The 576716-nt window shown below is 42.9% G+C and overlaps 1 protein-coding gene and 2 long non-coding RNA genes across 13 annotated transcripts; 1 reads left to right on the top strand and 2 right to left on the bottom strand.

Moving 5' to 3' along the window:
* Positions 1-13607: 13607 nt before the first annotated feature.
* Positions 13608-17469, bottom strand: LOC140487709 (uncharacterized). The gene is made up of 3 exons (XR_011962878.1): positions 17395-17469; positions 14531-14809; positions 13608-13707 (listed from the first exon to the last, which is right to left on the bottom strand). It is a non-coding gene; the product is annotated as an uncharacterized lncRNA (long non-coding RNA).
* A 279940-nt stretch (positions 17470-297409) lies between these two features.
* LOC140488076 (uncharacterized) lies at positions 297410-534519 on the bottom strand. The gene is made up of 4 exons (XR_011962994.1): positions 534305-534519; positions 411486-411595; positions 397061-397217; positions 297410-297528 (listed from the first exon to the last, which is right to left on the bottom strand). It is a non-coding gene; the product is annotated as an uncharacterized lncRNA (long non-coding RNA).
* tbx1 (T-box transcription factor 1) lies at positions 522222-558594 on the top strand. 11 transcript variants are annotated; one of them, XM_072587784.1, is made up of 10 exons: positions 528491-528650; positions 529088-529162; positions 541817-541933; positions 542983-543331; positions 547894-547995; positions 550551-550722; positions 550826-550981; positions 553024-553091; positions 553278-553393; positions 556518-558592. In XM_072587784.1, exons 3-10 carry the CDS (start codon positions 541900-541902, stop codon positions 556880-556882), a joined length of 1362 nt encoding a protein of 453 aa, XP_072443885.1. In that variant the 5' UTR covers positions 528491-528650; positions 529088-529162; positions 541817-541899; the 3' UTR covers positions 556883-558592. The 11 variants fall into 11 exon arrangements, with proteins under 11 accessions (XP_072443888.1, XP_072443885.1, XP_072443889.1 ...); XM_072587778.1 differs by lacking the exons at positions 528491-528650; positions 529088-529162 and adding exons at positions 535994-536274; positions 538692-539332 and having other exon boundaries at positions 541700-541933; positions 553296-553393; positions 556518-558593; XM_072587780.1 differs by lacking the exons at positions 528491-528650; positions 529088-529162 and adding exons at positions 535995-536274; positions 538692-539332 and having other exon boundaries at positions 556518-558594.
* The last annotated feature ends 18122 nt before the right edge of the window (positions 558595-576716 follow it).

Here is a 576716-nt window from a genome sequence, read left to right as displayed (position 1 = left end):
TTCTGTTCATTTACCCATCCAAATATCTTTTAAATGATGTTATTTTACCAGCCTCTACCACTTCCACTGGCAGTTCATTCCATACACGCACCACCTACTGAGTGAAAATGTTGCCCCTTCGGTCCCTATTAAATGTTTCCCCTCTCACCCTAAACCTATGCCCTCTAGTTCTGGACTCCACAACCCCAGGGAAGAGACCTTGTCTATTTACCCTACCCATGATCCCTCATGATTTTATAAACCTCTGTAAGGTCAGCCTTCGACACCCCAGGGAAAACAGCCCCACCCTATATAGCCTCTCCTTGTACCTCAAACCCTCCAAATGTGGCAACATCCTCGTAAATCTTTTCTGAACCCTTTCAGGTTTCACAACATCCTTCGGAAAGGCGGGAGGCCAGAATTGAACGTAGTATTCCACAAGTGGCCTAACCAGAGTACTGTAACAGGACCTCTCAACTCCTGCCCTCAATGTTCTTGATCAGGCATGAAATCAAGGGTGACAATGAAAAGGTGGGTAAGTGGATGTGAGGAATGTCAGACCAGCCATGATCCTATTGAATGGTGGAGCAGGCCCAAGGGGCTGAATGGCCTCCTCCTGTACCAATGTTCCTATATCCTTTTTTCAAACACAATTTCAAAGGCACTAAAAATGGCAGCCATACCTTCAATTACCTGGGCCCTAAACTCTGGAATTCCCTCCTTAATCCTGCCCACCTTTCTACCTCTGTCCCCTTCAAGCTCCTCTTCCAATCCTACCTCTTTAACCATGCTGTGGGGGCTATGTCTTAAAATTTCTTCAAAGCTCTGTCTGACAGTGTTCCTGTGAAGGATGTTGGAGTGCCTTTCTGTGTTAAAGGTGCTATACGAATGTCATGCGAAATGTGGCAGCGAACTTCCAATCTCAAAAAAACATTTTTTTCAAGCAGTCAGCTCAGGACGCTGCTGCATTCCAATTTCAAGACCATCCTGAGCCACGACAGGGTAATGCATAATCTGCTGAGGTCTGAACAGAGACTGATTGTGTGGGATCTTTACTCCTGGCTGGGGTAAGGGGAGGAGCTGCACTAAATTGGGACATCACTTAGCCGATGAGGAAGAGATTCCTCTTATCTGCTTCCTGGCAGGAACCTCTGGTTAATGGTGAAGAATGATAGACTTTGAAAGTAAGCAGAGTGTGTGTGTGGGAAGCTTTAGTGTGAGGGAGCAGGCCATGCTACGTTTGCATTTTAAGTGCAAAGGTGGAAAAAATACATTGTGACGATTGAGCGTTGAGTCATTGATGAGCCCACGTGTGTTAATAGCTCCTCTAACTGCAGAGACTCACTACGAAACTGAGGGGGCTGTGACTCAAAACATGCAATTTATTCCCCAATTAAACAATTTCAAAATGCTTTTTTCCTACTTTTTTTCCTGCAAACTTCTGATTATTTGGATGGCTATTTTTCCAACACGGAGGAGTTTTGATCCAAAGTGAGCAAGGCGTCTGAACAGCTCGGGATGGGGATGTTTCACAAATACATCAGTGATGATCATGGGCAGGCAGCTCTGACACTAAAGACCCTTTACATCCAATTGAGTAGAGGACCTCGATGGTCACCTGATCTCTCCTTCACTGTGAATTTGGCCAGTTAATACTGACTGTCACTTCAATTATATTCACGCAAGTACAATGCGATAACACCGTAAAAAATAGGAAATATTTTATAGGAAACAAAAATTTGGGCGGAACGGTGGCTCAGTGGTTAGCACTGCTGCCTCACAGCACCAGGGACCCGGGTTCGATTCCCGCCTCGGGTGGCTGTCTGTGTGGAGTTTGCACATTCTCCCCGTATCTGTGTGGGTTTTCTCTGGGTGCTCCAGTTTCCTCCCACACTCCAAAGATGAGTGGGTTAGGTGAATTGGCCATGTTAAATTGCCCGTAGTGTTCAGGGATGTGTAGGCTAGGTGCATTAGTCAAGGGGAAAGCTAGGGTAGGTTCTGGGTGGGTTACTCTTCAGAAAGTTGGCATAGACTTGTTGGGCTGAAGGGCCTGTTTCCCCACTGTAGGGATTCTATGAACAGGAGTAGACCATCCAGCCCCTTGTGCCTGTTCTGCTTTTCAATGAGATCATGGCTGATCCATGGGCTATTACCTGCCTTTGGCTCATATCCCTTCACACCTTTGTGTAACATCTCAGATTTAAAATGAACGACTGACCCTGCATCCATTGCTGTTTGTGGAAGAGAGTTCCAAACCTCTCCCACCCTTTGTGCGTGGAAGTGCTTCCTAACATCTCTCCTGAACGGTCTGGCCCTAATTCTCAAACTATGCCCTAGTTCTAGAATCACCTACCAGTGAAAACAGTTTGTTTTTACCTACCCTGTCTCTTCCTGTTCATCTCTTGAAGACTTAAATAGGATTACCTCTTAATTTCCTAAATTCTAAAAAGCGGGGGCCTGACTTGTATAATCTCTGAAGTCCAGAGTGTTCAAGAGACCACAGCAAAGAAATCCAGGAGGGTCATGGGTCTGGTGGGATTACAGAGGTAAGGAGAGTCATAGAGTCATAGAGTTATAGAGCTGTATAGCACAGAAACAGATCCTTTCGGTCCAACCCATCCATGCCGACCAGATATCCCAAATCAATCCAGTCCCACCTGCCAGCACCGAGCCCATATCCCTCCAAACCCTTCCTATTCATATTCCCATCCATATGCCTTTTAAATGTTGCAATTGTACCAGCCTCCACCACATTCTCTGGCAGCTCATTCCATACACACACCACCCTCTGTGTGAAAACGTTGCCTCTAAGGTCTCTTTTACTTCGATCCCCTCTCACCCTAAACCTACGCCCTCTCGTTCTGGACTCCCCCACGCCAGGGTAAAGACCTTGTCTATTTACCCTATCCATGCCCCTCATAATTTTGTAAACCTCTATAAGGTCACCCCTCAGCCTCCGACGCTCCAGGGAAAACAGCCCCAGCCTGTTCAGCCTCTCCCTATAGCTCAATCCTCCAACCCTGGCAACATCCTTGTCAGTCTTTTCTGAACCCTTTCAAGTTTCACACCATTCTTCCAATAGGATGGAGACCAGAATTACAAGCAATATTCCAACAGTGGCCTAACCAATGTCCTGCACAGCCGCAGCATGACCTCCCAACTCCTGTACTCAATACTCTGATCAATAAAGGAAAGCATACCAAATACTGTCTTCACTATCCTATCTACCTGCAATTCCACTTTCAAGGAGCTATGAACCTGCACTCCAAGGTCTCTTTATTCAGCAACACTCCCCAGGATCTTACCATTGAGTGTATATGTCCTGCGAAGATTTGCTTTCCCAAAATATAGTACCTCATATTTATCTAAATTAAACTCCATCTGCCACTTCTCAGTCCATTGGCCCATCTGATCAAGATCCCATTGTAATCTGAGGTAACCTTCTTCGCTGTCCACTATATCTCCAATTTTGGTGTCATCTGCAAACTTACTAACTATACCTCCAAATCATTTATATAAATGACGAAAAGTAGTGGACCCATCACCGACCCTTATGGCGCTCCACTGGTCACAGGCCTCCAGTCTGAAAATCAACCCTCCACCAACACCATCTGTCTTCTACCTTTGAGCCAGTTCTGTATCCAAATGATGAGTTCTCCCTGTATTCCATGAGATCTAACTTTGCTAACCAGTCTCCCATGGGGAACCTTGTCGAACACCTTACTGAAGTCCATATAGATCACATCTACCGCTCTGACCTCATTTATCCTCTTTGTTACTTCTTCAAAAAACTCAATCAAGTTTGTGAGACATGATTTCCCATGCACAAAGCCATGTTCCTAATCAGTCCTTGCCTTCCAAGTACGTGTAAATCCTGTCCCTCAGGATTCCCTCTCACAACTTGCCCACCACTGACGTCAGACTCATTGCTCTATAGTTCCCTGGCTTGTCCTTACCACCCTTCTTAAACAGTGGCACCACATTAGCCAACCTCCAGTCTTGTGGCACCTCACCTGTGACTATCGATGATACAAATATCTCAGCCACGGGCCCAGCAACCTTCCCACAGCTCTCGGGTACACCTGATCAGGTCCTGGGGATTTATCCACTTTTATGCACTTCAAGACATCCAACACTTCCTCCTCTGTAATTTGGACATTTTTCAAGATGTCACCATCTATTTCCCGACAGTCTATATCTTCCATGTCCTTTCGAGGACATGATTGGACTTTAAAGTAAGACATCACTGAACCGATAGGAGGTGCAGGTCAGTGAGCACAGGGGTGATACATTAAATGGACTAGCTATGAGTTCGGACGTGGGCAGCAGTGTGTGTGTGTGTGCGTGTGTGTGTTGGCAGGGGGGGAGCTGTGGGACAGGGTGTGGGGACTGCATCAATAATCCAAAGAAGGTGAACTCAGATCCCCTTCTGAAGGTAAATCCAAGACTGCAAAATCTTACACAAAGTTGACACCTGTAAAAGTGGGTGCCAACCTGTCGAATTGTATGAAAATGCAACTGGCCCACTCACAGCGAAGACAGTCTGGTGTCTTTAACAACACAAACGACAACAGAAATTACAGGAAAAGCTCTGCAGGTCTGGCAACATCCGTGAAAAGAAAGCAGAGTTAACCTCTCAGGCCCAGTGACCCTTCCTCAGAACCAGTGTCTTTAGCTGGTCTGGGCCGACATATAACTCCAGAAATGTGGTTGTCGTTTGAACTGCCTCACTGGTTGTTTTTCCACCTCCTCGAGGAAACTGAGGGGTGGGTAAGAAATGTTGATTTTGCCTCTGATACCCACCTTTCAAGCATGAACAGGTTTCACTGCAGAGGAACTGAGGACTGCAGATGTTGGAGATCAGAGTCGAGAGTGTGTTGCTGGAAAAGCACAGCAGGTCAGGCAGCATCCGAGGAGCAGGAAAATCAATAGGTTTAGTGTCAAGGTTCCTTAAATCTGCCTCTGTGTTTTTTAAAAATGTTTTTTGATTAATTAATTTTGTGGGCTGTGGGTGTTGCTGGCTGGGCCCAGCATTTACTGCTTGTCCCTAATTGCCCCTTGAGAGGGTGGGAGGTGAGCTGCCTTCTTGAACCGTGGCGATCCGTCTACTGTGGGTTGACCCACAATGTCATTAGGGAGGGAATTCCAGGAATTTGACCCAGTGACAGTTCAAAGTCAGGATGGTGCGAGACTTGGAGGGGAACTTGTTCTGTGCATCTGCTGCCCTTCTCCTTCTAGATGGAAGTGATCATGGAAAGTGCTGTCTGAGGATCTTTTGTGAACTTCTGCAGTATTGATTTTATTGATTCATTGGATTTGGATGTCATTGGCTGGATCAGCATTTATTGGTTGTTCCTAACTGCCTTGAAGAAGATGGTGGTGAACTGCCTTCTTGGACCACTGCAGTCCTTGGGTATCAGGGCACCCACAATGCTGTCAGGAAGGGAGTTCCAGGGTTTTAACCCAGTGACAGGGAAAAGACAGCAATATAGCAAGATTAACATGGCTATTGGCTCTGGATGTAGGTTTGCTCGCTGAGCTGGAAGGGTTGTTTTCAGACGTTTCATCTCCATACTAGGCAACATCTTTAGTAAGCCTCCGAATGAAGCACTGGTGGTGTAGCCCGCTTTCTATTTATATGTTTGAGTTTCCTTGGATTGGTGATGTCATTTCCTGTGGCGACACCATTTCCTATGGCGATGTCATTTCCTGTTATTTTTCTCGGGGGTGGTAAATGGGATCCACGTCACTATGTTTGTTGATAGAGTTCCGGTTGGAATGCCACACTTGGCTTTTACCTCCACCCTGTCTTTTAAATTTGTTCACAGGATGAGGATGCCAGAGGCTGGGCCAGCATTTTATTGCCCATCCCTAACTGACCAAAGGGTGTCAGATACATTGCTGTGGTCCACCTGCTGCAGAGGGGGGAGGGTATGTCAGAGGATCTCCTGGTGGGTCTGCTTCTGGGTCTAGCCAGGTTAGCCATAAACAGGGCTGGGCAGCGGGCCACAGAGGGGGTCATTAGGGCCTTCCCCTTTTCCGCAGTTACATTTGGGCCCGGGTGTCCCTGGAGAAGGAGCACGTGGTGTTTACCAACACCCTTGAGGTTTTCAGGGAGAGATGGGCACCGGGAGGTATGATTTTGATTTAATTCCTGCTCTCCCCTTCACATTGGCATTGCCATTGGGAGGGCACTGCCTCCTACTGGCCGCTTGGGTGATTTTTTTTCCTGGTGGCGGAACACGAATAAAGTTTGCTGCACTTGCTGTTTCTTCACTGTGTGCTACACCCGCATACATGTTCCTGGTGAAGGGTTTATGCCTGAAACATCAATTTTCCTGCTCCTCGGATGCTGCCTGACCCACGGTTACCATTAGACTAGCTTTTAATTCTAGATACTCATTGAATTTAAACATCCCCATCTGTCCTGGTACGATTCAAACTGATGCCCCTAGAACATTAGGCTGGGTTTCTGGACTGATACTCAGACACTGATCACCACCTCCCCAAAGTTGCCCTCAGGATTACTAGCTCAATAACATTCCCATTTCCCCCTCTATCCCACCTTCCCCTTTAGTATTTTTCTTTCATCGGCCTGTTATGATACGGGTGGGTTTGGAAGCCAGACCTTCTCGCCCAGAAGTAGCGACCCAATCACGGAGCTCCAGTCCCCTGAATACTCCTAGGAGGCAGGATGATGTGAGCATGCCCTCCCCCCACCCCCCCCCCCCCCCGACACCCCTCCCTAACCCTTTGCTAATTAGGAGATGAAAATGTTTGCTGAAACATTGAGGAGTCAGTTTCCCAGTGCGAGATAAAACCAGGAAGAAAACCTCATCCATTTCAATGACGTGTGCAGAGGAAGTGATCTTTCATTGTTTAATACATAAAGATCTGAAAGCATCGATATAAACAGTGCAACAGCTGTCTGAGAGGTAACTCACAAAGGGTTTGGTTCACCCCTATTGTTGGAGGAAACTACATCTCCTATTATTACTCATGTTCCTACAAAAGCCCATAACAAGATCTGTCATCGTATAATATACAAGGCCACACTAGCATCTTTAGTTTAATTACTTTGCATCAGAAACTATTTGTACTGCACTGAAAGCTTGATACAATTAACCTTCCAGACAAACAGCCTGGGCTCCAGATCGTGTTTCCTGTCTATTTGCCTTGGACGATCTTAAGGGAGTGCTGGTGGTTCATTCTGTGCTCTTTCCAATGGGTTAGTAAGCAGCCCATTGTCAGCCTGACACTGAATTCTGATCAACAACAGCCCGCGTTGAGACACCACTGAATCGCGTTACTGAGTGACAATTGCAGGTGTAATCACAGACGGAAACTCAACTTCCTTAAACACAGGATGGCAAATATTAAAAGAAAAACCCAACCAGCAGGCTAATCCAATTAGGAGCATTCTTCTTGGTCTCGCCTATTGTCCTGGCACATTTACAAGCGATTAACACACGTGAACATGTTGATGAGGGCTGTTCCTCTCCACGCCCCGTCAGACAAGGGGCCAACGCTTAAGTTTTACTGTTTGTCAAACCTGCTCCAGGGGCAGCTGGTTGCACCAGTGCCAGAGTAGCACCGGGCAAGTCAGGGGAGAGTCAATAAAGTGATATAAATGATGACAGTTTCCATATGGCTGGATAGATGCCCCTTCACGCTCTCAGTTTCAAAGCAAATAGTCACCAACATCTGTGTTGGACATCCACTCTCTGCTTCCCTGTGGGGTATATTCGGAAAAAGCAGCAGGAATATGTCATTTGGCCCCTCCATCTTGGCCCACCATCCAAGAATCTGCCCCAAGTCCCAACTCCTCTTGCCTGCTGGCTCCTTACAGTCCTCAACTCCTCGATATTTTAAATATCTCTCTCTCTCTCTCCCCCTCTTCTTTAAATACTTTCAGTGCTCTAGCCTCCACAACTCTCTGGGGCAGAGAATTCCAGACATTCGCTGTCCTCTGGAAAAAGAAATTCCTTTGCAGCTCAGTGAACGAATGAGTGAATTAAATGAATGTCCCATCAATCTGTAACTAGCTCAGGATTCTTTCACATCTTCTCAACAGGCCCATGCATATTTCGATAAGATCCCCCTATTCTTCTAAACTCAAATGAATAAAAACCTAGCCTGTTTAGCCACTCTTGATAATTAACTCCTTCATCCCAGGAATTGGTGCACTGAATCTCTTTTGAATTGTATCCAATGCTTCTTTGGGTGGCTCAGTGGTTAGCACTGTTGCCTCACAGTACCAGGGACCCGGGTTTGATCCCAACCTCAGGTGAAAGTGTGGAGTTTGAACATCCTCCTTGTGTCTGTGCGGGTTTCCTCTCACAGTCCAAAGATGTACGGGTTAGGTGAATTGGCTGTGCTAAATTGCCCATAGCGTCCAGAGATATGCAGGAAGGTGGGATAGCCATGCAGTGTCCCAAGAATGGGGTGAGCCTGGGTGGCTTGCTCTTCAGAAGGTCAGTGCGGACTCGATGGGCTGAGTGGTCTGCTTCCACACTTGAGGGATTCTATGGTACAAGTACATACTTTCTTAAATACAGGGACCAAAACTACACAAAATACTCCAGTTCAGCCTCACCATCATTCTGTACAGTTATAACAAAACTTCCCTATTTTTCAACTCCAACACCCAAGAAATAAAAGCCAAAATTGTATTTGCCTTCTTAATTACTTGTACCCACATGACAACATTTAGTGTTTCGATCACAAGAACATCTAGATCCTTCTGTGCTGCACTCATTTGGAGTCTCTCTCTGTTTAAATAATAATTTGCCTTTTGACTCTTTCTCCCAAAGTGCATGACCTCACACTTTCCGACATTTAACTCCATCTGCTGCTTTTGCCCTCTTGCTCCACCTACCCATAATCCCTTGCAGGTGCCTTTGGTCCTCATCATGACATTTTTTCCCAACTATTTCGTATCATCAGTAAATTTGGGCACATTACTCTGCAACCAAATCATTAATATTGATAGTGAATAATTCAGGCAATGGGACTGATCCTCATGGAACTGCAGTAGTTATGTCTTTCCAACCTGCAAAAGCCCCATTAATCCCAGCTCTCAGACTTCTGTGTGTTAATCAACCCTCAATCCAGGCTAGTACATTACCGTCAATAACCCATCAAATATTGTTTATGCAGTAGCCCTTTAAGTGACACCCAACTGAATGCCTTGGAGTCATAGAGCTGTACAACATAGAAACAGGTCCTTCAGTCCAATTCGTCCGTGCCGACCAGATATCCTAAATTAATCCAGTCCCATTTGCCACATTTGGCCCATGTCCCTCCAAACTCTTCCTATTCATATATCCATCCAGATGCCTTTTAAATGTTGTAATTGTACCAGCCGCCACCATTTCCTCTGGCAGCTCATTCCATACACACATCACCCCCTGTGTGAAAAAGTTGCCCCTTAGGTCCCTTTTAAATCTTTACCTTCTCTATTTAAATCTGTGAGGAAAAGACCCTGACTATTCACCCCATCTATGTCCCTCATGATGTTATAAACCTCTATAAGGTTAGCCCTCAGCCTCTGATGCTCCAGGGAAAACAGCCCCAGCCTATTCAGCCTCTCCCTATAGCTCAAACCCTCCAACCCTGGCAACATCCCTCACCTTTTCCTCCGCTACATCGATGATGACTGTATTGGCGCTACCTCGTGCTCCCACGAGGAGGTTGAACAGTTCATCCACTTTACTAACACCTTTCACCCTGACCTCAAATTTACCTGGACCGTCTCAGACTCCTCCCTCCCCTTCCTGGACCTCTCCATTTCTATCTCGGGGGACCAAATCAACACGGACATTTATTATAAACGACAGACTCCCACAGCTACCTAGATTACACCTCCTCCCACCCTGCTCCCTGTAAAAACGCTATCCCATATTCCCAATTCCTTCGCCTCCGCCACCTCTGCTCCCAGGAGGACCAATTCCAATACCGAACAACCCAGATGGCCTCCTTCTTCAAAGACCGCAATTTCCCCTCAGACGTGGTTGACGATGGTCTTCACTGCATCTCCTCCACTTCCCGCTCCTCTGCCCTTGAACCCCGCCCCTCCAATCACCACCAGGACAGAACCCCACTGGTCCTCACCTACCACCCCACCAATCCATCGTCATTTCTGCCACCTCCAAACAGACCCCACCACCAGGGATATATTTCCCTCCCCACCCCTATCAGCGTTCCGGAAAGACCACTCCCTCTGCAACTCCCTCGTCAGGGCCACACCCCCCACAACCCAACTTACACCCCCGGTACCTTCCCCTGCAATCGCAAGAAATGCAAAACTTGCGCCCTTACCTCCCCCCCTCACTTCCCTCCAAGGCCCCAAGGGATCCTTCAATATCCATCACAAATTCACCTGCACCTCCACACACATCATTTACTGCATCCGCTGCACCCAATGTGGCCTCCTCTATATTGGGGAGACAGGCCGTCTACTTGCGGAACATTTCAGAGAACACCTCTGGGACACCCGGACCAAGCAACCCAACCACCCCGTGGCTGAACACTTTAACTCCCCCTCCCACTCCGCCAAGGACATGCAGGTCCTTGGACTCCTCCATCGCCAGACCATAGCAACACGACGCCTGGAGGAAGAGCGCCTCATCTTCCGCCTAGGAACCCTCCAACCACAAGGGATGAATGCGGATTTCTCCAGCTTCCTCATTTCCCCTCCCCCCACCTTATCTCAGTCCCAACCCTCGGACTTAGCGCCGCCTTCTTGACCTGCAATCTTCTTCCCGACCTCTCTGCGCCCACCCCCTCTCCGGCCTATCACCCTCACCTCAACCTCCTTCCACCTATCGCATTTCCAACGCGCCTCCCCCAAGTCCCTCCTCCCTACCTTTTATCTTAGCCTGCTTGGCACACCCTCCTCATTCCTGAAGAAGGGCTTATGCCCGAAACGTCGATTCTCCTACTCCTTGGATGCTGCCTGACCTGCTGCGCTTTTCCAGCAACACATTTTTCAGTCTGGTCTCCAGCATCTGCAGTCCTCACTTTCTCCTAACATCCTTGTAAATCCTTTCTGAACCTTTTCAAGTTTCACAACATCCTTCGTATAGCAAGGAGACCAGAACTGAATACAGGATTACAAAAGTGGCCTAACCAATGTCCTGTACAGCCGCAACATGACCTCCCAACTCCTGTACTCAATGCACTGACCAAGAAAAGCAAGCATACCAAACGCCATGTTCACTATCCTGTCTACCTGCGACTCCACTTTCAAGGCGCTATCAGCCTGCACTCCACGGACTCTTTAGGTGACTCTTTGAGAGATACCAGCTGAAGGAAAAGCATCTCAGAAATGCACAGAAATTTGACAAAAGGAACCGAGTTACAGCTGTGTCAGCCTGAAGGAAAGCCTTTATGTGGAGGTTGTGGTGCCTCCTCAATGAAGGATGGGTATTTGTCAGGGTATATCTGAGATAAAAGAAGTAGCATGGTATTCATAATGAAATCTTTCCAACTATTGTGTCGAGTGTAATACAATTTTTTTCTTGTTTGATGAGTATTTTACTTTTTGTGCTTAATGTACACTGGCAGCCTCTTGTAGTGTGTTCAGTAACTGACCTTTATGGTAAAAGAAACAAACTTAGTCCCTAGAAGCCAGGTTTCACTCTGGGATCTGGGTTATCAGATAAAAAGAACAGCACTATAGCAATTCTAACATCTCAGGATGTCTCAAAAGGACAATGAAAGACTTTGAAAGTCTTGTGATGGCTGTAATGTAGGAAATAAAAGCAGAAAACTGCTGGAAACACTCAGTAGGTGGGGGTGGTACATTGATAGAGGGAAACTGTTCCATCAGGAGGGTGATAAGCCATAATAAAGTGGTACAGTGCTGTACATTATTGTGTTAGCTAGGTGCTAACTGGATGTGTAAATGTGCTAGGGGCCCTCACACATGGACACACTGAAAGCTATGTCATATATAGGTATATCTGGAACAACCTGAGCTCCATTTCACAGATGTCTGTGCCCCTCAATATCCGGGCTAGAGAACGACTCCTATTGTAATATGTGCAGGACACTGGCAAATTAGCTTATGATACCCATCCCAAAGAGCCCCAGGGCAATTTTGGGGCGATAACGGCCTCATGGTATTATCGTTGGACTGATGATCCAGAAACCCAGGTAAGGTTCTGGGGCCATGGGCTCAAATCCAACCATGACTGATGGTGGAATATGAATTCGGTAAAACAAGTTGAGAGTCTAGTGATGACCACAAATCCATTTATGATTGTCAGAAAAATCCATCTGGTTGGTTAATATCCTTCAGGGAAGGAAGCTGCCATCCTTACCTGGTCTGGCCTAGACATGACTCCAGACCCACCGCAATGTGGTTGACTCTTAACTTCCCTCTGGGTAATTAAAGATGGGCACTAAATGCTGGCCTACTCAGTGACGCTCACATCCCATGGACGCTTTAAAAAAATGAACATATGAAGTGGGACCAGGACTAAACATAAGCTAGACTGTGTGGGGGTAACAGGTTTACCCTTCCTGATGGTCCCCAAAAGTCCAGTTGAGTTTCAGAGACAAGACTGCAATTTTGATAGGAAAATCTCTGATGGGGTAATGTTGGCAAAGTGAAAATGTAACTTGACTCATAATCCTAAAGCCCAGGCCTAACGCTCTGGGGTCATCGGTCCAAATCCCACCACAGTATGTGGTGGCATTTCAATTAAAGGTAGTCTCATTAATGGTGTGAAAACTCCTGGTTCATTAAAGTCCTTCAGGAAATAAATCCTCCGCCCTTACCTGGTCTGGCCTACCAGTGACTCCAGACCCACAACAATGGGATTGACTCCTAACTGCCCTTTGAAATGATTTTACAAGCCATTCAGGTCAAGATGAATCAGGGAATGAGCTGGTCGTGCCTGTGAAATAATAAAGGAACCAATGATAGCAGAAATAAGGTAGTATTCAATTCATCGATTTATTTCATGAGCTTCTAAACCTACAAGCTCAGGATTGTCAGTCCACTATCATCAAAACGACCCTTTTGTTCATCAAAGCCAACAATCAGATGGTTCATGAATTGCAAATTATTCGTTTAGTTAAACATATATTTTTGTATATTTATCCACTGAGTAAGTGAAAAGCCTCTGTGCAGTGACCTTTAAACACTTGGCAAAGGTCAGAGTGGCAAGGATCAGATTTACATTGACTGTCACTCACCTTGTGATGGACAAGTGTTGGATATGGGCAGATGAGTTGTCATTGTATCCTGTTCAAGGCCCAGTCATTGCTTCTGTCAAAGCAGCGAAGAAAAAACTCGGAAAGTCTTAGGACAAGAAAGAAATGGAAACATTTCCGAGCGAGATGCTGAGTGAGTGGGTATTAGGTTCAAACACTCGCAACTGTAGTTAGAAAGCTTGTCATTGATACAACGGTCTCTTTCCACTCTCCTTGATGAAGTGCCAAGTATCAAGTGGTAGGACATGACCCAAGGTTGCAAACAGAACGACAGAAGATGCATTGAATGGAGGAGCAAATGATGACACCGCCGGGACAGGCTGAATGGTTCAAAGTTTAGGATTTTGGGATTTTTTTTTAGGATATCAAAGATGCCACAGAAAGCATTTGTTCGTTTCTTCATGCGCTGTGACACTTGGCAGGAGCTGGAGATGGAGTTTGAAGTGCTGTTTTGAGTCTTCATGTTCACTGCCCTTGAAGAAGAATTCCGTCTTTATAAAGGATCTAATGTGAGCATAAAGGTGCTATATGAATACAAGATTTTTCTTTCAAGCATCTCTACACAGTGTTATGATAGATTAGGATTGTTGGAGTCATTTTGCAGGCCTTCAATTCTGAGTTTTGTCGGATGAGAGTTTTGGTTGGAGTTAGGAGTATAACATCCTGAACAGCTTATGTTACTTGGTGACCCATGCACCCACTCCCCAACATGTCCCCCCCCCCACCCCCGCCAGCCAGTCTTTTGTTTTCAAAGCAAAAGCAAAAAGGTAGAACCTCTTATATCGATATGGCGTATCACTGAAACATCTCATGGACCTGTGCATCGTGAATGACTTTCAAAAGCTGGTTCCAGTCTTAATTGCGGGCAGCAGAGGTGCTGATAGAGTTACACAGGGAGAACGTGGGGAGGAAAAGACATTAACATGAGACACTCAGCAAAAAGTCCAATTGGGAATGCAGGAGAAGCTCATCCCTATAGACAGCGATGAGATTGTGGAACCACTTACCCTAAGGATTGGTTAAGACAAATAGTATCGGGAACTGGATAGGCACGTGGGGAAGGATGGTCATGCTGATCGGTTTTGATCAGGAAGGATGGGAAGAGGCATGGAGTAGTATAAACAGATGGATTGGTGGGCTGAATGGTCTGGTTCTGTGTTAAATATTCGATATAAATCAATGTAAGTCCTGGGAATCAATACCCTTTCTACACTAGCCTTCTCACTCCCAGAGTATCCTTGGGATATGTCCTTGGCCTCCCCTCTTCCCCATGGATGGAAGCCTTTTGGAGACATTTTGCACTTAGATAATGCCCAGCTCTACTTACTCTACCACCTCTTCCAATCCTTCGGCTCCCCTGCAAGATGAAACTCAGATCCAATCTTGGTAGAAATGCAAGTTCCTCCTGTTAAATGTTGGGAAGAGTGAAGATATCATCGCCTGAATGTGTCATGAGCTTCAAACTGTGAAGTTGATTTGACACCATGTCTCATGATCGTGTGTCAATCTTCCAGCCTCTGTCTCATGCGTCACAAACACTGGTTTTCTGCATCTCTATGAAGACTGGCTTTGGAGACAGACTGGAGGAGGTTCACCCAGCTGATTCCTGGAATAAAGGGATTGTCTTATGAGAAAAGGTTAATGTCAGAGGTCAAACAACACCAGGTTATATCCTACAGGTTTATCGGAAATCACAAGCTTTCAAAGTGCTGCTCCTTCGCCAAGTGATCTTTCGGGGTACTGTATTGGCATGAAGGGAGGATTGATTAACTAACAGAAGAGAAAGAGTTGGGATAAGGGGGGCATTTTCAGGATGGCAACCTGTAACTAGTGAAGTGTCACTGAGATCTGAGATGAGGAGGAATTTCTTCAGCCAGAAGGTAATAAATCTGTGGAATTCATTGTTGCAGAAGGCTGTGGAGGCCACGTCATTAAGTGTCTTTAAGATCGATATAGATAGGTTCTTGTTAGTAAGGGGGTAAAAGGTTACAGGGAGAAGGCAAGAGAATGGGGTTGAGAAACAAAGTGGCTATGATTGAATGGCAGTGCTGTCTCAATGGGCTGAATGGCCTAATTTTCCTCCCTTATCTTATGGTCTTATGGATCAATGTTGGGGCCACAATTATTTATAATATACATTAATGACTTGACTTTGCACTATTGGCAAATTTGTGGATGACATAGAAATAGATGGGAAGGCAAGTGATGAGGATGACTCAAAGAGTCTCCAGGAGGAGATGGGTAGGATAAAGGAGTAGGCAAAAACCTAGCAGATGGAATATAATTGAGTTGATGCAGTTTGGCAGGAAGAATAGAAAGAAGAGCTGAATAAAAGGGGGTAGACTACAAGAAGCTGCACCACAGAGGGAGAAGGCACAAAAGAATGTAAAATACTGTGGCTGCTGGACATCTGAAGAGAAACTCAGCAGGTCTGGCAGCATCTGTGAAGACACAAATAGAGTTAACAATCTGAGTCCCGTGACTCTTCTTCAGAACTGAAAGGTGTTGCTAAATAGGTTTTTTAAACACCATTGGCAAGGCCAGAGGAGGAGCAAGAGGGCAGATACTGGAGAGTCGAGAGTGTGGTGCTGGAAAAGCACAACAGGTCAGGCAAGATCCAAGGAGCAGGAGAGTCAATGTTTTGGGCATAAGCCCTTCATCAGGAATGAAGCTTGTGAGCTTTGGGGGTGATGAGATAATTGGGCGAGAGGATGGGGCTAGGGGGAAGATAGCTGAGAATGGTGAATGGAGGTGGGGTAATGGTGATACGTCAGAGGAGAGGGTGGAGCGGATAGATGGGAAGGAAGATGGACAGATGGGACAGATGATGCTGAGCTGGAAGTTTGGAGCTGGGGTAAGGTGGGGGGAGGGCAAATGAGGAAACTGGTGAAATCCACATTGATGCCCTGGGGTTGGAGGGTCCTGAGGTGGAAGATGAGGCATTCTTCCTCCAGGCGTTGGTTGGTAAGGGAGTGGCGATGGAGGAGGCCCAGGACCCGCATGTCCTCAGCAGAGTGGGAGGGGAGTTGAAGTATTCTGTCATGGGGCGGTGGGGTTGATTGGTGTGGGTATCTCAGAAATGTTCTCTGAAGTGCTCTGCGAGAAGGCACCCGGTCTCCCTAATGCAGAGGAGACTGCATCGGGAGCAACAGATGCAATAAATGACATGTGTGGAAGTGCAGGTGAAACTCTGCCGGATGTGGAAGGCTCCTTTAGGGCCTTGGACAGAGGTGAGGGGGGTGGTGTGGGTACAGGTTTTGCAATTCCTGCGGTGGTAGAGGAAGGTGCAAGGAGGGGAGGGTGGGCTTGTGTGGGGTGGGGGTGTATGGACCTGATGAGGGAGTTGTGGCGGGAATGGTCTCACGGAAAATCGATAGGAGTGGGGAGGCAAATATATCCCTGGCGGTGGGATCCGTTTGCAGGTGGCGGAAATGGTAGGGGATGTATACGGAGGTTAGTGGAGTGGATCGTGAGAATCGGGGAAAGGGCTCCTGTCCTTGTTGTCGTTGGAGGGGTGGAGGGGTGGGAAGTGGATGAGATGCGCTAGAGGGCATCATCGACCATGTGGGAGGGGAAATTGCGGTCTTTAAAGAAGGAGGCCATCTTGTGTTGTCTGTGGAAATGCAAAAGACACTTAATGGTGGAAATAAAAAGATGAAATATAGGCGTAAATGAAGGCATGAAGGGGAGAAAACTGATTCTCTTTACCAAGTGCAAAGTAAAGAAGACACCAATCCTTGTCTCAGTGTGAGTATTGAAGGTGAAACAATGCCTCTTTGTCATTGATACATTCTTGTGGCATAGATGGGGGTGATTCAGTATAATGCTAGCTCAAGTTGAATAAATAAAATTAATTTAATTACTCATTCACCTTGCACTTTCTCCTTGTTTGGCCAAAGATCTCAATGATTATGTTAATAGAATCATAGAGTTAAAGAACATATAATTAAGCCCTTCTGCCCACCACGCCTATGTTGACCGATAAGTATAAAACTACATCATTCCCATTTTCCTGCACTTGGTCTGTGGTCTGGTAAACCCTGGCACTCAAAGTGCTCATCCAGATTCTTCTTAAATATTGCGAGAGTCCCTGCCTCCACCACCCTCCCAGGCAGCACAGTTCCATATTTCTACCACCGTCTGGGTGAAAAAGCTTTTCCTCAGATCCCCTCTAAACCATTTATTCCTCACCTTGAACTTCGTTCGGGAAGGTTCTTCAAATGCTACTCGTTTTCTGAGGTCGCAGCCCATTTGAACACATTTCTGATGTGAAAGAAAGTGAAATTTACCGTGAAACTGACCTGTGAAACTGTGAGATGGTTCAGCATAGTTTATTTTTAAAGACTTTGCCAGTGATTGACGTCTAGGTCAGTCAGAGATGGAGGGCCTTATGAGAAACGTCTGCTTTTGCTGATGAACCCGTGTTCAACGGTATTAGCAAAACAGAAATGTGGCTGCAAATTCCCACTCTGAAATAAAGAGCCAATGTTTTTTTTTCATTTGAAGTCAGGCTGAAACAATTTTTTTTACACCCCTCAGTTATTCTGGTTTATTGAAGACTTTTCATCTATGTGTTTGACGGTAACTCATAGCCTGATGTAACTACTTGTGACCTCAGAAATATTTGCATGTAATTACACGATAGGGCCTGAATTGTAAAATTCATGATCACAACTTCGTGTTACCTCCAGCAGCTGACGCAGCTCTGCAGTTCATCAATAGATGGCAGCACGGATATTCTCTGAGAGGACAGTCTCCAGTTTCCATAGTAATCTCCAGCTCCCAATGTAGTCTCCAACTCCTACACTGTAGCTTCCAGCTCCCACTATAATATCCAAACCCCACACTATATTCCCCAACTCCCACACTGTAACCCCTAATTCCTACTTTAATATCCAGCTCTCTTTGTAATCCCCATTTCCCACTGTAATCTCCAGACCCATGTAACCTGTAGCTCCCACTGTAATTATTCTTAGATTAGTTACAGTGTGGAAACAGGCCCTTTGGGCCAACAAGTCCACACTGACCCACCAAAGCGCAACCCACCTAGACACATTCCCCTACATTTACCCCTTCATCTAACACTATGGGCAATTTAGCATGGCCAATTCACCTAACCTGCACATTTTTGGACTGTGGGAGGAAACCGGAGCACCCGGAGGAAAACCATGCAGACACAGGGAGAATATGCAAACTCCACACAGCCTGAGGTGGGAATTGAACCCGGGTCTCTGGTGCTGTGAGGCAGCAGTGCTAACCACTGTGCCACCATGCCACCCACAATTCCCGGATCCCAGACAGCAATCCCAGCTCCTACACTGTAATTCCCAGTTCTATCTCTGTAAACTCCAGCTCCTACACTGTAATCCCAGCTCCTACACTGTAATCCCAGTTTCTATACTGTAATCCCCAGCTCTTACACTGTAATTCCCAGTTCATACACTGTAATCCCTAGTTCCTACACTGTAATCCCAGTTTCTACACTGTAATCCCAGCTCCTATTCTGTAATCCCCAGATCCTACACTGTAATCCCAGTGTCTACACTGTAATCCCCATCTCCTACATGGTAATCCCCAGCTCCTACACTGTATTCCCCAGATCCTACACTGTAATCCCAGTTTCTCCTATAATGTAATCCCCAGCTCCTACACTGTAATCCCAGCTCCTACTCTGTAATCCCCAGGTCCTACACTGTAATCCCAGTTACTGGATTAGTGGTGTGGAAGAGCACAGCAGTTCAGGCAGCATCCAACGAGCAGCGAAATCGACGTTTCGGGCAAAAGCCCTTCATCAGGAATAAAAGTTGATTTTAACCCTACTGTAATCCCAGTGTCTACACTGTAATGCCCATCTCATACATGGTAATCCCCAGCTCCTACACTGTAATCCCAGATCCTACACTATAATCCCCAGCTCCAACATTGTATTCCCCAGCTCCTACACTGTAATCCCAGATCCTACACTATAATCCCCAGTTCCAACACTGTATTCCCCAGCTCCTACACTGTAATCCCAGCTCCTACACTGTAATCCCAGCTCCTACACTGTAATCCCAGCCCCTACACTATAATCCCAGCTCCTACACTGTATTCCCCAGCTCCTACCACTGTAATCCCAGCCCCTACACTGTATTCCCCAGCCCCTACACTGTATTCCCCAGCTCCTACACTGTATTCCCCAGCTCCTACACTGTATTCCCCAGCTCCTACACTGTATTCCCCAGCTCCTACACTATAATCCCAGTTCCAACACTGTATTCTCCAGCTCCTACACTGTAATCCCAGCCCCTACACTATAATCCCAGCTCCTACACTGTATTCCCCAGCTCCTACCACTGTAATCCCAGCTCCTACACTGTATTCCCCAGCTCCTACCACTGTAATCCCAGCCCCTACACTGTATTCCCCAGCCCCTACACTGTATTCCCCAGCTCCTACACTGTATTCCCCAGCTCCTACACTGTATTCCCCAGCTCCTACACTGTATTCCCCAGCTCCTACACTGTATTCCCCAGCTCCTACACTGTATTCCCCAGCCCCTACACTGTATTCCCCAGCTCCTACACTGTATTCCCCAGCTCCTACACTGTATTCCCCAGCTCCTACACTGTATTCCCCAGCTCCTACCACTGTAATCCCAGCTCCTACACTGTATTCCCCAGCTCCTACCACTGTAATCCCAGCCCCTACACTGTATTCCCCAGCTCCTACACTGTATTCCCCAGCTCCTACACTGTATTCCCCAGCTCCTACCCTGTATTCCCCAGCTCCTACCACTGTAATCCCAGCCCCTACACTGTATTCCCCAGCTCCTACACTGTATTCCCCAGCTCCTACACTGTATTCCCCAGCTCCTACACAGTAATCCCAGCTCCTGCACTTTATTTCCCAGTTCCTACACTGTAATCCCAGTTCCTCTACTGTAATCCCCAGATCCTACACTGTAATCCCAGATTTTACACTGTAATCCCAGATTTTACACTGTAATCCCAGCTCCTACACTGTAGTTCCAGATCCTACACTGCAGTCCCAGCTCCAACACTGTAATCCTTGTTCCTACACTGTATTCCCCAGCTCCTACACTGTAACCCCAGCTCCTACACTGTAACCCCAGCTCCTACACTATACTCCCCAGCTCCTACAGTGTAATCCCAGCTCCTACACTGTAATCCCCAGCCCATACACTGTATTCCCCAGCTCCTACACTGTACTCCCCAGCTCCTACACTGTACTCCCCAGCTCCTACACTGTACTCCCCAGCTCCTACACAATAATCCCAGCTCCTGCACTGTATTCCCCAGTTCCTACACTGTAATCCCAGTTTCTCTACTGTAATCCCCCCAGCTCCTATAGTGTAATACCAGCTCCTACACTGTAATCCCCAGCTCCTACATTGTATTCCCCAGCTCCAACACTTTAATCCCAGCTCCTACACTGTATTCCCCAGCTCCTACCATTGTAATCCCAGCTCCTACACTGTAATCCCAGTTTCTACCACTGTAATCTCCAGTTCCTACACTGTAATCCCAGCTCCTACACTGTAATCTCCAGCTCCTGCACTGTAATCTCAGCTCCCACACTGTACACCTGTACATCTTCCTAAACTCTGGGAATGAGGTAGTTTGGGGGTCACTTCACTCCATTAAAGATGTGATGGCTATTGTTGCAGATTTGTGAGTTGGAAGATCAGCCATGATTGTGATGAATGGCAGAACAGACTCAAAGGGCCAAATGGCCTCCTCCTACTTCTCTCTTCTATGTTTCTATTTTCCTCTTAAATTCATCAGGACAAGTACCAAGCTGAAAGTTCTGTAATTCATTTGGTTTCAATATGATGTTTACAGTTTGGGTTTTAAAATAGTGGCATATGCTGTTGGTTACTCTCTCCCTCACAAACACATACAAACACACACACTCACTCACTCTCTCTCCCTCACTCACACACACACTCTGTTACTCGCTCTCCCTCACACACACACACACTCTCTCTCCCTCACACACACACACATTCTCTCTCCCACACACACACACACACATATATGCATACACACTCTCTCTCCCTCACACACACATACACACACACACTCACTCCCTCACACACGCACCGACACACACACTCACTTTCTCTCCCTCACTCACACACACTCTGTTACTCGCTCTCCCTCACACACACACTCACTCCCTCCCTCTCTCCCCCTCACACACACACACACTCTCTCTCTCCCCCTCACACGCATACACACACTCTCTCTCCCTCTCACATGCACACACACACTCTCTCTCCCTCCCTCACATGTGCACACATTCTCTCTCTCTCCTTCACACGCACGCACATTCACTCTCCCTCTCCCTCACATGCACACCCACACTCTCTCCCTCACATGCACACCCACACACACTCTCTCTCTCTCCTTCACATGCACACACATACACTCTCTCTCTCTCCCTCACATGCACACACACACCCTCTCTCACTCACATGCACGCACACACACATATAAGTCTATGGGAATAATTTACATTTGCAAAATTTGCACTTGCAGCTGCATTCTCTTTTTTCAAAAAGTGCACAATCTGCAAACAGTCAATCCATATGATATTTTATAACTTCCTACTTTGGAAATAGAACCAGTCTGACTCAAGACTGGGATACAGACAGACTCTAACCTCACACCTTTAATGCACTGTCTGAGCTGAGATGTCACTTTTTTTTTTATAAAACCTTAAATTATTTCAGGAATGCTTTTTGTTACTCATCCACAAGATGAGGGTGTCACTGGATAACCAGCATTTATTACCCATCTCGAATTGCCCAGAGGGCAGTTAAGAGTTAACCACATTGCTCTGTTATATGTAGGCCTTTCTGGGTAAGGATGGCAGTTTCATTCTCTAAAGGACTTTAGTGAACCAGATGGGTTTTTTTCTGGACTCTTAATTCCAGATATTTATTGAATTCAAATTCTACCATCTGCCATGACGGGATTCATGGGCGGCACAGTGGCACAGTGGTTAGGACTGCTGCCTCACAGCGCCAGAGACCCGGGTCGGGCAACTGTCCTGTGTGGAGCTTGCACATTCTCCCCGTGTCTGTGTGGGTTTCCTCCGGGTGCTCCGGTTTCCTCCCACAGTCCAAAAATGTGCAGGTCAGGTGAATTGGCTATGCTAAATTGCCCGTAGTGTTAGGTGAAGGGGTAAATGTAGGGGAATGAGTCTGGGTGTGTTGCTCTTCGGAGGGTTGGTGTGGACTTGTTAGGCCGAAAGGCCTGTTTCCACACTGTAATCTAATCTAATCTAATCAAACACAGGTCCCCAGAACATTACCTGGGTCTCTAGATTAAGAGTTGAGCGGTAACATCACTAAGCTATTGCCACACTGACAGCCTGATGGGCTTTACTTTACTGACTTCTCGGAGCAGCAGCGTACCTTAAGTACTGCACTGTGTCCGTCCAGAATATCAACGGAAGTCTCACAATCCAGAAGCTTCTGACTGGGAGGCATCAGGGAGTCAAGGTTGACTTGTGCAGTGTATATTGAGGGAAATGAAAGAAGTTCTGGGATTTACATATTAGTGAACCAAAACCTACAACCCATTCTAAAAGATGAATGACTTAACAGCAAACTAGGTTTGTTCAATATCGTCAGTTGTATGACACTATGATCTTTTGCTATAAATTCTGTATCTTATGATTCTGCTCCACAACCACGTGATGAAGGAGCAGTGCTTCGAAAGCTGGTGCTTCCAAATAATCCTGTTAGACTAACCTGGTGTTGGGTGGTTTTTAACTGAGGTAGAGGAGCGAATGCTGTAGACAGCGATAAAAGATGTGCATATAAATTCCTGTTTGGCTGGAATGTGAGGATCAACATAGTCACGTCGCCACTGTCAATCACATAATGATTCCCAACAGCTGGGTCAACTCTGTTAATAGTCTCCTTGGTATCTGTGGTTGTGAACCAGGTGTGGGCATTAACCCACATGGTGAGATGGAGCCTGGCACCATCAACACCACAAGCTATGACATTGTGCTTTCTATAAGGAGTCCCTTATGCAATCAGATGGACTGTTTGTGGATGGATTGCCATTGAAATGATACACAGCTCCCCATAAAACACACATCATAAAATACCGCTGCCAAGTGTGCTGGATAACTTATATATAGTAATGGATGAGAACAGCTCAACACAGGCAGGTCTGAGATGTATTTCCCTCAATATACACTGCTTAAGTTAACCTTGACTCCCTGCTGCCTCTAAGTCAGAAGTTTCCGGATTGTGAGACTTCAGTTGACATTCTGGACGGACACAGTGCAGTGTTTAAGGTATGCTGCTGATCAGAGGAGATATTAAAGTGAAGCTCATCAGGCTCTCTCAGTGTGGTAGGAACGATCCCACTGCACAACTTTGAAGAACAGCAGTTGACTTGTTTTGGCAAACATTCTCAAGGCAAACCCCTCCCCCCCATCTCCAGAGTATTTATCTTACTGCACTGGATGAGACTTGCTGATGTGCGGAAATCATTTGCCGTGTTTTATAGAATCAGGGAATGATTATAGTACAGAAGGAGGGCATCCAGCCCACTGTGAGAAGGACTGCTGGAGAATCAGAGTCAAAAAGGGTGGTGCTGGAAAAGCACAGCCGGTCAGGCAGCATCCGAGGAGCAGGAGAGTCGGCATTTTGAGCATAATCTCTTCGTCAGGAATGGCTTATGCCATCAACGTCTACGCTCCTGCTCCTCAGATGCTGCCTGACCTGCTGTGCTTTTCCAGCACTACCCTTTTTGTTTCAGCATACTCTGTCCATGCTAACTCTCCCCAAGAGCAACTAACTTAGTCCCAGCTGTCCTCACTTTCCTGCAGCCGTTCAATTTTGTTTTGTGTTTGTTTATTTTGAAATCCCCATTTGTAACCATCTCCACCACAGTCTCATCACGTCACCATCTTTATCAGGGTTCAAAGGTACTTCTTTTACAAGGCAGTGCTGTCTGGTGTCATGAAGGGTGCTACAGAAATGCACTTGTTGTGTCACGAGGTTTCGTTATGACTCCAGAGTGAAAGATTATTGTCTTTGACCATTGGGCCCAAAGACCAGAGGTCATAAATTCAAAATCACTGGCAAAAGGGGCGGTGAGAAAGGCCATTGTGAAGAATTGTTGGGATCTGGAAAGTTCTACCAGAAAAGTAATTTTAGAAGGAGGTGGGCGAGTGTTTACAGTGAGCGGCCTCCAGGTTTTTGGACAAAAGGCTGGGGCTGTGAGTTGCAAAGTGGCATTTCTGTTATTTGAAGAACTAGCACAGATGTGACAGCAAGAATGGCCTCATACCAGAGTAGGTTTGTGTTGTCCCTGTGATTGACACAGCTCTGTATCTACAGTAAGTTCAGGCCAGTTGGGGATGGCCTAGTGGTATTATTGACAGATTGTTAATCCAGTAACCAAGGTAATGTTTTGGGGATCCAAGTTCCAATCCCACCAGGGCAGGTGGTGGAATTAAAAGTTTAATGATGCTGATTGTTTGTTTAGAATCCCTACAGTGTGGAAGCAGGGCCTTTGGCCCAAATCCCCATCGACCCTCCAAAGATTAACCCACCCTGACCCATTCCCCTACCCTATTATTCCTACATTTCTCCCTGACTAATGCACCTAACCTGCACATCCCTGGATACTATGGGCAATTTAGCGAGACCAATTCACCCTAACCTGTACATCTTCGGATTGTGGGAGGAAACCGGAGCACCCGTAGGAAACCCACACAAACACGGGGAGAATGTGTAAACTCCACATAGACAGTCGCCTGAGGCTGGAATCGAACACAGGTCCCTGGTGCTGTGAGGCAGCAGTGCTAACCACTGAGCCACCACGTCACCCCGATTGCTTGGGGAAAGATCAATCTAGTTCACTCATGTCCTTCAGGGAAGGAAATCTGTTGTCTCTATGTGGTCTGGCTTACACGTGACTCCAGACCCCCACAGTCACGTGATTGACTCAACTGACCTCCAGGCAGTATCAAAGAAGCCGTACAGTGTGAAAGTATGCCATTCAGCCCTTTGAGTCCACACTGACCCTCTGAAGAGCATCCCTCCCAAACCCATCCCTCTACTCCATATTTCCCATGGCCAATCCAACTGGCCATGCCATAGATGGGCACCATGGCCAACCCACTTGACCTGCACATCCTGGGACTGTGAGAGGAGGGTGGAGCACCTGGATGAAACCCACACAGATATGGAGAGAATTTACAAACTCCACACAGATAGTCACCCAAGACTGGTATCAAACCCGGTTCCATGGTGCTGGGAGGCAGCAGTGCTAACCACCGTGCCACTTTGCTACCCTAGTCAGCTAGACACATGTCCTGTGAATGAGAATCTTTTAAAAAATGGGGAGCTGAGGCTATGATTCAGGTTTTGTGCACAAAGTCTCATCCATTGATGCTCTGTGTGTCAAAAATCCAGAGGCATTGTCAGTGGGATTTCCCCCTTTCAGAATCACAGACCAATGGGCTACCTTGGTCCCATTTCCCTACATTCACCTCCCTGACAGGGAAGCATTTTTTTCTGGGAGTTGGAGCCATAAACATGGGAGTAATAGTGCACCTTCTGATTCCCACTTTCTCCCCAGCCTGACATCCGACTCCCAACCAGGCCATTTCAGTCCCTCTTCTCCTCCCTTCACATCCCCACCCTCTAACCCGACATCTGATTCTCACCTCCTCCATCCAATCCCTCTCCAGCCCAACAATGTGTCTGCGTAGATGTCCCAGCCTGAGACCAGTCAGTAAGCCTGAAAATAATGAAGGAGATTGTGTGACTGAAGGTTGGGTTTATGTCTGTACGTTGCGCCATACTCACCATCACCTCCCTGTTACATACCCTCCCAAGCCGCACATATACTGACCACCCCTTCATTGTCATGGAATTCCCAACAGCAACATCGTAGGAACATCTTCCCTGCAGCTCAAGAGCAATTAGGGACGGGCTACAATTCCTGGACCTTCCTAAAGCTCTGTGCAGCCAATGGAGTTCGTTTGGAGTGCAGTCACTATTCTAACATAGGCAACAGGGAAGCCAAGAGCATCTGATAACAGGGAGTCAGCTAGCTCAGTGGGCTGGATGGCTGGTTTGTAACGCAGAGTGACTCTGAACAGCAGCAGCTCAATTCCAGCACCAGTTGAAGTTATCACTAAGGTCCCACTTTCTCAACCTCACCTTGATATATGGCCACCTCCACCCAGGTTTAAAGACTGATCATCTCTCTCTCTCTCTCTCTCTAATGTGAGAGTGGGACTAGCCAGTTGAACAGCCATGAGCTGGTACACAGATGATGAACCAAGCAGCCTCCTTCTGTGCTTATCACCATTCTACTTCAAACCACAATGCAATTGTAAGCAGCTGGACTGCTTCTTTGCTCCGATGATGTTGGTTGTGGGATGCATTCAGTGGGAACCTGGCTTTGGGTTGATACCTAGTCTGAAAGCTTACTCCTTTGACAGTGCAGCACTCTCACTGTTCTGGCATTGCTTTGTTGACCTGGATTTTTGTGCCCCAGTATCTAGGTGGGACTCGAACCCATGACCGAGGCTCAGAGGTGAGAGAGCTACCCACTGGGACATAGTTGGAATGGTCAGGTAGGTAGAGTATCAAGTCAGGGTATAAAAGAGCTGGAGAAACAAGCTTCGACAATGAGATCTCTAAGATGTGACTGAGACCTCTACAGCTCCACCTTCCAGCATAACTGTTAAAGCTAATTCATTCATTTATAGAATCGCTACAGTGTGGGAAACAGGCCATTTGGCCCAACAAGTCCATACCGACCTTTTGAAGAATAACCCACTCAGACACACTCCCCTATTACTCTACATTTACCCCTGACTAATGCAGAGGTGGGTACTGCAGATGCTGGAGGTTAGTGTCAAAATTAGAGTGGTGCTGGAAAAGCACAGCATGTCAGGCAGCATCCGAGGAGCAGGAAAATTGATGTCATTCCTGATGAAGGGCTTCTGCCCGAAACGTCGATTTGCCTGCTCCTCGGATGCTGCCTGACCTGCTGAGTTTTCCAGCATCACTTTAATCTTGACTGTGACTATTGCAGCTAAGCTTACACATTCCTGAACACCAAAGGCAATTTCGCATGGCTAATTCACCCTAACCTGCACATCTTTGGACTGTGGAAGGAAACGGAGTACCCAGAGGAAACCCACGCAGACACGGGGCGAAACTGCAAACTCCACATGTCAGTTAAAGCTTTACACAGGGTCATTGAAACATTGGCAGAGTTTGGTAAAGGAGGACATTGGACCCATCCTTTTTGTACAAGTTCTTTCAAAGACTAACAACAGCTAGTTCCACTCCATTTCTCTGCCTTAGGCCAGCAATAGGTTTCTCTTTCCAAGTATTTACCCAGATCTCCCTTGAAGGTTACCGCTAAGTCCATGCCCATTATCCACCGTGCATTCCAACACCAATGATCATTTATTTGGAAATGCCTTTGCTCATGCCACCTCTGGGCCTTTTGCCAAGCACCTTAAATCCCAAGCCTCTGGTTGATATTTTTCTTTTTACACAACTTCCTTCCTACTGCCAAATCATTCATTTTCATCACTTACCCACCACCAGGTAGTCAGCCATGTTTTCCAATGGATTAATTCAGTACAAAGCTCATTAAGGGGCCTCCTCCACTGCCAAATCCTGGCCACCCGACGCCTGGTTAAAGAACTCCTCATCTTCCGCCTTGGGATTCTCCAACCACACGGCATCAATGTCAACTTCACTAGTTTCCTCAGTTTTACTCACCCCCATCTCATCCCAGATCCAACCCTCCAACTCGTCACAGTCTTCTTGAACTTTTCATCTTCCTTCCCACCTATCTGCTCCACCCTCCCCTCTGACCTATCACCATCACCCCCCCCCCCCCCACCTGCATCTTCCCAGTCACCTTACTCCCTGACCCACCTCACCCCCCCACTCTCATACACCCAAAACGTCCGTCTCTACCTCTTGAAGCTGCCTGGCTTGCTGTGTTCTTCCAGCCTCCTGCTTGTCTACTTTGGATATAGACTTGATTATTTTCTACACCTGTTTGCGACATTTTGAAGATCTGTGCTGCTGATCGCCCAAGTCTCTTTGGACGTCCGCTGCACTTAACTTCATACCACCTAGAAGGTACCCTGATCTACCCTTTTCAGACCAAAATAGCTAACCTCACACTTGCTTACACTGAACTCCACTTGCCACAGTTTTGCCCATTCACTTTGTCTATCAATATCCCTTTGTAATTCAATGCTATTATCTATAATGACACTGGACTCAGGGTGTCATCAAATGTGGACTTTGTATGCCATTATTCAAGCTGGTTAATAAATATTGTGAATAATTGCAGCCTTAGTACAGATCCTTGTGGGACTGGTCGCCTGTTGCCAATTTCATTATCTATCCATTAGCCCAACCATCTGTCACCTGACTCTCATCTAATAAAATAGGGCACATCATCCCCTCCAGTACCCACCTTATTCCAAAAGGTTGATACTGCATGCTTCCTTTTCAAGGGCACCCGGGCACCTATGCAATAGTGGAAGAGGGGCAGGCAGTTGGCAGATATGTCTCCTCTGTGACCCACTGCCCGGACCTCTTTCTAGCCGTCCTGGCTAGGGGCAGGGGCAGACCCACCAAAATCTGCCAACACCCTGCCCCCACCCCCCACCTCCACACAAGGTTCCCAACGAACAGGAACGTGGGGCTGAAGTGCACCCAAAAGCTCAACAAATAACTAAAAAAGGAGGGGGGGGGGGGGGGGGGAGGAGCAGTCTCCCACAACCAAGACTTACAGGGCCCACACACTGCACAGAATAACCGACAGGATGACTCCATGGACCACCGCAGTCTGCTTTCACTGTGAGACCTCTGCATGCAATCCCCTCCAAAGTCCCTGGTTACAATATTTTCCAATTGACCTGTTCAGAGATTTTGTTACATAGCTCTGTGGCAGGTGGGGCTTGAACCTGAGCGTCCTGGTCCAGGGGTATGACACTACCATCACAACGCAAGAGCCCACATGGCCCTGGTTATTGATACCTCAGCCACTGGAAACAGCTTCCTTTGACTTCCCATCTGAACCAACTTGATGGAAACAACTTTATCACATCTCCCACTTGCCTGAAGCCACCATATTGTGAAATTCATTGGGAATATGTGGCTCCAGTAAATTGGGATTGGCTTTCTAACAGTCAGTTACACAATCACACCCACTCACATGTCTCTCCATGGGTGTTGTGTAACCTTTTCATCAGTTATATTGAACACTTGTATTTAAATGTTACAATTATCTCAACTTTCAGTGTATTTCGTAAGTACACAAAGCCTTTAAATGGGACAAATTTGCATAATTACGCTTGTCAAAGACGTTGGTCTAATCTGGCGAGACGTTCAGTGATCAACACTGTGTGGGCTGGAAGTGCTGAGCACCAGGAATTGTTTGTTTTGTTTTTCAAGAACAAGCCCATAACATTTGACCTGCATTTATACAGCACCCTTTTACAGTCGCAGGATTTCCCTGACTCCCTTAAAACCTATGATCAGTGCAAAGTAAGATCCCACTGTCCGCAACACAATCGTTTTTTTTAACTCGTTCATGGGATGTGGGCAACCTTTAGTGAGGTCACTATTTATTGCCCAGAGGGTAGTTTGAGAGCCTTAGAGATTTACAGCATAGAAACTTGCCCAGTCTGTCCTGTTTTCACAACTAGATTAGTCCCATTTACCTGCGTTTGATCCATATCACCCCATGCCTATCCCACCCACGTACCTGCCTAAATGTTTCTTAAATGACAAAATGGTTCTCCCATCCACCACTCCCTCTGGTAGCCTGTTCAAGCCACTCACCACCCTCTGTATGAAACAAATTGCCCCTCTGGACCTTTTTGTATCTCTCCCCTATCATGGTAAACCAATGCCCTCTTGTCTTAGATTCCCCTACCATGGGGAACAGCTGTTGGCTATCTACCTTATCTATGCCTCTGATGATTTCATACGCTTCTTGTAAAAGGGTGCTGTATGAATGCAGATTGAATGTTATGGGCTCTATAAGGTCACCCCTCAATCACCTACCTTCCAGGGAAAAACATCCCAGCCTATCCAAACGCTCCTTATGACTCTCCTTATACCTTCTAGTCCAGGGAGAATCCCAGTAAATCTTTTCTGCACTCTTTCTAGTTCAATAATCTTGTTAAGATTCAACAACATTGCAGAGGGTCAGGGGTCACATGTAGGTCAGACCAGGTAAAGATGGCGGTTTCCTTCCCTGTAGGACATTGGTGAATCCAGATGGTTTTCACAACAATGGTTGCCTGGTCACAGTTAGACTAAATATTCCTTCCAAACTTGGCTGAATTCAAATTCCACCGTCTGCCAGGGTGGGAATTCAAACCCATGACCTTAAAACATTAGCCTGGGGTTCTGGATTGCCAGGCCACTGACATGACCACTATGACCACCTCCTCACAAACAGCCTGTGTGTGTGATGTTGGTTGAGGGATAATATTGAATGAGGCACTGGGGAGAATGTTCCTGCCCTCCTTCAATAGCGTGTGCATCACAGCTGAAGGTGGGCTGAGATACGAAAGCAAGGCCCATCTGTCCTCTGGCTGATGTAAACAATCGTTCAGCTGTATATTGAAGCAGCAGGGCAGAGTTACTCTCATTGCCCCAGCCAATGTTGACTTCTTAGATGATGCAAAGTCGCCATTGTGCAAGTCTCTCGTGAAGCAGAAGGTTGGTGGTGGTTTAACCTGAGAGTCACCATGTCTGGGGCGAGGGGATACCCTGGGAAGAAGAGACCTTCATGGGTAACCTCAGTGGGTGTGGGGATTGTACCCATGCTGTTACCATCTGGCCAACTGAGCTAACCTGAAAAATCGCTGTGTACACACCCTGCAGCAGCTCACATCTCACCCTGACAAGATAAGATTTTAAATCAAAGCTGAATAACCCGCTATCCTATTGTGTCAACATAGATATTAATGCCAAGAAAAATGCTTTAATGTATTACTGCATTCAGACCACACAATGTGGGATTTTAAATTTATAGACTATGCTAAATCATAGTTTACACTTGCAGCTTATAATGTACATAGGCTGTAATATTACAGCTTCCACCTGCTGCATTCCTCCTAGTACATCTCTATTTCAAACCCTTTGTGCTAGTTCTGCATCACTGTTAAGTAAGCCTTGCTCTAAACCCTATCAAGCTGACATCTGCATCCAATACTGTAACAGTGATATAATGATATCTTTGTACCCACTCTGGTAGAAAGATTCTCGAAAACCTGATACCCCGAGTGTTTTCTTTTGACTGTAGTCGCTTGGAAACCAAATGATTTCTTAACTCCTGCAAATGAATTTTCAAGGCGCCTTTTCTGCATTTTTGACAATTGAAAATGGTTTAAAGTTCCTTTCTGCTGCATTTCTTTCAGGAATAAAGGAGAATTGATCTGAGAGACGGATCAAGTGAAACTTTTAACGCATCAAGGCAGCACACAAACCCAACGCGAATCTCTAATATAACCCAAGAGCTCACACTGGGGCTTAAAGCTGCTCTAAATTACATTTGGCGTCTGCGGGGGTGGGGGTGATGGGGGATGGGGGGGATGGGGGTGATGGGGGTGGGGATGTGGGGGGGGGCGGGGGGAGGGGAGGTGGAATCCATGTTGCATCGAGGGAAGTAGGCCAATGGCTGAGAAAAAGCTCGCACTTCTATAGTACCCATCGCGGTCTCCACGGTGCTGTCACTGATGTAATGGGTACAAGTGTAGCAGTGAAACAATGCATGGGAGCACATATACATACCAGAAATACATGAGCACACATTTAGAGTCCAGAAATATGAAGGTGCACACATAGATACCAGGAATACAAGTGTGCACATATAAATACACATGTACACATATAGAGTCCAGAAATATGAGGGTGCACATCTAGATGTCATAAACACAAGCATGTGCATATAGATGCCAGAAATACATGTGTATACATATAGATTCCCAAAATACATGGGTAAAAAATAGATTCCAGAAATGTGAAGATTGAAAATGAAACAAGAAGAGATCAAATCTGTTGCTGTGACTAACCTGAATGAGGAAGTATCTCCCTGGGTATTTTTCCAGCATATGAATTTCAGATCATGCACCCACTGCTGACAGAGGATTCTTGTCCTCCATAGATCTGTAGCAGCTGACACAGAACACAACACCAAAATCCCGGCCTCCACTAGTTTAATTTCAACACCTTGGGCACACACATGTCTCACATATCACACACATCTCTCATACTCCACACACATGTCTCATACACAACACACACTGTCTTACACACAACACATACATGTCAGACACATACATCTTAAACCTCTCATGTACTCCAACAGCAAGCTAAATACATCCACAAAGAGCTTTTCGTCATGCAGCACTGTCCATCTAAAGAAAGAAAGAATTGGCGTTTATATAGCGTCCTTCATACACCAGGAAGAGGCCATTCAGGCCCTCGAGGCATGATTTACCAATCAATCTGACCATGGCTAACCTGTTTCATGACACAGGATTGCATGAAGTGCATTACAGCCAATGAAATACTTCATAGAGTGTCAGTACTGGTGTAATGTAGTAAAGATGGCAGCCAATTGACACAAGGTCAGCTCCAACCAACGGTAGTGTCATCAATGATGGGTGATCTGCCCTCGCCCTTCCTGCTGGTTGTGGTATATTTATGAAGGAGGAGACTGGCTGAGCTCTCCTGTGCCTGTTCACTCAATGCTCTCCTGAAAGGGTGAAGTGGCCTTGAGTTACCTCCTCATTTCCAAGGCAGTCATATCTGGCTGAAATGTACCAACAAAGTGAACATTAGTCTTGCTACGGATCCATAGATTTCTCCCAAATACAACATTTGGAATTGTCGATTTGACTCACTATTTACCATTGTAGCCAGGTGATTCAAGTTTAATCTGTCGCAAATATTTACACTTGAGCCAGTGTGACAAATCGCAGCCAGACCACACTATTTAAAGCTTCTTCAGACTTTGATTTATTCATGTCCAACACATTGGATGGAAAGGTTTTTCTCTATTAAAACTGCATTCCATTTCTATTATTTCATGATTACAATAATATCGCTTGAAATGTGTCCTGATCTTTCTGGTGTATACAATACGGTAAAGACGGTGTGACCAAAGGAAATAGGAACAGGGAGTAGGCCATTCCACCCCTCAAGACTGCTCCACCATTCAACAGGATCCTGGATAATCTGACATTCCTCACGTCTGTTTTCCTGCCCTTTTCCTGTAACCCTTGATTCCCGACTGACCACAAACCTATCTCAGCCTTAAATGTGTGCAAGGACTCTGCCCCCTCAGCTTCTGTGGCAGAGTTCCAAAGACTCTCAACCCTCTGAGAAAAGACATTCCTCCTCATCTCGATCCTAAATTCGCACCACTCTTCTTCCTCCGCTGGCTCAGGAAGGTTGGTATGTCCATAGGACTCTCATCAACTTCTACACACGCATCATTGGGAGCATACTGTCTGGATGTGCAACGACCTGGTACAGCAACTGCTCTGCCCAGGACCAGAAGAAACTACAGAAGGTGGTGTGCACAGCCCAGACCATCATGGAAGCCAACCTCCCATCCATGGGCTCCAATTACACAGCTCACTGCTGCAGAAAGGCTGCCAACATCATCATGACCCATCACACCCTGGTAATGAGGTCCCACAACCTCTTCCATCAGGCAGAGGACACAGGAGCCTGAACACGCATGCCCTGTGCAATATAACCTGTATGCCTCTATCAAAGTCCTTTTGAGCTATACATCCTTGCTTACTATGATCTGCCAATACTGCTCATAAACAAAGCCTTTCACTGTACTTCGGTACATATGACAATAAATCAATCAAACATCAATTAATTCTGAGACTACGCTGTCTAGTCTTAGACTCTCCCATGAGAGGAAACATTCTCTCAGTATTTATCCTGTCAAGCCCCTTAAGAATCTGATATGTTTCAATGTGATCACCTCTTCAGTGAACAGAGTCCCCTCCGTTGCTCATAAGACAATCCCTCCATACTGGGGCTCATCCTAGTGAACCTTTCCTGAGAAAATATTGTCATAAAGCAATATGTACTCCATATCCTGGGTGCTATAGATTCAGAGTACCTGTTACACTCCAGTGCTGCTTAAGGACTAGTTACTACCTCAAATGATGCCCTTCTCAAGGGCAACTGGGGACAGGCAATAAATTCTGGGCCAATCAGCAACACCTACATCCCATGAATGAATAAATGTAAGTAGAGTGAGTTAGCGTGATGGGATACAAATACAGTGTTCCACTTGTCACCAATTCTTTTGAGAGCTGGGGGTGAAACAGGTCATTAAAAAAGCTCCACAGATACATTGGAGTGTGTGTTCTCACCAGAGGAGAGAGGACTGCCCATCAACAATGGCCTTTGTGATTCATCTGCTCCTGGATGATCTGAAACAGAACAGAAAGATATGATGCGATAGGGGTATTTGGATTGGCAGGTTTTAGGGTTTTTCAGTGAGCTGGCTGTTCAGGAAGGACTGGCAATCCAAAGCACTCGGCTCCTTTATCTCTCAGCCAAGGTGATACTGAACTACCTGAGCACCTTTTCTCTATGTTCATTGCTGACAGGATCCATATAAGCGGGCTGGGCTCCCTTTCATAGAATCATAGTATCCCTATAGTGTGGAAGCTGGCCATTCAGCCCACACTGGAGTCCACACTGACCCCTCTGAAGAACCACCTGCCCCATACCCTATTTCTGTAACCCTGCGTTCCACCATGGCCAATCCACTAGACTGTATATCCCTGGACATTATGGGCAATTTAGCATGGCCAATTTACCCTAACATGCACGCATTTGGGATTTGACGTCATGTTGTATGTAGCTTGATACTGATACCATCTCCACCTGTTGACCGATCCCAAAAGATGGAAAACAAGAACAAAATGAGAAAAGAAAATGAAACACACCTGTTCAAATAAAACTCCACAAAGCCATGACTAAGAATTCAGACTGTAACTGGATATTTCCACAGGGACTGGGACCCCAATATGGAGTCAGTCTGGAGCCCAGACTTGGTCAATACTGAAATGGGCAGTTACTGTAATGTTCAGGGAGTTGGAGACCATGGGGAACTGCCAGGAAAGTGTGGTCCTGTCACAGAATCCCTACGGTATGGAAGCAGGCCATTCAACCCATCAAGTCCAAAGTGCATCCCACCCAGACCCACCTCATTCCTGTAACCTTGCATTTCCCATGGCTAACCCACCTAGCCTGCATACCCCTGGGCACTATGGGCAAGTTGGCACAGCCAGTCCACCGTAACCTGCACATCCTTGGACTTGGAGGAACCCCACACTGACACGGGGAGAATGTGCAAATTCCACACTGACACGGGGAGAATGTGCAAACCCACACTGACACAGGGAGAATGTACAAACTCCATACAGTTACCCTGACTGGAATCGAACCTGGATCTCTGGCGCTGTGAAGCAACAATGCTAACCACTGAGCTGCCCCAACTCAAAGGTGTTGTATTCCTTTGTACAATGAGGTGATTTGCTGAGTAATGGGTGTGTCTTTAAATGTGATTTCTCAAATGCACGTGATACTGTGGCTAACTGCTCACAAACACGGCCAAAATAAAAAGCGACTAATTTAAAATTTACTCTGGATTAATTTCCCTTACGTTCCGGCACTGTAGGGGTCTCTGCTTGGCATGGTGTTAAATGAAGTGTGAGTACTACATGTTTTGTATCTGTGCTTTCCAATACCACAGGATGTCAGGCTTAGCTCAAAGGTAGAGCTGCTAGCTAGCTAGACAAGAGTTCAGGTCTCACCCTAGAAACTTGAATGTTGAATTCAGCTCTCTGGTGAGGAATGCTGCAGTGTTAGTATTGATGGCTTTTTGAGGCATGTTCCTGTCTGCCCTCTCGAGTAATGAGCAATCTGGTGTCACAATATCGGTGAACAATAGTGCAATAATTCCTGGTGTTCTGACCAGTACTTATTCTGCAACCCAGCAGAATCAAAAATGGACTAATCTTGTATTACTGTTTGTGGGAACAGCAACGTGTGTAAATTTACACGTTTGATTCCCACTTTACTGCAGTGACTACACCTCAAAGTTTTAAAAAAACTGGGTGCGTATTCTGAAGCAGGACAGAATGCGGATGAGAAATTTCTTCTTGACTAGTGAACATAATTTCCTCAAGTTTTCAATTGCTTCCCTCTAGAATTAAAAGGCAAGATTTGTTTTGATAGCCTCACAAGCTGTGCTATAAATAGATAAAGAACACATTGATATTTTACCCCTGGTAGATGAATCAGGAACTGTGGTGTCCAATAGGTGCACTGTGACAGAACCGAACTGAATCTGCTCCTCCCTCACTCTTTAATTGCAAAGTGCAGTTTCTACAATGAGTCGCAATTGTTTTCATAGCAATCTGGTGTGGTCATTTCAAACTGGCTGGACCAGCATTCAGTATAAAGAAGGCAGGTTCCTGCTGTGAATCTTGCAAGCTTTAGCTGCGCCAATGTTCCCGGATGTGTTGCAGACAGGCGAGTCTCAGTCTTCGCGTGTTTGGACAAGTCCCTTCAATAACCACTCAGGACTCTTTTCACAATTCTACAGATCTACTCAGCACACACAGGGACACACGCATACCACATCAAAATGTCCAGTGGGGAAGCCCAGCTTCTCAGGATATTTCTTAGTACAAAAGGACAAAGGAATAAGGAAAAGGCCATTCAGCCTTTCAAGCCTTTTCTGTCATTCAATAAGACCATGAGTGATCTCCTACCTTGAGGTGGCTCAGTGGTTAGCACTGCTGCCTCACAGCGCCAAAGACCCATGTTCTATTCTACCCTTGGATGACTGTCCAAGTGGAGTTTGCACGTTCACCATGTCTGCATGGGTTTCCTCTGGTGCTCTGGTTTTCTCCCCCCAGTCCAAGGAAGTGCAGGTTAGAATGGACTGGCCATGCTAAATTGCCCATAATGTCCGGGGATGTGCAGGCTAGGTGGGTTAGCCATGGGAATTGGAGGGGTCGGATGCTCTTTGGATGGTCAGTGTGTACTCAATGGGCTGAATGGCCTGCCTCCACACTGTAGGGATTCTATGATTCTGGTTACTCCCACATTATTGTTGTATTCTATGGTTCTCTGAGTTGTCACCCATTCTAAGGAAACATATTCTTCTTTAGCTAATACAGACACCAAAACGGTACATGGTATTCCAGGTGTGAGCTCAGCGAAACTTTCTACAATTACAGTGAAATGTTCTTGATCATTATCACAAGTCCAATGTAATAAAGATCAACATACCATTCCTCTTCCTATTTATTTGTTGTAACTGCGTGTTAGTTTCCTGCAAATTGTGAACAAGGTCCTCCAAATGCATGTGTCATTCTGTCGTCTCTTTGCATAATCATGTAACTGGTCCACATCCTTTTGTGACAATCCCATGGCTCTCTTGCCAATCCAGGTTTGGAGCGAACTCAGATACATTACATCTGCTCTCCACTTCTAAGTCATTCACACAGGTTTTAACCAGATGTGGCCCATTGCACAGACCCTAGTGGCAGTATATTAGTTCGTCATGCTGAGATAGATTTTTCAACAGTTGGGGAATCAAGGATCATGGGGAAAAGTGGGAAAGTGGACATGAGGACTTTTGGATCAGCCATGATCCCATTGAATGGTGGAGCAGGCTGGAGGGATGAATGGCCTACTCCTGTTCCTCTCTGTGACTCTATGACTCTCAACAGGAACAGCATTGGAACAGACCCTTTGGTCCAACTCATCCATGCTGACCAGATATCCTAAACTATTCTAGTCCCAGCACGTTTTGAGAAGATTTGTAGCTCAGGTTGAGGTTCTGGATGTAGGTTTGCTCACTGAACTGGAAGGTTCATTTTCAGAACCCTTGGTATTACAGTAGCCCACAAACCCACCAACACACTAAAACAGCAGCTAATGAATTTGAAAGACCCTATACAGACAATGAGCAAAACTAATGTCATTTACAAAATACCATACAAGAACGTTTACAAACGCGACATTGGACAAACAGGCAGAAAACCAGCCACCAGGATACATGAACTCCAACCAGCCACAAAACGACACGACACGACCCTCTCTCACTAGTATCCTTACATACGGATGAGGAAGGACACCACTTCGACTGGAACAACACATCCATCCTAGGACAAGCCGAACAGAGACATGCACAAGAATTCCTAGAAGCATGGTATTCCAACCGGAACTCTATCACAAACACATTGACTTGGACCCCATTTACCACTACCTGAGAAAAAGAACAGGAAATGACGTCACCACAGGAAATGACATCACCAACCCAAGGAACCCCAAACATATAAATAGAAAGCAGGAAACACCAGCAGTGCTTTGTCCAGAGGTTCACTGAAGATGTTACCTAATATGGTGATGAAACATCTGAAAATGAACCTTCCAACTCAGCGAGCAAACTTACATCCATAATCTAGCCCCATTTTCTAGCACTTGGCCCATATCCCTCCAAATCCTTCCTATTCAAATACCCATCCGGATGTCTTTTAAATGTTGTAATTGTACCAGCCTCCACCACTTCCTCTGGTAGCTAATTCCATACATGTACCAACCTCTGAGTGAAAAAGTTGCCCCATAGGTCTCTTTTATATCTTTTCCCTCTCACCCTAAACTTATGCCCTCTAATTCTGGACTCCCCCACCCCAGGGAAAAGACTTTGTCTATTTATCCTATCCATGCCCCTCATGATTTTATAAACCTCTAAGGCCCCCCTCAGCCTCCGATGCTCCAGGGAAAACAGCCCCAGCCTATCCAGCCTCTTCCTGTAGCTCAGATCCTCCAACCCTGGCAACATCCTTGTAAATCTTTGCTGAACCCTTTCAAATTTCACAACATCCTTTAGATAGGAGGTAGAGCAGAATTCCAACAGTGGCCAAACCAATGTCCTGTACAGCCGCAACATGACCTCCCAACTCCTGAACTCAATACTCTGACCAGTAAAGGAAAGCATACAAAATGTTTTCTTCACTATCCTATCCACCTGTGACTCCACTTTCAGGGAGCTATGAACCTGAACTCCAAGGTCTCTTTGTTCAGCAACACTCCCTAGGACCTTACCATTAAGTGTATTAATCCTGCTAAGATTTGCTTTCCCAAAATGCAGCACCTCACATTTATTTAAATTAAACTCCATCAGCCATTCTCAGCCTATTGGCCCATCTGGTCAAGAGGCTGTTGTAATCTGAGGTAACCCTCTTCGCTGTCCACTACATCTCCAATTTTGGTGTAATCTGCAAACTTACTAACTGTACCTCTTATTCTCACATCCAAATCATTTATGTAAATGACAAAAAGTAGAGGGCCCAGCACTGATCCTTGTGGCACTTCATTGGTCTCAGGCCTCCAGTCTGAAAAACAACCCTCCACCACCACCCTCTGTCTTCTACCTTTTGCCAGTTCTGTATCCAAATGGCTAGTTCTCCCTGTATTCAGTGAGATCGAACCTTGCTAACCAGTCTCCCATGGGGAACCTTGTCGAATGCCTTACTGAAGTCCATATTGATCACATCTACCACTCTGCCCTCATCAATCCTCTTTGTTACTTCTTCAAAAAACTCTATCAAGTTTGTGAGACATGATTTCACAAACACAAAGCCATGTTGACTATCCCTGATCAGTCCTTGCCTTTCCAAACACATGTACATCCTGTCCCTCAGGATTCCCTCCAACAACTTGCCCACCACCAACGTCAGGCTCACTGGTCTATAGTTCCCTGGCTTGTCCTTACACCTTTCTTAAATAATGGTACCACATTAGCCAACCTCTAGTCTTGCGGCACATCACGTGTGACTATCGATGATACAAGTATCTCAGCAAAAGGCCCAGCAATCACTTCTCTAGCTTCCCACAGAGTTCTAGGTTATACTGATCGGGTCCTGGGGATTTATCCACCTTTATGCATTTTAAGACATCCAGCACTTCCTCTTCTGTAATATGGACATTTTTCAAGATGTCACTATCTATTTCCCTACATTCTATATCTTCCATCTTCTTCTCTACAGTAAACACTGATGCAAAATACTCATTTAGGATCTCCCCCATCTCCTGCAGCTCTACACAAAGGATCTCTTCCTGATCTTTGAGGGGCCCCATTCTCTCCCTAGTTACCTTTTTGTCCTTCATGTATCTGTAAATTCCCTTTGGATTCTCCTTAACTCTATTTGCCAAAGCTATCTCATGTCCCCCTTTAGCCCTCCTGATTTCCCTCTTAAGTATACTCCTACTGCCTTTATACTCTAAGGATTCACTCGATCTCTCCCATCTATACCCGAAATATGCTTCCTTCTTTTTCTTAACCAAACCCTCAATTTCTTTAGTCATCCAGCATTCCCTAAACCTACCAGCCTTTCCTTTCACCCTGACAGGAATATACTATCTCTGGACTCTCGTTATCTCATTTCTGAAGGCTTCCCATTTTCCAGCCGTCCTTTTACCTGCGAACATCTGCCTCCAATCAGCTTTTGAAAGTCCTTGCCTAATACTGTCAAAGTTAGCCTTCCTCAAATTTAGAACTTCAACTGTTAGATCTGGTCGATCCTTTTCCATCACTATTTTAAATCTAACAGAATTATGGTCGCTGGCCCCAAAGTGCTCCCCCACTGACATCTCAGTCACCTGCCCTGCCTTATTTCTCAAGAGTAGGTCAAGTTTTGCACCTTCTCTAGTAGGTACATCCACATACTGAATCAGAAAATTGTCTTGTATACTCTTAACAAATTCCTCTCCATCTAAACCTTTAACACTATGGCAGTCCCAGTTTATGTTTGGAAAGTTAAAATCCCTCATGTCATTTCAGGAAGAAAACCTGCCAACCATACCTGACCTAGCTTAAATATCTGTCGCAACATCAATTTGTAAAATGGGATGCTGATATGCTCTCGCCCCTTTTACAGACAGACTTTAATGACAGTAATTCTTGGTTAAATGACGGAAAAGGGTTTTCCTGCAGCAACATTAAATACATTGTTATGACCAGGTCAGAAAGGATCACTTAGTTGAAAACAAAAAATGCTGGAGCTCACAGTGGGTCAGGCAGCATTCATGGAGAGAAAGCAAGACAATGTTTCAAATCTGGTTTCAAAATGTTAGCTTGCTCTCTCTCCACGGATGCTGCTTGGCCCGCTGTGATCTCCAGCATTTTTTGTTTTCGGTACTGATTCCAGCATCTGCACTCGTTCGCTCCTACAGCATCATTTAGTTCCCTTTTTTTCTCACCTTCTCTTAATCTACAGCAACAAATATTGCTATTCCTTTTCAGCATGTAGCTAAATCATAAGTTAATTCAAAATATAACAAAATCAGAAGGAAGGAGGCAGTTACAATGTTTTCTTCAGTGAAAGAATGAGGAATTTTATCATCTCCTAAACCCAAGGAAAACAAATCAAAACCAACACTTAACACGTGCAGAAACACGTGTTAAGGGAGAGTGTCCCTCCTAACGTCAGAAGTAAGACTATTACACCCTGAACCTCAGGCAACACCTTCAAATATTTAATACAAACAAAATACTGCAGATGTTAGAAATCTGAATCAAGCATGGAAATTGTTGGAGAAACTCAGCAGATCTGGCTGCATCTGTGGAGAGAGGGAGAGAGAGAGGGAGCAAGTGTCAATGTTTTATGTTCAGTCTTCAGACTAGGCTGTGGAGTTCAGAAGCTACAAATATTCATTTGAACTGATGCAGGGAAACAGTCAGGTATTCCAGATAAGATGGTGTGACAAGGATGGGCCATCATAGATGTGTCAGGCTGAATGGCCTCCGCCAGTGCTGAAAGTTTCACGATTGAATTATCAAGCTTCAGAAAATTGCCTTCATTAAGACTGGAGGAAAACAATGAGCTCTGTTTAACTCAGTTCCAGACCTTTGTAAACCTCTCATTGGGAATATCACTGTATTAGCAATTAGATTATTCAAACTGAATGCATTTTTGTCATTCAAACTGTTTTCTGTTATTGATAAAAACCGATGCGGGTAAAACTGCTGAGGGATGTACCTCTTTTCCATGTGCAGTAGGGACCGGTGGATTCTGAGGTAATTGTAGGGATTTAAGTTTGATATCAAGTGTGTGGTTTTGAGTTACTGAAATGTCAACTTCATTCTTTCTCAAACCATTAGAGAGATTTATGATAACGCAATTAGTACCTGCTGAAATATTTTGATGACACATCGATGGACGCATTGTAATCCCTGCTGCTTTGTGGACCAAGACAGTGAATGAGGAACAAATTATAGGCATATCTGCAAGTCGTCATTGTAAACACTTTTTAAACTGCACGCACCAAGCTGCAATTAGCACTAAGTCATCAGAAAGTTCACATGAATTTCAAAAATGGCAAGTCTAAGATCAAACAAGGCAATCGTCATCTTTAAAATTCCATTCAGGAGAGCTCACTCTCTGCAAAAATAGCTGCCATTTTTATAAAATTATTGAAAAGGAGGTCAACTGTACCAGGTCTTTGAAATAATTAAGGAATTAAGTAAAGTAGAAGTAGAGGAGCTGTATATACTTGTGGGACAGACCAAGACAATTGATCATCAACATAAGATAAACACCAATAAATTCCAATTCAGGATAAACATCTTCACCCAGACAATGCTCTTCTTAAAATTCATACAACCCCTGCAAAGGGAAAGCAGACCATTCAGCCCATCGAGTCCAAACAGACCCACTGAAGAGCATCCAACCCCTCCACCTGATCCCTGCATTTCCTGTGGCCAATTCACCCTAACCTGCACATCTTTGGATCATGGGAGGAACACCCACGCAGACATGGGGAGAATGTGCAAACTCCACACAGTCAGTCACCCAAGGCTGGAATCGAATCCGAGTCCCTGGCACCGTCTGGCAGAGTGCTAACCATTGTGCCACCCCATGAAATCCTTTTACAGAATGTTGGTGTTGGTGGAAATGCGAGCAATTGTTGCCCACCCCTAATTGCCCTTGATCTGAGGGACGTGCTCAGCATTTCACAGCAGAGTTAAGCGTCAGCTTGCTGTGGGTCTGGAGTCACATGCAGGCCAGACTGGGTAAAAATGGCACATCCCTTCACGGACATTAGTGAACCAAATTTTGGGAGGATTGTGACAATTGATGGCAATTTCATGGTCAATATTAAAAAAGATGAGCTTTCTAATTCCAGATTCATTAACTGATTAAAATTTCACCAGGACCTGTTGTGGGATTTGAACCCACATCATCAGACCATGGGCCTCTGAATCTTTAGCTCGATGCCACCATCTGGCCTAACTTTAAGGTTTGAACAGGTAGGAGTGAAGACAAGGGTGCGTTTAAGAGGCAGTTGGATAAACACATTAAGGAGAAAGGAATCCACGATATGTTTGTGTGGTTCGATGAAGGAAGACAGCAAACAGCTGGCGTGCAATGCAAGTTGCATTAACTAGTTGGGCTGAATGGCCTTTTTATTCTACATAATGCAGAGTGAGACCAGACCAGCTGGAACGTTTCTTCAAGCTGGGACCATTGGGACTGTATTTTCCAATTCTCTGCTGAAAGAGTCAGCGATGACATGCCTGAGACAAGCCTGCCCGGGGATACTGAGAAAGCTTGTGTTAATTTTATTGACTTAATGTTACTACATCAATCCTGCCTCTGCCTGGAGGATAACTCTGCGTCACACATTTGAGGTTGAAGATTAACAGGAATGAGGATATATTCCCTTTACATGCACGCCCCTCTATCAGTAAGTCATTATCTTTAAACATAGAGTTATTACATCACACCAGGAGTCGATTTGACCCAACATGTCTTTGCTTGATCTCCAAAGGGGAATTACTGCTGGAAAGTTTACTGTTTGCCTCCTTTTCTTGGCTGGTGGTTGCAGATATCTACTGAGGAACCAGGATTTAGCTGATCCGTTGTAGGAGAGAGTTAGCCATCCACGGTTAGAAAAAATGCTAACAGTGAAAGGAGTGCTCTTTCATCAGAGAGAGGGAGAGGTGGTAGTTTAACCTGAGAGTCACCATAACTCAGGTGAGGTTGAGGAGGAGACTGACCTCAGTCAGTCTGGCAACTAAACCCAACCGCTGACATCACTCTACATTACAAACCAGCCATCCAGCCAACTGAGCTGGGGAAGGTCACCCACAGAGCAGCCGTTACAGCTAAACGCAATCCCAAAACCGCGACACATCAAGTAAATAGGAGCAGGAGTAGACCATTCAGCCCCTCCAGCTTGCTCCATCATTCAGTATGATCATGGTTGAGCGTCCAGGTCAGTCTCCTGTTCCTACTTTCTCCCCCATACCCCTGGATCCCTTTCGCCCTAAGAACAATACCTAACATTTTCTGCAGTGATCACCAGAAGGAAAAGGATCCCTGGTTATTTGACCTCTCAGCCTCCTGCCCTCCCAACTGCACTCCCTCATCACTCGCCGAGAACTGTCTCAGGCATTAGCCGTCCCAGATGACATTGGTTAAAGCGCTATGGGTCAGGGGTCAAAGTTGGAATGCTCCAGTCTGATTACAGCACTGGCCAATTTCTCTATCTCCTAAATCACTGGCAGAAATGTCAACCTTGTTTTTTTCTAATCTGTCAGAATGAAAAATTGTTCATTCCTCCTCACACACGATAGCAAAACAGGACCAGATTCCACTGAACTGTCGATTGAAAATCGACAGCGCAAAATACATACACAATGATAAATATGAAGCCATTCAATGCAAATAAATTCAGGAGAGGTTTCTGCTAGTGGGGGGATGGGGGAATGTAAGAACGAGGGGCATGGTGATAGAATAGTCACACTAATCAATCCAATCAGGCGAAATGCCCAGAGAGTGCAGAGAATGTTAAATTGTAACCACGAACTCAAGGGAATAGTACAGAAGCAGATCAGGAGAAGCTTGGTTACTACATGAGGGAGAAATGACAATGTGTTGATGGGGTTGAAGGATGTACAATGAATGGCCACATGGAGAAGTTGAGGCGGAACGGGTGTACGTTCTGAACACAGAGGCAGGAAGAGACTGACACCAGGAGATAAATGAAAAGTTGCATCTTAGGTTCACAGGGAAAGTCGCTCTCAGCAATGGTCTGTCAATCCAATGCGATCCACAAACCCTTCACACTATATCCCACAAACCACCCTGACCCCAGTTCCTTTTACGTTTGCCTCGGTGACTCGCTGCTTCAGGTTTGTTGGAAGCTGCTGCCATGCCAATGCCCAAAGCACTGTCATTATCTTCCTGGTCACATGACACCATGTTATAGTCTAACAGGTTTATTTGAAATCCCTCCACTTTATCTGATGAAGGGGCAGCGCTCTGAAAGCTTGTGATTTCAAATAAACCTGTTGGACTATGACCTGGTGTCATGGACTTCTGACTTTGGTCCACCCCAGTCCAACACCGGCACACACTCTTAGACATGCACTCTCTCACCTTCTCTATCTCACCCACCCTTCACAATTCTCCTTCAAGCTACCTCTCTGACCAAAACTTTTGCCATGTATTGCACTATATCTTCTTAGATACTTTACTCTGTCAAAGTCGCTGCATAAATGTAAGTTGTTGTTGCTGGTCAATGCATCCAATATTTGACAGATTTGTATTGTTATGTTAGAGTTGCTCAGACAGTATCCTGCTCCTCCAGCAGAGCTCACAGATTAATGGCAATCTGGATTGAAACATTGCTGGGGAAAAGCAGCAGCACAGACTGGCTGTCCTCAGAAAGCTTTATTGAAAGAAGGTTGCCATTTGACAGAGAACTATGGGTCCTGGGACTTCACTTCCCACTCGCTGCTGATGAGACTCCGCACTGAGGGTGTGACACTGGGCCAGGAAAGACAAGAAGGTTTGGGCCCTCCTGATTACTGTGTATCAATCAGCTGCCCCATTCCAACATTACAGCTGTAACTACAATTCAAAAAGTCCACTCTGGGCTTTAAAACACTTCGGGATATTCTGAGTTTGTGCAAAACACGGTATAATTGTACGTTTGCTCTTTCTCTTTTAATTAAATGTATTGGAGGTTTGTGAGCACGTGCATCAGTGAGAGTGTATGTGAGTAAGTGTTTGTGTGTGTGTCAGTATGTGCATGTGATAGTATCTCTGAGTGCATGTATGAGTGTATATGTGCCAGTATGAGTTTGTGAATATATGTGTCATTGTGAATGTGTACTAGTATGTGTATCTGTGTGTCAGTGTATGTGTATGTCATTGCATCTGTGTGTCAATGTGAGTGCATGTCTAAGAGTGTGTGTGTGTGTGTATGTGTAGAACAAGAGTGTGTGTCTGTGTCAGTGCAGATGTGTCAGTATGAATGTCTGTCAGTACGTGTGTCTGTGTGCCAATGTGAGTGTGTGTATCTAAGTGTCAATTTAAGTGTGTATTAGTGTGTGTATGAGTATGTGTCTGTGTCAGTGCATGTGTGTGTGAGAATATATATGTCAGCATGATTGTGTTTCAGTGTGTGTGTGTCTGTGTGTCAGTTTGAGTATGTGTGTCAATGGGTGTGCGTCTTTGAGTATATTGTCCTCAGTTTATTTTGTTCCTGGAGTCTGTGTATGCCCCACAGTATAGATCAGAGTGATGCTGCAGCAACACTACCTCCCATGTAGATCAAAGGTTAGCCTGCCTCAAGTTAAAGTGAAGTATGATCATTTGATAATATGATCATTTGCATCTTTTGCACATTTCAGCTCAGTATTTTTGCCATTGCATTAATCAGCCCTCTATCTGCAGCCTCCACAGCTCCCCACACAGCTCATTACTTTGGGGTGTATTTCCTTACTTGTGATCTGTTCCCAATTCCACATGATACACAGAGACTCCAGCACAGAAAGGAGCCATCAGCTTAACAGGTCCATTCTGCTGTTTGTTCTCCTCAACATTCCTCCTCTCTGCCTGCATGTCTTTCTCCCTCATGTGTTTGACTAACCTCCCCTAAAAAGCCTTGTTACTATTTTAGATTACTTACCGTGTGGAAACAGGCCCTTCGGCCCAACAAATCCACACTGACCCGCCGAAGTGCAACCCACCCAGACCCATTCCCCTACACTTACCCCTTCACCTAACACTATGGGCAATTTTAGCATGACCAATTCACCTGACCTGCACATCTTTGGACTGTGGGAGGAAACCGGAGCACCCGGAGGAAACCCACGCAGAGACGGGGAGAATGTGCAAACTCCACACAGTCAGTCGCCTGAGACGGGAATTGAACCGGGTCTCTAGCGCTGTGAGGCAGCAGTGCTAACCACTGTGCCACCGTGCTGCTGTTTGTCTCGGGTACACCTTGTACACATTCCCCATTGTGACCACTCTCTGGGATTTCTGATCGGGCTTTGTTTGTGACTCCCCAGTTATGGCTCATGTTCTGAACTTGGCCCCAAATGAAACGTCTTCTCTGGGTGCACCGTGTCAAACCCCTTTCATATTCTAATAGAGCTCGACCAGCTCGCTCCTCCGAAGTGAAGTGAATCTGCTCAACATTCACTGATACTTACAACCTGATTTCTCCTAAAAACTGGGGGAGTTGGTTAGCTCAGTTGGCTGGACTTTTAGTGTGTATTTCAAGTTACACGGGCTTCGATTCCTATTTCAGCTGAGGTCAACTTGGGAGCCATCTTTTCATATCAGCCTGAGAACAGAAGAAATTGTGCGGCATCCCTGGTCAGAAATTGCCAATGGAAACAGCTCAGGACTGAAGCATCTGTAGACAATAAGTGGAGCCAGACGAGCAAAACATATTCCCAGGAAATTAAAGGACTGGTGATGCTGCAGTGTCATTTTGAGGTAAACAAGACAGGCCAGAATGCATCACTCATCTGGTTTACTGGGTATGACCTGCCTTCAGCCAATGAGTACACAAACGAGTGAGTACTTGAAAACCCAAGGTACCCGTTCAAAGTAGCTACGCAGGACGGAGAATGCTGTCCAGTCTTTGTTTGGAAGAATTCCATTCTTGGACATGTGGTGTGGCCTTGCTGTGTTTGATGTACCTGTGTAGGTGGAGCTCCCTGTCACCTGAATCAGCAGGAAGTCCTGCCTCTCTCCAGGGTCCTGACCTTCATCCTTGCAAAATGACTGGTTCATTGTGAGAGGTTATGGCCTGTCAATCATCACTGACACAGGATCTGACCTCGCATGACCTGCCAGTACAGAGGATTTTGGAAGATGATTGATTATGTTGGGATGTACTACCTCGAAAGCTCAAACACTTTAAAAATAAATAAACTTTGGAAGCGGAGGAAAATGGACTTTTATATTGCTCTCTCTGTCGATCTCTATTTTTCTTAAAAGCTGTTTGATTTTTGTAAAGCTCCTACTGGCCTCTGACATTTTAACGTCAGCTCAGGGCCAATTGTGCAAGTGTTCAGTCAGGACAGCTCGCTCTCGTTGTTCACACCCCCCTCCCCGCCCCTTCCAATTTCTCTTCTTTAAATATTGCCAATATTGATTTAATCTTAACCAACGTTTCTTTCGAAAACCTCAGATGGATTCTGGCTTCCACCATTTTGTGATCCTTTGCGTCTCTGAATCTCCAAGGGTCAGATTTAATTAAGGCAGCAGGTACACAATTTGTCCACCTCCCTATCCCACCCCAACCTACACACCCTCACCCCACCCACACTCCCTCTCTACCCACACACCCCCTCTCTACATACATACCCTGTCCCCAACCACACCCCTATGCCCATTCCCTAGCCCCACTCCTAGACCCCCTCCCCGCCCACACACCCCCTCTCTACCCACATACCCCCATCCCACCCACATATCCCCTTCCCTCCCACCCCCCCACATACCCCCTTCCCACCCACACACCATCTCCCTGCCCACATATTCCCTCCCCTCCCACACACCCCCTCTACCCACATACCCCTCCCCACCCACATACCTGCTCCCCTCCCACCCCCCACCCACATATCCCCTTCCCTCCCACACACCCCATCTCTACCCACATATCCTGTCTCCAATCACATCCATACGCCCCTTCTCTAGCTCCACCCTAGACCCCCTCCCTCACCCCACATGCCCTGCCTCCCCACTCTGTCCCCACCCCCACCTCTAGACCCCCTCCCCCTCCCTACCCACACACCTTGCCCCCACCACTCTGTCCCCACCCCAATCCCTAGACAGCCCTCCCCCTCCCCACTCACACACTCTGTCCCACCTCCCACTCTGAGCCCACTCTCCACACATCCCCTCCCAACCATACACCCCTCTCTAAACATACACCCCATTGCACCTTCCACTCTGTACCCACTTCCAGCACACCCCCTCCCACCCACACTCCCCTTCCCACACACCCACACCTCTCTCTACCCACACACCTCCTCCCCACATGCACTCCCCTCCCCACCCACACTCCCCTTCCCACACACACACCTCCTCCCCACACACACACCTCTCTCTACCCACACATCCTCTCCGCACACACACTCCCCTCCCCACCCACACTCCCTTCCCCACCCACACACCTTCTCCCCACCCACACACCTTCTCCCCACCCACACTCCCCTCCCCACACACACCCCTCTCTACCCACACACCCTCTCCCCACCCACACACCCTCTCACCACCCACAATCCCCTCCCCACACGCACTCCCCTCCCCACTCACACTCCCCTCCCCACACACACCCTTCTCTACCCACACACCCTCTCCCCACCCACACTCCCCTCCCCACGCGCACACCCCTCCCCACCCACACACCCCTCTCTACCCACACAATCTGTTCCCCCTCCCACTCTGTCCTCACCCCATCCCCTCTCCAACCACCATCCTCTCCCTACCCCCAACCCCATAGCCCCTCTCCACCCAGTCTCCACTCCCACTCTAACTCTGTCCCCACCACCCCTCCAGACACTCCCCTCACTCCCACACACCCTGTCTGCACCCCCATAGCTCCTCCTCACCCTGTTGCCTCCCCCAACTCCCCACACTCTCTCCCCACCCTGCCTCCACCTCTGTCCCCACCCCACCACACTCTCTCCCCACCCTGCCTCCGCTCCCACCTCTTCTCCACTGCCTTTACCACTCCCACACGCCTTCTCCCTATCCCCACACCCACCCTTCCCACTCTCTGGCACTGCATTCCAGACCTTGAGCACTCACTGAGGGAAAGGAAAGGAGTTTGTCCTCAAGTTGCCTTAGATTCTTTTTATGCATCCCATTAAGTCAGTGTCCACGGTGCTCACCCCCTTCCACTCCCAGGAACCCCTGACCTTGCGTTGACCTCCCATCCCCAGGTGATCCCACTATAAGAACAGAGTCAATGGGAGACAGAACAATGAATGGCATTTTCATTCTGATCGTACATTTTATGGAAGATCTGACGGGAAAAGACTGAATCTTCCAAATTCCTCTTGTAGCTAAAAAGCCCCAGGTTCAACTCCTAGATTAATCTACCTTTTCACACAAATGTGGCAATTTGGTGACTCAATCCCCACTGTTGAGTATGCCATTGCTGCAATAAAGGAGATTGGTCATTTGTGACAATAGCTTCTCAGGTTTGGAGATGCCGGTTTTGGAATGGAGTGTACAAAGTTAAAAATCACACAACACCAGGTTATACCTGAGGACACCAGATTCTCAGGTGATCGCTATGAGTAAGTGAGAGAGACTCAAAGATTGCCAGTTATATTTCTTGAAGATTTTCTGTGGACATGATTGTGCTGGTCTGAGGGGAAAGAATCATGAAAATACCCCCACAATTAGTTTCACTCAGTTTCACAGGATAATAAAATCTGGGAATATTTCAGAATGTGAAGTGTTCTCTTTAAGAACCATCACATGATATGTGCTTTCCGGGATGAGAAACGTCTGTTTTTGAGGATTGATTGAAGAGGTTGGGACTATGCTCCCTGGAGAGCAGACGGCTCAGAGGGCATCTGATAGAGGTTTTCAGAGTCAGTAGGCAGAACTTTTCCCAGTCGGAACACAGTAAAAGGACAAGAGGACATAGATTGAAAGTGATGTGCAAGCGAATCAAGGATGATGTGAGGAAGAAATGTTTCTCACACAGCGAGTAGTTAAGGATGCAGGAGTCCTGATGAAGGGCTTTTGCCCGAAGCGTCGATTTTCCTGCTCCTTGGATACTGCCTGACCTGCTGTGCTTTTCCAGCACCACTCTAATCGAGACTTGAGTAGTTAAGGATGCTCTGCCTGGAAATCTGGTGGTCGTAGGTTCAATTGAAGCATTCAAGACTGCATTGGATGACTATTTGGATAGAAATAGAGCACAGGGAGATGGGGAAAGGCAGGAGATTGGCTCTAGGGGATAGAACTGTTGAAAGCATGATGGGCTGGATGGTCTCCTTCCACACCATAGCAATTCTGTATAAAACCTGCCTATTAAAATTATGCTTTCCTATTGCCTGTACAATAAGAAAACACGCCTGTACATTTTCCCTTAACACCAGTGGCTACTCATTAAAGACAAGGGGTTGATTTGGAAGAAGGGTGTGGTTATTGCAGCGTGAGGCTATGTGGAGGGGGAATTCTAATCTCCCAAAAAGTTCTCCCGTGAGGTTTGAAGTCGTGTACTGTCCGAATCAGCAAAAGGTTTCCTAACCCACGGTTAACCTGAAGCCACGAGACTTCATGAGGTTTGGAGTCAATGTTGAGGACTTCCAGGGCAACTCCTGCCTGACTGTGTCCCACTGTGTCACCGCATCTGCCGAATCTGGATACAGATTCCAATCTGGAGTCCAGTCCAATTTGTACTCAAGTGCAAACACAATACAGGACAATAGTCAGTAGCTGCTCATAAGTCCAGGAATCGTTTGTATATCAGATCTTTAACATCACAGGCCCCTTATGGGATCACGTTCCTAAATCCGAAAATTTGTAAGTCAGATATTCCTAAACTGGGGACCCTATGTAATGGGATTTGAATCAGCTGGTGGGGGAAGCTACTAGTACTACGACAGGAAGGGGGGTGGGGGTGGAGTTGAAATGCAGGAAGAGGTGATGTAAGTAAAGGCAGAAATCCTGGAGAAACTTCGCAGGTCTGGCAGCACCTGTTGGAGAGAAAAACAGAGGTAACATTTCACTGTAGGGGAGATGGTGGCCTAGTGGCGTTAATGCTGAGTAATTAATCCAGCCACTCAAGTAATGCTGAAACCAAAAGAGAAAATGCTGGAAAATCTCAGCAGGTCCGGCAGCATCTGTAAGGAGAGAAAAGAGCTGACATTTCGAGTCTAATTGACTCTTTGGCCTCTCTGTCCAAAGTCCCAGGCACCTGTCTGAACCATCTCCCTGATGTCACATTTTGTTTGAAAATGCTCTTATCGTGTCATGGAGTCCTACTGCACAGAAACAGACCTTTCGGTCCATTCAGTCCATGCTGACCATAATCCCAAACTACACTAGTCCCACCTGCCTGCTCCTGGCCCATATCCCTCCAAATGTTTCTTATTCATGTCAAAAATGAATCAAAATAAAAATCGTATACTATTGAAATGTAATAGCTGCAAGAAATCTAGATGTAAATCTGCAATCTTAGGAGAAGTGGCAATATGCATACTGGTCCCAGTCCTTATCTTGCATCTTGGGAAAGTTTTAATGACATTAAAGACACTACATCAATGCAGGATGGTGGACCTACCCCACTGCCCTGTGGCTAAACGCTTCAACTCCCCCTCCCACTACACCAAGTACATGCAGGTCCTGGGCCTCCTCCACCATCAAACTTTAACCACCCAAAACCTGGAGGAGGAATGCCTCAGGACCCTGCAAGCACACTGGATCAATGTGGATTTCACCAGTTTCCTCATTTTCCCCTCCTCCCACCTTATCCCAGTCCCAAGCCTCCAACACGGCATTACCCTCCTGACCTGTCCATCACCTTTCCCATCTATCCCCTCCACCCTCCGCTCTGACCTATCACCTTCTCCCTCACCTTCATCTACCTATTGCAGTCCCAGCCACCTTCCCCCCAGCCCCATCCCTCTCCCATTAATCTCTCAGCGCCCCAGACCCACAAGCCTCATTCTTATGCCGGACACATCGATTCTCCTGCCCTTGGATGCTGCCTGACCTGCTGTGTTTCTCCAGCAACACACTCTCAACTCTGATCTCCAGCATTTGCAGTGCTCACTTCCTCTTGAGTGGTGGACCTGACTGCCTTTACCAAGCGCCTCAGATCTTCAGCATCTTTCCTCATGAGTGCACCATCATGGAGATGGCATGGTGGCTCAATGGTTAGCACTGCTGCCTCACAACACCAGGGACCCAGGATCGATTCCAGCCTTGGGCAACTGTCTGTGTGGAGTTTGTACGTTCTTGGGCATCTGCATGGGTTCCCTCCCACAGTCCAAAGATTGGTGGATTAGCTATGGTTAAAGATACCCTCCAACGCATCTCGTCCACATCCCACCCCTCCACCCTCAGACCCCATCCCTCCAACCATAACAAGGACAGAATGCCCCTGCTGCTCACCTTCCACCCTACCAACTTTCGCATAAACCAAGTCATCCGCCGACATTTCCGCCACCTCCAAACAGACCCCACCACCAGAGATATATTTCCCTCCCCACCCCTTTCCATCTTCCGCAAAAACCGTTCCCTCTGTGACTACCTGGTCAGGTCCACACTCCCCAACAACCCACCCTCCCTGCCTGGCACCTTCCCTGCCACCACAAGAATTGCAAAACCTGTGCCAATACCTCCTCCCTCACCTCCATCCAAGGCCCCAAAGGAGCCTTCCACATCCATCAAAGTTTTACCTGCACATCCACCAATATCGTTTATTGTATCTGTTGCCCCCGACATTGGGGAGAATGGACACCTCCTAGCAGAGCCCTTTAGGGAACATCTCTGTGCCACCCGCACCAATCAAGCCCACCACCCTGTCGCCCAACATTTCAACTCCTCCTCCCACTCTGCCGAGGACGTGGAGGTCCTGGGCCTCCTTCACCACCGCTCCCTCACCACCCGACACCTGGAAGAAGAACGCCTCATCTTCCGCCTCGGAACACTTCAACCCCAGGGCATCAATGTGGACTTCACCAGTTCCCTCATTTCCCCTCCCCCACCTCACCCTAGTTCCAAGCTTCCAGCTCAGCACTGTCCTCATGACCTGTCCTACCTGCCAATCTCCCTTCCCACCTATCCACTCCACTCTCCTCTCTGACCTATCACCTCCATCCCCACACTCACCTATTGTACTCTATGCTACTTTCTCCCCACCCCCACCCTCCTCCCATTTATCTCTCCACTCTGCAGGCTCTCTGCCTCTATTCCTGATGAAGGGCTTTTGCCCGAAACGTCGATTTTCCTGCTCCTCGGATGCTGCCTGAACTGCTGTGCTATTCCAGCACCACTCTGATCTAGAATCTGGATTAGCTCTGGGGAAAGTGTCCAGGGATGTGCAGGCTAGGTGGGCCAGTCATGGGAAACATGCGGTGGATCTGGGTGGGATGCCCTTCGGAGGGTAGCTGTGGACTTGATGGGCCAAATGGCCTGGCTCCGCACTGTAGAGATTCTATGATCTTTTATTGTTCCATGTAAATTTGAGCAGACAGCAACAAAGCTTTCAGTTTTTAAGAACCAATATCATTGCCTGATCCTCATCTTTCAGTTGGATTGACAGGTACATTAGGTTGTTTTCAAGCCTTCTAATTACCTCAGAGTAAGGTTCTACACAGATTGCTGCCAGTTTGCCACGGGCATCTTCCAGTTCAAAGAGAATTTCTTTGAATTAAAGAAAAAGCACTGTCCTTGTTTGTTGAAAATGTTCCGGCTTGTTCTGGGTTTCTCAAAATGAGACGATCAGAGAAAGGTAAATCCCAGCCTTTATGTCAGGGCATCTGATCACCTTATGCCTCTAGATAAACAATCTTTGTTCAGTTTAGTTCAGGCTTTAGCTGTGATTCATCAACTAAAAACTCTCCGTCTCCCCTAGACAGGAAGAAGCTGCCAATCCAAGGTAGCATCTGCCCTTAGAGGCGAACGTCCTCTGCAGGTTGAACTGGTAAAGGTGTTGCGCACAACAACAACTCCATCATCAGTTGGAATTATGCAAAGTCAGCAGTTCGGGGAATCAGGTCAGTCAGGATAGGGGCTGCTTGTTAATGTCGGTCAGAGGTATCGGGCAAATATGCTCCTCTCTGTATTGCTCAATGAAGACGGTTCAAAGGGGGTTTGTGAAGTTCAGGGAAGGGTTTCTGCATAGTCCAGTGGAGGGGGGGAACGGGAGTGTGGCTCACATGTGGAAACGGCCTGTCGAGGTATTGCAAGGTGAAACAAGACATGGAAGCTGTGTGTGTTGTCAGTGTGTGTGTCAATATGTGTGTGTGTGTCAGTGTGACTGTGTGTGTGTGCACACACGCATGTCAGTGTGTGAGTGTGACTCTGTGTGTCACTGTGACTGTGTGTTCATGCTTTTGTGTCAGTGTGTGTGTGTCTGTGTGACTGTGTGCGTGTGTGTGTGTGTGTCAGTGTGACTGTGTGTGCCTCAGTGTGACTGGATGTGTGTGTGTGCACGCGTGCGTGTGTCAGTGTGTGTATGAGTGTGTGCGCCGTGCACGTGCATGTGTGTGTCAGTGTGTGCGTGTGAGTATCAGTGTGACTGTGTGCATGCATGTGTGTGTGTGTCCGCGTGTGCATGTGTCAGTGTGTGTGTGAGTGTTTGTGTGTGTCAGTGTGTGTGTGGCCGTGTGTGTCACTGTGACTGTGTGTGTGCGTGTGTACATCTGTGTGTGTGTCAATGTATCTGTGCGTGTTAGTGTGTGTGGGTGTGTGGGCATGTTTGTGTATGTCTGTGTGCGTCTGTGCGTGTGTCAATGTATGTGTCTGTGTGTATGTATGTGTCAGTCTATATGTGTGTGTGTCTGTGTGTGTATGCATGCATGTGTGACAGTGTGTGTGCCAGTATGTGTATGTCAGTGTTTGTGTGTGTGCATGTCTGTGTGTGTGTCAGTGTGTGTGTATGTCAGTGTGTATATGTCAGTGTTTGTGCGTGTGTGTCAGTGTGTGTATATGACAGTGTTTGTGTGTGTCAGTGTGTGTGTGTCAGTGTGTGTGTATGTCAGTGTGTATATGTCAGTGTTTGTGCGTGTGTGTCAGTGTGTGTATATGACAGTGTTTGTGTGTGTCAGTGTGTGTGTGTCAGTGTGTGTGTATGTCAGTGTGTATATGTCAGTGTTTGTGCGTGTGTGTCAGTGTGTGTATATGACAGTGTTTGTGTGTGTCAGTATGTGTATATGTCTGTGTGTGTGTCAGTATGTGTATATGTCAGTGTTTGTGTCTGTCAGTGTGTGTGTCTCTGTCAGTGTGTGTGTCTCTGTCAGTGTGCGTATATGTCAGTGTTTGTGTGTGTGTGTCAGTGTGTGTGTGTGTATGTGTCAGTGTTTGTGTGTGTGTGTCAGTGTGTGTATGTGTCAGTGTTTGTGTGTGTGTGTCAATGTGTGTATATGTCAGTGTTTGTGTGTGTCAGTATGTGTCTCTGTCAGTGTGTGTGTCTCTGTCAGTGTGTGTGTCTCTGTCAATGTGTGTATATGTCAGTGTTTGTGTGTGTGTGTCAGTGTGTATGTGTCAGTGTTTGTGTGTGTGTGTCAATGTGTGTGTATATGTCAGTGTTTGTGTGTGTCAGTATGTGACTCTGTCAGTGTGTGTGTCTCTGTCAGTGTGTGTATATGTCAGTGTTTGTGTGTGTGTGTCAGTGTTTGTGTGTGTGTGTCAATGTGTGTATATGTCAGTGTTTGTGTGTGTCAGTATGTGTATATGTCTGTGTGTGTGTCAGTATGTGTATATGTCAGTGTTTGTGTCTGTGTCAGTGTGTGTGTCTCTGTCAGTGTGTGTATATGTCAGTGTTTGTGTGTGTGTGTCAGTGTGTGTATATGTCAGTGTTTGTGTGTGTCAGTGTTTGTGTGTGTGTGTCAGTGTTTGTTTGTGTGTGTGTCAGTGTGTGTATATGTCAGTGTTTGTGTGTATGTGTCAGTGTTTGTGTGTGTGTCAGTATGTGTATATGTCAGAGTTTGTGTGTGTATCAATGTGTGTATATGTCGTGTCTCTGTCAGTGTATGTGTCAGTGTTTGTGTGTGTGTGTGTATATGTCAGTGAATGTGTGTGTGTCAGTGTGTCTATATGTCAGTGTGTGTGTGTGTGTCAGTGCGTGTATATGTCAGTGTTTGTGTGTGTGTGTGTCAGTGTTTGTATGTGTATATGTCTGTGTGTGTGTGTGTCAGTATCTGTATATGTCAGTGTTTGTGTGTGTCAGTGTGTGTATATGTTGTGTATGTGTGTCAGTGTATGTATATGTCAGTGTGTGTGTCTGTGTGTATATGTCAGTGTGTGTGTGTGTGTCAGTGTGTGTATATGTCAATGTTTGTGTGTGTCAGTGTGCGTATATGTCAGTGTTTGTGTGTGTGTGTCAGTGTGTGTATGTGTCAGTGTTTGTGTGTGTGTGTCAGTGCGTGTATATGTCAGTGTTTGTGTGTGTGTGTGTGTCAGTGTTTGTATGTGTATATGTCTGTGTGTGTGTGTCAGTATCTGTATATGTCAGTGTTTGTGTGTGTCAGTGTGTGTATATGTTGTGTATGTGTGTCAGTGTATGTATATGTCAGTGTGTGTGTCTGTGTGTATATGTCAGTGTGTGTGTGTGTGTCAGTGTGTGTATATGTCAATGTTTGTGTGTGTCAGTGTGCGTATATGTCAGTGTTTGTGTGTGTGTGTCAGTGTGTGTATGTGTCAGTGTTTGTGTGTGTGTGTCAGTGCGTGTATATGTCAGTGTTTGTGTGTGTGTGTGTGTCAGTGTTTGTATGTGTATATGTCTGTGTGTGTGTGTCAGTATCTGTATATGTCAGTGTTTGTGTGTGTCAGTGTGTGTATATGTTGTGTATGTGTGTCAGTGTATGTATATGTCAGTGTGTGTGTCTGTGTGTATATGTCAGTGTGTGTGTGTGTGTCAGTGTGTGTATATGTCAATGTTTGTGTGTGTCAGTGTGCGTATATGTCAGTGTTTGTGTGTGTGTGTCAGTGTGTGTATGTGTCAGTGTTTGTGTGTGTGTGTCAGTGCGTGTATATGTCAGTGTTTGTGTGTGTGTGTGTGTCAGTGTTTGTATGTGTATATGTCTGTGTGTGTGTGTCAGTATCTGTATATGTCAGTGTTTGTGTGTGTCAGTGTGTGTATATGTTGTGTATGTGTATCAGTGTATGTATATGTCAGTATGTGTATATGTCAGTGTTTGTGTGTGTGTGTGTGTCAGTGTGTGTATATGTCAATGTTTGTGTGTGTCAGTATGTATATGTCAGTGTTTGTGTGTGTGTGTCAGTGTGTGTGTATCAGTGTGCGTATATGTCAGTGTTTGTGTGTGTGTGTCAGTGTGTGTGTGTCAGTGTGCGTATATGTCAGTGTTTGTGTGTGTGTGTCAGTGTGTGTGTGTGTCAGTGTGTGTATGTGTCAGTGTTTGTGTGTGTGTGTCAGTGTGTGTATGTGTCTGTGTGTGTGTGTGTCAGTGTGCGTATATGTCAGTGTTTGTGTGTGTGTGTCAGTGTGTGTGTGTCAGTGTGCGTATATGTCAGTGTTTGTGTGTGTGTGTCAGTGTGTGTGTGTGTCAGTGTGTGTATGTGTCAGTGTTTGTGTGTGTGTGTCAGTATGTGTATATGTCAGTGTGTGTGTCTCTGTCAGTGTGTGTATATGTCAGTGTTTGTGTGTGTGTCAGTATGTGATGTGTCAGTGTTTGTGTGTGTATTAGTGTGTGTATATGTCAGTGTGTGTGTGTCAGTATGTGTATATGTCAGTATTTGTGTGTGTGTCAGTGTGTGTATGTGTCAGTGTTTGTGAGTATGTGTGTCGGTGTGTGTATATGTCAGTGTTTGTGTGTGTGTCAGTGTGTGTATATGTCGTGTGTGTATGTCAGTGTATGTATATGTCAGTGTTTGTGTGTGTATATGTCAGTGTGTGTGTGTGTGTATCAGTGTGACTATATGTCAGTGTTTGTGTGTGTGTGTGTGTGTGTGTATGTATATGTCAGTGTTTGTGTGTGTGTGTCAGTGTGTGTATATGTCAGTGTGTGTGTCAGTTTGTATATATGTCAGTATTTGTGTGTTTGTGTGTGTGTCAGGATGGGAACCTGGTGTACTGAGCTGTGAGCTGTGTTCACTGCTATCTCTGGCATTTATTGGACAGCAGTACAACTGTACAACAGCAGAGTGAACCCCCAGGATGGACGGGGTGGGGGTGGGGGGTGGGGGGTGGGGGGGGCAGTGTTGGTTTGATTGTGAAAACGGAAGATCCGCATCTCCTGGATACTCTGACATTGAAGGGTCAAATACATGAAGCACATGCTGACAAACTGCAGCTCCATTTAAACTGCAATCATTCCATCATCACACACACAGCCAATGTGCTTGAAAAGCTGATCAAAAGGTGATTTATTCCGTGCTATTGGAAATCGAACATTGGCGACTCCCTGTGGCTATGAGGATGATGTATAACATCACACAGCACCAGGTTATAGTCCAACAGGTTTATTTGGATGCATTAGCTTTTGGAACGCCGCTCCTCCGTCAGGTAGCTGTGGAACAGGATCATCTGTGTCTTATGATTCTGCTCCACAATCACCTGATGAAGGAGCAGTGCTCCCAAAGCTGGTGCTTCCAAATAAACCTGTTGGACTATAACCTGGTGCTGTGTGATTTTTAACTTTGTCCACCCCAGTCCAACACCAACACCGCCACATGATGGGGATGGCAGCAGCTGTGAAGCTCTGAGTGAGAGGTTTCTTCCAGGATGTGAAGGGTGACCCGTGTGGGATCTCTCAGTCGCCTACTCACACATACACCAGGCCAGAGACCAATGCCAAGTGTTCAAGGTCACACCGTATTTCCTCATGGTGAGATGGGTGCTGCAGGCCGGGCAGCAGAATTCAGGGACATAGTTGGCATCGCCTAGGTACAGGGAGTCAGATGGGGCACAGAGAGGGCTTGGTCACAACACTGTGGGTGAAACCCATCAACAGGAAGGGGTTCCCTCCCGGTAATGTGCAGGCAATCTGGGATCACCGTTACCATCTTCCCAATGGGTGTGCCCACTACCCTGGCAGTTGCCAGGTCTCCCACATCCTGGGGTGCTCTCAGGTACCTGGTGTGTGTGAGGGTCCAACGTTGTTTGCTGGTTCCTGACACCATTGTACAAGCCCCTGACCCATGTGGAGCTGATTCACTCAGGGCCAGGTAGGGCAGACGATGGAGCTGCTGAAGGCGTGGTTCCGCTGCTCAGACCGGTCTGTGGGCCGGAGGCAGGGGTGGGTGAGGTGTCCTCCAGTTTAACCATGTTGGAGTGCGCCTCATCATCCTGGTGTGCTGAGATTTAAACAAGTGACTGACCTGGATGCTGAGGCACCGGGGAATAGGAGCAGGCTCCTGAGGAGGGGGGCACTGAGGAGGGGGACACTGAGGAGGGGGGCACTGAGGAGGGAGGCACTGAGGAAGGGGCAGTGAGGAGGGGTGTACTGAGGAGGGGGACACTGAGGAGGGGAGTACTGAGGAGGGGGGAATTCAGGAGGGGGGCACTGAGGAGGGAGGCACTGAGGAGGGGGGAATTCAGGAGGGAGGCACTGAGGAGGGGGGAACTGAGGAGGGGAGTACTAAGGAGGGGGGCACTGAGAAGGGGGGAGCTGAGGAGGGGGCTGCTGAGGAGGGGGCAATGAGGGGGGTCACTAAGGAGTGGGGCGCTTAGGAAGGGGGCACTGAGAAGGGGGTGCTGAGGAGTGGGGCGCTGAGGAGGGGGCTCTCGGGAGGAGCTGTTGAGGAGGGAGGCACTGAGGAGTGGGGCGCTGAGGAGGGGTCACTGATGAGGGTGCTCTGGGGAGGGGCTGCTGAGGAGGGGGTCACTGAGGAGTGGGACGCTGAGTAGGGGGTGCTGAGGAGGGGGCGCTGAGGAGTGTGGTGCTGAGGAGGTGGGCATTGAGAAGGGGTCCCTGAGGAGGGGGTCCCTGAGGAGGGGGGCACTGAGGAGGGGGTCCCTGAGGAGGAGGGCACTGAGGAGGGGGGCAATGAGGAGGAGGGCACTGAGGAGGGGGCACTGAGAAGGGGGTCACTGAGGGGGCAATGAGGCGGGGGGCACTGAGGAAAGGGGCCCTGAGTAGTTGGGTACTGAGGAGGGGATTTCTGAGAAAGGGGGCCCTGAGGAGGGGGTCTCTGAGGAGTAGGACACTGAGGGGGGGGCACTGAGGAGGAGGGCAATGAGGAGGGGGGGCACTGAGGAGGGGGACAATGAGGCGGGGAACTCTGAGAAAGAGGGCACTGAGGAGGAGGGCAATGAGGAGGGGGGCACTGAGGAGGAGGGCAATGAGGAGGGGGGCTTTCCTTATGGATGACAGAGCTCAGCTGGGCCCAGTGCAACAAGCCAATCAGGAGCTGACTGAGCCCCGGTATCAGGTTATGTCACCTGATGCTACAATAATGGTTTCCAATAACATTTGATCTTTTTTTGATTTGATTTATTTACTGAGAAATTACAGGGGTATGCAGTGGCAATGAAGAATCCAACAGACATTCCTTTTTACAACTAACTATTATGTTCAAATATTATACTCCTTGGGCCACTATTGAGTTACAACAGCAGGGGTGTTTCTCGGAGAGTGTCATGCTTCAAGCAATCTGGGGTAAGATGGAATATGAGTTCTTTACAAGTTCATGCCAAATCCTGTGGATGTTGAAATGTACCCTTAGGTTACATGCAGTGCCGCTATCATGAACATGTCGCATACTGACCGTGAGACATCACAAACTATGATTAAGAACTCTGCATTGAACAGGCCCAATGTCACTTGGTGCTGTGGGATCAATACCAACCCATTAACTCTAATACTATAGCCATTTATCTAAAGGTGGAAGAACCCTGAAGATGGAAGGATGGATGGAAAACTTGAAGGACAAAGGAGATATATTTTTCCAATTGGGATGTGGTCCTGGTGGGATGAATCCGAATTCTAGAAGCTGCTCCATTTTTTGGCTTAAGCAGTGAGAAAGAAGTCAGTCTCCCTTCCAGGGTGGAAGTGTTTTAGCTGAATCCTTTGCAAAGTGGCAGCATATTTGATCATGTTTCAAATTCAGTTTGCCTGAAAAAAAAGACTTCAAGTCGCAGAACATAGAAACAGGAGGAGGCCATTCGGCCGCTTGTGCTTGCTCTACTATCCAATTTGATCTTCACCTCAGATCAGGCACCTGTTGCACATTGCCCATTAACCAGATGCCCTTTCTTCATTAAGATCTATTAATTTCAGTTTTGGTATTTTTAATTGACCCTGAGCCTTAACAGCTTATCGAGGGGAGAGTTCTGGTTTTTCACCTCTCTTGGTGTAAAGGAATACTTCCTGACGTCACCCCTAAACCATCAAGAACGTAAGAGCTAAGACCAGGAGACCATTCAAGTCCCTTGAGCCTGTTCCACTATTTAGTATGATCATGGCTAATCTCATCTCAGCCTCAATTTCCCTTTCTTGTCCACACCCTTTATCCTTTAACCCATTACTAATTAAAAATGTGTATATCTCCTCCTTAAATATACACAATGTCCCGGAATCCACCGCGTTCTGGGTGTTCCACAGATTCATGATTCTTTGAGAGAAGTCCTTTCCCCTCACCTCTGTTTTCGGTTCTCAAACCTGTTCGCAAACCTACTGCCAGAGGAAATAAGATTCTCTCTATCGAGCCTAATAATTCCTTCACTTTGCCAAAGTTCCTGCTTTTAATTTCTCACTTGGCTATTGTTTCGGATGATTTATAATGATTTTACTTTACAACATGTTGGCATGGTTTGCAATTATCGACTTTGATGTGGTAAGTCTGATAGCATAATTGTCACTGTGTAGCACTAATTTAGTTTAATGTATTACAGCAGTTAATAACTCTCAGACAAGAGAATGGCATTGTTTGATATATTTTAACAATGTGTTTTCAGTTAGTTAAAGCAGTAAAGCAGAATGAATACATGACTTGCATATAAAATTATGCTTCCTCTCTGCCTAATATCACTCAGTTGTAACTCAGTGGTTGGGGTGGTGGGTGGTGGTGGAGGGACATAGTTTGGCATAGATAGTGGAGGGATCAAGGGTGTCATAATGATGATATAATATTAACCACTGCCAACATGTGGCTGGGTAGATAATTGCCACTCTCCCCCTTTCTGACGGGGTCTACAAAGTGTACTCTGTGTAAAGTTATAGAGGAAGGTTACTGGGTAGTCCAGTAAGAAGCTTGTCGTGATTATAATGGGGTCAACCAGGGTGAATCTCATGAGTTCTCTGATTGGGGCTGTTACCCTGGTCCAGTAAGGGAGCCCTGGCTGACAGATACAGACAGGAGTGTCAGAGGTTCTGTTCACTCTGAGAGCTGAGTCTGAGGGAGCTGAGAGTCTGAGGACTCTCCATGTGTAACTAAAGGGGGACCTGGAGACAGGATACCAGCCTCTGTGGAGTTATTTCAAGGCTCCTGACTTAAACAAGACGTAGTAACAACCAAATGTCTGAAAGTGCTAGCTTCCAGTAAATTCACTGGGATCTGTTCACTTTGCTCTGAATCCACACTTAGCTTAACAAATCAAACACAACAAGCATAGATCACATACTAGAACTACATAATCAAATGCAGAACAACTGGTCACTGCTCTCTTTCAGATCCTAGCCTGCTGAGCTCAGCTTAGCATTTTCTTTGTTTTATTTTGAACTTGCTGTGAAATGGCAGAGGTGAGTACCAGCTACAATATACACTGTGCCAAATTTTGGAGTTTACATCCAAACTGCAACTTCTACCACATTGAAGGATAAGCGCAATAGGGGCATGTCACCTAAATGTTAAATAAAAAACCAAAAGAACTGCAGATGCTGCAAATCAGAAACAAGTACAGAAATTGCCAGTAAACCTCAGCAGATCTGATAGCATCTGTGGAGAGAAATCAGACTTAATGACCCAGAGGAAGGATCACTGAACCCAAAGTATTATCTCTGATTTCTCTCCACAGATGCTGCCACACTGCTGAGTTTTCCAGCATTTTTTTTTTGTTATCACTTAAATGTTCACTTCTAAATCACACACCATCTCGACTTGGGACCATATCACCATTCCTTGACTGTCACCAGATCTAAATCCTGGAACTCCCTCCAAACAGAGTTAAAAATCACACAACACCAGGTTATAGACCAGCAGGTTTATTTGGAAGCACCAGCTTTTGGTAACTTCTGGGGTAGGAACATCTTATAATTCTGCTCCACAACCACCTGACGAAGGAGCAGCACTCTGAAAGCTAGTGCTTCCAAATAAACCTGTTAGACTATAATCTGATACTGTGTGATGTTTAACTTAGTCCACCCCAGTCCCACACCAGCACCTCCACATGGTGGGCATGGCAGCAGCTTTGAAGCTCTGAGTGAGAGGTTTCTTACAGGATGTGAAGGGTGACCCCTGTGGGATCTCTCAGCCACCTACCCACACATACACCTGGCCAGCGACTGATACCAAGTGTTCAAGGTCACACCATGAACAATTCAGGAACATAGCTGGCGTTGCCCAGGTACAGGGAGTCAGATGGGGCACAGAGAGGGCTGGGTAACAACACTGTGGGTGAAACCCATCAACAGGAAGGGGTTCCTTCCATAGCTACCTGATGCAGGAGCAGCGCTCTGAAAGCTTGTACTTCGAAATAAATCTGTTGGACTATAACCTGGTGTGTGACTTTTAACTTTGTACACCCCAGTCCAACACCGGCATCTCCAAATTATTACACAATGGAGCTGTGCTTTTCTTATTCATTCATTGGATTACTGGCTGACCCAATATCTATTGCCTGTCCCTATTTGCCCTTGAGCAGCTTCAGTGCTTGGATGTATGTCCACCCACAGAGCTGTTGGTGACAGTGAAGGAACAGTGATGTATTTGCAAGTCAAGATGGTGAGTGGCTCGGGAGGGAACTTGCACGGTAATTGCTGCCCTCGTCCTTCGAGATGGTAGAGGTCATGGGTTTGGAAGGTGCTGCTGACAGAGACTCGGTGAATTTCCGCAGTACATCCTGAAGAACCTACACACTGCAGCAACTGAGTGGCCATGGCGGAAGGAGTGAACGGTGAAGGTGTCAATCAAAGAGGTTGCTTTGTGTCGATCTTCTTGAGGGTTGTTGGAGCTGTACCCATCCAGGCAAGTGGGGAGTACTCCATCACACCCCTGCCTTGTGCCTTGTGGATGGTGGACAGACCTTGGTAGGGGGAGTCAGGAGGTGAGTTACTCATCACATGTTTGGTTGCCTCTCTACCTACACGCGATGGACTGCAGCGGTTCAAGAAGGTAGCTCACCGAAACCTTTTCAGAAGTAATTAGAGACAGCCAAGAAAAGCTGGCCTTGCTACTGACACCCACATCCAATTACAGTTAGATCTGAACCGTACAAACCCTGTCAAGTCATTCTTTCAGGTGCCATATAGTAAGGGTGTCCCTTTTCAGGATGGAATGGCTTCAGCTGCCAGGCATAGCATAATGTTTCCGATCTGAGTGAAACAGTACGCCCACACAAGATGACTTTAGAGACAAAATGACCTGCCTCTTGTCTATTAGAAATGATACATCTCTATTTTGGTACATTTGTTAAGACAGAGCAGTAATCTAATCTTAGAACTTTGCTCTTTTAGGTTATGATGGTACCTTGATTGACTATTGCTTTGTAAATCTTGTGGATGTATTCATTGTCCTGTACACTCTGTAACCATGAATGTGGGTTTAAAGGTGCAACATCCCTGATCTTGTTGTTTCCCTCCAGTTGGGGTGGAGTTGGACTGCTTCCAGTTTAACCACTTACCCAACCCGGTCCCATGAAATACAAAGTGGGATTGAGTTGTCTTGATTGACAGAATATTTGTGATGACCTCTCCAAGGCCCATGGGAAATCATTAATTAATCTCCTTGTGAAGCTCATTGCGTACCAGTTCCCTTGGCAACGGGCAATGGCTTACCCTGCTGGAACTCATCAGAGGAGCCCTTTATAAAGCAGATCCAGATTATGTTCACAGTTTATCATTCAAACTTGTCCATTTCTCTTTGGGAGCTTCTGTGGTACAGTGATAGTCTCCCTACTTCTGAACTACAATACCTGTTTCAGAGGTAAGTAATAGCATCCCTGACCAGATCAGTGAGAGAAAATATCCTGTAAAGCTGATCCTGGGTTCATTTGTGGTGCACTGGTAATGTCGGGATTTGGTGATGGGAGAAAAAAAGTTCAGTTGTGTTTAAGAGGACTTCCGGATATTTAAAAAAAAAGTGCCCTTAAAATGTTTTGTGGATGAATTATTCAATTGGAAACATGGGTGTTATACCGGTGATAATTGGCAGAAGAGATACAAAATCCATGGGTGTTTTGATAATGGAAAAGAAACGTTCATTTGTGTGAAAGATGGCTTCTGGATGTAGGAGAAAATGATATAAGTTATAAAGCAGGCCTTAGGATGGATCTACAGAACTGTCTGTCTCAGCCTGAGACCAGCCAAAGCAAGCCACCATCGAGTAGTAGCTCTCTATGACATTCAACAAGAAGTGGTGTTCCTTTCCCATCAGGCTTCCGAAGTTATCATGCTATTTGTAGATATACAGCAATCACACAGTAAATTGTGCTGGTCTTGTGGCCCAGTGGTAATGTCCTTGCCTCTATACCAGAAGGTCCACTCTGTCCTTGAGATGTTTTGTAACTGCTCTGATCAGATCAATTGAAACAGCTGAGGTGAAAATTCAATTTGATGCAGGAATAGTTATGTCCTTTTTCATTGCCAACTGTGTGAGCTATATTCTGAATACTGAACCCAAAACATTTTTCTCCACACATGCTGCCAGACCTACTGAGCTTCTCCAGAAATTTCTATTTTGTTGCTTTATTCCAGCATCCGCAGTTCTTTTGGTTTTTCATTTAGCAATAGTTATGTTGACTTCCAAATTCAATCCAGTAGTTAATTGGCTGGGCAGCACTTCAGAATGTATTGAAGGTTATTCTAGACAAGTCAACATTTCTCTGTAGAGACAATGGCTACGTAACTTTCTTGCCAGGCGATTAATCCACAGATCCCAATAATATCCTGGGGACCTGGGTTTGAAACCCACATCAGGTAGTGGAATTTGAAATCAATAAAAATCTGGAATTCAGGGTCTAATTAAGGTGATGGATCAATTTTTGGGAATAACCATCTGGTTCACTAATGTCGTTCAGGGATGGAAACCGCCGTCCTTACTTGGTCTGGTCTACATGTGACTCCAGACCCCCAACAATGTGGTTGACTCTTAATTACCCTCCAGGATGGGCAATAATAAGCCAGTGATGTCCTCATTCTAAGAATTGCATACAATATTCCAAAAGTGGCCTAACCAATGTTCTGTACACCTGCTCCCAACTCCTGTACTATACGCTCTGATCAATTAAGGAAAACATACCAAACACCACCCTCACTATCCTATCTACCTGCTACACCACTTTCAAGGAACTATGAACTTGCGCTCCAAGGTCTCTGTTCAGCAACACTCCCAGGACCTTACCATTAAGCATATAAGTCCTGCCCTGATTTGCCTTTCCAAAATGCAGCACCTCACATTTATCTAATTTAAACTATATTTGCCACTCCTCAGCCCAATGGCCTATCTGATTAAGATCCCGTTGTAATCTGAGGTAACCTTCTTTGCTGTCCACTACACCTCCAATTTTGGTGTCATCTACAAACTTGCTAACTGTACATCTTATGCTCACATCCAGATCATTTATATAAATGATGAAAAGCAGTGGACCTAGCACTGATCCATTGGTCATAAGCCTCCAATCTGAAAGGCAACCCTCCACTAGTTCGCTCTCTTTCGAAAAAATGAAAAAAAAATTGATTATTGAGAATTTAAAGATAATTGAAAATGATCTGTGATTCATTTGAACATACCCCGCCCCCCCCCCACCCCTCCCCCTCCCCACCCCCACATCTGCAAAGCCCCTCCATGCCATTCATCATCCTGACTTGGAAATTTATCACTGTTCCTTCACCGTCACTGAATAAAAATCCTGGAATTCCCTCCTAAGGTCAACCGACAGCAGCGGTTCAAGGAGGCACCTCGCCACCACCTTCTCAAAGGGGCAACTGATGACGGGCAATAAATACTGGGCCCAGACAGCAATGCCAACACTTCCTTGAGTTAATAAAGTTCTCATCATTACTAGGCTTTGAAGAGTCAAAGGTTAAAGAGCATGGGTTGTACTGCAGTAGCTGAGGTGAACCATGGCGATGCCCGTGTGAGTGAAAGGGAATCTCACTCGGAATTGGAGAGAATAGGAAGATACGGGTAACTTAATAAGTCATGATAGGAATAAGCTAGTGAGGATCCTGGATCAATTCCAAATGGTCTACCTGAGTGCTGAAAAATCGCTGTTTATTTCAATGCAAGTTTTGCTACTTGCCTTCATTTAAAAACAACAAGGAAGATTGAAAAGTAAGAACTGAATGTGCTAGTGGAATAACTCAAGAATTTTGGAAGGTACTAAAGTCCACTAAGACACCTCCGTAATGGGATGTCAGGAATGCCTGCAGTCTGTGCTGATAAGGAACCAGCATCCCGACCGGAACCATCAAAATGATAGAGCAAGGAAAAATAAAGATGAAAAATGGAAGGGGAAGTGGCTTGAAGTTCATTCCTGGCTTTTCCTGAAGTTCAGTACTGCTGCCAAAGGCCTGTTTTCAATTAAACCTCTGCCCTTGCAGAGATTGTGATAGCTCCATTGACAAATTGGCCAGTGGGAGACAGCTGGCCAGTCCGACTGACCCCCGTCCCTCCCTCTGCCAAACCTTGCTCACTTCAACCCGACAACAGCAGCCTCAGTAACTCTAACCCCACGTTACATCCTCGATGACAAATCGATCCTGCAGCCACATGAATCTTCGTCATGCACACGCGTGCCTGTGTGTGTTGTATGTATGTGCACATGTTTGTGTGCTTGCAAACACATGTGTTTGTGTGTGCCTGTGTGTTTGTGCACATGTGTGTATATCTGAGTGTGTGCATGTGTGGCATGCACACGTTTGTGTTTGTGTGTGCGAATGCCATGTGTGTGTACACATGCCATGTGTGTGCATATGTATGTGTGTGTGTGTACATGCATCTGTGTGTATATGTGTGTGCACGGGAGTGTGTGTGTGTCTGTGTGTACGTGTGCACAAATGTGCTGTACACCATTAGTATGAGAGTTGGGAAGGGGGATTTAAAGTTTTTGAAAATAGAGAGGTACCAAGGCTGGTAACTTCTCCACACTCTCTCTGGTCCTTTAACTCCCCCTGAGAGGCTCACTGAACCTTCTTTTAACATCTCATCTGAAAGGCAGCACCCCTGGCAGAAGAATCACAAATAGTTGATTTGCAGGTGCAGTGGGTAATTCGGAAGGCAAATAGAATATTGTCCTTCGTTGCTAGAGGGATGGAGTTTAAAAGCAGGGAGGTTATATTGCAGCTGTATATGATGCTGGTGAGACCACACCTGGAGTACTGCGTGCAGTTTTGGTCTCCTTTCTTGAGAAAGGATGTATTGGCACTGGAAGGAGTGCAGAGGTGGTTCACTCGGTTGATTCTGGAGTTGAGGGGGTTGGCTTATGAGGAGAGATTAATTAGACTCGAGACTATAGTCATTGGAATTTAGAAGAATGAGAGGGGGGGATCTTATAGAAATATCTAAAATGATGAAAGGAATCAATAAGACAGAAGCAGGGAGGTAGTTTCCACGGGCGAGTGAAACTAAAACTAGGGGGCATCGTCTCAAAATGAGGCAGAGCAGATTTCGGACTGAGTTGAGGAGGAACTTCTTCACCCTAAGGGCTGTGAACCTGTGGAATTCACTAGGAGAAAGTGAGGACTCCAGATGCTGGGGATCAGAGCTTAAAAATGTGTTGCTGGAAAAGCGCGGCAGGTCAGGCAGCATCCAAGGAGCAGGAGAATCGACGTTTCGGGCATAAGGCCTTCTTCAGGAATGAGGAGGGTGTGCCAAGCAGGCTAAGATAAAAGGTAGGGAGGAGGGACTTGGGGGAGGGGCGTTGGGAATGCGATAGGTGGAAGGAGGTTAAGGAATTCACTGCCCAGTGAAGCGGTTGGGGCTACCACGTCGAATGTTTTAAGGTAAAGATAGACAGAGTTTTGGACAGTAAAGGAATTAAGGGCCATGGTGGAGCTGAGGCCATGTAAAGATCAGCCGTGATCTTATTGAATGGTGGAGCAGTCTCGAAGGCCAGATGGCCTACTCCTGCTCCTGGTTCTGAAGTTTTTATAATAGAGCTGCACTCCCTTAGTACTGGACTGCAACCTAGATTGTGTGCTGGCATTTCTGAAGTAGGAGTCAAACGCCCAACCTCCTGAGTCGAGGGTGGTCTCAAATCTTTGTAGGAGACGTCGTCGTTCATGAATAAACTGATAAAGGTCAAGTCAAGGGAGTTCCTGACACATGAACATCCAACTTACAAATGCGATCCCATACAGCAGTACATTAATACTCGTTTTAAAAGTTCGACATATAAATATTTCCTTGTACTGACAAATGGCTATTTCATATTGTCCTGTATTATGTTCTGAATTGTGCACACATCGACTTCTGAACAGACTCAAAAGCCGAACCCATGGACAGCCTGTGGGTATAAACACGTACTCAAAATGTTTGAATGACATCTGCGCCATTCGTTCATTCACTCCCCTTTGGTGTCTCTGTATAAAGGAGAAGAAATGTGCGGGTTAATAACTCAGCAAGTGAATGGATACTTGAATAAAGGAAGCCAGTTGCTGCTGACAAAGTAGCGACATTTCCGTGACCTTTGACTGGTGCTGCCCATAATTCCATGACCGTTAACCTGTCACAAATGGAAGAGGTAAGGCAATGAGTTTTGGAACGGAGAGAGTTGCAGTACACCCTGCTTGAGTGAGTGTGTGATGAGTGATTGTGCTCCTGAAAATGAGCAAAGTCGGAGGCAGGTTTTGTTGCTGGCAGTTTTATTAATGGCAGCCGGCCCTAATGCGCTTTCTGCACTTGGAAGTGAAGTAACCAGAGATATAAAAAGTTAAAGCACCACAAATGACTTACACTTTAAAAACTAAACAAACCACAGTTAGTCGCATTTTTTTAAAGGAAAGGTTAAAGAGGCTGTGCAATAAATTGAACGGCGGTTGCACAGTTAGTTTAAGTTGTTGACTGTAGCCGGATCAGAGATAGACACAGGCTGAGTAGTCAATCTATTCTCTTTCTGCAACAATCGCTTGCATTTATAGAGCAGCCGCAATACAGCAGAACATCCAGGGCATATTTTTAGAAAAATCAGTAACGCTTATGTCGTTGGCTGGCTTTGTTTTGGTCCAGATTTTTATTAAATTCAAGTTTCGCCATCAGTCCTGATGAGATTGTACCCCAACATTAAACTGGAGTTCTTGTCCAGTGTCATAAACATGATGTAACACTTCCTTCATGATAACACTTTGTGATGATGCTGTTCCTTTAACAAGGTTATGTTGTCCTTAGTCTTTTTGAAAAGGAGTTATAAACGGCAGAGGTGCGGACATGACCACTAGAGACTGCCTGAGTCAACAATCAGAGGAGGCCTTTAGGATTTTTTTCAAAACAGTTGTCCGATGAAAGGGGAGTTTCTCCCAGTTCAGGGATCTTGCTAATTTGGTTTAGTTTTACCTGTCAGAAGTTTATAGGACAGAGAAACAGCTACAGTGAAAAAGGTTCCACGTTTCAGCAAATGAACATTGATTAATCCTCTCTCTCTCTCTCTCTACTGGTGGCACAGTGATTAGCACTGCTGCCTCACAGCGTCAGAGACCCGGGTTCAATTCCCACCTCAGACAACTGTCTGTGTGGAGTTTGCACATTCTCCCCGTGTCTGCGTGGGTTTCCTCCCATAGTCCAAAAACGTGCAGGTTAGGTGAATTGGTCATGCTAAATTGCCCGTGGTGTTAGGTGTAGGGGAATGGGTCTGGGTGGGCTGTTCTTCAGAGGGTCGGTGTGGACTTGTTGGGCCGAAGGGCCTGTTTCCACACTGTAAGTAATCTAATCTAAACATCTCTCCTCTAAGAACCTGAGTTTGAATTTACCTTTATTGTCAACGGGTGTGTTTATGGGGATATTGCAAGAAATTGGAACAGCATCATTAAATTGCGATAGAGTCAGTTGGGTTTTCAGATATGTTAAGTTATTCTATTTTCTGTTCTCTTTTGTTCATATTTCATTCGGTAGTCTGTAAATAAGTTCTGTTTTGTTTCAAACTGAGTGGTTTGACCAGCTGCATCCCTCCTGAATATCTACTCTACACCTGCCTGAAACAACTGAAAAAAGTGAAGGTCTGGGCTATCTTCTTGAAATGTTTTGAGGGGGTCTGGCCTGGTCCATAACAACTTCTCCTCGAGAGAGTAAAGTAACTCTCGCGTTAGAAAGAGAGATAAGACTGGTGTTGATCTTAACCTGAGGGTCAATGCCAACATTCCCTGTAAACTATGTGGCTGTGCAGGAGCCGAGCTCTCCATGATTCTGTGCAGAGTAATTACCATCGGCACACCAATCATGGTCTTATCACTGCTGCCACCCTGGGTCAGAAAGTTACATAGAATGTTGGTACCCACACCTCAAGCAAAGGGGGGACATTGAGCATCTCGGACCCCCATCTTAGCCGGTGCAGTCATTGAAGTCATGCTGTTAGCATCCAGTGTGCATTACAAGCCTGGAACCTGAGCTCCCTGTCCCCTTCCTCACCCTGAGGTAAAGCCAAGGGCTACAGTTTAACTCGCTGTAGAGGTGCGAAAAGGTTTATAGTGCGTCAGGCTGTGTTCAGAGGTGATTTTCAATCCATTACTTAAAACCGCCATGGATTTTTCCTCTCAGGCCTTTCTATAAGCCTTCAATGCTGAAAGTATTTGTTTGTTGTCTGAGAGGTTTAACCTTCGAGCATAGAAGAGCTGAAGAGACATTTCCCTATGTTCCTCATCCAACTGGACAGTAAGTAGGCCAGGGTGGTGAAGGAGGCCTTCATTGGTCAGTTCATTGAGTATAGGAATTGAGAGGTCATGTTGCGGTCATGGACAAGACATTGGTGAGGCCATTTTTGGAAGACTGCATGCAATTCTGGTCTCTGTCCTACAGCAAGGATGTTGTGAAACCTGAACGGGTTCAGAAACGATTTACAAGGATGTTGCCAGGTTTGGAAGATTTGAGCTATAGGGAGAGGCTGAATAGGCTGGGGCTGTTTTCCCTGGAGCGCCGGAGGCTGAGGGGTGACCTTACAGAGGTTTATAAAATCATGAGGGGCATAGATTATTTACAGCGTGGAAACAGGCCCTTCGGCCCAACGAGTCCACACCGACCCGCAACCCACCTTTACCTAACACTACGGGCAATTTAGCATGGCCAATTCACCTAACCTGCACATCTTTGGACTGTGGGAGGAAACCGGAGCAAACCCACACAGACACGGGGAGAATGTGCAAACTCCACACAGTCAGTTGCCTGAGTCGGGAATTGAACCCAGGTCTCTAGCGCTGTGAAGCGGCAGTGCTAACCACTGTGCCACCGTGCCACCCATAGATAGGGTACATAGACAAGGACTTTTCCCTGGAGTTGGGGAGTCCAGAACTAGAGCTTTAAGGTGAGAGGGGAAAGATTTAAAAGGGAGCTAAGGGTAACTTTTTCACGCAGAGGGTGGTACGGTGTGGAATGAGCTGCCAGAAGAAGTGGTGAACGCTGGTACAATTACACCATTTAAAAGTCTACTGGATGGGTATACGAATAGGAAGGGTTTGGAGGGATATGGGCTAAATGCTGGCAAATGGGACGAGATTAATTTAGGATATCTGGTCAGCAAGGATCAGTTGGACCGAAGGGTCGGTTTCTGTGCTGTATGACTCTATGACTTTAAAAGAAGCCAACTCACAACCAGCTCCTCCAGGGCCATTAAGGATGTTCCAGTCAGACAAGGTCACATTCTCTCTATAAGTAAAACAAATTCAAACAAGTGAGCCTGTGACTCATAGGAGTGCATGCAAATTTTCATCTCAAAGTTATAAATGGATGCAGTCTTCGGGATATATACTGAATTTAAGAAAGGCCTTAAAGATGGATTGGAGTGTGCTGTATGACGGATGTACTGGGGAGAGAAGCTATCAGTGAGGCTTAAAGCCTTGTTGAACTCCCACAAATCCATCATTGCTAGCATTAGGACATTTTCTCAAATTTCATCATTGGCAAACTGCAGGATGGTAATCCCCCTGTCCGAGAAGAAGAGACAGGAATTTAAAAAGATCCCGTGCAGTAAACTATGTGTGTGATATCTCAGGCATTGTGTCTTGTGATATAACAAGTGGTATCTATCTGTCGTTCTCGATTACCATGCATTAGATTTAGATTTAGGTTTTTGTTTGGTTGTCACACGTACTCAAGTACGGGGTACAGGACTGCAGTGCAAGGTGTACAAAGTTGCCATCTTGGGTATAAAGTACTTCGGTACGAAATCTTCGTTACAGAAGTCGAAAAATAAAGAAATAAGTTAAAATGTCAAGCAGTACAGTCCTTTCTTAAGCCAGGGGCCTGCAGACGCTCAAAGTTCCCCCCCCCCCGCACCCCCCCCGCCACTGCCTCCATGACTGAGCTCCCTCCAGAAGGTTAGTGGAGAAAAAAGAAACCAAAAGAACCAAAAGAGAGAGAAAAACTCTCATCATAGATCTCATCACTGTTCCTGACAGGTTCTCAAAGGCAGTATTATAAAAGGAGCAGCCTCTTACCTATCCTGAGATAGTAGCTAACAGGAACAAGATAAAACCAGCTTCCTCCAGCAAATACCATCCTGCTGAAGGTCAGGGCCCAGAGATAGTCCACTCTTGGCTGATTTCACAACCCGACTCAGTCAAAGGAAGTCTGTCAACATTGGTCATACTTCAAGAATAAATTCGTCACATCTGCTCAGCAGTACACAGGGATAAGCAGTCACTGGGCCGTGTGGAATATTCTGCATCGAGTTAACACCACGGAGAGTGGAAACAGTAGAGCAGAGAAATTTTACACGGTAGATTATGAGGACTGGTGCAGCGTCTCGGAGTTGGCTGGTGGTAGATCTTCAGCCATTGGGAGATGACATGCTGGAACCATTTGATGCCCCCACTAATGAGGCAGCCTTCATTCTGACTGGTATGTTTGACAGGAACACTCAATACTTAAGCACAAACCAGAGGGCTCTCTCCTCACTGTTACATCTCAACGTTTTGCAGCTGTTGACTTGTCTATTCAACATCGTTCCTGTTTTTTTCTACACATTCCCCTTGCATTCTGTCTCCTGTTCCCTCCTTCCCTTCACTCGGGAGCCACACTCCCTTTGCTTTATTCTTTCGATGGGACGTAAGTATTGTTGGCTGGACCAGCATTTATTATCCTTCCCTAAATGCCCTTTCATTTCAGAGGAGTGTTATAGACCACACCAAGTCCCCTCAAAATATATCAGAAAGATAACCTATGCCCCAACCTTTCTTATTTTAAAGACAAGTGCAGTCCAGAAGCAATTTTATTGGTCAAACTACCACGCTTGAAGTAAAATTCACTTAATTCCAACACCACAGTTAAAATACAGCAAAAGAAAGAAGAAGTTGCAGTAATTTAATTCTACTGGAAAACTTAACAGATTATTTATTCAACACCCCTTAAACACAGTCTTGGTAAAGACAAATTCAGTAAAAATATTGTCTCACATGTAATTCCAGCAGTAGGAAAAGAATCCCGACTTTTAGCTTTAATAGATAGAGGACAAACAACATCCATATGCAGCTTCAAGACCCCAGCCACTGCCACTGAGAAACTAAAACTAAAATTCCTGGCTCTGTGGGAGATTGACCCCACCCATTCAGGCTGCTTCAGTTCTTCCAACAAAAAAGAACCCAAGACCTCTCAAGCTGCTCATGTTATTTGATCCAAATAGACAGCTCAGCACTTCTGCATTAAAACCTCCCTACAAACAAAAAAAGGAACAAAATACATCTCTTAAAGCCATAACATCATCAGAAGAGTCACCCACATTGCTATGGGTCTGGAGTCACATGTGGGCCAGACCAGTAAGGACAGCAGATTTCCAATGATGATGGACGTTGACGAGCCAGATGGGTTTAGATGATAATTAGTGATAGTTTCATGGTTGAGACGAGCTATCAATTCCAGATATGTTCAACTGAGTCTAAATCCCACCAGCCGCTGTGCCCCTAGAGCACGATTGGATTCAATGATATTGCCACAATTTCACCACCTCACCCCGAATTTTCACCCATTCTCTGCCCTCCCCTTGTGTGTGCCCCTTCCCTTCCATTGCCCATCTCCAATCCTCTCCACATTCTTGCAAGATGCTGACCATGCTTTTGATTTCTCTCTCGACCCCTCTGATTGTTTCCCCCACCTCCGTGCATATACCTCCTGTCAAGGTCTCACTTCAGGGATTCAGGCTGTTCCCCCGGGACCCCACCTCAAGCCGTCACCACTCGCAAGTGAGTCTGGACGGTGAGTGTGAGAAAGCTGTTGGGGTGTAGAGAGCGTTCTTGGGGTCGCGGGCAGGTCACTGCTTTCCCCTCATGGTTAAGCAGGCAACAGGATCGCAAGCAGAGGCAGAAGCTCTGGCTGCTTCATCCTTTGAATAAAAATCAAATCCAAACCTTCTTTCCCATTGCCACCCAGGCTAGGATATTGAACCCTGGACAGCACAGGAGGAAGTGAGGACTGCAGATGCTGGAGATCAGAGTCGAGAGTGTGGTGCTGGAAAAACACAGCAGGTCAGGCAGCTTCCAAGGAGCAGGAGAATTGATGCTTCAGGCATAATTCCTTTATCAGGAAAACGTAGGCTTGAACCTCAGCTTTCTAGAGAGGTCGGTGTCACACTAACAGATATCACTGCTAACTGAGCCAGTGTGAAAGAACAATTAGCCCAATTAACTCACTCCAAAACACTAGTTGCCCTTGAGAAAATGATGATCAGCTCTTATCTGAACTGTTCCAACCCACGGGGTGAAATAGATTCCAGAAAAAAGGACTGCATTTGTAAAGAATGCAAGTTTCTACTGGAATTACAGAGTTTGCAAAGCTTTCCTGAGAGGGGTCACATAGTCCTGTTTGGGAGTGTATAAAATAGATTGGTTTTCAACATGAACAGTCAGGGTCCAAACATGCCACAGAGCAACAGCTCTTTCCCTCACTCTGAAGTCCCTTTGATCAAAACTTGTGGGTTGAACATCTATTGGAAGACCTCATCACTGTAAGTGGAGGGCTTTTAAAGGCAAAGTCTGAGTCTGCAGCATTGTCCCCAGAAAAAAAGGTCAACCAGTCATAACTGATCCAGATAGCAAGCCCCCAGTACCAATACTCTGTCTGGAAAATAACATTGGCTGCTAAACAGCATTTTGTGAACAGCTCTCTATTATGACTTTAACTATTAGTTAGTCTAAGCTAAGTGGATAATGCCCTGCAGAGGGTATCAAACCTTTTTGGGGAGGGGTATTGTTGTGTGCTTGTATTTGACTGCTTGTCATAAGCATGTTTAGGCATATGTGTGCCCTCATGGCTTATTGTGATTGTTGCTATCTGTCAAAACTTGGCTGTTGGCCAAAAGCAAATGAGATGAAGACACTCCCTTCAACAACAGTATATAATTTATGGCTGTTTGAATTTTTCAGTCAACACTTCTGAATTGTTAAGCACATTATATTAATTCATTGCCCCATAAATACTCAGTCATTCTCTTTGGCAATGTAAAGAGTCACCATTCAGTCCATTTCCCTCAACAGAGCATTCTACTATGGACGAGACCAAGCACCCTTAAACTATTCAGAAGATTGGCTGGACCCTAACGTTCTTATTTCAGAAGTTAATGTAAGGTGCTGTGTTCCAGATGCAATTCAATTGGTCAAAGTACCGGACTTAAGACAGAGCCCACTTTATTTATCTACGGTAGCTAAAATACAACAAAAGAAAGAAGGGATTGGATTAACTGAGCTCTATTGGAAAGCTTTACAGAATAATAGATATAGTAAATATTACCAGTTAACTGTTCCAATACAGAGGAACCTCGATTATCCAAATATCAATTATCTGAATTTTGGAATATCCGAACAAGATCTCAAGATCCCATAAAAACATTACATCAAAGAGGTAAATGTATCCGGATTACCTGTACTGAAGAACATGTGAAACTGCTGGCAAAAACAAAGAAACACAAGCAGCTCAAGCATCGGCGACTGGATATTTTTTAGGTAAGGGTTAGCTGCACAGCCCTTTGCAAAAGTAAGTGCTTTATTCCCAACACTTGACTGGGCCATTCATGAAAAAAAGTGGCAGAGGAAATAAACACATATGTGAGCTGGTGCTCTTACCTTCTATTTTGACGCTGAGTTCAGCGGAAAATGACAAATGCTCTTGTGATTGTAGAAGCTGTTCAGGACCTTGGTTAATGCTGGAATTTCATATACTTATATGATGGTAAGGGTTTAGTCCTTCTCAGTTTAACCTGCAATTTGCAGAATGCAAAGATTAGTTTGTTTAAATAGCAGACTGATCAAAATTATGGATTTAAACAAACATTCTATTAGAGCAGTATGGCTTCCCTTGTTTAAGGTCAAATTAATTATCTGAATAATAATTATCCAAATGAAATACTGCCTGCCCATCTTGTTCAGACAATCAAGGTTCATCTGTATAGCAACATCCCATAAACATGCTCTTGGCAAAAGCAAACTTAGAACAGGTTGTCTCACATGCAGTTCTCCAATCAAAGAGGAAAGAACAGCAAAAGACAATCCTGAAAAAGAAAGAGAACTCCAACTTGCAACTGTAGCAAAGAAATATGTGGCAGCCTCTGCTAAAGATCCTGTTTCTATGGGGGTTTGACCACACCCAGTCAGGCTGCTTCTATTGTTCCAACTTTTAAAAAAAACAAGGCCACACAAGCAGTTTTGGTGGACCGCTTGTCACCTCTGCCTTAAAACCTCTCTTCAAAATAAAAACCAGGACAAAATAACTTCTTAAAGTCGCAGCATGGTCATAATATACAGAGGCGTCTTTGTGTATATGAGCGTAAATCCTGGAATGTGGCAGGACAAGTGGAGAGAACAATTAATAAAGCAGACAGTGTCCCCTGCATTATTCATAGGAGAATGGTGTACAAGGAGGTGGTGTTGAACGTGTACAAGACACTTGTTAGACCTCAATTGGAGTATTGCATACAGTTCTGGGCATTACATTTGGGAAGGAATTTAAACACATTGGAGAGATTGCAGGAGCAATTTACAAGAATGATTCCAGGGACGAGGAACTTCTGTGATGAGGATAGAGTGAAGAAGTTGGGACTGTCCTCCTTAGACAGAAGGAGGCTAAGAGGAGATTTGATTATGTGCGGGCTGGAAAAAACAGATCAGGAGAGACTGTTCATGCTCACAAAAGGAATGAGAACAAGAGGGTGTAGATGTAAAGTAATGGGCAGAAGAAGCAAGGGCAATATGAGAAAAAAGCTTTTTCATGCAGCGAGTAGTTAGGGTCCGGAATGCACTGTCTGGAAATCCCGTGCACAATAAAGCTGATTCTATCCCTTCTCACAGATGCTTACCTGGCCCGTTGAGTAATTCTTATAATTTTTGTTATTTTACTTGGCATTCACTGCATTCGTTGCTGCTCATTCTAGCTGTGCACAGTAAACAATGTCCCCAAACAAGACTCTCTCCAAAAGAGAGGGTACAGGATGCTTATAAGTTGTGAGACACCCTGTCATCCACCATAGCCCCACACTGTCAGCCCAGAATGAACTGTTCCCAGTACCTTGCTCAGGCTATCAGAGTGCAGTTTTAACTGGAAGCCTGTTTTAGCATCAGCCTCTGATCGTATCAGCCATTGATGACACATTCCTGCAAATGATTTTCAACCAAAACTCCTCAAGGGTAGAACCAAACAACTGATGATGTGAAGGTGTTGGCATTGGATTGGCGTGGACAAAGTCTGAAGTCACATGACACCAGGTTATAGTCCATTCGGAATCACAAGCTTTCGGAGCAACCTGACAAGGGGTCAGTGGTTCGAAAGCTTGTGATTTCAAATAAATTAACTAGACTATAACCTGGTGTTGTGTGACTTCAGACTCCATACAACTGGTGTACAGTGCGAAAAAGTCCATCAAAGTGTCTCTACCCTGTCCGTCTTCTTTCCTATCTATCTGCTCTATCCTCCACACCAACCTATCGTCATCAACCACCACCCCCCCCAACTGCATCCACCTATTACCTTCCCAGCTACCTTCCTCCCACTCCCACCCCCACCCTCCTATTTAACTGTCATCCCCTCCTTCCCTCCACCACATTCCTGGTGAAGGGCTTAGGCCCGAAACACCAACTCTCCTGCTCCTTGGATGTTGCCTGACCAGCTGTGCTTTTCTAGTGCCACACTTTATTGACTGTGCACACAGCCCCTCGGGAGAAGTGTTCTCAGAACCAAAGGGAGCCAGGTTACAATGACCAGCATGAAAAAACAACTTGTTTTGACACAGCGAATGTTTAGTGTCTGGAATGTGCTGCCTGATGGTGTGGTAGACCCAATGGTGACCAGGTGTCTGAGGAGAGAAAAATATAACTGTGGGGCTACGGAGAGAAGGTGGAGGGGCATGGGACGAGCTGACTTTCCCCTTACAGCCAACTAGCGCCAACACAATGGGCTGAATGGCCTCCTGCTGTATGAATGTTACATGATTTTCATGGTGTTGCAGCCCGAGGTGCTGCTCTGGACTCTGGCAAAAGGCTACAGACCTCTACAGGCCCAGCCTAACAGTGAAGCCACTGCAGAGATAGTGGTGTGGGAGATATTATATCTGCCATGCAGCTCCCAAGAAGCATCTATTAATGACTTTCCTGAAGGTAAATCCCACTGTCCCACATGAGAAGGAACAGGTCCAGCGATAAAAGGAGCCACTTCTTGGCCCGGTCCTCAAATCCCACTGGCATCAGCTTTTTAATGACTTCCACAGTTTGGCGCGAGGGAATGAGGGGGAAGTTAGCGCTGGGGAACATGACTCTGAGGAATAATGGCACGTGGAATTCATAATAAAATGGAGAAATGCTCAAAATGCTGAAATATTCTGCTCCATCTATAATTAGTAACACGTCACACATGTTACAACAGTTGATTCAGATATAAAAGGAGGGAAAGGTTATATATATTTATGCTGTAGCTGGTTTGTTATTACTCCATTCTGATTGATTCCAGATCGAGACACACATAACTTCAACTTCAAAACTGAAACTGACTCAAAGGCAATGTTCAGGGTGTTTCCTTTCCATTCCAATTGTATAAAATTCCTGAGCCAAGTATAACATTGAGGACCTAAATCCCCATCCAAGTCACTAATGTTCCCTGATTACTCATTGTTTTGTTGTGTTTCTCATCAAAGGGCCACTGGCAAATCTCAGTCCAGATGTAGCAACACATTTAATGCATCGAATCACATTTGGTGTAAAGTATGTTTCGTATTAAGTGGCTTCGCTTTGTTTAGAGACCATGGGCCCAGAATTAATAGTGCGGGTTACCAGCTGTAGCGATGTTTATTCATTCCTAATGAAGTCTCTCAGGGCTGTTGTGCCCAGGGGCCTCTGCCTGCCTTGGGATAGAACCACACACTCCCATCGGAAGCTACTGCAGGTTGGAGGTTATCAATCTAGCTCATGGTATTTCACACTTGCATGTGGGAGTGAGAGAGAGCAACCAAGGTTTCCCAGAGGGTTTCCTGGGATGGCAGGACTGACACATGGAGCAAGACTAGATCAATTAGAACTATAACTGATCCAACTGCAACTGACTACAGTTTGGCAGTACAGTGGCTCAGTGGTTAGTGCTGCTGCCTCACAGTGTTAGCGAACTGGGGGTTCGATTCCTGCCATGGGTGGCTGTTTGTGTGGAGTTTGTACGTTCTCCCCTTGTTTGTGTGGGTTGCCTCTGGGTTCTCCAGTTTCCTCCTATGGTCCAAAGGTGTGCAGGTTAGGGTGGATTGGCAGTGCTAAACTACCCCATAGTGTGCAGGTTGTATGGATTAACCTTGGGAAATGCAATAATAGCAGGTTATAGTCCAACAGGTTTATTGAAATTGCAAGCTTTTGGAGCTCTGCGCCTTCCTCACGGGTGCTGGAGAGGAATAAGGCACAGTACTCATAAGCAAAATGTTAACAACTTTAAAACCAGCTGCCCTTGTTGAATCCTTTAATCTGTTAGGAGGTAGACTGCTAATTAAAATGCAAAATCCAGGGATAGGGTAGAAGAGTGGGTCTGGGTGGGATGCTGTTTGAAAGGTTTGCATGGATTCAATGGGCAGAATGGCCTGCCTCCAACACTGTAGAGATTCTATGATTATTCACTGGAACAATGAAGGGAGATATCATGTAACTCTACAAAATTCTAACAGAAGCAGACAGGATAAATGCAGAGAGGGTGTTCTTATGGACCAGGGCTCACATTTTCGGGATACAGAGGATTGATTATGAGGAGAAATGTCCTCAACCAAGGCAAGGGAGACCCTGTGGAATACTCTACCACAGAAAGCAGTTGAGGCAAAAACATTGAATGTCTTGTCGAAGGAGTTAGAGATAGTTCTTTGGGCTAAAGGGATCAAAAGGGTGTGGGGAGAAAATGGGAACAGGGCAAAGGATGATCAGCCATGATCGTATTGAATCATGCTCCTGGTTTCTCTGTTTATATACTCTGTGAGTAAAGGATTCATGGAGTCATCTTCCACTCCCTCCCCTGCATAATTTAAATTTGACCCACTTCCTATTAAAAGCATCATGACCCACTTAACCCAGGTCTTTCTCAATAGGGATGTTAATGTCCTTCATATTACACTGTGCATCACTGGAGTCTTAACAGGCTGATCAAAACACCATGGGCAGCCTATTTTAGTGGATTGCCAGCTTGGCTCACATCGTGTCACAGACTCATGGTATTTGAAACAGTTTCCAGGAACAATATGTTATGAATCTGACCGGGGATCAGGTTATTTCCCATTTGGAAATGTACAATGAGGCAAGTTTAATAAATAATCTCAGGGCTAGAGATCCCTGAGAACACAATCAACAAAACAAGGAAGATTGAGGTTTGAGAAGATTTGTAGCTCAGGTTGAGATTCTGGATGTAAGTTTGCTTGCTTGTTTGCTTACATCCAAAACAAGGTAGAATTTAGCATTGAGTTTGGGAGCGAGAAACTGGGATCAGGAATAACTGTGTTAAACGTTATTTTCCTAATTAAGTATATCTGCAATGTAATGCAACTTTTTGTTTATTTTCTCTCTACCTAAGATTTGTACCTAGGTATTTTGTACCTAAGATGATGCTATGTGTTGGTGACATTGTATACTTTTCAAAGTACTCCTGTCCTTCGTAACTTGAGCACACATGACAATAAACCTAATTCTAAATTCTGAACTTTACTAAGGGTAAATACAAAGGAAGGAGGGCAGAGTTAGCGGGTTGTGGACTGGGATTGGAGTTTAAAAGAAATGACAATTGAGGAGCAATGGCAGTGTTGATGAAAATTGTTCATGCTTTGCAACAAGTTATAACCCATTGAGAAAGAAGCAATAAACCAATTATAGTTAACGAAGGAAATTAAGTATGGCATCAACTGAAGGAGAAAAAGCATTAAATGTTTTAGTGATTGGCCATAGAAAGTCAGAGAATTGGGAAAGTTTACAAAAACAATAAAAAGATAGCCAAAAAAAATCAAAGAGGAAGAAGATGAATTTTGAGCATTTGGTAGAAGAATCCTTTACTGAATGAGGAAACAAACAGAGAAACCAGGAACAGAAGTAGACCATTCAGCCATTCAGCCATTCGAGCATACTCTACCATTCAATACTATCATGGCTGCTCATCCTTCTCAGTTATATTAAGCTGGACAGAAATATATACACTATAAAAGGAAATGCGAGGTCAAAAGCGAGATAGGACATTTAGAGAATGAGACTGGGGGAATAATGGGAAACCATTATTATTGGAAATGGCAGAGGAGTTGAATAAATACTTGCCTGACTCTTCACAGGCAAAGCCACTTATAGCATTAAAAAATACTGAATAATAAAAGGGGAAAGGAAATAAATATGAAACTATAACTAAAGAAAAAGTGTTAGGGAAATTAATGAGGCTAAAGGCAGTTAAGTCCCCTAGCCCCCGACAGGATGCATGCTGGGCTATTAAAGAAATCAACTGCAGACATAGTCAATGCAGTGATAATAACCTGAGCATTCTGGAAAATTCTGAGAGTTGGAAAACTGCCAATGTAGCACCTTTGTCCTATTAAAGGGAAGGAGATAAAAATAAAAGCAGGAAGGTTAGGCCAGTTAACTTAACACCTGTTATTGAGAAAATGTTAGAGTCTGGTATAAAGGATGTGAGAACATCATGTTTACAAACACATCATGTGATCATGTCGAGACAACATGACTACAAGAAGGTGGAATCACGGCTGACAAATTTATCAAAATTCTTTGAGGAGGTAACAAGCAAGGGGGGAGCCAGTATACCTAACATGTTTGGATTTTCAGAAGGTGTTTGATAAGGTACTGCACATTCCGCAACTTATTATGAAAATACGCCATGGTGTTGGAGGTTGTATATTAGCATGGATAGAAGATTGGATAACTGAGTTGGGATAAGGGAGGCATTTTCAGGATGGCAGCATGTAACTTATGTGTGCCACAGGGTTTAGTGGTGGGGCTACAATTATTTATAATATATACTAATGACTTGGATCAGCGAAGTGAATGTACTGGAGCCCTATGTTTGTGGATGTCACAAAGGTGGGTGGCAAGGCAAGTGGTGAGGATGACACAAAGAGTCATTAGAGGGTTAGAGACAGGATAGTGAGTGGGCGAAAATTTAGCAGATGGAGCATAATGTGGAAAAATAGGAGGTTATGCACTTTGGCAGAAAAATAGAAGAGTTGAATATTATTTCAATTGAGAAAGACTGCAGAAAGCTGAAGGAAATGTGAGTCCTTGTGCATAAATCACAAAAAAGCCAGCATTCAGCTTTACTGGGTTATAGGGAAGGCACATGGAATGCTGCCCTTTATTTCAAAGCAAATGAAGTATAAAAACAGTGAGATCTTATTAAAACTATACAAGACAGTGGTTAGACTGGAATACTGTGAACAGTTCTGGTTCCCTTCTTTCAGGACAGGTGGACTGGCACTGGAGGCAGTTCAGAGAAGGTTCACCACGCTCAATCTAGAGGGTTCTTCTTATGAATTCAGAAGAATGAGACGTGACTTTATTGAAACACTCAAGGTTCTGAGGGAACTTGAAAGGGTTGATGTCTAAAGGTTATTTTCCCTTGTGTGAGGATCTAGCACCAGAGGACATTATCTCAGAATAAGGGCTCATGGTTTAAGGTCCAGATGAGGAGAAATATCTTCTCTGAGGCGAGTGAATCTATGGAATTCTTTACCGCAGAAGGCTGTTAAAGCTGGGTCAGTAAGTATATTCAAGGCTGAGATAGGAAGATTTTTAATCAGGAAGGGAATCAGGGGTAAATACAGAAAAGCGGAGTTGAGGATTTGAAGATCATTGAAAGGCAGAATAGTTTCAATGGGCAGAATTAATGACTTCTGCTCTGACATTGTATGGTCTTAGCACCATCTCCAAAGCCTTGTAGTCCTTCCTGAAGTATTGGTGTCCAGAACTGATCCACAGTAGAACAGCAGAGACTCATTCTATGTGTTATAAAGGTTTGGCATAACTTCATGCTACGTGAAGAATAACACGATGAATAAAAGTTGTCGACATCAAATGTTGTGAGGGGTACTTGACAGGCTGAATGGATGGATCCCTCAAATGGGGGATCTACCACGAGGCATTGCAATGTAAAGCTGAGGTCTCCCAATCAAGACTGAGGTGAGAAGGAATTTCTTCCCTCAGGGCGTCATTATCGTTGGAGAACAGAAGAAGCTGACAAGATAAATGGGCATTGTGATAATGTGCTGAAAATGTGTTGCTGGAAAAGCGCAGCAGGTCAGGCAGCATCCAAGGAGCAGGAGAATCGACGTTTCGGGCATGAGCCACAAACCTGACTGCCCCGGCCGACCCATTGTCTCAGCCTGCTCGTGCCCCACCGAACTTATCTCTGCATACCTTGACATGGTCCTGATCCCCTTAGTCCAAGAACTCCCCACCTAAATTCGGGACACCACCCACGCCCTCCACCTCCTCCTTGATTTTCACTTCCCCGGTCCCCAACACCTTATCTTCTCCATGGACATCCAGTCCCTGTACATCTCCATCCCCCATCACGAAGGACTCAAAGCCCTCCGCCTCTTTCTTTCCCGCCGTACCAACCAGTACCCTTCCACTGACACCCTCCTTCGACTGACTGAACTGGTCCTCACCCTGAACAACTTCTCTTTCCAATCCTCCTACTTCCTCCAAACCAAAGGAGTAGCCATGGGCACCTGCATGGGCCCCAGCTATGCCTGCCTCTTCGTAGGATATGTGGAACAGTCCATCTTCCGCAGCTACACTGGCACCACCCCCCACCTTTTCCTCCGCTACATCGATGACTGTATCGGCGCTGCCTCGTGCTTCCACGAGGAGGTTGAACAGTTCATCCACTTTACTAACAACTTCCACCCCAACCACAAATTTACCTGGACCGTCTCAGACTCCTCCCTCCCCTTCCTAGGCCTCTCCATTTCTATCTCGGGTGACTGAATCAACACGGACATTTACTATAAACCAACCAACTCCCACAGGTATCTAGACTGCACCTCCTCCCACCCTGCTCCCTGTAAAAACGCCATCCCATATTCCCAATTCCTTCGTCTCCGCCGCATCTGCTCCCAGGAGGACCAGTTCCAAAACCGTACAATCCAGATGGCTTCCTTCTTCAAAGACCGCAATCTCCCCCCAGATGTGATCGACGATGCTCTCCACCACATCTCCTCCACTTCCCGCTCCTCCGCCCTTGAGCCCCGCCCCTCCAATCGCCACCAGGACAGAACTCCACAGGTCCTCACCTACCACCCCACCAACCTCCATATACATTGTATCGTCCGTCGTCATTTTCGCCACCTCCAAACGGACCCCACCACCAGGAATATATTTCCCTCCCCTCCCCTACCAGCGTTCCAAAAAGACCACTCCCTCTGTGACTCCCTCGTCAGGTCCACACCCCCCACCAACCCAACCTCCACTCCCGGCACCTTCCCCTGCAACTGCAAGAAATGCAGACCTTGCGCCCAGACCTCCCCCCTTACTTCCCTCCAAGGCCCCAAGGGATTCTTCCATATCTGTCAAAAATTCACCTGCACCTCTACACACATCATTTACTGCATCTGCTGCACCCGATGTGGCCTCCTCTATATTGGGGAGACAGGCCGCCTACTTGCGGAACGTTTCAGAGAACACCTCTGGGACACCCGGACCAACCAACCCAACCACCCCGTGGCTCAACACTTCAACTCCCCCTCCCACTCCACCAAGGACATGCAGGTCCTTGGGCTCCTCCATCGCCAGACCATAGCAACACGGTGGCTGGAGGAAGAGCACCTCATCTTCCGTCTAGGAACCCTCCAACCACAAGGGATGAACTCAGATTTCTCCAGTTTCCTCATTTCCCCTCCCCCCCACCTTGTCTCTCAAATCCCTCAAACTCAGCACCGCCTTCCTAACCTGCAATCTTCTTCCTAACCTCTCCGCCCCCACCCCCATCACCCTCACCCTCACCCTTACCTTAACCTCCTTCCACCTATCGCATTTCTAACACCCCTCCCCCAAGTCCCTCCTCCCTACCTTTTATCTTAGCCGGCTTGGCACACCCTCCTCATTCCTGAAGAAGGGCTCATGCCCGAAACGTCGATTCTCCTGCTCCTTGGATGCTGCCTGACTTGCTGCGCTTTTCCAGCAACACTTTTTCAGCTCTGATCTCCAGCATCTGCTTTCTCCATTGTGATGATGTCACTGGTCTAGTGATCTACAAACCCCAGCTCATGTTCTGAGGACATGGTGGCTCAGTGCATAACACTGCTGCCTTTATAGTGCCAGGGACCCTGGTTCGATTCCAGCCTCAGGTGACTGTCTGTATGGAGTTTGTGCTTTCCTTCCACAATCTGAAGATGTGCAGGTTTGGTGGGTTGGCAGGTCAGGCAGCATCCAAGGAGCAGGAGAATTGATGGTTTGAGCCTAAGCTTGTCATCAGGAATGTATCCAATTTAATCTGGAATGAAAAGCTATCCTGATGGTGACTGTGTAAATGGAAATTGTTGTAAAACCCATACAGGTCACTAATGTCCTTTAGGGAGGGAAGTCTGGCCCACATGTGTTTCCGTACCCACAGCAATGACCTCTGGGGCAATGAGCTAGCCAGTAACACCCACATCCCATGAACAAATTAGAAAACTACATATTCAAGACGGAGTTAGACAGACTTTTGTTTGACAAACAGTAGAGTAGAGTAGCTTTTTATTTGTAATTTCTACTACATATAACAGATAAGGTAAAAACGAGACAGTGTTCCTCCAGCACCAAGGGTGCTACATGGACAGCACAGTACACGGCATAAAGTGCATAAAAAGTGCAAATCATGCAAGTTACATTGTATTAGAAGAATGATAAATAATAGACATTTTTCTAGCAACAATACGAATGAATTTCAGGTGAAAGAGTCTGATTATACTGCATTAAGGAGTCAGATGGCTTGGGGGGGAAGAAACGGTTGCAGTCTGGCCGTGAGACACCGAATGGCTCCAGATGGCAGGAAGGAGAAGCATTTGAGTGAGGGCTGTGTGGGGGTCCTCCGCAATGCTGTTAGCCTTGCAGATGCAGTGTGTGGCGTACATGTCTGTAATGGAGGGAAGAGAGACCCCGATGATCCTCTGAGCTGTCCTCACTACCTGTTGTAGGGTCTTAGTGCAATTCAGAGACATTGCAATTCCCAAACCAGGCAGTGATGCAGCAGCTCAGGGTACTCTCAATGAACCCTTTGTAGAATGTGGTGAGGATGGGGGGAGGGTGGGAGGTGGGCTTTCCTCAGTCTGCACAGAAAGTAAAGATGCTGCTGGGCTTTCTTGGCTGTGGAACTGGTGTTGAGGGACAAGGTGAGTGAATAAAAAAGGCTAAGTGGCAAAGTGGATTTAAGGCCACTGTCAGATCAGCCTATGATAGTACTAAATGGGAGAGCACGCTCAGGGGGCCAAAGGGAAATTATAATCTGGAAGCAGTCTGTAAATGATGGGTGGGAGAAGGTCTACAATGGATCACAGAAGAAGTGAAAGACTGCGGATGAGGAGAGAACCCAGTGCTCAAAAGCATTGTCTATAATTAGATATCACGAGAGTGGAAACTAAGGAGGTGAGTCCCAGTGAGAAGTCTGAGGGAGCTGAACGGTTCGAGTGAAGACTGATGTCGATCAAGGCAGAGGAAGGGGAATGCACCAAGTCAGTAAGATGGACTTTGATTATTCTTCAAACTGAGCTGTGAAATTCCTAATTCATACTTCCTCCAGAGAATGAATTCATGGAATTCGAATGAATAACTGAGGCCATTAAGCAGTTATTGGTCAAATCTGTGAACTAACTGGATTACTTATCGAGATTAGTGATGATTGGAGTTACTGCTCAATCGCTGGCATTGTGAAACGATATGAAATGCAAAATGCAGCACTCACCCGAACAGTGGAGATCTTTCACAGATTGTAACTGACTTCTCAGAGATATATTAGTGCAGCGGAGCCACTGATCTCAGTCAACCTGTTACTGAAATCAAAACAAAAATTCAAGTGTTGACAACTGACGCATCAATAGTCCTAAACCAAGATAATTCAGGACAAAGCAGTGCCATTGATTAGCTTCCTCTTCACCACCTTCAACATCTACTCTCCAACACCACCCCCCCCCACCCCACCCCCAGCGGTGCTCAGGGGCAGCAGTGTGTGCCATTTACAAGATTACCTACAGCAACTCACCCAGGCTCCTTTGACAGCACCTCCCATGACCTTGAGCACCGAGATGGACGAGACAACTTGCTAGTCCCTCTCTGACTCTGAAACGTATTGCCATTCTGTAATCATCACAAGTTCAAATTCCTGAAACTGATCCCCTCTGATAGCACTGTGGCAGTACCTGACCCACACCGAATGTAGCAGCCCACTGCCTTCTCAAGGGCAATGGGGCGGGAGGGGCGGGGGATGGCTATAAAAAACACTCTCATCACACGAGTCCATTTTAAAGAAATTGTTCTATTTGTGGGGAAAGAAGAATGACATTTCGTTTGAATATGCTTTTTACAGATTGGCTTTGGAGCCTGTTATTTATTAAGCTAAATTGCTAAAGGTAGGGCTAGCTCCATCACCTATGCCTGGTTTCCTTGCGGCCATGCAAGAAATCATGCTTGGTTTCACATCGGTTGGTGCCTGGTATTACTCCTGCATTGTTTGGGCTTGTCCATCTAATAAAGGAACCGTTTTTTAGGTGCCAGTCAAGTAAGTCTGCCCTGACACCCTGTCCAGAAGAAAATATTCCTGTTGGCTTTGGGAACGGCTATGTTGATAGGGGCTACACCCCAGGATGAAGTAATTACAAGTGTTCTCGGACTGGAAAGGGAAACAATAGCCCTTTCTGTCTGAACTGATGAGACAGGTGAGTGAACGTCAATGACTTTCACTCACGGTGGAAAGTTCTTTATTCATCGTCACTGTGAGGAAAACACAAGGCTTCAGTTCATAGCAGCCTGTTACACACAGGGCTTTGTACAGGGATCAAGAGGGAAGTCTAACAGTAAAACACAGACTGATTAGATCACTGAAAGCCAGAGACCTGAGAGTGCGGTGTAAGATCTTAACAGAAGCAAAAGACTTGGGTCGTCAACATTCGAAACATCAGCAGAGGATAAGACTTCACTCCTGCCCAGTTTAAAATGAGACACCGTTAACGAGAAAACTACATCCTCAATGAGAACTCTCTACCCAATTGTTTTTGGACAGCCTGCACATACACTGTAATGCTTTTGGGAGACTTGCGTTTAAATGTTACTTGTCACAGCCTGAAGCATCATCAAGCCATTAAGTGACTCATGAGATTAACTCTTGTTGAAATGTAAGGAATGCAGCAGCTCGTTTTAATGCAGTAAGCTCCCAAAGCCACAGGGGGAGACATTTCTGATGTTCACCCAAGGGATGAATAATCGCCATTTCTCTGGTGGCAGTGGAGGGTGGTGAATCACCATAAATTTCCTTAAAATCGTAGTGGTTAGCACTGCTGCCTCACAGCACCGGGGGCCCGGGTTCAATTCCCGCCTCGGGTGACTGTCTGTGTGGAGTTTGGTAAAAACAATGACTGCAGATGCTGGAAACCAGATTCTGGATTAGTGGTGCTGGAAGAGCACAGCAGTTCAGGCAGCATCCAACGAGCAGCGAAATCGACGTTTCAGGCAAAAGCTCTTCATCAGGAATAAAGTCAGTGAGCCTGAAGCGTGGAGAGATAAACGAGAGGAGGGTGGGGGTGGGGAGAAAGTAGCATCGAGTACAATGGGTGAGTGGGGGAGGGGATGAAGGTGATAGGTCAGGGAGGAGAGGGTGGAGTGATAGGTGGAAAAGGAGATAGGCAGGTCGGACAAGTCCGGACAAGTCATGGGGACAGTTACTGAGCTGGAAGTTTAGAACTAGAGTGAGGTGGGGGAAGGGGAAATGAGGAAACTGTTGAAGTCCACATTGATGCCTTGGGGTTGAAGTGTTCTGAGGCAGAAGATGAGGCGTTTTTCCTCCAGGTGTCTGGTGGTGAGGGAGCAGCGGTGAAGGAGGCCCAGGACCTCCATGTCCTTGGCAGAGTGGGAGGGGGAGTTAAAATGTTGGGCCACGGGGCGGTGTGGTTGATTGGTGCGGGTGTCCCGGAGATGTTCCCTAAAGCGCTCTGCTAGGAGGCGCCCAGTCTCCCCAATGTAGAGGAGACTGCATCAGGAGCAACAGATACAATAAATGATATTAGTGGATGGAGTTTGCACAATCTCCCCGTGTCTGTGTGAGTTTCCTCTGGGTGCTCTGGTTTCCTCCTACAACCCAAAGATGTGCAGGTTAAGGTGGATGAACTATGGCAAATGCAGGGTTACATGGATAGGGTCTTGGTCTGGGTGGGACACTCTTTAGAGGGTCGGTGATGGCCTCAATGGGTCAAATGGCCTGTTTCCACACTATAATGATTCATGAATCTATGCACTGGTTTGACTCAGCCATTCAGTGGAACATGGACTCAGAAGGAGTCCCTCGCAACTACAGTGGAATCATGACATCCTGATGTTTGTGGTCAGGTCCGAGAGTGGAACTTTACACAGAACCTTCTGACTCAGAAGCAAGCACGTTAGTGATCGTGGATAACCAGTCGATGGTGCATTGGCAATGTCACTGGGCGGGAACCTGCAGTCTCAGGCTAATGTTTGTGGGACATCTATTCAAACCCCACCACTGGCATTTACATTTTTAAACATTTGGAATTGAAAGGTAGTCTCGGTAGTGGTGACCATCTTAAGTTGTGGTCAAATCCTGTTTGGCTCATTAATATCCCTTCAGGGAAGGAAATATGCCATCCTTACCTGGTCTAGCCCACATGTGACTCCAAATTTCCACCAGTGTGGGTTGACTGTGAGATGGCTCAGCAAGTAATTCAGTGCAAGGGCAATGAGGAATAGGCGACAAATATTAGCACCCATCCTGCAACTCACCCACTAACCCATCCTGCAACTCACCCATCCACTCACACTGCAACTCACCAAACTACCCACCCTGCAACACACACACACACACCTAAACCCATCCACCCACCCTGCAACACACGCACCCACTCACCCAATCCACCCATCCATCCATCTGCAACCCACGCAACCACCCACCCTGCAACTCATCCACCCACTCAACCTGCAGCCCACCCACTCACCAAACACACCCACCCTGCAACCCATGCACCCACCCACCCTGCAACACACCCATGGACTCACCCAACCCATCACACACCCTGCAACCCACCCACCCACTCACCCAACCCATCACCCACCCTAGAACCCACCCATCCACTCACCCAACCCACCCACCCACCCTACAACCCACCCACCCCACAACCCATCCTTCAACCCATGAAGGAATAGACAGCATTGCTGCCACGAGATTACTAGCCTCCAGTATGCTGTCCACATGTGCAGTAATTCGACCGTTTTCATGCTGGCATCATTCTCGTATGTCTGTGCTCCACTCCTTCCTGAGTACTGCCTAGATCTACAGGCTGTGGTATATGTGCCATCTAACCAGAGCTTTATAGCGGCATCACGTTCATCCCTTTATATCCCAGCTCACTGTGATAAAGATCAAAATAGCTCCCTAAACTGCTGCAGGGTTTAAGTTGAATGCTGTTGTTCAGTCATAGAGTCATAGAGATGTACAGCATGGAAACAGACCCTTCGGTCCAACCTGTCCATGCCGACCAGATATCCCAACCCAATCTAGTCCCACCTGCCAGTACCCGGCCCATATCCCTCCAAACCCTTCCTATTCATATACCCATCCAAATGCCTCTTAAATGTTGCAATTGTACCAGCCTCCACCACATCCTCTGGCAACTCATTCCATACCTGTAACAGCCTCTGTGTGAAAAAGTTGCCCCTTAGGTCTCCTTTATATCTTTCCCCTCTCACCCTAAACCTATGCCCTCTAGTTCTGGATCCCCGCTCCTAGGGAAAAGACTTTGCCTATTTACCTTATCCATGCCCCTCATAATTTTGTGAACCTCAATAAGGTAACCCCTCAGTCTCCGACGCTCCAGGGAAAACAGCCCCAGACTGCTCAGCCTCTCCCTAAAGCTCAAATCCTCCAAAGTCGTTCAATGAATTGAGGCCACACCAAAATGAACAACTGATACAGTGCCAAGGCCAGTGAGCATGAGTGGGGCAGCATTATGCTCAATAGCTGACACTATAGATCATCGGCAGCAGTTTAACACTTCAATAAAACATGTTTCACTATTCAGTCATTGATCATTTGCGCAAACAAACCCTACTATTTCCTTTTTAAATGTGAAGCTTTGTCAGGCCAAAAGAACCAATAGGAAATGGGGACATGAGTAGGCCATTCAGCCCCTCCAGCCTGCTCTATCTTTCCATAGGATCATATTCCTCACGTTCACTTTCCTGCCCTTGCCCTGAATTTCGCGATTGATCAAGAATCTCTCTGTCTCAGCCTTAAGTATACACTAGGACTCTGCCCCCTCAGACGTCTCTGTGGCAAAGCGATCCAAAGACTCACAACCCTCTGAGAGACGAAATTCCTCCCCATCTCAGCGTCACATTGGCATCCCATTATTCACCTGCACCTGGACCCTCCCACATGGGGAAAGGACCTCTCAGCATTTACCCTGACAAGTCCTGTAGCTTTCAATGAGATCACCCAACATCTTTCTAAGTTCCAGTAAGTAGAATCACAACCTGTTGCTCCCAAGAGGTGTGTATGTCAGTGGAAGACCCTGCGCCATTTAAGCCCTGAAACAACTAGAGACTGTCTCCCAATGGAAACGTCAACAACAACGATGTGCATTTACGTAGCACCTTTTCACAGAACAAACCACGGCAAGGTACTTCACCAGAGCGTTGTTAAACGCTGAGCCCGATCAGGAGGTATTATGCAGGTGAGCCAAAGCTCTGTAACATCACATAATTGAGAAAGTTTCTAAGTCAGTGAAACTTCCCAAGAGGCTGAACAGAATTGCAGAGGAGCTCCCCACATCTGTAAGCTGGACTTTAAGGTGACAGGAGGAAAACCGATTGGTCATAGCACTGCCTGAACACTGTCTCAAAGCACAGTTCCTTGTCAGATGCTGTCAATTGATGAATTTCAGAACACGTGGCGAACGATCTGTCAGGGTTCAGAGACCATGGCTGAACATTCAGCAATTTTCCATCAACTCTTTTACAACTTTTAAAAATAGTTTTAGACATATTACTGCTCAGTATAATGAAAGTGGATGTCCTGCATGTTTTGGACACAGTGAAATTTTAAATACACTTAAAAAGAGCTCAGGCAGAGATTTAGTTCAAGTTGATGCAGATTAGGAAGTGCTATTGAGGGTGAGAGATTTAAAGGGAACATTACGTGTGGGTTATTGGAATACAAAATGGGAAAATCCCAAATGGCCCATTGAATATTGGACTGCTGAATGGACTTCTCTAATTTCAAGCTAATGTTGATCTTGCTTACATGCGGCTCCTGTGCAGCTATAACCTTCTAAACCTCACTATGTCTAAACATCCTATGTCCTTACATGTTATGATCTGCCTGTACTTCCTAATGAAGGGCTTATGCCCGAAACATCGATTCTCCTGCTCCTCGGATGCTGCCTGACTGTTAGTGCTTTTCTAGCATCACACTCTCAACTGCCTGTACTTCTCGCAAGACAAAACTTTTCACTGTACTTGGTACATGTGACAACAATCAATCAAATCAAAAAAATACACTCTCACTCCGCGCTGCACACAGTCAATGGTATGGATTCATTGACTCACTGTCACATCTGTGAGTGGTTAAACTCGATGTATGATCTAACCCTTTAATCCTTGCTCTAAAATAACAGAGAAGCAATCAATAAGGGATGCCCTCCTTGTTTCATTACTTTTCCTTTCTTCCAAGTCCAGCACAGGAACAATTTTTTACAAAAGTTGATAGTGGTCGCCACTCAAGAGTATTTTTTATAAAAGTTCTTTATAACTAAATTTGTGTCTCAACATCTGTCCCTATAATATTAGCATGCATTACTAAAACAGTGCTGGAAAATGGGATTAGATTTGGTTAAGTGCTTGTTTTTGACCAACACAGATTCATAGAGTCACACAGCACGGAAACAGATCCTTCGGTCCAACCAGTCCATGCCGAACATAATCCCAAACTAAACTAGACCCAGCTGCCTGCACTTGGCCCATATCCCTCCAAACCTTTCTTCTTCAGGAACTTATCTAAATGTCTTTTAAACGTTTAACTATACCCGCATCCACCATTTCCTCTGGAAGTTCATGCACGAGCCACCTCCTGTGTAAAAAGATTGCCCCCATGTCCTTTTTAAATCTTTCTCCTCTCATCTTAAAATATGCCCCCAGTCTTGAAATCCCCTACCCTAGAGAAAAGACAGCTGCCATTCACCTTATCTATACCCCTCATGATTTATAAATCTCTATAAGGTCACCCCTCAACCTCCTACTCTCCAGAGAAAACAGCCCCAGCCTATCCTGCCTCTCCTTATAACTCAAACCCTCCAGTCCTGGCAACATCCTGGTAGATCTCTTTTGAACCCTCTCCAGCTTAATAATATCCTTCGCATAACAGGGTGACCAGAAATTCAAACAGTACTCCAGAAGAGGCCTCACCAACATCCTGTACAACCTCAACATAACATCCCGACTCCTAGACTCAAAGGTTTGAGCAATGATGGACCAAAGGGTCTTTTTCTGTGCTGTAGACCTTTATCACTCTACGACCACTATATCACCACCTCTCCCTGTACAGGGTCTAACTAATGGGCTGAATAGCCTATTTTTCTCTGGAGAATTCCTACATTGTATCCAACGAGATTCCAAATGATATTTCTAAGGTCTGAATTAAAGTGGGAGATGCACAAGATTGTAATAGTGAAGTGAATCTTACAAATGATTTTTGTAACTCCTGGAGGGAGTGAACAGGTTATTGTTACAGTGTCTATTATCAAGTTTACCAAGTGAGTAATGGACAGTGCTGTGCATCTGTCCGCAAAATGTTGAGCAAGAGTTATTTGCATCATCTGGAAAATTAAACTGTGGAAAATTAACAGATTCAGACTAAAGAAAACATGTTGCCAAGTCATGCTAAACAGCCGAGTGAATTTGACCAGATGCTTATATTTTTAGTTCTTATTTTTTACACAAAGTAGCTGGAAGTAAGTCAGTCTCTTTTTATCAAACAAAGTTACTGTCCAGCAAATGGAAAGGTTAACCCATAGTCACGTGCAATTTAATCCGGAACGAGATGGGGAGTTTGTTTAGCAGCAAATTGGACATTGGGTTTGAAGTGTTGAGTGTGAAAGCACATGGGGAAGGATGTGCCAGAACATTCCTCTGTCAAAATAAATATAAACCAGTTGACATGCTGAAAAAGATGTACAAATGCCTCTGTTTCCATATTCAAACTCTGACTCTCTCGCAATTCCAACTGTGCGGTTATGTGTAATTCAGACTTAGATCTGCAGTCACCAAGTTTTCAATATTTATCATATTGTAATTCTCATCACACCCAGCTAATTCTCAAGGTCTTTCTCTCCACACCAATCAGCCCTGGATTTATTCTTTAAATCAGGGTACCTCCCACCCCACTTTCCCTTGGATGGAAAGGGAGATTGAGATTTCTAATAGCTGGAGTTTCCCTTTACTCAATTGAGGACTTTTCTCTCTCTCCAAGCAACGCAGCCCAATGCGTGTGTGTTCCATTGTTTGTGCAGAGAGTTTCACAGCTAATGTTCACAGGATGTGCTCAGAAATCCCATCAGCTGACGGTCCATGTTGAGGGCAGCCAGCTCTCTGATTTATGTCAAGCTCATATTTCCTTATTGTTTAAGTCGTGTACTTTAGCTCCATTAGGGGAGTTCCTCTGAAACCAGCCTTTTCATTATGAGTTGCTCCAGGGTTGGTGTGCTGAGGAATGCATGTGTTAATGGCTTTCCCTGACAAATTAGACCGTTTGAGAGCATGTACCCGGGGCTGCTTGCTTCGCCAGATGCTACCCTGGTCTGCTGGCATTCGGCAAGGTCGCCAATTTGTGATATTTTCTCCTTCGATTGCTGAGTTGACAGATGATCAGATAAATCAAGGAAGGTGATACCAGAAAGATGCAGAATTTTGGTGTCTCCCCGTCAGCCCCAGGATAACGTGATCTATTGCCAACACCAACCCCAAGGCCATGTGAGTGATCTCAAAGAGCAAAGGGCCATGTTGGTCAAAATGCTCGCTCTTAATTTGTGTACCAATCTTCCCCACCCCCCACCCCATGAGGTCGATTCCAGAGTTCCAGCAACATCCGTCAATGCCTGAAGGGGCCGACAACAACACCTAACATTCTTGCCTCAGAGAGTGAATCACAGAATCCCTATAGTGTGGAAACAGGCCATTCGGCCCAACAAGTTCACACCCACCCTCCGAAGTGTAACCCACCCAGACCCATTTCCCTCCCCTATTACTCGACATTTGCCCTGACCAATGCACCTAACCTACATATCCATTAACACTATGAGCAGTTCACCCTAACCTGCACATCTTTGGAATGTGGGAGGAAACCAAAGTGCACGGAGGAAACCCATGCAGACAAACCCCACCTCTCAGTTGCTCGAGGCTTGAATCGAACCCGGGTCCCTAACACTGAGAAGCAGCAGTGCTGACCACTGAGCCACGGTGCTACCCAGGGTGCTGCCAAGTACCTGAAACACTTGGCCAGGAACACGCATGCAGCCACAGAGAAAGGCACAGTGCGAGACTTACTGTTGTCTGTGGGAACTGGCTATGATGGGATTGGCCACCACGTTTACATATCAAACAAGAAAGTAACTAATTGCATGTACAATGGTTTGTAACCTGACTGAGAGCTCCTGAAATGATGCTGCTTTCAATACATTGTTTTGTTTATTTATTTTTGTCATATAGGGCAATATTGGCAGTTATTGACCACCCCCTGAGAAGCTGGCAGTGGGCCTTTTTGATGAATGTGCGCTCATAGAGTCACAGAGATGTACAGCATGGTTCAACTCATCCATGCCGACCAGATATCCCAACTTCCTTTGTGCTTCCAAAGGATTTCTCCAATGGGTATAAACTGCACTCATCTAAGAGTAAAGGGCAATGATGGATTAAGAAACAAACAAGGTGAAATTGGAAGATTTTCCCACAAGCCTATCTCTCGGCACATGAGCAGATGCTGAGCATGAGCTGTGACTCAGTGAGTAACGAGTGCCACCTGTCCCAGAAGGTTGCCAGTTTAAGTCCCATCTTCAGAGTTCGGCCAACACTACAGAGGGAGTAAAATCAAATTATAGAATAGCAGCCCAGATGGTTTCCAATCAGCCCATCATGTCCATGCTGACCCTCTCTGCCATAGAGATCTAGTTTATCCCACTCTCTCCAGCCACCTCAGTCAGCTCTTCTTCCAAGTCTCCCTCTCAGGAACATTGCTCCAGTTTTACCATCTTGTCTAGATCATGGACACCCCTCATCCCTGGAGTTTTGCACTGTTTGGATAAGACACGAAGACACTAAAGCAACAATCCCACCCCCTCCTCCCCCCCACCACTCCCGCCGATGTAAAAGACACTCTGTTTCCCACTTGTGTAGCATTACTCTCCCTAACCATCTACATACTACAGTGCCTCAGCCAAAACAGATCTCCCAACAGATGTTCTGGTCATGATTGCTTTGCTGTTTGTCGGACATCACTGTAACAGTATTGGCTGACATTGTTCCCATATTACTGCAGAGACCATCATTTGTCTGGAATGTCCTGAGATTGTGAAAAAAAGATGCTACACAAATGTCAACGTTGTCCTTCTTTCTTTACCATTCACTCGAATTAAACAGCCATAGAGTCAGAGAGTTATAGGGTCATAGGGTCAGAGAGTTACAGAGTCATAGAGTCGGAGAGTTCCAGAGTCATAGGGTCAGAGAGTTACAGTCACAGAGTCAGAGAGTTACAGAGTCATAGAGTCATAGAGTTACAGAGTCATAGGGTCAGTGAATTACAGAGTCATATAGTCAAAGAGTCATAGAGTCAGAGAATTATAGAGTCACAGGGTCAGAGAGTTTTACAGTCATGAGGCATAGAGTCACAGAATCATATAGTCAAAAAGTCATAAAGTCAGTGAGTTATAGGGTCATAGACTCAGAGAATTATAGAGTCACAGAGTCAGTGAGTTACAGAGTCATAGGGTCAGAGAGTTATAGGGTCATAGGGTCAGAGAATTATAGAGTCACAGTGTCAGAGAGTTACAGAGTCATAGAGTCATAGAGTTACAGAGTCATAGAGTCAGAGTTACAGAGTCATGGGGTCAGAGAGTCACAGAGTCAGAGAGTTATACAGTCAGAGAATTATTGTCACAGAGTCAGTAAGTTATAGAGTCATATGGTCAGAGAGTTATAGAATCACAGAGTCACAGAGTCATATAGTCAAAGAGTCATAGAGTCAGAGAATTATAGAGTCACAGAATCAGAGAGTTTTACAGACATAGCGTCATAGAGTCACAGAGTCATAGAATCAGAGAGTTATAGAGTCATAGGGTTATAGACTCATAGAGGCAGAGAGTCAGAAAGTTATAGAGTCATAGGGTCATAGTGTCACACAGTCACTGAGCCACTGAGTCATAGAGACACCAAGTCATAGAGTCACAGAGTCACAGAGACACAGAGTCTTAGTGTCATAGAGTCACAGGGTCACAGGGTCATAGAGTCACAGGGTCATAGAGTCACAAAGTCATAGGGTCACAGAGTCATAGAGTCACAACAGAAATAGCTGGAAAAGCTCAGCAGGTCTGGCAATATCTGTAGAGAGAAATTAGAGTTAATGTTTTGGATTAAGTGATCCTTCCTCAGTTCTGCTGAGCTTTTCCAGCTATTTCTGTTTTAATTCCAATCTGTTTAGCTTTTGCTCATAAGACAATGTCTTCATGCTGGGCAGCATCTGCGTGGGCCTTCTCTGAATTGCCTCCCATGAAAAAATATGGCCAAGCAAGCCTCTCACTTCAAGGCCGGGGCATCAAATACTGGCCTTACTGATGATGCCCAGCTCAGCTCTAATGAAAAAATAAAACAGCAGGCAATGACAGCAAGCTAATATTGTGCTTCCCCATAGTAAATTAGCTCAAAACCTATTGTTTCATCAGATCATTCATAACAATGGCTATCCCATACAGACCCAGAGAACTGGGAGAGAGCCGAGATTCGAACAGCGTTTTGCACCCATGAAACATAATGAAGTGACAGCAACACAGCAATAAAAGCCATTGAAGGATAAACCTGGCATAGCTCCTTAATTTAACTACTGAGCTTGTTTGTTCAGCTTGATTTCTGGCAAATAATTCAATATTACGAGGACTCCACCATATCAGATAAACCCTTGGCCAAATTACAATATAAATTTGAGAAGGAAATGGATTTTGACTTCCTGTGACTGAGATGCAGGTGCACCACCAATAGCAGAGACGGTCTCAAAAGGTCTTACAGCCTTCTCAGATTGTTGCTGTTCCTCAGCAGTGGACACAGAGTTAGTTGTAAAAAAGTGTGATCTATGGTTTGGATGCCTCAAATACCAGATTCATTACAGTTCCTGAGAGCACATAGAGTGTTAATATTTGTTATGGACTGCTTCCAGAATAATCAAAACTCTAACAAACATTACTGTCAGAGTACTATATATCAATGTTCATCAACATGGGATATGTTTACTCAAGCCAAGATTAAAAAGACAATGCTAATCTTTAAGGGAATTTATTTTTTTAAACAGCTTAATTGTCCCTCCACTTAGTGATAGGTTATGTTAGATATGCACTTCAAAGATTTGGGCCTAATTCAGGCGAAATGAGCCATTTATTTTGTTTGCTCTACGGACATGAGCAATGTACAAGTATTCACTGACATCAGGAGGGCAAAAAGGGGATATGAGATAGCTTTGGCAAATAGAATTAAGGAGAACCAAAAGGGTTTTTACAAATTCATTAAGGACAAAAGGGTAACTAGGGAGAGTATAGGGCTCCTCAAAGATCAGCAAAGCGGCCTTTGTGTGGAGTCACAGAAAATGGGGGAGATACTAAACAAGTATTTTGCATCAGTATTTACTGTGGAAAAGGATATGGAAGATATAGACTGTAGGGAAATAGATGGTGACACCTTGCAAAATGTCCAGATTACAGAGGAGGAAGTGCTGGATGTCTTGAAACGTTTAAAGGTGGATAAATCCCCAGGACCTGATCAGGTGTACCCGAGAACTCTGTGGGAAGTTAAAGAAATGATTGCTGGGCCGCTTGCTGAGATATCTGTATCATCGATAGTCACAGGTGAGGTGCCGGAAGACTGGAGGTTGGCTAATGTGGTGCCACTGTTTAAGAAGGGCGGTAAAGACAAGCCAGGGAACTATAGACCAGTGAGCCTGACCTTGGTGGTTGGCAAGTTGTTGGAGGGAATCCTGAGGGACAGGATGTACATGTATTTCGAAAGGCAAGGACTGATTAGGGATAGTCAACATGGCTTTGTACATGGGAAATCATGACTCACAAACTTGATTGAGTTTTTTGAAGAAGTAACAAAGAGGATGAATGAGGGCAGAGCGGTAGATGTGATCAATATGGACTTCAGTAAGGCGTTCAACAAGGTTCCCCATGGGAGACTGATTAGCAAGGTTAGATCTCACTGAATACAGGGAGAACTAGCCATTTGGATACAGAACTGGCTCAAAGGTAAAAGACAGAGGGTGGTGGTGGAGGGTTGTTTTTCAGACTGGAGACCTGTGACCAGTGGAATGCCACAAGGATCGATGCTGAGTTCTCTACTTTTTGTCATTTATATAAATGATTTGGATGTGAGCATAAGGGGTACAGTTAGTAAGTTTGCAGATGACACCAAAATTGGGGGTGTAGTGGACAACGAAGAGGGTTACCTCAGATTACAGCAGGATCTGGACCAGATGGGCCAATGGGCTGAGAAGTGGCAGATAGAGTTCAATTCAGATAAATGCAAAGTGCTGCATTTTGGGAAAGCAAATCTTAGCAGGACTTATACACTTAATGGTAAGGTCCGAGGGAGTATGGCTGAACAAAGAGACCTTGGAGTTCAGGTTCATAGCTCCTTGAAAGTGCAGTCACAGGTAGATAGGATAGTGAATAAGGCGTTTTGTTTGTTGGTCAAAGTATTGAGTACAGGAGTTGGGAGGTCATGTTGTGGCTGTACAGGACATTAGTTAGGCCACTGTTGGAATATTTCATGCAATTCTGGTCTCCTTCCTATCAGAAAGATGTTGCAAAACTTGAAAGGGTTCAGCAAAGATTTACAAAGATGTTGCCAGGGTTGGAGGATTTGAGCTCTAGGGAGTGGCTGAACAGGCTGGGGCTGCTTTCCCTAGAGCATCAGAGGCTGAGGGGTGACCTTGTAGAGGTTTACAAAATCATGAGGGGCATGGATAGGATAACTAGACAAAGTATTGTTCTTTGGGTGGGGGAGTCCAGAACTAGAGGGCATAGGTTTAGAGTGAGAGGGGAAGAGACCTAAGGGGCAACCTTTTCACACAGAGGGTGGTACATGTATGGAATGAGCTGCCAGAGGAAATGGTGGAGGCTGGTACAATTGCAACATTTAAAAGGTATTTGGATGGATATATGAATAGGAAGGGTTTGGAGGGATATGGGCCGGGTGCTGGCAGATGGGACTAGATTGGGTTGGGATATCTGGTCGGCGTGGACGGGTTGGACTGAAGGGTCTGTTTCCATGCTGTACATCTGTATGACTCTGTGACAATTAGTGACTGTAGCAGGTCATGAATGGCCAGGCGCACAGTGCTGGGCTGAAGTCACATCTAGGGAGCTGGTATAAGGCCTTTCCTGAAGGACTCTCACCATCCATTTGGGGATTTTTAATGCCAAAGCCAACAGCTGGCCTCGAATTCTTTACAAAAACAGACTTAGCGCCTGACTGGAATCAGGAGTTTCAGGGTTCAATCCCACCATGGCCTTGTGATGAGGGTAAATATTCCCAAGAGGAGAGACATGTTATTACAGATCTTCATCCTGCCTGCATCAGGACTTATTTCAAAATGATTGTAACAATTTGTACTGGGGGAGAAAAGCGTTTTGTTCATTTTGTTCATTCAAGGGATGTGAGCGTCACTGACTGGGCCAGCATTTGTGGCCCATCACAAATTACCCTGGAGATGCTTTTGGTGAGCTGGCTCTCTGAACCACTGCAGCCTTTGGAGGGTATGGACAATACTGTGAGGGAGGGAGCTCCAAAGGTTTGACCCAGTGACAGTGAGGAAAAGGCAAATCTGCATAAAGAATATCAAAGAGAGAGACTTACAGGTGATGGTGTTACAATGTATCTGCATTGAATGGGAGTCATCACTGATTTGGAAGGTGTTATCAGAGGGGCTTTGGTGAACTTCTGCAGTGTATTTTGTCGATAGTGCACACTGCTGCGACTGAGTGTCTATGGTGGAGGGACTGTATGCTTCACAGAATCCCTAGAGTGTGGATCTAGCCCCTTTAGTCCAACAAGTCCACACCAACCCTCCAAAGAGTAACCCACCCAGACCCATTCCCCTACCCTATTTCTTGGCACTTTACCTGACTAATGTTCCTAACCTACACATCCCTGAACACTATAGACGATTTAACATGACCAAACCATCCTAGCCTGCACATCATTGGACTGTGGGAGGAAATCCTCACAGACATGGGGAGAATGTGCACACAGACAGTCACCCAAGGCTGGAATCGAACCTGAGTCCCTGGCACTGTGAGGCAGCAGTGCTAATCACTGAGCCACCGTGCCACCCCATGTGGATGTGGTACCAAACAAGGAATATCCAGACAAGTGGGGAGTATTCCATCACATTCCTGACTTGTGCCTTATCATAGGTGATGGGCTTTGGGGAGTCGGGAGGTGAGTTATTCGCTGCAGTGTTCCTAACCTCTGACTTGATTTTGTAGCCACCATATTTGTGCAGTGAATCCAGTTCAGTTTGTGGTCAATGCTAACCCCCACAATGTTGATTTGTGACAAGCCGACTCTGATTGGCTGAAGTTTGGCAATGAACAACGCAAAGCAAAACCACAGATGTAATTCAAGAAAAGTCAAGGACTGAACTTATTCCTTTTGTTTACAGAGAACAGATTCTTGGGTAATAATGTATATCACTTCCAGAAAACATTAAGTGAGCTACATTACAAGCCCAATTAATTTAATTTGGTCTTAGTGCAATCTGGACCGTTTGGCAAGTGTTGTACAAATCATATCTAACAGCCAACATATTAGATTAGATTCCCTACAATGTGGAAACAGGCCCTTCAGTGCAGCAAGTCTACACCGACCCTCCAAAGAGTGACCCACCCAGACCCGTTCCCCTACCTTATATTTACCCCAACTAATACGGTGGGCAGCACGGTGGCACAGTGGTTAGCATTGCTGTCTCACAGCGCCAGAGACCTGGGTTCAATTCCAACCTCAGGTGACTATCTGTGTGGAGTTTGCACGTTCTCCCCGTGTCTGCGTGGGTTTCCACCGGGTGCTCCGGTTTCCTCCCACAGTCCAAAGATGTGCAGGTTAGATGAATTGGCCATGCTAAATTGCCCGTAGGTAAGGGGTAGACGTAGGGGTCTGGGTGGGTTGCGCTTCGGTGGGGCGGTGTGGACTTGTTGGGCCGAAGGGCCTGTTTCCACACTGTAAGTAATCTAATCTAATCTAATCTAATACACGTAGACGGGCAATTTAGCATGGCCAATTCACCTCACCTGCACATCTTTGGAGTGTGGGAGGAAACCAGAGCACCCGGAGGAAACCCATGCAGACACGGGGAGAATGTACAAACTCCACACAGACAGTCACCCAAAGCTGGAATCAAACCCAGGTCCCTGGTGCAGTGAGGCAGCAGTGCTAACCACTGAGCCACTGTGCTCACCAAGAGTTTTTGAGTGTGGTTTAGTTGGCACATAGTCTATTACAAACAACCAAATCAACATGCTCTTTGAATTGATCAGCCACTTATTGCAACATACAATCGGTGTACCTGGCATTACACTGGCTCAGATAGTTTCACTCAATGTTACTCAATGAGGATGAATTTGTGAATGAACATCTGAACCCTAACTGGGTCTCTAGTATTCTCCCGGAATGGGGGCTAGTGACTCTCCAGTTCTATACAGGCCTCTCATTCCATTACAGGATCCCAATAACAGACATCATTCAGTTTGTGGGTTTGTCATTAGAACAGAGTTTCTTTCAATCAGTGGGAGTACTGGCGTGCTTCATAAAAAGGAGAAAATATAAAATGTATAAATAAAGTCATCATGGTCTTAACAGATCATAGGGCTGTATTCATAGATTGCTTACAGTGTGGAAACAGGCCATTTGGCCCAGTAAGTCCACACTGACTCTCCAAATAGTAACCCACCCAGATCCATTCTCCTAGCTAATACACCTAACCTACACATTCCTGAACTCTGTGGGCAATTTAGCAAGGCCAATTCACCTAACCTGCACATCTTTGGGCTGTAGGAGGAAACCCACACAGGCACAGAGAGAATGTGCAAACTGCACACAGACAATTGCCCAAGGCTGGAATTGAACCCAGGTCCCTAGCACTGTGAGGTAGCAGTGTTAACCATTGAGTCACTTCAGCACCATATCAGTGAAGGGAGACCTCTTCATGGTAACCTCAGCTGGTGTGGGGATTGACCCCATGCTGCTGGCTTCACTCTGAGTTACAAACTAACCTTCTGACCCAACTGAGCTAACCAATAAAGCACTCTCTCAGTTTTTGTGCTGAAGCCCTGGAGTGGGACCCCAATCCAATAAAACTTAGTTGTTTTTACTCTCTATCCAGAAATGTTATCATATACAACCGAGCGACCTTCCCAATCACCGGGACTTTCTGTTTTGCTGCTTTTTTAACTGCTATACCCCAGCAGTAAAAAACACCCATCCTCCCTATATTCAATTCAATATTTACAAGCAAAGCCCATTTATTGGAGGAAGTTGGAGGTTAGGGAGAGAGGGAAGGGGCTAAATAAAAATGGAGTTGGAGGGGGAATAAAGCACTGTTTACCCCCATGGTACCCACCTGTCTCTAAAGACATCAAGAACATTGATGGACACCGTGCTCACTCTCCAAAGACACCCTGGGCACGGATGTCACCACAGGAGAAAGTAGGCAGAGATGACCCCCTCCACTGCCCGCTGTCTGGATCTGGCCAGGCCCAGGAGCAGACCCATCAGAGGTGCCTCCAATCCACCCACACCCCTTCACACCATGGGCCCAAAGATCAGAAGTGTGGGGCTGAAGTGCAACCAAACCCACAACAAAAGATTTCTCAAGCAACTAAAAAGGGGTAGCAGTCGCCCACAACCAATGGTCCAGGGACTGCACAGCACCACAAGGTAAACAGTTGGGCTGGGAGTCCCCTCAGTTGCTTCTTGCTACAATTGAGTCAAATGGATTCAGAGGAGTTGGTCATCCAGACTAATACTTCAGTCATTGCTAATTTACAGCTCGCATTGTCATCTGAAGCTCGTCTCGTGCAGCAATAAATTGTCATCCTAAAAAGCTGCCGAGTGGCCGTTATATTTATGCAACAGATGATTCCTTTTTTTTCTGCTGTTTGTCAAGTTTCTCTCCTCCAGGAGAGGAAATGGGGCAGACTTTCCCATTCCTGAGTAAGTGAGTCTGGGAATACCGGCTGGGAGAAACGACAGAAACTAATTGTACGATTTTCCAACATGGCTCGAATTCTCACTCCTTGCTGCTGCCTTCAGCTCAATCCTACATAACACTGACTGAGCCTTCAGTACTGATGGTGACAGACTCTCTGTATATGCAGCTCTTGAGTGACCAGAGAACAACCTCAAACAAATACCAAAGGCTTAGCGTGCTTCCATGATATGAATTCGCACTTTTGGCAATTAATTAATTCCAGGCACGAATGAAATATCCTTTGCAGCTGTAAAAATACACAAATAGATAGAGAAAGACAGAGAGGTGAAAAAAACTGCTTCCTCTGGTGGGACAGTGCAGAACAAAGGGGGCTTAACCTTGACATTGGAACGATACTGTTCAGGAAGCACTCCCATATACAAAATGTAGTGGAAGACTGCAATTCTCTTCATAAAGTTGTTGAGGTTAGAGGTCAGTTGAAAATAGTAAAACTGTGACTGACAGGCTTTTGCTCAGCCAGGACATTGAGTAATATGGAACCAAGGTGGCTAAATGGATCTGAGGTAGGTCATTATATCTAATTGAGTGGTGGAATAGTCTCCAGGGACTGAGTGACCTATTCCTGTTGCTCTGCTCTTATAACAGCTGAACAAATTATTTAAGTCAGCCTGTTCACTAGAAAATGTTGATTTATCCAAATGTTCACTCCTCCCAAAATTGGCACCAATTGCATGGTGCCAGGAAATGGAAACCATTTTCTACCTTTTCCATTCTAAGCATCCAGCAATGTTGGGTCAGCTCTCGTACTGCTCTCATGTGTCAGTTGTGGACTATATCTCTCGACACTTCACCTCAACAATGACCTGAGTCCAGTGTCATAGAATTAACTCTCATCATGTCAGCCTGAGTCATTGGGTTTCCAGCAGTAACCTTCCGATTGTGGTCTTGCTGAGTGTGGCGATCAGTCGGTCAGTGTTTGATCGCATGAGTCAGCAAGCTGTTGATGCTCACTGTGCTTGTTTGGTTAAGGCAGCTGTGACCCCATGAAGAAATAGGCAGACTAAAGAGCTGCGGCATGGAGCAGACATTCTGAAGGAAATTCCTAAGTGGTACACACTTAGAAATTAGTGCCCTCCTTGTGTAGGTCCAAGATATAAAGTGTACAAAGAATTATTCAGTCATGGGGCAAGGGCATCACTGGCTATGTTTATTGCCCATGCCTTATTGCCCACTTTACTGTTTCTTTCCCAAAAGGACATTAGTGAACCAGATGTTTTTTTTCCCCCGATAATCATTTCAAGGTCACCATTAGACTCCTAATTCCAGATTGCTATCAAATTCAAATTCAGCTGGATTTGAACCCAGATCGCCAGAACATCCAGATTAATAGTCTAGACATAACACCATGAGGTAATCACCTCCCCAGTGCTAAACACAGTTTCCAATTGTTACAACTTCTGCTCTTTTTAGTCCTTTGCCCATAGTGGGTAGAGTCTGCATAAACCTCTTCCATTTGGAAGTGTTTCAAGAGAAAGGGAGACTGGGATTTTAAGCTTCATTAGCATCTATTGGCTATCCTTATTTGATTTGATTTGATTTGATTTGATTTATTGTAGTCATGTGTACCTAAGTGCAGTGAAATGTTTTGTTTTGTGAGCAGTACAGGTAGATCATAGCAAACAAGGACATACAGATCATAGAGTGCTCAGACAGAGTGAGGTATACAGGGTTATATTGCACAGGAGGTACACAGAGCAAGACCAACATTAGATTTGAAGTTAGAGAATCCATTCAGCAATCTAATAATGGCAGGGAAGAAGCTGTTCTTCAACCTGTTGGTGCATGTGTTCAGGTTTCTGTATCTTCTGCATGATTAAGAGGCTGTAGGAGATCCTTATGGGGGTGAGAAGGGTCTTTATTGATGTTAGCAGCCTTTCCACAGCAACAAGAGGTGTAAATAGAGTCCACAGATGGGAGGTTGACTTCCGTGATGGTCTAGACTGTGCATACCACCTCCTGTAGTTTCTTATGATCCCAGGCAGAGCAGTTGCTGTACCAGGCTGTTATGCACCCGGTCAATACGCTCTCAATCTGCATCTGTGAAAGTCGGTGAGGGATCTTATGGCCATGCCAAATTTCCTGAGCTACCTGTGGAAGAAGAGGCGTTGTTGTGCCTTTCTGACCGTGGGAAGTCCAGAAGCGATTGTTGATAATCATCAATCTGAGGAACCTAACGCCCTCCATCCTCTCCACCTCTGCTCCACTGATGTAGATAGAGGCATGTTCTCCTTTCTTTCTGAAGTCAATGATCAGTTGTTTTGTTTTGCCGACATTGACAGAAAGATTGTTCTCATTGCACCATCTCACCAAGCCCTCTATCTCCTTCCTGTATTCTGACTCAATGTTGTTTGATATGTACCCTTCATTGACAAACTTGCAGATGGCGTTCATTTGGAATTTGGCTACACAGACATGAATGTACAGGGAGTACAGTAGGGGGCATCCTTGGGGGGGGGAGCTCTCTATTGTTGAGGGCTATTGTGGCGGAGGTGCAGTTGTCTATCTTCACGGATTGCGATCTGTGGGTCACAAAACTGAGGATCCAGTTGTAGAAGGCGGAGCTGAGACCAAGGTCACGGAGTTTTGAGATCAGTCTGGAGGGGATAATGGTGTTGAAGGTGTAATCAATGAGTAGGAATCTGAGGTAGGTGTCCTTGTTGTCTAGATGTTCCAAGGATGAGTGCAGGGCTAGGGAAATGGTGTCTGCTGTTACATCGGTCAGCGAATTGCAGGGGATCAAGGTAGGCTGCTTAAAAATGTGTTGCTGGAAAAGCACAGCAGGTAAGGCAGCATCAAAGGAGAAGGAGAATCGACGTTTCAGGCATAAGCCTTTCTTCAGGAATGAAGGTAGGCTGGCAGGCTAGAGTTGACTGGGGCCATGACCAGTCCCTTGAAGCACTTCATGATAATGGAGGTCAGAGCCACAGGGCGGTAGTCATTGAGGTACACTGCATGTGTTTTCTTTGGTACTGGAATGATGGTGGTCTTCTTGAAGCAGGCGGGGACTTCAGTCTGTAGCAAGGAGAAGTTAAAGATGTCAGCCACTACTCCCACCAGCTGGTCCCCACAGGATCGGAGTGTATGGCCAGGGACTTCATCTAGGTCAGTCACTTCCCACAGGCCTGGCCAGCCCTAATTACCCAGCCAGCTGTTAAAAGGCAACCACATTACTGCGAAACTGGAGTCACATGTAGGCCAGACCAGGTAAGGACAACAGCTTCCATCCTTGAAGGCTATTTATAAACAGATGAGTTTTTACACCAATTGACAGTGGTTATACAGTCACTATCAGACAAGCTTTTAAATTCAGTTCAAGTTCCCACACCAGCCATGTGGGATTTGAACCTACCCTCTTAGAACGCTAGCCAGGGTGTTCAGATTGCGAGGCTCGTGGCATTGCCACCGCATCACCACTAATGCACTGGGAGTGATACCAACTAATAATGAGGCACTAACATGTGCAAATGGGTGTAAATAGGTCTCTCACCACTCACTGGCAAGAACCTCGTCTCATTCTACACTTGTTTGGAAAATGAGACCTTTTGCTCTTGACATTCAGAAGGCCCTTGCTGGCGAGCTCATGCACTTTCTCATCATGGTCCAGCTCATTCAGAGGCTGTGAAAATTCAACCCGTATGTTATAAGTATGATGTTTGAATTTTGCAATGATCACCCCTGTGCTTATTTGCCTCCAATGGCTCCCGGGCCAACATTGCCTCAATTTTAAAATTGCCACCTTCATTTTCAAATCCTTCCAAGTCTTCATCCTCTCCCTATCTCTATAACCTCTTCCAGCCATGCAAGCCTTCGAGATGTCTATGGCCCTGCAATCCTGGCCTCCTGTACATGTCCTTCTGCTGTCTGGCCTCTAGGCACTGGAATTCCCTGCCTAATCATCTCCACCTCGTTACATCTCCCTCTCTGGCTTTTTCCCTTTTCAAACATACTCCTTTAAACCTAAACTTTTGACCAAATCTTTGACCGTTTAATACCTGCTCAATTGGTCCAGTGTCAAATTTTGTTCGATGAGATTATTGCAAGGCACGTTGGAATGTTTTGTAAGTTTGGGACTGTACCAAGATGCCAGCAGTTACTATTCATCATCAAAACCCAATTAATTAGTGCTGTCTGATTGTTAATTACAGCAAATAGCTCCCTCGACAAATTCAAGATGTCTTTTGTAGATGTTGTCCATTGTGTTTTAAAATTCTGTTTCGAACATTAAAACTATGGAACATAATTAGAATCATAGAATCCCTATAGTGTGGAAAAGGGCCACTCATCCCATCAAGTCTGCACTGACCCTCCAAACAGCATCCCACCCAGACACAACTGTCCACCCTATCCCTATATTTTCGATGGCTAGCCCACCCAGATTGCATATCCCTATGGGCAATTTAGCATGGCCAATCCACCCTAACCTGCACATCTTTGGACTGTGGGTAGAAACCAGAGTAACCAGAGGAAACCCACACAGCCACGGGGAGAATGTACAAATTCCACACAGAGAGTAACACAACTGTGGGATCAAACCCAAGTCCCTTGTGCTGTGAGGTCGTAGTGCTAACCACTGAGCCACCTTGCCTCTATTCAACTACCTCACTTCTATTAGACATGGTTAATTTCTTAATGTAAATTTTACCATAACCTTTCCGTAATCCACAAGAGTCCAACATTTAATTCAGCACATCCCTGCCTCAGTGAGCGATAGCCAACTCTGGCTGCAGCACCATGGAAAAGCTTCCCCACTTACAAATCAATTTGCTCACAGCAAGCGCCCACAGGCAGCAGTGGCTTCAGGACTGGCTATTCTGTTTCAATGACAAATATGTTGGCTAGGACACCCAGGAAGATTCCACCAGTTATCTTCAAAATAAGCCCATAGTAATTTTAGCATCCACTTGAAGAGATAGACACACAATTGTGTGTTTGCGTCATTTGCTTTTGCCTCATCCCTGTCTTAAATGGGTGATCCCTTATTTGGAAATGGTGACCCCCTGGTTCTAAAGTCCACCATAAGGGGGACATCCTTTCCACACTGGTGCTGTCAAGATGCATCAATGTTTCAATCATGTTGCCTGGTAATCTTCAAAACACCACAAGCCCAACCTTGCCTCATAAAAGAACTCACCTATTCCAGATATTGGTGTAGTAAATATTCTCTGAACTGCCTCCAATGTATTTACATTCCAAAGTCCTTCCACAAACAGCAATGTGTAATGACCGAACAGGATGTTTTAGTAAGAACAGGACAGGGCACCCTAGATAATCCCTCTTCAAAACAGTCTACTTTAGCATCCAACAGGACAAACAGGCATGTGGCTGTGTTATTGTTTTCTGGTTGTTCAGAGACACAGTACAAACAACAGACAGGACCTGTGGTAGAAGCCTGGCCTCAATGATGAAACCACACCCACTCCTGGGAATATTTCCTTCATCATTTTTCTTTATGCATCATTAACCACTTTACAAAATCATAACAGGAAGCTGCAACGGTTGTTGCTAAGAGGAATGTTGAGAGTGTAAAGCTCCCATTAAACGGGACGGACAGCACAGAGAAAGGCCATTCAGCCCAACTGTTGATACCTCACATGAGGAAATTCCCATCTGTCCACATCCTCTTCTCCCTCATTTATACACCCCATTTGTGAGCATAAAGGTTTTTTCCACAGGGGCGCAGAAGTTCAAAGCTAGAATACATAGGTTTAGGGTGAGAGGGGAAAGAGTTAAAAGGGACCTAAGGGGCAAATTCTTCCTGCAAGGGTGGTGCATGTATGGAATGGGTTGCCAGAGGAAGTAGTGGAGGTTGGTACAGTTACAATACAAGAGGGATACAGATAGGAAAGATTTAGTGGGTTATAGGCCAAACAGGACTAGTTTAGGTTGAGAAACCTGACCAGCATGGACAAGTTGGGCAAATACTACATGATTCTACAACTCTCTGTTGCCCAGAGTCAACCACATTGCTTTGGCGCTGGCTTCACTGCTGGAGTTCAGATTTCCTATCCTCATGAACAAGGTAGACTTTTATAACAGTCAACATTGGTCAGCCTTAGAACTCCAGACTTTTGTGGAACCCTGATTTCACCATCTATCAAGATGAGACTCAAACCCGCGTTCGCAGAGGAGTGGCCTCAGTCTCGGAGGTTTCAGTGATGTTACCATGACACCCCCAGCTCCATCAGATCCACTGACATTTTTCCCCTCAGTTATTCACTCTGGCAATGAGCTCCACTGTCTCACTATCTGTATTTAATAATTACTTCATTTATTTTGGGCAAATTTAGATTGAATTTTTATTTCAGTTCTCATTTCTTCACTTTGTCTGCTGTGGAGTATGTACCATATGCTCAATGGCAAAAGAAAAGTTTCACATTTCATAACCTGTGTTTACAAGCCAGTAGTTTAATTTAAGAATTTTTTATTTTGGTTGTACTGTTTACCTTCACTGTTCCACTACATTTTGACAAGTTAGAAAATGCATTCAGTTTCTAATGTTAGATGTCCCCACATTCCATATTTGGATTCTGATCTGGAGATCTTTCTGGATAAATCAGATGAATGCAGCTAAATCAAAGACCTTTAAAAACTCAATTTGCTCACATCTCTGACCTCTGGCTCAGTTGGTGGTCCTTGCTTCTCTGTCATGAAGTATTTTGGTGAAAGCTCACTTTAGGAGTTAAGGAAATAAGCTAAGCTAAGCTCTAGTGCAGCACTGAGGGAGTGCTGCTCCCTCAGTGTCTCCCCCTGTCCACATGCACTTCTGATGTAGGACTTATGCCTGAAATGTCGATTCTCCTGCTCCTCCGATGCTGCTTGACCTGCTGTGCTTTTCCAGGACCACACTCTCGACTCTGATCTCCAGCATCTGCAGTCTTCACTTTCTTCCACCATACACAAGTCAGGAGTTGTGATGGAATGCTCCCCACTTGCCTGGATGGGTGCAGCTCCAACAACACTCAAGAGGCTTGACACCATCCAGGACAAAGCAGCCCACCTGATTGGCATCACATCCACAAAACAACCATTACCTCCACCACCAACACTCAATAGCAACAGTGTGTAATATCTCCAAGGCATATTGCAGAAATTCACCGAAGGCCCTCAGGCAGCATCTTCAAAACTCGTGATCACCTCCATCTTGAAGGACAAGGGCACCCCACTGTCTCGAAGGACAACACCACCCCACTGCAAGTTCTCCTCCAAACGACTCACCATCCTGACATGGAATTATATCGCCGTTCCTTCACTGTCGCTGGGTCAAAATCCTGTAATTCCCCCTGCAAGGACGTTGTGGGTCTACCTACAGGACATGGGCTCCAGCGGTTCAAGAAGGCAGCTCACCCCTACCTTCTCAAGGACAACTCGGGACGGGTAATAAATGCTGACCCAGCCAGTGACTGCTATGTCCCATAAGTGAATGGGAAAAAAAAATTTTGAGAAAAAGCATTGGAGTTCTCCCTGATGTCTTGGTTGATATTTACCCCTCAACCAAGATCACAAAGAGCACGGGAGGAGTTAAAACTAGCCCTTCCACTTAAATATCCAAACAAATGTCTTCAAAATAATGTCATTCATGGCTTCTTTAACAACCATCTGACAGGCCTCACTTGAAGTAGATGACCAGATTTTCAAAAGGGAAAACAGCCTCCTTGAGCTACACTCCCTGAGCTACACTCCCTGACAATACCCCTCACAGTTCCTTAGGTGCAGCCTCTTCCCTGTTGTTTGCATTGAATTGGAAACCTTGAATTGGTACCTTCTTTCCAAATACAATTTCTCAGCATGTCCTGAGGGAGTTACGCTCCTCAGATGTAAACAACACATCTCCCACTTTCCCTCTGTCCTTTACAACTATCACAGCATTCATCATCTAGAAATTAACTTTTGCCCACAGCATAGAGTGGCACTAAACTCCTTCAACTGTGGGGCAAAGGGACACATACCGAGCTCGTTCAGGGTAAAGGGACAACTCTCAAGAATTGCAAAGTGCAAAGCCATGGCAATATCTCCATTTTCGTTTATATTTCAAAAATATATTTTATTCATCAAAATATCTTTATACATTTGAATAGTCACAAAACACAGTTCAGTTCTGTACAGTATCATATCAAGGAAATGAACAAACATTGGCATTTGACTCTATCCAAACAAAGCAAAGGCATCTCTTGCATATACAATACTATATTTCTACTTCCAAATAAACCTGTTGGACTATAAGCTGGTGTTGTGTGATTTTTAACAATATTTACATACATTTGAGGCACAAGGAGGGTCCGATGACTGTACGAATCCCCGATTAACTTTAGCAGGTAGACCTCAGATGGTGGTCTTTCCCCACTGGCCCTTGGCGGGAGCTGCCCCAACCTTTAGTGCATCCCTCAGCACGTCATCCTGGACCTTGGAATGTGCCAGACTGCCACACTTGCTCAGGGTCAACTCCTTGGTCTGGAAGGCCAAACAGTTCCAGGCAGACCAACCTCCCCAGCAGTCAGCCACTCTTCTCCTGCTGGGTACGTGTCTTTTCCTCTTGTGGTGGTGTCCGTGCACATTATGCTGACTAGTAACAGACAAGAAGTTTCTTTTATCAGTCATAATGAATTTGTTGTGACATGCCGAGTCGGTTTCTGTCCATTGTATCAGTTTTCTGTACCAACAGCTCTGTGAGGACCCACCCACTCCAACCTCGGGTCCACTTGCAACAAAAATTGTGAGAAACAGCCAGGAAATATATAAAACCCTGAAGACACCAGATTTGTGAGTTTGTCTTTTATCCTGAAGTGAACACATCTCTGTAGGATTTCAGTGTGTCCAGGCTTAAAGTTCACTATTCAATTTTACCAAACCCCCTACTGAAAACCTGGGCCTGAGATATTCTGACAGCTAAAAGCTCAAACCACACACCCCCCCCACCCCCCCCCGGTCTTTTGGATGGGTGGTTGTCCATTTCTGTAGCTTCTGACAACACGTGGAAGAGAAATTGCTTAACTTCGGGAATCTTCTGCAAGATATTTTCCCCCGCATTTTATCTCTCTCTCTCTCTCAAGTCTCTTTGATTAACAAGATGTTTTGACAGTGAGGTGGTGAACAGGAAGCATGGAGTGGGTGGGGGAGGACTGAGCATGATAAGATAACCTGAAGTCTGGGGACATTATCGCTTGATGTATTCTGCTGACAGAAACTGATGGAAGCCAAACAGAGCCATAGACAGAAATGGAGAAAATTGATCACCTCATCAGCGATAACTCCCCCCTCCACTGCCCCCACTTCCTAGTCGAGTTCCATCTGGTCTTTTGTGACGATGCATCGTCAGTGACAGTTGTCAAACTATTTTTTCGACATTCTCTCTTATTCAGTTGCACTTGGAGAGACATTTCCAAATATCGATTGGGATATGGGACATCTGCCGGGGTGTCAGTGCAAATAATACAATACAGACAAAGATTCCCTTCCATAGAAAGGAGAAATGAAGCAAGCAGCGATCATTCAAACTGTGGGCTGAAAACACTGCCCTTTGGAGACTTGCCATGAAATTTCCTTTAAAATGTGTTGCCCTAATGCTTCTAGACAGACAACAACTTGCGCTGATATAGCACCTTCTCTGGAAGTGAAGGCACTCTGAGGTGCCCAGCAGGAATACAGCCACATGGCAAATCTGGCACAGAGGAGCCATTCAGCCAAGGAATGGATGGTCAAAATGTTTGGCTTTAAGGAGATCTTTTAAGGGGGAGAAGGGTGGGGGGACACTTCCACACTCACGGCCCAAGTAGGTACAGGCATGGGACATAGTCAGGGTCAGGGGTTAATCATTTTGGAATGGGGTGAGGAGAAACTTCCTCACTCAGGGGTTTGGGAATCTCTGGAATATTCTCCTCCTGATGTCCTGACTTTGTGCACACTGAAAACAAAAAAGAGATTTTTGATCCCTCAGGGAGCGAGGGAGAAAGGGTAAAAAAGTGAACTTGAGGCAGAAGGTCAGCCATGAATGTAAATGTCGGGGGTGGGGGTTGGGGGGGAAGTGGTGTGAATGGGGCGGGTTGGGGAGCAATGGTGGCACAGTGGTAACATCACTGGCCTCTAACCCAGAGACTCAGGATAATGCCCTGGGGGCATGGGATCAAATCCATCACTACAACCTGCCCACTCCTGATAGTTCTTCTCTAACACGATGGTTGTGTTCTTGTGCAACCCTGCATTATAGAAAATTAATGCTTTAGAAACAGCACTTAAAGAGTTGGCAATGTAATCGCGTTACAGCCACCACACGTTTTAAAAGTTTGATCTTTAGAAACAGTGTCCCCAATTTGTCAATTGCATTACAGTGAATTTATGTTAATGAAATGTGCGTTCTAGCAGAACGATCAGTATGACTAAAAATAAAACCACCATAAAAATATTGTTGATTGAAGTCCCATCAGGATCACAAATAAGAAGGAGACCAATCATCTTTAGCTCACCTGACCCAGCCGACATCCCTCTGAAATGACCGAGTACTTGGTCAAGGGCAATTGCGGACAGGCAATAAACACTGGACTTCCCAATAAACATGACACCCCATCAAAGTGGAAGGCAACAAAAGTGAGCTTAATGAATTTGAGGATGTGAAATTCTCTTACATTTAATATTGAGACAAAGGAAACCTGCATTGGGCCAGAGAAAAGGAGTGCAGTGATAAGGGAGGATAGGAATGAAGCGAGTGCAGTGACAATGAAAGAAATAGAGTGAGGGAGGTGTAGTATTATTGAAGGATGAGAGTGAGGGGATTGCAGTGATATTGAAGGATGAGACTGGGGGAGTGTAGTGGTATTGAAGATGAGAGTGACGGGTGTGCAGAGATATTGAGGGATTAGAATGAGGGGAGTACAGTGATAATGGAGGATGAGAGTGAGGGGAATGCAATAACAATAGAGAACGAGAGTGAGGGCAGTGCGGTGATAATGAAATTGAGAGTGAGGGGAGTGGAGTAATCATAGAGAATGAGAGTGAGGGGAATACATAGATAATGGGAGATTGGAGGATTGGAAAGAAAAGAGCTTTTTGGGAATACACGTGTCAAGATCTCATCATAAACCAGTAACATTTTGGTTTGATCTAAAGAATCTGAAGACCCAGGTATTTACTAAGATAATGAGATCTCAAGCATCACAGTTGAATCAAAAAAACATTTGCAACAGATAAATCAGTGAATATAGATCATCGTCACTCCACACAATCATAAATAGTTATTTACATTAAATACGATAAAAATGCAGTAAATACAGTACTTACACTCCAAATCAAATGTCATAATTTTATTTCTGCCCCCTCCTTTGGACTTAAGCCCAAAAATGTTCAAGTCAGATGATTATCATGTCTCGGAAGATGAACCACTTGGACTGGAGATTTCTTGGGCCTTCTCTCTACTTCCAGCAAGGTTGTCCGTTAACATTTTCCCCAAATTTCCTCAGGTTACAAACTCTACCGTACAACAAAGCTGCCCTTGAGTCTGAAACAATTGACACCCTGGGCCAGAATTCTCCTGTTTTGAATATTCTTTAACTGACGGGGTATTGCATCTGAAATCTTCTCTCGCAATCTTGCTCCTCAGTCTTGCCATTCTAGAAATTCAACTCACTATTAATAAAGTCTTTCAATTAAACACGATCTTTTATTCTTTTAGCCTCCGCCCAGAATTTCAATCAAATTTTGCTGAAATATTTCCTTCATTTCATCCTGTTCTGGATTCTAAACTAAAAGCTACCTGAACAAGGAACCACCCAAGGGTCCTATTCACCTCTGTAATTAATTTATCGTCTTTTTGTTTTAGAGTCATAGAGTCATAGAGATGTACAGCAAGGAAACAGACCCTTTGGTCCAACTCGCCCATGCTGGCCAGATATCTTAATTTAATCTCATTCCATTTGCCAGAATTTGGTCATGTCCCTCCAAACCCTTCCTATTCATATACCCATCCAGATGCCTTTTAAATGCTGTAACTGTAGCAGCCTCCCCCACTTCTTCTGGCAGCTCATTCCATACACGTACCACCCTCTGCATGAAAAAGTGGCCTCTAAGGTCACTTTTAAATTTTTCCCCTCTCACCCTAACCTGTGCCCTCTAGTTTCAGACTCCCCTAGAATAGGGAAAAGTCCTTGTCTATTTATCCTATCCATGCCCCTCATGATTTTATAAACCTCTATATGGTCACCCCTCAGCCTCCGACGCTCCAGGGAAAATAGCCCCAACCTGTTCAGCCTCTCCCTATAGCTCAAATCTTCCAACCCTGGCAACATCTTTGTAAATCTTTTCTGAACCCTTTCAAGTTTCACAACATACTTCCTAAAGCAGGGAGAATAGAATTGTATACAATATTCCAAAAGTAGCCTAACCAATGTCCTGTACAGCTGCAGCATGATCTCCCAACATCTGTATTCAATAAAGGCAAGTGCATCAAACATCTTCTTCATTGTCTACCTGAGACTCCACTTTCAAGGAGTTATGAACCTGCACTCCAAGGTCTCTTTGATCAGCAACATTCCCAGGACCTTACCATTCAGTGTATAAGCCCTGCCCTGATTTGCCTTTCCAAAATGCAGCACTTCGCATTTATCAAAATTAAACTCCATCTGCCACTCCTCAGCCCGTTGGCCCATCCGATAATTGCTTGATCCCAGGTAATCTGGTCACAATTTTTTTTAGAACCTAGCAATCCTTTTTTGGCCAAAACTCAGACCCTGGATCTTGACAAGACTGAAGACGTGACTAATTATAAGGATTCAGAGTGATCTTGACACAGGGGAAAAGCATTTGGTCTATTAAGTGTTGACCTGTCTCCTTACAAATGTAAAGCGCCATTCATGACCTTAGGAAATAAGTGCAGCCACTGTTATGCAGATAAAGCCAGGAGGCTATTTGTTCATAGCAAGATCTCACAAGTACAAAAACCTACTGAACAACATTTAAAAGGCATCTGGATGGGTATACAAATAGGAAGGGTTTACAGGGATACGGGCCAAATGCTGGCAAATGGGGCTAGATTCTTTTGGGATATCTGGTCAGCATGGACGAGATGGACCGAAGGGTCTGTTTCCACGCTACATCTCTGTGACTCTATGACTGTATGTCAAACCTACCAGAAATACCAACAATCAGCAAAGCTTCTGTTATCATTGCAACATCCCTAGTGTTCTGTGAATAGGAGAAATTCCTCCCCAGCCAGCTTAAGGGCTCATTTCAGAGGACCACATCTACTTTTCTTTAAATTAGATTCCACTTTAAAGAGGCCTTTTCCACAGGAGCAGGCTCAGAGATCCATGTGATTGAGTACGTCATATTTATGATGTTGTGAGTAATACAGTGTGTCAAGTTGCCTGGGTATCTCTTGTTCACACAATCTTCCCAGCAGCAAACTATTGAAGTGTGGGGTTTCTTCCCAGCAGCAAACTATTGAAGTGTGGGGTTATTCATTTATGTTGGAGAGACTGGAATTGGGCTGCTCACCAAGAGACGGGACTGAGTGTTAGCCTGCTCATTGGGAAATGAAATAAATCTCTCGGTTAGCTTCCATTATAGCAATAATTATGAAGTATTGTTTAAGAGAAAGGTGGTAGAGAGAACATTCCTCTGTGTGTAGTGGTCACCTGGATTGTCTAGCTTGTATTACTGGATCTTCATGTTCCCTGAGCCAGACTCTATCCCATTAGATTTTCCAGGGCCATTAAAAGTCTGCTGATTCATCCACATTGGAAAATCGAGACGCTTTAGTTATTATTTGAAGCTGACATTCACATAGTGCCTTTCACAGCCTCAGGACATCCCAAGGCGCTTTGCAGCCAAAGGAATCCTGTTTCAGAGGGTGATCCCTGTTGTAATGTAGCAAACATAGCGATTGTTACAGCAAAGACTCCCCCAGGCAGCCATGTGTTACTGACCGTGATGGATCAACATCTGCAACACGGTATCAGAATGTGAGACACGACTCTCCTGCCTTTAGCAACATCACTGAACGCCGCTGCCCTTTACTGATACAAACACCTCCATGAAACAGCACAGCAGGATGACATAAAGGAGTGCCCCCCCCTTGCCAACAAAGAGCAGGTACACTGGACCAGGCTCCATCTCCATCCCTGTGGTGGTCTGATTCAAGATGAAAACTGCAGCCTTGAATGCCAGCTGCTCAATACATTTGTTGCTCCACATGGCCACGTTGCTTTTCTTCAATCTGGCTAATTCTTGAGACATGGGCGTCAAGGTTAGCTCTATGGTTCCATTTCTTGGCGTCTGTAGAAGGTGATGGTAATGGTCAGCTGACTGCCTGAAGTGCTATTGGTTTGACTCAACAGTGTACATCAATTGACTGCCTCAGAGAGACAATTATCATCCATCAGCATTGAGGTTATACACAGAGGCAGACAGTGTAGAAATGGATATTCCTTACCAGAGGATAATGGTGGCCCGAGGGTTACTCTATCTCTCTCAGTAACTCCTTGAAACAGGACACTTCCCATGGAATATCTCCAATGTTCAGTTTGCACAAGTTGTCCTCTAACGGTGTTACACCACAGCTACCACATGTTTCGGCTGACCAGGAGATCTCACACTAGTTGAATGGATTTGATAACTGAGCTGTTTAGCTATTTACAATTATGAGTTATAACAGGTTGATAATTAAGCTGTATAGCCGCACTGTGGATGCACTTCCCATAGCCAACAACCATGGGATGGAACTCTTTCAATATCCTCTCATGGACGTAGAGTGCCACTCATAACTTCAGGACATGTGACCCACCCTTAATTGCCCTTGAACTAAGTGCCTTGCTAGGGGCTATTTAAGAGTCAACCACATTGATGTGGGCCTGGAGTCATGTGTAGGCCAGGCCAAGTAAGGACGGCAGATTTCCTTCCCTGAAGGACATTAGTGTTTCTACGATCATCAGGTCACCATTACTTAGAGTAAATGTCCATTTCAGAATTGATTAAGTGATTTCAATATCCACCATTTGCCGTGGTGGGATTTGAACCCATAGCATTAGCCTGGGCTCCTGGTTTACTAATGTCACTATTCTCCTCCATTGCCCCAAACTGGTTCAGAGGTTGGGGTGCTACACATCCACTGCAGGACCTTCCTAAAGGGCATTAACAGGTTTTTCAGCCAGGGGTCAGTGTGGTAGCTCACTTGTCTCTCAGTCAGAGGTCATGGGTTCAAGTCCCACTTCAGAGGTTTGAACCCAAACTCCAGATCGACACTCGCAGTGCAGCGCTAGACTGTTGGGTGTGCTGTCTTTTGGTTGAGATCCTAAACTAAGGCCCTGTTTGGTGAATTCTAAAAGATCCTGTGATACATTGTGAAGGAAATCAAGAGCAGAAACCCTGCTTATGTTTATCCCTCAACCAACATCACAAAATAAGGAAGATATTCCATCAAATATCTCAGTACTGCTTATGGAAACTTGCTGTGCACAGGTTGCTTGCTATGCTTCCTACATTACAACAATGACTACCCTTCAAAAGTGTATTTGGCCGTAGAGTTCCTCAGAATGTCCTGCAGTTGTGGCGAGGCACTATATAAATGAAAGTATTCCTCAACCGATGTGTATTCGGGTAGAATAGAAAGTAAAGGCCTTTGGGTTGAAGTGTTGGGTCTGGTGCCATTTAAGGTCCTTGGACATCATGACTAGCAAAATGCCTATGTTAAAGAGCCGGGGAAGGAGTCACGTGGAGCAGTATGCGATCTCGCTATTGAGTATTGAGCTTTACAGTGGGAATCTTGCACTGACACCAGTTATGCGAGATAGAATCAAAGTGCGGGTAGTGTTTAGAAAACGATTAGAGAAGCTTATAGGGGCACTGTGGAGATAGGGGTCAATTTTCCTGTCTTCACAGCTTTGAAACCAAACAGTTTGCTGTCACTTGTTTTACATTCCCTTGTATAGAGCTGGAGCGTTTACCCGTAAGTGCCCCGTACTTCATCTATTGTTCAAAATGATGGAAGTGGGCATTTTGTCTGAAAACAAACAAGGGTCAAAAGTGCCTAACAAAAAAGTTTTGGACACTTGCATCTAACTGCCGCTCTCCAAAGGTAACTGAATGGGGAGGAATTATCAAAAGACATGTTGTTATGTGAGGCAGCAAACAGGACAGTAGTGAGGCATTTTGAAATGATCAAAAAAAAAACAACACAGTCCGTTCTGAAATACCCAGGCCTTCGACATTGTCAGTTAAAGAAATCTCCCCAGAGAAACAATATCTTATTTTTGTCCAAGGCCACATAAGAAATCAATTTGCTTGGAAAGAAATTTTGGGTTCAACAAAGAACAAAGCCTGACAGGACAGTGGGTAATGTGGAAGCTGAATTCCTGTTAGCCTTTTGTGATCAGAACTGTGTTTTTATCGCTTCTGGCTGTCTGACAAAGATGGTTCCAACTGAGCTACTGTATTGAAGAGACTGTAGGTAGCGCCCAGTTGAATGAGAATGAATTCCAGGTGAGGTGACATGCAGGTGTGTTATTTTGACACTCTGTCCATGCAGGTAGTCGGTCAGATACAAGCCCCTGACGCTTCTATTTGCAGGGGTTTGGGGGTGGGGGAGGGGGACGGTGCGATGGTGATTTGAGGAGTGGCGACTGAGAATTGATTGAGAGAGTAGAGATGAGGTGGATTAAATAACCCCATGACAGACTGTCACATTACTTAGCAGCATTTGACTAGAACCTAAACAACTTATTTTTATTACTCATTCACAGGATGAGGGCGTCACTGGCCAGGCAGCATTTATTGTCCATCCCTAATTGCCCCAGAGGGCAGTTAAGAGTCAACCACAATGCTGTGGGTCTGGAGTCATGTATAGGCCAGAGCAGGTAAGGATGGCAGATTCTTTCCCAAAATGGCATTAGTGAACCAGGTGGAGTTTTTCCAACAATTGACAAAGATTTCATGGTCATCAGTAGACTCTTAGTTCCAGATTTGCTTCTTATTGAATTCCAATACCGCCATCTGCCTTGGCAGGATTTGAACCCGGGCCCCCAGAACTGGGTCTCTGGGCTAACAGACCAGCAATAATGACACTAGTGTTGTCACCTCCCCGAATCCTGATTCAGCCAAATCAGGGGAGGTGGGTGTCGTAGCAGGATTTGCTGACCTCCCTGTGTTCCGGTGTTGCCATGGCGTGGCTTGTTTCAGTTCTAGTCATCTGATCTTCTTGTCTCAGAATACTGTCTGCACACTTGTGGGCAGAGCGCCTCCTTATGGGCAACACATCATGGGGAAAGGCTGCAATTTAGGAACAGCAGGTCACTGTTTCACAGAAAAAGCTCACCCAATTTAAGGTAGAGATGAGTCCATAAGAAATAGGAACAGGAGGAGACCATTCAGAGACTGCTCCACATTCAAGATGTTCCACATTTCTCATAGTCAAAGAGGGTGGTGCTGGAAAAGCACAGCCGGTCAGGCAGCGTCCGAGGAGCAGGAGAACCGATGTTTCGAGCATAAGTTCTTCATCAGGAATTCAATGTCCCATCTTCCACAGTCAGTTGGTTGTAATAGACACTTTGATGCATCTTTAACAAGGAATAGGAATACTTTAACAAGCTCTCCCTGTCATCCTTCCCAATCCTTTATTCATCACGAACATTGTCAATTGCATTCACTCAGGTTGGTACAATATTGAGGTTTGTTTATGCACTGACATTACCACAGCATTTGCTGATTATTTTAACAAGTGCAGCTAAAACCTCGCATTCTTATCAAAGCAGCTCACTTTCACTGCATTTACAACAGACTTGGCACCAAGGTCTTTTGGCAATTCATCGCTTTTAATTTAGGGAAGAGCTGTCAGCCATCCATCACTGCAATTGTGTTGTTGTGGTGTGCAAATGACATTTTGCCATTTAATAATTGTAACATTGAGAGAGATTTTAAAAAGACACAAGGAGACACAAGGAAAAAGACACAAGGACACAAGGCAAATCTTTTACACAAGGAGTGGTTCACCTGTGGAATGAACTTCTTGAGGAAGTGGTGGATGTGGGCACGGTTACAATGTCTAAAAGACACTTACATAAGTACATGAACTGGAATGGTTTGGAGGGATATGGGCCAGGAGCAGGCAGGTGGGATTAGTCTAATTTGGGATATGGCCGGCATGGACTGGGTGGACCGAAGGGTCTGTTTCCGTGCTGTCTGACTCTGTGATCTGTAACCCCACCATGTTCTGGCAAATAGTATCTAACCAGGGATTGGTAAATATTCCTTTAAAAGGTCACTGAACCTGGGTGTTTAAAGGTCATCCATCCCTAACCATTAGGATCTGATTCCATTTTGGTCCCAGCTCCAATTGGTGTGAGGCGAGGACGGTTGTCAGAATTAAAACTACAGCCAGGAAGTTCTTGCTGTAAGCACTTCCTGTGTTGGCGATTACTGACTGCCCTAATGGGTCCCTTCAATCTTTGATTTTCTTTTCGCTGTTGTTGAATAAATAATGTTGTTTTTTTCCATTAAACAATAAATGGATGGTTTGAGACCTCGGCTTCCTGTCTGTGATACCGGAACTTTCTGTCAGCACCCACATTATAACTTCTGAAGGAACGGGAAAGTGCAATGAGTCTGACCTAGGCTTTAAGAGCACAGAGGGCTGTGTGCAGGCACAACTTGTTAAACATAATCGAGATTGCGCCTACTAATGGGAAATGACCAACCCACTTCTGACACAAGTAGAATTGTAAAGTGGTGGCAATTTAAAAAATCAGCAGGCTAATTACTTTGTTTCCTCTGTTTGCCTATTGTCTTACAGACACAGAGCTTTAAATAACAAGTGTTCATCAATTCCTGCGTGCTCACTGGGGACTGGCTTTCATTCAGCAGTGTTTCTGAAACGTTTCTTGGCCGTTTGATCAAGTTTGAGAACAGTCACGGTTCAACTAACACAAGAAATATAAGCAGAAGTAGACCATTTGGCCCATTGATCCTGGTCTGACATTGAACTATGGTATATGTAAAGTTGTTATAGTACTAGCAGATTAGAGAGCTGCTCTCTCATTGCAGAGTGTTGTCGGGTGACCGATGGCCTCAGATTGTTACATAACCTGTCAAGTTTCTTCACGAACATAAAAGCTCAAAATATAGAGTCAAATTTAAACTGAGCTGGGCCCTGCTTTGTAAACACTGCGACCGATCTGGCACAGACAGGATTCATGTCTTTTCAGATATTAGACAATCAATGTCCTGTTACAACCAGTCAGCCCTAGAACTGACTGGCCCTGGCTAGTGGCCACACTGCCCCAGAAGGGGAGGTGGTGGTCTAATGGTATTAGTGCTGGACTGTTAATCCAGAGACTGAGACCCTGGTAACATTCTAAGGACCTGGGTTCAAATCCCATCATGGCAGATGGTGGAATTTGAATTCGATGACAAAAAAATTGGAATTAAGAATCTAATGATGCTCTTGAATCGGTTTTCAGGAAAAACCCAAGGAAATCTGCCATCCTTTCCTGGTCTTGTATGTGTGTGACTCCAGACCCACAGCAATGTGGTAACTCTTAACCCCCCGGGACAATGACGGATGGACAATAAATGCTGGCCCAGCAAGTGATGTTTATATTCCATGAATGAATTACAGGCATACGCATGGAAGCAGACATTTTGGTCCAACCTGTCCATGCCGACCAGATATCCCAACCCAATCTAGTCTCACCTGCTAGCACCCGGCCCATATCCCTCCAAACCCTTCCTATACATATACCCATCCCAATGCCTTTTAAATGTTGCAATTGTACCAGCCTCTACCACTTCCTCTGGCAGCTCATTCCATATACGTACCAGGACCTGATCAGGTGTATCCTAGAACTCTGTGGAAAGTTAGGGAAGTGATTGCTGGGTCCCTTGATGAGATATTTAAAAGTAAAGAATGAACTGTGGCTATTCCTCCAGTGAAGCTGCTTTGTTAGGAGTCACACAGACCTGGTAGCACTCAGCTCAGTAGGAGGCCAGAGGCACAGCATGACGAGGATAGGACTTTACGGTCAAAGGTTCACAATCATTTTCCACCACCACTACATATGGGAAGTAGCTCACCTCATCGGGTCTTCCTGCACTTGCCCAATGCTAGTATTGGACACAGGGCACAGAATCTTCCAGAAGGGTACAAAGTGGGCAATAAAAGGGGTAACCTGGCATCCCAACTTGCCCTCCTTTTACACTATCTTTAGTGGTGTTTCCAGATGACCCCCCTCAGTCAGACAAACTGAACACCAGAACCAAGCCTAGATGTGAGGGGTTAAAAATGTGTTGCTGGAAAAGTGCAGCAGGTCAGGCAGCATCAAAGGAGCAGGAGAGTCGACGTTTTGGGCATAAGCCCTTCTTCAGGAATGAGGAGGGTGTGCCAAGCAGGCTAAGATAAAAGGTAGGGAGGAGGGACTTGGGGGAGGGGCGTTGGGAATACGATAGGTGGAAGGAGGTTAAGGTGAGGGTGATAGGCCGGAGAGGGGGTGGGGGCGGAGAGGTCGGGAAGAAGATTGCAAGTCAAGAAGGCGGTGCCGGGAGTGGAGGTTGGGTTGGTGGGGGGTGTGGATCTGACGAAGGAATCGCGGAGGGAGTCGTCTTTCCAGAACGCTGATAGGGGTGGGGAGGGAAATATATCCCTGGTGGTGGGGTCTGTTTGGAGGTGGCGGAAATGACGAAGGATGATACGATGCATCTGGAGGTTGGTGGGGTGGTAGGTGAGGACCAGTGGGGTTCTGTCCTGGTGATGATTTTGCTCCCATTCCTTCACCTTCGCTGCATCTGCTCCCAGGAGGACCAATTCCAATACCGAACAACCCAGATGGCCTCCTTCTTCAAAGACAGCAATTTCCCCCCAGACGTGGTTGACAATGCTCTCCACCGCATCTCCTCCACTTCCTGCTCCTCCGCCCTTGAACTCCGCCCCTCCAATCGCCACCAGGACAGAACCCCACTGGTCCTCACCTACCACCCCACCAACCTCCAGATACATCGGATCATCCTTCGTCATTTCCGCCACCTCCAAACAGACCCCACCACCAAGTATTTATTTCCCTCCCCACCCCTATCAGCATTCCGAAAAGACCACTCCCTCCGCGACTCCCTCGTCAGATCCACACCCAGCACCAACCCAACCTCCACTCCCGGCACCTTCCCCTGCAACCACAAGAAATGCAAAACTTGCGCCCACACCTCCCCCCTCACTTCCCTCCAAGGCTCCAAGGGATCCTTCCATATCCATCAGAAATTCACCTGCACCTCCACACACATCATTTACTGTATCAGCTGCACCCGATGTGGCCTCCTATACATTGGGGAGACAGGCCGCCTACTTGCGGAACGTTTCAGAGAACACCTCTGGGACACCCGCACCAACCAACCCAACCACCCCGTGGCTCAACACTTTAACTCCCCCTCCCACTCCGCCAAGGACATATAGGTCCTTGGCCTCCTCCATCGCCAGACCATGGCAACACGACGCCTGGAGGAAGAGCGCCTCATCTTCCGCCTAGGAACCCTCCAACCACAAGGGATGAGCTCAGATTTCTCCAGCTTCCTCATTTCCCCTCCCCCCACCTTTTCTCAGTCCCAACCCTCGGACTCAGCACCACCTTCTTGACCTGCAATCTTCTTCTCGACCTCTCTGCCCCCACCCCCTCTCCGGCCTATCACCCTCACCTTAACCTCCTTCCACCTATCGTATTCCCAACGCCCCTCCCCCAAGTCACTCCTCCCTACCTTTTATCTTAGCCTGCTTGGCACCCTCCTCATTCCTGAAGAAGGGCTTATGCCTGAAACGTCAATTCTTCTGTTCCTTTGATGCTACCTGACCTGCTGCACTTTTCCAGCAACACATTTTTAAGCTCTGATCTCCAGCAACTGCAGTCCTCACTTTCTCCGAGATGTGAGAGGGGAGGCCTAAATCGATGAACCCAGATCCTAAAACACCAGCCAATCCTCAAAGGCCCATGGACAGCCAGCCCCAGTCTTACTGAATGAGCCTTTTCAAACAAACCATTCAAATAGGGTGTAGTGAATCCTCGGAAACGCAAGTGTCAGAAATAGATAGCTTGTGTATGTTTAAAACTGTTTACTTAGAGATTTAAAACTGTTTACTGAAGAATCCTGTGAAGAGATTGTTGAAATTTCATAAGAATTTAATTAAAGTACAATATTAGGATCTGGTACAGACTGTTTTTCCTTGATAATGGGTTCACTAAAGATGTATGGGACCTTCCCCTGACTCTTGACTCATGCGGTCATTTAATCTCCACGGAGATTATTAAAAATTTGAATTCTCAGTGGTCAATCTAAAGTTGTGCCTTCCCTCATCACCAAAGTCTTGACATCAAGTTACCATCAAATGGCCTATCCCTTCATCTTCCAAGAATTCCTGAATACTATCCAGCAGGCACAGTGGCTCAGTGGTTAGCACTAGTACCTCACAGCGCCAGGGACCCAGGTTTAATTCTGGCTTTGGGTCACCGTCTGTGTGGACTTTGCACATTTTAGGTGGAATGACCATGCTAAATTGTCCATAGTGTCTAGGGATGTGCAGGCTGGATAGGTTTGCCAGGGGATATGAAGATTACGGGGATTGGGTAGGATTTTCTTTGGAGGATTGGTGTGGAGTGATGGGCCGAATGACCTGTTTCTAAACTGTACGGATTCTACGACTTTTGTCTATCTCACCATGAAACATGCCTGAGCTGAAAAGATTCATGATGTGGACATGCCCGTGTTGGACTGTTGTGGAGAAGGTCAGAAGTCACGCGACGCCAGGTTGAAGTCCAACAGGTTTATTTGAAATTTCAGAGAGCTGCCTCTTCGTCAGGTGAAGTGACCTGGATGTTCTGACTTTGAGTTAATAAGTGTAGACTGGTCAAGGTTAGTCAGATAGTGGGTAGATTTACCTTCCTTTCATTCTACAGAGACAGCTGATGATGCATTAACCTCAGGTGAGGGGAGAGGTTGAGAAGGAAAGTCCTTCATGATAACTTCAGCTGGGAATCGAACCCATGCTGTTGGTATCACTGAGTAGCTAATTAACCTTCTGACCACAACTGATTATGAACTGCCTCTCTTGCTCCTCATATACCTGGATTTCCTAGAACATAATAAAACCCCTTGATCCTGGCCTTAAACATATTCAACTATGAAGCATCCACAACTCTCTGAGGTAGAGAGTTCTAAAGATTGACATCGCTTTGAGTGAAGTGAGGTCCCCTCATCTCAGTCATAAATGATTGGGCCTTTAAACTAAACATATGGCCCTGCATTTTAGATTTCCCGACTAGGCCAAGCCATCTCTCAGCATCTATCCTGTCAAGTTCCTTCAGACTCCTGAATGTTTCAGTAAGATCACATCTTATTCTTTCTAACTGTTAAAATACAAGCCCAATTTGCTCAGTCTCTGATCCCACAATAGCCCTCTCATCCAGCTTTAACAAAGGGTCAGTTAGACTCAAAACGTCAGCTCTTTTCTCTCCTTACAGATGCTGTCGGACCTGCTGGGATTTTCCAGCATTTTCTCTTTTGGTTTCAGATTCCAGCATCCACAGTAATTTACTTTTATCCTCTCATCCTAGGCTCCAACTGGCCTGATGTCATTTGAAAGAAAAGATCTATTGAAGTGTCAGAGCCCATTAAGGTTGAAGGAAAGGTGGGGTTTGTTTTTTTTATAAGATTGCAGAATGGGTAAGATTGGGTTGGCAGCACTGCTAAAGTTCACACACCTCTCCCCAGATTAGTATGAGGTTAATTTCTTAACTTAGTCATTCGAGGCATTTCGACCAATGCTGCTTAGCATTTATTTCCCCAGTATTATTGTGCATTGAGAAGATGGTGATCATAGAATCCCCACATCGCAGAAATAGGCCATTCAACCCATCAAGTCTGCACCAACCCTCCAAAGAGCATCTCACACAAAACACAGCCTATCCCCAGAACCCGATGAAGGGCCTCTGCCCGAAACGTCAATTCTCCTGCTCCTTGGATGTTGCCTGACCTGCTGTGTTTTTACAGTGTCACACTTTTCAACTCTGATCTCCAGTCCTCACTTGCTCCTATCCCCGTAACCCCACGTTTACTACATCTAAGCGAGCCTGCACAATTTGTCATGACCAATCCACTAATCCACACATTGTTGGACTGTGGGAAGAAACCAGAGTACTTGGAGGGAACCCGGGCAGACATGGGGAGAACGTGCAAACTCCACATGGTCACCCAAGGATGGGATCAAACCTGGGTCCCTGGCACTGTGAGATAGCAGTGCTAACCACTGAGCCACCGTGCCACACCTATTTTCCTCCAATCACCTGCGGTTAAATTTTTTTTAACATAGTGAGACATTAAAAAGAAGACACTGTTGTGAGTAGACTTTATTTTATATATATATGTATGTTTTTCTACACCGATAGGAAAACACCCATGTGGCCAATTGTATAATTTATGCGCAAAGCCTGTCGAGGACAAAGTTCGCATCAAAGTGAGAAGGTTGTGGTTAAGGAGAGCGGGAAGGGGCTCAATCAAAATGGAGTTGGAGAGGGAAATAAAGCACTGTATCCTCCATGGTGCTCGTCTCTTTCTCATGGCTTTATGAGCATTGATGGACAACACGTGCACCTTCTCCAGGGATAGCGGTGTGAGAACATAACAGCGGAAGAGGGGCAGGAGTTTGGCAGAGAAGACCCCCTCCACAGCCCACTGCCCAGACCAGTTTGTAGCCAGCCTGGCCAGGCCCAGAAGCAGACCCATCTGGATGTCCCTCTGATATGCCCACACCCTCTGCACTGGGAGCCCAAAGATCAGGAATCTCACCTTGTTGGCAGGACCTCCCAGCAGGTGGACTGCAGAGGTTCAAGATGGTGGCTCATTACCACCTTCTCAAGGGCAAGTAGGGACAGGCAATAAATGCTAGCCCAGCTAGTGACATCCACACTCCACAATGAATAAATGTAACATTCTTATAGGGAGGTGGTAGCATTGTGGTAATGTTACAGGACCAGGAAAATGTCCTCTGGATAGGGGTTTGAATCCCACTAGGGTAGGTGGTGAAATTTGAATTCAATACAATTTGGAATTAAAAGCTAGCCTAATGGTAACCACTGTCAATTGTCATTAAAAAAAACCCATCCGGTTCACCAAATAGCATGGGGAAAGAAGTTGAATGCCCCTACCAGGTCTAGCCCACATGTGACTCCAGACCTATGGGGATATGGTCACTTTGTAACTGCCCTCTGAAATGACAAGCCAGTCAATGGACAATAAATACTAGTGACACATATATCCTGTGAAACTTTTTAAAAAAACATATCATTCCCATTGTACTACAGTGAGTGGACCAAGGAGATATCTCATTGACAGGGGTTGGGGTTAGATGACCATATTGAATGGTGGAACAAGCTCGAGGGGCTGAATGGCCTACTCCCTCTCCTATTTTCTATGTCTCTATCCTGATTTACATTAATGTGTGAATTATAAATCACCCTCCTGCACTTCTTATTGTCAATGCTTTGACACAGGAAGTGCTCCTCTCAATAGGACCAGGAAAATGTCCTCTGGATAGCGGTTCGAACCCCACTAACGGTAGGTGGTGAAATTTGAATTCAATACAATTTGGAATTAAAAGCTAGCCTAATGGTGACCTAATGGTAGTCACTGCCAATTGTCATTAAAAAAACAATCTAGCGTCCTCAATCCACTCACTTGTTTTAATAGATCTTGTTTTAGATCTCATTGTCTTGTTTACAACAAACTGGCAATTCACCAATGACTGTGAGCAATCTCATTTTTCTTCATAAAATCATTTGCTTCCTGGAAAAATAAAATTGGTCCTCACATAAATCAAGTCAGTGAGGCCAATAGTTTAAGTGGGAGGTCAAAGGTTGGAACGATTGGTATTTGTCACTCTGATAGCACTGTGCAGTTTGCTTATCGCTTTGAGCTAATGCAGCTCTGACCAGGATCATGAGTCTCATTGAGTGATTTACCACAAGAACTCCTCTCAGGCCATGAGTTACTCCAAGGGTGGTAATGCACAGGATGAGGTAAATCAGTCCATCGTGTCTGTGATAACTCTCCAAAAAGGAATGTGTAAGTGACATAACTGAACCACTTAATGAAATGTCAACATGGTTATAATAGGCAGAGAGGAGGCAGTAAGGTAGTCCACCTAAGAAATAGTAAGACAAGCAGATCACACTCATATCCGATACATTTTCAACCGAGTCAAAAAATGGTGAACAATCATATGAACAAGATGTAACAAAACTTGATTTAGTATGTCATTTTAAACAAAAAATCACATTCGTTGTATATTTCATTTTACAGAAACATCCACACACCTTCTCTCCAAGTTCCTCAGCATCATTGCCATCCGTGAAAACCATTCAATGCTCAGACATATTCTGATGGAAGGTCACTGGACTCAAAGTGTTAACTCTGTTTCTCTCTCCACAGGACCTGCTGAGTTTCTCCAGCAACTTCTGTTTGTGTCTCAGATCTTCAGCTCTTGGTTTTGTATTAATGGCATGTTCCACTATTAAGTTTGGGCATTGAATGGCCCAGTCTTCAGTATCATTGCCCGAGCAAGATGTAGGATAAACAGCATAGACACAGGCCATTCAGCCCAACCAGTCCTTGCCAGCATGTAGCTTCACTCATCCTTCTTCATTTAACCCTCCTCAGTGAGGCAAAGAACCACGTGCTCTTCTGAGAAACAAGCATTTTCATCAGGATACCTTGGGCACTGCTAATTCTTTTTGCAAACAATGTGCTGGAGATGAAAGCAAGTGAGTGGCTTCAAAAGTTAGAAGCAGAAATACCTCAAGGATTGTCCAAGGAAAGTGTTGAGGGTGTTTTGTTGAGTAATTCCCATGAATGAAGGTTGGTGCTGGATCCACTGTCCAGTACTTCCTGTCTTTTTAAAAACACAGAGAATTTTTATCAGTTACCAATCATGAACTGGCACTGACGGTCCCAAAATGAGGAAGCCTGACAGCTGTGCTGTTCCTCCTCCTCTCAGAGCTTTTATTATGCCCTTCTCCTTCACTCAGCTTCTCCTTAATCGTTCCATCATTTCAACTACACATTGTGGTAACTAGCTCCTCGTTTAGAGAGAAGGTCCCCCACTTACCAACGCCCAATTTACAAACACTTGTACTTACAGACAAGATCCCATTGTTACTATTCACTTTGAGGATCCAATATTCAGATGTGTGCTCGCACTTGTGAGTGGGTATTTTGCATTGTGTTTCTGACTTGCGTACAAACTGACTGATGAACATAGTCAGGGAGAGAACCCATCACTACCCTGTGCCAATTGCTGGGGAAGAAAGTTTGGACCAGATTCCCTCTTGGATTGTATGGTGACCATTTTGCACTGGCAGCCTCTCCTTTTGTCCCTCCTGTCGAGTCAATGGAATTATGCCCTCATTCTGTGTGCAGCCACTGAGCACGTGCAAAGGAGACTACATCATAGCAATGACATGGCGTGGATCTGGAGACTGGTTCTGACAGGCTCCAAGTAAGATGTCCTCCCTTACCATCCCCTGCAATCAGTTCTCTTCAATAAATCCTGTCGCTGTCCATTGAATCATACAGCAGGAGGAGGCTCTTCAGCCCAACAAGTCTGTGCCACCCAAAAAAACCACCAAACCTACATTAGTCCCACTTTCCTGTGCTAGGCCCATGATGTTGAATGTTCTGGCACTTCAATGCTCATCCTGGCATTTTTTCAAGGTTGTGAGGTTGCGAAGGTTGACTACCCTTGATTCTCATGCTTGACTAGAACGTACATCTCATCTCACTTCATTTCCCACTTCACCCTCCAAGCCCCTCACTATCATGACTCAGAAATATATCACCTTTTCTTCACTGTTTCTGGATCAAAATCCCGGAATTCCCTGCCTAATAGCATTGTGGGTCAACCCACAGCAAATGGACTGTAGTGGTTCAAGATGGCAGCTCACCACCCACCTTCTCAAAGGGCAACTAGGGATGAGCAATAAACGCTGGGCCAACCAGTGACAGCCATGATAGAATTAAAAAGATTCTCTATTTAGTTATATTTATTTCTCTATCCCTTTTTCTATTTGACAAATTTCTCACAGCTATTGCTGTCTATAATGTGGCTTGTCTAAACCATCTGAGATTTCTTGGGTAGATTCATTGTCACTAATCTTTCTTATAGTTATTAATCTAAGCCACTGTTACCAAGAGAGTAAGGATACCCACATGGGGTGGTCCAGAAAGGAGGTTCAATCTCGATTAAAGAGTGACAGTTTATTACATGATACTCATTAGCTAGTTACAGTACATCAAAGAAACATGATGGTCATTTGTAGGATCAATATAAGGGTACGTTCATGTTTATGCAACTCAGACAATCTGACATACATGACAAGGCAGGTCAGCACTCCAGTGAACTGCTCCCAGGGGCTGTCCTTTGTATCCTAATGAGCAGAACTCTTCCTGTAATATCAGTTAATCCTTTCAGTGAGTAACCCCTATGCAATCAGCCTGTCTACTTTATCAAACCATTCCATATCTTAAATACCCCAATTGAGCCACTGCTCAGTTGTTTTGTTTTACAGTATTTCTGCTCTACAGAAACCTATAGGCTAAGGAGTATATATATTATGTGTGCATATATGTTGCTGGGAAAAAAGATATGCCGCCCTGCTGACCCACAGCATGGCCACGTAAAAAAACACAGAAGCTGGCCTGTAAAATGCAGAAATCAAGCCTGCCAACACATACAGAGACTACCCAGAGTGCCCCAGCCTTGGCCAAACAGGCTAACATAAAAACCAGACATGGCCAAGCCACTCCCCAACGAGAGAATATACTTTCTAAAACAGCTTTCACAATCAGCTCCCAGCCCAGATTAGCCCTGCAGTCCCAACACCCTAAGGGCAGGCTCATTTCCCATTGAAACCGATACCGCATAAACAAGGAGGCAGACTGAGGAACCCTGGAAGACTTCGCTCACAGGAGGAACAACATGGACAGACTTGGATGCCAGGAGAAGGGAACATTTACACATATTCACGTGGATGGGAAATACAATGAAGAATTCTCTAGAAGACGTTCTCACCCACTCACAGAGATGGCTGGAATCTCCTGTGTCAATTACAAATGAATTGCTGCTGCCATAATCTTGATTAATTTCCATTCAGTTTATTGTTGTTTTAGTCACTTTACAATTTTCCCCATTGTACTGTAACTGCTTCATAATGACCACCTTTGTGTTTTACCCCTATAAAGCCTGCCTGCATCTTCCACCCGGGGAAGAGCATTCTGGCCGTCTGTGCAGAGAATCAGTTCTGTGTCAGCCTGGTCAATTTCTCTTCCACAATATCACTTTGTTTAATAAAATGTCAATTTCATAGCGATCCTCCTTTGTGGTCTCTGAACCATTGGGCTCAATTCTCCGACACTGGGTATGAAAGGTTTGAGTTATAAAGAAAGGCTGGATAGGCTGGGACTTTTTTTCAGTGGAGCACAGGAGGTTGAGAGGTGATCTCATGCAGGTTTACAAAATAATGAGAGGTATAGATAGAGCTAACGTTAGTTGTCTTTTCCCTAAGATTTCAAGACTAGGGGCTATATTTTTAAAGTGAGGGGAGAGAGATTTAAAAAGGACATGAAGGGCAAACTATTTACACAGAGGGTGGTTCGCTTGTGGAATGAACTTCCTGAGAATGTGAGTACAATTACAAACCTAGATAAGTTCATGAATAGGAAAGGTTTGGAGGGATATGGGCCAGGAGCAGGCAGGTAGTTTAGACTAGTTTATATTGAGATTATGGTTGGCATGGATTAGTTGGACCAAAGAGTCTGTTTCCGTGCTGTGTGACTCTATGACTCTATATCTCAGGCCCATTCTTCACACTGTAGTAGTTATGCAGTCGGATTAATCTGGACTTGCTGGGCACAGGTTTGTGGCTAATGAAACTGATCAATGGGTGAGGTCAACGGGCCAGAGATACACGTAAGGAGTTCCGGAGCTGGTAAAATTTCAGGTGGGAGCAGGCCACTGTTTGGTGACTGAGAGGCAGCAAATGGCAAGGGGGGAGAGAGAGATAGAGAGAGACAGAGATAGAGATGAGAGTGGAATGGGGGACTTTTTGAAACCTACAGATCACATGAAACAGGAGAAATGGGATGTGAAACATTGGGCTGCCTCGTGTCACTGAACCTGTCGCCAGCTGCGGATGAATTCCAAATCGGTTTTGTTATGGTCAAGTCTGGTAAGGACTGTCCTGGTTGCTACAACAAGAATGCTCTTAACCTTCAGTCTTACAACCAGACAGGAAGCTCTTAATGATAGTGCGCTGAGCATTTGCCAGAGTCTTAGGCGATTTTTATTGTGCACTTCATACAATGTGTGGAAGTCTCAGTTCATGTCACGGTGCTGATTCCAGAGCAGAGGAAGGGAAAGACAGCCAGTCCTGTGTACCCTGTGTACCTGCATCCTGACAGGCAGCAGGAGCAGCTCTTACTGAGGAGGTCGGGGGGAGCTGCCTTCTCACTGCTGCATTCACTAAGGAAGGCCAAAGGCTGAAGCATATGAAGACTTTGTGGAGTTCCTTAGGGCATTTGTGTGAAACATGAAATGACAAATCGTGCTTTGACCAAAATATACACCAGACCCAATTAAAGCAAATCATGTGGACAATTGGAAATCACATGGGGAGGCAATAGGAAAATTGTCAGGAAGGTGATGGGAAAATCATCAGGGAGATGCTGGGAAAATCTTCAGGGAGATGATGGGAAAATTGTCAGGGAGGTGATGGCCCAGTGGTATTATCACTGGCCTTTCAATCCAGAGACCCAGATAATGCCCTGGGGACCCAGGTTCGGATCCCATTACAACAGATGGTGGAATCGGAGTTCAATAAGGAAACAAATTTGTAATTAGGACTCTAATGATGATTGTGAATTCATTGTCAGAAAAGCCCAGCTGGTTCACTAATGCCTTTTATGGAAGAAACTGCTAGCCTACATGTGACTCCAGACCCACAGTAATATGGTTGACACTTAACCACCCCCGGACAATTATGGATGACAATGATGCTGCCTACACAATGATGCTCACATCCAGTGAACAAATAAAGAGAAAAATGTATAAAGATGAAAGTCTGAAATCTGAATACAGGTTGAGCTAGGACTTGTCTTTGTATTAAGCCGTGTGTGCAACTCCTGCGAAGAATACGGAAGTGCTCAACTTCTGTGTTCACAGATGCTCTTCAGCCGGCCATATGAAGAAATAAAGAGCGGAGTCTTAAACAGCCAGGCCGATTGTGAGTGCTCTTTGACCGACCGTGGAACTGTGAGCCCCCGCGGGGATCAACATCCTCAAAGACACCTCCTGTTGTGTTACCATTGCCCAAAAGGTATCTCAGCCTTTAATTTCCTATACAATCATCACAAACATATTAAACTGCTGATTAGGTGGATCCCTCTTTAAAAATAACTTATATTTCTTTACCTCCTTTCATGATCTCTAGATGTCTCAAAGCATTTTTCAGTCAATTAAGTACTTTAGAAGTGTAGCCACTTTTATAATGTCAGGGCTGATAGGGGTTGAGGGCTCCTCTCAGGTTGAACGAGGGTGGGGGGGGGAGCTGATGGGGGTGTTGGTGCTAGCCAAAGGATGGAACCATACTGGGTTCAGAGAGCCTGCTCAAGGGGCTGTGGTTGGCAGTGGCCCAAGGAAGGGGCTGGGGAAGTTGTAGACAAGGGAAGGATAGGGAGTATTCATTTCTGTGTCAGCTTAGTCATTAATCAGGTGTTGGATGAGGTTAATGGAATGTTTTCTTGGTAACAAAAACGAATCTCTCCAAATTCTCAGCCACGGAGTGATTTCTTTGGACCAATCCTGGGCAGTGAATGCAATTTCCCAGGCAATTCCCGCAGAATCTGCTGTGTCTGGGATTCCACAGGATCCTGTTGCTCAACTCCAGGCCATTCCGAACAATCGTCTGTCCCTTGGAATATTGGGCCTCTCTCTCACTCTATTGGATTCCCCAACTCTCCTGCAACTTTTTAAACAAAGTGACTTCATCGTCCCGCTCTGAAAAGTAGTGTTTATGTTTCTCTGTTTCATTGAGAAAAACAAGGCATCACACAATACTGGGTCTGGAATGGGATCTTTGCAGCATCTAAAATGATTTGTGAAGGGATGACTAGTGTATGATCTGTGTGAGATAATGTTGAGTGATGCCGAGTGAGACAGGCTTGTGAATAAACCAACTTCACAATGTTTTTTATTCTTTCATTCACGGGATGAGGATGTCGCTGGCTAGGCAGCATTTATTGTCCATCCCTAATTGCCCAGAGGGCAGTTAAGAGTCAACAGCATAGCTGTGGGTCTGGAGTGACATTAGGCCAGACCAGGTAGGGATGGCAGATTTCCTTCCCTAAAGGGTGTCAGTGAACCAGATGGGGTTTTCCAACAAGCGACAATGGATTCATGGTCATCATTAGATTCTTAAACCAGAATTTTTCTTAAATTCAAATTCCACCATCTGCCATGGCAGGATTTGTACCCCGGGTCCCCAGAGCATTATCTATGTCTCTGTATTAATATCGCGAGGCCATCACCTCCCCATTCCCCCCACAATCAACAAACTCTGGAAAATAAAAGAATTTAAACATTGCTTTGGAAACACTTGTTGGACTTTAAATAATCAATTGACTTCTGTAGCTATCAGAGCGTAAGCTAGAGGGGCCGATGTAGACCATTCAGCCCCTTGAGGCTGCTCCACCATTCAGTGAGATCAAGGCTAATCCAATAATCCTGAGCTCTACGTTCCTGACATTTCCCCACATCTTGTGAATCCCTTGCTGATTAAAAATCCATCCATCTCAGCCTTGAACATACCTAATAACCCAGCTTCAACAGCCCTCTGTGGTGACTATCAACTCCCCTCAATGTGTGGGAGTCCCTCAATTCATTCAGGATTAGAGTGGTACTGGAAATGCACTGCAGGTCAGGCAGCATCCAAGGAGCTGGAAATTCGAGGCTTCTATTCCTGATGAAGGGCTTTTGCCCGAAATGTCGATTTTCCTGCTCCTTGGATGCTGCCTGACCTGCTGTGCTTTTCCAGTACCACCCTAATCCAGCATCTGCAGTCCTCATTTTTACCTCAATTCATTCACTCAGCCTCAGGTCCCCGGGATCTCTGAAGTGTACAAATGGCAAGCTGTCCCCAGTTGTTATCTGTAGGAGCTCTGGCACATTACACTGGTTACCTGACCGGAGAAGCTACAGAAGACTGAATAGTTCCTTTGTGTGTGAAAGTGAAGGGTTAGGAAGTGGCCGTATTCTGGGATCTGATGATGATGGAAATGCTGATGCTCTTCCAATATTAGAAAAGGGTGAGACAGCAGATTACAGAGAAAGATGGAATCAAAAGAGAAGCAATTGTGCTCGGGAACAACATTCAGTCACATCACAAAATCACTACGGTACAGAAGGAGGCCATTTAGCCCATCATGCCCACCCCCATTTGTGCATCTAAATATAAATAAAGAGTGTTACACTACTGAAAAGTGGAATAAAGCCTTATTCCAGGAGAAGAGTGTACTAGAGATGCTGAACAGTCTGAACTCGAGCAGCCTCGTGCTGTATTAGGTAATGGTCTGGATATTCTAGGGAGTGACAATCACAGTCAGCCTGCCACTTTGCTCATAGTTATTTCTGTCAACAATAAGCTCTGCCTTTCTAACGGAGAATTCTGATTCTGAGTCCTTCCGGAATGCAGAGCATGAGCAAAATCAACACAGATGCCCCAGTAATGCGGGGTAGTCAGGGTATGTCAAACCCTGATCCACAGGGACCAGTAGTGAGTGTCATCCTGTGTTTTACATATCAGCAGTGTGGCCAGTCACTTTAACAGCTACTATGAAAGGGTAAGGCAGAGTAGGGTTAGGGGTATCTGTTGGTTAAAGGGCTAGGGAGCCAGGGTGCCACATAATATGAGTGCCAAGTAGGTAGGGACCCTAATCTAACCCTAACCCTAACCCTAATCCTTACACTAACCATAATCCTAACTCTAACCTAACCATTACCTTACCACTAAGCATTACGTTAACACTAACCATTGCCCTAACACTAACACTAACCTAATGTTAAAACTCCCCTTAATCTTCACATCAACACAAACCCTACCTATAGTGCTTGTCCTACCATCTGCATGAGTTTATGTGAAGTTGGGAGGCTTCAGTAACCAAACAATCTGGAAACTGAAATAAACCATCACTCAGGAATGTAATACAAAACTCAAGGAAGGCAGTGGTTGGGTGCTAAGAATCACTGGACTCAAAACATTAACTCTCTTTCTCTCTCCACAGATGCTGCCAGACCAGCTGAGTTTTTCCAGCAATTTTTGCTTTCATAAAAATGTTCTGGAGACTCAGGTGATATCCACATTCAAAGCTCCCAAGACAGATGATAGGCCCAGATAGAAGGTGTTGCAGTGCAAATGTGGTTTTGCAAAAGGGAAATCATGTCAGATAAAAATTTATTGCAGTTCTTTGAAAGATAATTATATTCTGTTGGTAAATAGAAATCAGTGGGTGCTGTGTGTGTGGATCTCCAGAAGGTATTTGATAAGATTCTACATCATTAGGTTATTATTGAAACTAAATAGCGTGTGTGTGTGTTTGTGTGAATGTGTGTAGATATGTCTGTGTGTGAGAGTGAGTGTGTATGTGTATGTGTGTTTGTGTGTGAGTGAGAGTGTATGTGAACAAGAGAGAGAGAGTGTGTGAGAGAGAGCGTGTGTGTGCATGTGTGCATGTGCGTGTGTGAGAAATAGAGAGAGTGTGCATGTGTTTGTGTGTGTGAGTGTGTATGTGTGAGCAAGTGTGTGTCTGTGAGAGAGAGAGCGTGTGTGTGTTTGTGTGTGTGCGAGCGTGTTGATGTGTCAGTCAGTGAGTGTGGGTGAGTGAGTCTGTGTGTGTGAAAGAGAGAGCAAATATCTGCGTGAAAGGGAGAGTGTGCGTGGGTGTGTGTGCTGTGTGAGGAAGAGAGAGAGTATGCGTGAGTGTGAGTGTGCATGTGTGTATATGAGAGAGAGAGAGAAAGCGTGTGTGTGTGTGTGTGATTCTAATGTATTGGCACGGTTAGAAGATTGGCTAATTTACAGGATGCAGTATAGGCATTAATAAGTTATTTTCTGTTTGGCAACACGTAATGAGTGGTGCCACAATCATGGTTCCTCAGATTAGAAATGAGAAGTGAGTCTAAAAAGGAAACGTTAAAATGGAATGGGATTGCTTTCTCTGGGCCATTTCAAAAAAGTAGGGAAATCGACTTTACAGGCTGGAGCCCTTCATCAGGAATGAGTGAGGAGAGTATTTGGGGATTACACTGAGAGAGGGACTCACTGAGATCTTTGCAGAGAAAGGAGGAGAACTTCTTCAAGGTAGGCCTCCTTGGAAGAGGCTTCGCGGTAAGGCTAAAACCAACGAGGTGACACTGAGGTCTGCAGATGCTCAAGATCAGAGTTGAGAGTGTGTTGCTGGAAAAGCACAGCAGGTTAAGCAGCATCCGAGGAGCAGGAAAATCGCTGTGTCAGGCCGGAGCCCTTCATCAGGAATGAGAGTCTTTTCCCTGGGGTGGGGGAGCCCAGCACTACAGGGCATAGGTTTAGGGTGAGAGGGGAAAGATGTAAAAGGGACCTCAGGGACAATCTTTTTATGCGGAAGGTGTATGGAATGAGCTGCCAGTGGAGGTTGGTACAATCATAATATTTAATTAGCATCTGGATGGGTACATGAATAGGAAGGGTTTAGAGAGATATGGGCTAAGTGCTGGCAAGTAGGACTAGATTAATTTAGGATATCTGGTCGGCATGGAAGAGTTGGACCGAAGGGTTTGTTTCAGTGCTGGACAGCTCTATGACTCTTTGAGAGGATGATGAGGATGGTGGTTGTGATGAAGAATTACAGTTCTATGGATTGAATGGAGAAACTGGGCCTGAACCTCCTTAGAGACAAGTAGGGAGAGAGGAGATCTCATGCAGTTTTCGATACCATTCTGGTCAGTCTGCATTTGTGTCACATTGTCTGCAGTCCCTCTGGGAGCACAGCCGTTTGTACCTGAAGCATTTTAGGCAGCAGGAAGGTTTCTGAGTTTCAACTCCCACATGAGTCAAAGGTCACTCATGATTGGAATCTTCTGGGAGACAACCAATGAACAGGGTGTCTCCACATTCACCGTCCAAGGGAGAATAGTGGATGATATCCTTTGGCCAGAACACTGAGCAGGGTGCAGCCCTCACTGCTGAGGGTGGTAGGAGAGCAGGAGGGTGACTCAGGATGGAGCTGCCAATGCAAGGCTGACTAATGTCAGAACTGATGGTTTCTGGGGTAACCAGGGCGGAGAGCAAACCTGACCAGTGGAAGAGTTATGGCTGGAACGTTCCTCAGGCCTATGCCCAGGAGAACCAATCTTTGATGTCCAGTGCATCCACACATTGTACTGCTCTCCAACAGATATTACCCCACCATCCAGACAGCAGCATGCAACAGCAATGTTACTGCCACCCCCTCCACCCACACAATCAGAAGACATATGAAAGGAGGCCATTCAGCCCAGCTCTCTAAGCATTTCAACTTCATGCCAATCTCCTGCCCAATTCCCTCTTAACCTACTCCTGCCATGCCAAAGAGACCCATCCTGCTTTTAACAGAGTTGGTCACCATACTCCTGCCAGAAAGATACCTCCAATGCTGGCACCAGCCTCTAGAGTCTGTGGACACCAGTCCCACCACTGAGGGAGATCTTCATGCCTGTGGTAACTTGTCCCCAGTTACTTGTCCCTTCTATCAACAAACACATTGAGTTAGACTCCATCTACCACCATATGAGAAAAATAACAGGAAATGATATCACCACAGGAAATGACATCACCAACCCAAAGAAACCCAAATATATAAATTGAAAGCAGGAATCATGTACACTGCTTTGCCTGAGGCCCACTGAATATGTTACCTAGTAGGGTGATGAAAAGTCTGGAACTGAACCTCCCAGGTCAGTGAGCAAACCTGCATCCAGAACCTCAACCTGAGCTACAAATCTTCTCAAAACTCGCTAATTGATCGAAGTGGCTACATGCTGCTGTGAGTGGAGTAAATCCCCCCTTGCATCTTCCTGCAGGCAGAAATAATCAGGAGAGCTAACCTGGTGTCTGAATGTGTGTGCTTGTCTGTGCATCTCTGTATGTGTCTGTCTGTGTTTTTGTGTGTGTGTGTGTTGTCTGTCTGTATGAGAGTGTATATGTCTGTGTGTGTGTCTCTGTTTGTCTGTATGTGCGTGTGTGTGTGTGAAGTCAGGAAAATACAAAGTTCTGAATTGTTCAGGGATTAGGCACTGATTCACGGGGAGTGCCAGCACACCCCCTTATTGCCAATTACATCAGGTTTCTGACTCCAAGTCCATAAGGGAGACAGAAAAGCAGATGTCATAAACCTGTGTGTTTCTTTCCTATCAATCATATCGATGAGGAAGCTGTGATAGTGACAGGAGATAGTGAAGCCCAGGGTAATACAATACAGGTGTCCTGTCAACCAGCAGTTTGAATATCAAGAGCTTGTGTCATTCACTTGTTCGGTCTTGTATTATATTATGCACTAGTAATTAAACTCTCTCATTGAATGTTAATGTGTTTTTTCTGTGAATAGGCTGTGATTCTCATTATGACATCTCCAGTGCCATCTTAAACAAGCCAAAACTTTAACCACCTAGGCTGGCCTGAAAGTGGGTGCTCCATTGACATTTCCAACCAATCTTCTTGAGCGGAAATTGGCAACTGTCAATTCCAAAAAGGGACTGTGGCCATCTATAATGTATAGAATGTGAATAATGGTAATTGAATAAATTGCCAGAAAGTGCCTGTCATTTCTTAAACCAGATTTTGGCAGCAAATCAATGGCTGCAGGGGATGGGGACAGGAAATTGGTAAGAGGCATGCACAAAACTGATTGGGTTAAAATCGGAATGATTCAATACCAGTTACAAGTACAGACAGCTCACCAGTTAAGAACAGTAGTCAGTTTCCAGACCTGACTGTTTATATCCTCCCTAAGTGTGAACGATAGAAGCCAAGTTGGAAAAAGTCTCATTAATTTTCTGGAATCATTCCTTGAAGTTGCAGACAACTTTATCTCTTGATGGCGTGTCTCCATGGCAACCCTGCTTGGCCATTGATATTATTTGCCTACACATCTTCATTGTTTACCTTTCAAAGTTCGGATGTAAAAGTGCTGGCCTTGTGAGGCCTTTATATCACAGACCTGAGATTCCCAATGCAGAAGAGCAGACGTTCAAACCACCAGCTGGGTTAACAATCGTCATTTTATTTTGCGAATATTTATACAAACATCCAGAATTCACCTGGAGTGGGGCAAATCATGATGAGCCCTGTTGGTTAACTGCTTTCCTTCCACACTGTAGCTCAAAATGGTTTGATGCAGTAACTGAGCCAGTAACAAAGCAGCAAAGACCACAGGGTTCCACATCGGGCACTTTAACGAATGGTGGGACTAGCAGGGCTATGCTGGGGGAGAGCTGACGTTCAATCCTCTTCATTAAAGACATTTCAAGACTGAGAGAGTAACTCAGCACATAGAGAAGGGATGAGGTGAATTCGAATCAAAGTAGGCACAGAAAGAGAAATGAAGAGAGGGCAAGCAAAATTGGACAAAGTGAATGGAAAAATAAGAAAGGAAAGTGAGATCAAAACAAGCTTTCCGAGCATGGTTTACTGCCCGGGAAGATTTGTTCCATTTCCATTGGAAGTTCATATGTCTCATCATTCAGAGGGTTATAGATAATAGGCAATACATGCAGGAGTAGGCCGTTCGGTCCTTTGAGCCTGCATCACCATTCATTATGGTCATGGCTGATCATTCACAATCAGTATCCTGTTCCTGCCTTATTCCCCAAAACCCTTGATTCCATTATCTTTAAGAGCTCTATCCATCTCTTGCTTGAAAGTATCCAGAGACTTGGCCTCCACTGCCTTCTGGGGCAGAGCATTCCATATATCCACCACTCTCCGGGTGAAGACATTTCTCCTTAAGTCTGTTCTAAATGGCCTACCCCTTATTTTTAAACTGTGTCCTCTGGTTCTGGACTCACCCATCAGCGGAAACATGTTTCCTGCCTCCAGAGTGTCCAATGCTTTAATAATCTTATGCATCTTAATCAGATCCCCTCTCATCAACTTCTAACCTCAAGTGTATACAAGCCCAGTCGCTCCAATCTTTCAATGTATGATAGTCCTACCATTCTGGGAATTGATCTCGTGAACCTACGCTGCACTCCCTCAATAGCCAGAATGTCCTTCCTCAAATTTGGAGACCAAAACTGCACACATTGTTACATTAAGTGCTAGCCTTAAATTCAGGATCATCAATGCACCAATTGGTTGTAGCAATCGATCAAAACCCACATGGAAGTTAAGGGTGAGATCCTATTTGACACAGAGTTTATGACAGACTGGCATAAATTACCCAGCAGCTTTGGCAATTTTCAACTCACAATATATCTCTTCCTCACTCCAGGTTGCTGAACAACAGTAAGGGAGGATTTTAGGGATCAACTGTGATCATAAAGAATGCTGGAACAGGCTTGAGGGGCTGAATGGCCTACTGCTGCTGCTAGGTTGTATGCTTCAATAATAAGTTAGCATTCAAGTCACTACTACATTGCCAGCAATCCGCCCGACAGATTGTAGATATTAAATCCATTATCCAGTCTTTATTTGTAGATATTTTCAATGATGGCCCTCTGGAGCAGATGGGTGACTTGAACCTGGGTCTCCTGGCCCTGAGATAGGGAAACTGCCACATAGCTCTTTCCTGTGCATTTGTATGTTTGTCTAAGCCACAGGAATATCAGGACTGACATTACTCTTGGTCCTAAGATGGCCAATACTGGATATGTGTCATGGCTAATGTAATGTTTTCTGTTTTGGAAGGTTACATAGGCTTTACAAAGGAGACCGCACTGACTTATTAGAATGTGAGAGGGACTTATTGGCATGTGAGTTAACTCCTATTGTGTCCACTGCGACCACAGATGTGAATGGTGGCTTACGGTGCAGGTAGCAGTTACCTCTGTGACTGTGTGGTGTTGTTATTTTAGAAGTTGTTTTCTGGATTGTCAAGTTTTTTAATAATAATCAAACAGCACCTTAAAAGCAGCAGATCAGGCCTTGCATAAAGTGTAGGAGTGTCATCGTGATGCTGTTACCTCTATATCACATCCCATCTTCACTTAACTTTTATCACATTTTCTTTATTGACATTGGGTCAAGATATTCCCACCCTTACAACCTAATGCCACTGTGGGAGCACTGTCACTGCAATGATGACAGTAATTCAAGGAGAAAGGCAAGAATAATCACATACCCTCTCAGCACTATCCTCACTTTAAACTGGAGAAATTTCTCTTGCGTCACCAAATCTAGGGAGTGGACTGGAAATTAAGTCACATTATTCCTGGAATAGTCACAATTGTGAAAATTTGTTTAAACCGCTAAATTGCATCAGTTCTACTGAACTGTCCAATACAGATTAAAATAATATGCAAATTTGGTGTTTCCCATCAAAAGAACAACCCTTGACTGGAATTGAAGAAATTTCAATCAACAGCAAAATGTAAATATTAATTGCTAACAGAACACTATAACTTAAACTCTAATCCTGACCTGTAAAATTCCCATATACATATAGACAGACAAGAAGACAGGACATAAACATTGTGGCTGGGGAAGGAGCAGAAAATGTCAGGGCAGCACAGTTCTGGCATCGGTCTGGATCACAAACATCAATCAATTGTTTTCTTCTGGGTCCTTTCGAATTCTTCCTGTGCGTACACTGATTGACAATCTTTCTTTCACTGGTTGAAGATTCACCCTTTCATTTCCTCTGAAGGTGGTTTATCCCTTTCTCCTTTCAACAGGGGTTTGCAGAGAGAGCAGTTCACCGAGAAAGAGGAGTGAGTGTAGCAACTAAGGAAGTTTTTTTTCACTTTTTGGTGCAGAAGAGAGAGAGCATTATATGCTTTTTCTGCACAGGCTGCATTTTCAAAAAGTCATTTGTGGAGTGTTGGTGCCACAGGCTGAGCCCAATATTTATTACTGTCCCTAGTTTCCCCTTGAGAAGGTAGTGCTTTCTTGAACTGCTGCAGGCCATGTGGAACCACAAAGTTCTTAGAGAAGAAATTCCAAGATTTTAACGCAGGAATACTGAAGGAATGGAAATATATTTCCAAGTCAGAATGACGAGAGTGGCTTGGAGGGGAACTTGTGGGTGCTAGTATTCTCATGTACCTGCTGCTCTTGTCCTTCGAGGTGGCAGTAGTCATTTCTATGGCATTGTCCACACACAAGGCTTAACCCTCTATTCAGGAACCAATCAAGTGAGTGTTACTATGTTCATCACCTCCTCCTCAATCCCCTGAGCCAATTGGTGCCAATGGAAGAACCAATCAAAAGACTGTCTCTGGGTAAAATTGACCTGAACTTGCACATGTGGTGCCATTTTGTACAGAATTCTCTCTCTCACTGCTCCAATAATTGTATATATAATTCACAATGTGCACCAACAACTAGGTTTTACAACTGCAAACATCTTTTTACACAGCTTCCTTAGTTTAAAACAGTAGCTTCTGTCACTAAAACAAAGACATTATTAAATTGGAGAGGGTTCAGAAAAGATTTACCAGGATGTTTCTAGGAATGGAGGGTTTGAGTTATAAAGAAACGCTGGAGAAGAGGAGATTAATGTGGTGACCATTCAAAGTATGGAAATCATGAGGGGTATAGATAAGTGAATAGCAAAAGTCTTTTCCCTAGGGTGGAGAGTTCAAAATGAAGAGGCATATTTTTAAGGTGAGATGAGAAAGTTTTATAAAGGACATGAGCTGCAATATATTTAAACAGAGGATGGTTTCTGTGTGGAATGAACTGCCAGAGGAAATGGTGATGCAGGTACAGGTACAACATTTAAAAGGCATCTGGATAAGTACATGAATAGGAAAGGTTCAGAGGGATATGGGTCAAACACAAGCCAGTGAGACTAGTTTAGTTTGGAACATGGTTGGTGTGGACTGGTTAGACTGAAGGATCAGTTTCTGTGCTGTAGGACTCTATGATTCTCTATGACTCCATAACATATTAGTCCATGGTCCAAAAATAAAAAGAAAGTACTCTTTACACGTGACCAGCTGGTAAATAGGACGACAGTCTCTTTTTGCAATTATACAATGCAGCATTTATCCAAACTGCCTGTTGTTGTTTCTTTTATCAACACTGAAAGAGTTAATATTCTCAGGAAAGTTAGTGTGTGTGTGTGTATGCGTGTCTGTGACTGTGCGTGTGTCTGCACGTGCATATGTGTATGTGAGTGTATCGGTGTGTATATGCATGTGCTTGTGTATCTGTGTATACATGTGTGTATGTCTGTGTGTGTGTATCTGTGTCTGTGTGTGCATGTGTGTGTACGTATTGGTGTGTGTGTATCTGTATGTATATCAATATGCGTATGAATGTGTGTGTGTATCTGTATGTGTATCTGTTTGCATATGTGTTAGAATGCATGTACATGTGTGTATCAGTGTGCATGTGTGTGTATCAGTGTGCATGTGTGTGTATCAGTGTGCATGTGTATGTGTGTCAGTGTGCATGTGCATGTGTGTGTATATATCTGTGTCTGTGTATCAGTGTGTGTGTGCATCAGTGTCTGTGTGTCAGTGCGCATGTGCATGTGTGTGTGTATGTGTATCTCTGTGTGAGTGTGTACTTTTGTGTGTGTGTGTGTGTGTGTTGTATATCTTTGTGTGTGAGTTGTATCTCTTCGTATGAGTGTATGTGACCCACTGTCCCCATGACTTGTCCGACCTGCCTATCTTCTTTTCCACCTATCCACTCAACCCTCCTCCCTGACCTATCACCTTCATCCCCTCCCCCACTCACATATTGTACTCTATGCTACTTTCTCCCCACCCCCACCCTCCTCTAGCTTATCTCTCCACCCTTCAGGCTCTCTGCCTGTATTCCTGATGAAGGGCTTTTGCTCGAAACGTGGATTTTACTGCTCCTCGGATGCTGCCTGAACTGCTGTGGTCTTCCAGCACCACTAATCCAGTATGTGACTGTGGGTCTATCTGTGAGTGTGTGTGTTGGTATTGTGTCTTAGTGTTTCTGTGTGTATCAGTGTGTGTCTGTGTATGTATCAGTATGAGTGTGTATCAATGTGTGTATGTATCAGTGAGCATCAGTGTGCATGTGTGTCAGTGTGTATGTGTATCTGTATGTATATCTGAGTGTGTGTATCAGTGTGTGTCTGCGTGTATCAGTGTGTATGTGTATCAATGTGTGTGTGTATCTGTGTGTGTGTATCAGTGTGCATGTGTGACAGTGTGTGTATGTACCAGTGTGCATCAGTGCGTGTGCGTCAGTGTGTGTGTATCTGAACGTATGTGTAACTGTATGTATATCTGAGTGCGTATATCAGTGTGTACATATATCAGTGTGTGTGCATGTATCAGTGTGTGTGTGTTGGATGGGAGTAGGGGGTTAGGAAAGAGGAGTTGGGGCTGATATTAATCTTTGATAAAGACTGATGCACTATCACCCATTTTATGGACCCTCCCCCACCCGTCGGCTTTAAGACAAAAATGCAACAAACATTAACTGGATACCAATTGTCCAACAATAATCAAAACCTCTCAGTTCCTCGGAAGGTTCTGTAGTTCTTTGGCCCCAGCTGCCAATTTAAGGGAAACAAATGGGCTGTCACGTGACATTATTTATGCAGTGAAACCCCAGAGCGATGTGGCTAGTGGGTATGAAACGTGATCCAGCCTGGAAAGTGATGATTTTTCACAGCTAGTCGTCATAACTAATTGATGAGAATTTGTTTTCTTTGTACACTTCGTTAAGGCTGAATACATTATGGTGAATATTTGAACCAGTGTAAACAGATTTGTAACCCTTTGGCAATGTCATCTCAAACTTATGTTACACGCTGATGAATAAGCCTCGGTGAAAGACATTGGCTAAAGGCCGAGCACAGACACGTGTGAATAAGCCCTAGGGCTGCCTTTAACACAGAAAATCAGATCAATTTGGGTACATTTTGATCACACACAACTCTTCACATATGCTCTCACTTTAGATAGCAGGCAGCCAACAATTGCAGAGAAGGGACAGTGCTTCAATGTGGAAAGCTTATGAAGCCAAAATAAGGCATCCCACAAGATTCTAGTGAAAGGAGGTCTTGCCTGATCACCATCTGTTTAGGCACAGCCACCAGATTTCCCTTGAAGTGTAGTTAATGTGCATTGAATATTCATGATATGTTAGTATTATTGGGAAACTCATGTTCTAATGTGGAGGGAAAATTAATTTTAGTTTTAATTTAGTTTTCCGTTCTGGCTTTGCTTTTGGCTAAAGGTGATCGAGTAGTTTTGAACAGCAAGTTAAAACCAGCATTTCCAAGAAATCATGTGACTTTAGCCAAATGATGAGTAAACTGCCTCGGGACATAATTGCTGATGATCGTGCTGCCTTGTGCTTTGCAATCCAGGAAGAGGAGAAAATGACAGGTTCATGCAGAGGAGCCGTCTCCTCTGGAGAGGTTCTGAGTTGATTAGCAAAACACTTCAGGAGAAGAAGGCTGTGGAGATTGTTGAAGTTATGAGTTTTAGGCACCCATGTTAAGCAGTAATAGTGAGCTGAGTTAGCAATTTGTTTAAAGGTCTCAGCAAGAGGTGTTCATTGAAGAAGATAGCATCGGGTAAATACACAGAAATTTTACTCAAAATGAAAGTGATTATAGCCACACCAGCCAAACAACAAGTTTTATTAGAAAGATAGGGTGATTCTTTCCTGAGATTTGAGTGTCTGTAAAGTTATCAGTGCTTGATAAAAGGGATGAATCTTTCTGATAATCATAATGAGTTGTTCTGATAATCCCTGTCTAATATAATGTAGTTTGTGTCTTTTTTTTTTGTGTAACAAATCTTTATGCCCTTTTCTTAAAAGTACATTGGCAGCCTCTTGTGAACATCTCCAGTGAATGACTTCCATTGTAAACAGTAAGAAAAATAAAGCTTATGGTCTGTCAAGCCACTCTGGGATATAATCAGTCCAGTATTACCTTCAGCCAGGACCATAACTGAAGGGGAACATCATCCTTTGCACACTAAAGAATAATCAATGTATGATTCACATTCTGAGAAGGATTACCAGAGGTGAAAATTTTTGAAATTAGGAAAGGATGAGTCAGATTCTGAATGAGGGTGAGGAGTCACTGCAGGACTTTTGAGCATGGATGGGTTAACAAGTGTTGAAAAGATTTTATCATCCATGATTAATTATTGATTATATTCCTGGTGCTACAACCTACAGTGAAGAGTGGGATATGGACAGTGTGTTGTTATGGACCAGACCAGACTTGCCTCAAAATATTTTAAGAAGGTAGCCTAGACCCTATTTTTTTTCTTTATTTTAAGGGCAAATGTAATGTGCTGTGTTCCAGATGCAATTCAATTGGTCAAACGTCCTGATGGTAAGCAAAACACAATGTATTTAAACACTGTAGTTAAAATAAAGCAAAAGAAAGAGGAATTTAGAATAACTTAACTCTATTGGAAACCTAACAGAATAAAAAATACAGCAACCATTGCTAATTAACTCTTCCAATATAGTAACATCCTATAAACCTATCCCTTGGCAAAAAGGCAAAATAGATGTGTCTGACAGGTAACCCAGCAGCAGAGAACAACTCTTGCTTCTAGTTGTAACCAGAAGAGGGAAAAAGACAGCTTCTACTTCTTCAAAACTCCAGTGGCTTCTGCTCAACCTAAAAGCCAAAAATCACTAGAAATCCTGAAACATGAGAGCTGGCCACACCCACCCAGGCTGCTTCTGTTTTTCCAACTTTAAAAAAATCCAAGGCCTCACAAGGAGGGGTTGATTACTAGGGGACACAAGTTCAAGGTGTGAGGGAGGATGTTTAAAATAGGTGTGCGAGGGAAGTTTTTCACACAAAGGGTGGAACGCACTGCCAGAGGAGATGTGGATGCAGAGACCATAGCAGTGTTCAAGAAACACCTGGAGAAATAAATGAATAGGAAGGGAATCGAGGAACATGGATCCTGTAGGTGAAGACAGTTTTAGTATGGAAGGATAATATGTGTTGACACGGACTTGGAGGGCCGAAGGCCCTGTTCCTGTGCTGCACTGTTCTTTCTTCTTTCAGAGATAAGATGCCAGAAGACTGGCGGTTGCCTAACATGGTACCACTATTTAAGAAAGGTGGTAAGGACAAACCAGGGAATTATAGAGCAGTGAGTCTGAGTCAGCAGTGGGCAAGTTGTTGGAGGGAATCCTGAGGGAAAGGATGTACATGTATTTGGAAGGGCAAGGACTGATTAGGGATAGTCAACATGGCTTTGTGCATGGGAAATCATGTCTCACAAACTTGATTGATTTTTTGATGATGTAAAAAAGAGGATTGATGAGGGCAGACTGGTGGATGTGATCTATATGGACTTTAGTAATGCATTCAACAAGGTTCCCCATGGGAGACTGATTAGCAAGGTTAGATCTCACTGAATACAGGGAGAGCTAGCTATTTGGACACAGAACTGGCTCAAAGGTAGAAGACAGAGGGTGGTGGTGGAGGGTTGTTTTTCAGACTGGAGGTCTGTGACCAGTGGAGTGCCACAAGGATTGGTGCCGGGTCCACTACTTTTCATCATTTATATAAATGATTTGGATGTGAGCATAAGAGGTGTGGTTAGTAAGTTTGCAGATGACACCAAAATTGGAAATGTAATGAAGAGCGAAGAAGGTTACCTCAGATTACAACAGGATCTTGATCAGATGGGCCAATGGGCTGAGAAGTGGCAGATGGAATTTAATTTAGATAAATGCGAGGTGCTGCATTTTGGGAAAGCAAATCTTAGCAGGACTTATACACTTAATGGTAAGGTCCTAAGGAGTCTTGCTGAACAAAGAGACCTTGGAGTGCAGGTTCATAGCTCCTTGGAAGTAGAGTCGCAGGTAGATAGAATAGTGAAGGCGACATTGGTATGCTTTCCTTTATTGGTCAGAGTATTGAGTACAGGAGTTGGGAGGTCATGTTGCGGCTGTACGGGGCATTGGTTAGGCCACTTTTGGAATAAGGCATACAATTCTCGTCTCCTTCCTATCGGAAGGATGTTGTGAAACTTGAAAGAGTTCTGAAAAGATTTATAAGGAGGTTGCCTGGGTTGGAGGATTTGAGATATAGGGAAAGGTTGAATAAGCTGGGGCTGTTTGCCCTGGAGCGTCAGTGGCTGAGGGGTGACCTTATAGAGGTTCATAAAATCAAGAGGCGCATGGATGGGATAAATTGACCTGGGATGGGAGAGTCCAGAACTAAAGGGCATAGGTTTAGGGTGAGAGGGAAAAGATAAAGAAAAGACCTAAGGGGCATCTTTTTCACTCAGAGGGTGGTACATGTTTGAAATGAGCTGCCAGAGGAAATGGTGGAAGCTGGTACAATTGCAACATTTAAGAGGCATTTAGATGGGTATGTGAATAGGAAGGGTTTGGAGGGATATAGGCTGGGTGCTGGCAGGTGGGACTAGATTGGGTTGGGATATCTGGTCGGCATGGATGAGTTGGATAGAAGGGTCTGTTTCCATGATGTACATCTCTATGACTCTATGACTCTTACTGGCTTGCCAACCAGTCAATTCAGCATCTCTGTCTTAAAACTTCACTTTAAAAATCATCCAAGACAAAATACACATCTTCAAGCCACAGCACCATCACAGTATGGAGGTCGGTTTGTTGACATGACCGTGGCCCAAATCATAGAATTCTTCCTGCTGCTTGACAAACCAACCTGGAATACCAGCTTGGTGTAGTGAGATCCCCCGAACACTTAAGTTGTTAAAGCAGCATGTTAGCAGATAAACCTGGTTGATATTCCAGCGCTGCTTTATTAGAGACAGAGTCAAGGAGTCATAGAGATGTACAGCACGGAAACAGACCCTTTAATCCAACTCATCCATGGTGACCTGATGTCCTAAATTAATCTAGTCCCATTTGCCAGCATTTGGCCCATATCCCTCTAAACTTTTCTTATTTGTGTACCCATCCAGATGCCTTTTAAATGTTGTAATTGTACTAGCCTCATCACTTCCTCTGACAGCTCATTCCATACACGCACCACCTTCTGTGTGAAAAAGCTGCCCCTTAGGTCCCTTTTAAAATTCTCCCCTCTCCCCCTAAACCTATGCCCTCTAGTTTTCCCACTGTAGGAATTCTATGAAAATCCAATGAGGTGTGCAATGACAGCTGAGTCAATATTGTCCTCTTTCCACTAACGCTCCAAGCCGAAGACTATTCACAAAAATCCCATAATCTGATTGAAGGAGGAAGACTAATCATCACTAACATTCCTCTCCCAAATGCTGTTCAATTGCTGAAAGAAACATTTGTTCCCATTTGTTCCAAAATTCTCATTTCAAAGATGCAATTTCACCTGCTGAGTATTTCCAGAATTTTCTCTTTTTATTTGCTGTACTTTGTTTTTCTGTTTGTGGAATCTGACTGACTGTATCTTAACTGTCTTTTTAAAAAAAATCACTTATGTGGGCTCCACACTTTATTGCCCTTGAGAATTAGAATCAGAATTAGAATTAGAATTAGAATCCCTACAGTGTGGAAACAGGCCCTTTGGCCCAGCAAGTCCACACCAACCCTCTGAAGAGTAACCCACCTAGACCCATTCCCGTACCCTATATTTACCCCTGACTAATGCACCTAACCTACAGATCCCTGAACACTATGGGCAATTTAGCATGGCCAATTCACCTAACCTGCACATCTTTGGATTGTGGGAGGAAACCGGAGCACCCAGAGGAGAAGACGGAGGTGAGCTGCCTTCTTGAATCGCTGCAGTCCACCTGCTGTGGGTTGACCCACAATGCCCTTACGGAGGGAATTCCAGGATTCTGATCCAGCAACACTGATGGGATGGTGATCTATTTCCAAGCCAGGAGGGGAACTTGCAGGTGGTGGTGTTCACAGAAATATGCTGCCTTTGTCCTTCTAGATAGAAGTGCTTGCATTTTTGGAAGGTGCTGTCTGAGGATCTTTAGTGAATTTCTGCAGTACATCTTGTTGATAATGCACACTGCTGCTACTGAGCGTAGGTGGTGAAGGGAGTGGAGTTATCAACCTAAGGGCTGTGGATTCACTTCAAAAGCCTCCAAACTGTCTCTAAACTCCTTTGAAATGTCTCGCGAATTGAAATGTAAATAACACCACTTTCTGGCTGGATAAAGTAGGAGAGAATAAGCTGCAGACTGAAATGAGAGTTATAAATAAGAAAGCTGCCATTTCTCCTGTTCAAGATTGAGCTAAGTTTGGCTTTTACATTCTTAGGTAAAAACAATGACTGCAGATGCTGAAAATCAAATACTGGATTAGTGGTGCTGGAAGAGCACAGCAGTTCAGGCAGCATCCAACGAGCAGCGAAATCAACGTTTCGGGCAAAAGCCCTTCATCAACTTTTGCCTGAAACGTTGATTTCGCTGCTCGTTGGATGCTGCCTGAACTGCTGTGCTCTTCCAGCACCACTAATCCAGTATTTTACATACTTAGCCTCACTTAGTGAGTGTGACTCAGTCTTTTCTGCCGTGGTGTGTGCCCAATGCAAAGTGTAACTGAAGGCTCATGAATCTCATGGCATTTGTGAACAAAGTGGATTGCAGCATTAATCATATTCAATTATAACCATAGCAAATTGCTCAGGTGAGCTCATGGCAAGCTAATGCTGGCAACCTTCCAGGATTGGCCTTGTGTCTCAGAAATTACAGATTAATCTTCAGTAGACACTTCAGTACATAACTGGGTTAATAATCATAAGGACATTCAAAGGTTATATGCTTTGTTCATTTCTTTTAATTTTTAAAAAATGTTTTAAGTATATTGACGATGAGGGATAATGTAATATTCCTTGAAGAGCAGTGTTGCTTAAAGAACTGAATAGGCTAATGAGCAATGCGCAGTCCAGCAAGAAGAATCCTAGCAGGAGGTTGCTTCCATCGTTATCTGTAACAGCAAGTTGTAATCTGACCAGATAATAAACCCGTCTTCCCTTTTCAGAAAAACTCAATCCACGCAGACACTCTGTGCCACTGATGCATAACTACCTCGGGCTGTTGAGGCAGGTGATGGTTGGAGCACATGAAACCTCCTGAGTGATATCCAGGCAGAGTTAATCAAGTCCTGAACAGTGCTGAGTGTGCTATGAGCTACACAATGCAGGATTATCAGTCAGGCTCACACTGTGGCTCACTTCTGCTTGCTAGAAGCTGTATAAATTCACACACAGAGAGCTGCCCTCTACAAGAAGGAGGACCATGTCCAAATCTTGCACTGCCTTTCAATCAATCAAAAGCGAGGAAACAGTAGGACTCTGTCACCTTCTTCATAGGATCATAAAGCTGGTCCCTTTTCTCTAAAAGCTGTTCCTTTTCTCAAGGATTCTGCATCCTTGTTTTCTTTCAGAAGGGTCGTAAACCGCTCCCAGTGCCAATTAGACTGTTTTAGCACAGAGATTAAAGAGTATCGAGAAACCTTTTTGTTTATATATAAACAGATGAGACTTTAGGTCAAAGTGGTCATGTTTTAGAAGTGACCTGAATAATGAAAGGAGGGTGATCAGATCTTGAACTGAGCAGTTCAGTCCAGAACTAGTTAGGAGTTCAGCTGTGTGGAAACAGGCTCTTTCTCTCTCTCTGCCCTTCTAACTTCAACCTGTAAGCATCTGTTCCATCTTGTAAACTTTTTTAAAGGGTTTTTGCTTATTGGGACTGTTATGTATATTCAGAATGGCATAATTAAGTCTAGTTTGGATAGACTGAGTTCTGTAGGGGTTCGTTATTGTGTTCTTTGTGTTTCATTGTGTAATTTGTGAATACATATTTTGTTTGCTTTAAAACCTGGCAGTCAACCTATCTAACTTACTCCAGGTAATTTTCACTGTACACTCACCGTAACAATTTGCAAGGTAATGTCTGGGTTGCCTGCTCAAGAACGTTTTGAGTGACCTGGTCCATGACAATAGCAACACCCTGACCAATCAGAATCAATTTACCAACCAATCTGCACTCCTCATTCATGCAGTGCAAATTGTTGCACTCCTGAAGATGTGATATTCCCGAGTGTGTCCTGATGAGTACAAACTAAAACTTATTGACAACGTATCTCTTTTCAGTAACTCTCAAATCCTTTGTCTATCTGCTGCCTGAGAGGAGTGGCCTATTGTATGTGCCTTCTGTGATACCCCAAATACTGAAACATTGACTTTCCAAAGCTGCTTCCCACAGAACTCCATCTGTCTCTCACCTCAGCCTGTGTAATAGAATTCCTTGCAGCAAGAATGTTGCTGTCCATCTTCAGCTGATATCACTCGGAAACATCTATTGAATATTTCCCATACATATTCTTAAATCATTAGGTTTGCAACCTTCAAAGTGACTCAGACATAGAACATCACAGCGCAGTACAGGCCCTTCGGCCCTTGATGTTGTGCTGAGCTGTGAAACCAATCTGAAGCCCACCGAACCTACACTACTCCATCCTCATCCATATGCCTATCCAATGACCATGCCCTTACAGTTGCACAGAGGCCATTCCACTCCCCTACTACTCTCTGAGTAAAGAAACCACCTCTGACAGTGCCCTATTTGGGATGGCATGGTGGCTCAGTGGTTAGACTGCTGCCTCACAGCAGGGACCCAGGTTCGATTCCAGCCTCGGGCGACTGTCTGTGTGGAGTTTGCACATTTTCCTGGTGTCTGTGTGGGTTTCCTCTCACAATCCAGAGATGTGCCAGTCAGGTGAATTGACCATGCTAAAATGCCCATAGTTTTAGGTGCATTAGTAGGGGTAAATTTAGGGTACAGGAATGGGTCAGGGTGGGTTACTCTTCAGAAGGTTGGTGTGGACTTGCTGGGCTGAAGGGCCTGTTTCCACACTGTAGGGAATCTAATCTATATCTATCACTCCCCAGTTTAAAGCTATGCCCCCTTGTGCTAGCCATTGCTATCTGAGGTAAAAGACTCTCCCTGTCCACCTTATCTAACCCTCTGATTATCTTATATGTCTCAAGTAAGTCACCCCTCAACCTTCTTCTCTCCAACAAAAACAGCCTCAAGTCCCTCACCGGTTCCTCATAAGATCTTCCCTCCATACCAGGCAATGTCCTAGTAAATCTCTTCTGCACCCTTTCCAAAGCTTCCACATCTTTCCTATAATGCAGTGACCAGAACAGTACGCAATACTCCAAATGTGGCTGTACCAGAGTTTGGTACAGCTGCAAGAACGACCTCATGGTTCCAAAACTCCATCCCTCTACCCAATAAGAGCTAACCTACCGTATGCCCTCTTAACAACCCTAGCAACCTGGGTGGCAACTTTCAGGGATCTATGCACATGGACACCAGGATCTCTCTGTTTATCTACACTACCAAGAACCTTACTATTAGCCCAGTACTCTTTATTCCTGTTGCTCCTTCCAAAGTGAATCACCTCACACTTTTCTGCATTAAACTCCATTTGTAACCTCTCAGACCAGCTCTGCAGCTTATCTATGTCCCGCTGTAACCTGCAGCATTCTTCTGTGCTGTCCACAATTCCAGCGACCTCAGTGTCATCTGCAAATTTACTAACACATCCTTCTACGCCTTCATCTAGGTCATTTTTATAAATGACAAACAGCAGTGGACCCAAAACAGATCCTTGCAGTACACCACTAGCAATTGAACTCCATGATGAACATTTCCCATCAACCACCATCCTCTGTCTTCTTTCAGCTAGCTAATTTTTGACCAAACTGCTAAATCAACCTCAATCCCATGCCTCAGTATTTTGTGCAATAGCCTACCGTGGGGAACCTTATCAAACACCTTACTGAAATCTAAACACACCACATCAAATGCTTTACCCTCATCCACCTGTTTGGTCGCCTTCTCAAAGAACTCAATAAGTTTTGTGAGGCACAACCTACCCTTCACAAAACTGTGTTGCCGGTCCCTAATCAACCTATTCCTTTCTAGATGGCTATAAATCCTATCTCTTATAACCTTTTCCAACACTTTACCCACAACTGAAGTAAGGCTCAATGGTCTATAATTACCAATATTGTTCCTACTCCCCTTCTTAAACAAGAGAAGGACATTTGCTATCCTCCAATTTTCTGGCACTATTCCTGTAGACAATGGCGACATAAAGATCAAAGCCAAAGACTCGGCAATCTCCTCCCTGGTTTCCCAGAGAATCCTCAGATAAATCCCATCCTGCCTAGGGGACTTAGCTATTTCCCAGAATTGCTAACACCTCCTCCTTTGAACCTCAACCCCATCCAGTGTAGTAGCCTGTCTCTCAGGATTCTCCTCAACAACATTGTCTTTTTCCAGTATGAATACTGATGAACAATATTCATTTAGCCCTTCCCCTCTCTCCTCTGATTCCATGTACAACTTCCCACTATTATCCTGGATTGGCCCTAATCATACTCTAGTCATTCTTTTATTCCTGACATACCTATAGAAAGCCTTGTGGTTTTCCTTGATCCTATCCGCCAATGACTTCTCATGCCTCCTCCTGGCTCTTCTTAGCTCTTTCTTTAGGTCTTTCCTGACTAACTTGTAACTCTCAAGTGCCCTAACTGAGCCTTCATGTCTCATCCTAACAGAAGCCTTCTTCTTCCTCTTGACAAGAGCTTCAACTTCTTTAGTAAACCACGGCTCCCTCGCTCAACAACTTTCTCCCTGCCTGACAGGTTCAAACCTATCAAGGACCCGCAGTAGCTGGTCCTGAATAAGCTCCACATTTCAATTGTGCCCATCCCCCGCAGTTTCCTTCCCCCATCCTATGCATCCTAAACCTTGCCTAATTGCATCATAATTGCCTTTCCCCCAGCTATAACTCTTACCCTGTGGCACATAGCTATCCTATTCCATTGCTAAAGTAAGCATAACTAAATTGTGGTCACTATCGCTAAAGTGCTAACTCCAAGTCTAACACCTGGCCGGGTTCATTACCCAGTACCAAATCTAATGTGGCCTCGCCCCTTGTTGGCCTGTCTACATACTGTGTCAGAAAACCTTCTGCACACATTGGATAAGAACTGACCCACGTAAAGTACTTGAACTATAGTATTCCCAGTCAATATTTGGAAAGTTAACAACCCCATAACAACTACCCTGTCACTCTCACTCCTATCGAGGATCTACTTTGCTATCCCTTCCTCTATATCTCTGCAACTATTTGGAGGCCTACAGGAAACTCCCAACAGGGTGACCTCTCCTTTCTTGTTTCTAATCTCAGCCCATACTCCCTCAGTAGATGAGTCCTCAAACGTCCTTTCTGCCACCGTAATACTATCCTTGGCTAACAATGCCACACCACCCCCTCTTTTACTATCTTCTCTGTTCTTACTGAAACATCTAAATCCTACAATAACCATTCCTGTCCCTGCTTTACCCATGTCTCTGAAATGGCCATAACATCGAAATCCCAGGTACCAACCCATGCTGCAAGTTCACCCACCTTATTCCAGATGCTCCTGGCATTGAAGTAGAGACACTTCAAACCAACTTCTTGCTTGCCAATACCTTCTTGTGCCCTTGAGACCTTAGTTCTGACCTTATTACTCTCAACCTCCTGTATACTGGAACTACAATTTTGGGTCCCATCCCCCTGCTGAATTAGTTTAAACCCACCCGAAGAGCATTAGAAAATGTCCCCCCCAGGATATTGGAATCTCTCTGGTTCAGGTGAAGACCATCCTGTTTGTACTCTCTTTTTCAGTCTCTTTTACATCTCAAATGTTGCATGTTGTACGGCTGTTGAAGATTCCCATTGAATCCTGCCATCCATTTGAAGGGGAACAGGGACATATTTCAGTCACCTGGTCAACATTCATTGCCTCACAAACAGCTCCAAAATGCAAGAACTTGTCAATCAACTCATTGCTGTCTGTGGGATCTTACTGAGTACAAAGTGCTTACATTTTAGTAAGTAATCTGTGCTGTACTGCAATCAAGGTGGTAAATGTTTACTGTAACTGGAACATCTCTGAATTAATTTTGTATTAAATTGAATATGGTAAGCTCGCAAGTCAAGACTTCATTTTACATTACTATGATGCCAATTTGAAGTCATTTTGTATCCTTGGTTTTATAAATACTCATGCGTATAATTAAGGGTTAATAAGTAATTAAAAGCCAGTCAAATAATGCACCTCAATAAATTAACAGTTAAAGAAATATCAAAAGTGATCAGGTAGCTAGTTTAAGGTTAGGTTATGTTTAAAAGGTTTGTGGTTTAATAGTATTCATTTGTCAGTGTAAGGTTTTGCTTTTTTGGAAGCGTTTCAAGTCAGATAAACCTATACAGCTCAGTTTTACTCTAGGCTTTGCCATCTCAATGTTGAAAGCAAACAATAGGTAATTATCGGAAGTCAGATAGCAGGGCCACAATGACAATATACACAGACAGTCAAATTCCAATTGAACCAAAGCAGTAATTGAAGTGTCAATTATAAAGTTACACAAGCATGATCAGAGATGAGGTATACATAATTTAAGAGACAAAAGTAAAGGCTTTAGGTAACATCTTTGGTAGTTCATTACGTACAGAATCTTCTAAATGCTTCTCTAGGCAGAACTGATGCCAATCCTGAAGCAGTTTGGAGGAACCGCAGCTTTGTATCATGTTGATCACCTGCTTGTGGATTCACATGTATGAATTTATAAATCTACCCTTTCCATTTCAAATAAACCTTCTCTTTTAGTTTAATTATTGAGGCTTTAGCTTTGGCTAATGCTTATAGCTTGTATAAACCAAACATTGATTTTATTGAGTTAATTTGAGTTATTTATTTGCATAATCAAGAATTCAATTAACTTAACATTATTAATGTATAAAAAAACCCAAGAACACTCAGCCGTTGAACAAATACTAGTTGTTAAATCATCAAATTCATTCGAAATAGAGCCCAAATAGAGCTCTGTATAGTCAGACCATGACTTTTAGGGGCTGACCTTCCATACAAAACACATTCCAAAATAACAATTTACCCTCAAACTTTCAGAATATCAAACTATCCCACACGTGACTTCACCTGACAAAAGGGCAATGCTCCGAAAGCTTTCGATTTCAAATAAACCTGTTGGACAATAACTTGGTGATGTATAATTTCAGTTACATCACACTGTAAATTTTTGCTATAAATTCTGTGTCTTACAATTGTGTACTCCACAGCCACCTGCTGAAGGAGCAGCACTCCGAAAGCTTGTACGCTTCCAATTTAATTCAGATAAATGCGAGGTGCTGCATTTTGGGAAAGCAAATCTTAGTAGGACTTATACACTTAATGGTAAGGTCCTAGGGAGTGTTGCTGAACAAAGAGACCTTGGAGTTCAGATTCATAGCTCCTTGAAAGTGGAGCCGCAGGTAGATAGGATAGTGAAGAAGGCGTTTGGTATGCTTTCCTTTTTTGGTCAGAGTATTGAGTACAGGAGTAGGGAGGTCATGTTGAGGCTGTACAGGACATTGGTTAGGCCACTGTTGGAATATTGCATGCAATTCTGGTCTCCTTCCTATCGGAAAGATGTTGTGAAACTTGAAAGGGTTCAGAAAAGATTTACAAGGATGTTGCAAGGGTTGGAGGATTTGAGCTACAGGGAGAGGCTGAACAGGCTGGGGCTGTTTTCCCTGGAGCATCAGAGGCTGAGGGGTGACCTTATAGAGGTTTACAAAATCATGAGGGGCATGGATAGGGTAAATTGACAAGGTCTTTTCCCTGGGGTCGGGGAGTCCAGAACGAGAGGGCATAGGTTTAGGGTGAGAGGGGAAAGATATAAAAGAGACCTAAGGGGCAACTTTTTCACGCAGAGGGTGGTACGTGTATGGAATGAGCTGCTGGAGGATGTGGTGGAGGCTGGTACAATTGTAACATTTAAGAGGCATTTGGATGGGTATATGATTAGGAAGGGTTTGGAGGGATATGGGATGGGTGCTGGCAGGTGGGACTAGATCGGGTTGGGATATCTGGTCGGCACGGACAGGTTGGACTGAAGGGTCTGTTTCCATGCTGTACATCTCTATGACTCTATGACTTATAACTTGGTGTTGTGTGATTTTTAACTTTGTACACCCCAGTCCAACACCGGCATCTCCAAATCTTGGTGACTCCTGACCTTATCTACCCCGGGCCAAATTTTCAACTCCTCTCAATGTAGGATGCGCAGCAGCTAATTGGTTTACACCAAGCTCTCTCTCATACAAATATTGAAAGGTTAGGTTATCTGTTTGAAGTGATGCTGATTAATGGATACATAAATATTGATTGGACTATTGGGAGCAATGCACTCTTCCGCAGAATACAGATGGGAGATACTTTACATCCACTTGAGGTGACCGATCGGGTACAGTGTTTAAGTGATGCCTGAAGGACAGCACTGCATTCCCTCAGTGCTGCACAGGACTGTCAATCTGTGACCAGGTTCTGGAGAAGGACTTGGATTCATAAGCTTGTGACTGAGGAAGCAGCCCAGCCATTAACAGTGTGACAGCTGACACTTCATCCTGAGGGCAGCAGTTCAAGGAGGGAGCTGACAACTACATTTTCAAGGTAAGGAGGGAATGGCAATACATATCAGCTTTACAATCTGAATCAACAATCACACAGGGAACGGCCACATTAATAACATGATAGAAAAGGGCTTTGTGGCTCCACTGATTTGTGCTAAGTCTTCCATATTTTGTGGGAAATCCAACCCCTATTTACACATTGGCTGTGGTGCATTGTTACTTCATGTCGAGACAAATGCACATTCTTCAGAAGTCTGGCGTGCTGAATCATTCAGTTCAGCTGAATGGAGATAGAGGTCCGGAATGATGAGCAGGACTCACTCTCTGCAAGAACAAAGCTCAGCATTTTCAAACCTGGAGCAATCCCCACACAGGCCTCCAATAACTAATCCTTGAGACACAGTGAAAAATGTTGCATTTTTATACCCATTTTAAGCCATTGGACATGACAACATGCTTTACAATCACGGAACACTACAGCAATGCAAGAACAAACACTGAGGGCTGCAGTAATGCAGGAATGAACACAAAAGACTGCAATAATTCAGGGATAAACACTGAAGACTGTGATAATACAGGAACAAACATTGAAGACAGCAGCAATGCTGGAACAAACACTGAAGACTGCGATAATGCAGGAACAAATACAGAAGATTGCAATTATGCAGGAACAAACACTGAAGATTGCGATAATGGAGCAGTAAACACTGAAGTCTGTGATAATGAAGGAACAAATACAGAAGATTGCAGTAATGCAGGAACAAACACGGAAAACTGGTAATACAAGAACATAAACTGATAACTGCGGTAATGCCGGAACAAACACTGAAGACTGCGACAATGCAGAAACAAACACAGATGACTGCAGTAATGCAAGAACAAACACTGAAGACTGCATTAATGGAGGAACAAACACTGAAGACTGCAATAATGCAGGAACAGACACTGGAGACTGCGATAAAGCAGGAACAAACACTGAAGACTGCAGTAATGCAGGAAGAATCACTGAAGATTGTGGTAATGCACGAGCAAACACTGATGATTGTGATAATGCAGGAACAGACACTGACGACTACAATAATGAAGGAACAAACACTGAAGACTGAGATAATGCACAAACAAACGCTGAAGACTGCGATAGTACAGGAACAAACACTGAAGATTGTGGTAATGCAGGAACAAACACTGAAAACTAGTGTAATGCTGGAACAAACACTGAAACCTGCGGTAATACAGGAACAAACACAGAAGACTGCGATAATGTAGGAACAAACACTTAAAAATGGTGTAATGCAAAAACAAACACTGAAGACTGCAGTAATGCTGGAACAAACACTGAAGACTGTGGTAATATAGGAAGAAACACTGAAGACTGCAATAATGGAGGAACAAGCACTGAAGACAGCAATAATTCAAGAAAAACACTGAAAATTGTGGAAATACTGGAAGAAAACTGATACAGAGGTAATGCCGGAACAAACTCTGAAGAAAGCAATAATGCGGGAACAAAGACTGAGACTGCAGTAATGTAGGATCAAACACAGAAGACTGTGGTAATGCAGGGACAAACACTGAAGGCTGTGATATTGTAAGAACAGGCACTGAAGACTATGATAATGCAGGAAGAAACAATGAAGACTGCAGTAATGCAAGAACAAACACTCAAGACTGCAGTAATGCCGGAATAAACACAGAAGCCTACAGTAATGCAAGAACAAACACTGATAGCTGTGGTAATACAGGAACTGAAATCTTGTGTAATGCAAGAAAAAACACTGAAAACTGCAATAATACACGAACAAACACTGATGACTGCGATAATGCAGGAACAAATCCTGATGACAGCAGTAATGCAGGAACAAACACTGAAGACTGCAATAATTCAGGAAAAACAGTGAAATTTGTGGTAATACTGGAACAAAACTGATAACAGAGGTAATGCAGGAACACACACTGAAGACTGCGATAATGCAGTATCAAACACTGGAGACTACAGTAATGCAGGAACAAATACTCAAGACTGCAGTAATGCCAGAATAAACACTGAAGACTACAGTAGTGCAGCAACAAATACTGATAACTGTGGTAATACAAGAACATAAACTGAAAACTATGGTAATACAGGATCAAACACTCAAAACTGCTGTGATGCAGGAACAAACACTGAAGACTGTGATAATACAGGATAATACAGGAACAAACACTGAAGAATGCATTAATGCAGGAACACGCACTGAAGAGAGCAGTAATGCAGGAACAAAGACTCAGACTGCAGTAAAGCAGGAACAAACACAGAAGACTGTGGTAATGCAGGAACAAACACTGAAGAAAGCAGTAATGCAGGAACAGAGACTCAGACTGCAGTAATGCAGGAACAAACACAGAATACTGTGGTAATGCAGGCACAAACACTAAAGACAGTGATAATACAAGAACAAACACTGATGACTGCAATATTGCTGGAACAAACACTGAAAACAGCAATAATTCAGGAAAACCAGTGATAATTGTGGTAATACAGGAACAAAACTGATAACAATGGTAATGCAGGAACACACTGGAGACTGCGATAATGCAGGAACAAAGACTGAGACTGCAGTAATGCAGGAACATACCAGGAAGACTGCAATAATGAAGGAACAAACACTGAAGAATGTGGAAATATAGGAATAAACACTGGAGACTGCAGTAATGAAGGAGCAAACCCTAAAAACTGCGATAATGCAGGAAAAAATACTGGAGACTGCAGTAATGCAGGAACCAACACTGAAGACTGCAATAATGGTGGAACAAAAACTGAACACTGTGGTAATGTAGGAATAAACACTAAAGACAACAGTAATACAGGAACAAATTCTGCAGCCTACCATAATGTTGGAAAGAAACACTGAAGACTTTGATAATTCAGGAAAAACAGTGAGAATTGTGGAAATACTGGAACAAAACTGATACAGAGGTTATAAAGGAACAAACACTGATGACTGCGGTAATGCAGGAACAAACACTGGAGACTACAGTAATGCAGGAACAAACACTCAAGGTTGCAGTAATGCAGGAACAAACACTGATGACTGCGGTAATGCAGGAACAAACACTGGAGACTACAGTAATGCAGGAACAAACACTCAAGACTGCAGTAATGCAGGCACAAACACTGATAACAGAAGTAATGCAGGAACAAACACTCTAGACTGCGGTAATGCAAGAATAAACACTGAAGACTACAGTAATGCAGGAACAACACTGATAACTGTGATAATGCAGGAACAAACACTGAAGACTGCAGTAATGAAGGAACAAACCCTGAAGGCTGTGATAATGCAGGAAAAAATACTGGAGACTGCAGTAATGCAGGAACCAACACTGAAGACTGCGATAATAGTGGAACAAAAACTGAAGACTGTGGTAGTGTAGGAATAAACACTGAAGACAGCAGTAACGTAGGAACAAATTCTGAAGTCTGCGATAATGCTGGAAAAAAACAGTGAAGACAGTAATAATTCAGGAAAAACAGTGAAAATTGTGGAAATACTGGAACAAAACTGATACAGAGGTAATGCAGGAAAAACACTCAAGACTGCAGTAATGCAGGAACAAACACTGATGACTGCGATAATGCAGGAAAAAATACTGGAGACTGCGATAATGCAGGAAGAAACACTGAAGAATGTGATAATGCAGGAAGAAACACTGAAGACGGTGGCAATACATGAGCACACGCTGGAGACTGTGATAATGCAGGAACAAACTCTGAAGATTGCAGTAATGCAGGAACAAACACTGAAATCTGCGATAATGCAGGAACAAACATTATAGCAGTCTTCAGTGTTGGTTCCTGCATTACCGTAGTCTTCAGTGTTTATTCCGGCATTACTGCAGTCTTGAGCATTTGTTCCTGCATTACTGCAGTCTTCAGTGTTTGTTCCTGCACTATCACAGTTTTCAGGTTTTGTTCCTGCATAAGTACAGTCTTCAGGAACATAAAGTGATAACTGCGGTAATACAGGAACAAACACTGAAGGATGCAACAATGAAGGGGCAAACACTGAAGTCTGTGATAATGCAGGAACAAACACTGAAGTCTGCAGTATTGCAGGAACAGACATTGAAGACTGCAACAATGAAGGAACAAACACTGATGACTGTGATAATGCTGGATCAAACACTAAAGACTGCAACAATGAAGGAACAAACACTGCAGTCTGTGATAATGCAGGAACAAACACTGATGACTATGATAATGCATGACGAAACACCGAAGACAGCAATAATTAAGAAAAAGCTGTGAAAATTGTGGTAATACAGGAACAAAACTGATAAGAGGGGTAACGCAGGAACACACACTGGAGACTCCGATAATGCAGGAACAATCACCTAAGAGTACGATAATCCAGGAGCAAACACTCAAGACTGAGATAATGCAGGAACAAACACTGAGACTGCGGTAAAGCAGGCACAAACACTGAAGACTGCAGTAATAAAGGACAAATGCTGAAGACAGCAATAATTAAGGAAAAGCAGTGAAAATTGTGGTAATACAGGAACAAAACTGATAACAGGGGTAATGCAGGAACACACACTGGAGACTGCGATAATGCAGGAACAGACACTGAAGACTGCAGCAATGCCAGAATAAACACTGAAGACTACGGTAATGCAGGAACAAACACTGATAACTGTGGTAATGCAGGACAAACACTGAAGACTTTGAGAATGCAGGAAGAAAGACTGAAGACGGCGATAATGCAGGAACAAACATTGAAAACTGTGGTAATACATGAACACACACTGGAGACTGTGATAATGCAGGAACAAACCCTCAAGACTGCAGTAATGAAGGAACAAACCCTGAAGACTGCGATAATGCAGGAAAAAATACTGGAGACTGCAGTAATGCAGGAACCAACACTGAAGACTGCGATAATGGTGGAACAAAAACTGAAGATTGCGATAATGCAGGAAGAAACACTGAAGAATGTGATAATGCAGGAACAAATACTGAAGAGTGTGATAATGTTGGAACAAACACTGAAGACAGCAATAATTAAGGAAAAGCTGTGAAAACTGTGGTAATACAGGAACAAAACTGATAACAAAGATAATGCAGGAACAAACACTGAAGAATGAGATAATGCTGGAACAAACACTGAAGTCTGCAGTAATGCAGGCACAAACACTGGAGACTACAGTAATGCCAGAATAAACACTGAAGACTACGGTAATGCAGGAACAAACACTGAAGTCTGCAATAGTTCAAGATGAAACAAGGAAGATTTTGATAATGCAGGAACAGACACTGAACATTGGTAATACAGGAACAAACACTGCACACTGTGGTAATACATTATCACAGTCTTCAGTCTTTGTTCCTGCATTACTGCAGTCTTGAGTGTTTGTTCCTGCATTACCACAGTTTTCAGTGTTGGTTCCTGCATTACCGTAGTCTTCAGTGTTTATTCTGGCATTACTGCCGTCTTGAGTGTTTGTTCCTGCATTACTGCAGTCTTGAGTGTTTGTTCTTGCATTACCGTAGTCTTCAGTGTTTATTCCAGAATTACTGCAGTCTTGAGCATTTGTTCCTGCATTACTGCAGTCTTCAGTGTTTGTTCCTGCATTACCACAGTTTTCAGGCTTTGTTCCTGCGTAACTGCAGTCTTCAGGAACATAAAGTGATAACTGCGGTAATACAGGAATAAACACTGAAGACTGCAACAATGAAGGAGCAAACACTAAAGTCTGTAACAATGCAGGAAAAACACTGAAGACTGCAGTAATACAAGACAAACACTGAAGTCTGCAGTATTGCAGGAACAGACACTGAAGACTGCAACAATGAAGGAACAAACACTGACGACTGTGATAATGCAGGAACAAACACCGAAGACAGCAATAATTAAGGAAAAACAGTGAAAATTGCGGTAATACTGGAACAAAACTGATACAGAGGTAATGCAGGAACACACACTGGAGATTGCGATAATGCTGGAACAGACACTGAAGGTTGCGGTAATGCAGGAACAAACAATTAAGACTGCAGTAATGCCAGAATAAACTATGAAGACTATGGTAATGCAGGAACAAACACTGAAGAGTACGATAATCCAGGAGCAAACACTGAAGACTGCGATAATGCAGGAAAAAACACTGAAGCTTGCGGTAATGCAGGAAGAAACACTGGAAACTACAGTAATGCAGGAACAACCACTCAAGACTGCAGTAATGTAGGAACAAACACTGAAGATGGCGATAATGCAGAAACAAACACTGAAGACTTTGATAATGCAGGAACAAACACTGAAGTGTGCGATAATGCAGAAAGAAACACTGAAGATTTCAGTAATGCAGGAACACACATTGAAGGTTGTGTTAATGTAGGAATAAGCACTGAAGACAGCAATAATGCAGGAACAAACACTGACAACTGTGATAATACAGGAACAAACACTGAAGAAAGCAGTAATGCAGGAACAAACACTGAAGACTGCAGTAATGCAGGAACAAACACTGAAGACTGCAGTAATTCAGGAAAAACAGTGAAAATTGTGGTAATACAGGAACAAAACTGATAACACTGTTAATGCAGGAGCAATCACTGAAAAGTACGATAATCCAGAAGCAAAAACAGAAGACTGAGATAATCCAGGATCAAACACTGAAGACTGCGATAATGCAGGAACACACATTAAGACTGTGGTAATGCAGGCACAAACACTGGAGACTACAGTAATGCAGGAACAAACACTCAAGACTGCAGTAATGCTGGAATCAACACTGAAGACTACGGTAATGCAGGAAGAAACACTGAAAACTGTGGTACCACAGGAACAACACTGATAAATGTGATAATGCAGGAACAAAGACTGAAGACAGTGGTCATGCAGGAACAAAAACTAAAGACTGCAGTAATGCCGGAATAAACACTGAAGACTACAGTTATGGAGGACCAAAGGTTGAAGACTGCAATAATGCAGGAACAAGCACTGGAGAGTGGAATAATGTAGGACAAATCACTGAAGAGTACGATAATGCAGGAACAAACAATGAAGATTCAGTAGTGCAGGAATGAACAGTGAAGACTGTGGTAATACATGAACAAACACTGAATACTTTGATAATGCAGGAACAAACACTGAAGCCGGTGGTAATAGAGGAACAAAAACTGATAAATGTGGTAATGTAGGAACAAACGTTGAAGACTGTTATAATGCAGAAACGAACACTGAAGACTGTGATAATGGAGGAACAAACACTGAAGACTGTGATAATGCAGGAAAAATGTGGTAATAGAGGAATAACACTGAAGACTGTTAAAATGCAGGAACAAACACTGAAAACTGTGGTAATTGAGGAACAAACACTGAAGACTGTGATAATATAGGAACAAACACTGAAGAAAGCATTAATGCAGTAACTAATATTGAAGAAAGCAGTAATGCAGGAACAAACGCTGAGAATGCAGTAATGCAGGAATACACAATGAGACTGCGGTAATACAGGCACAAACACTGAAGATTGTGATAATGCAGAAAGAAACACTGAAAACTAGTGTAATGCAGGAACAAATACTGAAGTCTGCAGTAATGCCGGAATCAACATTGAAGACTGCAATAATGGCGGAATAAACACTGAAGACAACGGTAATGCAGGGACAAACACTGAAGACTGCGATAATGCTGGAAAAAACACTGAAGATAGCAATAATTAATGAAAAGCAGCGAAAATTGTGGTAATACAGGAACAAAACTGAAGACAGAGGTAATGCCGGAACACACACTCGAGACTGCGATAATACGGGAACAAACACTGAAGATTGCGGTAATGAAAGAACAGACACTGAAGACTGTGGTAATGCAGGAACAAACACTGATGCAATGATTAATGCAGGAACACACACTAAAGAAAGCAGTAATGCAGGAACACACATTGAGACTGCGGTAATGCAGGAACAAACACTAAAGACTGCAATAATGGCGGAATAAACACTGAAGACTACGGTAATGCAGGGACAATCACTGAAGACTGTGGTAATACAGGAATAACACTGAAGACTGTTATAATGCAGGAACAGACATGGAAGACTCCAGTAATTCAGGAACAAACACTGAAGACTGTTATGATTCAGGAACAAACACTGAAGACTGTGATTATGGGGGAACAAACAATGGAGACTACAGTAATGCAGGAACAAACACTCAAGACTGAAGTAATGCCAGAATCAACACTGAAGACTATGGTAATGCAGAAAGAAACACTGAAAACTGTGGTAACACAGGAACAACACTGATAAATGTGATAATGCAGGAACAAACACTCAAAACTGCAGTAATGCCAGAATAAACACTGAAGACTACAGTAATGGAGGACCAAAGGTTGAAGAATGCGATAATGCAGGAACAAACACTGAAGAGTGGAATAATGTAGGACAAATCACTGAAGACTGCAGTAATGCAGGAACAAAACTGAAGCAATGATTAATGCAGGAACACACACTAAAGAAAGCAGTAATGCAGGAACACACATTGAGACTGAGGTAATTCAGGCACAAACACTGAAGACTGCGATAATGTAGAAACAAACACTGAAGACTGTGATAATGCAGAAACAAACACTGAAAACTAGTGTAATGCAGGATCAAGTACTGAAGACTGCAATAATGACGGAATAAACACTGAAGATTACGGTAATGCAGGAACAAACATTGGAGACTGCAGTAATGCAGGAACAAACACTGAAGATTGTGATAATGCAGCATCAAAATCTGAAGACTGCAGTAATTGAGGTACAAAAATTGAAAATTGCAGGTATGCAGTAATGGAGGAACAAACGTTGAAGATTGCGGTAATGCAGGAATAAACACTAAAGACTGTGGTAATGGGGAACAAACAATGGAGACTGCAATAATGCAAGAACAAACACTGGAGAGTGGGAAATGCAGAAACAAACACTGAAGACTGCAATAATGCAGGAAGAAACACTGAAGATTGCAGTAATGCAGGAACACACTCTGAAGGCTGTGATAATGTAGGAACGAACACTGAAGACTGTGCTAATGCAGGAACAAACACTGGAGACTACAGTAATGCAGGAACAAACACTCAAGACTGCAGTAATGCTGGAATCAACACTGAAGACTACGGTAATGCAGGAAGAAACACTGAAAACTGTGGTACCACAGGAACAACACTGATAAATGTGATAATGCAGGAACAAAGACTGAAGACAGTGGTCATGCAGGAACAAAAACTAAAGACTGCAGTAATGCCGGAATAAACACTGAAGACTACAGTTATGGAGGACCAAAGGTTGAAGACTGCAATAATGCAGGAACAAGCACTGGAGAGTGGAATAATGTAGGACAAATCACTGAAGAGTACGATAATGCAGGAACAAACAATGAAGATTCAGTAGTGCAGGAATGAACAGTGAAGACTGTGGTAATACATGAACAAACACTGAATACTTTGATAATGCAGGAACAAACACTGAAGCCGGTGGTAATAGAGGAACAAAAACTGATAAATGTGGTAATGTAGGAACAAACGTTGAAGACTGTTATAATGCAGAAACGAACACTGAAGACTGTGATAATGGAGGAACAAACACTGAAGACTGTGATAATGCAGGAAAAATGTGGTAATAGAGGAATAACACTGAAGACTGTTAAAATGCAGGAACAAACACTGAAAACTGTGGTAATTGAGGAACAAACACTGAAGACTGTGATAATATAGGAACAAACACTGAAGAAAGCATTAATGCAGTAACTAATATTGAAGAAAGCAGTAATGCAGGAACAAACGCTGAGAATGCAGTAATGCAGGAATACACAATGAGACTGCGGTAATACAGGCACAAACACTGAAGATTGTGATAATGCAGAAAGAAACACTGAAAACTAGTGTAATGCAGGAACAAATACTGAAGTCTGCAGTAATGCCGGAATCAACATTGAAGACTGCAATAATGGCGGAATAAACACTGAAGACAACGGTAATGCAAGGACAAACACTGAAGACTGCGATAATGCTGGAAAAAACACTGAAGATAGCAATAATTAATGAAAAGCAGCGAAAATTGTGGTAATACAGGAACAAAACTGAAGACAGAGGTAATGCCGGAACACACACTCGAGACTGCGATAATACGGGAACAAACACTGAAGATTGCGGTAATGAAAGAACAGACACTGAAGACTGTGGTAATGCAGGAACAAACACTGATGCAATGATTAATGCAGGAACACACACTAAAGAAAGCAGTAATGCAGGAACACACATTGAGACTGCGGTAATGCAGGAACAAACACTAAAGACTGCAATAATGGCGGAATAAACACTGAAGACTACGGTAATGCAGGGACAATCACTGAAGACTGTGGTAATACAGGAATAACACTGAAGACTGTTATAATGCAGGAACAGACATGGAAGACTCCAGTAATTCAGGAACAAACACTGAAGACTGTTATGATTCAGGAACAAACACTGAAGACTGTGATTATGGGGGAACAAACAATGGAGACTACAGTAATGCAGGAACAAACACTCAAGACTGAAGTAATGCCAGAATCAACACTGAAGACTATGGTAATGCAGAAAGAAACACTGAAAACTGTGGTAACACAGGAACAACACTGATAAATGTGATAATGCAGGAACAAACACTCAAAACTGCAGTAATGCCAGAATAAACACTGAAGACTACAGTAATGGAGGACCAAAGGTTGAAGAATGCGATAATGCAGGAACAAACACTGAAGAGTGGAATAATGTAGGACAAATCACTGAAGACTGCAGTAATGCAGGAACAAAACTGAAGCAATGATTAATGCAGGAACACACACTAAAGAAAGCAGTAATGCAGGAACACACATTGAGACTGAGGTAATTCAGGCACAAACACTGAAGACTGCGATAATGTAGAAACAAACACTGAAGACTGTGATAATGCAGAAACAAACACTGAAAACTAGTGTAATGCAGGATCAAGTACTGAAGACTGCAATAATGACGGAATAAACACTGAAGATTACGGTAATGCAGGAACAAACATTGGAGACTGCAGTAATGCAGGAACAAACACTGAAGATTGTGATAATGCAGCATCAAAATCTGAAGACTGCAGTAATTGAGGTACAAAAATTGAAAATTGCAGGTATGCAGTAATGGAGGAACAAACGTTGAAGATTGCGGTAATGCAGGAATAAACACTAAAGACTGTGGTAATGGGGAACAAACAATGGAGACTGCAATAATGCAAGAACAAACACTGGAGAGTGGGAAATGCAGAAACAAACACTGAAGACTGCAATAATGCAGGAAGAAACACTGAAGATTGCAGTAATGCAGGAACACACTCTGAAGGCTGTGATAATGTAGGAACGAACACTGAAGACTGTGCTAATGCAGGAACAAACACTGGAGACTACAGTAATGCAGGAACAAACACTCAAGACTGCAGTAATGCTGGAATCAACACTGAAGACTACGGTAATGCAGGAAGAAACACTGAAAACTGTGGTACCACAGGAACAACACTGATAAATGTGATAATGCAGGAACAAAGACTGAAGACAGTGGTCATGCAGGAACAAAAACTAAAGACTGCAGTAATGCCGGAATAAACACTGAAGACTACAGTTATGGAGGACCAAAGGTTGAAGACTGCAATAATGCAGGAACAAGCACTGGAGAGTGGAATAATGTAGGACAAATCACTGAAGAGTACGATAATGCAGGAACAAACAATGAAGATTCAGTAGTGCAGGAATGAACAGTGAAGACTGTGGTAATACATGAACAAACACTGAATACTTTGATAATGCAGGAACAAACACTGAAGCCGGTGGTAATAGAGGAACAAAAACTGATAAATGTGGTAATGTAGGAACAAACGTTGAAGACTGTTATAATGCAGAAACGAACACTGAAGACTGTGATAATGGAGGAACAAACACTGAAGACTGTGATAATGCAGGAAAAATGTGGTAATAGAGGAATAACACTGAAGACTGTTAAAATGCAGGAACAAACACTGAAAACTGTGGTAATTGAGGAACAAACACTGAAGACTGTGATAATATAGGAACAAACACTGAAGAAAGCATTAATGCAGTAACTAATATTGAAGAAAGCAGTAATGCAGGAACAAACGCTGAGAATGCAGTAATGCAGGAATACACAATGAGACTGCGGTAATACAGGCACAAACACTGAAGATTGTGATAATGCAGAAAGAAACACTGAAAACTAGTGTAATGCAGGAACAAATACTGAAGTCTGCAGTAATGCCGGAATCAACATTGAAGACTGCAATAATGGCGGAATAAACACTGAAGACAACGGTAATGCAGGGACAAACACTGAAGACTGCGATAATGCTGGAAAAAACACTGAAGATAGCAATAATTAATGAAAAGCAGCGAAAATTGTGGTAATACAGGAACAAAACTGAAGACAGAGGTAATGCCGGAACACACACTCGAGACTGCGATAATACGGGAACAAACACTGAAGATTGCGGTAATGAAAGAACAGACACTGAAGACTGTGGTAATGCAGGAACAAACACTGATGCAATGATTAATGCAGGAACACACACTAAAGAAAGCAGTAATGCAGGAACACACATTGAGACTGCGGTAATGCAGGAACAAACACTAAAGACTGCAATAATGGCGGAATAAACACTGAAGACTACGGTAATGCAGGGACAATCACTGAAGACTGTGGTAATACAGGAATAACACTGAAGACTGTTATAATGCAGGAACAGACATGGAAGACTCCAGTAATTCAGGAACAAACACTGAAGACTGTTATGATTCAGGAACAAACACTGAAGACTGTGATTATGGGGGAACAAACAATGGAGACTACAGTAATGCAGGAACAAACACTCAAGACTGAAGTAATGCCAGAATCAACACTGAAGACTATGGTAATGCAGAAAGAAACACTGAAAACTGTGGTAACACAGGAACAACACTGATAAATGTGATAATGCAGGAACAAACACTCAAAACTGCAGTAATGCCAGAATAAACACTGAAGACTACAGTAATGGAGGACCAAAGGTTGAAGAATGCGATAATGCAGGAACAAACACTGAAGAGTGGAATAATGTAGGACAAATCACTGAAGACTGCAGTAATGCAGGAACAAAACTGAAGCAATGATTAATGCAGGAACACACACTAAAGAAAGCAGTAATGCAGGAACACACATTGAGACTGAGGTAATTCAGGCACAAACACTGAAGACTGCGATAATGTAGAAACAAACACTGAAGACTGTGATAATGCAGAAACAAACACTGAAAACTAGTGTAATGCAGGATCAAGTACTGAAGACTGCAATAATGACGGAATAAACACTGAAGATTACGGTAATGCAGGAACAAACATTTGAGACTGCAGTAATGCAGGAACAAACACTGAAGATTGTGATAATGCAGCATCAAAATCTGAAGACTGCAGTAATTGAGGTACAAAAATTGAAAATTGCAGGTATGCAGTAATGGAGGAACAAACGTTGAAGATTGCGGTAATGCAGGAATAAACACTAAAGACTGTGGTAATGGGGAACAAACAATGGAGACTGCAATAATGCAAGAACAAACACTGGAGAGTGGGAAATGCAGAAACAAACACTGAAGACTGCAATAATGCAGGAAGAAACACTGAAGATTGCAGTAATGCAGGAACACACTCTGAAGGCTGTGATAATGTAGGAACGAACACTGAAGACTGTGCTAATGCAGGAACAAACACTGGAGACTACAGTAATGCAGGAACAAACACTCAAGACTGCAGTAATGCTGGAATCAACACTGAAGACTACGGTAATGCAGGAAGAAACACTGAAAACTGTGGTACCACAGGAACAACACTGATAAATGTGATAATGCAGGAACAAAGACTGAAGACAGTGGTCATGCAGGAACAAAAACTAAAGACTGCAGTAATGCCGGAATAAACACTGAAGACTACAGTTATGGAGGACCAAAGGTTGAAGACTGCAATAATGCAGGAACAAGCACTGGAGAGTGGAATAATGTAGGACAAATCACTGAAGAGTACGATAATGCAGGAACAAACAATGAAGATTCAGTAGTGCAGGAATGAACAGTGAAGACTGTGGTAATACATGAACAAACACTGAATACTTTGATAATGCAGGAACAAACACTGAAGCCGGTGGTAATAGAGGAACAAAAACTGATAAATGTGGTAATGTAGGAACAAACGTTGAAGACTGTTATAATGCAGAAACGAACACTGAAGACTGTGATAATGGAGGAACAAACACTGAAGACTGTGATAATGCAGGAAAAATGTGGTAATAGAGGAATAACACTGAAGACTGTTAAAATGCAGGAACAAACACTGAAAACTGTGGTAATTGAGGAACAAACACTGAAGACTGTGATAATATAGGAACAAACACTGAAGAAAGCATTAATGCAGTAACTAATATTGAAGAAAGCAGTAATGCAGGAACAAACGCTGAGAATGCAGTAATGCAGGAATACACAATGAGACTGCGGTAATACAGGCACAAACACTGAAGATTGTGATAATGCAGAAAGAAACACTGAAAACTAGTGTAATGCAGGAACAAATACTGAAGTCTGCAGTAATGCCGGAATCAACATTGAAGACTGCAATAATGGCGGAATAAACACTGAAGACAACGGTAATGCAGGGACAAACACTGAAGACTGCGATAATGCTGGAAAAAACACTGAAGATAGCAATAATTAATGAAAAGCAGCGAAAATTGTGGTAATACAGGAACAAAACTGAAGACAGAGGTAATGCCGGAACACACACTCGAGACTGCGATAATACGGGAACAAACACTGAAGATTGCGGTAATGAAAGAACAGACACTGAAGACTGTGGTAATGCAGGAACAAACACTGATGCAATGATTAATGCAGGAACACACACTAAAGAAAGCAGTAATGCAGGAACACACATTGAGACTGCGGTAATGCAGGAACAAACACTAAAGACTGCAATAATGGCGGAATAAACACTGAAGACTACGGTAATGCAGGGACAATCACTGAAGACTGTGGTAATACAGGAATAACACTGAAGACTGTTATAATGCAGGAACAGACATGGAAGACTCCAGTAATTCAGGAACAAACACTGAAGACTGTTATGATTCAGGAACAAACACTGAAGACTGTGATTATGGGGGAACAAACAATGGAGACTACAGTAATGCAGGAACAAACACTCAAGACTGAAGTAATGCCAGAATCAACACTGAAGACTATGGTAATGCAGAAAGAAACACTGAAAACTGTGGTAACACAGGAACAACACTGATAAATGTGATAATGCAGGAACAAACACTCAAAACTGCAGTAATGCCAGAATAAACACTGAAGACTACAGTAATGGAGGACCAAAGGTTGAAGAATGCGATAATGCAGGAACAAACACTGAAGAGTGGAATAATGTAGGACAAATCACTGAAGACTGCAGTAATGCAGGAACAAAACTGAAGCAATGATTAATGCAGGAACACACACTAAAGAAAGCAGTAATGCAGGAACACACATTGAGACTGAGGTAATTCAGGCACAAACACTGAAGACTGCGATAATGTAGAAACAAACACTGAAGACTGTGATAATGCAGAAACAAACACTGAAAACTAGTGTAATGCAGGATCAAGTACTGAAGACTGCAATAATGACGGAATAAACACTGAAGATTACGGTAATGCAGGAACAAACATTGGAGACTGCAGTAATGCAGGAACAAACACTGAAGATTGTGATAATGCAGCATCAAAATCTGAAGACTGCAGTAATTGAGGTACAAAAATTGAAAATTGCAGGTATGCAGTAATGGAGGAACAAACGTTGAAGATTGCGGTAATGCAGGAATAAACACTAAAGACTGTGGTAATGGGGAACAAACAATGGAGACTGCAATAATGCAAGAACAAACACTGGAGAGTGGGAAATGCAGAAACAAACACTGAAGACTGCAATAATGCAGGAAGAAACACTGAAGATTGCAGTAATGCAGGAACACACTCTGAAGGCTGTGATAATGTAGGAACGAACACTGAAGACTGTGCTAATGCAGGAACAAACACTGAAGCCGGTGTAATAGAGGAACAAAAACTGATAAATGCGCTAATGCAGCAACACATGCTAAATATTGCAGTAATGCAGGAACAAACACTGAAGATTGCAGTAAAGGTTGAAGACTGTGATAATGCAGGAATAAACACTGGAGAGTTGGATAATGCAGGAAAAATCACTGAAGAGTATGATAATGCAGGAACAAACAATAAGTGTGATCATCCAGAAGCAAATACTCAAGACTGCAGTCATGCTGGAATCGACACTGATGACTGTGGTAGTGGAGGAACAAACAATGGAGACTGCAATAATGCAGGAACAAACACTGAAGGTGATGGTAATGCAGAAACAAACACTGAAGACTTCAGTATTGTAAGAACAAACAGTGAAGATTATGATAATGCAGGAACTGAGGTACAAAACTGAAGACTGCAGGTATGCAGGTACAAGCACTGAAGACTGTGATAATACAGGAACAAACACTGAAGATTCAGTAGTGCAGGAACAAACAGTGAAGACTGTGATAATGGAGGATCAGACAGTGACGACTGCAGTAATACAGGAACAAACATTGAAGACTGTGATAATGCAGCAACAAAATCTGAAGTCAGCAAAAATTGAGGACCAAAAACTGAAGACTGCAGTTAATCAGGGACAAGCACTGAAGACTATGATAATACAGGAACAAACACTGAAGATTCAGCAGTGCGGAACAAAGAGTGAAGACTGTGATAATGAAGGAAGAAAGACGGATGACTGTGATAATGCAGTAAAAAACACTGAGGAGTGTAATAATTCAGGAACAAACACTGAAGACTCTGATAATGAAGAAACATACACTGCAGAGTGCAAAAATGCAGCAACAAGCACAGAAGACTGTGATAATGCAGGAACAAACACTGAAGAGTGCAATAATTCAGGAACAAATAGTGAAGACTGTGCTAATGCAGCAACAAAAACTGAAGACTGCAGTTATGCTGGAACAAGCACTGAGGAGTGCGATAATTTTGGAACAAACACAGAAGACTGTTTTAATGCAGGAAAATTCACTGAAGTTTGCAGTAATGCAGGAACAAACACAGAAGACTGTGATAATGCAGGAAAATTCACTGAAGTCTGCAGTAATGCAGGAACAAAAACAAAAGATTGTGATAATGCAAGAAAATACACTGAGGAGTGCGATGATTTTGGAACAAACACAGTAGACTGTGATTAGATTACATTACAGTGTGGAAACTGGCCCTTCGGCCCAACAAGTCCACACAGACACGCCGAAGCGCAACCCACCCATACCCCTACATTTACCCCTTACCTAACTGTGATAATACAGGAACAAACACTGTAGAGTGTGATAATGCAGAAACAAATATTGAAGACTACAGTAATACAGAAACAAACACTGAAGACTCTGATAATGAAGAAACATACACTGAAAACTGCAATAATGCAACAACAAACACGGAACACTGTGATAATGCAGGAAGAAACACTGAACACTGCAGTAATGCAGGAACAAACACTGAAGACTGCAGTAATGCAGGAACAAACACTGAAGACTGCAGTTATGCAGGAACAAACACTGAAGGCTGTGATAATACAGGAACAAACACTGAAGATTCAGCAGTGCAGGAACAAACAGTAAAGACTGTGGTAATGGTAGAGAAAACAGTGAAGACTGCAGTTATGCAGGAACAAACACTGAAGGCTGTGATCATGAAGGAACAAAATCTGAAGATTGCAATAATTGAGGAACAAAAACTGAAGACTGCAGTTTTACAGGAACAGACACTGAAGATGTGATAATATAGGAACACACTCTGAAGACTCTGATAGTTCAGGAACAAACACTGAAGTCTGCAGTAATGCAGGAATAAACACAGAAGACTGTCTTAATGAAGGAACAAGCACTGAAAAATGCGATAATTCAGGAACAAACACTGAAGGATGAAATAGTGTAGGAAAAAGAACTGAATACGGCAGTCACGCAGGACCAAACACTGACGAATGTGGCAATGCAGGAACAGACCCTGAAGACTATGATAATGCAGGAACAAACACAGAAGGAAGTGATAATTCAAGAAGAAACACGTAAAACTGCAGTAATGGAGGAAGAAACACTGAAGATTGTGACAATGCACGAACAAACACTGAAGACTGTAGTAATGCAGGAACAAACATTGAAGACTGTAGTAATGCTTTAATAAAAAGACTGAAGATTGCATTCACATAGGAACAAACACTGAATGTTCAGTGGTGCAGCAACAAGCCCTGAAGATTGCAGTAATGCAGGAATAAATACTGAAGATTCAGCAGTACAGGAACAAAGACTGAAGACTGCAGTAATGCAGAAAGAAACACTGAAAACTACTGTAATGCAGGAACAAACACTGAAGATTGCAATAATGCTGGAAAAAAATCACTGAAGACAGCAATAATTAATGAAAAGCAGTGAATATTGTGGTAATACAGGAACAAAACTGATAACAGGGATACTACCGGAACACACACTTGAGACTGTGATAATAGGGGAACAAACACTGTAGAATGCGGTGATGCAGGAACAAGCACTGAAGACTGCAGTAATGCAGGAATGAGCACTGAAGACTGTGATAATACAGGAACAAGCATGGTAGATTCAGTAGTGCAGGAACAAACAGTGAAGACTGTGATAATGGAGGAGCAAAAACTGAAGAATGCAGGTATGCTGGAGCAAGCACTGAAGACTGTGATAATGCAGGAACAAACACTGAGGAGTGTGATATTGCAGGAACAAATATTGAAGATTACAGTAATACAGGAACAAACACTGAAGACTCTGATAATGAAGTAACATGCACTGAAAACTGCAATAATGCAGCAACAAACACGGAGCATTGTGATAATGCAGGAACAAACACTGACAACAACGATAATGCAGGAACAAATGCAGAAGAAAGTGATAATTCAGGAAGAAACACGTAAAACTGCAGTAATGGAGGAAGAAACACTGAAGATTGTGACAATGCACAAACAAACACTGAAGGTTGTATTAATGCAGGAAGAAACACTGAAGACTGTGGTAATGCATTAATAAAAAGACTGAAGATTGCATTCACGCAGGAACAAACATGGAAGACTGTGATAACACAGTAACAAACACTGAAGACTGTGGTAATGCAGGAACAAATGTTGAAGACTACAATAATGCAGGAACAAACCCTGAATGCTCTGATAATAAATAAACATCCGCTGAAAACTGCAATAACACAGCAACAAACACGGAGGACTGTGATAATGCAGGGACAATACACGAAGACTGCAGTAATGCAGGAGCAAATGCTGAAGTCTATGATAATGCAGCAACAAAATATGAAGACTGCAATAATTGAGGAAAAAACACTGAAGACAGCAGTTATACAGGAATGAGCACTGAAGACTGTGATAATGCAGGAACAAACACTGGAGACTGATAATACAGGAACAAGCATGGAAGATTCAGTAGTGCAGGAACAGTGAAGACTGTGATAATGCAGTAAAAAACACCGAGGAGTGCGATAATTTTGGAACAAACTCTGTAGTCTGTGATAATACAGGAACAAACACTGAAGACTGCAATAATTCAGGAACAAATACTGAAGACTGCAGTAATACAGGAACAAACACTGAAGACTCTGATAATGAAGAAACATACACTGCAGAGTGCAAAAATGTAGCAACAAGCACAGAAGACTGTGATAACGCAGGAACAAACACTGAAGAGTGCAATAATTCAGGAACATACACTGAAAACTGCACTAATGCAGGAAAAAACACTGAAGATTCAGTAGTGCAGGAACAAATAGTGAAGCCTGTGATAATGGAGGAGCAGACAGTGAAGACTGCAGTTATGCAAAAACAAATGCTGAAGACTATGAAAATGCAGGAAAACACCCTGAAGACTCTGATAATTCAGGAACAAGCTCTGAAGTCTGCAGTAATGCAGGAACAAGCACTGAAGACTGTGATAATGCGGCAACAAAATCTGAAGTCAGCCATAATTGAGGAACAAAAACTGAAGACTGCAGTTATGCAGGAGCAAGCACTGAAGACTGTGATAATACAGGAACAAACACTGAAGATTCAGCAGTGCTGGAACAAACAGTGAAGACTGTGATAATAGTAGAGAAAACAGTGAAGACAGCAGTTATGCAGGAACAAACACTGAAGACTGTGATCATGAAGGAACAAAATCTGAAGACTGCAATAATTGAGGAACAAAAACTGAAGACTGCAGTTATACAGGAACAAGCAGTGAAGACTGTGATAATACAGGAACAGACACTGAAGACTGTAATAATACAGGATCAAACACTGAAGAAGTGATAATGGAGGAACACGCTCTGAAGACTCTGATAGTTGAGGAACAAACATCGAAGACTGCAGTAATGCAGGAATAAACACTGAAGATTGTCTTAATGCAGGAACAAGCACTGAAGAATACAATAATTCAGGAACAAATACTGAAGGTTGAAATAGTGTAGGAACAAGAACTGAATACTGCAGTGATGCAGGACCAAACACTGATGAATGTGGCAATGCAGTAACAGACACTGAAGACTATGATAATGCAGGGACAAACGCAGAAGGAAGTGATAATTCAAGAAGAAACACATAAAACTGCAGTAATGGAGGAAGAAACACTGAAGACTGTGACAATGCACGAACAAACACTGAAGATTCAGTAGTGCAGGAACAAACAATGAAGACTGTAGTAAAGCAGGAACAAACACTGAAGACTGTAGTAATGCATTAATAAAAAGACTGAAGATTGCATTCACGTAGGAACAAACACTGCATGTTCAGTGGTGCAGCAACAAGCCCTGAAGATTGCAGTAATGCAGGAACAAAGACTGAAGACTGCAGTAATGCAGAAACAAACACTGAAGGCTATGATAATGCAGAAAGAGACACTGAAAACTAGTGTAATGCAGGAACAAATACTGAAGACTGCAGTAATGCAGGAACAAACACTGAACACTGGGATAATGCAGGAACAAACACAGAAGGAAGTGATAATTCAGGAAGAAACACGTAAAACAGCAGTAAAGGAGGAAGCAACACTGAAGACTGCAGTAATGCAAGAACAAATGCTAAAGACTGTGATAATGCAACAACAAAATCTGAAGACAGCAATAATAGAGGAACAAAAACTGAAGACTGCAGTTATGCAGGAACAAACACTAAAGACTCTGATCATGCAGAAACATACACTGAGGACTGCAATAATGCAGGAACAAACAGTGAAGACTGCGATAATGCAGCAACACACCTTGAAGACTCTGATGCAGGAACAAACATTGAAGACTGTAATTAATCAGAAACAAACACTGTAGACTGTAGTAATAACAGTACAGCCATAATTGAGGAACAAAACTGAAATCTGCAATGATGCAGGACCAAACACTGATGAATGTGGTAATGCAGGAACAAACACTGAAGAGTGCACTAATTCAGGCATAAACACGGTAGACTGTGGTAATACATGATCAAACACTGAAGACTGTGATAATACAGGAAATAACATTGTAGATTCTGTTCATGCAGTAACATACACTGAAGACTGCAATAATGCAGGAAAAATCACTGAAGATTGTGATAATGCAGGAATACACCCAGATGATGGTGATAGTGCAGGAACACACCCTGAAGACACTGATAATGCAGGAACAGACACTGAAGACTGTGATAATGTAGGCTAAAGCACTGAAGACTGAGATAATGCAGGAACAAATACTGAGGACTGCAGTAATGCAGGAACAAATGCTGAAGATTGCAGTAATGCAGGAACAAACACTGACGAATGTGACAATGCAAGATCAAACACTGAAGACTGTGATAATGGTGGAACAAATACTGAAGATTGCAGTAATGCAGGAACAAATGCTGAAGATTGCAGTAATGCAGAAACAAACACTGAAGACTTCAGTAATGCGGGAACAAACACTGAAGACTATGACAATGCAGCAACATGCATTGAAGACTGCAGTTATGCTGGAACAAGCACTGAAGACTGTGATAATACAAGAACAAACACTGAAGATTCAGTAGTGCAGGAATTAACAGTGAAGGCTGTGATAATGGAGGACCAACCGGTGAAGACTGCAATAATGCAGGAACAAACACTGAAGCCTCTGATATTTCAGGAACAAGCACTGAAGTCTGCAGTAATGCAGAAAGAAATAGTGAACAGTGCAACAATTCAGGAATAAACACTGTAGACTTTGGTAATACAAGAACAAACACAGACGAATGCAGTAATTCAGAAATAAACACTGACAACTGTGATAATGCACGAACGAACACTGAACACTCAACAAAGCACAAACAAACACTGAAGACTACAGTGATACAAGAAAAAATGCTGAAGACTGTGATAATGCAGCAACAAAATCTGAAGACAGCAAAAATTGAGGAACAAAAACTGATGACGGCAGTTAATCAGGAGCAAGCACTGAAGACTGTGCGAATGCAGGAACAAACACTGAAGACTGATAATACCGGAACAGACACTGAAGATTCAGTAGTGCAGGTACAAACACTGAAGACTGTGATGATGCACGAACAAACACTAAAGACTGTGGTAATGCATTAATAACGACACTGAAGATTGAATTAATGCAGGAACACGCACTGCAGGTTCAGTAGTGCAGGAACAAACACTGAAGACTGTAGTAATGCATTAATAAAAACACTGAAGATTGAATTAATGCTGGAACAAACACTGAAGACAGCAGTAATGCAGGAGCAAATACTGATGAATACAGCAATGCAGGAACAAACACTATAGACTGTGATAATGAAAGAACAAACACTGAAGATTGTGATTAAGGAGGAACACACCCTGAAGACTCTGATAATGCCAGAACAAGGACTGAATTCGAGAGTCATGCAGGACCAAACACTGACGAATGTGGTAATGCACGAACAAACACTGAAAACTGAAGTAATACAAGAAAAAATGCTGATGACTGTGATAATGCAGCAACAAAATCTGAAGACTGCAATAATTGAGGAACAAAAACTGAAGACAGCAGTTAATTAGGAACAAGCACTGAAGACTGTGCGAAGTCAGGAACAAACACTGAAGACTGATAATGCAGGAACAAACACCGAAGATTCAGTAGTACAGGAACAAACACTGAAGACTGCGATAATGCAGGAACAAACACCGAAGACTCTGGTAATGCATTAATAAAAACACTGAAGATTGCATTAATGCAGGAACACACATTAAAGGTTCAGTAGTGCAGGACCAAATACTGAAGACTGCAGTAATGCAGGAAAAACACTGAAGTATGTGATAATACCGCAACAGAATATGAAGACTGTAATAATTGAGGAAAAAGAACTGAAGACTGTAATTAATCAGGAACAAACACTGTAGACTGTGGTAATATAGGAACAAACACTGAAGACCATGATAATGCAGGAACAAACACTGAAGACTGTGATAATGCAGGGAAAAACACTGAAGACTGTAATGATGCAGGACCAAACACTGATGAATGTGGTAATACAGGAACAAACACTGAAGAGTGCACTAATTCAGGAACAAACACTGTAGACTGTGGTAATACATGATCAAACACTGAAGATTGTGGTATTTTGGAACAAACACTGAAGTCTGTAATAATACAGGAACTAACACTGCAGACTCTGTTCATGCAGTAGCATACACTGAAGACTGCAATAATGCAGGAAAAGCTACTGAAGATTGTGATAATGCAGGAATACACCCTGATGACGGTGATAGTGCAGGAACACATCCTGAAGACACTGATAATGCAGGAATAGACACTTGAAGACTGTGATAATGCAGGATAAAGCACTGAAGACTGTGATGATGAAGGGCTTTTGCCCGAAACGTCGATTTTGCTGCTCCTCGGATGCTGCCTGAACTGCTGTGCTCTTCCAGCACCACTAATCCAAAATAATGCAGGATCAAGCACTGAAGACTGAGATAATGCAGGAACAAATACTGAAGACTGAGATAATGTTGGAACAAATACTGAAGATTGCAGTAATGCAGGAACAACCGGTGAAGACTGCAATAATGCAGGAAGAAACACTGAAGACTGTGATAATGCTGCAACAAAATCTGAAGACTGCAATAGTTGAGGGACAAAAACTGAAGACTGCAGTTATGCAGGAACAGACACTGAAGACTGTGATAATGCAGAAACAAACACTGAAGACTGCGATAATGCAGGAAAAAGTACTGAAGGCTGCAATGATACAGACACAAACACTGAAGGTTGCAGAATTGCAGGAAAAAGCACTGAAGATTCAGTAGTGCAGGAACAAACACTGAAGACTGCAGTAATGCAGGAACACACACTGAAGACTGTGACAATACACAAACATACCCTGAAGACACTGATAATGCAGGAACACACCCTGAAGACTGCGATAATGCAAGAACACACACTGTAGACTGTGATGATGCAGGAACAAACAGAGAAGACTGTGATAATACAGGAACAAACACTGGAGACTGCGATAATGTAGGAACAAACACAGAAGATTGTGATAATGCAGGCACAAATATTGAAGACTAGAGTAATGCAGGAACAAACACAGAAGACAGTGATAATGAAGAAACATTCACTGAATAATGCAGCAACAAACATGGAGGACTGTGATAATGCAGGAACAAACACTGTAGACTGTGATAATGCAGGGAAAAACACTGAAGAATGTGGTAATGCAGGAACAAACACTGAAGAGTGCACTAATTCAGGAATAAACACTGTAGACTGTGGTAATACATGATCAAACACTGAAGACTGTGGTATTTTGGAACAAACACTGAAGTCTGTGATAATACAGGAACTAACACTGTAGACTCTGTTCATGCAGTAACATACACTGAAGACTGCAATAATGCAGGAAAAATCACTGAAGATTGTGATAATGCAGGAATACACCCTGATGATGGTGATAGTGCAGGATTGACACTGAAGACTGTGATAATGCAGGATAAAGCACTGAAAACTGTGATGATGAAGGGCTTTTGCCTGAAACGTTGATTTTGCTGCTCATCGGATGCTGCCTGAACTGCTGTGCTCTTCCAGTACCACTAATCCAAAATAATGCAGGATCAAGCACTGAAGACTGAGATAATGCAGGAACAAATACTGAAGACTGAGATAATGTTGGAACAAATACTGAAGACTGCAGTAATGCAGGAACAAATACTGAAATTTCCAGTAATGCAGGAACAAACACTGACGACTGTGACAATGCAGGATCAAACACTGAAGACTGTGATAATGGTGGAACAAATACTGAAGATTGCAGTAATACAGGAATAAACACTGAAGACTGTGATAATGCAAGAACAAACATTGAAGTCTGTGATAATGCAGGAAAAAGTACTGAAGGCTGCAATGATGCAGACACAAACACTGAAGGTTGCAGAAATGCAGGAAAAAGCACTGAAGATTCAGTAGTGCAGGAACAAACACTGAAGACTGCAGTAATGCAGGAACAAACACTGAAGACTGCAGTAATGCAGGAACACACACTGAAGATTGTGATAATACACAAACACACCCTGAAGACTGTGATAATGCAGGAACACACACTAAAGAGTGCAATAATGCAGAAACAAACACTGTAGACTGGGATAATGAAGGAAAAATTACTGAAGGCTACAATGATGCAGACACAAACACTCACGGTTGCAGCAATGCAGGCAAAAACACCGAAGATTCAGTAGTGCAGGAACAAACACTGAAGACTGCAATAATGCAGGAACACACACTGAAGACTGTGATGATACACAAACACACCCTGAAAACTGTGATAATGCAGGAACACACACTGAAGACTGTGATGATACACAAACACACCCTGAAAACTGTGACAATGCAGGATCAAACACTGAAGACTGTGATAATGGTGGAACAAATACTGAAGATTGCAGTAATACAGGAATAAACACTGAAGACTGTGATAATGCAAGAACAAACATTGAAGTCTGTGATAATGCAGGAAAAAGTACTGAAGGCTGCAATGATGCAGACACAAACACTGAAGGTTGCAGAAATGCAGGAAAAAGCACTGAAGATTCAGTAGTGCAGGAACAAACACTGAAGACTGCAGTAATGCAGGAACAAACACTGAAGACTGCAGTAATGCAGGAACACACACTGAAGATTGTGATAATACACAAACACACCCTGAAGACTGTGATAATGCAGGAACACACACTGAAGAGTGCAATAATGCAGAAACAAACACTGTAGACTGGGATAATGAAGGAAAAATTACTGAAGGCTACAATGATGCAGACACAAACACTCACGGTTGCAGCAATGCAGGCAAAAACACCGAAGATTCAGTAGTGCAGGAACAAACACTGAAGACTGCAATAATGCAGGAACACACACTGAAGACTGTGATGATACACAAACACACCCTGAAAACTGTGATAATGCAGGAACAAACACTGAAGACTGTGATAATACAGGAACAAACGCTGAGGAGTGCGATAATGTTTGAACAAACACTGTAGACTGTGATAATATAGGAACAAACTCTGAAGTCTGCAGTAATGCAGGAACAAATGGAGAAGACTGTGATAGTGCAGTAAAAACACTGAGGAGTGCGATAATTTTGGAACAAACACAGTAGACTGTGATAACACAGGAACAAACACTGAAGACTGCGATAATGCAGGAACAAACACAGAAGACTGTGATAATGCAGGAACAAATATTGAAGACTAGAGTAATGCAGGAACAAACACTGAAGACTGTGATAATGAAGAAACATTCACTGAATAATGCAGCAACAAACACTGTAGACTGTGATAATGCAGGGAAAAACACTGAAGACTGCAATGATGCAGGACCAAACACTGATGAATGTGGAAATGCAGGAACAAACACTGAAGAGTGCACTAATTCAGGCATAAACACTGTAGACTGTGGTAATACATGATCAAACACTGAGGACTGTGGTATTTTGGAACAAACACTGAAGTCTGTGATAATACAGGAACTAACACTGTAGACTCTGTTCATGCAGTAACATACACTGAAGTCTGCAATAATGCAGGAAAAACCACTGAAGATTGTGATAATGCAGGAATACACCCTGATGATGGTGATAGTGCAGGAACACACCCTGAAGACACTGATGATGATAATGCAGGAACAAACACTGAAGACTGCAGTAATGCAGGAACAAACACTGAAGACTGCAGTAATGCAGGAACAAACACTAAAGACAGTGATAATGCCGGAACAAAATCTAAGGACTGCAATAATTGAGGAACAAAAACTGTAGACTGCAGTTATGCAGGAACAAGTACTAAAGACAGTGATAATGCAGGAACAAACATTGAACACTCTGTTATGCTGGAACATACACCAAAGACTGCAATCATGCAGGAACAAACACTGAAGAGTGCGATAATTCAGGAACAAACACTGAAGGTTGTCATAATATAGGAATTAACACTGAAGAATGTGATAATGCAGGAACCAACACTGAAGACTGTGATAATGCACGAACACACACTGAAGACTGCACTAATGCAGGAACAAAGGCTGACGTCTGTAATAATGCAGCAACAAAATCTGAAGACTGCAATAATTGAGGAACAAAAACTGAAGACTGCAGTTGTGCAGGAACAGTGAAGACTATGATAATGGAGGACCAAAGACTGAAGACTGTAGTTATGCGGGAACACACACTGTAGAGTTTGATAATAGAGAAATAAACACTGAAGACTACGATAATGCAGGAACAAACACGGAAGACTGTGATAATGCAGGAAAAATCACAGAAGACGGTGATAATTTTGTAACATCCACTGTTGACAGTGATAATACAGGAATGAACACTGAAGACTGCAGTAATGCAGGAATAAACACTGAAGACTGTGATAATGCAGGACAAAACACTGACGACTGCAATAATGCAAGAACATACACTGAAGACTGTGATATTGCAGACACACACCCAGAAGACTCTAATAATGCAGAACCAAATCCTGAAGTGTGCGATAACTCAGGTACAAACACTGTAGACTGTGGTAATGCAGGAGGAAACAAAGAAGAGTGCAATAATGCAGGAATAAACACTGAAGACTGTGCTAATGCAGGGAAAAACACTAAAGACTGCAAATACACAGGAACACACACGGAAGATTGTGATAAAGCAGGACCACACCCTGAAGACTCTGATAATACAGAAACAAACACTGAAGTCAGCAGAAATGCGGGAACACACACTGAAGACTGTGAAAATGCAGGAACAAACAATGCAGACTACAATAATGCAGGAACAAATACTGAAGACTGCAGTAATGCAGGAATAAACACTGACAACTGTGATAATGCAGCAAAAAAATCTGAATACTGCAATAATTGAGGAACAAAAACTGAAGAGAGTAGTTATGCAGGAACAAGCACTAAAGACTGCGATAATGCAGGAACAAACACTGAAGACTGCAGTAACGCAGGAACAAACACTGAAGACTGTGATAGTACAGAAACAAACACTGAAGACTGTAATAATGCAGGAACAAACACTGAAGAGTGTGATAATGCAGGAACAAACACTGAAGACAGTGGTAATGCCTTAATAAAAACACCAAAGGATGCATTAATACAGAAACACACATTGTAGACTCAGTAGTGCCGGAACAAGCACTGAAGATTGCATTAATGCAGGATCAAACACTGAAGACAGTGATACCGCACAAAAAAACACTGAAGACTGTGATAATGCAGGAAAAAGCAATGAAGACTGCAGTAATGCAGGAACAAACACTGAAGACTGTCATAATGCTCGAACAAACGCTGAAGACTGCAGTAATGCAGGAACAAATGCTGAAGACTGTGATAATGCTGCAACAAAATCTGTAGACAGCAATAATTGAGGAACAAAAACTGAAGACTGCAGTAATGCAGGAACAAACACTGAAGACTGTGATAATAAAGGAATAGACACTGTAGATTCAGTAGTGCAGGAACAAACCGTGAAGACTGTGATAATGGAGGAGCAAATAGTGAAGACAGCAGTTATGCAGGAACAAACACTGAAGACTACAGTAATGAAGAGAAAAAATATTGAAGACTAAGATAATGCAGGAAAAACACAGAAGACTGCAATAATGCAGGAATAAAAGCACTGAAGACTGTGATAATGCAGGAAAAAACCTAAAGATTACAATGATGCAGGAGAAAAACCCTGAAGATTGCGATAATACAGGAACACACCCGGAAGACTCTGATTATACCAAAACAAGAAGTGAATACTGTTGTCATGCAGTACCAAACACTGACAAATGTGGCAATGCAGGAACAAACACTGAAGACTGCAATAATGCAGGAACAAAGATGGAAGACAGGGATAATGCGGGAACAAACACTGAAGAGTGCGAGAATTCAGGTACAAATATTGTAGACTGTGATAACACAGGAACAAATACAGAAGAGTGCAATAATTCAGGAATAAACACTGTAGACTGTGGTAATGCACGAGAAATCACTGAACAATGTGATAATGGAAGAACAAACACTGACGATAGCTGTAGTGCAGGAAGAAACATTGTAGACTGCTGTAATACAGGAACAAACACTAAAATTTGTGATAAAGCAGAAAGACCCCCTGAAGACTGCAATAATGCAGGAACAAAGACAGAAGACTGAGATAATACAGGAACAAACACTGAAGAGTGCGATAATTCAGGTACAAACACTGTAGTCTGTGGTAATATAGGAACAAACACAGAAGAGTGCAATTATTCAGGAATAAACACTAAAGGCTGTGATAATGCAGGAACATAGACGGAATACTGAGATAATGCAGGAACAAACACTGAAGATTGAAATAATGTAGGAATACACACTGAAGAATGTGATAATGCAAGAACAAACACTGAAGAGTGTGATAATTCATGAATAAACACTGAAGACAGCGATAATACAGGAACAAACACTGAAGGCTGTGATAACACAGGAAAAAACACTGAAGACTGTGATAATGCAGGACAAAACACTGACGACTGCAATGATGCAGGAACACACACTGAAGACTGCAATAATGCAGGAAACAAATACTGAAGACTGTGATAAAGCAGGAACAAACATTGAAGACTCTGTTAATGCTGGGACATGCACTGAAGACTGCAATAATGCTGGAAAAAATACTGAAGACTGCAGTAATGCAGAAAAAACACTGAAGAATGTGATAATGCAGGAAAAAGCACTGAAGACTGCAATGATGCAGGAACAAACACTGAAGATTATGATAATGGAGGAGCACACCCTGAAGACTCTGATAATGCCCGAACATGAACTGAATTTTGCAGTCATGCAGGACCAAACACTGATGACGGTGATAATGCAGGAACAAACACTGTAGAGTGTGACAATGCACAAACACACACTGAAGCCTGCATTAATTCAGAAACAAACACTGATGACTGTTGCAATTAAGGAACAAACACTGAAGACTGCGATAATGCTGGAAAAAAGCACTGAAGATAGCAATAATTAATGAAAATCAGTGAAAATTGTGGTAATACAGGAACAAAACTGATAACAGAGGTAATGCCATGATTGTGGTAATGCAGGAACAAACACTGAAGACTGTGATAATGCAGGAACAAACACTGAAGACTGTGATAATGCAGGAACAAACACTGAAGACTGATAATGCAGGAACAAACACTGAAGACTAAACAATTCAGGTACAAATACTGAAGATTGCAGTGATGCAGGAACAAACACTGAATACTCCAGTAATGAGGGAACAAACACTGAAGACTATGATAATGCAGGAACCAACACTGAAGACTGCAGTAATACAGGAACAAACGCTAAAGACAGTGATAATGCAGCAACAAAATCTGAAGACTGATGTAGTTGAGCAGCAAAAACTGAAGACGGCAGTTATGCAAGAACAAGCACTGAACGCTGTGATAATGCAGGAAACACTGAAGATTTAGTAGTGCAGGAACCAACACTGAAGACTGCGGTAATGCAGGAACAAAGGTTGAGGTCTGTGATAATGCAGCAACAAAATCTGAAGACTGCAATAATTGAGGAAGAAAAACCGAAGACAGCAGTTATGCAGGAACAAGAAATAAAGACTGTGATAATGCAGGAAAAATAACAGAGGACTGTGATAATACAGGAACAAACACTGAAGATACAGTCGTGCAGGAACAAACGTTGAAGACTGTGATAATGGAGGAACAGACACTGTAGACTGTTATAATACAGGAACAAACACTGAAGACTGTAATAACGCAGTAACAAATACTGAAGACTGTGATAATTCAGGAAAAAAGCACTGAAGAGTGTGACAATTCATGAATAAACACTGAAGACTGTGATAATACAGGAACAAACACGGAAGACTGTGATAACACAAGAAAACGCTGATGACTGCAATGATGCAGAAACACACACTGAAGACTGTGATATTGCAGGAACACACCCTGAAGACTCTGATAATCCAGGACCAAATACTGAAGAGTGCGATAGTTCGGGTACAAACACTGTAGACTGTGGTAATGCAGGAGGAAGCAAAGAAGAGTGCAATAATTCAGGAATAAACACTGAAGACTATGATAATTCAGGAACAAACACTAAAGACTGTGATAATGCAGGAAGAAACATTGAACACTGCAGTAATGCAGGAACGATCGCTGAAGACTGTGCTAATGCAGGGAAAAACTCTGAATTACACAGGAACTCACACAGAAAATTGTGATAAAGCAGGAACACACCCTGACGACTCTGATAATACAGGAACAAACACTGAAGTCTGCAGATATGCGGGAACACACACTGAAGACTGTGAAAATGCAGGAACAAACAATGAAGACTACGAGAATGCAGGAACAAATACTGAAGACTGCAATAATGCTGGAACAAACGCTGACAACTGTGATAATGCAGCAAAAAAATCTGAATACTGCAATAATTGGGGAACAAAAACTAAAGACAGCGGTTATGCAGGAACAAGAAATGAAGACTGTGATAACACAGGAACAAACACGGAAGACTGTGATAACGCAGGAACAAACACTGAAGACTGCGATAATGCAGAAACAAACACTGAAGACTGTGATAACGCAGGAACAAACACTGAAGACTGTGATAACACAGGAAAAAACACTGAGAACTGTGATAACGCAGGAACAAACACTGAAGACTGTGATAACACAGGAAAAAGCACTGAAGACTGTGATAACACAGGAAAAAGCACTGAAGACTGTGATAACGCAGGAACAAACACTGAAGACTATGATAATGCAGTAACAAACACTGAAGACTGTGATAACACAGGTAAAAGCACTGAAGACTGTGATAACGCAGGAACAAACACTGAAGACTGTGATAACGCAAGAAAAAGCACTGGGACTGTAATAACGCAGGAACAAACACTGAAGACTGTGATAACACAGGAAAAAGCACTGAAGACTGTGATAACGCAGGAAAAAGCACAGAAGACTGTGATAACGCAGGAACAAACACTGAAGACTGTGATAACACAGGAAAAAGCACTGAAGACTGTGATAACACAGGAAAAAGCACTGAAGACTGTGATAATGCAGGAACAAATACTGAAGACTGTGATAACACAGGAACAAGCACTGAAGACTGTGAAAACACAGGAAAAAGCACTGAAGACTGTGATAACACAGGAAAAAGCAGTGAAGACTGTGATAACGCAGGAACAAACACTGAAGACTATGATAATGCAGGAAGAAACACTGAAGACTGTGATAACACAGGTAAAAGCACTGAAGACTGTGATAACGCAGGAACAAACACTGAAGACTGTGATAACGTAAGAAAAAGCACTGGGACTGTAATAACGCAGGAACAAACACTGAAGACTGTGATAACACAGGAAAAAGCACTGAAGACTGTGATAACGCAGGAACAAACACTGAAGACTGTGATAACACAGGAAAAAGCACTGAAGACTGTGATAACACAGGAAAAAGCACTAAAGACTGTGATAACGCAGGAACAAACACTGAAGACTATGATAATGCAGGAACAAACACTGAAGACTGTGATAACACAGGTAAAAGCACTGAAGACTGTGATAACGCAGGAAAAAGCACTGAAGACTGTGATAACGCAGGAACAAACACTGAAGACTGTGATAACACAGGAAAAAACACTGAGAACTGTGATAACGCTGGAACAAACACTGAAGACTGTGATAACACAGGAAAAAGCACTGAGAATGTGATAACACAGGAAAAAGCACTGAAGACTGTGATAACGCAGGAACAAACAATGAAGACTATGATAATGCAGGAACAAACACTGAAGACTGTGATAACACAGGAAAAAGCACTGAAGACTGTGATAACGCAGGAAAAAGCACAGAAGACTGTGATAACGCAGGAACAAACACTGAAGACTGTGATAACACAGGAAAAAGCACTGAAGACTGTGATAACACAGGAAAAAGCACTGAAGACTGTGATAATGCAGGAACAAATACTGAAGACTGTGATAACACAGGAAAAAGCACTGAAGACAGCGATAATGCAGAAACAAACACTGAAGACTGTGATAACACAGGAACAAACACTGAAGACTGTGATAACACAGGAAAAAGCACTGAAGACTGTGATAACACAGGAAAAAGCACTGAAGACTGTGATAACACAGGAACAAACACTGAAGACTGTGATAACACAGGAAAAAGCACTGAAGACTGTGATAACACAGGAAAAAGCACTGAAGACTGCGATAACAGAGGAAAAAGCACTGAAGACTGTGATAACACAGGAAAAAGCACTGAAGACTGTGATTACACAGGAAAAAGCACTGAAGACTGTGATACCGCAGGAACAAACACTGAAGACTATGATAATGCAGGAACAAACACTGAAGACTGTGATAACACAGGTAAAAGCACTGAAGACTGTGATAACGCAGGAACAAACACTGAAGACTGTGATAACGCAAGAAAAAGCACTGGGACTGTAATAACGCAGGAACAAACACTGAAGACTGTGATAACACAGGAAAAAGCACTGAAGACTGTGATAACGCAGGAAAAAGCACAGAAGACTGTGATAACGCAGGAACAAACACTGAAGACTGTGATAACACAGGAAAAAGCACTGAAGACTGTGATAACACAGGAAAAAGCACTGAAGACTGTGATAATGCAGGAAAAAATACTGAAGACTGTGATAACACAGGAACAAGCACTGAAGACTGTGAAAACACAGGAAAAAGCACTGAAGACTGTGATAACACAGGAAAAAGCAGTGAAGACTGTGATAACGCAGGAATAAACACTGAAGACTGTGATAACACAGGAAAAAGCACTGAAGACAGCGATAATGCAGAAACAAACACTGAAGACTGTGATAACACAGGAACAAACACTGAAGACTGTGATAACACAGGAAAAAGCACTGAAGACTGTGATAACACAGGAAAAAGCACTGAAGACTGTGATAACACAGGAACAAACACTGAAGACTGTGATAACACAGGAAAAAGCACTGAAGACTGTGGTAACAGAGGAAAAAGCACTGAAGACTGTGATAACACAGGAAAAAGCACTGAAGACTGTGATAACACAGGAAAAAGCACTGAAGACTGTGATAACGCAGGAACAAACACTGAAGACTGTGATAACACAGGAAAAAGCACTGAAGACTGTGATAATGCAAGAATAACCACTGAAGACTGTGATAACGCAGGAACAAACACAGAAGACTGTGATAATGCAGGAACAAACACTGAAGACTGTGATAATGCAGGAAATAGCACTGAAGACTGTGATAACGCAGGAACAAACACTGAAGACTGCAATCATGCAGGAACAAACACGGAAGACTGCAATAATGCAGGAACAAACACAGAAGACTGTGACAATGCAGGAACAAACACTGAAGACTGTGATAATACAGGAAAAATCACAGAAGACTGCGATAATTTTGGAACAAATACTGTAGATGTGATAATACAGGAACAAACACTGAAGAGTGCGATAATTCAGGAACAAACACTGAAGACTGTGATAATGCAGGAACACACCCTGAAGACTGTGATAATTCAGGAACAAACACCAAAGACAACGACAAGGCAGGCACAAATACTGAAGATTGCAGTAATGCAGGAACAAACACTGAAACTGTGATAATGCAGGAGCAAGCACTAAAGACTGTGATAATTCAGGAAAAAACACTGAAGATTCAGTAGTGCAGGAACACACAGTGAAGACTGTGATAACGCTGGAACAAACACTGAAGACTGTGATAACACAGGAACAAGCACTGAAGACTGTGATAACACAGGAAAAAGCACTGAAGACTGTGATAACGCATGAACAAACACTGAAGACTGTGATAACACAGGAAAAAGCACTGAAGACTGTGATAACACAGGAAAAAGCACTGAAGACTGTGATAACGCAGGAACAAACACTGAAGACTGTGATAACACAGGAAAAAGCACTGAAGACTGTGATAACGCAGGAACAAGCACTGAAGACTGTGATAATGCAGGAACAAACACTGAAGACTGTGATAACGCAGGAAAAAGCACTGAAGACTGTGATAACGCAGGAACAAACACTGAAGACTGTGATAACACAGGAAAAAGCACTGAAGACTGTGATAATGCAGGAACAAACACTGAAGACTGTGATAACACAGGGGAAAGCACTGCAGACTGTGATAACACAGGAAAAAGCACTGAAGACTGTGATAATGCAGGAACAAACACTGAAGACTGTGATAACACAGGAACAAGCACTGAAGACTGTGAAAACACAGGAAAAAGCACTGAAGACTGTGATAACACAGGAAAAAGCAGTGAAGACTGTGATAATGCAGGAACAAACACTGAAGACTGTGATAACACAGGAAAAAGCACTGAAGACAGCGATAATGCAGGAACAAACACTGAAGACTGTGATAACACAGGAAAAAGCACTGAAGACTGTGATAACAGAGGAAAAAGCACTGAAGACTGTGATAACACAGGAAAAAGCACTGAAGAGTGTGATAACACAGGAACAAACACGGAAGACTGTGATAACGCAGGAACAAACACTGAAGACTGCGATACTGAAGACTGTGATAACACAGGAACAAACACTGAAGACTGTGATAACACAGGAAAAAGCACTGAAGACTGTGATAACGCAGGAACAAACACTGAAGACTGTGATAACACAGGAAAAAGCACTGAAGACTGTGATAACGCAGGAACAAACACTGAAGACTGCGATAACACAGGAAAAAGCACTGAAGACTGTGATAACACAGGAACAAACACGGAAGACTGTGATAACGCAGGAATAAACACTGAAGACTATGATAACACAGGAACAAGCACTGAAGACTGTGATAACACAGGAAAAAGCACTGAAGACTGTGATAACGCAGGAACAAACACTGGACACTGTGATAACACAGGAAAAAGCACTGAAGACTGTGAAAATGCAGGAACAAACACTGAAGACTGTGATAACACAGGAAAAAGCACTGAAGACTGTGATAATGCAGGAACAAGCACTGAAGACTGTGATAACGCAGGAAAAAGCACTGAAGACTGTGATAACACAGGAAAAAGCAGTGAAGACTGTGATAACGCAGGAACAAACACTGAAGACTATGATAATGCAGGAAGAAACACTGAAGACTGTGATAACACAGGTAAAAGCACTGAAGACTGTGATAACGCAGGAACAAACACTGAAGACTGTGATAACGCAAGAAAAAGCACTGGGACTGTAATAACGCAGGAACAAACACTGAAGACTGTGATAACACAGGAAAAAGCACTGAAGACTGTGATAACGCAGGAACAAACACTGAAGACTGTGATAACACAGGAAAAAGCACTGAAGACTGTGATAACACAGGAAAAAGCACTAAAGACTGTGATAACGCAGGAACAAACACTGAAGACTATGATAATGCAGGAACAAACACTGAAGACTGTGATAACACAGGTAAAAGCACTGAAGACTGTGATAACGCAGGAAAAAGCACTGAAGACTGTGATAACGCAGGAACAAACACTGAAGACTGTGATAACACAGGAAAAAACACTGAGAACTGTGATAACGCTGGAACAAACACTGAAGACTGTGATAACACAGGAAAAAGCACTGAGAATGTGATAACACAGGAAAAAGCACTGAAGACTGTGATAACGCAGGAACAAACAATGAAGACTATGATAATGCAGGAACAAACACTGAAGACTGTGATAACACAGGAAAAAGCACTGAAGACTGTGATAACGCAGGAAAAAGCACAGAAGACTGTGATAACGCAGGAACAAACACTGAAGACTGTGATAACACAGGAAAAAGCACTGAAGACTGTGATAACACAGGAAAAAGCACTGAAGACTGTGATAATGCAGGAACAAATACTGAAGACTGTGATAACACAGGAAAAAGCACTGAAGACAGCGATAATGCAGAAACAAACACTGAAGACTGTGATAACACAGGAACAAACACTGAAGACTGTGATAACACAGGAAAAAGCACTGAAGACTGTGATAACACAGGAAAAAGCACTGAAGACTGTGATAACACAGGAACAAACACTGAAGACTGTGATAACACAGGAAAAAGCACTGAAGACTGTGATAACACAGGAAAAAGCACTGAAGACTGCGATAACAGAGGAAAAAGCACTGAAGACTGTGATAACACAGGAAAAAGCACTGAAGACTGTGATTACACAGGAAAAAGCACTGAAGACTGTGATACCGCAGGAACAAACACTGAAGACTATGATAATGCAGGAACAAACACTGAAGACTGTGATAACACAGGTAAAAGCACTGAAGACTGTGATAACGCAGGAACAAACACTGAAGACTGTGATAACGCAAGAAAAAGCACTGGGACTGTAATAACGCAGGAACAAACACTGAAGACTGTGATAACACAGGAAAAAGCACTGAAGACTGTGATAACGCAGGAAAAAGCACAGAAGACTGTGATAACGCAGGAACAAACACTGAAGACTGTGATAACACAGGAAAAAGCACTGAAGACTGTGATAACACAGGAAAAAGCACTGAAGACTGTGATAATGCAGGAAAAAATACTGAAGACTGTGATAACACAGGAACAAGCACTGAAGACTGTGAAAACACAGGAAAAAGCACTGAAGACTGTGATAACACAGGAAAAAGCAGTGAAGACTGTGATAACGCAGGAATAAACACTGAAGACTGTGATAACACAGGAAAAAGCACTGAAGACAGCGATAATGCAGAAACAAACACTGAAGACTGTGATAACACAGGAACAAACACTGAAGACTGTGATAACACAGGAAAAAGCACTGAAGACTGTGATAACACAGGAAAAAGCACTGAAGACTGTGATAACACAGGAACAAACACTGAAGACTGTGATAACACAGGAAAAAGCACTGAAGACTGTGGTAACAGAGGAAAAAGCACTGAAGACTGTGATAACACAGGAAAAAGCACTGAAGACTGTGATAACACAGGAAAAAGCACTGAAGACTGTGATAACGCAGGAACAAACACTGAAGACTGTGATAACACAGGAAAAAGCACTGAAGACTGTGATAATGCAAGAATAACCACTGAAGACTGTGATAACGCAGGAACAAACACAGAAGACTGTGATAATGCAGGAACAAACACTGAAGACTGTGATAATGCAGGAAATAGCACTGAAGACTGTGATAACGCAGGAACAAACACTGAAGACTGCAATCATGCAGGAACAAACACGGAAGACTGCAATAATGCAGGAACAAACACAGAAGACTGTGACAATGCAGGAACAAACACTGAAGACTGTGATAATACAGGAAAAATCACAGAAGACTGCGATAATTTTGGAACAAATACTGTAGATGTGATAATACAGGAACAAACACTGAAGAGTGCGATAATTCAGGAACAAACACTGAAGACTGTGATAATGCAGGAACACACCCTGAAGACTGTGATAATTCAGGAACAAACACCAAAGACAACGACAAGGCAGGCACAAATACTGAAGATTGCAGTAATGCAGGAACAAACACTGAAACTGTGATAATGCAGGAGCAAGCACTAAAGACTGTGATAATTCAGGAAAAAACACTGAAGATTCAGTAGTGCAGGAACACACAGTGAAGACTGTGATAACGCTGGAACAAACACTGAAGACTGTGATAACACAGGAACAAGCACTGAAGACTGTGATAACACAGGAAAAAGCACTGAAGACTGTGATAACGCATGAACAAACACTGAAGACTGTGATAACACAGGAAAAAGCACTGAAGACTGTGATAACACAGGAAAAAGCACTGAAGACTGTGATAACGCAGGAACAAACACTGAAGACTGTGATAACACAGGAAAAAGCACTGAAGACTGTGATAACGCAGGAACAAGCACTGAAGACTGTGATAATGCAGGAACAAACACTGAAGACTGTGATAACGCAGGAAAAAGCACTGAAGACTGTGATAACGCAGGAACAAACACTGAAGACTGTGATAACACAGGAAAAAGCACTGAAGACTGTGATAATGCAGGAACAAACACTGAAGACTGTGATAACACAGGGGAAAGCACTGCAGACTGTGATAACACAGGAAAAAGCACTGAAGACTGTGATAATGCAGGAACAAACACTGAAGACTGTGATAACACAGGAACAAGCACTGAAGACTGTGAAAACACAGGAAAAAGCACTGAAGACTGTGATAACACAGGAAAAAGCAGTGAAGACTGTGATAATGCAGGAACAAACACTGAAGACTGTGATAACACAGGAAAAAGCACTGAAGACAGCGATAATGCAGGAACAAACACTGAAGACTGTGATAACACAGGAAAAAGCACTGAAGACTGTGATAACAGAGGAAAAAGCACTGAAGACTGTGATAACACAGGAAAAAGCACTGAAGAGTGTGATAACACAGGAACAAACACGGAAGACTGTGATAACGCAGGAACAAACACTGAAGACTGCGATACTGAAGACTGTGATAACACAGGAACAAACACTGAAGACTGTGATAACACAGGAAAAAGCACTGAAGACTGTGATAACGCAGGAACAAACACTGAAGACTGTGATAACACAGGAAAAAGCACTGAAGACTGTGATAACGCAGGAACAAACACTGAAGACTGCGATAACACAGGAAAAAGCACTGAAGACTGTGATAACACAGGAACAAACACGGAAGACTGTGATAACGCAGGAATAAACACTGAAGACTATGATAACACAGGAACAAGCACTGAAGACTGTGATAACACAGGAAAAAGCACTGAAGACTGTGATAACGCAGGAACAAACACTGGACACTGTGATAACACAGGAAAAAGCACTGAAGACTGTGAAAATGCAGGAACAAACACTGAAGACTGTGATAACACAGGAAAAAGCACTGAAGACTGTGATAATGCAGGAACAAGCACTGAAGACTGTGATAACGCAGGAACAAACACTGAAGACTATGATAACACAGGAACAAGCACTGAAGACTGTGATAACACAGGAAAAAGCACTGAAGACTGTGATAACGCAGGAACAAACACTGAAGACTGTGATAACACAGGAAAAAGCACTGAAGACTGTGATAATGCAGGAATAACCACTGAAGACTGTGATAATGCAGGAACAAACACGGAAGACTGCAATAATGCAGGATCAAACACAGAAGACTGTGATAATGCAGGAACAAACACTGAAGACTGTGATAATGCAGGAAATAGCACTGAAGACTGTGACATTGCAGAAACAAACACTGAAGACTGTGATAATGCAGGAAAAATCACGGAAGACTGCGATAATTTTGGAACAAATACAGTAGATGTGATAATACAGGAACAAACACTGAAGAGTGCGATAATTCAGGAACAAACACTGAAGACTGTGATAATGCAGGAACACACCCTGAAGACTGTGATAATTCAGGAACAAACACCGAAGACAACGACAAGGCAGGCACAAATACTGAAGATTGCAGTAATGCAGGAACAAACACTGAAGACTGTGATAATGCAGGAGCAAGCACTAAAGACTGTGATAATTCAGGAACAAACACTGAAGATTCAGTAGTGCAGGAACACACAGTGAAGACTGTGATAATGCAAGAAAAAGCACTGAAAACTGCAATGATGCAAGAACAAACCCCGACGATTATCATAATGCAGGACCACACCCTGAAGACTCTGCTAATACCGCAACAAGAATTGAATATGGCAGTCATGCAGGACCAAACACTGACAAATGTGGCAATGCAGGAACAAACACTGAAGACTGCAATAATGCAGGAACAAACACTGAAGATTGCAGTATTGAGGGAACAAACATTGAAGACTTCAGTAATGCAGGAACAAACACTGAAGACTATGATAATGCAGGAACAAACACTGAAGACTGTGATAATTCTGGAACAAAAACTGAAGACTGTGATAATTCTGGAACAAAAACTGAAGACTGTGGTAATGCACGAACACATACTGAAGACTTCCATAATGCAAGAACAAAGGCTGAAGTCTGTGATAATGCAGCAACAAAATCTGAAGACTGCAATAATTGAGGAACAAATACTGTAGAATGCAGTTATCCAGGAACAAGAAATGAAGACTGTGATAATGCAGGAAAAAAACACTGAGGACTGTGATAATACAGGAACAAACACTGAAGATACAGTCATGCAGGAACAAACACTGAAGACTGTGATAATGGAGGAACAAACACTAAAGGTTGAAATAATGTTGGAGGAAACATTGAAGAATGTGATAATGCAGGAACAAACCCTGAAGAATGTGATAATGCAGGAGCCAACACTGAAGACTGTGATAATGCACGAACACACACTGAAGTCTGCACTAATGCAGGAACAAAGGCTGAAGTCTGTGATAATGCAGCAACAAAATCTGAAGACTGCAATAATTGAGGAACAAAAACTGAACACAGCAGTTATGCAGGAACAAGAAATGAAGACTGTGATAATGCAGGAAAAAAACACTGAGGACTGTGATAATACAGGAAAAAAACATGAAGATACAGTCGTGCATGAACAAACAGACAGCAGTTGTGCAAGAACAAGAAATGAAGACTGTGATAATGCAGGAAAAAACACTGAAGACTGCAGTAATGCAGGAACACACACTGAAGACTGTGATAATGCAGGATAAAACTCTGACGATGGCAATGATGCAGGAACACACACTGAAGACTGTGATAATGCAGGATAAAACTCTGACGACTGCAATGATGCAGGAACACACACTGAAGACTGTGATATTGCAGAAACACATCCAGAAGACTCTGATAATGCAGGACCAAATCCTGAAGTGTGCGATAATTCGGGTACAAACACTGTAGACTGTGGTAATGCAGGAGGAAACAAAGAAGAGTGCAATAATTCAGGAATAAACACTGAAGACTGTGATAATGCAGGAATAAACAATGAACACTGTGATATTGCAGGAAGAAACACTGAAGACTGCAATTACACAGGAACACACAAGGAAGATTGTGATAAAGCAGGAACACACCCTGAAGACTCTGATAATACAGGAACAAACACTGAAGATACAATCACGCAGGAACAAACACTGAAGACTGTGATAATGGAGGAACAAACACTGAAGACTACAGTTATGCAAGAACAGACACTGTAGACTGTTATAATACAGGAACAAACACTGAAGACTGCGATAATTCAGGAACAAACACGGAAGACTGTGATAATGCAGGAAAAAACACTGAAGACTGCAGTAATGCAGAAAAAAACACTGAAGACTGTGATAATGCAGGACAAAACTCTAACGACTGCAATGATGCAGGAACACACACTGAAGACTGTGATATTGCAGAAACACACCCAGAAGACTCTGATAATGCAGGACCAAATCCTGAAGAGTACGATAATTCGGGTACAAACACTGTAGACTGTGGTAATGCAGGAGGAAACAGAGAAGAGTGCAATAATTCAGGAATAAACACTGAAGACTTTGATAATGCAGGAACAAACAATGAACACTGTGATATTGCAGGAAGAAACACTGAAGACTGCAATTACACAGGAACACACAAGGAAGATTGTGATAAAGCAGGAACACACCCTGAAGACTCTGATAATACAGGAACAAACACTGAAGACTGCAAAAATGCAGGAACAAACAATGAACACTACGACAATGCTCGAACAAATACTGAAGACTGCAGTAATGCAGGAACAAACACTGACAACTGTGATAATGCAGCAAAAAACCTGAAGACAGCAATAATTGAGGAACAAAAACTGAAGCCAGCAGTTATGCAGGAACAAGCACTGAAGACTGTGATAATGCAGGAACAAACACTGAAGACTGCAATAATACAGGAACAAACACTGAAGATACAGTCGTGCAGGAACAAACATTGAAGACTGTGATAATGGAGGAGCAAACACTGAAGGCTGCAGTTATGCAGGAAAAAACACTGAAGACTGTGATAATTTTGGAACAAACACTGTAGACTGTTATAATACAGGAACAAACACTGAAGACTGTAATAACGCAGTAACAAGCACTGAAAACTGCAGTAATGCAGGACCAAACACTGAAGACTGATAATACAGGAAAAAACGCTGAGCAGTGTGATAATTCAGGAATAAACACTGCAGACTGTGATAATGCAGGAACTAACACTGAAGACTGTGATAAAGCAGGAACAAACATTGAAGACTCTGTTAATGCTGGGACATGCAGTGAAGACTGCAATAATGCTGGAAAAAATACTGAAGACTGCAGTAATACATAAAAAACACTGAAAAATGTGATAATGCAGGAAAAAGCACTGAAGACTGCAATGATGCAGGAACAAACACTGAAGATTATGATAATGGAGGAGCACACCCTGAAAATCCTGATAATGCCCGAAAATGAACTGAATATTGCAGTCATGCAGGACCAAACACTGATGACGGTGATACCACAGGAACAAACACTGAAGTGTGTGATAATGCAGGAACCAGCACTGAAACTGTAGACCGTGGTAATATAGGAACAAACGCAGAAGAGTGCAATTATTCAGGAATAAACACTAAAGACTGTGATAATGCCGGAACAAATACTGAAGGTTGAAATAATGTAGGAATAAACACCGAAGAGTATGATAATGCAAGAACAAACACTGAAGACTGTGATAATGCACAAACACACACTGAAGACAGCAATAATGCAGGAACAAAGGTGAAAGTCTGTGATAATGCAGCAACAAAATCTAAAGACTACAATAATTGAGGAACAAAAACTGAAGACAGCAGTTATGCAGGAACAGGCAATGAAGACTCTGAGAATGCAGAGAAAAACATTGAGGACTGTGATATTGCAAGGAAAAACACTGAAGCCTGCAATGTTGCAGGAACAAACACTGCAGACTGTGATAATGGAGGAGCAAACACTGAAGACTGCGATAATGCAGGAACCAACACTGAAGACTGTGATAACACATGAAAAAACACTGAAGACAGTGATAACACAGGAACAAACACTGAAGGCTGCGATAATGCAGGAACAAACACGGAAGACTGTGATAATGCAGGAAAAATCACTGAAGACTGCAATAATTTTGGAACAGAGACTGTCAACTGAGACAATACCGGAACAAACTCTGAAGATTAATGAGTGCTGGAACAAACACTGTAGACTGATAATGCAGGAACGAACACTGAGCAGTGCGATAATTCAGGAATAAACACTGCAGACTGCGATAATGCAGGAACAAACACTGATGACTGTGATAATGCAGGAACAAACATTGAAGATTGTGATAAAGCAGGAACAAACATTGAAGACTCTGTTCATGCTGGGACATGCACTGAAGACTGCAATAATGCTGGGAAAATACTGAAGACTGCAGTAATGCAGAAAAAACACTGAAGAATGTGATAATGCAGGAAAAAGCACTGAAGACTGCAATGATGCAGGAACAAACACTGAAGATTGTGATAATGGAGGAGCACACCCTGAAGACTCTGATAATGCCGGAACAAGAACTGAATAGTGCAGTCATACAGGACCAAACACTGAAGACAGCGATAATGCAGAAACAAACACTGAAGAGTGTGACAATGCACGAACACACACTGAAGCCTGCAGTAATGCAAAAACAAACACTGATGACTGTTGCAATTCAGGAACAAACACTGAAGACCTGTGATAATACAGGAATAAGTTCTTAAGACTGTGATAATGCAGAAACAAACACTGAAGACTGCAGTAATGCAGGAACAAACACTAAAGACAGTGATAATGCAGCAACAAAATCTGAAGACTGCTGTAATTGAGGAGCAAAAACTGAAGACTGCAGTTATGCAGGAACAAGCACTGAACGCTGTGATAATGCAGGAAACACTGAAGACTTAGTAGTGCAGGAACCAACACTGAAGACTGTGTTAATGCACAAACACACACTGAAGACTGCCGTAATGCAGGGACAAAGGTTGAAGTCTGTGATAATGCAGCAACAAAATCTGAAGACTGCAATAATTGAGGAAGAAAAACTGAAGACAGCAGTTATGATGGAACAAGAAATGAAGAGTGTGATAATGCAGGAAAAAAACACTGAGGACTCTGATAATACAGGAAAAAAACATGAAGATACAGTCGTGCATGAACAAACATTGAAGACTGTGATAATAGAGGAGCAAAGACTAAAGACTGCCGTAATACAGGAACAAACACTGAAGACTGTAATAATGCAGTAACAACACTGAGGACTGCGATAATTCAGGAACAAACACGGAAGACTGTGGTAATGCAGAGAAAAACACTAAAGACTGCACATACACAGGAACACACACTGAAGATTGTGATAATACTGAAACAAACACTGAAGTCTGCAGAAATGCGGGAACACACACTGAAGACTGTGATAGTACAGAAACAAACACTGAGGACTGCGATAATGCAGGAACAATACAAGATGACTGCAGTAATGCAAGAACAAACACTGAAGACTGTGATAATGATGGAACAAACACTGAAGACAGTGGTAATGCCTTAATAAAAACACCGAAGGATGAATTAATACAGAAACACACATTGTAGACACAGTAGTACAGGAACAAGCACTGAAGACTGCATAAATGCAGGACCAAACACTGAAGACAGTGATACCGCACAAAAAACACTGAAGACTGTGATAATGCAGGAAAAAGCAATGAAGACTGCAGTAATGCAGGAACAAACACTGAAGACTGTCACAATGCTCGAACAAACGCTGAAGACTGCAGTAATGCAGGAACAAATGCTGAAGACTGTGATAATGCAGCAACAAAATCTGTAGACTGTAATAATTCGAGGAACAAAAACTGAAGACTGCAGTAATGCAGGAATAAGCACTGAAGACTGTGATAATACAAGAACAGACACTGAAGATTCAGTAGTGCAGGAACAAACAGTGAACAGGCAATAAAGACTGTGATAATGCAGGAAAAAATATTGAAGCCTGCAATGATGCAGGAACAAACACTGAAGACTGTGAGAACACATGAAAAAACACTGAAGACTGTGATAATGCAGGAACAAACACGGAAGACTGTGATTATGCAGGAAAAATCACTGAAGACTGCAATAATTTTGGAACAGACACTGTCGACTGTGATAATACCTGAACAAACTTTGAAGATTAACGAGTGCTGGAACAAAGAGTGAAGACTGTGATAATGGAGGACCAAACAGTGAAGACTGCAGTTATTCAGGAACAAACACTGAAGACTGATAATGCAGGAACAAATGCTGAGCAGTGCGATAATTCAGGAATAAACAATGCAGACTGCTATAATGCAGGAAGAAATACTGAAGACTGTGATAAAGCAGGAACAAACATTGAAGACTCTGTTCATGCTGGGACATGCACTGAAGACTGCAATAATGCTGGAAAAAATACTGAAGACTGCAGTAATGCAGAAAAAACACTGAAGAATGTGATAATGCAGGAAAAAACACTGAAGATTGTGATAATGGAGGAGCACACCCAGAAGACTCTGATAATGCTGGAACAAGAACTGAATATTGCAGTCATGCAGGACCAAACACTGAAGACGGCGAGAATGCAGGAACAAACACTGAAGAGTGTGATAATGCACGAGCAAACATAGAAGACTGTGATAATGCAGGAAAAAACACTGAAGAGTGCAATAATTTTGGAACAAACACTGAAGGCTGTGATAATTCAGGAACAAACACTGAAGACTATGCAATACAGGAACAAATACTGAAGATTGCAGTAGTGCAGGGACAAAAACTGAAGACTGTGATAATGCAGGAGCATGCACCAAAGACTGATAATTCAGGGACAAACACTGAAGATTCAGTTGTACAGGAACACACAGTTAAGACTGTGATAATGAAGGAACAAACACTGAAGACACTGATCATGCAGAAACATACACTGAAGATGCAATAATGCAGGAACAAATGCTAAAGGTTGAAATAACGTAGGAAGAAACACTGAAGAATGCGATAATGCAGGAACAAACACTGAAGACTGCGGTAATGCACGAACATACACTGAAGACTGCCATAATGCAGGGACAAAGGCTGAAGTCTGTGATAATGCAGCAACGAAATCTGAAGATTAACTGAGGAACAAAAACTGAAGAACGCAGTTATGCAGGAACAAGAAATGAAGACTGCGATAATGCAGGGAAAAAAACCCACTGAGGACTGTGATAATACAGGAACAAACACTGAAGATACAGTCATGCAGGAACAAACACTGAAGACTGTGATAATGGAGAGCAAACACCGAAGACTGCAGTTATGCAGGAACAGACACTGTAGACTGTTATAATACAGGAACAAACACTGAAGACTGTAATAAAGCAGTAACAAACACTGAAGACTGCAATAATTCAGGAACAAACATGAAGTCTGCAGAAAAGCAGGAACACACACTGAAGACTATGAAAATGCAGGAAGAAACAATGAAGACTACGATAATGCAGGAACAAATACTGAAGACTGCAGTAATGCAGGAACAAACACTGACAACTGATAATGCAGCAAAAAAATCTGAATACTGCAATAATTGAGGAACAAAAACTGAAGACAGCAGTTATGCAGGAACAAGCACTGAAGACTGCAATAACGTGGGAACAAACACTGAAGACTGTGATAGTGCAGAAACCAACACTGAAGACTGCGATAATGCAGGAACAAGGCCAGAAGACTGCAGTAATGCAAGAACAAACACTGAAGACTGTGATAATGCAGGAACAAACACTGAAGACAGTGGTAATGCCTTAATAAAAACACCGAAGGATGCATTAATACAGAAACACACATTGTAGACTCAGTAGTGCAGGAACAAAGACTGAAGACTGCAGTAATGCAGGAACAAACACTGAAGACTGTCATAATGCTCGAACAAACATTGACACTGAACAGACACTGAAGATTCAGTAGTGCAAGAACAAACAGTGAAGACTGTGATAATGGAGGAGCAAATGGTGAAGACTGTAGTTATACAGGAACAAACACTGTAGACTGTGATATTGCTGAAACACACCCAGAAGACTCTGGTAATGCAGGACCAAATCCTGAAGTGTGCGATAATTCAGGTACAAACACACTAGACTGTGGTAACATAGGAACAAACACAGAAGAGTACAATAATTCAGGAATAAACACTAAAGACTGTGGTAATGCACGAGAAATCACTGAACACTGTGATAATGGAGGAACAAACACTGAAGATTGCTGTAACTCAGGAAGAAACATTGTAGACAGCTGTAATGCAGGAACAAACACTGAAGATTGTGTTAAAGCAGAAAAACACCCTGAAGACTCTGATAATTCAGGAACAACACTGAAGTCTGCAGTAATGCAGGAACAAAGATGGAAGACAGTAATAATGCAGGAACAAACACTGAAGATTGTGTTAAAGCAGGAACAAATTCTGAAGGGTGCGATAATTCAGGTACAAACACTGTAGACTGTGGTAATACAGGAACAAATACTGAAGAATGCAATAATTTAGGAATAAACACTGTAGACTGTGATAATGCAGGAACAAACACTGAAGAGTGCGATATTTCAGGAACAAACACTGTAGACTGGTAATGCACGAGAAATCACTGAACACTGTGATAATGGAGGAACAAACACTGAAGAGTGCGATATTTCAGGAACAAACACTGTAGACTGGTAATGCACGAGAAATCACTGAACACTGTGATAATGGAGGAACAAACACTGAAGATAGCTGTAATGCAGGAAGAAACATTGTATACAGCCATAATGCAGGAACATACACTGAAGATTGTGATAAAGCAGAAAGACCCCCTGAAGACTGCAATAATGAAGGGACAAAGACAGAAGACTGAGATAATACAGGAACAAACACTGAAGTGTGCGATAATTCAGGTACAAACACTGTAGACTGTGGTAATATAGGAACAAACACAGAAGAGCGCAATTATTCAGGAATAAACACTAAAGGCTGTGGTAATGCACGACAAAACACTGAACACTGTGCTAATGGAGGAACAAACACTGGCAATAGTGGTAATGCAGGAACAAACATTGTAGACTGTGATAATGCAGGAAGAAACACTGAAAACCACAGTAATACGGGAACAAACACTGAAGACCGTGATAATACAGGGAAAAAACAGTGAAGCCTGCGATGATGCAGGAAAACGCACTGAAGATTGTGATAAAGCAGGAAAACACCCTGAAGACTCTGATAATGCTGGAACAACACTGAAGTCTGCAGTAATGCAGGAAAAAAGATGGAAGACAGTGTTAATGCAGGAACAAATGCTGAAGAGTGCGATAATACAGGAACAAATATTGGAAGGCTGTAGTAATGCAGGAACAAACACTGAAGTCTGCAGAAATGCGGGAACACACACTGAAGACTGTGAAAATGCAGGAACAAACAATGAAGACTACGATAATGCAGGAACAAATACTGAAGACTGTAGTAATGCAGGAACAAACACTGACAACTGTGATAATGCAGCAAAAAATCTGAAGACTGCAATAATTGAGGAACAAAACTGAAGACAGCAATTATGCAGGAACAAGCAGTGAAGACTGCGATAATGCAGGAGCAAACACTGAAGACTAGGATAATACAGGAACAAACACTGAAGACTGCAGTAATGCAGGAACAAACACTGAAGACAGTGGTAATGCCTTAATAAAAACACTGAAGGATGCATTAATACAGAAACACACATTGTAGACTCAGTAGTGCAGGAACAAAGACTGAAAACTGCTTATTGCTGAACAAAACACTGAAGATTCAGTAGTGCCGGAACAAGCACTGAAGAATGCAGTAATACAGGAACAAGCACTGAAGCCTGTGATAATGCCGGAATAAAATCTGAAGACTGCAATAATTGAGGAACAAAACTGAAGACTGTAGCTAATCAGGAACAAGCACTGAAGACTGTGATAATGAATGAACAAACACTGAAGGCTCTAATCATCCAGGAACATATACTGAAGACTGAAATAATACAGGAACAAACACTGAAGAGTGTGCTAATGCACGAGCAAACATAGAAGACTGTGATAATTCAGGAACAAACACTGAAGACTATGCAATGCAGGAACAAATACTGAAGACTATGCAATGCAGGAACAAATACTGAAGATTGCAGTAGTGCAGGGACAAAAACTGAAGACTGTGATAATGCAGGAGCAAACACCAAAGACTGTGATAATTCAGGGACAAACACTGAAGATTCAGTAGTGCAGGAACACACAGTGAAGACTGTGATAATGAAGGAACAAACACTGAAGACACTGATCATGCAGGAACATACACTGAAGACTGCAGTAATGCAGGAACAAATGCTAAAGATTAAAATAACGTAGGAAGAAACACTGAAGAATGCGATAATGCAGGAACAAACACTGAAGACTGCGGTAATGCACGAACACACACTGCAGACTGCCATAATGCAGGGACAAAGGCTGAAGTCTGTGATAATGCAGCAATAAAATCTGAAGATTAACTGAGGAACAAAAACTGAAGAACGCAGTTATGCAGGAACAAGAAATGAAGACTGCGATAATGCAGGAAAAAAAACCACTGAGGACTATGATAATACAGGAACAAACATTGAAGATACAGTCATGCAGGAACAAATACTGAAGACTGTGATAATGGAGAAGCAAACACCGAAGACTGCAGTTATGCAGGGACACTGTAGACTGTTATAATACAGGAACAAACACTGAAGACTGTAATAACGCAGTAACAAACACTGAAGACTGCAATAATTCAGGAACAAACATGAAGTCTGCATAAAAGCAGGAACACACACTGAAGACTGTGAAAATGCAGGAACAAACAATGAAGACTACGATAATGCAGGAACAAATACTGACAACTGTGATAATGCACCAAAAAAATCTGAATACTGCAATAATTGAGGAACAAAAACTGAAGACAGCAGTTATGCAGGAACAAGCACTGAAGACTGCGATAATGCGGGAACAAACACTGAAGAGTGTGATAGTGCAGAAACAAACACTGAAGACTGCGATAATGCAAGAACAAGACCAGAAGACTGCAGTAATGCAAGAACAAACACTGAAGACTGTGATAATGCAGGAGCAAACACTGAAGACAGTGGTAATGCCTTAATAAAAACACCGAAGGATGCATTAATACAGAAACACACATTGTAGACTCAGTAGTGCAGGAACAAAGACTGAAGACTGCATTAATGCAGGACCAAACGCTGAAGATTCAGTAGTGCCGGAACAAGCACTGAGGAATGCCGCAATGCAGGACCAAACACTGAAGACAGTGATACCGCACAAAAAAACAATGAAGACTGTGATAATACAGGAAAAAGCAATGAAGACTGTAGTAATGCAGGAACAGACACTGAAGATTCAGTAGTGCAGGAACAAACAGTGAAGACTGTGATAATGGAGGAGCAAATAGTGAAGACTGCAGTTATACAGGAACAAACACTGTAGACTGTGATATTGCAGAAACACACCCAGAAGACTCTGGTAATGTAGGACCAAATCCTGAAGTGTGCGATAATTCAGGTACAAACACACTAGACTGTGGTAACATAGGAACAAACACAGAAGAGTACAATAATTCAGGAATAAACACTAAAGACTGTGGTAATACACGAGAAATCACTGAACACTGTGATAATGGAGGAACAAACACTGAAGATTGTGTTAAAGCAGAAAAACACCCTGAAGACTCTGATAATTCAGGAACAACACTGAAGTCTGCAGTAATGCAGGAACAAAGACGGAAGACAGTGATAATGCAGGAACAAACACTGAAGATAGCTGTAATGCAGGAAGAAACATTGTAGACTGCCGTAATGCAGGAACAAACACTGACGATTGTGATAAAGCAGGAGGGCACCCTGAAGACTGTGATAATGAATGAACAAAGACGGAAGACAGTGATAATGCAGGAACAAACACTGAAGTGTGCAATAATGCAGGAACAAAGACGGAAGACTGAGATAATGCAGGAACAAACACTGAAGAGTGCGAGAATTCAGGAACAAACACTGTAGACTGAGGTAATGCACGACAAAACACTGAACACTGTAATAATGGAGGAATAAACACTGGCAATAGCAGTAATGCAGGAACAAACATTGAAGACTGTGATAATGCAGGAAGGGACATTGAAAACCGCAGTAATACAGGAACAATCACTGAAGACCGTGATAATGCAGGGAAAAACACTGAAGCCTGCAATGATGCAGGAACACACACTTAGGATTGTGATAAAGCAGTAACACACCCTGAAGACTGATAATGCAGGAACAACACGGTAGTCTGCAGTAATGCAGGAACAAACACTGAAAACTGTGATAATGCAGGAACAAACACTAAAGACTGATAATGCAGGAACAAATACTGAAGATTGCACAAATGCTGGAACAAACACTGAAGACTGCAGTAATGCAGGAACAAACACTGAAGACTGTGATAATACAGGAATGAACACTGAAGAGTGCGATAGTTCAGGACTAAACACTGAAGACTGCGGTAATGCTGGAACAAACACTGAAGACTGCAATAACACAGGAACAAACACTGAAGACTGCAATGATGTAGGAACAAACACAGAAGACTGTGATAATGTGGGGACAAACCCTGAAGACTCTGATCATACCGGAACAAGAACTGAATACTGCAGTCATGCAGGACCAAACACTGACAAATGTGACAATGCCGGAATAAACGCTGAAGACTGCGATAATGCAGGAACAAATACTGTAGAAAGTGATAACACAGGAACAAACACAGAAAAATAAATACTGGAGACTGTGATAATGCAGGAACAAACACTAAAGACTGTGATAATGCAGGGAAAATCAATCAAGCCTGCAATGATGGAGAAACACACACTGAAGGTTGTGATAAAGCAGGAACAAACCCTGAAGACACTGATAATGCAGGAACAAACAATGAAGTTTTCAGTAATGTAGGAACAAACACTGACGACTGTGGCAATGCAGTAACAAACACTGAAGACTGTGATAATGCAGGAACGAATACTCAAAATTACAGTAATGCAGGACCAAATATTGAAGACTGTAATTATGCGGGAACAAGCACTGTAGACTATGATAACACAGAATTAAACACTGAAGACTGCGATTCTGCAGGAACAAACATGGAAGACTGTGATAATGCAGGAAAAATCACAGAAGACGGCGATAATTTTGGAACAAACACTGTAGACTGTGATAATACAGGAACAAACACTGAAGGGTGCGATAATTCAGGACTAAACACTGAAGACTGCGATAATGCAGGAACAAACACTGAAGACTGCGATAGTGCAGGAACAAATACCGAAGACTGTGATAATGCAGGAACAAACACTGAAGAGTTCGATAATGCAGGAACAAACACTGTAGACTGTGATAAAACAGGAACAAACACTGAAGACTGCGATAGTGCAGGAACAAATACCGAAGACTGTGATAATACAGGAACAAACACTGAAGACTGCAGTAATGCGGGAACAAATATTGAAGACTGCAATGATACAGGAAAAAAAAACACTGAAGACTGTCATTATGCAGGAACAAACACTCAAGATTGTGATAATACAGGAACTAATACTGAAGAGACCGATAATTCAGGAACATACACTGAAGACTCTAATACTGCCGGAACAATAATTGAATACTGCAGTCATGCAGGACCAAACACTGATGAAGGTGGCAATGCAGGAACAAACACGGAAGACTGCAATACTGCAGGAACAAACACGGAAGACAGTGATCATACAGGAACAAATACTGAAGAGTGCGGTAATTCAGTAATAAACACTGAAGACTGTGACAATGCAGGAAAAAACACTGAAGACTGTGATTATACAGGAACAAACCCTGAAGATTGCGATAATGTGGGAACACACCCTGAAGACTCTGATCATACCGGAACAAGAACTGAATACTGCAGTCATGCAGGACCAAACACTGACAATGTGACAATGCCGGAATAAATGCTGAAGACTGCGATAATGCAGGAACAAATGCTGTAGAATGTGGTAACACAGGAACAAATATAGAAGAATAAATACTGGAGACAGTGATAATGCAAGAACAAGTACTGAAGACTGCAGTGATGCTGGAACAAACACTGAAGACTGCAACAATGCAGGAACGAACGCTGAAGACTGCGATAACACAGGAACAAACACTGAAGACTGCAGTAAGGCAGATAAAAACACTGAAGACTGTGATGATGCAGGAACAAACACTGAAGACTATGATAATGCAGGAAAAAACACTGAAGACTGCAGTAAAGCAGGAAAAAACACTGAAGACTGGGCTAATGCAGAAACAAACACTGAAGAGTATGGTAATGCAGGAACAAACTCGGAAGACTGTGATAATACAGCTAAAAAATCCGACAACTGCAATAATTGAGGAACAAAAACTGAAAAATGCAGTTATGCAGGAACAAACGCTGCAGAAACACACCTTGAAGACTATTATAATGCAGGAACAAGAACTGAAGACTGCAGTCATGCAGGAGCAAACATTGACGACTGAGGCAATGCAAGAAGAAAGACTGAAGACTGCGACAATGCAGGAAAAAACACTGAAGACTGTGATTATACAGGAACAAACCCTGAAGATTGCGATAATGCGGGAACACACCCTGAAGACTCTGATCATACCGGAACAAGAACTGAATACTGCAGTCATGCAGGACCAAACACTGACAATGTGACAATGCCGGAATAAATGCTGAAGACTGCGATAATGCAGGAACAAATGCTGTAGAATGTGGTAACACAGGAACAAATATAGAAGAATAAATACTGGAGACAGTGATAATGCAAGAACAAGTACTGAAGACTGCAGTGATGCTGGAACAAACACTGAAGACTGTGGCAATGCATCAATTAAAAAAAAACTGAAGACTGCATTAACGCAGGAACAAACACTGAAGATTCAGTAGGGCAGGAACACACACTGAAGACTTCAGTAACGCAGGAACAAACACTGAAGATTCAGTAGGGCAGGAACACACACTGAAGACTTCAGTAACGCAGGAACAAACACTGAAGAGTGCAATAATGCAGGAACAAAACCTGAAGACAAACACTGAAGACTGTAATAGTGCAGGTACAAACACTGAAGAATATGTTAGTGTCAGAACAAACACTGAAGACTGCAATAATGCAGGAATAAAACCTGAAGTCTGCAGTAATGCAGGAACAAACACTGATGACTGCGGTAATGCAATAATAAAAAAAACACTGAAGATTGCATTAATGCAGGAACAAACACTGAAGATTTAGTCGTGCAGGAGCACACACTGAAGACTGCGATAATGCAGGAACAAACACTGAAGACTGTAATAGTGCAGGTACAAACACTGAAGTCTGCAGTAATGCAGGAACAAAGACGGAAGACAGTGATAATGCAGGAACAAACACACTGAAGACTTCAGTAATGCAGGAACAAAATTTGAAGACTGTGATCATGCAGAAACACACCTTGAAGACTATTATAATGCAGGAACAAGAACTGAAGATGGCAGTCATGCAGGAACAAACACTGAAGACTGTATTAATGCAGGAATAAAAAAACACTGAAGATTGCATAAATGCAGGAACCAACACAGAAGATTCATTAGTGCAGGAACAAACACTGATGACTGTGACAATGCAGGAACAAGTACTGAAGACTGCGATAATGCAGGAACAAATGCTGAAGAGTGCAGTAACGCGGGAACAAACACTGAAGTCTGTAATAGTGCAGGTACAAACACCGAAGACTATGATACCGAAGACACTGAAGACTGCAATAATGCAGGAATAAAACCTGAAGTCTGCAGTAATGCAGGAACAAACGCTGACGACTGCGGTAATACATTAATAAAAAAACACTGAAGATTGCATTAATGCAGGAACAAACACTGAAGATTCAGTAGTGCAGGAACACACACTGAAGACTTCAGTAATGCAGGAACAAAATTTGAAGACCGTGATCAGGCAGAAACACACCCTGAAGACTACGATAATGCAGGAACAAGAACTGAAGACTGTATTAATGCATTAATAAAAAGCACTAAAAATTGTATAAATGCAGGAACAAACACAGAAGATTCATTATAGCAGGAACAAGCACTGAAGACTGCGACAATGCAGGAACAAGAACTGAATACTGTGGTAATGCAGGAACAAACATTGAAGATTCAGTAGTGCAGGAACACACACTGAAGACTTCAGTAATGCAGGAATAAAATTTAAAGACTGATAAAGCAGAAACACACATTGAAGACTATGATGATGCAGGTACAAGAACTGAAGACTGCGATAATGCAGGAACACACACTGAAGCGTGCAGTAACACAGGAACAAACACAGAAGACTGCAATAGTGCAGGAACAAACACTGAAGACTGCAATAATGCAGGAACAAAACCTGAAGACTGCAGTAATACAGGAACACACACTGAAGACTGTTTTAATACATTAATAAAAAGCACTGAAGATTGTATAAATGCAGGTACAAACACAGAACAATCATTATAGCAGGAACAAGCACTGAAGACTGCGACAATGCAGGAACAAACACTGAAGAGTGCAGTAGTGCAGGAACACACACTGAAGACTTCAGTAACGCAGGAACAAACACTGAAGAGTGCAGTAATGCAGGAACAAACCCTGAAGACTGTGACTGTGCAGGAACAAACACCGAAGACTGCAATAATGCAGGAACAAAACCTGAAGATGGCAGTAATGCAGGAACAAACACTGAAGACTGCAGTAATGCAGGAACAAACACTGAAGACTGCAATAATGCAGGAATAAAACCTGAAGACTGCAGTAATGCAGGAACACACACTGAAGAGTGCAGTAATGCAGAAATAAACACAGAAGACTGCAATAGTGCTGGAACAAACACTGAAGACTGTATTAATGCATTCATAAAAAGCACTGAAGATTGCATAAATGCAGGATCAAACACAGAAGATTCATTATAGCAGGAACAAGCACTGAAGACTGCGACAAGGCAGGAACAAGAACTGAATACTGTGGCAATGCAGGAACAAACACTGATGATTCAGTCGTGCAGGAACACACAATGAATACTTCAGTAATGCAGGAACAAACACTGAAGACTGTGACAATGCAGGAACAAACACTGGAGACTGTGATAGTGCAGGAATAAACACCGAAGATTGCAATAATACAGGAACAAAGCACTGAAGACTACAGTACGCGGGAACAAACACGGAAGATGTAATAGTGCAGGAACAAACACTGAAGACTATGATAGTGTCGGAACAAACACTGAAGACTGCAATAATGCAGGAATAAAACCTGAAGACTGCAGTAATACAGGAACAAACACTGACGACTGTGGTAATGCATTAATTTAAAAAACACTGAAGATTGCATTAATGCAGGAACAAACACTGAAGAATCAGTCGTGCAGAAACAAACATTGACAACTGTTGCAATGCAGGAACAAAGACAGAAGACTCTGATAACGCAGCTACAAAATCCGAAGACTACAATAATTGAGGAACAACAAATGAAGACTGCAGTTATAAAGGAACAAACACAGAAGACCGTGATAATGCAGGAATAAACACTGAAGACTGCAACAATGCAGGAATAAAACCTGAAGACTGCAGTAATACAGGAACAAACACTGACGACTGTGGTAATGCATTAATTTAAAAAACACTGAAGATTGCATTAATGCAGGAACAAACACTGAAGATTCAGTCGTGCAGAAACAAACATTGACAACTGTTGCAATGCAGGAACATAGAACATAGAACATAGAACATAGAACAATACAGCACAGAACAGGCCCTTCGGCCCACGATGTTGTGCCGAACTTCTATCCTAGATTAAGCACCCATCCATGTACCTATCCAAATGCCGCTTAAAGGTCGCCAATGAATCTGACTCTACCACTCCCTCGGGCAGCGCATTCCATGCCCCCACCACTCTCTGGGTAATGAACCCACCCCTGACATCTCCCCTATACCTTAAACCCTTCACCTTAAATTTATGTCCCCTTGTAACACTCTGTTGTACCCGGGGAAAAAGTTTCTGACTGTCTACTCTATCTATTCCTCTGATCATCTTATAAACCTCGATCAAGTCACCCCTCATCCTTCGCCGTTCCAACGAGAAAAGGCCGAGAACTCTCAACCTATCCTCGTACGACCTACTCTCCATTCCAGGCAACATCCTGGTAAATCTTCTCTGCACCCTCTCCAAAGCTTCCACATCTTTCCTAAAGTGAGGCGACCAGAACTGCAGATCCCCCTCAACAAAGACAGAAGACTCTGATAACGCAGCTACAAAATCCGAAGACTACAATAATTGAGGAACAACAAATGAAGACTGCAGTTATAAAGGAACAAACACAGAAGACCGTGATAATGAGGAACAAACACTGAAGACTGCAACAATGCAGGAATAAAACCTGAAGACTGCAGTAATACAGGAACAAACACTGACGACTGTGGTAATGCATTAATTTAAAAAACACTGAAGATTGCATTAATGCAGGAACAAACACTGAAGATTCAGTCGTGCAGAAACAAACATTGACAACTGTTGCAATGCAGGAACAAAGACAGAAGACTCTGATAACGCAGCTACAAAATCCGAAGACTACAATAATTGAGGAACAACAAATGAAGACTGCAGTTATAAAGGAACAAACACAGAAGACCGTGATAATGAGGAACAAACACTGAAGACTGCAACAATGCAGGAGTAAAAATCGAAGAGGGCGATAATTCAGGAACAAACACTGTCGACAGTGATAATACAGGAACAAACATTGAAGAGTGTGAAAATTCAGGAATACACACTGAAGAATGTGTTCATGTCAGAACAAACACTGAAGACTGTGTTAATACAGAAAAACACACTGAAGTGTGTGATAATGCTGGAACACACCCTGAAGACTCTGATAATGCAGGAAAAAACTGAAGACTGCAGTAATGCAAGAACAAACACTGAAGACTGTCAAAATGCAGCAACAAACACTGGAAACAGTGATAATGCTGGAACAAACAATGAAGATGGTGGTAATACAGGAAAAAATCTGAAGACACTGATAATGCAGGAACAAACACTGAAGACGGTAATAATACAGGAACAAACACTGAAGACTGTGACAATGCAGGAACAAGCACGGAGACTGCGATAATGCAGGAACAAACACTGAAGAGTGTAGTAACACAGGAACAAACACTGAAGACTGTAATAGTGCAGGAATAAAACCTGAAGACTGCAGTAATGCAGGAATAAAATTTGAAGACTGTGATCATGCAGAAACACACCTTGAAGACTATTATAATGCACGAACAAGAACTGAAGACTGCGATAATGCAGGAACAAACATTGAAGACTGTATTAATGCAGGAATAAAAAACACTGAAGATTGCATAAATGCAGGAACCAACACAGAAGATTCATTAGAGCAGGAACAAGCATTGAAGACTGCAGTAACGCAGGAACAAACACTGAAGACTGTAATAGTGCAGGTACAAACACTGAAGACTATGATAGTGTCGGAACAAACACTGAAAACTGCAATAATGCAGGAATAAAACCTGAAGACTGCAGTAATGCAGGAACAAACACTGACGACTGTGGTAAGGCATTAATAAAAAACCCTGAAGATTGCATTAATGCAGGAACAAACACTGAAGATTCAGTCGTGCAGGAACACACGCTGAAGACTTCAGTAATGCAGGAACAAAATATGAAGACTGTGATCATGCAGAAACACACCCTGAAGACTACGATAATGCAGGAACAAGAACTGAAGACTGCAATCATGCAGGAACAAACACTGACAACTGTGGCAATGCAGGAAGAAAGACAGAAGACTCTGATAATGCAGCTACAAAATCCAAAGACTGAAATAATTGAGGAACAACAAATGAAGACTGCAGTTATAAAGGAACAAACACAGAAGACTGTGATAATGAGGAACAAACACTGAAGACTGCAACAATGCAGGAGTAAAAACTGAAGAGGGCGATAATTCTGAACAAACACTGTCGACAGTGATAATACAGGAACAAACATTGAAGAGTGTGAAAATTCAGGAATACACACTGAAGAATGTAATAATGTCAGAACAAACACTGAAGACTGTGTTAATGCAAGAACACTGAAGACTGCACTAATGCAGAAAAACACACTAAAGTGTGTGATAATGCAGGAACACACCTGAAGACTCTGATAATGCAGGAAAAAAACTGAAGACTGCAGTAAAGCAAGAACAAACACTGAAGACTGTCACAATGCAGCAACAAACACTGGAGACAGTGATAATGCTGGAACAAACAATGAAGATGGTGGTAATACAGGAAAAAATCTGAAGACACTGTTAATGCAGGAACAAACACGGAAGACTGCAGTAATGCAGGAAAACTCACTGAACACTGTGATAATGCAGGAACAAACACTGAAGAGTGCAATAACGCAGGAGCAAACACTGAAGACTGTGATGGTGGAGAAACAAACACTGAAGACTGCATTAATGCAGGAACAAAAACTGAAGACTGCAATAATGCAGGAATAAAACCTGAAGACTGCTGTAATGCTGGAATAAACACTAACGACTGTGGTAATGCATTAATAAAAAAAACGGAAGATTGCATAAATGCAGGAACAAACACCGAAGATTCAGTAGTGCAGGAACATACACTGAAGAGTGCAGAAATGCAGGAACAAACACTGAAGACTGCAATAATGCAGGAATAAACACTGAAGAGTGCAGAAATGCAGGAACAAACACTGAAGACTGCAGTAATGCAGGAATAAAAAACACTGAAGATTGCATAAATGCAGGAACAAACAAAGAAGATTCATTAGAGCAGGAACAAATGCTGAAGACTGCATCAATGCAGAAAAACACACTGAAGTGTGTGAAAATGCAGGAACACACCTGAAGACTCTAATAATGCAGGAAAAAAACTGAAGACTGCAGTAATGCAAGAACAAACACTGAAGGCTGTGACAATACACAAAAAAGCACTGAAGACTGCAATAATGTAGGAAGAAACACTGAAGACTGCAGTAACGCAGGAACAAACACTGAAGACTGTAATAGTGCAGGTACAAGAACTGAAGACTATGATAGTGTCGGAACAAACACTGAAGACTGCAGTAATGCCAGAATAAACACTGAAGACTGCAGTAATGCAGAAACAAACACTGACAACTGTGGTAATGCATTAATAAAAAAAACACTGAAGATTGCATTAAAGCATGAACAAGCACTGAAGATTCAGTAGTGCAGGAACACACACTGAAGACTTCAGAAATGCAGGAACAAACACTGAAGACTGTGATCATGCATAAACACACCTTGAAGACTATGACAATGCAGGAACAAGAACTGAAGACTGCAGTAATGCAGGAACAAACACTGACAACTGTGGCAATGCAGGAAGAAAGACAGAAGACTCTGATAATGCAGCTACAAAATCCAAAGACGGCAATAATTGAGGAACAACAAATGAAGACTGCAGTTATGCAGGAACAAACACTGAAGACTGTGATAATGAGGATCAAACACTGAAGACTGCAATAATGCCGGAAAAAAACACCGAAGTGTGCAGGAATGCAGGAGCAATCACTGAAGACTGTAATAGTGTAGGTACAAACACTGAAGACTATGATAGTGTCGGAACAAACACTGAAAACTGCAATAATGCAGGAATAAAACCTGAACACTGCAGTAATGCAGGAACAAACGCTGACGACTCTGGTAAGGCATTAATAAAAAAAATCACTGAAGATTGCATTAATGCAGGAGCAAACACTGAAGATTCAGTCGTGCAACAACACATACTGAAGACTTCAGTAACGCAGGAACAAACACTGAAGACTGTGCTAGTGCAGGAACAAACACTGAAGACTGCAATAGTGCAGGAGCAAACATTGAAGACTGCAATAATGCAGGAACAAAACCTGAAGACTGCAGTAATGCAGGAACAAACGCTGAAGACTGTATTAATGCATTAATAAAAATCACAGAAGATTGCATAAATGCAGGATCAAAAACAGATGATTCATGAGAGCAGGAACAAACACTGAAGACTGTGACAATGCAGGAACAAACATTGAAGACTGCAATAATGCAGGAATAAAACCTGAAGACTGCAGTAATACAGGAACAAACACTGACGACTGTGGTAATGCATTAATAAAAAAAACACTGAAGATTGCATTAATGCAGGAACAAACACTGAAGATTCAGTAGTGCAGGAACACACACTGAAGAGTGCAATAACGCAGGAACAAAACCTGAAAACTGCAGTAATGCAGGAACAAACATTGAAGACTGTATTAATGCATTAATAAAACACACTGAAGATTGCATAAATGCAGGAACAAACACAAAAGATTCATTCAAGCAGGAACAAACACTGAAGAGTACAGTAATGCAGGAACAAACGCTGAAGACTGTATTAATGCATTAATGCATTAATAAAAATCATGGAAGATTGCATAAATGCAGGATCAAAAACAGATGCATTCATGCAGGAACAAACACTGAAGACTATGATAGTGTCGGAACAAACACTGCAGACTGCAATAATGCAGGAATAAAACCTGAAGACTGCAGTAATGCAGGAACAAACACTGACGACTGTAGTAATACATTAATTAAAAAACACTGAAGATTGCATTCATGCAGGAACAAAACCTGAAGACTGCAGTAATGCAGGAACAAACATTGAAGACTGTATTAATGCATTAATAAAAAACACTGAAGATTGCATAAATGCAGGAACTAACACAAAAGATTCATTCAAGCAGGAACAAACGCTGAAGACTGTAATAGTGCAGGAACAAACACTGAAGACTATGATAGTGTCGGAACAAACACTGAAAACTGCAATAATGCAGGAATAAAACCTGAACACTGCAGTAATACAGGAACAAACACTGACGACTGTGGTAAGGCATTAATAAAAAAAACACTGAAGATTGCATTCATTTAGGAACAAACACTGAAGATTCAGTAGCGCAGGAACACACACTGAAGACTTCAGTAATGCAGGAACAAACACTGAAGAGTGCAATAACGCAGGAACAAACACTGAAGACTGCAATAATGCAGGAACAAAACCTGAAGACTGCAGTAATGCAGGAACGAACGCTGAAGACTGTATTAATGCATTAATAAAAATCACGGAAGATTGCATAAATGCAGGATCAAAAACAGATGCATTCATGCAGGAACAAACACTGAAGACTATGATAGTGTCGGAACAAACACTGCAGACTGCAATAATGCAGGAATAAAACCTGAAGACTGCAGTAATGCAGGAACAAACACTGACGACTGTAGTAATACATTAATTAAAAAACACTGAAGATTGCATTCATGCAGGAACAAAACCTGAAGACTGCAGTAATGCAGGAACAAACATTGAAGACTGTATTAATGCATTAATAAAAAACACTGAAGATTGCATAAATGCAGGAACAAACACAGAAGATTCATCCAAGCAGGAACAAACACTGAAGAGTGCAGTAACACAGGAACAAACGCTGAAGACTGTAATAGTGCAGGAACAAACACTGAAGACTATGATAGTGTCGGAACAAACACTGAAGACTGCAAGAATGCAGGAATAAAACCTGAACACTGCAGTAATGCAGGAACAAACACTGACGACTGTGGTAATGCATTAATAAAAAAACACTGAAGATTGCGTTAATGCAGGAACAAACACTGAAGATTCAGTAGTGCAGGAACACACACTGAAGACTTCAGTAATGCAGGAGCAAACTTTGAAAACTGTGATCATGCAGAAACACACCCTGAAGACTACGATAATGCAGGAACAAGGACTGAAGACTGCAATCATGCAGGAACAAACATTGACGAATGTGGCAATGCAGGAAGAAAGACAGAAGACTCTGATAATGCAGCTACAAAATCCGAAGACTGCAATAATTGAGGAATAACAAATTAAGACTGCAATTATGCAGGAACAAACACTGAAGGATGTGATAATGAGGAACAAACACTGAAGACTGCAACAATACAGGAACAAGCACTGAAGACTGCGATAATGCCGGAAAAAAAACACTGAAGAGTGCAGGATCGCAGGAACAATCACTGAAGACTGTCATAGTGCAGGTACAAACACTGAAGACTATGATAGTGTCGGAACAAACACTGAAGACTGCAAGAATGCAGGAATAACACCTGAAGACTGCAGTAATGCAGGAACAAACACTGACAGCTGTGGTAATGCATTAATAAAAAAACACCGAAGATTGCATTAATGCAGGAACAAACACTGAAGATTCAGTAGGGCAGGAACACACACAGAAGACTTCAGTAACGCAGGAACAAACACTGAAGAGTGCAGTAACGCAGGAACAAACACTGAAGACTGTGGTAGTGCAGGATTAAAAACTGAAGACTGCAATAGTGCAGGAGCAAACACTGAAGACTGCAATAATGCAGGAACAAAACCTAAAGTCTGCAGTAATGCAGGAACAAATGCCGAAGACTATATAAATGCATTAATAAAAAACACTGAGAGATTGCATAAATGCAGGAACAAAAACAGATGATTCATGAGAGCAGGAACAAACACTGAAGGCTGTGACAATGCAGGAACAAGCACTGAAGACTGCGATAATGCAGGAACAAACACAGAAGACTATGATAGTGTCGGAACAAACGCTGAAGACTGCAATAATGCAGGAATAAAACCTGAAGACTGCAGTAATGCAGGAACAAACACTGATGACTGTGGTAAGGCATTAATAAAAAAAACACTGAAGATTGCATTCATGCAGGAGCAAACACTGAAGATTCAGTAGCGCAGGAACACACACTGAAGACTTCAGCAATGCAGGAACGAACACTGAAGAGTGCAGTAACGCAGGTACAAACACTGAAGACTGCAATAACGCAGGAACAAAACTTGAAGACTGCAGTAATGCAGGAACAAATGCCGAAGACTATATAAATGCATTAATAAAAAACACTGAGAGATTGCATAAATGCAGGAACAAAAACAGATGATTCATGAGAGCAGGAACAAACACTGAAGGCTGTGACAATGCAGGAACAAGCACTGAAGACTGCGATAATGCAGGAACAAACACAGAAGACTATGATAGTGTCGGAACAAACGCTGAAGACTGCAATAATGCAGGAATAAAACCTGAAGACTGCAGTAATGCAGGAACAAACACTGATGACTGTGGTAAGGCATTAATAAAAAAAAACACTGAAGATTGCATTCATGCAGGAGCAAACACTGAAGATTCAGTAGCGCAGGAACACACACTGAAGACTTCAGCAATGCAGGAACGAACACTGAAGAGTGCAGTAACGCAGGTACAAACACTGAAGACTGCAATAACGCAGGAACAAAACTTGAAGACTGCAGTAATGCAGGAACAAACATTGAAGACTTTGTTAATGCATTAATAAAAAACACTGAAGATTGCATAAATGCAGGAACAAACACAGAAGATTCATTCAAGCAGGAACAAATACTGAAGACTGTGACAATGCAAGAACGAACACTGAAGATTAATTAGAATCAGTGCTTGTTCAGTGCAGGAACAAGCACTGAAGACTGCAGTAACGGAGGAACAAACACTGAAGACTGTAATAGTGCAGGTACAAACACTAAAGACTGCAATAATGCAGGAATAAAACCCGAAGACTGCAGTAATACAGGAACAAAACCTGACAACTGTGGCAATGCAGGAGTAAAAACTGAAGAGGGCGATAATTCAGGAACAAACACTGTCGACAGTGATAATACAGGAACAAACATTGAAGAGTGTGAAAATTCAGGAATACACACTGAAGAATGTGATCATGTCGGAACAAACACTGAAGACTGCATTAATGCAGAAAAACACACTGAAGTGTGTGATAATAAGGAACACACCCTGAAGACTCTGATAATGCAGGGAAAAAAACTGAAGACTGCAGTAATGCAAGAACAAACACTGAAGACTGTCATAATCCAGCCACAAACACTGGAGACAGTGATAATACTGGAACAAACAATGAAAATGGTGGTAATATAGGAAAAAATCTGAAGACACTGATAATGCAGGAACAAACACTGAAGACGGCAATAATGCAGGAACAAACAATGAATATTCTGATACTGTAGCAGCAAACACTGAAGACTGTGGTAATGCATTAGGAAAATTGCACTGAAGATTGCATTAATGCAGGAACAAACACTGAAGATTCAGTATTGCAGGAACAAACACTGAATTCTATGATAAAGGAGGAGCAAAGAGTGAAGACTGCAGTTATGCAGGAACACACACTGAAAACTGTGATAATGCAGGAAAGAAAAATGAAGAGTGTGGGAATACAGGAACAGCCTTGAGGATAGTGATAATGCAGGAGCAAACACTGATGACTTCAGAAATGAAGGAACAAACACTGAAGACAGTGATAATGCAGGAAAAAAACAATGAAAACTGTAGTAATACGGGAACAAACACTGAAGACTGCTGTAAAAAACACTGAAGACTGCAGTAATGCAGGAACAAACATTGAAGACTGTGTTAATGCATTAATAAAAAACATTGAAGATTGCATAAATGCAGGAACAAACACAGAAGATTCATTCAAGCAGGAACAAATACTGAAGACGGTGACAATGCAAGAACGAACACTGAAGATTCATTAGAGCAGGAACAAGCACTGAAGACTGCACGGTGGCACGGTGGGCGGCACGGTGGCTCAGTGGTTAGCACTGCTGCCTCACAGCACCAGAGACCCAGGTTCAATTCCCGCCCCAGGTGACTGACTGTGTGGAGTTTGCACATTCTCCCCATGTCTGCGTGGGTTTCGTCCAGGTGCTCTGGTTTCCTCCCACAATCCAAAGATGTGCAGGTTAGGTGAATCGGCCATTTAAATTGCCCCGTAGTGTTAGGTAAAGGAGTAAATGTAGGGGAATGGGTGGGTTGCGCTTCGGTGGACTTGTTGGGCCGAAGGGCCTGTTTCCACACTGTAACTAATCTAATCTAATCTAATCAAACACTGAAGACTGTACTAATGCAGAAAAAAACACTGAAGACTATGATAATGCGAGAACAAACACTGTTATCTGCAGCAATACAGGAACAAGCACTGAAGACTATGATAATGCAGCTACAAAATCCGAAGACTGCAATAGTTGAGGAACAGCAACTGAAAACTGTAGTTATGCAGGAACAAACACTGAAGATTGTGATAATGAGGAACAAACACTGAAGACTGCAACAATGCAAGAATAAAAACCGAAGAGGGCGATAATTCAGGAATAAACACTGAAGACTATGATAGTGCAGGAATAAACACTAAAGACTGTGGTAATGCATTAATAAAAAACGCCGAAGATTGCATAAATGCAGAAACAAACACAGAAGATTCAGTAGAGCAGGAACAAACACTGAAGACTGCGATAATGCAGGAAAAAAACCTGAAGATTGCATTAATGCAGAAACAAACACTGAAGACAGTGATAATGCAGAAACAAACATTGAAGACTCTGATAATGCAGCAAAAAACACTGAAGACTGCAGTAATGCAGGAACGAAACCTGAAGACTGCAGTAATGCAGGAACAAACGCTGAATACTTTGATAATGCAGGAACAAACATTGAAGACTGTGGTAATGCATTAAGGAAAATACACTGAAGATTGCCTTAATGCAAGAACAAACACTGAAGATTCAGTAGTGCAGGAACAAACACTGAATTCAATGATAAAGGACGAGCAAAGAGTGAAGACTGCAGTTATGCAGGAACACACACTGAAGATTGTAATAAGGCAGGAAAAAGAAATGAAGACTGCGGGAATACAAGAACAGGCACTGAAGAGTGCGTAAATTCAGGAGCAAATAATGCAGGAGCAAACACTGAAGATTGCAGTAATGCAGATATGAACACTGAAGACTGCAGTTATGCTGGAACAAACACTGAAGACTGTGATAATGCAGGAACAAACACTGAAGACTGCAGTAATGCAGGAACAAACACTGCAGAGTGCAAAAATTCAGGATTACGCACTGAAAACTGTGATAATGCAGGAACAACCCCTGAAGACTCTGATAATGCATGAACAAGAACTGAAAACCGCAGTCATGGAGGAACACACACAGACAACTGTGATAATGCAGGAACATACACTGAAGACTATGATAATGCAGGAACAAACACTGATGTGCAGTAACACAGGAACAAACACTGAAGACTGTGATAGTGCAGGAACAAACAATGAAGACGGCGGTAATGCAGGAATGAACACTGAAGACTATGAGAGTGCATGAACAATCACTGAAGACTTCAATAATGCAGGGACAAAACCTGAAGACTGCAGTAATGTATGAACAAACACTGAAGGCTGTGGTAATGCAGGATCAACCACTGAAGACTGTGGTAATGCATTAATAAAAAGCGCAGTCATGCAGGAATACACAGACAACTGTAGTAATGCAGGAACAAACACTGAAGAGTGGAATAATGCAGGAACATACACTGAAGACTGAAAGTGCAGGAACAAATACTGAAGACTGCAAAATTTGCATGAACAAACACAGAAGACTCTGATAAAACTGGAACCAACACTGAGGTCTGCAGTAACGCAGGGAAAAACATTGAAGACTGCAGTTATGCAGGAAGACTGGGATCATGAAGACTGAAGACTGGGATCATGCAGCAAAAAGCACTGAAGACTGCAGTAATAGCAGAACAAACACTGAAGACTGTGATAATGATGGAACAAACAGTGAAGACTGTGATAATGCAGCAACAAAATCTGATGACTGCAATAATTGAGGAGCAAAAACTGAAGAATGCAGTAATGAAGGAACAAACACTGAAGATTGCAGTAATGCAGGAATAAACACTGAAGACTGCAATATTTGGAGGAAAAAACACTGAAGACTGTGATAATGCATGAGGAAACAATTGCAATTGCAGTAGCACAGGTACAAACACTGAAGAATTCAGTACTGCAGGAACAAACACTGAAGACTGTGATAATGCAGGAACAAGCAATCAAGACTGCGGTTATACAGGAACAAAAGTTGAAGACACTGATAGTGCAGGGACAAACAATGAAGATTGCAATAATGCAGGAACAAACACTGAAGACTGCAATATGGGAGGAGCAAACGCTGAGCACTGTGATAATGCAGGATCAAACACTGAAGACTGCAGTAATGCAGGAACAAACACTGAATACGGTGATAATGCAGGAACAAACAATGAAGACTGTGGTAATATGGGAACAAACATGGAAGATTACGATAATGCAGGAGCAAACACTGAAGAGTGAAGTAATGCAGGAACATACCCTGAAGACTGTGATAGTGCAGGAACAAACACTGAAGACTGTGATAGTGCAGGAACAAACACTGAAGACTGTGATAATGCAGGAACAAACACGCAAGATTGCAGTAATGCAGGACAAAACACTGAAGACTTCAATATTGGAGGAAAAAACATTGAAGATTGTGATAATGCATGAGGAAAAAATTAAGATTGCGTAATGCAGGAACAAACACTGAAGACTATGACAATGCAGGAACAAGCAATCAAGACTGTGGTAGTACAGAAACAAACACTGAAGACACTGATAGTGCAGGAACAAACAGATGATTGCAGTAAGGCAGGAACAAACACTGAAGACTGTGGTGACACAGGAACAAACACTGAAGAGTGCGATAATTCAAGAACAAACACTGAAGACTGCAATAATGCAGGAACAAACATTGAAGAGTGTAATACTTCAGGAACAAACACTGAAGACTCTGATAATGCATAAACAAACACTGAAGGCAGCGATAATGCAGGAACAAACACAGAAGACTGCGATAATGCAGGAACAAACATTAATGACTGTGATAATGCAGGAACAATCACGGATGACTGTTATAATGCCGGAACAAACATGAAGACTGCGATAATACAGGAACAAACACTGAAGCGTGCAGTAATGCAGGAACAAACCTGAAAACTGCAGTAACGCAGAAACAAACACTGAAGACTGTGATAGTGCAAGAACAAACACTGAAGACTGCAATAATGCAGGAACAAAACCTGAAGACAGTAGTAATGCAGGAACAAACACTGATGACTGTGGTTATGCAGGTACAAACACTGAAGACTGTGGTAATGCTTTAATAAAAACATTGAAGATTGAATTAATGCAGGAACAAACAGTGAAGACTGTGATAATGCAGCAACAAAACCTAAAGACTGCAGTAAAAAAGGAACAAATACATAAGACTGCAGTAATGCAGGAACAAAAAGTGAAGTCTGTGATAATGCAGGAGCATTCACTGAAAACTGCAATAATACAAGAACAAACACTGAAGACTGCGGTAATACAGGCACAGAGAAGACTGCAGTAGTGCAGGAAAAAACACTGAAGACTGCAGTAATGCAGGAACACACACAGAAGACTGTGATAAAACTCGAAGACACACACACACACACACAGAAGACTGCAGTAATGCAGAGACAAACACTGAAGAATGTAATAATTCAGGAACAAACCCTGAAGACTGTGATGTTGCAGGAATAAACACTGAAGACTGCGGTAATAAAGGAACACACACGGAAGACTCTGATAATGCGGGAACAAACACTGAAGACTGCAGTAATGCAGGAACAAAACCTGACAACTGTGGCAATGCAGGAATAAAAACTGAAGAGGGCGATAATTCAGGAACAAACACTGTCGACAGTGATAATACAGGAACAAACACTGAAGAGTGTGAAAATTCAGGAATATACACTGTAGACTCTGATAATGCATGAACAAGAATTGAAGACCGCAGTCAAACAGGAACACATACAGACGACTGTCGCAATGCAGGAACAATCACTGAAGACTGTGCTAATGCAGGAACAAACACTGAGGACTATAATAGTACAGGAAAAAACACTGAAGAGTGCAGTAATGCAGGAACATGCACTGAAGACTGTGATAGTGCAGGAACAAACACTGAAGACTGTAGTAATGCATTAAGAAAAATACACTGAAGATTGCCTTAATGCACGAACAAACACTGAAGATTCAGTAGTGCAGGAACAAACACTGAATTCTATGATAAAGGAGGAGCAAAGAGTGAAGACTGCAGTTATGCAGGAATGCATACTGAAGACTCTGATAAGGCAGGAAAAAAATGAAGACTGCGAGAATACAGGAACAGACACTGAAGACTGTGATAATGCAGGAACATCTCCTGTACATTCTGATAATGCATGATCAAGAACTGAAGACCACAGTCATGCAGGAACACACACAAACGACTGTGACAATGCAGGAACAAACACTGAAGACTATGATAATGCAGGAACAAACACTGAAGACTGTGATCATGCAACAAAAAACACTGAAGATTACAATGATGCAGGAACATACCCTGAAGACTCTGATAATGCAGGAGCAAGAACTGAAGACTGCAGTCATGCAGGAACAAACACTAACAACTGTGATAATGCAAGAACAAACACTGAAGAATGCGATAATTCAGGAATAAACGCTGAAGACTGCAGTAATGCATGATCAAACACTGAAGACTGTGATAATGCAGGAACAAACACTGAAGACTACGATAATGCAGGAACAAACACTGAAGACTGTGGTCTTGCAGGACCAAACACTGATGACTCAGATAATGCAGGAACAAACAATGAAGACACTAATACTGCAGGAACAAACAATAAAGACACTAATACTGCAGGAACAAACACTGAAGACAGTGATAAAGTGGTAACAAATGATGAAGACTGTGGTAATACGGGAACAAACAATGAAGACACTGATAACGTAGGAACAAACACTGAAGACTACGGTGATGCAGGAACAAACACTGAAGACTACGGTAATGCAGGAACAAACACTGAAGACTGCGGTAATGAAAGAAACATCACTGAAGACTGTGATTATGCAACAAAAAACACTGAAGATTACAATGATGCAGGAACACACCCTGAAGACTCTGATAATGCAGGAGCAAGAACTGAAGACTGCAGTCATGCAGGAACAACACTGATGACTGTGATAATGCAAGAACAAACACTGAAGAATGCGATAATTCAGGAATAAACGCTGAAGACTGCAGTACTGCATGATCAAACACTGAAGACTGTGATAATGCAGGAACAAACACTGAAGACTGCGGTCTTGTAGGACCAAACACTGACAACTCAGATAATGCAGGAACAAACAATGAAGACACTAATGCTGCAGGAACAAACACTGAAGACAGTGATAAAGTGGTAACAAATGATGAAGACTGTGGTAATACGGGAACAAACAATGAAGACACTGATAACGTAGGAACAAACACTGAAGACTACGGTGATGAAGGAAACATCACTGAAGATTGTGATTATGCAACAAAAAACACTGAGGATTACAATGATGCAGGAACACACCCTGAAGACTCTGATAATGCAGGAGCAAGAACTGAAGACTGCAGTCATGCAGGAACAAACACTGACGACTGTGATAATGCAAGAACAAACACTGAAGAATGCGATAATTCAGGAATAAACGCTGAAGACTGCAGTAATGCATGATCAAACACTGAAGACTGTGATAATGCAGGAACAAACACTGAAGACTACGATAATGCAGGAACAAACACTGAAGACCGCGGTCTTGCAGGACCAAACACTGATGACTCAGATAATGCAGGAACAAACAATGAAGACACTAATACTGCAGGAACAAACAATGAAGACACTAATACTGCAGGAACAAACACTGAAGATTGCAGTACAGCAGGAATAAACACTGAAGACTGTGATACTGCAGGAACAAACACTGAAGACTGCAGTTATACAGGAACAAACATTGAAGACACTGATACTGCAGGGACAAACACTGAAGATTGCAGTAATGTAGGAAAAAACACTGAAGACTGCAATGTTGGAGGAACAAAAATTGAGGACTGTGATAATGCTGGATCAAACACTGAGGACGGCAGTAATGCAGGAACAAACACTGAACACATTGATAATGCAGGAACAAACACTGAACACTGGGATAATGCAGGAACAAACACTGAAGACTGTGATAATGCAGCAACAAAAATAGATGACTGCAAAAATTGAGGAACCCAACTGAAGAATGCAGTAATGCAGGAACATATCCTGAAGACTGTGATAATGCAGGAACACATACTCAAGATGGTGATAATGCAGGGACAAACACTGAAGACTGCGGTGACACAGGAACAAACACGAAAGAGTGTGATAATTCAGGAACAAACACTGAAGACTGTGATAATGAAGAACAAACACTGAAGACTGCAGTAATGCAGGAACAAACACTGAGCACTGAGATAATGCAGGAACAATCACTTAAGACAGTGATAAAGAGTAAACAAATGATGAAGACCGTGGTAATACAGGAGCAAACAATGAAGATTCTGATAATGTCAGAACAAACACTGAAGACTGTGATAATGCAGGAACAAACACTAAAGACTGCGATAGTGCAGGAGCAAACACTGAAGACTGCGGTAATGAAGGAAACCACTGAAGACTGTGATCATGCAAGAAAAAACACTGAAGATTGCAATGCCGCAGGAACACACCCTGAAGAATCTAATAATGCAGAAACAAGAAATGAAGACTGCAGTCATGCAGGAACAAACACTGACAACTGTGGCAATGCAGGAACAAAAACTGACAACTGTGATAATACAGCAACAAACACTGAAGAGTGCAATAATTCAGGAATAAATGCTGAAGACTGCAGTAGTGCATGATCAAACTCTGAAGACTGTGATAATGCAGGGACAAGAAATGAAGACTGGTCATGCAGGAACAAACACTGACGACTCAGATAATGCAGGAACAAACAATGAAGACTGCGGTTATACAGGAACAAACACTGAAGACACTAATACTGCAGGAACAAACACTGAAGATTGCAGTACTGCAGGAACAAACACTGAAGACTTCAGTAATGCAGGAACAAACACTGAAGACAATGACAATACAGGAACAAACAATCAAGGCTGTAGTAATACAGTCACAAATACTGAATAGACACTGATAGTGTAGGAACAAACACTGAAGATTGCAATATTGGAGGAACACACACTGAGGACTGTGATTATGCTGGATCAAACACTGAGGACTGAGGTAATGCAGGAACAAACACTGAACACACTGATAATGCAGGAACATACACTGAAGATTACGATAATTCAGGAACAAACACTGAAGTCTGTGGTAACGCAGAAACAAACACTGAAGATTATGATAGTGCAGGAACAAGCACTGAAGGCTGCAATAATGCAGGAACAAAACCTGAAGACTGTAGTAACACAGGAACAAACACTAAAGACTATGGTAATGTATTAATAAAAAACACTGAAGATTGCATTCATGCAGGAACCAACACTGAAGATTCAGTAGTGCAGGAACAAACACTGAAGACTGTGATAATGCAGGAACAAACATTGAAGACTGCAGTTATGCAGGAACAAACACTGAAGATTTCAGAAATGCAGGAACAAACACTGAAGACTGCAGTAATGCAGGAACAAACACTGAGCACTGAGATAATGCAGGAACAATCACTGAAGACAGTGATAAAGAGGAAACAAATGATGAAGAACATGGTAATACAGGAACAAACAATAAAGATTCTGATAACGTCGGAACAAACACTGAAGACTGTGATAATGAAGGAAACATCACTGAAGACTGTGATCATGCAAGAAAAAACACTGAAGATTGCAATGACGCAGGAACACACCCTGAAGAATCTGATAATGCAGAAACAAGAAATGAAGACTGCAGTCATGCAGGAACAAACACTGACAACTGTGGCAATGCAGGAACAAAACCTGAAGACTGTGGTAACACTGGAACAAACACTGAAGACTATGGTAATGCAGGAACAAACACTGGAGACTGTGGTAATGTATTAATAAAAAACACTGAAGATTGCATTCATGCAGGAACAAACACTGAAGATTCAGTAGTGCAGGAACAAACACTGAAGACTGTGATAATGCATGAACAAACACTGCAGACACTGATACTGCAGGAACAAACACTGAAGACTGCAATAATGCAGGAAAAAATACTGAAGACTGTAATGATGCAGGAAAAAAACACTGAAGACAATGATACTGCAGGAACAAACACCGAAGACTGTGATAATGCAGGAACAAACAGGGAAGATGGTGACAATTCAGGAAGAAACACTGAACACTGCAAAGATCCAGAGACAAACACTGAAGACTGCAAAAATGCAGAGACAAACACTGAAGACTGTGATCTTGCAGAAACAAACACTGAAGACTGCAGTAATGCAGAAACAAAACCTGACACCTGTGGCAATGCAGGAATACAAACTGAAGAGGGCGATAATTCAGGAACAAACACTGTAGACAGTGATAATACAGCAACAAACGGGGAAGAGTGTGAAAATTCAGGAATACACACTGAAGACTCTGGTAATGCATGAACAAGAATTGAAGACCACAGTCAAACAGGAACAAACACAAACGACTGGCGAAATGCACAAACAATCACCGAAGACTGTGGTAATGCAGGAATAAACACTGAAGAGTGCAGTAACGCAGGAAAATACACTGAAGATTGTGATAGTGCAGACACAGACACTGAAGACTGCAATAATGCAAGAAGACACACAGAAGACTGTGATAAAACTGGAACAAACACTGAAGACTGCAGTAATACAGGAACAAATAATGAAGGCTGCAGTAATGCAAGAAAAAACAATGAAGACTGCAGTTATGCAGGAACAAACACTGAAAACTGTGATAATGCAGGAACAAACAATGAAGACTGTGATAATGCAGGAGCAAGCACTGAAGACTACAGTTATGCAGGAATGAACACTGAAGACACTGATACTGCAGGAACAAACACTGAAGATTGCAGTTTATGCAGGAACAAACACTGAAGACAGCAAAATTGGAGGAACAAACACTGAAGACTGTAATAATACAGGAGCAAACTCTGAAGATTGCAGTAATGCAGGATAAAACACTGAAGATTGCAATATTGGAGGAACAAACACTGAGGACTGTGATAATGCAGGAACAAACAATGAAGACTGTGATCATGCATGAACAAACACTGCAGACACTGATACTGCAGGAACAAACACTGAAGATTGCAGAAATACAGGAACAAACACTGAAGACTGTGGTAATGCAGGAGCAAATGCATTAATAAAAAACACTGAAGACTGCAGTAATGCAGGAACCAACACTGACGACTGTGGCAATGCAGAAACAAACGCAGAAGACTCATATAATGCAGGAACAAACAATCAGGACTGAGGTTATACAGGAACAAAAATTGAAGACACTGATAGCGCAGGGACAAACACTGAAGATTGCAGTAATGCAGGAAAAAACACTGAAGACTGCAGTATGGGAGGAGCAAACGCTGAGCACTGTGATAATGCTGGATCAAACACTGAGGACTGCAGTAATGCAGGAACAAACACTGAACACTGGGATAATGCAGGCACAAACACTGAAGAATGTGATACTGCAGGAACAAACTCTGAAGATTGCAGAAATGCAGAACAAAACACTGAAGACTGCAATATAGGATGAAAAAACACTGAGGATTGTGATAATGCAGGATCAAACACTGAACTTTTCAGTAATGCAGGAATAAACACTGAAGTCTGTGGTAACGCAAGAACAAACATTGAAGATTATGATAGTGCAGGAACAAACACTGAAGACTTCATAAATGCAAGAAAAAAACCTGAAGACTGCAGTCATACAGGAACAAACACTGAAGACTGTGGTAATGCAGGAACAAATACTGGAGACTGTGGTTATGCATTAATAAAAAACACTGAAGATGGGATTCATGTAGGAAACACACTGAAGATTCAGCTGTGCAAGAACAAACACTGAAGACTGCAATTATGCAGGAACAAACACAGAAGACTATGATAATGCAGGAACAAACACTGAAGACTGCAATTATGCAAGAACAAACACAGAAGACTGTGATAATGCAGAAACAAGCAATGAAGCCTGCGGTTATACAGGAACAAACACTAAAGACACTGATACTGCAGGAACAAACACTGAAGATTGCAGAAATGCAGGAATAAACAGTGAAGACTATGATAATGTATGAACAAGAATTGAAGACCACAGTCATGCGGGAACACACAGAGGCAACTGTAGCACTGCAGGAACAATCACCGAAGGCTTTGATAATGCAGGAACAAACACTGATGGCTACAATAATGCAGGAACAAACACTGAAGCATGCAGTAATGCAGGAACATACACTGAAGACTGTGAAAGTGCAGGATCAAACACTGAAGACTGCAGTAATGCAGGAATACACATAAAAGACCGTGATAAAACTGAAACACTGAAGACTGCAGTAATGCAGGAACAAACAATGAAGGCTGCAGTAATGCAGGAAAAAGCACTGAAGACTGCAGTAATGCAGAAACAAATACTGAAGACTGGGATCATGCAGCAAAAAGCATGAGGTAATAGAGGAACAAACACTGAAGAATGTGATAATGCAGCACCAAAATCTGCAATAATTGAGGAACAAAACTGAAGAATGCAGTTATGCAAGAACAAACACTGAAGACTGTAGTAATGCAGGAAAACTCACTGAAGACTGTAATAATGCAGAAACACACCCTGAAGGTTCTGATACTGCAGGAAAAACACTGAAGACTGTGATAGTGCAGCATCAAACACTGAAGACTGCAGTAATGCAGGAACAAACACTGAAGACAGTGATAATACAGGAACAAACACTGAAGACAGTGATAATACAGGAACAAACACTGAAGACTGTGGAAATGAATTAATAAAAACACTGAAGATTGCATTCATTCAGGAACAAACACTGATGATTGCAGTAATGCAAGACAAACACGGAAGTCTGCAAAAATGGAGAAAATATCACTCAAGACTGTGATCACGCTAAAAAATACACTGAAGAGTGCAATGATGCAAGAACAAACACTGAAGATTATGATCATGCAGGGACAAACACTGAAGACTGTGGTAACGCAGGAACAAACACTGAAGATTATGATCGTGCAGGAACAAACACTGAAGACTACATTAATGCAGGAACAAAACCTGAAGACTGCAGTAACACAGGAACAAACACTGAAGACTGTGGTAATGCATTAATAATAAAGACTGAAGATTGCATTCATGCAGGAACAAACACTGAAAACTCAGTAGTGTAGGAACAAACAATGAAGACTGTGATAATGCAGGAACAAACACAGAAGACTGTGATAATGCTTGAATAAACACTGAAGACTGTGTTAATGAAGAACACACACTGAAGACTGCGAAAATGCAGGAACAAACACTGAACACTGCAGTAATGCAGGATCAAACACTGAAGACTGCAGTAATGCAGGAAAAAATACTGAAGACTGCAATGATGCAGGAAAAAAACACTAAAGACGCTGATATGCAGGAACAAACACTGAGGATTGCAGTAATGCAGGTAAAAACACTGATGAATTCTGTACTGCAGGAACAAAACTGAAGACTGTGATAATGCAGGAATGAAGACTGTGGTAACAGAGGAACAAACACTGCAGACAATGATCCTGCAGAAACAAACACTGAACATTGCAGAAATGCAGGTAAAAACCACTGAAGACTGCAATATTGGAGGAACAAACACTGAGGTCTGTGATAATGCAGGAACAAACACTGAAGACTGTAGTAATGCAGGAACAAACATTGAGGTCTGCGATAATGCAGGAACAAACACTGAAGACTATGGTAATGCAGGATCAAACACTGAGGACTGCAGTAACGCAGTAACAAAGATTGAAGACTGTGATAATGCAGAAACAAACACTGAAGAGTGTAGCAACGCAGTAACATACTCTGAAGACTGTGATAGTGCATTAACAAACACTGAAGATTACGATAATGCAGGAACAAACACTGAAGTCTGCAGTAACACAGGAACAAACACTGAAGACTATGGTAATGCAGGAACAAACACTGGAGACTGTGGTAATGTATTAACAAAAAACACTGAAGATAGAATTCATGCAAGAACAAACAGTTAAGATTCAGTAGTACAGGAACAGACACTGAAGACTGTGGTAATGTATTAATAAAAAACACTGAAGATTGTATCCATGCAGGAACAAACACTGGAGATTCAGTAGTGCAGGAACACACACAGAAGACTGTGATAATTCAGGAACAAACACTGAAGACTCTGGTAATGCTTTAATAAAAAACACTGAAGATTGCATTCATGCAGGAACAAATACTGAAGATTCCGTAGTGTAGGAACAAACACTGAAGACTATCATAATGCAGGAACAAACACTGAATACTGCAATTATGCAGGAACAAACACTGAAGACTGTGATAATGCACGAACAAACACTGAAGACTGTGGTTAGACAGGAACAAACACTGAAGACACTGATACTGCAGGAACAAACACTGAAGATTGCAGTAACACAGGAAAAAACACTGAAAACTGCAATATTGGTGGAACAAACACTGAGGACTGCAGTAATGCAGGAAAAAAACACTGAAGACTGTGATAATGCAGGAAGAAACGCTGAAGACTGCAATTATGCAGGAACAAACTGAAAAAATGTGATAATGCAGGAACAAACAATGAAGTCTGCGGTTATACAGGAACAAACACTGAAGACACTGATACTGCAGGAACAAACACTGAAGATTGCAGTTATGCAGGAACAGCCACTGAAGACTACAATAATGCAGGAAGAAACACTGAAGTCTGTGGTAACGCAGGAACAAATACTGAATATTATGATAGTGCAGGAAGAAACACTGAAGTCTGTGGTAACGCAGGAACAAATACTGAATATTATGATAGTGCAGGAAGAAACACTGAAGACTGCAATAATGCAGGAACAAACACTGAAGACTATGATAATGCAGGAACAAACACTGAATTCTGTGGTAATGCAGGAACAAACACTGAAGATTATGATAGTGCAGGAAAAACACTGAAGACTGCAATAGTTCAGGAACAAACACTGAAGACTGCAATGATGCAGGAACAAAACCTGAAGACTGCAGAAATATAGGAACAAACACTGAAGACTGTGTTAATGCATTAATAAAAAATACTGAAGATTGCATTCATGCAGGAACATACACTGAAGATTCAGTAGTACAGGAACAAACACTGAAGGCTGAAATTATGTAGGAACAAACACTGAAGACTGTGATAATGCTTGAACAAACACTGAAGACTCTGGTAATGCTTTAATAAAAACACACTGAAGATTGCATTCATGCAGGAACAAACACTGAAGATTCAGTAGTGCAGGAACAAACACTGAAGACTATCATAATGCAGGAACAAACACTGAATACTGCAATAATGCAGGAATAAAACCTGAAGACTGCAGTAACACAGAAACAAACATTGTAGACTATGGTAATGCAGGAACAAACACTGAAGTCTGTGGTAACACAGGAACAAATACTGAATATTATGATAGTGCATGAAAAAACACTGAAGACTGCAATGATGCAGGAACAAAACCTGAAGACTGCAAAAATATAGGAACAAACACTGAAGACTGTGGTAATGCATTAATAAAAAATACTGAAGATTGCATTCATGCAGGAACAAACACTGAAGATTCAGTAGTGCAGGAACAAACACTGAAGAGGGTGATTATGCAGGAACAAACACTGAACACTACGATAATGCAGGAACAACCACTGAAGACTGCAGTAGTGCAGGAACAAACACTGAAGACTATGACAATGCAGGAAGAAACACTGAAGACTGCAATTATGCAGGAACAAACTGAAAAAATGTGATAATGCAGGAACAAACAATGAAGTCTGCGGTTATACAGGAACAAACACTGAAGACTGCAGTTATGCAGGAACAAACACTGAAGACTGTGATAATGCAGGGACAAACAATGAACACTGTGGTTATACAGGAACAAACATTGAAGACACTGATACTGAGGGAACAATCACTGAAGATTGCAGTAATGCAGGATAAAACCCTGAATACTGCAATATTGGAGGAACAAACACTGAGCACTGTAATAATACAGGAACAAACACTGAAGATTGTGATAATGCAGGATCAAACAATGAAGACTGTGGTAATATGAGAACAAACATTGAAGACTCTGATAATGCAGAAACAAACACTGAAGAGCGCAGTAACACAGGAACATACACTGAAGACTGTCATAGTGCAGGAACAGACACTGAAGACTACGATAATGCAGGAACAAACACTGTAGTCTGTGGTAACACCGAAACAAACATTGAAGTCTGTGGTAACGCACAAACAAATACTGACGATTACGATAGTGCAGGAACAAACACGGAAGACTGCAATAATGCAGGAACAAAATCTGTAGACTGCAGTCCTACAGGAATAAACATTGAAGATTGTGGTAATGCAGGAACAAACACAGAAGACTGTGATAATGCAGGAACAAACACTGAAGATTCAGTAGTGCAGGAACAAACAATGAAGACTGTGATAATGCAGGAATAAAAAATGAAGTCTGCGGTTATACAGGAACAAACACTGAAGACACTGATACTGCAGGAACAAACACTGAAGATTGCATAAGTGCAGCAACAAACACTGAAGACTGCAATAGTTCAGGAACAAACACTGAAGACTGCAATGATGCAGGAATTAAACCTGAAGAGTGAAGTCATACAGGAAACAAACACTGAAGACTGTGGTAATGCATTAATAAAAAACACTAAAGATTGCATTCATGCAGGAACAAACATTGAAGATTCAGCCGTGCAGTAACAAACACGGAAGACTACAATAATGCAGGAACAAAACCTGAAGACTGAAGTAACACAGGAACAAACATTGTAGACTATGGTAATGCAGGAACAAACACTGGAGACTGTGGTAATGTATTCATAAAAAACACAGAAGATTGCATTCATGCAGGAACAAACACTGAAGATTCAGTAGTGCAGGAATAAACACGGAAGACTGTCATAATGCAGGAACAAACACTGAATACTGCAATTATGCAGGAACAAACACTGAAGACTGTGATAATGCAGGAACAAACACTGAAGACTGTGGTTATACAGGAACAAACACTGAAGACACTGATACTGCAGGAACAAACACTGAAGATTGCAGTTATGCAGGAACAAACACTGAAGTCTGCAATATTGGAGGAACAAACACTGAAGACTGTGATAATGCCTGAGAAAACACTGAAGATTGCAGTAACGCAGGAAAAAACACTGAAGACTGCAATATTGGAGGAACAAACACTGAAGACTGTGATAATGCAGGATCAAACACTGAGGACTGTGATAATGCAGGAAGAAACACTGAAGACTGCAATTATGCAGGAACAAACTGAAAAAATATGATAATGCGGGAACAAATATTGAAGTTTGCGTTATACTGGAACAAACACTGAAGACACTGATACTGCAGGAACAAACACTGAAAATTGCAGTAATGCAGGAACAGCCACTGAAGACTACAATAATGCAGGAAGAAACACTGAAGTCTGTGGTAACGCAGGAACAAATACTGAATATTATGATAGTGCAGGAAGAAACACTGAAGACTGCAATAATGCAGGAACAAACACTGAAGACAGTGATAATGCAGGAACAAACAATAAAGTCTCTGATAATGCATGAACAAACTCTGAAGACTGCTGTAAAGCGGGAACAAACACTGAAGACTACAAACATGCAGGAACAAACACTGAAGACTGCAATAATGCAGGAACAAAACCTGATGACTGCAGTCATACAGGAACAAATACTGAAGACTGCAATAATTAGATTAGATTACTTACAGTGTGGAAACAGGCCCTTCGGCCCAACAAGTCCACACTGACCCGCCGAAGCACTACCCACCCATGCCCCTACATTTACCCCTTACCTAACACTATGAGCAATTTAGCATGGCAAATTCACCTGACCTGCACATCTTTGGACTGTGGGAGGAAACCGGAGCACCCGGAGGAAACCCACGCAGACATGGGGAGAACGTGCAATCTCCATACAGTCAGTCGCCTGAGACGGGAATTGAAAGCGGGTCTCTGGTGCTGTGAGGCAGCAGTGCCAACCACTGTGCCACCGTGCCGCCCACTAATGCAGGAGCAAAACCTGATGACTGCAGTCATACAGGAATAAACACAGAAGACTGTCATAATGCAGGAACAAACACAGAAGATTCAGTAGTGCAGGAACAAACAATGAAGATTGCAGTAATGCAGGAACAAACACAGCAGACTGTGATAATGCAGGAACAAACACAGAAGACTGTGATAATGCAGGAACAAACACAGAAGATTCAGTAGTGCAGGAACAAACAATGAAGTCTGAGGTTATACAGGAACAAACAATGAAGACACTGATGCTGCAGGAACAAACACTGAAGTCTGTGGTAACGCAGGAACAAACACTGAAGATTATGACAGTGCAGGAAAAAACACTGAAGACTGCAATATTTCAGGAACATACACTGAAGACTGCAATGATGCAGGAACAAAACCTGAAGACTGCAAAAATATAGGAACAAACACTGAAGACTGTAGTAATGCATTAATAAAAAATACTGAAGATTGCATTCATGTAGGAACAAACAATGAAGATTCAGTAATACAGGAACAAACACTGAAGAGGGTGATAATGCAGAAACAAACACTGAACACTCCGATAATGCAGGAACAAACACTGAAGACTGCAGTAATGCAGGAACAAACACTGAGGTCTGTGATAATGCAGGAACAAACACGGAAGACTGTGGTTATACAAGAATAAACACTGAAGACACTGATACTGCAGGAACAAACACAGAAGACAGCAATGTTGGAGGAACAAACACTGAGGACTTTGATAATGCAGGATCAAACACTGAAGACTGTGATAATGCAGGAACAGACAATGTAGACTGTGGTAGTACAGAAACAAACAATGAAGAATCTGATAATGCAGGAACAAACACTGAAGATTGCTGTAAAGCAGCAACAAACACTGAAGACTGTGACAATAAAGGAACAAATATTGAAGACTACGATAATGCAGGAACAAGCACTGAAGACAGCGTAATGAAGGAAACATCACTGAAGACTCTGTCAATGCATGAGCAAACACTGAAAATTGTAGTTATGCATTAACAAGGACTGAAGACTATGACAATGCAGGAAAAACAATCAAGACTGCGGTTATACAGGAACAAACACTGAAGACTGCAATATTGGAGGAACAAACACTGAGCTCTGCAGTAATACAGGGACAAACATTGAACGCTGGGATAATGCAGGAACAAACACTGAAGACTCTGATAATGCAGGAACAAACAATGAAGATTGCACAAATGCAGGATAAAACACTGAAGACTGCGGTTATACAGGAATAAACACTGAAAACACTGATACTTCAGGAACAATCACTGAAGACAGTGATAATGCAGCAACAAACACTGAAGACAGTGGTAATGCAGGAACAAACACTGAAGACAGTGATAATGCAGGAACAGACAATGTAGACTGTGGTAATACAGAAACAAATAATGAAGACTCTGATAATGTAGGAACAAACACTGAAGACTGCTGTAATGAAGGAAACATCACTGAAGACTCTGATAATGCAGGAACAAGAACTGACCACTGCGGTCATGCAGGAACAACCACTGACAACTATGGCAATGCAGGAATAAACACTGAACACTCAGATAATGCAGGAACAAACAATGAAGACTGCAATATTGGAGGAAGAAACACTGAAGACTGTGATAATGCAGGATCAAACAATCAAGACTGCGGTAATACAGGAACATACACTGAAGACACTGATAGTGCAGGAACAAACACTGAAGATTGCAGTAATGTAGGAAAAACACTGAGGACCGCAGTAAAGCAGGGACAAACACTGAGGACTGTGATAACACAGGAACAAACAATGAAGATTGCAGAAATGCAGAAATACAGGAACAAACACTGAAGACACTGATACTGAAGGAATAAACACGGAAGATTGCAGCAATGCAGGAAAAAACACTGAAGACTGCTGTAATGCAGGAACAAAGAATGAAGACTGTGATAAAGCAGGAACAAACAATGAAGACTGCGGTTATACAGGAATAAACACTAAAGATTGCAGAAATGCAGGAGCAAACACTGAAGTCTGTGGTAACGCAGGAACAAACATTGAAGATTATGATAGTGCAGGACCAAACACTGAAGACTGCAATAATGCAGGAACAAAACCTGAAGACTGCAGTCAAACAGGAATAAACACTGAAGACTGTGGTAATGCAGGAGAAAACACTGAAGACTGTGGTAATGCATTAATAAAAAAACACTGAAGATTGCATTCATGCAGGAACAAACACTGAAGATTCAGTAGTGCAGGAACAAACACTGAAGACTGTGATAATGCAGGAACAAACACTAAAGACTGCAGTTATGCAGGAACAAACACGGAAGACTGTTGTTATGCAGGAACAAACACTGAAGTCTTTGGTAACACAGGTACAGATACTGAAGATTATGATCATGCAGAAATAAACACTGAAGACTGCAGAAATACAGGAACAAACACTGAAGACTGTGATAATGCAGGAACAAACACTGAAGACTGCAATAATGCAGGAACAAAACCTGAAGACTCCAGAAATACAGGAAAAAACACCGAAGACTATGGTGGTGCAGCAGAAAACACTGAAGAATGTGGTAATGCATTAGTAAAAAAGACTGAAGATTGCATTCATGCAGGCACAAACACTTAAGATTCAGTAATGCAGGAACAAACACTGAAGACTGCAATGATGCAGGAAAAAAACACTGAAGACTCTGATGCTTCAGGAACACACACTGAAGACTGCAATATTGGAGGAAGTGAGGACTGCAGATGCTGGAGATCAGAGCTGAAAAATGTGTTGCAGGAAAAGCGCAGCAGGTCAGGTAGCATCCAAGGACCAGAAGGACTGACCTTCTCCATGATTTTCACTTCCCTGGCCCCCAACGCCTTATCTTCACCATGGACATCCAGTCCCTATACACCTCCATCCCCCCTCATGAAGGCCTCAAAGCTCTCCACTTCCTCCTTTCCCGCCGTACCAACCAGTACCCTTCCACTGACACCCTCCTTCGACTGACTAAACTGGTCCTCACTCTGAACAACTTCTCTTTCCAATCCTCCCACTTCCTCCAAACCAAAGGAGTAGCCTTGGGCACCCGCATGGGCCCCAGCTATGCCTGCCTCTTCGTCGGACATGTGGAACAGTCCATCTTCCGCAGCTACAATGGCACCACCTTTTCCTCCGCTACATCGATGACTGTGTCGGCGCTACCTCGTGCTCCCACGAGGAGGTTGAACAGTTCATCCACTTTACTAACAACTTCCACCCCAACCTCAAATTTACCTGGACTGTGTCAGACTCCTCCCTCCCCTTCTTAGACCTCTCTATTTCTATCTCGGGCGACCGACTCAACACGGACATTTACTATAAACCGACCGACTCCCACAGCTACCTAGATTACACCTCCTCCCACCCTGCCTCGGTAAAAACGCTATCCCATATTCCCAATTACTTCGTCTCCGCCGCATCTGCTCCCAGGAGGACCAATTCCAATACCGAACAACCCAGATGGCCTCCTTCTTCAAAGACCGCAATTTCCCCCCAGATGTGGTTGATGATGCTCTCCACCGCATCTCCTCCACTTCCCGCTCCTCTGCCCTTGAACCCCGCCCCTCCAATTGCCACCAGGCCAGAACCCTACTGGTCCTCACCTACCACCCCACCAACCTCCAGATATTTCGTATCATCCTTCGTCATTTCCGCCACCTCCAAACAGACCCCATCACCAAGGATATATTTCCCTCCCTTCCCCTATCAGCGTTCCGGAAAGACCACAGCCTCTGCAACTCCCTCGTCAGGTCCACACCCCCCACCAACCCAACCTCCAATCCCGGCATCTTCCCCTGCAACCGCAAGAAATGCAAAATTTGCGCCCACACCTCCCCCCTTATTTCCCTCCAAGGCCCCAAGGGATCCTTCCATATCCATCACAAATTCACCTGCACCTCCTCACACATCATTTACTGCATCCACTGCAGCCAATGTGGCCCTCCTCTATATTGGGGAGACAGGCGGCCTACTTGCGGAACGTCTCAGAGAACACCTCTGGGACACCCGCACCAACCAACCCAACCGCCCCGTGGTGAAACACTTTAACTGCCCCTCCCACTCTGCCAAGGACATGCAGGTCCTTGGCCTCCTCCATCGCCAGACCATGGCAACACGACGCCTGGAGGAAGAGCACCTCATCTTCCACCTAGGAACCCTCCAACCACAAGGGATGAATGCAGATTTCTCCAGCTTCTTCATTTACCCTCCCCCCACCTTATCTCAGTCCCAACCCTTGGACTCAGCACTGCCTTCTTGACCTGCAAACTTCTTCCCGACCTCTCCGCCCCCAACTCCTCTCCAGCCTATCACCCTCACCTTAACCTGCTTCCACCTATTGCATTCCCAACGCCCCTCCCCCAAGTCCCTCCTCCCTAACTTTTATCTTAGCCTGCTTGGCACACCCTCCTCATTCCTGAAGAAGGGCTTATGCAATATTGGAGGAACAAATACTGAGGACTGTCATAATGCAGGATCAAACACTGTAAACTGCAGTAATGCAGGAACAAACACTGAAGGCTGTGATAATGCAGGAACAAACAATGAAGACTCTGATAATGCAGGAACAAATACTGAAGAGTGCAGTAACGTGTGAACAAACACTGAAGACTACGATAATGCAGGAACAAACACTGAAGTCTGTGATAACGCAGGAACAAACATTGAAGATTATGACAGAGCAGGAACAAACACTGAAGACTACAATAATGCAGGAACAAAACCTAAAGACTGCAGTCATACAGGAACAAACACTGAAGACTGTGGTAATGCAGGAACAAACACTGAAGACTGTGGTAATAGAGGAACAAACACTGATACTGCAGCAACAAACACTGAAGATTGCAGAAATGCAGGAAAAAAGACTGAAGACTGTAATATTGGAGGAACACACACTGAAAACTGTCATAATGCAGGAATAAACACTGAAGACAATGACAATGCAGGAAACAAACACTGAACACTGTGGTAATGCATTATTAAAAACACTGAAGATTGCATTCATGCAGGAACAAACAGTGAAGATTCAGTAGTGCAGGAACAAATACTGAAGACTATGATAATGCAGGAACAAACACTGAAGACTGTGATAATGCAGGAACAAACAATGAAGACTGCAGTTATACAGGAACAAACACTGAAGACTGCAATAATGCTGGAACACACCCTGAAGATTCTGATAATGCAGGAACAAGAACTGAAGGCCGCAGTCATGCACAAACACACAAAAATGACTGTGGCAATGCAGGAACAATCATTGAAGACTGTGATAATGCCGAAACAAACACTGAAGACTACAATAATGCAGGAACAAATGCTGAAGTGTGCAGTAACGCAGGAACAAACACTGAAGACAATGATAATGCAGGAACAAACAATGAAGTCTGTGCTAATACGGGAACAAACAATGAAGACTCTGACAATGCAGAAACGAACACGGAAGACTGCAGTAAAGCAGGAACAAGTACTGAACACTGTGATAAAGAGGAAACAAATGATGAAGACTGTGGTAATACAGGAACAAACAATGAAGACACTGATAATGCATGAACAAACACTGAAGATTGCAGTAATGCAGGAATAAACACTGAAGACTGTGATAATGCAGGAACAAACACTGAAGACTACGATAACGCAGGAACAAGCAATGATGACTGTGGTAATGAAGGAAACATCACAGAAGACTGTGATAATGTAGGAAAAAAACACTGAAGACTGCAATAATGCAGGAACAGACACTGAAGATTCTGATAATGCAGGAACGAGCACTGATGACTGTGATATTGCAAGAACAAACACTGAAGACTGCAGTAATGCAGGAACAAACACTGAACACTGGGATAATGCAGGAACAAACACTGAAGGCAGGGATGAAGCGGGAACAAACACTGATGACTGTGGTAATGCAGGAACCAACACTGAAGACTATGATAATAGAGGAACAAACACTGAAGAGTGCGATAATTCTGGAATAAACACATCAGATTGTAATAATGCAGGAACAAAAAAATGAAGACTGTGATAGTGCAGGATCATTCGCTGTAGACAGTGATAAAGAAGGAACAAACAATGAAGACAACAATAATGCAGGAACAAATACTGAAGACTGCGGTAATGCAGGAACAACTATGAAAACTGTGGTAATGCATTAATAAAAACACTGAAGATTGAATTAATGCAGGAACAAACACTGAAGGCTGTGATAATACAGCAACAAAATCTGAAAACTGCAGTAAAGAAGGAACAAACACATAAAACTGCAGTAAAGTAGCAACAAACACAGAAGACTGCAGTAGTGCAGTAAAAACACTGAAGACTGCGATAATGAAGGAATCAATACTGAAGACTGCAGTAAAGCAGGAACAAACACTGAAGACTGTGATAATGCAGGAACAAACACTGAAGACTGCGGTAATGAAGGATACATCACTCAAGAATATAATAGTGCAGGAAAAAACACTGAAGATGGCAATGATGCAGGAACACACACTGAAGACTGTGATAATGCAGAAACGCACCCTGAAGACTTTGATAATGCAGGACCAAACACTGGAGACTGTAATAATGCAGGAACAAGAACTGAAGACTGCAGTCCTACAGAAACAAACATTGATGACTGTGGCAATGCAGAAACAAACACCGAAGATTGTGATAATGCAGGAACAAACACTGAAGTCGGCGGTAATGGAGAAAACATCACTGAATACTGTTATAATGCAAGAAAATACACTGAAGAGTGCAAAGCTGCAGGAACACACACTGAAGATTACAATAATAGCAGGAACACACCCTGAAGACATTGATAATGCAGTAACAAACACTGAAGACTTCAGTCATGCAGAAACAATCACTGACAACTGTGGCAATGCAGGAACAAACACTGAAGACTGTGATAATGCAGGATAAAGCACTAACGACTGCAGTGATGCAGGAACACACACTGAATATTGTGATAATGGAGGAACACACCCTAAAGACTCTGATACTGCAGGAACAAGAACTGAAGACTGCAGTCATGAAGGAACAAACATTGATGACTGTGGCAATGTAGAAACAAACACTGAAGACTGTGGATATACAGGAACAAACACTGAAGACACTGATAATGCAGGAACAAACACTGAAGACTTCAGTCATGCAGGAACAAACACTGAAGACACTGATAATGCAGGAACAAACACTGAAGACTGCAGTCATGCAGGAACAAACACTGAAGACTGCAATATTGGAGGAACAAACACCGAAGACTATGATAACACATGAGCAAACAATCCAGACTGCAGTAATGCAGGAACAAACACTAAAAACACTGATACTGCAGGAACAAACCCTGAAGACACTGATACTGCAGGAACAAACACTGAAGACTGCAATATAGGAGGAACAAACACTGAGGACTGTGATAATGCAGGATTAAACACTGAAGACCGCAGTAATGCAGCAACAAACACTGAAGGGTGCGATACTTCAGGAACAAACACTGAAGACAGAACATAGAACATTACAGCGCAGTACAGGCCCTTCGGCCCTCGATGTTGTGCTGAGCTGTCATACCAACCTGAACTTATCTAACTTACACTATTCCATGTACGTCCATATGCTTGTCTAATGACGACTTAAATGTACTTAAAGTTGGTGAATCTACTACCGTTGCAGGCAAAGCATTCCATACCTTTTACTCTCTGAGTAAGGAAACTACCTCTGATTTGTCCTATATCTATCACCCCTCAATTTAAAGCTATGCCCCCTCATGCTTGCCGTCACCATACTTGGAAAAAGGCTCTCCCTGTCCACCCTATCTAACCCTCTGATTATCTTATATGTCTCTATTAAGTCACCTCTCAAACTTCTTCTCTCCAACGAAAACAGCCTCAAGTCACTCAGGCTTTCCTCGTAAGACCTTCCCTCCATACCAGGCAACATCCTAGTAAATCTCTTCTGCACCCTTTCCAAATCTTCCACATCCTTCTTAGAATGCCGTGACCAGAATTGTACACAATACTCCAAGTGCGGCCGCACCAGAGTTTTGTACAGTCGTAGCATAACCTCATGGTCCCGGAACTCAATCCCTCTATTAATAAAAGCTAATATACTGTATGCCTTCTTAACAACCCTGTCAACCTGGGTGGAAACTTTCAAGAATCTGTGTACCTGGACACCAAGATCTCTCTGCTCATCTGCACTACCAAGAATCTTACCATTAGCCCAGTACTTTGCATTCTGGTTACTCCGACCAAAGTGAATCACCTCACACTCAGAGTCATAGAGTCATAGAGATGTACAGCATGGAAACAGACCCTTCGGTCCAACCTGTCCATACCGGCCAGATATCCCAACCCAATCTAGTCCCACCTGCCAGCACCCGGCCCATATCCCTCCAAACCCTTCCTATTCATATATCCATCCAAATGCCTCTTAAATGTTGCAATTGTACTAGCCTCCGCCACATCCTCTGGCAGTTCATTCCACACACGTACCACCTTCTGCGTGAAAAGGTTGCCCCTTAGGTCTCTTTTATATCTTTCTCCTTTCACCCTAAACCAATGCCCTCTAGTTCTGGACACCCCAATCACAAAGAAAAGACTTTGTCTATTTATCCTATCCATGCCCTTCATAATTTTGTAAACCTCTATAAGGTCACCCCTCAGTCTCCGACTCCATTTGCCACCTCTCAGCCCAGTTCTGCAGCTTATCTATGTCTCTCTGTAACCTACTACATCCTTTGTCACTATCCACAACTCCACTGACCTTAGTGTCGTCTGCAAATTTACTAACCCACCTTTCTATGCCCTCATCCAGGTTGTTTATAAAAATGATGAACAGCAGTGGACCCAACACCGACCCTTGCGGTACACCACTGGTAACTGGACTCCAAGATGAACATTTCCCATCAACCACCACCCTCTGTCTTCTTTCAGCAAGCCAATTACTGATCCAAACTGCTATATCTCCCACAATCCCATTCCTCCACATTTTGTACAATAGTCTACTGTGGGGAACCTTATCGAACGCTTTGCTGAAATCCATAAACACCACATCAACCGGTTTACTCTCATCTACCTGTTTGGTCACCTTCTCAAAGAACTCAATAAGGTTTGTGAGACACGACCTACCCTTCACAAACTGTGCTGACACTCCCTAATCAAATTATTCTTTTCTAGGTGATTATAAATGCTATCTCTTATAACCTTTTCCAACATTTTTCCAACAACTGAAGTAAGGCTCACTGGTCTATAATTACCTGGATTGTCTCTACTCCCCTTCTTGAAAAGGGGAACCACATTTGCTATCCTCCAGTCTTCTGGCACTATTCCTGTAGACAATGATATTGGTACCCCTCTGGTTTAGGTGAAGACCATCCTGCTTGTAGAGGTCGCACCTACCCCAGAAAGAGCCCCAATTATCCAAGAATCCAAAACCCTCCCTCCTACACCATCCCTGTAGCCACGTGTTCAACTCCTCTCTCTCCCTATTCCTCGCCCCACTAGCACGTGGCATGGGAAACAAACCAGAGACAACAACTCTGTTCGTCCTAGCTCTAGGCTTCCATCCTAGCTCCTTGAATTTCTGCCTTAAATTCTCATCTCTCTTCCTACCTATGTCGTTGGTGCCCATGTGGACCATGACTTGGGATGGCTCCCCCTCCCCCTTAAGGATCCCAAAAACACGATCAGAGACATCACGAACCCTGGCACCTGGGAGGCAACACACCAACCATGAGTCTGTCTCGTGCCCACAGAACCTCCTATCTGTCCCCCTAACTATGGAGTCCCCAATGACTACTGCTCTGCTCCTCTTCCCCTTTCCCTTCTGAGCAGCGGAGACAGACTCTGTGCCAGAGCCCTGTGCCCTACTGCTTTCCCCTGGTAAGTCATGCCCCCCAACAGTATCCAAAACGGTATACTTATTGTTGAGGGGAATGGCCACAGGGGGTCCCTGCACTGCCTGCTGGTTTCCTTTCCATCCCCTGATTGTAACCCATCTGCCTTTTTCTCAATAACCCCCTCTGCCTCCTGAATGATCCGAAGTTCATCCACCTCCAGCTCCAGTTCCCTAACGCGATTTTCGAGGAGCTGGAGTTGGGTGCACTTTCCGCAGATGTAGTCAGCAGGGACACTAGTGGTGACCCTAACATCCCACATTCTGCAGGAGTAACATTCAACTGCCCTCACCTCCATTCCCATGATTCTAAATTCCCAAAGAGACTGTTGAAAAATAAGGAATAAAAAATAAACTCGTTACCTTACTACTCTGGCGCACAGAACCTTTTTATTTTGGTTAGAGGAGGAGGATGGGTGGGAGACACTACCTGAGTAGTGTTTCGGGTAATGCAAACACACAAACATATGACTTCCCAGAAGTCCTTCGCTCCTCCCTCACAACTCTCAGCAAATGGAGGCCCAACTCACGAGGTAAGTCCCTTTTAAAGGGGAAAAACTCACCCTTCCCGGCAGCCCTCACTTCACAAATCCTTCTCTCCTCGCCAGTCTGGTAAAATGGACAGTGCTAATACGGGAACAAACAATGAAGACTCTGATAATGCAGGAACAAACACTGAAGACTGCAGTAAAGTAGGAACAAACACTGAAGAAGTGATAATGCAGGAACAAACACTGGAGACTGTGATAATGCGGCAAAAAATTCTGAAGACTGCAATAATTGAGTAACACATACTGAAGACCGAAGTTTTGCAGGAACAAACACTGAGGACTATGATAATGCAAGAACAAACACTGATGTCCGTAGTAATGCAGGACCAAACACTGAAGACTGTGATAATACAGGAACTAATGCTGAAGACGGTGATAATGCAGCAACAAAATCTGAAGACTGCAATAATTGTGGAACAAAAACTGAAACTGCAGTTATGCAGGAACAAACACTGATAACTGTGGCAATGCAGAAACAAACACGGAAGACTGGGATAATGCAGGAACAAACACTGAAGACTGTACTAATATGGGAACAACAATGAAGACTCTGATAATGCAGGAACAAACACTGAAGACTGAAGTAAAGATGAAACAAACACTGTAGACTGTGAAAATGCAGCAAAAAATTCTGAAGACTGCAATAATTGAGTAACACATACTGAAGACTGCAGTTTTACAGGAACAAACACTGAAGACTATGATAATGCAGGAACTAGCGCTGAAGATGGTGATAATGCAGCAACAAAATCTGAAGACTGCAAATATTGTGGAACAAAAACTGAAACTGCAGTTATGCAGGAACAAACACTGATAACTGTGGCAATGCAGAAACAAAAACGGAAGACTGGGATAATGCAGGAACAAACACTGAAGACTGTACTAATATGGGAACAACAATGAAGACTCTGATAATGCAGGAACAAACACTGAAGACTGCAGTAAAGCTGGAACAAACACTGAAGAAGTGATAATGCAGGAACAAACACTGGAGACTGTGATAATGCGGCAAAAAATTCTGAAGACTGCAATAATTGAGTAACACATACTGAAGACTGAAGTTTTGCAGGAACAAACACTGAGGACTATGATAATGCAAGAACAAACACTGTTGTCCGTCGTAATGCAGGACCAAACACTGAAGACTGAAGTAAAGATGGAACAAACACTGTAGACTGTGAAAATGCAGCATAAATTCTGAAGACTGCAATAATTGGGTAACACATACTGAAGACTGCAGTTTTGCAGGAACAAACACAGAAGGCGGCGGTCACACAGGAACAGACACTGCAGACTGATAATGCAGGAACGAACACTGAAGACTGTTATACTTCAGAAAGAAACACTGTAGACGTTGATAGTACAGCAACAAACACTGAAGAGTGCGACAATCCAGGAATAAACACTGAAGACTGTGATAATGCAGGAACAAACACTGATGATTGCAGGAATGCAGGAGCACACACTGAAGTCTGCGATAATGGAGAAAACATCACTCAAGACTGTGATAAAGCAAGATAATACACTGAAGAGTGCAGTGATGCCGGAACACACACTGAAGACTGTGATAATGCAGGAACACACCCTGAAGACTGTGATAATGCAGGAACAAGAACTGAAGACTGTGATAATGCAGGATAAAACACTGAAGACTGCGATAATTCAGGAATAAACACTGAAGACTGCAGTAATGCAAGAACAAACACTGAAGCGTGTGATACTGCAGGAACACACCCAAAAGACTCTGATAATGCTGGAACAAGAAATGAAGACTGCAGTTATGCAGGAACAAACACTGAAGAATGTGATAATCCAGGCGCAAACAATATAGACTGCGGTAATACAGGAACAAACACAGAAAACACTGATACTGCAGGAACAAACACTGAAGATTACAGAAATGCAGAAAAAAATACTGAAGACTGCAATATTGGGGAAAAAACACTGAGGACTGCGATAATGCAGGAACAAACACTGAAGAGTATGATACTTCAGAAACAAATACTGTAGACTCTGATAATACAGCAACAAACACTGGAGAGTGCGATAATTCAGGAATAAACACTGAAGATTGCGATAATGCAGGCACAAATACTGAAGAATGCAGAAATGCAAAGTAAACACTGAAGACTGTCATAATGCAGGAACACATGCTGAAGACACTGATAATGTAGAAACAACCACTGATGATTGTGGTAATGCAGGAACAAACACGAAAGACTGGGATAATGCAGGAACAAACACTGAAGAGTGCGATACTTCAGGAATAAACACTGAAGACTGCAGTAATGCATTAACAAAGACTAAAGACTGCAATAATGAAGGAACAAACACTGTAGATTGTGATAATACAGGAACAAACACTGAAGAGTGCGATAATTCAGGAATAAACACCGATGATTGCAGTAATGCAGAACAAACACAGAAGTCTGCGGTAATGGAGGAAACATCACTAAAGACTGTGATAATGAAGGAAAAAACACTGAAGACTGTGATAATGCAGGAACACACTCTGAAGACACTGATAATGCAGGAACAAGAACTGAAGACTGTGGCAATACAGAAACAAACACTGAAGACTGTGATAATGAAGGAAGAAAACACTGAAGAGTGCGATACTTCAGGAATACACACTGAAGACTGCGATAATGCAGGAGCAAACACTGAAAACTGCAGTAATGCAGGAACAAACACTGAAGACTGCAATATTGGAGGAACAAACACTGAGGGCTGTGATGCTTCAGAAACAAACACAGTAGACTGTGATAATGCAGGACCAAACACTGAAGACTGTGATACTACAGGAAAAAACACTGAAGAGTGTGATACTTCAGAAACAAACACTGTAAACTCTGATAATACAGCAACAAACACTAAAGAGTGCGATAGTTCAGGAATAAACACTTAAGACTGCAATAAAGAAGGAACAAACACTGAAGACTGTGATAATGAAGGAACATACACTGAAGACGGCGATAATGTTGGAACAAACACTGAAGACTGCAGTAATGCAAGAACAAACACTGAAGACTCTGTTAATGCAGAAACATACACTGAAGACTGCAATCATGCAGGAACAAACACCTAAGACAGCACAAATACAGAAACAAACACTCAAGACTGCGATAATGAAGGAACAAACACCGAAGACTGTGATAATACAGGAACAAACACTGAAGACTGTGATAATGCAGGAACAAACACTGAAGACTGTGATAATGCAGGAACAAACAATGAAGACTGTGATTATACAGGAACAAACACTGAAGACAGTGATAATGCAGGAACAAACAATGAAGACTGCAATATTGGAGGACCACGCACTGAAGACTGTGATAATGCATGAGCAAACACTGAAGATTGCAGTAATGCAGGAACAAACACTGAAGACTGTGATAATGCAGGGACAAACAATGAAGACTGTGGTTATACAGGAAGAAACATTGAAGACTGCGGTATTGGAGAAAACAGCACTGAAGACTGCGACAATACAGGACCAAACACTGAAGAGTGCGATAACGCAGGAAAAAACACTGAGGACTGCAGTGCTCCCGGAACACACACTGAACATTGTGATAATGCAGGAACACACCCTAAAGACTATGGTAATGCAGTAACAAGAAATGAAGACTGCAATCATGCAGAAACAAACACTGAAGACTGTGATACTGCAGGAACAAATACTGAAGACTGCAGTTATGCAGGAACAAACATTGAAGATACTGATACTGCAGGAACAAACACTGAAGACTGCAGTTATGCAGGAACAAACACTGAAGACTGCAATATTGGAGGAACAAGCACTGAAGACTGTGATAATGCATGAACAAACACTGAAGACTGTGAAGATCCAGAAGCAAACAATCCAGACTGTGGTAATACAGGAACAAACACTGAAAACACTGATACTGATGGAACAAACACTGAAGGTGGCGACAACACAGGAAAAAATACTGAAGACTGCGGTAATGGAGAAAACAGCAGTGAAGACTGTGATCATGCAAGAGAATAAACTGAAGAGTGCAATGATGCAGGAACAAACACTGAATACTGCAGTTATGCAAAAACAAACACTGAAGACTGTGATAATGCAGGAACAAACAATGAAGACTGTGGTTATGCAGGAACAAACACTGAAGACTGTGATAATGCAGGAACAAACAATGAAGACTGCAATATTGGAGGACCACGCACTGAAGACTGTGATAATGCATGACCAAACACTGAAGATTGCAGTAATGCAGGAACAAACACCGAAGACTACGGTAATGGAGAAAACAGCACTGAAGACTGTGATCATGCAAGAAAATACACTGGAGAGTGCAATGATGCAGGGACACACACTGAACACTCTGATAATGCAGGAACAATCACTGACGACTGTGAAAATGCAGGAACAAACACTGAAGACTGCAGTGATGCAGGAACAAACACTGAGTATTGTGATAATGCAGGAACATACCCTAAAGACTCTGATAATGCAGGAACAAGAACTGAAGACTGCAGTCATGCAGGTATAAACATTGAAGATTGTGACAATGCAGAAACAACCACTGAAGACACTGATACTGCAGGAACAAACACTGAAGACTTCTGTAATGCAGGAACAAACACTGAAGACTGTGATAATTCAGGAGCAAACAAACCAGACTGCGGTAATACGGGAACAAACATTGAAAACGCTGATACTGCAGGAAAAAACACTGAAGGTTACAATAATGCAGGAAAAAACAATGAAGACTGCAGTAATACAGGAACAAACACTGAATACTGTGGTAATGCAGGAACAAACGCTGAAGACTGTGATAATGCAGGAGCAAACACTCATGTCTGCAGTAATCCAGGAACAATCACGGAAGACTGCACTAATGCACGAACAAACACTGATGACTTCAATATTGGAGGAACAGACATTGAAGACTGTGATAATGCAGGATCAAACACTGAAGACTGCAGTAATTCAGGAACAAACACTGAAAGGTTCAATACTTCAGGAACAAACACTGAAGACTGTGATCATGCAGGAAGAAACACTGATATCTGCAGTAATGCAGGAACAAACACTGGAGACTGTGATAATGCAGGAACAAACAATGAAGACTGAGGTAATGCGGGAACAAACACTGAAGACTTTGACAATGTAGAAACGAAAACGGAAGACTGCAGTAATGCAGTAAAAAACACTGAAGACTGAAATATAGGAGGAACAAACGTTGAGGACTGTGATAATGCAGGAATAAACACTGGAGACAGTGATAATGCAGGAACAAACACTGAAGATTCCAGTAATGCAGTAAAAAACACTGAAGACTGAAATATAGGAGGAACAAACGTTGAGGACTGTGATAATGCAGGAACAAACACTGAAGACTGTGCTAATACGGGAACAAACACTGAAACTCTGACAATGCAGAAACGAAAATGAAAGACTGCAGTAATGCAGGAACACACACTGAAGACTGTGATATTGCAGGAACAAACAATGAAGTCTGTGCTAATACGGGAACAAACAATGAAGACTCTGACAATGCAGGAACAAACACTGAAGACTGCAGTAAAGCAGGAACAACCACTGAAGACTGTGAGAATGCAGGAACAAACACTAGAGACTGTGATAATGCAGTAAAAAAATCTGAAGACTGCAATAATTGCAGAACACATACTGAAGACTGCAGTTTTGCAGTAACTAATCCTGAAGACTGTGATCATGCAGGAACAAACACTGACGACTGCAGTCAAACAGGAACAAACACTAAAGACGATGATAATGCAGGAACAAACACTGAAGACTGCAGTAATACAGGAACAAGAACTGAAGACTGTGATAATGCATGAACAAACACTGATGTCTGCAGTAATGCAGGAACAAACACTGAAGACTGTGATAATGTAGGAACTAACACCTAAGACAGCACAAATACAGAAACAAACACTCAAGACTGCGATAATGAAGGAACAAACACCGAAGACTGTGATAATGTAGGAACTAAAGCTGAAGACGGTGATAATGCAGCAACAAAATCTGAAAACTGCAATAATTGTGGAACAAAAACTGCAACTGCAGTTATGCAGGAACAAACACTGAAGACTTCAATAATGCAGAAACTAATGCAGAAGACTGGAGTTATGCAGGAACAAACACTGAAGACTGTGATAATGCAGGAACAAACACTGAACTCTATGATGATGCAAGAACAAACAATGATGTCTACAGTAATACAGGAACAAACACTGAAGACTGTGATAATGCAGGATCAAACACTGAAGACTGTGATAATGCAGGATTGCAGTAAAAACAAAACAAGCACTGAAGACAGTGATAATACACTAAAAAACACTGAAGACTGCGATAGTGTAGGAGCAAACACTGAAGACTGTGTTAATTAATGAAACATCACTAAAGACTGTGATGGTGCAGGTGCAAACAGCGAAGACTGCTATAATGCAGGAACAAACACAAAAGACAGCAGTTATGCAGGAACAAACAATGAAGACTGTGATAATGCAGGAACAAACACTGAAGACCGCAGTAATACAGGAACAAGCACTGAAGACTGTGAAAATGCAGGAACAAACAATGAAATCTGTGCTAATACATGAACAAACGATGAAGACTGTGACAATGCAGAAACGAACACGGAAGACTGCAGTAAAGCAGGAACAAACACAGAAGACTGTGATAATTCGGGAACAAACACTGTAGACTTGACAATGCAGTAAAGCAGGAACAAAGACTGCAGAAAAGCAGGAAGAAACACTGAAGACTGTGATATTACAGGAACAAAGAAGGAAATCTCTGCTAATATGGAAACAAACAATGAAGATACTGAGAATGCAGGAACAAACACTGAAGACTGTGATAATGCAGCAAAAAATTCAGATGACTTCAATAATTGATTTACAAAAACTGAAGACTACAGTTTTGCAGAAAAAAGTCCTGAAGACTGTGATAATACAGTAACAAACACTGAAGGGTGTGATCATGAGGGAACAAACACTGAACACTGTGATAATGAAGAAACAAACACTGAAGACTGTGATAGTGCAGGAGCAAACACTGAAGACTGCGTTAATTAAGGAAATATCACTGAAGACTGTGATCATGCAGGAAGAAACACTGAAGACGGCAATGATGCAGAAACAAGCACTGAAGACTGTGGTTATACAGGAACAAACATTGAAGACTGTGATCATGCAGGAACAAACACTGAAGACTGAGATGATGCAGGAACAAACGCTGAAGACTGTGATAATGCAGGAACAAACACGGAAGATGGCAGTTATGCAGGAACAAACACTGAAGAGTGTGATAGTGCAGAAACAAACACTGAAGAGTGCGGTAATACAGGAACAAACACTGAAGACTTTGATACCACAGGAACAAACATTGAAGGTGGTGATAACACAGGAAAAAACACTGAAGACTGTGATAATGCAGGAACAAACACTGAAGACTGTGATAATACAGTGACAAACACTGAATGGTGTGATCATAAAGGAACAAACACTGAACACTGCGATAACGAAGAAACAAACACCGAAAACTGCGGTAGTGCAGGAGCAAACACTGAAGACTGCATTAGTTAAGGAAACATCACTGAAGACTGTGATCATGCAGGAAGAAACACTGAAGACTGCTATAATGCAGGAACAAACACGGAAGATGCCAGTTATGCAGGAACAAACACTGAAGACTGCTATAATCAGGAACAAACAAGGAAGATGGCAGATATGCAGGAACAAACACTGAAGACCGCGGTAATACAGGAACAAACACTGAAGACTGTGATAATGCAGGAACAAACACTGAAGACTGCAGCAAAGCAGTACCTGAAGACTGCAATATTGCAGGAACAAAGAATGAAGTCTGTGCGAATATGGGAACACACAATGAAGAATGTGATAATACGGGAACAAAAACTGAAGACTTTGACAATGCAGAAACGAACACGAAAGACAGCAGTAAAGCAGGAACAAACACTGAAGACTGTGATAATACAGTGACAAACACTGAACGGTGTGATCATGAAGGAACAAACACTGAACACTGTGATAATGAAGAAACAAACACTGAAGACTGCGATAGTGCAGCAGCAAATACTGAAGACTGCGTTAATTAAGGAAACATCACTGAAGACTGTGATCATGCAGGAAGAAACACTGAAGACTTTGACAATCCAGAAACGAACACAGAAGACTGCAGTAAAGCAGGAACAAACACTGAAGACTGTGATAATACGGGAACAAACACTTAAAACTGTGATATTGCAGGAACAAAGAATGAAGTCTGTGCTAATACGGGAACAAACAATGAAAACTCTGACAATGCAGAAACAAAAACAGAAGACTGCAGTAAAGCAGTAACAAGCACTGACACCTGCAGTAATGCAGGAACAAACACTGAAGACTGCGATAATGCAGGAACAAACACTGAAGACTGTGATGATACAGTGACAAACACTGAAGGGTGTGATCATGAAGGAACAAACACTGAACACTGCGATAATGAAGAAACAAATACTGAAGACTGTGTTAGTGCAGGAGCAAACACTGAAGACTGCGTTAATTAAGGAAACATCACTGAAGACTGTGATAATGCAGGTACTAAAGCTGAAGATGGTGATAATGCAGCAACAACATCTGAAGACTGCAATAATTGTGGAACAAAAACTGAAATTGCAGTTATGCAGGAACAAACACTGAAGACTTCAATAATGCAGGAATTAACACAGAAGATTGCAGTTATGCAGGAACAAGCACTGAAGAGTGCGATACTTCAGGAATAAAAACTGAAGACTGCGGTAAAACAGGAACAAACACTAAAAACGATGATAATGCAGGAACAAACCATGAAGACTATGATAAGGCAAGAACAAACACTGATGTCTACGGTAATGCAGGAACAAACACTGAAGACTGTGATAATACAGTAACAAACACTGAAGGGTGTGATCATGAAGGAACAAATACTGAACACTGTGATAATGAAGAAACAAACACTGAAGACTGTGATAGTGCAGGAGCAAACACTGAAGACTGCGTTAATTAAGGAAACATCACTGAAGACTGTGATCACGCAGGAAGAAACACTGAAGACTGCTATAATGCAGGTACAAACAAGGAAGACGGCAGTTATGCAGGAACAAACACTGACGACTGTGATCATACAGGAACAAACAATGAAGACTGTGATAATATGGGAACAAACACTGAAGTCTCTGATAATGCAGAAACGAACACGGAAGACTGCAGTAAAGCAGGATCAAACACTGAAAACTGTGATAATGCAGGAACAAAGAATGAAGTCTGTGCTAATACGGGAACAAACAATGAGGACTCTGACAATGCAAAAACGAACAGAGAAAGCTGCAGTAAAGCAGGAACAAACATTGAAGACTGTGATGATACAGTGACAAACACTGAAGGGTGTGATCATGAAGGAACAAACACTGAACACTGCGATAATGAAGAAACAAATACTGAAGACTGTGATAGTGCAGGAGCAAACACTGAAGACGCGTTAATTAAGGAAACATCACTAAAGACTGTGATAATGCAGGAGCAAACACTGAAGATGGCAGTAACACAGGACAAGACACTGAAGACTGATAATGCAGGAACAAACACTGAAGACTGTGATAATGCAGCAAAAAATTCTGATGACTGCAATAATTGATTTACAAAGACTGAAGACTACAGTTTTGCAGAAAAAAGTCCTGAAGGCAGTGATAATGCAGGAACAAACACTGGAGACTGTGATAATGCAGGAACAAACACTAAAGACAATGACGATGCAAGAACAAGCAATGACGTCTGCAGTAATGCAGGAACAAACACTGAAGACTGCGATAATGCAGGAACATACACTGAAGGCTGTGATAATACAGTAACAAACACTGAAGGGTGTGATCATGAAGGAACAAACACTGAACACTGTGATAATGAAGAAACAAACACTGAAGACTGTGATTGTGCAGGAGCAAACACTGAAGACTGCGTTAATTAAGGAAACATCACTGAAGACTGTGATCATGCAGGAAGAAACACTGAGATGATGCAGGAACAAACACTGAAGACTGTGATAATGCAGGAACAACCACTGAAGCCTGTGATAATGCAGCAAAAAATTCTGAAGAGTGCAGTAATGCAGGAACAAACGCTGAAGATTGTGACAATGCAGGAACAAACATGGAAGACGGCAGTTGTGCAGGAACAAACACTAAAGCCTGTGATAATGCAGCAAAAAATTCTGAAAACTGCACTAATGTAGGATCAAACGCTGAAGAATGTGATAATGCAAGAATAAACACTAAAGACTGTGGTACTGCAGGAACAAACACTGACGACGGTGGTAATGCATTAATAAAGAAAATGGAAGATTGTCTTAATGCAGGAACAAACACTGAAGATTCAGTAGTGCAGGAACAAACACTGAAGTCTGTGATGATGGAGAATCAAAGAGTGAAGATTGTGATAATGCAGGAACATAAACTGAAATCTGCAGTAATGCAGAAACAGACACTGAAGCCTGTGATAATGTAGCAAAAAATTCTGAAGACTGGCGTAATGCAGGAACAAACACTGAGGACTATCATGATGCAAAGACAAACACTGATGTCTGCAGTAATGCAGGAACAAACACTGAAGACTGCAGTTATGCAGGAACAAACACTGAAGATGACAGGAAAAAACACTAAAGACTGTAATAATGCAGGAACAAACACTGAAGACTGTGATAATGCAGCAAAAAATTCTGATGACTGCAATAATTAATTTACAAAAACTGAAAGCTACAGTTTTGCAGAAGACAGTGAAAATGCAGGAACAAACATTGGAGACTGTGATAATGCAGGAACAAACACTGGAGACTGTGATAATGCAGGAACAAACACTTAAGACTGTGATACTTCACAAACAAACACTGTAGACTCTGATAATGCAGGAACAGACACTGAAGAGTGTGATACTTCAGAAATAAACACTGAAGACTGCAGTTATGCAGGAACAAACAGTGAAGACTGTGATAATGCAGGAACAAACACTGAAGACTATGATGATGCAAGAACAAACAATGATGTCTGCAGTAATGCAGGAACAAACACTGAAGACTGCAATAATGCAGGAACAAACATGAAAGATAGCAGTTATGCAGGAACAAACACTGGAGACAGTGATAATGCAGGAACAAACACTGAAGACATTGATACCGCAGGAACAAACACTGAAGGTGGTGATAACACAGGAAAAAACATGAAGACTGTGATAATGCAGGAACATACACTGTAGATTCTGATAATACAGGAACAGACACTGAAGAGTGTGAACTTCAGGAACAGACACTGAAGACTGTGACACTTCAGGAATAAACACTGAAGACTGCGATAATGCAGGAACATACACTGAAGACTGTGATAATGCAGGAACAAACACTGAGGATTGCAGTAAAACAGAAATAAACACTGAAGGCTGTGATAATACAGTAACAAACACTGAAGGGAGTGATCATTAAGGAACAAACACTGAACACTGCGATAACGAAGAAACAAACACTGAAGACTGTGATAGTGCAGGAGCAAGCACTGAAGACTGCGTTAATTAAGGAAACATCACTGAAGACTGTGATCATGCAGGAAGAAACACTGAAGACTGCGATAACGCAGGAACAAATATGGAAGATGGCAGTTATGCAGGAACAAACACTGAAGAGTGTGATAATGCAGGAACAAACCATGAAGTCTGTGCTAATACGGAACAAACAATGAAGAGTCTGACAATGCAGGAACAAACACTGAAGACTTTTACAATGCAGAAATGAACACGGAAGACTGAAATAAAGCAGGAACAAACACTGAAGACTGTGATAATGCAGGAACAAACACTAGAAACTGTGATAATGCAGCAAAAAATTCTGAAAACTGCAATAATTGCAGAGCACATACTGAAGACTGTAGTTTTGTAGGAACTAATCCTGAAAACTGTGATAATGCAGGAACAAACACTGAAGACTGCAGTCAGACAGGAACAAACGCTAAAGATGCTGATAAGGCAGGAACAAACACTGAAGACTTCATGAATGCAGGACCAAACATGGAAGATTATGATAATGCAAGAACAAACACTGATGTCTGCAATAATGCAGGAACAAACACTGAAGACTGTGATGATACAGTGACAAACACTGAAGGGTGTGATCATGAAGGAACAAACACTGAACACTGCGATAATGAAGAAACAAATACTGAAGACTGTGATAGTGCAGGAGCAAACACTGAAGACGCGTTAATTAAGGAAACATCACTGAAGACTGTGATAATGCAGGAACAAACACTGAAGATGGCAGTAACATAGGAAAAGACACTGAAGACTGTGATAATGCAGGAACAAACACTGAACACTGTGATAATGCAGCAAAAAATTCTGATGACTGCAATAATTGATTTACAAAAACTGAAGACTACAGTTTTGCAGAAAAAAGTCCTGAAGGCAGTGATAATGCAGGAACAAACACTGGAGACTGTGATAATGCAGGAACAAACACTGAGGACTGTGGTAATGCAGGAACAAACACTGTAGACTCTGATAATACAGGAACAGACACTGAAGAGTGCGATACTTCAGGAATAAACACTGAAGACTGCAGTAATGCAGGAACTAATCATGAACACTGTGATAACGCAGGAACAAACACTGAACACTGTGATAACGCAGGAACAAACCCTGAAGACTGTGATAATACAGTAACAAACACTGAAGGGTGTGATCATGAAGGAACAAACACTGAACACTGCGATAATGAAGAAACAAACACTGAAGACTGCGATAGTGCAGGAGGAAACACTGAAGACTGCGTTAATTAAGGAAACATCACTGAAGACTGTAATCATGCAGGAAGAAACACTGAAGACTGCTATAATGCAGGAAGAAATATGGAAGACTGCAGTAATGCAGGAACAAACACTGAAGAGTGTGATAATGCAGCAAAAAATTCTGAAGACTGCAGTAATTGTGGAACAAAAACTGAAACTGCAGTTATGCAGGATCAAACGCTGAAGAATGTGATAATGCAGGAATAAACACTAAAAACGGTGGTACTGCAGGATCAAACACTGAAGACTGTGTTAATGCATTAATAAAAAAACACGGAAGATTGTCTTAATGCAGGAACCAGCACTGAAGACTGTGATAATGCAGGAACAAACCCTGAAGATTGTGATAATGCAGGAACAAACACTGAGATTTCATGAATGCGGGAACAAACACTGAAAACTATGATAATGCAAGAACAACCTCTGATGTCTGCAGTAATGCAGGAACAAACACTGAAGACTGTGATAATGCAGGAACTAATGCTGAAGACTGTGATAATGCAGCAACAAAATCTGAAGACTGCAATAATTGTGGAACAAAAACTGAAACTCCAGTTATGCAGGAACAAACACTGATAACTGTGGCAATGCAGAAACAAACATGGAAGAGTGCGATACTTCAGGAATAAACACTGAATACTGCAGTTATTCAGGAACAAATCCTGAAGACTGTGATAATGCAGGAACACATACTGAGGACTATCATGATGGAAGAACAAACAATGATGTCTGCAGTAATGCAGGAACAAACACTGAAGACTGCAGTAATACAGGAACAAACACTAAAGAAATTGATACCGCAGGAACAAACACTGAAGATGGCAGTAACACAGGAAAAAACACTAAAGACTGTGATAATGCAGGAACAAACATTGAGGATTGCAGTAAAACAGAAACAAGCACCGAAGACTGTGATAATACAGGAACAAACACTGAAGGGTGTGATCATGAAGCAACAAACACTGAACACTGTGATAATGAAGAAACAAACACTGAAGACTGCGTTAATTAAGGAAACATCACTGAAGACTGTGATCATGCAGGAAGAAACACTGAAGACTATGATAATGCAGGAACAAACAAGAAAGACGGCAGTTATACAGGAACAAACCCTGAAGACTGTGATAATGAAGGAACAAACCCTGAAGACTATGATAATGCAGGGACAAACACGGAAGACGGCAGTTATGCAGAAACAAACATTGAAGACTGTGATAATGCAGAAACAAACACTGAAGACTGTGATAATGCAGGAATAAACAAAGAAGTCTGCGCTAATACAGGAACAACAATGAAGACGCTGACGATGCAGAAATGAACACTGAAGACTGCGTTAACTAAGGAAACATCACTGAAGACTGTGATCATGCAGGAAGAAACACTGAAGACTTTGACAATCCAGAAACGAACACAGAAGACTGCAGTAAAGCAGGAACAAACACTGAAGACTGCGATCATGCAGTAACAATCACAGCAAACTGATAATGCAGGAACAAACACTGAGGACTGTGGCAATGTAGGAACATACACTGAAGACTGCAGTAATGCAGAACACACACTGAAGACTGCGACAATGCAGGAACAAAGACTGAAGACGACAGTAATGCTTGAACAAACACTGAAGACTGCAAAAATGAACAAACATACACTGAAGACTGTGGTAATGCAGGAATAAACAATGAAGACTACAGTAATGCAGGAACATCACTGAAAACTGTGGTAATACAGGAACAAACACTAAAGATGACTGTAATGCATGAACAACACTGAAGACTGTGGTGATACAGGAACAAACTCTAAAGATTGCGATAATGAAGGAACAATCACAGAAGACTGTGATCGTGCAAGAACAAACACTGAAGACTGTGAAAATGCAAGAATAAACACTGAAGACTGTCATAATGCAGAAACAAACACTGATTTGCAGGAACAAAGACTAAACACTGTGGTAATGCATGAACAATCACTGAAGACTGTGATAATGCAGGAGCATACACTGAAGACTGCAGTAATGCAGGTACAAACACAGAATACTACAGTAATGCAGCAGATAGTAATGCAGGAACAAACACAGAATACTGCAGTAATGCAGCAACAAACACTGAAGACTGCAATAATGCAGGAACAAAGACTGAAGACTGTGATAATGCAGGAACAAACATTGAAGATTGCTGTAATGCAGGAACAAACACTGAAGATTGCAGTAATGCAGGAATAAACCCTGAAGACTGCAATAATCAAGTAACAAACACTGAAAATTGCAGTAATGCAGGATCAAACAATGAAGACTGTGATAATGCAGGAAAAAACACTGAAGACTGAGAATGCAGGAGCCCACACTGAAGACAGCAGTAATGCAGGAACAAACACTGAAGAATGCGATAATGCTGGAACAAACACTGAAGCCTGCAGTAATGCAGGAATAAACTCTGAAGACTGCAATAATCAAGTAACAAACACTGAAAATTGCAGTAATGCAGGATCAAACAATGAAGACTGTGATAATGCAGGAAAAAACACTGAAGACTGTGAGAATGCAGGAGCCCACACTGAAGACAGCAGTAATGCAGGTACATACACTGAAGACTGCGATAATGAAGGAACAAACACTGAAGAATTCGATAATGCTGGAACAAACAATTAAGAATGCGATAATGCAGGAACAAACACTGAAGCCTACAGTAAAGCAGGAATAAACACTGAAGACTGCTGTAATACAGGAAACAACATTCAAGACTGCAGTTATGCAGGAACAAACACTGAAGACTGCAATAATGCTGGAACAAACACTGAAGGCTGTGGTAATGCAGGAACAAACACTGAAGACTATGATTGTATAGGAACAAATACTGACGACTGTAGTAATGCAGGAAATGTGGCAGTTAATTTCAGCACAGCAATCTCCCACAGATAGATTTAATAATAAGGGTTAGTTTACCCAACATTGTAATTTTTATTCAAGGATAAATATTGTCTTGGACATGGGAAAGAAATGTTTGGCTGTTATGGAGTCATCAAGTCATGCAGCATAGAACAGACCCTTCGGTCCAACAAGTCCAGGCCGAACATAATCTCAAACTAAACTAGTCCAACCTGCCCGCTCCTGGCCCATATCCCTCCAAACCTTTCCTATTTGTGTACTGATCTATATGTCTTTTAGAAGATGTAAGTCTGTTCACATCCATCACTTCCTCCAGAAGCTCATTCCACACATGAACAACTCTCTGTGTAAAAATATTGCCCCTTATATCTTTTTCAATCTCTCTCCATTCACTGTAAAGATATGCCACCTAGTCTTGAAATCCTCCGACCTACTGTCAACCCTATCTATGCCCCTCATGATTTTATCAACCTCTATCAGGCCATGATTTGGAGATGCCAGTGTTGGAACGGGGTGTACAAACTTAAAAATCACACAAACATCAGGTTAAAGTCCACCAGGTTTATTTGGAAGCACTAGCTTTCAGAGCACTACTCCTTCATCAGGTGGTTGACAACCACAGATGGACAGTTAGGACAGGTCATGAGGGCAGTGCCAAGTTGGAGGATTGGATCTGGGATAAGGTGGGGGCAGGGAAAGTGAGGAAACTAGTGAAATCTACTTTGAACCGATGGGGTTGCAGGGTCCCAAGGAGGAAGATGAGGCTTTTTCCTCCAGGTATCAGGTGCCTAGAGTTTGGCAATGGAGGAGGCTCAGGACTTGCATGTTCTTGGCAGAGTGGGAATCGGAGTTGACATATTCGACCATGGGGCAGTGGAGTTGGTTGGTGTCCCAGAGATGTTCTTTGAAACATTCCGCAAGTTGGCGGCCTGTCTCCCCAGTGTAGAGGAGACCACATCGAGAGCAACGGACACAATAGATCCTGTGTGTGGAAGTACAAGTAAATCATCCTGGTAAATCTCTTCTGTAGCTTAATAATATCCTTCCTTTAACATCTGCAATATTTTGCCAAGGGAGTTTTATGCAGAAGAGAGAAGAATTGGGACCTTGGTTTAACATCTTATTCAACTGCCAACACCTCCGACTGTATAATTACTGCCTCAGGGCTGATTTCATGCAACAGATGTTTGTGCTCAAGGTCCAGAGAGCTGCTTGGACCTAGAACCTTGTGATTCAAAGGTTGGGATCCCTTTCCCAATCCACCCCCATGGACTTAATATTCCCATCTCTGGGAGAGAAATCGTTTACAAGGCGACAGGGAAAGCATAGGCAGAGCAGGATTACTTAGACGGCTCTACCAATGAGCTGGCATAGGTATGATGGGGTCAAATGGCCTCTTTCTGTGCTGTAACCTTCCATTGTTCTACAAAACCGAATGCTGGCTCTTCAACCAGTTGAATTGGTGGGGTCTGTAAATGCTCACTGCTCCGTGGAATGTCTGTGGTTCATTTTATGTGGAAGAAATTTCTAAAAATAAAATTAATGTTTTCATTGTTAATTGAATACAGCCTGCGTAATGAGAACACATCCCCAGTGTATACCCTGAGAATGCAGGTCTGCATCAGTGCTCATTTCCAACAGTTCTGTTATTCAGTGCACGGGGTAAAATAAATTAATCAAACACTTTCTGCAGAACCCAAATGTCCTCAGGATTTCCACTGGGTCCATAACCAACACGTCAATGATTTCCTTTTTCTGAAAAGAATAACAAATTGAAGAACATTAACCATTGCCTGAATATCGTAAAGTCACCACAATCTTACCATGAGAGAGAGAGAGAGAGAAAGACGACTGGTGGTGGTATAGCCTGAGGGTCATCACACCTCAGGGGAAGGAGAAGCTCAGAAGGACAGACCTCTGACATAACTTCCGCTGGTGTGGGAATTGAACACATTACTGGCATCACTCTACATCACAAACTGGCCAGCTAGCCAACAGAGATAACTAACCCCCAATCCCACGTTTTAAAATGACCTAGAAAAGGAATTAACATGCACAAAAAGTTACTGCTGACAAGATTGAAAACCACTTAAAACCTTTACTGGAAGTGAAAATTCCTGTTCATGACTAAATTTGACTTGTGTCACCTCAATTGATTCAGATTTTGCACCTTGACACCAAAATTGGAGGTGAAGTGGACAGTGAAGAAGGTTACCTCAGATTACAACAAGATCTTAATCAAATGGGCCAATGGGCTGAGAAGTGGCAGGTGGAGTTTAATTCAGATAAATGTGGGTGCAAATCTTAGCAGGAATTATGCACTTAATAGTAAGGTCCTAGGGAGTGTTGTTGAACAAAGAGACCTTGGAGTGCAGGTTCATAGCTCCTTTAAAGTGGAATCGCAGGTAGATAGGATAGTGAAGAATACGTTTGGTATGTTTTCCTTTATTGGTCAGTGTATGGTGTACAGTAGTTGAGAGGTCATATTGCGGCAGTACAGGATATTGGTCAGGCTACTTTTGAAATAGTGCGTGCAATTAATGTCTTCCTATTGGAAAGATGTTCTGAACCGTGAAAGGGTTCAGAAAAGATTTACAAGGATATTGCTGGAGTTGGAGGATTTGAGCTGTAGGGAGAGGTTGAATAGACTGGGTTGTTTTCCCTGGACCATCGGAGGCTGAGGGGTGACCTTATACAGGTTTATGAAATTATGAGGGGCATGGATAGGATAAATAGACAAAGTCTTTTCCCTGGATGGAGAGTCCAGAACTAGAGGGCATAGGTTTATGGTGAGAGGGGAAAGATATAAAAGAGACCTAAGAGGCAACTTTTTCACACAGAGAGTGGTACGTGTATGGAATGAGTTGCCAGAGGATGTGGTGGAGGCTGGTACAATTGCAACATTTAAGAGGCATTTGGATGGGTATATGAATAGGAAGGGTTTGGAGGGATATGGGCCAGGTGCTGGCAGGTGGGACGAGATTGGGTTGGGATATCAGGTCGGCACGGACAAGTTGGACCGAAGGGTCTGTTTCCATGCTGTACATCTTTATGACTCTATGTACAGCACGGAAACAGATCTTTTGGTCCAACCTGTCCATGCCAACCAGATATCCCAACCCAATCTAGTCCCATTTGCCAGCACTTGGCCTACATCACTCCAAATCCCTCCTATTCATATACCCATCCAAATGCCTTTTAAATGTCGCATTTGTACCAGACTCCACCACTTCCTCTGGCAGCTCATTCCATACATGTACCACCCCTGTGTGAAAAATGTTGCCCCTTAGGTCTCTTTTATGTCTTTCCCCTCTCACCCTAAACCTATGCCCTCTAGCTCTGGACTCCCTCACCCTGCAGAAAAGACCTTGTCTATTTACCCTGTCCATGCCCCCATGATTTTATAAACCTCTACAAGACGTGATGGTGAAATTGCCAGCGTTGAGCATCACTCTGTCTATGAAATGGAAAGCAGCCTCTGGTGTGCCTGTGCAGCCACACCGCAAAGTCCAGAAGCCGCTGCCAGAGGTTCCTTGCTGCTCTAAAAAAAACAGCTGTCACAGTTCTCATCAACGAAAATCAATTAGAAGTCACTGATTTGATGTGACCTTTCAAACTTTATGCTGTTAGTCCCACTGTGAAAATACTTGAACTAATTATATCTTGTTGCATGATGTGCATCTGGCTTTTCAACATTGCCTTAAGTTGTAAGTATTGCTGAACAGTCTCTCAATCCCTGAACCACTAATTTTTAAAATCTTTGGAATGTAAACATTCTCTATTATGATTAAACCACTTCCCTTGGCTTCCTGAAACAATTTTTAAAGCCTGCTTATGACATTTTAGCTTCCATCTTAATCGTATATATATGTCTAAATCAGATATTTCAAGGCTTGTAAAATAATTAAAAAGAGAAGGATATTCAGTGTTTTCTTTCCTGGTTTGCTGTTGGTGTAAACTCTTTGATATGATTGGTTCCTTAGCTGTTGGATGATATCATTACTGCTGCATATCAAAGATCTCTTTTAACTGACACTAGAATGAAATTGACATTGGTAAAGGTGAATTTCCATGCATTGGAGATCACAAGACATCGTGTGCAGCTTTCTTTCAGGTCAACAGTGAGTGTAGTCAATTCACCTTCACTTGAAAGTCACTTCAAAGTGTCTTTATTCAAAGAAGATTAATTATGCATGAACTGGAAAGCAGCAGTTTAAAATGGTGTCCTTACGAAGCAATGCATCAAGTTACGTCAAAGTGACAGCACAGAACAGGCCATTCAGCTTCTCCAGTCAATGCCAGCATTTAAGATCCACTGAAACCTCCTTCCATGCCTCTTCAATCTCACTTCATCACCATATCCTCCTATTCATTTCTCCTACAAGTGTTTATCTAATATCAAGTAAATGCTATTCATGTGAGACCAAAACAGAAAATGCTGGAAAATCTCAGCAAATCTGGCAGCATCTGTAAGGAGAGAAAAGAGCTGACGTTTCGAGTCTAACTGACCCTTTGTCCGCTTTGATAAAGAGTCAGTTAGACTCGAAATGTCAGCTCTTTTCTCTCCTTACAGATGCTGCCAGACCTGCTGAGATTTTCCAGCATTTTCTCTTTTGGTTTCAGATTCCAGCATCCGCAGTAATTTGCTTTTATCCGCTATTCATATGAGAGCAGGTTGCACATTTGAGGGTTAAAAGGAAAAAGCAGGAAATCAGCACAAAGTCAAGACGCTCAGAGGACCAGTACGTGTGCAATGGCCTGAATGGTCATCTTCTAACTTCTGTATTCTGTCATTCTAAGCAGGTAGAGATGTTATGAATGTGCAAACTAATGAAACAGGAACAGAAGTAAACCATTTGACTCTTGAGCCAGCTCTGCCATTCAATAAGATTGTGGTGAACCTGTTTGTGTTTCGTGTTCCATCTACCCCTGATCATCTTTGACTCTCCTGCCTAACAAGAACCAATCAACCTTTGTCTTAAAAATATTCAATGACTCCCACCACCACCACCTTAGAATCATAGAAAAGTACAACACAGGAACAGGCTCTTTGGGTCACGCTGCTGTGCAGACCATGAAGCCAAATTAAACTAATCCCTTCTGTCTGCCCTTGGACCACATACCTCCATTCTTTGCATATTCATGTGCTTATTGAAAAGTCCCTTAAATACCCCTAACACACCACCCCTGACAGCACGTTCCAGACTCCTATCACTCTCTGTGTAAAAGAAATCTCCTTTGAACTACCCCCCCTTCACCCTATTGCTTGCCCCCTAGTATTCTGTCTTCTAAGGTGGATTTCCAAAATCACATAGTTCTCTAAGAAAGAAAAGTTCTCTTCATCTCTATCTTAAAAGGGTGATCACAGTATCCCCTAGTTCTGGACCCACACAAAGAAGCATCCTTTCCACGTCCACCTTTCAGGATCTCATATTTTTCAATCAAGTCACCCCTCACTCTTCAACTGTTTCTCATTGGACTTATTAATACCTTCCTTAGGTTTGGGGTCCTGTTCATTCAGTTGGTTAGCATCTTAACCAGATTAATGCCAACAGTTTAGGATTCAATCCTCAGGACCAACCTGTAAGATAAGAAATTGGCACTTGGCTGTTGTTTGGTAAATAGTCACGAAGGACCTGGCTTTGGGAAGTTCTTATATTCTTGCCAGTAGTTTTGGACTCCCCTACAAATGAAAACACTTTTCCTGCAGTTTTCCTGTCAAACACCTTCTTGATTTTAAAGGCCTCAACATGTCAATGAATGGGAGTTTGGTATCACAATCACCCTGTTTTGTATCCAGTTAGAATATATAACGTTCCCAGTGCAAGATTGTTATCACAGTAATTCCCATCCAAAGTGCAGATAAGGAGATGATAAAACATTGATGCTGGCTTTCAGCCCATCAATAAGTCCAAAGATGTGCACTTTAGGTGGATTGGCCATGTTAAATTGCCCATAATGTTCAGGGATGTGTAGGTTAGGTATGTTAGCCGTAGGAATTGCAAGGTTACAATTATAGGGGAGGGGGAGGATCTGGTGGGATGCTCTCTAGAAGGTTGGGGTGGACTTATTGGACCAAATGGCCTGTTTCCACACTGTAGAGATGCTATGAAGAGCTGTAAAGTCATGAGCTGTAAATATCCAAGTAGGGATATCATGGTGCTTGGGGTGCGGAGTATTGAATTCCACAGCCAAACATTTCCCCAGTGCAATCCAACTCATTCTGGGGCAATGTGTAAATTAAGGTCAAAATAAATTCTACAATCAGCTAATTCTGAGCTGGATTACAACAGTGACAATAATCCAAAACTAAGTCAATGGCTGTAAAGTGTTTTGAGGTGTCTGGTGATCATAAAAAGCACTGAATAAATGCAAAGCTTTTTTCATCATTATTTAATTGGTTTTTCCAACCTGTTAGTGTTACACAGGCAAAGCTACAGTCCCCAGCTGAAAACTGATGACGGGGAAAATCTGTGCTTGGATACCTGGCTCACACACTGGAAAAAATGAGGCATTTCCTGTTGCTACCTCAGGTGCCATATGTTGGGAAGCTAATAACTTAATAGCCCTTCTTTGCAATCTGAGAATTTGCAACATGACAATACAGAAAAATCTACAATCACCTGATAGTATGGCACCTGAAACGCCAATACTGAAAAAGATATCATCTTCTGTCAGAAATGTCCCATTTCAACCTAAATATCCCTTCAGGAAACACATCAATGTTAGATATTTAGAAATACAAATATAACTTCACAACAGAGATGAGTCTTGCATCAACGTATCTGGATGATTGTTCTCAGTTACCTAGCAAGACTTATATAAACATTAGTTTATTGGAAAAGGTTTTGGGTGTAGCTCTGTTGCAGTTGGCTGATCTGTTGTGATTTTGTAATTCCCTGATACAGTAATTAATGCAGTGCTTTGACATGTTGCCAATTGTTCTGGCCTATGTTTTATTGAATGCCCTCCCTCTTTAGTCTTACCTCATCCTGTCAAAGGTAATGCCTTCTGCTCACTTCTATATCTGAATGCCAGGTGGTGAAATTCATGTTCATTAAAATCTGGAATAAAGAGCTGGTCCAATTGTTGATTCTTGGTAAAAAAACCATCTCGTTCACTATTGTCCTTCAGAGAAGGAAAACTGCCACCCTTACCTGGTCTGGCCTACATGTGACTCCAGGCCACGGCAATGTCCTTTTTGCTCACTCATGGGACATGGGCATCGTTGGCTGGGCCAGCATTTATTGCCCATTCCTAGTTGTCCTTGAGAAGGTGGTAGTGAGCTGTCTTCTTGAACAGCCGCATTCCATGCGTTCAGGACACCTTGAAAAACATCAAGGGGATATTCTCTTACATTAAAGACAACATCTCGAACGGGGCATCCCTCGGTGATATTTGGTTACGTTTGCCTTTGTTAGACCCATAATGGTTTGGGTTCCCAACCCCATTTGCAATATCCATGGAACTGATCTTGATCCTATCCCAGAGTCCAAGCTGCTCACCATGTGACGCAACTGTATCTGTGACACAGTGGGCAGCATTGGTACCACTGATGGTTGTGGCTTCAAACCTTAGCACAGATGTGGTATGATCTCAGCATTGACCATGGTAAAAACAAGGACTGCAGATGCTGGAAACTAGATTCTAGATTAGAGTGGTGCTGGAAAAGCACAGCAGTTCAGGCAGCATCCGAGGAGCAGGAAAATCAACATTTCGGGCAAAGGCCCTTCGTCAGGAATAGAGGAAGAGTGCCTGCAGGGTGGAAAGATAAATGAGAGGAGCAGGCACCCTGCAGGCACTCTGCCTCTATTCCTGATGAAGGGCTTTTGCCTGAAATGTTGATTTTCCTGCTCCTCGGATGCTGCCTGAACTGCTGTGCTTTTCCAGCACCACTCTAATCTCAGCATTGACCATGTAATGCGTTAACAGTGGATGTTGCATTTAACTGGGGTGCATGTACAATATCCCATGGCTTTGTCTCAAAGAAGGGTAGGGATGTTGTTCTCTGTCTTCAGGCCAATATTTATCTCTGGATTGACATGACAATAGATTTTCAGCTGGCTATCACCTTGCTGTGTGTGGGTGAATGTGTGTTGTAATTCCGCTCTTACTGCTTTGTTAGGAGTCAGGTACCAGCTCCCAAAGTGGATGTTCATCCTCCCACCTCCGTCAGTCAGATGCACCAGAAAAGGGCAGAAGAAGTATTCTCAGGATGTGCTGAAAGTCAGCTTTGACAGCAAGGATTGGTGGTGGCCCTATGGTATGATCACTAGAATATTCATCCTAGTCTGGGCAGCTTGGTTCAAATCCTGCCATGATGAATGGTGGCAAAATTTGAATTCAATAGTAATTGGAAAATAAAGAGTCTAATGATGACCGTGAAACTATTACTGATTGTCAGGGGGAAAACTCACCTGGTTCACTAATGTCCTTTAAGGTAGGAAACTGCCATCCTTACCTGGTCTGGCCTACATGTAACTCCAGACTAATGGGGAAGGTTGACTCTTAAATATTCTCTGAGCAGTGAGAAATGGGAAATACATGCTGGTCCAGCCATTGACACCCACATCCATGAATGAATTTTTAAAAAACTTGGACTGTCAGGATTGGAATATTTGAGCGATAGGGAGAGGCTGAAAAAAACGGCTCTATTTTCCTTGGACGTCAGAGGTTGAAGGGTGACCTTATAGATGTTTATTAAATCATGAGGGACATGGATAGGGTGAATAGTCAAGGTTGTTTCCCCAGGGTAGGGAACCCAAAACTCGAGGGCACAGGTTTAGGGTGAGAGGGGAAAGATTTAAATGGGACCTAAGGGGCAGTTTTTTCACACAGAGGGTGGTGAGCTGCCAGAGGAAGTGATGGAGGCTGGTACATTTACAACATTTAAAAGGCATCTGGATGAGTATATGTATAGGAAGGGTTATGAGGGATATGGGCGAAGTACTGGCAAATGGGACTGGATTAGGTTAGGGTATCTGGTCAGCATGGACGAGTTGGACAAAGAGTTGTTTCAGTGCTGTACATCTCTAAGACCCTACTAGGAGACCACCATGAGAACCCATCAGGTGAGTGGCAGAGATCCCAGCCTCTTGTGACACAATAATGCCAAAATGGAAAGAAAAAGCATGTCCAAAATAAGAAGCCATGATTGGAATTAATAACTCACTACCAGATAATGTGACAAGCCAATCACCCTTCTCTCCAATAATAATACAGCTATTAATTTACTTCAAACAAAAATAATAAGCAGCAAAATGCCCTTTGGAATGGAGATCGTGGCAGGTACATTATATAGCTTGGGTTGAACTGCAGTTTAATCATTGCACACTACCAGAAACCATTAATAAAGAGGGACGCAGATGTCTATAGTGAGCTTGCAGATCCAGCCAAATGAGAAATGGGTACAGATCTGAGCAAACAATAGCCATAAATCATGACTGATTTGACAATAGATGGAAATATTTAAGAACTTTTCACAAAAAAAATTGTCTGCGTTACAACCTGCACTTATGGCACTTGTCTTAAATATATAACCAATCATTTACATTGACAGAAAACCTTCATCAATAATGCTAGTTGGTGCTGTCAGAATGTAAAATTTATCATCCTAACTTTCTACAAATTGCTGTTGAAATTGGATTAATGTTATTGAGGCTGGGTATTGGAGTTGTCGGTACAACCTCTCCGCCAGCCCAGGGTTGACCTGGAACCTCCAGGAACTGAAAGCTGTGAATCTCCAGGGCACTGCTGCCAACAAACTCTGGGTTGGGAGGGCAAGGTGAAATGAAAGTTGCCAATGTTGCCAAGGAACATAAGTTGCTCGTGCATTAGAGAGAAGTGCCTGGTGTTGGACTAACCTAGGGGTCACCATGTCTCAGGTGAGGGAAGAGATTGTGAAGGTTCATGGTTACCTCAGTTGTAGGAATTGAACCTACAATATTGGTGTCACTTTGCATCGCCAACTAGCCGTCCTGCCAATGGAGTGGGGAACAGGTATATTGGCAACCCTCGTGAAACAAAAGTGTCTTTCTTTTCTCCTTTTTTTTGAGTTTTTCTGTTTGTTTGTCATAAAGAGTATATGGCATGTGAATGGTCTGGAAATGTGACAGACACAGGAAGGATGTTCCCAAAGTCTGGGGGAGTCCAGAACCGGGGGGCACTATTTAAGGGTCAAGGGTGTGGTGCTGGAAAAGCACAGCAGGTCAGGCAACATCCGAGGAGAAGGGGAATCAACGTTTTGGGCATGAGCTCTTCATCAGGAATGAGGCCGGGCGGTGCTGTGAGATAAATGGGAGGGGGTGGGGCTGGGGGAAAGGTAGCTGGGAATGCGATAGGTAGATGAAGGTGGGGGTGAAGGTGACAGATCATAGAGAGGAGACACTGTTTAAGGATATGGTGTGGGCCATTTGGGACAAAGATGAGGAGAAATGTCTTCACCCAGAGAGTGGTGAGTCTATGGAATTGTATGTCTCAGAAAATGGTTGAGGCCAAATTGTTGAGTGTTTCCAAGAAAGGGTGAGACAGAGTTCTTAGGACTAAAGATATCAAAGGCTATGGGGGCGAAGTGGGAACAAGGGACTGAGCTGGATGATCAGCCATGATCCTATTGAATAGCAAAGCAGCCTCAAAGGGCCAAATGGCCTACTCCTGCTCCTATTTCCTATGTTTCCATGAAGGAAGTTGTCTCTTATGATGGAATCTAGAAGTAGGGTCACAGTCTCAAACTAAGGAATGTCCCATTTAAGATGGAGATAAAGTAGAGAGCCCATAAACAGCACTTTATCACGAGCATGGGAGACCAGGGAGTAGAGGATGATTAGCATTTGGAATTCTCTTCCCCAATAAGCAATGGGAACTGGGCCACTATATATATTCCGAGTCAGACAGCTTTTTGATTGATGAGGGTGTTAAAGTTTATAGTTTAGAACCCTCTTCCTAATATCTCCAGGATTTCCCTAGCAGAGGGGCCCCATGTCACATGGGCTCCACAGAGGGCCTCCTGGGAATAATAACGCTTGAAGATCTTTCCTGGCGTCTAGATCACTGTCCCTCTAACCCTCCTTGGCCTGAACAATCCCTCTGGCAAACCTTTCCCAGTGACCCCACTTCTGAGTGCCTCCAGAACCTCCCCTGGTCCAGGCACTGACTGCAATCCCAGCAATCACTTTTGTGTCAGTTTGACAGCACGTCTATGAAAGACATGTTTATGATATCGTCACTTCACCATAGCATTTGATCTGAGAGATTTACACCTCCACCGACAGTGCAGGTTCAATTCCTACACCAGCTGAGCTTCCCATGAAGGACTCTCCTCCTCCGACCACTCTGGGTGTGACACTCTGCTAGAAACGTGCCACTATGTTGCAATGTTATTGTTTAATAATAGCCCAGACACTAAAGTGCCCGGGGAATATAATGTGTTGTACATAATAGTTGTTGAATTCTTCAATACTATGATGTCCATTTTCTTATGATGTGTGACAAACAAAGCATTACCACAGCAGATATGATACCCTATTGGAGGCAAACTCACAGCAGTGGGCATTGCACATGACAGTGCCATTCCCAGACATTGGGAACACCCTTCCTGTGTCTGTCACGTTATCATAAACACACTGTTGCCTCTAATCACTCACACACCAGCTGCTCTTTATGACAAATGACAGGGACTGAAAAGCTGGCAGCTATCTGTTTGACCAACAGCCCTTGTCACAGGGACATCCTGCCTTGCTGTGGGGAATGGTAGAACTAATTGCCTAAGTCAAACTGGTCATATCCTCCAGGCACAGCGAAGGGGCACTCACTTTCCAGCTGGTAAGTGAAACCTTCACCACTCATACCTCAGTGTCAAGCCTCCACCTGCCCCCTATCATCTATCCCTTCATCTACCCTTCCAACCATTTCTTCCTTATGGGTTAATTCAAATTTCCCTTCAGTGTATTCCCCTCAACTGCTCCCTTGTGTTTGATATCAAGTTTCGATTCTTCTGAAGTCTTGCTCAACATTAGGCTCGGAAGAATAGTTAAGTGCTTGCTTTTGACCAGCATGGACTAGATGGGTTGAAGGCCTTCTTCTGGGCTGTAGTCCTCAATGACTGAGAGAATAAGTTGGTCTAAAAGATTGGGTTTACAAATTGAGTGATCTCTGTGCATGAGCTCCCTGCCTCTAATTTATCAATGTCGCACTGAGGAGTCGGGAGCATCTGCCTTTCCAGTTCTCCTGAGGAATGTGTTTTAAACTCAGTGAGCTGCTACGATGTGAAATGTCCAGACGGCTGGTGGAAGCAGCTTCAGTAATGACTTACAAATGAAAGTGGCTCAAATTCGCAGAGGCAGAGCTCAGTATTGCGGGGAAACGAACAGGGGAGGAGGATCAAGTGAATCATCTTTTATAAAGCAATTACAGGCACAAAAGGGTTGAATGGCCTCCTTCAGAGCTGTATGATTCTCCAAAAACCCTGGCATTAATTCACTCACTAACCTGGTTGTAGGTTACAGTGTTAGCAACATCTGTGTTGCGATGGCAGCCATACAGTCAATTCCGATCACCGCCCCCCTCCACCCCCCACCCCCCACCCCACTGTCAAACAGATTGCTCATGTGACAGCCTATAAACTGACACAGTGACATTTTGATTGTTTAGATGTGCAGGGTGTTACCGATACTGCCGTATGTCCATGGCATGTAGGAACCTTTTGTGCTCATTGCACACATTCCTTAGAATTGTGTTCGGCAAGTTTATGCAAAGTTGCAGGATTAGTAAAACAAACCTGACACATTCACCTCATGAATATGAATTCACAAGTATTAAAGGATGAACTGTCTTCTTGCAGGAAATCATGCCAATGTTATTCTCAGCGATGAAGGAAGGGCCAATGCAAACACGATTAGCTAATGTGCAACACTAGTAAAAATTATGTTCCCACTTATATTGCTACATTCTGTCTGTTGTCAACAAGTGCAAAGAAATATTTTTGTCAAATGTTATTTTCTTTTACAAAATCTCTCAGACTCAAAGTAGATGCAGGCTGGATACACGGGATGGTCTCCACAACCAAACCATATGCCCATAACTTCAGCAGTGACTTACAACTGAAAATGGGGCAATTGCGCAAAGAAGGAGCTCAGGTTTATGGGGAAAAAAAAGGGGAGTGGGATCAATTGGATTGTCTTTCAAAGAGTTAGTATAAACACATCAATGATGTATGGTTCAACTACAAGAGGGCACAGGTTTCAGGTGAGGGGAGGAAAGTTTAGGGGAGCAGTGCGAGGAAATGTTTCACACAGAGGGTGGTGGGTATCTGGAATGCACTGCAAGTGGAGGTGGTGGAAGTTAGCAACAGTTAAGGCGTATCTTGAGAGACTGTTCTCCTCAGGTGTAACTAAACCAGGTCCAACTGTGAAGATTAGATGGCTAGTTTAGCAGTGCAAATGAATCATATTGGTAGAAGTGAAAGGTCTTCTTTAATGACCTAAGCCCTTATATGCCCTCATTGGGTTCTCTTCTCTCTCTCTCTCCACCTCTCACTATGTGAGGCCCAGCCTCTGAAGCTAGAGTAGAGAGGGCCTGCTCTGTGTTGTTGGCCTTATAGAGTCATAGAAATGTACAGCATGGAAACAGACGCTTTGGTCCAACCCATCCATGCCGACCGGATATCCCAACCCAATCTAGACCCACCTGCCAGCACCCGGCCCATATCCCTCCAAACCCTTCCTATTCATACACCCATCCAAATGCCTTTTAAATGTTGCAATTGTACCAGCCTCCACCACTTCCTCTGGCAGCTCATTCCATACCCGTACCACCCTTTGTGTGAAAACGTTGCTCCTTAGGTCTCTTTTATACTCTTCCCCTTTCACCCTAAACCTATGCCTTCTAGTTCTGAACTCTCCGACCCCAGGGAAAAGACTTTGCCTATTTACCATATCCATGCCCCTCATAATTTTGTAAACCTCTATAAGGTCACCCCTTAGCCTCCAAAGCTCTAGGGAAAATAGCCTATTCAGCCCCTCCTAGCTCAAATCCTCCAACCCTGGCAACATCCTTGTAAATCTTTTCTGAACCCTTTCAAGTTTCACAACATCTTTCCAATATGAAGGAGACCAGAATTGCACACAATATTCCAGGATTTAGCCAGTTGCCTCGGTTACATTGGGCCTAAAGGGGCCAGGTGTAGGGAAACACCACTCCCTCATCATGAACGGCTGCAGTTGGTGGGGGAGGGGGTGGGGGTGAGACTGAAGGGCAGGCCCGTCTGGAGGGTGCCGAGAAGAACATTCAGAGGTAGAAGAGGGGTGATCTTATCAATCTCTGCTTCACCTCCAAGGTGCCTGTTGGTGTCTCCCTGACAGGAAACAGCAAATTTTTTCTTTATGAATTCATGGGATGAGAGCATCTCTAGCTCGGCGGCATTTATTGCCCAGCCCTCATTGCCCAGAGGATAATTAAGAGTCAACTAGATTGCTGTGGATCTGGAGTCATGTGTAGGCCAGACCAGGTGAGGATGGCAGTTTCCTTCCCTAAAGGAGTGAACCAGATGGATTTTTCAAATAATTGACAATGGATTTGTGGTCATCATTAGATCCCAAATTCCAGACATTTATTGAATTCAAATTCCGCCATTTGCTGTGGCAGAATTCAAACCCGGTCCCCAGAGTGTTATCTGGATCTCTGGATTAACAGTCCAGCAATAATATCACTGGGCCATCACCTCACCTGGAGTAAAATCATAGTCCCTCGGTCCCCTCTTGCCTTGTCATTGATGCTGAGAGTGAAGGAGCGTAGCTCTATGTACATATCCAGTCTCCATGACAACCACCAACTTGCCAGACAGATGGACGTGTGCAGGCCAGAGCCAACTGGGTAATGATAATGCTAATGGGCTGCGCCTGTCAATCCAGCCTCTGTCCAACCTGCCTTCCGGTCCTGTGTCTGTCTGTCTATGCAGTTTGAGGAAGTCATTATCGGCCAGGAAAAGAAGCTCTATGCCTGGCCTTCAGTGTCAGAGCCTCTGGGCATCAGAGACCAGGGGTTGCAGAGATGTGGCAGTGACTCATTCACCAGGTGTTACCACTGAGTCTACTCCAGAAGGAGAGCCTGTCGAAGTGAAGGTCTCTGAGCTGTCAATGGGAGCAGGTGAAAGTCTTGATGGTGCATCCCATGGGAAGTCAATGGTTTCCTCCTTCAAGCTGAAGTGGAGTGGACCTGATGGTCTTCAGCTCTGCCCTATTCAGGGAGGTTCACTCAGTACTAGCACCTTCATGAGAGAAGAGAGGAAACCAGTTGTGGAAGCCACAGAAAAGCCTGAGCAGTTGTAAATTGTTATGAAGGTGGGGTATTGTACTGTTAAGAGAGCGAAAAGCTAGAAAGGACTTAGGGAAGCACAAAGAGTACTGGAAAATTTACAATGTAACTTTTGCTCCAGCAGCTAGCAGTGCCTGGGTTGCTATAAGACAAAAACAAATTGAAATTCAGCCAGTCAGTTTAAATTATGCCCTAAGATATCAAACTCCAATCACAATTGAATTTGGTATTTTGACAATATTAAAACAAATGAAACAAACTGATGTTTTAGGGGTATAAATATTAAACATTTTGAACAGTTACCCCAGAGTGGCAAAGAGCAGCAAAAAGAGCAGTCAGCAGCAACAAGACAGCTTGCAGAAAGATCTGCTCTCTGCAAGGTACCTTTATCTATCAAAGCACTGTGCAGCCGAATCCTCAAGAAGAAAAAAGAAGACAGGAATACAGAGAAGAACAGATAGCTGCCTGGTTTTGGAGAGAAGTTTTGTTTTGTAAATCTTAATCAGGATTTCTATAGGACCAGTATTGTAGAGGGGAAGGTCAAAGATAGGTTTAGGTAAATAGTTGTTAGTTAATTATTCTCTGTTAGACTTTAAAAATAAAGTTGTTAATTTTTACTTTAAATAGTGACTTTGAGATAGTTCTTTGCCTCTTGAATATTCGCAAATTACCACATGGGGTAAATTTTTTCTGTGTTGCTGGTTTAAATTAGTGGGGGAGGTGGGCTTACACCGTGTCAGAACAAAACGAGCTGGTGATAATGGGGGAGCAGAACACAGCTTAATGAAGCTTTCTGGGTCCTGGGGCAGGCTGCATTGATTGTCTGAGATGTTTCCTTGTGGGTCAGTTATGGATGGGTTCATTTTGATGGCGATGGATCAGTGTCCATTGTTCAGGTATCCCGGAATCCATTATTAATTGACTAGTAGTGCCCATTATTGACCATTATTGGCAAGGCTGAGCCCAGTACTAATAATTATTGATGGACATCTGTTCATTGTTGATAAGTAGGTGTTTATTTTTGATGAGCTATGGCTGGTATTGATAGCTAATTGTGGAAAGGTATTCATTATTGATAGTAGTTGGTGGATAGATGGATGATCATTATTAATAGGTAGATATACATGAATACTGATTTGGGCCCTTTTGTAGTCCAGTGGTAGTGTCCCCGGCCCTAGACGGGGAGGCCCGGGTTCCAGTTCCATCTGCTTCAGAAGGTATGTAATAACATCTCTGAACAGGTTGATTTGAAAAATAGGTTAATAACAAAATCTTAATGGTTAAGTGTCTGAGAATAAATCTTAGCCAATGGATGTGCTTTGTCAATGAAGTTTGAATGTAATTGTTTGTGTATCAATTTATCAAAGAATTATAGAATCCCTACAGTGTGGAAGCAAGCCATTCAGCTTATCAAGTCCACGCCAACCCTCTGAAGAGCATCCCATCCAACCTCCCCACCCCATCTCGGTGACACTGCAGTTCTCATGGCTAACCCACCTAGCCTGCATACCCCTGGACATTATGGGCAATTTAGTGTAGCCAATCCACCCTAACCTGCATACTCCTGGACACTATGGGACAATTAACACAGCCAATCCATCCTAACCTTCACATCCCTAGACACTATGGGCAATTTAGCAGAGCCAATCCACCCTAATCTGCACATCTTTGGACTGAGAGGATACCAGAGCACCCAAGGAAAACCGACACAGACAATCGCCTGAAGTTGGAATCAATACTCACAACAGAAAAAATTGGGTAGGATACAAACACAAAGTGTTTCAAAATTAAAGTTTGGTTGTTGCTGCTGAAAAGATTTGTTTAATGTACAACATTGAACAGTCTGCTGTTTCCTTGTAGACACTAACCTATTTTAAATAAGCCGATTAATCAATATGAACATCGAGGCTGAGAAGTGAATTCACCAACATGTGGTGATTAGACTAACCATCGTTTTCTCTAATGAGAGCCTTGCAACAAGGAAAACTTGTGATTGGACAGAAATTACAGCACAGAGATAGTCCAACGTTCCGCACAAGCCTCCTCCCATTCATTTTCACCCTTTCCCACCAGCAGATCACATTAACCTGAATGGATTGTTGAAGCTGAATGTGGCAGACGAAGAGTTAAACTTCAGCTAATTCCACTTTCCAGTACTGCATCTAACTTCACTTCCACTGCCGCCCTGCAAGCTCATCTGGGAGTTCAAATGACATGTTGAAACAGTCTTTATGATGCATATAGTCAACAGGAGATGTGTCGGTTTTCTGTGAAGGATTATTTTGTTTTGTCTTTTTGTTTTACAATGAGCCCTTTCAGAGCTAATCTGAAACAACCATCAGGACCCAGTAAGATTCCTTGTATGACTCTGTACGCTGTGAATATCTTTCTTCATTGTTTTGCCAGGAGCAGAATCCAATTTAAGGTGTGATTCACTCAGCCAGTAATCTCCAGCAGAAATATATGGTGCATGAATGGCATTCCATTGTCCAGAGATATCCAGGGCACTTTCCTGGATCCACTAGCTTCTATTGCACAGCTATTTATAAGAAAAGATTTTTTAAAAAATACTTCACATCAAAGCAGTAGGCTGAACTGCTGTTTACTGATCAGCAGAGATTTTCCCTGTTACGAACACTGACAATGTAAACCATTCTGTTTTGACATGCTTTTGCTCCAGAAGTTTCTACTTTTGCTTTTGTCAGTCTGATTTTCCTTCTCTTATCCTTCTGCCTCTGCAAGCTGCTCAGTGTATTGATCTTGTCACACCTCTATGATTGTAATATTATACTGATTGTGAAGCAAGCTGGTCCAACTTGTTAACATTGACACAGCAACTTCAAAGATGGCCCCCATAAGTCACAAGACTGATCTTGCCGATACTCTGTCAGCCAAAGAGCGCTACTGTGTTATCTCAGACATCAATCACAAGTGACAGGCCATTTAAAATTTTATTAACCCTTGGACAATGTAAAGGGTCCTTTCTAAAGCTGTGAGAATTCAAAGCCTCTGAGTAATCGGGAGACTGGAAGCACGTCACAGTGAGTTCAGGCACAATTGACTTTGTTTGGGGAACAATCATTCACCAAAGTTAACATTTTTCTGTGATAAGGCAGGCTCTGAGACACAATTTTGCAAGAATTACAAGAATTCTGAGAGAGACCATCAGAAAGAGAGGCTCTTATAAGGAAAATGAATTCAATTCAATTCAGCACAGGAACAGACCCTTCCTCCCATTGTAACATAACTCAAAAGCTTTTATATTCAGTGTCCTAGCCAATGAAGGTAAGTTGTCATTTCAGGGATCTGTGGATCTGTATGCCCAGATCCCTCTGTCTGAAGAAAGGCTAAAGGACTTGTTATGAGCTCAGCTGATGTTATTACTGGACAGATCACATCCCAGACTGAAAGCTGGCTTGGGGGTTGGGGGTAGGTTTCACAGGTGATCTTTCACTGAAACACAAATGCACAAAATAGCAGATTCAGATTTTACAATAAAACAGGTTTTTACTACATAAAAGAAACCAAGACAAAATAGGATAAACCAAACTATTTGCTTCTAGCACAAATTTAAGGATTCGAAAAGCAGAGTAAAAAACAATCTCATGACACCCAGAAGTTCTCCTTTATTGTAGTCATACAAGAAAGAGTTTCTTTCTATTTCAAATCTACAGGGTTAAGTTTGGCTTCAATTACATGACATGTGTTGTGTTGTTTTCTGTTCTATGTTCTAAAAGCCTCTTCCTCAAGCCTTCATAAAACAGAGCTTAGATTGAGGAAGGGTCACTCAACATGAAACATTAACTTTGATTTCTCTCCACAGATGCTGCCAGACCTGCTGAGCTTTTCCAACAATTTCTGTTTCTTTTAGATTAGATTAGATTTTTGTTAGAGCTTAGATTTTCTCATCTTCAAATAACCTGTTCATGGTTTTGATCAAACACTTTTGGCCTGGAACTTTTAAGCAGAGCTCCTTACAATGAGTTAGCATCTTTCTTTAAAGTTCTGAACTTTCTCCCTTTCTCAAAAGCAGACCTGGTGTTCTGCTATCTGTTCTAAACTAAAACTAAAAAATGTTTTTCCCCCAAACTATGGGTGTTTCCCCTATGCCACCTAAAATTCCAGATCCTTCTAACTGAATGTATTACACTGTTTACTTTGTTCACTCATAAACTCTCCCAATGTAAATAAATCCCCATCAGCCTCCAGGAAGTCTCTCGCTAATATTATATTTCAAAAAGTTTTCCATAGCTACAGAAATGTTTACAAGTTAATCATTAAACCCTTTCAGGCATTCAAAATCCCATATGTCACTGTGCAAATTTTAAAAATCCAGAAGTAAGTGTTATTAAAATATCTATAAATCAGACACCTTCTATCACAGGCTGTTGTGCTGAAACAGACTACCAAGGCTACAACCTGTATTGCCATAAAAGCAAAATAAGGAGGCATTCATTCACTCCCAGAGCCTGTTCTGATGAGTCCATCAACACAAGCACCGTCCCACAAGCACCAAGTTTTTGAATACAGGAGAACACAATTTAGGAGCTGCTAAATTCTGACTTCAATTTTATACCTATTTCACTTCGGAAGTAACAGACCCACAATGATAACATAAAGTCACAGAGATGTACAGCATTGAAACAGATCCTTTGGACCATCTCATCCATGCCAACCAGATTTCCTAACTGAATCTAGTCCCATTTGCCAGCATTTGGCCCATATCCCTCTAAACCCTTCCTATTCAAGTACCCTTCCAAATGCCTTTGAAATGTTATAATTGTACCAGCCTCCACCACTTCCTCTGGCAGCTCATTCCATACACGCATCACCCCCTGTGTGAAAATGTTACCCCTTAGGTCCTTTTTAAATCTTTCCCCTATCACCTTAAAACTATGCCCTCTAATTTCGGACTCCCCCACCCTGGGGAAAAGATCTTGTCTCTTTACCCTATCTATGATTTAATATATCTCTAAAAGGTCACCCCTCAGCCTACATCACTCCAGGGAAATAGCCCCAGTCTATTCAGCCTTTCCCTATAGCTGAAACTCTCCAATCCTGGCAACATCCTTGTAAATCCTTCCTGAATCCTTTCAAATTTCACATCTTTCCTATAGCAGGGAGATCAGAAGTGAAAAGTAAAGATGAAAGAGACTGATTTTTACTTTCGCCTTTCTGAATATACATTATCTGTATCTGCTTTCAATCTTTGAACCTGTATTGTAGCTAATAGCTGTTATCAATCTTTACTCAGTAATGATTGTATAATAAACTAACCTTTGACCTTGGAATCAAGCAGGTTTTATAGTGCAGAAAGAAGCCCTTTGACTCATTGTGTCCATACTAATCATCAAACATCCATCAATTCTAATCCCATTTCCAGCATTTAGCTCATAGCCTTGAATACTATGGTGTTTCAAGTGACCAGCTAAATCATTCTTTCAGCTCTTTAGGTTTCCTTCATTTAACATCCTTTTAGGGCAAAGTTAAAAAATCACAACACCAGGTTATAGTCCAACAGGTTTATTTGGAAGCACTAACTTTCGGATCGCTGCTCTTTCATCGGAAAACCACCTGATGAAGGAGCAGCGATCCAAAAGCCAGTGCTTCCAAATAAACCTGTTGGACTATAACTTCCTGTTGTGTGATTTTTAACTTTGTCCACCCCAGTCCAACAGTGGCTCCTCCTCGTCATGGTGACCCTTTTAGGAAGTGAGCTCCAGATACCTACAACACTCGGAGTGAAAAATGGTTTTCCATAAATGCCATTCAAACCATCTCTCTCTAATGTTAAAACTGTACTTCTTGACCTCTCTACAAAGGGAAAACATTTCTACCTATCTACACCGTCTAGGCACCTCAGAACCTACAGACAGAGAGATGTATAGCACCAACACAGGCCTTTCGGTCCAACTTGCCCATGCCGACCGGATATCCTAAATTAATCTAGTCCATTTGCCAGCACTTCACCCATATCCCTCTAAACCCTTCCTATTCATATACCAGATGTTTTTAAAATGCAGCAATTGTACCAACCTCCACCAATTCCTCTGGCAGTTCATTCCACACATGCACCAACCCTCTGTGTGGAAATGTTGCCCCTTAGGTCCCTTTTAAATCTTTTCTCTCTCACCCTAAACCAATGCCCACTTGTTCTGGACTCCCCCAGATTGTCTATATAAATTTTCTATTTATCCTATCCATGCCCCTCATGATTTTATAAAGCTCTATAAGGTCACCCTTCAGCCTCCAGGGAAAACAGCCCCAGCCTGTTCAGCCTCTTTGTACACCTTCGTTAAATTTGCCAACCATCACCCAGCCACAACATTCAAAGAGAAACAGAAGTCCAGTTGATTTAGTCTCTCTTCACAGCTGTCTCACTCCAGACCAGTCAATATCCTGATGAATGTCCACTGCACCTTCTCTGGTGCACACTTGCTATCGTGTGGTGACCAGAACAGCACACAGTGTTTACCTCGTCAGACTAAATTTCTTCTGATGGTTAGTTTTCAATTAAAACATTCTCAAAATTAAAAGGAGACACAAAATGCTATACAAATCCATTGTTCATGAATGACAGGTGATATGACTCGTGTTGTAATGATTCTCAGATTTTATGGTGATGATTCTATGAAGATGTTAATATTCGTGTTTGGACTTGATTTTGATTTCTGATTGGTCATGCTGTTGTCTTCAGGAATGGCATCACTATGTGTCAAATTGAAAAGAAAAATATTATTTTTCAGCAATACTCAAATTTGCAACACCAAATGACTCGTAGTCCCAGTAATTATGCCTTGTCAAATGTACTTATTCCTGTTATGCATCTTATTATCTAAAACCAATGCCCCTTTTGCAGATACTGTAGGGTGGTGTATTCTCTCCACCAATCACTTGACATACCCAAATGAAACAAAGACTAAAGACAATTGGCAGCAGTGAACCGCCTCAAACAACCTTTACCTAGTGCCTCTTACCAGCCAAGGTGCCAGCAGTGGTCATCTGAGAAAATACTAATAGTTACAGTAGTGCAGATTTGACCTCCCACCACATGGACAAGAAATCCAAAAGACCCAGAAGAAAAAGAAAATCAAGAAAGTCAGTTCACCACTTTAAGAACATTTCCACTTTAAGAGTATTACTACTTTAAGAACATTACCACCTTATTTTTTTAACCTGACACTCCTGTAACTTTTTTTGTTCTTTTTTCCTTTTAATTTTCTCCCACACTACTGCCGAACTGCATTAGTGCTTATTTTTCCCCAGCACCCATGTGGTGTGTGTGCAGGTGTCGGACACAGTGAAGAACAACAGTTGTATGAATCTTTATTGATATTACACCACCAGGAAGAAAGGAAATATCCAAGTGGCCAGTGACAAGCAGTGCCCTTCTCATCAAAGGGCAATGCTGTGTGATCAAACAGTGAAGGGGAGGGCAGGGATTCAGTCAAAATAGAGTTGGAGGGGGAAATAATACACTGCACCACCTGCAGTGCCTACCTCTCCCTGAACAGCTCAAGAGTGTTGGTGGCCACCAGGTGCTCCTTCTCCAGAGACACCCGGGCTCTAATATAACCACAGAAAAGGGGCCGGCAGTCGGCCCTAACGACCCACTCCATGGCCCGCCGCCTGGACCTGTTTATGGCCAGTTTAGCCAGGCCCAGGAGCTGACCCACAAGGAGGTTCTCGGACCTGCCATCCCCGCTCCATACCACATGCAGCAGCGTCCAACCGAGACCCCAGCCACCCAGCACGTCCCCGACCCTGGTCACCCTCGCCACCACGGCCACTCAAACCCGCGAGTACAGAGGTACAGATTCCTGAGCAACGGCTCCCTGACAACAGCTGCTACTCCTGCCGGTGGGTAGGTGCAACACGATTCGACCATGTTCCAGAGAGTGATCAGGTGCTGGTAAAAGACAGGCAGCGTCCTGAGAGCAACCTCCAAACTGTCATGGTCAATGAACAGGAAAGCGTGTCGTAGTTGAGGTTACGCACCTGATGGAAAAAATACATTGCCAGGGTGTACCACCTAGGAGGAAGCTCAACGTAAAGGTATCGCTGCAAGGCCTGAAGGCGGAAAGTCACCACCTGGGTGTGAACACATACCAGCGACTGACCACCCTCAACAGGGAGACTCAGAACCTGCGCAGGGAACATCATTACCACTTTGAAGTGCATTACCACTTTAAGAAGGTGGAGGTGATCAATCAGCTGCTAAAGTGTGATTACTGATAGAGAGAGAGAGAGAGACAGACAGACAGAGAGTCAGTCAGTCACAGCTCTGAAAACAGTAAGAAAAATAAAGGCAAGTTCAGTACTCCAAAGTCAAAACTTCATTCAGAAGCTGATAAGAAGTCTTAGGGTAAGGGGCAAACAGAACAGAACACTATTTAAAAAATACAGAGCCTTGGAGAAGAAGGGGTAAGTGAAGGCTCCACATGGTAAAGGTATAGACCCTGAAGAGTAAAGGGAATATAGATATGAAAAATAGATGTATGACAGCAAGGGAATGTAAGAGAATGTCTTCATTTCTCACACTATAGGCTCCAAGAGATGTGGATTCAGGGAGTGGTGAAAATGCCAGGCAAGATATTTAGATGGGCTATGCAAAATCAGGAATGTCTCAGAATTTATTTATGGTGAATATGAGCCAATTTAAGGAAACACAATGAAAACATCCAGAAGAAGTAAAGTCAGGTGCAATTAAAGAGTTGAGCCTCTATAATTAAGCCATGATTTTGGCATGTAGATTTAAATGATCAGAATTGGAGATAATCTATTTGAAAATGTGTGTTGATGAAAAGTGCTTGGTGTTTTAAACCATGAAAGGCAGGAAAATGTTCCTCTTTCCTGAAAGAAATGGGAAAATTCCACCTTAGCTGCAGAATGTTAGGTAAAAAAAGATGGAGAATCCTTGTAAAGAGTACAGAAATACAATACTACAAAGAAAAAGGCTTGGAAGCTGTAAATTAGTAGAGAGCAGCCTGTAATAGAATGCAATGCTTTCTTGATGAATTCAACATACTGTTAGGAATGTAGCCTTTATAAGACTGGAAAATTATGTAAATACTGTCACATTGCTGTGTACAGAATCTAATAAGATCTACATTTGTTCAATTTTAAAACAAACAGCATCTGTGAATATAAGAATTCCAGCTTTAAAGAAATGTAGAAACACAGAAAATAGTAGGAGAAGGTCCTTTGAGCCTGCTCCGCTATTCAATATGAACATGCCTGATCATTCAACTCCGTCTCCTGTTACTGCTTTCTCCTCATACCCTTGATCCCTATAGCCCTAAGAATTATATCTAACTCTTCCTTGAAAGCGTTTTTTAATGTTTTGGCCTCAACTGCTTTCTGTGACTGAGAATTCTACAGAACAGATTTAAGGTACTACGGAAATGGTACAGATTTAAATTACCTTTCCAGTCCTACAAGTAATCAGCATGTTAAAAAGAAAAGCTTCTCAGTAGATTCAAGGTCAGAGAAGGGCCGAGGGCCATTTCGAGCACGTGACTGAGCTTCATGGAGGTGATTGGCCTTGGATACAGCATTTCCTCAAAATCAAACAGTAAATGCAGATATGCAGAGCTGCAGAAAATGTTACACACACAAAGGCAATAATGTGGTGCAGTGATTTCCTTTAGAAAAGATACCTGAGGCATTATTTGGGAGTTTGGTGATTCCAATGATCAGGGTTTCACAGAATATGTTTATGTCAATGGAAGCCCTATTGAATTGGAGCCTGGTGTGAGTATGAAGGTCACTATCCTATCTGACCAGTTCCCAAAGCTAAAGATGCAGAAGCTACAGCTTTCAGATGTGACCCTACACACTGTGGGTGGAATAACTCTCAAGAGTATGGAATGTTAAGTTACACAGGAGTGCAACAGCTACAAGAGAGTTGATAATGTGCATTTTGTCCACAATCAGCCAACTTAGATTTTGAGCCTATTGGCATGTCACAACTACAACTTTCTTCAGAGGGTGGGAGAGGTTTAATTACTTCGTTGAGAACATCTAGTCAAGAAACAAACAACTGTTGACACCCTACTAAAGGATAAACCAGGAGGAGATTTCATCGTGTTCCTGAAAACTGGAATGTTTCTCTTGGGGTTGCAGAAAACACAACAAATATAGTGTATCTTATGGCCGGGTAAAAACAGTGACCGGGGGGTTAAGGGATTCTCAACCAGATTCAACAAGAAGTTCAGTGTGTCCAAGACCACTTATCAGTTTTGTGTTGAAGGATGACCAGATCTTACCCCTCCAATGGGAGATTAATTCTCTCCTTCATTCTTTTCTCTGATAGTTCTACTATTGATGTCTCAATGGTCTATAATTCCTTGGCCTTTCTCTCTAACATCCTGCTTTTTGAAAAGTGATTTGATTTGTCCAGTTCTGGCCGCCCTGTTTTAGAAAGGATATGGTCAAGCTGAAGAGGGTTCAGAAGAGATTCATCACCATGTTGCTGGGAGTGGAAGGCTTGAGTTATAGGGTGAGGCTGGATAGACTGGGACTTTTTCACTGGAGTGTAGGAGTCTTGGGTTGACCTTGGAGAGGTTTATAAAATCATGAGGGCCATGGATAAGATAAATGGCAGGTGTCTTCCATAGGCTGACACCTTTTATACTCCAATCACTGTTTCAAATCTTTGACCAGGAAACGAGAATGCTCCCCTGTCAGTCCTGAAAGGAGGAGTAAGGGACATATTGGTGAACATATTGTGGTCGGCACGGTGGCACAGTGGTTAGCACTGCAGCGTCACAGCGCCAGAGACCCGGGTTCAATTCCCGCCTCAGGCGACTCTCTGTGTGGAGTTTGCACATTCTCCCCGTGTCTGCGTGGGTTTCCTCTGGGTGCTCCGGTTTCCTCCCACACTCCAAAGATGTGCAGGTCAGGTGAATTGGCCATGCTAAATTGCCCGTAGTGTTAGGTAAGGGGTAGATGTAGGGGTATGGGTGGGTTGTGCTTCGGCGGGGCGGTGTGGACTTGTTGGGCCGAAGGGCATGTTTCCACACTGTAAGTAATCTAATCTAATCAAAGTAATCTAATCTAATATTCTGAAGTCCATTTGCTTTATTGTTGGCTGTCACTGGCAAGACCAACATTTGTTGCTCATTCCTAATTGCCCACAGAATAAGCAGATTGCTGTGGCTTTTTCAGAGGACAGGCAAGAGTCAATCACACTATTCTGGGTCAGATTAGCTTCCCCCAAAGGGACACAAGTGAATTAGATGGGGTTTTCTTTGACAGTAGTTGTCATGGTCAGTAGTGCTGGGATTATGTTTCATATTACTCTTCGTTTTATAATTGGCTGTGAGCAGTTATGGGTCCCGTATCTAAGGAAAGATGCGCTGGTGTTAGCCAAGATGCGGAGAAAGTTCATAATAATGATCCTGGGAATGAAGGGCTTGTCATATGACTGACAGTTGAGGACATCAGGTCTGAACTCAATGAATCTAATTGAAACTTCCAGAATACTGAGAGGTCTGGATAGAGTGGACATGGAGAAGAGGTTTCCACTACTAGGAGAGACCAGGGCCTGAGGGCACAGCTTCAGGGTGAAGGGATGACCCTTTAAAATTGAAATGAGGAGGAATTTCTTCAGTCCAAGGGTGGTGAATCTGTGGAATTCATTGCAGCAGAGGGCTGTAGAGGCCAAGTCACTGAGTGTTTAAGTCAGAGATAGACTCATGATTAGTAAGGGGATCAATGATAATGGGGAGAAGACAGGAGAATGAGGTTGAGAAACATATGAGCCATGACTGAATGATGGAGCATATTTGATGGGCTGAATGGCCTAATTTTGCTGCTATATCTTATGGTCTCCTAACTAATTGAATTTAAAATCCACCAGGATCTGTAATGGGATTTGAATCCATGTCACTAAAGCATCTGCACAGGCCTCTGGATTACTAAACCCATAACATTACCTCCATTGTTTCCCATAGTACTGCTACAGCACCTCGCATCACTGCAATGTAAGAATTCTTTCACATTGACTCATTTTAGTTATTTTTAAAACTGGCGATCTTTTCTTATCTCACCTGTCCTCAAAAATATCAATATCATTTCTAACCTTTTGTAGTCACTTCCTGGGCTGACAGATCTGAAGGGAAAGTGCCCAAAATTATAACAGCACATTATAATTTCAGTTAAAAAATAAAAGCAGAATATTAAATCATCCTCTTAAACCAACCTCATCTCTTGTGCTCATCTTTTGTATGGAGAACCAAAACTTGGGACTTTCTAAAAATGATTTGTCAGCTGTCCTTCTGGAGTGAAACCTTACATTGTGGCATTCCACCGACAATAAACTGCCTGCATTCTCTGCCCGTTTTCTAACGACGGAAAGATATCGTTCACTGGGAATTTCCAAAGGAGTAGGTGCTCTCACATTGAACACAACTAGGAAACAGCTGCCAAAGTTCCAGTTTTTTTTTGTTTTTGAACACAATTTTCCTGTATATTATACTCTTTTTTTTTAAAATAACTAAAATCCGGTCTGAACAACACCCTGCTAATTTCCTGTTTGACAGTGAGCTATATCTCTCTTTCCTCTGGCATGCCAACCAACTGGAAATGTCCCTGTTTGAGAATAGCAGAGAGAGGGTGAGGGCAAGAGGGCGAAGCAAGAAGATCCTGGCATCCATTGTTAGCTTTATTTACACTTGCCTGGAACACAGCTAACAATGGACAGTGTTCTGATGCCAGCTGTTAGGCACACTCGGCAAGTCAGATCCCAGACTGAAAACTAGTTAGATGGGCCATATGTTTAATTTTTGCAGTTGGTTAATGTCATAGGCGGCAGGTATCATAGAGTCATGCAGCACAAACCCTTCAGTCCAACCAGTCCATGCCAACCCTAATCCCAAACTAATCTAGTCCCAATTGCTTGCTCCTGGCCCATATTCTTTCCAACCTTTCCTAACCTGAAATGGTTCAGAAGAGATTTGCAAGCACGTTGCCAGGGCCGGGGGTGTTTGAGCTATGGGGGGAGGCTGAATAGGCTAGGGCTGTTTTCCCTGGAGCGTCGAAGGCTATGGGTGACTTTATAGAGGTTTATAAAATCATGAGGGGCATGGATAGAATAAATAGGCAAGGTCTTTTCCCAGGGGTGGGGGAGTCAAAAATTAGAGGGCATGGGTTTAAGGTGAGAGGGGAACAATTTAACAGGGACCTAAGGGGCAACGTTCTCATGCAGAGGGCGGTGCGTGTGTGGAATGAGCTGCCAGAAGAAGTGGTGGAGGCTGGTACAATTACAGCATTTAAAAAATACCTAGATGGGTTTATGAATAGGAAGGGTTTAGACGGATATTTGCTGGCAAGTGGGACTAGATCAGTTTAGGATGGCATGGATGAGATGGACCAAAGAGTCTGTTTCCATGCTGTACATCTAACTACAAATTCAAGTGTCACACAGCACACTGCAAATCAGATGAAAACAAAAAGTAGCCAAAATTAGAGAAGAAAGCAAAAACTCTCATTTTCCAGCAATTTCCACAAACTCAGGATATCCTCATGTTTTACAGTCAGAGTCTGCCTCTGACGTGTTGTCTATGTCACTGTCCGTGAGTGTGGGGATGTCACAGGTTCAGTCACTCTTGTGGAGATATTTGGTCACAGACAGTTCCCTCCCAAATGGGTCACAGCCAGCCAATCATAGGACCTGAAGGAGGCCTATCAATGTTTATCTGCCGTTAGATCATATCTGGTCTATATCTCAACCCAATCTTTAACAATTCATTCATGCAGAACTGGGCATCACTGGCTGGGCCAGCATTTAATATCCACCTCCAAATGCCCTTGAGGACATGATGCTGAGCTGCCTTCTTGAACCATTGCAATCCCTGTAGACCATAGGGATTCCAGGATTTTGACCCAGAGACATGAAAGAGATGGTGATATATTTCCAAGTCAGGATGGTAAGTGGCTTCCTCACCCCTCCCCAAAATCCCTTGACACTTTTATCCCACAAAAAACGATGGACTTTCCCCGCTCAGCCCAGTAACCTCAGCCTTTTTAAACATTTTGGGAGGGAGTTTATTTCAAATACAACTTAAATTTACATAGCTCTTGTAAGATGATAAAACATCCCCATTCGTGGAATAATTCCAAAAGCGAAATTTCCCAGTGAGCCACATAATGGGATATTCAGAGATTTTGGTTAAAGTGATGGCTTAAAGAAGAACAATGGGGTTAGAGGGACATAGGGGTATGGGGACTGAACCCCAGAGCTTAGTGCTCAGGCATCTGAAGATTTGGGCATCAAAAGCCCCGATTATCTAGAGGTCAGAATTCAATGGAGGGTTGTGAAGCTGGAGGAGATTACAGATATCGGGAGGGGGGTGAGGCCATGATGGGATTTGAAACTAAGGCTGGGCTTTTGTAAAGCTAAAGGTTGTTTGACCAGGAGCCTTTGTTCTGGACCTGTATTTAGCCACCATTGACGTTCCTCTCCAATGTATCTGTAGTAGATAATCTACCTCCATGATCAACAAATCGGTGCAAGGGCAGACAAGGAGACTTCTGTGTTTGGCAGCTCTTCATGCTAAGTGCTTTCATTTCTACTTTAGTTCTGCTTCTTTCATCACTTCATACGTTTGTGCTGCCAGTGTCGTCGTAGCACAGCAGGTGTTAACAGGTCGGGAGCACCGAGCTCAGGGAGATGGCTCTGAAAGTCGAGAGCTGGAATATTGGGTGGGATTGCTTCAGGCTGTTCGGGTGACCTCTGTCACTCTGTCTCTGTTTAAATTGGAAACACGTTTCTTCCAAGGATATGGATAGCGATAGAGACGGCCAGAATAAAAAGTGGGGAAATCAGAATTTGAATAATGCTGAAACTTTTTACCTTGGTCTCATCGGGACAAATCCAGCAACATTGACACACTCTTGAATTGGTCCTGATGAATGTGGTGGCAAAAAAACGTCAGTAACATATCACTCTGTTCTACAAGATGGAGCATTGCCTTCAGAGTAATACAGCAGAGAGACAGACCCTTCGGTCCAACCAGTCCATGCTGACCACAAGCTCAAACTAACCTAGTCCCACCTGCCTTCACTTGCCCCATATACCTTGAAATCTTTCCTATTCATGAACTTATCCAAATATCTCTTAAATGTTGTAACTGTACCTGCATCCATTACTTTCTATAGCAGTTCATTCCACACACCAACCACACTGTGTTTTAAAAAGAAACCATGTCCTTTTTAAAATCTTTCTCCTCTCATCTTAAAAATATGCCTCCTAATTTTGAACTCTCCCCACCCGAGGGAAAAGTATAAATCTTCTCAAAAATTGCTAAAAGTCATTCACCTTATGTGTGCCCCTCATAATTTTTTAAACCTCAATGAGGTCACCCCTCAACCTCTTATGCTCCAATGGAAAAAAATCCTCAGCCTTTCCAGTCTATTTTTATATCTCAAGCCCCTCATACCCGGCAACATCCTAGTAAATCCTTTCTGAACCCTCTTCAGTTTAACAATATCCTTCCTCTAACTGGGTGACCAGAACTGCACACTGTACTCCAGAAGAGGCCTCACCAACATCCTGTACAACTTCAACATGCTATCTCAACACCTGTACTGTTCTGAGCAATGAGATTGTTGATTAGCCAGTTCAGCTAAGTTATGACACACTTCAGGTGGGATTTAACCCAGGTTCAGAGGTAGGGACATTACCACTGCACCGTAAGAGCCCCCGGATTTATTTCTTATTAAAGGAAAAGGGTTGGAAATGCATATCATGTGTTATATTCTATGATATTTAGTTAAACTTTGCCCGAGGATACAAAATTGTTAAACCTTCCCCTCCACCTCTATAGTTTCCTCCAGCCGCAGAGCAACCCGTAGGATCTCCGAAAAGTAAGCTTTGTGATGAATGTATCGGAGTTTCAGCTTACCAGGTGCAGGTTTGTCTGTTCTGGTTGGTGCAGGTCTTCTGTGGGGTTCTTGTGGAGCAAAGTTGTGGTCTCCTTTTTTAAGGAAGATTGTAAATGCAATGGAGACAGGTCAGAGGAATGAATGGATTGTCTTATGAGAATGCAAATGGCTTGTTTTCCATCACAGTTTAAAAGAGTGAAGGGGGTTTTGATTGAAGTGTAAAAGAGACTGGGAGGTCTTAACAAGGTAGACGTGGAAAGAATGTTTCCTCTTGTAGGTCAGTTCAGAAGTAGAGAATTTTAATTTCTCTCTCCAGATGTTATGCAACTTGGAGCGTTCCATCTCAGGAGGCAGTAGTGCTGGTGTGGTCATTGAATATTTTTAATATTGTAGTTGATAGGCAAGGGAATCGGGGATGACCTGGGCTGGATGGGAATGTGGAAATTAGAATACAAGCAGATCAACTGAATGGTGGAGCAGGCTTGAGGGGCCAAATGGCCCACTTCTCCCAATTCACACAAACATTCGTAAGCACTGCAGTCCTCCAATTCTGGTTCTTGTGCTTTCCTGATTTTGGATATCCATTGGCAGCCTTGCCTTCAGCTGCTTGGCCTCTCAGATCCAGAATTCCCTCCCAAAATTTCTCTGCTTCTCTGTCCCCACGTAAGGTACTCCTTAAAACCTACTTCTGTGTGATTAAGCGTTTGGTCACCTGTCCTAATAGTACCTTTGTGTGGCTTGGGTATCAAATATTTGATAATTGTTCCTATGCAATGCCTTGGGATGTTTCACTACTTTTGGTTGTTGGTTGCCAACAATCTCTTCTCCTAACCTTCTTCCTCTCCTCCTGTCTCCTCCCTCCGAGAGATCAGGGTCTTCAGTTACATGACTAAAAGTGAGGTCTGTTGTCCAAGTGAAGAAAAAAGATTTGAGAAGAGAGATGATCGCAATGTTCAAGATCTGGATTTGGGCAGAAGAGACTGAGCGAGAGTATCCCCATTCGTAGAGGGATCAAGGAACAGAGCTCACCAAATTAAGGTGATTGACAAATCAAACAGGGTTGAAATCAAGAAAAATCTTTTGACACAGCATGTGCCTGTGATCTAGAATATGCTGCCTGACAGTGGTGCAGTTGGAGTCAATCATGAATTTTCAGAAAGAATTGGATCCAAGTACCTGAATAAGTACCCGAAGGGAAATAAGTTTGTAGGGCTACAGGGAAAGCACAAGGACATGGGACTAGCTAAGTTATTCTTAACAGAGAGCTATCCTGCATATAATGGGCCAAATCATCTCATTCTATACTCAAACTATGCTACAATCCTAATGTTAAATACTACAGTGCTACCATACCTGTTACAATAGTGGAAAGATATGGACTACTGACTGTAAACCATCTGATTTTAATACCTGAGACCTTTCATGGACTAAAATTGTTTTAAAAAGATGAACACTGACTTAATATGGCTGCAGCAATCACCTGACCACAGATTAAGGCAAATTCAGGAAACCAATGTGCAATAATTAAAAGTACCTGAATTGAAACTACCATTTCATCCAATGACATTGAAACCAGGGTAACCGTGTCAGATGTCAAGAAATTCACATATCCTTTTTCAGTTTGCAAGCCCATGATAAGTGGTACACATTGGACATGAAAGTTACCCTGTAGAGTAACTAGCTTGGAGAGACAATGGACCAGACTCAGGAAATACAAATGAATTTTAACTCAGCGATTGCCTTTGAGCAGCAGAAGGGAGGAAAGAAAATGGATTAGTTATCACAAGAGTTGGGAGTCTTTCACCCTGTTTCCTCAACAGCTTGAAAGCAGAGGCCGATGGTAAAGCAAATTAGAGAAACAACAATTCACTGTGAGCTCTCAGCTATCTACAACTTTTGTTGGTGCTAACTGTAGTGCCAGCTTAAAATCTAACATCTCAAGAACTTTAAGGATTTTGAAACAATGTAACTTATACCCTTCCATTCTTTATCTGACACTTTTTAAAGCTTTTTACCAGTGTTTGTGTGTATATTGATGGCAGAATTTAAGTTTTTTTGGGTTAGAAAATAACTGAATTTTGTCTTTCACAAGAAAGCCTTTGTACTTTGCTCATTAAGATTGATCTAGTATCATATTTTAATTCAGTATGATAGCTGTGTGCTATAACAACTACAAGTACAGAGGAACCTTGATTATCCGAATATCAGTTATCCAAATTTCGGATTATCCGAAGAAGATCTCGAGGTCCCGATAGAAACATTACATCAAAGACGTATTTCCAACACTGATCGTGTCTTTTGTTTACAATGATTTAAAATGAACTCTGCTTACTGAAACGCTGCCGAGAACAGTCCTGAATATCAATGGGAGCCCAGGCACCATCTCCAAATGATTGACCTCCCATCCTCTCTCTCTCTCCTCACACTTTCCCTGAAGTTCCTCACAGGCGTGTACCCTAAACCTATCCTTCCCCAGAAAATCTCTCCAACATTGTCCTGTACAGGGCAGAGGTGGAACTTGTCCAAAAATTGTGTGTGTGGCTGCATCTGTGTGTGTGTGTGTGGCTGCTATTTTGAAACTCACCCCCCAAAGGCAGTAGCAGTCTTGCTGTTGGTGTCCAGTTCAGCTGCCCTGGGAAGAGGGGTGCATGGGAGTGGAGTGAGGGGTGTTGTGCAGTGTGCTGCTGCCTAGTCCCCTGAACAGGGAGCATCACAGCAAGTGCTCACTCTGTCAATCCCATTGAAGTGAAGCAGCGGCAGGTAGAGGCTACAGCAATGCTGCAGGTCCCTTATGTACAAGTGTGAGTCTGCTCAGAAGCAAACCCTGAGGCAGACAGAGAGAGCAAGGTAGGCAGAGCGAGGGAAAAAGAAAATTCAAAAACTCAGAGTCCCAGAGGAGAGGCATTGAATCAATTATCCGAATAATCAATTATCCGAATGTAATACTGCCCACTCATCTCATTCGGATAATCGAGGTTCCTCTGTATTTGTTGTGATGTATAAGGAAATGGTTAACAAGAGGGATGTCACCTTGCCCTTTATTACCTGGTTACAACCCTGGTGATACCTGAGCTTTGTATTTCAGTCTTCTTTTATTCATTCATGGGGTAAGGGTGTCACTGGTCAGGCAGTATTTATCCCTAATTGCCCACAAATAATTTAAGAGTTAACCACATTGCTGTGGGTCTGGAGTCACATGTAGGCCAGATCAGGTAAGGATAGCCATTTCCTTCCCTAAAGGACATTAGTGAACCACATAGGTTTTTCCAACAATGGATTCATGGTTGTCATTGGACTCTTAATTCCAGATATTTATGGAATTGGAATTCCATAATCTGCTGTGGCAGGATTTGATCCTGGGTCCCTAGAACATTAGCTGGGTCCAGAGACAATACCACTAGGGCATTGCCTCCCACCTTGCTCTTGCTCTCTCTCACTCTCTGCAGAACCTGCTACAGCTGGAAACTCTGCTTATTGCTACTCAGGGGTTAACTGTGGGTTTACTAATCATTTTGTTTGGCGTATTAAACCCTGCAAGTTCACACACGATTTCCCTCTTCTCAGCCTGTGGTCTCTAGTTCCCACACAGCTGTAAAACCAATGAGAGAAGGGAAATTATAATCATTTTGCTTAACAATAACCCGTCATTAAGAGGCAGCTAAAGACCTGGAATAATTCTGAAAAAGACGTATCATTTGTTGAGCAAAATTTCTTCAGATTTGAGTGAAAATGCAACGAGGCCAAATACGAACAAGTGAACAAGAACAGGCCGCTTCTAGCCGCTTTACCGCTCATGGCTGACAACACTTTCGCTTCAACTCTACATTCATCTTTCATCCTCTTGGTAATCAAGAATTTACCTCTGTCTTTAGAACTATTTAAAGATTCTTCTTCCACTGCGTTTTGAGGAAGAGAATTCCAAAGATTCCCAACCCTCTGATAGTGGGGGGAAAAAAATCAGTATCCCAGTTTAAATGGGTGCCCTCTTGTTTTTAAGCTAGGACCCTCGATGCTAGATTGTCCCAAAAAGAGGTAACATCTTTTCCACATTCACCCAGTCAGATCCCCTCAGAATCTAATCTGATCCGAATCAGAAATTTCAAACTCTACAGTATGGATTCAGGAAGAAAAGAGATGTCGTTTAAGCTAATCTCCCGAAAAATAACAGCAAATTGTGTGCTGTATTTGAAGCTGGAAAGAAGGAGCCCTGTCCCAAGGTAACCACAGTCCGAGTGCTGGGGAAACTCGGCAGGTCTGGCAGTATCTGGGGAGGGAGAAACCGAGTTACCATTTTGAATCTGTTGGAGGCTGAGAGTTAACCTTCCAGAGGTTTGTAAAGTCATGAGGGGCATGGATAGGGTAAACAGATAAGGTCTTTTCCCCAGGCAAGGGCATTCAAAAGTCAAAGGATAGGTTCAAGGTGGGAGGGGAAAGAGACCCGAGGGGCAACTATTTCACACAGAGAGGGTGGTGTGCATATGGAATGAATGCCAGAGGGAGTGGTACAGGCAGGGACAAGAACAACACTTGAGATGTTAGGTCAGGTATATGAATAGGAAAGATTTAGAGGGATTTAGTATGGACCAAAAGCAGGCGAATGGGACTAATTTAGTTTGGGAAGCCTAGTCGGCATGAACAAGTTGGACCGAAGGATCTGTTTCCGTGCTGTATGACTCTATGACACTCCTTCAGATCCAACGTCATCCACCGAGCAGAGAGATTTGGGGCCAGAGCAGGTTCCTTGAGTGCTGGCGTGACCTTGTGGCTAGCCATAAAACATCCTCTTTCCACAAGAACATTTCTCCATTTGAGCTTTGGCTTCTTTAAGCAATGGGCTGGGTGGATCAGTGCTGTGCCATTCTCTTGCTTCGGAAAACCTATAACAGTGCCTGGAACCCCCCTTCGCCGATAGTTTCTGCCAACGAATGAAGCCAGGCTTTCCGACCTTCTCCTTTTGAACGTCGTGTCTGACCGTTTTTAAGCCTGTTGTTGGGCTGAATCTTGTGAGGAGCTCTGTCACTGGGCCCAAAAGCAGGAGGTACCTCCTGGGTGACCTTTAATAGATCTTGCAGTCTGCCTGGGTAAACTGTGCCGTGTACTGCTTTTGGTGCCAGGGGTAACGGTAGAGCACATGTTGGCTTCGTTTTGATGAGATCTACATGAACCTACCAGGCACCTGGGGAATCTGCCATTTTTTTCTGAAAATCTTGAGGGAAGTATTCTCAGAAACTTGACAAGCTAATGCACACTGGACCAAATAAAACCCTTTCTTTCTGTCCCTCTGGGAAGCTGCTGCAGGAAAAGGTTTCCTTCCCATTCCGCCCAGTGTTTCTTGTTGCCATTGTCCAATTGTAGAGGGTAATTGGGTCCCTCAGAACTGCCAGCACTCCGATAGCAGCCCCAGCAGTGCCATCACTGGTGGGTGGCCATTACTGAAACTGCAGGCACAGGGAGCAGGTGACTCAAGGGCTCAGCTTGCTCAAAAAGGTTCAGCCTTCCAGGCCAAGGTTAGTGAGGTCATGGAACGCTGACAGTGCCATTGTCAGAGAGGCAGCCAATGCTTTCAAGTGGCCCATCCTTAACATGCATTCCATGCGGAACCCACTGGCTGTCGTCCTGATAAAGATGCCCATGAAGGAGTGATGTGGCACCTAATTTCTCACTTGGCACCCAACCTACCAACTTTCCCACCTTTGGCAAAATGTCAATAGGGATATGCTTGGCGCATGTGATAAAACATTTCTAGCCTTTAGCATCTTGCTGACAAATGAATAGAATCGACCACTGCTGACACACTCTGTAAACCTGGAAGACCCTCCATCAAGTCACTTTTTAATCTTCTCAGAACAAGTGAATGTTAGCTGTAACTTCTCAAGTCACTCTTCATAACTCTCTACCCTGGGTAATATTCCCACAGAGCTCTGCTACATGTTTCCCATTTGCTTTTAAATCCTTCCAAACCAGACAAAATGCTCCCGTTACAGCACAGTTAACATTTTGTAAAAGGTCAATATTATCTCCTTCCTTTTGATGGTTTAGTTTTGTTCCCTACAGTGTGGAAACAGGACCTTCAGCCCAACCAGTCCACACCGACCCTCTGAAGAGTAACCCACCCAGACCCATTTCCCTCTGACCAGTGCACCTAACATTGTGGGCAATTTAGCATGGCCAATTCACCTGACCTGCACATCTTTGTGACTGTGGGAGGAAACTGGAGCACCCGGAGGAAACCCACGCAGACATGGGGAGAATGTGCAAACTTCCCATAAACAGTCGCCCAAGGCTGAAATCGAACCTGGGATCCTGGTACTGTGAGGCAGCAGTGCTAACCACTGAGCCACCGTGCAGTAAAATAATATTCTCCCAGATTAAAAAGACAATCCAAGGAGATTATAGTTGTGAAATGTGAATCCAGTCTCTGCTGATATTTACCATCAATCCCCAAATTGTCCTTGAGAAGGTGCTGATGGGTTGATCAATTTTTTTACATTCACTTGTGGGATATGGGTTTCGTTGGCTAGGCCAGTATTTATTGTCCATCTCTAGTTGCCCCTTGAGAAGGTGGGGGTGAGCTACCTTCTTGAACCGCTGCAGTCCATCTGCTGTGGGTTGTCCCACAATGCCCTTAGGGAAGGGATACCAGGATTTTGACCCAGCGACACCTAAGCCACTGCTGCTTGTGTGATGAAGGTGCTACCCCAATATCCTCCAACAACAATGAAGGACCATTGATTATTTCAGTAACAATCATTGTGTTAATCCTCACACCTTGATTTGATGTGGTTTCTTGTAGTTTTATGTTCTTCCCCTCTTGTGATGTCAATTCTTTCTTTATTCATTCTTGGGATGAGGGCATCGCTGGCCAAGTCAGCATTTATTGTCCATCCCTAATTGCCCAGAAGAGTCAACTGCATTACTGTGGGCCTGAAGGTGTTTCCCTCCCTAAAGGGCATCAGTGAACCAGACAGGATTTTGCAACAATCGACAATGGATTCACAGTCATTATTAGACTCTTGCTTCCAGATTTTACTGACTTCAGATTTGACCATCTGCCGTGGCAGGATTCGTACTTGGGTCTCTGGATTAACAGTCTGGCGAAAATACCACAAAACCATTGCCTCCCCAATTATTGTTTCAATTATTGTGGAATTTATTTTTTTGGATTCAATGCTTACTTTTGCAATCTTAATGTCACTTTATTTTGCTTTGCTCCTGTGCCTCCTTTTCCCTGGTAAAATCTATACAGTGGCTCAGTATTTGGCACTGCTGCCTCACAGCGCCAGGGATCTGGTTCAATTCCACCCTCAGGGGGATTGTCTGTGTGGAGTTTGCACATTCTCCCTGTGTCTGCGTGGGTTTCCTCCGGGTGCTCCGGTTTCCTCCCACGTTCTAAATGTTCTAAAGCAATTACTGCAGATGCTGGAATCCGTACTGAAAACATAAAAGGCTGGAGATCCCAGCCAGTCAGGCAGCATCCATGGAGAGAGAAAGTGAGTTAACGTTTCGAGTCTCGAAGACTCTTCATCAGAGCTGATGTGTAAGCTAACTGGATTGGCCGTGCTAAATTGTCTAGGGATGTGTAGGTTAGCCATAGGGAAGGTAGGGTTACAGGGATAGGAAAGGGGGTTGGCTCTGGGTGGGATGCTGTTCTGAGGGTTAGCGTAGACTCAATGGGTCAAATAGCCTGCAGTCTGATACTAGGGATTCTATGATCTATTTTGCCCCCAATCCCTGTTTTAACTTTGCTGGTTTAGTTTTATTTGTTCAGTACTTGTTGCACTCAGGTTTCACATGCCTTATTCATCGCACACTCTACATCAAATTTTAATCTTTTGCAAATGGATAGAAAAGGAATAAGTTAAGATCTCACCCACCTGTTGAATCAGTAACTCACTTCTTTATGGCATTAATGGACTGGTTGGTCCATCGGGGTTCAATCAGTGATATCCTTGTTTCACCATCAGCTAGTCTAGGGTCACAGTCCAGCACCAAAGACTTGAGCTTGAAAATTTAGGCAGCCTCTCCTTCAAAGCAGTACTGAGGGAATGCTGCACTGTCAGTGGTGTCTCCTCCAATGGATGACATTAAGCAAAGTTAGTCACCTCAACTTAGTGTAAAAGATCCAATTGCACTGCATCAAAGTCATGGGGAGGTAGTCGGAACCTTAAATGCAGAGCTAGAGAGCTACAATGTTGGGGTCCTGCGATCAGAGGCAGCAATGTTCACTGGAGGGGATGGGGGGTGGTGGGGGCATCCAGTCACAGCAGCTGTGCCCCCTCAATCTCCCTCCATGTCCTGCCTTCTTCCTCCCACAGTTCTTACTGAGGGCTCACAAGAATTCCTAAGCTTCCTAATGGAGTCAGAGAGGAAAATGTTTGGGAAGCAATTGCGCTGTAATTAAAGGAATTCTCCTCGATGTTGACAAATATTTATCCTCCAGTCAGCATCACCCAAAATGAAATATTTAGTCTTTTCTCCCTGTGACTGCCATGTATTGCAAGAGTAACCTTGTCCAAAGAATTTTATTGGTTGCACAAGATAAATTCAGGTTAAGCGTTAAACCCTTCAACTGACCTGCTGGCAAAACGCACTGCACTCAATCATAAGAAATGATCTTGAAAGCCGCTTAAAAGAGGTACATGGAATGGTGTGTGTTAAAGGAGGAGAGAGCAAAGGGAACAGTCACATGGAACAACATAAACTCAGGTTATAAAGAAACATCAGAAAGTGTGGTTTGGATAAAACCATTCAACCTTCAGATCTATTTATTCCACAGTTCACCCTATCTTGGACTCCATCATCTAATTCTTATGAAGAAGGATTCAGCGTAGTTTGTGCCCCCTCACTCTGGTAAGGGTAAATCAAATGAAATTACAGGAAGTCTCCCAAACTTCATATTCTTCACTGAGCAGTTACAATCTTCAGCATGATATGTATGTTGCTTTACTGGCTTTCTCCTTGCACTCATCAGGACGTTTCACAAGAATACCAAATATAAAGATGTTATACTGCATGAGAAGTAAGTGCTGATTGGTTGGATGAACTGTAAGGTCAATGTTTACTTTACAACAGAGAATGAAATTTTCTTTTTAATTTGTTCACAGAATGTGCTCATTCTTAGTTGCCCAGAGGGTATTTAAGAGTCAACCACATTGCTATGGGTCTGGAGTCACATGTCAGTCAGACCAGGTAAGGATGACGGTTTTCCTTCCCTAAAGGATATCAGTGGTCTTTACAATAATCGATAATGGTTTGGATGGTTGTTACTAAGTTAGCTTTCTATTGAAATCAAATAGCACCATCTGCTTTTGTGGGATATGAACCCATGTCCTCAGAAGATGAGCCTAGAATTTGGGTCTTCTAGTCAGATGATAACTATTACACCAACATCTCCATCTCACGTAACTACCCAGACACTGTATACTTAGAACCTGCCTGTGGGACTGCTGATAAGATGTGTTTCCCAGAAAACTGCCAAACATTAGCATTGTAACATTATTGAATGATTTAATCATCAGAGCTACCCTCCTACGAACCCTGGCATGACACCCAGGTGGCATGGTGGCTCAGTGGTTAGCACTGCTGTCTCACAGCACCAGGGATCCAGGTTCGATTCCATCCTCTAGCAAATGTCCGTGTGGAGTTTCCACATTTGCCCTGTGTCTGTGTAGGCTTCCTCCCACAGTCCAAAGATATGTAGGGTAGGTAGATTGGCCATGGGAAATGCAGGGTTACAGGGATGGGGTGAGTCTGGGAGTGTTGCTCTTGAAAGCATCAGTATGCAGTTGATGGGCCAAATGGCCTGCTTCCTTAGTGTAGAGGATCTATAATCTGAGGGAGACCCCAGACTGCTCAGTGTGTGAAACTATAAAGGCCTGATTAAGGAGGCTGTTTGTCTTGGCCAACCACGGAAACTTTTCCCACGTCATACAAGTCAACCAATCTTATGTGCCCACAACATCTTTTCCTGTAAACGAATTTTTTCAGTTGAGTGATTTAGTTGGAGGCATGCCTGTCAGGTTACAAGTGTCCATGCCCTCCATTAGCACTGAATAACAAGTCTCAATTCGCTGATAATCCATGACAAATTCTTGAATTATTGGGCACTTATTATTGTTGATAACTTTGTACTACAGCATGGAGACTGAAAAGAATCCTTTGTAACACAAGAACGAGACACATTGCAGACCATTAATCCCACCCATTAAACACGCACATGGTGCTGGCTCTGAAAACGTGGGCTTGATAACATTCAGACCAATTAGTCACAGCCTTTTATAACACTGGGCCACCCTGACTGCAAGAGACGTGAAGATTATTTTCAGCTTGTCGGGTCACTTCTCGCCACTGATTTAAACCGAGGAGCTGTTGCATCCCACCGAATACAGAATGGTGTTTGAAGTTCCCTACTTCTGGGACAGAAAGTTCCAAAGATATGTCATAACCAGTCCAGACAGGTTAATTTAATGGAAATAGACCATGAGAAATGGGAACAGGAGGAGGCCATTGGGCACCTCCAGCTTGCTGCACCAACCAATATAATCATAGCTGATCTGACATTCCTCTCATCCACTTTCCTGCCTTCTACCTGTAACCCTTGATTCCCCGACTGATCAAGAATCTCTCTGTCTCAGCCTTAAATAGACACAAGAACTCTGCTCCCACAGCTGTCTGTGGCAAGGAGTTCCAAAGACTCCCAACCATCTAAGAGAAGAAATTCCTCCTCATCTCAGTCTTAAATTGACACCCCTTTATTCTGAGACTACGCCCTTTGCTCCTAAACTCAGCCATAGTTATAGAGTTGTACAGCATAGAAACAGATCTTTCGGCCCACTATGTCAATTCTGACCAGCTAACACCAAACTACACTAATCCCAATGACCTGCACTTGGTCCATAGTCTTCTATGACTTGGCATTTAAAGTGCTCATCCAGATGCTTTAAGGTTGTTGTGAGAGTACTTGCTTGTCAAGTGGTGTGCATAATACATTTACAATAGGTGAAAAAAATTATCCTCCAGTCTCCTCTAAGCCACGTATGCCTCACCTTAAACATATGCCCTCTGGTCTTACACACATCTTCCATGGGGAAGAGATTCTAATGACCTACTCTATATATGCCTGTCCTACAAGGGCAAGCATTCAATACTTACACTGTCAAACCCCTTAAGAATGCGAAACAGAATGGTGGTTTATTTTCCACTCTGCAGAGTACATGCAGAGTACATTTCTGGGCCCCATACTTGAGGAAAGATGGGCAGTCTTTGGAAACACTGCAAAAGAGATTAATGACTGGGGATGAGGGATTACTATTATGTGGATGGACTGGAGAAACTGAGGGATGTTGTGGTGCTGTGATAGTGTCCTGACCTCTGACTGAGAAGCCCCTGGGTTTGATTCCCATCTAATCCAGAAATGTGTAGTAACGTAGTATCATAGAATCCCTACAGTGTGGAGGCAGGCTGTTTAGCCCATTGAGTCCACACCAACCCTCTGAAGAGCATCCCACCCTGACCCATTCCATCCCTCTAACCCTGCATTTCCGATGGCTAATCCACCCAGCCTGAACATTATGAGCAATTTAACATGGTCAACCCGCCTAACTAGCTCATCTTTGGATTGTGGGAGGAAACCAGAGCACCTGGAGGAAACCTACACAGACATGGTAAGAACATGCAAACTCCACACAGACAGTCACCTGAGGGCGGAATCGAACCCAGGTCCCTTGGTGCTGTGAGGCAGTAGCAGTGCTAACCACTGAGCCACCATGCCACCCTGAACATCTCAGGTTGACCGAACATCTCTGAACACATTGATTAACATGTCTAGACTGGAAAAAGTAGGGTAATTGTCTTGAGATAGGAGGAGATCTGATAAATGCATTTAAAATCAGAAAGGGTTATATCAATATCAATAATATGATGGGCCTGTGTCAAATCAAATTTGTTGGGGATGGGTAATTTCATATGGTAAATACAGAGAGACTGCTTGCAGTGTCACAAAGGTCAATCGGAGGACACAGATTTACGGTGATTGGCAAAACAACCAAAGGTGGAAAACATACTTACCCAATGAGCAGTTAGGATTTGGAATGCATTGCCTGATCAGATGGTGGAAATAGATTCAAAAGAAGCCTTCAAGGGGGGAGTGGATGAAGTTTTGCAGTGACAGAACTGTAGGGATAATTGGAAAGAGTGGAGGACTGGGGTTAACTGGATTGCAGACAAGATGGACTGAATAGTCTCCCTATTTGATGATTCTACAAAGCCAAGTGCCAGGTCATTTGATGGTTATGGCACTTAAAATGGTGGGTGTGTTTTAAAATGAGACCATTCGCAGTGAGAGGAATGATGTTGTTTTAGAAAGTTGGACACATTGTTTATCCAGTGCCACTGAGGGGTTTGCCAGCTCTGAGCTGGCATTTGGTTTGGTCAGGACTGTCACATCTCTGAGCAGAAAGAGTGCACTGGAAACAAAGACCCATATTCCAAACATTGTAGCTAATGTGAAATATGATCATTTTAAGCTTGCAGGTAGTTATTGGTGGACTGTGAGCCCCACCTAATAAAACCAGATTTCAATCATGAACACGAAAACAAAACTTATTTATTACAACAAACATATCGTTTAAGAAATGGTTAAATACATTATTAATTACTAATATGCAAACTTAAACTGTACCCCTCCCCCCATTAAATCTAACCATGTGCACGATCATTCACAAGTGGGGAGGCGATGGCGTAGTGGTATCATCGTTGGACTATTAATCCAGAGATCCAGGTAATGCTTTGGGAACCCAGATTTGAAACCCACCACAGCAGAATATGGAGTTTGAATTCAATAAAAATAAATTTGGAATTAACTGCCTAATGTTGACCATAAATCCATTACCAATTGTTGAGGAAAAGCCCACCTGGTTCACGAATGTTCTTTAGTGAAGGAGAATGCGACCTTACATGGTCTGGCCTATATGTGGCATCAGATCCATAGCAATGTAGTTGACTCTTGACTGCCCTCTGGGCAATTAGGGACGGACAATAAATGTTGGACAAGAAATGCCCTCATCCTGTGAGTGAATTAAATAATAGAATTGATAGAATATACAAAATTGATTGTGGGTGGAAAATAGCAGCAATGGGTAACAAATTCTAAGTCAAAATTGGACAGAATGAGGTGACATTCTCACAGTTATCTTATTTTTTGTTGTTGACATAATATCATCATCAACTGCAGCAATCCATAAATCGGTAGCTGGTCAGTTGGACCTAGGTCTTGACTTGACTTAAACGTTTTTCTCTGCAGGGTGTTTGAGTGCTATTTCCTTTCCACTTGCAGAGAGAGAGAGAGAGAGAGAGAGAGATGGCTTGTTTTCAGGCTGTTGAAGACCTGAAGTCCCACTTTGCTCTTGTTTCAGCTCCTGAAAACCAGTCCAAGAGCTATTGCTGATTCTTTTCTAACCCAAAGGAGCCTGGTGCCAGCTGGTCTCAAAACAGTATTCAAAGCCAGTTTCAGCAAAAGGTACATGCTGTTGTGTAACCAATGATTGAACACCATACAGTTCCATCTCTTCCTTTGGTTTGTAAAAATTATATAATAGAAGCCTTTGCTTTCCAGTGTATATTTCCAAATATGTTTAGTCCTTAAAAGACATAACATCTCACCTACTACAAAGTAAGAATTCACCTCGGGATGTGCATCTTTGTCCTGAGAGGATGGAGACTCTTGCAGTTCTTATTCATCTCCAGGAAATATATTTTCCCAGTCTTTAGAGAGACATGTACCCTAAACTGATCATTAAACACGTGAAGTAAAAGGTTAGCTCATTGGATAAGTTAAAAAGAAATCATGGGTAATTGTATCACAGGAATAGGACGGACCATTTAGCCCCTCAAGCCTGTTCTATCATCCAATGAGAACATGGTTGATCCACGACCTTACCTGCCTTTGGTCCATATCGGTTAATAACTGCTGAACAAAAAGTTATCCATCTCAGATTTAAAATGAACAACTGGTCTAGCATCCACTACCGCGTGGAAGAGGGAGACAAAATTTCCCGAAATGTTGTGAAATGGCCATTGATCGTCACATCAAAAACACACACAGGTGTCAACACTTTGATGTACAATTTCAACATGTTGATTCTTTTGCATTTAAAAGCTGGAGCTGCAGATTGTACTTGTGTCCATCCCCCACAGTATTTGTTTGATCCCACAATCTTGTCATTACCCATGCATCCAGTAGAGGGGATCATCCTGTACTCCAGTTATGAAGTTCAGAGAGTCAGAAAATTCAGAACAGGCAGCTGTAATAGGAATGTAAGGACTGATTCCCCAATGAGTAATCAGAGGTTGTTATGGAAGCAAATGCAGCAGTCATACTGTACACAGCAGAATCCCACAGAAAGATAAATTATTTGAATGATTTGTCAATCTGTTTTTGTCACTGTGTTTGAGTGAATAATAGCTGCCAGGACACTGGGAAACATTCCCTTCTCTCCTACAAACAGAGTCGTGCCATCTTTAACTTTCAGCCATGTAGGTAGACGTAGCCTCAGTTTAATGTCACCACTGCAGAACAAGGTTGTAAATTTTTCACGCAAATATTTCATAACAATAGAAAGGCTAAATCACAATATTTCACTTTAGCAAGAATTTCCTGAATCAGCAAATGTTCCGTCTTTTGGTTGCACTGAGAGGAGACCATTCAGATTTTCAAATCTTCTTTAGTTTTACTGTGAGTCTTCTGAGTTTCAAATTTACTTTTGACCTCACTCTTTGTGCACCTTCTCTGCAGCCATAACATTGTAGTCCTCGATCTGTTCTATTACCCTGATGAACTTCATATAGTATGATCTGCCTGTACTGCACGCAAAACAAAACTTTGCACTGTACCTAGGTATATGTGATAATAATAAATCAAATCAAATCTAAAAAATTGAAAAAAGGGAATGCGGAGTGCAGAGGTGTGAGGGACAGATACACAATTCACTGAAAGTGGTGGTGCAGGTTAATCAGCCCACACAAGAAATAAGGAACACCCTGGGGTAAATTTCTGCAGTGGCAGAACTAAAAAACAGAGAACTGTGTCAAAACAAAATGAGGGATAGTGAACAGAGGTTCTTCATACTGGAGACAAGGATACAATAGGGCCATTGGTGGTTAGTGTGAAGACCACTACTTTTCAGGATATATATTAATGACCTTGTCTTGAGTATGGGTAAAAACAATGACTGCAGATGCTGGAAACCAGAGTCTAGATTTGAGTGGTGCTGGAAAAACACAGCAGTTCATTTCTCCTCTCATTTATCTCTCCACCCTGCAGGCACTCTGCCTGTATTCCTGATGAAGGGCTTTTGCCCAAAACGTTGATTTTACTGCTCCTTGGATGCTGCCTGAACTGCTGTGCTTTTCCAGCATCACTCTAATTTTGTCTTGTGTATACAGAGCAAAACTTTGAATTACTTTTATGAGAGTCCTCCTTTAAAGACTCCATGTGCTGTGTTAATACAATATTGTGACTCTGCCTGGCAATTAGGCTGCTATTGGTCTGCAATTTGCACACACAGATATTGGTTAGTTTGCTATAATGTCTGCTTCATAACTTGCAATGTTTTTTACTGTTTTAAATAAACTAACGCACAGAGACCATTCTCTATATCAATTGATTATTAGACCATCAACATTAAAAGATCACTGCTTTTTGTGATACATATTAATGACCTAGTATTAGGTGTGCAGGGCACAATTTCAAAATTTGCAAATGACACAGAACCAGAGCATTGTGGGCATTAAAGAGGACAGAGATAGACTTCAGAAGAAGAGAGACAGGTTAGTGGAATGGGTAGTAGATACATGGCGAATGAAGTTTAAGGCAGAGATGTGCAAAGTGATAGATTTTGGTTGCAAGAATGAAGAGAGGCAATATATACTAAAAGAGACAATTAAACAAGGAGTGTGGAAACTAAAGACATGAGGTACATGTGCACAAATTATTGAAGGGTTTGTTGACGAAGTATTCATCGAGGTACACAGGATCCTGAACTTTATGAAGAGATATAAAACAGGCCTTCAGCCTCAGGTAAAAGCCAGAAAGTTTTAAGGGGCCTTTATAAACATTAGTTTATTCTCAACTAAATTGTGTCTAAATCTGGGCACTGGACCTTTGGAAAGATGCTAAGACCTGAAAGATTTCCAAGGATGGTTTGAGGAATGATAGACCTGAGTTTTGTGAAGAGATTGGAGAGGTCAGGGACATTGCCCTGCATGGCAAGAAGGTTGAGGAGATTTGATGTGAGCGTTCAGAATGTGAAGCGCGCAGGCAGAGTAGATCGAGAGAAACTGTTCCTATTGGTGGAAGCATTGAGAGTCAGAGGACACTGGTTGAACATGATTGTAAAAGAATAAATGGTTACATGAGGAGAATGTTCTGCACAGCAAATGATTGGAATACGGCATATATTCCTGGAGAATGTGGTGGAGACAGATTCAAACAAGGTTTTCAAAAGTATAAATATCCAAAGGGGAAAGATTTGCAGAGATATAGAGAAGAACAGTTAGAGGGATTGGCTAATTTGTTGTTACAGACAGCACGCATCCCATTCCATGAATCTCTGATTCTGTGAAATGATGTGAATTTTGTATTGAACCTTGCTTGGACCAGTTTGATGCATAAGATCTAAACATAATTTAATAAAGCATTGGAAAAACTATACAGAAGATCTACAAAGTTGATACAGTAACTGAGAGGTTATAAATATCAAGAGTCAGTGATCAGGCTGGGGGCTCTTTTCTTTAGAATAAAAAGCTGGCAAGAGATCTGTTAAAGGTCCTTAATATTTTGAAAAGATTTGATAAGCTCAATGTAGAAAACATTTTTCCAGGTCTGGGAGAGAGTAAAAGCAGACCGCCATAAATGTTAGATTATAACAATCAAATCAATAGAGAATTCATGAGAAACTTCTTTAAGGATCCATAGGAGCAGTAGGATCTGGTGATAGGGTGACATGAAGAGGGAGTGAGGGAGGAGGCTTGAGTAGGGCATAAACATCAGTACAAGCCAGATGGGCTGAATGGCTGTAACTTTAGATTTCACGGTTTTAACTTGTTCATGAGATGTGGGCATCAGCATTTATTGCCCACCCTTAGTTGCCTTTGAGAAGGTGGTGGTGAGCTGCCTTCTGAGTCACTGCAGTTTCACGTGCTGTAACATGATCCATAACGCCATTATGGAGAGAATTCCAGGAGTTTGACCCAGTGACAGTGAAGGAATGGGGATATATTTCCAAGTCAGGATGGTGGATGGCTTGGAGGGGAACTTGCAGGGGGTGGTATTCCTATGTATCTGATGCCCTTGTCCTTCTAGATGGAAGTGGTTGTGGGTTTGGAAGGTGCTGTCTGAGGAATTTTTGGTGAATTTCTGCAGTGGATCTTGTAGATGGTGCACTGCTGCTACTGAGCATCGGTGGTCGAGGGTGTGGATGTTTGTGAAAATGGTGTCAATCAAGTGGGCTGCTTTGTCCTGGATGGTGTTGAGCTTCTTGAGTGTTGTTGGAGCTGCACCCATCCAGGCAAGTGGGGAGTATTCCATCGCCCTCCTGACTTGTGCTTTGTAGATGGTGGGCAGGCTTTTGGGAGGGCAGGAGGTGAATTACTTGTTGTATGATTCCTAGCCGCTGACCTGCTCTTGCAGCAGCAGTATTTATATGGAGAGTCTAGCTTTTGGTCAACAGTAACCCTCTGGATGTTGATAGTGAGGGATATTAACTCAATTTAACACCTGAAGGTAAGTGGACCTAGGACATTACCTTGAAGAATTCCTGCAGAGGTGTCCTGGAGCAGAGATGACTGACCTTTAACAACCACAACCATCTTCCTGTGTGCCAGGTATGACTCCAACCAACAGAGAGTTTGCCCCTGATTCCCATTGATTCCAGTTTTGCTAAGGCTCCTTGATGCCATAGTTGGTCAAAAGTGGTCTTGATGTCAAGGGTAAGTTGCTCTCACCCCAATTCTGGCATTCAGCTCCTTTGTCCTTGTTTGAACCAAGGTAATGAGGTCAAAAACGGAGCAGCCCTGCTAGAACCCAAACTGTGTAGGTTTTACTCAGCAAAGTGCAGCTGTTAACGAACCTTCCATCACTTTACTGATGATCAAGAGTTTATCGATGGGAATGTAATTGGCTGGGATGAATTCATCCTGCTTTTTATGTACAGGACACGCTGGGAGAATTTTCTACATTGTCCGGTAGATGCCAGCGTTGTAACTGTACTGGAACAGCTTGGCTGAGGCTACAGCAAATTCTGGAGCCCAAGTCTGCAGTCTCATGGTTGGAATGTTGTCAGGGCCCATTGCCTTTGCAGTATCCAGTGTCTTCTGCCATTTCTTCAAGTCACTTCATGTGAAATGAATATTAGCTCCTCCAGCATTAACAGCATCATTGCTGCTTAGGCTGCTGGTTAATGCTGTAAGTGTGAGATTGAGATAGGATGGTGCCAGACAGCAATAACAGGTCCATCCCCTTAGAGTGATCATTGCTGTTAACCACAACTAGCTGCCCGGCTTTCTGTCTGTGCTCAACAACAAGGAAGACAGAAGCTCTATGAAGCCTTCAAACTCTGACTGATGGGGTAAAACAGGACGGCAAGGTAAGGCAGGGATGCTGTGAGAAACCAGTTAGGTACAAACTGAGAGGAAGCTAAAGGGGAAAGTGTGCAACCCTGAGATACACAGGGTAACTGATCATGAGCAAAAATTGATGTTAACAGGTGTCTCACTGCTTACTCACGAGAATCTCACCCCAGAGTCCAGAACTTGGTGAAATGTAATGTTTTGGTCACAACATGAAGAAGATGCTGTTGGACATCTCAAAATCGTTTGCCTTTTCCCACATTTCTAGCCACAGTCCATGCTGGGCAGAGGCTATGGTTCAGATTCCACCTCTTAACTTTAGAAATTCTTGTCTTTTTATTTTTCAAATCCCTCTGTAGCCTCACCCCTCCCTAACTCTAACTTCCTCCAGCCTCACAGTCCCCTCCTCTGCTCTCCTTCAATTCTGACCTCTTAAATATTTTGGTTTTAAATCCTCCACCATTGGCAGCCCCTTCTCCAGCTGCCTGGGACCCAACAATCTGAAATTCCCTTCTAAATCTCACAGCTTCTCTTCCTTGTTTTCCTCCTGTCAGACACACCTTGGCCTCTTTGGCCAAACCTTTTGATCATTTGACTAAACATCTCCGCAAGAGGCTCAATGTTGTACTGTGAAACTCAGTAGGCCCAGTCGCATCTGTGGAGAGAGGAGCAGAGTTAATATTTTAAGTCCAGTGACCCTTCTTCACAACAGATGGTAGCCAGGAAAAGGTGGTGGGTGTGCTGAGGACACGGTGTGGGAATGTGGAGAAGAGTGTTGAAAGGAGTGAACAGACAGGTGGAGATGGAACCCAGAGAGATAGAGAGAGAGAAAGGATAACTGTTAGACAGACAAAGGCATGGATGATACTGTGCCAGGGAGAAAGAAAAGCTAAGAATGGGGTGGGTGATAAATGGACTAGATGCGCTGAAAGCAGCTCATGTGATCAGAGGGCCTGGAGTGTGTGGGGGGCATAAAGGACATGGGGGAGGTGTTCAGGTCCTAAAAGTATTGAACTCAATATTGAGTCCTGAAGGCTGCAGGGTCCCCACGTGGAGAATTAGATGCTGCAGTGTTGTATTTCATTTTACCAATGCTCCCATGAAGGGTCATGGATTGTTTTGTTACTTTAAAGTTGCAATGTGAATATAAGTTCTTCTTCTTCTTCCTCTTCCTCTTCTTCTTCTTCGTCTTCCTCTTCGTCTTCCTCTTCCTCTTCCTCTTCTTCTTCTTCTTCTTCTTCTTCTTCAACTGAGGATGTCAGCATATGAGCCAACAGTGGAAGCCTCCGCAAATCCCTCCAGCTATGAGGGACAACAAATACACCTGGTATAAATGGGCAAATCTGGCGTGTGTGTGGGGTTTAGAACATAGAACAGTACAGGCCCTCAAGCCCTCGATGTTGTGCCAACCTTTTATCCTACTCTAAGATCAGACTAACCTTTGTACCCTTCATTGTACTATCTTCCATGTGCCTATCCAAGAGTCGTTTAAATGTCCCTAATGTATCTGACTGTACTACCACATTGTGAGATGACATTGGTGTCCAATGCAATGAATGAGTATTATTCCACATGACACAGCTTGTATCTCCTGCTTGATCCCCTTCCACCAAATAAAATATACATTTGTAGGGTGACAAAAAGTGGCTGACCACTAATGTAAGTGTAGCTTGGCATGACTGAGAAGGACAGTTGACGTTATGCATCAAATAAGTGCAAAAATATGAATTTTTACAGCTGGAAAAATAGGATCATCTGTAAGCTGGACTGACTCTTTATTTGTGGTACAGTCGAATACCTTCCTTGGTTCCATTCCAAAACAGAGGGTCTTTTCAATTTAAGATCCAGAAGCAACTCAGGACTGTCAGACATCTCAACAGTATTGTGTAAAATTGTTCTGCCTTTATGTTTTAATAATGTGGGAGGGTTATAAAGGGCACATTAAACAAAAAACAGATTTCTACGAATAGAAATTATTTTCCTTCAATAGTGCTGATTGATTAGTTGCTTTGGGGAGACACCAGGGAGTGACTGAAGTGATTTTTATGGATGCGTTTAAGTGGAAACTAAACAAGCATTTGAGGGAATAAACCACAGAACTGAGGATGTTGGAAGTCTGAAACAAAAACAGAAATTACTGGAGAAACACAGCAGGTCTAGCAATAGCCGTGGGGAGAGAAACAGAGTTAACATTTAAGTGATTATTCTTTAGTTTGAAGACCCGAAGGGTACCATATAAATGCAGTACGCTGCCTTAAAAAGAAAGCCTTGAATATATCACATCACTGATAAACACTTCCTAGTATAGACAGTGCTAAGAAGGCCATCCAGCCCACCCAGTCTATGCATCCATGTGGTGTTGGAGTCTGCTTCCATCTTTCCTTACATGAACATATGACCTAGGAGCAGGAGTAGGCCACTCAGCCCTTCCTCCTGTTCTGCCTTTCAACATGATCATGGCTGAAGTGATTACTCCACAATTCTGGCTTCCCCAGAAAACTTTTCCTTTCCCCCCTTGCTTGTCTACCTACCTCAGCCTTAGAAATATTCAAGGACTCTGCTTCCATCACCTTTTGGATGAAGAGACATCTAAAAACTGATAACTCTCCATGAGGCAACATTTCATCTAATCTCTTATTCTGAAATGGTTCAAGTTTCTCCCACAAGAGTAAGCATCTTCTCAACTGCTGCCCTCTCAAGTTGTCTCAGGACCTTCTACATTTCAATCAGGCTGCCTCCTGGTCTTCTATCTCCATTGGATACAAGCTGAGATTGTCTGAGCTCTCCTCACTAAACAGCTCACATTTAACTTTTAACTTTGTTCTTTCTTTCTACTTTGTTCTTATGATTCTGTACCTAGGTAGCTGCATCTAAGTTGATGCCTCTTGTGGCAATATTACACACCTTTCACTGTACTCCTGTACTTGAGTACACATGACAATGAAGTCTAAATCTGAAAAAAATCTAAAAGTCTAAATCTGTCCCCATTAAAAACTATTCCCTTTTCCTTCAAATGCAACATTAGCCTGGGTGGGATCATTCAGTTTAATTTTGTAAGCCATCTTTGAAGATTTGATTTTTGCTGCAGTTCCCCTTTAAGAGCTGGTTTTAAAGGTAACCAGTTAATTAGTTAATTTGTCTATTTAAGCACTCAAATTGACTTTAAAAAGGACTGAGGGCTGAAACAGCATGCGTACCTCACTACCTGGGCAAGGTGTGTTGTCCCACTCAATTACAATAAAAGTAAAATGAACTGGGGTGTTGTGACAGAGCTCCTTTAAGAGTTGTACTTTAGTTAATTTTATAAATGGATTTCTACTGACTTTTCAAGTGGTGTAAACTTGTGGTATGGTGGTAGTGACCTACCTCTGGGCTAGGTGACCCAAGTTCATATCCCACCTGCTCCAGAGGTATCTCATAGTATCACTGACCAGGCTGGTGAGAAAAAAAATCAATTTAAAAAGGATCATGTTTGATGGTCTGCCTCTATTCTGAGAGGTTTTCAGCATCTAGGAGGAGCTGAGGACCACAGATGCTGGAGAGTCAGAGTTGAAAAGGATGGTGCTGGAAAAGCACAGCAGGTCAGGTAGCATCCAAGGAGCAGGAGAATTGATGTTTTGGATATAAGCCCTCCATTCCTGATGAAGGGCTTATGCCTGAAATGTTGACTTTGCTGCTCCTTGGATGCTGCCTGACCTGCTGTGCCTCTCCAGCACCACCCTTTTCGATTCTGACTCTCTTCTGTGACTATATTTGTGGAGGGAAACACATTTTGCCCGGTAAGGGATTTTTGCAATTGATGAGAACCACGGAGGCCACATTTGTAACATTGCTCCACACGACCTTGTTGCAATTTAATTCAATAAACTTTCTCTAAAGTATTATTTGATTATTAGGTGCCTGGTTGAGGGACAGTTCATTGCTTGTTTATCATTTACTCAAAATGGTATAAAGAAGGGAACTGGGGTCATGCGGCATAGTGATCGTGTCCCTGCCTCTGAATCGGAGGCCTAGGCTCAAATCCTATCTGTTTCAGAGCTGTATCATAACACATCTGAACAGACTGATGAAAAGTCACTAATACAGGGAGAGGGCTTTATCTTCCTTTCCAACTCCATTTGAATTGAGCCTCCTCCCTCTCTCCCTCACCTCTGTATTGCCCCTAGTGGGCTTGTGTGTAAATTAAACAATTATAAAGTATGGAGTGATTTATCGGTAGTGGTTAATAGATGGGAAGAAACCACGGGTGATTTGGTGATGGGTAAAGACCTGTTCAGTTGTGTGTGGGAGCACTTCTGGACATTAAAAGAAAGAAAAAGGGACAAGAGGAGGTTTCTGTGGCACAGTGGTGGTGTCCCCACCTCTGAGCCAGGAGTCATGGATTCTTGGATTCTTCGATTCTACAGTTGTTTAGTAACATCCCTGAATAGGTTGATTAGAAATATCTCAAAGAGACTGGGCTGAGGAGGTCATCTAGTCTGACTGCTGCTACTTTTCTGAGATTCTGTCCTTGCCTGGAGACTAAACCTGTAGTGCCCTCCGGTCTACTTGAGGCTTCTTCAATGGGCGGGGGTTGCAGGATCTGCTGGTTGTAACCATCACTCCCCATAATGAAGTTTCAGTTTAACGTTCCTTTACAGAGGTCCTGGTTTTGTTCATTCATTAATTTTGCTTCTTCATTGACTGATGCTTCAAAAAGTATGAGAAGGACCCGGGGGTGGTAGGAAAACGAGGCAACACTGCATTCCACCAATAAACCTACTGTCAAGAAAAGGCTCTACCTAGGTTCACACATTCCCACCTGGCCCGGGATCCATTTATCCCCGGTGACTGTGCAGCACTCCCTCTATATTGTACTGAAGTATTTCACCTGCTCCAGTGCTTCCCAAACATTTCTTCACCTTGACCTCATGTCGAAGCATGGGAACTGTTGCGAGCCCTGGGGAAGGTGGAGGAGACCATTACAGAAGGGTTCAGCTCGAACTGCCCCAGGGCTCAAGACCCTATTTGAGGTCCCGATCCCCACTTTGGGAAAGCCTGACTTAGAGCTGGGTGCTCAAATCCCTGCAGTAAAAACTGAACCCTTTATCTTTTCGCTCAGAGGCAAGAGTGTAACCCACTGAACCAGGCCTGATCTATACCCCTACTCTGTTCACCCATATTTGCTCACTCACTCTCTGTGCCCTTACCTAGAAAAATAACCTATGGACCTCAGCCTTGGAAGTTACAATTATGTATTTTTGGACAAAAGAATTCTTGAATCTTTCTCTTTGTACAGAAGTGAAATTGTCACTGTGGAGCAGATTAAGAGAATGGTGTAATGTGTTAATACTCTAAGAAATCCAAGTCAAGTCACTGAGGTTTGTAATTCAGCAAATTCATCCTTCCGCGATTCCAAAATTGGGCCAGACCGATCTGCTGAAACAACATTAACTAGGAAAAATCTCCTCCAGAAACTTCACCACATCTAATAAGGTTTTTGTACCAGAAGCAATGTTTCCCTGATTCTGCCCTCCATACAATCAGTTGAAGCAGCATTGACAAGTTCCATTATTTTGTCATCTCAATGATCACATTTATCAGTGACCCTACTCGGTAGGTGCTAACCTCATTCCGACTGGTAGTTATCAGCTCAGGTGTACGATTAAGCTGACCTTCCAGATCAACTTCAACATCTTCATTACTCTGGTGACATCTTCCGGTGTCTCTCACCCCGAACCCTGTTGCCCTGTTAATCCTTTTTCCAAATGTAAAGCTAGAGAATGGGGAAGGCTCGAAGTAAAAAGTCAAGCTTCCAATGCAAATGGAAATTCAATGTAACTTCACTAATTTTCAGAATTTTCAGCATCTCCACATCAAAGACTACAACAAACAGGAACAAGGGCAGTGTCTAGGCTCTCTGCACAATACAATCAAATCATTGCAGAACATTTACCAACGATCCACGCTCGAACCATATCCCTTGTTTCCCTTTGTTACAATAACCTATTGATCTCTGTTCTGAGTGTATTCATTGACTGAGGATCTGCAGCTCTCCATACCCTTCTGAGTGAAGAAATTCCTCTTTGTCTCAGTCCCAATAGGCCAAATCTTCATCCTGAGACTGTGATCTCCGGTTCCAGACTCTCCAGCCAAGACTTGTCTTCAGCATTGACCTGTTAAACCCTCCAAGGATTTTATGTTTCAGTCAAATCACCTCCCATTCCTCTAACAGAAAAAAAGAGATTACAAAATCTTTCTCGTGATCACTTCTCATGCATTCTCGTCCCAGGAATCAATCCAGCGAACCTTTCCCAGTGAAGAAAGGTTTCCAGGGAAAAATCGATGCAAACAGTGTGAGTTCATTCCCATTACAAGCTGAGGTTACCATGAAGGACTCTCCTTCTCAATCTCTTCCCCTTGCCAAAGGTATGGTAGCTCTTAAGTTAAACCACTAATAGTCATCTCTTTATAATGAGAGACCAACCCTATGGTCTGGTAACACTATGGTCATTCACAATTATTAAGTGACTTTTCCTTACAGGCTTCTGTAGCTATTCTCTGGTAAATATCTTCTTCCTTCCATAAGGAAACCAGTGGTGGACATAGCACTCCAGCTATAGTCTCACTCCTGTACGAGGTGCACTACACTTTTGCACACCATCCATCTCCCCTATTCCAGCCTCCCACCCCTACTCCACTCCTTCTACCACTGCCACTCACTAGCATCAATGTGTACCACCTACAAGATGCTCCACGGTAATTCACCAAGGCTCCTTCGTCAGCATCTTCCAAACCTATGACTACTTCTACCGAGGAAGATTTTTGAAAGACATGACGTCCATCACCTATGTGACACAAGGGCAGCAGATGCATGGGAAAACCACCACCTATAAGTTCCCCTCCAAATCTCTAGCCATCCTGGCTTGGAAGTATATCGCTGTTCCTCAGCGTCACTGGGTCAAAATCCTGACGCCCTCTCCCTAAAAGCACTCTGGGTGCCCCACCCCCCAAGGACTGCAGTGGTTCAGGATAATGACTCACCACCACTTCCGTCAGGGTACTTGGGATGAGTAATGAATGCTGGTCCAGCCAGCAAAGCCTACATCCCATGAACAAATTTAAATAAAACTACAGAGGCAAGGCAGGATAAATGGACAGGCAAACAGAGATTTCTGGTGTGGGGGGAGGGTTCAGAGTTAGAGATTCACAGGCGATCCAAATGAACTAAACTGGACTGCTAGCTTAAAAACTGGGCTGTGACAACTTGTGAGGCAGTGATTGAGAGGCTGCATGTCAGGAACTGTCAATGTCAGCCGATAAACTCATTAATCACTGACGGATTGTGCTGAAGGAACAACACACCACAGGCTCCTTTTCCTTGACTGTCTTGGTCAGTTCCAGGCCGTGCTGTTTAATTTGCCCTGCAGTGCAGTCAGCATTCTACCTCTTTGAGGCCCAGTAGGTTTTGTAACAGTCTCAAGTGCACGCTGAATAAATGCTAAGTCAATAAATACATAAAATCTTTAGTAGTCCCTTAAAACCTTTTAAATAAACAATAGTTCCACAGAATGCAAACTTTCTCCTTAATGAGTCACTAGCAAAATAAGACGTGGCCTGTTTATGTCACTGTGACATAGGGGCTTGTGTCGAGTTGTCAAATTCCAACAGTTCCAATGAGATTGCCATCATCACACGTCCCCTTCAACAGAAAAGATACCACTCTGCACATTTCCAATCCCACCCACTCTCCAACACTGTCACACCAAAAAGGTGGCTACCATCACCCTGAACCCAAGGCAATCCACCTCCGAGAAATCCCCACTTTACACCACCAACACTCGCACTATCTAGGCTCACCACTCACCAGCACCCAGCACCTCTAACACCCACACCATCAACCCACATACCCCCAACACCCGCATCCCCTACATTCCCACCATCAACATCCATACCCCCAACACCCACACCCTCAACACCTACACCCCAACATCCCAACACCCACACCCCCAACACCCACACCCTCAACACCCACACTCTCAACGCCCACACCATCAACACGTATATCACCAACATCCACCCCCCAACACCAACACCCCCATCATTAACACCCATACCCCCAATGCCTGCACACCCAACACACACATCCCCAACATCTACACCTCAATGACCCCCCACCCTCAACATCCACATCCTCAATACCCATACCCCCAACATCCACACTCCCAAAACCCTCAAACCTGTCCCCAATCCTCACACCCCCAGCACCTCCAACTCCCACATCCCCATGCCCCCAATGCCCACACCCCAAACACCTCCAATGCTCATATCCCCAACACCCACACTCCAACAGCCCCAATACCCCACCTTCAACACCCACAATCCCAACACCCATACCCATGTCTACACGCCCAACACCCACACCCCCAGCACCGTCACCCTCAGCACTCATGCTTTCAACACCCATACCCTTAAATGCCCATGCCCCAACACCCATGCCCCAACACCCACACCCCAAACACCCACAACCCTCCAATATCCCCAGTACCCACACCCTGAGCTGGTTACCTCCAGCAGGTTGATAAATAAGGCTTTCAGCAATGGTAATGCCATTGAATGTCAAATGCCATTGTTAAAGGCCCTGTTGTTGGAGGTGGTCATTGTCTGACACTTGTTTGGTACAAACGTTACCTGCCAATATCAACCTAAAGCTAGGTGTTGTCCAGAAATTGTTGCATTTAGGCATGGACTGCTTCAATATTTGTGGACTGGCAACTGGTGCTGAACAAAATAAAAACAAATTGCTGTGGATGCCGGAATCTGAAACCAAAAGAGAAAATGCTGGAAAATCTCAGCAGGTCTGGCAGCATCTGGAAGGAGAGAAAAGAGCTGACATTTCGAGTCTAACTGATCCTTTGTCAAAGCAGATCTTTCTCAAAGGGTCAGTTAGGCTCGAAACATCAGCTCTTTTCTCTCCTTACAGATGCTGCCAGACCTGCTGAGATTTTCTAGCAAATGGTGCTGAACCTTGTGCAATCATCTGCAAACATGCCACTTCTGACCTTCTGATGGAGTGAAGGTCATTGATGCACCTGAAGATGGTTACACCTTGAACACTACCCTGAGGAACTCCTACTGAGATATCCTGGAGCTGAAGTGACTGGACAACTGCGCTAGGCACAAGTTCCAGCCACGTAAAAACAATGACTGCAGATGCTGGAATCCAGATTCTGGATTAGTGGTGCTGGAAGCGCACAGCAGTTCAGGCAGCATCCGAGGAGCAGTAAAAGCCCTTCAGGCTCTCTGCCTTTATTCCTGATGAAGGGCTTTTGCCCGAAACATCGATTTTACTGCTCCTCAGATGCTGCCTGAACTGCTGTGCTCTTCCAGCACCACTAATCCAGAACAAGTTCCAGCCAGTAGAGAGTTTCTCCCTGATTCCTTCTTAATGCCCTTTTTGGACACATCACTGACTTGATGTGAGGACAGTCAGCCTCATCTCTTCTCTTGAGTTCTGTTTGTTTGTCCAAGTTCGAACCAGCGGGTCAGGCATCATCAGAGGCTCTGGAAAATCGATGTTTTGGGCAAAAGCCTTTCATCAGGAATGAAGGAGGTCCCTCATTCCTGATGAAGGGCTTCTGCCCGAAACATTGATTTTCCTGCTCCTCAGATGATTCTTGGATTCTAGTTGATGTTTCTGTGCTTTGGTTATCTGAGTTGGGGAAGTTGGAGTTTTTTGTAACCTATCTCCGAGATGGTTATTTCCAGAGAGCAAGCACGCAAATAACGGGCTTTCTAATGAAGAGAAAAGGCGAGGATTTTTGAAAGATCTATAATCAACAAAGTACCTTCGGTCACAGACCTATCGGATTGAATATCATCCTGGGTGGTCCGGTTGGGGCTCCCCATTGCTTCATAATTTGCCCTGGAGGGTCTCAAAATAAACTTCGATGGAGGAAACAAATGAAGACAAGAAGAGAAGGGCTTAGTTTACAAAACATTAAGTGCTAAGTCTGCACCAAAGCCCCCTTAACTGGAGCTCTCACAAACAATGTGTCATTAAGAATGCTGGCATGCAATACCAATTCACCTCTCCTTAATTTTCCTACTGTTGATAATTATTATACAGTTGGTGCTAATTCACATCACAGAAACATATGTAGAAATTTGCAAACCTCTCCCCTACCAAAAGCTATGGATGCTGAGCCTCAATTGAAATAACTGAATAAGAATGATAATTGTTCAAAAGAGGGCCTGCATTTGTATAGCGATTTTCATAACCACCAGTACTCTAAGTAGTCCCAGTCTTGAAGTACTTTACAACTAATGAACTGTTTCTGTAGTGCAGTTGATGTTGTAATGCACGATACACAGTGACAAATTATGCAGAGCAAGCTCCCATATGCAGCAATGTCATAATGCCTAGCCCAATGTGGTTGTTTTTTGCCATGCTGATTGAGGGAGAGGTCTTCGCCAAGACAACAGGAAGCACTCCCTCCTCCTTCTTCAAAATAGTGCCATTGGATCAATTCATATTTGCCGGAACAGACAGGAAGAGTGTCAGTTTAAAATCTCATCCAGGAAAGGGCACCTCCAGCAGTGCAGGCCTCCCTCAGAGCTCACTGAAGACATTGTTTTGATAAAGTCCTGGAGTGGAGTTATTTTATTTGTCAATGAGATGTGGGTATCACTGGCCAATCTTCAGTTGCTCTGAGAAACTGATATTGACCTGTCTTCTTGAACCACCGCAGTCCTTAGGTTCAGGGGACAACCCCGGTGCTGTTAGGGAAGGAGTTACATAAATTTGACCTCGTGACAGTGAAGGAACACCGATACATTTCCAAGTCAGGTTGGTGTGTTGCTCAGAGGGAACTTCGTCAAGGTTGGTGTTCCCATACTTCTGTCATCCTTGTGCCTCACAGGTGATGGGGGTCATGGCTTTTGAAGGTGCTTTCAGAGGAGACTTTAGTGAGTTGCTGCAGCGAGTCTTGTAGCTAATATATACTGCTGTTAATAAGCCTCATGGTGAAGAGATTGTTCAAGGTGGTGGGTGTGGTGCCAATCAACACTGCTACTTTGTCCTGGATGGTGTCGAGCTTCTTGAGTGTTGTTGGAGCTGCCCCCATCCACGCAAGTGGAGAGTATTCCATCACACTCCTGACTTGAGCCAGGACAGATTTTAAATGTCAGGAGGTGAGTAACTCACTGCATCATCCTAGCCTCTGACTTGCTCTTGTAGCCACTGTGCTTATATGGTGAGTCCAGTTGAGTTTCAGGTTAATGGTAACCCCAAGATGTTGACAGCCGGGTAACCTTGATGGTAATTGAATATCAAGAGGGGATGGTCAGATTCTCTCTTGTTGGTGACAGTCATTGCCTGGCACTAGTGTGGTATAAATATGACTTGCCAGTTTTCAGCTCAAACCTGGATATTGTCCAGATCTTGTTGCATTTGGACATGGACTGCTTCAGTGTCTGAGGAGTCATGAATAGTGATGAACATTGTGCAATTGTCGTTGAACATCCCTACTTCTAATCTTATGGTGAAGGAAGGTCATTGGTGAAGCAGCTGATGATGGTTGGGCATAGGACACCACCCTGAGGGAACTCTTGAGGAGACGTCCTGGAGCTGAAATGAACTAACCTCCGAAAACCATAGCCATTTTCCTATGTGCCAGATATGACTTGAACCAGCAGAGAGTTTGCCTCCTGATACTCATTGTTTCCAATTTTGCGAGAGCTCCTTCATTCCACATGGGGTCGAATGTGACCTTGATGTCAAGGGCTGTCTCACCTCTGAAGTTTGAACCAAGACTGTAATGAGGTCAGCAAGTGAGTGGCCCTGGCAGGACTCAAACTAAACATCAGCAACATGTTATTGCTGAGAAGGTGCTGCTCGATAATACTGTTGATGACACCTCCCACCATTTTGCTGATGATCAAGAGTAGACTGATGTGCCAGTAGTTATGCAGGTTGGACTTGTCCTGCTTTTTGTGTACTAAATATCATCAAGTAGATGCCAGTGTTGTGACTGTACTGGAACAGCTTAGCTAAGGGAGCAGCAAGTTCTGGAGCACAAAACAAAGGCTTCAGTCCTATTGCCGGAATGTTGTCAGAGCCCAGAGCTTTGCAATATCCAGTGCTTGCAATCATTTCTTGATATCATTTGGAATGAATTGAATTGGCTGAAACCTGGCATCTATGATGCTGGGAGAAATTGAGGACTGCAGATGCTAGAGATCAGAGTAGAGACTGGGGTGCTGGAAAAGCGCAGCAGGTCAGGCAGCATCCAAGGAGCAGGAGAATCAACGTTTCAGGCAAGAGCCCTTCATCAGGAATGATCCATGGTGCTACGAGATGGATGATCTATTCAGTATTTCTGACTGAAGATTGCTGCAAATGTTTCAGTCTTGTCCACATTCTGTAGTGAACTACTGCTGAGGATGATGCTTTCATGATACTATTCGGCAAGAGGTTTGGGGAGATTTACCCAGCAAGAGATTTGTGTCCAAGTCAGAATATCGAGCAACCTGTGATGTGGTACCCATGACATAGTTGTGCCTAAACCTCTCTGTCGTAAGGAAATTGGTCTTATTCAATATCCCTAAATATTACTCAAGTGAAGGGATATTTCTGAAATTTGTCATTGCCTAAGTGTTTACAAACAGATTGACCCTTACGTAGTTTTTATTTGATCATGTAATGGAGGATTTGTGTTTACAAGAAATATCAATGCCTTGCAATTGTTGATACAGCTTATATTCACACATCTGAAAATAATACAATATTCCAAACAATTCCACAAGTACAGTCATGGCCCATCTGAGGGTCTCATGGGGGTATGTCGTGCAGATGTATTACTGAGTGTGGGCAAGACATAAACAGGATACATTCGCAGTATGATCGTTAGGTCTCACTACAGTCAAGCTAACTTCCAAGGATTTCATAGAATCATAGAATCCCTATTGTGTGGAAGCAGGCCATTCAGCCCATCGGGTTTACACTGATCCTCCAAAGAGCATCCCACCCAGTCCCAACCCCTTACCCTATCCCTGTCACCCTGCATTTCCCAATGGCAAACCAGCCCTAACTTGGGCAATTTAGCACAGCCAGTCCACCTAACCTGCACATCTTTAGACTGTGGGAGGAAACCAGAGCACCCAGAGGATACACACACAGACACAGGTAGAACGTGCAAACTCCACACAGACAGTTGCCCAAGGGTAGAATTGTACCCAGGTCCCTGACGCTGTGAGGCAGCAGTGCTAACTACTGAGCCACTGTTCAAAAGGAATGAATCATGGGTGTTACCTTTGCTCACTGTGTAGTAATCTCACCATTGAGAAAGATATTCACAGTTTACAAACACACAAGTTAAGATTGGAATAGGCCACTCATCCCCTCAAGCCCGTTGCATCATTCACCAAGATCGAGGCTGATCTCAATGCTCCACATGCCTGTCTAGACCCAGTAACTTGTCGATTCCTTGCTTATCAATATCTATTTGAATTCCACTCTAATCGCAGGATTATAGAATTTAGTCTGGAGATCCCAGTCCAGTAAAATAAGCAAAGAACTGCAGATGCTGGAAATCTGACACAAAAATAGAAAGTGCTGGAGAAACTCTGACAGCATCTCTGGAGAGAGAAACAAGAGTTAATGTTTCAATTCCAGTGACTCTTCATCATTCTACATTTGTAATTCCAAATTGTGTTTTCTAAAAGACAGCTGATTCAGCCAAAAGGGGCTACCAATGTGAATTAAGCAGCTGCCTGGAGAGAGAAAGAGTGAGACGCATGAATGTCACACATGAGATGGTGAAAGAACTTCATATAGCCAGTGCAGTGGTGACAGAGTGCTACACTGTCATTGGTGCTGTCTTTGGGTAAGATGTCAAATCAAGGCCACACTGTCCCTCTCAGGTGGATGTTATTGCACCCAGGTCCTGGGCAGACCCCAAATTTGTCACACTATGACCCCCAGGTGAGCTGCCCCAATTTGTTACAGTTCCAGGTGGGATAGCCCAAGTCTTTGAGCCCCCAGACAAGAACGGATGAATGGGCTCCCCTTCTTTATTTAACCAGCCCTTCAGCAGGTCACAACAAGGTTAATTTAAAAATAGATCCTTTTTCTTGTGAGTATACTTCTGCCAGACCAAAGTAAATTTACATTTTAGAAGGAGCCAATTTACCATTTTTTTTTAGAGTTAACAGAAAGAGTTTATTCATTACTAAATGTGAAAATAAATAGTAATGCAACACACAAACCCAGATTAGAACTAAGGGGAATCCAAAATGATAATTTTTTTTGAAAACAATTTAAGTATCAGTCTTTGAATTGTCCATCATAAGGGAATGGTTGAATGTTGCAGCCATTACAGTGGTGATGACTGGAAGCATTGACTCAGTTTAATACAAAATTCTTAGTTTTGCAATTTAGTTAAATTTTATTGTTTGTTTCCTTTTGTCTGGCTTGTTGGTTAGCTGGTTTCAAGCACTGAGAGAGACAGAATCACTCCACCTGCAATACAGGGGTGACTATGGAATAGTTCCATGACTATGACATTCACACTGTACGAATGCTCAAAACTACGCGAGTACACTCAGTCCATTGGATGCACATCAGAACCTCAATCCCAGTAACATACCCCTGTAAAGTTGAGACTGTCTGTTTAACCCCTGTCCTTGTGTATTCCTGAAAGGAAAAACTCAAAATGTATCTGCAGCCTGGGGTATGATCTCCGCAGATGGTTTGCTGTTGGGCAGGTGGGGGGAGCGGAGGTGGAGGGACAGGTTGTCAGCCCTTCATTATCTTTGTAGTTACAAGAGATCACAATCCCATCTGTTCTGCCTTGCCTCTTACCACTTTGATGGAATGTTGTTTGAAGTTCCCTTCACAACTTTAGGTGTGACATTCAATGGGTCTCTCTCTCTCTCTGCAGATAGCCACTCAGTTTTGTATTCTCGGCTACATTGACTCTCTTCAAGAAAACATATTTTGGAATTATAATTGGAAAGGGCCCTAGTATTTCAGTGTTCTGACCCATGATCATGCCAATGTAAAAAATGACACGGCGCTATATGGAAGAAAGGGTACTTACAAATTTTTTTTTAAATGCAAGTGTTCAAACATGGGAGCAAGGGACTAATCATAGAATCCCTACAGGATTGAAGCAGGCCATTCGACCCATTAAGTCCATACTGACCCTCCAAAAGGCATCTCAGCCTGACCCAGACCCCTACCCTATCCAGGTAACCCTGCATTTCCCATGGCTAATCCACCTAGCCTGCACATCCCTGGACACCATGGGCAATTTAGCATGGCCAATCCGCCCTAACCTGCACATCTTTGGATTGTGGGAGGAAACCAGAGCACTCAGAAGAAACTCACGCAGACATGGGATGAATGTGCAAACTCCACGCTTCTATCTGTGCTGTAAACATGGAAATATAGAAAATAGAAACAAACGTCAGCTTGTCCATTCACTATGATCATGGCTGATCATCCCACTCTGTACACTGTTCTCACTTTCACCCCCCATACGCTTTGAGTTCTTTAACCGTAAGAATTATGCCTAACATATGATGCTATGAAGTGCAAGTGAAGATTATCGCAGTGTCCTGATCAATTCTTATCCAGGATCAATCAGCATCACTCACGAAGATAACATGACCATGTAGCTGATTATGGGTCTTCACAGAATCAGCTGCCACTTTCCTACAGGATGCCAGTGGCCACATTCAAAGGCAATAATTTGGCTGTTAGGTGCTATACCAATGCAAGTTTGTTTTTCCTTCTCATGCATGGTTGAGTCCAGACAGCGGACTATAGAAATTTTGCTAAAGCCCAAACGGCCTTTATATCAGGTTGGGAGAAGATGCAAGGGAGAGAGAGAGATGGCAGTCACCAAGTAAAGACTTTATGATTGCTCATAGGCTTGGGGATTTGGAGGTAGTCGTAAGGAACCTTGGCTGAATTTTCTTTTTCATTTATTTTAGCCCAGAGCAGCCCAGGCTGTTGCTGAGGCCACTCAGCTGCTAGTGCTGTGTAGCTCTCTCTCCAGCCCTAGGATTTATCGAATCTGTGTGGCGCTGCAGCCATGCCAGGTAATTGGCTCAATGAATCCCTACTTTCTAGTTATGGCTGAAGTTCTTTTCTCAGTATCAGCAGGATGACACAAGTTCTGTCAGTGTGTGCCCCAGTAATGGCAGGTATTGAGGAAAAAATGTATTGGACTCAAAAAAGCGCAACATTGACCACTTAAAACATTGCCCACTAGCACTGTCCCAAATCTCTACAGCAATAGTAGTATTTTGACAAGCCTGCAATTTGTTAAATGTAAGATATGCTGTCACATTACAGCATGCCCAGTAACATTGCTGTCAGTGTAATGAAGGGAGTATTGATGACAATCTATAGAGAATGATTGCCTTCCATCTAAAATGCTTTCCAAATAATACATGCAATTATTGCAAAGGATTTTGCGAAGTTTCTTTTACCTCCCTGAAAATGGGCGCAGTACAAACTTCTCCTCATAATGCTCCTTGCTGCATTCATGCCTTTTAAAGATCTTTTAAAAATTCAAAACAACCCCCAGGGTAAACGTGATGACATTGTCTGAGAGCAAGGCTGGCCCAGTGCCAGTAGTCAAGCTCTTAGACTGTAAACAGAGTCACGGAGTCACAGAGCTGTACAGCACGGAAACAGGCCCTTCAGTCCGGCTCATCCATGCCCGCCAGATATCCGAAATTAATCTAGTCCCATTTGCCAGCATTTGGTCTATATCCCTCCAAACCTTTCCTATTCAGGTACCACTTTCAGATAGTTAACAAGGGTAAATAAGATGAATTGGAAAAAGATGAAAATGCCCTTTTACATGATAAGCCCTCCCCCTCCCCTATCTATCACAATCCATTTGCATGCATTGTTGACTGGGCCAGCATTTATTACGTCAATCAGTAAGTGACCTTCAGAAGATGGTGGTGAGCTACCTCCTTGATTCACTCCAGTCCATTTTAACGGAGCCACAAGGATTTCCAGGGTTTTGACTCCATGCCAGTGAAGGAACTGCGACATATTTTCAGGTCATGATGCTGAGTGGCTTGGAAGGGATCTTGCACGACTTTGCAAAACTGATATAGTATTGCCTAGAGTCTAGAGATCAGAAACAGGTCACTCAGGCACAATTAGCTTCATTCCACCCACCTTTATCACACTATCATTATCTCCTTTTTTCCCTCCTCTACTTATTTAGCTTCCTCTTAAATGTATAGAGTTTCAGGTACATAGCTCTTTGAAATTTATGTCGCAGGTAGACAGGGTGGTTAAAGCAGAATTTAGCACACTTGCCTTCATTGCTCAGACCTCTGAGTATAGGAGTTGGGACATTCATGTTGAGACTGTGCAGGCCATTGGCGAGACTTCTTCTGGAGTACTGCCGTAGGAAGGATATTACTAAATTGGAGAGGTTTCAGAAATGATTTATCAGGATGTTGCCAGGAATGGATGGGTTTGAATTTTAAAACTAGGCTGTGACTTTTTTCACTGGACTGTAGGAGGTTGAGGGGAGACCTACGAGAGGTTTATACATTCATGAAGGCCAGAGATCAGGTGAATGACAAGTGTCTTTTCTCTAGGGTGGGGTACTTCAAAACTAGGGGGCATATTTGAAAGTGAGAGGAGTGAAAAAGGATGTGAGAGGCAACTTTTCTTAAACAGGGAATGGTTTGTGTGTGAAATGAACTGCCAGAGGAAGTGGTGGATGCAGGTACTGTTGCAATATTTATAAGTCAATTGGATAACTACATGAATAGGAAAGATTTGGAAGGGTAAGGCCCACACACAGGTAAGTTGGACTAGTTTGGTTTGGGAACACAGTTAGCATGGACAAGTTCCACATTCTCACCACTCTCTGGGTAAAGATGTTTCTCCCCAGTTCCCTAATATGCTGATTAATGACTACCTTATATTAATGTCCACACGCAAATAGTTTCTCGTACAATTACCCAACCAAGCCTCCTGATAATTTCCAAAAGTTTAATTGGGCTTTCACCCAGCCTTCTCTTCACTGGAGAGTATAACTCCAGTCTATCCAACCTTTTTCTGGTGAGGACATTCTTTCATAAATTCCTATAGGATGAAACGAGGCCATTCGACCATTCATGAAGCTACTAGCTGTTTTTGAAGACCAATACACAATTCATTTCACTCCCCAGTTCTTTCTCTATTTTCTGGTTCTGGTCTCGTATGAATTTTTATGTATGTTTGCCAGTGTCTCAATAAGCTGTATATAATTTGGATTATATTGTAATTAAAATACAGTAGCGCCTCGACTTACGAACTTAATCCGTTCCGGGACCCGGTTTGCGAACCGAAAAGTTTGCAAACTGAATCAATTTTTCCCATTGTTCGGATAGCATAACAATGCTTGGACAGCTGTTCACAGCGCACGCACCAAAGACGAACTGAATGAGATCACGCGAGGCCCGAGAGCTTTTGCATTCAACAAGCGCGTAGCAAAGCAGAACAATGAAACCACGTGGTCGCACACGGGCTTTTTGCATTCATACCTTTGCTCGTACCTTGAATTTCGCATGTACATTGAAGCAAAATTTTATGTACAATCCTGTTCATAAACCGAGTTGTACATGAACGGGGTCGTTCATATGTCGAAGCGCTACTGTAATTAATATGACAAAACATTGATCCCAGATCCAGGATGTTAACAGGTCCATCTTTAATTACGAAACCTGCTATAGCACTGCTATCACTAGTAACTGTCTGCAATCAGAAAATCGCCACTCTTTGATTTGTTGGTGCAATTGTTCAGTAACTTGTTAAGAGTGACACAATTCCAGATATATTTGGATTGAAATTCAGATCAGTGCAGCTGACATGCATGACAATTAGATTAGATTCCCTACAGTATGGAAACAGGTCCTTCGTCCCAACAAGGCCACACTGACCCTCCGAAGAGTAACCCACCCAGACCCATTTCCCTCTGACTAATGCACCTAACACTATGGGCAATTTAGCATGGCCAATTCACCTGACCTGCACATCTTTGGATTGTGGGAGAAAACCGGAGGACCCAGAGGAAACCCACGCAGACACGGGGAGAACGTGCAAACTCCACACAGACAGTCACCTGAGGCTGGAATCGAACCTGGGACCCTGGTGCTGTGAGGCAGCAGTGCTAGCTGCACAGAAGCTAAGTGTGCAATGATTTGCATTTATGTAGCTCTTTTCATGTTGCAAAATGTCACCAAGACTCTTCACAAAAGCAAGATAAGACTTAAAATCTAATAATGCACCATATTATTGTGATCTAAGACTTGGTCAAAGAGGTTGCTTTTAAGGAGTGGTTTCATGGGTGATAGAGAGAGATACAGACAGGTTTAGAGAGAGAATCAGAACCAAGAGCCCAGGAAGCTGAAACTCAAGGTTGACTTAACTGGTGAGAAAAATGTTACAAAGGGAAGGAGGGGAAAGTTCAGGGAGGGAGCTGAACACAGTAAAGTTGTTTGAGCTAAATGCTTAAGTAAGACATTTGATAAATGGGGATTGTCAAACTCATTAGATTGATTTTAAAATTAAACATTGCAGAACTATTTTACACTTGACTGTTCCTCTTACTTCAGTTATGTATCTGCCGGTTTTAATAGTTTTCCTGGGCCTCGATTAATTTTCTTGCTTACAAGGAGAACAAGCTGTAGTTTGTTCACCTGAAGATACACACTTAAGATGCGACTAACAAGGTTCCCAAAGATCATCAGTTGGAAATATTAACTCTGTCTCTTTCTCTCTCCCTCTCTCTCCACAAATACTGCGTTATCTGCTGAACATTTCCAGCATTTTCTGTTTTTAATGTAATTAAGACAATGATCTGGTCATTTGTCACATTTCTGTTTGTGTGAGATTACTATATACAAATTGGCTTCTTTCCTGGCTTCTCACAAACCTTTCAAAGAGACTTCACTAACAGTAAAACAATTTGAGAGATCCCCTAGATGGTAAAAGGCACAAGGTAAATATCAATCTTTCTTTTCTTTATCAACCTTTGTTTTATTAATATGTACCTGTCCTATGCCCAAGGTTTGTTTCAAAGTTTCAGACTATATCCTTCACCAGTTTATTATCTTCATAACACCGCTCCCGTGTCATCTGCTTCCAAGATGATAAAGAGTAAGTATCTCTGCCCTCCCTTCTGCTGTTTGTAGCTTTTCTATAGTGGGATTCTTCAGGAATAACTTCGGAACTCGGTGTGGCTTGGACTCAAAGGAGAAGGTTTAATTGCAGTGAGCAGCATGAATAATTTTGGTATACTCCCCCCTTCCATCTGCTCTGAACCAACACCAACATGCACCTCCCCCCATCCCCACTCCAGCCTCCCCACCTATTGACAAACAAGCAGGTAAAATATTGGCTCAAAAGTGTTTTGTGATATCTTGCAGATGGGAACAGTGCTATATAAATGCAATTCCTTTCTCGGGCTGAATGGGCCATTTCTGCGCTGGAGGTTCTGTAATCCTATCCCGCCCTCCCTTGAGACAGTAACTCCTACAATCCAACCAACCTCCAGTACTGTGCTGGAGTCTACACTTAGCCTGAGTTCTTAGTCTGGAATGGGACTGGAACCCAGAACTGTCAGACTCAGAGGTGAAACTGACATCCTAAGATAGGTCATTTGGGTACTTGCCAAATGCAAGCATGACTGATAAATATACACAAATGATCCCACAGAAAGGCTCATTGTGAAATTGTCCTATTAATCTCCAATTGAATTACATTCCAGTCTCTAAAGATTCTCAAAATAGAGAAGACATTCAAAGTGAATAAGCCTAATAAGAAGTCCTTATATTGCAAATGCATTAGCCAAAGAATTACAATTTCTGAGGAGATGTGTGCAGCCTTTTAAAAACAAAATCGTGTTAAGCAGAAAACTTTGCTTCAGAAGTTGTATGGGGCTGTGTTAGGAGTGTCCCAGTGAGGCGATTTAATTGATGAAGTGAAATTTAAGGAATGCAAAACATTCACTCCCAGTGGAGTCAGACCCAGTGGCATGATGGGAGCTTTCTGTTCAGCCAATCTGTGAAACTGACAGCTGGTCTTAAAGTAAAATTCACTTTTCCCTGCCTTCTAATGCCCTGATAACCAGGAGATTCTGAACTGTTTCCCATTAAAAGCTTTATCGTATTTGAAAGAAAATGAACGAAGAAATTCAACGATTGACTGTACTCCAAAATTATGTTATGTTCACACACCGGAGATTGAATTAAGAAAGGTTCCTGGGATCACAGAATCAATCAATCAATGGATAGAACAAGATTATTAATGTTCTGAGAGCAGTTCTGAAACGTTAACTCTGCTTTCTCTCCAGAGGCCCTGCCAGACCTGCTGAATTTTTCGAGCAGTTTCTGGTTTTGCATCTGATTTCTAGCATCTGCAGTTCTTTAGTGGTTTTTAAAAAGATTTTTAATGTACTCAGATCTTGCTCACACCTTTCACAGTAATTAATAGAATGCTTGATTTTAGGTGTAAGGTAATGGTGGAGGAGCTGTACATGTTCACCTGACGAGGGAGCAGCACTCCAAAAGCTTGGGATTTCAAATAGACCTGTTGACCAAAACCTGGTGCTTTTGACTTCTGCCAATATTTACAGCTATAGGACAATTCGAGGAAAAAAAACATCTGCTTAAGTTTTAAAATTGGGGCTAGAAGTGGGATAGAAGTCAACAATACACAAGATGCATAGAGCTTTTGGATTGGGCTGAAGGAGGTTACAGATAGAGACAAGGGTTTGAACGTGGAGAGATTTGACAAGGTTAAGGATCTTGAAATTGTGATATTGATAATCTCACCGAGCCAAGGTTGATAAATTGTCTAGAAATAGGCAAGGGAAGGCAAAACTCTACATTCACAAGAACGCACGGTTTTCAAAACAGAACTGTTCAGAGGAAGGTTCACCAGACTCTCAACTTTGACTCTGTTTCTCTCTCCACTGATGCTGCCAGACCTGCTGAGTTTCTCCAGTAATTTATTTTCCTGTTTCAGATCTCCAGTATCCAGCATTCTTTATTTAATTTTAGTGGGATCTTTGCTGTGGTCCGGCCCACCCACAGCAGTGACAGTACCACAAACAAAAAAGCAAAAGGCACTCTATTAGTCCATGAGGCATTCTGAGATGCTATGGGGATATGGAAGGCGCTATGTCAAAGTTGGTTATTTCTAGGAGGGACAGGCACAGGTTCAGGATGTGAGATGTGAACCACAACCTGATACTCAGCAGCCTTCCCCGGCTGATCTGAGTCATGGCCCCAACAGCTCATGGTTCTCCATTCCTACAAAATGCCAGCAACCAAATTCCGGCAGCCATCTCACCACTGGTTCACTGTTTGGAAGTCCAGGGAATTGTCACTGATGATGACCCTGAAAGAGCAACAGCTACACAGGGATTGTTAAAACATTATGGAGAGTATTTTTGTGGGATGTCAAATGGAAAACCATAGCACCCAGCCATCTTCACTTTAACTGCAATGACACCATTGTTTTTGGTGTCCAGCTAAAATGGATGACTTCCCTCACTCTCTTTAAGCCCAGGAGCCTCTGGAAAGAGGCTGTAAATATTTGTCAACTAGGCCTGTGGGGAGCATTTGAAATAATCTCCACAGGAATATCACTTGGTAAACTGGTTTTACCAGCCCCTGCATTTTATTGATTTAGCTTCACAAATGTCAGGCCTTGTCATCTAAAAAAGTAAACAGCTTTCTTCATCCCTTTAAAGTAAAATTCTTGAACATTAGTCTCCAAATGTCTGCACTATTCACTAAACTTGGCATTGTGTCCATTGATATGGAGGTGCTGGTGTTGGACTGGGCTGGACAAAGTCAGAAGTCACATGATACCTAGTTATTATCCAACAGGTTTGAATCATAGCACTTCAAAGGCATATGATTTCAAATTAACCTGTGAACTATAACCTAGTGTCATGTGATTTCTAACTTTAGCATTGTGTGCGTCTGTGTGTTAGAGTGTGTGTGTGTCTGTGTTAAAGCTTGTGTCTGTGTGTCTGATTGTGAGTGTTTGTGTGTGTTAAGAATGTGTGTATGTATGTGTGAGAGTGTGTCTGTGTGTGTGTGAGAGAGTGTGTCTGTGTGTTTGTGTGTGAGAGAGAGAGAGCACGTTTGTGTCTGTGTGTGTGTCTGTATGTATGTATGGGAGAGATTGTGCCTCTGTGGGTGTGTGTGAGAGACAGTGTGTGTGAGAGTGTGTTTCTCTGTGTGTCTGTGTTAGAGCATGTGTCTGTGTGAGAGAGAGACTGCTATTTTGAAAATGGGATGTCTGTGTGTGTGAGAGAGAGAGAAAGAGTGTGTACGTGTGTGTCTGTCTGTCTGTGTGTTAGAGTATGTGTCTATGTGAGAGAGAGACACGGTGAGTGTGTGTGTCTGTGTCTAAGGGGTGGGGCTTTGGTGCCTCTTGTATTAACATGTATCAATTGTAATCTACAATAATCTATTTAAGACTATGCTGACCCTACAGATTCTAATGTTTCATTTTAATGTGCAATACGTTTTATTTTCTTCTCCCTTTTGCTTTTCTTTCAGAAAGGGGTGGGGGGGTAGGAATGAACATCGAGTCAATTGTAATCTACTGTAATCTATTTGAAAATATGTTGCTCCTACCGTTTTTAATGCTTCTTTTTTGTTCAGTGTACAATATATTTTATTTTGTCTGTCTTTTGCATGTGAGCGAGAGAGAGATCCTTTAAGCACCCTCTGATTTCCCAGAGGATGGTTCCTTCAGGCGTAACCTCGGCCCATCCTTTATCCCTACCTTGTACAATTGTGGGTTTGTGAGGCGGCAGTGTACGGAATGCAGTGAGCTAGAAAAGAATAGTTTACTTACGGCTGACAGCAAGTCTGTCAAGCCTCGGCTGAAGCGACAGCAACGCCTGCCAAAAACAACAGCAGCAGCTCGGAGCTCAGAGCTTTTCTTTAAAAAATGAGCTGGTTTCTCAGCCTGGGCTCCCTTCCCCACAACAATATTTCTGCAGCGCCTAGAGACTGCAGACTATGGTGAGCGACGCTCTGTTATATCCAGGGCTCGCCATGTGTTTAGACTGCCCACCCCTGTAAATCTTCCTGGTGTTTTCACAAATGGATTCAGCTCTTCCGCCTCCGACCATCAACTCAAATGAAGATTAAAATTACATCTCAGACTTGGGAGCCTGAAGTTACCTCTAATCCGAAGCTGCTCAGATGTAGCAGAACTGAAAATCCCACATCCCATTTAACTTTGGCTAAGTGCACATTAAATCGAAGCTTTTATGTGAAACATGACAAAGGCAATTAAGAGACTGGAGTCACACTTAGGCCAAATGAGTGAAGTAAGATTTCCTTCCCTCAAGGACATTCATGAACCAATTGGGTTTTTAATAACAAATAGTTGTTTTCTGAATTCGTGAGACATGGGCGTCGCTGGCTGCACCAGTGTTTATTGCTTGTCCCTAGTTGCCCCTTGAGAAGGTGGGATGAGCTGCCTTCTTGAACCGCTGTTGTCCATATGCTGTGGGTTAACTCACAATGCTGTTAGGGAGGGAATTCCAGGATTTTAACCCAGCAACAGTTAAGGAACAGTGATATATTTTCAGGTCAGGATGGTGAGTTACTTGGAGGGCAAATTGCAGGGGGTGTTTATTTTCCCATGTATCTGCTGCCTAGATAAAGTGGTCGTGAGTTTGAAAGGTGCTGCTAAGGATCTTTAGTGAATTTCAGTAGTGAATCTTATAGATATTCCACACTGCTGCTACTGAGCATGGGTGTGGAGGGAGTCGATGTTTGTGGAAGTGCTGCCAATCAAGCTGTCTGCTTTGCCCTGGATGTGTCAAACATTTTGAGTGTTGTTGGAGCTGCACTCGTCCAGGCAAGTGGGGAGTATTCCATCACACACCTAACTTGTGCTTTTAGATGATGGACTGGCTTTAGGGAGTCAGGAGGTGAGTTACTTACTGCAATATTCCTGAGCTCTGACCTGCTCTTGTAGCCACTGTATTAATGTGGTGAGTTCAGTTGAGTTTCTGGTCGATGGTAACCCCCAAGATGTTGATAGTGAAGGATTCAGTGATGGTAACACCACTGAATGTTAAGGAGCTATGGTGGAGATGGTCATTGCCTAGCATTTTTGTGCTGTGAATGTTACTAGCCACTTGTTAGCCCAAGCCTGGATATTGTCCAGATCTCATTGCATTTGACCATGGACTGCTTCAGTATCTTGGAGCTCTGGAACAATTCTTGTAAACCTTTATCTGCATTATCTCCAATGCGTTCCCAATTTTCCTATAACATGGCACCCAGGACTGTAATCAGTACTCTTACACAATTCATCATAACCTCTTTGTTCTTATTCTCTGTGTCCCTATTTATGAATCCTAGAAAATGGCATTATTCATTAACTGTCCTGCCACCCTCATTAATTTATCTGCATATGTGTAGGTTCCTCTGCTCCTGCACACCTTTTAGAATAGTCCCCTTTATTTTATGCAGTTTCTCCATGTTCTAAGTGTCACCTTATATTTCTTCACTTTGAACTTCATTTGCCACCCACGTTCCCACTTGTTGTGTTTTCTTCTGCATGGATCACTGAGGCCTGTGTGATTTCCAAAACTGCAAGTCCATGCTGGGAATAGTGTCGGAATGCCAATCAGGGTGCATGGATCCTTGGAGTCACTGCACAGCTCTGAGAGAACACTGTCTTCCATTTATCCATACACTCCACCAGTATGTCAATGTCTTTTTAAAGTTCTACACTGTCTTCCTTAACTTACAATTCTCCCAGGTTTTAAATTGTTCGCAAACATGGTAACTGGACCCTTCACACCAAGAATTTTTTTAAATATTTGTCATGAAAAGTAAGGGTCACAATACTGACCCCTGGGAAAATCCACTACTAACCTTCTGCCAGCCTGAAAATTACCCACTGAGCACCAATTCTATATCCATATTGCTCCTGTACCTGTTATTCCATGAACTATAATATTCTTCACAAGCCTACTATCTGGTACTGTATCAAACCCCTTCTGGAAGTCCATGCCCACACAGCAACAACCTCATCGACTCTGTGTTCCCTTTTCAAAAAACTCCAGCAATTTAGTTATGACACAATTTTTCCTGAATGAATCATTCCCACAGACCATTAATTCTACGCCGAATAATGGTCTCTAGAAGCCTTTCCTCCACCAAACTTAAACTGACTGGTCTTTAATCGCTGGGTTGATCTTCACAATATTCTTTGAATAAAGGCATAATCTTTATAAATCTCCAGTCCTCTGGTACTGCACCTGAAACCAGGGAAGACTGAAAGATCATTTCCAGCGCCTCAGCAGTTTCTACTCTCCCTTTTCAATATCTTTGATGTGGAGCTGTTGAACTGGGATGGACCAAGTCAGAAGTCACACGACACCAGGTTATAGTCCAACAGGTTTATTTGAAAACACAAGCTGTTGGAGCTGTTGGACTATAACCTGGAGTTGTATAAGTTCTGGCTTCAATATCTTTGGATTCACCTCATTTAGTCCCATTGCCTTATCAAGTACTGACAGTTTATCCAAACACCATCTCCTGCTCAACTTTGATCCCTCCTTCTGACTGAGTTTCCTCTTCTGTCTCCATGATCTGGGCAGCATCTGCCTTATAGATAAATAAAAAAGCTGCAAAGTACTAATTCAACACCTATGCCTCTGAGTGTAAATCACTGTTTCAGTCACTAATCAGCCTTATCCTTCCTTTTACTTCCCATGTGCTTAAAAGATAACTAATGTTAGCATAATTCATCTGGACCATCAGGCTGCTCTCTTATTAGAGGGAAATGACTGGTAGCGGTTTAACCTGAGGGTCACCACACCTCAGGTGAGGGGAGAGGTTGAGAATCCTCAACCAGTGTGGGAACTGAACCCACACATTGGCATCTCTTTGCATCATAAAGCAGCCGATGGAGACAACCAACCCCTCCACTTCGAGAAGAGTTTATGTCAACAGCTTGTGGGGAATAAGAAAAAGAAGCAAAGGTGCCTGGACACGTGGTGGAGGCAGATTCTAGGTTCGAGAGGCATTCAAGAGAGCGTTTGACCACTAATAGAATAAAAATGATGTGCAAGGGTCTGGGGGATGTGCAGAAAATTGAACTAAGTAATGATGCTAGCTTGAAGAGTCAATGCAGACATGATGGGCTGAATGGCCTGCTTCTCTATTGCAACACTTGTGTGATCCTGTGATGATATCCACATTGTGGCCCAGAGACAGAGGGGCACCTTAATTTCATGCGACCGGTTCTCCTCTATTGAATAATGAATGAGTGTAAATGCAAATTTCCTCCAGGCCTGCTTCCTCTTCAAGACTGGACTTGTAACTGTTGCTTCGTTTTTCAATATTGACAAGGATTAGGGAAGGGAGATGATTCACAGTAACCTTCTGGATAATTTCAGTTTCATTAAAATTTGTTCAAAGCTCATCAGCGTGGCTAGTGAGGACTGCAATTGTTGCCTGTTCCTAATTGCCCTTAATACGGGTTGGGTAGATTTTAAAAAGCCAAAAGACACTCTGAAAAGCAATGAGGGGGTGGGCATGTGATGATGGACATATACGTTGACCAAAGGCGGGAGTTTGTGGGGGAGCAGGCAGTTGAAGGTGGGAGCTCAAGTGATGACAGATGTCTCTTGATTCATCCATAATGTGGAAGAGCCCGTGTTGGACTGGAGTGGACAAAGTCAAAAGTTACATGACACCAGGTTATAGTGCAGCAGGTTTACTTGAAATCACAAGCCTTCGGAGCAATGTGATTTCAAATAAACTTGTTGGACAATAACCTGGTGTCAAGTGACTTTTGACTTTGATATGTTCAGGCAGAGTTGACAACCTCATTCTGCCAATTGTTTCAAAGCTGTCACCAGCAATGGTGCCATTGTTCTTGAGACCTCTCTTGGAGGTACCAAATGGGGTGGTGGGGGGGCGGTTCAGGACTGCAGGATGAGATGCGATGGAAAGTGATGGATGTTTACAGGCGTGAGGATAAAATTTAGCACAGCTCTGTCCCCACTCCCAACCCCAGACCCAGTTCCCATTTTACTGAAAAGCAAAAGGTGAAAACCAGGAGGTGTGATCTAATTTTAGGGAGACTGAGTGGTAACAAAAGAAGGACACATTTTGTTGAAGCTTTTTGCCTCACGCTCATCAGATCAGTTCCTAATGTTTTAATGAGAAATACTGTCTGAGAGGAGTGTGCAATAACATCAGCCTTATTAGCAACCTTCTAATAGGGCCTAAACCATTTGAGCATAATGCTTGCTTGATGCTGAAACAGAGTGCAAATCCATTCTGTGAAATAATGGCTATCCTGAGCGAGTCATTTTTCATTCTATATTTTGCAAACTCATGAATGGTCTGGAGGTTATTTACAAGTTGGGTCCTAAAGAGTGCCCAATAAGGGCACTCCAAAGTTTCAGGATAGGTGAAGCCAGCTGTTTCACACTGTTACTTTGCAACTGCAACACTCATCACTTTCCATCACACCTCGTCCTGCAGTCCTGAACCTTCCACCCACCACCTCCTTTGGTCCCTCCAAGAGAGTTCTCACGAACAATTGCACCATTGCTGGTGTCACCTTTGCAACAATTGACAGAATGAGGTTGCCAACTCTTCCTGTAAGTATCAAAGTCAAAAGTCACACAACACCAGGTTCTTGTCCAACAGGTTTATTTGAAATCACTACTGTCACAAAACTATTGCTAAATCAAAACAACATTTTGCTTAGCACACAAATGAGTCATGTGGCATGCAAATTTCAGTGCCCATATGATACCAGGTAAGGAGACTGTACATCTCAAAGAATGATAGATCATATCAAAGAGCATGTCCCTTTGGATTCTTGCAATAAGCAAGGTACTAATTGTCTCAAAACAGGCCTTCCTTACAAAACTCATAATACATTGTCCAAATACTGTATATAAGTGATCTGGAGGAAAATGCAAGTGGTCTGATTGGTAGGTTTGCAGATGACACCAAAATTGACCATCTTCAATAAGAGAAAATCAACTGCCCGCCTGACTCCCTAAAGCCTGTCCACCATCTACAAAGCACAAGTCAGGAGGGTGATGGAATACTCCCCACTTGCCTGGATGGGTGCAGCTCCAACAACACTCCAGATGCTTGACACCATCCAAGACAAAGTAGCCTGCTTGATTGGCACCACATCCGCAAACATCCACTCTCTCCACTATGAGTGGATTAAAGAAGACAGATTGAGAACTATGTGTTAATGTGTTTTATGAAAGAAGCCACTATAAGGTCAGGAAAAATGTTTTCACAGAGCAAGTAGATTGCATTGTCTAGAGGTAGGTTTAATTGAGACATTCAAGAGATGATTTAAGGTGTGTGGGGAAAAACTTCACGCAGACGCTGGTGGGAATCCGGAATTCACTGCCTGTAAAGGTGGCTGAAACAGAAACCCTCCTCATATTGAAGCAGCATTTAGATGTGCATTTCCAATGCCAAGGCATACAAAGCTATGGGTCACATGCTGGTGTATGCAATTACAATAGTCAGGTGAAGGGGAAGCAAGGACACGATGGACCGAAATTGCCTTTTTCTGTGCTGTAGCCCTCTATATGAGGGTACTTGATAATAATCAAATAGAAACAATGTGCAGGGTTACTGGGAAAAGGCAGAAGATTGGCTCTAAGTTAGAATGCTCAGAGAGTTACAATGGGCTCCCTCTGCACCATAACAACTGTGTGATTCTGTGATATCATTAATAGTCATCGTTAGCCAATTAGCTCTGTCACAGACCTAACAAAGTTATATAGATGCTATTCACAACTTCTACCTTGCAAGACAAAGAGAACATTCTTTTGTGAACAAATCAGAATTCAAAGACAGGTCTTACATTTATGTAGCATCTCTCATGACTTCAGGTCATATCAAAGCACACTACCATCAATGAAGACCTTGTGAAGTGAATTCACTGTTTTAACATGGGAAAATGCCATTCCCAATTTGTGTAGAGCAAGATCCCACAAACTCCTTGGCTGAATTTTCCGTCCAGATTGGGAATGTTGGCATGACCTGATATTGAGTGAAAGATGCCCTGTTTCACCCTGTTCAGCTCCCAATCATGGGGGATAAGTGTTGAGAAGAAGTAGGACCTACACACAGAGGCCGTAAAGCAAAGGACAGCCCTACCTGGAGGAAGAGGGTGTGTAGGAAAGCAGTGGACAAGCAGCAGCCTTATTGTCCCAAACATTTACTCCTCACGTACACAATCTGCTCAGGTGGTGTGTGCTACTAAATGAGCAATACAGTTTGACAATTCTAAAAGTCCCTAATACATAGGAGCAGATACCGGCCATTCAGCTCATTGAGTCTGTTCAGCCATTCAATGAGATCATGGCTGATCTGATATTCCTCAACTCCACTTTCCTGCCTTTTCCCAATAACTCTTGATTCCCTCACTGATTAATTACCTATGTCAGCTTTAATGCCCCAGCTTTGACGGCCCTCTGCAGAGAAGAATTCCACAGATTCACTGCCCTTCAGAGAAGAAATTCCTTCAATGTCTTAAATGCGCGATCTTTCATTCTGAGATTCTGCTGTCTTATCATGGAGTCATAGAGATGTACAACACAGCGACAGACCCTTTGGTCCAAATCGTCCATACCGACCAGTTATCTTAAATTAATCTAGTCCCATTTGCCAGTGCTTGGCCCATATCTCTCCAAACCCTTCCTATTAATATACTCATCCAGATGCCTTTTAAATGTTGTAATTGTACCAGCCTCCACCACTTCCTCTGGCAGCTCATTCCATTCACGCACCACCCTTTGAGTGAAAAAGCTGCCCCTTAGGATCCTTTTATATCTTTCCCCTTTCACCCTAAACCTATGCCTCTAGTTCTGGACTCCCTTTCCCTGGGTAAAAGACCTTGTCTATTTTCCCTATCTATGATCCTCATGATTTTATAAACCTCTATAAAGTCACCCCTCAGCCTCCAATGTTCAGGGGAAAGATCTCAGCCTATTCAGCCTCCCCCTGTAGCTCAAACCCTCTAACCCTGGCAACATCATTGTAAATCTAATGGGGGGGGGGGTGGGAAACAACCTTTACACATCTTTGAAGAATCTCATATGTTTCAATAAGTTCACAACTTGTTCTTCCAATTTCCAACAACACAGATCCAACCTTCTCCACCTCTCCTCAGAAGTCCCTCCATATCTGGTATCATCCTAATGCACTTCTCTGGACTGTCTCCAGTGCCAATCTGTTTTTCCTTTAGACAAAGGAAACAAAACAGTTCACAGTATTCCAGCTGTGGGGTCCGATTAAGGTCTTGTACAGTTTTAGTAAAACTTGCCTACTCTTATATTCCATTCCCTTCGAAATAAAGGCCAACATTCGATTAGCCTTCCTTGTTACCTGCTGAACTAGGCAGTCAGCCTTTTGTGATTCAAACATCACAGTTTGAGTATTCCACACACCTCGGTTTGACTTTTCCTTTCTTAAACAAGAAAATCTTTCATAGAATCCCTACAATGTGTGGAAGCAGGCCAGTTGGCCCATCAAGTCCATGCCAACCCACTGAAGAGCATTCCACCCAGAGCCACCTCCCTATCTTATAATCCTGAATTTCCCATGGCTAACCCACCTCGCCTGCACATTCTTGAGCACCTTGGCCAAGCCACCTAATCCGCACATCTTTGGATTGCGGGAGGAATCTGGAGCAACCCACGCAGAATGTGCAAACTCTGCACAGACAGTTGCCTGAGGGGAGAATCAAATGCAGGTCCCTTGGCACGTGAGGCAACAATGCTAACTACTGAGCCACTGTGCCACCCACCAACAGCTACAATCATGTATGACTTCCTGGTAACGCATCTGACCCAACAATGTCTTCCAGGCCATTCACTGATTTCTCACTTTGAAAATACCATCCGTCCCTTTCCAGCATGTGAACAGCTCTCGAATGAGTTTTAATCAGCAAGTGAATTGAAGATTTGTGGGAACTGATACCACACTTTTCCAGCCATAATGCTCTCTGTTTAAAAAATCTAACCTGTCCCTGAGAACTTGGACTCACCGTCAGAAAGCACTGTTTTTAAAGCACGCGCCCTCACCCCTAGAGTAACACCGAGGATCCTGCCGTCCTCATTCTTTATGGGGCACCAGGCCAACACCAAAATAATGAGCCGAGCTCAGGATAACAGGGAGTGAGGGTAAATTGTGCCTACCCACCCTTTCCTCCCCACTTTATGTCTGCCCGTAATGCCCATTATATCCAATGGTAAAGTAATCATTAAACCACTGATGAAATCTTAAGCGTAACAACACTGCAATTGTAAGTCTCAACATAAGGTTGAGATAAAGGTTTTCTTTCAATGGAATGTGGATGTCACCGACAAAACCAGTATTTTTACCCCATCCCTAATTGTTCTTGAACTGAGTGACTTGTTCAGCCATTTCAGAGGGCAGTTATGTGTCAACAACATTGCTGCAGGTCTGGAATCACATATAGGCCAGACCAGGTGAGGATGGCAAATTTCCTTTCCTAAAGGGTATTACTTAACCAGATGGGTTTCTACACTAATTGACAGCAGTTTCATGGCTGTACATTCAAGATTTATTAGTTGAGTTTAAATTCCACTAGTTACCACTGTGGGACTTGAACTATGTTCCCAGAGCATTACCTGTGCCTCTGGATAACAGAGCTCATGATATTATCACTATGCCACTGCTGCCCTCCTGCTTGGGGGTTTTGCAGCTCTCTAGATCCAACAAAACCAAAGAACTGCAGAAATCAGAAATGGAATTGCTGGAAAAAGTCAGCAGGTCTGGCAGCATCCATTAACATTTCAGACCCAGTGACCCTTTTTCAGAACAGTGCAGAAGAAAGATCACTGGATCCACAATATTAACTCTGTTTTCTCTCCACAGATGCTGCCAGGCCTGCTGAGTTAGAACATAGAACAATACAGCGCAGAACAGGCCCTTCAGCCATCGATGTTGCGCCGACCTGTGAACTATTCTCAGCTCATTCCCTGACACTATCCCAAAATCATCCATGAGCTTATCTAAGGATTGTTTAAATCTCCCTAATGTGGCTGAGTTGACTACATTAGCAGGTAGGGCATTCCACACCCTTACCACTCTCTGCATAAAGAACTTGCCTCTGACATCCGTCTTAAATCTATCACCCCTCAATTTGTAGTTATGCCCCCTAATACAAGCTGACTTCACCATCCTAGGAAAAATTCTTTCACTATCTACCCTATCTAATTCTCTGATCATCTTAAATGTCTCTATCAAATCCCCGCTTAGCCTTCTTCTTTCCAATGAGAACAGACCCAAGTCTCTCAGCCTTTCCTCATAAGACCCTCCCTCCAGACCAGGCAACAACCTGGTAAATCTCCTCTGCACCTTTTCCAATGCTTCCCACATCCTTCCTGAAATATGGGGGCCAGAACTATACACAAAATGTGGCCGCACCCGTGTTTTGTATAGTTGCAGCATGATATTGCGGTTCCGGAACTCAATCCCTCTATGAATGAAACCTAACATACCGTATGCCTTCTTCACAGCACTATCTACCTGGGTGGCAACTTTCAGGGATCTATGTACATGGACTCCAAGATCACTGCCTTCCTGTTATTCTTCCCAAAGTGAATCACCTCACATTTAGTTGCATTAAACTCCATTTGCCACCTCTCAGTCCAATTCTGCTAATCCATCCACCTATGCCTGCATCTAAGTCATTTATAAAAATGACAAACCGCAGTAGTCCCAAAACAGATCCTTGTGGCACACCACTAGTAACCGGACACCAGGCTGAATATTTTCCATCAACCACCACTCGCTGCCTTCTTTCAGAAAGCCAGTTTCTAATCCAAACTGCTAAATCCCCCTCAATCCCATGCCTCTTCAAAGTTCGGGAGAAGATTTGTAGCTCGGGTGCTCGTTGTTGTGGTTCTGTTCTTCCAGCAATTTCAGTTTTTATTTCGGAATCCATACTGAGTTCCACAATCTCTGTCCCCATTGTTTGCCATTTGATTTTGGACAGCAGATTTTGCTGAAGGTGTTGCTTTTCTCATTTACACCTCCAGCAGGCCCTCGCTTGTTTCAGTAATCTTTCTTGTTGTTGTCATTTTACCTCGTACACTAGCCTCCCTTTATGTCATTTAATTTGACCTGCTTTCCCAAGCTATCACATACCCTTCCTTCTTCCCTTGTATCCCAAAGCCTTGGGCCCTGTATTTGCTTAAAACCCATCACATCCTGAAATTTCTTTGCAGTCCTGACAAAAAGTCATCTCAGTGAAAATTTAACTCTGTTTTTCTCTCTCCACAGATGCTGCCAGACATGTAGGCTGTTTTCTGTTCTTGCTGAAGGGTAAATATAATTGAGAAACTGTGTCTTTAAGATACTTTCTCCATCAGAAAGCTACTTGAATGACTTTCAAGAAATCACATGAGTGAGAACGTGTGCCCTGTAAAAGGATACCTGAAAATTGCAGAAAATGGGCCATTAAAGTCATGACTCCTCCACAAACTTCCAACCCACACACAAGTTACTTTCCCTGCAAAAAAAAACATTAAACACTTTCTTTAAAAAAAATGCAAAGGTATTGACTGCAGCTCAGCACTTTAACATTTCAACAAAAAAACGTTTCAGACAAACCAATTTGCTGGCAGCGTTACACTTGTTTGTTTTTTCTCTCAAACAGCGATTCCCGGTGGAGTATCTGAGTACCTCCCACACTGAGGAATCTAGGATGTGTGATATGTGCTTAGTTTAAAGAAGGGAGGAGGTATTTTAAGAAAAAGAGCTGGCTGTGATCCATGACTTCCAGTGAGTGCATTCCTTGATTGACAGATTGAATGAGAATACAAGCAGAAATCTAAATGCAATGATCTTTGCACTATTTGAATAGCCACACAATTAAATTTGGATCTTACACCATTAATCATTCTTATACAGGAAGACTCATATGTAAGTGTTTCTCCTTCCCAAACTCTTTAGCCAACAAAGATCTGTTTATAATATTTTCCTTCCCCAGTTTGATAAGGAAGAACTTGGATTATTGTAGCACCTTTCACCAGTTCAGGATTTCCCAAAGCACTTTATAGCCAGTGAAAACCTTTCAAAGTGTAACCACTGGTGGGGAACAGGATGTGCCGCAGTTAATTTGCCCATAGTGAGCTGCCACAAACAGCAGTGTGATAGATATCTTATAATCAGAGATCTCATTACACACCTCTGGAGCAGGTTGGGAGTTCAGCCCGGCCTCTTGACTCAGAGGTAGGGATACTACCACAGCATCACTGGAGCCTCATACTGTGACTGTTCTAGTTAATGATACTGGTCTCCTGCCAACCATGAGCCCCAGGCACCGTGATTAAAACTCTCCTGCTCTTCATAAACTCACCAGCCCAGGCAACGTCCTAGTTAAAAAGAAGAGTCCAACAAGAGTTGACAGCTCAACCTGAAAAATAACCCAAACCACACAACGACATGTAAAATGGGTTTGTACCGTATAACGTAGATGGGGGCACTACACCCGATTTACAGGTAGCAAGCTGCCGCATACTGCAGTGAGATGATCATCATTGTTTTTTCACAGTGATCAGTGTACCAACGTTGCAGACAGATCTATGCAGCTACTGTAAAATTTAGAGGGAATGTAAGTCAACGCATTGTAAAAAGGATACACCACTACATATTCTGGAGGTGGGTGAGGGGTAATAACTATCTGACAGCATGTGTGTATAGTGCTTTACCAGAAACGTGAGGGTTCACATTATCAGACTGGGGTTTTTTCCTGTTGATAAAACATGGCCACCAATGGGTAACCGAATTGTGATCTTTAGGATTATGAAGTCTTTGAAAATGGCAAAGAGCATGACTAGAGAACATCAAAGTGAGCAGTAAATATTGGGAATGTATTAGGAAGTAGGGAATTTAGGAGAAATGACTTTAACCGAAGAGTGGTGGGAATGAACTCACTGCCATAGGAAGTGGTTAAGGGTGAATAGTAGAGAGGAGACATACGCTTGAGAGTAGAGGCCGTAGAAGCTTATGTTAGTAGATTTTGGAAAGACAGGCTCAAGTGGAGAATCATCACTGCACAGGCTGGGTGGGCCAAATGGCTTATTTTGGCATATGCCTGTAATCTCCAAGTAATCCAATCAAAATTTAACGCAGTGTAAATGACCCTCATCCATCTGTTCCTCATGGATAACCTGACAGCAGCAGGGGTAAATCTGAGAGCCTTTGGCTGTCAATCGAAGTGGGCAAGCAGTTGGCACTCATCCATTCCGGGAGCTCGTCAGGAAGAGGAACGGATGGAGTAAGCAGCTCACAGCACACATCCCCTGTTCCAGATCAAATCGGGCTCTTTATACATGACTGCGAGAGGCTTCTTTAGAAAGGAACATTTTCAGGTTTCTTTTTCAAAGCAGTGTAATTCGGCCAAGGGGAAGCATAGGCCTTTGGATCAGGAGTAGGCAGTTCGACACTTTGAGCCTTTCCCATCACACAGCAAGACCATGGCTAATCTGATTGAGGTCACAATTCCACATTCTTGTTGATTCCCCATCGCCCTGTCAATTAAGTAATCAATCTAACTCATCCAGTGACCCAGCCCCCATTACTTTCCAGGGATGTGAGTTACACAGACTAACCACCCTCTAAGAAAACAAACTCTCCTTGCTTCCATCTTAGAAGGCAGATTTCTTACTCTTGAAATGTGTCTCCTATTCTCATGCCCTCCACAAGAGGAAACACCTTCCTGGTCACCACCCAACAACTCCTCTTAACATCTTCAAGCTTTCAATGATCTCCTCACATTCTTCTAAAGGCCATTGAATAAAGGTCCAATCTATTCACCTCTTCTTTCTGAGATCACTTACAGAACCATACAGAATACTGAATGGCCTGGGCTGGGTGGATGTTGGGAAGATGTTTCCATTGGTGGGAGAGACTAGGAGTTGAGAAGTGTGGTGCTAGAAAAGCACAGCAAGTCAGGCAGCATCCGGGGAGTAGGAGAGTCGATGTTTCGGGCATAAGACCTTCATTAGGAATGTGATGTTATCAGGAGAGACTAGGAACTGAGGGCACAGTTCAAGACTTCTCCAACATTCTTCCTGCATCTAGCCTGTCCAGTCCCATTAGGAGTTTTTAATGTTTCTATAAGATCCTCCCCATTCTTCTCTATTCCAATGAGTACAAACCTAGTCAATCTAGTCTTTCTTCATATGTCAGTCCTGCCATCCCAGGAATCAGTCTGGTGAACCTTTGATGGACTCCCTCAATAACAAGAATGTCCTTCCGCAGACTAGGAGACCAAAACTGCACACAATACTCAAGGTATGGCCTCACCAAGGGCCTATTGACTGAAACAAGTCATCCTGACTCCAATACTCAAATTTAGATAAATGCGAGGTGCCTCACTTTGGGAAAGGAAATCTTAACAGGACTTATACATTTCATGGTAAGGTCCTCGGGAGTGTTGCTGAACAAAGAGACCTTGGAGTGCGGGCTCATAGCTCCTTGAACGTGGAGTCGCAGGTAGATAGGATAGTGAAGAAGGTATTTGGTATGCTTTCCTTTATTGGTCAGAGTATTGAGTACAGGAGTTGGGAGGTCATGTTGCGGCTGTACAGTTCACTGGTTCGATCACTTTTGGAATATTGCGAGCAATTCTGGTCTCCTTTCTAACGGAAGGATGTTGTGACACTTGAAATGGTTCAGAAAAGATTTTAAAATTGCCAAGGTTGGAGGATTTGAGCTATAGATAGGGGCTGAATAGGCTGGTTCTGGCTTAGTGATGCAGGAGGAGCACAGCAGTTCAGGCAGCGTCCGAGGAGCAGTAAAATCGACGTTTAGGCTGGGGCTGTTTTCCCGGAGCATTGGAGGCTGAGGGGTGACCTTCTAGAGGTTTATAAAATCATGAGGGACATGGATTTGATAAATAGTAAAAGTCTCTTCCCTGGGTTAAAGGAGTCAGAACTAGAGGGCATAGGTTTAGGATGAAAGGGGAAAGATATAAAAGAGAGCTAAGGGGCAACTTTTTCTTGCAGAGGGTGATATGTGTATGGAATGAACTGCCAGAGGAAGTGGTGGAGACTGGTACAAGTGCAACATTTAAAAGGCATCTGGATGGGTATATGAACAGGAAGGGTTTGGAGTGATATGGGCCGGGTACTGGTCGGTGGGACTGGATTGGGTTGGGATATCTGGTCGACGTGGATGAGTTGGATCGAAGGGTCTGTTTCTGTGCTGTGTATCTCTACAACTCTATGATTCTCACTACGAAGGCCAATATGCCATTAGCTTTCCTCACTGCCTGCAGCACCTACAGACCAACCTTCAACGACACCCAGGTCTCATTGCACCTCCCCCTTTCCTAAACTGCCGCCATTCAGATAATAATCTGTTTTGCTGTTTTTTGCAACCAAAGTGGATACCTCACATTTATCGACTGGCTTCTAGTTTAACATCTCATCTATATCACTGTAGCCCCGACACTATCGCGTTCCCTCAGTACTGCAGTGAAGGGGCTTGGCTGTTGAGGAAGGTATAAGAACATAGATTAAGAAAAGGAAACATCCGCCAACCCAACTAATTATACCATTCCATATTGCAGTCAACTACCTGAACAAAATAACTACATGGGATTTGGATCTGAGCAAATGGTGACATGTTATTGCAAGAAAAGGGAATCGTTTATGCCTCCAGTAATACTGAGAGCAATTAAATATTTTAGAACAAGTTCTTTCATTTAGAATGTAAGTGGTTTCCATTTTACTGAATGGCTTGTCATTGCACCATCTGCTTACATACAGATCAAGGCATTCATGGGTTTCTTAACCACAGGGCTTGAATACCTCTGATAGAAAGATATAAAAGATTGCAGCTTTACGTGAGTGATCTGCATGGAATCTGGTTCGGTCTCTGTGAGGCAAGGTGGGCAGTGCAGAGGGTAATTGAAAGGAAATGATTTTGAAGGTTGGAGATCTGAAATAAAAACAGAAAGTGCTGGCAAAACTCAGCAGGTCTGGCAGTACCTGTGGAGAGTGGAACAGAGCTAAATGTTAAATGTTGGCATGTCTGTCAACATTTAACATTTAACTCTCTTCCTCTATTCATCCCTCCACAGATCCTGCCAGACCTGCAGAGTTTCTCCAGCACTCTAGTTTATGAGGGAGTAATTAACTTCTTTAAGTTAGTGGTTTGACTCGATTTGCTTCCTATTTGCTTACACAAATGTGAGAGTACCCACAACAAATATCTCAAGAACAGCTTGGAGGTATGCAGTGCCTTCTTCCAGAAGTAAATATCTCCTTTACCTGAGCTAGTTTAAAGAAGATAGATCTTACCATATAAAGCTCATGTCTGAATTGGCCCTATACTCCTTCCCTTTTCTGCATTGTCTAGACAGACCTACACACTTGCACCGAGGCTTTTAAAAGGTGGGGCTGTGCCTCCAACACACCTGCCCTGCTCTCTGGTTTTGGTAGATTATCCACATACTCATCTAAGTCCTTCTGCCCAGAACCTAACTTGTCCAGTTCACCTACCGTTGCTGTTCTTATTGGCTGCCAATATCTCAACATCACTAGTTTAGAATAATTGCCCCTAGCTTTTAACCGCCTTACCACTTCTTATCTTCACAACGCCCCTCACTTCTTCAAGTCGCTCCTATTCTTTTTTCATGTCGCTCCTAGATACTATCCTCTTTCACTATCACTTTGGTGCCCTACGTCGAATTTCTTCATGTGCCTTAGTTTCAAACTGATATTCCTTTGATGTGCCAGGTGACATTTTGCTTTGTTAAGACACTTTACAAATTCATGTTATTATTGTTAATCATATGAACAAGAAACAATGGCAGGCCGCTCAGCCCTTCAAGTCAGTAACATTCAGTAACATCATGATTTTAACCTCAACTCTAGCTTTGTGCACATCTCTTGATAATCAAAACTCTGTCTCCTCCTCTGCCTTGAAAGTAACATGAAGGGCATGGAAAAGGCAAATAGATAAAGTCTTTTCCCTGGGGTGGAGGTGTCCAGAACTAGAAGGCATAGGTTAAAGGTGGAAGACGAAATATTTAAGAGAGACCCAAGGGGCAGCTTTTTCACGCAGAGGGTGGTACGTGTATGGAATGGGCTGCCAGAGGAAGTAGTGGAGTCGAGTACAATTGCAACATTTAAAAGGCTCTGGGTGGGTGTGTAAATGGGAAGGGTTTAGAGAGATTTAGGCCGAATGCTGGCAAATGAGACTGGATTTATTTAGGATATCTGGTATACATGGACAAGTTGGACCAAAGGGTCTGTTTCTGAGCTGTACATCTCCATTACTCTATGACTCTATTCTGCATCTATCGCCTTTTGGGGAAGGAAGTTCCAAAGACTGATCGTCTTCTGGTAGATTAACAATTTCCTCATTTCCACCTTCAATGGACAACCCTTTATTTTTAAATGATGACCCCTAGTTTTACTCCATACAAGAATGTTGACCACTGTCTGATCTCACCAGAACCCCCAATTGATTCCAGATGTGCATATTTATATTAATAGATGATTATTGGCATTGTGCTCCAAAATCTTGTGATTTCAAAAAACGTTGTTGGTCTATATCTTGGTGTCATGTGACTTCCGAGTTTGTCCACCCCAGTCCTACACCAGCACCTCCACATCACAGATACTTACATCAGTGGCAGGACTTGTCCACTGAAAAGCAGCTTCTTTGAACAGATTGACTGTTTACTGTAACAGCTTTGTTATTTTACTGTGCAGAAAAAGGCCATTTGGCCCAACAGACCAATATCTGCCCTTTAATGATCCTCTTCAGATCCTGTTGCATCATTGGCATTCCTCGTCGGGAATCTGTGGAGTTATGCAAAGGCACATGCTTACCCCAGTCAAATCAGTAAAACATACAGCTGCAAAGTGGGATCTGACAGAGGATATAGGGTAATACAGGATGAGGAGAAAGTGAGGACTGCAGATGCTGGAGATCAGAGCTGAAAATGTGTTGCTGGAAAAGCGCAGCAGGTCAGGCAGCATCCAAGGAACAGGAGACTCAACGTTTCGGGCATCAGCCCTTCTTCAGGATTGAAGAAGGGCTGATGCCCGAAACGTCAATTCTCCTGTTCCTTGGATGCTGCCTGACCTGCTGCGCTTTTCCAGCGACACATTTTCAGCTCTAATACAGTATGAGGAATGGTATAAACTAATACTATGAAGACTGCACTCTTTTTGACTTGAGTTACTGGATATGGCCATACCTTAGCTTTGAAGGTTTAAAATGATGAAGTTCAATTACGTGATGATTGTAGGAATAAGGATTCAAGAATAGCTAAAGATCAATGTCTTTGGGGGTAGTGCTTCACAAATTTGGACTCCAAATTTGGAAACCCAGGCTTACCATGCTCTGCCTTATGCAGAAAGAGATTACCTCCACTTCCAGAGTGTAATTTCACAGCAATTTAATTTTCACAAAGACAACGTGTTTTAATGATGGGATGTTGGAAAGATCCCAAACCTCTCCCTGAACAGAATGGTGAAACACTGTGCTGGATGCATTCCAGCTGGAGAGAGTCATCCTCAGTCCTATCTGAAAATTTACTGGCTAATTTCACACTTGCCCTCAAGGCTTTGGCAGTACTAAACCAACAATATTGTCAAACTTCCAAAGAGCCACCTACATCAACTTGATGTGATATGTAACAGTGGTATTTTTTCTTCAGGTAAGAATGCACATTTGTATAATTTTTTATTGTATTGTATCTCCTCCTGTTTCTTAACTCACATCTAATATCTGCTGTAGACTTCACTGTTGTAGCAACTGCTCTTTGTGTGTGAAATTTGGATGTCAATGCATCTTTCATTAAAAAGACATTGACCCCTGTGCATCACTGGGTGGTTGCCTCACTCAGACTGCCTGCTTGCAAAGAGTAAGGAACTTGGGTTTTGTTTATTGGCCTTAGTTACAGCATGAACTAAGGTGTTGCATTTGTAAAATGGGTAAGAAATTGATGAGTTTTTCTAGCTCAGAGCTCTTGCTCTTCCCAAGCCACTCAGAGCAACACTAACATCAAGTAGGTTGGTATTTCAATGGTATCTCATTCTTTTTTTAAAATATCTTGAATATTGATGGTCTTACATATGGCCAAGATGCCCTAAAGTGCCCCACAGCTGAATGATTAATCCTGAAACATAGTCACCCAGGCAAACATCACAACCAATGTACACAGGAGTTAATAAAATAAATTTCACACTGCATGTCCTTAAGGTGCTGTTGGTTGATGAATGAATGTTGGCAAAGACACTGATGAAACTCCAATCCCTATCCTCAAGAGGCATCTGATTGAACAAGATGCAGGAGTCAACTTCAGGAATTCTCCAAGAGACTGCACCTCTGACAATATAGCCATTCATCAGAATGCACTGAGCAGTCAGCCCCTAGTTTTGTTTTTGCTTTAGTCTTGAAGTAAGCTTTTTTACTCAAAGACAAGAGTCTTTTTCATGCATAGGTTTTGCATCTGTCACAGATTTCTTAAGAGTAGATTGAGTCCAAGTTGCAGATAATTTGAAGTGAATAAATTAACTAACCCCAGTGAAATCAGTGCGGAATACAAATGGCAAGTTTTGAAGAACAATATTGGAATCCAATGTGTCGCCAAACTCTTGACATCATAAAATGTCCCAAGGCACTTCGTAGGAGCATTAGAAAGAATACTTGACCTTCAACCACAAAAAGGCAGGCAGATCATCACAAGTTTGGTCAAAAAGGTAAGTTTAAGGTGTATCTTAAGAGGAGAAGAGAGAGGTAGAAACATAGAGAGATTTAGGGAGGGAATTGCAGAGTTTAGAGCTCGGGTGACCACCTACCGTGAAGAGATTAAAGTCGAGAATGGGGAAGAGGCCGGAATTGGAGGAACTCAGACATCTTAGAGTGTTGTGAGGATTGAAGAATAAGAAGGGCCAAGGTCATGGGAGGGCTTTTGGAAACAAGTTTGAGAATTTTAATTATGTAAGCAATTTGACTACATGAACACTGACGTTTCGTGTATCAAGCCCCACAATTTGCTCGCTTAACACAGACACAAACCTATTTTGTTTAAATGGATTCATGTATGTTGCAGAGATGAATTGAGTGTATTGTGTATTTGCTTGACCACACCCATTCAGGCTGCTTCTATTGTCCAACTTTTAAAAGTCCCAATGCCTCTCAAGCCCATGCCACACAGAAACAAGAATCCTGCTCCGGGCTACACCAGCTCATGCCATGCAGAAGCAAGAGTCCAGCTTGGGGCTTCATAGGCTGGACAAATCTGTAGCCACGGAGTTGCATCCACTCCATGTCCCACCGAGCCACCTTCCTACCAATAGGGCTCTCTTTAGAAGGTAAGGATAAGGGAAAACCAAAACTAAACAAACTGAGAAAAGAAGAGAGGGAGAAAAGGAAAAGGAAAGGAAAAGTGGACAAAGAGGATAAGCACGGAATGGAGGGGGAGTGCAGGAGCCTGGGCGCTGCCTACCCCAGCGCTACCATCTTGAGAACTTGGAGTGTCCTTCAGATCCCTAGCTCTGAGCCAGGAGAGTCAGGTTAAAGTCCCATTCCCAATACGTGTTATAACCTGCCTGAGAAATATCAAACTCAGAGGTGAGTCCCATTCATCCCAACAAATCCTGACACGCCAACTGGATCCTGTAACACCAGGCAACATTACCATAGGAATTAAATCTGATAACACAGCTAGATCCATCCCATCAGGCAACAACAACAAAGCTGGCTGTGGGCATACCTGGCTGCACAAATGGTGGAAGTCAACTCCAATATAACAGGACCTTTTGAGAGACAGAGTTCAATAGGTGATACTAAAAAATATAAATAAAGTGGGAATACCTCCAAATCCATTTTAATTTAATCTCATTTCTCTCTCTCCCGACCTTTCCTCACTTTTGTTACTCTGCATTACCCTTGTTGGGCAGTGCTTGGATATTTTTCTCTTAATTACAAAATGGGTAATTTGATAGTGAAGAAAATTAACAACAAAATAAAGGCAGAACACGAGGGGCTATTGAGGTGCATTGGTAGCATTCCAACCTCTGAGCGAAAAGGGTTCAAACCCCACCTGTTCCAGAGGAGTGTCATACTATGTCCAAAAAGGTTGAGTAAAATAGTTAAAAGTGGGACAAATGGTACTGCTGAGCGGAAGGATATTATTAAACCTGAAAGATTTACTAGGATGCTACCTGGACTGGAAGGTTTGAGTTGTAAGGGAAAGTTGGATAGGCTGGGATCTTTATTCCCTGGAGCATGGGAGACTGAGAGGTGACCTTATAAAGGTCTATAAAATCATGTGACACAGTGGCTCCGTGGTTAGCACTGCTGCACCAGAGACCCGGGTTCAATTCCAGCCTCAGGCAACTATCTGTGTGGAGTTTGCACATTCTCCCCATATCTGCATGGGTGTCCTTCGGGTGCTCTCGTTTCCTCTCACACTCCAATGATGTGCAAGTTAGGGTGAATTGGCCATGCTAAATTGCCCATAGAGTTAGGTGCATTAGTAAACATAGGGTGGGGGAATGGGTCTGGTTGGGTTACTCTTCGGCGGGTCCGTGTGGACTTGTTGGGCCAAATGGCCTGTTTCCATACTGGAAGGAATCTAAACTAATCTGAAGGTCAGATAGATCGACAGCAGCTTTTCCCCATGGTAGGGGAGTCTAAGACTGGAGGGCATAGGCTTACAGTGAGAGGGGAGAGATACAAAAGATTGAGATACAAGAGATACAAACAGAGGGACAATGTTTCCACACTGGGAGTGGTGAGGCCTGGAATGGGCTGCCAGAGGGAGTGGTGAAGGCAAGTACAATTTTGTCATTTGAGAAACACTTGGACGGGTATGTGGTTGGGATAGGCATGGAAGGATATGGATCAAATGCAGGCAGATGGGACTAGTCTAATTATGAAAACTGGGCAGCATGAGTGAGCAATGGCCTGCTTCTACGCTGTAAACCTCCAAGACTCTAAGACCGAGCAGGAGAAAGGGAGGACTGCAGATGCTGGAGATCAGAGCTGAAAGTGTGTTGTTGGAAAAGCGCAGCAGGTCAGGCAGCATCCAAGGAATCATGAAGAAGGACTTATGCCCGAAACGTCAATTCTCCTGCTCCTTGGATGCTGCCTGACCTGCTGCGCTTTTCCAGCAACACATTTTCAGCTCGAAGACTGCGCAGTCAATAAATAACCTGTGAATAAAAGCTTTTGGAGAAATTTCCTGTGGGAATAGATTTACATAAAATGTGGAACACAAAATGTAGCCATTTGGCACAACTTGTAGACTATTAGATGTCATTTTCTGAGTGGACAGCACTCATTGAATAATCCGGACTGTGTTAATAGCTACGTTAACAGCCAATTTAAGAACATCAGTTTAATTCATAATGTTGTTCATTTATGCTTGCAAGAAGTCAATAAATTCTATCCTCAAGGAGAGGTACCATAGCTTCTGTCATATTGACTGGTTTGAATTCAGATTAACAAATGTCATAAGGTTGATGGTTCAAGGGTCAATGCACAAAGTTGGCATAATTTATGCAGGCACTTCAGTACAGTACTGGGTGGGAGAGCCAATCAGTTGGAGGTGCTGTGTTTTGGATGAAATGTTAAATTGAACCCCGGTCTGCCAGAGTGGTAGAAAATGATCCTATGGCACAATCAGAAGAGGAGTGAGATAATTCATAAGGCATTGTCTTGGAGTAATCTCTTCATTTACTGTTTGTGGGAAGTGCTGTTCAAAACTCGGCTCCAAAAACAATCACAGCAAATCCACTTGTTGGCAACTCATTCCGGATGCAAGGACGTTCTATTGTGAATGTGGTTCCCTTCACTCTCTGGTGACCTGTGTCATGTCTCCTATTTAGTGACACTCAGTCCATTGCCCAAAAGGCTTTGTGGAGTCACAAGGTAAACTTCAATTGCCACCCAAGTAGTAAGGAGAGTCAATCATTGCCAATCACAATAGACACAACTTGCGTGCTTTAAAATGCTGAGAGGTACAGATGTTGTCAATTAAATAGACTATTCATCTGAGACTGTAAATACAGAACTCAAGAACACAAACTAAAAATTAAGCCCCAAGCAAGACAAGACTGGAAATAAATTTCTTCCCCACAAAGTAGCTGATTCATGAAACAAACACCCAGTAAAAACAATCTATGTTGTGTCAATATGTTTCTTTAAGCAGGACCCAAATAAAGGTTCTGTTGGATATGGGTTCCACAGTGTTGTTGGTGGGTCTGATCTGAGACAGACAAAAGTTCCAAAGGAAGTGATAGTTTCTGTGTGACTTGGGAGGAATCAATGTGGATATTTCTGAGGTGAAGAGTTCTTCCTTGTAAAAATTGTGGAAATCAAGAATTCATTTGTGAAATACTCCTTCCCAAGCATTTGAAGAGGTTGGATAGAGCCTATCACAGTCTGGAATATATTTTTGAAAGGAGCATATTAACTGTAACCTGACCTGATGATAAAGTATTTCAAATTATGTATAAGCTGGGCGGAGGGAGTAGATGTGGAGACAGTTTTCCACATGAGGAAGAATCTAAAAACAGGGGCTTCAGTATGAGATAACTATTAATCAATACAGTAGGTGAATGAGGAACTTGTTCTTCACTCGGACAATGATGGGAATGTGGAACTGGAGACCACCGGAAGAGATGGGTGCAAGCAGGTGCTTTCAAAAAGCATCCAGATAAGTACGCTGGGGAAAAGGACTGGAGAGGTATGTTGAAAGGCTGAGATAACAGAAGTAGAACAGAAGGAGATTCGTGTGGGACACAGACACGAGCAATGGCTAATGCCGACAGAATCTCGACATCTTACTGAAACTTTGCAATTTACACTAACTGGGACAAACACAAGGATAACAAATTTCAAACAATCTCTACAATTTACACAACAGGGGAAAGAGTACTTGTTTGACAGATTATCCAAGGCATTTGGATAGACAAAGCAGCAGGGAATCATTGCAACTCAAGCTCCTACGTTATTCAAAAAAAGCACAACATAAGCTTGAACATGTTCCTGCTGTTTGCAGAGAATAAGTCACTACATTTAAATGTTGTCACTTCTTGCAAGCATAAATGAACAACATTATGAATTAAACTGATGTTCTTAAATTGGCTGTTAACGTAGCCATTAACACAGTCCGGATTGTTCAATGAGTGCTGTCCACTCAGAAAATGACATCTAATAGTCTACAAGTTGTGCCAAATGGCTACATTTTGTGTTCCACATTTTATGTAAATCTATTCCCACAGGAAATTTCTCCAAAAGCTATTATCCACAGGTTATCATTCCAGTAAAGACCTTTCAAGCAATAAAACTGGTTCCTATGTGGATTGATCCAAGATTACTGTTCTCCTCACTGAAGAGAATTATTCACATTAATTATTGTAGCTATGTCAATATTGCATTGTCTGGAGGTTTGGTTGTCGTAGGTTCAATGGAGGCATTCAAGAGCGTGTTTGATCATTTAGATCGAAACAATGTGCAGGTTTGCGGAGAAGATTGGAGGCGCTCTGTTAAAATGCTCAGAAGGCCTCAATGGCCTCCTTATGCTGTATAACAATCTGTGATCACCTTTATCAGTCATTTTGTTTTCATGATCTTAATGTGCAAGAAGGGAGGGCAGTAATGCACTACAAAGATAGCACTTAAAACGTGTTGTTGAAAATACAGGAAGTGAGGAAAAGTAGGAAAGAAAGAGAGACAAAGACAAATTGAGATCTTGAGGATAGAATGTAGGATAGAGAATGGTATTGCACAGGAATGAGGCATTTGGCCCACAATGCTGTGCTGAACGTGACGTCAAATTAAACTGATCCCTTCTGCCTGCCCTTGCTCCATTCCCTCCACTCTTTGGATATCCATCTGCTTAAAGGCTAAAAGCCCCATAAACACGTTAAATATCTGCTTCTAGCACCAAACCTGGCAGCATGTTCCAGACTCCTATCACGGTCTGTATAAAACACTTGCCCCACCCCAACCTCATTTGAACATTCCCCACTCGCCTTGAAAGCATTGCCCCTGATTTTAGACATAAATTGTCGAACATAGGATATTGGAGATGAATAGCTTTTAGACAAATATATCACAAGGGAAAAGTGGGGGGTGTTGTGCGGGGGTGAAGAGAAGCTAGACGAACAGGAAAGAGCCTACACCTTCATTTCAATGAGTACTTTCTGAAAAGCTGTAACTTTCTTCACCACTTTTTCATTGCATTCTAAACCTACCATTCTGAAGGACAAGGTCAACAGATACATAGGAACACCGTTACCTTCAGGTTCACCTCCAAGCCACTCACCATCCTTACTTGGAAATACATCACCATTCCTTCAGTGTTGCTGGGTCAAAACCCTGGAACTGCCTCCCTCAAAGCACTGTAGATAGGTCTACACCAAATAGACCGGCATGGTTTAAGGAAGCAGCTCACCACCACCTTCTCAAGGGCAATTCGGAATGGACAATAAATGTTGACCTTTCTAGTGGTGCCCACATCCCATGGGATAAGAAACAAAACAAAAACATAAATGGTGCAACAACAACAACATTCATTTATATATTATCTTTAACATTGTAGAATATCCCAAGGCACTTCACAGTTTATACTCCACAAAATATGACCAGAAAATGTTGGAAACACTGTGCAAGTCTGGGTATTTCTGTGGACACAGTGTGACCATAAGAAACACAGGACGCCATTCAGCCCCTTGAGCCTGCTCCGCCATTCACTAAGATCATGGCTGATATGACACTCCTCATTCCATGTTCCTGCCTTTTCCTGGTAACCTTTGATTTCCCGACTGACAGACAGTTAATATTTCAGTTTGATGACCTTTCGCCAGAATGGGAAAAGGTCTAAGAATCAGGTTGATACAAGTATCGGGGCAGCTGGTGTGGAAGCACGAACAGAAGCAAAAGGGACAGCAGAAAGTCAGGCTGAGGGCCGGAGAGATTAACAAATGAAGGGATCTTGGGTACAAGGCAAAAAGGAATGTGGCAAGTAAAGAAATGAAAGATCATTCTACAGAGGAGGTGTAAATGAGACACCGAGAAATCGTGACCAGCAATTGATGTACTCATGAATGACATTGCTCCCTGATCTTTGGCCGTCCAGCGCAATGAGGTACAGGCAAGTACTGCTTCTCCAGGATGGTTATCCATAGGCCCAAGTGATGTGACGCGCCTGTGCCCCACGTGAGGGATCCTGGTGAGTGTGCCAGTGTGCAGGAAGGTCTTCTACAATTAGTGGGCACCAGCAGAACTGCAATCCATTAGCAACACCCTAGTATCATGCATTTAGACTTGGTTCCATTAACATTGCTAGAATTCCCAGTAGAATGTTGGTTTTAAGTCATGCAAAATATTCATGAGGGTGTCCTTCCTGAAGTCAACACAAAAGAGATTGAAATGCTGTAGCAACAAGGCTGATTCAGTACAAACTACTACTGATTCAGTAGCTTTACATACATACAGTGCACCTCCTGTACAACTCTCCCCACAAGGTGTTCTGAATGAGAGTCATACCAGACTCGAAACATTAACTCTATTTATCTCTCTACAGATGCTGCCAGAACTGATGTCTTTCTCCAACATTCTCTGTGTTGGTTTCCAATTTGATTTGATTTAATTTGATTTATTATTGTCTCCTAAGCACAGTGAAAACCTTTGTTTTGCGAGCAGTACAGGCAGATCATAGCAAACAAGGACGTACAGATCACAGGGTGCTTAGACAGAGTGAGGTATACAGGTTACACTGCACAGGAGGTGTGCCAAGAGAGATCAACATTAACAAGATCAACATTATTTGACGTTAGCAGTCTAATAGAGACAGGGAAGAAACTGTTCTTGAACCTGTTGGTGCACGTGTTCGGAAGAGGTTGGAAGACAGCATCGTCAGTGTGGGAGGGGTCTTTGATGTTGGCAACCTTTCTGCAGCAACGAGAGGTGTAAATGGAGTCCATGGATAGGAGGTTGGCTTCTGTGATGGTTTGGACTGTGCACACAACCCACTGTAGTTTTTTATGATCCTGGGCAGAGCAATTGCCGTATCAACTGTTATACACCTGGATAGAATGCTTTCAATGGTGGTTTGTAAAAGTTAATGAGGGTCATTATGGACATATCAAATTTCCTGAGCCATCTGAGGAAGAAGAGGCATTGTTGTGTGTTCTTGACCATCACATCTATGTGGGAAAGTTGTCAGTTATTGTCACTCCGAGAAACCTGACGCTCTCGACTCTCTCCATCTCAGCACTGATGATGTAAATAGGGGCGTGTCCTCCTCCTTTCTTCCTGAAGTTAATGATCAGTTCTTTTTTTGGAGATGGTTGTCACTGCACCACATCACCAAGTCCTCAATCTGCTTCCTATATCTGACTCCTTGTTGTTTGATATCTGGCCCACCATGGTGATGTCGACAGCAAACCTGAAGATGGCGTTCTTACAGAGTTTGGCTCCCAGCATCCGCAGTATTTTGCTTTTATTATTTATGTAGTTCTCACAGTTATTCTGGCCTGAGTATATCCCTCAGCCAACATTATAGAAACAGATCATCTGGTCGTGATCTCATGACTGTTTATGGGAGCTTGCTGTGTAGAAGTTTGCAGCCATATTTCCAAGATGGTAAGAGTGCCTACCATACTTTATTGGCTGTAAGGTGATGAATGATGCTATACAAATACAAGTCTTACACCTCACCTGGAAGGCAGTGAATTCTTCATTTGTCCATGTCAAAAAACCATTTAGACTAGAAGGTCTACACATTTAATTATTCGATGCATTCCTTGCTATTTTGAGGACGGTATGCTCATTATCCCACTGGCAAGTAACATGAGATTTTCCTTAAAGGCACAGGAACTGCATTGTTGAGTGAGTTACAGGTTGTTAAATGTGGAAAGTGCTGTTGAAGCCTCCCAATCAACAGGTAGTGTGGTACTACAGAAGAGGATTGGAAGTTTGAATAAATCCTCACGTTCTGGTTCTTTAACTTGTAACCTACATGAGTACCCATGCAGAATTCCAACAATGTAGATTACAATATCCTCAGGGAGTGAAATCATTTTAAAAAGAAAGATGCCAACAGTTAGAAAACTGAGGAGAAGCTTTTGTTTTTTTAAAGTCTTCACTTTTTCAAAAAGAACACAACTAAAATCAACATGATTCAAATATTACTTCTCAAATGAAAATTGTTTCAATTAAAAAAGGCACAATTTATTTTAACTAAGTAATACAAATAAGATATGCCCCACAGTTTTGGTTTCTTGACATGTACAAAATAAGTAGAAAGCATTGTCTTCCAGGTAAGACACAAGAAAGAATTGTAAGACTTATATTTACATAGCATCTGTCATCACCTTAAAGCCAATGAAGTATGGTAGGCATTCTTTATATCTTGGAAATACTGCAGTCTTTTCAACTCCGCCGTTATTATGTAGGATGTCTCAGCCTCCCATCCAATTGTTTCCACCCTTGTGTTCCATTCACCAACAGCAATTGTCCTTTGACACAGTTACCACTGACACGACACACATCTACAAACTCTCTCACGCTTGGCTCACTGCAGTTCTAGTTGCACTGATTGTCCAGAAACTCCTTTCTCTGATCCACTGGAGTGTATTGTCCAATCCACATTTCCTCACTTTTTCTGTCTTGGGTGCTCTGTCCTTTCCAATTTTACAGCATACATAGTAAAGCAGTCTCTGTTCCATTCTCAGTGATCTGTTTCACATTGGGAAATTGTTTGAAGATTGGTAAACAGAAATCTGCTCCATTGTAGGTGCATTTTGCTTGTTTTTCTCATTTTTCAAATTCATAGTGTTCTAAGCTGTCTAACATAGAAAAATACTATCACCTGATGAAGGAATGTCGCTCCGAAAGCTAGTGTGCTTCCAATTAAACCTGTTGGACTATAACCTGGTGTTGTGTGATTTTTAACATAGAAAAACAAAGCATTTGTTGTGTACACTGGTTATAGTGAACTTGACATTTAAGAATGGCCTGTATGGTGTTTCTTATGAGAAGAATCTTCCACTACACTGGCTTGTGATGTGTGTTTTATGTTGGTCTGTGCGCTGTGTTTTGGCTGGTCTGTATTGCATTGTTTTTGAGGCCATCTCTATTGTTTGCTACTAGGCTGGTACTGAAATTCAGAAACAGTGGCCACATTGGGTAGCACACTGGGCAGGCATGTTCTGTTTGCCTCGGGCAGGAATTGTATGTGTGGAGTTTGCACGTTCTCCTTGTGTCTGCATGGGCTTCCTTCGGGTGCTCCGGTTTCCTCCCACAATCCAAAGATGTGCAGGTTAGGTGAATTGAACATGCTAAGTTGTCCATAGTTCTAGGTGCAGGGGTAAATGTCGGGGAATGGATCTGGGTGGGTTGTTCTTCGGAGGGTCGGTGTGGACCTGTTGGTCCAAAGGGCCTGTTTCCACACTGTATGGAATCTAATCTAATAGAATGCCCACAGAGTAAGGCCCCATTGGAGCATACCGAACACTGATTTCATTTTAATGCAATACATTGTAGTTTAAAGACCAGTTAAGTGGCATTTAGGGAGCAGGTACTGAAAATGTACATCTGTTTTTTAAATAAAGGCACCATAATCTCAGAAGACCAAAGGGCTGCTGTCTCATTAGAGAGAGACTACTGGTGGTGGTTTTACCTGAGAGTAACCACACCTCACACAAAGGGTGAGGTTGGGAAGGAGAGTCCTTCATGGTAACCTCAGCCAGTGTGGGCTTTATTAAACAAATTTCTGACTCAAATCACACCGTGATGTGAGGGTCTCCAATGTTATGGAAGACCAATTCCACAAGTTTGGTGAAACTGGGAAACTGAAACAAGTTTGCATTAATTCTAGGAGCAAGTTACTGCAAATGCTGGGATCTATACTGAAAACAACAAATGCTAGAGATCACAGTAGGTCAGAAAGCATCCATAGTGAAAGAGCAAGGTAACGTTTCAATTCTAAATGACTCTTCATCAAAGCTGAAGTGAAGTGCTAAGCTTGTAGGATATTGTTTTAACTTTCGGTCATATTTTAAGTTCACAACCCAAAAGTTCCCAAACACAGGTCAACTCCTTAACATAGGGATCTTGATAGAGTGAGCATGAAAGGACTGTTTCCTCTTATGGGAGAGTTTCTTTCAATTTATTCACACGATGAGGGTATCGCTGGCTGGACCAGCATTTGTTGCCCATCCTTAATTGCCCAAGAAGTAGCTAAGAGTGGGTCTGGAATCACACGTAGGCCATGCCAGGTAAGGGTAGCAGTTTCCTTCCCTAAAGGACACTAGTGAACCAGATGTTTTTTTTGACAATTGACAATGGTTTCGTGATCATCATTAGACTAATTGAGATATTTTTGGAATTCAAATTCCACCATCTGCCATGGTGGGTTTCAAACAGAACATTGCCTGGGTCTCTGGGTTAACAGTCCAGTGATAATACCACTCAGCCATCGCCTTCCTGTCAAGAACCAGAAGTCACTGTTTAACAAGAGAGTGACACCTATTTTTGATGGGGATGAGAGGAAATGTTTTCTTGCAGAGGGTCCTGAGTCTTTGGAACTCTCTTCCTCAAAGAGGCATTGGAAGCAGAGTCTTGAGGCAGAGGTAGATAGATTCTGATAAGGAAGGGGTGGGCAGGAACATGGAGTCATCAGATTGACCATGATCTTACTGAGGGCAGAGTCGGTAGGAGAGGCCAAGTGACCTACTCCTGCTCCTAATGCATACATTTGGATGTTCATTTGTTGCCAAATGTATGTAGCCACTCAAAAAAATACTACCTACAGGCTTAAAAGAATCATACCCATTCTCCAATCAATAATTGGAGAAAATGTTACTTTGGACTATGGTGTAAGATTGGACAGATCTCTCATTTTACACCCCACCACAAAACCCCAAATCCAATGTCTGTGGGAAAGGGGAGTTTACAGTCCCCACCATTTTACAGAGCCACCTAGAGTAGGATTAACACCCCAGGAATGAGTGTACTGTCACATGTTATAGGATCAGAAACATGCCATAGACATATAGAAAGAGGAAGCGGTGGCCTAGTATTATCACTAGAGTTATAGTCATAGAGTTACACAGCATGGAAACAGACTCTTGGATCCAACCAGTCCATGCCAAACATAATCCCAAATTAAACTAGTCCCACCTGCCTGCTCCTGGCCCATGTCCCTCCAAACCTTTCCTATTCATGAACTTATCTAAGTGCTTTTAAACTTTGTAATTATGCCACATCCACCACTTCCTCAGGAAGTTCATTCCACACGCGAACCACCTTCTGTGTAAACAATTTACCCCCTCATGTCGTTTTAAATCTTTCTCCTCTCACCTTAAATATGTGCTCCCTAGTCTTAGATAGTAATCCAGAGACCCAGGTAACGTTCTGGGGACCTGGATTCAAATCTCATCATGGCAGGTAATAGAATTAGAATTCCATATAAAACAAATGTCTGTAATTAAGATTTTGATGATAAGCATGAAACCATTGTCGATTGTCAGTAAAACTCATCTCGTTCACAAATGTCCTTTAGGGAAGGAAATCTGCCATCCTTACCTGGTCTGGCCTACAAGTCACACCAGATCCACTGCAATATGGTTGATTCTTAATTGCCCTCTAGGCAACACATGCTGGCCCAGCTAGCGACCCCCTCATCCTATGAATGAATATTTTAAAAATCAAATACAAATGAGGCCCTTTTTATATGGTCTGGGGCAGATGTTCTTTATAAAAGCTGCAAGGGATGTTGTAAGTCATTCTTCAGTGTGACCCTGAAGGAGTGATGCTAGAGGGAATGCAGACATTGTAGTTAAGGATGCACGGTGGCATTTGACCATGAAGGAGTTTACATTGGTCTAGAGGTCATCAAACCTAGATCAAGACAATTATTCCTGACCCTATTTCTTTCACGACCTATTACCTTGTGCAAAAACAACATCTCATACTGGACCAGGTTTCTAAGGAATCATTTGGGACCCGTTCTATATCTCACCAAGGCTCCGCTTAAGTATGTGGGTCAAAATATTGGAAATGATGCAGCAGCAAATTGAAAAGAAAACCTTGCAATTTTCAGAGGAATCATTAATAAATCTCTGGCATACATAAATCACAGCCCACCACTTAATATTCAGCCCAAAGTGACATCAAGCATCCACAGAAAATCTGGTAGCTCAGTAACTTGCATGTCCACAATGATTAAAAGCTTGCGAGGAGGTTATAAAAGTTCATTGCATGATACAATCAGAGTGAGCAAGTCTGTCATTGAGTGAACTAATCTAATCACATTGTACAGGGAGCAGACTATCTCCACAAGAGGAAACAGACTGTTCCGAGTGTTATGCTTACTTATATTTAATAAACTGAGATTTGAATCCTGGCACTTTTCTGGTTGAAATTACAACATTCCATCATATGAGCTAATTCCGTGGAAATAGCACTTGTCACACCTTTTTTTTTGATAAGGATACTTTTGAAATGTTTGTATACGGTCTCTAATATAGAATGCCACTGCATTTTCACAGTGAAAAGCCCTGTGGTCTTAAAACAATTCTGGAGGAGGATGAATGGGGAAATTGATTAAGAGAATGGGAAATGGTTTTCTCTCTAACACTGGATGGCAAAACAATACCAGGACTGAGAGGTTTTAATTATTGAGAAGGGTTGTACAGGCTGGTGCTCTTTTCTCCAAGAGAAAAGTCTGAGTATTAATGAGAATGAATATTATGCAGTAGCGGTGTGTCAAAGACATAGAGATGTACAGCACAGGAACAAACCCTTTGGTCCAACTCATCTATGTTGACCAGATATCCTAAATGGATCTAGTCCCATTTGACAGCATGTGGCCCATAACCCTCTAAACCCTTCCTACTCATAGACTCATCCTGATCCCTTTGGCACAGTAGCTCAGTGGTTAGCACTGCTGCCCTATAGCGCCAGGAACACAGGTTTGATTCCAGCCTTGAGTGACTGTCTGTGTGGAGTTTGCACGTTCTCTGCATGGGTTTCCTTTAGGTGTTCCAGTTTCCTCCCACAGACCAAAGATGTGCAGGGTAGGCGGATTGATCATGCTAATTTGCCCATAGTGTCCTGGCATGTGTAGGTTAAGTGGATTAGCCATGGGAAATGCAAGGATGGGATGGGTCTAGGTGGGACTCAATGGGCCGAATGGCCTGCTTCCACACTGTAGTGATTGTATGGAATGTTGTAATTGTACCTGCCTCCAGAGGCTATATCTGATTGTCTCCCACATTAGAAGTAATCACATTTTAATGCTTAGAAAGTTTCAAGCCTGTGAAGGTACATCTAAAGGTTAAAGTTTTCTTTTTCAGTTGCTTGTGGAAACTCTCTATTATTAATTTCAGTTTGTCTAACATCACATTCTCTTCCTCCCTCTTGATCAACATCTCTCTTATCTTCCTTCAATCAACTCATTCGGCAACTTCCAAAGGCTTAGAACTCAATCAGTCTAAGCTAGTTGCTTGCCTTTTATTATATTCACCAATAATTGTTCCTCCAGCATCATTTTGAGAATTTCTTCAGTTCTTTTGTTTTCCTCACTAACCAACCGTCTCCGTCCTTCTCCAAAGTTCCAGTCTTTGGATATCCCAAGATCCACATTTCAGCCACACGGATCAACGCAACCCAAATCACAGCCATGTTCATTCCTTCCATAAAATCTTGACTCATTCCTTTGCTGAAGAGATCTTTATATTTGGAGAATGCATTCTTTGTCGTCTGATTTCTTAACAGTGATAACCATCAGCTTCCCAAGTTACACATAACTAATCTTGGACTTGGGTGTTTACAATCTATGGGGCATTTGTAGAGTCAGCCCTGCTGGAGTTCCTGGGACTGCACAGCATCTGACCATTCAGACTAGCCAGTAGCTCTCTGAGGTAGGTCTACTGCAGCCTGGCTTTGGGCCTGGCACAATCAACAGGGATGTCGTCCCCACCATGGGGCAAGGAGAGAAAGTCTGAAAAACCCTGCCCCACATCATGAAACATAAAAAGCTCGGGTTGTTCCTTTTTTAATTTATTCATGGGATGAGGGCATCGTTGACTGGGCCAGCAATTATTGCCCATCCCCGAGGGCAGTTAAAAGTCAACTACATTGCTGTGGGTTAGGAGTCACATAAGACCATAAGACCATAAGACATAGGAGTGGAAGCAAGGCCATTCGGCCCATCAAGTCCACTCCGCCATTCAATCATGGCTGATGGGCACTTCAACTCCACTTACCCGAATTCTCCCCGTAGCCCTTAATTCCCCGAGACAACAAGAATCTATCACTCTCTGCCTTGAAGACATTTAGCGTCCCGGCCTCCACTGCACTCTGCGGCAATGAATTCCACAGGCCCACCACTCTCTGGCTGAAGAAATGTCTCCGCATTTCTGTTCTGAATTTACCCCCTCTATTTCTAAGGCTGTGTCCACGGGTCCTAGTCTCCTCACCTAACAGAAACAATTTCCCAACATCCACCCTTTCCAAGCCATGTATTATCTTGTACGTCTCTATTAAGTCTCCCCTTAATCTTCTAAACTCCAATGAATACAATCCCAAGATCCTCAGCCGTTCCTCATATGTTAGGCCTACCATTCCAGGGATCATCTGTGTGAATCTCCGCTGGACACGTTCCAGTGCCAGTATGTCCTTCCTGAGGTATGGGGACCAAAACTGGACACAGTACTCCAAATGGGGCCTAACCAGAGCTTTATAAAGTCTCAGTAGCACAATGGTGTTTTTATATTCCAACCCTCTTGAGATAAGTGACAACATCGCATTTGCTTTCTTAACCACAGACTCAACCTGAATGTTGACCTTTAGAGAATCCTTGACTAGCACTCCCAGATCCCTTTGTACTTTGGCTTTACGAATTTTCTCACCGTTTAGAAAGTAGTCTGTGCTTTTATTCTTTTTGCCAAAGTGCAAGACCTTGCATTTGTTCACGTTGAATTCCATCAGCCATTTCCTGGACCACTCTCCCAACCTGTCTAGATCCTTCTGCAGCCTCCCCACTTCCTCAGTACTACCTGCCTGTCCACCTATCTTCGTATCATCGGCAAACTTCACTAGAATGCCCCCGTTCCCTTCATCCAGATCATTAATATATAATGTGAACAGCTGTGGCCCCAGCACCGAACCCTGCGGGACACCGCTCGTCACCAGCTGCCATTCTGAAAAAGAACCTTTTATCCCAACTCTCTGCCTTCTGTCAGACAGCCAATCCTCAATCCATCCCAGTAGCTCACCTCGAACACCATGGGCCCTCACCTTGCTCAGCAACCTCCTGTGTGGCAACTTATCAAAGGCCTTTTGGAAGTCTAGATAGACCACATCCACTGGGTTTCCCTGGTCTAACCTACTTGTCACCTCTTCAAAGAATACCAACAGGTTTGTCAGGCATGACCTCCCCTTACTAAATCCATGTTGACTTGTTCTAATCAGACTCTGCTCTTCTAAAAATTTAGAAACCTCATCCTTAATGATGGATTCTAGAATTTTACCAACAACCAAGGTTAGGCTAATTGGCCTATAATTTTCCATCTTTTGTCTTGATCCTTTCTTGAACAATGGGGTTACAACCGCGATCTTCCAATCATCCGGGACTTTCCGTGACTCCAGTGACTCTTGAAAGATCTCAACCAATGCCTCCGCTATTTCCTCAGCCACCTCTCTCAGAACTCTAGGATGTATCCCATCGGGGCCAGGCGATTTATCAATTTTAAGACTTTTTAGCTTTTCTAGCACTATCTCTTTTGTAATAACAACCATACTCAACTCAGCCTCCTGACTCCCTTTAATTGTTGGGATATTACTCCTGTCTTCCACTGTGAAAACTGACACAAAGTACTTGTTAAGTTCTCCTGCTATTTCCTTATCTCCCATCACTAGGCTTCCAGCCATGTGGGCCAGGCAAGGTAAAGAGAGCAGTTTCCTTCCCTAAAGGATATCAGTGAGCCAGTTGGGTTTTTCCAACAATTGACAATGGTTTCATGGTCATCATTTGACTATTATTCCAGATTTTTATTGATTTATCATTCCACTAACTACCAAGGCAGGATTTAAGCCTGGGTGCCTGCATTATCTGGGTCTCTGGATTAATAATCCAGTGATAATACCATTATGTCATCACCTCCCCTTGAAGTGATGCTTCCCTGCAGTGCCCTGGGAGGGTTGCATTGTTAGAGGTGTTGGCTTTTGGATGAGATGCTAAACCAAGACCATTTCTGTCCTCAGAATTGGATGTGAAACATGCCACCATACTGTTCTGAAGTAAGTTCTCAGCGAGTCGTGAGTTCATGGAATGCCCTGCCAGTAGCAGTGGTGGACTCTCCCTCTTTATGGGCATTTAAACGGGCATTGGATAGGTATATGGAGGATAGTGGGCTAGTGTAGGTTAGGTGGGTTAGGAGCCGTGCAACATCGAGGGCCAAAGGGCCTGTCCTGTGCTGTATTTTTCTATGTTTCTATGTTTCTAAAGTTGTCCTAGTGTCTGGTTACTATGTGATATGCTTCAATCAGTATTAAAACAAACGGAGGAGTTGGGTCACCAGACTGGTAATCCAGCAGGTAGACAAACAGGACGCTGGAAGAACACAGCAAGCCAGGCAGCATCAGGAGGTGGAGAGAGGGTTTGGTTAAGAAATAAAGGGATGCATATGTCAGGTATAGACAGGATACATTGAGTGATTCCTTAGAAGAGTATAAAGATAATTGGAGTATACTTAAGAGAGCAATCGGGAAGGCAAAAAGGGGACATGCGATAGCTTTGGCAAACAGAGTTAAGGAGAATCCAAAGGTCTTTTACAAATACATTAAGGACAAAAGGGTAACTAGGGAGAGAAGAGGGCCCCTCAAAGATCAGCAAGGTGGCCTTTGTATGGAGCAGCAGGAGATGAGTATCTTGCATTAGGATTTACTGTGGAAAAGGACATAGAATATATTGAATGTAGGGAAATAGATGGTGACATCTTTAAAAATGTCCATATTACAGAGGAAGAAGTGCTGGATGTCTTGAAACGCATAAAAGTGGATAAATCCCTAAGACCTGATCAGGTGTACCATAGAACTCTGTGGGAAGCTAGGGAAGTGATTGCTGGGCCTCTTACTGAGATACTTGTATCATCGATAATCACAGGTGAGGTGCCGGAAGACTGGAGGTTGGCTAATGTAGTGCCACTGTTTTAGAAAGATGGTAAGGACAAGCCAGGGAACTATAGACCGGTGAGCCTGACGTAAGTGGTGGGAAAGTCGTTGGAGGGAATCCTGAGGGACAGGATGTACATGTATTTGGAAAGGCAAGGACTGATTAGGGATAGTCAACATGGTTTTGTGCGTGGGAAATCATGTCTCACAAACTTGATTGAGTTTTTTGAAGAAGTAACAAAGCAGATTGATGAGGGCAGAGCATTAGATGTGATCTATATGGACTTCAGTACGGCGTTTGACAAGGTTCCCCGGTGGGAGACTGCTTAGCAAAGTTAGAGCTCATGGAATACAGAGAGAACTAGCCACTTGGTTACAGAACTGGCTCAAACATAGAAGGCAGAGGGTAGTGGTGGAGGGTTGTTTTTCAGACTGGAAGCCTGTGACCAGTGGAGTGCCACAAGGATTGGTGCTGGGTCCATGACTTTTCATCATTTATATAAATGATTTGGATGTGAGCTTAAGAGGTACAGTTAGTAAGTTTGCAGATGACACCAAAATTGGAGGTGTAGTAGATAGCGAAGAAGGTTACCTAGGATTACAACTAGATCTTGATCAGATGGGCCAATTGGCACGAGAAGTGGCAGATGGAGTTTAATTTAGATAAATGAGAGGTGCTGTATTTTGGGAAAGCAGATCATAGCAGGATTCTACACTTAATGGTAAGGTCCTAGGGAGTGTTGCTGAAATAAAAGACCTTGGAATGCAGGTTCATAGCTCCTTGAAAGTGGAGTTGCAGGTAGATAGGATAGTGAAGAAGGCGTTTGGTATGCTTTCCTTTATTAGTCAGATATTGAGTATAGGGATTGGGAGATCATGTTGTGGCTGTACAGTACATTGGTTAGGCCACTGTTGGAATATTGACGCAGTTCTGGTCTCCTTCCTATTGGAAGGATGTTGTGGAAGTTGAAAGGGTTCAGAAAAGATTTACAAGGATGTTGCCAGGGTTGGAGGATTTGAGCTATAGGGAGAGGATGAATAGACTGGGCTGTTTTCCCTGGAGCATCAGAGGCTGAGGGGTGACCTTATAGAGGTTTATAAAATCATGAGAGGCATGAATAGGACAAATAGACAAAAGTCTTTTCCCTGGGGTGGGCAAGTCCAGAACTAGAAGGCATAGGTTTAGGGTGAGAGGGGAAAGATATAAAAGAGACCTAAAGGGCAACTTTTTCACACAGAGGATGGTACATGTATGGAATGAGCTGCCAGAAGAAGTGGTGGAGGCTAGTACAATTGCAATATTTAAAAGGCATCTGGATGGGTATATGAAAAGGAAGGGTTTAGAGGGATAAGGGCTAGGTGCTGGTAGGTGGGACTAGATTGAGTTCAGATATCTGGTCGGCATGGACAAATTGGACCAAAGGGTCTGTTTCCATGCTGTACATCTCTATGACTCTCTATCTCTATGTCGAAATTTCGGGTGTAACCCTTCTTTAGGTAATCCCGCAGGCCAAGTATTCCTCTGAGACTGAGGTTCAAATCCCCACTAGGGCAGCTTAAATTCAAGCTGGTTAAATTAAATTCCATGAATAGTTTAAATACAATGAATAAATCTGGAATTGTAAAGCCAGACACCAGAACTGTGTCTGTGGACGAATCACTAATGTCCCTGAGGGAAGGAAGTCTACCATCCTTACCTGTTCTGGCCTACACGTGACTCCAGACCCACAGCAATGTGATCGACTCTTAACTACTTGCTGAAATGGCTGAACAAGACACTCAGTTCCAAAGTAAATTGAGACGAGCAGCAAAGTTTGGCCTGTCAGTGATGTTTACATTCCATGAAAGAAATTTTAAAAATCAAATGATGTGCATGGTCATTGTCACGTTGCTGTTTGTTGTGCATAGACTTATACTTTCTGCAGGACAACAGTACCGTATTATTGGTTATAAATAATTGCAACTTCCTGAGATCACGAACAGGATTGTAACAATATGGGTCTCTTCCCGTTAATTCCGAAGCATAAAACTAAGACTTGTCATGAATAACGTACACAGTTGATCCTGAGTGCTGCCTGAGATTCCATCAAGAAGCTCAGCTGGTCAGGAAATGTGTGGGTTTCCGTTTTTAATTTGAAGGTTTCTTAATATTATGTTTTACATTGGATATAATGGCAATTAGTCGCACAATTTCAGTCTGTAACATGTAGAGAAAACAGGAGATGTCTTTGTTTCAACAGGTCTCAGTGCTAAAAACTATCAACAAACTGACTGCGTGCCAATATTTTCCTTCCAAAAAGAGATTTGAGAACAGCTCACTACCTTGGTTGCCACCTGTCATTTCTCAATTCAGGAAATGTGGGTGAACTTTAATTGGGTAGAATTCCATCCTAACCCCAAAGCCCAATGCTGACTTGGAGGTGGGCCTCAGGCCTAACTTTGGACTTTTTTATTGAGTTGCCAGAATCTGTCACACTTCCTGTGGTGATTGGAACCATGGCCAAGTGGATCTCATTGACTATAAGATCTCCGACTAGGGTTATTAACTGGCCCATCTGGGAGCCCTGGCTGACAGATATAAACAGCCGATTCAGAAGGTCTCCTCAGTCTAAGGACTGGCTCTGAGCTGGCTGGTCACAGCCCATGTACTGTGCACATGTAAATAAAGGGTAACTTGGTGACGGGATACCGGCCTCTGTGCAATCATTTCACTGCCCCATAGGGGGAAGTGTGCCAACGTCATGAGATGGATGGCAGGCCTGGCCTCTTACTGGGGCACTACCTCTCAGTAAATACTGAGGAGGAGTGAGGGGATGCCAATCCGAGAGAGCAGCAGGCACTGACAAACCAGGACAGGCATCAACTATAGGTAAGTCCTTTTTAGACATTTAGCCAATTGCTAATATGACGGCGACCACTTGAAAAAGCCTGAGGCCCAATAGGTATCAGTTAAGGCCAAATTCCCAGGGGAGGGGTCCTCAGAAAAAGTGTTAGACCTCCTCATTGGGGGCCTCATGGCTGTATTAGGAGATAAATATCTTCAAATATTCTTCAGTCATCCCAGAGCACAGGCCATAGACCAAATGGGATTATGTTGTGAGCCTTTGTACTGTCTGGATGATCCATTCCTCCAACTACATAACCCCCAATCCTCAATTGCTCTTGACTGATTCTAACCTAACAGCACAGATTCAGTGAAAGTTGGTCAAATTCACAGATTACCAATTGTATCCAAATGGGTAAAAACAAGGACTGCAGATGCTGGAAACCAGAGTCTCGATTAGAGTGGTGCTGAAAAAGCACAGCAGGTCAGGCAGCATCCAAGAAGCAGGAAAATCAACGTTTCGGGCAATGTCCGGTTGACATTCTGGCTTGTACGTTGAATTGTGAAAAACATTTTAAGCACGGTGGAACCTACAAAGGAGAGAGAAAGAGGAAGTTCTACTCGAATCATCTTAAAATAAGCTAGAGTCAAACTGTAAGAGAGTGTTAAAGACTGAGAAGAATTTTGCCAATCAGCCACTCCACCTTATACCTATAATCGAATTCTAGCCAGTCTGGGGTCTTATGGAACAGTCATAGTATCCCTAGCTCTGGGCCTAGCAGCTCAGGTTCAAGTCCCACCTTTCTTGAAGATGTGTTATAAGATCTCTGTAACAGGATGATTAAATATACAAATAATGACAGCTCCGTACCTTAATGTCATCTGCCTGTCTTAGCTCTATACCCTTCTATATCCATATCTCACAGAAATCTATCGAAGTCAGATTTAGAATTAGCATTGAGCTGGAATCTATTGTTATTTTTATGGGAAAGCGTCCTGTACTTCTCCTGACCACCCTGGAAACGTGTTGTAATTTCTCTCTTGAAAGGCCAATGTTAAGATCACGCCCACCCCCATCATGTCTCTCTCCATCTACCCTAGCAATTCAGAAAGCCTATCGGGCCTCAAATCTAATTCATCCTGTCAACAGACAAACGTTTAAGATTCTCAATCGCTGCAAGCAACTTTATTATTTCAAAAACATACTCTATTCATAAAAATATCTTTATATACATACGTGGTCTCAAAGTAGTTTGTCACTGCAAGCGATGATAGATTTCTGGACAATGGGGGACAATTCAAAGTGTCAGAACATGACATGAAGTGTACATTGCTGAGGTTATTAGACTACCTTTTGTATCAGAACCCTATCACTGGTATAACTGAGTGGAGCTCCTGCCCAATCTGAGGCCCCCAGGCAGATCCAGCAGTCAGACACCACACAATCATAACTCTGATCCCCAAACGCTTTGTGGTCCAATTATACGTCCTATCAAAAAAATCACCATGTTCAGATGTATACATGTCCGATTCGATCCTGGGTTAAATTGGTAATCATGTATGCAATCCCTTGTTTTTAAGAGTGCTTTGTGTACACAATGCTGTGGTTCTGCCTGTCAATTGGTTGATTTGTAAGATAAACACACTGAAAGAAGTCAGCTTATTGTATTGTCTGATTCATGGTTTAAATTGTGTTTTACTGTTTTAAATAAACTAATCCACAGAGTTCATCAGTCCCTGACAAGTGATTGATTATTAGACCATTGTCATTAACACAATAGGCAAAATGTAACATAATTGTCCAGTACAATGTAGGAGGCCCCACACTGAACCTTTACCTGTGTTCCTCTTAAAGAACTGGAGGAACAGTCTGAGATGAATTATGAGACTGATACCTGGCATTGGAAGATTGAATGAAGAGCAAAAAACATTTTGGGGTTTTATAAGGTGAATGGAGAGCAACTAAACAAAAGAATTGAAGATGGCAAGCAAGATGGGAAGAGGAAGTTAAAAATACTACTTCAATTTAAATATATCAGTACAGAAAAAAGACTGTAGTCAAATCTGGAACTATTACTGGGAAGTTCGTCTTTACTTAAAGAGTGAACACCATGTCAATGAATCTTTGGTTTGGTAAATGAAGTTAAAAATCACACGACACCAGATTATAGTCCAACAGGTTTATTTAGAAGCACGAACTTTCAAGCGCTGCCTTTGACCACACCGATGTCTCCAAATCATTGTTAATGAAGACAGAAATAATTGCATGCTGTGAGGCACATCTGTAAGTTATTTCTCGATGGACAATTACTTTGACCTGCATCAGTATCCCTCATATAGTGAGCTATAAAGTGATATCTCCCAGAAGCTAGACCCCAGGGACCTACCAATTGACCTCCAGTAGAGCATTACGTGGAAGGGGAATGCCAATCAGTATGAAAATATCTTCAGTTTTTGTTCCATGTTAACATTTAACAAGGAGACAAACAAACTCCCTCTGGCTTAAGCACATGTCCACGGGAGGGCTGAAATTGAGCTGAAACTGTTAGCTGTAATGGTTGATACAAACCAGGCAATACTGGATTGGTCATCTGCTCAACACTACCTCCCAAATTTTCCTTTTTATCGATGAGCATCATTGTTCGGAGCTCAGATTGTGTTTCCAACTAATTTTGTCTCTGTGCTTGCCACTTAGTTGTTAGCAGACATGTTCCTCCATGAAAGTGTAAGTGTGTTTTATAGACATTGCTGTGAGGAAGTGTTAGCAATTCTGGAAAGTGTGAAAATAGATAAGTTCCCTGGGCCAGATGGGATTTATCCTAGGATTCTCTGGGAAGCCAGAGAGAAGATTGCAGAGTCTTTGGCTTTGATCTTCATGTTGTCATTGTCTGCAGGAATAGTGCCAGAAGATTGGAAGATAGCAAATGTTGTCCCCTTGTTCAAAAAGGGGAGTAGAGACAACCTTGGTAATTATAGACCAGTGTACCTTACTTCAGTTGTGCATGAAGTGTTGGAAACGATTATAAGAGATAGGATTTATAATCATCTAGCAAGGAATAATTTGATTAGGGATAGTCAACACGGTTTTGAGAAGGATAAGTCGTGCCTCACAAAGCTTATTGAGTTCTTTGAGAAGGTGACCAAACAGGTGATGAGGGTAAAGTGGTTGATGTGGTGTATATGGATTTCAGTAAAGCATTTGTTAAGGTTCCCCATGATAGGCTATTGCAGAAAATAGGGAGGCATGGGATTGAGGATGATTTGGTGGTTTGGATCAGAAATTAGCTAGTTTTAAGAAGACAGGAGGTGATGGTTGATGGGAAATGTTCATCCTGGAGTTCAGTTACTAGTGGAGTACTGCAAGGATCTGGTTTGGGGCCACTGCTTTTTGGCATTTTTATAAGTGACCTGGATGAGGGCAGAGAAGTTAGTAAATTAGTAAGTTAGAAGGCAGGTTAGTAAATTTGCAGATGACACGAAGGTTGGTGAAGTTGTGGGGTTGTGGACAGTGTGGAACAATATTGCAGATTACAGAGGGACATAAATAAGCTGCAGAGCTGGATTGAGAGGTGGCAAATGGAGTTTATTGCACAAAAGTGTGAGATGATTCACTTTGGAAGGAGTAACTGGAATACAGAGTACTGGGCTAATGGTATTATGGATGAGCAGAGAGATCTTAGTGTTCATGTGCATTGATCCCTGAAATTTGCCACCCAGGTTGACAGGGTTATTAAGAAGGCATACGGTGTGTTAGCCTTTATTGGTAGAGAAGTTGAGTTTCAGAGCCACGGGGTCAGGTTGGAGCTGTACAAAATTCTGGTGCGGCCACACTTGGAGTATTGCGAATAGTTCTGGTCGCCACATTACAGGAAGGATGTGCAAACATTGGAAAGGGTGCAGAGGAGATTTACCAGGATGTTGCCTGGTTTGGAGGGAAGGTCTTATGAGGAAAGGCTGAGGGACTGGAAGTTGTTTTCATTAGAAGGAAGAAGGTTGAGAGGTGACACAACAGAGACATACAAGATGATCAGAGGATTAGATAGGATGGACAGTGAGAGCCTTTTTCCTCGGATGGTGATGGCTAGCACAAGGGGACATAGCTTTAAATTGAGGGGTGAGAGATATAGGACAGATTTCAGAGATAGGTTCTTTACTCAGAGAGTGGTAGGGGCATGGAACACCCTGCCTACAATAATAGTAGACTTGTCAACTTTAAGGGCATTTAAATGGTCATTGGATAAACATATGAATGAGAATGGAATAGTGTAGGTTACTTGGGCTTCAGATTGGTTTCACAGGTTGGTGCAACATCGAGGGCTGAAGGGCCTGGATTGTGCTGTATTGTTCAATGTTCTATGTCTCTGCCAGCCAGGATGTAAGTGATTTAATGGGTGATTCGATGTGATGCCCAACTTGGATGACACTCCCCAGAACTTGAACAGCAGTGACAGGAAGAGTTTTTGCAGAGTTGGTAAACACTCAGCAAGTGAAAATGGACATGAAGAAAGCTCAGAGGAGGTAGATATAATATTTGTTTCCTGTTATATGCCTTACATAATTTTGAGTTCCATTGTCTCTAATAGAATTGACTGCAAAACAACTTGCATTTATATAGAACCTTTAACATAGTTCTATGTAAGGACATTGATAAAGATTTTAAGTTTTCTACTAGTATCGTAGACTCATAGGGTCAAACAGCACCGAAACAGACCCTTTGATCCAACCAGTCTGTGCCGAACTATGTCCCAAACTAAACTAGTCCCTCTTGTTTTTTAAACATTGTAACTGTACCCGTATCCATCACTTCTTCAGAAAGTTCATTCCACATGTTAACTCTGTCCACTCTGTGCAAAAATTTGTTTCTCGTGTCTTTTTAAAACCTCCTTCCTCTCACCTTAAAAATGGGCCCCCTTGTCTTGAAATCCCTAATCCTAGGGAAAAGACAATTACTATTAATTCTACCTATACTCCTCAAGATTTTACAAAGGTCACCTCTCAACCACTCCAGTGAAAAAAAGCTCAGGTCTACCCAGCATTTCTTTATAAATCAAACCTTGTATACCCGGCAACATCCTGGTAAATCTCTTCTGACCCCTCGCCAGTTAAATAATATCCTTCCTGTCTTATAGGAAGATGGGGAATCTATAGAGAGGGAGAGGTTTAGGAAGAACATTCCAGAGCTTAGGCCCCAGACAACTGAAGGCAGTAATCAATGCCATCTTCTATTTCTTGATCCATATGAAATGTCACACCACAAGCTGCTGGATTAGAATCAAACACAATGGTCCACGCGCCCTTTTTGTGCCAAGAGCAACTTCAAAGATCTTTGGGCTGCCCACACAACCAAATGCCAGAGCTCTTGGAACCTGAATATCTATTCCCTTTCCACACGGTGCATAATAAAAAAGAAGCTCAATTAGCCTAACTTTCCTAAGAATTCTCAAGCAAGCCTCAGGGTAGACCAAAGCTTTGTTTCCAAAGGCTTTTCGTTAGGACAATTAATTGCAGGTTTTAACTGAAGTGGAAAAAAACATATTAAACAGTTTTATATTCAGAAAGTCTGCTCATTTTAACAAATGGCAAAAGGTCAAATCCCTTTGAATGCCTTGCAATCTCCAGGACTTGAGCTATTTCTGTGTGTATGGTGTCCTGAAGCAGTAAGGATGTGATTAATGGCTACGTGCTCAATCATGGAAACAGCTTGTGACTGAGTAAGGACAAAAAAATATACAATTTTTAAAATATATGGGGAAAAACTGAGAATTTACAAACCACATACTAAATGAGCTGGAAATGGCGTATAATAAATCAGACACAGCATACTGAGCAGCGCAGAAAGCTTTACATCTCCTGTGTAGTTACTCTCTTGGTCAAACTGTTCACAATTATAATTTTACAAAGTGGTTCAAGCAATGCTATCGTATAAACAGCATGCTGCTGCCAATTGTGTGAATCAAGCGGCTGACTGAGACTGCAAATTGTACTAGAATGTAATTAATGATCGGAACTCTGTGCAGCAACTTGTGGTATTACATAGCGTGAGAGCATTTCAATGCAGTCTCCCAACCAGACCCTTAGTAAAGGCAATTGGTTAAAAAAAACAGAAGGAGAGTCGAGGAGAATTGTTCTTGTAACATAATGTGTTGCTGCGGTCTGGAACGTGCTGCCTGAAAGGACTGTGGAAGCTGATTCAATAGTAAAATTCAAAAGAGGAATTAGATAAATACTGGAAAGGAAAAACATTGCAGGACAAGAGGGAAAGGACAGGGGTGTGAGAGATTCATTAGATAACTATTTCAAAGAGCCCTTACAAGCCCAGTGGGCTGAATAAAAGCAAAATGCTATGGATGCTGCAAATCTGAAATAAATACAGAGTGCTGGAGAAACTTAGCAGGTCTGTGGAGAGAGAAACAGAGCTAACATTTCATGTCCTGTATGACTTCTTTGGAACCGAAAGGAGCTGAGAAATAGTGACGGGGGTGGTGGAGGAGGAGAAAGCGGAAGCGAAAGGGATTGTGCCCAGAGAAAAGGGCAGTGATAATGGCGGTAAAGGAGTGATGGAGATATAATATAGATGCAAATGTTAGCTGTGACAAACAAAAATTGTATCCACTCTGCTGAGAGGCAAAGCCAATTAAACACAAACAAGACACAAGATGATGGACCAAATAACCTCCACCAGTTCTGTATATTTCTGTCACTCTATGAAAGGTGTCAAAGACTTGCATGAAGCTTATAGCTATGCAGCCATTCTCTTCTGTCCCACATCTCCTAGAACACATTGAGACTGGAACATGGGCAGAATCAGTTTTCCCCAACTCTCCAATGAGAAATGGTGGTGTAGTGGTAATGTCATTGAACTATTTATGCCACCACTTCTTTTCCCTGAAGATAGTTCTTAAGTCTCCTCCACACCTTGATCAATCCAAGATTTGTACACTGCTCCCATATCTCTCCCCTCATGCCTTTGGACAAAATTCAAAACTGCTTGTCCAATGACCACAGTCTTTCTCCGATAAAATATAAGTCATCTTCCTTGGTTTTATCAATACTCAGTGCTGCTCATTGATCCAAATATATTCCTCAGCCACTTCTTCCTCATCCCTCTCTCCTAGAACGTCAAGTCCATGGGATTCCTCACTTCTTTCGCTTCTCCAACATTCTTTGGTGTTTTAAAACACAAGTTTGACACCATCTAATTGCTACCTTCTGACTTAACTTGTCTATTTTCAATCTCAGTGCTCTTCTACTTTAAGGTGCTTGGCCAAGATAGTTAGAGAATAAATAAAAAGAGGAAGGACGGGAGAAATTCTGTAGGTCAGCATCAGTAGAAAGAAAAACGGAGTTTTATACTTACTCCAGAAGAGGCTGAAGAAGCGTTGTTATCTTCCAAAAAAAAATACACTCCAACATAATTGCAACCCAAACAAATCTTTGCTTATTACTTAAAGTATTGCCTGTATATGTCTTACAAGGTCAGAGTTGATAATGAAAACAATTTGTACAATAAATAATCAATTTGGGTTGGTCACATGAAAAACATAAGAAACCTTCAAGAATTTGTAAGGTAAAGAAACGCCTGTGTGCTAATAAAATGTGGAACTGAGTAAAAAGTGGCAGTTTTTATAAGCTTGTAATGGAACCAGGTAGTCTGGAGAAGGAGAAATTAAAATTAATTATACTAGACATATAATCAAAGAGTTGTATTGAAGGTAAAGTAATCTGTTTCCATTTCTGTTTGAAGCAAGTTGTACCTTGGTTAGCAGGTTCTTTTGTTGAATGTATCTGCATGTGTTTGCTAATAGAAGCAAATAGTTCAGTTTGGGAATGGGGGGGGAAAGCAGCTGGAACATTTTTTCTATCCTGCAGCTAATGGAAAAATTCTAGAGTGGTTCTCATCGAACTTTGTAGCAGAAAGCGATTAGCTTGAATAGTTTTCTTGAGGAAAGGTGGACAGATGCTGTGGGAGCAGACCCATGGAAAAGCAGTCAATGTCCAAAGCCAGGAGAAGGAGCTGAAGAATCCACATTTATGAGGTCTGGAAAGAAAAAGTGCAGGGAGGTGTCTCCTCATTTTATTCCTCAAGGAATACTTGGAATATTAAGGAGAATTAAAGCAAGATATGGCATATCATTTGGGTTGGAGGCAGGGAATGCGTATGAACCTTTAAGATTTTGTAAGATAAAGGAACCAGGATTAAACTGAACTCTGTTGTGAATGCTATAAACTGAGTTTAGAGTATATGTCTTTCTTTGCCAGAATGTAAAGTTTGTGGTATTTGTTTCACGTAATTCCCCTTTATACTCTCAATATAAAGTTTTGTTTTTGTTAAAACACATGAAATCCTGTAATGTAAATTTATCTGGAAATTGCTGGGTGTTCAGATTGCTTCTTTAAATGTTGTCAGTCCCTAACAGGATTTCAGTGCACTGAATAGCAGCTTTGTACTCTGCCACTGGAGATACAGATCAGCTTTAGACTTCAGCTGAAGAAGGCAAGAATCAAAAGAGGAAAGACAGGAAGAAGGATAAAAGAAAATTATTGCTGTCTATCATGACTTCAAGGCATCACAAAGTGTATCGCAGCCAATTAATTCCATTGTGAAATGAGATACCATAAAAATTTTCAGCTCAATGTGTAACAACCTATACATACCAGAATGGGTTAATCTCAGTACAGGGAGAGTCAGGTGAGTTCTGTTCCAGGCGTCAGATCCACCAGTTTTACTTTCTTTACTTCCAGACAGGTTAAGCTTGATACACAGGCAATGTAGACGAGAATCCAATCTATCCCAAGGTGTTTCATGAGGTTCCTGTAACGCAGAGCCAGAATACAAAGGCAAACATACAGATGCTTGGGAACAGGCGAAGCAGATAGATCCAACACACCGATCACTTTTCAGCTAATAAACCCCTCTTTGCCACATTTTCACCATCTTCTTCATTCCTCCTTTTTTAAAAAGCCATTTGAAGTTTATCCTGCACCCCTATATTCTGCCCACTTCAATAACTCTCAATCATAATTTATTCCACATGATAATTACCTGGTGACTTCCTGACATTCTATGCAGCATGGATGGAAGTTTTAAGTTACAATGACAGAGTAAGCAAATTAGCAAATACATTTCAATGTAGACAAGTTTGAACATAATAGAATAAAATGGAATGCTTTCTGAACAGGGAATAGTTAGAACTAGTGGAAGTTCTTGAGGGTCCTTGCACATTGATTATGGGGAGGTAGAAAAATATAATTTATATTTGGGCCTTAATATCTGTAACCCCTGAATTCCTGACAGTAGGAGTTATGTTCCAATATACTAAGTCCTGTTCAATGATACCTGGTGCAATGTGGGCAGTTTTGGGCATCATGCCTAAGCAAGGATATGTTGGCCTTGGGTGGAATACCACGTAGATTTGCCTGAAGGAAATCTGGGACCCAGGGATTGGTTTGAGGAGCAATTCCACAAATGGGATGTCATTCCCTGGAATTTAAAAGGTTAGTTGGTGGTTTGATCTACAAGTAGTTATGGGGACCTCATTGGGGTAGATAGAAACAATTTCTGCCGATTGGAGAGTGTGGGATATTGGGGCATAGTCTAAATACTGGAACCAGCAGTGACCTCTACACAGTGAAGAGTAGAGGGTTAAAAATCTTCTTCGAAAATGGCATTCAATGCAGGATCACTAGTTGATTTAAAATCTGAGATTGATAGATTTTTGTTAATCCAAGCAAACAGAAAGGATTAAGGGGCAAAGCCATGATCCTGTTGAATGGCAGTAGAACTGGCTTAAACCACTGAATAATTTACTCCTGCTCCTTGTTTTCCACATCTCTCTCTTACTTCCTCCTTTTCATCTGTGCCCCAGAATTTGAAGAGTTTATTGCCTGCACAAAGTCTTTCCACTACTCTCACAATTTTGCGAAACATAACTCTACCATCTGGGGCCTCTTTTTTTTCTGCGAAGGAAGAATATAATCTTTCTCATAAAATCTTTAAAAATTCTAATCGTCAACTTGATATTTGCAGACTTGGGAACGTATCAAGACCAAAATGCCATTGATAAAATGTCACATTTGAACAAATGTCAATCATCACTTTGCCTCCTGACTGTAAATAAGATTAATTGCACAGAGATTAAGTATTAACTGTCTTTTTTTAATATCTCACTAATGCTGTCCTTCGTTTTGTTGTGACTATAATGCTGACAGGTCAATAAACTTTGCTTTTCTCTCTTAGACAGATTATATTTATCACTATGGTTGCAGACATATTAATGGCTCCAACAGAACCACACACTACCTTAGTATTGTACAATACTTCTGTCAACTTCCATTTGAATGTTGCCAATTGTTCACAAAGTGTCTCCATCTAATTAATTATCTATAAGCATGAATACTAGCATGTACTGTGTGGCATGTATGGAAATGTTGGACCATCCACACCCACTGACTACCTCAAGGCAATTTCTTTTCTCTCTGTAACAACTCATCTTCATCAACCACTTAAAAAGACAAAGACAAGTTCTTGGCTGTGGTCCCTTGCCAAGCACGCTATCTCTCAAAGGAATGATATTGCCAACAGTGCAGCGAGAGAGAGACTGTGTACACACATAGTCATAAAGCAAATAAACTGCAGTTATATAAAGAATTCATACGATTCAGTAACAAACATGATGTTTAGACTGTAAACTGTCCTGTAGAATGTGAGATCATAAAGAGCTAAAGACGGATGAGGAACAATCACTAAAGCATTCTGTTAGAATGGCAAATCTTGATTAAATAAACAAATATTTTCAGTGTGTTTGGGACAGTCCAGAGGTTCAATTTCATTTATTTTTTCAAACAAACTCAGCCCTTAAGGATACTTCATAAAGGAAAAGAAACAACAGAAGCATTTAAACTGGAATGTGTAATATTCAGTTGGCACCACTGCCCTGCGCTGTAGGGCCAAGAACTGACAAATAATAACTGGAGGATAATGATTCTTTTGTGCATTTCTTAGCAATCAGGCCAGATATAAATATAATGCATATCATAATCTTCAAATAATAATTGTTATATCAAGGATAGAATTGCCTTGATGAAAGTAAATGAAGGTGTCTAACAACATATTAATCAAAGCACTCATTTCGTTATGGGTTGAGTGTCATAAGTAGATAGAGGCATCAAAAAATACAGTCCGCAGATTCCTCAAGAACAAACCACGACAAGCAGACCAAACACAGCCAGAAACCCTAACCACCTTACCATACATCAAAGGAGTTTTAGAAATGACAGCCAGACTACTAAGACCCCTCGGAATCCTAGTAGCACACAAACCCACCAACACTCTCAAACAGAAACTAACAAACTTAAAGACCCAGTACAACCCATGGACAAAACCAACGTCATCTACAAAATTCAATGCAAGGACTGCCACAAACACTACGTAGGACAAACAGGAAGAAAGTTAGCCACCAGGATACACGAACACCAGCTAGCCACAAAAAGTCACAACCCTCTCTCCCTCGTAGCCCTACACACAGATGAGAAAAACCACCATTTCGACTGGGACAACACATCTATCCTGGGACAGGCTAAGCAAAGACATGCCAGAGAATTCCTAGAGGCCTGGCACTCCAACCACAACGCCATAAACAAACACATAGATCTAGATACCATCTATCAACCCCTCAGAAAATGAACAGGAAATGACATCACCACAAACCCCAGGAACCCCATCCAGGACAAACATACAAATAGAAAGCAGGAGACAATAGCTTCACTTCACTTGGAAGTCGCCACTGATGATGTTACCTAGCCAGATAATGAAATGTCTGGATATCAAACCTACAGCTCAGCGAGCAAACCTATACCCTAGAGGCATCAAACTATTGAATAAACTCAACACTTAACATGCTTTGTGAAAACTGCACAATGGTGGTTGTGGAATTAAATTGTGCTATGGGATAGTCCAAATCACTCATCATGAAGTTGATGGAATGTTGGGTTCAGGGAAAAAATCTGCAGTCTTTACCCTGTCTAATCTAGATGTGACGTAATGGCGATTGACTCTTAATTGTTCTTCAAAGTAACAAACAAAGCCACCCCATTGTATTCAAGCTGCTCCCTGTAGTTGGAGGAGACCCACCACCACCTTACCAAGGGAAATGAACATGGACAATAATTCCTAGGCTTTCTCTTTCTGCTTTGGTTGTGTCTGATTAGTCACTAGCTCCTGTATCTATGGACTGTGGTGTTCTAATGGACTCAAATCTTCCCTCATGGGACTTTTACCAGCAGGAGGTCTGCATGTTGGGTGTCTGTCCTGCACTCTTGAAGCAGCACTACCGAATTAGAGTGTTCCTACCTCTGCATCTGCTGCATTTCTGTCCTTACCTTACCTAAAGAGTAACTACTATCCGACTCTTAGTGGGTCCTGTAAACTCTCTATTTAAATGCACAGAGATGACAAGCAATTCCTACTCAGATGAGATGAATTGGCTTCACTCAGAGAGTAGTCATCCTGAGGAATTCTCTGCCACAGAAAGCAGTTGAGGTCAAAACATCAAATGTTTTCAAAAAGGAGTTCGATATACAGTATAGATCTAAAGGGATCAAAGGGTGTGGGCAGAAATCAGGATCAGGGTATTGAGTTGGATAATTAATCATGATCATGTTGAATGGTAGAGCAGACACAAACGGCTGAATACCCCTTTCCATTTTCTGCATTTCTATTCTATTACACAGAATACTAATTCCAGCACTCTTGCACATTTCTACCGTTCCTCACTTCTTCAAGTCTTGGAAGCATGTGACTGGTGATGTCAGAGTTATGTCATCATCATTATCATATTCATTCCCATCATACAACAGAGTCAACATCAGGCCAACATTCGTAATCTGCCAACAATTCTTTCCATGAGTGTGGATGCTATGTGATAACAAACAATTAATCTGGGTTTTATTCTTGCAATACTGTTTGATAAAGAGATTGGTGAGCAGGAAACAGGGGATAACTTCCCCCACTGTCTCTTGAGACAATGCTATGGGATCCTCTATTTCCGTTGGAACAGACAAGTATGGCATCTCAGCTATAAGATAGCCATGCCAGTGATGCCTACTTACTGACACTGAATAAGAAAAATGTCAACCAGACATAGACAAAAGATAAGACAGCGGAATCGAAAGCTCAAATGTCCGAAATACTCAGCAGGCCAGGTAGCATCGAAAGATAAAGAAATAGGGCTAACATTTTGTGTCTGTGATCTTACATCAAAGGCGAACCTCAAAGACTGGGCATGTTACAAGAAAAAGCCATGAGTCTAGTTCCATAATGTTAAGTGTCTTTCCAATGAGAAGAAGCTGCAAACCTTTGAGGATGCTAACCAGGAAATGAGCAAAGTGTATTAGATCACAACTGGAACACCCTCCACAGAGTACACAGCATGCTGCACACCATCTGTTAGACTGTGCATTACAACTCCAAATGGTATTAAATCCACTTGACGGTGCTGTTCTAAATGTATTAGATTTGGATATACAACATCAATCAAGTGTGTCCAATTGTTTGTTCAAATTGTAGAGCTTTAGGAGTGTTGACTCTGTAAATATTTCACTGATTCCACAATCAAACTAAAACCAGACAAGTGGTTTTCTCGTGATGCTGTGATGTAAGGTATATTTGAAGTCAGCCGTTTCTCTTTGTGTCTGCTCATTAGATCAGAGGGACCCTGTTCTTTATCATTGCTCAGAACACCCCAGCTTTTGACTGGCCCACCACACTCTAGAAAAGCAGAAATCCATGCCTTAATCATGCATAAATCCCCAATAATCTCCCAATGCTGGGTGGTACAGTCGTTTTGAAAGCTGCTTACAGCTGTCTGCCAATTGCCTATGAGTACAGCTGGCTCCCTATTGCACCTGTGAGTCTGTGAGCCTCCAGCCTGCACACAGAACCAGGCACGGATTCAGTGTGGACAAGACATTTTTATTTTAATCTTTTAACTAAATATTTGTCCAGGTGGTGCAGGGTGTACAATGCTGCCACTTGGCTCTTTCAGACGTCTGGTTCCCCCAGCCCTCACTCTGAATCTCACAAAATTCCAGAGTCAACCCTGGGCTTCCCAACTCTGTCAGGATGTCATCCCAGAGATTTTATGACCCCTAGCTTGTTGATCTAGTTAAACAGCCTGCCCGCTCCAATAATTATTAAACAAGTGCTTTCAAAAACAATAAAAACAAACACTCCCATTTTTTAATGCCAGTTATGATTTTCTTCCTGAGATTGTGAGCTCATTAAATAAAAGCTTGTCTGATTCGTTCTTTAGCTCCTGGAGAACAACATAGAACTTCCAAAGGTTGTTGACAACTTGGCGGAGTGGGCAGGTTGGTGGTCGATGAAGTTCAATGTGGAGATGCATAAGATAATGCACTTTGGCATAATGGATATGGGGAGACAATATATTAGAAGAGGTCTTATTCTCAAAGATGTGAAGGATCAGAAAGAGCTAAGTGCATTTGTGTATTTAACCTTAAAGTTGGAAAAGCGTGTTGAGAAAGCTGTTAGTAAAGCATTCAGTCAATTTATTAATGGGGTGCATAGGATACAAAGCAAGAAGGTTATACTGAACTTGTCAAAAAATCTAGCTAAACACCAGCTGGACTGCTTTGTATAGTTCTGAGTGCCACACTTCAGAAAGGAGATGGATCTTATTATATGGGGGGATCTATCAGGGTCAAATGGAATTTGGGAACAGGTGATGACTATATGTCATAGAGTCATAGAGTCGTAGAGATGTACAGCACAGAAGCAGATCCTTCAGTCAAACTCATCCATGCTGACCAGCTATCCTAACCTAATCTAGATCCACCTGCCAGCACCCGGCCCATTTCCCTCCAAACCCTTCCTCTTCATATACCCATCCAGATGCCTTTTAAATATTGCAATTGTACGAGCCTCCACCACTTCCTCTGGCAGCTCATTCCATACACGCACTACCCTCTGTGTGAAAAAGTTGCCCATTAGGTCCCTTTTATATCTTTCCTCTTTCACCTTAAACCTATGCCCTCTAGTTCTGAACTCCCCCGACTCAGGGAAAAGACTTCGTCTATTTATCCTATCCATGCCCCTCAAGATTTTATAAACTTCTATAAGGTCACCCCTCAGCCTCTGTCGCTCCAGGGAAAACAGCCCCAGCCTATTCATCCTCTCCCAACAGCTCAAATCCTCAAAACCTGGCAACATTCTTGTAAACTTTTTCTGAACACTTTCAAGTTTCACAACATCCTTCTGATAGGAAGGAGACCAGAACTGTACACAATATTCTAAAAGTGGCCTAACCAATGTACTGTACAGCCACAACATAACCTCCCAACTTCTGTACTCAATACTCTGACCAATAAAGGAAAGCATACCATACGCCACCTTCACTATCCTATCTACCCGCAACTCCACTTTCAAGGAGCTATGAGCCTGCACTCCAAAGTCTCTTTGTTCAGTAACACTCCCTAGGACCTTACCATTAGGTGTATAAGTCCAGTCCTGATTTGCTTTTCCAAAATGTAGCACCTCACATTTATCTAAATTAAACTCCATCTGCCACCCCTCAGCCCATTGACCCATCTGATCAAGATCCCATTGTACTCTGAGGTAACTTTCTTCACTGTCTTCTACACCTCCCACGTTGGTGTCATCTGCAAACTTACAAACGATACCTCCTATGTTCACACCCAAAACGTTTATATAAATGATGAAAAACAGTGGACTCAGCACCAATCCTTGTGGCACACTGCTGGTCATAGGTCTCAATTGAGGATAATTGGGTTAGAGCTTTACTGGCTGCATATATATTACACAAATGTATGTATATGTATATTCATGTATTTTTTATATATATGTATGTATATATAGTGAGCAAGTAATTAGTGATGTTGGAGTTGGTGTGTGTGTTGGAACACAATTCTGACTTGTAAAGCATGAGTCTGTACTCTGTTTAACCATCATTCAACCTCTGATGTTTAGCAGTGAACACACTGGTGAGGGTGCAGGAGGTTTTTACAAGAATGGTGCCAGGGATGAGAAACTACATTGGAGAGGCTGGGATTGTTTTCATTGGAGAGAAGAAGGCTAGAGGAGATTGGAAAGAAGTGTTCAAATGCATGAGGGGTCAGGTCATATTAGATAAGGAGAAACTGTTTCTGCTTATGAAAGGACTAAGAATGAGAGGGCACAGATTTAAAGGAATTTGCAAAAGAAGCAAATGCAAGGGGAGAAAAGAAAATCCACATAGTGGGTAGCTATGGTATGAAGTATAGTTTTAGCATTAATAAGATTGGCTGAGGGATAAGTATTCCATGACAATGGCAATAAATCTTCTGCAGATTTTCAAGGCAGCACCATGGGATCTTTTAGGTCACTTCAATTAGGAGTCAGGGAGAAAGGGAAGAAAATGGCAGCAGGTGAAAGGAAATTGTGCAGCTGCTACATAGCAACCAGTCTGTTGTGACAGCTTTCAGTTTGGTGTTAAGGTGTAGGAGTAACTCATTTCCATTGCGGTTCTACTAGTTTATGAAAGAGTTTGTAAATTGGCTGATGCTCTAGGGTTTATGAAATAATTGCTAAATAAATGTTTCCTATTTCTGTCAGTAGATATGTATGAGACTAGCATTTCAATCCAGATGAACTCAGTCCTCAAACCCAACATTCCAATGTAAAGAGGGTGTCCACTGACTGAAATGACCAGTAAGTGTTGCGAAGATTTTCTATTAGATTACCTAATAGAACCAAATATTCATCCAGATGTCAATACAGCATAACCTGTGTTTCTCCTGATTCATATCCTCAAATTCACGCTGTCGACAAATTAGTTTCTTTGCTGGGTTTCAGGTCACTTCACTTTTGGATCTACTTATAGCACATCCACCAACAACACCTTCTAAACCTGTAACCTCTGCCATCTAGAAGGACAAGGGCAGCAGCTGTATGAGAACACCACCATTTACAATTTCCCCTCCAAGTTCCTCACCATCCTGACTTGGAAACATTTCACCATTCCTTCTCTGTCGTTGGGTCGAAATCCTGGAACTCCCACCCGAACAGCATTGTGGGTCTACGTTCAAAATATGGACTGCAAAGGTTCAAGAAGGAAGTTCACCTCCACTTTCTTCATGGCAATTAGGGATTGGCAATAAATGCTGACCCAGTAAGACCCACATCCTGTGAATGAATAAAATCAGCCCAGGTGGTCAGTTCTGATGCTTATGTACCTTTCAGTCCTCCTCATCTCACTCTCCCTTGTCTGTTAATCCAGCATCCAAAAAAAAATCATGAGAGGTACAGAAAGAGTTGATGGTAGTTGTCTTTTACCCAAGATGGGGAGTTTCAAGAGTAGAGGGCACATTATTAAGGTGAGGGGAGAGAGACATAGAAAAGACATGAGGTAAATTCTTTACGCAGAGGGTAGTTAGCGTGTGGAATGAACATCCTGAGTAAGGGTACAATTACAATATTTAAAAAACATTTGGATAGATACCTAAATAGGAAAGGTTTGGAGGAATATGGGCCAGGAGCAGACAGGTGAGACTTTCCAATTTAACTGTGGGATTGTATTTATTTTCCAATGTCTTTAATTAGGCATAGTTTTGCTAATGGAATGGTGTAGCCTATATAGTGATAGACTGCAATGTTGGTGTTTTGAGAAGGTTGTGAGTTTCAAATTGTAGTCTCAATGCAATGACCAATGCTGGTATATGCATTGGTAATTAAGAAATGTGTGTTAGCTGCGGTACTGGTGGAGAAGATTTACTTCAGCATTTTCCTCACTCTTTGGAAGGAGGTGCCTGCAAACACAGAAAGTCAACCTGCCCAAGGCAAATACTGGTTTACTGCACTCCCACATTCCCATTGTCTTGTCAGCAAAAGCACATGTCAGGATATGTTAGTACATCCGCATTTCTGCAATGTGTGGCTTTGTATCCCATTTACTCTGAAGATTGTGTCAGTATACTTCACACTGTGTGTTCTCCAGCTCATTTTTTATTGCCAAAACGTCTCTTGACAGTTGATTTAAAGATTAATTTGTCTGGTCTTATGTGGGATTTCTCCCATATTGTCGTCTTAAATATTAGTAACTTTGGCATGGATCCAACGACTGGATTGGAGACAGTGCAAACACTTTGTCAATCTTCAAGTGTCAGAATAGATGCTTAGTTGGTCGACAACATGTTGTAACATAAGGACAGCAGAAGTTGATAAAAATTCACTCCTAAAGTGATATGTATTTGTCTCTATTGTCTACATTAACTGCTATTTGGTGAACAGAGCACAAATGTCAAGGTCTTCACTGGCAAAGTTCACAACTCTGTAACTTGTTTCATGCTCCTACTGATTGGAACTTAAGAAACCCTACACAAGAAAGGGATGGTAAGTTGCAAAATAAGGTATCCCCATGAGTGCTTCTGCCAAGTACCATTTAATGTAAGATGTCATTATGATAAATCTTCATGATAAATTCTTGTTACTATTTAGTAACTTGCATTGTAAATTGAAAAAAACATGTTTAACTTTAGCATTGATTTGCATTTCTATAATGTATGGGTTAAGGTTGGAAGGACATAATCTTAGTTTCAATTTTGAATTCTGTGAGTGACAAGAGGGTACCTGTACATTTCCTTACACGCATCCAAAATAGACTTTTAACCTTTTTGAGTTGATTACTTCAGTGCCTTAGCAACAAGAGTACAAGAGGAAATAAAATTGGACAAGGTGCTCAACAACTGACAGAGCGGAACTATATATTTTGGAAAGACTGGGCAATCCAGAAATCAGTGAGTGGTAAGCTTTCTTACATTGAGGAAGGGTGCGCACCAGTATAGTGCAATTTAGCAATCTCCTGAACAGTCAGGGCAGGAGAACAAAAGTTCTGATAATCTCCAGAAATAAAAAAAAGTCATTGATGAGGAGTTTAAGGAAAACATGCAGGAAAGGTGAGCTTTGTTATCAGTTTAATTAAGGGTCTCAGGAAGAGACAATGATGACAGAATGCAAATGTTTACTGAAGAGAAACCAAGTACAACCGTGCCAACCTTAAAAATAAGATTTTAAGTGGAAACAAGGTGACCTTTCCCTAAGTTTTGACTATCTTTAAGATTGATATTAACAGTGAATGGGCGGAATCTTTATTTTTAATATGTGCAATAATACTGTATAAACTGGATCTTGTAAAATCATAGTTTATGTTTTTGTTTAATTTTTAACTGTAATAAACTTTGTTGCTTTATTAAAAATATATTTGCAGACTCATGAATATATTCAGTAACTGACTGTCATAGTAACCAAATTAAACTTTTTGGTCCATCAAGCCAGGTTTCAAAATGAAATCTAACTTCTCCAGTATTACCAGCAGCTTGGATCTTAACACTATGGAACTAGGTTCTGAAGATCCCTGCAGACCAGGAATAGGGCACTAGCAGTGAGAAACCAAACCACTGGGAATGAATGAATGAAATCTGCAGAGTGAAAATAAATACTTAGCAATAAGGAAATTCAACAAGTAACATTCAGTACTAATGCTTCTAACACAAAGCTTCAAAATTGTGAGGTGTTGAAAACACATATTTAATGACTTTCAATAAAAATAAAAGAACAGGAAAAGTAAGAGTTAAGGCAGGCCATTTGGCCTCTCAGGCTAATTCAGCTGATCAACAAGATCATGGCTGATATTCTTTTTCAATTCCATCTTCATACACAATTGCCATCTCTCTTAATTCAATTAGCACCCAAAAGTCTATCAACTTCTAAATGCACTGAAAAACGGAGACTGAAACTTCTCTACAGCAAGTCCAAAATTGATAACCCTTCGAGTGAAGATATTTCTTTCCACTCAATCCACATTATTAAATGTGAAATTGGTGCTAGACTAAAGGGCATATTTTTAAACTGGGAGGAGAAAGATTTTAAAAAGACATGAAAGGCAACTTTCTTACACAAACAGTGGTTCGTGTGTAGAATAAACTTTCTCAGGAAGTGGTGGATGTGGGCACAATTACAACATTTAAAAGATATTTGGATAAGTACATGATTAAGAAATGTTTGGAAGGAGATGGGCCAAGCACAGGCAGTGGAATTAGTTTAGTTTGGGATTATGGTTGACATGGACTGGTTAGACTGAAAACTCTGTATGATTCTATATTGGTGGATAAACCACAATGATGAACTATATTTACATTGTTATCTTTAATGTAATAAAGCATCACAAGGTGCTTATCAAAGAAGTTTTGACCTCGACACAAAATAGGTAATAATGGAACTGGTGACCAAATATTTGGTCAAAGAGGTAAGTTTTTAAAATTGTTTTCATTTGATCGTTTTTCTTATGTTTTTGATTGGAGGATTAGGTTAATGCACAGGACAAGGTGACAAATGGAACAGGATGAGCAAGTACACAAATCGTTCGCGTATATTGTCAATGGACACTTTAAGGTTCAAATACTCTGTGTTAAAATAAGTTGATTGTGTTGCATACATTTATTGACATTATTGCTTTTATAACACAGAGACCGCTTTAAGAAATTTAAGTTCTCTGGGGCCAGTTTTACACACCCTTCTGCCCCCATCCCCAGTTGATACACACTTAAGAAGTCCTTCAGTGATTATAAAACGTTTTGAGTTGCTCCCATTCAGGAAAGATAGATAAAATGCAAAAATGTTCTCTATACTGTGTATGCTATATAATTCTGTCAGTCTCCACACAGAATTACATAAAATACATGGCACAGAAAGTGACTGTTAGTCAATTTAGTCAGTTAGTCTGTTAGTCTGTGCTGGTGTATAACTTTTTATTCATTCATGAGATGTGGGCATTACTGGCTGGACAAGCGTTTACTGCCTGTCCCTAGTTGCTCCTTGAGAAGGTGGTGGTGAGCTGTCTTTGTGAACCATGTGCTATGGATATGTCCACAATGCCTTGAGGGAGGGAACCAACATTAACAAATAAGCTCCAGAAGAAATGACTCCCTAGTGACCTGGAAAAGATAGATATGGGGGACAGTGATAGAGTGTTAAGAAGCCTTGGAAGATAGGGAAATGCTGAGAGCCCTCATCATGACGAAAGGATTGCATGGAGAAGAAAAGTGAGGCCAAGTGTGTTTTAACTGCTGAAGGGTAGGGCACGTCGGTTTTATTGGGACAAACACACCCCCTATAGAGAATGGGAGTCAGTCAGTGAACATAACAAACCTGACCATGGCTCTTCCTGCATATGGGCACTCCTCAGTGTATGGGTGACTCTAACCGAGTTTGTGAGAGTTCCTGGGATTTTGTGTCCAAAGGAAAGATAGGCAATTCCTAAGAGGGAGGCGAGTAAGTATGAAGTGACACTGAAGGATACTGGGGCCCCTTACAAACTACAGCTGGGAAAAGGAATGGCCATCCTACCAGAGAGTGCAGTGAGTGGTGAGGTGCTGTTGAAAGGGATTGAAGTGGTCTAAGTGCCCATTCCTCTTCACTGGGTGTATCTGAAGTGTTACTTGTGTCAAAACCAGTGATGATGGGAGTCATTCCCAATTTGCCTGTGAACTGGATCAGCCTGCTGCGTGGTCTGTTCTTAATGAGATTAAAAAGGTAACATCATCCTTGGTGGTCTCCAAGAAGCCCTGGTGAAGTCAGGGAATCTGAGCAGCTGTAGCTGAAAGGGTCTGCCACTTCCCTAACTGTGTATGGACATGGTATAAGGCCAGACAGGCTCCATTCAGCTAGGGGTGGCTGAGGCCAACCTGTAAATAAAAGACCAAACCCCACAAGCTGGTCAACTATAAACCTTGTGTGGGAGTCTAGAAGATGTCCAAGCAGTGATCAGTAGAACTTTATTGGCTGTAGCCGAGTGACTGACCCACTGGGTACAACACGAGTTCAGAGTGTTCACATTGAAGCTGAGGGTGAGGTAGTCTCTGAATGTTGCTATGTTAAAAATAAGGATCTGACAAGGAGATGGAGACCACCACCCTGCCTCCCTCCCATTCACTAGACCTGTGAACAAGGTCCGGACAGTGACCCACCAGGTAATGGTGCTGCCAAGAGACTTAATGGAAACACTGCAGCTAGCTGGTGAGATCCTGATGGCTGGACATAATAGTAAATACAAACTCCTAGCCCACATCTTCAGCGTTTTACTAGCCACAACTCCACAAGGATGTAATAAGGTTTTGCGAAACCTGCCCAAATGCCAATTTGTGGAGAAATCCCAAGCTCTAACAAGACCTGTACCTGCAGTTTCTGTGCTGGCTTTTCAGGAACCACTCAGCAAGGTGTTTGTAGGTTGTTTGGAGCCTCATTCTTCTAACTCCCACTGAATACAGTCCTGGCTGATCCAATGTCTCTCCATACATCAGTCTTGCCTTCCCAGCAATAGGTCTTTCTTTCTCTCTTTTGTCCAGTTGTTACAATTTTTTTATTCATTCACGGGGTGAGGGCATCACTGGCCAGGCAGCATTTTTTGCCCAGAGGGCAGTTAAGAGTCAACCATATTGCTATGGGTCTGGAGTCACATATAGGCCAAACCAGGTAAGGATGGCTATTTCCTTCCCTAAAGGACATTATTGAATTAACAGTATTGTGAGATCAATGAGTTTTCAAAAGTCCTGGCTCCAGATCAGAATGTAAATGATGTTTTCTCCTGATGTATAAACTCTGGGACTGTGGGATGTGACCAACTGGAAATGTCAGATACGTCAGGACCTTAGTAAAGGGCCACATTTTGGCCTGAATAAAATCTTGTCCTGGCAATGGGGACAGTTTCCTGACTGTGTGGCAATCACATTCTCACCAAAACCCTGCAACCCAAGATCTGGGCCTTTTCGCAATGCCATGAGAGTGTTGCCATGTAGTAGGCCTCAGATTAGACCGGCCACGGAAATCAGCTCCTGCACTTGGCTTGGCTTGTGGATACCTCTGAGGTGCTGAATGATGCAGCAAATGAAGTCTGACAGGTCCAGAAGAGTAGACCATAAATCAGGCCATCTGCCAACGAGCGTTCAAACATTCACTGAGGAAGCACAGATCAAGCAAAGTATGTTTTCTACCAAGGGGAATTAATCAATTTACTTCAGCTCTGCTTCTGCTGTTCTGTCATTCTGTCAAGCTGATACAGCACACTTCTTCAGAGCTGGGGTCTCTGATGCTTCCTCTCAACTTATCCATCAGGTTTGAATGCACTGAAAAGTGATAGGAGCTCCAATTACTTATTTATGAACTTACTTACATTCACAGTAATGCAAGAGTTTAGAACTAAGAGTTTTGGCAACATAATGATTACAGTCATTTCCTGTTCTCTGAACAAAGACAGATCTTATCCACAGCACCAAGATCACCACCACAAGTAGGTCAGGCTGGTCCCAAATCCACCCCAGCCAAAGCATCCGAACCATTGGTAGCAACTTGATCCATACTTACCATCCATACACTTACCTCCACTTCAATGCATCTAAGCATGCACTTTTTAGATACCCTTTTGTCGTCCAGAGCTATGAGTAGTGACGATAGAGGCCCACATTTCTTTCCATTAGATGGTTAACCTCCAGAGCCCAACCCCCAGACCCCAGCACCCCAGACCCAACCCCCAAATTGTGTATAGGTGGGTTACTCTTCGGAGGGTCAGTGTGGACTTGTTGGGCTGAGGAGCCTGTTTCCACACTGTAGGGAATCTAATCTAATCTAGGAATCTCCCCCACTCTTAACATCTGCTATTGGAAAGGTTTACAAGTTGGTTCTCAATCCATTAGCCCGGGTTACGATTGTGCCATCAGGAGTCAGTCCTGAACCCAGAACCTCTGACTCAGAGGCAGGGACCACTACCAAAATGCACAAAACTTCCCAGTGGTTTTATTACTGGGCCATTCATAATCCTGGGCTGAGATTCCAAACAGTCGTCTTCAAATCCTAAGAATTCAGCTGGGAAATTCAAATTGATTTGTGAAATCAATCTATAATTAAAATGCCAGTCACGGTAAAGGTGAGCATGACGTTATTGGATTGTTGTAAAATCCCACGTGATTCTACTAATGCCCTTCAGGGAAGGAAGTCTATTATTTAATTGTGAGTCTGGTTAACTACCTTCTGAAATGATCCAGGTAATGACTTGGTTGCATTCAAGGACATGGGTCTTATCTTCTTTTCAGGGGTGATGATAGAGATCAACAATATATTCCAGCCTTTACCAAATCCTCCGTAGGAATTTCTTTAAAGTGCCCAAAAAATGAAAGTTGCTTTCATACAAGCGGTGAGCAGATTAACAGGCATGGTGACGAATGATCAGGATGGATTACCATCAGATTAGCAGGCATGGTGACAGATGATTAGGTGGATTACCATCAGATTAGCAGGCATGGTGACAAACTACCAGGGTGGATTACCATCAGATTAGCAGGCATGGTAACAAACTACCAGGGTGGGTTACCATCAGATTAGGAGGCATGGTGTCAAACGATCAGGGTGGATTACCATCAGATTAGCAGGCATGGTAACAAACTACCAGGGTGGGTTACCATCAGATTAGCAGGCATGGTGACAAACGATCAGGGTGGATTACCATCAGATTAGCGGGCATGGTGACAAACGATCAGGGTGGATTACCATCTGATGAAACTTGGTTGAGTAATCTACTTTTACCAAGTTAGAAAGGAAGGCCTGAGGGTTTTTGTGGTGCAGTGGTAGTGTCCCTACCTCTGGTCAGGGGATCCAGATTCAAGTCCTACCTGTTTCAGAGGCAATGCAAACAGGTTAATAAAAAAAGTCTGAAAATAAAAAGGCTTGCATTCACGTAGCACCTTGAGGCACTTTACAACAAGTAGCCCAATAAGAAAGTGTTGCATATGGGTTCTCATTTCAATGAAGCCAACGCTAATTTTTTTTTTGCAAAGATTTAGAATTATTTTGCACAAAGTGTCAAGAATGGTGAGTTGATGAACTTAGACATGGATCTGGTGGTGTTGGAATATTTTGGGGGAGAAATGTGAAAATGCAGATAAGACTGGTTAAAGACATAAATTACCTGAATGAGAGTGAGAGGAAGGGACTTTGAGCTGAGAATGAGTGATTCCCTTCGGGAGCTGACCATTCCATTTGCTAATTACCCGTGGGTCCTGTTAAAGTAATAGTTCATTTATAAATACTTAATTGGTCTATTGAAAAATCATCATGGTGATTATGATGCCAATATAAAAAATATTACTTAATCAAAATTTGGGGAAACAATGACATAGTGGTCATGACATTGAGCTACTAATCCCAGGGTCTAGATTCCAATCCCTTCGTGATAACTAGTAGAATTTAAATCCATTCAACAAAACAAAATATCCAGAAAATAGTGACCTTAAAAAAAGGAATGGCACAGTGGCTCAGTGGTTAATACAGCTGCCTCACAGCACCAAACGGGGTTCGATTCCAGTCTCAGGCGACTGTCCGTGTAGAGTTTGCACATTCTCCCCGTGTCTGGGATGGTTTCCTCTGGATGTTCTAGTTTCCTCCCACCATCCAAAGACATGCAGGTTAAGTGGATTGGCCATACTAAAATAGCTTGTAGTATCCAGGGAGGTGCAGGTTACGTAGATTAGCCATGGGAAATGCTGGGGTTGGAAGGAGTAGGAAGATTTTCAGAGATTCAGTGTGTACTTGATGGGCTGAATAACCCACTTCCACACTGCATAGATTCTATTTTAACATAGTCTCTGTAATTGCGTTATGAAACTACCATTGATTGTTGTAAGAACTCATCTGATTCACTAATGTCCTTTGGGGAAGGAAATTTGCCTTCCTTACCTGGTCTGGCCTACACATGACTCTAGACCCACAGCAATGTAGTCATCTCTGAGCCAGCCTTTTGAAATGGCATAGCAAGCCATTTAGTTTAGGGGCAATTAGGGACAGCTCTTGCCAGTGACACCTACATCCATGGAAGAATAAAGACAAAATAGTAATGATGTGGTTACAAATTAAGTGAAATAAAGAGTATTAGAAAATAAACACAAAAACAAAATGCTGAAGATCTGAAATAAAAACAGAAATTGACAGAGGAGCTCCGCAGGTTTGACAGTATCTGTAGAGAGAGAAATAAATTTAATGTATTGAATCCAGTATGACTCTCCTTTGGAACTGAAGTGTGAAAAAGCAATACCAATTGTAATGGGTGGCACAGTGACTCAATGATTAGCACTGCCACATCGCAACTCCAGGCACCTGGGCTCAATTCCACCCTCAGGTGACAGGCTGTGTGAAGTTTGCATATTCTTCCTATACTAGCATGCGTTTCCTCACACAGCCTAAAAATATGTGTTGGTTAGCCATGGGGAATGCACAGTTATAGGGTAAGTCTAGGTGGAATGCTCTTTGGAGGGTCAGTGTGGACCTGATGAGCCAAATGGCCTGCTTCCACATCATAAGGACTCTAAATGTTTTGGCGTACAAATAATGACAATAAGTGGAAATGTATCCTTTGGTTCCCACAGTATTCATTCCTACACTTTCTCAAGGGCAACTTCACTACAGCACCTTTAATGTAGGAAGCTGACTCAAGGAGCTTCACAGACAATTATTATTAAAGAATGATAATTAAGAGGAAGCTTTAAAATGGAGGCCCACATTCTTCAAATTTAAATGAAAAGACTTTTCCTACCAGACCTCCATGAGATGAGGTAGGCGAGTACCTCAGCCTACTTCGAGGGCAAAATAGAAGAAATTAACAGAGAGAGAGAGAGGAGGTATGAGTGGGTTTAACAGTGTTAAAAGTGGATAATGTCACAGGCCCAGATGAGATGTATCGCAGGTCAATTAATGGAGCCTATGGAGGAGATGTGAAGGGTTCTGGTCCAAATCCTCTCTTGCCACAGGAGAATTGTTAGCGAACTGATGATGTTATCCCATTATTAAAACAGGGAGGAAAGGATAAACCAGGAAATTACAGATCAGTCTGTCTAACCTTGGTGTGACAGTTATTCAAAAGGATGCAGAGGGACAGGCTATGTCTGCACTTGTAGAATCACAGATAAATCAGATCATCATGGATTTGTGAAGGGAAAGATTAACGAATTTAATCCATTTCTTGAGAAGGGAACCAAGAGTGTTGGGGGTGGGGGGGGGGAGGTAATGCATTTGATGTGGTTTTCATAGACTTAGCAAGGTTTTTGATAAGATCCCTCCTGGACAACTGGTCAAGAAAGTAATTTCATGGGATCCAAGGCAATATGGTACACTGGATCCGACATTGTCTGAGAGTCAGAAAGAAGACAGTGATGGTAGAGGGATGTCTCTATGACTGGAAGTCTGTTTCCAGTCTGGAATTCTGCAGGACTCAGTTCTGGGTTATTGAATCATAGAATCCCTACAGTGTGGAAACAGGCCTAAATCATGACTGTACTAGTCATTGAACATGTTAGGCATTGGGCCTGACAATATGTTTATAAATTCCTGATAGAATTCACTGGGAAGTCCATCAGGACCGGGCAACTCTCCACCCTGAACCGGCTTCACAGCCTTCTGCCCCTCTTGCTTTGATAAGGGGGCATTGAGAAAAGACTCTTGTTCGGGGGTCACACCAAGGGGCTCCAGATCCTTGAAAAAGGACTCCCAATTAGCCTGCCCCTCCTCAGACCCTCAGACTGGTATAGTTCAGAGTAAAATCTCTGGGCTGCATTAATCTTTTTTAGAATCACATGTTAAGTTCCCAGCACCTTCCCTAATCAACACAATGGCTTGAGGGACATTCTTTTTTTCTGGTAAGATATGCTAAGTACTTGACTGGCTTATCACCATGCTCATATAACCTTTGTTTTATGAAAGTAAGCTCCTTCTTTGCTGCATGTGTGAGCACGGAATTCAATGCAGACCGCAGCGCCGTAATCCTCTGTAGCTTGGCCAATGACGGCATGTCAAAGTAAACCTTCTCGGCTGCCTTCAACCATAATTTGAGGAGATGTTGCTGCCCACCCTTCTGCCGCTTCCTACTGGCAGAGTAGGAAATAACTAATCCCCGACATAGGCTTTGGCGGTTTCCCAAAAGACGGACGGGCTCCTAGCCGAGTCTGAATTAATGTCTAGGAATGCCCTAACTTCCTTCGAAAAGTACTCCACTACCTTCAGGATAAAGTGGTCCATTCACCAGTGCCTCAGGCACTCTATAGCATCCTTAAACTTAACCAACAGATACACTGGAGCATGATCGGAGATGGCAATATTGCCAATCATACAAGATGTCACCAAGTCCAGGGTTGAAACAGGGCAGGGGGGTCAGAAAAATATCAATCCTGGTATGACATCTGTGTGGATTGGAAAAAAAAACTTAAAATCCCTGCCTGTAGGTTGGAAACACCTCCAGACATCCACCAACCATAACTCCACACACAGATCCACTAATTGTTTAGTTTGTACAGAGGGTATCGGGGGGCCTTTGGGCAACCAGTCCACTGTGGGATCCATGAGACAGTTAAAATCTCCCCCTATTATGATATGCCAGGACTCGAGACTGATTAATTTAGAGAACGCATCTACCAAAAACTTGAGGGGATGGGCCGGAGGGCAGTGAACATTTAAAACACCGTATTCTTCCTCATTCATCAGGGCTTTGAGGATTACAAACCTACTGTGTGTGCGTCTTTAACACACTGTAATAACTTAAATAGGAGATTCCTCCTAATCAATAAAGCCACACCCCTACTTCTGGTATTAAAAGACAAAAAGTAAACCCGACCAAAGCCACTCTGCTGTAGTTTCAAATGCTCCCTATCATCCAAGTGTGTCTCCTGTAATAAAGCAATATCACCCTTACCTTTCTAAGACTCGAGAGTACCTTTTTCCTCTTAATTGGTGAGTGACTCCCCTTGATGTTCCAGGTATGCCATTTAATCAAGTCATTAGCCATAATCTTCTGCAGTAACATTTAGAGTCCAAAGAGGAGGAACTCGAATTTTAAATTGCCAAGCCTTAATATCGCAACATATCCCTTAATATCCATCGAACATAAAAACTACATAAACAAAAACCACTATGGTTAACAAACCTACAAAGCTATCAAAGACTATATACAACAAAAACCAAAAAACAAGCCAACATATAAACTGCCAATGGTGCTGAATAGGGGAACTCAGCCCCTGCCCAAAGGGAGCATCTACACATTCCAAAACCCAACTTTCCATCCCGCTGCCAATACTGCAGCCAGGGTATTTAAATACCTGAACCGGACATAAACTGCCCGTAAGTAGGCATCGAGCCATCCCAACCATTTTCTCTCCTCCTAGCGAGAGCTGCACCACAAACACAAGCAGCAAAGAAAGAAAATACACCATGGAATAATGTGAACAAAGGTATTTTGAAACAAAAACACAGTAACACACCCATCCTTTGGTATAACTTAGAAATTGAGAGTACACATTCCAGCCACCCCCCAGCCTAGTTTAGATCAGATTGTTACCAGTAAAAAAAAGGAAAAGAAAGCCCCAACTGGACTTCTCTTCTTTTAAAGAAAAGTAGAGACATACCCAAACAACACCACTATTTGTATATACTAAATTGTTCCGATTAAATTATTTTATCCACAAAGTCTCTTGCCTTCTCTGACGAGTCAAAGAGATGTACAAATCCATCTAAGGTAATACCTGATACCTCAGAGAGTACTAGATCCCAAGCTCCCTCAGTCATAGGATTTTCATTTCAGGATCACCACTGCTGAGAAGTCCTAGAAGATCACGATCTTATAGTCCTTGCAAGCTAGGGTCTTTGGATCCTTCCCCTGGATTCTGGAAGCTTCCACCATTCTCTCCTTATCTTTATAGTGATGAAACCGCACCAAGACAGAATGAGGACTTGACCCAGACCTGACCTCCGCACAGAGGGAATGGTCTTTAAGGTTATTTATTGAACATGAACTAGAAAGAAACTGAGACAGAATTAAAAGGAAGTGAGGGAGAAGAAGACTAGGATTGACAAAGGATGTTTAAAAGACAAGAGTTAGATCAGGATAGCATTTCAGAGCAAATAAACAGATTTCATATTCTGAGATACTAGTTCTCAATTCTTTGAAAGTGTAGCTGTGACTGGGAACAAAAAGAGAGAATGAATATTCCCTCACAGGCCAATATAACATTAGATACAGATTAGATTCCTCTCCCCTAATTGAAAATTAGATTATTGTCCCTGAAATTTATATTGAAGAGACAGTAGTAATCGTACTCCGGCCTTGCCCAATTAAGCATTCTTCAAAATGAAAGGATAAGTGGTGATGTTGCCAGGCAGCATTAACTTCCCCACCCCCCTCTCCGCCTTCCGTTGCTTGGACTTGCTCAGAGTTTGGGTGGGCTGACGCGAGTCTCCCAGACAGCTCATTACAGGTGGCTGACAGACGGGACTGGAGTCGGGACCTTGCTACAGATCCCTAAGAGAGATGTATTTCTCCTGCAGAGCAAGGGATATCATATTCTTTAAACATTCCTTTCAGTCCTGATGAGTTGCAAAGGCATTCCCATGCAGGCAATTATTATTTTAGACAATTTATATAGTTATTTGTTTAATTGCATATGAGTGACATCTGTTCTGGTTGAATGGACTCACTGCAAGGCTGGAACCATGTGAGCGTGTGAAAACAGAAAGCTGTAAATAAATCAGCAGGAAGAATTTACACTTGACTTTTCTCTGTGTGTTTTTCCATTCTCTCCCTGCGTTCTGTGGAAATGTTTGAGCAAGAGGGATTGGTTGGGAATTGTGTAAAAAATAACCTCAACTCAAATTCTCAGCATTTCAAGGAGGCAGAGCTTAAAGCACATGCAATGATTTAACGACATTCAGTACAAAGCTGCTGAGATGTTGTTTTAGGGTTCATGGTTTTTGAACATTTAATCCTCCACAGCGTCACTAGGTGTGGGACGGTGGATTTGAACATTATGCATTAATGTAAAATGATGGACCGCAAATTAGGAGCTTTTGTTTAACAACTGTGGCTTGATTTCAATGGAAGTAACCGATGTGACAGGATGCTGTCGATTATCCAATCAGCCTCTTAACACTTTCACACAAAGTCAAGACCAATCCCTTCAAATGAAGTCCATTTTTAGGTTGAAGTAAAGTTAAGCAATGGAGACCTAGTTTATTTACTGCTGGAGCCCTCATTCCTGCCTTTTTACAGGCTAGATTTGACTGTCCCAATCGTGGTCTCTCACATAATCCATAAACCTGAAGTTATCCAAAATACAGCTTCCCACATCCTTACTCCCTCCAGCTTCTGTTCACCCACTGCCTCTATACTCACTGACTACCTCCTGGTACAACGATGGTTTGGTCCATGCTAGTTTTCAAATCTCTCCATGGTTTCATCTTTACTATCTCTGTAATCTCATCCCATCCCACAAATCTCCAAGGTATCTCCATCCATCCGATTCTAGTCTCTTAGACAATGAGATGTAGGAGCAAAAGTAGACCATTCAGCCCATTGAATCTGCTGCACCATTCAATGAGGTCATGGTTAGAACATAGAACATTACAGCGTAGTACAGGCCCTTCGGCCCTCGATGTTGCACCGACCTGTGAAACTAATCTAAAGCCCATCTCTCCTACACTATTCCATTCTCATCCATATGCCTATCCAATGACCAACTTCACCTTTTTGCCTTTTCCTAGAACCCTTGGTTCCCCTAAAAATTTTATCTTTTTCCGTCTTGAATATTCTTAATGACCCCAAACATCCAAACCATCCCCATGAATCAGCTTGGCATGTTTCATTATATCAAAGTTTTTTTTAATAAAAACAAGTTGGTATCTTTTATTTCAGTGGTCTTTTTTCCATTTGTATTCTTGTTTTTATATGTCCATTTAATATTCACCTTTTATAGGGACTGTGTCATGTTGTAATTGCTCCCTCCTGCCAATTTCCATTCAAAATATAAACATAGAAGTTCACAATGAGAAAGGATTACAGCAATTTTGCAGACACATAGGCAGGATAATTTGGATGAGAATGAATGAGCCATGATGACTTGTCAACTCATTTTGAATTGAAAACATTAGGAAAGGAAATATTAAGGAGTGGGAAAAGGGTAATTGGTTCACTTTCACTTGCTTTATACTCCGACAGCATGCAAACTTCAACCCACGTCATGTCTCTCATATCGGCTCACATGGCAAGAAGTGGGACAGGATAAAAGGGATACAATTATTCAGTGGCTGGGAACCCACTGTGACACAGGATTTGCTTGGGTACCATTTTAGATTACTTAACATCGAATAATATTCCAATCTCTTCCATCTTTTGCTTTCCCAGAAGGGCATGCTGGAGATGGCAAAGTCATATTCGGAAGCAATACCTTCTTCCTCCTCAATGCCAGGATTGTACCTGATCATGGTGTCATAGAGTCATAGACATTTAAAGCACAGAAACAGACTCTTTGGTTCATGCCAACCAGATTTCCTAAATTAATCTAGTCCCAGTTGCCGGCATTTGGCCCATACCCCTAAACCCTATTCATATACCCATCCAGGTGCCTTTTATATGTTGTAACTGTACCAGCCTCCACCACTTCCTCTGGCAGCTCATTCCATACACGCACCACCCTCTGCATGGAAAAGTTGCCCCATAGAGTCCTTTTAAATCTTTCCCCTCTCACCTTAAACCCATACTGAGTAGTTTTGGACTCCCCTACTCTGGGAAAAATCCTTGACTATTCACTCTATCCATGCCCCTCATAATTTTATAAACATCCATAAGGACACCCCTCACTGCAGGGAAAATAGTCCCAGCCTATTCAGCCTCTCCCTGTAGCTCAAAGCCTCCAACTCTGGCAACATCCTTCGAAATGTTTTCTAAACCCATTCAAATTTTACAATTTTTTTAATAATTCACTGATGGGATGAGGGCGTATCTGGCTAGGCCAGGATTTATTGTCCATCCCTAATTGCCCAGAGGGCATTTAAGAGTCAATCACATTGCTGTGGGCCTGAAATCACATGTAGGGCAGATTAGGTAAGGACGACAGATTTCTTTCCCTAAAACACATGAGTGAAACCAGATGGGGTTTTCTAACGACTGACAATGGATTCACAGTCATCATTAGACCCTTACCTCCAGGTTCCTTATTGAATGAAGTCATGAGAGGGAGGGCAGAGTTCTCCTTTACCCACCACCCATTCCCCCCCCCAACCCACCCCACCCTTCTTCCCCCATCCCCCTGTAAACACTTGATTGGAAAACTGTGGCACTATTCAGTACAATATAAACACAAAACCAAAGATCTTGATTTGGCCTGTTACCATGAGATCTTGCTGTGCACAGATTAGTTGCCTTGTTTCCTCTATCACAACAGTTCAAAATATTGCTTTAGAATGCCCTGTGGTTGTGAAAGGTGCCGTGTAAATGAATGTCTGTCTTTCTTTCTTTCTTTCTGTATTAACTGCAATCTCTGAGCTTGGGAACAGGAGTGACAGTTTAGCTCCTTCTAGTAATTACCAGTGAAGAGTAACAGCATAGACTGAGCATTCCACACCAGAACATCCTAAACCACGTTCTGACAACAGTGCTGCCATAGAAGATAGGCTGATGTTATTTATTTATATATATGTCTGTATATATGCCTGTAATATATTCCAAATATTTGGCTAAGTCCAAGTTGTTGGGTCTTTTCTGGAGGGGTTTCTGCAATGAAACCGATTGAGATGTCTCGCCATGTCTTACCCAACTCACCCAAGAACAACCTACCCCATCCGTGCTATCTACCATGACCAATTCCACGCCAAGTTTATCATGTGCCACTCCCACAACAAATATCAGATATCCCACAACAGATATCCCAGAATTCACTGATGTCCCTTGTGCCCTTACCATTTTAAAAGCCCCGTTATGCACACGAACAAGCACTGTCAGTCTGGATCAATGTCCTTCCCTGCTCTGCCAGCGTAAAATGCTGCTCTCTTCTCTCCAAAACCTCACACTCCCTCTGTCTCCGGTACTGTATGCAGATCAGATCACCGCTCATGCTCACCACTCTCGCTGTTGCCTGCAATGTCCTCCCCACTCACTGTCACCCATCCCACCCCCCCCGACACCACTAACCTCATGCCTTCTGCACTGCCTAACCCACTTTTCAGGACACCTCACCACCCACACTAACAGTAACAGCTGCGCCACCCACTGTCAGCTCTCTTCATACCTGCCTCCCTCACTCCAAAAGCAAAACAGCCCACAGTATGATAGAATGTTGGGCGTGCTGCCCAACATTCAGCTCCTCACTCTTTATGTGGCAGGCAAAATGATTCTGTCAGCCCCAAACACTGACTAATTGATTCAAAGCCCCTGGACCGATACAGGAGGCTACACTGGAGCCCGTGGTAGAGGGCTATGATTGCTGACAACCATGATAAGCTTCTTCCCTTTGTGTCGGTGCTAAATGGCGAAATAAGGCAAAAGGAATATAAGCCTAGACTCTCTGGTTGAGGGGGAAAATGTAAAATGGCAAGGAAAGGCAATGATGCTCCAAGCATCCAGGTAGGCTCAGGATGAGTCAGTCTAAATGTGTGGGGCTGGAAAAGCACAGCAGGTCAGGCAGCATCCAAAGAGCAAGAGAGTGGACATTTCAGGCATAAGCCCTTCACATTCCTAATGAAGGGCTTATGCATGAAACATTGATTCTCCTGCTCCATGGATGCTGCCTGACCTGCTGTGCTTTTCCAGTGCCATCCTTTTCAACTCCTGCCTCTCCAGCATCTGCAGTCCTTGCTTTCTCCTCAGGGTGAGTTGGTGCGATGACAGTGAGTGAAAAGCCCAGAGATATAGCCTGGTCCAGCCCCTGAACTGAGATTGTGTCACTGAACACACAGTGCCCTTGCTGAAGCATTACACTGAGAGTTACCGGGCCTGCCTGAGGTGCAGCAGAGTCGTGTAGAAATGTCCTGTAGGTGAACTGGAGACCTTCCATGAGGATTCTCAGAGATTGGTCCATATCACATGCCAGTGTCCATGAACATAGTAGCATGTAGCTGGTGCCTATGGAGTGTGCCCTGAGATCTTGGTGCCCAGTTTCCAACATGTATCCCTTCAGAGTAAGCAGTGAGAGAAATCCCTCCACTCTGGTTTCCATCTTTAGTTCTCTCAATTTTGAGCTTGTTTGGTAAGATATAAAGCTGAATATTAATGAGGTAAGTTGGGCCATCAACTTTAATAAGCTGTAATCCCCCCTAATTGGCAACTTATTACTGGCTTAGCTATGCTGCTTGTGAAGGTATAAAAGTTGGAAAAAGATGCTCGGCGTGTTGAGATTTGCCTTGCTGAACTTCCCATCTGATTCTGCTACAATTCCCACCATAGCCCCCTCACTCAGACCCCTACAGAATTCCAGCCATTAAGTCTGGAAGCACTTGCCATAAACTGTTTCCATTACAGACCCTTGTGTCCATATTTATCTTGGAAACTACCTATGTAAGCTTGCTCTTAAGAGCTGCCACTGGTGAGAGGATATAATTACAATGCGGTGTGTTAATACAGAAAATTAATGAACATAGCATTTGATATAATAGAAATATGAATCTCAGTGCTGATTGTACAATGGTAAAATGAGTGGTGAATTACCTCTGCATGCCCCCTTCTCCAACCTTTTCAGCCCCACTTCACCTTGACATAATTCCAAATGTGTAACACAATGGAAGATTGACTATAATATATCAGGTATCTTATCCTTGTGCACCGTTCCATTATAAATTCCCAATTACATAATTATGATGGGGGCTGACTAAATATAGATATCAAACTGGAAATACGTCTTGCTGCCAGTGCTGGTCAGCATCAGTTCTTGCCAAGTTGCTTGGCCTGAAATGCTCTCATGTTTTGACCAACATGACCCTAGTTTCCAACAGTATGGCTCATCTGCTGGGCCAGTCAACATGCTTAAGATGCCTGAGCTCCAACAGCCATGGTAAATCACCTTCGCCCAGTTCAGGGAACGCACTCCAGTGAGAGGAGGACAACAGAAGCATTTCAAAGACTCTCTGAAGGCTTCCCTCAAGAAATGCAACATAGATGTCAATGCATGGGAGATCCACATTCAGAAGAAACTGACTTGAAAGCCCTCCTCTCTAAACAGACAAATCTCTTTGAGAATACCCATCAGCAAGAGGAAGTATGGAAAAGGACCAGAGAAAGACATGCCAGTGATCTCAAGGCCAAGAACCAGTTCCATCACCTTCCAACTCTGTGGTCAGAGATGCGGCTCTAGGATCGGGCTCATCAAACATACAAGGACCAAAGAACCTGTGACCAGTGACACAGAATTGTACAATCGCTCTCATTAGTGGGTGATTGATGATGATGACGAAGTTGAAATTAAAGTATGACATAAAATAATAAAATATGTTCATTTAAAATGGAGACCAATAATGCATTGGAAAAATACATTGAACTTGTATTTTATTTTGTTTTTCACATGACAGTGATGTAATCTGGTGGGATTTCATTTCATACAGAATAGTTGTCATGAAGATGGCTCATCCTAAAATTACTTCCAGAATATTGAATTGAAAACAATATTTGTCTGTTTTAAAAGAAAGGCATATAAGCCAAAGGACAACTGAGAATGGAAATTCAGTGACTACCTAGCATCCTTGATTACACTGAGCCCCAGGAGGAGTCACAGAATGTCGTACCTGTTGAGTGTCAATGGAACTTCAGGCAGTAGCACTTCAAGGGAAGAGTTGCCATTCAAAAAACTGAATTGTGACTTCCTGTGGGCTTTTTCTTAAACTGAAGATATGATATGAGTAAACAAGAAATTCCTGTTTCAACTGGGGGTGAGGAAGTCAGGAACTAGACGGCATAGGTTTAGGGTGAGAGGGGAAAGATTTAAAAGGTGCCAAAGGGGCAACATTTTCATGCAGAGGGTGGTGTGTGTATGGAATGAGCTGCCAAAGAAAGTGGTGGAGTATGATGCAATTGCAGCATTTAAAAGGTATCTGGATGGGTATATGAATAGGAAGGGTTTAGAGGGATATGGGCCAAGTGCTGGCAAATGGGACTAGATTAAGCTAGGATATCTGGTCAGCATGGACAAGTTGGACCGAACGGTCTGTTTCCATGCTGTACATCTCTATGACTCAATGACTCTATAACTGTGGGTAATAAAGTTTCTATTCCAACTCTTTATGTATAAAAGTTTTTCATCAAACATTACTTTTTCATGATTTAAACATGGGAAGTATTCAGTAAGGGCCTTATTAGTCTAATTCAGTCGTGTATTATTTTCTATTTGATTGTCTTTGTCTTATGTTTTGAATATTAATTTAGGAATTTTTAATTAAGTTAATTGGAGGTGTTGTGGGTAGTGCTCCTATGAATGGGCTAGAAGCTTTGGGCTCAGATTCCATTTCAGGGCTTATTGGTTCTGGAAGGTACATGGCTGAATAGATTAATAATAACTTAGAAATCCTTTCTGTATGAATGATGGCAGTGGTGAGAATGCCCAGGAGGTAGCCTGGAAATGGTATGGTACATGTTCCCTAGGGATAGATTGACCCATTGGAAGCTCATGGTGCAAACTGCAAATGGTTAACTTCCCCTTTCTTGTTATCAATCAGGGCTGTGCGAATCTAGTTTAACTTTCCACTACAGGGTTAGTGCTTGAGCAGCATAAACAACAACAACCTGTGTGTTTGTAGCTCCCTGAAAGTAGTAAAATGTCCCAATATGTTCCACAGAAATGTCACCAAATGGAATTTGAAACAAAGGAAAACCTCAAAGGAGCAAAGAAAAGTGGAGTGGCGGAGGAATTCCAAAGCTTAGAAATGTAGGACTGAGAAGGCATGGTCACCAATGGAAGAGGAATGAAATGACTGACACCAGACTTAGAGGAGTGAAGAGATTCAGAAATTTGAGAGAGCAACTAACAGAGATAAGGAAGAATAACAGAGATATGGAGGGATTTGAAAGCAAAGATGAAACTTTTTCCACTTTTCACCACTTAGCTCAAGTAATATAAATCTCGAGGCAAGATTTAAGCTACAGGCAATCTGAAATCTGGAATCAGATTATAGTCAAGTCTTGTTTCTTTGTGATATTACAGCGTAATATGCAAATCATCACTACAAGGAGTGATGGAGACGCAAATTATTGCACTGAAGGAGAAACTGGATAAGTACATGATGGAGAAAGTAATAGAAGGATAGTTTGATAGGATTAGGTAAAGAGGGATAGGAGGATACTAGCATGGAAAATAAACAGGGACCAGTTGTGATAATTCTACATGAATGCATCCTTAGTCTAGCTGCCTCTGCAACATCATACTTGGAATACGCATAATAAACTTCAACAAACAAACGTACTTCTGTCCTTATCTCCTGGTATGTTTCATTTGTGCAGATCTTGTTTTCAGGGCAAATACACCACGCGTATTTACAAAGAAGGCAAAAAGCTCCACCTTTGAAAGCAAAAGGTAAAATATGTAACCTAAGGATAGGAACATATACCTTAGAGGAGATACACCAGTCTTGACTCTCTAAATCGAGAATGATTGAAGGACGAGGCTAACAGTCAAGTCCAGTATTCAGTCTGCTTATTCCCACTTTAGTGAGGCAGCCCATATGAAACTTATTATTTCCTTTTCGTCACCTTTGCCAGATCTTGATGCTTCTGTCGTAGATCTTCCATGATTTCTAGAAAAAGAATGACCCCAAATATGGACTCTTTCCCTGCATTTACTGTCAAATGCTGTGAAACTTGAAAGGGTTCAGAAAAGATTAACAAGGATGTTGCCAGGATTGGAGGATCTGAGCTGCAGGGAGAGGCTGTGCAGGCTGGGGCTGTTTTCCCTGGAACGTCGGAGGCTGAGGGGTGACCTTAAAGAGGTTTACAAAATTATGAGGGGCATGGATAGGATAAATAGACAAAGTCTTTTCCGTGGGGTGGGGGAGTCCAGAACGAGAGGGCATAGGTTTAGGGTGAGAGGGGAAAGATATAAAAGAGACCTAAGGGGCAACTTTTTCACGCAGAGTGTGGTACGTGTATGGAATGAGCTGCCAGAGGATGTGGTGGAGGCTAGTACAATCGCAACATTTAAGAGGCATTTGGATGGGTATATGAATAGGAAGGGTTTGGAGGGATATGGGCCGGGTGCTGACAGGTGGGACTAGATTGGGTTGGGATATCTGGTCGGCATGGATGGGTTGGCCCGAAGGGTCTGTTTCCATGCTGTACATCTCTATGACTCTATGACTCTAAATGTTGAGTCCATTGTGTTTGGGGATGTAGCAAAGTTAGTATGCAAATTCAACGATTCAAAGAATTCAAAGAATCCCCACAGTGTGGAAACAGGCTATGTGGCCCAACAAGTCCAAAGTACTGACTTGGATTGAAAATTGGTTGGCTGTCAGGAAACAAAGAGTAGTGATAAACGGCTCCCTTTCAGAATGGCAGACGGTGACCAGTGGGGTACCGCAGGGATCAGTACTGGAACCGCAGCTTTTTACAATATATATTAATGATATAGAAGATGGTATGAATAGTGGCATTAGCAAATTTGCTGAAGATACAAAGCTGGGTGGCAGGGTGAAATGTGAGGAGGATGTTAGGAGATTACAGGGTGACCTGGGCAGGTTAGATGAGTGGAAAGGTGCATGGCAGATGCAGTTTAATGTGGATAAATGTATGGTTATACACTTTGGTGGCAAGAACAGGAAGGCAGATTGCTACCTAAATGGAGTCAAGCTAGGTAAAGGGGCAGTACAAAGAGATCTGGGTGTTCTTGTACACAAGTCAATGAAGGTAAGCATGCAGGTACAGCAGGTAGTGAAGAAAGCTAATATCATGCTGGCCTTCATAACAAGAGGGATTAAGTATAGAAGCAAAGAGGTTCTTCTGCAGCTGTATAGGGCCCTGGTCAGACCGTACCTGGAATATTGTGTGCAGTTCTGGTCTCCAAATTTGAGGAAAGACATTCTGGCTATTGAGGGAGTGCAGCGTAGGTTCACGAGGTCAATTCCTGGAATGGCGGGACTATCTTATATTGAAAGATTGGAGCAACTGGGCTTGTGTACCCTTGAGTTTAGAAGACTGAGAGGGGATCAGATTGAGATGTATAAGATTATCAAAGGATTGGACACTCTGGAGGCAGGAAACATGTTTCCGCTGATGAGTGAGTCCCGAACCAGAGGACACAGTTTAAAAATAAGGGGTAGGCCATTTAGGACAGAGATGAGGAGAAACTTCTTCACTCAGAGAGTGGTGGCTGTGTGAAATGCTCTGCCCCAGAGGGCAGTGGAGGCCCAGTTTCTGGATTCGTTTAAGAAAGAGTTGGATAGAGCTCTCAAGGATAGTGGAATCAAGGGTTATGGGGTTAAGGCAGGAACAGGATACTGATTGAGAATGATCAGCCATGATCATAATGAATGGTGGTGCAGGCTCAAAGGGCAGAATGGCCTACTCCTCCACCTATTGTCTGTTGTCTATTGTCTATACTGACCCCCTGAACAGTAACCCACTCAGATCCATTGAAGCATCATTAAGTATTGGGGTCTGACCTGTAGCTTCAAGAGCTCCTTTTACTTTTCCAAAGTAGTTTTGTCCTTCTTTTCACTCATACATGAGGATTCCTGACAAGGCCATCCCAACTGCCCTTCCAATGAATGTCTTGCTCTGCAATTTCAGAGGGCAGATAAGAATCAATTACATTGCTATGAGTCTAATCACATGAAGGCTAGACCTGGTAAAGATGGTAGATTTCCTTTCCTAAAGGGTATTAGTGAACCAGGTGGCACAGTGTCTCGGTGGTTAGCGCTGCGGCCTCACAGTGCCAACCTCAGGCAATTGTCTATGGGGAATTTGTATATTCTTCCTGTGCCTGTGTGGGTTTTCTTTGTGTGCTATGGTTTCCTCCCACAATCCAAAATGTGCAGGTTAGGTGGATTAGCCATGTTAAATTGGCCATGGCATCTAAGAATGTGCAGGTTAGGTGGATTAGCCATGTTAGATTGGCCATGGCATCTAAGAATGTGCAGGTTAGGTGGCTTAGTCATGGGAGATGTCAGGGTGGGTCTGGATGGATGCTCTTGAGAGAGTCAGTGTGGACTTGATGGGCCAAATGACCTGTTTCCACACAGATTCTATGTGTACTGTAGGTGGACTTTTACTGGTCATTATTACTGAGGCTAGATTTTTATTTCAGATTTATGAAATGAATTTTAATTCCACAAGGTGCCAACTGAGAGTTTTATACCCATAGCCCCAGATTATTAACCTGAATCTCTAAATTACAAGCCTATGATATTGGCACTACCACATCTAGTGGATCAATGTAAATATTTTCTGATCAACCTGTTCAGAGTTGTTATTACACACTTCTGGTGCACATTTCTGGGACTTGAACTCAGGGCTTCTGGTCTAGAGGTAGGGACACTACAGCAAGGCCACAAGAGCCCCAGTGGTTCAACATGAAATTATAGAACTGTTCTTGGAAATACATCTTATTCAGATTAGACATAGTGAATACTGAAGTCAAGTAGGGACTGAAAGGCAGGTCAATACAAGGTATTGTTATTTCAGTAGTGTGTGCGTACATGCCTGAACGAAGGTAGAACACACTCATAGTAATACCAGGTGGCCGTCAGGTATGGCCGACTCACATCATTAGAGTAGATATGCCAAGCAGCCTGAATGAGAATATATATATATATATATATATATATATATATTCCTTTGTGAGTTAAAATCCTGGAACTCCCTCCCTAACAGCATTATGGATATCCCCAACAGTTTAAGAAGGCAGCCCACCATCACCTTCTCAAGAGATGGACAATAAATTATTGCCTAGCCATCAACACCCACATGTTATAATGTAAAAGATAAAACAAAAATTGATGGGCTTTTGTTTTGTCACAGTAGTATCCCTACCTCTGGTTCAGATTCATATATGACGTACTCCAGAGATGTATCATAACCTGTTGGAACAGGTTGATTAAAAATATCTACGTAAAATGTAGTAAGTAAGAAAAGTTTTCGGTCACAGTGAGAAACCCGTCATTTTGTTCTAAGACTGGTTTGCATAAATCCCAAGGATCATAACAAAAAGATTCTTTTCCTTGTCCTAACTTGCATTGAGTGAATTCTATAAAAATTGCATATTCAGATGATGAGCATTAACTAAGGATTCACTTAAGGTCCTAAAAATAGGAAATTGTGATTGTTGACTTTATAATTATGTTTCAAGTCTCTGCAGAAAACCATTTGCGTAATCACAAACATAAGTTCTCGATAAACTAATGCAATATCATCTCCGAACACTGATTAGACAAATAGGTTCAATAGAAAGAAGAATCATGAGCATAATCAGCATATTCTGTCTTTTTTGTTTAATCCAAAGTTTTGTCAATTATGAGACTGAAGTGTCTATTTTATCGGGACATTATTGATTATTAATTCGATTGAAAAGCAGTTACATCGATCATGTAAAAAATAGGAACAATATACACAAATAAAATAGGAGCGGTTGCATGTGAGTTGACTATTAATCAGAAACATGGCTGATTTACTGATGGTGGAGCATTCAGATATGTGTGTGAGCACTTCTGGATGTGAAACAAAATTTAAAATACAAGAAAATCAGAGTCTGAATTGGCCATTCGGCCCTTTAAGCCTGTTTCACCATTCAATATAAACAGGACTGAGCATCCAATTCAGTCCTCTGCTCCTGCTTTCTCTCCAGACCCTTTGATCTCTTAAGCCCTTAGAACTATGACTACTTTGTATGGAGAATGGTTCATGTGTGAAATGAACTTCCAGAGGAAGCGATGGATGCAGGTACAATTACAACGTTTAAAAGGCATTCAGATAAGTCCATGAATAGAAAAGGTTTGGAGGGATATGGGCCAAGTGCAGGCAGGTGGGACTAGTTTAGATTGGGATTGTGGTCAGCATGGACTAGTTAGAATGAAGTCTCTGTTTCCATGCTGTATGACTCTATGACACCAACTCCAGCTTCAAACCATTCAATGTTTTGGTCTCAACTGGTTTCTGTGTAGAGAATTCCACAGGCTCACCACCAGTTTATCACAACTCATAAGTATCTTAAATAAGTGTCTTGTGCAGTTTTGTGAGAACCCCATTTTCAAATAGCTGAAAAGGACTTAAAACTACACAGAGATATTAACTGCTTTATTTTGGCTTATTAACTACTTTCTTTGGAAATCAATACAAATGACTTGATGTTTAGAATCTTTCAAGAGGAGGCCACCATTTAACTTGACCTCAGAAGAGGTTTGCTTTTTAGAGTTGACTCAAACAGTCCCAGACTGGTAGCTAACAGAAGCTCACTGAGGTGGCCTCATTCACCTGGGAGATTAGACAGTTTTGATTAGACGGCTGGCATAGCCCAGTGCAATTTTTATTGAAATAGCATAAAAGGCACTTAGAACTGCTCATTGTTTGACCCTGTACTGGTCAATCAGCAGATAAGGCGAAAGTGAGCACTGCAGATTCTGGAGTTTAGAGTCGAGAGTGTGGTGCTGGAAAAGCACATCAGGTCAGGCAGCATCCGAGGAGCAGAGGAATTGATGAGATGAGCCAACGGAAACTGGACCCCACATTTCTGACCTGCAGAGTCGCGGAATCCCAGAACTGTTTGAGAGTAGGAAGTGGCCATTCAGCCCATTGAGTTAGCACCAGCTCTCTGAATAAGCATTGCGACTTAGCACCATTTTCCTCTCCTTAACCCTAATTATTGTTTCTATTTAAATAATCATCTAATGCCATCTTGAATGCATCAAATGAATCTATCTCCAGTACACTCCCAGGCAATAAATTCTATCCACTTTCACACCTCGCATTTGCTTCATTTGTAAATTGCCTTCTATTTGGGCCCTCGCTTTCCTGATGCTTTTATTCCTTTTTAAATGCCTTCTCTCTCAAACAATTTTAAAGCATCATTAGCAGAAGTGCTCTGTTTATTTTTATTTGACACTGAGCCGATGCCACACAGAGACACTTAATCCCACCCACAGAGATCAGAGGCAAAGGGCAACATGAAATGTTGTCCTCAAGGGGATACCTTCTCCCCTCTCCACAACAGGAGAGGGGCGGAACTAGTGGTCGGGAAATGCCAGCAAGTAACGTGCTGACATCTCAACTGATGGGTTCGAGGGTGGATTTTTTAAAAAGTTACTACTATTAAGTTTTGTGTCAGATTTGGCCCTAATCAGAATGTTATGACAAATAACAGAGCTGTATATTTCTGCAAGTGCTGCAGTTATGCAGAAATGTCTTTAATAAAAGTTGATGTTGCAAAATAAATTGTCACTTGCTTAAACTCGATAACCAAGTTCCATCCACCAGGTCACTTGTTTCCACTAGCTTCAGATGAAGCTAATTGTTTCTGGTGAGCGCTGTCATCTTCCCTGATATCAGGAAACCTATAGCCCTGAGGTGATACCATGGAATTATCCACCTAGACACAATTTTCTGTCTCAATATAATTATTTTAATGATTTCCTGTTGTAGCGCGTAGGCAATTGTTGGCATCTAAATATTCTTGGAGCAGCGCAGTCTTGAACTCAGCTTGAGTCTACCATTTCATCTGCCTTACGGCAATACTGTCATACAACTTGAGCATGTGCTTGTGTAAGTCTTTTGCCCCTTCTCAAATAGTTGTTTCAATGCCTTAAATAGTTGCTAAAGTAGTCACCATTTGTGACATGCTGTCTTGGTTACATTCTGTGCAAACCCGTTTGATTCCATTCAAATGTCCTCATAATTTCCCTCGTTTCGTTTCCTTCTGTATTCTTCAGGTATGTACATGTGGATGATTTTTTTTTAAAATGTTATATCAAGGTCAAGGAATGATAGCACTTCCTATTTTGTGTGCAGTCTCTTGTATGAAACACTTTGGTTTGACAAAGCCACAATGTAAAACTGAGTCAGTTCTGACTACAGTCTGTAGACTCTGACAGGACAGACAGAGAGAAACTCTGTGTCTGGGGAAGGGAATCTCCAGAACACAGGTGGAGTAACGTTGGAATTAGAGCTATACCATTCTGAAGTGTTGGCCAAAACATTCACTCCAAAAAAGGGAAGAGGAAACCTGACATTCTCACTCCTGAGAAGTGTGTGTGTTTGTGTGAGTGTGTTTGTGTGCGTGTGTTTGTGTGTGTGTATTTGTGTGAGTGTGCTTGTGTGTGTGTGTCTGTGTTTGTATGTGTGTGTGTTTGTGTGAGTGTGTTTGTATGTGTGTGTGTTTGTGTGAGTGTGTTTGTGTGTGTATGTGTGTCTGTGTTTGTGTGTGTGTGTGAGAGTGTGATTGTATGTATGAGTGTTTGTGTGTGCGTGAGAGTGTGTTTGTGTGTGTGTGTGTGTGTGTGTGTGTGTTTGCGCATGCGCGCACGTGCACATCTAGGGGATTAGGGCTTACAGCACTAAGACAACTACAAAAAGTTCCCATACAGATCAGACTTGTTTGAATTAAATGACTGAATATACTTAACAGTACTTATACTATACTTATACAATAGATAAATTTATAGAGGCAAAATGTGTCAATGCACCTGAGGGGAGAGTAGGTGAATGGCATTGAGCTAGCAGATCAGCCATGGTCATATAGATTGACAGGGAGGGATCAATGGACCAAATGTCCTCATCCTGCTCCTATTTTCTACATTTCTATGTTTCTATGATAGAACAGACTTGAGGGACAGAATAGCTTCCTCCTGTGTTTATATTGCTACGCACTTCTAAACACACCCACAACTGTAGGTTCCATCAAGAAGTTGCTAAATGTTGGGCTGGTGTATTCAGTGGATATGTGTTCATGCAGGTTACAATTGTCTAAATGCAATTAGCTTTAGACTCTGACAACTGGTGAGAACCGGGATGTTCATGCTAGCAGATTGGGTTGAGTTTAATCCAGAACAGAGACCCAAAATACTAGTTTGAAAAGAAAACTGATTTGCCTCAGTAGTTCTTCCTTGAATCTGCAGCAGACACTTCATTATTATGAGGATTAATTCGGTGAGGAGGCAGTGAGGAGTGACAAGGTACTTAGACATGAGGAAGAAGGGAAACCAGGGGACAAGTTTAACCTGCTCTGCTATCTGGCACAAACAGCACTGGCAGAGTCCCAAATCTTAACCACAAGTTCCCTGCCTTTTGCATCACACTATGCAGGAGATGGAGATTTAAAGAGACAGGCAGCAGCTATGGGCTAGAAATTCTCCTACTAGCTGCTATAGTTTTATAGTATCAGTAAGAGAGAAACAAGCCATTCAGCCCATCTGGTCCATAAGGTGGCATGGGGACTGGCATGAGTTGCACTTTATTGTGCTGTACGCTTCAACTATGTGGTTCTGCTTCATTGATTTGTCTTACAATTCTTTTTCATCTAATCCTCTCCTCCTTTCTTCCTCAATTCTTTATCTAGTTTCCCTTTCATCTGACATGGTGCATCCATCTCCTGGGCGTCAAATGGGGATGGAGAAGTCCTGCACATGCTCAATCCCCTCCTCTGCCATATTGGATCTCACTGTTTGTTAGGCATCTAGGGCATTTAGTGTAGCATCAAATAAGGGGCCTAAAACCCATTTTGAACACATGTAGAGAAATCCATTTGTGAGTGGTCACCATATAGGCTGAAAGGCAGTTTTCTCATGCAATTTGCAGCCACAACTATACTCGTTAAATGGACAACTGAGGGGTGGAAGGGTGTGGGGGTGTGGGCGGTGGGTTGGCAGGGTGACTGTCATCTTAACATCATGAGTTACACCTCATTGCATCTTTCGACTATTCTATGTAATTCCATATCCTCATCATGCTCTGGGTTCGGCGGTTTGTCTTAATTCTTCATTGGATTTATCAGCGATTATTGTCGAAAGGGATTTCCAAATAGAGCATGAACTGGTGAGGATGCACTTGGACTATCGGGCCTGTTTCAGCCTGAAAACACCCCATTCACATTACCCAGAGGAAAATTTTACTTTCTGTTGATCAACCTTGATGGAACTTCAATCTGGAAATAGATGAATGAATACATCTTTATTTCTGATGTAGCACTTGATGATTCTGAGAATAACAATTCGTAGGAAATCTCACATGGTCTGTAGAATCCTGATATTTTATAAATCAACCTATCAAGCCACTAGATTTGATGGAGGTGGTCAGAACTATGAGGTGTCTGGACTGTTTCGCATTGGTGAAAGGGTACAGAGCCAGAGGGCACAGATTTAGTCTAATTGGCAAAAGAAGCTTTAGTGGCATTGAAAAAGCATTTTAATGCAGAGAGTGTTCAGCACTTGGCACTCTGTCAGACAGTTTCATAGCAGCTAAGTCAATTGAGGCATAGCAAGGGTCTTTTCCCTAGGTTGGGTGTGTTCAAAACTAAGCGGCACATTTTTAAGGTGAGAGGAGAAAGATTTGTAAAGTAGATGAGGGGCAATAGTTTTATATCAGAGAGTGGTTCATGTCTGGAATGAACTGCCAGAGGAAGTGATGGATGCAGGCACAGTTATATCATTTAAAAGACATTTGGATAAGTTCAGGACTAGGAACATGTTGGAGGGATATAGGCCAAATGCAAGCAGGTGGGACTACTTTATTTAGGGAACATGATCAGCATGAGCTAGTTGGACCAAAGAGCCTTTTTCCTTGCTCTATGACTCTGTCTCTATGATTCTATAAAAGGGAATTGGATTAATTCCTGAAAGTAAACATTATGGGGATAAGGAAGTAAAGTGGCTGTCAGTGAAATACTCCTTCAGAGAGCCAGCAGAGATATGATGGCCTGAATTATCTCTCTCTGTACTTTAACTGATTTGAAAGCTTTGGATAAATTGTATAGGGCCCTCACCCGTATGACTGAATCCATGGTAACAATGCATTTGTCATTCAGTTATAAGTCTTATCAAAGCATCAGCGTTCACATCTAACTCTCTGTGTGGAATGTCTAATCAGAGCATTAGAAAGAAGCCTTGTAAAAATATTTGGCATAACTTTTATGTGCACAAATCATTGGGGGTGACAAGGCAGGTTGAGAAGGCAGTTCATAAAACACAAGGGATCCTAAGCTTATAATTAACTGTATGGGGTGCAAAAATAAGGAAATTACGGTGGAAGTTTATAAAACACTGATTGGACCTTAACTGGAGCATGAGGTTCAATTCCAGCAAAACATTTCAGAAGGATGTAAAGGCATTAGAAAAGAAATGATTCATGAAAATAGTTCCAGTGGTGAAGAACTTTGGTTACATGAGTAAATTGGGGCTGATCTCCTCAGAGACAAGAAGATTGAGGTGTTCAAAACATTTACACTGTTACTCGGGACTTAGTTAAAAGACACACAACACCAGGCCATAGTCCACAGGTTTATTCGGAAGTACAAGCTTTCGGAGCACTGCTCCTTCATCAGGGAGCCAGTGGAGTAGGATCATAGGAAACAGAATTTATAGCAAAAGATTATAGTGTCATACTCTGATGCAAGATATTGAACAAAAGTAGATTGCTGGTAGACAAGGCGGATTGGGAGAATCTGGAAGAACACAGAAGGCTTTTTAACCAGACGACACAGAGTTAATGTGATTGGCAAAAGAAGCAAAGGCAGCTAGAGGGATAACGTCTTTTATGCAGTGAATAGCTTAGATTTGAAATGTGCTGTCTGAGAGTGTCGTTCAGGCTGTTTCAATCATGCCTTTCAAATGAGACTTGAATAACTAAATAGAAAAGATTTGTGGGGCTGTGAAGTTTTACATTCGGGGAATCAAGGGTCATGAGGACAGGCAGGAAAGTGGGAGTGAGGAGTGTCAGATCAGCCATGAGCCTGGTGAATGGCAAAGCAGGATCGAGGGGCTGAGTGGCCTCCTTTTGGTCATATTTATAATGGTCTTATTGGGATGAAGAAAGGAAGTGGGACTCAGCAAGTTGCTCTTGCAAAGAGCTGACATGAACATGTTAGAATGAATGGCCTCTTTCCATGCTGTAACAATCCGATGAATGTGTGATTCATTTGGCCCTGAGACTTTAGATATTTTACTTACAACTTTCATTTTCAGACAGTGAGGCACTTTGTCACTCTTGTGTAATTTATATTTGCTTGTTTAGTACGTTCAGTGGGATTTATTTAGATTGGGTTACAGCATGACTGTTTTAGCTGACTGAGCTGGCAAGCTAATTCTGTATTTATCAGGATCTAACTGTACTTCATAAAATATGTACTTCATATTCACTGGCAACATCAGCCAGCATTCCTACGCCACTGTCAAGTTGCTGAAAATCAACAGCAGATGCAAATGGTTGACACTGATGAATGATGATATGACACGGAGCTGTCCCATCATGATTTTCACCATCAACCTTTCTGGTTAAAATCCATTAAGGCTCCAAATCTAATCACGCGTGCGATTTGGAATTATCAATCCAAGAAAAGAATATTCAGTATATTCAAGGGGAAAGACGCTTTCTAAAAATGAGATTTGAGTTGGTGCTGATGGTCCAGGGGCAGTGAGAAACACATCTTGCACTGCAATGTGTCCAGCCATTTCAAGTTAATCTACATTACATGTGTTTGATATTTTTATTTGCATTGAAAATAAACCTGTCAGAATCTGAGGTGTTTTTACAGGAACGCATCTGCACTCTTGGCCTTGTTATTTCTTTAATCTTTTTGTATGTTTCTGCTTCACGCAAGCGGTGAATTTGTCGTTTACCGGTTTTAATGTGGCCTCAGGGCTCTGAAGACTCCTCGTTTATGTTCTACGTCTGCCCAGCGTTGAGTGAAATGCTTAGATAGTGTGCTTTGCCTTAACATTTAAAGAGATGACTTTCTAACTCAAGGGTAGTCCGGGCAGCTTCACATCCAATGAAGGGCCTTCCAAATGCAGTAACTGGGTGTAATGTAAGAAATGCATGAAAACCAATTTGCACGCAGCAAGCTCCCAATAACAGCAATGAATTATTGTAATCTGTGTTGGTGAAGCTGCTGGAGAGATGAATATTGCTCAGGACATCAGGGAGAGCTCAGCTCTTTACCTTTATAGTAATGTTGAGTAATCTTACCATAGAACTCCGAAAGTGTGGAAGCAGGCCATTCAGCCCACTGACCCTGTGAAGAGCATCCCACCCAGACCCAACCCTCTACTTCCCATAGCTAACCCACCTAATCTACACATCTCTGAACACTATGGGCAATTTAGCGTGGCCAATCCACCTAACCTGCACATCTTTGGACTGTGGGAGGAAGCCAGAGCACCTGGAGGAAACTCACATAGAGAGAATGTGTAAACCCCATGCAGACAATCACCCAAGGCTGGAACTGAACCTGGGTCCCTGACGTTGTGAGACAGCAGTGCTAACCACTGAGCCACCATACTGTCAATAAGGTTTACTGTGCAGGATAGACAAATTAACAAAAGGTGCCGTACATGACTCCAAATGTTTACTCTGTTTCTCTCTCTCTCTCTCTCTCTCTGCAGAAGCTGTCAGTGCTGCTGAATATTCCCATGACTTAGTTCTAATCACAATTCAACATATTGTCCAAAGATCAACTAAAGTTCTCCCTTAATACTGCACTGAAATGTCAGCCTAACTTTTGTACCAGAATGTGTAACCAGAATGGGAGTTGAACCCACAGCTTTCTGCACCAGTAGTACAGGAGTGTTACTTAGTGAGTCTCTGCTGAAGTAGTTGTGGGCATGAATGTTCATTTATATTGCCACTGATGCATGAGACAAGGGTGGCAGAATGAATCTGATATATTGTTTACAAATTCTAATTGGATCCCATTTCAGATGTATCTAGATGAATACAGTCCCCCTTTAAAAAGCACAACGAGAAAACTGAAGGATAAAATTGTTTTCTTTCAAAGCTGTCTGCTGAGTGACAACTGGCTTTATTTAACAGTGAAACTGTTTCACCATTTGTCGGTATCGTGCATAATATGAGGCCGCCAAGAGACTTTGAAAAATGATGTTGTGTGTATATCCTACAGCTGAACTTGCTTTCAGTCACAGTGAGTAATGACTCTTGACACTCCACTGAGACACTGGGAAAAGATTGGAGTTTATTTTGTCAGAAAAATAAAATAAATGTGAGAACTGAACTATTAGAATGGCTCATTAATGTCTGTGGTATTTTAATGTTTTGAAGTTATTTACAAACCTTCTTGCTTTATTATTTTAGCAGTAAATATTTTACCTTGATCCCAGACACGATTTGCCCTATTCAGTTTCTCCATTAGTCCCACCACAGTTGTGTTTATATCAGGAGAGGCCGGAGGCTTAACATTGTTGTGTCTGAAGTATTCGAGTGAGTGTTTGTCCAGGGAGGTCCAGCAACTCAGACATGCTCTAAAAGAGACTTTTTTTTAAACCACCATCCATTTCTGTGTCCCTCGGTCATTCCATTTGCATCTCTTTCCGATACCACCCTACAGGCACTGGAACCATTTTGATACACCCATGTAATTTGGCGAGAACCTAGATTCTAAGTGCCAGTGGAATAGTTAACTATGGCAAGTATCACACTCACAAACGCACAAACACTTCACAGTAGGAGTCACTGGACCAAGAGCAGAGTTGGTTTCTATTTATTGGGAATAGAATACTTTAAACTTCCCAAACAGTCATTTTAAGCACAAAGAGTTATCCCCAGTTCTGAAGATAATATTTATCCCTCAACCAACATCACAAAAATAGCTCATCTGGTTGTTGTAATATTGCTGGAGCATGCTTCACATAAATTGGCTCCTACGTTACAATATAATGCTTCGTAAGTATTTAGTTGCCTGCGAAATACTTGGGGATTTCCCGAAATTGCAAAAGGCACGATATAAGCATAAATGCACTTTTGTGTCTGTAACCAACCTAAGGTTAATCCCTGATTGTAACACCAATCTTCTGTGCCACCTGGGTCTTGGTAATATTGCCCATTCAAGATATCATATCTGGAGTTTTGGGGCTAATTCACAATATTGAAATGTTGCCAACTGCACTAACAGAGAATGGTGTCATTTTGAGGCAAGATTGCATTGTCTTATTTGTATCAATATCACAAATTAACTTGAGAAAAGTGAGGAATGGGCATTATACCAGCGTAACCTGATGAACACTTACTAACTATAGGTACCAAGACATGGTAAAGCAGGACTTAACAAGGAAGTCATTGTATCACTTTTGCAATGAGGCATTTGAAATAACTTCACAGAGGCCGGTATCCTGTCACCAAGCCATTCTTTATTTACACGTGGAGGTCCTTGACACTGATTCAACTCCCTCAGAGCCATCTCTCAGAGTGAACAGAACCTCTGATAACCCTGTTTATATCTGTCAGCCAGGGATCAGATTAACATCCCCAATCAGGGAACTCTTAAGAGAGGTGATGGCCTAGTGGTATTATCGCCGGTCACATATCATATGAGGGAGCAGGAGAGTTGACATTTCAATAATATGCTCTGATGATGTCGATTCTCCTGCTCTTTGGATACTGCCTGAACGGCTGTGCTTTTCCAGCCCCATACCGTTTTACTCTGATCTCCAGCATCTGCAATCCTCACTTTCTCCTTTGGTTCAACCAGTCCATGCCAACCAAAAGAATCAAATTAAACTCGTCCCACCTGCTCCTGGTCCATACCTTTCCAAACATTTCTTATTCATGTACTTATCCAAATATCTTTTAAATACTATAAATGTACCTCACTTCCTCTAAACGTTCACTATACATATGAACCACCCTCTGTGTAAAAAAGTTGCCCCTCATGTCTTTTTAGATCTCACCTTAAGAATATGTTCCCTAGTCTTGAAATCTCAAACCCTAGGGAAAAGACACCTGCCATACACCTTAACTATACCCTTCATAATTTTATAAACCTCTTTAAGGCCACCCCTCAACCTCCTATGCTCCAGTGAAAAAGTCCTGGACTTTCCAACCTTTCCTTATAACTCAACCCCTCCATTCCCAGCAACATCCTGGTAAATCTCTTCTGAACTCTCTCCAGCTTAATAATATCCTTTCGATAACAGGGCTGCCAGAACTGCACGCAGTATTCCAGAAGATGCCTTGCCAATGTGCTGTACAACCTCAACATGATGTCCCAACTCCTCTACTCAGAGCTTCCAGGGAGAAGGTTCCAGAGGCTAGAGTGGCTGAGCACACAGCCGCCAATGGTGGGACTAAGAAAATTGCAGTGTCCAAGAAGCAGGGATTGTAGTATACATAGGGCCACAGGGTTAAGGATGCTGCAGAGATGGGGAACAGTAGATATAGGATGATAGCAAAGCAAGAATCCATTTGACACCTCTCTCCATTTTTATTTTTGTGTGTTTGTATCAATCAGGAGAGCCCCAAATTATCAACAGCACGATGTTACAGATCCTTGTGAAAAGCTCAGTGCTGTTTTCTTTGCTGCATGCGTGTCTCTGGTGTGTTTGCATTCCTCCAATTATGACCTTTCCTTTAATAACATTCATCGCGGCCATCACAGATCAGCAGCTCATCCGAATGCTTTGCTTCTGGTTTTGTCTACTTTACCAGTCAGCCCTCAACCAGTTTGATGCCCACTCCTTTATTTTAAAGGACAGGTGCAACTCTCTGGATTGCAAGCCAAAAATAAAGTCACACCATCCCTCAGGAGTGTTTTGAAGACTTTACACAGTTCAGTCATCACAGGGCAGTCTCAGTGTGTTGGGAAGTACCATTGCTACAGCAGCAGTAAAGTGCTTGTGACCAGCTGCCGGCTTGTGGTTCCCTTGGGTCGTTTCATTGATATTGATTGCAGTTCAGTCCTAATATTAGAATCACCGAGCCACTCCCCATCCATGGACACTCCGTGCCACGACATACCCCGATGAACTGCTGCTGCAAGTGAAACTTGCTGGAAAAGTCACAATATGGTTTCTCAGTCTCAGTTATTTTCACTGGCATGTGCTGAAGCTAAAGATAAGTCTTGCATTTATTCCCATGGTATCCCAAACCAATTATTAGCCAATCAGACACTTTTTTAAAAATGTAGCCACTGCTCTAATGTGCACAGCACACTCCCACAAATTGCAATGAGATAATTAACAAATAATCCACTCATGGTGAAGTGGGTTATGGTGTAAGTGTTGGCCCAAGACTCCAGGGGTAGTTCCAATGCTTTCCTTCAAAACACATCACTTAAATTGGCCCTAAAAGCAGTTAGCTATCTCATCTGAAAGACAGCACCTCCAACGGTGCAGCACACCCTCAATACCACACTGGGAATGTCAGCCTAGAGCTTATCTCTGATTGTGAACTCATAAACAGCTAGCTCCCAAGTGACAGTGTAGCACTGGGTAGCGTCCTGTGAGTAGTCAGCAATCTTTCTTCATGTATGGAAGAAATTTAAGAAAACATTATCTGAATGGAGTATGCAAGACCGTCAAGTCCAGCATAGACCTTAATATTCACACATGAGCTAATTGAGAAGCAACAAAGACTAGGAAATCCGTTTTAATTGGAAAAGGGAAAACTAATGCGAAGCTGCTGGTGGAGACAAGGATGTGTTGATAGGGTTAATGTGGGAAGAGGTTTAGTGGAGCCTTTTTAAAAATGTTTGGGATGTGGGCATCCCTGGAAAGGCCATTATTTATTGCTCATCAGTAATTGCCTTCAAGAAGCTGTTATTGTGCTCCCGCCCAGAGTCTAGCAGTTCATGTGGGGTAGGGATACCCACAGTGATGGCAGGGAGGGAGTTCCAGGATTTTGAGAGTGACAGTGAAGAAATAGTGATACATCTCCAAGTCAGATTGGAGGGGAATTTGCAGGTGGTAGCGCTCCCATGTATTGGCTGTCCTTAACCTTCTAAGTTTGGCAGATGCTGATGAAAGATCCTTGGTGAGTTGTTAGTGTCCATCTTGTAGATGGTACACATGGCTGCTACTGTGCTTAAGTGGGGGAGGGAGTGAATTTTGAAGGTAGCAAATTTGGTGCCAATCAAGCATGCTGCTTGGCCTAGATATGATTGATTTTATTGTGATGTGTATCTAAGTAAGTAAAAATTTTTGTTTACAGCCAGTACAGGCCGATCATATTAAGCAAGAACATACAGGTCATACGGTGAAAAAAATACTAGGAGAAAGTGAGGACTGCAGATGCTGGGATCAGAGTCAAAAAGTGTGGCACTGGAAAAGCACAGCAGGTCAGGCAACATCTGAGGAGCAGGAAAGTCAATGTTTCAGGCATCCGTCCTTCATCAAAAAAGCTAGACAGAGTTGTACAACTGACATCGCACGTGACATGCACTAGTCAAGTTTAACATTAGCAAGATCAGCCTAATTTGAAGTTAGAGAGTCCATTCATCAGTTTAATCACAGCAGGGAAGAAGCTGCTCTTGAACCTGTCGGTGCGTGTGTTCTGGCTTCTGTAGCTTCTGCCTGATGGAAGAGATTGGAAGAGAGCATTGCGGGGGTGGGCAAGGTCCTTGATAACAGTAGCAGCCTTTCCGCAGCAATAATAAGTGCAAATGGAGTCCATGGATGGGAGGTTGGCTTCCATAATGGTCCGTCTGTGCACACAACCTTCTGTAGTTTGTTACGGTCCTGAGCAGATCAGTTGTTGTACCAGGTCATTATGCACCCAGACGGTATGCTTTCAACGGTGTATCATTGCTGAGGATCCTGAGCTGTCTGAGGAAGAAGAGGTGTTGCTGTGCCTTCTTGACCATTGTATCCACTTGGTACGTCCAGGAGAGGTTGCTGAGCTTCTTGAGTGTTGTTGAAGCTGCACCAATCCAGACAAGTGAGGAGTATTCCTTCACGCTCCTGACTTGTGCCTAGGAGATGGTGGATGGGTTTCGGGAAATGAGAAATAAATTCCTGACCAGATAATCCCCAGCCTATAACCTGTTCTTATAACCATTGTGTTATTGTGACTGGTACAGTTAATATTCTGTTTACCAGTAACACACAGAATATTAATGTTGAGGGATTCAGCAATGACAATATCATTGAATAACAACAGGAGATTTTTTTTGGTAATTTCTTGTTGGAGATGCTCATTGCCTTGTACTGATGTGGCACTGGAGTTCCTAACCATTTATCAACACATGCCTGGATGTTGTCCAAAGCTTTCTGCATTTTGACACCGACTGCTTCAGCATCTGAGGAGTCTTGAAGGCTGCTGAACATTGCGCAATCATCAGTGAGCGCCCTCACTTTATGGTCGAAGTAACATCATGGATGAACCATGGATGGTTGGGCGAAGGCACTCCCCTGAGGAATGTATTGAACAAAGACCTATTGGGCCAAAGAACTCGATAATTATATGGGACTTCTTGTAAAGATGGTGGGCTAGGACTAGGCAATAGCCATTTGTTCTCAGTAGCAAACGTTTTAGTTCTCTTGTATTTAGGGTAAATCTATTGCTCCCAACAGTAACTGTATTCAAGAGACTAATGTTAAAATGTCAAGGGTTACCTATTTCTATCTCATGCTACTTCTGAACCTGTCTCCCTGGCAGTAAGACTTCATGAATATGCCTTCACATGCACTCGTATGTAGTTCTATCCTTGGCTAAGTCATACATGCCTCAAACTCTACAAATCAAAGTAGTTGGATGAGAATATTCCAGTTTACAAGTGCAGAGGGAGCTGTTGGCATATTATTTCCTGGGAGGTCAGTGCATTCCACTGAGGATTAATGAACACAAGATGCTGAACATACATTCATGCCAGGCCATAGCCTGTCTCTCTCCACTTTGTAAGAGGAGCACTGTTCCCTGAGGTTCAGCTTCAACATCAATCTCAGCCAGCCCAATTCTGCATTTTGTACTTAATGCTGAGTTAAAGAAAACTAAAGTTCAGAAATACTGGCACAAAATGCTTTGAATGTTGAACGCTGATTAAAGATGGAGCCCATTGGCCTGCTCACGTTGGACGTGTAAATGCTCTCAAGAGGAAACAATAGAGTATTTTAGTTTCTCAGTCTGGTTATGGACTGAACATCAGGAAGCAACTCATTTTTCACCTAATCTAATGCTGTTACTTTTTCCTTGACAATAATGGCCTCTGATTAATACAGGATCCTGCTGTTGAAGGCTAATAAATAGCAGGTCAGTTTTTTTAAAAGAAATTAATTCACTGGAAGTGGGGGTCACTGGCTAGGCCAGCTTTTATTGCCCGTCCCTAACTGCCCCAAGAACCTGATGGTGAGCTGCCTTCTTGAAATACGATGGTCCTTGGATTGTCAGTACACCCACAATGCTAATTGGAGAGACTCTTCCAGTGGGGACATACGCTCACTTTGGAGTTAGGACATTAAAACATCATACCAGTGATTTGAGCTCAAAAGACTCAGTAGAAACTCTCAGTGGTAGTACTGAGGAGGTGCAGCAGTGTCAGAAGTGCTGTCTTGGATGAAACATTAAACCGAGGTACCATCCATGTTTTGGGGTGGATATAAATAATCCCACTGCAGTCTTTCAAGTAGCAGATAGGTTCTTTCTGTTGTCATGACCAAGATTTATCCCTTGATCAATATTAGCTACAATGGAATGTAGAAACTTGCTGTGCTCAAATTGGCTATCACATTTCCTGCACTACAATGTTGGTGACATTTGCAATTGGCTGAAAACTGCTGTGAGATGTGCTGAGTGTGTGAAAAGTAAGGTTTTTTTTTCAAAATGCAAACACCTTCACTTAATGGATTCCCAGGGAGGGTTTGAGACTAACATCCCTGTGATGTCATTTCCTGCTTTCCAGTCTGATTCTGCAAGCCCTTTGTAAGTTTGCACCAGACTAGCTCCTGATCTATAATGGGTTTCTGCTTTTGACTTTGACTTCCTGTCTATTGCTCTTTGTTAAAACGATCATCTGAGTTCCCTCATGTGTCAGGGTCTGCAGATTGGGGTTGAGTGCATTAAAGTAAAAAATGAGTCAGGACTCCCTCTCAGGGTCAAGGTCTTCCTGGAACTCACCAAAAACAGGTGCTAGTTAAATTCAACCTTACTTCCTTGATGATGGAGTTATGGTTCATCAGAAACAGCCACATGAGTGCAGCGGCGAGATGTGGGCATACAAATACGGCCCATCACTGCTGTACCCTTGAGGGAGAGCTGCACTTTTGGAAATGCTGTCTTTTGTTTAGCCAAAACCTCAAATGCCCCTTTGGGTAGACACGCCAGATCCCAGGGCAGTACTGAGACAGTTTTCCACAAAGTTTCAGTCACAAATTATCCCTCAATCAACATCACAAAAACAGATTAGCTGGTATTTATCATGTTGCTGCTTATGGTGGCTAGCTGTTGCCAAATTAGATTATACTTTTACCAGCTGCAAAGGACTTTGGAATCTTATGAGGTTACAAAGGGTGTTGCAGAAATGATAAACGTCAAAGGTACAGCACAGGAGAATCCTGAAATGGGCAGACAAGTAGCAAGTGAAGTTTCACGCAGAGAAATGTGAAGCAATTTATTTTAGCATGAGGATGGTGAACTGAATATCAATTAAAACATATCAGCACTTAGAAACAGAGGGATCTAATGATTACGTGCATATGTGATGAAGATCGCCAAGCAGATCAACAAAGCAATGACTGAAGCATACAGGATCGTGAGCTCTATAAATATGAGCATGGAATATGAGAAGAAGTAAATTCTAATAAACCTGCATAAAACATGGATTCAGTCTCAACTAGGGTATGGAATGCAGTTCTAGACACGACACTTTAGGAAGGATGTCAGATATTAGAGACGGTGCAGAAAATATTTATCCACGTGATTCCAGAGATGAACAACTTTGTTCCAGGGTTGTCCTCCCGAAGAAAAGAAGATTAAGGGGAGAATTGATCAAAATCTTGAGATCTTTGGCTGAAGAATCTGTGATCAGATGGAGAAACAGTTTTACCCAGCGATTGGTCATGTTTTAGAATGTATACCTGAGAGTGTGGTGGAGGCAGATTCAGTCAAGGCTATCAAAAGAAAATGGGCAAGGTATCCAAAGATCAAAACATATCCACAGCTAACAGGAGAAGACATGGCAGTGCAATTGGATGGGTTCCTCTTGGAGAGAGCCAGGACGTATATAATGAGCTGAATGGCCCCCTTCTGGCTAAAGCCATCCTATGGTTCTACAATTCTATTTTTAAAACAACCCAAAACAATTCCAAGGAACTATCTCAGACATTGAGCACATGAAGAAATAATGGAACAAATCACCAAAATTCAAAGTCCAAAGAGGTAGATTTAATGGAACAGTGTAATGGCCAGAAAAGGTGAAGGGATGGATGGAGACAGAGAAGGAAGTGATAGAGAGAGACAGACAGACAGAGAGAGAGAGACAGAGAGAGAGTGAGAGGAGGAAGGGATAAAGGGAGAGAGAGGTGGAAGGGCTGGAGGGAGAGAGAGGAGAAAGGGATGGAGGGAGAAATGAAGGAAGGGATGGAGTGGTGAGGAGAGAAAATGTTACCGCTCAAGCAGCTGAAGGCCTGGCAGCCAAGTATGGTGTCATTAAATTGGGAATGTGCAAGTGGCCAAAATTGGAGAAGCACAGAGAGTTCAGAGGGTAAGGAAAGCTTGGAGTGTAATCCAGTCAGAAGATCTCATCATGCAAGTAGCAAATCCCCAGAACCAAACTTCACTCAGGCCAGAGACTCAGGAAAAAGTCTCTGCTCAAATGTGTCCCGTATAGAAAATACTAATTTTAATTTCAGTAGCAACACTAGTTTTCTTTTAATTTGATCTGAGCGAGGCCATCGTATTTATTGTTTTTCCCCAGTGCAGTAGTTCTCAAACTGTGATTCCTTGTGTGAGTTGTGTATTATTTGTATTTAAATGTATGCAACAGGTGGGCATTTTCTGAAGTTTCACTTGTGCTTTTACTAATGGGCATAAACTTAACCTGCCACGGTTAGATTTGGAGGTGTACGCTTGTGAGCTGAAACTCTGCAAATAAATGCTTATAAATGATAATTAGTTCCAGCACTATCCTTTGCCAGCTGGCCTTCTGGAATATAGTACTGGGGCATGCAGAGAATTTTCAGGGGATCCTCAGAATAATTGAGCGATTTCTTAAGGGGATCTTGGCATGAGCCAGAAATGGGAGCAGGTTGTGGTGTCCACATTAGCAGTGTAGAGTGGGCTGGCTGACACACAGGCAGAAACACTGGGAGGGACAGGAAAATCAGCAGGTGGACCCACTTTTACCAAGATTGGTGGTGGCTGTGTGGCGAGTTCAGCCTGTTTTGAAAGAAGAGTCATTTTTTTCAGTGTTTGAAGATTTCAGGTTCAATAGTGAGTTGCAGGTGCACCCATCTCATTTTTACTGTATCGATATTATTAAGGCAATCTGAGTGGCATTGCAGCTCAGTGGTTAGCACTGCTGCCTCACAACACCAGGGACCTAGGCTTGATTCCACCTTTAGGTGGCTGTCTGTGTGGATTGTTCCAATGTCTGTGTGGGTTTCCTCCAGGTGCTCCAGTTTCCTCTCACAGTCCAAAGATGCACTGGTTAGGATGGATTAGCCATTCTAAATTGCCCATAGGGTCCAGGGATGTGCAGGTTGGTAGGCTGGCCATGGGAAATGCAGGCTTATAGGGATAGGTTGGGGACAGGTCTGGGTAGGACACTCTTTGGAGGGTCAGTGCAGACGTGATGGGCTGAATTGCCTGCTTGGAGAAAGTGAGGACTGGAGATGCTGGAGAGTCAGAGTCGAAAAGTGTGGTGCTGGAAAAGCACTGCAGGTCAGGTAGCATCCAAGGGCATAAGCTTTTGGGCATAAGCTCTTCATCAGGAATAGCCTGCTTCCACATTGTAGGAATTCTATGATGCCTCACTTTTACATCATAAGTTAGACGGGGAGTGTCTTAAGGAACAGTATTATTAAAGCACAGAATGAGGCCATTCAGTCTGCCCTTTCTGTGCTGTCTCTTAGAACAGTTCAGCTAACCCCACACCCTCGCCTTTTGTCCTCAAATTTAATTATTTTTTATTTTTATTTTCCTTTAGACCTCAAATGTTATTTCTCTATGAATAACCCTTTGAAAACCAGAACTAAATCTGCCCCCAACTGTGCATCTCAGATCCCAACCATGCTCTCTGAAAAACAGTTTTCCTCATATCACCTCTGATTCTCTTGTTAATCACCCTATCTGATTGCCTAACCAGAAGTATAAGACTATAAGATGTAGAATTAGGCAAAGACCATTCAGTTCATCATGTCTGTACTGCCTCCACAGCCTGATCTGATAATCCTCAACTCCACTTTCCTGCCTTTTCCCATCACCCTCGATTCCCTTACTGATTAAAAATCTATTTCAGCCGTGAATATACTCAATGCTCCAGCCTTGACAGCCCTCTGCAGTAAAACATTCCACAGATTCACTCCATGCTCATCAATGGGGACAGTTCCCCTCCATATGCTCTGTTCGGCCTCCTCATGATTTTGAACACCTTTTTTCAAAGCTCCTCTCGGTCTTCTCATCTCCAAGGAATAATTGCTGTTTGATTTGAGATTTGGGCTTTCAACCAAGATCCACTGCCCTTGTTGAGTTGGGTTTTAAAAGAAGGAATGCGGGGAGGCAATGACTTTCTGGTATTATCACTGGACTGTTAATCCAAAGACCCAGGTAATGCTATGGGGACAAATCCCACCACGGCATTTGGTGGAATTTGAAATCAATAAATATCTGGAATCAAGAGTCTAATACTGACAATAAATCCTTCAGGGGAGAAAACTGCCATCCTTACCTGATCTGGCCCATCTGAGTCACTTAGAGAATCCATCTGACACATGACTCCAGACCCACCACAATGTGGTTGAATCTTAACTGCCCAGTGGGCAATTAGGAACGGGCAATAAATGTTGGCTTAGCCCTCATCCTGTCAATGAATTAACAAACCATAAAGGTTGACTGAAAAGTGGAGAGGTTTAAGGAGGACAATTTGGAGCTGAAGTTCCAGAAACTGAAGGCACAGCCATCAATAGTGGAGCAAAGGAACCTGGGTAAGGGTCAAAGGCCAGAATTGAGGAACTCAGAGATCTGAAGAGATTTTTGAATCAAGGAGTCCACTGAATGTAATTCAAGCAAAGGATCGCATTGCTAGATTCATAAACCCCTGAAATCTGAGTGAAACTGTAGCAGTGTTTAAATTCATCACCTGTCCCTAGTTGCTTCAGAAGCTGATACTTGGGTTTTTTTTCAGAGGGCCCAGAGGATAATAGAGCAGAAAGGGTTTACAGAGTTAGGGAGGAGTTTACAAATAAAGAAAGGGCTTACATAGATAGGGACTTTACAGAGATGGTAGGCTCTACAGAGATAGGAAGCAGTTTACAAATATGGAAGGGAGTTATTGAGGTAGTGGACTTTCCCAAGATAGGGAAAGAAGAGACAGAGATTAGGAGGGAAGAGACAGAGGTAGGAAGGGAAGAGATGGAGATTGGGAGGAAAAGACAGAAATAGGGTGGGAAGAGACAGAGATTAGGAGGGAAAAGACAGAGATGAGGAGGGAAGAGACAGTGATGAGGAGGGAAAAGACAGATAGGGAGGGAAGAGACAGTGGTAGGGAAGGTGTTTACAGATATAAGAAGGGAGTTTACAGAGATAGGGAATGTTTTTACAGAAATTATGCATTTACAGAGATAGAGAAAAGTTTACAAATATATGAGGGAGGTTACAGAGGTAGGGAGAGGATTTGCAGACATTTGGAGGGCTTTACACAGTAAGGAAGAGTTCACAGAATGAAAGAGGAAAGTGACAGAGGTAATGAGGGGGGTTACAGTATTAGGAAAGGCATTTACAGAGATAGGAGGGGTTTTAGAGAGATGGGGAGTGTGTTACAGAGATTGGGGCAGGATTATGGAAAAAGGAAGGTTAAAATTTCGGTGGAATGGGGGCACATCAAGTGACTGTCTGCATGCAATTTGCACATTCACCTTGTATCTGCTTCGGTTTCTGCCTACAGTCCAAACATGTGCAGGTTAGGTTGATTGGCCATGCTAAATTGTCCATAGTGTCAGGGATGTGCTGGCTAGATAAGTTTGTTATGGTAAAAAGAAATGGCTAGACTGCGGGCACCGGCATCTCCAAATCAGGTCTGGGTGGGATCTTCTTCAGAGGGTCAGTACAGACTTGATGGGCTGAAGAACCTCTTTCTGCACTTGCAGGGATTCTAGGATTCTAAGATGGAATTACCACCAGCTCACAACCCAGAAGGGTGAAAGCAGGCGAACTGAACAATGCCAGGGCTAGGATGGTATTTAAGGTAGCTTGTAACATTAGGGCCCATAGGTGGCAGTAGTAGGATTCCTAGTGACTTCAAGGAACATCTGTTGAAGTGATTTGTTTGAGTTTAACTTCCAAGAAGCACTTTGACACAGTCAGGCCTCCAGTCAATAAGCAGCTGTCTGCGGAGAAAGCAGTTTCTTTCATTTCAAAGGATGAAACTGATACAGACAGATGTCGATCATCAGCCTTCTCCAGAGCTAGGATCATGTCACTGGCCTGGCCTTCGATATGCAGACCCAGCCTTCACTCAGCACCTTGTTTGTTCAGCAAATCCACAATCAAACTGGTTCTCGGCTTCCCACTGAAATTCTAAATCCACATCTGCTCGAAGAATCAAAGGTTCTGTACACACATGGGTTTTGAACTATTTCAAATCAACTGCAGTTGATTTTATCAGTACACATTTACACATGAAACCATGTCAAATCATTTGGTTATAAACCCTAGCTAGCCTGCTCCCAAACAAACAGCCCTCCTCACATGACGACTGACTTAGTCCAGTTTGCCTGAAGTGGAACAGGGAATAAGAGACACCGGGAGAGATGGAACAGGCAGATATGCAGACAAAGATACAGATTTGAGATGCCAAGCAGACAACAGGAGGAATGGAGCTAACAGGCAAAGACACAGCAGACAAACAGAGAGACACACGGATACAGACAGAGGAGACAGACAGCCTGTCAGTGCAAACAGACACTGAGTTAAACAGGCAGTGATAGACGGAGAGCAGGTGAACTGCAGTATTTTTGCAATGTTATGTAATCTTCCTTTTTTTTGGAACACTGTAACACTCAGCCACTAATTTAAAGCTTACTCATTTGCCCATGTTTGTGATGAAATATCTGTTCTTGGGCTTGGACTCAATGTATTTCTCTGTTTACAGTCCTGAGAAGCAATATTACAACATTACAGGTGCTATATAAATGCAGGTTGCTAAAAAGGATGGTAATACCATAAATATTGACTAGACAACAAGGTATTGCCATGGAGCTGTCAAACAAACCTTGGCATTTATCTGTCAGTTATCATCTAACAGGTGCATGGTAATGCCTTTACCAACTAATCAGCACTCTCTCCTTCTTCAGCTTAAACGTTGTTGCCCTTCACATTGGTATTCTTGCAAATGGTCCTGATAAGTGCAAAATGAAAAGGTTTGAAACAAATGTCTGTCTTCAGCAATCCTCATGTCTCATTTGTCATACAGGGATATGCAGAAGTAACTTGGAGACTGATTCATCTCTTGAGCCCTGTTATTTCCACCAAACCTAAGTCAAAGTGATGTCCTGCCTTTGCTTTTCTACCAGTGATGATATAACCACTGACAGTTGAGACCCGATGATTCCCCAGCAATCTCGCTTTTATTGGTGAAACAGTGACACTAGGTGAAAGTGAGGACTGCAGATGCTGGAGTCGAAAAGTGTGGCACTGGAAAAGCATAGCAGTTCAGGCAGAATCTGAGGAGCAGGAGAGTCGAAGTTCAGGCATAAGCACCTTCACAAATAGTGACACTAGCCAGACACAAGAGCTTCTCCTGTAGTGGGAGGGGTTTGAAGGTAGAAAGTTTAATGCAATTTGTTTTCAATTGATTTAGTTTAATTTGATTTGATTTGATTTATTGTTGTCACATATACCCAAGTATAGTGAAAAGTTTTGTTTTACCTGCAGGGCAAGTCTATCATGTCATAAATGTGAGAATAAGATCTGCTGTAAAGAGCTAGCAAAGAGTTGTCCTCTGTCGGGATCATTTTGAATCGAAACTTCTGTGGCTTTTCTCCCAGATTTCCACTTTAATGGAGAAATGTTTGTCTCCAGTGAGTTCAAGTGAACCCACCGCAGGACATGAACCAGGAATGTTGGGGCGAGCATGATAGTGCAGTTGCTAAAAGTTCTATGATGAGTAGATGAGAAACAAGAGTAACTGGACATGTTGGTCCAAGGAATCCTGTGATGACAGTGAAGAGTTGAATCAAATATCAAGTTGGCTCCAATTAATAAGGAACTGGATTGTCACTTTTGTTACACCACGTGGAACTGTGTTGACATGTCGCTTACATTAAAGATACATTTTAAATATTTGTTGTCATGTATTTGTCATGTAGTGATGATACTTGTAATGGCAGTGTTAGTGGTAGAATTGGCAAAAATAACATTACTGGTGGTATTGGTGGTGTTAGTGACAGTGTCAGCACCAGTAATGTTATTCATAACAGCAGGACTAGAGGGCATAACCCCAGAAGAATTGGTCCCCCATTTAAAACAGAGATTAGGAGGAATTTCTTCCTTTCGAGGATTGTCAATCTGTGGAATTCTTTATGAGATTAGTTCATTAGATATATTCAAGGCTGAGTTGGATAGATTTTTAATCATTAAGGGAATTGAAGGTTAAGGGGAAAGGTAATGTGGAGTTTCAGATCAGCCATGGTCTCATTACATAGCTGAACTTACTTGATGGGCTGAATGGCCTAATTAGAATACCTTAAGTGTGGAAGCAGGCCATTCAACCCATTAAGGTGAAAGTGGGTTCTGCAGATTGGAGCCAAGATTAGATAAACTCTGATGGTTGCCCGAAACATCGATTTTCCTGCTCTTCGGATGCTGCCTGACCTACTTGCTTTTCCAGCACTACTCTAATCTTGACTCATTCAGCCCATCAAGTCCACCACTGGGAAGAGCATCCCATCCAGACCCACCCATTTAACCCTGCATTTCCTATGGCTAACCCACCAAGCCTGCACATCTATGGGCAATTTCGCATGGCCAGTCCACCTAAGCTGCACATCTTTGGACTGTCGGAGGAAACCAGAGCACCTGGAGGAAACCCACGCAGACACAGGGAGAATGTGCAAACCCAAGGGTGGAATTGAACTTGGGTCCCTGGTGCTGTGAGGCAGCAGTGTTAACCACTGAGCCAAAGTGCCACCCTTCTACACCTAACTCTTGAGGTCTTAATGTTAGTAGGTGCAGTATTAGCTGTGGCTGGGTAAGTAGCACTGAGATTTGTGAATCAGTAAGTGATGAGTTCAACTCCCATGGCAGACAGCTGAGGCTGAGATTCCCAGTGTAGAATTGAGGGAATACAGGTAAAGTTACCAAGTACTTAGGGACTGCTTCTTTATGAGGGACAGTCAACTGGTGGTGAGATTAAACTGAGGGTCATTGTCCCTCAGGTGAGATAGAGAAGACAGGACCTTCTTGGTAACCTTAGCTAATGGGAACTGAACCCACACTGTTGACATCACTGCATTGCTGCCAGCCAACTGTGATAATTGACTCTCCTGATGAGGAAACTGTGTGCTTTTCCAGCTGCTACCTTTCCCATTTATTTTCCCAATGGATATAAAACATCTCATGGCATCATATCAAAGAAAAGCATCCTGAACAAAGCATCACAAAAGCAGATTATCTGCTCACTGTTATTTGCAGAATCTTGCAAATTGGCTGCTGATTGTAGCAGTGCCACACTTGGAATGTAGAAAATACTGGAGAAACTCAGCAGATCTGGCAACATCTGTGGAGAGAAAACTGAGTCAGCCCTTCTTCAAAAATGGACTCTGGAACATCAACTTTGCTTTCTCTGCACAGATGCTGCCACACGTGCTGAGTTTCTCCAGCAATTTCTGTTTATGTTTCAGACTTCCAGCATCCACAGTCATTTGTTTTATTACACTTAAAATGAACATCATTGGTTGTAAAGAAACATTTTGAGGTTGCAAAAGATGCTTAATAAATGCAAGTCTTTCTCTCATACTGTAGTCACTCCATTGACAGCTGTCACATTTATATAATAATGAATTGAAATTTGCAATTCTAAATAATTAAAGACTTAACAGCAATCTAGTTTTGTTCAATACATCACATTAGTTGTATGACACTTTGATCTTTTACTATACATTCTGTGCCCTATGATCCTGCCCCACAACCACCTGATGAAAGAACAGCACCCGGAAAACTAGTACTTCCAAATAACCCTGTTGGACTATAACCTGGTGTTGTGTGATTTTTAACATTTTTGAACAGTATTTTCACTCCCCTGATAGTAACACTGACCCGCACATATTACACCCAGGATGGGGTTTACAATATAGTAAAATGCTAAGCTACTTGATAACAGGGAGGGATCTCGATTTCCAGATGTCCTAGTTTCATCGGCTTCAACTGCAAAGTATTCATCACCTTTTAACACTTAATCTGGACTGAGCAACATCTTTTGACACCTTCCAGGCATCATTGTTCCTCTGATCACTTTTCACACCTTCATTCAGACCATGTTCCAAAGCAGCTTCTCCTGAGAGCTGTCTGTTCACGCTGTCTTTCAGCTCTCTCCTTTGAGATACACACATTCTGCATTTTTCATTCGGTAATGGGAAAGGCTTTAATAACCATGTTTCCAATACCACATTGTTTGAACATGCAGATCCTGTCTCTTCCCCTCCGCTTTGCAACTTGTACCAGGGGATTTCTGCTCAAAGGTGAGTCGGAGTGGATTGAGTTGAAGATGAATCAGGTTTTACCAAATGGTAACTGTGATGTGGAGGCCCCGTTGTTGGACAGGGGTGAACAAGGTCAGAAGTCGCATGACACCAGGTAATAGTCCATCAGGTTTATTTGAAAGCACACGCTTTCAGAGCCTCACCCCTCTTCCAGGTGCTAGTGAAGAAGGCGCAAGGCTCCAGAAGTTTGTGTTTTCAAATAAACCTATTGGACTATAACCTGAAGTCGTGTGGCTTCTGCCCAAATCAAATGATAGCAGCCCATGGGGGGCAATCAGAGTCACAACATCAAGGAACTGGAATAAAAAATAGAAAATGCCACAGATTAGTCAGTGCCTGAAAGGAAATGAAATTAGGAACAGGAGAAGACCATTCAGCCCCTCAGACTTACAATTAGATCATGACTGATGTGCACCTGAACTCTATCCATCCCAGCTCCTTTAATTTCATATCCCTTAATGCCCTTTACCCAACAAAAAGCTACATATAAAAACCGAAACAAAGCAAATGCTGTAAATCAGAAACAAAAGCAGAATTTGCTGAAAAAGCTCGGCAGGTCTGGCAGCAACTTTGGAGAAAAATCACAGTTAACATTTCTGGTAGAGTGCCCTTCCTCAGGACAGCTACTGACCTCAGTCTTGAACGTTTCAGCAACATTTTGGGATGAATCTCCCCAAAATTCCACTCCCTTTCATGTGAAGAAGTGCTTCCTGACATCAGTCCTGAACAGTCCTGCTCTAAGTTTCAAGTTTATGTTCTCTTATTTGGAACTCCCCAAGTGTCTCCATAACATACCTCCTCAAACATCTCAATGAAATCACCAGGTAATCATTTATACTCAAAGATATGTAAATCTAGAAGATAGGCTAACAATGCAGGTTGGGGTCTTCATCAAGGTAGGCATGGTCAGATTTAAATTGAACAATATACAGCAGGTTAATCAGGTACTGAAAGAGTTAGGTTCTTCCTGTGAAAGGTTTAAGATGCATTTCTTTCCTGACGCTGGTTGTTCTTGAGAAGGTGATGGTGAGGCTGCCTTCTTGAACTGCTCCAGTCCATGTGCAATAGATTGATCCACAATGCCGTTAGGTAGGGACTTCCAAGATTTTGACCCAATAACAGTGAAGGAATGGTGATTTATTTCCAAGTCAGGATAGTGAGTGGTTTGAAAAGGAACTACCAGAGGGTGGTTTTCCCATGTATCTGCTGCCCTTGTCCTTCTCAATGGAAATGGATTTGGAAGGTGCTGTCTAAGGATCTTAGGTGGATTTCTGCACTGCTTCTTGTAGATAGAACATACTGCTGTTACTGTGCACCAGTGATGGAGGGAGTGGATGCTTGTGGATATGGTGACAGCCAAGTGTGCTGATTTGTCCTGGATGGTGTCAAGCTTCTTGAGTGCTGTTAGAGCTGCACCCATCCAGACAAGTAGGGAATATTCCATCACACTCCTGCCTTTTGCATTATCGGTGGAGAGAGAAAGTGAGGACTGCAGATGCTGAAGATCAGAGTCAAAAATTGTGGAGCTGGAAAAGCACTGCAGGTCAGGCAGCATCCGAGGAGCAGAAGAGTTGATGTTTCAGGCATAAGCCCTTCAACAGGAATGTGGAGGAGTGGGGGGAAGGAGGTTGAGAGATAAATAGGAGGGTCGGGCTGGGAGTGGGGTAAGCTATCTGGGAAGGCAATAGGTTGACGCAGTTGGGGGGGGATGATGGTGATAGGTCAGAGGGGAGGGTGGAGCAGATGAGTGGGAAGGCAGATGGGCAGGTAGGCGGTGATGAGTTGGAGAGTTGGATCTGGAGTGAGGTGGTGGGAGGGAAGATGAAGAAATTGGTAAAATCGAAGTTGATGCCTTGTGGTTGGAGGGTCCTGATGTGGAAGATGAGGTGTTCTTCCATCTTCCGCACTACCATCGCCACCCTCCTATTTATATCTCAACCTCCTTCTCCCCACTCCTCCACATCCCTGATGAAGGGCTTATGCCCGAAACATTGACTGTCCTGCTCCTCAGATGCTGCCTGACCTGCTGTGCTTTTCCAGCAACACACTCTAGATGGTGGACAGGCTTTGCAGGGTCAATAGTTGAGTTACTCAACTTTCGAAGCCAAATAACCTTTTAGATTTAGATTAGATTAGATTAGATTACTTACAGTGTGGAAACAGGCCCTTCGGCCCAACAAGTCCACACCGCCCCGCCGAAGCGCAACCCACCCATACCCCTACATCTACCCCTTACCTAACACTACGGGCAATTTAGCATGGCCAATTCACCTGACCTGCACATCTTTGGACTGTGGGAGGAAACCGGAGCACCCGGAGGAAACCCACGCAGACACGGGGAGAATGTGCAAACTCCACACAGAGAGTCGCCTGAGGCGGGAATTGAACCCGGGACTCTGGCGCTGTGAGGCAGCAGTGCTAACCACTGTGCCACTGTGCCGTCCAAACCTGTTGGACTATTACCTGGTGTTGTGTGATTTTTAAATTTGTACACCCCAGTCCAACACCAGCTCCTCCAAATTATTACTTCCTTAAAGTAGTATGTTGAAAATTCCTATAAACAATGACGTGTTGGTGACAAAGCCCGTTTTTTTCTAATACTGATTCAGTGAGAAATATTGACCCGAAGACGAAGCACAACATTTTCAACAGTGCCATGGATATTTTATATCCACCCAAACAAATGGTTTAACATGTCATCAAAACAACAGCACCTCCAACAATGCAGCACTCCCTCTGTACTGGGGTATTAGCCAATATTTTTGAATTTAAGCCCAGAATGGAGCTTAATACTGTGATTCAAAGACAAGCATGTTGCCAGCTGAGCCACAGCTGACACCCGCAATAAAATAAATTAGCCAACTTCACTGTGGCTGGAGGGCAAGAAGACATTTTACTATTAACCATTGCTCAAAAGAGCTGCTGCCATATACCTTCATCTGCACCCATCAGGCCATTTGCAAGAAAGCCAAATTTCAAATGATCACAATAATCAATACTACAGGGAGAAAGTGGTGCTGATCGATTATTAAGTTGACTGTGACTGAATAAGGCATTGCCATGGAGATGGCAATAGGGAACAATAGGTTCTCCAAGCTTCAGGGTAAATTAAGAAAGGTGGACAGCTTAAACATACGATACTTTTTCAGAGAAGGTGCACCTGCATGTGAACATATGTTGCTTTTGGCAAGTTTAACTGAGCCACATTATGAGCATGACTGCTTATTTTAAATTAGTTGTCGGTGTAGCTATTAATCCATTTGGATTTATTCAGAAAGTGTTGTCCAATCACCGATTCACATGGAACAGGAAACACTTTGATTTGGGTGTTGAAACTTCACCTGGCTGAGTAAAGTGTATACTCCATTTATTAGAAACCAACAAAGGAACATTTTAGTGAACGGTTCCAAAGAAAGGTCACTGATCTCGAATCATTAACTTTGTTTTCTCTCTGCAGATGCTGTGAGATGTGCTGAATTTCTCCAGAAATTTCTGTTTCTGAGTGTTTTAGATCTCCAGCATCTACAGTTATAGAGTCATAGAGTCATATAGCACAGAAATAGACTCTTCGATCCAATTTGTCCACGCTGACTAGCCATCCTAATCTGACCTCATCCCATGTGCCGGCATTTGGCCCATAACCCTCTAAACCCTTCCTAATCATATACTCATCCAGATGTTTTTTTTAAATGTTGTAACTGTACCAGCCTCCATTACCTCCTCTGGCAGCTTGTTCAATAAACACAGCACCCTCCACATGAAAAAGTTACCCCTCAGGTTCTTTTTAAATCTTGCCCTTCTCACCTTAAAGCTATGCCCTCTAGATTTGGGCTCCCCCACCCCTGGCCCCTCCAGGAACAATACTTGGCTGTTCACCCTCGTGTTTCTTTCTTTTCCACAATTAGTGAGCTCCTGGTCTCTATTGTCCACAAATTGGCATCACATGCACTGAAATTCACAGGTCACTTTTCTCAACTGCGTGATACTCTGAACATCTTTTTTAGCCACTCATTCCATAGGCATGTAACCTATTGAATCCACTGACTTGACACTGGGATTACCATTAGTTGCAGAAGAACTCACTTGTCAGGAGGTTTGTGCAGTTGGACACCACAATTAATAATAAAGTGCAGAGCTTTGCTCAAGAAGGAATGTTCTGCATTTACATAGCATCCTTCATGACAGATTAATTATTCATTATCTTGTCACTGTTAGTGAAATGTTACTGAGTACAAATTCACTGCCATGCTTCCTGCTTTACAAAAGGATAGCCAAGACACACTGCAGCCTTACAAATGCTTCTTGAATGGTTGTCAATGTTGTAAGGTAGTTGAGAGTTTGGCGCTGGAAAAGCACAGCAGGTCAGGCAGCATCCGAGGAGCAGAAGAATCAACAGTTCAGGCGTAAGCCCTTCATCAGGAATGAGGCTTGTGGGTCGGGCGGCTGAGAGATAAACAGAAGGGGGGTGGGGTTGGAGGGGAAGGTAGCTGGGAATGCAATAGGTAGGTGGAGGTGGGAGTAATGGTGATAGGTCAGAGAGGAGGGTGGAACGGATAGATGAGAAAGGTGATGGATAAGTTAGTAGGATGGTGCTGAGTTGGAGTCTAGATTAGAGTGGTCTAGGAAAGGCACAGCAGGTCAGGCAGCATCTGAGGAGCAGGAAACTCAATATTTCGGGCAAAAGCCCTTCCTCAGGAATGAAGCGAGTTGGAGGCTTAGGACTGGGATAAGGTGGGGATGGGGAAATCAGGAAACTGGTGAAATCCACACTGATCCAGTGTGGTTGCAGGGTCCCAAAGCAGAAGATGAGGCGTTCTTCCTCCAGGTGTCGGGTGGTTAGGATTTGGCAATGAAGGAAACCCAGGACCTCCATGTCCTTAGTGGAGTGGGATAGGGAGTTGAAGTGTTCAGCCAAGGGGCAGTGGGGTTGGTTGATGCTGGTGTCCCAGAGGTGTTCTGTAAGACAATCCACAAGTTGGCGTCCTGTCTACCCGATATAGAGACCACATCGGGTGCAACAGATACAGTAGATGACATTTGTGGAGGTACAGGTAAATTTCTGTTGGATGTGGAAGGATCTTTTGGGTCTTGCGGGGAGACATGGGCGCAGGTTTTGCACTTCCTGCAGTGGCAGGGAAAGGTGCTGGGAGTGGCGTGAGGGCTGGTGCTGGGCGGGGTGGTGGGGGGGAACGTGGATCTGACATGGGAGTAGCAGAGGAAATGGTCTCTCCGGAACACTCATAGGGGTGGTAAAGGAAATATATTCCCAGTGGTGCGGTCTGTTTGTAGGTGGCAGAAGTGGTGGAGGATGATGTGATGTGTGCAGAGGTTGGTGGGGTGGAAGGTAAGGACCAGGGGGGTAGTATCCGTGTTGAATTGAGAGGGGTGGGGTTCAAAGACAGAGATGCGGGAAGTGGAGCAGATGTGCTAGAGGGCATCGTCAACCATGTGGGAGGGGGTGGTTGTAGGTTCCCAAGGCGGAAGATGAAGCATTCTTCCTCCAGGTGTTGGGTGGGTAGGATTTGGCAGTGAAGGAGGCCCCGGACCTGCATGTCCTTAGTGAAGTGGGAGGGGAATGACTCAACTCTGATCTCCAGCATCTGCAGTCCTCACTTTCTCCTCCTGTTCTAAGGTAGGAACATGGAATGTAATTTGCACACAGCAAGGATTCCATCAACATCAATGTGACAATGACTAAATAATCTGCTGCAAGTGTTAATTAAGGAATAAAAAATTACCAGAACATCAAGGAGAGCTCCCCTGATATTCTTCCAAATACTGCTGGGGAATCACAGTCTAACATTTGGCAGGGCAACAACACAAAAGTTAAAAATTACCCCTTTTCTGTCTGCACCTTGTAAATCCTTCCTGTTTAAAAAGAAAAATTTATACTTCTTGCTGTGTCACCCAAATTTAATACAAATATGGTGTATTTTTAAAATCACACACCCTAGAATTTCCTGCAGGCAATGTTACTACATAAATATTTAACACCCTGCACCAATGTTCCCTAGCGCACAAGCTAAGAGCGAAAACAAATCATTCAGGAAAAATGGGTTAATGAATGCATTAAAATAGTAGCCAAAGAAATGTCACCCGAATGTGTTAAGCATTTCAACAGCATCAGATTGACATCTTGCTGAGAAAGTTGGTTTGAGTTGCATGGAGTAACATTGATACTTCAGGCCTCTATATTATGCAAATATTAGCCATATATTTCAAAACTACTTATTACGTACTTATAAAATTATAAGCATTATATTCAACTTAAGGGGTGGTGATGGAGGACTGCAGAATTACAACCTTTGCACCTTCTTTTTACAATAAATTGTAAGGATAAGCCAAACAATCGCAGACCAAGCAGTGGTGGAGAAACTTCTGGAAATATTAGTTTTGGACAAAGTGAACAGTTATGTGGATAAATGTGAGTTATGTTAGGAAAGCCAGCACGGATTTCTTAAGGAAAAGTAATGTTTAACTGCTTGCTGGGATTTTTTTTGATGAGGACACTGCTGTTGTTAAAGTGTTGGATACAGTGGAAAACAGCAGAGCAAAGCAAGAGCTCATTACACAAGTGGGACAGTAGCAACATAGATACAAAGCTTCACACAAATCTTAAACACAAATGTGTCTGAAGGATAGAAAACAGAGAGTAATGCCTGAGGTTTGGATGGAGTTCCCTGGGGTCAACGTTAGGACCTTTGTTTCTCCTGATATATATTTTTCATCCTTAGGGTAGAGCATATATTCAAAATTTGGGCATGATATAAACTTTGGGAGCATTGCACAGTGGCACAGTTAGCACTGCAGCTACACAGCATCAGGGACTTGGGTTCAATTCCAGCCTTGGGTGACTGCCAGTGTGGAGTTTGCATGCTCTCCTCGTGTCTGTACATGTTTCATCCCACAGCACAAAGATGGGCAGGTTAGGCGGATTAACCGTACTACATTAACTGTAGTGTGCAGGCTCGGTGGATTAGCCATTGTAAAGACAGGGATCAGATGGGATGCTCTTCAGAGGATCAGTCCAGACCCAATGGGCAAAATGGCCTCTTTCTGCACTGTAGTGCTTCTATAAGTGTGAGAGGGACAGTGTAGAGCTCCAAAGGACATAGTCACATAGCTGTGAGGGGATGCATTTTGCTCAGAACATGAAGAGACAGTAAAAATTAAAGGGGAAGACAGGGGCAAAGGTGTATATGTCCAGAAGTCATTAAGGATGGTAGGAAAGATTGAGAACCTGAGTAATAAATAATACAATATTCTTTGTTAATAAGGTCACAGAACAGAAGAGCAAGGGCATTACGTTGAATTTGGATAAGACACAAAGTCCTAGAGCTGTACATGCTGACCAAATATCCTAAACTAGGAGAAAGTGAGGACTGCAGATGCTGGAGATCAGAGCCGAAAGTGTGGCGCTGGAAAAGCACAGCAGGTCAGGCAGCATCCGAGGAGCAGGAGAATTGACGCTTCAGGCTTGTGGGCAGGGGGGTGGCTGAACGATAAATGGGAGGGGGTTGGGGTTTGGGGGGTAAGGTAGCTGGGAATGCGATCGGTAGATCTCCCTCAAACATCTATCCACTCCACCCTCCTGTCTAACCTCTCACCTTCTCCTTCAAATCTCCCCATCCCCCATTTTATCCCAGTCCCAAGTCTCCAACTCGGTACCATCCCCTTGACCTGTCCATCACCTTTCCCACCTATCCACTCCACCTCCTCTCCGACCTTCTCCCTCACCTTCATCTACCTATTGCATTCCCAACTACCTTCCCCCCAACCCCACCTCCCTCCCATTTATCGCTCAGCCCCCCCAGGCCCACAAGCCTCATTCCTGATGAAGGGCTTATGCCTGAAAAGTCGCTTCTCCTGCTCCTTGAATGCTGCCTGACTGGCTGTGCTTTTCCAGCACCATACTCTCGACTCAGATATCCTAAATTAATCTAGTCCCATTTGCCAGCATTTGGTCTGTATCCCTCTGAACCCTTCCTATTCATGTACCCATCCAGATGCCTTTTAAATGTTGTGATTGTACCTGCCTCCATCACTTCCTCTGACAACTCGTTCCATCCACACATCACCTTCCATATAATAAAGTTGCCCCTTAGATCCCTTTTAAATCTTTCCTCACCTTCAGCTAAAATATAATGTGCAGTTCTGAGTGGATAGGGTGAATAGACAAGGTCTTTCCCCTGCGGTCGGGGAAATCCTGAACTAGAGGGCATAAGTTTGGGATGAGAGGGGAAAGATATATAACGGGCAAAGTTTTCCCACAGAGGGTGGTGCATGTATGGAATGAGCTGCCAGAGGAAGTGGTGGAGGCTGGTACAGTTACAACATTGAAAAGGCATCTGGATGGGAATATGGATAGGAAGGGCTTGGAGGGATATGGGCCGGTGCTGGCAGGTGGCACTAGATTAATTTAGGATATCTGGTCGGCATGGATGAGTTGGACTGAAGGGTCTGTTTCCGTGCAGTACGGTTCTATGTCTCAATGTGAAAGAATTGGAGAGCGTGTGGAAGAGATTTAAGAGAATGATTCCAGAATGGGGAAATTTCAGTTTAAAAAATGAGAAGCTGGAGCTCATCTCCTGGGAGAAGAGAAGGCCGAAAAGAGACTTGGTAGAAGTATTCAAAACCACGAGATGTCTGGACGGAACATAGGGAGAAAATGTTCTCATGTTCGAAAGGATTGTAAATGAGTCAGAAGAGATTTAAACTAATTATTGAAAGAATCCAATGACACGAGGAAAAATTTAATCTACATCTTTATGCAAGTGGTTGAGATTTGGAATGCACTGCCCAAGCGTCTGGGGGAGCAGGCCAATGGAGACAGTCAAAAGGAAATTAAATAGTTATTTGAAAAAGAGCAATGTGTAAGATTATGTGGAGAGGCCAGGAACAGCAGTACAAAGTGAGGTGCTCATTTGCGGAGTTAAATGGCTTCCTGCAAGTGCTGTAGTAATTCTGTGAAACAAGGATTTTAAGTCAGTTTCTCACTCCTAAGTCATATCTTTGAGTATTCAAGACCAAGTTAGATAGTTTTTTGACAGACAAGGAGACAAGAGCTGTGAGGCCATACAGGAAAGCAGGGCTGAAATCATGCTGGATTCCATCTAACCAATTTCTCACCTAGAGGCTGTGGGATGGCATCAGACTGGGTGGAGCTCAAATAACTCCAACATTAAATTTTTCAGAACCAGTACCTTATACAACAGTGGGCAGAATAGTTTAGGATCTCAAAGGAGATCCATAACTCTTTCAGCCTGCCTCGAACTCTGTACCATTTTTAAAACTAATCTATTTTCCTAATGAGCTGTTCAGAGATGTTATTATACACCTCTGGAGCAGGTGGAATTTGAACCTTGGCCTGTCTGGTCCAGGGACAGGGACACTACCACTGCATCACAAGAGGTCCCCTCAAATTCTGTAACAATGGTGATCATACCAATGTCACCAGTAACTGGTTGTTACCACACAATAAACTCTGCAAGAGTTAGGAATTTTGGGACAGAAGGAGGCCATTCAACCCCTTGAGACTGTTCCACCATTCAATGAGATGATGGCTGATCGGTGATCTAACTCCATAACACCACCCTTTTGCCCATATCCCTTAATTAGTTAGCTTAACAAAACTTCATCCATCTCAGATTTAAATTTACAACTGATTCTGGACCATTCCTATTTGTGAAAGAAAGTTCCAAACCTCTCCCGCTCTTTGTGTACAGAAAATGACACGAGGAAAAGTTTAATCTACATCTTTATGCAAGTGTACAGAAGCATTACCTAACATTTCTCTTGAATAGTTCTGCCCTTCTTCTCAGACTATGCCCCTTCGTTTTAGAGTCTCCAGCCAGTGGAAATAGTTTGTCTTTATCTACCCTGTCTTTTCCTATTAATATCTTGACAACTTCATTTAGATCAGTCCTTAACCTTTTAAATTCTAAAGGAAACAGACTTGATTTGTATATCCTCTCCTCATAACTTAACCCTTGAAGTCCAAGTATCAATCTTGTAAAAACCTATGTTGTACTCCTTCCAAGGCTAATATATCTTCCCCAATGAGTGATGCCCAATGTAGTCCAAGTGGGATGTAACCAGGAGTTTTGCATAACTGCAGTTCAATACAAGGAAGCTCTTCTATTTATACCAGTAGGTGGAATTCAACAATACAGTGCCAGCAATTATGAATCTCTTAGAATAACATTTTTGAAATTGATGTATTTGGGATCTTTCTCAGAAAATGCTTTAAATCCCTCAAAGATTCACTGCAGTTTTTAAGGATTTGTTAAACGAGCCCACAGACTCAATGTTAGCACAGTGAGGATAATAAAAGGCGATAGACATTTATTGTGCATACAAAAGGTTATAATAATGTAAACAGGCCGCATCTGAGGAGAATCAAAGCAGCTAATTCACATTTCCCAACTACTCTCACCCACTAATATGAATTTTATTTGCAGTGGTTTCCCTCTGACAAATCCTCAGCATTTGCCCAGGACTGAGAAATAGCATTTTCGCTTTCATTTTGTTTAACTCATTCATACGATGCAGGTGTCTCTGGTTGGGCCAGCATTTATTATCCATTCCTCATCATCCAAGGGCAATGAAGAGTCAACCACATTGCTGTGGGTCTGGAGTCACATGTGGGCCAGACCAGGTAATGACAGCAGTTTCCTTACCTAAAGGTCATTAGTGAACCAGATGGGATTTTCCCCCAGTAGTCAACAATGGTTTCATGGTCATCATTAGACTCTTAGTTCCAGATTTTCATTGATTTAATTACACCATCTGCATGGCAAGATTCAAATTCAGGTTCCCAGAACATTAGCTCATTCCTGGATTAGTAGTCAAGTAGAAATACCACTGAGCTATTGCCTCCCCTTTCTTCAGTTCATAGTTTTGTGAGCAAAACCAGGGGGGTGATGCACACAGGGTGCTAGGAAGGAATGTTGGTAAGGATTTGTTAAAAGAGTCCACAGACTCAATGTTAGCACAGTGCTCATAATGATACATACTGGTCCTGCATACTTCAAGGTGAACACTATGTCTGATTATGAGCAGTCAGCTCATTTCTGTGTTTTGTTTTGGTGGGAGAAAGCATTTTGGTAATGTCACGTCTTTGTTAACCTGTCTTTAAATGACTGCTGAGTGGGTAATTTTTTTTATATTTTTAGAACATGGCAAAATGCCATTAGACCTCCTCGGGATTGGAAAGGGTGGAGCAGAAGAGCAGACGGACGTAACTGTACTAAGACATTAAACCATCTTCCCACTTGGGTAAATGTAACAAATCCTACAGTGCTATTTTGAAGATGGAGTAAGTTCCCTCAACATCCTGCCTAATATGGGGTGGTATGGTGGCACAGTGATTAGTACAATTGCCTCACAGCAACAGGGCCCTGGGTTCAATTTCAGTCTCTGTCCACTGTCTGTGTGGAGTTCCACATTCTTCATGTCAGAAAGTGTGTGGAATTAGCATGAACGGCTTATGCACGAAAAGTCGACTCTCTGCTCCTCGGATGCTACTTGACCGGCTGTGCTTTTCCAGCACCACAATTTTCAACTTTGATCTCCAGCATCTGCAGCCCTCACTACCTTCTGAACATTCTCTCTGTGTCTGTGTGGGTTTGCTCCAGTTTCCTCCCACAATCGAAAGATATACATGATGTGGAGGTGCCAGTGTTGGACTGGGGTGGACAAAAATGTACAAGTTAGGTGGATTGGCCTTGATAAATTGCCCATAGTGTGCAGGCTATTTGGGTTAGCCATGGGGAATACAGGGTAACAGGAGTAGGGTGGGTCTGGGTGGGATACTCTTCAGCAGGTTGGCGTGGACTCATTGACCTGAATGACCTGCTTCTACACCATAGAGATTCTATTTATCCCTCAATCAATATCGTCGCAGTAGGTTATCTCATAGCTCAACACATTTTTTGGATCTTCCTGTGCGAATATCAGCTGCTGTATTTTCTACAAAACACCTGTGAATACACTTCAAAAGTAAATCATTTCCTGTGAAACACTTTGGTGAAACGTATTGTGAAAATGTAATTTATTTCTTTCTTTCTAGTTTAAGAAACGAACTATCTCTGTGAGGGTAGCTAAAGTTACACTTCATAAGTCAATGGGAAGGGTTGATATTGTCAATGTTAGGATGGAGTTGGAAAGGTGATGGCAGAAATTGGAGGGCATTTGTTTCAGTTTTGCTATGAAAGTCTTAAACAACCAATGCAGCAGTGTTGCTCAAACCAACTAAATAGAACAGATAGGAGAAAGTGAGGACTGCAGATGCTGGAGATCAGAACTGAAAAATGTGTTGCTGGAAAAGCACAGCAGGTCAGGCAGCATCCAAGGAGCAGGAGAATCAATGTTTCGGGCATAAGCCCTTCTTCAGGAATGAGGAAGGTGTGCCAACCAGGCTAAGATAAAAGGTAGGGAGAAGGGACTTGGGGGAGGGGGCGTTAGGAATGCGATAGGTGGAAGGAGGTAAAGATAAGGGTGATAGGCCGGAGAGGGGGTGGGCGCAGAGAGGTCGGGAAGAAGATTGCAGGTCACAAAGGCGGTGCTGAGTCCAAGGGTTTGAACTGAGATAAGGTGGGGGGGAGGGGAAATGAGGAAGCTGGAGAAATCTGCATTCATCTCTTGTGGTTGGAGGGTTCCGAGGCGGAAGATGAGGCGCTCTTCCTCCAGGTGTCGTGTTGCCATGGTCTGGCGATGGAGGAGGCCAAGGACCTGCATGTCCTTGGCGGAGTGGGAGGGGGAGTTAAAGTGTTCCGCCACGGGGTGGTTGGGTCGGATATGTGGAACAGTCCATCTTCCGCAGCTACACTGGCACCACCCCCCCACCTTTTCCTCCGCTACATCAATGACTGTATCGGCACTACCTCGTGCTCCCACGAGGAGGTTGAACAGTTCATCCACTTTACTAACACCTTCCACCCCGACCTCAAATTTACCTGGACCATCTCAGACTCCTCCCTCCCCTTCCTAGACCTCTCCATTTCTATCTCGGGCGACCGACTCAACACGGACATCTACTATAAACCGACCGACTCCCACAGCTACCTAGATTACACCTCCTCCCACCCTGCCCCCTGTAAAAACGCCATCCCATATTCCCAATTCCTTCGTCTCCGCCGCATCTGCTCCCAGGAGGACCAGTTCAATTCCGAACCACCCAGATGGCGTCCTTCTTCAAAGACCACAATTTCCCCTCAGATATGGTTGACAATGCTCTCCACCTCATCTCTTCCACTTCCCGCTCCTCCACCCTTGAGCCCCGCCCCTCCAATCGCCACCAGGACAGAACCCCACTGGTCCTCACCTACCACCCACCAACCTCCAGATACATCATATCATTCCTCGTCATTTTCGCCACCTCCAAACAGACCCTACCACCAAGGATATATTTCCCTCCCCTCCCCTATCAGCGTTCCGGAAAGACCACTCCCTCCGCGACTCCCTCGTCAGGTCCACACACCCCACCAGCCCAACCTCCCGGCACCTTCCCCTGCAACCGCAAGAAATGCAAAACTTGCGCCCACACTTCCCCTGTTACTTCCCTCCAAGGCCCCAAGGGATCCTTCCATATCCATCACAAATTCACCTGCACCTCCACACATATCAGTTACCACATCTGCTGCACCCGATGTGGCCTCCTCTACATTGGGGAGACAGGCCACCTACTTGCGGAACATTTCAGAGAACACCTCTGGGACACCTCATCAACCAACCCAACCGCCCCATGGTGAAACACTTTAACTCCGCCAAGGACATGCAGGTCCTTGGCCTCCTCCATCGCCAGACCATGGCAACATGATGCCTGGAGGAAGAGCGCCTCATCTTCCGCCTAGGAACCCTCCAACCACAAGGGATGAATGCAGATTTCTCCAGCTTCCTCATTACCCCTCTCCCCACCTTATTTCAGTCCCAACCCTCGGACTCAGCACTGCCTTCTTGACCTGCAATCTTCTTCCCGACCTCTCTGCCCCCACCCTCTCTCCGGCCTATCACCCTCACCTTAACCTCCTTCCACCTATCGCATTCCCAACGCCCCTCCCCCAAGTCCCTCCTCCCTACCTTTCATCTTAGCCTGCCTGGCAACCTTCCTCATTCCTGAAGAAGGGCTTATGCCTGAAACGTCGATTCTCCTGCTCCTTGGATGCTGCATAACCTGCTGCGCTTTTCCAGCAACACATTGTTCAAATAGAACAGATAGTCTAACTTCAGTAGAATCTACAATAAAACAGATATTCTAGCAAGTTAGGAAGCACCTGTAGAGAAAGAAACAGAGTTATTGTTTCAGGTTTAGATTTAGATTTCTTTCAGATTTAGATTTAGACTATTGTCACGCGTAGGTAAAAACAATGACTGCAGATGCTGAAAATCAAATACTGGATTAGTGGTGCTGGAAGAGCACAGCAGTTCAGGCAGCATCCAACGAGCAGCTATTGTCACGCGTACTCAAGTGCAAAAGTACAGGAGTGCAGTGAAAAGTTTTCAATGTTGCCACACACAACGTTCTCTTAGGTACAAGTACCAAGATATATAAACTAAAGAACAAGGTAGAAGGAAATAAGAAACAAAGTTAAAAGTTAAACATTACAGTCTTCTTAGTATTAAGTGGAAAAATAAAGAAATAAAGCTAAAGGTTCAACCACTGCAGCCTTTCTTAAGTGTTTAACCATGCTGGGACCATACTTCCTACAAGGGCTTGATCTCCTCCACTTTGGCACACTTTCCCAGCGCTCTTCTCCTCACTGCAGATGCTTGGGGAACCTCCATCGTTTGTGACCTTCATCAGAACCGGGAGGAGTTAGAAATGTAATAGATTCTGAGCCAGGGAAAAGACAATGATGGGAAGGTTGATGAAAGAGAAGATCTATGCTAGGGTGTGGAGCACAGGCGAGTTTAAATGCCAGAAGGTTTCATGCAGTAAGGCGAATGGAAAAGTATTGGGACAAGTGAAAAAGGAAGTGTCTGGAGGAGGTGTGAAAAAACAGGATTACAGCCATCCAAATGCAAAGAGAAGGAAAGGGAAATGGGGGGGGGTAAAATAACAAAGCAGCAAAGACACAAAACAAAACAGGACTAGATGTTAGTGAAACCGTAAGACGTAGGAGCAGACGTAGGCTATTCAGCCCATCAAGTCTTCTCCACCATTCAATGAGATTGTGGCTGATATGATAATTCACAACCCCACTTACCTGCCTTTTCCCCCCCAACTCTAGAAAACCAGGGGGCATAGATTTGCACCCACTCATCGAAGGGGATCCAAGGAATTCCTTTTCACTCGGATAGTGTTTTGCGTCTGCTTATAATCTAAACTTGTTGAACTTAATACTGAGTCCACAAGACTATGTAGCAGCCAGTCAAAAGATGCAGTGTTATAAATATGAGTTAGAAACTAAATATAGTCATAAAATAAGTGAGCATTTCAAAACTCACAACTTGCTTAAAGACAGCTACCATGGATTGTTAAAGGCAAATGTCAAAATTATTGTCAAAAATAAGTATGTGAGGAACTAAAACACTGTCAGAAACCTATTGGAGTGAATGGCCTGTTTCTGTGCTGTACTTTCTGTGGAATGTATGTGGACTTTCAGAATGTATTTTATCAGGAGGTCTCATAAGATACTTATTATGAAAATGGAGGCCTTTGTTATATGTGCAAAGGGAATGGAAGTTGGTTGATTGACAGGAAGTAAAGATTTGGAATAAATGAGTGTCACACATGCCACAGACGTTTTGGAAGAGTTGAATTGAAGAGGTCAGTGCTCAATCTTCTTTTGTTCTCAGCACACTAGACGTATTGGATTTGAGTTTGGCACGACACGTTTGCTAACACTAAATTAAGAATTTTAACAAACAGCAAGGATAATAGTACATGATGTTTTGATAGACATGGAGAGGTCAGCAGAATAACCAGATAGAGGTCAGATTCAATTTAAGATTGACTTGTGCTCCAATGCATTTTGAAAGAAAAAAGGATGAGAGTGACATTCTACATAAAGATTCTGAACATTGTGTGTTTCTGCAGCTACTAACTCTCGTCTCTTGCCTATCACTAACTTTAATAGTTCCACCTGCGACTGCCTCGAGCTGCCTGGTCCTCCCTAAACTTCTCCATCTCTATTTCCCTCCTTAAAAAGCCCCTTAAAGCTGACTAAGCATTTGGTCATCTACTCGTTCACTCCCTCAAATTGTGCTGTGTCCAATTTTGTTTGATAATCCTCCTCTGAAGCAACTTGGGACATGTTAGCCTGTTAACAGCACTATATAAATGCACGTTGGTGCTCTGAATAAACAGACAGAGTCCTTGTGTTCAACTTCCCACAAAGTGTTAGTGTAGATCAATAAAAGCAGGAAAACTAGTCACAAGTATTTGGTGTTTTATAAATAAAGGCATTAGTCAAGAAATAGTGGAAAGTTTCCACAAAATGTTAATCATACCTCATCTGCCAATATGTATAAAAAGCACAATAAAGTCATAAAGAGGGTTAAGTATAGATTCATCAAGATAATGACAGGATTGAGAAATCAGAGTTAGGATTTGATTTGATTTAATTTATTGTAGTCACGTGTACCTAAGTACAGTGAAAACCTTTGTTTTGTGAGCAGTACGAGCAGATCATAGCAAACAAGGACATACAGATCATAGGGTGCTTAGACAGAGCAAGGCATACAGGTTACACTGCACAGGAGGTATGCAGAGTAAGATCAACAATACTTGAAGTTAGACAGTCCATTCAGCAGTCTAATAATGGCAGGGAAGGAGCTGTTCCTGAACCTGTTGGTACATGTGTTCAAGCTTCTGTATCTTCTACCCGATGGAAGAGGTTGTAGGAGAGCATTATTGGTGTGGGAGGGTTCTTTGATGATGTTGGCAGCCTTTCTGCAGCAATGAGCTGTGTAAGTGGAGTCCATGGATGAGAGGTTGGCTTCCATGATGGTCCGGTCTGTGCACACCACCTTTTATAGTTTCTTACAATCCTGGGGAGAGCAGTTGCTGTACCAGGCAGTTGTGCACCCTGATAGAATGCTTTCTATGGTGCATCTGTAAAAATTAATGAGGGTCCTTATGGTCTTGCTGAATTTCTTAAGCTGCCTGAGGAAGACGAAATGTTGTTGTGCCTTCTTGACTGTTGCATCTACATGGGAAGTCCAAGATAGTTTGGCAGTTATCATCAGTCCTAAGAACCTAATGCTCTCAACACTCTTAATCTCCACAACATTGATTTAGATGGGGCATGTTCTCCGCCTTTCTTCCTGAAGTCAATGATAAGTTCTTTTGTTTTGCTGACATTGGGAAAGAGGTTGTTATCATTGCACAAGAGGACACATACTGGGAGAGGTTAGGAGCAGAGAAAGTTATCAATGAACTTGAAGAAGCTTTTTAACATAATGAAGATCTTTGGATAGTGTCTTCCTTTGTCATTCAGCTTGAAGTTAACATTGGAAAAATTGCATTTCATCCTTTGGTGCCATGAAAATGTAGTGATGGACCTGCTCTTTGTACCTCTTTAGTATATTTATCAATGTTTCTCCCAAAAGATTGGCCTCGTTAAGTGCTGTAAATTGCAGGATTTTCCCAGACGTCCACTGGTGGACTTGCCTTTGGACACCTCAGCTCTAAGCTCTGAAATTCTCTCCATTATCACCGTCACGCCCTCTCTTCCTTAGAACCTGCCTTTTCTTTGTGGCTAAGACTTCAACCGCCCCTCCTGACATGGTCCGGCACCACTTTTCCCCTCTTAATGATCGACCTTGCAAAATGCCTTAGGATGTTTGAAGAAGTTGAAGATGCTACGTAACTGCAGGCTATTGTTGCAATTAACGATGCAGTGAAACGTTTACAGAGGAAAACGTTTTGGAAGGATAGTTGAAAACTGGAAGGAATGCGTAAGGAGAAACACCGGCCGAAATTATATCAATAAAGTGGAGGCAATAAAGGCTGCAACAGTGTGTTCTGGATCCATGCATAACACAACCTGAAGAGTTGATTGTGTTGAATTGTACCTCACAGAGTGAAGAGTGGCCACCCGGTCTTCCAAAAAGATTGCCACATGTTTGTGTACTTGAAAGCAGCTTACAGCTGTCATTTCAGCTTCCTGGGAATGTTCTCCCTCTCTCCATTAACAAAACCCTTTTACTTTTCATGTTATTACCTGGCAGGTTTAAGAAAGAGCTCTTAACTTCTGGGCTTGAACTTTCTGATTAATTTGCATCGGTAAATATAACTGCAGGATCTTCAAAGACTGCTGTCCATGAAATGTGAAGAGGAATGCAGGAGGCCAGGAGTGTGTTGGTCTAAACTTGGTGTTGTCATGACAGTAGTGCAAGTAGACAGGTTGCCACCCAGGTCGATGGTGTGTTGAGTGGTACATAATCAAAGAGCTGAAGAACCTTCCCAAGTCATCCCTCTTCATACCAGACAGGGATAGTCATGATAAAGACACATGATCCTACATTACAGAGCACCCTCCTGAGGCTGAAGGCTAAGCACAGTAAACACAACCTTGAACTGAAGCGAGTTTAGTGCAAACAGCAGCAAATGGCTGTGTGTGAGTGTATGTATGTGCATGTAGCAGAGAGGTCAAAGAGAGCTAATGTTACAACAAGCAGGTGGGAAATCAAAACCTCAGCTCACCCTGGTGCATTCTGCAGGTGGGCAATGCAACAATGGACAATAGTGTGGGAAAGAGACTTACCTGACTGGGGATCTGAGTAAGAATTGGTTTTTCACTTATTCACTTTGTATCTCTGGTTGCAATAATGCGGAGAGGAAAAAGAACGTGACATGAAACCTGTCTCTGGTTGAATATTGAATGGATCGTGGCAAAATTGCCACCAAACAAATCAGGGACCGTTTTGTGAACCATGTTGCAATGCTTGAGTATGGTGTGGTTTTCATATTTGCTTTGTTTCTATCTTGGTAAGATTTAGAAAGATCGTCAATTTCAAAAGCACATATCTGAAATTACACTCAATCCGGTGACCCCACCAAAAATCAGTTTACATCAAACTTGTAGATTTAGGTGGAATGGTCCCTCTGCGTAACTGGCCTTGGGCCCTTTCTGAATTGGAAATAACAGGGGCAACCATAATGGGGGCAGCTGGGCCCAGAGAGATATGTGTCAATTTCCTGTCATCTCATTATTTAAGTTCTGAGCAAGAAAAAGTCTTACATTGATGATACTGGTTCAGCAAAATAAGTTATTTTCACTTGACAGAATTATTCACCGACAAATATCACCCACACCTTTGATTAGTCCTGAGATGCTGAGAAATCTCCTCATGTTAATGCTTGATAGATTTTTACCGAAAAACACGGGTAGAACTACAGCGAATTAAATTTGCCATTTGTTTGCAACATATTCTCTGGTTTGAGTCTAACCGGAGTTAATTCCTGGATTAACAGAGAGGTGAAGTGAGCAGAAACCTGTGCTGGCATGTCTCCTTTCAGTTTGTGTTACTCCAAGTGTTTCTGGGATTAGCGCAGGTATAGGCTGGCAGGTTTGTGTCCTGCGTAGGTACAAGTTGTGGTAACATCAGCTTAATGAGATACAAGAGCAGTCACAGTAACTCGCACTCATTCTCCTGTTTCTCCAAACACAGGCTCACCCATTAATACAGCAACCTCCTCTCTGAAAATAGAACGGCAAATCAAAGTGGAGAAAGGGTTGGCAGAAAGGTGAGGTGTTTATTTCCCCAGATCCACAGGACAGACCTTGGGATGAGCAATTCCAGGAGCCTGGGATTTAAACAGGTTAGTTCTATCTCATCGATAAAAGAGGCAGACATTTGGTACTATTTCTCACTAAGGTCCCAGACTTCTTGCAACAAGAACAGAAATAGCTTTCCTGGACTCTTTGGTTCTTTCACAGCATCATCATAGAATCATTGAAATAGCAGCAGGAGTAAGCTATTCAGCCCTTCAAACCTGTCCTGCCATTCAATATGATCATGGCTGATCATCCAACTCAGCTCCCGTTGCCCCTTTCTCTCTATACCTTTTGATCTCTTTAGCTCTAAGAACCATATTTAACTCTTTCTTGAAAACATTCAACATTTCGGCCTCAACTGCTTTCAGTGGCAGAGAATTCCTCAGTCTCATTACACGCTGGAGGAAAGAATCTCTCTTCACTGCAGTCTTATATGGCCTACACCGTATCACTGAGTTGTGACCCTGGTTCAGGATTCCTCAGGCATTGGGAAAATCCTCAGCTCAGTCTTGTTAGAATTTTATAGATTTCTACGAGATCTCTCTCTCATACTTTTAAGCTCCAGTGAATATGATCCCAACTGATCCAGTCTCTTCATATTGTCAGTCCTACCATCCCAGGAATCAGTCTGGTGAACCTTTGTTGCACTCCCTCCATAGCCAGAACATCTTTCCTCAGGTAAAGAGACCAAAACTGCATACAGCAATTCAGATATTGTCTCACCAAGACCCTGCACAATTGCAGCAAGACATTCCTGCTCATGTATACAAATCCTCTCGCTATGAAGGCCAACATACAGAGTTGAAATTGACTCTGGCGTGGCACGGTGGCTCAGTGGTTAGCACTGCTGCCTCACAACACCAGGGTACCCGAGTTCAATCCCAGACTCAGATGACTGTGTGGAGTTTGCCACATTCTCCCTGTGTCTGCAGGGGCTTCCTCCCACACAACACAAAGATGTGCAGGTTAGGGTAGATTGGCCATGCTAAATTGCTCATCACATTCAGGGATGTGTAGGTTGGGTACATTAGTCAGGGGTAAATGTCGAGTCTGGGTGGGTTACACTTGGAGGGTCAGTGTGGACTTGTTGGGCCTGATTCCAACTGTAGGGATTCTATTCTATGAACCCACCTTTTGCCTGCTGCACCTGCATGCTTACTTTCAGGGACTGATGTATAAATGCAGGGCAAAAGTGAGAACTGCAGATGCTGGAGATTAGAGTCGAGAGTGTAGTGCATCTCTCCCTTTTCCAATCTACCATCATTCAGATAATGATCTGGCTTCCTGTTTTTGCTACCAATGTCACACATCCACATTATGCTTCATCTACTATGCAGATGAGCTTATGCTTTGGGGAATTTGCAGGAAAAATAATTTCAAGCTACACATGAGTCGCAAAGTCTTACTAACTAACTTCCTTCCAAACCTGTCTGTCGTGAAACAGTATTTCCTCACAGCCGCTGCACCAAAATTAGGAAGTTTAGCTTATGAGGAGTGATTGAGTAGACTGGGACTACTCTCATTGGAATTTAGAAGAACAAAGGGGGGAATCTTATAGAAACAGCTAAAATTATAAAGGGGCTAGATAAGATAGAAGCAGAGAGATTATTTCCACTGGCGGGTAAAACTAGAATTAGGGGGCATTGCCTCAAAATAAGAGGGAGCAGATTTAGGACTGAGTTGAGGAGGAACTTCTTCACCTTTGGGGTTGTGAACCTGTGAACTTCCCTGCCCAGTGAGGCAGGTGAGGCTACCTCACTGAATCCTGATAGATTTTTGAACAGTAAAGGAATTAAGGGTTATGACGAGTGGGTGGGCATGTGGAGCTGAGGATACATAAAGACCAGCCATGATCTTATTGAATGGCCGAGCAGGCTTGATGGGCCAAATGGCTACTCTTGCTCCTAGTTCTTAGGTTCTTATGTTCTTAAAATCCTGAAGCTGTCTGGAGCAGCAGAGTAGAAGTTATCCAGTACACCCCAAGGACAGCAGTGGTTCTGGAAGACATTTACCTGGGTAATATTGGGAGAGAAAGAGAGAGACACACACACACATCCCATGGAAGAATAAAATTCCACTCTGAGATGGCTCTCCCTGGCCAAATCTGTGTGAGTATTGGGCAGTATGCAACTATCGCAAATGGTTTGAAGATTTTGGACAATTTTCTGAACTGTCACTTCTGATCAACCTTGCACTATCAGAAACTGCTTCTGTTCGGAGTGTGGTGAGACCTTCAATATCCCTCAGATGAGGCAGACAAAGCACCCACAGAGGATTGAAAGGTCCACCCAAGACACTGTCACTCTCCCTCAGCACTGGTGTGTTAACTTGAGAGTCCGTATGAGCTTGAGTTTCTGGAGCAGAATTTGTAAGCAACCCCACCAGCCTCACACCACTGGCAACCTTCTAACTCACATATAAAAATACATTTTTAAAAATAGCCTACTGGACTAAATGAGTGGAGTTGCTAGAAGATCGCAACACAAAGTAAAAATAAATGGAAGTTGACTTTTTTTCAAAAAGAAGGTTTGATGAAAATTTGATTGGTTCCAGGCCTGAACGTGAAGCAGGATTGATCACTGAATGGAACAGAGGGGCCATGCTTTCGTTGAAAGTGGTCTGTAATCGTATTGAAGAAACAAAATTTCTATGTTTACACCAAGAGCACAAGGAGAGAAATAAAAACAAGCAGCAAAAAGTGTGCACTCGGTATCATCAGGCTCAATTCACTTTCTGTTAGTTACTGCCACAATAGAACACCAGCTGCAAACTGTACCTCCCCTGCTCATCGAACACAACAGTTTCACATCATTCCAGTCTCCCTGACCCGCACGCAACTGCAGTCACATGTTGCTTCCTCTGGAGAGGCGAGGGGGAAAGAAAAATCATTAAGAATTCCTGCTTTCTTCAGAGGCCCAGGGAAAGCATGTACAGATCTCAAAACAAGGATCTAAGCCTCCAGCAGATTCCATTTGTGTTATCATAGCTGGGCTTCATTTACACACAGCACAATTTGCTTTTTTTAACTCTTCCAGGGCCGCAGTAGTGTTTTTAGCTTCTTCGTTTCCTCCAGCTCCTTCATATTTCTCTCCCACCCCAAACCCTGCGGCTGTCTCACTCCTGAGACAGAAGGTCGTGGAGTTTGTGGTGCTGCCCAGTCCAAGGGGACTGGCCTTCCAATGAGGTGTTCAGCCAGATTCCTTTTCACTCTCCCCACTGGAAGTTCAGGATTCCATGCCACTATTCTGAAGAGGAAGAGTGGAGTTCACACCCTACGCCTAGTGTCCTGACCAATATGGGTCCCTCGCCAAACATCATAAACAGTTGTTATTTTATTTGTGTGTGGGGGGGAGGGGGGGAGGCTTGCTGTGCGTAAATTAATTTCCTATCTTACAATAATAAATTCAAGATACAGTCACCACAGAGTTGCTCCCCCCATTAGACTACCCATGCCTCAGGTGAGGAGTGAGCTTCAGACGAAGAGTTCTTCATGGTCACCTCAATCAGCAGTGGCTGTTGGTGTCACTCTGCATCACAAACCCGCCCTCCCAGCTAACCAACCCCATAGTACAATTCAAAAGCACTTCATTGACTCTGAGGCTTTGGGGGGGGGGGGGGGGGGGTGCTGAGGTTGTGAAAGTTGCTACATAAATGCATGTCTTTCTCAATACTGCTGAGAAGCCTGACAATGAATCAGAATATCTGCTTGGAACTTGCGGGAATAATAATCAGAGGTACAGAAGATTCAATGCAACCAGTTTAAGATCTTATCTCTTGTATCAAAGCGATTCAGACACTCCCCATTGACTTTGACTGTGGACAGTTTATATGGTAGATGGGGCTTGACATACCTCTGTCTGATTTTCTTTTGTCTTTCAGTTTCCCTGTGATCTCAGTGCAGACAGTTAGCTTATTTTCAGGCACTGACTCAACCGTAGCCAGTTTCTATTTTAAATAAGCTGCTCCCAGTTCAGTGACAGGATGCCCCTGATAGAAGCTGCTTCTGTTCTGACCTGCAGTCCTCCGGCACTCTGTAAATGCAGTTTTTCTTCTCCTGTTTGTTGAAGAATAATGGCCCAGGTTTTAAATCTGAGGAGCATAAAACTAGGAGAAACTATTTGACACTTTGAGCCTGCTCAGCCATCAATATGATTGTGGTTTGATCATCTCACTCGGTCCTCTGTTCCCACTTTCTCCCCACAGCCTTTGATCTCTTCAGCCCGAAGATCTAAATCCTTCTTGAAAATATTCAATGTTTGGACCTCCATTGCTTGCTGTGGTGAATAATTCCACAGGCTCATCACTCTCTGGGTGAAGACATTTCTCCTCACCTCAGTCCTAAATGACTTATGTCATATCCTTTACCGCGAGCCCTGGTTCTGGATTTCCCAAGTCATTGGGCAATCCTCCCAGCGTCTATCCTGTTAGAATTTTGTGGTATCTATGAGACCTACCCCTCATTCTTCTAAACTCCAGTGAATCTAGTCGTAACTGATCCAGTCTCTTCTCACACATCAGTGCTGCCACCCCAGGAATCAGTCTTTGTTGCATTCCCTCTGTAGCCAGAACATCCTTCTTCAGAGCGAGACTATCACTGTGCACTGTAGAGGTCAATGCACATGAGGTGGGGGAGGCATCTCGGGTGAGCAACACAATGATGCCTGGAGAGGTTTTAACATCTGGAACTCAAGGATGAACCTGCCAATTGAGCTTGGAGTTTGTTGGCAGGATTGGAAGTCAGCGACAGTTTCTCTGGTATTCTAAGTTTCTAAGGATAGCCTTTGTTGTCTGATGACACAGTGGTCAGGCAATTAAATATGTGCAAGGAGCAGCCTGAATAACACATCAGTGGTGGACATGAAGTTGACACATCTGCCATTCCCTCTTGAAGTCGAAGGCTGAGGCACCTTATTCAAAAACTGCCCAACCGCACCACCATTCCTTGAAACCAGGAGACTGACTTCTGGATGTCTGTTGCATTTCATTCTGTGGCTGCTAAGAACCACTCTCACTGACTTTTCTTTTGGGATTCCTGATCTATTGTCACCTTACCTCCAATACCCATCCACCCCAACCCTGCACACTGCACCGCTCCCCCCCACCCCCCCACCAACCCCCAACTTGGCCTCTCTACTCGTTGTGTAATATGTGACAGCAATGGGAGAATGGTCACACAGTTCAATGATGCCTCCCTGCATATTGTCCTCCCTGCATATTGTCCTCCCTGCATATTGTCCACTCTGTATATTGTCCTCCCTGCATGTTGTCCTCTCTGTATATTGTCCTCCCTGCATATTGTCCTCTCTGTATATTGTCCTCCCTGTATATTGTCCTCTCTGCATGTTGTCCTCTCTGCATGTTGTCCTCTCTGCATGTTGTCCTCTCTGTATGTTGTCCTCCTTGTATGTAATCTGGGTAATGGTTCCCAGGAATGGTTGCAGGTGGCCCTCATGCATGACCAGGGCATCATGGACAAAATTGGAAGTGCCTAGCAGTGACCAGATGATGCTGGATACCATCAGGAAGAGGATGAAGAATTGGCTCTTAGTTTTTACTGCCCACTGAGACTCAATGTAGCACAGTGCAATATAGCTGTGCGAGTGTAGAGGGATGCCAAACCTGAGCTAAGGTTACAAGGGTGGACTGAATGGAAGAGCCAGCACACACTCTGCAAGGGGGGCAGAGAATGTGTGCGGAAGGTGCATTAGGGTTGGTACAAGAGACCATGTGTCATAGAGGCACCTGCACCTTTACGGGTTATAGACTCATTGTCCCAAACCTCGAATGCTGCCTGACCTGCTCTGTTTTTCCAGCACCACATTTCTTCCAGCCAGGAGAAAGGAATTTACAAGTAGCATAAGTGAGAGAAGCCTGGAGGTTGGATATCTGATCTCAGACTCCTCATTCACCCTGAGAAGGAAGAGCAGGGGTGGGACCTGGCTGAAAGTGTACCAATAGAGAGGCTGATACTTTCACAAATCCAGTGCGGTTGCCTGCTGTCTTGTGGTGACCAGTGGAGTGGTGGATAAATCCTTAGGTTGTCATCATCTGCATCACTTGGCCATCTGAACCCTTCCCCCCATTGTTGTTCCACTAACTGTTTTTTGCCCAAATCCAGGCCATTCTCTGGTAGTTCCTCTGCTGCTGTAACATTACAAATAGAAGTGATGATTAGACTTGCCCTCCCTGAGCTAATCTATAAGGGAGGTGGTGGTGTAAGTGGTACTATCACTGGGTTGGTAATCCAGAAACCCAGGTTAATGTTCTGGGCCTAGAAATTCAAATTTCATCAAGGCAGATGATGAAAATTTGCATCTAATAATCCTAATGGCAACCATATAACCATTATCAACCAGACACTAGTGAGGCCACACTAGTACTGCAGTCACTATATTGCATGAAGGAACTCATTGCTTTGGAAAGAGTGCAGAGAAACTTTACGAGAATATTGCCAGGACTGGAGAATTGGAAAGATTGGAATGGTTTTCTTTGGAATAGAGAAGGCTGAGGGGTGACATGATTGAGGTATATAAAATGTGAGGGGTAGAAATAGAGTAGACAAGAGGAACCGGTTTCCCTTACCAGAGAGTCCAAAAACCAGGGGTCAAAGATTCAAAGTAAGTGTCAGAAGGATTAGAAGGAACATAAAGAAACACTTTTTTGCACAGAAGGTGATGGATGTCTGGAATTCCCCGCCTGAGTTGGTGATGGAGGCAAAAATGCTAAACTCCTTTAAAATGTTCCTGGATCTGCACCTTAAGCGCTGTAAGCCACAAGGCTGTGGGCCATGTGCAGGAAGATGGGATGAGAAAGGGCATCTGGGTATCTTTGGGTCTGCATGGATATGATGGGCCAAATGGCTCCTCTTTGTGCTGGTTCATTTCTATGGTTCTTTGGTTCTAACTATTGTTAAAAACCTGTATTCTTCACTCATGTTCTTTAGGGAAGAGATGTTGCTGTCCTTACCTGATCTGGTCTACATGTGACTCCAGACAAATAGCAATGTAACTGACCTTAAATACCTTCTGGGTAATTAGGGATGGCCGAGCCAGCAAGTGAGTACAAAATCTCACACCAAGTGATGGCAGTTCAGACAGTGCAGTACTCCCCCAGTACTGAACTGGAATACCTCATATCTAGAGCCTAAGTAACCCGATCAAACCTTTGAGAGTGAAACTTTTTTTTAAATTCACTCACAGGATGAGGGTATCTCTGTCTGGGCCACCATTTATTGCCCACCCCCAATTGCCCAGAGGACAGTTAAATGTCAACCACATTACATTGGGACTGGAGTCACATGCAGGCTAGATGACAGATTTTCTTCCCTAAAGGACATTAGTGAACCAGATTTTTTTTTCTCCTGACAATCAACAATAGCTTCAAGGTCCTCATTAAACCCTTAACTCCAGATTATGTATCAAATTCACATTCCATCATCTGCCATAGCAGGATTTGAAGCTGGGTCCCTGGAATGTTAGCTGAGTTTCTGGATTAATAGGTCTAGCAATAATTCCACTCGGCCATCACCTCCCCATAATGTTCTGACCATTAAGTATGAGTGAATTGCTCTAACTCCTGGTCACTCCGCCAAACCAATAAAAGGAGTACACAGGAATAGGTTGAGTGGTTTGCTGTTATTAGCTGTCTAACCTTTAAACCTGATTGGATAAATTGTGTTAAAGTTATTACTCAATTTGCAGTGCACGTCACTCAAGTGCATGCTCTTGGAAGTCACTTGCACATCTGTTTGACTGGGTGTCGTCATACAACAGGGAGGCAGTCTTAACAGCATTTACAAAGTTCATTCAACGTTGTAATGATAACCAAACGTCTTAGACGTACAGTATGAATATTCACATAAGCACTGTGTGTTCCTGAGTGCCCAAAATACCAGAACCTGAGGATATTTCACAGAACAGCTCAACCAGTTGTGAGTGCACTGGGCTATGATGACTGAATCTGTGAGGATACCTTGGGAGTCCTAATGAAAATTAAGGGCGTGCTCTCCCCTCCTCATAGGAGTTCTGTCTGAGGATGGATTCCTGCCAAGTTCACCAGGGAAAATAATATTGAGTTTTTCACAATAGCTTCATTCTGCACATTGTTCTTAATGTGCACTACTTCCTGCCTTTTCACATGATCGCGTGGTAGAGGAGAGGGGACATATATAATTTTTTCCTTCCTTTTTCAATTTTAATGCAAAAAACAAAAACCCATATTGCACTTTATTTTCCTGCCTCCGATGGCATCTGTACTCCGCAGGGATTTCAAATCCCTTCATCTGGTGTACTCACACTGTAAAGGCTGCATAATATTAGGTTTTGAGCTACGCAGGCCTTTTAAAATTTACAAGTTATCTATTTCCTGCACCCTGCAAGTATTATCAACATTGGGACATCTGGACCCAGCTTCCCCCCTTTTTGCAATCCAAAGGAGAGACGTTTGTTTGGGCAGAAATAGTTGCATTTTCTTTGAGTTTCTCACCTGCAAAGCAATACCCCTCACATACAGGATAGCAGGGTGTTCAGTTTTGTCAATCTTTATTGAGGAGGCAGTGTCAGTGAGATGGTGGAGTCCTCAGCTGTTGTCAGGATCTCAACAGGCAGAGGGGAGACATTGGCCGAGAAATAGCTGGTAAAAAGAAAGGTGCTCTGGCCTCATTGCATTGCAAACAGGCAACCATTTGTGGTTAGGAAGAGATGCACCATGATCTGTCAATCACAGGACAATTTGCACTATTAACATCATAAATAAACAGCAGCATATTACCTTCAATAGCAGGTCAGAGGGTGGGAGTTATGCAACAGCTAACTCACCACCAGTCTCTCCTGAGCTTATCCACAATCCACAGGGCACAAGTCAAGTGTGTAACTAAATACACTCCAGTTGCCTAGAAGAGTTTGGCTATAATGACATTCAACAGCATCCAAGGCAAAGCTGACTGCTTGATCGTTATCCTAGCCACCACCTTTAACATTCATTACTGATGGACAGGAGCAGCAGTGTGTACCAGCTGCGAGATGCACTTCAGAAAATCACCAAGGCTCACAACCTCTAGAACCTAGAAAGACAAAGGCAGCAGATACATGGGAACCCCACCATCCACAAGATACATGGGAACCCCACCATCCACAAGATACATGGGAAAGCTACCATCCACAAGATACATGGGGATGCCACCATCCACAAGATACAAGGGAACACCACCATCCACAAGATACAAGGGAAAGCTACCATCCACAAAGCACATGGGAACACCACCATCCTCAAGAAACATGGGAATGCCACTATCCACAAGATACATGGGAAAGCTACCATCCACAAGATACAAAGGAAAGCTACCATCCACAAGATACATGGGAACCCCACCATCCACAAGATACATGGGAACCCCACCATCCACAAGATACATGGGAAAGCTACCATCCACAAGATACATGGGGATGCCACCATCTACATGATACAAGGGAAAGCTACCATCCACAAAGTACATGGGAACACCACCATCCTCAAGAAACATGGGAAGGCCACCATCCACAAGATACATGGGAATGCCATCATCCACAAGATACATGGGAATGTCACCAACCACAGGATACATGGGAACATCACCATCCACAAGATTCACCCCCTCCCCCACCTCCCACCCCCAACGTTTCTCATAGTCATGACTTGGAAATACATCACGGTTCCTTCACTGTCATTGGGTCAAACTGATGGAACTCCCTCCCTCACAACACTGCAGATATACTAATGGCCTTTAGAAACCAAAATCTGCTTCCCTAATTCTGATTTAGCCTATATATGGCCCCAGATACAAAGCAATGTGGTTGACTGATCACACAAGCCACTCAGCTGGGACGGGCAACAAATTGCTGTCTCTGCCAGTTTAAACCACACCCCATGAAAGAATAAAGGAAAAATACTGGATGGACTACAGCAGTTCAAGAAGATAGCTTATCACCACATTCATAAGGGCAATTAAGGATGAGCAATAAATATTGTTGCTGGCAGAGAAGTGAACATTCAATGAATGAATAATAAACTGCAGAATTGTCAAGAATTAATGTATTTCTATCTGGACTTAGGAATTAAACTCATTGCAGTAAATTAAGGCTGGTATTTAGTGGTGTAAGTACCTGTTTTTTTTAGATTAGGTTCCCCACAGAGTGGAAACAGGCCCTTGGGCCCAGCCAGTCCACACTGACCCTCCGAAGAGTAACCCACCCAGACCCATTTCCCTCTGACTAATGCACCTAACACTACGGGCAATTTAGAATGGCTAATTCACCTGACCTGCACATCTGTGGACTGTGGGAGGAAACTGGAGCACCCGAAGGAAAGCCGCACAGACACAGGGAGAATGCGCAAATTCCAAGGCTGGATTCAAACTTGGGATCCTGGTGCTGTGAGGCAGCAGTAATAACTACTGAGCCACTGTGCCGCCCCTTTAATAGGATTTAAATTCCTGTAATGCCATTTGCCTGCCTAGTCTAGAAAGGGAGGACTTGAAACTGTGGAAATTCATTCCTGCAAGTAAAATCATTAAAAATCAAGGATTTGCCAGAGGTGAGAGTTAGAGGAAGCAGAGATCTCAGAGAGCTGAAGGCATAGAGACTGTTACAGAGTTAGGGAGAGGGAGTGAAGTTGTGGAAGGATTAGGAAGCAAAGATGAGATATTTAAGTTGCATCAATAGGTATTGTCAGATGAATAGTATTGACACCCCCTTTAGCAGAGTGTGTGTGTATAATGTGTACAGTGGCAGCATCAACTTTCACGGCGGTCAGTGGAGAAGGTGGCACTGGTGGTCAGCATTGGTCAGCTGTGGCAATGTGGTAGGCCGAAGTGATACTCTGGATGGATCAGCAGGACCAGAGGTTGCCCTTGGAGGCGGTGGGGTAGACCTGGTGTGGGGACTCCTGGATTAGATTGTGCGGAGAAAGAACAGTTAAAAAGAGGAGATCGCTCCCCTTTGGGAAGTATGGTCCCAGCATGCCTAAACACTTTTGAAAGACTGTAATGTTTGACTTTTAGATTTATTTAATCTTTCTATACTCAATACCAAGAATTACTGCAGTGTTTAACTTTTAACTTTGTTCTTTCTTTTGACTTTGTTTTTGTAATTTTGTACCTAGGTACTGGTACCTAAGATGGTGCTTTGTATGGCGACATTGCACACTTTTCACTGTACTCCTGTACATTTTTACTTGAGTACGTGTGAGAATAAAAATTTAAATTTGCTCACTGAGCTGGAAGGTTTGTTTTCAGATGTTTCCTCACCATACTGGGTAACATCATCAGTGAGCCTCCGGATGAAGCACTGTTGGTATGGCTCACTTTCTATTTATGTATGTAGGTTTCCTTGGGTTGGTGATGTCATTTCCTGTTCTCCTTCTCAGGGGGTGGTAAATGGGATCCAGGTCAATGTGTTTGTTGATAGAGTTCCATTTGGAATGCCAGTCTTCTAGGAATTCTCGTGTGTATCTCTGTTTGCTTGTCCTAGAATGGATGTGCTGTCCTGGTCAAAGTGGTGTCCTTCCTCATCTGTATATAAGGATACTAGTGTGAGTGGGTCATGTCTTTTTATGCCTAGTTGATGTTCATGTTCATGTAACTGGTGGCTAGTTTTCTGCCTATTTGTCCAATGTAGTGTTTGTTACAGTTCTTGTAAGGTATTCTTGCAATACTGATGATGTTACCTAGTATGGTGATGAAACGAACCTTCCAGCTCAATGGGCAAACCTACATCCAGAACATCAACCTGAGCTACAAATCTTCTCAAAACTGACTAATAAAAGTCTCAATCTAAAATCTAAGTCTAACTATAACTACAGGGAAGTTGTTTTGTGCAGCAGAAGTTTGGCAACGTATTATTTAACTTATGGAATCCTGGCAAAAGAAGCAGACTACATTAGTAACTGTGTGTAAGTGTGTAGATTTGGGATTTGTAAATGTCTCTCCCCACTTCCATCCCCAATGTTAGAGCCTTTGTTTGGGTAACACAATACCATTGGAGCGTTTTATGCAATGAGGGATGCCAAAATTACAGTTAATGAGATATTTTAAAGTGCTGATATTTAATTCAAAAATTTCATGATCCCTGTTGAGCACTAATGCACTTGGTATGATAGCCGAAGAATCATTTTGTCCTTTTATTTTATCATGTTTCTTCCCCATGCATCCCTCTTCTCGTCTTCAGTCACATTGTGTGGACATCAACACTACAATTTACTGTCATCCTAATTGCCTGCTTGAACATAATTCGCATTCCAGGCACAAAGACTCATTGACTTGAGGACTCTCTAAGTTTCCAATTTATTAATAACAGTCTGAAAAAAAAATGACACCCTTCTAAACCATTTTTTTTTAAAAATTCAATATTGATCTTTAAATCTTGTATTAATTGAGAAGAGGTGAACTGTACCAAGACAATTATTTTTTCACTGCTGGATCCTTACAACATTTAGGAACCCTCTGTGTTTACTTCAGTAGCTTATTTTGAAATAGCAGGCACATTGTTTTTGCTAGCATTAACAAGCACGAAATAAAGCCACCACCCCACCCTCCAAACCCCTCTCTCCACTTCCTTCTCTGCAACTTGACTCCCCATGCTCAGGCAATTTAACTTCTGTTAAGTATCAGCCCAGAATTTCTGGAGCAGGATGAGGTTTTTGATGAGCCCTGTTGGTTGGATTTGTTTTCCTGCAACCTGCAGCTGGACATGCCTTTGCTCTGGAATTTCCTGGAAGTGCAAAGATGAGGGTGAGGAGCAGGAGGCATCTGTGACCTGAGTGAATTTTTAATCAGTGGGTTTAATGGATTTAGAAAGAATGAGGAAAGCCAGACACTGATGGTAATTTCAATTTGACAAGCACAGGAAGAGAAATAAACATAGTGAAGGAAAGACTATATTAAAAGAGAGAAGAAAAAGACAGCAAGGAAAGTCAATATATTCAGAAATATTAAATTTAAAACTTTGGGGAGGAAGGTGGAGAGAGACATGCACAAATCTCTCAAAAGCTCATTTTGAAATGTGTTTTGAAGCATTAAATCTGTCAGTTTGTTCTCTGAGGCTCATTTTATATTTTGACTCTGCCAGTCACACAACTGCTACTTCAAACCAATTATTTTGCCAGTGTTCCTCAAGCCAACCCACACATCAACAGAACTTCTGCTCTCATAAAACAATTTCACTGTGATCAATCTTACAGGCAGGAGCTTCACATTTCTCCCATGTTCTCTTTAGTGAAGGACACTCTCAATACAGTCAACCCTCACATTTTCTAGTAAGAACATTTCCCTCTATCCAATTTAAAGATCATCAACTTTGTGTCAAACTTTTTCCATGGCCTCACCTCTTCCCCTCCTCTGTAACTTCCTCCAAACCGACAATCCTCTGAGACCTCTGTCTTCCTCCAGTCCTGGATTCTTGAATAACCAGGCTTTTAATTGTTCCACCATTGATGGTACATCACCCTCGAGAATTGTCTCCCTTGGCCTCTTCACTTCTTTACTGATCAGATCTTTAAGAAAGGAGGAAGCTTTAAAAAACAAGGATTTGTTGAAGGGTTGCTGCACTTTTTAAAAGCCAGTAACCCAAAGCTTGCTGCTTAAGTGCTGCTTATCGAAACAGTAATGGAAATCAAGTTTGCAGATGAGCTGGAACCAATGACCCAAATAGAGTTTTGGTTGGCAACAAGTCGCTGATTGGTCTTGGGCTAGTGACCAATGACAAATGCCTTTCGACTGCTAACAACCATGTGATTGATTTTCAGGTAGTTGAACCCCTTGGTACTGTGAATATTCCAGCAGAAGGCATCAGGCCACTGGGGGAGAAGGGGTTGTTTTGTTCTGCAGTAAAAAGCATTTCAAGTCTAAAAATAAACAGGTTATTTTTCTTTTCCAGTTTCTGTATTATGTGAATTTTAAGTTCATGAGTCAAAGAACATTATAATTGTTAACCAGACACCCTGTGCCTCCTGAAAATAAGTGAAAGTGTCTGGAGAAGGAAGATGAATAACCAGCATTCTGATCTGCAAAAGGATCATCTCAGCAATCCCAATAGACTGAGAAAAACTGAACTTCCCAGTCTTTCCCTCCATCCATAAGACTCATGTTTTTGTGTCTTTATGTGTAAGTACAGTGTGAGTTTATAATGGGATTATAGCTTTAAATAGTAGTTATATCTTTGTCAGTTCATAATTGGTTGTCAGTAACTTAGATCTAATTATTAGTAATAAATAGACATTTCTGTTACAATAGAAGCCTGGTTCACATTTTCTGTCAAGGTGGAGCTGAAAATGCAGTAAATTGGGGAATTTTGCATATGTTTCAAAAACTATAACTTTTTTGAAGACTCTGCGAATATGAGGCTTGATTTACAGCATGTTATGCCAGTGAGGTATAGCAACTGCCATTAGTCCAAATTCCTGGAACAAATTACCTAACAGTATTGTGATATTTCATTTGACTTAATCCTGCTCCTCTGCAATGCTCTAAGGCATATTATTCTACCAAAAAGATTGTAAATTTTTGTTGTTTTTTTTCGCAATGTGCACTTTCAACTATCCTTTCATCAGTACTAGGTCAATGTCATAAACTTAGAAATTATTGGTGAATTGATGATGACTTCATCCATTGGCAATTGAAGTGCTGCTGTCAAACCTCAATGATCTTTTTAAAAGGTGAGACAATGTTAAAATAATCCATTTTGAAGAGAAGTCAAGAATTGTACCTGGTACCTTGGCTGATACTTATCTATCAATCAAGACGTAGAGTCATAGAAACTTAGAAATGTACAGCATGGAAACAGACCCTTCGTTCCAACTCATCCATGCCGACCAGATATCCTAACCTAATCTATTTGACTAAAAGATTATCCACCAATTAACAAAATGTTGCTGTTGGGATCTAGCAGTGCATAAAATGGCTGTGTATTTCCTAAGTTATGATGGCTACTCTGCTTCACTGGTTGTAAGTTGCTTTGAGACATTCTGTAGAATGAAAGTTTCCCTTTACGTTTTAACTCTTTAGAAGTGTTGACCTAGTTGGCTTTCAGGGGTTGTTTTCTTTTGAACAAAATTGGAAAAGAACAATCTCAATGTCCAATTGACAGAATTAGTAAAGAATGCACAACAAAGAAAACTTCATTTGCCAAATTCTTACAATAACTTGCTACTTCAATTTGACGTAGCAGCACACCCTATCGGAGCTAGTGGTGTAGAGGTAATGTCATGGGCAAGTTATCAAACTGCATTGCCTAAAATCTGGAATTACGAAGCTAATCTGAGTTATGGTGACAATGAAAATAATCATGTTAAACCCATTTGGTTCATTTGGTGAAGGAAATTTGACATCCTTTCCTGGTCTGGCCCCAATTGTGACTTCAGACCCACAGCAATGTTATTGACTCTGAACTGCCCTCTGATATCAAAACACTTCATGGTAGACAGCAAACGCCTACATCCCATTAAAGAATATAACCAATTTTAGGATAGTTGGAAGGAGGAATAAGTAACTTTAAAGAATCTGCACTGTGAATTCAACCTGTTTCCATTTGCAAGAGAGTTTAATCTAAAATATGAACATCAGAATTAGGAGCAGAAGTAGCCAATTCAGCCCTTTGAGCCTGTTCTGCTATATAACATGATTACAGCTGATCTTATCTTGGTCTCAGCTCCACTTTCCTACCTGCTCCACATAGCCCTTCATCAGAAACATCTCTATTTATTTCTTGAATCTGTTTATTGATTCTGCCTCCACTGCACTCTGGCATAACGGGTTCCACAGATTCACAAGCCTCTGGAGAAGTAGTTTCTCTTCACCTCAATTTTGAACCTCCCTCCTGTCATTCTATTTCTATGACCTCTTATTTGAGACTGTCCCAAGACAGGGAACATCTGTCTCACGTTCATCTTATCAATCCCCTTTAGCATTTTATATATTTGGATCAGATCTTCCCTCATTCTTTTGAACTTCAGTGATGTTGAGTCCAAGCTATTCAACTGACCTGTGTACAGCAGCCCTTCCATCCCTGGATTCAACCTGGTGATTCTCCTCTAATTGTCTGAAGTGCCACCACATCCTTCCTCAAGTAAGGAGACCAGAACTGAACATAATATTCCAGATGTGGTCTCACCCATACCTTATACAATTATAACAACACTTTTATTTTTATAATCCAGTCCTTTTGCAATAAATGACAGAAATCCATTTGCCTTTATTATGTGCAACTCCTGCAAACCCACTTTCCTCAATTCATGCATAAATTGCCCAGATCCCTCTGCACTAATACACTTTGTATCTGTTTCCCATCTAAATAATAATAATTACTTTTCTGGCCAAAATATAAATTTCGCATTTCTCCACATTAAACTCTGTCTGCCAGATTTCTGCCCATTATCCTTGTCTATCAATACCCATCTGTCAACTCTGTTTCCTCATCATTGTCTGTTTTCACACCTATTTTAGTATCATTTGTAAACTTTGCTATGTCACACTCTATCCTTGCTTGCATTTACACAAATTGTTAATTGTTTGCCATCCAGAAAATGATCCATTTATCCTGACCCTCTACTTGCTACCAGTCAGTCAATACACTATTCAAGCCAATACTATATCCTTAACTTCAGAATCAGTCTTTTATTCAGCATCTTGTCAAATGCCTTCTGGAAGTCTAGTTATACCACAACCACTGGATCCCCATTATCTACCTTGCTAGTTATATTCTCAAAGAACTCCAGTAAGTTTGTCAAGTATGACTTGCTCTTTGTGAGATAGTGCTGACACTGGGGAGTTGAGCTTTTTTTATTAAGTGTTCAGTTATCTCCTCCTTAGTCATAGTCATTAAAAGTCATTAATACTTTCAATTAAGAATGTAGAGGAAGCTTATTTACCCAACGTCATTCAAACTTTGAATTGAATGGATTTTGCTATTGCATAGAGCAGTTGAGTTGAATAGCATTGATACCTTTTAAGAGGGAGATTCAAAGTATTGTACATGAAGGAGAAACAGAGAGAAGGCTATGCAGATCATGTTGGATGAAGTAAGCTGAGAGTGAAGTGCAGCATGAATCTGTTAGGGCTGAATGGCCTGCTGGTGGATTGTAAATGCTACAGCAACTCAATGAGAAAGTTTGCAGATTTGCCGCTACAAGTGCTTAAATGGACAGGGAAGTTAATGTGAGAGCTGTATCATGCTCACTTTATTTTAAGCACTGTACTTGATGTGCTATGATAGCAGGTTTACTGTTCAGATATCTATCAGGCATGTCAAATGGAAACTTGGCAGCTGTCAGCACTGTGTTTGTTCTCTAATAGCTGACTTGGGGCCAAGGTCCTTTTTAGTCATTGCTTGTAAACAAACATTGACAGTAGGAGAGCAAGGATCCAGAAGGATGCCTCATAGATTACACTGCGACATATGGCAATCCATCACTTCGGTGTAAATTGAAATCACACCCTCACTGGTGCACTGCCCCTCCCCTCTCTTCAGGAAACAATGTCAAGAGGTTCATTGTGACAATGACCACAGTTCCCGGGAACCAAGTGGCTCACTTCAACTGAGAAGTTGGGCAAGTGTATTCAATAGATATTTGCTATCTTCTTTTCCACCTATCCACTCCACCCTCTCCTCCTTGACCTATCATCTTCATCCCCTCCCCCACTCACCCATTCTACTCTATGCTACTTTCTCCCCACCCCCACCCTCCTCTAGCTTATCTCTCCACGCTTCAGGCTCACTGCCTTTATTCCTGATGAAGGGCTTTTGCCCGAAACGTCGATTTCGAAGCTACTTGGATGCTGCCTGAACTGCTGTGCTCTTCCAGCACCACTAATCCAGAATCTGGTTTCCAGCATCTGCAGTCATTGTTTTTACCTCGTTGATTTTAACCCTACTGCGAATCCTCTTGCAAGGATGCCTGCCTTGAAGAAGTTTTCCTCCTCTCTCTACAAAAATCTCAGGGAGTCCCCCTCCCACTGCAACTCCCAGGTCATTTCCTCTGCCCTGAAGCTCTTCAACCATGTCCTGAAACAAACTCGCTATCTTCTTTTCCACCTATCCACTCCACCCTCTCCTCCCTGACCTATCACCTTCATCCCCTCCCCCACTCACCCCCTGTACTCGATGCTACTTTCTCCCCACCCCCACCCTCCTCTAGCTTATCCATCCACGCTTCAGGCTCACTGCCTTTATTCCTGATGAAGGGCTTTTGCCGAAACGTCGATTTCGAAGCTACTTGGATGCTGCCTGAACTGCTGTGCTCTTCCAGCACCACTAATCCAGAATTCAATAGATATTTGTCCAGTCAAGCCACTGTCACGGGACACCTCTTATAGTCAGTGACTAATGACAGTCAAGAATAAGCTGCCACCTCACTCTCTTTGGTACAGTAGAGACTTAATATACAGAAATGGGAAAAAAAACTATATTTCTAAACAATTCATAGAAAATAATAAATCTTTTTGTCTTCTTTTGTGTGTTAATTTCAGCTAATTCCTTTTCTAACTTGCAAGTTATGTACACTTTTCAACATTTCCTAATGATTGAAAAGACCAAATTCTATGAAAATTACACCATCACATATATCATATAAGACGTATATGGTTATCTCAGTACGATTTTTAAAAATAACATCAGAATCTTATGTACATATAAGGAACCAACTGCCGATACCTGCAGTTCTGAGGAAGGGTCACTTGACCTGAAAGTTAACTTTGATTTCTCTCCACAGATGCTGCCAGACCTGCTGCGCTTTTCTAGCAATTTCTGTTTTTGTCCCTTCACTTCTGTTATTCTTTGATTACCTTTGTGTGATTTTTTTAAACTATGCATGTCTCTTTGTTTCTCTACAAGTTATGTGCCTTCTCACAGATCAGTATACCTCTGTGCCATGGAATGCAATCCCTGCAATGCATTAGACTAAAAGACATAGCATCAGAATGAGTCAATTCAGCCTATCAAATGGGTTGAGCCCTATTCTTTCGTTCAATAAGATCATGGCTGATCTGGTAATTGTCAACTCCCTTTTCCTGCCTTTTCCCCATAACTGTTGATTCCCTTGATGCCCTGACTCATTAAAAATCTGTCCATCTCAGCCTTGTACATGCTTAATGACAGTCTTAATAGCACTCTGCAGTAAGGAATTCCACAGATTCACCACTCATTGATAGAAGAAATTCCTCTTCATCCCTGTTTTAAATGGATGACCCCTTACTCTAATTTTATACTGGTCTCTCTTCTCAATTCACCTTTGGTTTTCTTTTTCTGCAGTGCTCATCAATAAGAGATCTCATGGCTAAAGTTTAGCCTCTGATCATGTTCTCTTTTCCACATAAATCCTGGAAAGGTTGCTTGCAGCCTCTGATACCAAGCACTTCCAATCACTCTGTCTTTCTAATTGAAGAGTTGTGAGCACAGTCTCACACTGGGTGATGAGCAAGTAAGGAGCTCCAAAGTAAGTAGACACAGAGGGGGTTTTGATTCTTACTGAGGGTTTTTTTCCCATAGAAAACCTGTAGGCACCTTGCCTGTTACTGTACAAGGTGCTGGTGAGACTACATCTGGAGTGCTGTGAACAGCTGTGGTTCGCTTATTGAAGGAAAGAGTATGTTCATGAGGATGCTCCCTGATGTGAAGGGAATGTCTTATGAGCAAAGGTTAAGAAAGTTGAGACTCTACTAACTGACATTTATACGAATGAGAGGTGATTTCATTAAACCAATTCAGATTCTCTAGGGGCTTGACAGTGTAAATGTTGAGAGGACATTTCCCCTCATGGCAGACTCTAGGACCAGAGGGTATAGTCTCAGAATAAAGGGACGTCAGTTTAAGATTGAGATGAAGCAGAATTTCTTCTCTCAGAGAGTTGTGGAACTCCTTACCACAGCAGCCAATGGGGGCAGAGTCATTATGTATTTTAAAAGCTGAGATAGATTCTTGATTAGTTGGGGAATCAAAGGTTATAGGAAAAGGGCACAAAAGTGGACGTGAGGAATGTTGAATCAGCCAAGATCCTATTGAATTGCAGAGCACATTCAAGGGGCCGAACAGCCAACTTCCAATCCTATATCTAATGGTCTTAAGAACTGCGGTAGTCTTGATAATGAGTATTGGTGACCTGGTTACTGTGCAGGGCTCCATGGACAATGGTGACATGGTCCAAAATCCAATATATTTTCTCTTCCTGAACCCAGAAACAAGCCAACTCTGGCTCCACTACAGCCACCCTCATGTAGATCCACACGGATCTAACCTGGGACTTCATTCAACCAGGATGAATCCCAAAATCATTAGAGGAACCTGAAATACATTCCATCTTGGGCATGTCTGGGTGCAATAACATATGTGCCTACTGAAATCATTTGTTTATAAGGTACATTTTATATGAAAAAGCTATTTAGAGGATATGTTACAGCTAATAAATTACAATCGTGGTTATAATATAGAAAGAAAAGTAGTCAATTATTTGCAGCAAGCTCCCAGAAACAATAATGTGACAATGAGCAAACGGTCTGCTTTTTGGTGATGTTTGTGGTGGGACATACACCAATACAATGGGGATATCCCCACATTAGAATACTGGTATGGAAATTCTTACATTCATCTGAGAAGGCATGTATGGCCTTGGTTTGACATCTCAATCTCCAACAGGGCAGCACTCCCTCACCATAGTGTATAACTGGATTGGAGTGATGAAGTCCTTTTTAGTAAGACCATAGCCTTAGGACTAAGAGGCAATACTGCATCCAACAATACTGGGGATGTAAAAGCAAACTGCTGCAGATGCTGGATAACTGAAATAAAAACAGAAAGTGCTGAAGAAACTCGGCAAATCTGGCAGCATCTGTGGAGAAAGAAACAGAGCTAATGTTTTGACTCCTGGATATAGGTTTGCTCGCTGAGCTGGAAGGTTCAGTTTCAGACATTTTTGTCACCATACTCGGTAACATCATCATTGAGCCTCCGGATGAAGCACTGGTAGTATGGCCCACTTTTTATTTATGTGTTTAGGTTTCCTTGGGCTGGTGATGTCATTTCCTGCAGTGATGCCATTTCCTGTTCTTCTTCTCAGGGGTGGTAAATGGGATCCAAGTCAATGTGTTTGTTGATAGAGTTCTGGTTGGAATGTCATACTTCTAGGAATTCTCACATGAGTCTCTGGTTGGCTTGTCCTAGGATGGATGTGTTATCCCAGTCAAAAGTGGTGTCCTTCCTCATCTATATGTAAAGATACTAGTGAGAGTGGGTCACGTCTTTTTTTGTAGCTAGTTGATGTTTGTGTATCCTGGCGGCTAGTTTTCTGCCTGTTTGTCCAATGTAGTGTTTGTTACAGTTCTTGCAAGGTATTTTGTAAATGACATTAGTTTTGTTTGTTGTCTGTATAGGGTCCTTCAAGTTGATTTTAGAATTGTAATGAAAAGAAGCGTATATTACTAAATCTGAAACATCTAGTGTTGATATAATGACTCAAGTAGTCTTTTTCAATGCCATGAGATTCAATGAGGTGTTTGATATGGAAGCGTTACTGCAAAAAACCAGCACTGTGTGTGGGATCATTCACAGAGTACTCATTAAACCCAACCTGTTGATACAGGTTCCACTTCAATGAATGAATTATTTCCTTGCTTTCTTTTATTTTAATTGTTTGCTTGGAGAGCAATGCATCAATCAAAGCTTTTGACATTTCTTCATTCAGTCATGCAGATTGTTTTGAAAAAAAAATTGTCAACTTTGTGAATCGAACATTGATTGCACTTGCAACAAAATAGAAAGTTTCTTCTATCGTTGCTGATTATTTGGGAGTGATAGTCTACAGTTACAATGTCAATTCTGCATGTAAATATCTGGTGGAGTCTGTATTTCCGGTTAACTACCAAAGGCTGTTGCTTACAAATAAAATTTGTATCTATATATCTGGGATCAACAAAATTTGCACGATCTTCCTGGCCCTTTTTAACAAATGGAAATCGAACTTCAGTCTTGAATTACATAGCTTGTAGAGATCTCAAACCTGGGTGGGGGTTTAAAAATGCATGTTGTGTGTTAAGTAAGATCTGCCTTGGGCATGTTGTTGTCGGAATGAATTTTATTTGAATGAAACGCTGTTTTAAAGTTCCAACCGGCAGATTGAAAAATGAATCAGATTAAAATTTGGGCGCAGAAGGGAGGTTATCAACAACAAAAAAATGTTAACACAAGGAAAATTTACCAAAATAGTACAAGGAATGAAGAACTTATTTGGTGGAGAAACTGAAGGGGGCTATACTACTTAGAACAGAGAGCGTTAAGAGGAGTTTGACATTAGGTTTTGATAGAGCAACTAAGGAGGAGTAGTTTCCAATGGCAGAGGCTCAGGAACCAAACAACATTAAGATAATTTGCAAACAAACTAGAAGCTTCAGGAGGGCTAATATCTTCCCCAATGGTGGGTTTTGTGCAGGGGAGGCATTTGATTGGATGGGAGATTTGCATTAAGGGGTCCACATCTTTTTGTCATGCTCCCAATTAAATCCCACAGCAGAAGAGCCTTAGACGGCAACGTAACTCTGGTGCCAGTTAAAGTCCTTCAGCAGACAATTGTTTTATTCGTTCACATTACGTTTATGGCTCCTAGCATTTATTGTTCATCCCTAATTGCCCGAGAGAAGAAGAAGGTGAGCTGCCCCCTTATTGGCCCATTCCCACTACTGATGCCATTCCACCATTAACGCAGGGAGGGCTTGGCATGAGGGAAGTAGGAAGCGGACAGTGGGGGGGGGGGGAGGGGGGGGGAAATTGCTAAAATCCAATCCTCATTGCTGACATTACCCCGCACCTTCTTCCCCTCTAACACCTCCCTGCCAACCTTCTCCCACCATCATCCCTTCTGTTTGCTTCCCTCTTGAGGCCTCAGATCGCTGACAGCAGCCTCTGTATTTCCAGGGCCATTGCTGAGTGCAGCCTCTGACTGGCCAGCAAGTTTTAGCAGGCAGGACCTTTGTCCCCATTGGGAGGGGGTCAGGTGGAGGTGGGGGGGCGGGGTGGGGGATGCTTGATGCAACTGGAAGCCCCACAGTTGGCCTGTCAAGTGCCTAAGTGACACAAACTGTGCCAGGTCTTCCCTAAAGGAGGTGATATTGAGATCTCAGTGGGTCCCAAAGTGGCAGGCAGGAAACCCATCACCTCCATTAAAAAGTGATGTGTGGGCATGCAGCTTGCTATTTGTTCATCATTATCAAATATCAAATGCTGAAATCCAGGTGGAAAAGATAGTTTTGACTGTCGCATCTTTATCCATCAGATTTGTATCATCCTCAAAGGGAACTGATAAATTGGCCAGGCACAATATTCCCTTTCTGAAACTATACTGGCTCTGTCTCTAACCAGACCCTATCCTTCCAGCTGTTCCCTTATTTTCATCTTCCACCAGACATTTCCCATAAAAGTGATGATGTGTGTTCTGCACATTTCTCTTATTCTAATTTATATCATGCAGCATTCAATCTTTCTGCCAGATGATAAGTAACAGGAGTGTGCGCATGTGTTTGATAAAGTGCCAAAATAAAAACAAAAAAAGCATAATTGGTTCTTAAAGGGATCACAGACTAACTTAGTTTTACTTCTCCAACAAGCGAAATTTATTGTTTGAACCATAGTGTATTTTTTTCTTAATGCATTTATATTTTCTGAGGTTGGGTAATGTTCGCTGGCAAGCCACTGTTTGTCACCTGTCCATAATTGTTCTTGATCTGAAAGGCTGGTGAAGCCATTTCAAAGTTAGTTAAAAATCAACCACGTCACTGTAGGCCAAGAGTCACCTAGGAGACCAGTGTTCCTTCCTGAAGACATTAGTGAAACAAATGGGTTTTTTAAGACATTTGGGCAGGTACATGATTAGGAAAGGTTTGGAGGAATAAAGGCCAACACATGCAAATGGGACTGGTTTAGTTTGGGAGCCTTGGTCAGCATGGTCGAATCGAACTGAAGAGTCTGCTTCTGTATTGTATGACTCTACTAACAACTACCAAAGTAAATCATCATAGTCCCCATTCTGAGACTCATTTTCAGTTCCAGATATTATGTATTGTCTAACCAATCTGTTCAGGAATGTTATTATTAAAGCAGGTGTCTAACCAATCTGTTCAGGAATGTTATTATTAAAGCAGGTGGCACTTGAACCCAGGCCTTCTGGCTCAAGGGTATGAACACTACCACTGTGCTACATAGGCCCTCATTTCCAAGTTTTAACTGAATTTAGATTCCATCAGCTGCTGTGGTAGGATTTGACCAGTGTCTCCAGAGCATGAGCAAGACTCTGTGGATTACTAGTAAATAGGAAACACACCATAATGTATCCAGATGCATATGTCCTGTTGCTGAAGTTGACCCAGCAAGTTGATAAGATTGATTTACATTAACTTCAAAATGTCCATATTTATGGAATTAAGGATTTTGTGAAACTGCACAGTTTTCTTCAGTGGGTGAATGATTTGCCTGTGAAAAGAACATAAGGCATAGGAATAGAAGTAGGCCAAGATTAGAGTGGTGCTGGAAAATCACCACAGGTCAGGCAGCATCCGAGCTGCAGGAAAATTGATGTTTCAGGCAAAAGCCTTTCAACAGGAATGATGAAGGGCTTTTGCCCGAAATGTCAATTACCCTGCTCCTTGGATGTTGCCTGACCTGTTGTGCTTTTCCAGCGCCACTCTAATCTTGACTCAGATCACCAGCATCTGGAGTCCTCACTTTCGCACAGAAGTAGATCATTAAGCCCATTGAGTCTGCTGCACCTCTCAGTGACTGATCTGATAATCCCCACTCCCACTCACAACATGGGTGCTGGGGAAAAAATAAGCACGACTGCAGTTAGGCGGTAGTGTGGGGGTAAGAAAAAAAAGAAAAAAAAATGAAATAAAAAAAGAACAGGAGTGTCAGAGGCTTTGATCACTCTGAAAAAAAAGATAATCCCCACTCCACTTTTCTGTTTCTTTCCCCATAACTGCTGATTCCCCCACCGATTAAAACATCTTTTTATCTCAGCCTTGAAAACAGTTAGTGACCCAGCCTAGACAGACCTTTACAGGAAAAAAATTCCACAGATTCACTCACCTCTGGCAGGTTGTCACTCACAGCAGCAAAAGTTTTTTCTTCCCCAATAACAAATTCTGATTAGACAGATTAACAATATACAATATACAAGCAAATTAGTTGCAAGGTAATGTCTGACAAATGGGTACCTGCTAAAGTCAAACGTCAATACATTATACTACCCCAGATGTATCACCCATGAGTCAGAGAAAAGACAGTCTTTTAAAATGCAGTGCTCTTTGGACAAGAAGAGAATTGTCTATAAAATGGTTAGCATAGAAATTTAAGGACATTAATTGTAGGTGTTGCATATAGTCCTTTGCTATTTCTAATTGTGCCCATCAAATCATTGCCCCAGAGGTCACAATGTTGGAAGTTGTCATTGTTGAGTTTACACAAATAATTTTTATATAGGATCCTTAATTCTGTTTTCTTTTGTGTGGAGACTTTCCTGTAGCTTCTCTCAGAGCTCAGTTTGCTATAGTTCATATAGTTTTGTTTTAAATTGTTGAACCAAGGTAATATTTACTATTCTGCCTTATTTAAACAGATTCTGCTTGCTGATTGCTGAATAAGTAGACTCACTTTGTTGTAAATGAATCTGTTCAATGTGAATCCTGTTAAAGGCTGCAGTCCACTTCCAACACATTGACTGGTGCAGTGGTGTCAACAGGCACTTTGTAATTAATAAGCAGATGATACAAAGTGAAAAGAGGTCATCTGTCGGAGAGAGCCCTGCCCAATATAGAGTGAGGAATTGACATTGTTTTAATGCAGTGATGTTGTTTACCCTGTCTTACTATGCAAAATATGCATCACGTACTAAGTAGTGGCAGCATTGTGGCTCAGTGGTTAGCACTGCTAGTTCACAATACCAGGAACCTAGATTTAATTCCAGCTTTGGGCAACTGTGTGTGGAGTTTGTGCATTATCCCTGTGTCTGCATGGGTTTCCTCCAAGTGGTCTGTTTTTTTCCCACAGTCCAAAGATGTGCAGGTTAGTTAGATTGGCCATGCTAAATTGTCCATAGTGTCCAGGAATGTGTAGGTTAGGTGCATTAGTTGTGGTTGAGTTTTAGGGCGGGGGAGGGTGAGATGTCTTTTGAGGGGTTGGTGTGGACTCAATGAGTTGAATGGCCTGCTTCCACACTGTAAAGATTCTATGATAATGCTGTGGTAGAAATACAATGGCATCAATTGAAAGAGTCAGTGAAAGGGTTATTTGAAGCTTACCATTCACAAATACTAACTGTAGGTGAACATCTTAGAAGTTTGCAAAGTCAAATGATTTCCAATGCATGCATTCCAGCTGGAAGGCCATTTATGTTGCAGTATCGAAACAACATTTCGTGTAAGAATCATCTGTTGACATCATATGGTTTCAATCTGTCCTAAAATACAAAAAGCTTCCAACTTTTTGAAAAGCATTTTTAAGAGATTGAACCAAGATATCCCAAATGCCATCCCTAGCAATGCATTCTGCTCTGATTAAAGTTGTTTTTACTTGCAGAAAACTACAGGTACCACCTGTGGCAAAATCATCCCTTCATCATACCTATTCATTCCAGTCATTAAATGTTATCATTCAGTTGGAATCTTATTTGCAAACTGATTATCAACGTCTATTCTTGGTGCCAAGATGTGTCGTCCCAACAATTATTTTAATTGCTGGGTCGTTTAGCAGGCAAACACGGAATTTTGTTCCCTTGCATATTTAACGAATGGAACGTAAGTGCTTAAAATAATTCCAGAAAATGAAAATAACAGTTTCTCATTAAAAACTGACTACTTCCTGCCAAAATTTCTTCATGAATTTTTAAACATTGAGCTGCCTTTTAGTGAATGAGTCATACTGTTAAATATATGAATTTGTGTATATGTTATGAATAAATGATTGAATGCGTGACTAATTTTAAAGCAGTGTGGCATTCTGCAGTAGATCCAGTAATTATATTCATTTGTTGTGCAGCCCTACACATCCATATGTCAGTAAAGTGATAACACTCTCATCTCAAAGAGTCTTTATCACAAAATCTAGACAAAGTACTAGTCGGGGCATGGAACGCACTGCCTGCACAGTAGTAGACTCGCCATCTTTAAAGGCATTTAAATGGTCATCGGATAGACATATGGATGAAAATGGAATAGTGTAGGTTAGATGGGCTTCTCATTGGTTTAACAGGTCAATGCAACATCGAGGACCGAAGGGCCTGTACTCTGCTGTAATGTTCTACGTTGATACATCATGGCAGTACTGAGGAAACCCCTCATTGTCTCAAATGCATCCTTACAGCTGAGATGTTAAACCAATGCCCAAACTGACCTCTCAGGTGGATGTAAAACTCTGCAGAATGGTATCTTAAAAGGGTTTATAACATCATGAGGGGCATGGACAGGGTAAATAGACAAAGTCTTTTTCCTGGGTTGGGGGAGTCCAGAATTAGATGGCATAAGTTTAAGGTGAGAGGGGAAAAAATTAGCAGGGACCTAAGGGGCAATTTTTCATGCAAAGGGTGGTGAGTGTATGGAATGAGCTGCCAGAGCAAGTGGTGGAAGCTGGTACAATTACAACATTTAAAAGACATCTAGATGGGTACATGAATAAGAAAGGTTTAGAGTGATATGGGCCAAGTGTTGGTAAATGGGATTAGACTAATTTAGGATTTCTGGTTGGCATAGATGAGTTGGGCCAATGGGTTTGTTTCTGAGCTGTACATCTCTATGACTCTATGACTTTGGCCAAGTAGCAGTTGAATTCAAGAAAGAAAATTATTCACAAATTATCCAAAATTAAACATCTTATTCATTTTAACAAAAGCAAAGTTTTGTGGATGTTGGAAATCTGGAACAAACACAGAAAATGCTGAAGCAATTTAGTTCTGAAGATAAGTCATACTGGATTCAATACATTAACTCTTTTTCTCTCTCCATAGATGCTGCCAGACCTGCTGAGTTCCTCTAACAATCTTTTTCTTTGTTTTATTTATTTTGCATGATTACTATTTTTAAGCAACTGTTATGATCCCCATTGAATTTATTAATGGACAAGTCAGATCTCAGATTGAAATTGGATTGATAAATCATTTTTTGTGATAATGAGTTAGTCTTTCACTGAAACACAATGATGCAGATTCAAGCTTAATAATAATATTTTATTACATGAAAGAAATGAAGATAAAAGTGAATAAATCAACTGCTTACATATAGCACCCCAATTCAAAGATTTCAAGATGTGCAGTAAAAATGCAATCCAATTAATGTCAAAAACACTCCTTTGCATACACACTCCAAGGGTATTTTCCTTCTCTTTCACATCTATGAAACCTACTTTAACTGTGGCATCAACTCCCTATCTTGAGGGTTTGATAACGTCTTCCTGAAAATTCCATATGACTGACCTCAGACTTTCTCAGCTTCAAATAATTTCTTCAGGGTTGTAAGCAAACACATCTAATCTGGAACTTTTAAAATAAACTCTTCTCATTGCAGGAGCCTAATTCTTAATAGTCATAAACTAGCTCTCTTTCTCTGGGACAACTGTTTTAAATGTCCAAATTCAGCCACGACTTCTACAAATTGTCCAAATTGAAAGTAAAAGGTGTTGTTTTTCCAAGGTATGACCAATCCCAATAAAATTTCCAAAACTTCTGTTTGAAAATCTAATGCTTTACCTTGTTTATTGTTTTTCTTGTTCTTTGTAAATTCTCCCAATATTAACAAATTCCCAGTAGCCTCCACCAATTATCTCTTTCAGACATTTTTCAAAGAAATCACCATGGATACAGAATACGTAAAAGTTAATGAGTAAAACTGCTTCAGACGCACAGAAAACCTACATGCCACTAGTCCAAAATTCAAGAAGTTAAACTTAAGTGATATATATAAATATCACACACTTTGCATCACATACCAAGCATCTTGTCCTGTTTTGCGCAATTGCAGAGTATTAAACCCTGCTTTGACGTTGTATTTACTGAATCATTTCGATAATTATTTTTTATCTTTGCGAGGTTAATTTTCCCTGTATGAGATAGTGATGAGACCAGACTTTTGAGGGAGAAAATAAGGCAGCAATGTTTGGACAGTGAAGCCTGGGGAGCAGTTTCAATGCTTTCATGCCTATCTTTAGCCTTGCTGCAAAATAGGATGACAAGGATAAAGGTGGGCGGTGACCACACTGAGAAAGATCGTTCTAAGGGTTTGCCAATTCTTTCATTCCTTTGTGAAATATGAAATATTAAGCTATTGCGGTAGCGTTGACAACAACAGAAAATGGGCTCTCTTTGAAAGCAGTGTCGGTGACTGGCTTTCGAATTAAAGTTGGGTGCTCATGGAAACACCTCCTATACAATGTGCTAATCCAAGAAACTTCCTGACAATGTTTGCCTTTTTTTAAATGCAGACACTATTTTCGTGGAGATTTGGCCATCAAACGGGTATAGCAGATTCTTCTAAGTCCAATTAGACACTTGCTAAGCGCTTGTGTCATCCTGCATCTTTGCGTTCAGCAGCGAGTGAGATACTGTATACACATATTGTTCTGCTCAGTCCAGCTGTGAGCTCTCAAGCACTTGAGGCTGGGCCAGTGGAAAATGTGAAAACTGAGATTGATAGATTTACCCGAGGCAAAACTATGAAGGGCAATGGAATCAAAACAACTAGACGAAGATAAGGGACAGGTCATCAATGATCCAACTGTACTGTTGGAGGGCTGTATGGTCTCCCCTTGTTCCGTCTCCCAAAAACAAGTCAGCAGGATGAGCTGCGATTTTCCTTTCCCAATAAATGGTGAAGTCAATGGAATGTGTGTCAGCAAATATGTGACACAAACTGAAATGTGTATCAGCCGCATCGAATGGCCTATTCCTGCTCCTATTTTCTGTCTTTACGATACCCGTTAATATAGCACACATCCATATAGTGGAGGTGGTACTGGATTTGGACTGGGTTTGGGCTAAGTCAGAAGTCACACGACGCCAGGTTATAGTCCAACAGATTTATTTGTGATTTCAAATAAATTTGTTGGACTAATACCTGCTGATGAAGGGCTTTTGCCTGAAACGTCCACTCTCCTGCTCCTCGGATGCTGCCTGACCTGCTGTGCTTTACCAGCACCACACTGTCGACTCTGATCTCCAGCATCTGCAGCCCTCACTTTTCTCCTATAACCTGGGATTACTGACGACATTCATAGTCGCAGTGATGGGTAAATCAAATAGAAAGAAGTGTCATAAAAGGTAAAACTAAGAGATGAGAATAAGATATTTTGACGTGTTGTAATCGATGTTTTTCACTTGTCAATGGATGACTCGGCAAGTTACATCCAAATGAACGAAATTAATAATATTCCACGAGCAGACGCAGAGATGTTATTTTCAGCCCATATTGGGATTGAACGCTGTGCCTTCTCTCTCCATGCCATACCTTCCCCACAGCATGGCCCAGAGCTGCCTCTACGGGACACCAGGCACTTTTCCGTCGTTCCAGCCTCCGTGAAGCGATCAGCTGAAATTGGACATTGTGTGTAGTGGGAGCCGGTGAGCGACTGATCCATAATGGAGGCCAGAGACATTGTTGTTCAACCTGAGATCTTCATGTAACCATGACCGAGTTTCTTGTTTATATCATAGACGCTCATTTCATTGCGTTTATCGACGCTTTTGCATGAAGTTCATTAAGATTTCTCGATTTTCTTTCAGTGTTACTTTTGGGTAAACCTTGAGCATGAATTTGTTCCGGCGGCTGCTATAGGAGACAGGGCGAAGACAGCTGGAAAGTCTCAGTAATGGCTCAATAAGCTGCATGCATACCTCTGAGTTAGTAATTTACCAGTTCGAGTGTCTATCGCGGGTCCTCAGTGCATAGTTAAAACTGAAATATAACGCTGGAGTAACTGATCTGACAGAATCTATGGAGATAGTAGCAGGTTTTGGTTTAGTCGTGGGTGGGATGTGCGGACCGCTGGCTGAGTCAGTATTTATGGTCCATCTCTTATTTGTCCAGGAGGCAGCTGAGAGTCAACCACAATGCCATGGGTCTGGAGTCACATGCAGACCACACCAGACCAGGTAAGGATGTCAGATTTCCTTCCCTAAAGGGCATGAGAGAACCAAATAGGCTTTTCAAACAATAACAAAGAATGCTGGAAGAATCTGTGAAATCACTTATCGAGAGTCACACTGGATTCGAAATGTGGACTCGGCTTTTCCTTTCTACTCGGTAAAAACAATGACTGCAGATGCTGGAAACCAGATTCTGGATTAGTGGTGCTGGAAGAGCGCAGCAGTTCAGGCAGCATCCAAGGAGCAGCGAAATCCCTTTCTACAGATGGTGCCAAACCTGCTGGATCTCCCCAGTACTTATTTCTTTCAGACTTCCAGTGTTTTTCATCGACTTTCCCAACTGGCGGTAACTACATAGTCACCGCGCGGCTTTTATTTAGAGAAACTGCATTTCTCATCCCATGGCGGAATTTGAACTCACGCTCCCAGAATATTACCGAGGGTTTAGTAGCCTACAGATATTATCACGATGCCCCCACCAACTCTAATGACTGAAGAAATCGTACCGGGTTCGAAAAAGGCTTAGCTCTGTCTCTCTCTCTCTCTCCCTTTCCACGCACCTAACATGTTACTCCAATATTCTCTGTTTTGATTTCAGGTTGCCAGTGTCCGCAGTATTTTGTTTTCAATGTAAACAGACATTTCCATCCCAGTGCAGCCCTGGGGGAGTGTTGTTCCATCACAGCTAAAGTCTGCTCGCTCACATGCAGGTTAAATTATTCGATATAATTATTGCAAAGCGATGCAAGTCAAGTTTTGTTTCCATCAAGCAATGTCGCTACAGCAGGTTATCTTTGCCTCCGTGGACTCTTGCTGTGCACAGATTTATTTTTTGCAGAATTTCCCACTTGAGATCAGCAACTGCACTTCAGGAATACTTAATTTTGTCTAAAGGAGTTGGGCTGTTCTGAGCTGTGAGAAACCTGAAGAAATGCCTTAGTTTAGAGACAAACACTTGCAGCAATTTAACTTGAATGGTTCCCGAGAGGTCCTGCTCGATCTATCACCAGCTAATCTCAATTCAGCTCCTCAGGCAGCCAGCGTCATTGGCTCCGGTCTGTGTTCTGTTGCCCGAGGTGGATTTGGGTGATATTTTTTGTCTGGAAGAATCCTGAAATCAGAGGGATTCCTCTCATTTGGGATACAGACCTCGTGCTATTGAAAATAGGCTGGAAAATGTGCGCTAAGCATGGAAATCTGTAATACCCTAATTGGAAGAGCTTAAATTATAGCAATAGCTATTGAAACTTCAACTCATCTTCCTTTAAAAAAAATCGGTTATAATTCTGGACGGATATATGAATAGGAAGGGTTTGGAGGGTTATGGGCCAGGTGCTTACAGGTGGGACTAGATTGGGTTGGGATATCTGGTCGGCACGGACAGGTTGGACCGAAGGGTCTGTTTCCGCGTTGTTCATCTCTACAATTCTATGACTCTAATTGCAGATATTTGCGGACAGTTGAAAACGTCGATCTGAAAACCTATGAGCTCTGAGGATTTAATGGTATTTTGTACAATGGGACGTGTTGGGATTTTCTGCAGCGAGTTCCTATCCCTGAGGACATGGACCACAATCTGCTCGACAGTTACAATGAAGGAAGGAGGACTGGCGCGGCCTTAGACATTTCTTCTCGGCTCATCGGTCTAATGTTGGTCTCAGTTAAGCCAATGGCGTACGATCTGTGCCTGATGAGATCCAATGGGAAAGTACCTTTTAGATCGATGAAAAGACACAGGTTGAAATCTTTGTTAATGGAAGGTCGGGAGCAGTCCCAGATAGGGTGAGGAAACTGATAGGGATGAGGGAAATCGTTCAAAAACGTCATATCAGGGAAAACGTATTCTCCAATTTCCAGATCAGCGACCAGAATACAACATATGAATTGAAGGCGGCGAAGTATAGCACTTGGGGCGAATGGGATCAAAGGCTATGGGGAGAAAACAGGATGAGGCTGTTGGGTTGGACGTTCAGCCATGATCGTGATGAATGGCGGAACAGACTCGAGGGGCCGAATGGCCTCCTATTGATCCTGTCTTCTATGTTTCTGCGTGAGGTTTGATGATCCATACCTTGTTGCAAATGTTCATTAACCTGTACATTGGCGACGTGGGCATGACATTGGCTCACTTTTCAGTTCAAAGCGCAACTCATTTTGAATGCACGCGGCTATAGAGCATGCGTTCCCTGTTTCACGCCAGCGCCCTGGGAGTCAATAGCCATCACTTTACACTCTGGAGGTTGAGATGCCCCGTGCCCTGTTGAGCTCCCTGTTTAATATCCTGCACTCATGTCGCACGTGAGCTATTCCCATGAGGGTCATTGTCTCTTACCCAAAATGTTGCCCAATTCACAGAATTGGTACGGTGCATTCGGCCCATCGTTACTGCGCCGAGGTGACTCCCATCATGAGGCTCCCTGTGTCACATTTATTTCCAGCTTTGACACACTCTCCCTGTTACATCACACTGAGCTGTTCAATCCCTGAGGGCTGCTCTGATATTACTGGTGGTTGTTTAACCTGAGGGTCACCCTGCCTCAGGCAAGGGGCCAGCGAGAGGAGAAATCCCTCATGGTAACCTCTGCTATTAAGGCACCTATGTTAAAATACTGTCACCTGCTACTTGGAAGGCTCTGCCTTTTTAAAAGTTACAGTTGTTGTGGTGCAGTGGTAGGATCCTACTTATTGACCAGGGTTCCCAGCTTCTCAAATCCCACCTGCTCCAGAGGTGTGGAATAATATCTCTGGATATTATTCAGAGATATTATATCCAGAATATAACGATATTTCGATTGAGGAACCAGGATTGTTACAAATGTGTAGCTGGGAACACAACTGTAGTAAACAGCCTGAAGGTTAGAAACAAAACCAGAAATTGCTGGAAAAGCTCAGCAGGTCTGGCAGCATCTGTGGAGAGAAATCAGAGTTAACCTTCCTGAGGAATGGTGACTAGAACGGAAAGGATACCTCTGACTTCTGTTTGTGTTCCTGATTTACAGCATCCGCAGTTTCTTGCAGTTTTTGCTGAGCCAAAGGTTGGTCTGTGATAATAATCGAGACGCAGGAACTGTATTTTGTTGTGAATATTAATTAATAACTGCAATAGATTGCTGTTTTCCTGAGGGACAGTCTCCTTCCTTTGTTTCTGAACTTTAGTCTGTTTTGGTATTAGATTATGACCTTTCTGACAATGTGGTTGTTATTGGGAAACGGGTATTCTCTCAATGTGACCCCCGTGCTCACGGCTCTCAAGCTCCAAGCTGAGCTGCTGCTCTGCTAATACCTTCACGTTGGAGTTTATCTGGATCAGACTGGGAAAGGCTGCCATCGAATGAACGGCCCCTTCTGATTTTACACAGGTAATCAACCCGCTGGATGTTCAGAATCTCTCGCTTTGGTCCCTCACAATCTGAGCTATTGGGAAGTTGCATGCTCAGTGCACTCGAGTGCAAATCCATACTAATGTCACTGTCTCCCAGTGAGAACCGTGATTAGTTTAGGGTCGTTTGTGGGACTGAGACCAAAAACTTGGGGAAATCTTGATTGAAAGCAAGTCGCTCACCTCAGCGAGTATGGGAAAGTGACTCTCTGGGCGGGGTACAGGGGAAAGAAACGTTTTCCCCTTGGTGGAAGGATTAATGACCAGAGGGAATAGATTTAAGACTAGGGGTAGGTGGATTGGAGGGGATGCAAGGAATTTTGAATTCACCCAGATGTTAGTGGGCATTTGGAACTCGCTGCTTCTAAAGGTGATAGATGCCTCATAACATTGAGGATACATTTAGATGTGCAAAGGCAAACAAAGCAGTGGGCCAAATTCTGGAACGTGCAATTACAATAGTTAGGTGCTTGTTTTTGATTGGTGCCGGCTCGGTGGACAGAAGGGCCATTTTTTCTGTGTTGTAGACCTCTGCGATTATATAGAGTTTTTCTTGTGTGTGTTCAAGTCCCTTGCGTAGGCAGTGGGTGTGAAAGCAGCACAATTCTACCATAAAACATAAAAGCAGATAAAGTCGATCGGGACAATATGGGGATTATTCTAGGTAATTCTTATGTTGCAGACTTGCAAATGGCATTGATAGAGGCTTAGATATTAGATAGACCACGACGTGACAATCAAACCAAAACATTAGAAACTTCTAAAAATAAGCATTACATTTCACCTTCCGACTGAAGGTTTCAGGAGATTTCATTATCAGGACCCACTGTAAGTTAGACATTGCCTGAGTCTTTTGATATTTAGCGGAATTTTAATGGTTTGTCTCAAGTGGATCTGTACCTTGTATAAACAAAGTATAAATCGATCTTGAGAAGCACAAATTCACACTCAACTCCTTCAGACTCGGCTGCCTCAGATCTCGGTGTCACAAATCTGGAAGATTATCAACAACTCCCTAAGAACCGCTGACAACTTTACAGAATGTCAGAACTGGAAACCTTCCCAGGTGTTTGTGTCCAACTGCCCAACTCACAGCGCCCCCAATAATATTCGAACTATTTCTGTAATTGAATTTTCCCCAGAAATGTGTCAGAATTGTACAATTCCCTTTACGAAAACATTTATGATCTCCGTTTGATTGTACGGAGAATGTGAGAATTACTGAGAAAAGATACGCTGTATTTTGTCAAAGTCCTGTGCCTTGTGGGTTGCTCTCATTAGGAAAACTTACAAGAAATACCAAAGTAGAGGGAAAGTAAAATCTATACTATTTGAGGGGAGAATGCTAATGGTTGGCAAATGGAACGTGATTGATCGAGACTTTTCTATGGAGAATGCACCAGTTTGATAACGACTGACAGCTAACTGCCAAGTTTTGTTTAAATTAAAAATGAAATCAAGCTGTCAGTCATCATTATCCTGGTAGATTCTCTTAAACAATGCTGCTAACAATCAGGGTCCATTTGGCACCCAACCAGCACTTCCCTTACATATTACGAAGATTGTTTACCCCTTTTCATGGGTCCCACAAACTGCCCTAATGAGAACAAAACGTTGACAAAAAGTGTTTGTTTTCAGTAATGTTCGTAAAATACAAGTGCACCATCCATCTTAAAAACAGAAATTGCTGGAAAGCTCAGCAGGTCTGGCAGCATCTATAGAGAGCAATCAGAGTTAACGTCTGGTGCCGAGTGACCCTTCCTTGGAATTCAGAACCACTTCTTAATATCAAGGTATGGAAAGTTACCAGTGATAGTACAGCCCAAGGTGTCCTCAGTGTCAAAAAACACAACCACCTGATGAAGAGGCAGCGCCTCATGGCAGTGCTTCCAAATAAACCTGTTGGACCATAGCCTGGTGTTGTGTGATTTTTAGCTAAAGAGAAGGAAGCCTCGAGTCTGATCAGCGATAACGGTGAGTGAGGGTTGAACTGGCAAAGGGGTCTCAGTCAGCAAGGTTCAACACACAAAGTGCAATCTGACCAGCCACCCTCCGGGATTGTGCGGGCAATTGATAGTCCATGAAAGTCAAGTGTAAACTTCTATCAGAATCCAATCACCGAGTCCTCTGCTGACTGAGTGTCCTCTATAAATCTCCACACAGGCAACCAGTGCATTGAAGGTCACTGGTCACTTGTGTTGGGATGTGGGTTTCTTTGGGCAGAAAGTCTGTAATTAACAGTTCCCTTCAGTATACTCTCTGCTCACTCCACTCCGGGAAAAAGCCAGAAAACAGTAACTTCAAGGTACTGTCACATTCTCCGAGGATTGTCAGTTTCATGGTCAAAGAGAAAATATATATTTTGCAACGAATGTTAGAACATGCGCCAATAGTCTCAAGAGTGGCGGCCTAGGAGGAGGAATTGCAATGTTATAATGCTACCTGCCAAGACTCCAAATTGACGTCGCTACAACCACGTGATGAAGGAGCAGCGCTCCAAAATCTAGTGCCTCCAAATAAACCTGTTGGACTATAACCTGTTGGTGCTGTGTGGTTTTTAACTTTGTACACCCCAGTGCAACACCGACTGCTCCACATCATGGCTACCATCAGACCCATCTTCCTGAGGAGAGACTGTTGAAGGAAAATGCTGGTGATGATTGACATTGACCGTTGTATCCGCGTGTTTTTTTTTGTTCAACCAACGTAGGATCTTGATGCGCTGCCAGAACACTTCAAATGCACAACGAAAGATTTATGATAGTTTCACACAAGCTTCTGTGCGTGAACCCTGGGGACATCAAGGAGAATGTCTGTTCTGACATCGATGAAAGCCTCACTGCTAAACCAAATTCTGAGGGACTTCAGTGCCAGAATTGGCCGTGACTCCTAACAATTGGAGTGTGGCCATTGGGAAAACAGGATGGGAAAAGTAGATTCGGGCCCAATGACTTCTTCAGAACTGGTTCTGAACTGAACTCTGTGTCTCTCCCCACGGATGACACCAGACCTGCTGAGTTTCTCCAGCAATTTCTGTTTGTGTTTCAGATTTCCAACATCTACAGTTCTTTATTTTATTGATATGATGGAGGGTTAGTTTATCTAAAGTGCCCTATACTTGTCGTCTTTCTGCATACTTGTTTCTGAACACGCCTGCTAAACATCATTCTACAGCTGTATCCAGAACAAAATTTATATCGCAGATCTAGACACTGTATATCCTGAAAGCTGAAGCACAAATGTCCTTTAAGTTCGCCACCACACAGAGAGGATCATGGGGGCTTGAACCCGACCCCGGGTTTCTCACAGTTTACAGGCCATTAGTAAAACCTAATCATTCATTTTTCCTCTTAAAGCAATAAGCATATGCGCGTGCAAATGTGGTAGTAAAATATAAGCGATTGTTATCGGATAAAGTCCAGGAAATTCGGCAAACGTTTTAACAAGTTCAAGGGACAGTGTGTCTGACTGCATCGAGTTGTTTGGAGGTTTTACCAAGCCGCTATCTGCCTCCTTAACTGTAAGGATTTTATTTCCTAGTAACTTATATTTGTGTATTATATATATATATATTTCTGTTTATTTTGTGATTTAAAATAAAATGTTCTCAGGTCTGTGTAAACCTGTGATATGCTGAATAATGGGTGTGATTTTTGCTGAGAATTTGGGAGGCTTTTGGATCGTGTAACCCTTTCTCCCAACTCCACAGTAAATGTTGGACAGTAACCCGGTAGTAAGAATCACAAGTCACACGATACCAGGTTATAGTCCAACAGGTTTATTTGAAATCACAAGCTTTCTGGCGCGAAAGCTCTGATTTCAAATATATCTGTTGGACTATAAGCTGGTGTGATGTGACTTTGTCTACTCGAGTCCAACACCTGCACCTCCACATCCGGGCTGCTGTTGTGAGAAAACTGCTAAAAATGGTGAGTGGGGTTGGTTGGCAGGTTACAAATGAAGGGGCTGTTGTTATCTTATTCTGAATCAATTGGATATTTTCTTGAATCTGTAATCGTTCAACTATGAAAGACTAGATAAGTGAGATAATAAACACTGCTCATATGACCCGATCAACTGTGTACATTCACAAAGTACCATGAGTGAAAGTCGATGATGGAAATTGAATATTATTTGAATCAATTATTCCAAGACAGATTAAGACTGTAAAACTGAAGGTTAAATGTGCGAATTTTACGATAAGTGTCGAGGCAATAATATTGACTGGTTTCAAACTGTGTTCCTGAAAGATGACAGGGAGTTGAATTCAACATGCAGTTTATTTTCCTACAGTAACGTCAGACTCTCTGGGGGTCCCGGAATTATAGCCGTCCCTGAACCTGTGCAGTGAGAAATGTTTGGCGAATTCCAGAAACACTCGGGCAGAATATGTCGAAGGGTCAGGAAGGAATTTTGCTCAGGTCTGCGTTTTTAGGTTGGCCCTTGAGTACACGAGGCAGTATCTCCCGTCCTATCAGCGCGTAACTTTATTTTCGGTTGGTTTGCGATTAGTTTATGACAGTGTTCGAGCTGCAGCGGGGAATAGAGAAGGAAGGAGACATCAAAACTAATTCGATTCAGTTTGAGATTGTGCCTGCAATTATGATTTGGAGATGCCGCTGTTGGACTGGGGTGTACAAAGTTTAAAATCACACAACACCAGGTTATAGTCCAACAGGTTTAATTGGAAACAAACAGCTTCCAATTTGCAATTAAATTGGGGAACAGGAGGAGACGCGTGTACTGAAAATGTCAATGTCAGTGGCGCAGATATAAACTTCAATCCACGATGAATCATTATTGAAACTAAAATCGGCCTTAATGTTTGCAGTTCAGTACTCTCTGCTTTTTCCTCTCCACAAATGCCGCAGACCTGCTGAGTTTCTCCATCCGTTTTGCGGTAATAATTATTGGGTTTGTTTCTATTTGCTGCTACACTTGTTGAGAATTTCTCCCAACATCTAAGTGTCCTGTTCATTTCCTCGCCAAACCAACGAAACGGAATTGTGATAACTTCCAGGAAGAAGTTTTAAATAGTTACTTATTTCGGACAGACTTCACTGCACCCTCGCTGTGCATCTGAGTTGGCTTAATTCCGCGCTGTTCGCTGCTGTTTCAGAATCTACAGCACAGTCCTGTCACAACGGATGACCCCACGGGGAACAATCTTTTCCATTGTCCCCACATCCCGACATGTTCTTCAAATGATGGCACATAGTATTTCACGGTGACTGAATAAAAACGGCGCCGTCTTAAACGGTGCCTCCGGTTAATGGGGACTCATCGAATGGGCCCGATTTTGACTCAGCCTCGGTAAAGCGCTATACCGAGTGAATTCAAAATGGGGCCTATTGAAATGAATTCCATCAGCGGGAGATGGGAATTACAGCATCGCTTGGGCATTCCCCCGCCCCCGTGTTAACTTCTGGATTCCGATATTCCGTCCATTTTCCGTGAAAGTTGACCATCATTGGACAAGGTCGCATGATGTATCTCCAACTGGATTGGGGAATGGTGAGCACCGGGGCAAAAAAAACCACAAAGATCCCAGATGTCATAGGATGAGACCAATTGTGTCAATGATAAATGGTGAATCACAACTATCTGATCACTGAATCACCCTGATGTGGTGGCTTCCGGGTCCCCTAGAGAGAACTCCCAATCCCTCTGCTGCTAAAGTGATATAACATCCCAATCTTCAAGATGTGCTTCTTTGGAACATGGAGGTTAAAAGCTAAATATTCTACGGGGAGGGGCAGATTGTTATTCAATTTGGGGAAACTCTGTGGTAGGTATTTGGTGCGGGCCAGTGATAGTGTGAACTCCACAACTCCGAGTTCAAGTCACCCCCTGCCTCAGACGTGTGCCTGAACAGGTTTCTGGAAGAAACCTCAGATTGGACTGCAAACGTTAGCTCTGCTTCTCTCTCCGCAGATGCTGCCAGACGTGCTGAGTTTCATCAGCAACATATTCTGCGTTTGATAATTACACTGTGCGAATCGAGTTCCAGTTTTACAGTTCTGAGGAAGGGTCGCCGGACCGGAAATGTTAAGTTTGATTTCTCTCCGCAGATGCTGCCAGATCTACTGAGCTTTTGGACCAATGCCAGTTTTTGTTTCCAGTGTCACAGGCTGTTTTCTAATTGTATAGCTGTGTGCCCTTTGTTTAGTGACAGCTAAAAGGGACAATGCCCCATCAGTTTTCTAAAGGCCACAATTCTAGCCTAGCTAATTGTTCGCACCCTGTTATTCAATGCGATACAGAATCTCGACAATAAGGTTAACGTGTCGCTAGCTTTTAAAAAATATTTGAAACGCTTAGACTTCCAAACCATTGGTGTCGCACAGCGTGACATGAGGACGTTCATCCCATCACGCCTGTGCCCTAGAGTTTTCATAGGTGTGCCACTCCCCTGATGTTTCCCCATTGCCCTGTGAACCCATCGGGTTGAAAATCGCCATTGGAGCTGGGAGCAGAGAGCTGAAGACCATGCAGTTAAAGGAACGCATTGTTTCTTTTGAAAACTATCACATGGGAATCCTGGCAGCTTCGACTAAAAACGAGGAAGCAGCAATTCACTGCCCTTGTTCTCCAACAAAATGCACCCATCGTTTTAAGGTCGTTTTAATCCTGTTATTTACATTAAGCTGTCGTTACCCCCATCCACAACAGGTACAATATTGAGCCACCTTGTTACTGAACTGTTTTTTTGAACACGAGATCAATTCGGCCAAATATCCTGTCCTATTATACAGCGGGACAATCCGTTGTCTCCTCAGTGAGGCGGGTGAGAGAGGGAAGGGGAAGTTATCACTCAGACCTCCTTTGTTAACAAGCCCTGCCTGCTCCAGCATGTCACTTTAAAAGACTACAACCCGATGAGTGTTAAGAAAGGGGGTGTTTGGATGTTCACGTTAGATTTTTGCTTTTTTTTGCAACGTGTATCCAAATTGACCGTCACAAAGCAGCGGTTATTTTGTGTTTAATAAACTCTGGCCTGTTTATTTGGCACTTACCCGGGAAAAAAGCTGTTTTACTGTCACAATGGGGCTCTGTGGGTGTGTGTGTGTGTGTGTGTGTGTGTGTTTGTGAGAGAGAGAGAGAGGATGTGATTATGGGTGTGAGGGTGTGCGTGTAATTGCGGGTGGATGAGTGTGTGTGAGAGAGAGAAAAAAATCGTGTGTGTGCCCGTGAGTGTGTGTGTGCCCGTGAGTGTGTCTGTGTATGCCCGTGAGTGTGTGTGTCCGTGAGTGTATGTGTGTTTGTTTCTGTGTCTGTGTGTGTGTGCGCCCGTGAGTGTGTGTCCGTGAGTGTGTGTGTGTGCCCGTGAGTGTGTGTGTGTCCGTGAGTGTATGTGTGTTTCTGTGTCCGTGGTGTGTGTGTGTGTGTGTGTGTGTGTGTGTGACCGTGAGTGTGTGTGTGTGTGTGTGTGTGTGTGTGTGCCCGTGAGAGTGTGTGTGTGCCCGTGAGTGTGTGTGTGCCCGTGAGTGTGTGTGTATGTGTGTGTGTGTGTGTGTGTCCGTGTGTGTGTGCCCGTGAGTGTGTGTGCGCCCGTGAGTGTATGTGTGTTTGTTTCTGTGTCTGTGTGTGTACAGGGGTCGGGGGTAGAGGTTGGGTGGACTGGGGGAAGGGGAGATCTGTCCCCTCAATGTGGAGGGAAAGGGACCAAACCAAAACGGCGTTGCTGGTAAGCAGCTTGTGTTTGTTTTTAATAAAGCAGGGGGTGGAGAGGTCGAAAGATTGCGTTGAATCTTATAGAAACAGTCAGTTACACGGGACTTCCAAGGTCAATCAGAGATCGTATTATTTTGAAAAAGAAGCTAAAATACGGGCAATCAGCTTTTGTTTTCATTGCTGGAAAAGATTCGGGAGAACGAGATTCCACTGTCCATTCGCTAATGTGACTAGTACTAAATTTAAGGAGCACAGCGGGTCTCTGGGCATGTGTAATATTCCGTTTTCTTTAGAATGGTGAAAAATAAATAAACTTTCAGTCCATGCAGGGTTAGGTAACTTGATATATGTAGAGAGAATCCAGCTGCATTCGGCTGGTTGTGTAATCGATCCTTTTAGGAACAACACATTAGACTAACCATGATGTCTGTGCTATACTTGCTGTCAATGGAAGAAATTGAAACAATGAAAAATATATAAGGAAGGGCCTTTTTTATTGATTACACATTTACCTATACTGAAAGCATAACTCGGCTTAATGAACCCCTTTAGAGAGAAGGAGTCGATTGTAGGCAATGATGACTGCGCATTACTACAAAGCATCAAACCTGGATGTAGAAAGAGAAGTCTTTTTCTTAAGAGTTAAGGTTCCTGAACTCTGGTAACCGACAGGAGCTCCTTAGAACTGCGGACTCTTAAACTCATTCACTTGCGAGGCTTTCAAAAGACGCAAAACAAAACTTTACATTCCGCACGTACACGTTGTGATCTGTGCACTTTGAAGATGAAGGTTATTTGTGAAGGAACACCTGAGTTTCACTGATAAGCCGCGTTTGAACCTTCAGCCGGACTGAATACCGAGACATGCAATTCTCCCTGTCTACACGCAATTAGGAGCGTTACTGTAAATCTACTGAGGGGCACCATTATCCTTCTCTATCATAGCCTGCTCGAGAGCAGCTTCCCATTAGAATCTGGTGAGCTGCTTCAATTTCACTGTCTTTTAAAGCCAAAAAAAATTTGTCTATTTGCTCCAAATAAATTCCATTTCCCTTCAGCCTTCTAAATTACTTAAGTAAATCACAGGGCTAATGTAAAAAAAAACACAGTATTCCAATTCTGGGAATGATCGAGTGCAAGGTTTTTGTTTAACCGCGCTTATTGTGACTGGTAAGTTCGTGTCCTTTCAGATATTCTCACTGAAATAAAACACAGAACCACGAATGCTGAAGTTTTGAAGCAATAAGAGAAATTGCTGGCAAAACTCTGCAGGTCTGGTGGCATCTATGCAGCGAAAGCACAGTTAACGTTTCCGGTCTCGTGACTCCTATTCTCACCTCGTTTCTCTGTCTATCGGGATCTTTGCCCCTTCGAGTGTTTATCTACTTCCTCTTCAATGACCGATTACTCGGCGTCAATAGCCACTTGGGTTAATACATTCCCAATCCATATGCATGGGGAACATGCCTCTTCCAACATATTAAAGAGGGAGACGACAGTTTAAGTGCTCAGGAGCTGGACTCAAGATATCTCTGCAATCATTGCAGTATTTGCCTGTGCTTTGTATGGACGTATGAAATAGTATTGAGGCATTTCAGAATGCTGTACAGAGAGATATTTAATTTGTTGCAGTCTCTGTAATATTCCATTTCAAATGGTTTGTCCTTTGTACGGTTGCCATGAAAAATATATTATCAATATAAATACTGTTGCAATTATATTGTGGCATCTAAGAATGGAACATGTGAGACAAATTGAATTTTATTGCACTTTCTGTAAATTTCAAGTCAAAATGTTTTGTAACCTACAAATTACAGGGATAACGGTTTTTTTGAGAAGGAAAGGCAAATGCTGTACATATATACTCATTAGTAACAAGGTACGCTCTCAACATTCATCAGTTACCGCAATCAAATTTGCATTGTTGTTCTAAATATTTGAATTCAGGGCAAACAATGTGTGGGAAATTAACCCTCTCAGTAAAGGGTATACGAGATGACATTGGTGAGGGTGTGACAATTACTTGAGTAACAAATGCAACAGTTGAAATTAATTTGTGGAAACTTACTCTTAGTTAAAAGCACAAGATATGAAACTGACGAAAACTTCGCAGCCTATCAGTTAATTTTATTGACATGTACAACTCACATTGCAACGCAATTAATTGGGATTGTTTTAACTGCTTTAATTATTTTAATTCTGGGAAATGGACGGTCAAATTCAGGCCACAAGAAGAGACATTATGTCCTTGCAGGAGCAAGCCAACTGGTTTAATCCCTTTCCGGGGGGCAATTAGGGATGGGTAATAAACTAGCTAACTGTGTGCAACATCTTATAAATGAATGAAGAGGCAGGCTAGCAGGAATATCGGTCTCTTTCTCCAAGAGGAGAACGGCTCTGGGATTCTGAATCTTTGTTGTAGACGGTGTTTGTACTTTCTGGGCAGCCGCTTACTCTAAAGTTTCTCTCTATCACAATGTGTTGGGGAAGCAGTCACGACCTCAAACAAATTAGCTATTTGGGTATTTCATCCAAAAACACCTATCCTTAGATTAGGCTCGTTGGTTACAATTTTTAAAACATCTATAACATGTAAACTGAAATATTTCTAGGACTACAAAACTCAATGTCCACCAGTTAGTTTCCACGCACAAAAGAACCCTCTTAATTTGATTTATGATATAATTACACTCCTGTGTCATTCTCTGTTTAAATCTTTTTTTTATTTTCGTGAGTATTGGTTCATTGTGAAAGTATTCGGTAAACATTCAGGATGAGAACCAACTGGGAGGGGACATCCTCGAATTATTGTGTGCAGCTCAGACAGGGCTCTCTCAGTGATGATAGAGTTCATGCTAAAAACTCTATAAATAAAATGGGGACATTATGCGCAGCTGAGACACTCCCGTCTCTCATAGAAATCCTGAGCCAGACACAAACTCAGCTTCACCGGGGCTGGGGAAGGGGTGGGGGGGGGGTCTTATTTTGGGCGTGAGAGCGTTCAGTTGCCCCAATTCTCACCGCTGTACTTTGGGGATTTTTTTCCAGAAGGGTGTCTATTATAGACAGATCGAGAGACAGGGAGGGAGAGAAAAATATTGGAATATGCCTTTATTTTTCCAAGTCTTATTTCTATTTGCATCTCATGTTTCTCTTTCGGTCTTTGATAAGATGGGTTGCAGTTGATTTTGCTGATGTCCTTTTGGAAGTTAGGCCTCACAAGATATTGCTCAGAATGTTAAACAATTAAGGAATTGAGTGGTAGACACTATTACGGCCAAGAAGCTTTTAAAACTGATTTCATAAATAAGTGTTATTGTCTAATATAATGTAAAGCTGTTTGGGACGCCCTGGTTCATGTAAGGTGCTATATATTGTAAATGTAGTTTCTTCAAATGTTATCTATATTCCAAGGGCTGCGCCCTTTTCCGTGGTTTTAACGGATTATTTCTCACGGAATAATTGAGATGCCAGTCCCATGGGGACTGATTGACGTAAAAATCTTCATCATTCTCTACAAGAGTGGTGAGTGTCTGGATGCGTCTGGGGAAAGCTGAAGGTCTGATTCTGTAACTGGACATCACCAGCTGGGATGTTGGAGTCGCAGTGTATGGGAGATCACAGGGTGTGGGGGTCACAGGATCTGGGGTCACAGGTTCTGGGGTCACAGGGTGTGGGGGGTCAAGGTGTGGGGGTCACACGGTGTGGGAATCGCAGGGTGTGAGGTCACAGGGTGTGGGGGTCACAGGATGTGGGAATCAAGGAGTGGGGGTCACGGGGTCTGGGGATCAAGGAGTGGGAGTCGCAGGGTGTGAGCATCACAGAGTGTAGGGTCACAGGTTGTCAGGGTCAGGGAATGTAGGGGACACTGAGTGTGGAGTCACAGAATGTGGGGATCAAGGTGTGGGGGTCACAGGGTGCGGGGTCACAGGGTGTGGGGTCACGGGGGGTGTTGGTCAAGGTGTGGGGTCACAGAGTTTGGTGGTCACAGGTGTGGGGCCAAAGTGTGGGGATCACAGGATGTGGAGTCACAGGAGGTGAGGGTCACAGGCTGTGTGCAAGGTGTGCGGTTCACAGGGTGTTGATACATTCTCAAATATCAACGTTCCTCCAATCAACATTCCAAAATTTGGCGCTAGGATTAAGTTTAGTGCTTTGTTGCACTCGCCCCGTTGAATCTCTCCACTTTATTCCAGAATCCCGTGCAGAGGATGGGATCCGGGAAACAGAACCCTGAGTCTGCTCGCATGGCCACGAAACTAAAGAGATTCAGGTACTTTCGGTGAAACTGTGAAAAGATTCCAAATAATGAAACATGCCCTCCTGCCTCCCCGCGCAGAAGGGAAATATCAGCATTTTTTTGTCAATTCCAGTTGTAATGGGGTATGCTATCAAGTATTTCTACCGACAGACTGAAACCATGTTGAGTGCTGCAGGAATGGCGGTGTTGTGATGGTCATGCTCCTGGGCCAATAATACAGAACTCCACAGTAACACTGCGAGGTGCTGTGTTCAAATCTTAGACTTCGCGAAATTCAGTAATTGGGGCGAAGAATAGGAAACCATTGCTGCATCAATCCATGTATTCGGAAATCTCACATCCCTACCTAGTCTGATCTACATGTAACTCCAGAGTCACAGCAGTATGTGTTTTTCCTTATTCTTAACTGTCCCCAGAAATAGCCCAATGAGCTATTGGTTCTGAGTAAGAGACTAGCCCAATCAGCGATGCTCATATCCCATGAACAGATAAAATTCTGAGTACTGCAAATGGTATTCTGATCCCTCTTCCCAACTGTACTCTTTGGCTCTAATAACTCAGAGAACCCCCACAGTGAGGGAGCGGGTCATTCGGCCCATCAACCCTTCGAAGAGCATCCTACCCAGAACCACCTTGCGTTTCCTATAGCTAATCCACCTGCCCCGCACATTTTTGGACTATGGGAGGAATCCCACACAGACAATGTGCAAACTCCGCACAGTCATCAGTGAGTGGAATCGAACCTGGTCCCCAGTCGCTGTGAGGTAGCAGTGCTGAGCCTCCGTGCCACCCTAGAATTGCTTTGAAAGAAGTTAGAAGTCGGGGGACACCAGGTTATAGTCCAACAGGTTTATTTTAAATCACAAGCTTTCTGAGCGCTGCTCCTTCGTCACTTCATCTGATGAAGAAGCAGCGCTTGGAAAGCTTGTGACTTCAATAACCCTGTTGGACTATAGCCTGGTGTCTTGTGACTCCTGACTTTGTCCACTCCAGTACAAAACCGGCACCTCCGTATCGCAGTTTGAAAGAAATCCATTCCAACATGAAACAACAGTGCTCAGCTCTGTCATAGAATTAATAAATCAAATCACGTTGTCATTGGGGTTGTAGCAGTTTAACCCCTGTTCTTCTTCCATCTTGTCTGAGCAAAGACACAGAGAGAATATTTTGATATGAAGCTCTTCAGTTTTATTTGTTTTTTTTTCAACTTCAATTAGCTCTAATTATAAACAGGTATTTTAATCGCGAATCTAATGAGAAAAAAAAACAAACGCAAACATTCCCAGAAACATTTTTAAAACGGAAGCTGGAACTCTGTAAGTAATTAACTAAGCAGAACTTTGCGCATGAATTCTGCCGAATTGATTGCCTGGCGAGCACTGGGAACGAATCCGGTCCCCACGTAAATTGGCAACACCATTCTGAAAAAAAAACAGCGTTGGTGTAACTTCACCCGCTTTCTGTTTAACGACCGTTGCAATTCTCACTGAAATCATTACTAATTCCGTTATGAAGCAGAAAGAATGCTTCCGGGTTCTTTCTTTTCTAAACTGGGAGTAAAAGTGAGAACCATAGGTTCTGACCACCACCCACCGCCCCCCCGCCCCCCCCCCACCCCGGTTAAAATAAAGTGAGTGTTTCAAAATCCAAATTTGATTTTAGGGATACTATTTCTAGAGTGGAGCTTCTGTTTTGAAAACAAAATAATACTGGAGATCACAGTCGGTCAGGCAGCATCCATAGAGAGAGAACAAGCTAATGTTTCAAGTCTGGATGACTTCATTAGTGCTGCCGTGACGTGTGGAGGGGGAAATGTTATACTTGGTGGGAGTGGAGTTCTGGGGGAGAAAGGGTGCAGATGGTGCAGATTAAGTGATAGGAATGTGAGACTGGCAGGACAGTGCTATGTCTAACTGGCAGACTGGGAAGAACAGACAGCTTCTATTTTGTTTTCCTCTCTCTTCCGCGGGATTTAAAATGGACTCAGAAAATTCAGGGAAAAAAAAACCATTGCTCAGAATTTGGATCTTGCTAGCGCTATTCGTCTCTTTTCGCGGAGTACAAATCCCCTCCCCCCGCCTTTTCCTCTCCTCCCAACGCCATACATCAGGAAGAGACCCAGTTCCTCTTTGAACCATCCAATCAAGTCGTTCTTATTGAAGTTGGGATCAGTTCATTCCGTACATTTGCAAAGCAATGACGAATTCCCCAATATCGTCTCACCCAAACACCCAGAGGCATCTTCTTGTACCATAACCAAACTTGACAATTGTTCAAACGTGGGGAGTAATGACAGTGTTAATCAGCAAAACGACAGAAAGAGCGAGCCAAGTGGCACAAGTGAGCCCTTCCCTCGAAGAACAATTGTAAACTCACAAATCAAAACGTAATACAGCAAGGATGGGTGCAACCTGATGTAATTAGAACAATGCTTTACAAAGTAGGGTACACCCTATAAGACATTGTTATTGTCATGAGATCCACTGTGTATTGATATAGAGATTTCTGCGAAGCGGGATACTTTTTGGCTCCGCATGCAGGTATGGGTATAAACTTGTCGGTGCCGTTCATACATCTTAATTATCTCCAATCTTTGATTTTCTTTCTGTTTGTTGATCAAATTTGCTTCCTCGGAAATTCTCCATTTATTCAACTAGGTTCATGAGAGACTTGCTGTATTCCCTCTTGATCAGGAGGGCAACAAAATGGGCATTGGTGCACCCAGTCTATTTGGTTCCCCCAACTTTGTACATGTTGTGTGCCCATAACACATACACACAAACACACAAACACACACGCCCGCGAGGCGCTGCTGTACAGTTCGGAAATTGAAAGTTCCCAACATTTGTGCATATCAACTGATACAAACGTGGAAGTTGTGAATTGATCGATGTTTATTATTATCCCGAACGCCGGTTCCCGCTACTGCATCAACAAACCCAGGCGATGAGTGACACAACAGGCGTGGAGTGATCAGTCTGTCAAAGGTTAGCGATCAGTATCCGGGTCCAGTGAATTGTGAAATGTTGATGATTGGAGACTCGAGAGAAGTGATGACAATAACAGCATTTTAATAAGCTGTTCCGTATATTCCTATATTGCTCAAGAAGCGCACGCTGTAGAGAAAGGGACTCGCATTCATTCTTCAAATCCTATTCTTTTGCTTTAGATCCCTGGTTTTGACTTGTTTGATCCTTCGTTTTTACTAACGCTTGTAATTTTAAGTATGCATACTTTAGGACATTGATCACAATGAGTGATCCACAGCAACAAATTCCAAATGCATTTATCATCTCTGCAGGCAGTTTGTGTCAGGGGGGCTTCAATGCCCGTCTGATCTACAACGTGGGGTTAATGTCAACCCTTTGCAGGAATAAATTGGGACCAGGGATTTTAAAAAATTTGAGAATCTGGTTCATCATCATCGGTCAATGAGAAATGAAGAAGTGTTGGTAAAGGGATGTGGCTTTGTATTTACACGGCCATTATTCCAGTCACTCTTGCACTGTAGAAAATGAGGCAGTCAAATTGTGCACAGCAAGCTACCATAGACAACCCCGTGACAAGCACTGCTCAGTTTAGTCTTCCAATTGATTCAATTGAACATTTTATGTTCACTTGAAAATATACAAAAGGTTTAAATATATCATTTCCACCTGAAGACTGCCTTAAATAGTGCTGCAGCAGCCCCTCAGGACTGCAGCTGAGTGTTAGCCTGGAATGAGATGAAATGAGATGAACCCACAAACTTCTGACTCATTGTTGTGATGGTCCGACTTTATTTTTAAACAATTTCAACAGTGGGCCAACTAGAATTGTTTTTTATTCCCCCTCCCAATTAAGGCAGTGTTTCTTCTATTGGCCTGAGGAGCAGTGCTGACTGTGAGGTGGTGTGGTCTACAAACAGAAACGTTCATTTCAATGTTCCTTCTTCACCCACCTCCTCCTAACCAACACTGAAACCACGATCAAACATGAGGGTTTGTCATTAATTGGAATTTTTCCGTAAATACTTCCCAACAGAAAGCAACGATCCTCATATTTTCTTTAAAAACCTCAAGACACATACGATCGACCGTCTATAAAGTTCAAACTAAATTAGCTAGGAGGAAGCGTGGAAGGCTGATGTACTCGGTGGACTAAACCAAATCAGCCGTTTACCGTTGGATGTTCCAAGGTCTTTAAACTTCTAATTCCCATTTAGTCCTTTGATGACAGTGGTGGAAATAAAAGTTACCCTTTGAGCTCTTTCTACTCAAGTCGGAAGGAGAAAAATTGGGATGGGGTTAGGGGCGAGGTCCATTCAACTCCAGATTACTCAACACATCAGTTTGAAACATCTTTACCTTTCTGTTCAAATAATTGGGCAAGGTCTTTTCACCAGGACAGGGGAGCCCAAAAGTGGAGAGCATAGGTTTAAGATGAGAGGGGAAAGATTTAAAAGTGACCTAAGGGCAACTTGTTAATGCAGAGGGTGGTGCATGTATGGAATGAACTGCCACAGGAAGTGATGGAGACTGGTGCAATTAGATTTAAAAGGCATCTGGATGAGTATGTGAATAGGGCTTAAAGGGATAGGGACCAAATGCTGGCAAATGAGACTAGGTTAATTTAGGATTTCTGGTCGGCATGGGCGAGTTGGAAGAGAGTGTCTATTTCTGTTCTGTACGTCTCTAATACTCTATGATTCCCATGGTCTCGCTGATCCTTGTGTTGTAGCCTCCTGCAGCCTTGCAAATCTCAGGGGTGTCCGGTTGCTCCCATTCCGAGTTTCTTGCTCCTTCCCCGTTTCTCTCACATCTCTGTTGATTGCTGCACGTCTCCAGATTGTTCTTTATAAATATTCCCCCTCTCTCCTACCGGTCTTAACATCTGAAGAATGATCACTGGACCCGAAATGTTAATTCAGCTTTCTCTGCACAGATGCTGCCAGACCTGCTGGGTTCTTGCAGCGATTTCTGTTTTTGTTTCAGCCTTAAAATCTAGCTCTTGGAGTAACCTTTTAGGCACCTCTCCTAGTGCCTCCTCTGATGATGTACCGTGGGAGGTTGGAATGAGTTAATATTTCTATACATTCAAGGTGTATTTGTCAGTAAAAATGTGCCTATGTATGTTTAAATATATGCGTTTACAGCCACTCTATTAAGCATGCCAAACTCTTGATACATTTCTGTTAGGTCCATTAGAACGTTAGAAGGAATCTCTTACTCAGAATTGCAATAATAAGCGACTAATTGATGCAATTCTTTACAGAAAAGTAAGGAACTGATTAAGATACGTGTGTTCTATTAAAAGCTGGCACAGTGGTTCAGTGGTTAGCACTGCTACCTCACAGCGCCAGGGACCCGCGTTCGATTCTGCCCTCGGCTAACTGTCTGTGTGGAGTTTGCACATTTTCCCTGTGTCTGCGTGGGTTTCCTCCGGGTTCCCCTACTCCCCCAGTCCAAAAATGTACAGGTCAGGTGAATTGCACAGAGTGTTCAGGGATGTGTAGGTTAGGTGCATTAGTCAGGCCTAAATGTGGAGTAATGGGTTTGGGTGGGATGCTCTTCGGAGGGTCCGAATGGCCTTGCTGGCCATACTGTTTGCACACTGTGGGGATTATCTGAAAAGGTGTCTGTTCAAATGTCCCATGGGCCCTTATTACATGATTAACAAATGTGGTTTCAAAAGCATTCCTGCGATTATTTATTTGCTGGTGTTATCTTTTCCAGTTACACAATTCAGGTGGGTCCCGATACTTTCAGTACCTCGGGGCTTAGGACTTCGGTGAATCTGAATTGAATGCAAAGTCAATCAGTGTGTCTTTCATTCCCGAGGACAGGCTGCCATGCAGAACTGGAGATGTGTCGGTTACATTACTGAATGTGACACACGCATCTTTCCCTCTCCTCGCCTCAAATTCAGTAGCGTGAGCGGCTTGGCCGATTTGAATCAGGAGCGTAGCTCGAAATAAGCATGTGTTCTAACATTTACCGCTCATAAATGCAGCACATGCAGAAGCGGTTGCGAAATGTCTGAATGCTTTTGAAAGAGTGTCAGTGTATCCAAGGCTGCAAATCCCAGCCAGGATCATCTTTCCTGGTGCCTTCACTCTCCTGGTGCCTAGTCTCCGTGACAGGGAGTCAAACTGAATTATTTAAGGGCGAGGTGGGGTGGTGGTGGGGAGGGAGGGTAGGGTGCAGAATTTGTCAAACAAATCCAAAGTACTGACCACCTGCCTCCAACCCCATATACAGTAATGAAAGAATAGCCCTCGAAGAGCTCAGAAACAGTTAACATCATGCTGACAAAACGAAAATTAAATTAGCAACTGGAGAAAATTGATAGAAGCGCCACTCTGAATATCAATAAAGCGCGTCGATTTTTAACGCAATAATAATTGGACCAACTCACAAGTCAGTAGCAATTCCTTTTATTCGGTTTGGGGGGGAAAGGTCTCAGGTGTAGCATAATATCCGAACTCATGGTTAAAAAGTTTGAAATGATTTTTTTGTATCGATATTTTAAGAAGTTCAAAACTACATGATTATTCGAATTTAACCGGCCTCCAACATTCCAATATAACATAGATTTGAATCGAATATGGCAAGCTATTAACGTTTCAGATCCGTTTTACTTAACTGTTGCTGGCTTTATTTAACTAAAATTCCAGTATGGTCTGCTGGTTTATTACTTCATGTCATTTCGCTAAATCGGATAAACAGTCACATAATTCGATTTAAATCGATTTTCACTTCAGCCGATTTGTGTGTTCGGTTATATTTTTACACATTGTTAACGGGTATCACCGTAAGTAAAAATAAACAGATTCCACTTGATTTTGCTCTTGCAGGGAGCCCCGAGAAAGGTTAAATTATCCCGCTGGATTTAATCCCTGCGCTAACATGGGAGCGAGAGGAATTTCAGAGTAAGTGCGCGAACCGCAGTGGAATTTCGTACGGATGGTGAATGATCGTCCTTGGCTCGCTAACGCTGTGGGTGAAATTGAAATCTAGTGCCTGTAAGGTGTAGTAAGGTATTCAACAAAAATTCTGCGAATTAAAGTCATACAGAGTTGAATCGATCAAGTTACATTCAGTCTATCCACCTGATGGATAATAAAGGAGGATAACTATTGTCTCCTAAATACTGTGCATTGGCACATCTGTCTGATAGGTAGTCAGAAATAATATTGGTACACATTTTGGAAAGGTTTCCGCATAGTTGTAGATTGTTTAAGTGAAGTTAAGGTTAGCTCTTCCAACTCTGGGGGGATCTGCGAATTAAGAGCGTAAACAGCCGCAAATAAAAGTGGGAATGATCATAAAATGTGACAACAGGGAATGCTGGGTTACCACAGGACAGCGATATAGTATGCAAATTACCCTGTCTATTAAAATATTTATCCGAGAAGTTCTTTAAAACCGTGCAGTTTAAACCCTCTAAAATTATCCCCGGGATAAATGAACCAGACCATTAGGCTTTCTTATTGAACAGGGACCGTGCCTTCCTCAGAAAAATAAATGGCCTTCAACATTCTCTACGGGTTAAATCAGAATCGGAAATAATCAAATGGGACATCGAATCCTTGAGGTTTATTGGAGGCGCAAGTTAAGTGTAAGCATAAATCGGCTAAATATTTAGGAAATGCTTTCAAAAAAAATAACATTGCGCCACTGAAATGGCGTTTTGAGTACAAAGGCCATTGTCTTTTCACCTCCCATCTCACATACCTGCCTTTCATTTTTAGCTGGATAAATATGACTTTATTTAAAACGAAGAGAGAGATACCCGAGTCAAGTGTGTGTGCAGAGTCATAGAGATCTACAGCACAAAAAAAAATACGTTTTTCTACCCATTGCGTCGGCGCCGGTCAAAAACAATCAGCTAACTATTCTAATCCCATTTTCCAGCACTTGGCCCCATTGATTTGGAGGAGCCGGTGTTGTTCTGGGGTGGACAAAGTTAAAAATGACACCGCACCAGGTTATAGTCCAACAGGTTTATTTGGAAGCACTAGCTTTCGAAGGGCTGCTTATGTTATGTATTTTTTAACTTCTATAACTTGGCATCGCAAGTGCGTATCTAAATACTTCTTCAATGTTATGAGTGTTTCTGCCTTGATCACTCTTACAGGCAGTGACTTCCAAATTTCCAACAGCCTCTGTGTGAAAAAGAATTTTCTCACATCCCCTCTATATCTTCTGCCTCTTAGTTTAAATATGCGGACGGTCCCTACCTGTTACTGTGTTGTCCTCATTTATGAATGTTAAATTTGGGGAGAACCTTCCATTTCACACTGTGGATAACCTTTACTGGACTGTAAATTCCTACGGGTTGCGAATAATGGGAAGCTGAGTGTCTTTCTCAAAGTGAATTAAAAGTCTTTCTCATTAGATAAAAGAAATCTGTATCTGGAAACCGTATGGAGTGTTTGGACCGCTTCAGCGATTGTCTTCATTTTAGAGTGGGAGATGAATTAGGAAACTTTTTTTAAGAAGTTAGAAAGTAGAGAAATTAATTTGATTGGAGTCAAACTGGCTCGAAGATATACTCAAATTCTGCGATTTTAATAGAAATATTCAAACGGGTACATCTGAGAATACAACTTTGTTTTCACCGATCATGTTCATGGTTATTACTTGTAATTTTGTGCAGAATTAAGTCTCCCCATCTCATCTGCATGCGTTCGCAAAATCAAAATGCAAAGTTATTTCGCGAACTCTATGGTTAAAACTCGACATATTTTAGAATTGCAACCTGTTTATTCCAAGGTAACGAATCAATGTTTACAAAACGTCAACAACCATTGTTGCTCTGGAGCACTCTAGTAAAATATATGTCATCAACATCATATTCACAAGCTTACAATACTTTTACATGACTGTCCTTTCATGTCTATTCTCATCGATAGCTTTCATAGAGAATAATGATCAATAATCTATCACATTCATGTTTGGTATCATATGTTACACTCTTTGCAAAGGAAGTGAACATCAACTATAATCAGAGTTGTGGACCATTGGAGTTTGGTCATATTCGGCCCATTTATGGTCCATATTATGACCATTTCGTCATATTTAGCAGTTGGATAAGGGCAAAGGTGCCAAACGCAATATAGTATCAGTAAATACGGCAATACTCCTTAAACGGACTCCTTAAAATATACAGCAGAGAATGTAACAACGTCGGTTTGGAAACGGGGAGATATTTACTGCTTTGGACTTGTGTTCTCTTGATTTATAAATAGGTACTCGCTGACAGATAACACATTGTATATTGGGGGTGATGGGGTATGTTCCAACAGCCATTTGTTTCAAGTGTGCTTAAGGAAGCTACTGGAAATCCTAAACTCTAAAGGACCACCAATAATCTTTTTCTAGTGGTCGTTTAAATATCCAGGTGACTTGATGCTGAAAGACACTTTGAACAGCCTTCAAGGCTCCCCCACTTCCCCCAGAAGTTCACTCACAAAGAGTCCGCCACTCTTTTGTCTTCTGAAAACATCCTAAAGCGGGTCCGTGAGACAGGGTAACTCCGGGCGAGGAAAGATTTATCTCAGGAACCATTCCCCCCCCCCCCCCCCCCCCCACCACCACCCTATTGTCTGCATGGTGCTGCTTTACCCATGGTGTTGCCTTTGGAAAGCCACCATTGCCCTCTGAGTTAATGCGATTGGGTTAAATTTTAAACAAAAACAGAAATTTAACCGAAGGCATAAATTGCTGGCGAATCTCCGGCAACACCTGTAGGGAGAGGCACCAGTTCACTGCTTCAGAACTCTGAGAGTAACCGGATTTGAAATGTTAACTCTGCTTTCTCTCCTCAGACCTGTTGAGTTGTTCCAGTAGTTTGCTATTCGTTTCAGAAATCCAGCATCCGACGTTCTTCAATTCATTTTGGAGTTAAATTTTACTCCGTTTCACCTCTTTGTCCACTATCTCCCCCCTCTCCCCCCCGTTCAAAATATCGTATCGACAAAGCAGTACTAAACCAGACTAGCAATTCTCTGACTTTATTCACCTGTCTCATTCATCTTCCCAGCACCCAACTCTCTGATTTATCTTCCTTATATCAAACATGGAGTTAAATTGAGTTTATTTTGGGTCAGGCGGCCTTTCAGGTAATGCTCTTTATCTGGTTAAACTATCAGTATCCTCAGGAAACCCGAGGGGTCATGCATCATTCTTGATAGTGGACACGTGAATGGCTTAAGAACAGTTTGAAGTGGTGCTGTTGATTAGCCTATTAAAATGTTAAGGCACAACAAACACTTAATAAAAGGCACATTAACTGCAGCAAATCGCGTGTATCTACACACCTGCTTCACGAGGAAGTGCAGCTCCCCGCACAAAAAAGGGATATTTTTTTAACCCTGGCATCTCTAACAGACACACAATGGGAGGGAAAACAAAGGTGGAGCGGGGTGCCTCGGATGATTTTCTCAAGAAATTCCTGACAAGGAATTATTGTGTCCCTTACAGGTTATCTCCTCTGATTGTCATGTCCGGGCGGCGAAAAAGATATATCAAATCCTATCAAACGGTTTTAATCTATGATTTGCAAAGCACTGAGCTCAGCGAGTCTGTAGTTGGCACTTGGATATAGCATTCTTAATGTTCATTGAATTATAGTATGATGGACAAAATCGTCCCGGGGGGTGGGGATGTATTCTATTGTCGTAGTCGTGCAAGTAACATAGAAATACTCAACAGGAGTTCCCACATTTTGTGATAATATTTCAGCCCCCCAGGTTTTGACACTTTCTACTGGGAATGCTTTTGTTTACAGGTGCGTCTTGCTGTTTGGCGGATGCCATGTGTTTTCCTCTTTACGATATTAAAAGGTTCCGGGCCCGAGGTCAAGGCAGAAGCAAATCATAGAATCCCTATAGTGTGGAAGCAGGCCACTCGGCCCATCCCTGTATTTTCCATAGCTAACCCCGGACATTACAGGCAATCCAGCATGGCCAATCCACCTAACCTGCAAACCTTTGCAATGCGTGAGGAAACCCACACGGAGAATGTGCAAACTCCACGCAGTCACCCGAGGGTGGAATCGAACCCGGCTCCGTGAGGGAGCAGTGCTGTCACCCACTGAGCCGCCCTGCCACCCACTCTCATAGCAGGATTTCCAAATAGGCAGCCCTTGGGGCTGCTGTACTGAATTCATCGTTTAATTTACTGAGCCGTAGGCGGCTCCAAATTCAAGACTGCACCTTGAATACCCCAGATCCTGATTTCCAGCCACACTTGCTGACTGAGTGTTGGAATCCACGACTCCTCGTTGTGTGTTCCTGAGGTCTTGCCTAATACAGTCAGCGACTCTTGATATTTTATAGGACCCCCCATTTTAGCAGAACACCAGCTTAAAATAGACACCGCATTAACCGACATCACCGCCGTTTCTGGCGGCGGCTAAACTCAGAAAAGTCGACGAGACGTGGCGCGTATCTGGTTCGGTTGAAGTTCAGTCAGTTTTGAAATTAAAATGAAACGATAGAGAGGGGGACGCCACCGCGTTGAACTGCGCAGTTTATCAGCTCCTTAAGAATGAATTAAAACGAGAACTAAAGAGTGAGCACCCAAACTGGCAATGAAACTTGTTGACCAGTATTCTCCCCATTCTCTGGGAGATGACCACAGCAAACCTGCAATCTGCCACTTACTGTTTATACCTGAGACGTATTCACCTTGACTCCCAGACACACAAGCAGAGATCGTGAACTAATCAGAATACAAACGCTGAAGCCTTTCCTTGTTAAATACTTGGTCTAGTTTAACATTCACAACACTGGGTGCGCTCGAGTTTCCTCACAGAGTCCGCTAAAGGAGCAAAAGGAGGTTTGATGCTAATGAGGTAAATCAACATTGCGCGGTTCTGGATCTCTCTGCCGTTCCTAGCTGATGATTTTCATCACAAAAACTCGACCTGATCTTGTTCGGCTCAGAACTTAACGCCTTCATGAAAAGAGAGCAACATTTTAAAATAAAGATTCCCCTGTTTCTCAGCTATTTTAAAATATCCTATAGCGCCAAGGCCAATAAAGATTTATATGCCCGTTAAATACCTTCGCTTGCAATTGGAGCTGGTCCGATTTCACAGAGCGGTTCATAAAGTGATGTGTAAATGATCTGGTCGAATGATTCGTTTGCATCGATAGGTATTAATGCATCTTGAGGTTTTTTTTTCCTCCCTTAATGGGAGGGAGTCTGCACCTTCCTTTAAAAGGTAAACACGTCAGCTGCAGGAGCTGTCAGCGTTGTCTATCGCGCCGTTCCTCCATGTGTAAGAGGTCGCCGGCGGCCACCTAACATCTGCCGTAATACATTCAACGTCAGGGTAAATGATTTACATTTAGCACCTTGGGACGTTTAACTCTTGTTCAATGCGCAATATAAATGCAAGTTGTTGTTGTGTTCTGGTCGCGCTGGAAGCGCATTTCACAAACCGGCCCAAGCGCCTAAACTCACGTCTCCGGTGTGACGGCGGGCTGCGGTGCGGGGCGGTTAGTAGTATCAGATCCCAAATATCAATGCCATCACATCGGCATGGACCATCTATATCGGACCATTCGTGACATACCGTGGCGCCGACCCATGCTTTAAAATCCTTTCTGGTTTAAGGTGTATCTGGTACAAACTTTGCCATCTGCAGAATCAGTCGAAATCCGCTGCGTGGACACTAACCATTCATTGTGTTAAAAATGTCAGAAGACGAGGTGTCCCTGGAAAGCCTCCTCAGCTCAGTTGTAGACCCGGTTTCCCTTATTGGGGCTAGGCTAACTGCAACCCCAGATGGGTAGCGTGTGAATATTTAGACCGACTGCCAATGTGTGAAGGGATTTGTTTTCTATAGGGGGGGGAAAGCGTGTTGGTATCATTTGACGTTTTATTGTTCATTACATTTCTTGTTTAAAACAAAAAACCCACCTATACAATGGTTTTTCTTCAACTTAAAGAATATGAGTTGGATATGAAAATTTAGCTCTTTCTCTCTCTCTCTCTCTAAGTATCAGGAGAGGTGGTGTGACTGCGTTCGGACATTCATTGCCACGTTTCTGAGGTCTATGTGTGAGCAAAAGCGGATTAGTGCCGTTTTTCTGATCTCTGTTCTCCTTTATACGCGCGTCTCTAAAAACAAAGCAAAATATGTAGGCGGTCTCGCCTTTTGCTGCTTCTTTGACAGAAGTAAAAACGCGGAATTTGTAGTTTTCAATACTTGTCAGGACGATTCATATTTCACCCATGTCAGTTCTCGCCTATTTCAACATTGGGGGTTTCATTAAAAAAAGAGAGAACCAGCCTGGGTGGGGGTGGGGTCGGACTGGGGTGGGGTTAGAAATAACAATTAAAGCCTAAAATGTTACAGAGATTGGACCCAACCTGAGTGATGAACACATGGAGTCAAAGCAAGGAAGAGAGAGAGAGAGAAAGAGAGAGAGAGAGCGATTGGGAGCATATTTGTCTTGATAATTGCTTAACATGTGCTCCACTGCTAAGGGATTCAACAATGTATAATTCTCAGTGACCAGGGCAAAACGGTGATTGCAAGTTACAATTCCTTCTAGGTCAGCGATCAATGATGTCATTCCTTTTGGAGAAAACCGAGTAAGTAATATTGATTCAACTTTAGATGAGAACTCTGAGCTCCCTCTGCACACGGTCGTGAATTGCAAGTGTGAGTGGGTGGAAGTAAGGGGGAGGGAGGGGGTGGAGGAGGTGGTGGAGGAGGTTACGAGGGGGGGAGATTGTTCCAGTCGAGTTCTGAACGTTCAGCTGTAAGACCTTCAACGGGGAGAATGGAAGTTTGAGCCGGATCGGAAAATTAATGAAAGAAAATTGAAGCGGCGCGGCGCAGGAGAGAGAGAAAGAGAGAGAGGCAGAGAGAGAGAGAGAGAGAGAGAGAGAGATTGTGGCCGAGAGACAGAGAGAGAGAGACATGGAGCATCTGTCAGCTCCGCGCTGAAGGGGCAAAGTAAAGGATTCCATCGCAAAACTTACAGAGAGGACGCGGTTCCTTCAAAGATTTAACCCCGACGTAAGTGCCATCATTCTCGCAAACTGCACCCCTTCCTTATTTGCTAAGGCTGTGGCGAATTTTCGAAGCACTGGGGACGCTTTGAGGTTGCTTGGATCGGTTTAACAGAATCGGTTACTTGGGAAATCGCGGGCTGTTTGCGATGCGGGACGGTGACAATCTGAAGTGGGCACTGTGAGGGTGGGAAAGATTAGGGTGGGGGGGGGGTGGGGAAGGGGGAGCTGGGAAAAGACGATTCGAATGGTGCTCCACACTGGCTAAGAATTCCCCCCGGCTTTCCAGTTCCTTTACTTTAAGACCAAGTCAGAAGTCAGCCAACACCAGGTTATAGTCCAACAGATTTGTTTCAAATAACCTGGTGCCGTCTGACTTCTGACCTTGTCCACCCAGTCCAACACCAGCACCTCTACACCATGTTTAAAACGAAAGCCAGGGGTTAGTTCCGAATGTAATTAATTCTCTGGTTAAGCTGTAAACTGGGTTCTGTAGCTTGTTGCCGGAGCTGCATGTACAGCCCTGAGAGGTGTCTGTGCACATTCGCGAGGAACAGGCAGAATTGAAGAGTTCGGCATGTTGTGCAGAGACTTGTCTGAGAGTTTGCAAACCTTTCTTTTAATTAAAAAAAAATCCCTGCTCGTCCTTCCGCAACGTCAGCGAAGTACAGTGGAGCCCAGAAATGTGGGCTGTCAGTAAGTTGACGGTTTTGATGGAGCTCGTTTAAAAAGCCAGACCAGTCGAATCCCTGGTTTTTCTAGTTTTAACACAGCACCTGCCGAAGGAAGAGAAGTCGAGGCTATGACTGAGAGCACGAACATTCTGCATTTATAAATCTGAGTAGGTAATAGGTAGGATGCTAGTGTCCATATTATAACCCACCCCACAGCCCCCCCCCCCCTCCACCACCACCTCACCACCCCCATCCCTCCCCCCCACCCCCACCCCTCTCTGCAAAGCCCTGCTGTTCTCCTTTCTGATCAATGAATGTTACAGAGGCCTGTTCACGTTTAAACCAATGATTGGAGGGTTCCCAGTTTCAAAATGACAGTAAAACAAAAACACTGGTTCATTCATCAATCTCAGTTTTCAGGTGTAACATTTATTTCTAAAGATCCAGAGTCAACCACACGCGTTCCTATCCCGCGCGTGCTTTTGTGTACAGCTAAGGGTTTACCTTTAGACAAACTTAGACTGATGGTGTGCATGCACCAAAGATAGGAAATCTGGACCGTTTACAAGGGACAGGAATACTGAGTTTAATTATCCTACCTTAAATTTATGCGTGAACACAGATAGTGAATCTACGAAATCGTTAATTGCAGCTTTTTTTAAAAGCACGTTAGTGTCTGGTTACATTGTGGAAGGCCTTAAGATTTAATTTGCTCAGCAACTGAACAGGCTAGAATGGTGTAAGACTAAAGTATAATGCACAAAGCGTGCAAAACAATTCAACTGATCGTTAATGAGTCGAATAAAACTTTATGGTTAAAGTAAGTTTGATGCGTCATTGAGGGAGACCAGAGGCACACGTGCAGCCAATAGCAAGGACGACCAAAAAAAAAGCATTAAAAGGGCATTCTTGAGCAGAGACCTTGGGGAGTTTCAAGAGAGGTTGGCAAAGAATCTGTACGGAAAGCAATGTTTGTTTATCACCAACTGCAATGTAAGTATTGCCTTATTCCGAACAGTAATGTCAACTGATTCTAAATTAAGGAACAATTTCATGAATCATTTCTGACAATGTCTGAATTAAGTGAGCTTGATTGAGGGTGACAACGGGCAACAATCTTGAGAGGTAAAAACAATGACTGCAGATGCTGGAAACCAGATTCTGGATTAGTGGTGCTGGAAGAGCACAGCAGTTCAGGCAGCATCCAAGGAGCTTCAGGCTCACTGCCTTTATTCCTGATGAAGGGCTTTTGCCCGAAACGTCGATTTCGCTGCTCCTTGGATGTTGCCTGAACTGCTGTGCTCTTCCAGCACCACTAATCCAGAACAATCTTGAGAGTTGAGTTTACTTATTTAAATGTAATTTTCTTTTTCAACAAAATCTCTTGGCATTGAAAGTGGTCTTTGAGTGTTCTTCAATGTTGCGCTGGCCCGGTTAACCTTGGGTGTAGGGCAGGTGTGGTGTCGGTCTAAACGAAAGCAATGAGGCCGTCCCAACGAGATATGATCATCTGCTCTAACTACTAGCTCAGCGTTTTTAAAAAAAGAAGTTCGAGTTTAAACAAAAGAAGTGAGTTTCTGTGTCGAATCCCTCCATCTCTGGGCAGTTGTCGGTGGACGGGGCTATTGTCCCGGTTTATAGCGGGGCAGTCCTGGGTTGTTTGGTCTCTAGGGACTCCTGCAGAAAAGAAACCCTCAGCTTCAGCTGTTCCTGTACCCGGGTAATGCATTTTATCTTTTAACGCCTACAGAGTGAAAAAAAGACACTTCCGACGTGGCAATGATTAAAAGCGTCGGATTTGGCTCGTACATTACACAGACAGAACATGAATCACCTTGTCTTTCTTATCTGTAGAGATTTGCTTTCAGCTACTTAAAGAAGTAAATACTTCAGTCAACTCTCGTACAGGTTTCACGGCCTTTTCTAAAATCTGAATAAATCTCGATGGAGGGATTGGGGCAAGCAGAGGCCACGATGAATCGCTGGCGATTGATGGCCAAAATACATAAGACCCTTTCACAAGGTGGTCTTCAAATATGTCCCTCTGTATTTTGGGAGGGGGGGTTATTGGCGTTCAGAAGGATTGCTGCTAAACGGGGAGGGGGAGAAGCCCCATGCACTGAGGATTTCCGGCCATTGACGGCAGTCCCATCTTGTCGTTTTAAACCCCCAGCAACAATGCAGCAGCGTGAATGTCCCGCAGCATAACAGGACATCAGAAACAAAAGCAGAAATTGCTGGAAAAGCTCAACAGGTCTGGCAGTCTCTGTGGAGAAAAATCAGAGTTAACGTTTCGGGTCCAGTGACCCTTCTCAGAACTGGAAGGACGCCAAGTAGCGCGCGTTAACAAAGCCGGCATGGAGTTAGTGAATGTATTGATGAAGAACCGGGGTAATCTGTTTTGCTTTAAACAATGTTTTACAATATAACGTGTCTGTAATAAAACATTATAAGAACAACAGATCACATAAATGCATATATTTATGTGTGTGCGCATGTGTATGTATAATATATATTTTATATATACATGTGTATGTATGTATATTTGCGCAGGTATATATATATATACATCTTATATATTTTATATATGCATATATATATATATTTACATAAAAGATCTGGTGTGTTTATGGTGTTATATATGTGCTCATATGTATAATTTATCTTGACACCGACAGAAAAGATGCCTAATTTCAACATGACATGGGAATACACTGCAAATGTCCAGAAGGTCTGTACCGCCTAAATACTGCAGGCCAGAAACCTGAAAGGGCCCTGTGTTGTTCAACAATGTTAGCTCAGACTTGATTCTAGTCACTGAAATTATGCGTTTGGAGCAATTTGATGTAATATATAGACGCTTCACCGTTTAGCCTGTCAGCTAGAACATAGCTAGTGGGATCTGTAGCCCCCTCAATTCTCCCAGCGCAACTTCTGGGAGAGGGCAATGGGCTAAAATGTCTTTCAATCAGAAAATAGATCCGCAGCGGGTTCGGGGAGGACAGTTTCCTCTGGGGCAGATCCGAAGTGTGTTATTTCGCCGTCACTGGTTGAAACCGGGCCCAACTCTGACAACCGACTGCGAAAGCAAAACAAAAACATAACCCCCACAGCTTACAGCTCCTTTACCTCCGTGTTAATTTGGTAATGAAACACGTATAAATGGTTCGAAATTAAATTTGAAAATGTGCACTGCCAACATCATGTTCAGGGTGCTGAGAGATCACACAACCGCCTCCGCTATTTGAAGTAAATATAATTTGATGAAACATTGTTGGAGGTAATGGGAGATTATTAACTAACTTTAATACAAGGTCGTGACGCTGTGTGCACTGACTGTTACTTTAAAAGTGTTCAGTGCTGCCAAAACCCACCCTCAATACATATGAATTAGAAAGTACTGTAGATTGTAAAGTCAGAGAGAGAGAGATGCATGCGAGCAGGACGGGGACCTGAGACAGTTGGAGTAGAGTCCTGACGTACAGTCTCCTTCGTAGCTACTTGCATACCCTGTCGGACTGACTGGTACAATCCAACGCGCAACTGAAGTCTCTATCAACCAGCCAGAGAATCGGAATCTTGATGTGAGCAGTGCAAAAAAAAATCAACCCTGCCACACATTCCGCCTGAGAAATGTTGGATTTCGGTACTTTATTAACGTCGATTATATTCAAACACTGGTGTAGCTGGAGCCGCGGGGAGGGAGCGGCAGTGAATAGGGTTCTCATTGGCAAATGCACCAGAATCACATTCAGGCTAATAGTTTATAACTGGACAGCTGTCCATCCTGTAATCATCTCCAGTGGTCAGGGCCCATACCTGGCCGCAGATGAAGGGAGAATGTCGTTTATTTTTTTTGCTCGCTAGTTGATAGCCTGTGTGTCTCTGTCACGGAGGCAAAGTGAGCGCACACCTTTATAGCCTGAAACCATTGCCAACTGTTCAGGTTTAGTGTTTAATTCAGCACAGCAGCTGAATCCTGCTAGGCGGAGATCTGAAACGGCCTGAATTCATTCTTTTCCCTCTCCCCCCTCCACTAACCTCGCCGTCTTTCGGGCTGCTTTTCAGATGATTGACAGGAACCTCTTCGAATAAAACAGCACATGGGAAGCACATTGCTGGCGGTGCGCGGGGTGCGGCAGGGATTGGGGGCGGAGGACAGTGGCGGGGGTGGGGGAGAGGGAAGGGGAGGGTTGGTGGGTGGTGAGAGGGGTTGTTGTGGGGGGGTGGGGGGGAGGCGGCGGGGTGAGGGGGAGGGATCAGCCGCTTTTGGCGTTCGCCTTTCCCGCTGCCGTTTCATTTAGGTGGACCTGCCCCGTGAATTAGCCAGGCAGCTGTGAATGAGAGTTGTGGGGTCAGCTCAGAAGCGCAGTTCTTGGGAAAGGGGGTGGGGGGGGGGGGGGGGCGGTGCGGGGTGAGGGATAAATCCGTGCGTAATGGAGCAGCTTCGACAGTTACAAACCCCCTTTGCCCCCGCCCCATCTCACCCCCTCCCGATAAATCGACCGATCTAATCGAGGTAATAACGGCGCTTTTTTTGTTTTATTTATCAAGCAGCAAACAGGAGGCCGACTCTGAAAATGCAACAAAATGTGAACCCCGGGAAGACCCATCCCATGTAACTGCCCTCTCCCTTTATGTCTGGGAAAGGGGAAAGACAATAAAAAAAAGGTTTCTTTTTAAATTCAGGGAGATCCGTGTCTAATCGGAAAAAAAAAACCAAACTGAAGCTCGGGTGTCTCGCTCTGTTTTTTAAAGGGGAGGACAGAAGCAAAGAGAGGGAGAATCGAGTGTTTTTAGCACCGTCTCCTATGGACGAGAACAGTCCTCTCTCTCCCAAGGCGAATGCTTTCAGTATTGCCTCTCTGATTACAGCGGCCCAGCAACCAGGAAACGAAGCGATTCTGCGAAGTCCTGTCCTCGGCAAACACATCGATGCCAGCCTGACTTGCAGTAGGATGCATTTTAGCACCGTGACAAGAGACATGGAAGGTGGGTGAGCGACCGGGAGGCACGTGGGTTTTGCGGAGCGTGAGCGCTAGATTGAAAGAGAAACGCTTGGTTTCGGGTGAAATTCCGCCCCCTACCCCCCTCTCTCTCTCTCTCTCTCCCCCGATCACGAAGGAAGGTGCTCAATGCGAACACTAGGGGCCCCAAACCACCGCGCAGTCTGCCGCCAGTACAGCCGTGTGTCAGCGAGCAGCGCAAATGAAAATACGATCTGGTGTGTGTCATTTCCCACCCCTAACCCCCGCCCCCCCCACCCCCCCCCCCCCCCACCCGCCAACCCTCCAGTCTAATGTTCGGTGAGCGAAATGTGTCGGGAACGTCCTCTCCTCCCCTACACTACTCCCACCCCTTAAAAAAAAACTTGAGTCCAATTTTCAGGCTAGACTGGGAGGGGGAGGGGGCTAGTTGGAGAGGAGGGGAAAGGGTTTGGTTTTGGAATTAATTTGACAATCGGCCTTCTTTACTGTTTTGTTGTGGTTTGAAAGGGGTTCTCAATGCCAGTGTGGATCCCCACTGTTTAAATGTGTGTACATGGGACTGGGGTGTCTTTCCTTCCTCCCCCACCACCAACATCGACTGAGGTGCTGGAAAGTGCATGTTTTTTTTAAGAAAAAGGGGGCACTCTCCTGTCAATCAGAAGCATCAAAGTTCCATTGCAAGGCAGCGAAATCCGCATTACCCATGTAAGTGTTTATCTAAATAAGAGAGAGAGAGAGAGAAGGGAGCCGGTTTCATAGCGATAGGAGGCCCTCCAGTCAAGATAAGAGCTCTGAACAAGTTTTGTGCCGCAGTACTATAACAGTGCGGAGATCATTACCACTCAGGTCAGTCCAGAGACAAATCAAAGGGCAGGAAGCAGAGAAAGGAGGTCTGAACTGGAAAATATTTAAATCGTTTGGTTTTAATAGAAAGAGAAGGAAAATATTTCTATCCCTTTTTTTCGGAAAGACCGCCTGGAGTCAGTTGAGCGATGATCTCGGCCATTTCCAGCCCCTGGTTAACCCAGCTCTCTCATTTCTGCGATGTTGCAGCATTTACTGCCAACAGTATTAGCAGCCTGAATTCGTCTGGAGCTTATCACCTCGCGCCTTCTCCCGGGGAGCCGGGTCCTTACAACCACGAAAGCCATTACGAAGCGTGTCCGGGCGCTCAGCACAGCGGCTACGGCAGCAGCTTCGGCGGCGGCGGCGGCGGCTCAGTCCCGGCCTCGGAGAGCGGCGGTGACCCTTCCAACTGCTCCTCTATCACCGCGAGCAGTAGCAAAACGCCAGTGAAGAAGAACCCGAAAGTGGCGAACATTACAGTGCAACTGGAAATGAAAGCCCTGTGGGACGAGTTTAACCAACTCGGCACAGAGATGATAGTCACCAAAGCCGGGAGGTAAGAAGCGGGTAAAACACACAGCCGCCGCCATATTCTCACAATTGTCTGTGTTTTGTTTTAATCGCTGTCTCTCTCACCTCCCCACCTCTCATTGCAAACCTGTTGCTTACTCAAGATTCAACTTTCAGTAACAAAATCTCCCTTTGTTAGGAAAACTTTTTTTTTAGTTTGGCCGAACCTCCAACACAGTTGACAGACTGACGCAAAACAAAAGTGCACGATTTTCATCTGGGCAATTCTAGTCAAATCAAAACCCCATCCAGTTAAGAGTCAACCCCGCTCCAATGCACTTACTTAAACTGTTTAAAACAGCGGGGATATTCAAACTTTCACCATTTAATTCCTGGGGTCACCGACTCGGTTCCCATTCCCCCCAACTCCCAATTAGATTTAGGGAGCGCTAGAATCCAAGGTTAGAGTAATTCCCAAAATTCGGAATTAATCGCCGCTGTCCCTCTTTCTCTGGACGCTAGTGAGATTCTCATAGAACGCAGCAAGTGACCCAAATCAAACTTAACATGCCGAGACTTCGCTCGCTGCAATACAGGCTGACACCTCAGATACTTTCTTAATGATATATAATGTTAGTACTGTATATAAACTATAGAATAGTGCTGAGGGGCAAGTGTGAGGAGGATGGGGTGTAAACTACTGCCTGGAAGCGCTAGATGTGGAGATAGTGAACACACTGCATTACCCCGCGGTGAACTCAGGATTCTGAGGTTAGGTCTCCCGGCAGTGAATCCGATAGATTTCTGCTTTTTTGTTCCTCTGTCCCATTCGCATCTTTCTCTCCTCGAGAGAAAGAGAGAGAGGGGGGATGTCGCACGAGCGAGAGCTCGACCTGGGAGATTGTGAAAACAGATAAAAACGGAGCATTGTCTCCCTCTGTCTCTGACTTGCAGCTTCTATTATCAGAGCGCTTTGTGAGCACTCGGCCTCAGTATTCCGAGATAATAACACAGCCCGCGATTTGCCCCATTCTGTCCGTGCCCCACTCCCATCCCCTGGGCAGCTGGAGACCTACAGGATGTTCGGCAGCACAGAGTCACAATGCAATGAAATATTTGTGATTTGGAGGAGCCGCAGTTGGACTGTGGAGGACAAAGTTAAAAATCACACAGCACCAGGTTATACTCCAACAGGTTTCATTGGAAGCAAAATAGCTTTCGGAGAGACCTGATGAAGGAGCGGTGCTCCGAAAGCTAGTGTGCTTCTAATTAAACTTGTTGGACTATAACCTGGTGTTGTGTGGTTTTTAACTTTGAAATATTTGGATTTACAAATGAGTGAAACGGTTGAGAGTCTGCAAAAAAAAAACACTTGCAACAAACTAAAATCTGTTTGTTTCATTGCTGATTGCTGACCACAGTCTGTGGGTCTTTTGTCTTTGAGAGTATGCTAAGCCTGGAATTGTTCATTCATTTTCGAACTGTGAATATTCCCCGCGTTTAGGTAAAGGAATCGAAAGTTTAATGTTTACGTTTTACAAAAGCCAATTCATTTAAAATTGATTTGGAGCCCATTTAAAACTTGACTGAAACTCTGGACAAAATGATAAATTCTGACTCCCCCATCCGAACCTCCTCACACCAGCCCCTCAGCGCCATTCTGCAGTTTATATATATATATATTACTAATATAACGTATCATTAAGACAGTATCTGAGTTGTCACTCTGTATTGCAGAATGATAAAACAAATGTTACACAAAACGTTGCACAATTCCTAACCTTAAGATTTTCTGATACTTTTAAAAACAAAACTATCCCACCTTAGCCTCAAATTAGTAAATCGAAATAGTTTAAGATCTCAATTTAACCGGCCATGTTTTTTCTATAAAAATAACTTGCATAACATTGTACGAGGTGGAAGCAGTGTTTTTAAAACGCGAATGTGTGGGATCAATGCCAGATATTTTAAAAGAACATAAATTACCAAAGAAATGCTTTAGACCTCTGTCACGCTAAATTTTCAGCGTTATTTAAAAAAGCAGGACATTTAGACAGCGCCTGATTTCAACAGCGACATCATTTGCTTTGCTTCCCGTGTCTTCAGGGGTTGTGTGCAATATTTTTTTCTAGTTGCTGTCCTGTTAGCAAACGGCGGGAGCAACGTGCTGGGGGTCAGCCGCACTGATATTGGAATAGGCACCCGTTCAAACTCTGCAGGACCCTAAGGCTTTTTATTTTTTCTTAAAGTATCAGTTAAGCTGATGTTCGGACGTAGCCAGTTCTCTTCGTTTCCTCGGCGAAAGTTTTAGTAATTCTGACTGTACGTATTACATTAGGTTGTCTTTCATTTTCTTTGGGTTATGTTTGCCATAACTCGTCATCAGAATTATGGCACTCTCTCAAAAAATTGTGATTCCTTCATTTTTCCCCTCTCCCTCTCTGTATTAATACCTTGGCATAACATCAAACTAATCCGTTTAACAACTGCCAAATATACTTGTAGTTTTTTTGGACCAGACCCCGTAGAATCTTGTAAATCACCGGGACTTTGTGTAGTGTAATTGCACAGCCCGTCGTGATTCATGCTGTTTAGTTTTTTTTAAATGCAGATTTTTTTTTATTTACTAAAAAATGACTGGAGGATCCTTCCAAACGGGTCAGCGAGAAATGATGTTAAACTGAAAGCTATTGTCCAGGAGCATGAACGATAATACACCCCTGACTCGATAGTTTCCGAAAGTGAGTCAAAATTTAAAGCAGTGTACCTACATCCCAACTAAATGATACGCCATATTTTAGTGAACAATTTTAATCAGTTCAGTTCCCATGGGCCCTACACAATGCAAGAGAGGATCGCTCAGACACAATATAGTTCCAGGAAAACTTATTTAGGGGGAATGCTCTTAATGCAGCAACAAGTGACTACGACAGGATAATGTAACCTTCAATACAATGCCCCAAAACATGCCCTTCTTTGTAAGTTGTGCCGACAAATAAGGACCAAGAACAAACATTCAAACCTTATCAGAATGCTAGGGTGTACGGCCAAAGAGTCAGGGCATTCGGCCATGGATTGTGCACACGTGTCCAATCCCACTCTCCTGATTCACAGTCTCCACTCCCCATTTGATATTAACAGCAACTTTTACGACAAAGTGCTTTTCACTTTCTTCAATATAAACGGGAGAATAAGGCCGATAAACCTGCAGAGTACAATATACTCAAGATTTGACTGTGACAACATTGGCTGTGGTTTGAAATCGGCCGGTTTCAATAATGTTGTGGAGTAAGCATTTCCTCACTAGAGAAATAATCGTTTGTAAGATTCTCTTATTCAAAATTCGTGTTTTAATTTTTGTTGAATTTTAAGAAAATAATTTAATAATTCTTGAGCTCTTGTATACAAATTCATTTATCTAAACTCACATCTCAAATACATGTACACATATGCACACACCCTTACACACGCACATATAGGCACGCAACTGCACATCCTTACACGCACATATTTACATACATGCAGACTCATACACACAACAATCCTAGAACACTTCCATTCTGCATGTGCCTACTTTAGGATTAGATGGAGTGCAATGAAACATGAAAAGTACGTAAAATAAACTCGCATAAACCACAATGTAACATATGGCAATCATTTGTGTGTGTGTGCGCGTGCGTGTGTTTTCTTCAAATACATTTTATGTGAATCTAACGCATAGAGCAAAATAGAAAATCCTTAAATAATAACTGAACTTTGATGGGAGGATAGCTGTCTGAACTCTTGTATGGAGACAGGCGCATACATAATTCAGTCAATATTATGTTGCAGTAAGCTAGTTTTTCCACCTTAATTTCAATTATTCACCTGTTGTGATCCTTTTATGTCTTTTTAAAATTCTTTTATTTGGCATTTAAAATAATTTTTTATCGGATGGTCACGACCAGATGTCTTGATTAAGCTTTCTCAAAGGCCTAACACTGCTGATGTTGGGAATTTGGAACAAGAACAGGTAATACTGGAAGCAGCAGACTCTGTGAAGAGAGTTAATGTTTCAATTTCAGTTTTGTTTCACATTGGAATCTGATAGCGTTTCCATCCCAAAATTATATCTTAACTTGTTAGATATTGGGTTTCTTTTTTAAAATAAAAAAGACATCAGTAGTAGAATCATTATGACGAACTCTAACTTTGAAGAGAAGGATAAGACTCTAGGCCTCTTAGTTTTATAACTAGATAGATAGATCCAATTCGCACGATTTTGACCTTCTATTGTGGGGGAGGTGTGGATTAAAGGTTTTATAGGACAATAAAGGTCATTGTCGGCTGAGATATATAATTATTTATTAAATACATAGCTACACTTTCTCCAGATGGGAATTGAATATGTAAAAGCACATTCTAATCCTATCACCCTGCACTATGAATTATACTTTTTTAAAGCAAAGACCTCAGAATAGCATGAAGGAGACTGACGCTCGTTTTTGTAACCGGCGGAATGCCTGAAAGCTAGAAGGAGCCCGCTAGAGTAATCCATCTGTAAAGGCTCCATGCTAATCAGTGGCGGTACAGTTTAATCGCCTCTCTCATTTCTCTTCCTATCCTCAGGAGAATGTTTCCTACATTTCAAGTGAAGATTTTCGGCATGGATCCGATGGCTGACTACATGTTGCTCATGGATTTTGTACCGGTCGACGACAAAAGATACCGGCAAGTAAAATAAAACTTTGCACCATTTCCTTAGAAAGAGAGAGAGAGAGAGAGACAGACAGAAATCCGAATGTCAGCTGGGGCGGGTTCAATCAGCCATCTCTCCAAAAAGCAGAGATAAAGTCCAAATTAACAAAACAAAGTCTGCATCGCTCCAGGAAAACATACAATGCCAAAACAAAACTCTTCATTGCTGCTTTATTTTATACCAATGCATTTATAAAACAACCACCCTTGATGAACACCAAGAACACATTGAAAGATGCAACTTTTTAAACATGAGAAGTGATTTAATTTGTTATAATCCAGTTCAAGGGAGGGTAAACCAGTATTAACTTGGAAATAAAAACAGTCCTTTGCAATTTACTGTTTAAGTTTGGGGGGGGGGGGGGGGGAGTAGCAAACAAATTTTCGCTCTGACTTGTTTGTTTAAGTTTCTTTAACGTTCCGATGAATAGAGGTGCATATATTTGATAGTCTTTTATCGCGGTATTTTGCTGCACTATTTTCTCTCACTGCGAACACTTTTTCCCTCTAAATCTAAACCCACAACTGCTTCTCGCTGGCTGTATCGTGGAAACTAAACTGAATCAATGTGTTACATTGTGGTGGGATTGTTGCAGTAAATATTGACTCAGTAAACAGGCTTCGTTTCAATTTACAGAAATGGATGATTTGGGCGGATTGAACAATGTGTATTGTGAATCGCGTGCTGATGCCTAAAGGAATATTTAAATGTTTGAGGATGGTAGAGGGGAGGAAACGGAACAGCTCAGTTGCCTAGAGGCCGATGCACAATAAACTGGGTTCACCCCCTGTACTGACCGCGGTAATTCACAGAGATCTTGCCTCCCCACCTTAGCCGATGCTGATGGAGTGGTTACCTTCGAGCTCTACATAACCAGTTGTCTGTCCCTCTCTCATGGAGAGAGATACTGGCTTCGGACCACTTAAATGCAGGCAAAACGCATCATACAAGAACGGCCGGCAAACAGGCCTGCAATACGTTTCAGTTGCTATGAATGTAATGGTCAGAGATGAGGAAGGCTGAAGTCGCCTCATGGGAAATTGTAGAAAATGCAAAGGCTATTTCTTGCTTTATCCTGAATGAAAGCGTGCGTTGGAAAAGCAATATAATTAGCGGCCTCTGTCACTTTTCCGGTGTTGAAATGAAATTCTTTGCTATATCAACCTTCTGTTAAATCCTGAAAACAGCAAACTACCAGACCAGGGACAACTTATTGTTTTGGCTTCCCATACGATTTAACTTTACCCAGTCTGTCCATGCAAGGTACTATCAGCGTTGGCACTGCAAACACGGAGTAGTTCAGTTTTCACGAGAAACTCTTTAATCCTGGCGCCTGCAACACCCAGCAGGGACTTTTAAAATGTAAAATTCTGGAAAGGAAGGGAAGTGGTCCGTAATAACTCCTCAATGTCGGATACTAACCCCTAGCCAACCGTGTTCACCAGGCGCTTTCCTGGTAGATTTTTGCGACTTAAGGCAGATTTCTTTCAAGGAACAACAGGAGCTGACAACCGTTTGGGGCAATTCTAAAATAAAAGTTCCAGGTGGGGACACATACAGATAATTATGTCTATGATTACAAGCAATTTTAGGGTTTTTTTTAAGACAGAAGTCCAACGGGTAACCGCCAGAAAATGGAGTTAGAATAGTTAAAGTGCTTTCTGTTGTCCAGGGCGGATTCAATGGGCCGAAGGGCCTTTTTAAGTGCTGGAGATCTCTACCCATTATGTTCCCGAGTACATGCGCGTGGAATGCGAATCTGCTCAATGATCAGATACAGGTCGGGCCGAGGGGACATGGGGCATTTCACTGACCTGCACTTTAAACACAAACGTTATTTTCTTTTTTTAAAAAAAGGAGCATTAGATGCACGTTGTGTCAGTATGATGGAATTCTAAATTGGATTACTTATTTAAGAAGCGTGAAGTGGAAAGGTGATGTGCATTCTCCAGGGGACTCTGTTTCCAGATATTTGCAATCAAATCCAGTTAAATGCGTTCAGTTTAGATATATTCTAATCAACCAGGGGAGAGAGATGTTACTGAACACCACTGGAGCGGATTGGACGTGAATGCGTGCGTCCTCGCTCAGAGATAGGAGCATTACCACCGCGCCATTGGAGTCCTATTATTTCCAGCATGCTTAATTTGCTAATGAGCTGGTTTTGGCTTCCCATATACGATTTAACTTTACCCAGTCTGTCCATGCAAGGTACTATCAGCATTGGCACTGCAAACACGGAGTAGTTCAGTTTTCACGAGAAACCCTTTAATCCTGGCGCCTGCAACACCCAGCAGGGATCAGGAAAAGCCACAATAATTATGCTTCGTTTATTCATAAGCCAAGTTAACCTGCCTCCTCAAACAAGTGCGGCATAAATTCTGCTTCGCTCCTAAAATTGAAAGCTGGCCCAGCCCCGTGCATCAAACTGGTTTATTGATTGCGATTTCCCAACTTTATGAATGAATTGGCCGTATTTACTTATTCGGTGAATAGCAGCATTTATTTATTTGTCCTTTCCTTTCAGATACGCTTTTCATAGTTCCTCCTGGCTTGTGGCCGGGAAAGCAGATCCAGCTACCCCAGGTAGGGTACATTATCACCCGGATTCCCCAGCCAAAGGCGCTCAGTGGATGAAGCAAATCGTCTCTTTCGACAAGCTAAAACTAACCAATAATTTATTGGACGATAACGGTCATGTAAGTAGGCTGAAGATTTACGTCCCTCTTTTGTTTTTCCAGGCTTGGGTGTCAGGCTGAGAAGCGGTGAATTTTGAAATTGTTTTTTTTTTCCCCAACGCAGATTATATTAAACTCCATGCACAGATACCAGCCGCGGTTCCACGTCGTGTATGTCGATCCCAGGAAAGACAGTGAAAAATATGCCGAGGAAAACTTTAAAACATTTCTATTCGAGGAAACGAGATTTACAGCGGTCACGGCCTATCAGAACCATCGGGTATGTGTGTGCGAGTGTGTCTGGTGATTATTAGTCATTATTGGAATCATCCTCTGCCCCTCACAGTGATGCGGTTGCCGGATTTCGGAGATATTCATTCATCAAAGTTGTTAATGATGGATGGCGACCTGGAAGGATTTTCTTTTAAAATCCAGAAACCATCATTAATTTCCAGCAGTTAAAGGCCGCATTAAAGGGCACAGCTAACTTGAATTTGAACATTGATGAAAAGCTTGGGGTCTCTGAGTCACGATTAGTTTTCGTGAACTGTGGACTTTGATTGAAGTTAGTTTTAATTGACTCGAAACCGGGGGAGGGGGAATGGGGGGGGATAGTGTCCAGTCGATGAATGTTCATCGATGTTTGGTACGGGTTTGCCGCAATTGGCATGATATATTTCACACAACAACTGTAAATAAACCGCTAACCTTAAACAAACAGAGTCCATGCGCCGTTTGTAGTGGACTGTGAGGGAGAGATTTGTATTTGCCTCATTTGCAATTCTTATAGGGCACACAGGCAACCCATTCCCCTCCAGGTGTCAAATGTGGAGAGAGGCAATTTAAATTTGAACTGTACTTTAAATAATTATACAGGACCAGCCGAAACAGCTATAAAACTTTAAACCTCAAAAGTAAGATTGAAATGCTCCGTCTCGCTTGCATTTGCCGTGCATATAAAATTGAAGCACGGCTATGTGTCACCAGTGTCATGCCTGCGGATCTTTCCTCTCTCATCTGTTGTACATCTCGGCTTGGCATGCATGAACCCTGATTACAGAAAGCTTGGAGCATGAAGCAGATCTTTTTTTTTCAAAAAAAAGAAAGAGCCAGATTTGATTTGGCAGTTCCCGGTTGCCGTTTGAGAGTTGAAGTCTGTTTTGGAGAGTATCTGGGGAAAAGTGTACCCTCATTCCAGTGCATCTGTTCAACTCATTCCTGAAACTTCTGTGCGGAACTCGATAGCTGAGGGAGTTCAGCTCCAAATCCATAATGTTGCACATTCAGCCAACCCCAAAGGGCTCCGGTCCTGCAATTATGACTATAGAAAACTTCCTAAAACCCACTGGGACGCAATTATCTGTGTACATTCAAGGCCTCAGCTGCATTTTTTTTCTCGGCAAGCAACTCAGCAAGAATTGTCAGTCAAAGGCAGCGTGACTCAGTTACATAGAGACACACTGGGTTGCACTGCATTTATTCTTTTTTTTACTTTTGCCAGACTCCTGAAATATTAATCTGCAAGAAGTAAGATATGAAGTGATGTCTCAATACTGTTTGAGGCTGTAAATCTGTTTCGTTTTTTTTTAAGAACTGAAATACCGATGTGTAAGGCTGTTGGCATAGTCCTGATGTCTGTGAGCAGCTGGTCCTGGTCTGACTGCCATACCTCCTGCTTCCCATCAGTTAACCTTTCCGTCTGCAACTGTCAATAACGGATTAAAGTTTGTTTTACAGCCATTCCGGACATTTACAGGGGCATATTTTAACCATGAATTAATAACAATATAACATTTCGCGCCTGATCATTTCTGCATGTGACAACACCGTGTGTGCGAGAAATTATTATTTAATAATTCGATACGTTTGCAAGTTGTTCAATACAACGGTATCTGTAGTTGAAATGTGGCTCCTCTGTGCATTGAAATCAAGGATAAGGTAGCATTGGGCCATTGTAAGTGACCAATTATTAGCAGCATCCATTTTATTGACTGTGGTAAACAGCCTGATTTAGAAAGGCTAAATCTACTGTGGATGTGCATACATCACCATTTCAAAATATCCATTTATTCGTACTTTTAAAAAATCCCCTTATTTGGAAATAATTTTTAAACTTTTTTTTTAAACGTTCAAAGTCAAAACGGAGGTCACTTCGGCATCACCTGCATCTCCCATGTCACAAGATGTATTTCACTGTTTAAAGTGAAGCATATGTTTATTCTGTACACAAATAAATGAGTCATTTTAAAAGTTGTACATATTTACTTTCACTGTTGTCTCAAGCCCGAACTGCAAGTAAATATTTATTGTTAATCCCCTCAGATAACACAACTAAAGATCGCCAGCAATCCTTTTGCGAAAGGATTCAGAGATTGCGATCCTGATGATTGGTAAGTTTGTGTTTTTGACTCTCAGCTCGAGATGAACTGTATTTGTTCACGTGATTAAGGTTTTTAACCTTTGTTTAAAACATGTAACTCAAAAGAAATAATTTTTGCCTGCATTGTCGACTTTTTAAGTAAAACAAAACATACAAACAATACCTGGAATTGATATGAATGTTCTCAAATGAACAGTTTTGTACCATATTTTAGGCCGAGGAATCACAGGCCTGGGTCATTACAGTTAATCAGTGCTTTCGCCAGAAACAGGAACGCAGTGTCTTCACCACAACAGAACGGCAGTGAGAAAGGTACGTCCTTGCATTTCTCTCTGACTAAGCCCAAACAGCCCGTTTCTTTCAGGCAAACTAACTCTGGACGTCTTTATCATTGTTTCATATTAGAAAGGCATGAAATTGCTATCTCAAAGTTAAAAATCACACAACACCAGGTCATAGTCCAACAGGTTTATTTGGAAGCACTAGCTTTCGGAGCGCTGCTCCTTCATCGTCAGCTTCCAAATAAACCTGTTGGACTATACCTTGGTGTTGTGTGATGTTTAACTTTCTACACCCCAGTCCAACAGCGGCACTTCCAAATCATCAAGACATGTCACTGGGACTCACTCAGCTAATGATTTACTTTTTGAAGTGCTGTTATGCCGGTAAACCTTAGAGACCAGTTTGCACACAGCAAGATGCCATAAAACACAAAATGCTATTTTTTTTCTGTTGTGTACAGTTAGTCAGGGCACAGGGAACATTTCCTGTCCTTCTCACATCGTTGATGTTTACTAGGTATTAACTGTAAAGTTTCCCTTTGATTTTGAAGACACCTTAGCTCCCTCAATTAGATTGATATGTGTAAGTTTAGAATTAGACTGCACTAGAACATATGATTGATCATTTTACTGTGGATCTAAGGATTGAAGAGTGGATTTCTAGTCTTTAGAGATAACGAAATAACTTCAGCAAGTCTAATGATTCTGAATACAAGTGTGTAGCACATATCAAATTGAAACCTAGAAGTACTAGGGTTTGTGGACGCTTCTGTGGCCACGCCATAGCAACCATCTACTATTGAACAAGAATGAGAACATGCTGGTCTCTAAGTCAGCACGTCGTAAGTTCAAGTCCCACTCCAACGATTCGTGGAAATATTGTAGGCTGCTATTTGAATGCCGTACAAAAGGAGTGCCTCAGTATCTGAGGTGCATCTTTGAACTGAGACCACTGACAAAGGAGCTTATCTGATCACTGCCCTTTCTCTGAGTGGGACCGCGTGTGTTCAAATAGGCTTTCCTGTTTTCTACATTGCAACGGTGACTAACTTTCAAATGTATTTTATTTACTGGAAATTGCTTTGGGACGTCATGTTATGGCAAAGCAATAACTGAAACAATGAAGCGTCCTCAAGTGTTACTAGGGAGCATCAATGAACCAGCTCCCAGGCCCCAGAGAGATATAAGGTCAGATGTCCAAAACGTTGGTTCAGGAAACAGGTTTTGACGAGTGTCCAAAAGTATGAGAAAGAGGTGGAGAGATTCCTGGCTTTAGTGCCGGGAAACTGAAAAATAGTTAAACATACCTTTCCTTGCGTTTTAAAAAAATAATTGGACAGAGTCGTTCAAGTAAATTCCACATATTTTCATAACGGAGATAACGCTGACAACAGCCTCTCTCCTTGCTTTTTATCCTTCAACTCTCTGCACCTACTTCAAAACAATGTCTTACCTAATCTCGAGTTTCAAAAGAAAGACGCTTTTCGCCAGAACACTGCCTTCAGGAAAATAATTTACAGCCTTTTTTGCCTAAATGTTCCCCAAACCCACCACCTCTTTCTTGCAAGGAGCTTTGAGACGAGTAAACCTGAATTACTTTAACCGAAATAATTTCTTTGCGGCCTTTCATTATATTTCGCCGCGGGGAGAGCTGTTTTCCTTTTTGCTCTCCATCCTCTATTTGTGATGTAACAAAGCAAAAGTGGTGCCAGGGTACAGCTGTCCTGCTTACTCCCAGAACCCAATATCTGCGTTTCTGTTGTAATTCATCCAAGAGTGGGTTAGGGGCTGGGTTTATCAGAATCTTAATCCTACTCAACCACCCAGCTACTACAACCTATCCCATCTTCAAGTAATTTCACTTTCGAAAAAAATTACTCTATCAGTTACGCTGCAAAACGTAATTTTATTTTTTTTAGATTCCCCTACAGTGTGGAAACAGGCCCTTCGGCCCAACCAGTCCACACCGACCCTCTGAATAGTAACCCACCCAGACCCATTTCCCTCTGACTAATGCACCTAATACTATGGGCAATTTACCATGGTCAATTCACCTGACCTGCCCATCTTTGTGACTGTGGGAGGAAACCGGAGCACCCGGAGGAAACCCACGCAGACACGGGGAGGATGTGCAAACTCCACACAGTCACCCGAGGCCACCGTGCCGCTCCTTCTGAGCTGCAATCACAGACGCTCTGGTTGCAATAATAACGATACAGTGTTCATATTCCAAAACTAGTTGAATTGAATTCACTTTCCTTCACCTGGAATCCTGAACATAATTTTGTATTTCCTATAATTTCATTTTAAGGGACAGTGGGAGAAAAAAATGCATTTATATGTCTTGTGAAATCGTTCAGAACAGGGACGGGGTGGATAAACTTGCTTAGGATTTACAGTCGGATCGGTCTAGTCACAGGGATTTTACAGGAAGGAAAGAGGCCCTTCGGCCCATCTCGTCCGCGCCAGTGGTCAAACATCCATCTCTTTTAATGCTATTTTCCACCATTTGGCCTTGTATGTAATGGCGTTTCAAGCATTTATCGAAATAGTTCCTCAATGTAATTAGCGTTTCTGCGTCTTACAGGCAGTGAGTTCCAGTTTCCCACCCTCCTCTGGGGAAAACGTTTTGTCATCAAATTCCCTCCATAAAGCTATGCCCCGAGGTTATTGACCCATCAACAAAGAAGGAATGTTTCTCCTTACCTACCCTGTCTATGCCCATCAGAACCTTGTACACCTCAGTCAGATTCCATCTCAGTCTCTCCCGCCATAAGGAAAACAACCCCAGTCCCAAGTGTTTAACTTGCATATGAACATCTTCCTATCTCCATTTCAACCCATTACCATAGCCTTCTGTCCCCTCGTTTCCCCTCTGTATGTTTAAAGAGTTTCTCTTTTCAATGTGGCTATATTAATCGGTTCAATCACCCCCTGAGATGGCGAACATCGCATTCTCACCCTTCCCTGGTTAAAGAAATTGCTCTTGAACTCTCCATTGAATCCCGACTTTGGCCCAACAAGCGGAAACACCAAGTCTATCTAAGCAAGAGCATTTTCATAACTTGACAATTCAATATGTCACAGGTTGATGTTACTGTGAGTCGGGACATTCGGTGTATGCGTTTCTAAACCTTGGCACGTTATTTTGGTAGATGCGGATGCCAGAGGTGACTATGACCGGGATCCCAACCGGACGGCCATGCACCCGGATCACCCCCATCAGCAGCAGCTTATGTCGCGAGTGCTGAGCCCGGCTCTCCCAGGGGGACTGCACCCGCTCACCCGGCCAAGCCCGCCACACGAACTGCGGCTGGAGCCTCACCCTCAGCCTCCGGACAGCCTCCACCACACCTACAAATACCGTTCTTACCACGACGCTTACATCGGTGCCAAAGCCAGGCCTACTCCCTATCCGCTCTCTGGCATAGCGAGCCACGGCTACCATCACATGAACCCGACTGCAAACATGTACCCTGCCGGTGCAGCGCCTACCAATTATGACTATGGGCACAGATAACGTCAAGGACGAGAATGGGCTAGGTACTTTGTAACTTTTTAAGGAAAGGAACTACTCATGCTGCAAACTAAAGAAGATGCACAAATCAAAGGGGGGATAACCTGTCTCTTTGTTTTAATGGAACTGTTTCCACCATTTGCAGCTCAAGGCAGCTTCAAAGTTGCTGAAACTCAATATTTCACTTGAAGGGGGTCAGTGACTGAGCGGCAGCTGATTTGATAGCCCACTGACCAATCGCATTGCAGCTGGCTGAAGGGCTTCAGTCATGATTGGTCAGAAATCAGGGCAACTGCAATGACCGTGTTTGTGACTGGTAACTTCCTTTATAGATTGACGTGCGCTTCGCCAATCGGCCGCCGCAGGCCGGTAGATTCTGACCAATTGGGGAAAGGCGTGGGTGGGTGCTCCCAGGCGGTGCTGTCCCACGTGGTCGGATGGAGGGTCGGGGCGTGACTGGCTGCACTGAGGACAGTGAATAGGAACCTTACACTGCAACTGGAGTTTTTATTGTATTGTTCTTAGACGGCAAAAAAAGAGGGGGCTAGTTGCAATTTCAGCTTTGAGAGAAGCCATATGTTGTTTGCGACGGGGGTCGATGGCGACAAATTCACAAGAGCAAATAACCACGCAGCTAAAGGCTTAACCCGTTCCTGTGTTATAAAAGAGTGTGCTTTGATTGTATCAACGGTGCCGACTATCATCCAGGCTATAACGACATTTATTTGATTGCGTGTTACTACCGGTGGCCTGGTAGATAAATAAAGTAGACATCACATTCCCGCTGCATTAAGTATTATGTTTTTAAACGAAAGTAAGAAATCATTTCAGAACTCACCATGAATTATCGTTGATAAATTATGCAATGCAAGTTTAAAGCTACCTACTGATCCAAGCATTTGTAATATTTTAATTTAATATATTTCTCTCGTTTTTGTGTGCAGATTGCATCTAAATATATTTGGGAAATGGATGTGAGGATGTATTTTACATTTATTCCAATGCTAATGTTAAAATACAGGCACCCGCCATTAGACAGTCAGCCCAATCCAGAGACTTCATTGCGTTAGCTCGATGACCGGAATTTAAATCACTCGCATTTCTTGTCCGTTCTGATGTCTAGCAAAGAATGCCCTAATTTCTGCATGTATCCTGAAACAGGAAGAGAGATGCAAAACCTAATCGCCGTCTAGTCGTTTGCTATTTGAGATATGTTGAAATTTATCCACACACACACACACACATATACACAGGGGTATTACCTGTTCAAATTATAGTGCCAAAATTTGGTTATTGCTGAACTGATCGCGGAATGAAGTTGTTGATATTTATTATTCCTTGCAATGTGGATGATTCAAATAATTATATTAATAACAGAGAGAATGCATGATGGAGTGACAGTAACCTAAAGAATGGCATCTGTAACGGCGGGCTAGTGTAGATAAGTGTAGATACTAAACATGTAGATACTGTATATTCAGATAGCGACCCTTACTTTTTAGTGGCTGATGTTGTTCTAACGTGGAAACGATGTTTGTTGTAAAATGGCTTTCATATTTTTAAGTGAACTAGCGTGTTGTGATTTTCTATATAAACTGATAAAATTAAAGAAAAAGACTAAACGTTCATTTTCTTTCTCTCCTGGGAATAGATTGCATTATTAATATTTTGAAAATAATTCCGACTGTCTTTGTACATCAATTGCCTTGAGAGTTTATAAAGACCCTGTGAAAAGTTGTTCCTGAATGTAGGATTCATGGGGGTCGCTGTAACTATGGCAACACTGCATTTGGGTGGACTAAAAAATATGGATGAGTTCAATTTTGGAAGCGAATAATTAGATCGACTTGAGGCGTTTGGTAGCAGCACCTCACACTTTAACACATTGTCCTCACACTTTAACACATTGTCCATAGGGAAAGGTAACCCCCATAATAAAGGAGACGCTGTGGAAACTGATCCTGTTAAGTTTGAACCTTTTTTTGTACGCTTAGTGCAACAACAACAAAAGTAGCACACACCTCCCCTTGTCTCTCGCTTTATCCGCAGCTGCACTATGTTAGATGCCGTTATCTTTCGCCAGGACACATCTGCTTTGAACGCTACGCTTATGAGATAACGTCCAGGAGATCCGACATTAGAAACACAATCCAGAAAAATTCCTAAGTTAAAGTTGGAAGTAGTGAATTGAACCCATTACCAATTAGTTGTTATAGAAGCAGAGTACTAGGACATCTGTAGTAGAGCTCTGACTGGGAAATGTTTGAGAATACAGTGCAGCTAATATTCATAACTAACTTTCATTGTAAAACAAAAAAAAACTTATTTTAACTTAAACTTGAAACCTTGCCCGTTAATGACATATAGAAGAAAATACAGAGTTAGCTATGTGTGTCGCTGGCTGGACCATCAGTTATTTTCCATTTCTAATTTGCTCAGGGGGCAGTTAACAGTCAACCGCAAATCAAAAAGGTCAAAGAAGATGCTAGAAATCAGAAATTGTCGGGAAAAACTCAGTAGGTCCGGCAGACCGTTGTGAAGAGGAGTCACTGGGTCCGAAAAGTTAACTCTGATTTCTCTCTCCACAGATGCTGTCAGACCTGCTGAGCTTTTCCAGCAATTTCTGTTTTTAAGAGTCAGCCGCATTGCAATGGAGTCACATGTAGGATAGGTCGGGTAAGGATGGCAGCTTTCTATCCCGAAAGGGCATTAATGAACCAGATAGGACGGATTGTCATAATCATCATTAGACGCTTTACTCCGGGTATTTATTTACTTCAATTTTCACCGTCTACTTAGCGAGATTCGAAGCCGCATCTCAGAATGTTTTCCCTGGGTCTCTCTCCGGATTAATAGTCAAACAGTGATATCAAGATTAAAAAAAAACAAAAAGATGGATTCATGACCAAGTGTGCACTGAAATTAACTTAATTAAATTGCGCATTCAGATAAAAGCAATTCAGGTTAATATTTAATGACAAAGAATCGTTCTAATTAAATTTTAATTGTAGGCCATTATTATCTTACAAAATAAATATTAGTTTAATAATTTGTGCAGTGGACAAAATGGAGCTTTGGAGTTTGAGCTGGTCGGATTTTCGCTCGAAATGTGGAGCGAAATCGGATCAATGGCGTTGAGAAACAGATCGTTCCAACTGAGCAGGACAGCACGCTGGAGGGGCTGAATGGCCTCCTATTCCTAATGTTCTTTAGAATTCACTGAAGCTTAAACAGCATCTAGACGGCTGGACGAAAGTTTAAAATAAGCTTCTGAAAACACCCGGTTCTAATGATCATGTTAGTTTCGGTTCTTTCATGTGTATATCCCAGAATTGTTTTAGTTAGATTCTAAAGATCCATTAGTTTAATATTCGCGTGTTCTCTACCAGAAACATAAAGAGCTGCCAAGTTTCAGGCTCAAGTTCAAAAGTATATGGTCTACATACCTCTTGGAGCAGGTGGGACTTTGAGCCCAGGGCTCCTGGCCAAGAGGTAGGGACACTACCACCGTGTCGTAAGAGCCCTCTGAGGCTAATGTCGCAACAGAGGAACGTATTCCGTCTCATTGCACTTCGAAAGCGAAGCAAAACTGCGCAATGTTTCCAGTTTATTCGGCACAAGATTGAAACTGCGGTCCTGCGGAGAAAGTGAGCGAAGGAAATTGAACACCCCACATCCTCGGTGGTTGGTCACTAACTTTAGCGGGTCTCTCTGGGGTCTCAAACCAATGGTAAAACGAAACGGTCATTGATAGCATCAAGCTTTAATTTAGATGGTAGGTAAAAACAATGGCTGCAGATGCTGGAAACCAGATTCTGGAGTAGAGTGGTGCTGGAAAAGCACAGCAGTTCAGGCAGCATCCAAGGAGCAGGAAAATCCGACGTTTCGGGCAAAAGCCCTGCTCCTCGGATGCTGCCTGAACTGCTGTGCTTTTCCAGCACCACTCTACTCCAGAATTTAATTTAGATAGCGCCTCCTCAGAATCGTCTCAAAAAGCCCGAACAATTCCAGGTGCATTCAAAATGACCGAGACCCAACCCTGGCAGCTCTCTAGGTGAAATCGCGCGGAGGCCAGACGGTAATTCTACATTAACCCGGATTATAAACATTATAGGCGCTGGAGCTCGAGGTGTTTCTCGGATTCATTAATTATGATTCACCGGTTTCCAATTATTGGGGTGGGGGTTGGGGAGAGGTTGAATTTTGCAAGTGAAATAGATTGTTAATGTTTTGAACAAACCCTGCTGTTCAAACCGGCACTTTAAGATAATCACCTGTACAGACTGAAAGTAAATATCGGGAAAATCTGAGCTGTTTCACACACCCTCCCCGCTCTCTCACCCGTTCCCACATACCCATAAGCTCAGTTGGCTGGATGGCTGGTTTATGGTACAGAGCATGGTTTCAAATGCCTGAGGATACCATAGAGGATACTCCTGCTCAAACTCTCCCCTCATCTGAGGCGTGGTAACCTTCAGGTTAAACCATTGCCAGCCACCTCTCTCTAATGAGAGAGTGGTCTGGTAGGGCTTTACCTTTACATATACACTTTGGCATTGAATGTGAAGCATTGATGTCAAGCCCTGCGCTGATTTCTTTGTAACGTTACACATTCTTGTCGTAAATTAACTCGTTAATTTCAGGCATTTGCCGATGGGAGAACTACCATTAAAGAGACTGGGCAGCCCCGCTCAATCCGGTAGAATCGATTCCCCCTGCGTCCATTCACATTCTTGATCCAAGCATGCACACAAGAGAGGCAGTTGTGTAGCTGAGCACAAGACCCAATCCCGACTCTCAGAGGCTGGGATCACTGGCGTCTGGCTGCAATTGGCAGATTTTAGGGAGTTTCAGCGGATTCCAATCTGTGTCCCTGCACCACGTGCTGGGCTTGAACCCGGAGAATCCTGCTTTTTCATTGTGGCTGGTTTGAACTCGCTCCCCGTTTAAACGAGTGGCCGGGGGAATTTCCTCTGGTGTGGATCAAGTCAACCCCCACAGCACGGGCTTCGATTCATCGCCGCCCCTCCAACACCTCAACCCGAGTTAAAAGCCGCATCTTTAACCCAATAATCCGCAAGGATCTGCCTTTCATCAGAAGATCACTTTAGAAAAGTTTAAAAATCACACAACACCAGGTTATAGTCCAACATGTTTATTTGGAAGCACTAGCTTTCGTAGCGCCGCTCCTTCATCTGGTGGCTGTGGAGCAGTATCACATCACACAGAATTGATCGCAATAGGATTGCAGTGCATTGGAATATAATATTAAACAAATTTAGCTTAAGGGTTTCGTCTTTTAGAATAGTCATGTTAGTTTCGGTTCTTTCATATGTATATCCCATAATTTTATTTAAAGTTACATTCTCAAGATAGCTTTTAGCAATAGGTGCCATCTCAGCTCAGATAATGCATTGAAGGTGTAAAGTTAAAATCTGTCTGTGTCCCAATGTTAGGTCAGACTGTCTCTAACGTGGGAGTTACAGAATTTTACATGGATGGAGGTTAAAGAGCTAGGATGCGTTGGTGAAACTAAGATCCCAAATATGCCCAGATCCAGCTTGGATAGCAGTAGAGTTTGAAGGGGATGAATAGCCGCCCCCTCGCTTACTCAAATTCCTCGCAAAGATGCGGTGCAAATGCCTCTAGAATAGACCTGCACAAAGACGTGGGGCGATTTTTAACAGGAGTTTCTCCAGCTTGGTTGTTACATGGCGGAGAGGCTGTCCTGAACAATGAAGTTAACAATCACAGGACACCAGGTTATGGTCCAACAGGTTTATTTGAAAGTAGAAACTTTAGGAGCGCTGCTCTTTCGTCAGGGAACTGTCACCTCAGTCCAACTCCGGTACCTCCACGTCATGGGTGAACTATAAAGTGCCTGAACCTTCGTCAAACGCTGAGTAGGATTTAAAAATTACTTTTCCTTTTTTATGTCCAGAAGTGCTGTTACCACTCAACGTTTTCTCTTCTTCATCATCAAATCACCTGTGATATTTTTTCATCCATTAACCACCACCTGTAAATCACTCGTGTCTTTTAATTGATTAGTTTACCTGCAAACTCATTAAGGAAAATGCAAACTATCAAAAGTGAGTGAGAGAGAACGGGGGAGGGGGGGGTAGGTGGGAAAGAGGGGAAATCAAAATGGAGTTGAAAAGGTGGGATATAGTTCATAGTGTGAGGGGGAGGCACGTTATCATTTATCATTTAACATAAAAGCAACTAATGGTTTATTGGGAGAAGAGGCAGCTCCACTGACCCCGATATCTCCCTCCCCCAATAGACAATTTGTAAAATAATAATCCTACATGGACCGTGTTATCCTTTGAAACATAGTTTTGTAACAGTTATAAGGAGCAGATTATAACTGTGTCCCCCATCTCTAGCAAACATTGCCAAAGAATGTTGGTTAGGGACACTGTTAAAAGTCACCTAGAAAATGACTAATACATGGCTAACCCCATCACACTGCCCCAGTTTAAAACAAAATAAAATAATTATATAAAATGGACAACTGTAATTACTCCATTTTCAGTGTACTACAGAAGCGCGTTTGACAGTTAACCAGATGTCAATCGTTAATAGCCTTGGGGTCTTGTGACACAACGGTAGTGTCCCTGCCCCTGAGTCAGGACGCCCAGGTTAAAGTCCCACCTGTTTCACAGCTGTCATAATATATTTAAACCGGTTGATCAAAAATATCTGAAAGTTGCATTGCTGTAATAAAAATTATCGACTACATTTAGGGGCCTTGTGGCACAGTGGTGGTGTTCCTACCTCTGTGCCGAGAGGCCCGGGTTCAAGTCCCACCCGTTCCAAAGGCGGGTATTAAGACCTCTGCGCAGGTTGACCAGGGAACATCGGTTTTGGCGGTGGCGTCCTGCAGCCACTCGGGAGTCGTGAAGGGGACAAAAGATGAACTTTGTCTCAATGATCTCTTTTTATAATTTCTGTAATTAAAATGGCTCCGAATTATGGCATTCACACACTGTTCACTGTATTTTCATAAATGCAAACGACCAAAGTGTTATTCTATTAAATTTTTTTTCCTGAGCTGTGCTGGGGTTTCTCGGCGAATTATGAAGCCAACCTCATGTGTTGCTCTGGCGAGTAGTGGGCAGCCTGGAGGAGGCCGTTGTAAAGAATTGATGTAGTTAATGGAAGAGACACCGGTGCGGAAACACACACGGATCAGGCGGCGTTTGTTCCAATTTGATGAAATCCGTTCTGCAAGAGGTTGCTTTCTGCTCCCCTTCTCTGGTCATATAACTGCTCTTGGTACTAATGGGTCTGTTAAACACACCATGATGAATAAATTACACACCGGGTCTTGTACCTGCAGTTGAAGTGAGATTGTTATGTCGTTATATCCTGCCTTGTTTCATTTGTTGATACATTAGTAATCTCCCACTGAAATCTTCAAAGGTTAAATAGTTATACCAATTCCTACATAAATATATATTTAAATATGAAAACAATTCGACTACACGGAGTTGCTGATCTTTCTTCAGCTCCGTTCAGATGTGTCTTGCTACATTGGCTTGGTTTACGTCCAGTTTTAATTGGAGGGAGTGATCTCGATATTAAAAGTGGACTGAATTCTACCCCTCTTGCACCTAAAACCTCGATATCAAGGGTTTGTAGTCACTTTGCAGCAAACGTATCCTACACGGAGAATTGCAGTACTATTAGCAGAATGGCCTCTGTAAGATAAATTCAGTGTGAATATGTTTTCATACATCTGAATTTAATTTATATTAAACATATCAATGATTGAACACTTACACTTAAAATGTCATCCCGTATTTCTTTTAAATTATTCACATAATATTCCACATCCAGATCTGCCCAGGTTGGTACAGGACTCCCATGTCCTCTTGATTAAATTTCGGGTTTGAAGGTATCAACATGAAAACTCGCCTCACTCCTTCGATTCTAATTTTTGTGGTGCCATGGCCGTCACTAATTCATTTTTCTTTGTTGTTTAAACATTTCGTTTCTTTCGAAAGTCACTGAGTCCGGCTTCAAAAGTGAGCCTGAACCCGCGCCAAGTGCGCCCTGTTTGCAACCGAACTTACAATGTGAGACAGGGAGCAGCGGCCTCTGTGGTTTTAGATCGAGAATCTCCTCGATGTTAAACCGGTTGAATGCTCAACACCTCGAACAAAATGCAGGCTCGGCCTTAGTGAAGGGATATGAATGAGGATGAACTGAATACAACATTCGATCAGAGGGTCAGGTGGTTGTACAAAGACTGGATTCGAAGTTTATAGACGGTGGGCCATTCTGAAGGGAGAAATTGAACTTGACTGTAAATATAAACACGATGGTATTTTCCCTCCTGTCTGCCCGAGGTTTGGTACACCTGCAATTTTCACCCCCTACCTTTTAAAAATGAAGTTCCCAGTGGCCAACAAATAAGAAAGAAAAACACGGACAAATAGATACATAAAGGGTCTTGCGGGACGACGGTAGTGTCCCTGTCTCTGAGCCAGGAGGCCAGTTTCAAATGTGTTATGACATCTCTGAATCAGGTTGGTTAGGAAACTATAGGGAAAGAGAGCACAACAGTCAATGACACTGCAAGACAGTCAGTGGAATACAGAGGGAGGTTGCAGGGGTCACGGAAGGGGATGGGAAGGATACAGCGAGGCCGAGGGATTCGGACACATGGGATCTTTGTGTAGACTGGCTAAGTATATTTGGTAAAGGTAGTGATGAAGGATGAGTGTCTCCAGAGAGCTCTCTGGGAACGACTGAACCTCCATATTGAGCCTGAAAGCTGCGTGCACCAGTCCCACATAAATAACGTGGAACAGAACCAGTTGTATAGATTCGAGGGGAGAGCTGGGTTGGGTACATTGTGTAAAATAATTTAGAAAGTATGCATAAACAGTGGGAAATTTTAAAAGAAACAATTTAAAAATCTGCAACAAAAAAACATTAAATTTAAAAATAAACTCAAGATCCGCGCCTGCCTCACTCTGGGGCTATGAAATTTAAAAAGGGTTATAATGTTTCAAAGAATGGCAATGAGTATGTTCTAGAAACCAGCGAGAAGTTGACGAAGAGGCACCTATTAAAGGGTTCTTGAGTTGCAGACTCTTAAATAAAATATCAGTTTCTCCTGCAAGTTATTTTTTAAAAGCAGGTAGAGGCGCCTTCTCTCTCAGTAGAACCCTTTGCGTACACCTGCGGCTCCCTTTCACTTTGAGACACCGCCGCTCCGTCATTAAGACTTTCAGCTGAGCTCCGGCTATTCGGCCGGGCCTCTCTCCCTGCTCCTACCCTCCTGATGATGATGCCCCCCGTACCTGTCAGCTCCATCCTGGGAGAGGGGGCATCCTTCGCGTGAGCTGCTGTCTGTTTCAGTCGCCCACCAATCGGCTGGAGTTACTCTCCAGAAGGACAGAGCGTTCCGTTGCTCGGGCCCTGCTCTGCTTGTCTGAGCCGAACCGGCTCTAAATGTCACCTCGAAAAGGGACTGCAACATGCTGACCAACTCTGACCGACAGATACCTGTGTGCTTTAAACAAATCACCGAAATGCCGAATTTTAATCAATTACACCTCCCAGTCCGGTATCCCTGACTGTTAAGGAATGTGCGTATGTGAAGAAGGGTGTGTTGTTGAAGTGAGGGAATTTATCTTTAGTAATTCAAACGATAACGTGTTCTGTCAATGTCCTGGACAACAGCTCTATTTGTCTCAATCACCCATTTATTCTCAGTTTCCATGAAGACACAAATCCTGCTTTGAAGCCCAGTCACAATGCAGAGAAGGTGAGGGAAGGATTTAACCGTAACATTAAAAAAAACTACACCCCAGACAAAAAAAAAATCAGTCCCAGGAAACTCTGAATGCAGACAACTTGAAATTTATGAATAATAATATTCGAAAGAAAATCCGATCATTGATTCCCAAAACACATTTAATGCAAACTTAAATGTGTTATAATAATTTGTACCGTCGACTTTTACAATTAGATGTGAAAGCCAATATATTAATGTAATTAGATTTATACTTCATTACTTCATGAAATCATGTCACACTCTATAAAACATTTTATTCTCTACAGTTTAGAAAAATTACATAAATTAACTCTCTCTACAGATGCTGCCAGACCTGCTGAGTTTCTCCAGTATTCTCTGTTTGGATTCACAGGTCTGCTGTCTCCGCAGTATTTTAATTGTGTTTACAAAATTCTTTCCCAGTGAACAAATGATGACAGCCGCTCCCGTATAAAATCGTTTTCCAACTGCACCCGCTCGCTGATCATGTTGCTCACGTGACTGTTCCCAGATTTGAACTAGAAGTAATTAAAATAGGCAAGAACTCAGTAAATTCAACGAAAGTGGCAGATTTATTGCCTGAGGCGCGGCCACGAACTTTCGTAAAAAATGAAAGATTACATTTTTAAAAATTGCAGCTGTATTGTGCTCGACGAGGAAGCTTCTAAATTACCTTCAGTTTTAATGTCGCTGTTTGGAGTCATTCAGATTACATCTTTCTTTTCAAAGGGATGAACCTTCCAGATTTTGCCCTTTTACATTTATTTGCATCACTGTACCCGCTGTTGACTCTTCTTTGATCGTACTTTTTTTTTAATAAATGTAATTCAGTTGCAATTATTAACCCCAAGTGTTATGACGTGAGTCATATTCATCATGCGTTAGGTTGATCCCATTGTTTTCTGTTTGAGGGTCACCTGACCCAGGCGATATGTTTCCAGGTCAGGATGGTGAGTCACTTGGAGGGGTACTTGCAGGAGGTGGTATTCCCATGTACCTGCTGCCCTTGTCCTTCTAGATGGAAGTGGTCGTGGGTTTGGAAGGTGCTGCGGTAGGATTAGTTACAGAATTGACGAGCTGCAGCAGTGGCATCTTGTAGGTGGTATACACTGCTGCCACTGTGTATTTGTGGCAAAGGGAGTGAATATTGAGGCTGGTGGATGTGGTGCCAGTCAAAACAGGTTGTTTTGTCCTGGATGGTGTCGAGGTTCTGGAGTGTTGTTGGAGCTGCCCCCATCCAGACAAGTGGGGAGTACTCCATCACACTCTTGCTTTGTGGCGCCAGGAGGGCTGAGTCACTCGCTACAAAATTCTCTGCCTTGAAACCACAGCGTGTGTAGTTGTCTGTAAACTGTGATTTGTCAGGTGGTATGGGTAACACTTACATAAATGCAACGTCTAAAGAAAGGTGGCCTGTCTACCCAGGCCAACACACTGGCATAGACAGCCTTTCCACTCAATACAATCGACAACACGGACCATACTATCCATGCCTTCTGGTAGTCCCTGAAATCAGTTTGAAAATTATTTATAATCAACTAGTTCAGGCACTCCTTTAGGGCCGATGAATCTTGAACCCTGACTTCCTAGGTCCCAGACACTGCCGCGAAACCCCCGTGAATTCGGGCTTTAGATATTTCCTAAACAACATGTGCAGAGACAGACCTTATCACACAACCCTGTAGCAGGTGGGATTTGAACTAAGGCCCACCTGGCTCAGAGATAGGGACACTAGCACTGCATCACCAGAGCCCTTCAGGCTTGTAATTTCACTGTGAATGGTTAATGTTTCTGACAGATCGTTGACCTCTTCGAGAAGTGTTAGTTCATGAGACCAACCATTCACCTCAATAGGCCGTGGCTCATTGGGACGAACTCCCTGCTTTGAATCTGGAGGTTATACTTAAGTCTTCCTTCAGCACCAAAATCCAAACTAACTCCAGAGAATGGTCCTGCCTTACCTACCAACACTGTTAATTAGAGAATGATCTGGGAGCTATCCTAGCTGCTCATCGAGAATGTTTATGTGATGGCTGCCGTCAGTACCTACCGAAAAGAGCAGACCGGTGATGACGAGTGTGAAAGGCGTTGTGGGAATGTAAATAATGCTCTCAAGCCTCCAGTTTAGCGATTGGCGCCATAACAGGATAGTGCATTAACAAAACATGAATAATTAGAACATTGGAAATCACTGGGTCACGTACGTTTTGGTCTGCAGTGGGTAATTAAACAGAGTCTGAAAGAGGTCTAGGGGAAACAGACCAGCCGAAAATGAGCACAGAGAGAGAGAGGCCAGTTGCCAGAAATTTAATATGGGACGTCAATACATTAAATCCATTAACATCCAATGCGACCAACAATGATCAATTCCTGCGGGATCATGTTCATATTTTGTTTATTTTTTCAAAACAGTGAAAGGTAAAAGAACATTTAGCATAGAGGGCAGGCTAGAAAAAAAAGGGTGGATCACAAATTGTCCGGTGTGAGATTCGGACACTATTACATTTTAATCAGTTACTTTCCTCACACCAGTATCCTTGCCTTTTGTACATAACTAAAAAAAAACTCAAAAATGCCAATATTTTCTGCATGGCAAATGCTGGAGGGGGTTTGAAAGTCGGATGTTAAGTACAGAGTTTAGATTTAATTTTGAAAGTTCCGAGATAAACGAGTGCGCCAGCTGCTGAGTTCATCCCGAACTATGGCGCAGTCCATTTAATAACAAACCGAATCCAAATCTTCTCTCAAAACATCTTACTGTTTCACTGAAGCTAACTTCGGGTCGAACCCAATCTCGGGCTAAAATAAAGACAATGTTTGGGAACAAATCTATACAGTATTTCAACAACATTGTGCTCAGATTAATAATAGCAGCGACAATTCTTTGAATGTTCAGAGTGTTCAGAAACCCTAATTGTATTTAAATTGTTATTTCTCCTTGGTTTAGCCGAAGTGAAATAATTTTTAAAACTTGCAGAGATTCACGCTCTAAACTCATAAAATTACTAACTCTTGCCATCTAGCGGCAAGTTAGGTTACTGTCAGTGGTAATATCAAACAAATCTCAAGCAGGCATCAAGGCTCCACTGAAGTACAAAGGTAGTCTTACCATAGTTTTACTCTGTTATTAGATGGAGAGACGATTGGTGGCAGTTTAGGATGAAAGATCACCACTTCTCAGGTGACGGGAGCGGTTGAGAAGGAGATGTCCTTTATAGTAACCTCAGCCAGTGCAGGAATTAAACCCATGCCATTGCCTTCACTCTGCATTGCAAACCAGCCATCAAGCCAACTGAGCTGAGTGACCCTCAAATTGTAGTCACTGTTGTTGGAAATGTGGCAGCCAATTTGTGCACAGCAATTTCCCACAGACAACAACGTGTTAATGATTGGATAATTTCTTTGTGGTATTGATTGCAGGTCAAATATTGACCAAGACACTAGGGAGATCTTGAATGTTTCTCTTCAAAATAGTGTCCATTCACCTGTCGAAGCAGATGGAGACTCAGTTCAAGGTCATAACTGAAAAATGGGACCCATGACATTGCAGCACTCCACTGGGGTTTAGCCTCCTTTTTTGAAATGCAAAGGTTCTGACACAGGATCTGAACCCACAGTCCTCTGTCTCAAAGGCAAGATTGCTACAATCTTTTCTCTTCCTGACCCACATTTCTGTTGTCATGAAGCATCTTAGCTATCTTTTAAGTTTAAATCTGTTTACTAACAAATTGCATGAATATGAACTACAAATGTTCAAATCTTTGTATAGCAATGAGGGCACTGCGACTAAAAACAGCTTTTCCTCAACCACCAGGTCAAAAACAGCAGGTTATAATTTCGAGCACAAAATTGAGCCTTTGCGGTTGGGTTACTAAAGTTTGTAGATTAGAATCAACAGATTGGAATCAATTAAAATCTTCAGGAGGCAAAGTCATTTTCTTGTAATTGAGGTGAATGGAAATGGTTTCACACCCAAATAACAGACCATTGATCTCACAAATAAACATGGTTTTCTGCAGTTCTCAGCAATGTTAGGCGCAACTTTCTCATATTTTGTTTCTCACACATTTTGAAATATAAGATTTCAAACTGATAAAACCAGGAAGAAAGGTTAGGGTTGGAAGAGCCAGTGTTAATTTGCTCACCTCACTTCAGTTGAGGAAGTGCAAATGCACAATAATATTATACCCATCGTGTTGTAAGGAAGACTGGTTTTTGCTTGTAATTTTTCTCCAAACTCACAACATTTCTTTGATGATAATTGTACCCCACAATTTCAACTTCATTCACACTGTGTACAAACCATATTCAAGATTCTGGCAAGACATGGTACATACAAACACACATAAAAGCTTGCATTTAATATGTCCACAGCTCTGAAAGTGTCCACCTTCATATAAAATACTAAATTGCAAGCATAAAACCTCTCTTTGCTAATCAGAAGCAACAAAAATGTTATTTCCAGTTGATTTTTCTGATCTCTTGGAGGAAAGAGGCCAAGCAGCTTCCAATTTAGAGAAATGTTTGACAGAAAGAGCAATTAGCCACTAATTGATCTCGGCCTGTGCCTGTGACAGAAAGGAAGCATCCTGTCCATTTTACCACCCTAATTCTTTCCTCCATTCTGTTCTAGTACAAAGTGAGTGGACAAAAACAAAAAAAAAGTTACAAACTTATTTTGATGGTTGCAGAATATGTACATGATACCATTGTCAGATATCCAAGGGAACAACCAAACCATTCAATTCAAATACTAGCAGTATGCAGGTTTTGTTTGTTTGTGAATGTGTGCGTATTATCTATGTTGAGCTTGGTTGATAATTCCATTAAAAGAAAACATTTAAAATTCATTTTATCCAGTAAAAATTAAAATCAAAGTATTTAGAATCAGAGAAATTTATAGGACTGAATGAATCCATTGGGCTCATTATGCCTGTGTAAACTCTTTGAAAGAAATGTCTAATTTATTCCCAATGTCTTTGCTGTAGCCCTGCAACTTATTCCTCTTCAGATAAAAATCCAATTTTCTTTTGAAAATTCAACTGGGAATCTATCCCTCCAGTATTTCACATCATGCATTCATGAGGTTGGCCAATTGTGCAATCAAAAGTGTCCTCCTTTCACCCCCTCCTTCTCTGGCCATTCTTTACCAACCCACTTCCCAGATCTTTGATCCAACTGATTAGTCAACCTGCAGTCATAGAGTCAAATAACATTGAAACAGACTCTTCAATCCAACTAGCCCATGACAACCATGTTCGCAAACTAAACTAGTCCCACTTGCCTGCATTTGGCCCATATCTCTCCAAACCTTTCCTATTTATGTACATATTTAAATATCTTTTCAACATTGTAACTGTACTGCTTCCACCACTTCCTCTGGCAGCTGATTCCACACACGAACCATCTTTGTATAAAAAACATTGCCCCCATGTCCTTTTTAAATTTTTCTCCTCTAATTTTAAAAATATTCCCCCTAGTTTTGAACTTCACCACCTTAGGAAAAAGACTTTTGTTATTCAGCTGATCTACGTCTCTCCTGATTTTAGAAATCTCTATAAAATCACCCTTCAACTTCCCACGTTCCAGAGGTAAAGGTCCCAGCCTATGCAGCCTATTTTTATAACTTACACCCTTTATTCCCAGCAACATTCTGGTAAATCTTTTCTGAACCTTCTCCAGTCTAATAATATTCTTTCGAAAATAGGGTGACAAGAACTGCACACAGTGCTCCAGAAGAGCCATGTCCCATACAACTTCAACATGACATCCCAACTCCTATACTCAAAGGTCGTCAGGGAGAAATTGAATATGGAGACTCATTGCTGACCATTCTCAATCTCCTTTCCCCTATCTTCTTCAATTTGATTTAGGACAAAATCCATTTAGTATGTGATTCAGTGTGTGGCTGGTTCAATGAGTGTATATTAAGGTCTAAGCTGGCCCTTTCCTTCAATTTTAAACTGGCTTGAGTAGAAGTAATGATGCATTTCTTCACTTTCCTACTTGGTACATGTAGTACACTGGTGTAAACTAGTGTAAGTAGCAAAGTAAATACGCTGGTTTGGGGTAGAAGGTAAATATAATTTCTTCATTCAGGAACATAGATAGAAGTCAACATCAATAGCAAACCCAGATCCATCATGACCAAAACCTTATGTGTATCATATGTGAGGCAGACTGTTTTGCATGACTGACAATTACGTTTATTTTTGAGCTTGTCAAGCAGCGGAGATCATGTAGCTAACTCATTACAAAATGGTGGAAAATATGCTGTTTGAACATATAACTCAAGTTAAAACTTATGACCAAGATATGTTTACAAAATAAACAATTATATGGAAGAACATTCTGATCAAATAATCAGCAACACAATATATCCCAAAATTGATAATATCACCAAAAGCATAATATTCATTCCAGAATCTTGAACTTCACTCTGCAAATAATTTAATGTCAGTATTTCAAATATGTGAAGCTTGTCTACTGTTGTAATATAAATACTACTTGTCGAACAGACAATTGGAGAGAAACCAGCATGTACGTTATTGGAAGAGTGGAGCAACACCTCAAATCAAAGTAGGTTTTTGGCCTTCAATTCGGTTATTAATTCAATAATTTGTTTAGATGGCAGCCACCTGGTAACTTTGAGTAGGTTATAAAATCATAGAGATGTACAGCATGGAAACAGATCCTTCGGTCCAACCTGTCCATGCCGACCAGACATCCCAACCCAATCTAGTCCCACCTGTCAGCACCTGGCCCATATCCCTCCAAACCCTTCCTATTCATATAACCATCCAAATGCCTCTTAAATGTTGCAATTGTACCAGCCTCCACCTCATCCTCTGAAAGTCAAAACAACATCAGTTTAAAAGGGAGAAGAGCAGACAAAGGAAGCACATGGTGAGGACAGTGCAGGAGAGAGAGAGAGAGAGAGAGAAAACCTGCACAGTTACCACTTTTGCTGTTTGAATTCATGTATCGCTGGACATCGGAGTGCATCTGGGAAAATTAACAAACAGTGAAATTCACAACTAATCTTGGAGGAACTGTTGGGCGAAGTTCACAACACAGAATCAGATAAGTTAATTGTTGTTTTAAGTCTGTCCAAGAGAAAGGCTGCAGTAGTGGGTACAGTGGATTCTTTCTTGATTATATGTTTTTGGAGATAAGTCTCTTGATTAAATTTAAAATATAAGCCATAGCTATTAATTTAACCTGGGGTAGTGTTTGGAGAGGAATAAGACGGTGTTATTTTCTGGGTCTGTAGATTGTGAAGGAGCAAAAATAGCCTTTGCAGTGATATGTACTTCTTGTCAGATGTAGGAGTTTAAAGAGAGTTTAAGGGTTACTGCGGATTATATCTGCCATAAATGCTGTTGGATGCGAATCTTATCAGATCGAGTGGATCGGTTGGAAAGACAAATAGAAGCGATGAGGAATTTGCGACAGCAACAGTATGTGATGGATAGCAGTTATAGAAAGGGGGGGAAGGTCTCAGATACAGTCACATAGATGGGTTAACTCCAGGAAGGGTAAGAGAGGTAGGCAACTAGAGCAGGGGTCTTTTGTGGATATACCCATTTCAAACAGGTATGCTGTTTTGGAAAATGGAGGGGGTGATGGATTCTCAGGGGAACGTAGTACAAACAGCCAAGTTTCTGGTATTGAGACTGGCTCTGATGCAAAACGAGGGGTACGTCAGCTTCCAAGAGATCAATTGTGTTAGGGGATTCCTTAGTCAGAGGTGCAGACAGACATTTCTGTGGCAAGCAGAAAAAAAGCAGAATGGTGTGTTGTTTCCCTGGTGTCAGGATCAAGGATGTCTCAGAGAGGGTGCAGAATGTTCTCATGGGGGAGAGGGGCCAGCAGGAGGTCATTGTCCACATTGGAGCCAACGACATTGGAAGGGAAAAGGTTGAGACTCTGAAGGGAGATTAGAGAGAGTTAGGTAGAAATTTAAAAAGGAGGTCCTCAAGGGTAGTAATATCTGGATTACTCCCAGTGCTACGAGCTAGTGAGGACAGGAATAGGAGGATAGAGCAGATGAATGCATGGCTGAGGACCTGGGTGGTCGGGAGAAGGATTCACATTTTTGGATCATTGAAATCTCTTTTGGGGTAGAAGTGACCTGTACAAGAAGGACGGATTGCACCTAACTTGGAAGGGGACTAATATATTGGCAGGGAAATTTGCTAGAACTGCTTGGGAGTATTTAAACTAGTAAGGTGGGGCGGGGGGTGGGGGGGTGGGGGGGGGACCCAGGGAGATAGTGAGGAAAGAGATCGATCTGAGACAGGTACAGCTGAGAACAGAAGTGAGTCAAACAGTCAGGGCAGGCAGGGACAAGGTAGGACTAATAAATTCAACTGCATTTATTTCAATGAAAGGGGCCTAACAGGGAAGGCAGATGAACTCAAGGTATGGTTAGGAACATGGGACTGGGATATCATGGCAATTACGGAAACATGGCTCAGGGATGAGCAGGACTGGCAGCTGAATGTTCCAGGATACAAATGCTACAGGAAGGATAGAAAGGGAGGCAAAAGAGGAGGGGGAGTGGCATTTTTGATAAGGGATAGCATTACAGCTGTGCTAAAGGAGGACATTCCTGGAAATACATCCAGGGAAGTTATTTGGGTGTAACTGAGAAATAAGAAAGGGATGATCACCTTATTGGGATTGTATTATAGACCCCCCAATAGTCAGAGGGAAATTGAGAAACAAACTTGTAAGGAGATCTCAGCTATCTGTAAGAATAATATGGTGGTTATGGTAGGGGGTTTTAACTTTCCAAACATCGACTAGGACTGCCATAGTGTTAAAGGTTTAGATGGAGAGGAATTTCTAAAGTGTGTACAAGACAATTTTCTGATTCAGTCTGTGGATGTAGCTACTAGAGAAGGTGCAAAACTTGACCTACTCTTGGGAAATAAGGCAGGGCAGGTGACTGAGATGTCAGTGGGGGAGCACTTTGGGGCCAGCGACCATAGGTCTATTCGTTTTAAAATAGTGATAGAAAAGGATAGACCAGATCTAAAAGTTGAAGTTCTGAATTGGAGAAAGGCTAATTCTGATGGTATTAGGAAAGAACTTTTAAAAGCTGATTGGAGGCAGATGTTCGCAGATAAAGTGACAGCTGGAAAATGGGAAGCCTTCAGAAATGAGATAACAAGAATCCAGAGAAAGTATATTCCTGTCAGGGTGAAAGGGAAGGCTGGTAGCTATAGAGAATGCTGGATGACTAAAGAAATTGAGGGTTTGGTTAAGAAAAAGAAGGAAGCATATGTCAGGTACAGACAGGATAGATCGAGTGAATCCTTAGAAGAGTATAAAGAAATGTAGGAGTATACTTAAGAGGGAAATCAGGAGGGCAAAACGGGGACATGAGATAGCTTTGGCAAATAGAATTGAGGAGAATCCAATGGGATTTTCTAAATATATTAAGGACAAAAGAGTAACTAGGGAGAGAATAGGGCCTCTCAAAGATCAGCAAGGCAGCCTTTGTGTGGAGCCACAGAAAATGGGGGAGATACTAAATGAATATTTTGCATCAGTATTTACTGTGGAAAAGGATATGGAAGATATAGACTGTAGGGAAATAGATGGGGACATCTTGCAAAATGTCCAGATTACAGAGGAGGAAGTGCTGGATGTCTTGAAATGGTTAAAGGTGGATAAATCCCCAGGACCTGATCAGGTGTACCCCAGAACTCTGTGGAAAGCTAGAGAAGTGATTGCTGGGCCTCTTGCTGAGATATTTGTATCATTGATAGTCACAGGTGAGGTGCCGGAAGACTGGAGGTTGACAAACGTGGTGCCACTGTTTAAGAAGGGTGCTAAGGACAAGCCAGTGAGCCTGACCTTGGTGATGGGCAAGTTGTTGGAGGGAATCCTGAGGGACAGAATGTACATGTATTTGGAAAGGCAAGGACTGATTCGGGATAGTCAACATGGCTTTGTGCGTGGGAAATCATGTCTCACAAACTTGATTGAGTTTTTTGATGAAGTAACAAAGAAGATTGATGAAGGCAGAGCAGT

Source organism: Chiloscyllium punctatum, chromosome 17, assembly GCF_047496795.1.
Source record: "Chiloscyllium punctatum isolate Juve2018m chromosome 17, sChiPun1.3, whole genome shotgun sequence".
NCBI lineage: Eukaryota > Metazoa > Chordata > Chondrichthyes > Orectolobiformes > Hemiscylliidae > Chiloscyllium > Chiloscyllium punctatum.
This window is presented reverse-complemented; position numbering and strand designations above follow the sequence as displayed.

Coding starts and splice junctions, on each gene's coding strand:
- tbx1 (XM_072587778.1), top strand. CDS start 539,299: ATGGAGTTAGTGAATGTATTGATGAAGAACCGGG. Junction 541,934..542,982: donor CGTGACAAGAGACATGGAAG/GTGGGTGAGCGA, acceptor GCGATGTTGCAG/CATTTACTGCCAACAGTATT. Junction 543,332..547,893: donor ATAGTCACCAAAGCCGGGAG/GTAAGAAGCGGG, acceptor TCCTATCCTCAG/GAGAATGTTTCCTACATTTC.